Source organism: Cetorhinus maximus, chromosome 16 (genome assembly GCF_964194155.1).
Source record: "Cetorhinus maximus chromosome 16, sCetMax3.hap1.1, whole genome shotgun sequence".
NCBI lineage: Eukaryota > Metazoa > Chordata > Chondrichthyes > Lamniformes > Cetorhinidae > Cetorhinus > Cetorhinus maximus.
Window position 1 is genome coordinate 69,495,644 of NC_135894.1, and position 426,046 is coordinate 69,921,689.

The 426,046-nt window shown below is 43.1% G+C and overlaps 5 protein-coding genes across 8 annotated transcripts; 3 read left to right on the forward strand and 2 right to left on the reverse strand.

Annotated features, from left to right (window-relative positions):
• Positions 1–15,577: 15,577 nt before the first annotated feature.
• On the forward strand, positions 15,578–49,089 carry gpa33a (glycoprotein A33 (transmembrane), paralog a). Its single transcript, XM_078559999.1, has 7 exons — positions 15,578–15,777; positions 28,206–28,372; positions 36,292–36,505; positions 40,262–40,426; positions 42,540–42,656; positions 44,207–44,333; positions 46,121–49,089. Exons 1-7 carry the CDS (start codon positions 15,744–15,746, stop codon positions 46,326–46,328), a joined length of 1,032 nt encoding a protein of 343 aa, XP_078416125.1. The 5' UTR covers positions 15,578–15,743; the 3' UTR covers positions 46,329–49,089.
• An 11,726-nt stretch (positions 49,090–60,815) lies between these two features.
• On the reverse strand, positions 60,816–136,181 carry LOC144691962 (protein maelstrom homolog). Of its 3 annotated transcripts, none has more exons than XM_078560538.1 (12): positions 136,079–136,181; positions 98,984–99,082; positions 97,675–97,747; positions 85,447–85,602; positions 83,323–83,364; positions 72,726–72,856; positions 71,611–71,665; positions 70,099–70,240; positions 66,740–66,802; positions 66,243–66,372; positions 63,109–63,190; positions 60,816–61,404 (listed from the first exon to the last, which is right to left on the reverse strand). In XM_078560538.1, exons 2-12 carry the CDS (start codon positions 99,044–99,046, stop codon positions 61,277–61,279), a joined length of 1,065 nt encoding a protein of 354 aa, XP_078416664.1. In that variant the 5' UTR covers positions 99,047–99,082; positions 136,079–136,181; the 3' UTR covers positions 60,816–61,276. The 3 variants fall into 3 exon arrangements, with proteins under 3 accessions (XP_078416664.1, XP_078416663.1, XP_078416662.1); XM_078560537.1 differs by lacking the exon at positions 136,079–136,181 and adding an exon at positions 103,435–103,664 and having other exon boundaries at positions 63,109–63,187; XM_078560536.1 differs by lacking the exon at positions 136,079–136,181 and adding an exon at positions 103,435–103,664.
• On the forward strand, positions 122,921–265,027 carry LOC144691963 (immunoglobulin-like domain-containing receptor 2). The gene is made up of 10 exons (XM_078560539.1): positions 122,921–123,052; positions 190,515–190,853; positions 196,193–196,312; positions 236,250–236,306; positions 249,776–249,922; positions 250,714–250,863; positions 251,342–251,455; positions 254,967–255,162; positions 259,517–260,162; positions 262,037–265,027. The coding sequence occupies exons 1-10, from the start codon at positions 123,004–123,006 to the stop codon at positions 262,070–262,072; spliced, it is 1,854 nt and encodes a 617-aa protein (XP_078416665.1). The 5' UTR covers positions 122,921–123,003; the 3' UTR covers positions 262,073–265,027.
• A 26,724-nt stretch (positions 265,028–291,751) lies between these two features.
• On the forward strand, positions 291,752–354,260 carry LOC144691673 (immunoglobulin-like domain-containing receptor 1). Its single transcript, XM_078560000.1, has 8 exons — positions 291,752–291,986; positions 328,080–328,250; positions 332,939–333,088; positions 334,536–334,655; positions 337,046–337,192; positions 342,529–342,663; positions 346,284–347,158; positions 350,390–354,260. Exons 1-8 carry the CDS (start codon positions 291,941–291,943, stop codon positions 350,429–350,431), a joined length of 1,686 nt encoding a protein of 561 aa, XP_078416126.1. The 5' UTR covers positions 291,752–291,940; the 3' UTR covers positions 350,432–354,260.
• An 8,181-nt stretch (positions 354,261–362,441) lies between these two features.
• On the reverse strand, positions 362,442–371,211 carry LOC144691674 (protein CREG1-like). 2 transcript variants are annotated; one of them, XM_078560002.1, is made up of 4 exons: positions 370,814–371,211; positions 367,602–367,721; positions 366,787–366,991; positions 362,442–363,076 (listed from the first exon to the last, which is right to left on the reverse strand). In XM_078560002.1, exons 1-3 carry the CDS (start codon positions 371,150–371,152, stop codon positions 366,803–366,805), a joined length of 648 nt encoding a protein of 215 aa, XP_078416128.1. In that variant the 5' UTR covers positions 371,153–371,211; the 3' UTR covers positions 362,442–363,076; positions 366,787–366,802. The 2 variants fall into 2 exon arrangements, with proteins under 2 accessions (XP_078416128.1, XP_078416127.1); XM_078560001.1 differs by having other exon boundaries at positions 362,442–363,063; positions 370,814–371,205.
• Positions 371,212–426,046: the final 54,835 nt, after the last annotated feature.

A 426,046-nucleotide genomic window follows, 5' to 3' on the forward strand; every position in this document is an offset into this window, starting at 1 on the left:
GAGTGGAGTCATTAAAGATGGTAAAATTTTAAGAGACACAGAGGCTAGTCAATCCTTAATGTTGTGGGATAGTGATATATGTTGTTCAAAGGGAGTATTGCAGGAGAAGGTAATAATAAGTGGGGTTCATGGAGATGCCAAATCTATTGTGGAAGGTAAATTTAAAGAGCAAATGGAAGACAGGTGAAGTTTTAGTTGGAGTGGTAGAAACATTGCCAATTGCAGGGTTTCAATTTATTCTGAGTAGTGATATAGATGGATCACAAATGTGGGTGATGCCTATGGTAGTTGAGCAGCCTGTAGAAGTGTTTTCAACAGAGGTGTTACAGAAGGAATATCCTGGATTGTTTCCTGATTGATCTCATTACAACACAAAGGCTCATTGGAAAGAACATTATAAGCAGGCAGTTCAAAGGCGGTGTCAAAATCCAATGGCACTGTATTTGATAACATTGTTCAGGAGGAAGTAATGCAGGACAGTTCAGTTGAAATGTTTAACTCAAGGAGGTTAGTAGAGTTACAGAAAAATGATTTGTAATTAAAACAGTTATATCAGAAAGCTTATTCAGAAACCAAAGCAAAACATATTCCAGTGTGTTATTATCTTCGAGGGAATATTTTAATGAGAGAATGGAGGTCGGAATATGTCTCAGCAAATGGAAGCTGGATGGAGGTGCATCAGATTGTTATCCCACTAGGTTATAGAAATGAGATTCTGAGGGTTGCTCATGAAATTCCAATAGGGGACATTTAGGAAATAGGAAAACACAGGGAAAGATACAGAGGTTTTTTTTTGGCCAGGATTGCATAGGGATGTAGTCAAATTCTGTAGAACCTGTTATACACGTCAAATAACAGGAAAACCACAAGCAGTGATCAAGCCGGCACCTTTAATCACAATACCAGTACTTGAAGAACCTCTTACCAGCGTCATCATTGATTCTGTAGGACCCCTCCCTGAGACTAAAAGTGGAAATCAGTATTTATTAACAATAATGGATGTGTCTACCAGGTTTCCTGAAGCGATATCTTTAAGGAATATTACAACTAAGAAGATTGTGGAGGAGTTAATTAAATTTTTTTACAAGATATGGCTTACCTAAGGAAATACAATCAAATCAGCAGTCAAATTTCATGTCGCAGCTGTTTAAGAAAGTAATGAACAGTTTGGGAATAAAACAATTAAAGTCAACAGCTTATCATCCAGAGTCACAAGGAGCTTTGAAAAGGTGGCATCAAACTGTAAGAACTATGAAAAGACCATACTGTCAGAATTATGCACAGGATTGGGATACGGGGATTCCATTCTTGTTATTTGCTATTAGAGACGTTCCTAATGCATTGACTGGTTTTAGCCCTTTTGATATAGTTTATGGTCATGAGGTAAGGGGACCACTGAAATTGATTGATGAGAAATTGGTGGGTCAAAACTCAGAAACTACTCTCCTGGATTAAGTATTAAATTTCAGGGAAAGATGGAACAGAGCATGTAGCTGGCTAGGGAACATTTAAAGATATCACAGCAAGTGATGAAAGTGAAAGCAGATAAGGCAGCTAAAATTCACAGTTTTGTTTGAGGAGAGAAAGTACTAGTTTTTTTTATCAGTATTAGGTGATTCATTAAATGCAAGATTTAATGGACCTTACAGGAAAAGAAATTGAGTGAAGTAAATTATTTAATAAATACTCCAGATAGAAGAAAGAAGCAGAAGATGTGTCATGTAAATGTGCTTAAAAAGTACTTTGACAGGGAAGAGGAACAAAAAGTGGTATTAGTGATGGTGGATGATGAGGAAGAGGTAGAAGTGCAGGACTCTGAAAATTGATTTTCCTCTTGTCAAATTGGATAATGAGGGGGTGCTTGGAAATTTAAATGAAATATTGAGTTACCTTCCAAGCAAGTGTCAAAGTTATTTGGAAAGGCTATTGCAGTCATACAAACCTATTTGTGGAATTAAGTTGGGAAAGACACATTTAGCTTTACATGATGTATGTAGAGAAATACTCAATTTCAAAAAGGCAACAACCTTATAGATTAAATCCAGCAAAGTTATCACAAGTATAAAAAGAAATTGATTTCATACTGCAAAATGATATAATTGAGTCTAGTTGCAGTAACTGGAGTTCACCTATTGTACTGGTACCGAAACCGGATGGAACACAGACTGGGCTGAATTTTCCCAAAATTGCACTAAGTGCGATAGCAGGCAGGTAAAATGGAGTCCTACCCACCGATGAAAATGGCGGGTTTTTACGCCATATCTTCCTGAGCCCGCCTCATTATATATTCACTCCCATGAAACACGCTGTTTCCATGGCAGGCGGGCTCTCAATCGCCCGCTCGCCATCACCCCACTGTTGCATCACACCGGCCGCCATCTTTAGAAGGCAGTTGCCAGCAAACGCTTATTGTCACCAGCTCACCACCGCTGCCTGGGAGACATGGCCAGCAAAGGCAAAAAGACTGCAGCCCCCCGCTTCAACGACGGATCCCTTGAGGGACTGCTGGATGCCGCGGAGGCCCACCAGGATGTGCTCTGCCCCCGCTCTGGCTGCAGGACGGGTAGCAATGTCACCAACCCGACTTGGGACCCGGAGGCAGCGGTGGTCAGCGTGAACACCCCGCAGAGGAGGACAGCCACCCAGTGCCGCAAAAGGATGAATTCCTCCATTCCGCCAGGGTAAGTCACTCTTTTCATCACTCCCAACAAACACACTCACAAACCCATCCCACATCCACAGGGCCCTCACTCACTGACAGTGCAAGGGACATCACCATTCACTCTTTCACACACATCGTCATTGTCCTCATCCCATCGATGGGACAACTCAACACCCACACAAACCAGGTATACTTAACATCTGCCCCGGCAGGTGTCCTGATACACTCTCCCCATCTCTATCCATGCAGGACAAACTGGCTCACAAGGGAAAGGTGGAGCGATGCCGGAAATCAAAGTTCTCACAGAATTTGCAAACAGAGCCATCCAGCTGGCCAGCAATGATCTGGACGGGTCCTGTGCTGACAGTGAGGTCGGCGCTGCTCCTCCAAGTGAGGATCCAGCACTGCAAAATCCATCAGATAACCATGCCGCGAGTGATGTGTCCTTTTTCACAGGCCACTGCCATGCACTAATTATCTCCCTTTGCTTTCGCAGGCACATCTGGGAAGCAGCCGATGGAGTCCATGACCCAGAGCCTCAAAGCAAGCTCCAGAGAAACCTCTGAAGAGGAATCTGAAGGCACCCTCCCTGAAGTCCCATCACAGCGCTCACCCTCACCCTCCACCAGCACAGAGACACACACCTCGGTGGGACCTAGCTTTAGAATAGCCTCGGGATCACAATCTGGTGAGCACATCGCACTGTGTGATCACAGCAGGTGGAGGCAGGGATTTCCCAGGTCCTCAGCACTAGGAGGACTGTTGGAGGCCAGAACGTTGTTGAGTCCAAATCAGATAATGAGCCTCTGGACTAGGTCATGTCACAGTTGCTGGAGCTGCAAAGACAAGCTAGGGAACAAGAGGAAGGGATGTCCGCTGCACTCCTCAGATTGCAGGGCACGATGGAGGAGTCCGTCCATCTTCAGGTTGAGGTGATAGCACCGGCATTACAACGCACCAAGGTCAACACTGGCAGGATGGCGGCCGTCATGGAGACCTTGGTCCAGGATGTCGCTCCTGCACTGCTGCATGGGCTCAACTCCATCGCTGATGCCATATTTGGCCTCCAACAGTCTGTAAGTGAGAGGAGTGCAGGGCAGCTCGATCTCACTCCAGCCACCCCTTCCACTTACAGAGTCAGCCAGGGGCCCTCGGGCACCCATAGGGAGGAGGATCAACAGGTGTACGCTCCGAGGCCATCCACCCAGGTGACTCTGGGAGTGTCCGGCCCATCTGACTCCACTCTTCCTATGACCTCTGCAGATCCGAGGAGGTCGGGGAGGGTGCCACTGCCACATAGCAGGACCCCGAAAGCAGGCTGGGGCCCTCCAATTCACAGCCCTCCAGAGGGCGCCCGCTAAAGTCATCACACGCAGGGCGTCACAGTCAGCAGGCTGCCCCCACCTCCGCTGTGGATGTCCGATGAGCACCAAGACGTAGCGGCAGGGTTAGGAAAGTTAAGGAGAATTAGTTGCACAGCCTGGGCACAGGTGTTAATCTCTTGCACATAATGTTCACTATTGTCAATAAACTCCTAAGAATGTCTCCCTGCCTATGACTCCTTGTTCTGATGAGCAGTGTTCTTGTCACTCAGACGTGAAACCTTTCTGCACAAGATAAAAGGCAGGTATCTCAGTCCAGAGCCTCTTCACTGTGCTTTGTGCAGCCTTCAGACCACAGTAATGGTCCGGCCTCTCACTCCCTGGAAATGTTACTGATGCCTGTACCTCGGCGGTGCTGGTCATTGCTGCTAGAATGTAATGGGCAGGTGTCACAGAGTTCTCGCATTCCCTCTGTGTGCTCTCAGCACCTTTAAGGTGGGGCTGGCCCCCATCACACCAGCATCTGTGACCAGTGACACTGTGCACCAGCTCCTAAAGGGCTGAGGTGCTGAAGGCAGACACAGCATCAGATGCATCTAAAGTTTCATGGCTGCAGCTCTGAGATGGCTCTGATCATGGAGTGTAAGCCAGCTGCCCTCAGCCAGACAGGAGCCAGACATTCTCAGAGGTCATGTGAAGATCAATGGAATGTCCTCACTGCATGTTGTCATCATCCTCCTGCGATTGAGCAACTATTAGGGCCTCGACTGCATCTCCATAACAGGAGCATTCTCACAGGTGGTATTGGTGCTGCCCTAAGCCAGACTGGAGTCAAACATTCACAAATGTGATGTGAGGATCTATGGGGACACCTCACTGCCTGTCACCATCACCCTCCACAAATCTGGCAGCGATGAGGACCTCCTGAGTGCACCTGCCTCATCTAGCCAGTGCGAGAGCCTCATCCCTGTCGTCATCACCACCGAGGACCTCCTCACCCTCAACCCCATCAGCGTCCTCCTCATCGGAGGAGACATGCAGCTCCACCATCTCCTCAGCCAGCTCCTCACTCTGTTGCAGCGCCAGGATGTAAAGGGTGCAGCAAACAACGACGATGCATTACACCCTCTGTGGACTGTATTGCAGGGCTCCACCAGACCGGTCCAGAACCGCATCTTCAGCATCCTGGTGGTCTGCTCCACTGAGTTGTGAGCTGCTGCATGAGCCTCATTGTAGTGTCACTCTGCTGCAGTCTGAGGCTGCTGCATGGTTGTCATCAGCCACATCCTCTGTGGGTAGCCCTGGCCCCCGAGGAGCCAACCCTGCAGCCTTTGCGAACCCTGGAAGATGGCAGGGATCTGCAAATGACTCAGGATGTAGGCATCGTGCACAGTCCCTGGAAACTATGTGCACACCTGCAGGATGCGTTTCTGGTGGTCACATACCGGCTGGACATTCAGTAAGTGGAAGCCCTTGAGGTTGATGAAGTCCACCGAGTGTAGCGATGGAGACATGAGCACCACATGAAAGCAGTCAATCACACCCTGCACCTGTGGGAAGCCCGAGATCTGGGCAAATCCAATGTCCCTTGCATCCTGGCTGTCCCGGTCCTGGGCAAAATGCACAAAGTTGTGTGCCATGGAGAAGATGGCATCTGTGACCTCATGGATGCATTTGTGGGTGGCGGAATGTGAAATCCCACGGAGGTCATCTGTGGAGCCCTAAAAGGAGCCACTGGCATAGAAATTTAGCGCCACGGTCACTTTCACAGCCACTGGCAGTGGATGCCCTCCATGTCCCCTTGGCGCCAAGTCCTGCAGTAAGTGGCAGATGTGAGCATCCAGGTCCCTAGTCATGCACCGTCGTCAGCAACACTGGTTCTCCGTCATCTGCAAGAATGGCAGGCGGCGTCTATTGACCCTGTGTGTCGCTAGGCACTGTCCAGCCACAGGTCACTGTCGCTCCTGGGCAGCGTGTGCGGGAGCCCCTGCTGCCCCTTCTTCATGAGGTTGCTGCTCCTGCCTTTGCGCGGTCAGATGCCTCAGTCACTCTCTCCTCCATCTTCTACAGTTCCTGTAGGCCATCAGGCACACAGCTAGGTCACCAGGATCCATGATCCTGACGTGGTCCTCCCGCAGCATTAAAGAGAAAGAGAGACGTGGTTAGAAAGGTGGTCACACCACAGATGAAGAGACTTGAGGAAGGAAGAGAATGGGTGACCACCAGGCAGTCCAAGAGAAACAGGCAGGTAGTTCAGGAGTCCCCTGGGGTCCCACTCGCAAATCGGCATTCCATTTTGGAGGTTGATGAGGGCGCTGGTTCCTCCAGGGAGTGTGGACAGAGCCAAGCTTCAGGCACCATAAGCAGCCTGTCTGTACAGGGGGGAGGGAGGGAGGAAGAGCAATAGTAATAGGGGATTCTATAGTCAGGGGAACAGATAGGCGCTACTGTGGCCGTCAATGTGACTCCAGGATGGTATGTTGTCTCTCTGGTACCAGGGTCCGGGATGTCACTGAACGGCTGCAGGGCATCTTGAAGGGGGAGGGTGATAAGGCAGAGGTCATGGTACATGTTGGTACCAATGACATAGGTAGAAAGAGCGATGAGGTCTTGCATCAAGAATTCAGGGAGTTAGGCAGTAGACTAAAAAGCAAGACCTCTCGGGTTGTAATCTCTGGATTACTCCCAGTGCCACGTGCTAGCGAGCTCAGAAATAGGAGAATAGCACAGAGGCTTAAGAGTTGATGCAGGAGGGAGGGTTTTAAATTCCTGGATCACTGGAACCATTTTTAGGGAAGGTGGGACCTGTACAAGTGGGACGGTCTACATCTGAACCGGAGCAGGACTAACATCCTTGCGGGCGGGTTTGCTAGTGCTGTTGGGAGGAGTTTAAACTAATTCGGCAGAGGGAGGGGACACAATGTTAGCAGAATAGGGACACATCATAATACAGTAAAACAATCAAGTCAGAGGGAGTACAGCTACAATAAGCTTCAAAGGAGTAAGGCAAGGCTCCATGGCCTCTACTTTAATGCCAGGAGTATTACAGGTAAAATGGATGAGTTAAGGGTGAGGATTAACACATGGAATTGTGATATAGTAGCCATCACTGAGACGTGGTTGAGGGAAGGGCAGGATTGGCAGCTCAACATTCCGGGATATAGAATCTTCAGGTGAGACAGGGAAGGGGGCAAAAGAGGAGGCGTCGTTGCATTATTAGTTAAGGAGTCAGTTACTGCAGTAAGGAGAGATTTTATCTTGGAGGGGGGATCGAATGAAGCTTTGTGGGTAGATCTTAGGAATAAAAAAGGGGCAACCACATTATTAGGTGTTTATTATAGACCCCCAGATAGTCAGCAGGAAATTGAGGAGCAAATATGTGCACAGTTTGTGGAGGTGTGTAAAAACAATAACAATATGGTAATTATATTAGGTGATTTCGACTTTCCCAACATTAATTGGGACAAACATAATGTTAAGGGCTTGGATGGAGTGGATTTCTTGAAATGTATACAGGAGAACTTTTGAGGTCAATATGCAGAGGGTCCAACAAGGGACGGTGCATTACTGGAGCTAATTCTGGGGAATGAAGCTGGACAGGTGGCTGAGGTGGTGGTGGGCGAGCACTTCAGCGATGGAGACCACAACATGGTACAGTTTAAGTTTGTTACGGACAAAGAAATCAACAAGTTGCAAAAAAATGTTTTGGATTGAGGGAGAACGGATTTTAGTAAAATAAGGCAGGATCTGGCCAAGGTAGACTGGGAACAGTTACTTGTGGGGAAATCTACAGAGGAACAGTGGGGGGTGTTCAAAAAGGAGGGTACAGGCTCAACATGTTCCCTCTAGGGTGATAGGAAGGAGTAACAAGCCCAGAGAACCATGGATGACCAGAGATATTCAGGTTACGATGAGAAGGAAAAGAGAGGCTTTTCGCAGGTACAAGGGAAGCAAATCAGCAGAGGCATTAGTGGAGTACAGGCAGTGCAGGGTGGAGCTTAAGAAAGCAATTAGGAGAGCAAAGAGGGGATATGAGAAAGCTCTGGCTGGTAAAAGTAGGGAAAATCCCAAGATATTCTGTAAGTATATCAATGGGAAAAGGATAACCAGGGAAAGAGTAGTGCCCGTAAAGGACCAAGGGGACAATCTATGGGTGGAGCCAGAGGACATCGCTGGAGTGTTGAATGAATACTTCACATCCGTCTTCACCCCAGAGAATGAGGATGAAGGTATCGAACTCGGGGAGAGAGACTGCGAGGTTCTTAAGCAAATTGATATAGGGAGTGACAAGGTATTGGAGATGTTGGCAGGCTTAAAAGTGGACAAATCTCCAGGTCCGTATGATTTGTGTCCCAGGCTGCTGAGGGAGGCATGGGAGAAGATTGCAGGGGCTCTGACCCAAATTTTTAATTCCTCTCTGGCTACGGGGGAGGTGCCAGAGGACTGGAGAACAACTAATGTGGTTCCGCTATTTAAGAAGGGTTGTAGAGATAAGCCAGGGAACTACAGGCCAGTGAGTCTCACGTCAGTGGTAGGGAAACTATTGGAGAAATTTCTGAAGGAGAGTATCTATCTCCACTTGGAGAGGCAAGGTTTGATCAGGGATAGTCAGCATGGCTTTGTCAGAGGGAGGTCTTGCCTAACAAATTTGATTGAATTTCTTGAGGAGGTGACCAGGTGTGTAGATGAGGGCAGTGCAGTTGATGTAGTTTATATGGATTTCAGCAAAGCTTTTGACAAGTCCCACATGAGAGACATATAAAGAAGGCAAAGGCACATGGGATACAGGGTAATTTGATAAGGTGGATTCAAAATTGGCTTAGTTGTAGGAGGCATAGGGTGATGACAGAAGGCTGCTTTAGTGACTGGAAGCCAGTTTCCAGTGGCGTACCACAGGGATCTGTGCTCGGTCCCTTATTATTTATTATTTATATAAACGACACAGATGACTATGTGGGGGGTAGGATTAGTAAGTTTGCGGATGACACAAAGATTGGCCGGGTGGTTAACAGTGAGGTTGAGTGTCTTGGGCTACAGGAAGATATAGACGGGATGGTCAAATGGGCAGATAAGGGGCAGATGGAATTTAACCCTCAAAAGTGTGAGGTGATACACTTTGGAAGGAGTAATTTGACAAGGAAGTATTCAATGAACGGCATGGCACTAGGAAGTTCTGAGGAACAAAGGGACCTTGGCATGTGTGTCCATAGATCTCTGAAGGCAGAGGGGCATGTTAGTGGGGTGATGAAAAAGGCATATGGGACACTTGCCTTTATCATTCGAGGCATAGATTACAAAAGTAGGGAGATCATGTTGGAGTTGTATAGAACCTTGGTGAGGCCACAGCTGGAGTACTGTATGCAGTTCTAGTCGCCACATTACAGGAAGGATGTGATTGCACTGGAGGGGGTGCAGAGGAGATTCATCAGGATGTTGCCTGAGATTAAATATTTAAGTTATGAAGAGAGGTTGGATAGACTTTGGTTGTTTTCGTTGGAGCAGAGAAGACTGAGGTGCGTCCTGTTCGAGGTGTACAAGATTGTGAGGGGCGTGGATAGGGAGCAGCTGTTCCCCTTAGTTGAAGGGTCAGTCACAAGGGGGCATAAGTTCAAGGTGAGGGGCAGGAGGTTTAGGGGGAATGTGAGGAAAAACTTTTTTACCCAGAGGGTGGTGACGGTCTGGAATGCACTGCCTGAGAGGGTGGTGGAGGCGGGTTGCCTCACATCATTTAAAAAGTTCCTGGATGAGCATTTGGCACGTCATAACATTCAAGGCTATGGGCCAAGTGCTGGTAAATGGGATTAGGTAGATAGGTCAGGTGTTTCTCACATGTTGGTGCAGATTCGATGGACCGAAGGGCCTTTTCTGCACTGTGATTCTGTGATTCTGATAACACTTAAAATTATAGGTTATGACAGTTGTTTAAAGTTTCCCTCTGGGATTTTTTTAATAATTCCGCTTTACCAACTGTTCAGTCATAACAATTATTGGAGAAGCCAAAGCAGGGCACTTGGATAAGTTCAAAGTAATCAGGCAGAGTCAACATGGTTTTGTGAAAAGGAAATCATGTTTAACCAACTTGAGTTCCTTAGAAACATAAAAATAGAAGCAGAAGTAGGTCATTCAGCCCGTCGAGCCTGCTCCACCATTCAATATGATCATGGCTGATCCTCTATCTCAATGCCATACTCCCGCTCTCTCCCCATACTTCTTGATGCCTTTACAGTCTAGAAGTCTATCCCTTTCCTTCTTAAATATATTCAGTGACTTGGCCTCCACAGCCCTCTGTGGTAGAGAATTCCAAAGGTTCACCACCCCCTAAGTGAAGAAGTTTCTCCTCATCTCAGTCATAAATGGCCTACCCCATACCCTGAGATTGTGACCCCTTGTTCTAGACACCCCCAGCCAGAGGAAACATCATCCCTGCATCCAGTCTGTCCAGCCCTGTCAGAATGTTATATGTTTCAATGAGATCCCCACCGATTCTTTTAAACTCCAGTGAATACAGGCCTAGTCGGCCCAATCTTACCTCATACAACAATCCTCCCATTCAAGGAATCAGTCTGGTGAACCTTTGCTGCACTCCCTCTATGGCAATTATATCCTTTCTTAGGTAAGGAGACTAAAATTGCACATAATACTCCAGGTGTGGTCTGAGGAAGTAACATGTGCTATGGATAAAGGGGAACCGGTGGATGTACTGCCCTTCGATTTACAGAAGGCATTTGATAAAGTGCCACTCTAAGGTTATTGCGGAAAATAAAAGTTCATGGTATAGGGGGTAACATATTTGCATGGATAAAAGATTGGCTGGCTAACAGGGAGCAGAGAGTAGGCATCAATGGATCTTTTTCAGGTTGGCAAGATCTAACAAGTGGTGTGCCACAAGGATCAGCGCTCGGACCTCAACTGTTTACAATTTATATAAATGACATGGATGAAAGGATGGATGGGATGGTTGCTAAATTTGCTGATGAGACAAAGATGAGTAGGAAAGTGAGTTGTGAAGAAGACATAAGGAGACTACGAAAAGATATCGATAGGTTGTGAGTGGGCAAAGATCTGGCAATTTAAAAAAAAAATTCATCCACATGATGTGGGCTTTGCCGCCTAGGCCAGCATTTATTACCCATCCCTAGGTGCCCTTGGGAAGATAGTGATGAGCTGCCTTCTTGCACTGCTGCAGTCCATCTGCTGTAGGTACATCCACAGTGTTGTTGGCGAGGGAGTTCCAGGATTTTGACCCAGCGACAGTGAAAGAACGGTGATATTTTCCAAATCAGGATGGTGAGTAACTTGGAGGGGAACTTCCAGGTGGTGCTGTTCCCATCTATTTGCTGCCCTTGTCCTTCTAGATGCTAGTAGTCTTGGGTTTGGAAGGTGCTGTCGAAGGAGCCTTGGTGAATTCCTGCAATGCATCTTGTAGATGGTACACACTGCTGCTACTGTGCATTGGTGGCGGAGGGAGTGAATGTTTGTGGATGGGGTGCCAATCAAGCGGGCTGCTTGGTCCTGGGTGGTGTCAAGCTTCATGAGTATTGTGGGAGTTGCACTCATCCAAGCAAGTGGGGAGTATTCCATCACACTCTTGACTTGTGCCTTGGAGATGGTGGACAGGCTTTGGGGAGTCAGGAGGTGAGTTACTCATTGCACGATTCCTAGCCTCTGACCTGCCCTTGTTATTTACATGGTTAGTCCAGTTCAATTTCTGGTCAATGGTAACGCCCAGGATGTTGATTGTGGGGGATTCAGTGATGGTAATGTCATTGAACATCAAGGGGCGATGATTGGATTCACTCTTGTTGGAGGTGGTCATTGCCTGGCACTTCTGTGGCGCGAATGGAGTGTAATGTGGGAAAACGTGAAATTGTCCATTTTGGCAGGAAAAATAAGAGAGGCATATTATCTAAATGGTGAGAGATTGCAGAACTCTGAGATGCAGAGGGACCTGGGTGTCTTAGTGCATGAATCGCAAAACTCTAGTATGCAGGTGCAGCAAGTAATTAGGAAAGCTAATAGAATGTTATAATTTATTGTGAGGGGAATGGAATACAAAAGTAGGGAGGTTATACAGGACTCCAGTGAGACCACATCTGGAGTACTGTGTACAGTATTGGTCACCTTACTTAAGGAAGGATGTAAATGTGTTGGAAGCAGTTCAGAGAAGGTTTACCAGACTAACACCTGGAATGGCTGGGTTGTCTTATGAGGAAAGTTTGGACAGGCTAGGCTTGAATCCACTGGAGTTTAGAAGAGTAAGAGGCAACTTGATTAAAACATACAAGATCCTGAGGGGACACAAGATCCTGAGGGGACTTGACAGGGTGGATGTGGAGAGGATGTTTCCTCTTGTGGAAGAATCTAGAACTATGGGGTCATTCTTTAAAGCAAGGGATCGCTCATTGAAGACAGCGATGAGAAGAATTTTTTTTCTCAGAAGGTAGTGAGTCTTTGGAACTCTCTTCCTGAAAAGGCAGTGGAAGCAGAGTCTTTGAATATTTTTAAGGCAGAGGTGAATAGATTCTTGGTAAGCAAGAGGGTGATAGGTTATTGGGGGTAGGCAGGATGCAGATTTGAGGTTACTATCAGATCAGCTATGATCTTATTAAATGGTGGAGTAGGCTCGAGGGGCCGAATGGCTTACCCCTGCTCCTTGTTCATATGTTTGTATGTTTTGTACATTTATATAGATGCATTGATGCATTATAAACGTAATTCAGATCTTATTGCATTCTCTCTTCCTCTGACCCCCATTTAATACCTTACTATTTCTTATTTTATAGTGGTATCCTTGTGAAATGTGTATCTCCTTTCAAATGCTACATCATGGCTCCCATCGCTCTGCCAAGTTAGTTTAAATGCTCCCTATCAGCAGTACTGAATCACCTGCCAGAAATTTGTCCTGGTTCTATTAAGGTGAAACCTTCCAGCCTGTATAAGGTTCCACTTCCCCTAAAACCAGTTCTAATGCCCCAGATTCTAAAGCCCTCCATCCTGCACAATTACTCTAGCCACACATTTATCTGCTCTATCCTCCTATATCCATACTCACTAGCATGTGGCACCATGGCACAACAGGATGTCAAGTCATCAGAGAAATAGGGAGAGGGACCTCAGAGTCCCCCAGAGTGGGGTTTCAATCAGAAGTCTACGGAGAACATGGTCATTCAAAGCTGCCATGAGAAGCCAAAGTTCACGAAAGGAGAGGGGATGTGTTTGGTGGTAGCATCACATTGGAGATGGTGGAAATGGCCAAGGGTAATCCGTTGAATACGAAGGCTGGTGGAGTGGAAATTGAGGACAAGGGGAACCCTATTGTGATTCTGGGAGGGAGGGGAAAGGCATGGTCAGCAATGTGGGAAATGGGAGGGATATAGTTGAGAGCCTTGTCAACCAAGGTGAAAGGCAATTCTCAGTTGAGGAAAAAGGAAGAAATTTCAAAGGCACTGGTCTGGAAGGTGTCATTGTCTGAACAGATGTGGCAGAAACAGAGAAACTAGGAGAATGAAGTAGAGACCTTAAAAAAAGCAGGATGGGAGGGAGTGTTATCAAGATAGCTGTGGGAGTCAGTGGACTTTTAGTGGATATTGGTTAAAGAAAGATTTCTATTTATATAATGTCTTTCATAATCATAGGACACCCCAAAGTGCTTTACAGCCAATTAAGTACTTCATGAAGTATAGCCACTGAGGTAACGTCAAAACTAAGGACATAGCAAGCTGTTCGAAACAGCAACATGATAGAGACCAGATAATCTCTTTTTGTGGTGTTGATTGAAAGATAAAGATTGGACACGACACCAAGGATAACTCCCCTGCTCTTCTTTGATACTGCCACAGGATTTTTTTATATCTACCTGAGAGGCCTAAGGGGCCTCAGTTTAATGTCACATCTAAAAGGCAACACTTTCAACTGTGCAAAGCTCCCTCAGTATTGCACTACATTATCAGCCTTGATTGTTGTACTTAAGTTCTGGAGTTGGACCTAAAACCACAACCTTCCGACTCAAAGCTAAGAGTGCTACCAACTTAGATACAGCTGACAGTTGGGTGGCAGCCTATTCCCACAATTAGAGATAGATCGGTCGAGGAAAGGAGAGAATCCAATTAAGGCCTTGGAAGAGGCACGGCCATGCAAGATAGGCAGTGGTTGTAGGTAGAGAAGCTGATATGAAGATCAAAATTAAGTGAGAACAAGAGGAGTGAGACATCAGAGGAGAAGGAAGAACAGGAATTAAGATGGAGATTGAAGTGGTTTGCTGCAAAGGCTGAAGTGAGTAGTGATAGGACATCTTAATGAGGATATCGCCATGAGATTTGGTCAGTCCGTAGACTAAGGCAAGGAGTATGTGAAAGGATATGACAAAAATATGTGCATATTGGAATCTATAAAAATAAGCTGGTAATTGAGTTATTCTTTTTCTGCCTGTTAAAATAACAGTTGAATAACAAACAAAATTCCAATTTTAATAACAAGTAAAGTATCTATTTTCATTAAAACACCATGGGCCAGAATTTGCATTATAAAGGTGAGGCTATCACCATTCACCGTTATTAAAGAACAAATCAGACATCAACTTCTAGCCACTGCACATACACAGCTGAGCACAGAAATCAGGAAGTTACTGTCCAAGCTGGCCTGGTCTTTGATAAGCTTCGCCATAAAAGTATCTGCCAAGGGTCTCGGCATTGAAACACATTGAACTATCAGACTTTGCAGTACTACACAATATATACCAACTAAACTCTCCAGGAAAAGATAGGTTTTGTCCATCCTGGTGTAAGTACATTTTTATTGGCATGATAAATCTTAATTACTGCCAAATAGCCTCTCTGGTACTGAAAATTAACATTTACAAGTACAGTGTCTCATTCCTTCAGTTTTTATTGTTGGAAATTTATTTTAAAAATTAAAACGTTTGCATTGTCTCTTTTACCTCTGCCTTAATCCCATCTTTCTTTCACTTTCTGTACATGATGTGGCATTGAATTAAATATTCCAGTTTGCACTCCTTGATAGGGACTGATGATGAACAATTCCTCGATTTGTTTGAGATACACTGTTGTTTGTCCTATTCAGGCAAGTCCCAAATCCCCCGCGCTGACCTGAAATTGTTCTCTAATTACAAAACCTTCCAGTGCAAAAATCCCAGAGAATGGCTGTGTGGATAAGTGTAAGTGTCATGAGCGGCTATAGCTAATCGTTAGCAAAATTGTTTTCACAGTGCTGTACAATTAAGTCACTTCATTCACCTAACTTAAAAAACAAAACCAGGTAGTGTGCTGTGACGTGGAGGGATTCTGTAGTGCTTTGGTCATTTAATTATATCACCGTAGAAGCTCCAAAAACGCTCACTAGTGAAAAATGGTTTCGACTAGTTTCATAAACTTGCACCTGAACGTTATTAGCATATCGGTAAATGCGGCTACTAGTTGAAGATGAACCTTCTTAGGAATACTGACTGACTAGGATACAAACGTAACATATTGTATGTGTTAAAATTAGAGGTTTATGGTATCACAGTGTTGACTTCTGCAGAAGGGAGAGCACTTAGCACGAATCAAAGTGAAGGAGCTCTGTGGTGCTCCAATGATTGACATGTTCCTAGTCTTCCGGGTGCAACCTACCAGGCAGAGTGGAGGCAAGTACAAGAGCAAGGTTAGAAGGTTATCACAAAATCAATACCTTCAGTTTACAGTCGCTTTGAGAAGGATTACTTCGTTTAAAAATCTCTCGATTGTTAAGAGTTAGCAGAAGGGATGATTGTCGAAGCTGGGCTGACGCTGTTTTCTGGTAGGTGTTTAAATTAACCTGTGTGTGTGTGTATATTTATATATATACACCTTGAATCATGGCTGCTGGCCACACCTTACATAGAAGCTGCTGAAAGAAACTCGGTTTCGAATTCAGCTGAGAATGGAGTTTGGTCAGATAGCTTGAACCGCATTTATTGCATTCGTTATTGTGACGGCGGAAATAATAACTTTGCTCCATTCCCTTATGTTTTTTAGCTCCAATTTGTCTTCGAAGCTCACACACCGTAGACTAAATTGTTTTTGTACTTTCAGGCACTTTTTATCCTCGCTTCTCATTTGTTACTCCAGTCAGCTACTTTTCTACTTCCTTATTCGAAGAAGCTGCCAAACCAGATCAGAGCAATTATTTAACTTCCCTGGAGCACACCTAAAGAGATAGAGAGACTAATGCGAATACTTTACTATTCATTAAGAATCAGTTAAACGAACACTGTTAAAAGGCGGGGAGTTATTGAAGAGTTGTGACCTGATTTGCCATATTGACTGCAAAGAAAGGTTGCACGGTAACAGATAATACAAAAAGTATTTAAGTAATTAGATATGGCGGTCTTAATTAATAAAGTTTAAAATGAATTTTTGTCTGAATTCATGTCGTGATCTTACTTATTGTGCAATCTATAACCTGCTTCTACAGGGTGGAGGTGTAATAAAGATGTGAGCCACACTAGTTTAAAATCATATTTTGAACCATTCCTTCTCACCTCTCACTAGTTGGATTTATCATTCGCAAGGTCACCCTTATTGTCCAAAACAAAAACAGAATTACCTGGAAAAACTTAGCAGGTCTGGCAGCATCGGTGGAGAAGAAAAGAGTCGACGTTTCAAGTCCTCACAACCCTTCAACAGACTGAGTATAGTTAGGAGAGGGGTGAAATATAAGCTGCTTTAAGGTGGGTGGGGGGGAGAGAAGTTGAGGGGGGGCGGCGTGGTTGTAGGGACAAGCAAGCAGTGATAGGAGCAGATAATCAAAAGATGTCACAGACAAAAGGATCAAAGAGGTGTTGAAGGTGGTGATATTATCTAAGAAAATGTGCTAATTAAGAATGGATGGCAGGACACTCAAGGTACAGCTCTAGTGGGGGTAGGGTGGAAAGACTGACAAGGTATTAGTTGTAGATTTTAAAATAATGGAAATAGGTGGGAAAAGAAAAATCTATATAAATTATTGAAAAAATTAAAAGGGAGGGGGAAGAAACGGGGTGGGGATGGGGGGAGGGAGTTTAAGATCTAAAGTTGTTGAATTCAATATTCAGCCCGGAAGGCTGTAAAGTGCCTAGTCGGAAGATGAGGTGCTGTTCCTCCAGTTTGCGCTGGGCTTCACTGGAACAATGCAGCAAGCCAAGGACAGACATGTGGGCAAGAGAGCAGGGTGGAGTGTTAAAATGGCAAGCGACAGGGAGGTTTGGCTCTTTCTTGCGGACAGACCGCAGGTGTTCTGCAAACCGGTTGCCCAGTTTGCGTTTGGTCTCTCCAATGTAGAGGAGATGGCATTGGGAGCAACGAATGCAGTAGACTAAGTTAGGGAAAGTGCAAGTGAAATGCTGCTTCACTTGAAAGGAGTGTTTGGGCCCTTGGACGGTGAGGAGAGAGGAAGTGAAGGGGCAGGTGTTGCATCTTCTGCGTGGGCATGGGGAGGTGCCATAGGTGGGGGTTGAGGAGTAGGGGGTGATGGAGGAGTGGACCAGGGTGTCCCGGAGAGAACGATCCCTACGGAATGCCGCCAGGGGGGGTGAAGGGAAGATGTGTTTGGTGGTGGCATCATGCTGGAGTTGGCGGAAATGGCGGAGGATGATCCTTTGAATGCGGAGGCTGGTGGGGTGATAAGTGAGGACAAGGGGGACCCTATCATGTTTTTGGGAGGGAGGAGAATGCGTGAGGGCGGATGCGCGGGAGATGGGACGGACACGGTTGAGGGCCCTGTCAACGACCGTGGGTGGAAAACCTCGGTTAAGGAAGAAGGAGGACATGTCAGAGGAATTGTTTTTGAAGGTAGCGTCATCAGAACAGATGCGACGGAGGCGAAGGAACTGAGAGAATGGGATGGAGTCATTACAGGAAGCGGGCTGTGAGGAGCTGTAGTCGAGGTAGCTGCGGGAGTCGGTAGGCTTGTAATGGATATTGGTGGACAGTCTATCATCAGAAATTGAGACAGAGAGGTCAAGGAAGGGAAGGGAAGTGTCAGAGATGGACCATGTGAAAATGATGGAGGGGTGGAGATTGGAAGCAAAATTAATAAATTTTTCCAGGTCCCGACGAGAGCATGAAGCAGCACCGAAGTAATCATCGATGTACCGGAGAAAGAGTTGTGGGAGGGGGCCGGAGTAGGAATGGAACAAGGAATGTTCCACATATCCCATAAAGAGACAGGCATAGCTGGGGCCCATGCGGGTACCCATAGCCACACCTTTTATTTGGAGGAAGTGAGAGGAGTTAAAGGAGAAATTGTTCAATGTGAGAACAAGTTCAGCCAGACGGAGGAGAGTAGTGGTGGATGGGGATTGTTCGGGCCTCTGTTCAAGGAAGAAGCTAAGGGCCCTCAGACCATCCTGGTGGGGGATGGAGGTGTAGAGGGATTAGACGTCCATGGTGAAGAGGAAGCGGTTGGGGCCAGGGAACTGGAAATTGTTGATGTGACGTAAGGTGTCAGAGGAATCACGGATGTAGGTGGGAAGGGACTGGACAAGGGGAGAGAGAAGGGAGTCAAGATAACGAGAAATGAGTTCCGTGGGGCAGGAACAGGCTGTCATGATCGATCTGCCGGGACAGTTCTGTTTGTGGATTTTGGGTAGGAGGTAGAAGCGGGCCGTCCGAGGTTGGGCGACTATCAGGTTGGAAGCTGTGGGAGGAAGATCTCCAGAGGAGATGAGGTCAGTGACAGTCCTGGAAACAATGGCTTGATGTTCAGTGGTGGGGTCATGGTCCAGGAAGAGGTAGGAGGAAGTGTCTGCGAGTTGACGCTCAGCCTCTGCGAGGTAGAGGTCAGTGCGCCAGACAACAACAGCACCGCCCTTGTCAGCGGGTTTGATGACAATGTTGGGGTTGGACCTGAGAGAACGGAGTGCAGTAAGTTCAGAGAGAGACAGATTAGAATGGGTGAGAGGAGCAGAGAAATTGAGATGGCTAATGTCACGCCAACAGTTCTCAATGAAAAGATCAAGAGAAGGTAAGAATCCAGAGGGAGGGATCCAGGTGGAGGGAGAACCTAATAGACCCTAATAGTCTGTTTGGTAATCATTACATTTGAGTATAGCTGAATTCCTTACATTTGATTATCCATTCTTGAATTAACTTTTGAAACCTGAATTATTTTCTCCCAAAATTGTGCTTTGTTATTTGGTGTCTCAGATTTATGTACCATCACACATTTTGTTTTACAGGACTGCCTGGGCTTAATTCTGTTTTAGCCTCCTTACCTCAACATTCTGCAGTATTGTCTCTCAAAGTTACAACTTCCCCTGGGTCCCATTACCTGACATTTTGTACCAACTTGTTACAATAATTCAACAATTCAGTAGTTTAATTAACATGCCTGATTGATCAATGGCTCAATTGTAATTGGTAATTGTAATAGTAGCATAGAAAATCTATTTATAGTAATATAGATTGTTTACTAGATTTTGGATGGCTGGGTGAGATGGTAAGAGGATCCTGTCACTTGCAACAAAAGAAAGGACAAAATTGAATTCAAATAGTGTCTTTCATCACCTCAAGATGTCCCCAAAATGCTTTACGATTAGGTTTTATAGAGGTGAAGCCACTGTCATAACCTAGGGGAGCATAGCAATCAATTTCCTCGCTGCAAGGTCCCACAACCAGCAATGAGACAATTGACTAGAAAATTGGTTCCTTCTGGTGTTAATAAAGGATGAATGTTGGCCCGAACATTGGAAGAACTTTTCTGCTCCTCTAAACAGTGTGAATGAATTATTCCCTTCGGTCTGAGCAGGTTGTTGGAGCATTTGTCTCATCTCAAAGATGGCACCTCCAATAATGCAGGACTCCTTCAGCACTCTATAAGAACCTTCTTTCCAATTTTAAATTTTTTGCCACTGACTGGCGTATCAGTGGTAGAATGAAACATCATGATGCCAGAAACTGGGTGTGACTGAAACTTGTGATATGATTATACAATCATGCTTTGTAAATTATATAACAAGGTATTTATTTCCCATAATCTTACACCAAGAAATTGAATAACCTGGTGACTTAAATGCAGCTTTACTTTACCACTTTCTCAATATTAGTTGACAATTTACCATGCAAGCCAAAAAATAATTTAAAATGATAAAATGACACAGGACAGAAGGAAGCTTTTCAGTCCATCGTATGTGCTGGATCCTTGGATGAACTATCCAATTAGTCTCTTTCCCTATAATCATGCATTTTTTTTCTTATTCAAGTATTTATCTAATTCCCTTTTGAAAGTTATTGAATCTGCCTCTGCCACCCTTTCAGGTAGTGGAATCCACATCATCATAACTTATTGCCTAAAAATATTTTTCCTCATGTCATCTCTGGCTGTTTTGCCAATTACCTTCAATCAGTGTCCCCTGGTTACCGATCCTTCTAGCACAGTGTAAACAAATTCTTTTTAATTGCTCTGTCAGAACTGCTGATGATTTTGAACACCTCTATCAGATCTCCCCTTAATCTCCTCTGCTCTAAGGAGAACAACCCCAATTTCTATCATTACTGGGACCTCACCTGCAAGAAGTAGATTTTTAAAAAAAGAACAGTTTCAGGGCCTTCACTACAGCTCCACAGGGTTCAGTTCCTTTCACCTCAGATCACAGGATGGTTACAGCACTGAAGGAGAGGCAATTCAGCCCACTGTGTCTGTGCTGGCTTTCCACAGGAGCAATTCATCTAGTGCCACTCCCTGGCCTTCTCCCTGTATTCCTGCACATTCTTCCTTTTCAGATGATGATCCAAGTAATTTTTAAATACCTCAATTGAACCTGCCTCCACCACACTCAAGCAGGGCACTCCAGATCCCAACCACTTGCTGTGTGAAAAAGTTTTTCCTCATGTTGGCATTGTTTCTCTTGTCAATTACCTTAAATCTGTGCCCTCGTTTCCTTGATCCTTCCACCAGTAAGAACAATTTTCCCCTTTCTACTCTGTCTGGACCCCTCATGATTTTGAATTCCTCCATCAAATCTCCACTCAACTTCTCTTCTCCAGGGAAAACAGTCCCAACCTCTCCAATCTATCTATGCAACTGAAGTTCCTCTTCCCTGGAATTATTTTCTAAAATCTTTTCTGCGCAGTCTCTAAGGCCTTCACACCTTTCCTAAAGTGTGGCACTCAGAACTGGACACAATACCCCAGTTAAGGCCAAACCAATGTTTTATACAGGTTTAACAGGATTTCCTTGCTTACTCTGTGCCCCTATTAATAAACTGAGGATGTTGTATTGTTTATTAACTGTGCTGTAAACCAGCCCTGCCTTCAGTGACTTATGCACATATACACCCAGAGGTCCCTTTGTTCCTGTACCCACTTTAGAGTTGTATCGTTTATATTGTGTCTCCATGTTCTGTCCAAAAGCAATCGCTTCACATTTGTCTTCATTGAATTCAGCTGCCATGTGTTCCACCCATTCCACTAATCTGTCTGTTCTTTTAAAATTTTATACCATCTTCCTCACTGTTCACAATGCTTCCAATGCTTTGAAACTGTGGCATGTGCACCAAGGTTTAGGTCATTAAGTCCATGTACACCACATCAACTGCATTACCCTGATCAACTCTCTCTGTTACCTCATCAAAAAAACTCCAGCAAGTTAGTTGAACACACTTTCTCCTTAACAAATCCATGCTGGATTTCCTGACCTGAGAGTGACTGTTAATTTAGAAGCTTTCCCACCACTGAGGTTAAACTGACTGGCCTGTAGTTGCTCAGTCACTAACAATAAAAAGATTTATTTTCTTGCTCTGGGAATAAAATTATTGCATGTTAAAATCATTCAGAAGAAAAACTAAAACATGTGAAAGTGTGGTTTGCAGGAATACAAGCCTGAATTTTGTGCTTTATCATGGTGGGCCATCCAAACCCAGTCTGGGGTTTATGATCTACAATTCTCTCATTTGATTATCACTCCTCACATCTCTTGTGAGTTTGAACCTTATGAATATAAATGTTATGAACTCTCTACCTGTTTATTACATGGTAATTAGGAGACCTACACCCCTAACATACACTAACTGAGTACAACTTTGAACGCCACTCAATATTACCCACTATAATTACTCTCAAAACAGCTGCCTGATTCATGCATCATAGTATACTGTAGTGAAATATTTTAAATTAAATAAACCTCATCCTCCCTACAATTTCCAAACCCTGCTAATTCCACAGCACAGGAAAAGGATGCCCAGATAATTCCAATTAATATATGCAAGCAGCAACCACCTTTTTATTTTTATTCGTTCATGGGATGTGAACATTGCTGGATAGGCCAGCCCATCCCTAATTGCCCCTTAAGGTGGTGGTGAGCTGCCACCTTGAACCGCTGCAATCCATGTGGGGTAGGTACACCCACAGTGCTGTTAGGGAGGGAGTTCCAAATTTTGACCCAGTGACAGTGAAGGAATGCCGATATATTTCCAAGTCAAGAGGGTGAGTGGCTTGGAGGGGAACTTACAGGTAGTGCTGTTTGCATATGTCTGTTGCCATTGTTCTTCTAGGTGGTAGTGGTGTTGGGCTTGGAAGGTGCTGTGTAAGGAGCCTCGGTGAGTTCCTGCACTGCATTTTTAAAAAATTCATTCACAGGATGTGAGCATCACTGGCTGGGCCAGCATTTATTGCCCATACCTAGTTGTCCTTGAGAAGGTGGTGGTGAGCTGCCTTCTTGAACCGCTGCAGTCTATGTGGTGTAGTTACACCCACAGTGCTGTTAGGAAGGGAGTTCCAGGATTTTGACCCAGCGACGGTGAAGGAACAGTGATATATTTCCAAGTCAGGATGGTTTGTGACTTGGAGGAGAACTTCCAGGTGGTGGTGCTCCCATCTATCTGCTGCCCTTGTGCTTCCAGATGGTAGTGATCGTGGGTTTGGAAGGTGCTGTCAGAGGAACCTTGGTGAATTCCTGCAGATACATGTAGATGGTACACACTGCTGCTACTGTGTTTCAGTGGTGGAGGGATTGAGTGGCTCAAGTGGGCTGTTCTGTCCTGGACAATGTCAAGCTTCTTGAATGTTGTGGGAGCTGCACTCATCCAGGCAAGTGGGGAGTATTCCATCACACTCCTGACTTGTGCATGTAGATGGTGGACAGGCTTTGGGGAGTCAGGAGGTGGGTTATGTGTCGCACGATTCCTAGCCTCTTACCTGCTCTTGTAGCCACAGTATTTATATAGCTAGTCCAGTTCAGTTTCTGGTAAATGGTAACGCCCAGGATGTTGATAGTTGGGGATTCAGTGATGGCAGTGCCATTGAACTTCAAGGGATGATGGTTGGATTCTCTCTTGTTGGAGATGGTCATTGCCTGGCACTTGTGTGGCGCGAATGTTAATTGCCACTTGTCAGCCCAAGCCTGGATATTGTCCAGGTCTTGCTGCGTTTGGATTTGGACTGCTTCAGTATCTGAGAAGTCACAAATGGTGCTGAACATTGTGCAATCATCAACGAAAATCCCCACTTCTGACCTTGTGATGGATGGAAGGTCATTGATGAAGCAGCTGAAGATGGTTGGGCTGAGGACATCACCCTGAAGAACTCCTGCAGTGATGCCCTGGAGCTGAGATGACTGACCTTCAACAACCACAACCAGCTTCTTTTGTGCTAGGTATGACTCCAACAAGCGGAGAGTTTTCCCTCTGATTCCCAATGAAGTCAGGAGGTGAGTTATTCGCCACACAATTCCTAGCCTCTTGTAGCCAGAGTATTTATGACTGGTCCAGTTCAGTTTCTGGTCAATGGTAACCCTATTTTAAAAAATGCAATTACAGCTAATTTTGGAAGATTAACCTTCACATAAACCAGCTGTCAAAGAATGGTTCTTCAAATAATTCCGATGTTTTTGACTTCTGTCCTTTCAGGAGTTTGTTCAATGAAATGACCATGCATTGTGAAGAATTTCTCATTCGTCTTTAAACTTGTCCTTTACTAGTTTGAATCTATGTAATCCTTATCTTACTTTTAGTTGAAAATCATCTTCTGAGTTTATTTTTTTTCTATTCTATTTACCATCATGGGATCTTTAAAATCATTGTTTGCATGTCTTCTTCCAAGGCTGAGAAAACATTTTCAGTTTTTTTTCTCAAAACACCACTGATACTGGCTTTGTGCTGTTTTGGGCATTGCCTTCAATAGTTTAACATGTGGCTTAGTGACCAGGCTGGACACAGGTTTGATCATACCATTATAATATTTGGTTATAACTTTCTTTGACTTTCATTTTACTAATCTTGTTACATGGTTCAACATTTTACTGCTTTTGTTGATTGTTCATACCAAGCAATGTGCAATACTGAGCTCCAGTAAGACCTTCGGTCCACTTCAACATTATCCCTGTTTGAGCTCTACTAATGGAATAAACAATGATCATTTTCCCATTCTTTGTAGAACACTTCACACTTGTCCATGTTCAATTTAATTTGCCATTGATCCATCCACCTTATTGTTGTTTTTGTATTGTCTCCCCTGGTTCCATTGCTGCTCCTAGTTTGCTTTAATTGGAAAATTGAACCAGTTTACATTAAGTATCTTAATCCAAGCTGCCTATGTAAATCAGAAACATTACAGGTACCAACACCAATCCATAGAGTAGTCCGGCCCATCTCCCGCGCATCCACCCTCACACCTTCTCCTCCCTCCCAGAAACATGATAGGGTCCCCCTTGTCCTCACTTATCACCCCACCAGCCTCCGCATTCAAATGATCATCCTCCGCCATTTCCGCCAACTCCAGCATGATGCCACCACCAAACACATCTTCCCTTCACCCCCCCGGCGGCATTCCGTAGGGATCATTCCCTCCGGGACACCCTGGTCCACTCCTCCATCATCCCTACTCCTCAACTCCCACCTATGGCACCTCCCCATGCCCATGCAGAAGATGCAACACCTGCCCCTTCACTTCCTCTCTCCTCACCGTCCAAGGGCCCAAACACTCCTTTCAAGTGAAGCAGCATTTCACTTGCATTTCCCCTAACTTAGTCTACTGCATTCGTTGCTCCCAATGCGGTCTCCTCTACATTGGAGAGACCAAACTCAAACTGGGCGACCGCTTTGCAGAACACCTGCGGTCTGTCCGCAATAAAGACCCAAACCTCCCTGTCGCTTGCCATTTTAACACTCTACTCTCTTGCCCACATGTCTGTCCTTGGCTTGCTGCATTGTTCCAGTGAAGCCCAGCGCAAACTGGAGGAACAGCACCTCATCTTCCGACTAGGCACTTTACAGCCTTCCGGGCTGAATATTGAATTCAACAACTTTAGATCTTAAACTCCCCCTCCCCCCCATCCCGACCCCGTTTCCTCCCCCTCCCTTTTGTTTTTTTTTCAATAATTTATATAAATTTTTCTTTTCCCACCTATTTCCATTATTTTTAAATCTACAACTAATACCTTGTCAGTCTTTCCACCCCACCCCCACTAGAGCTGTACCTTGAGTGTCCTGCCATCCATTCTTAATTAGCACTTTTCTTAGATAATATCACCACCTTCAACACCTCTTTGATCCTTTTGTCTGTGACATCTTTTGATTATCTGCTCCTATCACTGCTTGCTTATCCCCGCAACCACCCCACCCTCAACTTCTCTCCCCCCGCCCCCCCACCTTAAACCAGCTTATATTTCACCCCTCTCCTAACTATACTTCAGTTCTGTTGAAGGGTCATGTGGACCCGAAACGTCAACACTTTTCTTCTCCGCCGATGCTGCCAGACCTGCTGAGTTTTTCCAGGTAATTCTGTTTTTGTTTTCAACAAGCATCTGTTGTTTTCTAAATTTTAGTCATTTTCTTATCTATTCCCACAAGTGCCAGGCAATGACTGTCTCCAACAAGAGAGAATCTAACCATCTCCCCTTGATATTCAATGGTATTACATTGCTAAATCCCTGACAATCAATATCCTGGGAGTTATCATTGGCCAGAAACTGAACTGGACCAGCCATATAAATACTGTGGCTACAGGAGCAGGTCAGAGGCTGGGAATTCTGCAGAGAGTAACTCATCTCCTGACTCCCCAAAGCCTGTCCACTATCTGCAAGGCACAAGTCAGGAGTGTGATGGAATACTCTCCACTTGGCTGGATGAGTGCAGCTCCAACAACACTCAAGAAGTTCCAAACCATCCAGGACAAAGCAGCTGCTTGATCGGCATGCCATCCACCACCTTAAACATTCAATCACTCCACAGCGGTGCACAGTAACAGCTCTGTGTACTGTGTACAAAATTTACTGCAGTAACTCACTTAGGCTCTTACAAAAACACCCTCCAAGTACAAGACCTCTACCACCTAGAAGAACGTGGGTAGCAGATGCATGGGAACACCACCAGCTGCAAGTTCCCCTCCAAGCCACACACTATCCTGCCTAGGAACTATATCTCCATTCCTTCATCGCCACTGGGTCAAATCCTGGAGCTCCATCCCTAATAGTACAGATGTATTTACCAGATGGATTGCCGTGGTTCAAGAAGGCGGCTCACCACTACCTTAAGGGCAATTGGGAATGGGCAATAAAGCTGGGCTTGCCAGTGATGCACAGATCCCATGAATTTTTTTTTTAAATCCACAGAGCTTTAAGCTTAATTAACAAATAGGCTTTCATTTAGAATGTTGTCTAATGCCTTTCCAATTGGATCTGATATCCATGAGATTCAATGTCAATGTGATAAGAAAGGCATGAGGTCTCTATTCTTGATGTTGGAGGAGGACAGGTTCAATCCCAGCCACAACGTGGTCAAATGACCTGCCAATACTATCCATCAGGGCTCATATGAATAGTTGCTACTTGGATGAGGCACCAATGCCTGTGGAACTGTACCCTAGCAAAGTAGCAATACCTTGGAGAGGAGGAAACAGAATTGCATTGGAAAAAAATGGCATTATAATGTTAACTTGAGAAACTAAGTTTTACAATAAAAGTAATTTTTGTTTGAAGAAAGAGCATTTGTCTATATTTTAATCAAATACAAGTGATGTATCTCAATGTAATTTTTAAAAGATTGTTACATCAAATGTATACTAGCCTTATTTTGTTTAAAACTTTTTCATGAAGATAGTGGCCCAATTTAAAAATGGTTTCTCCCCTATGATGCCTACTTGAGCTGGTCATTACAATTACTACAACTTAACTTGTGAACAGTGTGAACTAAACTTGTAATGGAGTAAACCAACATGCAACAAAGTTCTAACATTTGTTTAGTAGAACAACCTAGTTTTAAAGCCACCTAACTAGTGGAAAATCCACATGACTACCAACACATATACCCAGAAGATCAATTGGAAAGGTGAACAGGTTGGACCTATGCTCATTGGAATTTAGAAGAATGACAGGTGATCTTACTGAAACATAGAAGATTCTGTGGGGGCTTGATGGGATAGATACTGAGGGGATGTTTCCTCTCTTGGGGGAATCTAGAACTAGGGGAGACAGTTTAAAAATAAGGGGTCAATCATTTAATACATGAGGAATTTCTTCTGGGGGATCAGTAGTCTTTGGAATTCTCGTCCCAGAAAGCAGTGGAGGCTAGGCTATTGAATATATTCATGACTGAGATAGACAGATTTTTGATTGACAATAAAGGAGTCAAGGATTTTGGGGGACATGCAGGAAAGTGGAGGTAAGATCATGGTTGACCTGATTGCGCTTTATTGAATGGAGCAGGCTCAATGGGCTGAATGGCCTTCTCCCTATTTCTTATTATCTTATGGATTAATGATTGTTACTCAGTCCCACCATCTTGGAGCCTTTTCTCTTTCATGTGAAAAGGTCCTGCTATCTTGGGGTCATCTTTCATTCTCAAACAGTAGTACTTGATCTAATCCAATTTCCAAACATCTCTTATTAATCCACATTACACAGAGCAAGCTCATATAATTCATCTTTCAGCTCTGCAACTCCTGCACCTCTTACCTCAACTTCTGCCCTCCCCTTGAACCTTCTCTTTTATGTTTACCTGGCTAGGAAAAGTCTCCTCCCACTTTAGGTACAATTATGTTTAGAAGGGAGATTTTGAAAGGGGCTGTACCCTTACGGGGACTAGAGCCCTCGCTCACCATGCTGCATGATACTAGTTTGTCATGTATTGGCAGCAATAATTAAAGGAAAGAATTTGTATTATATCTGGGCCAATTTTATTTTCTCCCGTTGAAGAAAATAGCACCTGATGTGGTGGAGATTCACCTTGGACCTAATAAAATTGACTGTGATTTTCCTCCTTTTTAAATCTACAGTGCTAACAGCTGTGAATGCAATCAATGTTGTTATCCCTAAGAATGAAATAGAGGTTGCTAGAGGTGCTGATGTGCCATTATCTTGTCAATACACTACGGATGTGACAGAAAGGACTGGATTTAATGTTCGATGGTATAAACTCTCAGATGAACCAGAAGGCCAACCGGTAAGTACAAACCTTGGACATCCCCAATTTTAATTATTTCACCATTGCCTCTGTCTTCAATGCCTAAACCCCTATGCTCTGGAATTCCCTCCCTACACCTCTCTGCCTTTCTACCCCACTTTCCTCATTTAAGACGCTGCTTAAAGCCTACCTTTTTGACCAAGTTTTTGGTCATCTGGCCTAATATCTCCTAATGTGGTTTGATGTCACACTTTGTTTTATGGCGTGCCTGAGAAGTGCCTTGGAATATTTTGTTACATTAAAGTCGGCTATATAAATATAAATTGTTTTTGTAATGGGAAAGCCATGCTTTTGAAATTAAATGGTTACAAACATTATAATTGCTACTAACATTGTTTTTGACTCATTTAAAGAACTGAATTGAAAGACTGACTGCACATTGCTGCAAGTGAATTAGCATTGTAAAAGTCATAATTTACCCTCAGTAACATGCCACTTCACTTGCTTCATAATGGGCCAGATTTTGCAGTCAGAGCTGAAGAAAACCTTGTTCACTAAGCTGACAGCTGCCCACAGACTTTTGAGTGGAGACTTGCTGTCGCCAGAAGCGGAGTTTTTGAGACTGAATGCAGAGGTGGGAAGGCGCAAAGTATCACCGTTACTGCTGCCAGCAATTTTGCTTGTAGGAAAAGGCGAGACACAGCAACCCGCCCAATTCAGACAGTAGGCCTGTTGATCATATTAATGAGCTTGTCAGGTCATCAGGGGCCAATTTGGAAGGTTTGTAGGAATGCTTGGGTTATGCAATAGATCAGGAACAGTTCCAAGTGAAAAGAAGCAGCAACACAGTGAGGAGACATGGCCGCGCCATTCAGTTAGGTGGAACCGTAAAAGGGTGCACAGCTGAGGCAGTAGCGAGTGGTCTGCATATGCATGGGCAGTAAAGGGAAGTGGAGACCCTCCAGGGATTGTGGGACCAGAAGAGGTGGGGGGGTGGGGAAGTCCAGTAAGTTTTTTTTTTTAGCCCAGCTGGCTACAAGCTGGATATGGGTACAAGCTACTCTGAGATAGGGACAAGTAGCGACAGGAGCAGATGCCAAGCCCTGGGCACGAGGAGGGCAGAGGAGAGGAACAAGGAGCAGGAAAACACCCAAGTCCATACCTCCTGCATTGAGTATACTGCCGAAGAAGAAGACACCTGAAAATGTTTGATGATTCTATCTAGGCAGATGGTGTCTGAGATTTGTGCCCTCATTGAGGAAGACCTCAAACCTCACAGTACTGCTCACCATGCCCTGCCGGTAGCCTTTAGAGTCCCTGTTCCCTTGAACTTTTTCACCACTGGCTCATTCCAAGGATCAGCCACAGACCTTAATATCTCTCAAGTGGCAGCGCACCTTTGCATCTCAGGAGTGCTTTGATCTCTAGGGGGACCATTAGAAAGAAATTTGAACTCCCAGTTATTAACTGAAAGAGGTATACCACAAAATTTCACATTTTATACAAAAACTTATACTGCACAGGAGTTTAAAAAAAAGCAAATGCTGCAACTTAACACTATATAATTCGCAAACCCTTATTATTTAGACTTGAAAACTTCAACAGACCACTTCCAGTTCTGTTTTTAATTCCACCCAAGAGATCCGCTATACTTTTCAAGATGTTGAAAGTTCTGTCACTTCTCCCGGGACCAAACCAAGCCATGCCACAGCTCTCAGGAATTCATTGGATTCTCCTCAGTTTCTCAGTCTGGCACTTAGACTTCCAGAGCTCTGTCTCTGCAAGCATCCCACTGCCGATCTCTTCCACTAGCTTTATCAGGCAGATCTGATCATTTTATTTCCTCATAAATTTGGTCTTTTCATTCCAAGCATGGGTCCCATTTGCAATTTGTGCTTAGTTACTCCAACTCAGGAACATCCCTGGTTCCTAATGGCCTCTCTGCTCCTTGTTCTGGCTGTCAGGAGATACACAACTGCCTTCTCACAGTCTTCCAAGCTGACTGCTGGTGTCTCTGTCTGTCTTTCCAAAAGACTACCTTCCTGCAATCCATTCCCTTGGCAACATGGCACACCTGGGATGTCCCAGGTAGTTTTCAACTAATTAATTTAAGTTTTCAACCTTTGATCTGAAAACTACATGGATACTAAGAAATCCCTTGTTTACCATCTGCTTTTCAAATATTTATTTGATCTGGGACCCACAATAATTTAAAACCTTTATGAAGACAACTGTAGACATTTTGTCTCTACAAAGTAATTCAGGAAGGGACTATCCATTGAATGGTATCTTATCTCAGTCTATGTACAGCAGGCACCTCAAAACTCTGGAGAAGTACTACCAGCGCTGCCTCTGCAAGACCCTGCAAACCCATTGGCAGGATAGGCACACTAAAGTCAGTGTACTTGCTCAGGCCAACATCCCCAGCATCGAAGCATTGACCACACTCGATCATCTCTGCTGGGCGGGCCACATGGTCCGCATGCCTGAAACGAGACACACGAAACAAGTGCTCTACTCGGAGCTTTGACACAGCAAGTGAGCCCCAGGAGGGCAGAGGACATGCTTCATGGGCACCCTCAAAGCCTCCTTGAAAAAGTGCAACACCCCCACTGACACCTGGGAATCCCTGGCCCAAGACCGCCCAAAGTGGAGGGAAAGCATCCAGGAAGGAGTCTTATCGCCAAGGGCTAGCTGAAGCCAAGCATCAACAGTGAAAGGAGCACGTGGCAACCCCACTCGCCTGTTCCCCTCACCACCATCTGCCCCACCTGTGACGGAGACTGTAGATCACGCATTGGATTCTTCAGTCTCCTGAGAACTCATTTTTAGTGTGGAAGCAAGTCAGCCTCAACCCCGAGGAACAGCCTAAGAGAGAGAGTTTACCAGTTTATCAAACACAGGCCTTGCATTTAACACTTTACTCCCCAACCTAAAAGTTATATTTCAGACACAAGTGAATCATGAAATCAGACATTTTGATAACACAGATCACTAATGTCCTATTTCTGAGAGCACAACAGTATATTCGGTTCCAGCAGAAGAGCCGCGCAGGCACAAAAGGGCAGTGGGTTTCACCTCCATTGCTGGATTCTCCCAGGTACAGGGCATCATCAGTTGCACCCATGTGGCCATCAAGGCAACTAGAGAGTGGCCAGTGAGAATCATTAACAGAAAGGGCTTCCACTCCCTAAACGTTCAGCTGCTCTGTGATCACAATACGACCTTGAATCATGTGTGCACTTGCTATCCTGGCAGCTGCCATGACGCCTTCATTGTCCAGGAGTCTTGGGTGCCGCAGCTCTTTGTGCCAAGCTCCATGGGTGGATATTAGGGGACAAGGCCATCCCTTGAGATGGCTACTCTTTTTCAACTCTTTGCATATCCCCAACAAACAGATGCACAACCAAAGCCATCTACTCACTAGGACCACCATTGAACAGGTTATCTAGCTTCTGAAAATGTGGTTCTGATGCTTCAACTGATCGGGTGGCACCCTGCCTACCACTCATTCAAGGATATTGCACAGCATGGTGGTCTTCCTCATTCTCTATAACTTGGCCCTGCAGAGAGATGTGGACCTTGAAGAGGGTGGGGTGCTAAAGAGGAAGTTGAAGAGCAGAATGGCCCACTTGCTAAGCAGGGAGATGGCCGGGTGGTTCAGGAGTCAAAACTGTCAACAGGATGCCAGGACACATCTGATTCAAGCACGTTCCACCTGAAATGTTTCTAATCCAGGAGGACTACATGCTCTGACATTCACTTTGACCTGCCTGTAGAAACACATCCAATGTAGAAGCAACCTTGAATAGGTCCGCTCTTATCATCAATGCACACTGCACATCTGCCCAGCAGTCTCACTTCACCTTACCTTTCAAGTCCATATGACTCTTCATCAGAACAAAGGAAAAATAGAAATGAGATGAAATATAAGCCAAGGAAAATTAGAAATGTGATGAAATATAGGGCCAAGTTATTTCATCTCATTTCTATTTTTCCTTAGTTCTGATGAAGAGTCATACAGACTTGAAATGTAAACTGTGTTCCTCTCCGCAGATGCTGTCAGACCTGCTGAGTTTTTCCAGCTATTTTTGTTTTTGTTTCAGATTTCCAGCATCCATAGTACTTTGCTTTTGTCTCACTTCATCTCCTCTTTTTCCTTAATGGAATGGAAAGTCTGATGCCTGGGATCATGTCTCAATATTTACAGTGTTGACAATAAATCACAGTGCATGTTACCAAGTGAGATAAACCCCAGTGACTCAGCGTTGTTTCCAATGTGGTGGCTTCTGCTCTGAGCACAAGGTGGTGTTCCTTTTGTGACTTCGGATGAGGTGAAGGTAGCCTGCTTGCATGTGTCAGCTGAAATGCATGTGGCAGCCATCTTTGTCCTGGAGGTGCCAGATAGGGTAACTTGATGCCCTTACATAGATTTCAATGTTTAATCTAGTGGCAAAGTTCTGCTATAACCTCCGTTAAACATCTTGTCTTAAAGACAGTCCAACAGTGCAGTGCTACACTGGAATGTCAGTCTTTATTTTGCGTTCGAGCCCTGGAGTTGGACTTGAACCTGAAACCTTGTGACTCAGAGGTGAGAATGCTACCAGCTGAGCCACGGATAATACTAGCTGATATGAATATGAGATGTTCTGTGCTCTGGAGGGAAAACACAAAATTTCTTTATCACCTCTAGCAGACAATTTAATTTGGTTGGAATTTTGTACATTATAGTGTACACATTGCTTTAATGAAATGGTGTTTGTGTTTGAGACATCATCCAATCAACAAGAGAAAAGATGGCGAGAAATTGGGCTTCATTTTAGGGAATGAAGCCGGGCAAGTGGTAGAGGTATCAGTGGGGGAACATTTTGCAGATAGTGATCATAACTCCATTAGATTCAAGGTTATTATGGAAAAGGACAAGGATGGGCCAGAAATCAGAGCTCTAAATTGGGGGAAGGCCACTGTTAATAAAATCAGATATGATTTGGAGTGGACTGGGAGCAGCTACTTTTAGGTAAATCTGCGTCAGAGCAGTGGAACTCATTCAAGAAGGAAATAGGGAGAGTACATATTCCAGTAAAAGTAAAGGGTGGGACCAACAAATCCAGGGAACCCTGGATGTCGAGGGATATACATGATTGGATAAAGGGAAAAAGGGAGGCTTATGGCAGATACCGAGGGCTCGACACAGCGGAAGCCCTAGAGGAGTATAGAATGTGTGGGGGGAACTTAAAAAAGAAATAAAGGGGCCATGAGAAAACATTTGCAGATAAAATAAAGGAAAACCCAAAGTTATTTTACAAGTACATTCAGAGTAAGAGGATAACTAGGGAAAGAGTAGGGCCCATTAAGGACCATAGTGGTAATTTGTGTGTGGAGCCGGAAGATGTAGGTAGGGTTCTAAATGAATACTTTGTGTAGGTGTTCACAAGTGAGAGGAACAACATGGGTATGGAAATCAGGCAGAAGGACTGTGATATAATTAAAGAAATTAGCATAGAAAAGGAGGAGGTTCTAAGTGGCCTGGTAGGCTTAAAAGTAGATAAATCTCCAGGCCCAGATGAAATGTATCCCAGGCTGTTGAGTGAGGCAAGGGGCGCTGGCAATAATTTTCAATACCTCTCTGGCCACAGGAGAGGTGCCAGAAGACTTGAGGACAGCCAATGTGGTACCATTATTCAAGAAGGGAGGAAGGGATAAACTGGGGAACTACAGGCCAGTCAGTCTAACCTCAGTGGTGGGGAAACTATTGGAAGCAATTCTGAGGGACAGAATTAATCTACTCTTGGAGAGTCAGGGATTAATCAAGGACAGTCAGCATGGTTTTGTTAAGGGGAGGTCATGTCTGACCAATTTGATTGAATTTTTCGAAGAGGTGACCAGGTGTGTAGGTGAGGGCATTTGACGTAGTCTACTTGGACTTCAGCAAGGCTTTTGATAAGGTCCCCATGGGAGACTGATAACGAAGGTAAAAGCCCATGGAATCCAAGGCAATTTGGCAAATTGGATCCAGAATTGGCTGAGTGGCAGGAAGCAGAGGATGATGGTCGAGGGGTGTTTTTGTGACAAATGCCTATATCCAGTGGGGTTCCACAGGGGTTGATGTTGGGTCCATTGCTGTTTGTGGTACATATAAATGATTTAGACCTGAATGTAGGAGGGTTAATCAGTAAGTTTGCAGATGACACGAAAATTGGTGGGGTGGTAAATAGTGAGGAGGATAGTCTTAGATTACAGCAGGATATAGACGGGCTGATCAGTGGCAAATGGAATTTAATCCGGATAAGTGCGAGATAATGCACTTGGGCAGGACAACCAAGGTACGGGAATACACGATGAATGATAGGACCCTGGGAAGTACCGAGGATCAGAGGTAGTGCATGTTCACCTTGAGGTAGTGAGACAGGTAGATAAGGTGGTTAAGAAGGCATAAGGGATACTTGCCTTTATTAGCCGAGGTGTAGAACATAAGAGCAGGAAGGTTATGCTGGAACTGTATAAAATGCTGGTTAGGTCACAGCTAGAGTATTGTGTGCAGTTCTGGAATCCTCATTATAAGAAGGATGTGATTGCACCAGAGACAGGGCAGAGGAGATTTACCAGGATGTTGCCTGGGCTGGAGAGTTTTAGTTATGAGGAGAGATTGGATAGACTGGGGTTATTTTCCCTGGAGCAGAGGAGATTGAGGGGGACATGATTGAGGTGTATAAAATTATGAGGGCCATAGATAGGGTGGACAGGATGGGACTTTTCCCCTTGGTGGAAGGATCAATAACCAGGGGGCATAGATTTAAGGTAAGGGGCAGGAGGTTTAGAGGGGATGTGAGGAAGAATTTTTTCACCCAGAGGGTGGTGGGAATCTGGAACTCTCTGCCTGAAAGGGTGGTAGAGGCAGAAACCCTCATAACATTTAAGAAGTATTTGGATGTGCACTTGCGATGCCATGGCATACAAGGCTATGGGCCTAGTGCTGGAAAATGGGATTAGAATAGTTAGGTACTTGTTTGACCAGTGCAGATGCGATGGGCTGAAGGGCCTTTTTCTGTGCTGTAGACTTCTGACTAAATCCATTACTATCTTTTGGATTTAATTTTGCGATTTCAAAAGAGTTTAAAAAAAATTAAAAGTTGAAACTGGGAATTCAACAATTTCCACCTGGTATGTGTTTTTTAAATTAATTCTTGGGATGTGGGCGTTACTGGCAAGGCCAACATTTATTTCTCATCCCTGATTGTCCTTGAGAAGGTGGATAGAGAATACTGTTACATGTGGCTTGTATGACAGTTCACATTGTGATGCAGATGACGTGCCAATATCTACAATAATCTGAAGGTGAAAGCTATGGTGTTCATTTTGCTAGTAGACAATACTTTGGAAGTGAAATTCTTTTAAGGCAATAGTGGAAACCAGGTGACCACAAATCAGCTGCCCATTTCACAGCGCATTACGTCATTGGACATGGTGGGAAGCAGGATGCCAAAGTGCTCTTGCCTATTTCATGCTTTGGCTAAAATCATATTGTATTGTAAGGCAAGTCTTGCATCAGTATTCTCTGACTAACCATAAACTGTTGCAGCAACTGTTGCAATGGGTAATTATCCCAATATGGATTTTCCTAGTTGTATTTAGTTTATATACGTTGTGTCTACTATGCGCCAAAGGTTTTCTGCTTTGAATCTCTATTGATTATTAAATGGTAGTTTCAGCCTGAAAATGCAACCTGTGTAAAATACACAACAGTTAGAAGGGGGTGAGAGTGCAGCATGAGACCTACTTTAATCCACTAAGCATATACCCGCAATACGTCATTTTTAATCATCAGGATCTTGCAGTTCCATAAAAGAGATTCTTGAAAAGTTCTGAATGAGGAAGCAGTCATCTGAAAACCTGAAACCCAACAAGCTCTATGCATTTGCCAGTACAGGAGTTTGCTGATTTGAACCTTTTTTTTATAGGCTGATGTATTCATGTACTTCAGTGGCGGAATCCATAAAGATGGAAAGCTGTACGAGGGCAGAGTGAATTTCACAAGAGACATTGAAAAAGATGATTGCTCAATTGTGATCAGCAAATCACTTATGACAGACAGCGGATCCTATGGGGTTGAAGTTACAAATCCTTTGGATTTAGATGGCAACCGGAAAGACCGTATAGATGTGACTGTGTTGGGTAAGGACATTTTTAAAATTGTTTCTGCTCATTTATGTAAGTAGTAATGTTATCAGCATTTATATAAGCACTATTCTAATTGAAAGAAAAAGATTAGTTTATGATGCATACTAATGGCTATGAACCATAGCACAGCTCTTCAACACAGCCTGTCAGCTGGTATGAGAGAACTGTACGATACCATACACATACTTCTTAGCTATAAATCACCTACTGTTGTTTGCTTTGGAATTAAATTTCTAATGGTTCTCAAACTTGCGCAGCATTTATGGATTAAAATGCTACTTTAAGTGAACTAATGTCGCTGATTTGTTCTCTATATCCTGAGTTAGTTAATTATGACTGCAGAAGCAGTGAGTGCTTTACAATATATTTTAGTGCTCTCGGTCCAGGAGGGGAAAAGCTTTGCAGTCATAATTGCATGTATTGAACTGGCTCATGTGTTTGTATGTGTGTTAGATATACCGGAGAATAACTGACATTCGTAGAAATTTAGTTTTTAACAGGGGAGCAAAATGGTGGCACTAGAAAAGATGCATTTAAGTTTTTTTCATAACTTTTTAGTTTGCTTGATATGTTCACCTGGAGTCTGTTATAAAATGCAATGTAAATTTGTATGAAGTTATTTTTACAGGTCACTGGCACTTTAATCCAGCCATTTCAATTTAATTGTTCATGAAATGTGGGCTCGGCCAGCATTTATTGGCCATCCTTAATTGCCCTTGAGAAGCTGGTGGTGAGCCACCTTCTCAAACTGCTGCAATCCATGTGTTGTATTTCTGTCCACAGTGCTGTTAGGAAGAGCTCCAGGATTTTGACCCAGCGACATAGAAGGAACAGTGATATAGCTCCAAGTCAGGATGGTGTGTGGCTTGGAGGGGAACTTGCAGGTGGTGGTGTTCCCATGCATCTGCTGCCCTTGTCCTTCTAGATGAGAGGTTCATGGGTTTGAAAGGTGCTTTAGAAGGAGGCCTGGCGTGTTGCTGCAGTGTATCTTGCAGATGGTACACACGGCTGTCACTGTGTGCTGGTGGTGGAAAGAATGAATGTTTAAAGTGGTGGATGAGGTGTCAATCAAGCAAGCTGCTTTGTCCTAAATGGTGTTGAGCTTCTTGAATGTTATTGGAGCTGCACTCAACCAGACAGATCCATCACATTCCTGACTTGTGCCTTATAAATGGTGGACAGGCTTTGGGTGTCAGGAGATGAATTACTCTCTGCAGAATTCCCAACCTCTGACCTGCTCTTGTCACCACAGTATTTTTGTGGCTGGTCCAGTTCAGTTTCTGGTCAATGGTAACCCCCAGGATGTTGTTGGTGGATTATTCAACAATGGCAATGCCATTGAATGTCAAGCAGAGATAGTTGGATTCTCTCTTATAGGAAAAGGTCATTGTCTGGCACCTGTGTGGCATAAATGTTACGTGCCACTTATCAACCCAGTGTTATCCAGCTCTTGCTGCAAGCAGTCTTGAAGTGCTTCAGTTTGAGAAGTTGGTGAATGGTACTGAAAATTGTGCAATCATCAGCGAACATCCCTATTTCTGACCTTATGATGGAGGCTAGGTCATTGATGAAGCAACTGAAGGTGCTTGGGCCTAGGACACTACCCTGAGCTTTCCCTCCAACAGCCACAACCATTTTCATTTGTTAGGTATGACTCCAGCCAGAGGAGAGTTTGTCCTTTGATTTTTCGTTGACTTCAATTTTGTAAGGACTCCTTTATGCCACACTTGGTCAAATGCTGTCTTGATGTCAAGGGTATTCACTCTCACCTCACCCCTCAGGAATTCGGTTCCTTTGTCCATGTTTGGAAAGGTTGTAATGGGGTCTGAAACCAAGTGGTCCTGGTGGAACCCAACCCAAATATTGGAACCTAGTACATGAATAGCCAAGAAGTTAACCTGCAGGTGCAGTAAGTAATTAGGAAGGAAAATTGAATGTTGGCCTTTATTACAAAGGGGGGGTGGGGATGGAACATAAAAGTGGAGAAATCTTTCTACAACTGTACAAGGCATTGGTGAGATGGCACCTGGAGTACTGTGTACAGTTTAAGTCTCCTTACTTAAAGAGGGATATGTTTGCATTGGAAGCAGTTCAGAGAAGGCTCATAAGGCTGATTCCTGAGATGAAGGGCTTCTCTTTTGAGGAACAGTTGAGCAGGTTGGGTTTATAATAATTGGAGGTTGGAGAATGAGAGGCGATCTTATTGAAACATTCTGAGGGGGCTTGACAGGGTAGATGCTTAGAGGATGTTCCTTCTCATGGGGGAATCCTAGAACTAGCGGGCACAGTTTAAGATAGAGGATCTCCCATTTAAGGTAATTAAGATGGAGATGCGGAGGAATTTCTTTGATGGTCTTTGGAATTCTCTTCCCCAGCGAGCAGTGGAGGCTGGGTCATTGAATATATTCAAGGCTGAATTGGACAGAATTTCAATCAATAAGAGAGTCAAAGGTTATGGGAGACGGTCAAGGAAGTGGAGGGCCACAATCAAATCAACCATGATCGTATTGAATGGAGGAGCAGGCCCGAGGGGCCATATGATCCTCTCCTGCTCCTATATCTTATGTTCTGTTTTTTGTCAGTCTGGTACTAGTGAGCAATATTACTTAGCCATATTTAGCCATTTCAAGAGTTTAAGGTTAAACCAAACAATGTTTTCTTATTTTCCCCTTTCTTTCTTTCTTCCAACCCATCCCCCACAAACAAATGCAATTTCCTTCCAGTACCTGATGTTGGACGTTTTAAAATTAAGAGTTTAGTAACCGGGATATTGAACAATAATGGACATTCCTGTGTTACATCTCAATCATAAATGCTGCAAGGGTATCAAAAATGACACAAAATTAAATCCCTTACAGTTTATCTGTAAGTCATTTGTGTATTTTACAAACTATATTCAAATCATTCAATGACCTAGCCACCCTAAATATCCACTCTCACTCTCGCACTCATGCACTTGCTCCCAAGCTTTTGAATATCTGTTTGTTTGTCTAACAATCTTGTGGGTGTGTCTTGGCATGTTAAAGACAAAGGCCAAGATCTTCCGATCTCTGGAGTGTTGTACCTTGGCGGTATCCCAAAAATGTGATGACAGAACCCCTGGAAGTCCCCACGCAAGGAATGCATTGGAACTGCCCAAGAAGCTTCATCTTCCATTGGGCAATAATTCTGCGCCTGGAATCCTCGGAAACTCGGAGCTAAGTCAGAGATTTCAGATGGTTTTCTGACACTCTTGCCTTATTGTTACCCAGGAAAAGTTAGCAGGATTAAAACTCCTGGGTAACTATGGTACTGGATCCTACCCACCCTGTGTGCACACGCCTCCACCCTGCCCTGTGACCCTTTCTATCCACTTATGTTAAACGCTTACCTTCTCTCCTGGCTTGTCAAAGTAGCTGGCATACTTAAACTAGTGCTGTAAAAAGGGGGCCTGGCTTCACTTTTCCCAATGCTGCTGCACTGCACAGAAGGTCTCCCGGTGCAACTACACTGCACGTTTCTCAGCAGACCTGGGTCAGAAGTCCAGGCAAAAATCTGTAGCTCCAGTCCAAGGTAAGTAGAAAGGAGCAGTGTGATAATACATGGAAGATTTGGCCTGATCATATCAATGCAACTTGTTGCATAATGCATCTCTCAAATTATTTCACATTTATGATAGTATATTAATTTTATTAACTTTTTATGGCAACTGCTTTGAAGGGTAAATTAAAAAAAAACTCCTAAATAATTTATAATGACTTTGATTTGCAGTACCTCCATCAAAACCAATTTGTGCGATTAAAGGAAAAGCTGAATATGGACAAACTGTTAAACTGACCTGTTACTCCGAGGAAGGATCCCCAAAACCAACCTACAGTTGGGCGAGTTTCGATAGAATGAACCAGAAAAGAGCATTGCCCCAAATGTCCTCTCTGGGTTAGTAGCACTTGCTTTAAATTATATCTAAACTTGAATATGCTGGGTCTGTCTTATTGATATTACAAAATTGCTTCTCCTGTTAACCAGATGTTAACTTACAAAAAAAACATAGAAACAGTGCTCTCGGATTCAACAATTTCCTGATGCAAAGCATTCTATGCTATAACAACCCTTTCTGTATAGAAAATATTGTTTGGTATTAAACTGTTTAATCTACCCTGCATGCCCTGCCTGGTTTTAATGTCCGTTCTATAATGTGGTGCCCAATAGTGCACACAGTACTCTAAATTTAGCTATACAATTTTAGTTTTCTTTACATTTTGTTAAATACAATTTGCCTTTGGAAAAAATCCATTCTGGCTCTCCCCTAATAACCCATGCATTCTTAAATGCTTACATATTTTGATTTCGAATTGAGGACTCTAAACATTTTTGGTCTATAGTTATTTATCCTTTTTTTCCCTTTTGAGCACATGCATAGCTACTTTCCATTCTCATAGCATGATGTCTCTGTTATACCTTCATCCTTTGTCTATCTCCTTCATCCCTCAATAATCCTAATGTTTTTTCAATTACCTGCTTAAAGAAACCCTTGCTTTTACCTTTTGTATTATTTTCTAGTCTTTTTGTATTCCCTTTTGATCTAACTAATCTCGTGATTTCACTACCTCACTAGGCTTTCTAGCATTTTTATTGTATGCCTCTTTCTTAAATTTGTTTGGTTTTAATCTTTCTATCTATCCATGGAACTCCATACTTTGGAATGTATTTATTTTGTACATTCTACATCTTTTTTAGATTTCAAATTCCTGATCAGTCAGTCTGTGCCACCTTCTGCCTGTTTAATTTGGGGGCAGATTCCCTTGTGTCTTGTTGCTTCACACTTGTCTGGCCAGGCACCCTTATCGTTGTCCTTTTAATTCTTACATTAAACCTAATTATGTTGTAATTACTATTTGCTGTTATTCTGCCCTTCGTGACCCTGAACAAAATTAAACAGTACTTCTTACTGAACTAACAAAAATTTGATCCAGGAAGCAGCTCTGAATACATTCTAAAACGCATTATTCATTTTGACCACATGCATTTCCTTTATTCTGTCTGTCTTGAAATAGTTGAAATCACCCTGTACTGTACTTTGTTCTTCCATATTGCTTTGAACTGTCTGCAGATCTCTAATTCTATCACATCTCCACTGTTTAGTGCCTGGTAATCCACAGCAAGAATTGTATCATTTTCTTTTCTAATACATTAAAACCATATGGATCCTCAACTAATGCAAATTCTTTTGGTATAACCTTGTAGAAATTTCAGCAAGCCTCTATCCCCCCCTCCACCAACCTGCGATGTCCTTTATCTGCGCACCAGTTAGGCAGGACAACACTCAGGACATCCAGTAATGATTGCAGAGCTGCCCCAACAGTCAAATTCTCCACCACTAGCACTCTCCTTTTAATCTAAGCCCCTTTCACCCTATTAGGTAGTGATCCACAATTTCACATTGTTTCTCAAGGTCACCCTTGCATTATTATCACCATTCACTTCAGACTTCTAGAACACCTAAGTATTTATTGGAAAGTTCTGATAGCTCAGGAACTTCCTGGATTGGTGATTTCCATCTTCCTCTACTGCCCATGCAAATGGCCACTCTTTCTTCCTCCTGTATTCTGAACTATCTAGTGATGTCTCTTGGATGACCCTGTAGAATAATATATCTTTCTCTAATTGCACCTGAAAGCTGAATTCCCTCCAAGGGTAAAACAACACTCTCTCTTCTGTGGCTTCTCAATCCAGACTTCTCCGGCATTTAGAATTTAAAGGGATAGCCATCTTCCAACATTAAGTAGTTCTTCAATCAGTTACCAACTTAAGACAAGTTACATTTTCAAATATTATTTTCTCTCCCTTGCATAAGATGGTTACCTGGTTTAACAGGTAGTGCTTCTCTTGTTGGTCTATCTGGGTATTGTCAAAACTCTTCAAGCACGGTGAATTTATTTGACACAAATACTTTTTGTACATTTTAGTTTTAAGTTCAGTGGGAACACAGCTTAAGCTACCCTAACATATTGCATTTAAAAAAAAAAATAATTCTTACTTTTTCCCACAGAATTAGATGGATTATTACTAAAAAACCTTTCAGCTGACACAACTGGCTTCTTCTTATGCACCTCGCGTAATAAAATCCAATCAGCCTTCTGTAACATAACCTTGGCAGTAATGCCTCGTAAGTACTGTGGCTAAAATAAGCCCATCTAAGTTGATTTTATTTTTATTGTATTGCTATTGCCAAAAGTTTCTGTAATGTAAAATCAAGTGTAGCACTCCTCTTGGTTAAAACTTTATTTCCTGTACCTATAAATATATTAATTAATAGTATTGGGCTAGACAAATATTGTGGCTTACTAAATCAATATATTGTAGTAGATTTCCCATGTCATTATTCACACTTAGTTCAGAGCATGAACAAGAAAGCGGAGGATACATGTGGGAAACGCTGTCTGCAGCAATGGAGTTGAGTAGTTGAGCATGACAGGAGTTGGAATGTGATAACATCTATTTGCTTTAATCTTCCTGTATTCCTTTGTTGATCACTAAGACTGAGGAAAGCATGATTTGCCAAGAGTTAATATGTACAATGTATCTATTTTTGGAAGAAGGGAAGAGTAGGGTAGGTGCCAACAGATACTAGAATTCCACATGAACCAATAATGTTCCCAAATTGCTGGAGCGTTGAAATTGCAATGCTGAGGAGGGTAACCAGTTAACAAAGAATAGCATAAGATGTAAGGTTGGATAGCATTCCAATAGCTGACATGACAAGATTTCGCATTTTAAAACTTTCATTGTAACAAAAGACTAAAGACACTATTGATTAAACACTATTCTTGTAGGAAAGGAACATTCCCCTTTTATACTTGTCAAATATCACACTCCCCATGGAATTACAGTCCTTAAAGCAAACAGTCTACAGTTTCAATGGCTTCCAATATCCCTGTTTTGCTGAGTAGTAACTTTTTGAGTTACCATCGTCAGGTCTATCCTCCATTTTCAATGAGTTTTCTAAATGCACTACCAGCAGAAAGATTGATTCTTCTTCCCCCGCCACACCAGGACTAATCTCCCAGAATCATTAGCGTCTCTTCGACTAGAGACTGTCTCCCTCCCACATCCAGCTGTGAAAGCTCACAAAGCCAAAACAGCCTCTTTTCTCCGCTGACCACACAAAACTACTACCTATCTGATATTGTTAGTTTGTAGCAAAGCTTGTAAGCTGATCTTGACAATGGCTTCCTCTGCATCCTTTCCCCAAGGCAATGTGAATCACATGGGCCTTGTGTCTAGGTAGAAATGCTAATTAGCTACCCTTGAGAGGCCAACTTTTTCACCTTGGAATTAAATGGGCAATTTAAAGCACATTTGTTTACAAGCTGACATTCTCAACAATTTTCTGGGAATTTGGGAGATTCAGTCTACCCATTGTGAATTCAGACACTGCTGCTATTGTCGCCAGCTGTGCACACCTTCCACCATCACCCCAGCAACACAGTCTGAACCTTGCTTTGGCCCAGCCTGTTGTCAAGCAGACTTCAGAACAAGTCACATGACCCTCCCTTCATTTTATCTTCAATGAAAGACATTGTGCCTAAACATAACAATCTCATGAACCTCAATTGCAACAAGAGGGAATCTTTGCGTATATACTTGTACAAAAATAGTAACTTGTATGAAGGTTTAAATGTAAAATAATATTCCATGTACAAATCTTTTTTTCAGCCTCAATGAACTTTGGCTTTTATGGTGGAATTATTGGGGGTGTAATAGCTGCCATAATAATAATTGGCATCGTTATTTATTGTTGCTGTTGTCGTGATGGAAAGGAACCTGAAGGTTACGAAATGGAGTAAGTAGAAATTACAATAGAGCACGGTAATACTCCTACTTCTCAAATTATGTGACATCGGATCTTGGACATTTGCCTGGACAGCAAGATAGAAACTCAGTTTAACATCTCATTCAGAGGATGGGGCAACTAAATTGCTGGACATCTAGTTGAAAATACTTTTTATGTCTTAGAGAAATGGCAACAGCACTTCAAAAATAAACTAACTGAAGTCGAATGCTACTAATGTGAGGCTCTAGTTTTCTGAGTTGTTTCTGATTGACTGCAGTATAGTTAAATCATGCCAAGGCCCCTCCCCAGCAATGTCACGTCTGTTAGATTTATTTCCAGGATCCCATTTAATTTTAAACCTAGTAAATTTGAATGGGAGCCTCAGAAATGGTTGCAAGTGTCGCTAGCCATGTACTTCCTGTCACTGTCTGTCTCCAATCAAAAGCAAATTACTGTGCACACAGGAAACCTGAATGGAAAAAAAGGCCATCAGCTGAAATGTTGGCCGGGATTTTTCAGTCTGCGTGCGGGGGCGGGCCCGACACACTGGCGTGTAAAATGACACGTGATGACGTCAGGCGTGCGTCCCTACGTCATCGCGCTGTCTCGCAATGTTTCGTTTGGTGGGCGCGCAGCCGACTCTGGCGCACGCCTGTCGATAATTAAAAGGCCTATTAAGGCCATTAACTAAGTAATTAATGTTGAGTTTATGCTGCCCGCCCAACCTCATGGGCCCAAAGATAACAATCGGGATGTGGTTTCCTAAAGCTTTTATGAATTAAATAAAAAAAATTCCTGAAAAATAAAAAAATGTCCCATCTCATGACACAGTCACATGAGGGGATGTGTTTCATTAAAATTTTATTGATTTTATATTTATTGTTTTCAAAAGCCCTTCAATCTCCCTGAGGCAGCTCCGTGTTTGGCTTAGGTATTTTTTAAAGCTTTTTTTCTTGTTTTCACTTCCTCTTTTGGCAATAGCAAAGTGCAGTAAATTGGAGAGAAAAACTACAGAATTTCGAGTTATGTATTTTTTTAATGCTGAAAGGCTCAGGGGACACTCTGTGACCCTCAGAAGTGGGGGACTGTTGCAGTGAAGATGGTCTAGCATCTGACACAAGGCTTGGCAGGTAGGGAAAGCAGTGTGCTTGTTCTTTTGGAAATGCCATGAACGGCCATTGATCCATTCAAAAAATAAAAAGGCATTGTAAATCCTCCTGAAAGTGCCACCTTTACAACTGCACTATCACCTGAAGTCCCAAGCTGACTTGGTATCTTTTAAGATGGAAGATGTTAAGTTTGCCAATACAAATAGGGGATCGTGGTGTAGTGATAATGTCACTAGGCTAGTCATCCAGAGGCCCAGGCTAATGCTCTAGATACACTAGTAAATCCCACCATGGCAGCTGGTTAATTAATAGAATCTGGAATTAAAAAGCTCGTCTCAGTAATGGTCACTGTGAAACTATCTTTAATTGTTGTAAGAACCATCTGGTTCCCTAATGTGCTTTAGGGAAGGAATTCTGTAAGTCTGGCCTACATGTGACTCCAGACCGCCGCCCCCCCCCCCCCCCCCCCCCCGCCCCGAGCATGGTTGACATTTAACTGCCCTCTGAAATGGCCTAGCAAGCCACTCAGTTCAAGGGCAATTAGGGATGGGCAACAAACACTTGCCTTGGCAGCGATACCCGCATCTTATGAAAGAATAAAAAAAATGCAAACTTGGTGAATGAAAGATTTTCATGTTCCACATGAAAAATTCTTCTGCAACTTTCCTTATGTTGTGTTTTTTTTAGGGATTCACGCAACAGAAAAGAATACGAAGAGGGGGAGGATGAAGAGGAATATCCTGAGCAAGATTCTGCGAAGCGTGAATATCGTGGAGCCTATTATGATGATGTTCCTCATGAGAATGATGGTGAGAACTCTCCCCGTCCTGCTGTAAGAGTTCCATTGGCACCTCCCAATAAACCTAAATATGTGCCAGAGAATCATGATGTGTAAAAAGAGCAGTTCTCTAAAAGTAGCTTCAGTCTAATGGGTGAAATGATTTGGTTCTTAAAATTGCTAAATTAAATACTATTGGGGTGGTTTCATATTATAAGAGTATACATATAAGTTGATGAAAGATTATTTTTCTTAATGTACATTTCCTAGGTTTTGTTATAGGTTTTCAAATACCTCTGAATTTCAGTTACCTTTTGAAAGTGGAAGTTCTAAGTATAATTTTTACTTTTTCTATCTTGCAGAAGGATTTAGTTACTTTTTATATTGGCATTTTTTTTTACAGGCAAGTAATTCTGTTTCTTTAAAATAAAATTATGTTCAAATATGAGAAATTGAATAGCTCTAGTCAAATAATTTAGAATAGCTTGTAAGAAGGAATGGCTAAATCAAAAATGTCAGTATCCTTTAATCTGGAACATAGCTACATTTAACGGTGATTTGATTACCTTGGTTGCAATTGGAATGTGTCTGCTTCTCTTTATGGGGAACTCACATCAGAGAAACGTTTCAGAGTATAATTTGTTAAATTAGAGCAGAACAAAGAAGCTGAGAGATGTGTAGAAGCGTTTAAAATCATGAAGGATTAGCTAGAGTAAATAAAGAGAAACCATTTCCAATGTCTGACAGGTTGATAACCATAGGGTACAGACTTTGGGTGATTGGCAAAAGAACCAGAGGTGGCATGAGGAATCGCTGTAGCAAATTGTGATCTGAAATGCACTGCCTGAAGGGTTAGTCGAAGCAGATTTAATAACCACCTTCAAAAGGGAATTAGATTAAAAAAAGAACCTCGGATTGGACTAACTGAATTTTTCAATGAAAGACTTCATGTGTCATGTACCTTTCCTCAATCCTATACTCACATACTCTTCTTCAAATATTAAGTGTTTAGTAGTAACACAATTTTAATTTAATTGGTAAGGATTGCCTGTTTAACTTATAAACATCATTCATGAGTCATAAGCTTTTGATGCTCGGTTACCAATCACAATTGACTTGGGTTATTTCATCATTGCTATTGTAATAATCCTCTTAACTATCAACCAGGCCATGCGGATGGAACAATAAAACAGTTTGTCCGAAATTCCAGGCCCAATTTGTGAAAATATTTGAAATAATCTTTTATTTCTATTTCCAAGCCTATCCCTTCTGTAATTCTTAGGGTGGAGAAGGGAAGCAATGCTGATGTGATGTTTTAGCCCCTTTTGTGCTATATTGTTCCAATGGCTACACTGTGCTCAGCTGATAAAATATATGATCTGTAACTTAAGAGGGTTACACCAGTCAGTGAGTTCTTGAAAAATGATCTGAATGAATACTGAAATGGATAAACTAAGTGGTCCATTCCTACATTCTCGCATTAAAGAAGATTCATATTACAGTATATTTAATAGAATAAAATACAATTTTCCCAAAAACTGAAGTATGGGTTTAATATCTTTATAAACTATGTGATCTTTTCAAACTGATGTACGTTTGACAGTTATAAATACCACATTGTGATGCCATATTGCTACTCTGATACCACAGCAAACTATCTCTTATATGCTTAACTGTTTCTTGGTATGTTTGCAAAAGAAATCTTGGATTTTTAGACAAACATTAAATATCATATTCAATGGGAACTCAATCCTTACCAATCACATTAAAAATGGCCCATTTAACTTCCTTACACACGTCACTCATGAATTACAAAGTTATACGAATAGATAGCAGTGAGAAATTCATGAGTAATTGAATGGCAAGGCTCTCCTCTCAAACCATGTGAGTGAAGTTTAACTTTTTTTTCAAAGTTGGAAGAACCACGATTTTCAACTGAGGTCCTGTTTCTGTTCATTAGTTTGTATTCTTTACACTATACTTTAGATAGCTTTTATGTTAGAAAAACTGAAATTGGTTTCATCTGCTAATCAGCTCAAGAAACTAATTTCATCAATGGAATATAATTTGCTGGTTTTCTATCATGGTTGCCACAATATGGAACCTTCTTGATAATGAGCCATTGTGCATTTATTGTGGTTTTTAAGTGTTCTACCATTCCGAAACATCTTATTATAAATAACAATTTGTATAATTACTTTTTTTTAAGCATTGTCAATTGTTTAAAAAAAATTGTCTATTAAATGGGTTTTGGGAAAAATGCCTTCTAACTGATTTCACAGCCAGTTGTGATCCAGTTTGAGAAAAAGTTGCTATGAAATTCCAGGGGCAATTTTGAAAATTGCTTTCTTATTAATTGCTGCAGAAATTTGATCTTGGGTTCATTTTTTTATGTTTAGCTCCTGAATGCTGAGCAAAGATGACACCTTAATCATTGAATAAGAAAATTAATATAGTGATATGAGACCTGTTAATGTTATCCAAAGTTCAAGCTAAACGTGAACAATTGGGGATTGCCATTTTTACTGCAATATTTGCATCTAGAATTTGAGGGCTCAGTAATAATTAACTTGAACTTCTACAAAATTTGGTGCTGCACACTAACAATCAGTGGAAGAAATCAACAAGTGTGAAATTGCTCATCAGCATTAGTTTTTAATTTGGAAATTGTCCTTTGCTTTCCAAAAACGGCAATTCACAAATTGATAATTTGTGCCAAATATAACAGTTAATGTTCAAAAGTAATTTCATATTTTCAGTGTTCTGCGGTTTTATAAAATTTAATGCCTTTGTACAGACACATGTGGCTTCACTTGTTGCCCTCATGTTGTTGAATGCATTGTATAAAGATCTTTTAATAAATTTATTATGGACTGCACTTGTCGTTTTTAAGGGATTAGGTTTTAAGTTTCCATTTTTGATGGAGTCTGAAAACATCAGCATTTTGCCATCAAGACCAGTAGGGGTAACTGTTTGCTGCCTAATCCAACCAAGCTGAAGTTTCATCCAATCGTGCTCTTCAAATTCTAATTGGTTTAGATATTGTTGCAATCATCCTCGGCAAGTGGTAAATATTCCATGAAACGTGTAAACTGAGAATGTTGGAGACAGCTTCCCCTGGGTTTCTTAGCATTCTTCAAAGAGCCCATACAAGCACTTATCACTGCCTCCTTAAAATCACAGCAGCACTATCCTCCTCTCGCTGACCTTACCACTGTGAGGTAGATGCAAACCTTTTAAATTAGATAGAGAAAGATATACTATGTAATTCATAAACCTGCAATTTATTGCAAAAAAGGATTATAGCTCTTTGGTAAATAAGGTAATACAGCTTTTTTAATTGGCTTAATACAGGTTATAATACCCTGCGGAGAGCCTGAGCTACTAGCTGCAGCTGGCACTGATTTCAGAGGATTAACTGACCCCAGGAAAACCAAACCTTTGTCTCTATATAGGCAAGAGCATATTTTTGATTTAATAAAATCTAAAAAGATATGAGTACAAGGCTGTGACCTGACCTGAGGTCTGATACTATTAGACTCTTTTTTTACAGCAACATCTGAAATATTTAATTAAATAGGCAGGATAACCACATGAGTTGCTGTTTTATAACAAAGAGCAGTAACAAGCCATGATTACTTTAGAACAGCAAATTCTCTGGCTCATTATGTGCAAAACTCTAATGATAATGTGGTTTCTGATTTTTTTTGAGATGTATTAGAAGGATGACTTGAGTCGGGTTGTGTTTTCACAAAATGGTATTCTGGACTTTTTTTAAAAAGTTTTTATGATTCAATCCTGATCTGTTGCTTTTTCATGAATAAATCAACAGCCTCAATTGACATCTGTAGCTTTACATATGTAAACAATTTAATCTCACCTTTTTTAAAAAAAGATACACGTAGCATTTTTTAAAAATTCATTCACAGGATCATTGCCAAAACCAGCATTTATTGCCCATCCTTCATTGAGCTGACTTCTTGAGGTGCTACAATCCATGTGGTGTAGATACTGTCAAGGTGTGCTGTTAGGAAGGGAGTTCCTGGATTTTGACCCAGCGACAGAGAAGAACAGTGATATGTTTCCAGGTCAGGATCGTGTGTGACTTGGAGGGGAACTTGCCAGTGGTGGGTGTTTTCATATGCCTGCTGCCTTTTCCCTAGGTAATAGAGGCCATGGGTTTGGGAAATGCTGTCATGCACTGGTGGTGGTGGAAGTGGCTATTTAAGGTAATGGCTGGGGTCCCAATCAAGTAGGCTGCCTTATTTTGGATGGTCTTCAACTTGTGTTGTTGGAGCTGCACTCATCCAGGAAAGTGGAGAGTATTCCATCACAAGTCTCACTTGTGCCTTGTAGAAAGGCACTCATTCCAGCAGCCGTGACTTGCTTTTGTGACCACAGCATTTATGTCGTTGGTCAGTTGAAGTTCCTGATTAGTGGTGACCCTGAAAATTGATGGTAATGATGTTCAGCGTCAAGAGGAGGTGATAGATGCTCTCCCTGTTGGAGATCATCTTTGCCTGGCAATTGTGTGGGCTGAGTGTTACTTGCCACTTATCTGCCCAAGTCTGAAATAGAAGCAAAATACTGTGAATGCTAGCGATCTGAAATAAAAACAGTGCTGGAAAAATTCAGCAGGTCTAGCAGCATCTGTGGAGACAGAAACAGAGTTAATGTTTCGAGTGCAACAGGACGACTCTTCGGAACTGAAGAGAGGCAGAAATGTGATGGGTTTTAAGCTGTTGTTAAAATGGGGGAGGGGAAGGTGAAGCAAAAGGGAAGGTCAGGGATAGGTTTGAGGGTCGGGGAGATTAGATTACAAAGATGCCATGGAACAAAAGGCAAAGAGATGAGGAATGGTAGCAATAAAGGAATAAAGCATTGGTCCAACTGAAACCAAAAACATGAGAACAAAATACAGACCTGCACTTGGGGCGGTGGTGGTGCTGTGGGGGGGGAAGAATACAAATGAAGGGTTCATGGTCTGAACTCAATGTTGAGTCCAGAAGGCTGTAAAGTTCCTAATAAGAACATGAGGTGCTGTTCCTCAAGTTTGTGTTAGGTCTCAGTGGAACATTGTAGCAGGCTGAGGACAGAAATGTGAGTAAGATGGTGAATTGAAATGGCAAGTGACCAGAAGGCCAGGGTCGTGCTTGCAGACTCAATGGATATTTTCCGCAAAGCAGTCACCCAGCCTGCGTTTGGTCTCCCCAATGTAGAGGAGACCTCATTGTGAGCAGTGAATACAGAAGACTGAATTGAAAGAAGTACAGATAAATCTGCTTCATTTGGAAGGAATGTTTGGGGCCTTGGACAGTGAGGAGGGAGGAAGTAAAGGGGCAAATGTTACACTTGCGATTGCATGGGAAGGTGATGTGGGAGGGGGATGAGGTGTTGGGGGTGATAGTTCTGTTCTGGACAAGAGCAGGAAATGGCAGCGAATCAAACATCGATGTATCAAGAGTTGTGGGAGGAAGCCTTGAGTAGGACTGGAGCAGGGAATGTTTCATGTACCCTACAAAAAGACGAGCATAACTGGGGCCCATGTGAGTAGCCATAGCTAAACCTTTTATTTGGAGGAAATGAGACAAGTTAAAGGAGAAATTATTCAAAGAGAGAACAAGTTCAACCAGGCAGAGGAGAGCAATGGTGGATGGGGACTGCTGGGGCCTCTGTTCAAGGACGAAGCGGAGAGCCCTCAGACCACCCTGTGGGGGATGGGGATGTAGAGGGATTGGAGGAATATAGCAAAACCAGATGGCAGGGGGAGGAGGAGAGCGCAAGAGTGAGCGAGCGAGTGAGCGTGCACGCACAGGGCACAGCACCTGAGGATTTAAGGAGATATCCATATCTTCACCATAGTGAAGAGGTGTTTAGGGCCAGGAAACTAGAAATTGTTGACATGGCTTAGGATGTCAAAAGAATGACAAATGTAGGTGGTAAGAGACAGGACAAGGAGAGAAAAAAAATGGGGCATCAATATAGGAAGAAATAAGTTCAGTGGGACAGGGGGAATAGGCTGAAATGATGGGCGGAATTGTCTGTTTTTCAAACTAAATACTGTGGCAGGTGGGTTCCGCATTGTGTTTCTCACTGGTCGGAATGGTGGGAATTTATGCTCAGAAGCTTATTAATAATGCGCATGGCGGGTCGAGAACTGATTTGTCCGCCCCGCCTTTACCTAATGGGGTCGAAGGTCCAGGCACCATATTTAAACATTACCTGAGCAGACATGTTTCAGTCTCTCCAGCCCACCTGTCTCCAGGAGACCCACAGAGATGGCTGCAAAGAGAAGGCTGCAGCCCGTTTCTGCCATGGTGCCCTCCATTCATTAGAGGAGTATGGCAACACCAGGATGTCCTCTACCCGAGGGATGGCTCCAAAAAGCATACCAGCCTCGCCACTCTGGCCTGGGAGGCCATAGGAAGTCAGGTCAGCGCAGCTGGCAATCATAACTGGAACACTATCCAGTGCAGGAAGAGGGAGAATGATCTCACCTGCTCTGCCAGAGTAAGTTAACTTTCAGTTACCTCCAATATCACACTCTCATCATGGCATCATGCACTTAAAGGGCTACATACTTCAGGGATCTCACACAACATCAGCAGGGGGCATATATCAGCACTGACTGATGGATACTTGCACATCACCACCATCTCATTTACCTTCCTGCACAGACTCCATTCTCAGCCCCTTCTGGGGAGGGCTCATGATACACAGTGGGGCATGCATGTTTCCCAACCTCTGTTCCACCCCTTTTCATCACATTCCTTCCTTTTGTCTTCACGCAGTCCAAGCTTGCCCACTACAGAAGGGAAAGATCCCATACCGGAGAAAGGATGGCCAACATCATCGCCCTCACTACTTTTGAGGAGGATGCCACCAAGCTGGCTGGAGAGGACAGGGGTCGCTCCTGTGGGGAAGAGGAGATCAGCTTATCCCAGTGACCGAGTCTCGATGAGACCTCCATGAGTTGATCACATTCACAGTGACTGACATACAATCTTGTGTTATGTCTGCTTACGAACTAAATCTGTCTTCTCTCTCTTACAGGCACCAGCAGGTCCAGGCATACCAGGACGGCCAACATAAGCCCCAGTCCCCATATAAGTCCCAGTCTCCAGACTACATCAGAGGAAGAAGCCTCCGAAGAAGATCCGTCACTGTGTTCACCCGCACCCTCCACTAGTGAATGGACACACACCTCGGTGGGTCATAGTTCTAGACTAGCTTGGGGTCACTTTCTGGAGAACACTTCACTGACACGTCTCCACAGCAGTCAGAGGCAGGGACAGCCCAGGTCTCTGGAACTCGGAGGAGTGCTGGAGATCAGGCAGCCACTGAGTCTGAGCCAGATGACGAGTCTCTGTGAGCGGCCGCTGAGACAATGCTGGAGCTGCAACAACAGGCAGCAGAACATCAGACAGAGATGTGACACTCAGCAGACTAAGCGAACGATGAAGGAGTCTGTCTGCATTCTGTCTGATGTCATGGCTCCAACATGTGAGGCTTGAGGTCACCATGGGAAGGGTGGCGACCGCCATGGAGGCCTTGGTCCAGCAGGTTTTTTTCCGGATTTGCGCTTGATCCTGGACTCCATAGCTATAATAGACTTTGGTAGGATCCATCAGTGGTTAGGCGAGAGGGGGCAGGGCACCTTTACCTCCTTCCAGGTACCCCTTCTCCTCAAGGAGTCAGGGAGGGGCCCCCGGGCACTCACAGGGAGGATAAATGTCAGTCCTATACCCCGGGGGCCTCCACACAGGACTCTCCAAGGGTATTCAGCTGCTCAGAAACCACCCCCACCTCCCACCCCCCCCCCCCCCCCCCCCTGTGACCCCATCCTGTCAGGCCAAGGAGGGTGCATCTGCCCCTGAGCAGGAGACCCTTATCAGGCCAGGGCCCGCCAGGCCTCGGGCCACCATAGGACTTCCGCCAAGATCATCACAGACATCAGAACATAGCAGTCAGTAGGCTGCCCCTACCTCTGTTGTGGATGTCGGGGCTGCACCCAGGCATAGTGGCAGGGTTAGGAAAATAAAGAAATATTAAAATCATTTCTGGGTCATGAGTGTGCTACCAATGTATAAATCTTGCACTTCTGTAAATACATTTGGTATTAATGAGAATGGTTTAGTCAACTGAAGGTGTTATAATTATTTACATATCTGTCGTCTTATTGCGAGGATTAGCCATCCTTCCACTTAGTGTTAGTCTCCCTTTGTGAGGTTCACATTCATGTGATGTCAGCCTCACCTGAAGATAGTTTCTGGACCCTTGTGTGGCGTTAGGGAGCTGTGTCAAAATCTTTTTTAGAATTGTGTACTAAATGCGTTTATAACTCTTATTACTTGCAACACGCCATTGTGTGAGGGCTGCTCAGCATCCTTGAAGGATTAGCCTCCTCATTGATAGAGCCAAAACACAAGAGCTGGATGGGAGAATGATATCCCCAACCATGCCCTCATCTCACTGGCCGCTGTAGTTTCTCATTAAAGTGGTGATGACTGCATCAAGCTGTTTGACACAGCGTTCTGGCTGTTGTGTCGACTTTCACTTCCCGGAGCACATGCATACAGGTCACACCGCTGACTTTTTCCAGAGGTTATGGCCTGGTGGATCATGAGGGTTGAAGATGCAAATCCGAATTCTGAGCTCTGTGTAACTGGTTGCGATTTCCTTTCACTGCAATGGAATGGCATTAAGGGACGGGGGAATGTGGCCATCCCCTGTTCCTTCACTTTATTCCTCCTGGAATCTTGTGGTTATCAATGTATCACAGGCATGTCTTCCACATCATGCTTCCTCAATGGCATTGTCACGTGGAAGCTGACCCTCATCCCCCTCTTCAGGTTCCTAACCCTCCTGCTCCTCATCCTCCAAGAAGCTCTCATCCTCTGCCATTTCTCCCTCTGGCAAGGGATCATCCCTTTGAAGTGCCAGGTTGTGAAGAGTGCAACATACAACATTATGTGGGAGACCCAGTCTGGAGTCTACTGCAGAGCCCCACCTGAGTGGTCTAAACATCAGAAGCGCACCTTCAGGATGCCAATGCTCAATTATGGATAATGTAGAGCTATGAGCCGTGTTGTACCTCTCCTCCGAAGCACTCTGAGGCCGACGCACAGGTGTGATGAACCATCCTTTGAGTGGGTACCGATATCCCCAAACATCCACCCCCATACTCGCTGAGGCCCTTCGAATATGTGAGGCATCTGGGAGTGACTCAGGATGTATGAGTCATGGGAACTTCCAGGGTACCTGGCATAAACGTGCATTGTGCTTCTGATGATCGCACACCAGTTGAACATTGATGGAGTGGAATCCTTTATGGTTGATAAACATTAGGGGCTGATGCCATGGAGCCTCAAAGCCATAATTGGTGTAGTCAATTGCACCCTGCACTCTAGGGAAGCCTGAGATAGCTATAAACTCATTAAATCTAGCAGCCTGGCTATCTTTATCAAGTTTAAACCCACATAATGATGGGCCATGGTGTAGAGGGCACCTGTGACCTCCTTGTTGCATCTGTGAGTAGCAGACTGCGAGATGCTGCACAGGTCTCCTGTGAATCCCTGGAACAATCCGCAGGCAAAGAAATTGAGTGCGATGGTGACCTCCACTGGCAGGGGATGACTTCCCACCCCACGGGGCATTAGTTCTTTTCGAAAAACGTGGCAGATAATATCCACCAGAGCTCGGGAGAAGAGTGCAAGGCATTGTCTCTCACTCATCTGCAGATAGGAAAGTATTCTTTGGTAGAACCTTGGTTGAGCGAGTTGCCTCCTTGCAATGTGTCTATCCTCCTGATCCTCATGTTGGTGCTGGGCTCCACTGGACCCTGGACTTCAGACAGGGCCTCCTCCCGAAGCTGTGCTCGACAGCACCTATCCCTCTTCTCCTCCTCCATTCTATAAGAACCCTCAAAAAGGCAGCATTGAGCCCAGGCTCCATTATTGTTTTGTCCTTCTCTCTGTGAACTGATAGATTTAAGACATTAATGAATAACTTGTAAAAATAGCAAAGCTTACAATCTTGAACCAAAAGCCACTGTAATGGTTTCAAGTGGCTTCTGGCCTGCTCGCCTTGTCACTGATGCAGCCTTGTATCTGATGCACAAACGGGCAGGTCAAGGCAACCAAGATACCATCCCTGAGACTTGATATCTCAATCCCATAAAGGTTGGAGAAGTTTTGAATGACACGTGCCACTTTATCAAACTCAGTCTTCCAATCGTAGATCTGGGATACTGATTAAAGTTAACTTGCTCATGATTAAAAGCTGGATGCCCTTTGGCCTGTCATGCATGCCAATTGAAGAAAGCACATGAGAGTCTTTCATTGATGATCTGCTATATATGCAGCAGGTGCACTTAACAGTTGCCTGCATTCCTGATTTTCACATTTGTGTGTGTTAATGTTGAAATGGAGCAACTTTGATGTGAAGCCACTGATTCCTGCAGTCCCCTGGTTAGAGTGCAGCAAAAGACATTGGCTCCAATGGCATCTTCCCAAGGAAGATCTTCCTATTTTCTGTCCGCTCAAACTCAATTTTTATCTTGTGGCTCTAAGAAGTTTGAGGGTCTCCCCTGAAAAGGCCCCTAAGTCCAGCAGTGTGCTGCTCCCACAGTGCCTCTGACCCCTCCCATGCAGATTCATTTCTAGCTCAAACTGCACCATTATTTCACGTGTGCAAGATGGTGGTTCTTCATTTTTATTTTAAGGCCAGCTTCAACCCTTCCCCTGTCAGTTTTCATGTCCCTCCAATTTACCTGGAACCTCATGTACAGGTAGAGCTCCCTCCTGTTATTCTCCAGCCTCTGCCAGTAATTTTGGATCCCATTGTTGTTGTGGTCAACATTCCAACCCTCCCCTGTGAGCCCATCACTGCTGATATGCCTATGTCCCACGTGGACCTCGTCCCTCCCCAACTAGAGGCTGTGTGCACGGTGACCTTCAGAGGACACCCCTCCCCATGAGAGAGCTTTGAATACCCCCCTTTGTTTTCCCCATCTACAGGCTGCAGATGCCACCCCTAACCATGTCCGTCCCATCTGCAGCCCAGTACAGTCAGACAAGCCCATGGACACCGACTATGACAACACAGTGTACATCAAGCTGTGCCTTATTCCAGTTGATCACATAGGCCTTGCCCCTCCCTGGAGTAGGAGTACAACATGCATGCCATGCATAGACCTGTAGCACCCCAGGGCTGTCTCTTCTCTCTCCCTCCTGACTGAGGTCCACAGGCCTAGGACTGTCTCTCCTCTCTGATTCCTATGTTGGCCCCAGAGAACTCTGACTTCCAATGAGCTCCCCAGTGCCCCCATGACTGATCACAATACTGGCTCCCCTTTCCCCCCATCACTTTCCCCATCCCTTCATGAGTTTCAATGCAGCCCATCCCTTTTGTACCACGCTAACACACACTCCCCCTTCCTATTCGGAGTCTGCGTAGATCCCCTCCCATTCATACATTTGTAATCCCATCCATCTCCTTGGGTCTGTGTTTCAGTTTTCCTTGTTGTTGGGCTCCAGCTTCCCATCCCTCTCCCCTCTGCCTACCATCATTCCCACTGCCCCCTACTCCCTTCCAATGCCTTCCTACTCCTTTGCTCCCTGTATGCCCATCATCCTTTGACACCCCCCATTCCTCCCACACTCCGGTTGCAACGCTGGACTCTGTTTAAGGATACAGCCCTGCCCGAGTGCCACTGGGACTACGGAGGCACCCACCGGGAGCAGACCAACTCTACACGTCCAGCAGTGTGGCGTTCTACTGGCATTGCAACGAAACTGGTGCAGCACTGGGACAGGTAGACTATGAACATTGCACTCACCTCAAAGTTGCGAGCAAAGCGAGGTCTGGCCGCTGCACGCCACTCTTTCAAACATGAAACAAACTGGTGTGAATCCCGCTGGCAAGATTGGAAGGTGTCACGTAATTCCAACAAACAGCATATTTGATGAACATTAATGAGATGGTAATGAATGCAAATGACGTTCACGTCACTGGTCAGCAGGATACCCGACCTGCCAGCAACCCGCCATTAAAGAGTTGTCGGGAGGATTGCAAACTGTTGTCACGCTGGCAGGAATCTGATTTTTTGCTCTACAGATTCTCCGCTCCCGCCCACCATGAAACCTGCCACAGACAGGATAGGAAAATTCCACCCGATGAGTCTACCAGTCCTGTTTGTGTATTTTGGCAAGGAGGTAGAAGCAGGCTGTACGGGGTTGGGGTCTATGAGGTGGAGGGAAGATCCGCAGAGGAGATGAGGTCAGTGACAGACCTGGAAACAATGGTGTTGGTCATGGTCCAGGGACAGGTAGGAAGGAATGTCTGAGGGTTGGTGTTCAGCCTCTGCAAGGTAAAGGTCAGTACGCCAGAAAACAGCAGGACCACCCTTGTCAGCAGGTTTGATAACAATGTCAGGGTTGGACTTAAGAGAACAGGGTGCAGCAAGTTCAGAGGGAGACGGATTGGAATGAGCGAGGGAGCAAAGAAGTTAAGATGGCCGATGTCATGCCGACAACTCCCAATGAAAAGATCAAGAGCAGGTGCAAGGCCAGAGGGAGGGGTCCAGGCGGAGGGAGAGTATTGGAGACGAGTGAAAGGTTCCATTGGGGGATTGGGAGAGAGGACTCCTGCCCAAAGACGTAAGTGCGGAGGTGAAGGTGATGGAAGACGAGTTCAGCATTGTGTAAAGCCCAAAATATTTGAGGTGGGAGCGTAAGGGAATAAAACTGAGTCCTTTGCTGAGAACGGATCATTCAGCATCAGAGAGCAGAAGGTTAGAGGGTATAGTGAATGCAAGACAGAGGTGAGATTAGAAGAAGGGAGGGGGTCAGAGAGAAGGGACGGGAAGGATGGGCCCAGAGGGCATCAGTGCCATAAGTTGGTGGAGCTCATGTTCCTTAACACATGAAGGAAGGGAAGTTGTTTCTTTGTTAAGGTATCAGGTGAGACGAAGAATGAAACTGGGGATCAGGATCTTGGACAACTGCACTTCCATGTCTTCCCTTTTCTTCAACCGAGGATTCCACCCCACTGTGGTTAACAGGGCCCTCAACTGCATCCAAACCATTTCCCGCACTTCTGCCCTCACCCCTTCCCGTCCCTCCCAGAACCATGATAGGTCTCCTCTTGTCCTCACATTCCACCCCACCATTCAAAGAATTATCCTCTGCCATCTCCACCAACTCCAGCATGATGCCACCACCAAACATCTTCCCCTCTCATCTCCTGTCAGCATTCCATTCCCTCCCCAGCACCCTGGGTCCACTCCCCTATCACCCCCAACACCTCATCCCGTTCCCATGGCACCGCTCCAAGCTTTTGCAGGTGTAACACCTGCCCCTTTACCCTCTCCCTCCCTCACTGTCCAAGGCCGCAAAAATTCCTTCCAGAGGAAGCAGCGGTTTATACCTGTACTTCTTTCAACTTAGTCTACTGTATTCACTATGGTCTCCTCTAAATTGGGGAAACCAAACAAAGACTGGCTTACCACTTTGCAGAACACCTCCATTCAGCCCGCAAGCATGATCCTGGCCTTACGGTCGCTTGCCATTTCAATTCACCACCCTGGTCTTATGCTCAACATTTCTATCCTTGGCCTGCTACCATGTTCCCAACGCAAACTTGAGGAGCTGCACCTCATCTTCTCATTAGGCACTTTACAGCTTTCTGGTGCTGGTGTAGCCCAAACTGAGCACTGAACAAGTTTTAAGAGTAAATGCCACTGGACAGCAGTCGATAACACCTTCCACTACTCTGCTGATGAATGAGAGTACACTGACAGGTCAGTAATTGGGGGTAGGTAGCAGGGATGGGTTAATTTCATGAAGTGCTCCAACTCATTCACTAACTTTGACAGAGAATATAAAAACTCCAGAAAACAAGGCCACGAGTTTCTGCTGTAAGTATCGCAGGTGATGGGAAAACGCTTCAATATTCAACCCTCTAGTTTTTAGGTGCATTGGGGAGCAAAGGATGTCAGGAGATTTACCATTACTGCTAACATCTTGGGCTTTGGTAGTGGGAGAGTGGCGGCCTGAGAGTTTGGCAGAACTGTGAAGTGCTGCAGCATTGCGGCTGAAGTCAATGAAAGCTTCTGTTGAAATATTTTTGTGCACGAATGTTCCAGAGTTCTATTTTTTTTTTAGGAAATTAATTAATTTTGATCCGAAAATATAAACTAACCACAACCGCCTAGAATTAGTTCTTTCATCGAAAAGTTTCAGAGTTCAATTTTGGTCGTCTTCTATAAGTAAAGATCATTTTGCAGCAGGAGGCTAAAGTAAAATATTCCAGTAACAATCATGACTTTCAAGTTAACTTGTTGACAAAGAAATTGGTCATAAATTCTAAAATAAAGGGTATGATGATAAAAGAAATTGCTTCATTTATCTCATTCTGTCTCTGCTTGGCTGGCTCATCCAACATAGATAATTTTTCCTGGTTTGCTAAAGATGCAACTCAAAATTCAGCATTAGCCCTTTGGCCTAGCATTAGTCAGCACTTTGTTTATTTAAAAAAAATAAAAACTAACTTCCAAATAATTTTCAACTCTACAAATTATTGCACTACAACCAGAAAATAGAATGCTTGCTAAACTAATTTTTTTATTTAACAAGTTTAACAGGAACAATCATTCAAAACACAAAATGAACACAGGAATTTAGTGTCATTTTTCCCACAAAACAAAATCTGCACATCTTTAGATAAAGAATAGTATTTTTTAAATACGTATTTCTCAATTTCTCATTATCAAATTACATCATTTGAAAATTGCAAAGGCTTATGCATTTTTCTATGAAGATTCATCTTTCTTTACATTTTGCAAAAAAATGATCTTAGCTTGTTACAATCATGCAATTGTGATCATTGCAAATACTATCCCCGATGAACTGCGCAGTTTCACATTGTGATATTGGGGTATTCCCACATCTAATGTATTACTTATGCTACATGCGCAAAAATATTTGCAACAAAACATCAAGTTAAAACAAATGCTGTATTAAATGCTTTTCTTTTTAAACAGTCTTGAATATTGTTAAATACATTTACTGCTTAAAGCCTGGAGATGAGCGGGATGGAAAATTCAGCCACGCAGCCAGAGCACCTCTTCCTCTCCCAAACTGTGCTGCAATGGGATAATCCCTCAAATTGGGTGCTGAAACACAACTTTTATCTATGGTATACAAAAAGGCATTATTTCACGGTAAGCTATTGGTTGTATCTTCTGTTAAATAAAAAAAACATTTTAATACTCAAATGGTTGTAAGCAAAGCTAATTACTGGCAAACCATTGGCCCATACCTAGATTTGTTTTTTTTAAGAGAAACAAATTGATTCATCATTATACAAATTAAACATGCAATTCCATTACCATGTACATTATTTGTTAAAAATCAGATACAAGTTTCCCATCATTGGAGTACAATGCAGAGAGCAGACATGAGTGCATTTATTTGTGTACTAGACAAATCACTTGTTTTCACTGGTTTCGGAATCTCAGAATCACACGGTGCAGAAGAGGCCCTTCGGCCCATCGAGTCTGCACCGACACACGAGAAACACCTGACCTACCTACCTATTTACCAAAATTAATTTTAAACTGTTTGATAGTTTTTAGAACCTTACAAGTTGATTCTTTCAAAGTAATACCTGTACATGGTTATTTAAAACATTGAATTATAGATCTAGCTTTCTCATGATTCAAGGTTTCAACATTATCCTGCATCATCTCAAAAAAGCCATTTACAACCGAAGGGCCAATTCAAAATATATGGTGGCCATGACGTTTAACCAATTGTTTTTTTTATTCTTTCACAGGGTATGGGTGCCACTGGCTAAGCCAGCATTTATTGCCCATTCCTAACTGCCCTCGAGAAAATGGTGGAGAACCACCTTCTTGAACCACTGCAGGCCATGTTGTGTAGGTACACCAATAGTGCTGTCAGGAAGGGAGTTCTACGATTTTGACCCAGCAACAGTGAAGGAACAGCTACATAGTTCCAAGTCATGATGGTACATGGCTTGGAGGGGAACTTGCAGGCGGTGGTGCTCCCATGTGTCTGCTGCCTTTGAGGAGGTAAAGGCTGTGGGTTTGGAAGGTGCTGTTGAAAGAGCCTTGGTGAGTTGCTGCAGTGCATCTTCTGGTTGTACACGGTGTAGCCACTGTGCGTTGGTAGTGGAGGGAGTGAATGTTTAAAGGTGGTGGATGGTGTCAAGCTGCTTGAGTGGTAAGAGTTTGCACTGATCCAGGCAAGTGGAGACTATTCTATCACACTCATGACTTGTGCCTTGTAGATGGTGGACAGGCTTTGGGGAGTCAGGAGGAGAGTTACTCACAGCAGAATTCCCAGACTCTGACTTGCTATTGTCACCACAGTATTTACGTGGCTGGTCCAGTTCAGTTTCCGGGTCAATGGTAACCCTCAGGACGTTGATAGGGGAGAATTCAGCAATGGTAATGCCACTGAATGTCATGGGGAGATGGTTAGATTCTTGTTGGAGATGGTCATTGCCTATCCCTTGTGTGGCGCAAATGTTACTTGCCACTTAACAGCCCAAGCCTGAATACCGTCCAGGTCTTGCTGCATATGGACATGGACTAGTTTGCAGCATATTGGAAGCAGCAGAATCTTACATATTTTGTGATGAATTACAATGAATATTACTACTACTAATAACTCACTGGACTGAGATTTGATTTTTACTGAACTGAGCAACAGTTCAATTTTAGAAGAAAAATGTCCATCTAGGTCAAATGGCAACAAACCGGTCAATGTTTTGCATATACAATAAGTTCCATATTTACTTTGCACTGAATTGAAATTTAGGATAATTAAAGCAGTTTGTAAGTATTCAGGAAAAAATCATTTCTGCTTACCACTGGAGACGCTAGAAGTTGTAGCTTCAATGGGCGAATGAAAATATCGTCTAGTCAAATTATTCTCAGTAGGTTTTGACTGCTTTCAAAAAGATCAGAAAATTATTTTCAATTTTACTTTGTTTTTGCTAAATTATTCATTTAAAAGTCCTTTCCGGTGGTTTACATAAATTAATCTTCCCCTCCTAAATTACGACATTTTCTCACCAAACCTCTGGGCTACAGCTCCACAGATGTTTGCACCCGGTATCTTACCCAATTAGCCATTCTTGACATGAGAGCTTATAGAAGAATTGCCATGACAGCCATCACAATAGAGCCCAATCTCAGCTGTAGCAAAAGTTTGCTTGTATTTTCCACTGGGGAGATGCAGGAAAGCCTGATTAATTCTTTCCCTCTGTAGGATTCATAGTGCCATCCTAGTACAGATCTGCTGAATCATCATAGATCATGGGTTAAATTTGGAACCTTTCTAGTCTGCATCACTGCGCCTGTAAGTTTCTCCAGTGAGCCATCAGGGTGACTATTTAATAGATCTCAAAAATAATTTTTTAATATATAGTGCCAGCAATCTTCCTGACAGATTTTTTTTTTAAGGTATATCTGGGAAGCTCCTTTAACACTTGTTGAAAACAAAGAACACAAAGCGTACAATATGCTTGAAAAATTCTGACTCCCAGTGACATGAGAATTCTATTTATAAAATTATTCTTTTCTAACTTGGACACAAGGCAGATGGTGCTAAAAACTTAATAATAGCAACTACAACATTAGGCACAATAAGTGAAATTTGTGATCAAACAATCCCCCATTAGGTATTCAATAACAACATACCACACATCTTCCAGCACCCATCTTAGAAGAGCCACTTAAGTGTGACAACTTCATTTCTCTCAGAGCTCATTTCTATGGTCTCAGGATGAGAATTATGACTAGTTTTGCACTGTGAACTACCATTGAGTAATACTGGGCCAAGATTATCTTGGATTCTAAAGGAAGCCCCCAACACCCAGAAAAGATCCTTCCCTGTCCTATATTCACTAATCTTATACTTTTTTTCCCTTTATTCTTTCAAGGGATGTGGGTGTCTCTGCCGAGGCCAGCAGTTGTTGCCCATCCCTAATTGCCTTTGAAACGAGTAGCTTGCTAGGCCATTTCAGAGGGCAGTTATAGGAGTCAACCACTTAGATGTTACACCAGATCCACAACAAAGTCAGACCAGGTAAGGATGCCAGATTTCCTTCCATTAAGGACATGTATTATGATACAGCCGATGGTTAAGGCTGAGTTGCTCAAATCCCAGAGGGAAACTTGAAACAACTGTCATAACCCATTTTTGCAATTTGTGTGTTTTGAGATGTAGGCTTTGAATTCAGTAGTAATAAGACCACCGAGTCTCAAGAGGTTTTCTATAAAACTAACTTAAACATTTATTAATATAAGGAAGATTGTAAGCACATACATGTGTCTACAAAATTACCACTATATCTACAAAAATCCCCTAATTAATCTGACTCTCAGTTATACCCCTGGTAGGGCAACAGTAAAACACAGATTTAAACAGGCCCCTGGCAAAGCACACCCTGGACAGTTGCATTCAAAATGAGTTTCTTTCAGCTCTGGGTCCTTGCAGACAGACTTGAGGCTTACAAGCTGGGGGGGCTTTAGATCTTAGAATCCCTCCTCCTTTTACCAACAGCCTTCTCTTCCTTTATACATATTTTCCTCTTTGAAAGCAAATTCTCATTGTCACTAGGTTTTTTTAAACTTTAAATCTTGTAACAATAAAATCCTTTCATAATACCCACTTTACTAGTAAGCTTTGAAAAAAAATAAGCACATTGGGGAGAATTTTCTCCCTATTGGGCGGGCCGGTCGGGAGCAGATGCAGAGCTGATCGCCACCTGCGATTGGCTGCGCGCCACCATTTTACGTGAGTGGGCCAATTAAGTCCCGCCCAAATGACGTGCTTAGCATTACCCGTGCAGGCGGGGATGGGGGGTGGAGGGAGAGAGTTGGGGCCTGCGCTCTTTCACGCATGCACACAAAATCACGGAGCTGCCTCAAGGAGATTAATTTCATTACGTAAAATTGAAAAAGAAAAAATTATTCAGATGTGTCCCCTCATGTGACAGTGTCACATGAGCTGGGACATATTTATAAATTTTTATAAAAATTTTTATTTCATTAATAAATCCTTCATGAAACCTCACCTCGCCTGTGGATGAGGTTCCATGAAAAATGCGAAGGCCGTCTGGGCTCTTCGCCTGCCCACCAACCTTAAGGTTGGATGGGCAGCCCTGACAAGTACTTTAATTAGTTCATTAATGGCCATAACAGGCCTTTGACAGTTCGGCGGGCACGCAGCTGACTCCGGTGCACGCCCACTAAACTGAAGATTGGAATGGCGCGTCAGCATGCGGGGCCCGCCCCCGCACGCCAAACGGAAGATTCTGCCCATTGTTTCCGAGCTTCACCTGGCTAGGTGTAATATTTAACTCGTTGTTTTGAATGGTCTATTAAAAAATGCAAATTGCCCCCTTTACACCTCACCTTTAATTTCCCTATGTTTATCTAATTACCATTTGAAACCTACTTCTCTTCTATACATTAAAGCTACTAGACCAGTTGGCTTTAATCCAATTAAGACACACACACATAGACACAGACACCACTAAACTCTATTTTACAAAAAATTCCAATAACATTATTGACATTATGATAGCTACTTGCCACGAGTGAACTAGATGGGTTTTTACAACAATCTAGCATAGTCACCATTACTGAGACTAGCTTTATATTACAGATTTTTTCATTAATTGAATTTAAATTCCACCAGCTGACCCAAAGCATTAGCCTGGTCTTCTGGGTTACTAGTCTAGTGACATTACCACCACACCAACATCTCCCCTTAATCTTATGAAAAAATTGCTAGCATTTAGAATCCTTTGGGGATGCAAGATAGCAATGATATAGAAGGAATTTTCAAATTTTGTAATTATAATGGTATTTTATTCAAGAACACATTCACAGCCCGAAGGCCAAAATGCAGTGTAATTTACATCACTGTCAACTTTTTTCTTCCAGAAAGGGGAAAAGGATTTACTGAGTAATTGAAACTATTGAAGGGATACCTGGTAGTAATGGTCCAGTACTAACACCTTAGGGTTCAACTTAGTGCCGTAAGTCAAGTCCTTTTTTGGGATGTGTGCTGATGTAATCTGAAATTTATAGATGGAAGCCAAAGAATCACTGATGCAATACCTAAAATGTGCAATAAAGATGATCAGATTTGATTTGTAGCTACCTTAACCACTCCATTTTACTGAAATACCCATGCACTATAGATCCTTGACTGGATGCTACCAGCACATTACTAAAACATTGTGCAATGAATTGTGGACACAACACAAAAAAGTACCCAAATACAATGATTAGAGTGCAATGATTAGTGCTGCACTGAAATCAGTTATTCTATCACAGCTGCTCTTATCCACTAGAATTACTATTTTGTATTATATTGGTAAATAAATGGAAGCAAAAAGCCTTTCAAACATTAGTGTTGTGCCTTATATAGCAGGCACAGAAAAAACAGCAATTTTCCTGGAGAAAATGTCAAGATTTCACTTACGCATATTTCTTGGTTGTTGCTAAGGCACAGTACACTACGTCATGCTCATCATGCCATTTACACCTTGGGAGAAAGAAATAGAGGTAAACATTTATAGGCTCAATAAATCCCTAAGAATCACACTGACATTATGACTTGGTCAAATTCAATATTTTGCATGGCATAACATTACATCATGCTGAAGTGTCAGATAATACGTTGGAGGCGGTCAATCAGCTAGAATTCAAAAGAGGACATCCTTGCTTTAGAAACTGATTTCCATTAAGTTAGTTGCAGTGAGAGTTGAAATTCTCAGCTGCACAAATTTTAACAAAGCAAACTGGATTAAAACATGGTGAAATGAACATAGAGCATCAACAATCTACTGATCCACGTTTAGAGGTGCTTTGATCATTCCTCCCATAAATAAACTTAATGTAGTTTAATGTTTGTTTTTAATTTTGGGGGAGACATTGGCGTAGTGGTAATGTCACAGGCCCAGGCTATTGCCCAGGGGGCATGAGTTCAAATCCCACCATTGCAGCCGATGGAATTTGAGTTCAATTAATAAAATCTGGAATTGAAAGCTAGACCCGGTAATGGTGACCATGAAACTATCATCGACTGTTGTAAAAACACATCTGGTTCACTAATGTCCTTTAGGGAAGGAAATTTGTCATCCATATCCCCAGTCTAGCCTACATGTAACTCCAGATCCACAGCAACAGGGTTGGCCCTTAGCTGCCCCCAGAAAAGAGCTGGCAAGCCACCAAGTTCAATGGCAATTAAGGATGGCCAAATGCTGACTTTGCCAGCAACACCCATGTCCCATCAAAGAATAAGTAAAAAAAAATGCAGAGTGCTAAAACTTACTTTTGTTGATTGAGACTGCATACATTTAAAAGTAAAATACTACAAGTTAGATATAGCATAGTGAACTAGGTGATCAGAGCCATCCTGGAAAATTACAGCAGGACTAAAGAATTTCTTTTTTGCTCAGAAAGATGTTGCACTCTTTGCTTAGTATGTAGTACTGGAGCAGAGGACAGCTGGCAACACAGAAGGCATAGGAGCCCACTTTGCACCAGTTCCTAATTCAGCAGCATGCGTAACAGAACCAGTTACCAGAGCATGACAGAGAAGCACTTCAGAAGAGACTGCAATTCTAGTAAGCAAGCTGACCTACAAAGATTTGCAGGGGAAAAGGAGTCACCTGTAATGCACTTCCAGTAGCAGTGAAGGTCACCATCAGCCTTCCAGTGACATCAAAGTTAGTAACTAATTTTCTTTTTGAACATTGACACTTTCTTTCTTTCATAATAAATGAATAATGGACCAAAAGAATGTAGTGAAAATTAATCGATTTTATTAAATTATATAGTGGTGATACTGTATGTGATTAATATGTCTTCTTGATACGGTCTCTTATGACTGAAGAACTTCTGTGTTTATTGTGCTCCATCTCCAGTGTTCTTCCAGCTGATTAGTATCTGGTGTTGGCTGCATAGCTAAAGCTAATTAACTAGTTAAAGGCAAAGCTCTGAAGAAGGGTCACATGGACTCAAAACGTTAACACTGTTTCTCTCTCCACAGATGCTGCTAAACCTGCTGAGTTTTTCTAGCATTTTGTGTTTTTGTTTCTAATTAACCAGTTGAAGGGATATAGAAGACCCACTATCTGCGTCTACAATTAACATGAATGCACCTACATCAGCGCTGGAACTCCATTTATGGAGCTGCTAGAAGCTCATTACTTTCCAAAGCACACATCAGGTATCAAGTACAGGCACCTGCACCTCGGTCACCCCAGACATATCACTGCTGCAGGGAGTTTCCTCACCAAAGGTCAGCTTGAGCATAGAACAGCAAGCAGCTATGAAGTCTTGGAATCGTACCTTCCTGCTTGGTTTGTGCTGTAAAGCCTATGTAACTGGATTTTCCACTCCAGTTGTCATTGATGTTGTGCTATTGTCATTAATGTTGTGTTATTGTCAATAGCAGACTACAATGTAGCCAGCCATTACTCCAATATTACGAATAAGGGAAATGGCAGTACATATCTCATGTTAAACTTACCCACTCTACCACCTTTTATTCTTGTACAGAAGGTGGTAAGTGACTCTTCATTATAGTCCTGCTGGTATAGCAGCCACCATTTTGAAAACAGGCCCACTGAAATCAGTTGATGCACTTGTTAGAACTCCAACGTGCATCAGTTGGTCCATCAACCCCCAGTGTCTCTACTGATATCCACCTCATCACTGCTCTGTACCTCACCAATTGCTTATCAACTTCACTGATCTTAAAATGGAAGTGAGTATTGTCTGTGCTAGTTACAACTTGAGCACTTGGAGATGACAGTGCTGTACTGAGTGGTTTTAACTGCAGGATTGTTTTCACAGCTCTTTGAAGGGAGCAGATAGTACACTATGACTAAACAAGCACACTTAGTTCCAACAATACAGCCTAGTTATCTGCATAAGTACAGCATTGTTATGACAATTTTGAGCAGATGAGCATAAGTGTGTGGGTATGTGCATATTCCCATGCTAGCATTTCCCTCTGCACTCTGGGCTGACCATCCCCCTCCCCCGCCAAAATCAACCTCACTGTGCTCCATTACAGAGTCAAAGGATTTGCAAGGCCTAGTTGTTAAAAGCAAGTCTGCTGTTGAGACAATCTCAACAGAAACTCTGCACTGCACTGTTTCAATATTTATATCTATTTAATGTTCAGTGTTTAAGTAGCTAATGAGACATTGAAGGATAACAGATGTAGCATTAAACAAAACCTTGATAATTAAGTGATTAGTTTAAGGAAGGGCAAAGGAATTTCTTAATTTGTACAAATCACTGGAAAGAACACAAGTGGAACTGGGTGTGTCATTCTCCCCAGTCATGTACAGAAACAAAGAGGAGATTTTGTGAAAGACTGTTTGTGATATGGATCAGAAATTGGGATTAATCTGATTCTTAAAAGTGGTGAGAGTTCTAGAAAGTCCAGCACCCTTCCTCAAATTATTCATTTCTTTGATCTTCATAGAGACTGGGGTACTTATATCCTGTATTTTCACTCTCTTGCTAACCAATTTTTTTTTTTGCTGAATCAAGAGATCTATTCCAGTCCAATAATCTGTGTTCTAACAGTCAGGTCTTAACTCTGAGGAATAATGCTCTATGCCCTTTGTAAATTTTAACAAACTTAGAATAAGTCAGGACTGTGCACAAGACCAGCAGCCAATAAGCTTATGAGTATAGCGCCATTCAAGACAGCAAAATGAAAGGAAGTTTTGTTTTACCTAGCTGAATGGATTTCCCTCATGCTATCATTTCTTACATTCTTATGTATTTAAAAAAGGGGTGTATTTTTAATGCACATACCTAGTATTAGTGGCATAATCATAAACCATTACATCCAGCATTCTCTCCATACTGGCTTTGGAAGGTTTTTCTTTTAGTTTGTGCTCGTAAAGTTTTTCTATCAGCTCTTCTAGCTCAAAAACATTCACTGGAGTGCTACTACCTGTTATAAAAATTTGGAAAATTAGGAAATTGACTAATTCTGAAGAAAATAATGGAACATTATCCCAGCCACCCCTATTATTTCTATGAGAAAAGCACAAATATAGGATGTTCTGTGAATAGCTGTCAACCATAGGCACATTGCATTCATAAAAGGGATTTTGCAACCACCAAATAATTTAAGAATGAATTATATAAATTCTGGACATTGGGAGCACCCTCTTCAACTGAATGGGACTGCCCGGAGGGTCAAACTCTCTCTTACCCTTCAAGCCACCACTGGCAACCGAACCTTTAGTCACCTAGTCCCCATGATCTGGAATCCACTCTGTTAACTCCTCCATGCCCACCACTCCTTTAGGATCCTTTTTAAAACCCACCCCTTTAACCACAACTTCAGGTCACAGCTCAATCTTTTCTCTTTAGCTTGGCATCAATTAATTCCTTGCAACAGATGCACCATAGGACATTTTTCTACATTAAAAGGTTCTATATAAATGCTGTACCACTATATGACAATGTTAGTAACCAGGTAAGTATAAATTTTTTTAAAAGACGTCAGATTATATCATTTTTTCCACTAATAATGGAGGAGTACTTCAAACAAAGTGTGCTCACCTGGTGTTGCCAATAGGTACAGTTTGACACTAGTAAAAAAAAATGTATAATGATATCCCAAGTTATACAGCACAACACTCTCAAACTGGGGAAAAGTAGTTTGCATTCACATCTTAGTCACTGGCTGAATGGTGAAATTGTTTGACGGTCAGTTTTGAAGTACGTCCTGACAATGTTTTTGGTGTTAGAAATGTACAGCCTGACCCTCTGGGTCTTGTAAAGATTAAAATGAAGTTCCAAAAGATGGTTTTGCACAGGAAGCTAGTGTTGGCCAACAAGGTGGTCTTACACTTGTCAAATTTCAAATCAGACACAGATCAGTGGTCTCAAAACAAGATTCTTCTGTATTTCTGAACCTTGACACAGAAATTGAAGCATCATTAACATACAAAATAAAATGGAGGTGCCATTATTGTATGTAAAATATCTGGGATTCAGCAATAAGACAACTCATTATACTCATCTGTATCATTATATTCTTGAACTCACATTAGTTGTCATTCAAATCTATAATTTCCAGTTTAATTCCTCACATGAAATACTCCCATAACTACAATTAACTAGTATTAGCTTTCTCAAGGCAGTGGCTTTTTATGTTGAAATTGCAAATTCAATAATCAGAGGAAAAAACAAATTTGAGTCTTCCAGATCAGGAAAATTCTAACAGAGTCTTTCTGTTCACTATGATCAATATATAGTCGTCTCATACTTGTTTTAAAAATAAACTGGTAAGAAAAATAACAAGTAGCATACCTGCTTTGCTGGCTAACCAGTTCAGACACCAATTCACTCTGAAGCACTCAGCCAACTAGAATTGAAAATAAACAGATTTTAATTTTAAAGAGATGCTCATTAACAATTAAAATATGCTTATACATGAATAGCTTCTCTCTACCGGCAGACCAGTGCTCATTCAATTGTCATGACTACTACCAATGCATAGTATAGAAATAAATTAGAACCAACAATCAAAATTTCACCAGCATTCAGCCAGTGACTGCAAAGTCCTTTTCCCCAGCTGAATTGGTGCTATATAACTTGGGAAATCATAATAAAATTTTTCTTGGTGTCAATCTAATTTTCAATTAAAAATTAAGACAATATGACTATTGGCTTGTCTGTTGCACTACGATGTTAATCCAGTAGAAATACTGGTATGGGGAATTATAGAACCTGGTGGAAATAAACTAGAAGACAAGTTTTATCATGTAGTTACTTCAATAAAACAAACTCTTCTGGTGGTAAAAGCTAGTTTAAACAAGTTTGACTAGTTGAGAGACCTGCACTGATGCAGCATCTCGTGGCTCTCAAATTAGGTTAATGCATTTTACAAACAATTGAAATGCACTAACTGTCACATGTAGTAATGACGACTTAGGGCATGGAGTTTGCTGAAACAGTTGCAAAATTATAAATAATCTGGTTTAGTATTTTGTCTATGACATCTTTTGGCTATCTCCACCTAACACTGGCCCTCTATCCAGCTCTACCACCACCCCCCGCCCACCCCCATCCCTTAAACCAGCTTATATTTCATCTCTTTTCTATTTTTACTTAGTTCTGTTGAAGAGTCATACGGACTCAAAACGTTAACTGTGTTCCTCTCCGCAGATACTGCCAGACCCGCTGAGTTTTTCCAGGTATTTTTATTTTGGATTTCCAGCATCCGCAGTTTTTTGCTTTTATCTTTGGTTTAATATTTGTCTGGCAGTTAACATTTCTTTACACTAATATTCTTCCCCCATGGCTTGAGGGTCCCAAGGGCAAAGCTCAGTAATTGCACCTCTATTTCCTCCCTCCCTTATAACAACAGGTATTTCTTTAAGTAAACAGTGAAAATTTTCCATGCAAAATTATATCAATATTACCTTACAGTAAACTGGAAGGAAACCACTGCTTTGTACTGGCCTCAGAAAAGTAAAGAACCGTTGAAAGGTGTCACGGTAATTGGAATTAGCAAGTTCAAAGTTTGAAAGTGGAATTTTGTGAGTGGCATCACCTAACAAAGAAAATGTGTTTTTAATTGTAACAAATTACTTTTACATAAGCATCACCTAGATTTAGTTAACAGCATCTTATCAAAGATTCCTTCCGCAAATTTTTTGTTGTTTCCCATTCCATGTCACAGTGAGCTGAATACTTTTATAATTTAAAAAAATATTTATTTTGACCATTTCCAATCAAGCTCTGGCATTTAACTAGCAGAAACTTGCCCTCTGAAGGCAATTTACAGCCAAAGGCCAATTATTCAAATTTTGGCACTACCTCTAAAATGGACAATGAGGCTTGGTAGACAGAGAAACAGCCAAATGCTTTCAAAAAAAAGATACAGAACAATTAGAATAAGGTATATTAGTCAGAAATTAGTAAAAGTAGAGTTAAACTGAGAGCTCAGTGTTATGATATGGCAGGTGGTATTTGCCAGGTTGACCAAATCCCAAAAGGAAACTTGGCCACGCTACCACAAGAATTTTGCAATTTGTCTTTATTACGAGAAGTTTGTGCACTGAAGTCAGAAGTAATGAGTCCACTACCACCTTTTGAGATTTTAAAGATTAAATTAAAACATTAACAAAAGAAAACTTAAACACACAATACTACAATTACATTTAGTTTTGTAACAGTTCTCACAAGGTTTCTACTTAACTAGACTTCCGACTACACACCCCTTCCAGGCAACAGTCCAAATGGATTCTTAATCTATAAAACATCCAACAATATTACCACAAGCACCCACTGTTGCTGCAAGGGAGGGATTTCACAGCCTCTTTCCTCCTCTCACTTGACAATGGAACTCCAAAGGCTTTTAACAAAACCTTGATTACTGGAAGAGCAACCAACCCCAGGGTGGTTAGATGCTTGTCCCACAAGTCTGTTTCACACAGTGCACTTTTCAAGATCTCACATGGCCACGCCCACACAGCTTTCCATCTTTCTTTAAATATATTTTCTCCCTTTTGATTTGTAAATCCCATTGTTTCAACCTTTCTTTGAAAGTTACATTTCCCAGAATATAAAAATCTTATACGTCGTCATTATGGCCAGCACTATAAACTTAATAACTATGCCTTGTTTAATCTTGCCAGTTGTAAACATCTTATCATGTCCCTTTTAAAACTAAACAACCTCTCAACTTATCTAAAAATGCAAATTCCATTCATGCCCTATATGCTGAGACTTTATCCTAGCTTACCCATCTCCATTTCAAATGCCTAATCTTTTGATGATGCAAACCTTGCAGTCTGGCTGCCTGCAGTTTAATTAAACTACATACACATGCAAACATATATACATACACACAGTCCCCATAAGCTTGCTTTAAGTATCCCACAGTAATATTAAGAAAAAAATGATCTTCCCTTTGCTTCAGGAAGAGAATACTGTAGACTGGGGGTTGGGGAGTAATGAACATCTTACTTAAATACAAGTTTTATATATTAGTAAAGTTTCTACAATAGTAAAGCTATGGATACTTGGGTAGTTTTATTTTTATACTTTGGCTCAATTTGGTATCAGTGTTAGATGAAGACTTGAAAATAAAAGCTATCCAAGGGAGATTGAAATTTTCCCAGTTTCAATCATAGAATTTATGACCAGTGTTATGACCAGATGAGAAGGGCTGAACTGGCTCCCCTCTATTCAGCCTCTTGGTCACAACAAATGTTGAAGTTTCTTTTTCACAAGGATATGCCTTTTCCAAATCCAAAAGTATTTAACTATTTAAGCTGTGAGCAATAAGGAGCAAATCAAATAAAGTTTTGAGTTAAAGAAAGAGCAAATTTATTAACCACTAAACCAGAGGAAAAAAATAATAAAAACGTGATGTCTCTCACACACACGTATCAGAAGTAAGGGAAGTTAAAGAGTCCAATAAAAAAGTTAAAAGAAAATACGATAAAGTGCCTTTGATTGTCCTTGAAGCGTAGATTTTTAAACGTTGAGGCCAATTTGGATTAGCTAGTTTCGTGGATGCCGTCAGATGTAGATGCTGCAATTATTACGAGATTTCAGTTCGCTGGTACATTTCTAGTAAAGTGGACTTCTGAACCAGCTAATATACATACACATTTGGAACAAGTGTATGTGTGTGCGTGCGAGCGAGAGAAAGCGAGCTTTCAGCCTGCTTCTTCTGCTGAAGTCTTTCTTGCAATCCCTCTGCAGTGACTGCAACCTGGCCTATTATACTTCACCCATTGTGTTTTCCCAAGGGGTTTTCGGTGGCTCTATCTATGGCAGCCATTGTTTCAATATACAGCACTTTCCATTTTAATGTCCCTTCCTTAGACAGTGACAAGTTTCGATGGGTCTCTAGAATATAGGACATTTCTCTCTTTTCGCACTCCCCCAAGGGCGACTCGTTTGTTTTTCACCTTCACTATGGAAGGTGGCCTTGTACTTTTTTTTTTAAGTAGTTTGTTCAGTCTCATTTTAAATTGCAAAATTTCCAGTCAGCTAACAGTTTGAAAATCATATTTTCAAAATTAAAAGGACATAGCCTCGTGACAACAGCACAACACCATTTGGTCATCACGCCTGTGGGATCACTATGAATGAAGTATACACTACGTCCCACTCTCTTCTTCCCTTTTAAAAGTTACGATGTATTTGGTTTCCATTATTTTTGGTAGGGTAGGTCACATCCAATAACCCTCTCTAAATTACACCTAATCTTTGCTTTGTTCATTTGAATTTTCTTAAATTCATACCCTCTAATTAATGAATCACCAACCAGTATTAATAGCTTTTCCTATTTACTATGTCAGAAACCTCCAATATTCTGGCTCCATCAGATCTATCCTTAAGCATTTCTGGGTTTTTTTTAAGGAAGAGCCTAAATGTATTTTTCTTCTCCGAACTAGAGCCTCTCATTCCAGGTATCATTTTAGGAGAAGTCTTTTCTGCATCTTCTCCACGATCACAACATTCTTCCTAAATTGAGGGGTCCAAAACTTGAATTCTAACTAAAAACTTAACCAGTTATTTTGCATTAGCTCTTTGTTTCTGCACTTTATGATTCTACTTAGAAAACTCATGGAATCCTGTGACCTCTCTGAAAAAAAAAGTTTAAAAGCAGCATTATCAACTCATTCTCCCACTTTCAAAGAAAGGAACCTGGATTTTGCTGAGGCTATCAACACTCAGTTATTATAGGGTAAGTCAGAGAGCAACTTCTGGCATTTGCATATGTGCGGTTAAACGCAGGAACCCAGAAGTAGCCGTCAGACATAAAATACTCTGATTCTCGATGGGTTGCATTGTTGCAGTCCTTGCCAATAGATTTGGCATTGAAATGATTAACAGTGTGAACTTGTACTTGCTCACTAGTTTTGCAGTAAACACAGCTTAAAAAGTTAGGGCTAGTGCATTCAGGAGTGAATGAATTTTAAGGACATGAAAAAATTATAATTGCTACTGAACAACCACTCTTGGCCTGAAAAATTAATTTTACAGGTGTCATTCCCTCAGAAGAAAATTAGATTTGGAAGTTTTATAACGTTTTATTTTTTCTGTCTCTTTTACCTCCCTTTATCCCAACTATATTTTCCAATTTTTATTTTGCTTTCTCTACATGGTTAAAACTTAGTTTACACTTCCTGCATTACACTTCCTTGTTTAGACTTTGTGGCTCAGTGAGGATTCCACAATCTGTTTGGTCACAGAGCCTCAGTGTTTCTTGCCTTGTTCAGACGCCAATGATCCTCTGCCGAGGGCACTCAATGGCTCAACACTTTGCACTAAAGCCAGTCAAATCTTTGTGAACAGCTGTCAGCAAGGTAAATGTCAAATTCCCTTCCTTTACTGCCAACCACAAAATCCAGGGTGGTGCACTAGACCCATCATTCTGCTGCTCCAAACCTTTAAAAAATGTTTTACCATTTAAGATTTTTACCACCTAATGCATATGACCTCTTTTTCTTCCTCCGCAAAATATACCAATTTACTTCTCTGCCTCAAATTTTATTTGACATTTAAATTCTCAGCCTATTACCAACCTCAGATGGTCCCTGCTCTGACTTTGTTTACATCCCTGCAGTACAAAAAACATCCATAACCCTGTTTATTTTTAAGCTACTTCCTATCCATGCTGCCATATTCCCTGGAGTTTCCTGCAGCTGTAGAGATGGCAAGTGGTCAGGACTTTTGCCTGCCCATGAGGTCCTATGAGCACCTGACCACATTCTTCTTGGGGAGGAGGGGGCAGGGAGAGAGAATAATTTTGAATCAAAGGTGAGAATCCTGTCTTGACTAGTCCTCAGTTGCTGGGTGAGAGGAACATCCAGCCTCTCAGCAGCAGCTCACATATCTTTAAGCACAGCATTTCAATTGGAAGGGATGAGAAAAAGCAAGTACTTACAAATGAGGGAGAGAAAGAGCGAGGGGGAGAGAAAAATGAGGACACTCAAGTAAGAAGTGCCATGGCAGAATGAGAAGCAACAATCCCCCAGAGTTTGCAGTGGCCAAAGCACCAAGGTTTTCTGAAGTTGTGATGTAGATCGTGTTGGTGGAGACAAGGACAAAAGAAAGGCTTGGAAAGGAAATCCCCCAAAAAGGCAATTTGGAAAAGGTGGATCTGGCAGTTAGTGCCATATCAGCCACTCTTACCATTCCACATACTAAATCACATTTCTAGCAGTTATGCTGCATTGCCTGCACTAAAATAATTAACACAAGAGAATGTCTGCAGACATCTGGGTGAAATAAAATTGTAATTTATTCAGCAGCCTCTTCAAATTATTGGTTTCTTTACAAAGGAGAAGTATGTGTATAATTATAGGCAAAGCAACAAAACTGTGATCATCAGGTCCAAGAATTGTAAGGAAGCTACTTCCTTTGCAAAGTGAAGAGCCAGAAGTAGAGACTGGTGGAGGAGTCGGAGGATACTGTTAGTTCAGTCATGAACTGTGTTCACTTCATGTTTTGCAGATGGTGCATAAGTTGAAGGAGTCCATTAATTATATCTGCAGCACCCCGATATTCCATTAGATGTAGAAAACCTCAATACCTGTGGCAATCCAACAGATTTCTGCAGGATCAAGATGTCAGGAGGTGTTACTGAGAGCGACTGAGGCTTTGAGTGGCCTGAAGGGCAGTTCAGCTCAGGGCTTTCAGAACTTAATCGGAACTATTCAATCTACTTTCATGCAGCCCCAGTGAGACCGTGGGCCACAAGTCTTGGTTAAATTGCAATTTCTCAGATAGCGACAATGCAGCTGGGTCAATCTGGTACCCTCCAATGCTGGCACTGCAAAGTATTTTGGCCTGAACCCAGCAGACATTTCTTTTTCATTCAGTTTGGGATGCGAGCATTGCTGGCAATGCCAGCATTTATTGCGTCCCTAATTAGGACTTCCTTGAACTGGTTCAGTCCATGCAGTGTAGGTACAATCCCAGTGCTGTTACAAAGAGAGTTCCAGTTTTTGACCCAGTGACAGTGAAAGAACAGTGATATATTTCCAAGTCAGTATTGTGTATGATTTGGAGGGGAGCTTGCTGGTAGTCTGCTGCCCTTGTTCTTCTAGGTGGTAGAGGTCATGGGCTTGGAAGGCGAAATTGAAGGATCCTTGGCAAGTTGTTGCAGCTCATTTTGTAGATGGTACACACTGCTGCCACTGAGACTGGTGGCGGAGGGAATGAATGCTTATGGTGATGAATGGGATGTTGATCAAGCTTTGCCCTGGGTGGCATGGAACTATACACATCCAGGCAAGTGGGGAATATTCCACCACATCCCTGATTTGCACCTTGTAGATGGTGGGCAGACTTTGAGGAAATCAGGGAGTGCATTCTTGCCACAGAATTCCCAACCTCTGACCTGCACTTGTAGTCACAGTATTTATATGGCTGACCCTGTTCATCTGGTCAATGGTAACCCTCAGGATGTTGAGTGTGGGGGATTCTGCGATGGTAATGCTGTTGAATGTAAAGGGGATGTTGATAGATTCTGTCTTGTTGGAGGTGGTCACCACCTGGCACTTGTGACATGAATGTTACTTTCCACATAAGTCCAAGTCTGAATGCCGTCCAGGTCATGCTGAGGATTTGAAATTGGTACTGTACACAGTGGCTTGCCACTTTTGACCTTAAGATAGAAGGAAGGTAGTAGTCGAAGATGAATGGACCTAGGATACAGTCCTGAGGGACACCTGTAGCAATGTCCTGGGCTGAGATGACTGGCCTACATCAACCACAACCATCTCCCTTTGCGCTAGGTATAACTCCAACCAATGGAGAGTTTTCCCTGATTCCCACTGACTTCAAATTTGCTAGAGCTCCTTGATGCCACACTTAGTCAAATGCTGTCTTGATGTCAAGGGCAAAAACTCTCACCTCCCCTCGAGTTCAGTTTTTTTGTCCATGATTGGACCAAGGCTGTAGTGAGATCTGAAGCCAGGTGATCCAGGCAGAACCCAAACTGAGCAGTGGTCTGCAGATTATTGCCAATTAAGTGTCGCTTGATAGAACTGTCAATGATACCTGCCATCACTTTGCACAGTTGAGAATAGACTGATGGGACAATAATTGACCAAATTGGATTCCTCCCATCATTTCTGGACAGGACATGTGGGCACTTTTCCATATTGTTGGATAGATGCCAATGTTGTAGTTGTACTGGAACATCTTGGCTAGGAGCGTGGCTAGCTCTAGAGAACAAGTCTTCAGTATTAACCCTAGGATGTTGTCAGAGCCCATAGCCGTTGCCGTATCCGGTGCCTTCAGCCATTTCTTGATATCATGTGGAGTGAATCAAATAGGCCAAAGACTGACAGCTGTGAAGCTAAGAATCTCAGGAGAAAACCGAGATGGATCATGCACTTGGTACTTCTGGCTGGCAGGTTACGATGAGGCTTTTAGCAGGTACGAGGGAAGCAAATCAGCAGAGGCATGAGTAGAGTACAGAAAGTGCAGGGTGGAGCTTAAGAAAGCAATTAGGAGAGCAAAGAGGGGATATGAGAAAGCTCTGGCTGGTAAAAGTAGGGAAAAGCCCAAGATATTCTATAAGTATATCAATGGGAAGAGGATAACCAGGGAAAGAGTAGGGCCCATAAAGGACCAAGGGGGCAATTTATAGGTAGACATCGCTAGAGTGTTGAATGAATACTTCACATCCTTCTTCACCCAAGAGATTGAGGATGAAGGTATCGAACTTGGGGAGAGAGACTGCGAGGTTCTTAAGCAAATTGATATAGGGAGTGACAAGATATTGGAGGTGTTGGCAGGCTTAAAAGTGGACAAATCTCCAGGTCCGGATGATTTGTGTCCCAGACTGCTGAGGGAGGCAAGGGACGAGATTGCAGGGGCTCTGACCCAAATTTTTAATTCCTCTCTGGCCACGGGGGAGGTGCCAGAGGACTGGAGAACAGCTAATGTGGTTCCGCTATTTAAGAAGGGTTGTAGAGATAAGCCAGGGAACGACAAGCCAGTGAGTCTCATGTCAGTGGTAGGGAAACTATTGGAGAAAGTTCTGAAGGAGAGAATCTATCTCCATTTGGAGAGGCAAGGTTTGATCAGGGATAGTCAGCATGGCTTTGTCAGAGGGAGGTCATGCCTAACAAATTTGCTTGAATTTTTTGAAGAGGTGACCAGGTGTGTAGATGAGGGTAGTGCAGTTGATGTAGTTTATATGGATTTCAGAAAAGCCTTTGACAAGGTCCCACATGGAAGACTTATAAAGAAGGCTAATGCACATGGGATACAGGGTAATTTGATAAGGTGGATTCAAAATTGGCTTAGTTGTAGGAGACAGAGGGTAATGATAGAAGGACGCTTTAGTGACTGGAAGCCAGTGTCCAGTGGTGTACCACAGGGATCTGTGCTGGGTCCCCTATTATTATATTTATATAAACGACATAGATGACGATGTGGGGGGTAGGATTAGTAAGTTTGTGGATGACACAAAGATTGGCCGGGCAGTTAACAGTGAGGTTGAGTGTCTTGGGCTACAGGAAGATATAGATGGGATGGTCAAATGGGCAGATAAGTGGCAGATGGAATTTAACCCTGAAAAGTATGAGGTGATACACTTTGGAAGAAGTAATTTGACAAGGATGTATTCAATGAACAGCATGACACTAGGAAGTTCTGAAGAACAAAGGGACCTTGGCGTGTGTGCTCATAGATCTCTAAAGGCAGAGGGGCATGTTAGTGGGGTGGTGAAAAAGGCATATGGGACACTTGCCTTTATCAATCGAGGCATAGATTACAAAAGTAGGGAGGTCATGTTGGAGTTGTATAGAACCTTAGTGAGGCCACAGCTGGAGTACTGTGTGCAGTTCTGGTCGCCACATTATAGGAAGGATGTGATTGCACTGGAGGGGGTGCAGAGGAGATTCACCAGGATGTTGCCTGGGATAAAACATTTAAGTTAAGAAGAGAGGTTGGATAGACTTGGGTTGTTTTCGGTGGAGCAGAGAAGACTGAGGGGCGACCTGATCGAGGTGTACAAGATTAAGAGGGGCATGGACAGGGTGGATAAGGAACAGCTGTTCCCCTTAGTTGAAAGGTCAGTCACAAGGGGGCATAAGTTCAAGGTGAGGGGCAGGTTTAGGGGGGATATGAGGAAAAACTTTTTTACCCAGAGGGTGGTGACAGTCTGGAATGCACTGCCTGGGAGGGTGGTGGAGGCGGGTTGCCTCACATCCTTTAAAAAGTACCTGGATGAGCACTTGGCACGTCATAACATTCAAGGCTATGGGCCAAGTGCTGGTAAATGGGATTAGGTAGGTAGGTCAGGTGTTTCTCACGTGTCGGTGCAGACTCGATGGGCCGAAGAGCCTCTTCTGCACTGTGATTCTGAAGGTGCTTGCAAATGTTTCAGCCTTGTCTTTTACACTGACATACTGGTCTTGCCCATCATTGAGGATGGGATTGTTTATGGAGCCTCCTCTTCTGGTTGGTTGTTTAATTGCCCACCACTATTTACGACTGGTTATGGCTGGACTGCAGATCTGATCTGTTGGTTGTGGGATTGCTTAGCTCTGTCTGTAACATGCTGCTTTCGCTGGAATCAGAAGCAAGCAGGTTCTGCAAGGGCAGCAGAATTACTGCCACATCATTCTTTGCGTGCTCCATTATTACAGCCTAAGCCACAGCCCCAATCTCTTGACACTAAGAAAGCATTGCATAGGAATAAGAGGTTAAGATCACATGTGAAAACATTTGAGGCAAAACTGGTAACCATAAGACATTTTAGTAGTAGAAAATAATAAATGGACAAATTGAAATGAACAATTAAATATTTGGTAATTCAATGTGTATATGGAATACTTCAGTAGAAGCTTCATGTTATCTTTCTTATTTGGTTATTAAAATTTGCAAACATTGTCCTTGAAAGGATATTGTGGAGTTAGATAATGGTTATATGAGACCAAGAGATAATCGAAGCTTTTTTGTGTTTGAATGTGCAACGCACAATTCCTAGTTTAAAAGTTGATGATTTCTTGCCTAATGGCTCATGCTGCTGGCATGCTACCATTGGGATGTAATTTCCTCATACTTCACCTTTCCCTTATGCAGCTTGTTGACCCAATCCCTTTGAAACAGTCAAATTATGGATGATGCAACTAAGTACTATAATTCTTAGACCCTTTGCTTAACTGCGCCGAGAAGCTTTCCCAATGTATTCAGGCAACTAAAATGGGATTTGAGAATATAATGTTGCTCAATGGCAAATAAAATCCAACATGTGTAAAACCGTCTGCCAGTACACTATCAGCCACCTTAAGTTACTGTTCAAGGTGAATTTTCCCCTTAGTATATTTCATAACACAATTGTTCTAACGTTCATCAATATTCATCCAGCCTGACCAAATTTATGCAGTAGGTCATATGAAATTACTATTTTCCTCCATTAATGAGCTTCAACTCCTCACTCTCAGTCTGGAAAAAAGGCCTTTATGTAAACAATTTTTAAACCTAGAGTAATTTTCTTTTATTCTTAAAATGGGATTTGGACATTGCTGACAAGGCCAGCATCTGGAGTCACATGTAGGCCAGATCAGGTAAATTCATTAGAATTCCCTCCCTAAAGGACAATGAACCAGATGAGTTTTTACAAAATTGCCATGGTGGGATTTGAACCCAAGTTCCTCAGGCAATAGCTTGGGCCTCTGGATTGCTAATCCAGTAACATTACCACTACACCACCTTGTGCCCATAAAACTACAAACCTTTGGACACTAAACTAGGGTCAAAGTAAATAAATGTACTCTTTCCACTAGGATGAAATAGAAAAGGTTTCACTATCTTTAGAATAGAATAAAGTGAATTTTGGTGACAGTATTCCAACTCAAGCAGAAGTCTCATCTATTTAATTAGTATGCACAGATTGTGAGGCAATCTGAGCAATTAATCATCCTGGTTTCTTCCACCATAACTATAAACCTAGAAATCTCTAACCTGTAGCAATTTCCATAGATGTTCATATAAATGGCAATTATTTCTTACATAGGAATTTCAATTACTTACTTGATACTTGGCAATGGTACCGAAAACCACACGGGATCATGCCTGAACCAGGGAGAAGGGTAAAGAATCACAGAATGGTTACAGCGCAGGTGGAGGAGATGAAAACAAATAATAAGTAACTTAAAGAGTTTGTATAATAGACAACACAGATTTGTACTCTTAAGTTTTGCAAACCATTTGAGGAACAATGTTAGCCATGACAAGACCAACAGGAGCACTGGTATATCATGAGTGGTTTTACGCCAAAAATTTTACTTAGATTTCAATAAGGATAAGTTTTACTTGCCAGCTAAGAAAATCAACTTTGCACTGTTGTACAGCCCATATAAAAATAAACATTCATTGAGACTGCTGGCTTCATTTCTCATTAAAATATTACATAAAGGGATCAATTCTTCACAGTAGAAAAATATATAGAAGTTAATCGTGGAAAAAAAAACTCTTACAATTGTCTGAACCTACTGATCACAAACGAACCACTATATTTCAAAACAGATTTAAAACCTGTAACATTACCCACATTTAATCAATGCATATGCAAACCTGTAATCCTAAAAGGCATTTTACCCAGGCAAGAAAATAATGTGGCAATTAAATCAATTGCAGTAGAAACACATCACATATGATGGAGGTCATAACTGCCAAAAATAACCCTCTTCAACAGTCCGATACTCAAATGAAGAGCAATCTGCTGAAGAACGGCAAGCAGCCACATGATTTAGTTTTAAATGCAACTTCACGGTTGCCATGGTTGAGCAATAAATTCATTTACATGGAGATTTTCTTCCAAGTCTCTATCAGGGGAAGATGCCTGCTATGCCATGTATAATAAAAGCAAACATATTTCTTTCAATATACTGAGAAAAGCTCCCTATACATCAGCAACTTTACCAAGTTAGGAAGAAATATATTCTTTATCAACTGTCCACCATAGCTTGAAGTTGTCCAATGCATTTTTCATCCTGCACGAATATAGCATTACTATGTCTATATTGAGTTAGGTAACTATGTAATACAATTTTCATAAAATAGATGTTTCTTATATATGTAAAAAAAGCCCATGCAAGTCATTAAGTAGCTTTGTGCACTTTTCTGGCCACTTAATTACAACATTCAGTACATGTCACTTTCTAGTAATCCAGGTGTTTGGAGACTGCATGAACATTAATATCAACAGAAAATGCTAGAAATAGTCAGGTCTATCAGCATATGTAGAGAGAGAGAGAGAGAGAGAGTTAGTGTTTCAGAGATCTGTGATCTCTGATCAGTTCTGATGAAAGGTCACAGGCCTGAAATATCAACTGTTTCTCGCTCCACTGATGCTGCCTTATGAGTATTTCCAGCATTTTTTTAATTTCAGATTTCCAGCATCCACAATGTTTTACTTTTGGACATTAGTATTATTGGTCACAGAATTGCCATGGACTAATACCAATCAAACAATGGATTACTGACCCACTCCTCAGCCTCCATATATAGCATCCATCTACCCACAGCCAACTCCTCTATTTCTGATCCTAACCTACAAGACTCAGTCATTGAGCACCTTATTTCTTTGTCTCACTCTTCCTAATGCATCTTTTCTGGAGAGAGCGCAGGATCCCATCCTATTCATTCGGAGACAGGGGACAATTGTGGGCAAGTGCTCTGCTTCCTGCCGAAGTCAAAATCTAGGTCCAGTCCTTCCTTCCAAGACTTAATTAAGCAGTTTTAATATTTGTGGTGTTTTCACACACTTACAGTGATATCATTCACTGAGACAGAGCTGCTTAGCAGTAATATACCCTCAGCTTCATAAGCAACACTGCTGGAAATTCACTTCTTACTTCTGATTTACAAATAAAACCTTATGCAACGTTATACTGCCCAACGAAATGCAACATTTCCTTCCTCTCTTCCATCACCTAAAACTATCTACAACAGTACTTGGCAGGATGGAATTGGGGTATAAATGGAAAATGAAACAGGTATACGAATCCCAATTTGCTCCATTAGCCAATAATGGTGTGGCCATTTTGGTAAAGAGGAATCCATTATAAACTGCTCCCATTCCAAACTGTTGCAAAGAACAACCCTACATCTCCCATATTCCATTCATATAGAACAAAATTGATAATTACTCACCTGGATCTATGAAGCAATGAAATTCATCAATGATGCCATTCTTCAATGAATATTTAACACAAGCCATTTCACAAGGAAGGAAGCGTTGTTCACAGCTTGGGGGAAGATCTGCCAGGCTCAAAAAACTGACAAAATGGAAAACCTCATCACAAACATCTTTGGAAGAAGGAAAAATATTTGTGATTTTCACCATTATCTGTATAACAATTAAGCTAAATTGAATTATTTTACAATGACATATCGTTTGGAAAGCTAAGATACAAAAAGAGAGTATATAAAAACTTTCAATAATCAGTCACAATTATAGAACGTATTTCAACAAAAACTGATTCAAATACGCAGATGAACAAAGCTAATTCAATGCCAATGTTCTCTTTGGGGAAAAAGACTTAACATATGTATTTTTGTGACTATGAATTAATTGAGGCAACCAGTTTAAACTCATACAAAAGTTACAACTGCCACTGAAGCATCATGAAAAAAAGCTTACCTTCCTAGGATCATCATAAACATATTCAGCCAACAGTAAACTTGTCCCACTACCATTTTTCTCACATCACAATTAATGTTCAACGTTTTCTACTTGCTACAAGTGGCATCTGTAATGTCAATTGTACCAAGTTTGATAATTTTGAAAGAAATGGTAAAGTCTGCCTATGTATGCTTTTTTGTTAAATATGTTAACTTTAACAAAATAATATTTGAAACAACCCATTTTTATGCACCAACCTAACCATCTATAGATTCAAAGCTTATGCTCCTAACTTAATTCTTCATAACTCTTTCCTCTTCCACTGAGTCAGGTTTTTTTTGCTTCCCACTGTACAGCACTCCACCCAGGGCCTGAAGGCCTTGCTTATGTTGCAAACATACGCAGTACTCCAAGTACAATCTGATGAGTGTATTCTGCGGCTTCCATATGATTTTTAGCGAACTAAACTCAACTGATTTTAGAGTAAATATCAGCATCATGTTCAATTTGTCTATTTTTGCCTCATATTGTTAGTCACTAAGTGATGCATCAGCTGAATCCAAGTTCTCTCTCAACTTCCCCTTTGCAAATTCTAGCTCCCCATGCAGTATCTTCCACACACCTCCTATTTTCTCCCCTCTAGCCAGTTATTAACCCACATCCATCTCTTAACCTTACTATTCTCGTAACAAAAAAGGTTTATCATGCAACATTTTATCAAAGGCTTTATGGAGGTTATTCACTTGTTTCTTTCCTTTCCCCCGATCAATATTGGATGTCACCCCATCGAGAGATATATATCCAGGAGGTTGTTCAGACCAAGATCTACCTCTTCTTAAGTGCTGATGGTTGTCACCTGTTAAGATTATTTTGATACACTGCAGATACAATTTATTGCTGAATGACTGAACGAATTATCCAATTATTGAAGTCAAGCTTATGGCCCTGAGGCTATCATCGGTCGCTATTAATCTGTAAAACTGACAGCAATTTCTAGAATCCACACATGCACAGTTAGATGCGGAAATCAGGAAGTTGCTGTAAGTAACTCTCTACACCAACTCCCCCCCACCCCACCTTCAACAAGGTGCACTGTGCGCACTTCACAAATGGAATCAATTAGAGATCACTGATTTGTTGTGGACCTCAACAATTTATCAACGTTTCTTGCTGTAGGGTTAAATAAAAAGTTAAGCCTTGTTCAATCATGCATAGCAGTGTACTATGTCATAATTAATGTCCAACAACCTCTCTGGTCCCGAAGAAACAAATTTTTACAAGCATAGAGTCTAATTTCCTCAGAAGATAAAATTGCAGATTTGAAAAAAAGTAAAGTTCTGTACTCTGATATTTACATTTCTCCCTTAAATCCTGTAAATGTTGCAAAATTTCACTTCCAGTAAAATGATTTAAATGATGAAATTATAGATATGAAATAAAATGATCAAAGAACAAAAAATAGTAAAATATTTTAAAGGCACGTGGTAAAAATAATGGCTGGGATTGGAATAAGTCCATTAAGGGACGGACAGGGCAATACTAAAGCTAATGATAGACAGGTGGCAGAAATATTAAATAATTATTTCGCTTTGGTATTTACCAAGTTGACAGAACAGGTAGGCATTGAATGGTGAGATGGGTAATGTGGTAAGTGCATTTAAAATAACAAAAAATGTATTAAATAAATTAATCAAACTCAAAAGAGGATAAATCCCCAGGTCAGGATAGATTACATCCATGCATTTATAAAAAAGAGTGCAGGAGAGAGATAGCAGGGGCAATAGTCCACATATTTGATACATCAGAAAAAGTGTAGTACCAGAGGACTGGCAGATAGCTAACATAATATCTACATTTAAGAAGGGGTACAGAATATGTCCAGGGAATTATAGACTAGTCAGTTTAACATCCGTGGTAGGACAAATAAAGAAATCCCTATTAAAGTCAAAAATAGAAGAACGTCTCGAAATGAAGAATATAGTGAATAGTCAGCATTGACTTCAAAAGGGAAAATCTAGTTTGGCCAACCTTACTGAATTTTTTTTGAGGTGACGACACAGTAGATAACGGTAATGCAGATGCAATTTATCTGGATTTTCAAAAGGCCTTCAATGAGGTGCCCATAGTAGACTAATAAGGTCAGACAATATGTAGTTAGAGGACAATTGACAGAATGGGTTGCTAGCTGGCTTCAAGGCAAAAAGCAAAGAGTGGCAGTAAAGGGTAGCTATTAACAGCGGTGGAGGGTAGGTAGTTGTATTCAATAACAATCACTGCTGGGATCACTTCTGTTTACAATTTGCATTAACGATTTGAACTTTGGAATCAAAGTATAATTACTAAATTTGCCGGTGCCACTGAGCAGGACTGCAACAAACTGCATGAAGGCATTAATAAGCTGGCAGAATGGGCAAATAATTGGCAAATGAAGTCCGATATAGTTAAGTATGAGATAGTACGTTTTGATAGGAAGAATAGGGAGGTCGCTTATTTCTTGGAAGGTGCGAGTTTAGGTGAGGTAGAAGAACAAAGGGATCTTGGAATAGAAATATACCAATCACCAAAAGTTGCACCATAGATTAACAAGGCCATTATAAAAGCAAACCATGCACTAGGGTTTACATCTAGAGGGATAAAATTGAAAAGTAAGGTCTTATGTCAAATATGCATTAAATGTGGTAGAATGCATGCAATTCTAATCTCCATATTATAAAAATGAGCTAGAAGTACTAGAGAGGGTGAAGACAAAACTTGCAGGGATGATACCAGAAATACATGGGTATACATTTCAAGAGAGAATGAACAGGCTGGGTCTCCTTTTCCTTGAAAAAAGGCTGAGGGGCGAGCTAATAGAGGTCTTTAAAATTATGAAAAGTTTTGGATAGAGTGGATACAAAAAGAATGTTTCCTCTTGTCGGGAACAGCATAACTAGAGGCCATCAATATAAGATAGTCACAAAGAAATCCAAAAGGGAATTCAGAAGAAACTTCCTTACCCTGCAAGTGGTGAAAATGTGGAACTCGCTACCACAGGGAGTGACAGAAGTGAGTGGTATAGATGCATTTAAGGAGAAGCTAAACAAGCATACAAGGGAGAATGGAACAGAGGGCAACGCCAAGAGGATTTAGATGAGGAAAAATGGGAGGGGGCTTGAGTGGAGCATAAATGCTGGCATGAACTCGTTGGGCCAAATGGCCTGTTTATGTGCCATGTATCCTATGTAATCCTATGATTTATAATCCCTCCTTTTTATTTCCTGCTTTTCTGTCTGAGAATTCTGTAATCTGACTGACCGATCAGCCTGCCTGCCTTGTCACTGGACATCATAAGATTGTTACGACTGGGATGGGAGGAGTGCACAAATTATCAAGCCCTATTACTCCACAGGCCATACCATTAATTTTAACGTTTAATTTTCTCACCGAAACGGCCAAATGTGTACCTATACCTCTAGTACCCAGAAGAAAAGAGACTCTGACCAGGCTTCTTTCAAAAACTCAGAATGATTAATTTATTTTAAAACAAAACACAAGTTGCAAGTGCTGGTTAACACACAATTATCATCGGGAAGTATGACTATCTATCTCTTCCTAAAGAATTCTCCATACAGACTCTCTGCAGAGATGGGCTTTGGAGGATGGCCGTTATAAAATAAAGCATAAAGTCCGCAGGGTCTCGACGCTGTGGACCGGAGCTCTCTCGTGTTGGTCCCGGTGGATGCCTGGGAGTTCTCACCACTAGTCTTAGATTTGCGGGTCCAAACGCAGATTAGTTACACTCAGATGAGGGTTCTCTGGCTGCAGGTTGATAGCCACACACAATTTTAGCAAGGTAGAGAGGGGAGCCAGTCAAGGTAGCCTTCTTTCCTCAGCTTGTTCTCCAACAAGACTGCCTTCAAAACAAGCAGGTTCACAACTTAAGTTTTTTTACTCTCTCCATGTGATTGTCTTTTTGTCTCCCAGCTTTCCATTAACAAAAGTGCTTTACAGTTCAACACAAACAAACAACTCCTTCTCAAGTACCATAGGTCAGGCGATTTCTTGAAAGAGGCCTGCTTGTTGACAGTTCCAAGGTGAACTTATGGCCTTTTTAAAAAAGTACCAGATTAGCATCCAGATGTCCAGGTCATGCCAAATCCTTCCATTTTGTAAAAGAAAACTCCAATCTTGAGAGATATGATTCTAACAAGATTCCCTATAAAAAGTACCAGATATAAAGTGATGTTGAAATAGAGAATATTTGTGTTCTAGAACCAAGTAAAATTTTGTGGGCAGCTTTTCTTCCCCAAGGGCAGTGGTGACCAACATTCCTTCGCCGCTGACCGCAATATTCAGGTCATAATCTCTGTCATTACCATGTATGGCTCAGTTGCCCTTTTGGAATATACATAACAATTAGGAGCAGGAGGCCATTCGGCCCCTTGAGTCTGCTCCACCATTCAATAAGATCATGGCTGATCAGATTGTGGCCTCAACTCCACATTCCGCCTACTTCCAATAAATTGACTAACAAGAGAGTCAACGATTATCTACCTCTGGTTTTAAAATATTAGTTCACCCTGCCTCCACCACTCTCTAGGGAAGAGAGTTCCAAAGATTCATGACCTTCAGAAAAAAATTCTTCTCATCTCCGTCTTAAGTGGGAGATTCCTTATTTTTTTTAAATTGAGTCCCCTAGTTCAAGTGAATAATGGAACTGCAATTGTCTATTTAGTGCGTGGAAATCAATTTGCTTTGTAAATCTCTTCCCTTGTCTCTCTGAACACAATTACTGGACACGAAGTGCTGCTCATGTTGAGGTCAGCCAGCTCAGTAATATTCATACCACGAAAGTGGCCGGCAATGAAAATCTTCAACAAGAGAGTAACCACCTCTCTTTCATATTTAACTGTCAAATCCCTCACCATCAATATTTTTAGAGACACCACTGACCAGAAACATAACTGGTCCAGCCATATAAAAACTATGACTGCAAGGGCAGGTTAGAAGCTGGGAATTCTGTGGGGAGTTACCAATCTTTCTGACTCCCCAAAGCCTGTCTACCATCTACAAGGCACAAGTCATGAATGTCATGGATACACTGCACTTGCTTGGATGAGGGCAGCTCCAGCAACTGTTCTTGAGCTTCTTGCTCAACACCATTGAGGACAAGGCAGCCCGCTTGACTGGCCCACCACCATGGGCACACTGTGGGTGTACCTGTACTACATAGACGACAACGGTTCAAGGAGGCACTTTTTCACAGGTAATTAGGGATAGACAATTAATATGAAAATATGAACAAGGAGCAGGAGTAGGTCATTCAGCCCCTCGAGTCTGAGTTAATAAGATCATAGCTAATCTGATGGTAACCTCAAATCTGTATCCCGCCTACCCCCAATAACTTATCATCCCCTTGTTTATCAAGAATCTATCCACCTCTGCCTTAAAAATATTCAAAGACTCTGCTTCCACTGCCTTTTCAAGAAGACAGTTCCAAAGACTCACGACCCACTGGGAAAAAATTTCATCTCATCTCTGTTTTAAATGGGTGACCCCTTATTTTTAAACAGTGACCCCCTAGTTCTAGATTGTCCCACAAGAGGAAACGTCCTCCCCACATCCACCCTGTCAAAACCCCTCAGGATCTTGTATGTTTCAATCAAATCGCCTCTTACTCTTCTAAACTCCAGCAGATACAAGCCTAGCCTGTCCAACCATTCCTCAAAAGACAACCCACCCATTCCAGGTATTATTCTGGTAAACCTTCTCTGAACTGCTTCCAGTGCATTTACATCCTTCCTTAAATAAGGCGACCAACACTGTACACAGTGCTCCAGATGTGGTCTCACTAGTGCTCTAACTGAAGCATAACCTCCCTATATCTGTATTCAATTACCCTCACAATAAATGATAACATTATATTAGCTTTCCTAATTACAGACAGTACCTGCATACTAGCCTTTTGTGATTCATGCACAAGGACACCCAAGTCCCTATGCATTTAAGAGCTCTGCAATCTCACCATTTATATATGCTTCTCTTTTATTCTTCCTGCCAAAATGGACAATGTCACATTTTCCCTCATTATACTCCATTTGCCAGATCTTTGCCCACTCGCTTAACCTAACTATATCTTTTTGTAGCCTCCTCACGTCCTCTTCACAACTTACTTTCCTACCTATCTTTGTGTCATCAGTAAATTTGGCAACCATCCCATCCATCCCTTCATCCAAGTCATTTATATAAATTGTAAACAGTTGAGGTCCCAGCACTGATCCCTGAGGCACACCACTCGGTGCATCATGCCAACCTGAAAAAGACACACCCACTCTGTTTCCTGTTAACCAGCCAATCTTCTATCCATGCCAATATGTTACCCCCTTTCCCATGAGCTTTTATTTTCCGCAACAACCTTTGATGTGGCACTTTATCAAATGCCTTCTGGAAATCTAAGTACAGTTTATCCACCAGTCCCCTTTTATACACTGCACATTACTTCCTGAAAGAACTCCAATAAATTAGTTAAGCATGATCTCCCTCTCACAAAACCATGTTGACTCTGCCTGATTACCTTGAACTTATCCAAGTGCCCTGCTATAGCTTCTTTAATAATAACTTCTAACATTTTCCCTACAACAGATGTTAAGCTAACTGGCCTGTCGTTTCCTGCTGTCTGTCTCCTTCCCTTTTTGAATAATGCAGTTACATTTGGTATCTTCCAATCTAATGGGGCCTTCCCCAAGTCCAGGCAGTTTCACAGAATCACAGAATCTCTCAGTGCGTAGGAGGCCCTTCAGCCCATCGAGTCTGCACCGACACGTGAGAAACACCTGACCTACCTAATCCCATTTACCAGCACTTGGCACATAGCCTTGAATGTTATGACGTGCCAAATGCTCATCCTGGTACTTTTTAAAGGATGTGAGGCAACCCGCCTCCACCCCCCTCCCAAGCAGCGCATTCCAGACTGTCACCCACCCTCAGGGTAAAAATGTTTTTCCTCACATCCCCCCTAAACCTCCTGCCCCTCACCTTGAACTTATGTCCCCTCGTGACTAACCCTTCAACTAAGGGGAACAGCTGCTCCCTATCCATCCTGTCCATGCCCCTCATAATCTTGTATACCTCGATCAGGTCGCCCCCTCAGTCTTCTCTGCTCCAACGAAAACAACCCAAGTCTATCCAACCTCTCTTCATAATTTAAATGTTTCATCCCAGGAAATCCTGGTGAATCTCCTCTGCATCCCCTCCAGTGCAATCACATCCTTCCTATAATGTGGCGACCAGAACTGCACACAGTACTCCAGCTGTGGCCTCACCAAGGTTCCATACAACTCCAACATGACCTCCTTACTTTTGTAATCCATGCCTTGATTGATAAAGGCAAGTGTCCCATATGCCTTTTTCATCACCCCACCAACATGCCCCTTCGCCTTCAGAGATCTATGGACACACACGCCAAGGTCCCTTTGTTCCTCAGGACTTCCTAGTGTCATGCCGTTCATTGAATACTTCCTTGTCAAATTACTCCTTCCAAAATGTATCACCTCACACTTTTCAGGGTTAAATTCCATCTGCCAATTATCTGCCCATTTGACCACCCCATCTATATCTTCCTGTAGCCCAAGACACTCAATCTCACTGTTAACCACCCGGCCAATCTTTGTGTCATCCACAAACTTACTAATCCTACCCCCCACATAGTCATCTATGTCGTTTATTTAAATGACGAATAATAGGGGACCCAGCACAGATCCCTGTGGTACGCCACTGGACACTGGCTTCCAGTCACTAAAGCATCCTTCTGTCATCACCCTCTGTCTCCTACAACTAAGCCAGTTTCGAAAAATTAAAACCAATGCATCAACTATCTCATTGGACATTAGGGATTTGGGTGTCTTAGAGGCTTCTTTTAAGATCCTAGGATGGAGTCCATCGGAACCTGGGCACAGCTCCAACAATTTACTTAGTACCACTTCTCTGGTGGTTGTAATTTTCCCGAGTTCCTCCCTACCTTCCATTTCCTGATTTATAGCTGTCTCTGGGATGTTACTTGTATCCACTATAGTGAAGACTGATGCAAAATACCTGTTCAATTCATCTGCCATCTCCTTGTTTTCCATTATCAATTATCCAGACTCATTTTCTATAGGACCAGTGCTTACTTTGTTAACTTGTTTCTTTTTAAAATATTTATAGAAACTCTTGCAATCTGTTTTTTTATATTTCTGGCCAGCTTTCTCTTGTACCCTAATTTTTTTCCTCCTTATTTATCTTTTAGTCATCCTTTGCTGTTCCTTATATTCTGTCCAATCTTCTGGCCTTCCATCTATCTTTGCACAATTATATACCTTTTTCTTTAAGTTTGATACTACCATTAACCTTTTCAGCTAATCACGGATGGTATGTCCCTCCCTTGGACTTTTGCTTACTCGTGGGAATGTATCTATTCTGTGTATTCTAAAATATCCTCTTAAATATTAGCCACTGCATCTCTATTGACCTATCCCTTAACCTAATTTGCCAATTCACTTTAGCCAACTCTGCTTTCGTGCCCTCATAATTGCTCTTATTTAAGTTTAAAAACCTGGTCTCGGACCCACTCCTCTTGCCCTCAAGCTGAAGGTAAAATACAATCATATTATGATCATTGCTACCTAGGGGTGCCTGCACTATGAGGTAATTAATTAATCCCATCTCATTGCACAATACCAGTGTTAGGGGGGAATAAAGGGATACAGTATAGGGATACAGTAAGAACTTATTGAAAGGAATCAATACTTAAAATATCCAAGCAGGCAAAACCTGCCTGCATAAGCAGTTAACAGTTAAAGGCCAGGCTGGACAGAGAGAAATCTAAACCTTGCACATTCTCAGGGCTTGTGAGTATCAGCAAGGCCATATTGGACGAAGAATAATGCAATTGCTAGATTGGGTGTTTTGGGAGTCAGACTGGAGCCTTAGGCTGGAAAACAACTAAGATTGAGCCTGTTTACAGCAGATAGGGAAAAAACAGATGGTCCTAGTTTAGGTAAGAGGGAGGGTCTCTGCCTGGGTGAGAAAAAAATAGGGACATACAATGCATTTACTTGTCACCAGACTTGTCAGTTTAATGTAAACCTATATGTTGACAAGATTGACATCTGGAAACTGTTCTTGTACGTGACCAATAATATATAAATATGATGAACACTTGTAGTTTAGCAGAGTACTGTCTCAAGCTGTACTGAGATGGTGTTCTCCTTGCAATTGCTCGAATAAACGATCGTGACCTGTACCTGAGACTCCTGTGGTCCATTTGTCAAAGTGACCACAACACCAGCCTGCTCTCTGGTTGGCTCCAGAACATGCTGCTCTAAGAAACAATCCCGGAAACATTCTGTGAACTTCCTATCTAGGCTAGCTTTGCCCACCTGACTTTTACAGTCTACATGTAGATTAAAATCTCCCACAATTATTGCCGTGCCTTTCTGACAAGCTCCCATTATTTCTTCCTTTATGCTCCCTACCATGTGATTACTATTAGGGGACCTGTACACAACTGCCACAAGTGACTTCTTGACTTTACCACTTCTCTTCTCTACCCAAACCATTTCCACATCCTGGTTTCCTGAACTTAGGTCATCCCTCTCTATTGAGCTAATACCATCATTAACTTATAGAGTCAACCCCTCTACCTTTTCCTTGCTTCTTGTCCTTCCTAAATGTCCCATAACATTTAATATTCAGGTCCCAATCCATGTCCTCCTGCAGCCATGTCTCTAACGGCTATCAAATTGTACTTATTTATTTCTATGTGCGCTGTCAGTTCATCTTTTGTTCTGAATGCTTCGTGCTTTCAGATACAGAGCCTTTAGTTAGATCCTTTTATTCTTTTTATAACCTCTAGTCTGCTCTGTTGATTTATGGTTAGATTTGTACTCTCTATCCCTTAATGTCACGATCTGTTTTTAATTTCCTGTAATAATGCTCTTTTGCATTGTCTCTACTCTTTGATTTACCATATCTTCATAAATTTGTACCTTTGGCTCCCATACTTAGTTTAAAACTCTCCCCACTTCCCTTGTTGTGTGGCTCACAAGAACACTGGTCCCAGCACGGTTCAGGTGTAGACTATCCCAATGGTACAGATCCCATTTTTCCCAGTATTGGTGCCAGTGCCCCAGGAACCAGAATCACTTCTCCCACGCCAGTCTTTCAGCCATGTATTCATCTCCCTAATCTGATTTTTCCTGTGCCAATTTGTACATGGCTTAGGTAATAATCCAGAGATTATGACCTTTGAGGTTCTGCTTCTTAATTTGGTGCCAAGCTCCTCATACTCATTTTGTGGAACCTCCTTTGTCCTGCCTATGTTGTTGGTACCAACATGGACCACGACGACTAGGTCATCCCCCTCCCACTGCAAGTTCCTCTCCAGTCCCGAGCATATGTCCCGAACCCTGGCATCAGGCAGGCAACACAGCCGTCTAGCCTCCAGCCCTTTGCTGCACAGAACGGTGTTAATCCCTCTGACTATATTGTCCCTTCTACCACTACATTCTTTGTAACTCCCCCCGCTTGAATAGCTTCCTGTATCACGGTGCCATGGCCAGTTAGCTCATCCACCCTGCAACCCCCAATCTCATCCAAAAAGCTGAAAAATCCTCAAACCCCTGAGTCCCCTTACCTGCCTCACTTGAAGTCACAGCCTCCTGTCCCTAACCACTGACCAAATCAGAAGAGTCTATCCTAAAGGGTATGATTGCCTTCTGGAATAAAGCATCCAGGTAACTTTCCCCCTCCCTGCAGCTCGGCCTCCAGCTCAATAACTCAGAGCCTAAGTTCCTGCAGCTGCAAACACTTACTGCATAAGTGTTTGCCCTGGATCATACCGGTATCCAGAAGCTCCCACATCCTACAATTACAGCACATCACCTGCCCTGCCATCTCCAATATATGTGCTAATTAATAATTGCTAATTAATTATAATTAATAAAGCCTGCACCTCCCAATGGGTTTTGGCACTGCCAGTGAAATCTACAATACTGATAAAACAATACAGTTTTGCAATACTGACAAAACTAATAATACCAGTTACTGGTTTACCTGCTCCTTCTGCTGCACCAAAGCGGAAATCAAATACTGGAGTCTGAAAAAAAGTAGAAAAAAAGCACCTCCTCCCAACCCTTCACCAAACTCCCTACTCAGTGCACTACTTTTTTCAGCAAACCTTATCTAAAGCACCTCTTTCCCCTTATGTACCAAGTTCGCACTTTGATGTATATTTGGGTATTTGGTTCACTCGGTCTCTGTCTCACTCAGGCCGAAGTCTTCCCTCTCTGACCGTGCGCTTCTTACTGACCTTGCCAGTGATGGTGACATCCAAGAATGAATAACAGAAAACATCTATAGGATGCACTTCAGCAACTCACTAAGGTTTCTTTGATAGTAACTTCCAAACCCATAACCTCTACTACTTAGGGCAAGGGCAGAAGGTGCAGGAGAACACTACTACCTTTAAGTTCACTCAAAGTCAAACAGCATGACTTGGAAATACAGTGGCAGTACCTTCACTGTACAGACTGCAGCAGTTCAACAGGCAGTTCACCACCAGCTTCTCATAGATAATTCTGGATGAACAATAAACGTTGGCCACGTTAGTGAAGCCCAGATTCCATGAATGAACAAAGAAATTACCATCACAAAGGAAATAGATTTGAGTACTTCAATGGTAAAAAAAACAACTTTACTTTTAAACGTAAAGATCAGATAGCACAACTCTTATGATCTACCTTCATCACTAGACCAGGACGTAAGTGGATTGTTCATTCCTTTTGCCGTTATAGAGAATATGGGGTTCTGTAACTGTAAGAGAAAATAATAAAGTATGGTGAGAATTGGCATAAAACACAATGTCTGCTCAGAGACTATGATTCCCATTCATGATGTTAATTAGATGTGGTAATACATAACAAAATGCACTTAGCCTAATGAAGCATCCCAGGGTTCAACACCAAGGCAAAATAGATGCTGAATGTATTAGGAGAAAAAACAGTGGAAGTAGCCAAAAGTTTGGTCAAAGAGCTTGATTTTCGGGAAGCTTTTCAAAATAGAGGAGAGGTCAAGTTTCAGGGTTCACCAGAGCATACCAGAGTGGGTAGGGCCACAACAGCTGAAAATCCTGCCACTAAGGTGCAGCAGGCAAGTTGGGAAATATCTACTCCCTCATGAAATGCAGTTTTCCAGGCAGCTCCTACATCTATGGCTTGTCACAGTTTACTGCACCAATATCCAATCCCTTGTGTTTTTAACCACCCCCACCAAAAAAAATCCTTTTTGAATACTTTCATTCTGATTGGAAAGCTTTCTAGTCTGTGGAGTATTAATGCCATCCCATTTCAAAACACAGATGTAAAGCATTTGTACCTTTTGCAATAGAAATGCATAATGTCAGTCAAGACAAATGGCTAGTTATACTAAGCGTCGCAATTATCTGTAGCATTTCTGGAAATGCAGCAAATGGCATTCATCCCACTCAATTCAGAGAAGTAGAGCCCTTCAATTGTATACTTCAATGAAGGTGCATTGCTTACGCTCACCAGCCTCCAACTACCATTTCTTTTTCCTCATTTGGAAACAGTTGAAAAAATTATGATTCCTCTTTCTAATATTAGAAATTCATACAAGTAAAATAGGCCACCTTGTGCAGACGTTAAACTTCATGTCCACTTCTATGATCTGAAGTTATATTGCAGTCAAAATAGATTATTTGTGGTGAAAACCCAGCTTTTGCAGTGGTCTGACTTCAAACTGCACATTCAAATGGTATTAGAAATGAAGAGAAATAAAGTTCGTTTTATATTTAATTCCAAGGCACTGACTTCTGCAAGGCTACATTTGACCAATAAATGAAAAAAATAAAAGCAAATCTACTTCAATGTGATAAATGTCGAGTAAAAAGGCTGGACTCCGGGGACCTGACATTTTACAATTAATGTGCGAGAGATACAGGTTGCCTTCAGTTAGAAACAGAAAATGCTGTTGGATCTTATTTTAAAACTAATCCATCTCCTGGGCGGCTGCAAACAGAAACATGCTGACCTGTTTTCTTGTAGGTTCGCTCAATGTCTTGTTACTTTTCTCAGCTTTCCATTGATGGGCCATCTGTGCAAACCTCTCTTTTTCCAGCGCTGTCAATGACTTCAATAGAAAGTAAATGTAATTATCATTGTATAGAGATTGCACATATCCACATTATCTCCTAGTTTAAATACACTAAGTAAAAAAAACACAGCTGTCAGGTTGTGAACATTGGATTTTTCAAGACATTTTATATCATAAGATTGAAAGCAAAGTCCCAATTGGTCCTATGTAACCAAAAGATTGCCACTTCAAACATGAGTCATGCAACCAGTGGATGGAAAACGACATTTATTTCAAAGTTGTGAGGGTTGTGCAAGAGTCTGACTACATGGGCCTAAAATGTTACAATTAGTGTGTATGAGGTACATTTAGAAACAAAAAAATGGTGTTGGATTTGATTTTATAGTTAGCTGGTCTCCTTTGGTGTTGCAAATAAGTAGTCCACACAAATTTGAGATTCACGTCACCTGGCAAGAATAAATGGTGAGAGACAATGGAACTAATGTTCAAGAGTGGAGGAAGGAAACACTGCAAGTGGTGGAGCAATGGTGGAATGCTTTGCCATAGGGCAGATGGTTGAGAAAAGACTTTTTCTCTATCTTTTATGAAAATATATTTGAAGTAGAAGTAGTGGGGAAAAGTGCAAGGCAATGGGATTAGTCCTAGATTGCTCCAGCAGAGCCACAGAAACAAGGGCTTCCCTTCTGCATTATAAGCTTTCAGGGATTATTCATTCCACTGGTCCTCCAAGTTTCATAGCATCTGCAAATTATTCACATTTAAAAACTTATATTTGGTTACTTTAATGGCAGGTCAGAAGCAACAGTGGCACCTTGTCTCCTGACATTAAAATATAATTAGTCAAGCTGTCTGCTGCACAGCCAGCAACGTAACAGATGTCAACCCTCTATCTTCAGAATGACCAACTCCTGTTTTGGTCCTGTCTGCTTGGTTTGAATAGTGGTTCCTTGAACATAGGTTCCAGGTCTGCTAGTAGCTTCTTAATATGCTCATAGCAGTTACAACATATCTTCTCAAGAAAGACTACTTCAAGATACGAAAGAGGGACAGAACAAGTTCAGGTGGAAGGCGGTGGCATAGTGTATTGTCACTAGCATTCCAGAGACCCAGGGTAATGCTCTGGGGACCTGGGTTCAAACTCCACCATGGCAGATGGCGAAATTTGAATCCAATAAAAATCCGTAATTAAAAGTCTGATGATGAACATGAAACTATTGTTGTTAAAAACCCCATATGTCTCACTAATGTCCTTCCTTTAGGGAAGAAAATCTGCTGTCCTTACCTGGCCTACATGTGACTCCAGACCCACAGCAATGTGGTTGACTCTTGAATGCCCTCTGAACAAGGGGCGCCCACATCCCATGAATGAATAAAGAAAAAGTCAAGACAGAGCAGTGAGTGAAAGAGCAGCAACACAACAGGAGGGAGAAAATGTGTTAGGGATATATGGAGGGACTCCCAGCCATAGTAACAGACAGAGCCAAAAGATGCACATGGAGACAAAAGAACTATACAGGTAGTATAAGCAAGATACACATATACCTATGTAATTTTTTTCTTCAGAGTGCCATGATTTTTGCTTCAACCCATTCCTTACACTTTTTTTAGTATTACCCACCAGTTGGGGGGATGGCTTTACACTCCTATTAACAAATCACTGGCTCAGATTTTGCAGTCAGCATGAAGCAACAATGCTAGCTGTTGACCTCAAAGAAAACCATCAAAAATATCTAGTGATCTGCAGCATGGATTTCCCCTTTGCCAACTTCATTTTGAATCTGGCATCAAGTCATGGTGATCACCAACCATTCATCAAATTATGTCATCAAACAGGATAAGTGGTTAAATCCGTTGAAGTATTCTCACAGACAGTAAAACAGGAAGCAAAATGCACTTAAATTTTCACTTTTAATTAAAAATGTTGGAGAGGGGAATAAATGATTGGGACATACACATAGGGTTAAGGTAGAAGCTGAAATATCAAAATTATTTGAAAATTGTCAAAATTGTAAATTTTTGTCATAGTGCAGAAATTTGACATTCCACGAATATAAGGTTTTCAGGGACAATGAGGCTGTTCAGCAGTACTTATGAATTTAATACACCATCAAAGACCAGTAACACTCATTCTACAAGATACAACTTTTCCAAGGGTTCTTACAGCGAGACTAATAGCATAAAAAGGCAAATCATCGTCAGTCAGTAATTTCTACTTGATTGCAATCGGCTGGGGACAGGAGGACCCCTTAACAGTGCACACTACAGAGAAAGCATAAGAATCACGATGGCAACTTCCAGCTCTCTGCATTTAACTGCACACGCGCAAACTCCAGAAGTTACTGTCAGTTTCAGAGGAGCAACAATGGCAAATATATTACCACTGCAAAAGTCAGGCTATGATGTTATTAAAATGAAAGTTTCCAGGCACCAAACAACTAGAGTTGGCTTGTCAGCAACACAAGACAAGCACAGCAGCAAACAGCAACAAAAGATCGCCAACTGCTTAGTACGTCACATGAAGACAGAAGCTTACAAGGCAAGGTGCAGATAACAGATACTGGGCACAAACACAAAATGTGGCAAAATAATTAAAATTAAATCCTCTTAGTTAATTCTTTTTTAAATTAATTTAATATGTCAATTTTTTGACAGAGGGAAGAGAGAAGTATTCGGAGGATGTTGATGCCGCTTTTGCTAACTGAAAACCCAATGGCAGAAACAGGCTACAATCAAAATCCTAGAAAATGCACCAACATGCACACATTTAAATTTTGCAGTGGGAAAATGTCCTCAGATACACCTAGAAAACAGATCTTGCACCTCTAGAATTCATTTTTAAAAATCCTAAATTTTCACTGACAAAATAGCACTTCCAGTGTTTTTCTCCTGTGATGGAAGATTAGGTACGCTTGCAGCCTAAGTCATGACAAGAGCACGTCCCACTGCATTGCCACCAGGTTTCATGTCACACATGAAGCTATTAGGATTCAAGTTTCTCAGGAAAACAAACCTGGAATAAAATAAATCTGAAATCCAATGAAATAAAAAAAGATTACAGTCATCTTACAATAATAGAATGGTTTCAGCACATAAAGAGGTCAATCAGCCCTTTGTGTCTTAGCAAGAACAACTCAGCTGATCTCACTTCCCCAGCACTTTTTTCACTTCAGATAACTATCCACTATCCTTTTTGGAATGCAAGACCGAATCTGCCTCTGCAATGCTCTCCTTTAGTTCTTTTGCCATTCACGTTAAATCAATGTCTCCTGGTTCTTGACCCTTCTGCCAACAGAAACAGCTACTCCCTATATATATTCTGTCCAGGACACATGATTTTGAACACTCTTGTCGAATCTCCTCTCAATCTTAAGGAGGAAGCCCCAGCTTCTTCAATCTATCCAACTAACTGAAGTACCCCCCCAATCAATCATCCCCCCCATCCCCAGAAGCAAACATTCTCATAAATATTTTCTGCACCCTCTCTAAATACCTTCACATTCTTCCAAAAGGTGTTGCAGAGAATTGGACTCCATACTCCAGTTGAGACCAAACCGAAGTTTTATAATGGTTCACCATAATTTCTTTGCTTTTGCACTCTATGCCTCTATTTATAAAGTCCAGGATCCCGTATGCCTTATTAACCACACTCTCAACCTGCCCAACCACCGTCAACGATTTTTGCACATATACTCCCAGCTCCCTTGGCTCCTGCACCACTTTTAAAATTGTTTCCTTTATTTTATATTATTTATTCTTCATTCTTCCTACCAAAATGTATAATTTCACATTTCTCTGCATTGAATTTCATCTGCCACATGTCCACCAGCCTATGTCCTCATGAAGTCTATCGCCAACCTCCTCACAGTTCCCAATTATGCCAGGTTTTGCCATCTGTATATTTTGAAATATTGCCCTACAGACCCAGGTCATTAATATAGATCAAGAAAAGCAGTGGACCTAATACCGACCCCTTGGGAGCCCAACTATATAACTCCCGCAATCTGAGAAACCACCATTCATTGCTACTCTTTTCACACAGCCAACTTCATGTCCATGTTGCAAATGACCCTTTTACTCCATGGGCTTCAGCCTTGCTGACAAGTCTAGTATGTGATATTCTATCATATGCCCTTTGGAAGTCCATGCACACTGCATCAAACGCATTATCCAGGTCAACCCCTCTTGAAGCAGGAACTTGGACATTGGTATTTGTTCATTACTTTCTGCTGGAGCACTCGACGTTTTTTAAACTGTTGCTGGTTTTCGCCCAGTTTTGCTGGTTGCCCATAGATATTGATATTGATGTGCAGGGTCAGGGTCAGGGTGTGCAATGGGGGCCGCCTACAGCCCCGGCCAGGCTCACATCGCTCTCTGGCCGTCTTCCTTACCGTCCAGGCCGAGCTGCAGAGCGGGGCCGCGTCCTTCAGCCCCTTCACCTGGATTCCCTGCCGCCTCAGCTCCGGGATCTTCTCCAACATGAAGAAGTAGAACGGGTTTCTCAGCGGCTTTTTCTGCGGCATTGTGACCAGGCGAGGCGCCAACGCAAGAAACAGCGCAACCCAATCTCAACCACCCGGTTCAATCCGGACCAACCTGACCCAATCCGGACCAACCTGACCCAGCCCGGGCCAATCCGGACCAACCTGACCCAGCTCGGGCCAATCCGGACCAACCTGACCCAGCCCGGACCAATCCGGACCAACCTGACCCAGCCCGGGCCAATCCGGACCCAGCCTGGTCTGCACCTAGATCACGGGATCAAATTGGCGGGAATCCTGGGGACGCTGCAGTTGAGTGACTGCTTTGGGTGTAAACATTGCATTTCAGGCTGAGCAATAATTCCTGCTGCCTTTTGGCTGGTTTTGGAAGCATTGCAACGTCCAAAAATGTAGGGTTTTTTTTTCTGAAACCTGCTCAGTTATATGAATAATTGCATTTATGAGTGTTTCTTCTTCCCACCACTGGAATTCAATATTTTACTTGGAGGAGATACTCTGCCGAACCCTGTTTAACTGGGGGATATCTTATTGCCCGCAAAATATTTTTCCCTGCAGCAAAATGAATAATATTTAGAGATTACCAGGATTTCTGGGCTTCTGGACATGCTGACTAGGAAAATTGCAATCAATTTTCTATTGTATATGTAAATTTTTAAAGATACTTGTCCGGGATTTTAACAGTGCCGCAAGAAAATTGGGTTATCAAACATAACTAGGTCACTTCTACAATATGGAACAAAATAAATCTGTTGTTACCATCTGGAGCAAGAAGCTATTAATTTTGACAGGATGGAGAAAAGATGAAAAATATTGCCCACAGCTCCAGTATAGCTGGAGCGACACACTGAACCAATACTTTTATGTACAGATGACTTTGGTGACCTGTATCTTTGACTGGTGTAAAGATCGGATTGGAATGACTAGCCAGAGATTGAACCTAATGGTGGCCAGTAATATCATTAATAGTATAAGGTATGCAAACTGCTTCGTGTATCATAATTTTCTAAAACATTATCTAAGTTGAAACAATGCCTTCAGTGTTTTCCTGTCCCAATGATGTAATAATTTATGTAAATATGTAATATATAAAAATATGGCTCATTACTTGTAATTGCTATTGCCATAATTTTTAGTCAACATTTATACATTTCAAAATTGTCCGTTGATGCCAAAATTGTATATTGGAGAGAGGACATGTCAACATCCTTAATGACAAAACCTAATTTACCTGTTATGTCATAGTTGCGGGCCTTCCACCAGTTGGGTGGGATGGTGCTTTCTCCCCATTCCCAACAACAACAGCTTGCATTTATATTGCACCTTTAACAGAATAAAACATTCCCCTTCCTCTGGAAGCGACAGCCACAGTGACAGCTGGGGAACTTAAATTCAATTAATTAAATAAATCTGGAATAAAAAGCTAGTATCAATGGTGACTATGAAACTACCGGATTGTCATTTAAAAACCCATCTCACTCATAAATGTCCTTTAAGGAAGGAAATCTGATGTCCTTAACCAGCATGGCCTATATGTGATTCCATAATCACAGCAAAGTGGTTGAGTCTTAACTGTCCTCTGAAATGACCTAGCAGATCACTCAGTTCTAGCAAACCGCTATGAAAAAGTCAAATAAGAATAATACTGGATAGACCTAGATGTCAGACGGGAAATTCGAAGATGTTTTATAAATAAATAAAGAGCACAAGAGGGTAACTAAGTGAAGGGAGCTATTAGAGACCAAAAAGGTAATTGTGTGTGGAGGCGAAGAAGTGGGCATGGATGAATGCTTTGCATGCATCCCCAAAAAGAGATGTTGATGTAGCCATTATACTTAAAGAGGAGGAGTGTGAGTATTGGGCAAATTATTGGAATAAAATCTGAGGGACAATATTAATTCCCATTTAGAAAGGTATGGATAAATCAAGGACAGTCGGCATGGATTTGTGCAGGGAGAGTCATGTCTGACTAATTTGATTGGAATTTTTGAGGAGGTAACAAGGAAGGTCAATGAGGGTAGTGCATTTGATATCATCTACCTGGATTTTAGCAAAGCTTTTGGACAAGTTCCCACATGGCAAATTTGTCAGAAAAGTAAGATCTCATGAGATTCAAGACAAAGAGGCGGTTGGATCCAAAATTGGCTCTGTCGCAGGAAGCAAGGCATATAAGTCAACAGGTGTTTTCGTGACTGGAAGGCTGTTAACAGTAGGATTCTGCAAGGCTCAGCACCATGTCCTTTGGTTTTTGTGGTATATATCAATGATTTAGACTTAAGTGTAAGAGCCAAGATTTAGAAGAGGAAATTGATACAAAAATTGACCAAGTGGTTGAGAGCGAGGGAGAAAACTGTGGACTGCAGGAAAATATCAATGTGGTCAAGTGGGCAGAAAAGTGGCAAATGGAGTTCAGTCTGAAAAGTGTACGGTAATGCATTTGCAGAGGGCAAACAAGACAAAGGAATATACAGTAAATGGGAGGATATTGAGAAGTGTAGAGAAACAGAGGGACCTTGGGGTACATTCCCACAAATCCCTGAAGATAGCAGGATAAGGTGGTAAGAAGTCATAGGGGATACTTTATTAGCCAAGGCAAAGAACGTGAGAGCAGGGAGGTTATGCTAGTACTGTATAAGACACTAGTTTGGGGAGACACGATCTGGAACTCACTATCTGAAAGGTTCATGGAGGCAGAAATCCTCATCACATTTTTAAAAATCTTGTATATGACACTGAAGTTCTTTAACCTCCAAGGCTAAGGACGAAAAGCTGGAAAGTGGTATTAAATTGGGTAGCTTTTTCTTGGCAGGCACAGACAGGATGGGCAGATTGGCTTCTTTCTGTGCCATATATTTCTGTGATTCTATGATAAATGCACACCCAACCTACTAGACTCTGCAAAGTTTTCCTCATTAACATGGGGGTGGGTGGTGGCGGGGTCTGGTGCCACATTTGGAAGAGCTGTTCCAGAGACTAGTCAAGCAACAGCCTGACGAAGTCATACTCACAGCATCATACCTTGCAGTTAATGACCCAGACTGCTCCATTATCATCCCTGGATAGGCCCTGTCACGCTGGCAGGACAGACCCACCAGAGATAGCAGCACAGTTGTATACATTTGGGAGGAAGTGACCCTGGGAGTCCTCAACATTGACTCCAGATGCCAAGAAACCTCATGATATCAGGTGAAACATGGGCAAGGAAATCTGCTGGGCCCTGTATCTCAGGAAGGATGTTCTGGCCCTGGAGAGGGTCCAGAGGAGGTTCACAAGAACGATCCCAGGAATGAAAGGCTTAACATATGAGGAACGTTTGAGGACTCTGGGTCTATACTCAATGGAGTTTAGAAGGATGAGGGGGGATCTGATTGAAACCTACAGAATACTGAAAGGCCTGGATAGAGTGGACGTGGGGAAGATGTTTCCATTAGTAGGAGAGACTAGGACCCGAGGGCACAGCCTCAGAGTAAAGGGAAGACCTTTTAGAACAGAGATGAGGAGAAACTTCTTTAGCCAGAGAGTGGTGAATCTATGGAATTCATTGCTACAGAAGGCTGTGGAGGCCAGTTCATTGAGTGTATTTAAAACAGAGATAGATAGGTTCTTGATTGGTAAGGGGATCAAAGGTTACAGGCAGAAGACGGGAGAATTGGGTTGAGAAACTTATCAGCCATGATTGAATGGCGGAGCCGACTCGATGGGCTGAATGGCCTAATTTCTGCTCCTATGTCTTATGGTCTTATGGTCTAAGCAACACGAAGGGAAAACCGTATTCACACCGAGGATGCTCTCCATCATATTGTTTGGCACTACCACTGTGCTAAATGGGATAGATTTCCGAGCAGATCTAGCAACTCAAAACTGAACATCCATGAGGCGCTATGGGCCATCAACAGCAAAAGAATTGTATTCAACCACAATCTCTGAAGAAGGCACTCCCTCCAATCTAGCAACCACCACCTAGGCCAGTTGAAGAGGAGAAGTTACAATCCCCGATCACACAGCGACCACAGAGACTCAGGCTTCCTTTAACCAGTTTTATTCAAGCATATGCAAGGGAGCCACAATCATTCCTAAGAATGAAAACCCAGCTCCCACAATGATTACATTTCACTACTTTTGTGCTTTTTCTTATCACAATACACTTGAGTACCTTTGAATACATCCAATCGGTTACCGACACACAGGTCCCATGTTAAAACTATCCTCTTGAGTACATAAACATGTGATTTTGCTACCCAATTATTCTAAAGGGTGTATACATAATTATATTATCCAATCAAAATTAAAACACGTATGCAAAGACTTTGGTTCTCACAACTCAAGATTGTTTGTGTTTCATCAAAGCCCCCTCTTTGTCCATTGTATGTCTTCCCATATCTAAGCTAAAACCATCTGCCCCTTCCCTATGTGAGAGAGGAGTACACCTAATCTAATTTATATCCTGCTTGTGTCTTCCAGTCTGACTCTCAAGGCTGTGCAATGTTCATCTGGTAATCTTCACCTCTTAATATGTTTAGCGGCCATGTCTGCCTGGAGATTTTAGGGTTTTTCAGTAAATTCTTACAGTGTTCTCTTTTAGCATTTTTAATTTTCCCCTAACATCTCTAACCTCATGACCGGGCATATTTCTCTCTACCATTACATTAAGCCAGGGACCAATTCTGGTTCAATGAGTAATATAGCAGAGTTTGTCAGGAGCAGCATCAGGCACACTTAAAAAAGAGGTGCCAACCTGATGAAGCTACACCACAGGACTACATGCATGTAAACAGTGGAAGCAGCATGTGATGGACAAGACAAAGTGATCTCACAAAGAGGTCAAAGCTCTGCAGTCCTGCCACATCTAGTTGTAAATGGTGATGGAGAAGGAGGAGGTAGCTCCGTGAACATTCCCATCCTCAAAAATGGCAGAACCCAGCATGTGAGTGTGAAAGAAAAGCTTGAAGCATTTGCAACCATCTTCAGCCAGAAATGTCAAGTAGATGATCCATCTCAGCCTCCTTTGAGGACCCCACTATCACAGATACCAGTATTCAGACAATTCAATTCACTTCACCTGATATCAAAAAACGACTCAGTGGACTGGTTACAAGAAAGACTATGGGCCCTGACAACATCCCAGCTGTAGTGCTGAAGATCTGTGCTCCAGAACTAGCTGTGCCTCTAGCCAAGTTCTTCTAGTACAGCCAGATCACTGGCACCTATCTAACAATTTGGAAACTTGCCTAGATATGCCCTGTCCATAAAAAGCAGGACAAATACAATCTGGCAAATCACTGCTCTTCAAGCTACTCTTGACCATCAGCAAAGTAATGGAAGGTGCAGTTGACAGTGCTTTCAAGTGGCACTAGCTCAGTAATTACCTGACCTCGCCGATGTTCATTTTGGGTTCATTCAGAAACATTTGGCTCAAGACCTCATTCCAGCTTTGGTCCCAACAGGGACAAAATAAATTAATTCCAAAGGTGACATGAAAGTAGCTGCCATTGACATCAAGGCAGCAAGAGTGTGGCATCAAGGAATAATAACATTGAAGTCAATAGAAACAGAAAGAAAACTCTCCGCTGGTTGGAGTCATACCTAGTACAAAGGAAAATGGCTGTTGTTGTTGGAGGCCAAGCATCTCAGCCCCAGGACAACACTGCAGGAGTTCCTCAGGACTGTGCCCTAGACCCAAACATTTTCAGCTGTTTCATCAATGACCTTTCATGGGAAAGACTGTTTCCAACAAGAGAAAACTGAGCCACCTCTCTTGACGTTCAATCACAATACTGAAATCCCCACCATCAGCACCACCACTGGAGGTCAATCATCTCAGTTTCAGGACATCACTGCAGGAGTTCCTCAAGGTAGTGTCCTAGGCCCAAGCATCTTCAACTGCTTCATCAATGACCTTCATAAGGTCAGAAGTGGGGATATTTGCTAATGTTCAGCATCATTCGCAATTTCTCAGATACTGAAGCAGTCCATGTCCAAATGTAGCAAGATTGGACAATATCCAGGTTTGGGCTGACAAGTGGCAAGTAACATTCGTGCCACATAAGTGCCAGGCAATGACCATCTCCAACAAGAGAGAATCTAACCATCACCCCCTGCTTTTCAATGGCATTACCATCGCTGAATCCCCTATCATCAACATTGTGAGGGTTACCATTGAGCAGAAACTGAACTGAACTAGCCATATTAATGCTGTGGCTGCAAGAGCAGGTCAGAGACTAGGAACCCTGCAGCAAATGATTCACTTTCTGACTCCCCAAAGCCTAACCACCATCTACAAGGCACAAGTCAGGAGTGTGATGGAATACTCTCCACTTGCCTGGACGAGTGCAGCTCCAACAACACTCAAGAAGCTTGACACCATCCAGTACAAAGCAACCCATTTGATTAGCACCCCATCCACAAACATTCAGTCCCTCCACCACAGACGCACAGTGGCAGCAGTGTGTACCACCTACAAGATGCACTGCAGGAACTCACCAAGGCTCCTTAGACAGCACATTCCAAACCCATGATCGCTACCATCTAGAGGGACAAGGGCAGCAAACATATGGGAACACCACCACCTGGAAGTTTCCCTCCAAGCCACTCATCATCCTGTCTTGGAAATATGTCGCCATTCCTTCACTGTAACTGGGTCAAAATCCTGGCACTCTCTCCCTAACAGCATTGTGGGTGTACCTACACCACATGGACTCCTGCGGTTCAAGAAGTCAGCTCTCTATCACCTTCTCAAGGGCATCTAGGGATAGGCAATAAACAGCGAAGCCCACATCCCGTGAATGAATTTTTTTAAAAATTGTTTTAAGTTCCTCCCTCCCTTTCAACTCTTGTGGCAGAATTTTCTGGCTGGCGGGGGGGTGGAGCGGGAGCGGGCGAGGCTCGGACCTGATCGCCGCCCACGATCGGGTCCGTGCCTCCATTTTACGCGAGCGGGCCAACTAAGCCCCGCACAGCATGAATTGTGGCTACCGAGGACGGTCGGCAGTGGGACTGCAATGAGCGCCGGGACCAATGGCGACCCAGCGGCCTGTTTTAAAAAGCTGCTTCAGCCTTTCAAAGGCTGTGAATCATGGCCAGTGGACGGGCTCCCCACAGCGCTGCTGGTGAGCAGGCCAGGCAGGAGGGTAGGGCAGGGGGGCACTGTACCCCTCGTTTTACCGATGATTGCCTTGCTGCCCCCCTCGAGGAGGTGGCAGCACAGTGGGAGGTCCTGGTACCCCAAGACGGGAGGAGGAGGCCCCCCCACATGACGAAACGTGCCTGGGAGGAGGTGGCGGAGGTAGTGAGCTCCTGCGACGTGGTGCAGTGCACCTGGATCCAGTGTCGCAAGCACTTCAATGACCTGTTGCGCTGGGGAAGGATGAGTGCCATGTTGGCATTGGTCACTTAACCCAACAGGCCGGCTTTCCCCCCTGGCGCCCCCCCACAAGTCTGAGTGTGGTGACTGCATTGAATCATTGATGACGTGTATCATTCGCTGGGTGGGCCAGCAGATATTGCCCATGCCGAGGTCACCCTGAAAGGGTGGTGAAGAGATGGGTTCTGCCCCTGCAGCATGTGGTACACTGAGACCCACATGACTGTTCTGGGGGCAACCTGGAGGAGCTGCACCTAGGCGCAGTGCTGGAACTCCAGGGCATGTCAAAGTCAGGGTGATGACCTGCTGGGAGGGGAGCTTCAAGGTGGCGTGGCACCGATCGATCTGCTGCCCTCTGCGCTCCACGTGCTTGCACCTCCTTGCTATGGAAGGTTAGACCATGTGGTGACTAATGTGATGTAGGTAGCATTTGGCCAAGGGGGAGAGGGGGTGAACAGGCCTAGCATCTTTGTGTGAAGGAGGGTGAGGAGACACTAGAGTCCTGCAATATCCCACTCTGGTTGGGGTGGGCCGTCCGCGAAGAAACTGCAATTAGCACTAATCAATGTTCTTCTCTTCTTTTCAGAAGAAGAATGCACATAATGCCACTGAGCGGGTGAGGACTGGCGACAGGCCGGCACAGTTGGCAATTCTCAGCCGCTTCGAGCAGGAGGCCCTAGATTTGGAGAGGCGCCATGCACCCAGGTCCACTGGTGTCAGCGAGGCGGGGGTGCCATGGGGAGATATGTTTGCCCAGCAGTGAGGTCACCATTGTTCTCCCAACAGCCATGGCAGTGCTGAATGTTTAGTGATTGAAGTTTGCAACATGGCTTGACCATTGCTTATGGAAGGATAAGCGCATAATGATCCGGGGGACAGGGACGCAGATTGACATTGTCTCCACATTAACTGATCCAATGTCCTTGCTCTTCCTTTCAGCATCAGCGGAGCAGGGCCGGGAGGAGGAGCAGCAGAGGCCCCTTCTCACACATGAGAGCCTTGAAGTCTCACCAGCATCACACCATCTCTGCCAGGCAGGCACCAGCACAGATACTGGCATCTCAGTGGGAATTAGAACATCGGCTAGTGTCCTGGGGCACAGCGGTGAGGGCACTTCACAGTCGCTGGAGGAGCTGGCAGAGACAGAGAGTGCCCATGGCGCCAGCAGTTGGAGGACTGCAGGGGACCAGGCACATGCTCAGTTGGTGCCTGATGATGTGCTTCTTGAGTCGTCCGCGATGCAGCAAATGCAGGAAAGGGGGCCGGGTGTGTGGAAGCACCTGGGGGAGATACATGAGGCTATGCTTGGCTTGGTGTCCATGGTGGAGGAGTCTACGCGGACTATCGTCAATGCAATGAGCCTCATGTCCAAGCGCCATGCGTCCTCCATGGAGAGAGTGGCGACTCTAGTGGAGAGGCTCCTCCAGGAGACCCTTCAGGGCTTCCTGGGGATGCGTTCGGACCAGCAAGCCCTCACATCGGCATTGACCTCAGCTGGTCAGTGCCAGTGTGGGAAATGATCTGGGTACCAAGTTTCCCAGCTCGGTGCCCATCCATCCACGGTGAACAGGGAGGTCTGAAGCAACCTCATGTCGGCGCAGCAGTTGCCTGTCATCTCTTAGGCTCCTCTCAGGGTGCTCCGGATGAAGGTGGCAGCTCCTCCAACCCTCTCCCAGTGACTGTTGCATCGGGTGAGGCTGTGACAACTGGGGAGATGCCAGCTGTGGAACTGGCAGCTCCCTCCCTGGCGGGGCAAGCACAGGCTCCACAGGCCAGAGGACGACCGCCAAGACCATCGAGGCCAACAGTTCAGCAGAGTCAGCAGGCTGTCTCAGATGCCAGTCCCAGCGAGGGGGCAGCACCAAGATGTAGCACCCAAAAATGTAAACATAAGACACCTTAGGCACACCACGGGTTAATCAGTCGTGCTTTTGTATTGACCTGCAATGAGGTCTTTATGAGTTGGTGTGATTTTTAATACCTTTGTCATTTTGTTTCGTTAAGTTTCTTTGGTTGCAATATTAAATTCAGACACGTCACCATGGCTGAGGGTGCCTCTTTTCTTCTGCAGTTGGATGGTTTCCAATCATGTAATGCTTTATTAACAGGGACCTTAGTTAATGTTCCTAACCAGACAGATTTTGTACTTAGGTCTCGAGTATGGAGCCTACAGCCTAGGCATGTTCTGGAGGTCCATATGTGGTGTGCTAGCTAAATGTTCATTGGATTAAAGTCTCCCACATGTCCCTGCCTCCCTGGAGTATGTCCGAGTCAGCATTTCCCTGTGTGTGCTTATCCTCGGACTCAAGCTGGACTCATCGTGTGCAGCCGCAGGCACTGCGAAGACGTCCTCATTGTCCACTGGCATCTTCCCCCCTTTCCAGCGCAAGATTGTGGAGACCGTAGCATGCAACCACTATCAGCGACACATGATCTGGGGGGTACTGGAGTGGGCCCCCTGAGCGGTCCAGGCATTGGAAGCGCATCTTGAGAAGACCAATGGTTCTCTCCACCACAGCCCTTGTGGAGGCGTGGCTCCTATTGTACCGTTGCTCAGCTTCTGTTCTTGGATAGTGGAGAGGCATCATGAGCTACCTTCTGAGGGGATAGCCCTTTTCATCCAGCAGCCAACCATCCAGCCGGGCTGGGGCACTGAAGAGCCCCGGCACCTGGGAGTGTCTGAGGATATAGGCGTCGTGGGAGCTGCCTGGGAACCTTGCACAGACTTGCAGAATCAGCATCCTGTGATCACACACTATCTGCACGTTCATGGAGTGGAAGCCCTTCCTGTTGACGAAGGCACTGGGCTCACCTGCTGGTGCCTTAATGGCCACATGTGTACAGTCTATAGCACGCTGGACGCGGGGGAAGCCAGCAATGGCCGCGAAGCCTCTGGCTCGCTGTGTCTAGCTTGCCTGGTCCCAGTGGTAGTGGATGAAGGTCAATGAATGCCTGAACAGAGCCTGAACAGGATGAATGTCTGTAACCTGCTTGACACAAGTGTGGACAGCTGATTGGGAGACACCGCAAAGATCACCCAACGACCCCTGGAAGGAGCCAGAGGCATAGAAGTTGAGGGCAGCTGTGACCTTTAGAGCCACTGGCATGGGGTGTCCATCCACACAGTTTGCGGAGATCTCAGGCCCAATCATCTGACAGATGGAGGTGACAGTCTTCCTTGAGAGACGGAGCCTCTTTCGGCACTGCACCTCAGACATATTGAGGTAGCTGCTTCACCGCCTGTACACCCTGGCAGCAGGATAGTGGCATCTTCTGTGGCCCCTTCAGCATTGACTACCTCTTGGCCCTGCACCCCTTGTGCCTGTGCCTGACCACCTCCCAAAGTTGGCTCCCCTGGAGGCTTAATGTGCAATCATATCCTACTCCTCCCTCTAGCCCTCCCTTCCTCCTCAGAGGAGGTGCCTCAGTGGAGGGTTCAGCTCCCATTCCCAGGCTAAGGGAAGGCTTCCTGAAACATGCAAACCCAGAAAAGATTCCTCATTGCAGAGTGCTGACCTGAAGGTTGTGAGTCCAGACCAAGCAGCTGGTATGCATTTTGAAGTATTGCAGATCACACATGCAACAATCAGTAACTTTGAAACATCAATATTTGACAGAGCACACTCGCAACCCCACTGAACCCTCTTATCCCGCCCGTGGATGAGTTTACACAAATATGTCCTACCCACCTGCCCGTTGTGCCCGTGCGCCGACCTGAAGATTGCATGGGTGCTGAAAAATCACCAACGATTGGGCCTTAAGTGGCCGGTTAATTAATGGCAGGCACGCATCGGAGATGAACGCGCGCCCGCCCAACGAAATATCGCGATGGCATGTGGTGACGTCCAGACGCTCACCTGATGTCACCGCGTGTCACTTTACGTACGTGCATGCTGGGCCCACCCTCGCATGCCAACGGGAAAATTCTGTCCTTGATTTACAAGTATCTCTGGGTTATAATTTCTTCTTTCTACCCTGAAGGCAGACAGAAAATATCTGTTTGACACTTGTGCCATTTCCTTATTTTCCATTATTACTTGCTCAGACTCACTCTCTAGAGGAGCCACACTTACTTCAGTTACTTTTTTGCTTTTTAATACTTGTAGAAACTCTTACTTTCAGTTTTTATATTTCTAGCTAGCTTTCTCTCATATTCTAATTTCTACTTTCTTATTACTTTTTTAGTCATTCTTGCTGGTTTTTAAATTCTGTCCAATCTCCTGAACTACCATTAAAATTCCCATAATTGTATGTTTTTCTTTAAATTTGATACTATCTCTAACTTCTTTAGTTAGCCATGGTTGGCACACTCATCTCCTAGTGTCTTCCTTTCTCACTGGAAGGTATCTTTGCTGACAGTTATGAAATATCTCCTTAAATGTCTGCCACTACACTTGTACGGATTTACCCTTTGACCTATTTTCCCAGTTCACTTTAGCCAGTTCCATTCTTCATACCTTTGTAAACTTTATTTAAGTTTAAAACACCAGTCTTTGACCCACTCTTCTCTTCCTCAAATTTTATGCGAAATTCAATCATGTTATGATTACTGCTACCCAGAGGCTCCTTTACTATGAGGTCCTTAATTCATCCTGCCTCACTGCACTCTATCAGGTCTAGAATAGTCCGTTGGAACTGGGAGTAAATTTGTAGCAGTTCCTGTATAGCATACAGTTCTGCTGAGAGTACGGCAAAATTTATAAACAAGGCTGGGGTTATCAGTCATGTTAAGAAACTAATAAGGAATGCTTGTTCTATACTTTAGAATATCAATTGCCTATTAAGTAATGTTTAGTTCAGGTTGATTCTGGTTCGTTTGTTACAGTAAAAGTCTTAAAATGTGAAATCTTGTCATGCAATTCCTTTAAGTCAATTGCTGGGAATTCAAATCTCTTTTTAAAAGTTACCAGTCTGTACGGGAATTATAACATTGTACCTGGATTACTTTTTTAAAATTCAAACCTAAATGTCAGTAGCAACACATTTGGAGGACTATCAGGCCAGGGTAAATACCTCAGAATACCTCAGAGGATCCTAATAGAGAGAAATTAAGGACAAACAGAGAAGAGGTCACATTTTCAACAATTACCTCCTCAAAGTATTCATAGAAAAGACAATGGCATGAGGTTGCTTGAGGCTTCTCCTAAACTTCCACCATAACTGGTGAAACCTGGTTTAAGGTTAAGATGCACTAAAAAATTCACCCCTTTAACTAATATTCCTTCAATGAGCAGGGATAATCTAAATGGATTAAAGGACTTCCAGATCAGCAAGATGAAGATTCTAGACAAACTTAAAGACATTAAAGCAAATAAATTCTTGATGATAAGTGATAAATATCATAGGGTACTAAGAGACAAGAGATGAGATTCATGATGTGTTGATAGTCATCATGAGGAAGCTACAATGTGGGGGAGTTGTAGTGAATTGGAAACTGGCTAAAGTTATACACATAGGTCAGGATTTTCCGTGCCCACCAGCATCGAATGTGTTCAGTGGCGTGAACGGATAATATGGCGCAATTGGTTTCAAGATGGCGTGAAACCAGTTCACGATCATCAACTCAGCCCACCGATGGTGGGCACGTTCTCCGCTATCGGATGTCAGGAACCTCATTGTAATACATCAGCGTATCATTATTAGGCCTGGCCGTCAGAATCATTCCCCCCCAGATCGTCTGCCCACGTCGGCGAGAAAATACGCCGACGTGTTTCACAACAGCACATAGGCGACATGCACCTGGCGAGCTGCACTTTGCTCGGGACTTCAAGGCTTGTTTGCCTACTTTGCTTTGGTTAGCACTCGCAGTCATCAGTACCAAGATTCACAGACCGCACTACATCACTTTTAGGGGAGTTCACGGGCAGGTCTCTACCTACCAGATCAGGCATATGTGGGTGGCTTTTTCAATGGCTGCCGGGCTAGGGCTTGCTTGGCAAACTGGGAGAAGTGGGAAGTGGTCTCAGACAAGGGAAAAGGCTGCAAGATGAGGGCTGTACTCCGGAAGGTGGGTAATCCAGGGTGTGGGCGGGGCACATGTTGATCTATGCAAGCGGCCTCAAAATGGTGAGGGCTGAGGGGGCAGTCTCCAGAGGAGATGAAGTCAGATGGACATGTGAGGGTGTGTGTGAGAATGGGTGCTGATGTCCCTTGAGCTTGCAGTGAGTGAGATGCCAATGAATGTGTGATGGGCTTGAGTGTGTGAGGTTAGAGCGATGAGATGGTGGCCTTATCCTGGCAGCACGGATAAGATCATTCATCCTCTATCTGCATTGGATGGCCAACCTCTTCTGTGCAACATTGGCACTGATCACCACTGCCGCCACATCTCAAGTCTGGTTGGTCACACTGCTGCCCATCCTGCAGCCAGAGCAGGGGTAGAGGACATCGCAGCAGGCCTCCACAGCGTCCTAAAGGTGTTCCAGTGGCATGTCACTAAACCTGGGGGTTGCAGTCTTTTTGCCTTTCATGGACATCTTCCCTGCAGTAGTTGTGGGCTGGAGGCACTGAGATATGTGCGCATGGCTTGATTTTAAATATGGCACCAGGTGTAATGAAGCGGTAAGGTGATGGCGTGGCAGGCGAATGAGAGCCCGTCCACCATCGAAGCGGCATGTTTCCCGGGAATGCATAACTAATGCGGTGGGTTTGGGGCGATATGGCATGAAAAGCTGCCATTGCAGCCAACGGGTAAAACCATTTACCCGCCCACTACCACATTTCGTGCAAATCTGGGATGACCCATGGTCACTTAGAAATGGTGATGTATCTATACCAGGCAACAAACCTGTTACTCTTAGATCAATAATTATTAATATAGTGAAATTAATTCAAGGGGAAACGTGAAGACTATCAGACAACAATATCTGAATGAATAGCAAAACATGGTTTTAGAAGTATTCGTGCCTGTCTAATGTCCTTTATTTATTTGAAGAAATAACAAGAAGCCTTTGATACACTTCCTCAGGAAAGGCTGCTACAAAAGTTGAAAGTAGTAGGAGTTCAAAGTGAATACGGATGAGAAGTTTTCTGCAGGAAAGAAAGCAGTGACTATGTGCTGTGCAAAAGGGGATGGGGTGCCCCCAGCAATGATTGTTGGAACTCTTAATGTTTCCAATCGAAATTATTGACTAATTCAGAAACTGAATGCAATTTAATAAATTTACTGGCAATATTAAGTTAAGAGGGCAGCCAATATGAGGAAACACTCTAAAATGAGCTGGATTAAATTTGTAAATGGACAGATCAGTGGCAGATATAACTTAATATGGACAACTGTAAAATACTGCACATTGTTAAATGACATGGGTAATATATGAAAACTTTGGATGGTACACAGATAAAGATGAAACAAAAAATGGCCTGGGGTTGACAGTGAACTCATTACTTAATAGGTTACATTTTCTTTTTTTTAATTTGTTCTTGGAATGTGGGTAACATTGCCAAGGCCATAGGCTGAATTTTACATCCTGCGAGTGGGCGCGTGCCTGACCTGTGCGAGCGGAAAATCAGGCAAGCGTCCCGACGTCATTGAGCACTCGCTCGATATTTTGCTTGGCGGGCATGCGCAAAAGTTGGAAGCACACCGACCAACAATCAAGAGGGCAATTAAGCCCATTAGTGGCGCTATTGTCTCCGATTTCTCGTGGCCCGTCCAACCTTATGGTTGGCGGTTGGGCAAATTGGCCAGGCGGACTCTGCATTTTTCATCAAACCTCATCCAAGGGTGGGATGAAATTTCCATTATGAAATAAAATAAAATTAAATATCTGTGGGCAGCACTTTTATCAGCTATATTTTCAGGTGATTAATGGTGATGCATGGACACTTTTTTTCAACTTTTAAAACCTTTATTTGATGATTTTCAGGTCTGCAGCTCCCTGAGGCAGCTGTCTGCCTTCAGGGAGCTTTCTCGTAGCATTCACCTGTGCCCGCATTGACGTCATCGCCTGCCCTCTTCTTGTCCCCACCCAGGCAGCGCTGAGCATTTCAGTGCGCGCTTCACGTTGGCTGGACGTTAATTGGCCAGCCAGCGTGAAATCACAGTCGGGAGCCAATCGCGGTCGGCGGTCCATTTCCCTACTGCTCCCAGGCCCACCAATCGGGCGCCCGCCAAAGGTAAAATTCAGGCCCATATTTATTATCCATGCTTGATTGCCCTGGGAAGGTATTTGTGGGCTTTCTTCTTGAACCATTATTTTCCTTGTGCTGGAAGTGCTCCCAAAATGGTCTGATGTAGGCAGTTCCAGAATATTGATCCATCGATATTGAAGGAATTACAATATATATTCATAGAGGTGAATTTTACAACCCCCCCCACCACCAATCAGGTATGTTTTTGGTGGGGAGACACGTAAAATATGTCAGGTAGCTAGCCCACCACCTTCCTGCCCACCCTCAACCTATTACCCCTAATATTGTGGTTGGGTAAGGTCCACACCTGCCTTTAGGAATATAGAGACACTTAACTGCCCAATTAATGGGCAATTAAAGACATAATTTCACCTCCGCTACCATAATGTGAACGAGAGTGGGAAGGCCACTTTTTCACCAACGCTGGTGAAAAAGCGGGAACGAAGGAGGGTGTGTACCTCCTCTGGGGGTGCCCTGTGTGATTGAGATGGTACCCCGTATTTGTGCCGGCCCACCCCGTCTCCGGAAACCAACTCCCTCCCCTCCCTCCTCCCATTCCACCCAAAAGATCCCGAACTCAGCTGAGTCTGGAACCTATGCTGTCTTCTTTGTGGGACTGCTTGCAGTCTCGCCAGCATCCATAGCTGAGCTCTGGCATTGCTTGGACTGCAAGAGCCGCCAGCCAACTAGATTGTGAAAGTCCCATTCTAAGCTTGTTAAGGTCATGAGTAATGTACTATCACGGTGGGGCAGCCTTTTTAAAAGTCAGTCAGTTTGTGACTGACTTTTCTAATGGGGGCTGGGTGGTGAGCAAAAGGCCCCCCTGTAAAATTCACCCCATAGTACAGTATATGATTTGGAGGCGATCTAGGAGATGAAGATATTCTGATGACATTGCAACTCTGTCATTCTGGTGTTAGAAATGTGGGGTTTTATCAGATGATTATGTTTAAATTGTCCTTTTTTAATTTAAAGGAAAACAGAATGTCTTGGAAAAGGGGGATGGTGTGAATTGGATTGGAATTTGCCTGGCAACAGGCTAGGTGATGGTTACTGTAGGGATAGGGAGTCCAGGTTAAGACATACCGAACCTACATTCCATATTTCACACCTGAAATCAAAAGCAGAAGTAGCTGGCCCGACTATGGACAGACTTTCTGTCTCAGGGTTTTTGGACAGAAAGGGAGAGAGAGAGAGAGAGAGAGTGGTCTTACAGATACAAAAGGCGCAGCTAATCTGGTCAGCAGAGAGGAGAATGCTGCAATTCCTCTGCAAGCTACCAGGCAGAACGTGGGAGGGAGGATGGTCGAAAAGACAAATTCTGTGGCACTCTAAAGACTGGAAGTTTTTCCCTAGCAAGGCCAGGAGCAGAAAGCACTGGAGTGGATCTGACTACTGGTAGTCAGTTCAGGAATTCTCTGAAAACTGAGGAAAGGGCCATACAATGGTCATGGGACATTATGACTCAGCGAAATGGGGAGAAATGAACCCTTTGGAAGCTGGGAGTGACTGCGGACTGTTTTCTATAAAGACTGTAATCCTGTGGAAAGCATGCTGTAGGGTATATGTGTGCAGCATGAGGTTATCAGTCTTGTTAAGATATGAATGAGGGTTATCATTTCTGTAGTTTAGAGTATTAGCTACCTACTAAGTAATGTTTAGTTGCTGTTAATTTTAGTTTATTTGATACAGTAAAAGTCTTAAAACTTGAAATCATGTTGTGCAATTCCTTTAAGTTTGTCACTGGGAAGTCAAAACTCTTGCTTAAAATTGTTGGTCTCTACAGGGATCGTAACACAGGCCATTAGAGATTGCAGGTAAGAGAGGTGATGTCAAAATAACCCTGTAGGTTTTCTGCAGTGCACCCTGTAGATAGTACACACAGCAGTGGTAGTGTGCTGGTGATGGAGGGGATGAATATTTAGTAGATATCAGGGATGCCAATCAAACAAAATACCCAGTCTCGTATGATGTCAAGCATCTTGATTGTTGTTGTAGCTGGACCTATCAAAGCCCATGATAAGTGTTCCATTATTTCAACTTGAGTCTTGTAGCTAGTGGAGAAGTTTTGAGGGGTCATGAGGGGAGTCACGTGTCATAGAATACCCAGCCTTCAACCTGTCCTTGTAGCATTGTGTTGATACAGCTGACTCAGGTAATCTTCCACTCATTGAGAACTCCCAAGAAGTGAATGGTGAAGGAATCGGTAATAATGATGCTGCTGAAGGTCAGGGGGGAGGTATTGAACATGGTCATTGCCAGCCACTTTGGCACAAGTGTTATCTTCCTCTTGTTAAATGAATCTAGGATGTTGTTGAAGTCCCATTGGGAATGGGTTTTGTCAATATTGGCGGAATTGGGAATTAAGTTAATTGCTGTAGAATCTTCGGCATACAACTCAAGTCATATCCACATGATGAAGGGAGGGCCATGTATGAAGCAGCCAAAGATGGTTGACCGGTGAGAACCTCCTGCAACAATGACCTCGGGCTACGTTGATTGCTCTCCAACAACCATGATCATCTTCCCATGTGTCAGGTACAAACCCAACCACTGGAAGGCGGTTGAACATTCCTTGACCTCGATGTTGCAAAGGTTGCTTGGTCAAGGGCAACTACTCACACCATTCTGCTAGCATCCAGCTCTTGCATACATATTTGGATCAAGGAAGGTTGTGTTGTAGTCTGGAGCCCAGTAGCGTTTACAAAATCAGAACTGATTGTTGGTCAGCATGTTATTGGTCAACAAGCTTTGTTTGATGGCACTACTGAGTCAGAAAGTATTTAGGCTAAAGGTGGTGAAAGGTCAAATCCGAACTAATAATATGAAGAACACGTTCACACCCAGAACAATCGACATGCAGAAGGGTAGTAGAGGCAAAATCTTCGATTGATTCAGGATGACAGAAGGGAGGATGAATTGTAAGGGGTTTTTTTTGGCTGAATGAATGAGTTAAAATAGGCAGAATGACCTCAGTTTGTATTTAGCTTCTGTTGTTCTGAAGTCCAGTAGATTGGAATGTAACATTTAGAATCAGGATTATTGTTCCATTTTTTTCCTGACAAAGTTGTGAATTCTGGCCATCCTCTGCTGGATGATAAGTGCCTGAATACTGCAAGTTCATTGCACTTTAGCAGTAAAATTGAGTAACCCTGTACGTTGTACATACAGATAGATCACAAAAGCAAACAAGCGTTACAAATTTTAATCTAATACAGTTTGTAAACTGTCAAGGTTTCAAATTGGGAATAATGTAGCGGCTATTCTTAACTAAAGAAATTAACGTCGGGGAAATTGGCTTTATATATTAGTATACACAGTTTCAGAGTAATTAAAAACTGTGTTATACAGTCGGAAGTTTCTGTGCTTTGTACATTTTAATTAGAATTCAGATCTATTATTTATAAAATATATATACATACAGACCCATAAAAAACGAAGGCTTGAAGAAATTCAGTAGTAAAAATGGATAATTGTCAAATGAATAGAAAAGGGCTGCAGTTTATTAGTTGCATATATTGTAACATGTTTTGTAACGCTGTCAGTTTCAGCTACAGCACAGCTTAAAGCAGCATCAATGAAGTCATGTGATGAGAAAAGTCCATCGTCAGAGAGGGGGATCTGAGATACTCGTATGTTGAATTATTGTCTGTGTTCGACATTGTTTCAAGCCGCTATGTGAACTGTTAAAGAAACAAAATGGTAGCCATGTATTTATTTGAATGGTTAAGGCCTCGTTCCGTTCTGCAGATCTGTTTGTGTTAAGACACACGCAAATGCCCACCCCTCGCCACGGTAGATGAGTAACAGGTGCCAGTTAAAGCCTGGCTTGATACTTCTGTGTCTGTCAGTTTCACAGAGCGACGCAGTGAGAGAGATTACAATGGGAAATCGGAATTTAATTCATAATCGGGGATTAAATTATATCGAGTTCTAACAAAATATTTGGGATGTAAAAGGCGCTGAAAATGCGGGTCCCTGGATTCTCATGGTGGATACCCATTCTCTGCCTGGCAGGTAAGAGTTAAACTACGTTAACTTTATAGTAAATGCGATGGTACCGCTAGCTCCCGCAAAAAAAAAATCGATGAATGAACATGGCTGTCCAACGACGAGTTTATCGTTCTTTCCGTACCTCGTGTATTAGATCACCTGCTATTTTAGGGATGTTTCACAGTTTACCCTTTAATCGTCTCTCTACCTGCCTACGTTAAATAATAGCAATTCTACTTATTAATATGGTCCACCGTGTCTCTAGTATTTCATTTGAAAATCGGCACTTGTCCACTATCCTTCAAAGCAAAGTTATTCATTTGCGAGAATGAATGAAACCGTTATACGCACCAAAACCGTGAATATATATACTATAATATGTGCTATATATAATATATGCTAATTATTTTAGCAACATTATATGCCAGTTGATAGTTCATTCCAATTTTCAACAAAAATGAGACCATTCGTTTTAAATTAAAAACCTTCGAAATTTTCAGTAACATTTTTCTATTAGAGACTATAAAAGATTTGAAATCTCAATTATTGGAATACTGATACAATATGCTATTTCTAAAGCGCACTTCGTGACTCATGCCATTCTGAAGACTCGTATGATGTACTGAATCATACACTCAAAGCCTTGCACTGTGACTATTGTCTTAGATAACCCTGTTTTCCCAAATAAATTATATGTTTAGTTCAGAAATTCTGAATACTGCAACTGAGCATCAGTAATGAGAATTGTATCTCGGAATTCGGTGCTTGTCTGAGCAAGTTAATACATTCCCTTAAACATAATTCCAATTTTAGTCTAGAACATTTTTTTGCAACAAAAACTACACAAATACTTTCCAATGGTCTCAAATCAATTATTTTGTTGAACTTTGTAACTGGCTAGAACAAAACTTTTGTAGGACCACTGGAACTTTACTGGAGTTCCTGGAGGAATGGACACAATTGTAACTGGTTATTAAAATGCAAAATAGAATACCGTGGATCCTGGAAATCTGAAATAAAAACAGAAAATGCTGGAAATACTCAAGAGACGGAGAGAGAAAGAAACAGTTAACGTTTCGGGTCAAAGAGCTTTCATCAGAACTGGGAAAAGTTAGAGATGTAATTGGTTTTGAGCAAGGGGTGGGTGGGACAAGGACAAAGAAAGGTCTCTGATAGGGTGAAAAACAGATTGAATGACAGAAGAGTTAGTCTTCTAGGGCCAAAGGGAATGGTGATGGGGCAAGAAAATAAACAAAGAAACAAAAGATGTGCCCACAGCAGGTCTGAAAGTGAAAATAAGAGAAAAATTGAAACATGCGAAGGAAACAAAATGGAGCTTGAATGGCCTTCTTCTGTACCGTAATGATTCAATGAGAATCTCATAGGACAATGATGTGAAGAAGCAAAAAGATGTGTTTCTGTCAGAAATATTCAGGTGGTGAGGTGATAGGGCAAAGGCAGGTAGACTGAGAGGTCAACCAAAAAGGCAGCTGGGCCTATTTGCTTTTACCTATTGCTAAACCTTTTTAAATTTATTCATTCGCCCATCCCTGATTGCCCTTGAGAAGGTGGCAGCCTCCTTGAACTGTTACATTATGGAAAATAATGCAAAAGACTACTAATTTTGAGAAGCTATCCAGTCCTCTTGGAGCTATCAATCAGATGGATATAATTACATGTGACTGCTCATAGCACAACATCACATCACATATTTAAAAAATACACTCGAGAATTGTGCCTTGTGGCTGGTGGAAGAGCTTTGTGTAGTCGGCAGATGAACCACATGTTGCAGACTACCCAACCTCTGCAGTACTCTTGCAGTCAAAATATTGATATAGCTGATCCAGTTCACTGGTGACCTCCAGGATAACTGATTCTATTTAGCTCAATAGTCTATGTATTATATAAGTATGGACCATGTTTAGAATTTTGGCCATTTTATACAAGGTAGAAAGAAATATTATGCGTGCATTGTTTTTGCTCATGTAGGTTTTGTACACTGTTAATCAGAATATTGCCTTTGTGAATGTTTGAGTCTCTTGCACATGTGCCAATCTTTGTTTTTGATTGTTTTGTTACATATTCTAAGTTTCTAATTCTCTTTCCCGTTTTATATCTTTGGAATTATATCTCCCTACGTCAGTTTATATTGTTTCATTAACGCTTGCACACCAAAGTATAATATGGTATTTAGCTATATTGTGTGAATGCAAATGGGATTTTGGCCAGAATTGTCCTCCATAGTTTGTCTATTTTACCATCAATAATATCTTCAACAGAATATTTTTTCTCCCATTTCCCATTGTGTTTACATTTGAGTTTTAGCTTTTGAAAATTGAAAGTCTGTGCCTGATGTTTGTTGAACTAAAGATAAAATGGAGCACAGTGTTGTAAGTTCAAATTCCGACATTTCTTTTATTATTGTTGAGTAATCCCTTTCTGTATTAATTTTAGATGAGAACAAAAAGGTGTTCATCTGTAATGATCCAATATCAATTATTGGCATTCACTATCTAGCTCACACATGAAACATTGGCTCTTAGGTGAGGAATTGGAGGGAAACTCACTTTTTTAATTCATTCATGGGATATGGGCTCCGCTGGCTGGGCCAACATTTATCGTCCATCTCTAGTTGTCCTTGAGAAGGCGGTGGTGAGCTGCCTTCTTCAACTGCTGCAGTCCATGTGGTGTAGGTACATGCACAGCGCTGTTAGGAATGGAGTTCCGGGATTTTGACCCAGCGACAGTGAAGGAATGGCAATATATTTCCAACTCAGGATGGTGAAGTGACTTGGAGGGAAACTTCCAGGTGGTGGTGTTCCCATCTATCTGCTTCCCTTGTCCTTCTAGATGGTAGTGGTCCTGGGTTTGGAAGGTGCTATCTAAGGAGCTTTGGTGAGTTCCTGCAGTGCATCTTGTGGATGGTACACACTGCTGCTACTGTGCATCAGTGGTGGAGGGAGTGAACGTTTGTGGATGTGGTGCCAATCAAGCGGGCTGCTTTGTCCTGCATGGTGTCGTTTCCTGAGTGTTGTGGGAGCTGCAGTCATCCAGGCAAGTGGGGAGCATTCCATCACACTCCTGACTTGTGCCTTGTAGATAGATGGTGGACAGGCTTTGGGGGAGTCAGGAGGTGAGTTACTTGTTGCACAATTCCTAACCTCTGACCTGCTCTTGTAGCCACTGTATTTATATGGCTAGCCCAGTTCAGTTTCTGGTCAATGGTAACCCCCAGGATGTTGATGGGCGGGGGGGGGGGGATTCAGTGATGGTAATGCCGTTGAATGTCAAGGGGTGATGGTTAGATTCTCTCTTTTTGGAGATGGCCATTGCCTGGCACTTGTGTGGTGCGATGTTACTTGCCACTTGTCAGCCCAAGCCTGGATTTTGTCCAGGTCTTGCTGCATTTGGACATGGACTCCTTCTATACCTGAGGAGTCGATGAATTTGTGCATTGTGCAATCATCAGCAAACATTTCCACTCCTGACCTTATGATGGAAGGAAGGTCATTGATGCAGCAGCTAAAGATGGTTGGGCCGAGGACACTACCCTGAGGAACTCCCGCAGTGATGTCCTGAAGCTGAGATGACTGACCTCCGACAGCCACAACCATCTTCCTTTTGTGCTAGTATGAATCCAACCAGTGGAGAGTTTTCCTCCGATTCCCATGGACTCCAGTTTTGCTAGGGCTCCTTGATGCCACACTCGGTCAAATGCGGTCTTGATGTCAAGGGCAGTCACTCTCACCTTACTTATGAAGTTCAGCTCTTTTGTCCACGTTTGAACCAAGTCTGTAATGTGGTCAGGAGCTGAGTGGCCCTGGCGGAACCCAAACTGGGCATCAGTGAGCAGGTTATTGCTAAACAAGCGCTACTTGATAGCACTGTTGATGACCCCTTCCAATGCTTTACTGATGGTCAAGAGTAGACTGATGGGGTGGTAATTGGCTGGGTTGAATTTGACCTGCATTTTGTGTACAGGATATATCTGGGCAATTTTCCACATAGCTGGGTAGATGCCAGTGTTGGAGCTGTACAGAACCAGCGTGGCAAGTTCTGGAGCACAAGTCTTCACTACTATTGCCGGAATACAGGGCCCATCCAGTGCCTTCAGCTGTTTCTTGATATCACGTGGAATGAATCGAATTGGCTGAAGACTGGCATCTGTGATGCTGGGGACCACCGGAGCAGACTGAGATGGATCATCTACTCGGCACTTCTGGCTGAAGATTGTAGCAAATGCTTCAGCCTTATCTTTTGCATTGATGTGCTGGGCTTCCCCATCATTGAGGATGGGGATATTTGTGGAGTCTCCTCCTCCAGTGAGTTGTTTAATTGTCAACCATCATTCACGACTGGATGTGGCAGGACTGCAGAGCTTAGATCTAATCCGTTGGTTGTGGGATCGCTTAGCCCTGTCTATCACTTACTGCTTATGCTATTTGTCATGCAAGTAGTCCTGTGTTATAGCTTCACTAGGTTGACACCTCATTTTTAGGTATACCTGGTACTGCTCCTGGCATGCCCTCCTGCACTCTTCTTTGAACCAGGGTTGACCCCCTGGCTTGATTGTAATGGTAGAGTGGGGAATATGCCGGGCCATGAAGTTACAGATTGTGTTCAAGTACAGTTCTGCTGTTGCTGATGGCCCACAGTGCCCCATGGATGCCCAGACTTGAGCTGCTAGATCTGTTCAAAATCTACCCATTTAGCACAGTGGTAGTGCCACAAAACACGATGGAGAGTATCCTCAATGTGAAGGCGCGACTTCGTCCCCACAATGAATGTGCGGTGGTCACTTCTACCAATACTGTCACGGACAGATGCATCTGTGGCAGGCAGGTTGGTGAGGATGAGGTCAAGTATGTTTCCCTCTTGTTGGTTCCCTCACTACCTGCCGCAAACCCAGTCTAGAAGCTATGTCCTTTAGGACTCAGCCAGCTTGGTCAGTAATGGTGTTACCAAGCCATTCTTGGTGATGGACATTGAAGTTCCCCACCCAGAGTACATTCTGCACTCTTGCCACCCTCAGTGCTTCCTCCAAGTGGTGTTCAACATGGAGGAACACTGATTCATCATCTAAGGGAGGGCGATACATGGTAATCAGCAGGAGGTTTCCATGCCCATATTTGACCTGATGCCGTGAGACTTCATGGGGTCCTGAGTCGATGTTGAGGACTCCCAGGGCAACTCCCTCCTGACTGTATACCATTGTGCTGCCACCTCTGCTAGGTCTGTCCAGTAGGACAGGACATACCCAGGGATGGTGATAGTGGTGTCTGGGACATTATCTGTAAGATATGATTCCGTGAGGATGACTATGTCAGGTTGTTGCTTGACTAGTCTGTGAGACAGCTCTCCCTATTGAACCATCTACTGCATGTGTCTTTACCTTCAGTGGAACAGTAGAAAAAGAAAATTGGAAAGGTGAAAAATGGAAGAGAGCTTTTCCAGAAATCATAGAACCATAAATTTATGGCAGAGAAAGAGGCCCATGCTGTGTGTTGCCTGAAGAAGTGTTATTCAGCCTAATCCAAGTTTGTTGCTGTTGGTCTGTAGCCTTGTGGGTTACAGCAGTTCGAGTGCATAGCCAAGTATTTTTCAAATGCATGGTTTCTCCTCCTTTCAAGCAGTGATTTCCAGACCCCCTACTGCCCCGTAGGCAAAAAAAAATTATCTTCATCCCCACCCCCTCTAATTCTTCTCTTAATTACTTTAAGTCTCTGCCCCCAGGTTATTGACCTCACTGTTAAGGAAAATAAGTCTTTCTAATCCACTCTATTTTAGGCCCCTTATAATTTTGTACACCTCAATTAAAACTCCCATCAGCTGCTTTTGTTCTAAGGAAAACAACCCACTCCCACCATCCAATCCTTCCTCATAGCCAAATTCCTCCAGTCCTGGCAACATCCTTATCAATCCCCTCTGCATCCCCCCCTCTAGTTTGATCACATCCTTCCTGTAATGTGGTGACAGAACCATAAGCCATACTCTAGATGTGGCCTAACTTGCAGTTTCTACCATTCCAGCATAATCTCACTGCTCTTACTTTCTTTGCCTCAACTAATAAAGGGAAGTATTCTGTATGCCTCCTTAACCACCTTATCTATCTGTCCTGCTATCTTCAGGGATCTGTGGACATGTGCTCCAATGTCCCCCTGCTCCTTTACACTTCTCAATATCCTACCATTTATTGTGTATTTCCTTGTCTTATCTTCCCTCCCCAAATACATTACCTCATACTTTTCTGGATTGAATTCCATTTGTCACTTTTCTGCTCACTTGACCAGTCCTTTGATATCTACAGCTTTCTTCCTCACCATCCGTGCAGTCAGTTTCTATACCACCTGCAGACTCCTTAATCATTTCCCCTTCATTTAAATTTAAATCATCAATATACATATTTACGACAAAAAGCAAGGGACTCAGTGCTAAGCCCTGTGAAACCCCCACAAGAAATAGCTTTCAAGTCACAAAGTTACCTATTGACCATTATCCTTTGCTTCCTGCCACTGAGACAATTTTGGATCCAAATTACCACTTTAGCTAATGTGAATTGTGAAAGAAAATATTAAAACACTTATAAGACAATTAGTTCAAGGCTGGAAAATTTTTCACATTTTGTTGAGAAAGTATTGCATTTACTTTTATTTTCTAAGTTTCTTTCCCCAACAACATTCACCTCTTCTTTTCTGCACTCCTGGAGTGACTGCCTCATGAGAGGCAGCTCCAAGGACACCAGGAGCTCGCTGTCTTATTTCCTCCAAGTTCTCATTCTTTATATGTGAACCTTTAATAGTGAGAGTCAGCAGGCTATTAAATTAACAAGGCATCACAGCACTAAGTGTTATCAGGCAGTCACATTAACTGAGTTCCTCACATTCAGCAGAGAGATACTGAAGCCAAATGTAGTGGCTCATATTTTGTTAAAAAGCACTTCACCATTATTAAAGTGTAAATTGGACAGCATTTTCCAGCAACTGTGTGGTTAGACATAGAAATCATGAAATTGCTGTCCAAGTTACTTTACTCTTCCAGGAGCTTCGTGATAACACTACCTTGTTGGGAGACTCTGCATTCAAATACATGCAGTTGTTATGGCACAGCCAATGGTAAATGCTGAGTTGTTCAAATCCCAAAAGGAAACTTGAAACATCTGTCACAACTTGCTTTGCAGTTTGTATGAATTTTGAGATGAGTACCTTGAATTCAGTAGTAAAAAGGCCACCAAGTCTTATAGATTTTACAAAACTAGATTAAACATTTATTAATAAGAGAAATGATTTTTAAATACATACATAGATCTACACATTACTACTAAGATAACTTCTAAATCTCTTAATCAATCTACACTTTCATTAAGGCAACTGTAAGACACGCAGATTTTAAAAGACCCAGGCAAAGAAACATGATACCCTGAACAAGTTGAATTCAAAATGAGTTTTCTTAACCAGTCCTTTGAAGGCAGCAGCTTGAGGCAAAGATTCTGAAGGCTTTTCACACTTGTAAGATCTTAAAATGCCTACTCTTACACACAGCCTTCACTCCTTTATACATATTTTTCCCATTGAATGCAAATTTCCATTGTTTCACTATGTCTTTGGATTTTATCTTCCTGATAATAAAAACCTCTCAAAGCACTAAGTTTTACCAGTAATCTTTGGGAAAAATAAACACACTGTTTCTAAACTTCACCTGGCTAGGTGACACGTTTCACTCCCTCTTTTGAAAACAATCTAGTCTGGCTTATTTAAAAACGCAAATGTCCCATTATCTTACATTCTAAACTTCCCCCATGTTTACACCAAAGCCTTCAGACAAGCTGCCTTTAATCCAATTAAGTCTCTCTCACTCACACACTCACATACTCTCACACTCTCACACTCACACTCACACATGCACACACACATCCCACTATTACTCTATTTTACAATGAATTCCAATAACATTATGATAATTATTATATCTTCCTGACACAAGGACATTTCTGTGCTGGTGCAATAGGTGCAACACTAAACATGCCAGGAAAAGTTAGGGCTAGGTCATTCCAGTATAAGGAAATTTTTTACTGCATGCTAAGTCTTAATTATTGCCAAACAGCTTGTCTGGAACTAAAAAAAAATCACTTTTACAAGTGTTGATTCTCATTCCTTCACACGTTCATGTTTGGTGGACATTTTTAAAAATATGTATGTTTTCGCTTTCTCTCTCTTAATCCTGTTTTCTTTCTCTCTTTATTTCATTTTCTGAACACAATTTGGCAACGAAATATTCTGCGTTGCTTAATAACAGTTGTTCTTCAATATCATTGATTAAGGAGATATAGAGTTGTTCACCCTATTTAAATGGAAAAGGCTTTATAATCATGTAGGCTCCAGTGCAAAGCTCCACAGAGTCTGTGGTCTAGAGTAAGTATAATGAATGTCTGGCACCATTTGTTTACCACTGACTGCAAAATCTGGCCCAGCCTTTCTACTACTGCTTTGCTGAGCAAAGACCAGGTATTAAATTGGAAAGTTTTTTGATCTATATAATATTCTGTATACCAAGTAATGTATTTACCCACTGAACCATCACTATTATAACCTCTGTATTCATAAATATTCTTTTGAGACACTGTGTGGGTGTAGTGCATCAAAATATCAATACCCACACTGCACTGCCATAGGGGCATGGGGTTTTTACAGAGCAAGAAGAATGAGATATAGAGTTCACACTGGGCTGCTGTCACACACCCCTCACTAGCCAGTAAAGAGCAGTAACCATGCATACCCCCTCAAATCTTTAATTCCTACTGCCATCAACAATTCTTTATTTAAACTGGTGCTGAAAATGAATAGAAAGAGTATGACAGGGAACTGCTAAATTAAGCAAATGTGACATGGGAAGTGTGCACTACTCCTCCACAAATTGTTTTGTAGCATCAACTTTTAATATATTGTGGATCTGTAACTGTTGATGCTAAGCAACTGCATGCAGAGGAGGAGAGGTGGAAGAAAATTCAGAAAACTGAGTTAAATTGTTGTATCATTTTAATGTTAATCTATGTGTCCATAATATGGACAGTTGTCTGCTTGTGTTTCTTTAGTGTCCTGTAAGATCTTTTGTCTTTAGTTGGAATTTCATTAATAACTGTTATGCTCTCGTCATTTTCATAGTGGATAGAGCTTCTCAGCATTACAAACAAAGTTGTCATGTTCAAGTTACTGATTTTTGACAATGGAAATATAATTTGAAACCCCAAACACCTCTAAATTGTTAAAGTAATTGTTCTATATCTATATTTCAAAACTGCCAAAAACATTCAGCAGATTCAAGCTATTTTATTGCTAAAGTGATCTACCTCATAGACAATTCCCAGAAACAACACTCCCACTCCTTGAGTGGGAGTTTCGGTATTAGTACTGCAAGCATTTAAAAATAAATATGATTAACTGTCAAAAAAAATCCTTTTTCTGCACATTTTATTGCATTGAAACATTGAGTACCAGTGACCTCACCGGGGATTTAATGAGGAGTTATTGAGATTAATTTTCCTGCCCTATCCCCATTGCCTGATCGGTGGAGCATACCCAAAGAGCACTTGTCAGTTCAGGCCTTGGAGAGACCACATTTGTTGGGTCAAGTGTGGCCCCACATCCTCAGCGTGGACTCATCCCTTGGCAGGACAGTGTGCAATTGTAAATTCCATTATTGTTCTTCGCTGCAAATTATTTATTTTTCTTGTCAATTTTCTCCCCATGCTTTCACAAACTAATTACTCATTCCCGGGGTGTATAGCTGAATATGTAGTTACTGCAATCAGACTTGTCTACCTTCTTGAATACAGTCATGATCACAGCATCCTTGAGAACCCCCGGCATGTGTTCTTCTTCCCAGGTGAGGGATATGAGGTTGGCCAGGAGTGTATCCCCGCCATGTTTCAGAATTTCAGCAGGAATTTCATCTTCCCCAGATGTCTTGTTTTTCAACTGTCGACTTTTTCAACTTCACTCCGGACCGGGGTAGTGTTGAGATCAAGCCGGGATGGGGTATTGAGGATGGAGTTGAGAATGTGCAAGTTGAACGTAGAGCCTCGTTTGAGGAGTTCTTCATGATATTGTCTCCAGTGAGCACTGACTGCTTCCCTGTCCTTGATGAGTTCCCATAAGACTATAATAAGGCCACAAGACGTAGGTGCTGAAATAGGCCATTTGGCCCATCGAGTCTGCTTCACCATTCAATGAGATCATAGCTGATCTGATCTTCTTCAACTCCACTTTCCTGCATTTTTCCCATAACCCTTGATTCCCTTACTGGTTAAAAATCTGTCTACCTCAGCCTTGAATATACTTCACCCCTCCATCATTGACTCTCTGCGTGGTGGACCCTTGAGTACTTGATCTACTTGACTGCACTGAAGAAACCACACATGTCATTGGTGTCCGTTGAGTTGCAGTATCTCCCTTCGCACTTTCTGACCACCATTTCTTCTTTATGTCACAGGTTTTATGCTGTATTGCTGCTTTCAGCCACCTATGGGACTGCTGATTTTCTCTTGAGCTGTAGTGAAGTGTACAGTCAAGGAAGCCTTGTGCTTACACTCAATTAGGCCCTCTTTCTGTTGGTTCTTTTCATTGAACCAGTCAAAATGTTTCCTAGTAGAGAGGCTAAGGACCTCTTCGCAGATGCTTGTTATGGTGAACTTTAGGTTCGTTCAGGCACAAGGAACACACTGTAGCTCTTGATGGCTGCAGATCAAGAGGTTGGCAGTGAGGCACTGACTGAGAAAGGGCCACCTTGGTGGGAGCTTGGAGGCCTTCGATGTTAATTTTCTTGTGGCATTGCTTACGTTGCTCTACTCGGAGCTCGGTTGTGGCAGAATACTCCCAGAAGGAGAGCAGAAACGCTTTAGGGCTGTCCTCAAAGCATTCCTGAAGAGGTCAAACATCCATGCCAACTCATGGGAGACGTGACTGACCAAAATGGAGAAGGCTCACCTGGGAAGGCCCTGAATGCATCGAGACACTTCAGGAGCCTGCAGAGGCAAAGTTGAGGCATCAGAGTCCAAATCTCTACCCCTTCAAACAGCACCTGCCTCGCATGTGGCAAAGTCTGCAGATTGCACATTGGTTTTATCAGCCATCTCAGAAACCGTCGAAGCGGAATGGAAGCAAGTCATTCTCAATTCCAAGGGACTGCCTAAGAAGAAGAAGGAGTTGAATATGTGATGGGCACACCCTGGTACCCAATTAATAGTTAATTCAAAGGCAAAGTACTGTAGATGCTGGAAATCTGAAATAAAAACAAAAATGCTGGAAATACACAGCAGGCCAGACAGCATCTGTGGACAGAAACAGAGTTCATCACGTGTATTTGGTTAATTCACCTTGATGGTGAGTGTTACTGAGTAATTTGGTGATGGGGACATTTAAGCTGATTCAATCCTTTCCTCACTTGATGCAAATATGATTTATTTTTAGATAGTCCTCGATGGGATATAAATTATCAAAAACAATGTAAGGGTATGGCAGACTCCAGCTATGTTGATCTATTTGTATATAGAATAATTTCTCTTCAGCTGCATTTGTGCTCAGTTCTTCACAGCAAACAAGGAATTCTCATCAAATTCTCTCATTACTAATCTAGGGACACCAAAGCTAATTGCTGCTGTGCTAATCTACCACTGTCCTGGTGGAGCTCAGTTAATTCAGCACACACTGGGGATCAATTTTAGGGGCTTCTTGTCCAGCTCCTCAGAGATAAATTGAAGAGTTTTGCAGTATTGTATTCATTTTCATTTTTAGCTGGTAATTAAAAAGGCAACAGGAAAATTACTGAATACACATGGTAGGTCAGCAATAATTTGCATACCTGAATTAATGATTCCTGCAAAATACCAGTTTTTTAAATGTTAAATAACATTAAAACAAGAGTTTTAGGCATAGATTATTTCTGCAACATTTTGCAATCAGACCTACATTCCAGCATTGTCTCTCAATTACTGCACTTTAACCAATATCAGCTCAGCGTAAGCATGTCCTGTTAGACCTCATTTCACATTTTTCTCATTTCTGTTTCATGTCAATTTCAGGATCTGCTTGTTATTTCAATCAATATTTTTCTCTCTTCTGTACTTATAGAGCATGATTTATTGACTCTCATAATTAAAAAAAAAATTCCATCCAGGGTGAGATTTCAGAATTAAATTTAATGCAAGCATGTATGTTCTATGGAGAGCAGTTGTACAATGTTCCTTCCATATTGATTTCCAGTGATGAGAAAGAAACAGACTGTTAACACCATATATATAACACGATGTCCCCAATGCAATTTCTGTGTTCAAGGTATAGTGTTTAAAATGGTGACCTAGTGTTTCAGAGCACCCTGCCACTCAATGGTGCAATCATTTTGCACATTGCCATTTTCATTCTCACTCTTTTTGTTTTAAGAGAAGCGAGAGAAAATCATGGGGCACCTAGTCTAGTCTTTCACTACACTTGATGTTTAACTTAAGTGAGGCATAGGCTAAAATCTAGGGAAAAGGCACTTATCATCTCTGTCAGGGAATGGTGTATCTTATAGGGAGACTTAAAAAGAACATCTGAACATGGAAAATGCAGCAAATTCTTTGGGAGAAAAATGAATTTCACTCTAACAAATGATGCCTTATCCAATTATGGAAAGCAAAATCATTCATCTCTAATTTACATTTTCCAGTTATGTAACAATAGCAATGGCTCTGCTCCAAGTTTTATGATGTTTTAATTATTTCAGATATAAAGGAACACAAACATTCATTCCAGTCCTACATTCCATTCTGCTTCACTATGTTCAGCCCAATGAAGGACACAAGAACTTTGTGTTAGTCTTAAAGGCACAATGTATTCTCGTAGAGAGATTGAGGAAAATTGTCAGTTTAGTAACAGTTAAGAACAGCTTCAGCTACATGACAATGGAAATGTAGTTCAACTGTCATTTTCCTAAATAAGTTTGTGACCAGCCTAAACACCTAAAAAGTTTAAACAACAATTTATTTTCAAGATAGCAAATCATAGTAGAATTACTTACAATTGCTACATTTCGGTGCCATATTCATAGAGGCCTGATCTCTTCACAGCAATTTTTTTACAAAATTTTTGTAGCAGTGACATCTTCACAGTTGTTACAAATGTTGAATAATACTCTGGACTTGGGTATTCTTCCAGATATCTGGTGAGGTTGTATCATTTTGTTATTCCACAAAGATGGCAAACACTCATATGCACATCTTAATGTTGAGCTGTGATGCAAAATTACTGGCTAAGGCACAACTGGGTAATGCAGTTGCAGTTGGTTTAAAATATTATTCTTTCACCTCTGGGACCTAGATTTAAAAAATGCAAAATGTTGCTAGATGAAAGGGATGTTCTTCTAAGATTAAGGTTTTGAAGATTAGTGTCGGGAGCCATGGAACCCACTAGAGCCAAGGAGCGGTTGATACTGGTCAAGGAGTTTCTTTAGTTCTTTGGCGCAAACATCATTTCTAATTGTTAGCACAAAAAAAATCACAAAGTGTCTGATACTGCCTGTACACTGTAACAAATATGGGGCAAGTTATTCCACAGAGACCATTCTTGGTTCAAAATAACTGTAAATCCATAATTCCTGCTCAGTAGTTGAATGTTGTTCATCATACAATGTCCTTGAGGGCTCTATCCCTGGTATTAGCATTGAATGCAGAAAGTACTATTGACAGTTTAGAAATGGAGGTTTGTATTAGGTGTTTTGTAATATTTTAATCTGAGAGATGTCTTTATTAAGTGTATCACTATTCTCTACTCCCATCATAGGGCTTTGTTTCATACTGTTGGATTAAATGGTCCTTCCTTTAACTTCATCAGGGAACAAGTACATCCATTTTCCAGACTTCGAATTGATCTACTGACTGACTTTTGTGCTCATGTGTATTTTTTACAGTGGGTTAAAAACTGGGAGTGGTTAACAGTATTGAAAAAAATTAAACTTGCTTTATGAAATATGCATGTCATTTTCACAATGGGCAGGATTTTCCCTCCGCGCTCTAAAGTGCGGGCTGGCGGGCGTAAGAAGCGGCATGTTTCCTTCCGGCCGCAATAGCGGGTTTTCGTACTGTATTGTCTGCTTCCCGCCTCATTAAATATGCACCAGCAGGAAACATGTCGTATTGTGGGTGGGCAGCCTCTGATGACCTCAGCGGATCATCGCTCCGGGTGCCATATTTAAACCATACCCACGCACAGCCTTCTCATTTTCTTCATCCCAGCACTGCTCCAGAAGAGAGTGAGGCCCCAAAGCAAAGAAGCCTGTCATGCCCAAGTTTAGTGAAGCTTCGCTGGGCTGCCTTCTGGAGGCCATGGAAGCCCGGTGGGATGTGCTCTAACCCCCCGTGATGGCCAGAAGAGGTCCACGAACTTTTTCACAGCAGCCTGGGAGGCGGTGTCCATGGTGGTCAGTGTCAAAGCTGCACAAAAGAGGTCAGCCATTCATTGCAGAAAGAGGATGAATGATCTCATCCTTTTCACCAGCGTAAATCAACCAGCTCATCATTCTCAAGTCACACACTCGCAAGCCCATTCACAGGATGACACTCCACAAGGATTTCACACACTGCCAGCTCCAGGGACATCACCACTCACACTCTCACACACATCTTCACATCTCCATCTGGGCTCATATCCTGTGTTGTTCACATTCTCATCACGTGCACAAGGCAGGCATCCTTATCCTCTGCCTTGGCATGTATCCTGCTCTCAATCTCTCCATCTGTAGGACAAGCTCGCCCACAATAGAAGGAAGAGGTCCCAAGCCGATGGAGGAATGGCAGAGATAAAATCCCTCACTCCCTTTGAGGAGCTGGCTGGAGAGGACCGTGGACCACTCATTTGGCAACGATGAGGTCAGAGGCGCACACACAAGTGAGAATTCTGCAGCAGCTGATGCTCAGACGATGAACCTGTGAGCCCATTTTTGTGTTTTCGAGTCGCCTGCCATGTACTAATTTTCTCTGCTCCCCTCTGTAGACACCTCTGCAAAGTGCCCCTGGAGCCAGGCCTTCATCTCCAGCCCTGAAGGCAGCTCAGATGGGGATACTGTAGAAATGGGTGCAAAAAACAGCACTCACCTACACCCTCTATCAACACAGACATACACCTCATTAAACCTAGTTTTAGAGCAGCCTCAGAGTCACAAACAGGTGAGCACAGCACACAATCCGGTCCACAGCAGGCAGAGGCAAGGACATCCAAGATAGCCAGCACTTGGAGGACTGCTGGAGGCCACGATTATGCTGAGTCCGAATCAGATGACAAGTCTCCAGACTCGGTCCCAATTCAGTTGGCGGAGCTTCAGCAACAGTCAGGGAAATATCAGGAATGGTTGTTAGCTGCTTTCCACAGATTGCAACGTACGATGGAGGAGTCCGTCCGCGTTCAGCCTGAGGTTATAGCACCGGCCTGCCAGCGCATCGAGGTCAACACTGGTAGGATGGCAGCTGCCATGGAGACCTTGGTCCAGGACGTAGTGCCTGTGCTGCTGCAGGAGTTGCACTCCATCGCTGTAGGCATTGGTGGCATCCATCAGTGGCTACTCGAGATGGGTGCAGGGCACCCTGATCTCACTCCAGCTGCCCATTCCCCTCAAGTCAGCCAGGGGCCCTCAGGCACACATAGGGATGAGGATCAGCAGCTGGACACCTCGGGGCCATCCATTTAGGTGACTCCAGGAGTGTCCAGCCGATTCCAACCCCCTCTTCCTGTGGCTCCATCACCAGCTCCTCAGGCCGAGGAGGGTACACCTGCTCCACGGCAGGAGACCCAAAGCAGGCCGGGTCCCTGCAGGTCTCGGCCCTCTAGAGGATGCCTGCCAAAGTCATCACAGACAAAAGGGCGTAGCAATCTACCGGCTGCCTCCACTTCCGCTGTGGATGTCAGGGACAAACCAAGATGTAGCAGTAGGGTTCAGAAGATGAAATATTAGGAGCACAAAGGTGGCTTGGCTGTTTACCACATGTATATACTTCTCGCCATTGTAAATAGAAAGGCACTCATTTCACTCTCTTGTCTCCTCTTGTGTATGTGTCCTCTTTATGCTGTGCTGTGTTGTATTCAATCCAGTATAACACGAGGAGAGAGCGAGAGGGGGACTCTGGGACAGGCAGTCAGCAGCACCTAGAGGAGCCGGGAGTTGAAGAGGAGCGCGAGAGGAGCCGGGAGTTGAAGAGGAGCGCGAGAGGAGCCGGGAGTTGAAGAGGAGCGCGAGAGGAGCCAGGAGTTGAAGAGGAGCGCGAGAGGAGCCGGGAGTTGAAGAGGAGCACGAGAGGAGCCGGGAGTTGAAGAGGAGCGCGAGAGGAGCCGGGAGTTGAAGAGGAGCGCGAGAGGAGCCGGGAGTGACTGAGAGAGTTTGGTGAGGAGGGAACGAGGTGATCCTTTGAGTACTGTGAGTGCGGCCGGGTAAGCATTTACTATTTTTATTGCTTATAGTTTTTTAGGTCTTATTCTGTGGTTCATCATTTGTAGGGGCTATATTCTGTAACAACGAGGAGCAGGGAAGAAGGGCCCGAGAGTAATTGATATTAAGCATCTTCCAAAAGGTTTAATTTAATTTAAAGGGCTAATCATGGCAGGAGAGCTCAAAGCCATGGCATGCTCCTCCTGCTCTATGTGGGAAGCCGGGCACATTTCCAGTGCCCGGGGCCAGCATGTGTGCGGGAAGTGTCTCCAGCTGCAGCTCCTGAAAGCCCGGGTTTTGGAGCTGGAGCAGCAGTTGGGGACACTGTGGAACATCCGCAAGGTGGAGAGTATCATGGATACCACATATAGAGAGGTGGTCACACCGCAGGCTAAGAGTCCACAGGCAGGAAGGGAATGGGTGACCACCAGGCAAAGCAAGAGGACTAGGCAAGCAGTGCAGGAATCTCCTGTGGCTATTCCCCTGCAAAACAGATATACCGCTTTGGATACTGTTGGGGGGAACAGTCTGTCCCACTCAGGAGAAAGCAGCAACAGCCAAATTCATTGCACTGCAGTTGGCTCTGCTGCACAGGGGAGGAGTAAAAAGTGTGGGAATGCAATAGTTATAGGGGATTCAATTGTAAGGGGAACAGATAGGCGTTTCTGTGGCTGCAAACGAGACTCCAGGATGGTATGTTGCCTCCCTGGTGCTAGGGTCAAGGATGCCTCAGAGCGGCTACAGGACATTCTGAAGGGGGAGGGTGAGCAGGCAGTGGTCGTGGTACACATTGGTACAAACGACATAGGTAAAAAAAGGAATGAGGTCCTAAAAGCAGAATATAGTGAGTTAGGAAGTAAGTTGAAAAGGAGGACCTCAAAGCTAGTGATCTCAGGATTACTACCAGTGCCATGTGCTAGTCAGAGTAGAAATAGCAGGATGTATTGGATGAATACATGGCTGAAGAGATGGTGTGAAGGGGAGGGTTTCAGATTCCTGGGACATTGGGACCAGTTCTGGGGGAGGTGGGACCTGTACAAACTGGGCGGGTTACACCTGGGCAGGACCGGGACTGATGTCCTAGGGGGGAACATTTGCTAGAGTGGTTGGGGAGGGTTTAAACTAAAATGGCAGAGGGATGGGAACCTATTCAAGGAGTCAGAGGAAGGGGAATCAAGGACAAGAACAAAGACAGAAAGCGGAATAAGAAAAGTGATAGAGAAATCAAGGGCAAGAATCAAACAGGGCCTCAGTGAAAAATAGTGGGAACGGGACAAGTAATGTTTAAAAGACAAGCCTTAAGGCTTTGTGCCTTAACGCGAGGAGCATTCACAATAAAGTGGATGAATTAACCGCGCAAATAGATGTAAACAGGTATGATATAGTTGGGGTTACGAGACATGGCTGCAGGCTGACCAGGGATGGGAACTGAACATCCAGAGGTATTCAGTATTTAGGAAGGACAGACAAAAAGGAAAAGGCGGTGGAGTTGCATTGCTGATTAAAGAGCAAATTAACGCAATAGTGAGGAAAGATATTAGCTCCGACGATGTGGAATCTGTATGGGTAGAGCTGAGAAACACTAAGGGATAAAAAACGTTAGTAGGGGTTGTATATAGACCCCAAAACTGTAGTGGTGATGTTGGGGATGGCATTAAACAGGAAATTAGAGGCGCATGCAATAAAGGAATATCTGTAATTATGGGTGATTTTAATCTGCATATAGATTGGGCAAATCAAATTAGTAACAATACCGTAGAGGAGGAATTTCTGGAGTATATACGGGATGTTTTTCTGGACCAATACATTGAGGAACCAACGAGAGAACAGGCCATCCTAGAATGGGTATTGTGTAACGAGAAAGGAATAATTGGCAATCTAGTTGTGCGAAGCCCCTTGGGGATGAGCAACCATAATATGATAGAATTCTTCATCAAGATGGAGAGTGATGTAGTTGATTCTGAGACTTGGGTCCTGAATCTTAATAAAGGAAACTACGATAGTATGAGGCTCAAGTTGGCTGTGATAGATTGGGAAACGTTACTTAAAGGGATGATGGTGGATAGGCAATGGCAAACATTCAAAGAGCGCATAGGTGAACTGCACCAATTGTTTATTCCTGTCTGGCGCAAAAGTAAAACAGGAAAGATGGCCAAACCATGGCTTACAAGGGAAATTAGAGATAGTATTAGATCCAAGGAAGAGGCATACAAATTGGCCAGAAAAAACAACAGACCTGAAGATTAGGAGCAGTTTAGAATTCAGCAAAGGAGGACCAAGGGATTGATTAAGAAGGGGAAAATAGAGTACGAGAGTAAGCTTGCAGGGAACATAAAAACCGACTGTAAAAGTTTCTATAGGTATGTGAAGAGAAAAAGATTGGTGAAGACAAATGTAGGTCCCTTACAGTCAGAAACAGGGGAATTTATAATGGGGAACAAAGAAATGGCTGACCAACTAAATACATACTTTGGTTCTATCTTCACAAAGGAGGACACTAATAACATACCAGAAATGTTGGGGAACACAGGGTTTAGTGAGAGGGAGGAACTGAAAGAAATCAGTATTAGTAGGAAAATAGTGTTGGGGATTGAAGGCCGATAAATCCCCGGAGCCTGATAATCTACATCCCAGAGTACTTAAGGAATTGGCCCTAGAAATAGTGGATGCATTGGTGGTCACCTCCCGAGATTTTATAGACTCTGGAACAGTTCCTACAGATTGGAGAGTAGCTAATGTAACCCCACTATTTAAAAAGGGAGGCAGAGAGAAAACAGGGAATTATAGACCAGTCAGCCTGACGTCAGTAGTGGGGAAAATTCTAGAGTCCATTATAAAAGATTTAATAGCTGAGCATGTGGAAAACAGTGGCAGAATCGGACAGAGTCAGCATGGGTTTATGAAAGGGAAATCACGCTTGACAAATCTACTGGAATTTTTCGAGGATGCAACTAGTAGAGTTGATGAGAGGGAGCCAGTGGATGTGGTTTATTTGGACTTTCAGAAGGCTTTTGACAAAGTCCCACATAAGAGATTGGCGTGTAAAATTAAAGCACATGGGATTGGGAGTAGTGTATTGAGATGGATAGAAAACTGGTTGGCAGACAGGAAACAAAGAGTAGGAATAAACAGGTCTTTTTCCAAATGGCAGGCAGTGACTAGTGGGGTACCTCAGGGAACGGTGCTGGGACCCCAGTTATTCACAATATATATTAATGATTTAGATGAGGGAATTAAATGTAATATCTCCAAATTTGAGACGACACAAAGCTGGGTGGGAGGGTGAACTGTGAGGAGGATGCCGAGATGCTTCAGTGTGATTTGGACAAGCTGAGTGAGTGCGCAAATGCATGGCAGATGCAGTATAATGTAGATAAATGTGAGGTTATCCATTTTGGTAGCAAAAACAGGAAGGCAGATTATTATCTGAATGGCTATAAATTGAGAGAGGGGAATGTGCAATGAGACCTGGGTGTCCTTGTACACCAGTCACTGAATGTAAGCATGCAGGTGCAGCAGGTGGTGAAGAAGGCAAATGGTATGTTGGCCTTCATAGCCAGAGGATTCGAGTACAGGGACAGGGATGTCTTGCTGCAATTGTACAGGGCCTTGGTGAGACCACACCTGGAATATTGTGTGCAGTTTTGGTCTCCTTATCTGAGGAAGGATGTACTTGCTGTAGAGGGAGTGCAGCGAAAGTTTATCCGACTGATTCCTGAGATGGCGGGACTGACATATGAGGAGAGATTGATTCGATTAGGATTATATTCGCTGGAGTTCAGAAGAATAAGGGGGGATCTCATAGAAATCTATAAAATTCTAACAGGACTAGACAGGGTAGATGCAGGAAGGATGTTCCCGATGGTGGGGGAGTCCATAACCAGGGGTCAGTCTGAGGATATGGGGTAGACCATTTAGGACTGAGATGAGGAGAAATTTTTTCACCCAGAGAGTGGTGAGCCTGTGGAATTTGTTACCACAGAAAGTAGTTGAGGCCAAAACATTGTATATTTTCAAGAAGGAGTTAGATATAGCTCTTGGGGCGAAAGGAATCAAAGGGTATGGGAAGAAATAAGGAGCAGGCTATTGAGTTGGATGATCAGCCATGATCATAATGAATGGCGGAGCAGGCTTGAAGGGCCAAATGGCCTACTCCTGCTCCTATTTTCTATGTTTCTATCCATCCCTCCCACTTATGGCAGATGTCACTATCATGTGCCACAGTTCGATGTTGTCTGCATCCAACACATCACGGTGTGTGTCTGTTCTCAGATCATTTCTAACAACAGTGATGCCTCACCCTCAATGTAAAGTGTTCTTGTGTAAGGCATGTCATTCACATGCTTTGCTGGGTCATGTCATCTTCATTCTTGGCTGTGTAAGATTGAGGCTGAGGTGTTTACCCAACTTGTCTGAATTCTTGAAAGGTGAAGGTGCACTGTAGAAGGATAGATGTGGAAACGCCTGGAGAAAGGGAATAGTTTCAGGAGTTGCATGTACTGACTGTTGTCCGGTGGGGTTTTCATTCTATGAGCCCATTCTCAGGACTCATGCACTCTCCTTTCTGCCCTGCTCATTACCAACTCTCTGAGTGTACAGCTACTAAGCTCATCAATAAGTGTGAGCACCTTCCCACCTCGATGTGCTGAAGATTTGCCCATCGTTGCCACATTATTGTCCTGGCGCTTGTGGGATGCATCGCTGGGACATATGTTCATCTTAGCTTCTCTTCACCTAAACACCCACCAAGTTCAATGATGAGAAATCCAAATGGTAATGTATTGCACTCAATGGAACCTTGTTAGAATGCTCTCGATGCACATACGTTAGCTTGATTGGAAGACCATGGTGAGGGCAGCAATGGGCTAGGAGCGAGGATGTAAAGAAACCAATATGTGTTCTTTCTTATCAATATCACTTTGAGGGCTCGATGGTGTGTTTGCATTTTTGAGCTCACAAGGGCCAGGACTGGCCATTAGAGGAGACTATTTGTGTTAAACAGGAGGAATTTTGATGTCTGGCAGGCAAGTGTGTGAACATGGTCATCCCTGAGGTGCTCCACCTCCATCAAAAGGTCTGGCTAAATGCAGGCCCACATCCCTGACTGGGAGTGCCGGATGTCAATGTGATGGAGATGAAGATGAGACAGAGGACTGAATGATCTCAAAATGGAGTAACGCCTGTGGAATGTCCTTGGCTGTCTTGGCACATGTGTCAATTATTAGTGTCACTGTTGAGGTTTCACAGACTGCATTGTTCTGTTGCTGAAGATGGGTCTCCTTGAGAGAGACTTGACAGACTGGAGGAATACTGCTAAGGCCCACTGATTTTTGTGGAACGGTTTCTGCCTCTTGTAGGCTTATGTTGCAACTGGGATCCTGGATACACACTTGAAGGGGCAGCACCTTCTGACATATGTGATGCAGGGACGCTCTCCTCCAGAGGACCTCATCTCAGAAAGGACAGATGTCCTTGAGGCTTCATCATCCTTCATCCTTCAAAGGATCAGGACAACGGTGAGCCTAACATGTAACTGGTTCATGTTCACCAGACTGATTCCTGGGCTGGCAGGATTGATGTATGTGGAGAGATTGGGCCGCCTAGGCTTGTATTCACTGGAGTTTAGAAGAATGAGAGGGGATCTCATTGAAACTTTTAAAATTCTGACAGGGATGAACAGACTGGATGCAGGGAGGATGTTTCCTCTGGCTCGGGGGGGTCTAGAACAAGGGGTCAAAATCTCAGGATATGGAGTAGAACATTTAGGACTGAGATGAGGAGAAACTTCTTCACTCAAAGGGTGGTGAACCTGTGGAATTCTCTACCACGGAAGACTTTGGAGGCAAGTCACTGAATATATTTAAGAGTGAAATTGATAGATTTCTAGACCCTAAAGGTGTTAAGGGGTATGGGGAGAGAGCGAGAGTATGGTGTTGAGAAAGAGGATCAGCCATGATATTGAATGGCGGAGCAGGCGCAAAGAGCTGAATGACCTACACCTGCTTCTATTTTCTATGTTTCTACCTGCTCACACTCAGATTAATGTGGATGGCTGAAATAAGAGGGATGGCAATGCTTGTGTTCATGTTGGCCCATGATGGAGGGAACTTGTACAAGAGGAAGCAAATAACTACTCGCCATCCTCCTCATGGAATCTGGTGGCTATGAGGGCCTCACATGCACGCTTGTCCCAACTTGCTTATGGCCTTCTGTAAAAGACTCTCTCCCCATTATGGACCAGAGGACCCTTCCCCCTCCCCCATCCCCAGTCATGTGTCTGAGTGCAACCTTCCCCATTCTGCCCCTCCCCTTCCCAGTTGAGGCCTTGCTCTGCAGGCCCTTCCTTTGCCTCTGTCTGGCTCTCCCCTCTTCCCCACACCCCCCACTGCAGTTGAGCCCACACCCTGCTGCACTTTACACCCACCCCCACCTTACTGCTGGTCTGGTATGTGCAGGCTTGCCTCTGAAAGTCCACTGAAAGCAATGTGGTGCTGTCCTTGAAGCCTGGCACAAAGTCAGAAGTGCCCTGGGCGCCGCATGATGCTAGGTTGTGGAACAAACCTCAAAGTCATGAGCGAAGTGCCAGTTGCCAGGTGCACATCGCTTAAATACTATTGTGGAACACCCCAGTCTAATTACAAGTCAGTGTGGCCTATTGATCCAGCGTGCAGGGTGATTCCGGCGAGGGTCCTTTATGATGAGGATTAATGACATTCAAATCTATTCAAATTGCGCTCCCAACATGGCGTGGCAGGAAATGCGCACTGCCATTAAAGTCCAGAGCAGATGATCCTGGACTGTTAATACAATGATGTAAAACTGACTTTTCCAATCCAGTGATATCTTCCGCTCCTGCCCATGGAAGACGCCATGGGAGACGGTGGACAATCCCGCCCAATGTGTTCAAAATAATTAAGATATGGATATATCTTGGGTTACTTATCATTCAAAGGTAGAAACTTTGGGTGGAATTTTCCCAAATTTGCACCAAGTGCGGTAGTGGGCAGGTAAAATGGCGTGCTGCCCGCCAACAGCAATGGCGGGTTTTCACCCCGTATCATCCCGAGCCCGCCTCATTATTTATGCACTCCTGCGAAACACGCCATTTCCATGGTGGAGGCCTCCTCATTTGCCCGCCCACCATCACCCTGCCTTTCCATCACACCGGGCGCCATGTTGAAAGGCCAGCCGCAAGCACAGCGCTCGTTGCTTCTAGCTCACCACTGCTGCCCGGGAGACATGGCCCTCAAAGGCAAGAAGACTGCAGCCACTGGGTTTAATGCTGGGTCCCTCCAGCGACTGCTGGATGCCGTGGAGGCCTGCTGGGATGTCCTGTACCCCTGCTCTGGCCGCAGGATGGGCAGCAACGTAACCAATCCGGCTTGGGAGACGGTGGCCAGCACCAATGCCCTTCAGAAGAGGACAGCCACGCAGTGCTGCAAGAGGATGAATGATCTCCTCCGTTCTGCCAGGGTAAATCACTCATCATCACTCTCAACTCTCACACTCTCAAACCCATCACATATCCACAGGGATCTCACTCACTGCCAGTTCAAGGGACATCACCATTCACTCTCTCAAACTCACCGTCATTGTCCTCATCCCATCCATGGGACCACTCACCACCTGGACAGGCCAGGCACATTTATCTGGTCCGGCAGGATTACACTGTCTCCATCTCTATCCATACAGGACAAGCTGGCACACTACAAAAGGGAGAGGTCACAGACCGGTGGCGAATGCCTGAAATTAAGGTCCTCAAAGACTTTGAAAACAGAGCTATCCAGCTGGCCGGTGAGGAGCTGGATCGTTCCTTTGCTGACAGTGAGATTGGTGCTACTCTACCAAGTGAGGATCCAGCAGTGCAACATCCATCAGTTGACCATACTGTGAGTGATGTGTCCTGTTTCACAGGCCACTGCCATGCACTAATTATCTCTCCTTGCTTTCGCAGGCACATCTGCCAAACATCTGACAGAGTCCCTGACCCAGGGTCTCCAATCAAACCCCGAAGAAACCTCTGAAGAGGAATCTGGAGGCACCCTCCCTGAAGTCCCATCACAGCTCTCACCCACACCCTCAAACAGCACAGAGACACACACCTTGGTGGGACCTAGCTTTAAAGTAGCCTCGGGATCACAATCTGGTGAGCACATCGCACTGTCTGATCCACAGCAGGTGGTGGCAGGGACTTCCCAGGCGTCTGGCACTCGGAGGACTGCTGGAGGCCAGAACGTTGCTGAGTCTGAGTCAGGACTCTGGACTCGGTCATGACACAGTTGCTGGAGCTGCAAAGGCAAGCTCGGGAACATCAGGAAGGGATTTTCACTGCACTCCTCAGATTGCAAGGCACAATAAAGGAGTCCGTCTCCGTCTTCAGGCTGAGGTGATAGTGCCGGCATTGCAACGAACCGAGGTCAACACTGGTAGGATGGCTGCCGCCATGGAGACCTTGGTCCATGGCTTCGCTCCTGCACTGCTGTGCCGACTCAACTCCATCACTGACACCATAGTTGGCCTCCAAAGTGTGTATGCGAGAGGGGTGCCGGGCAGCTTGATCTCACTCCAATACCCCTGCTCCTCAAGGAGTCAGTCTGGGACCCCCAGGCACCCATAGGGAGGAGGATCCACAGCTGCGCATTCCGGGTCTATCCATCTAGGTGACTCCGAGTGTGTCCGGCCCGTCCGACTCCCCTCTTCCTGAGACCTCAGCAGCTCCAGCTCCACAGGCCGAGGAAGGTGCCACTGCCACAAAGAAGGACTCTGAAAGCAGATTGGGGCCCTCCAAGTCTCAGCCCTCCATAGGACGCCCGTCAAGGTAATCACAGACAGGATGTTGTAGTCAGCAGGCTGCCTCCACCTCCGCTGTGGATGTCTGGGGAGGAACAAGACTTAGCGGCAGGGTTAGGACAGTTGAGGAGAATTACTTACACAGCCTGGGCATCGGTGTTAATTACTTGTATATAATGTTCACTGTTGCCAATAAACTCCCTAGAATGTCTCCCTGCCTATGGCTCCTTGTTCTTGTCATTCAATTGTGAAACCTTTCTGCACAAGATAAAGGCAGGTGTCTCAGTCCAGGGCCTCTTCCCTGTACTTTGTGCAGCCTTCAGACCAAAGTGATGGTCCGGCCTCACACTCCCTGGACACATTACTGATGCCTGCACCTCAGCGGTGCTGGTCATTGCTGCCAGAATGTAGTGGGCAGGCGCCGCAGTGTTGTTTCATTCTCTCTGTGAGCTCTCAGCACCTTTATGGAGGAGCTGTCCCCCATCTCTTCAGCATCTGTGACCACTGATGTTGTGCTCCAGCTCCTGAAGGTGGACAAAGCATCAGGTACTTCTAAAGTTTCATGGCTACGTCTCTATGATATGACCGTGATCAAAGAGCACAAGCGAGCTGCCCTCGACCAGACAGGAGTCAGACATTCACAGAGGCCATGTGTGAAGATTTATGAAGCTCCTCACTGCATGTCATCATCATCCTCTTGCAATCAAGCGACTACTAGGGCCTCCATTGCATCTCCATAACAGGAGCATTCTCACAGAGGGTATTCACGCTGCCATAAGCCAGACTAGAGTCAAACATTCACAGACTTAATGTGAGGGACTATAGGGTCACCTCACTACATGTCGTCATCATCCTCCACAAATCTAGCAGCTATGAGGGCCTCCCGAGCACGCCTGCCTCATCTGGCCAGTGCAAGGGCCTCATCCCTATCATCGTCACCTCCAAGGACCTCCTCAGCCTCATCCCCATCGGCTTCCTCCTCATTGGAGGAGATGTGCAGCTCCTCCAGCTCCTCTCCCCGTTGGAGCACCAGGTTGTAAAGGACACAGCAAATGACAACCTCTGCAAACTGTATTGCAGGGCTCCACCAGACCGGTTCAGGCACCGGAACCTCATCTTCAGCATCCCGATAGTTTGCTCCACCAAGTTGTGAGCTGCAGCATGAGCCTTGTTATAGCTTCGCTCTGCTACAGTCTGAGGCCGCCGCATGGGTGTCACCAGCCATGGTCTTTGTGGGTAGCCCTTGTCCCTGAGGAGCCATCCATGCAGCTTCTGTGGAAGACTCCAGGGATCTGTGACCGACTAAGGATGCAGGCAGTGTGCACAATCCCTGGAAACCATGCGCACACCTGCAAGATGCGTTTCTGGTGGTCACACACCTGCTGCACATTTCAGCAAATGAAAGTCCTTGCGCTTGATGTAGTCTACTGTGTGTAGCAATGGAGATCTGAGTGCCACATGAGTGCAATGGATCATACCCTGCACCTGTGGGAAGCCTGAGATCTGGGCGATTCCAATCGCTCTTGCATCCTGGCTGTCCTGGTCCCAGGTGAAATGCACAAAGTTATGTGTCCTTGAGAAGATGGCATCCATGACCTCATGGATGCATTTGTTGGTGGAGGCTTGTGAGATCCCACCGAGGTAACCTGTGGAGCCCTGAAAGGAGCCACTGGCAATGGGTACCCTCCATGTCCCCGTGGCGCCAAATCCTGCAGTAACTGGCAGATGTGAGCGACCAGTTCCCTAGACATGTGCAGCCCTTGGCCGCACTGGTTCTCAGTCATCTGCAGGAATGAAAGGTGGCGTCAATCGACCCTGGGTGTCACTAGGCTCCGCCCTGCGATGGCTCACTGTGGCTCTTGGGCAGCGTGTAAGGGTGCCCCAGCCGCCCCTTCCTGAGGTTGCTGCTCCTGCCTCTGTGCTGCCAGGAGTCTCAGTCACGCTCTCCTCCATCTTCTTCACACTCTGTGGGCCATCAGGCAGACAGCTAGTTCACCAGACTCCATGATCCTGATGTACTGCTCCTGCAGGATGAAAGAGTGAGACACGTGGTTGGCAGGGGTGTACCAAGAACCTGTCCTGGGTAAGTGCGACAGCCCCTTAACACTTCTCGGAGAGTACTGGCCACCACTTGGATGGCCAGAGATTAGTGCGCTGCATGGCTGTCCTGTTAGCTTGAATCATGGGGGAGACTGTTTCAAACCAGGATGCTGACAGTGCAAGAGGCTGTGAGCACCTCCAGCAGTGACTGCTACATGACCAGCTTTAGCAAGGAGATTGTACAGCATGTGCAGTCCAACTGTTCTGCAGTCCACTAAAGCGCTCATGAATTTGAGTCTCTGCCAGTGGGGTTGGGCGGGGGGAAGCACTGTAGAACTTGGTGGCACTTTGATGCCTCTACATTGCTTGAATGAGCAGATAAGCTAAGAGCCCGACCCCAATCATATCAATGTGGCTGCGCCTGAACTGTCTCAGTTGCAGAGGAATGGTCACTTTCTACAGGTTTCCCGAATGCGTGTGCCCACTCTACCCCCCCCCCCCCCAATTGAATGCTTGTGCACTATATTAAACGGCAGGGCTGCCCTTGCAACCCCCTCCCACCACCAGCTGCTTCAGAGGCAGGGCTGCCCTTAACCACCACACCCACCACCCCCTGGCCCCTTTCCCCCACTCACCCCCCCCGCCACAGCGGCAAGGCTGCACTTGCCACCCTCACAACTTACCTCAACGTCAAAGCTGCACTTGCCCCCACTCCCCTTCACCCTCAAAAATTGTCTCCGAGGCAGGGTGGCACTTAACCCTGACCACCCGGCGCCGCTGAAGCCTGTAATGCAACAGGCGACCCTGGCGAGCTCTGCAGGACGTTGCTGTGCGCTCACCTCCAATTCACCCGAAGTGCAGGCCGCCAAGTGCGAGTCACCTCTGCGTCGCTGTGAAGCGCGTCGACGTACTTTCCCGCCAACGTGGATGGGTGGGGGTGCGAGCCTGGCGGGATGGCCTGATAATGATGTGCTGATGTATTACAATGAGGTTCCTGACGACCGATGGCGGGAAATGCGGCCCGTCGTTGGCGAGCTGAGCGAACAATGGCGACCTGCATTACCGCCATTGTGAAACCGATTGCCCCATATCGGTCACTCACGGCACCTATAACGCCCACCACCAGCGAGCACAGAAAACTCCGCCCATTGTCTTTGAATATGTTGTTGATCATGCCTTCCAATATAGCTATCTATTTAAATAAACCAGCTTAAATTCTTTGCACATATCAGTATTATCCCTAATTTATTTATGCAATACAGAAAAGCAACTTCAAATATAGATGCATCATTATGGTCCTCATTTTTAGTAATTCTGATGAAATAAAACAGAATATTCTGAGAGTAACTATACACTGTGACACGCTACTGAGACAATGATGGGTATGGGTATGTTACTGAACTCGTATTCCAGAGGCCTGGATTCACAATCCAGGGAATGTGACAGCAATCTAACCATGGACCGTTTGAGAATTTGAAGTCAGTTTTTTTAAAGTCTTGAATTGAAAGGTTAGCTTCATCATCATCTTTACTGAAACTGTTAGATTGTCATCAAAAAACCTGATTGTCATTGTTAAAAAGAAAACCCCCCAACTGGTTCTCCTGCTGGAGACTAGGGAAGGAAACCTGCCTTTGCCCTAGTCTGGCTTAAATATGATTCCACTCCTACACAAGTGTAGTTGACTTTTAACTATTCTCTGAAGTGGCTTAGCAAGCCACTCAGTTGTATCAAACTGCGGCTTATGAAGAAGGCCCACCATCACCTTCTTGAGACAAGCAGGAATAAGTAATAAATGTCAATCTTGCCAGAAATGAATTTTTAAAAATTCTATTATATTCATTCACAATGCCACATTGCTGACCATTCAAATTGCTATTAGTATTCATGCTACATCTAGAAGAAAGCCTTGACTAAACATTTTTTTGAAGTAGGAAGATAATCAAAAATCCAGTTTAAATTCCTACAACGCCCTAAAGCATGAATGGCTTGACTTTTTTTACTCTGTAAATATTATTGTTTCACTGCTTAGCTCGCCACCCAACAGTTCTTCAAAACAATACTTGACTTGAGTGCTATGTCCCTCTGCACGTACTGTGGAAGGTCAGATAGATAACTGAAAATCCTTTCAAATAACCTGAAACATCTCAGTCTACAATGTGATGCAATGTAAACATTAATTCTTCAATGCAGCTGCACAATTCTATATTTGTTCCATGATATAAATTGAAGATTCAGCAGTAGTATTGACAAAATGGAAGAAAAATTAACAATATTTGGGTAACTTTAAATTTTATTAGTAATTATTGATATCTTGCAACATGTGTATAAAAATAGTATAAAATAGTAAGTTAAAATTCCCCTTTTATTAACACTGACGGTTGATATTTAAGCTGCCATTGAGTTACAATGAAACATTTATCAGGGAAAATTATAAATTTGTTAACCTTTCAATAGTTCCTCACTTTTTGTTGAGAGTATATATGCCACAATATTTAAGTATCTTAGCTACACATCTACATTACTTCAACCAAAAACTGACTTCAACTGAAAGCTTTTGCTACACTTAATTGTAGCTATTTAGGTCAGATTATGTACAAGTATAATACTTCATATATTTTAATTTCACAATGACCTCTCACTCATCCTCTGAGGCCAACTGAAATGTCCATTCACAATATAAAGAGGAACTAATACCATTTAATCAAGACTCTACTGGTCTTTCTTGGTATGCATCTAGAAGATATAGAACATCAAAGTTGCATGGAGAAATAATAAAAGTCTGAAAGTTGACATCATGTGTATTCTCAGTCACTATGGGCAGAATTTTCTGGCTGACGTGCAGGTGGCGGAGCCCGCACGTTAGTGCTTAAAATGCCGCGCGAGCGTCCTGATGTCAGCGCGCGGCATCGCGATATTTCGGTCGGCGGGCGCGCACAGCAGCGGGACGCTCGTCCGCCATTAATTAAAGGCCTCGTTAAGGCCCTTAACTTGCCAATTGTCCAGGATTTTGAGGGGCCCGTGCGAACTTCGGGTCGGCGCACGGGCCCAGTGGGCAGGTGGGTAGGAGATTTTTTAATAAATTATGCACTGGCGGGATATGTGGACTCAGAGGGGTTGTTCATGTTTTCCACGAAGTTTTAATTGCTGAAAGTGTTTTAAAGTTGCCTGTGTGATTGTTAGCAGTTCACATCGATTTCCAAGAGCTTTTTGTGTACTTTGAAACCAGTCTGCAGACAGTAATCTTTCTCGGGCCTGCAGCTTTCCGGAGGCCTCCATTTAGCCTGGGGGTATGGGTTCTGACATCTCCACTGGAGGCCGCTCCTGTGAGGAGGAAGGGAGGGATAGAATAAGGAGGAGGCCAGGACTAGATGATCAGTCTCCATGGGAGCCACCTTTGGGAGGCCAGGCGCAGGCACAAGGGGCGCAGGGCCAAGAGGTAGTCCAAGGTGGAAGGGGCCGTAGAAGACGCCACTATCCTGCTGCCAGGGTATACAGGCAGCGAAGCAGCTACCTCAATATGACTGAGGCGCAGTGCCGAAGGAGGCTCCGACTCTCAAGGGAGACAGTCACCTATATCTGTCAGATGATTGGCCCTGAGATCTCCCCTAACTGTGTGGGCGGGCACCCCATGCCAGCGGCTCCGAAGCTTACAGTTACCCTCCACTTCTATGTCTCTGGCTCCTTCCAGGGCTCGGTGGGTGATCTTTGCGGTGTCTTCCAATCAGCTGCCCACACTTGTGTCAAGCAGGTTACAGATGCTCTGTTCAGATGGATATTGACCTTCATCCACTTCCGCTGTGACCAGGCAAGTCAGGCACAGCGAGCCAGAGGCTTCGCGGCCATTGCTGGCTTCCCCCGTGTCCAGGGTGCTATAGACTGTACACATGTGGCCATCAAGGCCCCAGCAGGTGAGCCTGGTGCCTTTGTCAACAGGAAGGGCTTCCACACCATGAACGTGCAGATAGTGTGTGATCACAGGATGCTGATTCTACAAGTCTGTGCAAGGTACCCAGGCAGCTCCCACGATGCCTACATCCTGAGACACTCCCAGGTGCCGGGGCTCTTCAGTACTCCGGCTCAGCTGGATGGTTGGCTGCTGGGTGACAAGGGCTATCCCCTGCGAAGGTGGCTCATGGTGCCTCTCCACCATCCAAGAACAGAAGCTGAGCAGCGGTACAATAGGAGCCACGGCACCACAAGGGCTGTGGTGGAGAGAACCATTGGTCTTCTCAAAATGCGCTTCCGTTGCCTGGACCGCTCAGGGGGCGCACTCCAGTATCCCCCAGATCGCGTCTCTCTGATAGTGGTAGCATGCTGTGTTCTGCACAATCTTGCGCTGGAAAGGGGGAATGCAGCTGACGATGAAGACCTTGACGCCCTGGATGAGGCTGCACATGATAAATCCAGCAGTGGCTCAGAGGATGAGGAAGCACAGGGTGATGATGAGAGGCAGCACGCCGACCCGCTATTACACCAAGGAGGCAGGGACACCCGGGACAATTTAAACCAACGAACCTTCAGCTAGCTCCACACACATCAATCAGCGGGATTAGCATTGCCTGGCGCTTCGACACATGGCACTTAGGTGCTACATCTTCCACCTCATCAGCTGCAACTAAGGGCTTAGTACAGAAACATCAATGTCTACTCAAACACTCATGATATGTCTGTGAAAAAGAAAAATGCAGCACAAAGGAAACACCCTCAGCCATGGTCAGAAAAGTGGACTTTATTATGTCCAAAATATAACAGAGACTTCTCCATTGCAAACATAAGAATTTTGTTCCCTATTCCAAGGCCAACACAAAATCACCAGTGACATACCTGTTGAGTGCCTAACGTGCCTCATACTTTCGTTTGCAGGTGCTGCGTCTTGGTGCCGCCCCATCGTTCGGAGTGGCTTGTGAGACAGCCTGCTGACTCTGCTGTCCTGTTGGCGTCAATGACCTTGGCGGGCGTCCTCTGGCCCGTGGAGCCTGTGATGGCCCCACCTGGGAGGGAGTGGCCAGTTCCAGAACTGGCACCTCCCCAGTTGTCGCAGCCTCAACGGAAGCAACGTTGACTGGCAGAGGGGCGGAGAAGCTGCTGCCCTCATCTGGAGCGCTCTGAGAGGAGCTCGCAGCGACGACAGGCAGCTGCTGCACCGACGTGAGACCCCATTCGACCTCCCTGCTCACCACAGATGCATGGGCACCGAGCGCCGACACTTGGTGCCCAGAACATCTCCCATATTGGGAATGACCACCCGTGGCCATTACCGTTGTGAGGGCTTGCAGGTCAGAGCGTAACCCAATCAGAAGATTTTTCATCCGATTGAACCCCTCTCCATAAGAGTCGCCAATCTCTCAGTGGAGGAAGCCTGAAGCTCTGCCCTGAGGTTCACGCCTTCACGTGCACTCTGCCTGGACTCCTCCATCGCAGAGACCAACTGAAGCATACCCTCATGCAACCCTGCCAGGTGCAAACGCAATTCCTGCCGCTTGTCCTGCAGCTGCTGCATTGGTGACAACTCCAGAGGCACATCATCAGTGCCAGACTCAGCATGTGCCTGGTCTCCTGCAGCCCTCTGGCTGCTGGCGCCATTGGCACTCTCTGTCCCAACCATCTCCTCCAGCGATTGTGAAGTGCCCTCTCCACTGTGAACCGGGATACTAGCCGACGGTAAATTCCCCACCGAAGTGTTTGTGTCTGCGCTGGTGCCTGACTGGCTGAAATGATATGCCACAAGTTGCATGTCTTGGCCCTCAGGTGTGGAAGGGGGGCTCCGGTGTCACTGGGCACGGCCATGCGGTGGTGATGCTGAAATTAACAACAAGGACAGTGCATCAGTTAGCGTTCAGTCAGTTAAACCTTTCATCCCTTTCCCCCCCCCAGCCTCATAAGTTGCTCACCCTTCAAGACCCTAAGGAGACGAACATTGGAAAAGAGTCAAGAGGAGGCCCAAACATTAGACGTGCATACAGACAGGCTGGTCAGATGGCCTCAGGAATGCCACATGTCATGTTATGTGCCGTTGGCGTGGGGAGAGTGCAGAGGTACCTGACCTGGGTGCATGCTGGCCTGAATAGTTGCGGTGATGAAGAAACATTGCAAACACTTGTGACATTTGCCGTGCATCACAGGAGATTGACAGGTCACAGTATTGACCTTCATACCGTTATGAGGGGCATAGAACAGGTGGGCAGAAGGCAACATTTCCCCTTGGCGCAGGGATGAGTAATGTGGTGGCATTTATTTAAGTTGAGTGCCAAGAGGTTCACAGGTGAGGTGCTGAGGACCTTTAGGACAGAGTAATGTGGGGCGCACTGGCTGAAAGGGTGGTGGAGGTACCAACCCCCCTAAGATGCAAAAGTCTTTGGCTGTGCAGCAGCGATGCCATGGCATGTTAGGCCATGGGGATAGTGTCACAAATGGGATAAGGCGACTTTGGAAGGTGGTTGAGACGCGAATCCTCAAGGGGACGAGGGACCTTTGTGTATGACCCACACCTCAGAGTGTCTCAGTCTGTGAATCAGCAGTGTTGCAGCATTAACGATTGCAGCAACCATCAGTGGTTTGGATGGTGGGCAGACAGAGTGGATGGGACTGTGGACCTCAAATACCTGGCCCCTGGACCCCAGCCTCGCCACCACCTGCCGCCCTGGCTGCCTGCTTCCTCCCCAGCTCCATGGCCTGCTCCTCGAAGGTGGTGAGGCGCTGGAGCAGGGCGTGCTCACCACCAGTCCTCTGGCGCTCCTGCTGATTGTGTTGACTTTTTGCCTGCAGAACAGAGAAGAGAATTTATTGGGGCTGATCACTCATGTACTCTGCACCCGCACGCCGCACCTCAACCACAGTGGCCCATCTGAGGCCTCCAGCGGCTCCTGTCCATACTACTGGTGATCAGTCCCCAGAAGATAGTATGGCTGGTCCCAACCCCCTCCCCCAACGGCCACCTTGGACACATTCGGCATCCATCACTTTGAATAGCACATGGGTCTTAGCGCCCATGGCAAGGAGGCGCAACTAGGTGTAACGCCGAGGCCAGCAGATGGCTCTTGGCCACGACACCTTGAGGCTCCCCTTCCATCATCTCATCACCATCAATATGACATATGTTGGAGTTCTGAGTATGTGTCTAGTGGCCTCCCCTGCAGGTTGCCCCCAGACTACTCAAATGCGACAAACACCAACATATGCTGCGGGAAGAATCCATCTTCTCCTCAACCACTAAGGTTGATGTAAGCATGGTCACTACCTATTTGCCACCCAGCGTGCGCCAAATTCCCAATGCAGTAACGACAGCAAGACATGGGGGGGTGGGGACGCTCAAAGGCTAAGGCTACCTGCTGGGTCAAATGGCCAAGGCCGACATGGTACTCACCCTTCCAGAGCGCAGCAAATCATTGAATCTTTTTCTGCACTGGGTGCCAGTGCGCCGCACATCTTCACGGGCGCTGACAGCGTCACCAACCTCCTCCCATGCCTGGCTGGTGACATGGGGGGCCCTCCTCCTCCCATCATCCGGATACAACACATCCCGACAGCTGGAAGCCTCTTGGAGGAGGACAGCAAGGCATGAATCGGAGAATCGAGCGGCACAGTGGCCCTCTGCTGGCTTCTCCTGCAGCCTGCTCCCACCACCCCCCATTCCTGCTCATGCTCCTGTGGAACCACAGCTTCTTCCCTCGCTCCCCGAGTGGCCATGATGCACTGCCTTAAGCATTGGAACCGGTAGTCTGAGGTCGCCCCCACCCCCCGTGACTATTTTCCCGTTCTCCACGTGAGTCGCTTACCCACTGGCTGGGCCTTAATTGGCCCACCCGAGCAAAATAGCGGCGCGGCCCGTTTCGGCGGCGGCAATCGGCTGCCCGCCAGCCACCGAGTCGGTCGGGCCCGCCCGCCCATCAAAGGGAAAATCCTGGTCTACGATACAACATAAGTTAAGAATTCATAAATCTGATAGTTGGGAATTAGTGAAGAAATGGCGAGGTAGTTGGAGAGCTTAACTGCTCAGTTGTACCCTTTGGGGTTACTTTACTGCAATCTCGGCAGCAATGTGTTTACAATTTACACCCATCATCCAACCTTTGGATGACTGGCATGGAAGAAAACAATTTTGTTAATTTTTCTGATAACTGTCATGATGCAAGAGAAAGAAAAATGTAATTCCAGACATCTTAAAAAAAACATAAGCTGTTTTCTGAAAGTTCCACACATTGGTTTGGAAGCTGCAATAGGTACCACGTTATGAATATCTCTAGTGGTATCTCTAGTAGTCCCATAAACATCATTGATTTATTTCAAGGTGAATATGAGCGATTTAAAACTAGTTTCATAATTGATTTCCCAGACAACAGGGAAGTGCAACATGTTTTTCCTATCACTAACTTTGAAATAAGTGAGATGTTTACAGATCAAAACATTGATCCTTGAGCTTATGTATCCATTTCTAAATTTTGATTTAACTGCAATGGTGAAGAATTATTAATGCACAGAATAATTATGATATAATGAAGGACAAAGGAAATGCCAATTAAACAACAGTCCTTGTCTCAAACATTAGAAATCTGAAATTGTGAACCTAACAGAATCAGTTCTTTTCTTGTGGGTTCCAACAGTGTCAAACACCCCAGCTCAGGCATTGCAGAGCTAGAGCAAATTTCTTCCTATATCCCAAATAATGTGCCTTAATCCCAACCTCCAAACAAAAGTCCTCCACTGCACCAACATAAAGTTCTTGTCCTCCTTGGATAAGAATGCCAATTAAGTGAACAGTTTTGCTCTGCAGTTCTTTGCATGTTAGAAATAGCCGAAACTCATTTTGCATTGAACCTTACAATTAACCAAAGAGGAAACTTTGGCTGCTGTGATCCTAAATGAAACTTGCATCTATACACAGGGGAGAATTTTCTTCCCGTCGGGGGTGCTGAGCAGGCGCGGGCGGGTGCGCAGCCGATCGCCACCTGCGATCGGCTGCGCGCCGCCATTTTACATGGCCCGCCCAGCATGACATGCACCCGGAAGTGCTGAGTGCTCCCTTTGCGGGCGGGGGGAGTAGGCTGAGTCGGGGCCTGCGCTCTTTAGCACATGCGCGCAAAACAGCACAGAAATCTCCCTGAGGCACAGAGCTGCCTCAGGGAGATTAGTTTGATTATAAAAAATGTTAAAAAAGAAAAATAAAAATTTTAAGACATGTCCCCTCATGTGACAGTGCCGCATGAGCTGGGACATGTCAATGAACTTTAATAAAAACTTAAATTCAATTTCTAAACACTCCTTGAAACCTCATCCCGCCCATGGATGAGGTTTCATGATAAATGCGAAGGCCGCCTGGGCTCTTCACCTGGCAGCCAGCCTAAAGGTTGGACGAGCAGCTCCAATAAGTATTTTAATTAGTTTTTAAATGGCCATAATAGACCTTTTGACAGTTCGGCAGGTACATAGCCAACTCCTCTGCGCACCCGCTGAATCGAAAATCGGAATGACGCGCGGTGACGTTGGGACGCACACCCAAAACAAAATATCTCCTACTCTTAAACCTCTGTAAAGAATAATCACCCCAGCCTCTTCCCCCACGCTCTTGATCTCACCTTGTTCACTCCTCTTGAGTCCACAACCCCAGGAAATAATTTTTCCCTGTACATGCTATAAAAAACCTTTCATAATTTTAACAACCTTTATGAATTACCTCCAACTTCTCTCCAGTAGGAATAATTCCAGTATTTCAATTCTCTTAATTATGGTTTTCCATCCCTGACATTATTGTGGTGAATCTCCACCATATGTTCTCCATGGCTTTAATGCCCTCTCTATAATAGAATGCCAAAACTGCACATGGTATACTAACTTTGGCTTAAGCATTGCATTGTATAAATTTATCACTAATCCCTTTGATTTTGTATGCTATCGCTTGTTAGTAAATAATTCAAATAGTCTAAGATATTTTCAGTCACTGAAACAAGACAAAATCAAAGTACTGCAAGTACTGAATTCCTCTGAAGCAATATGCAATAATGCAGAACAAATAACTTAGTGTGAATAATCCTTTTGTCTTTTATATTTACAAAGACATTACATGCCAAAATTTAAGATCTGGTACATAACAAACTTAAATTTTACTAAAAGTAGCATAGTTCCCTCTTTCTGGGTAATCAAAGTAATAATTTAAGACATTCAGAATAGTAAGTGGCACCAAGATTGAAATTACAGTTCTGTGAACTTTTGTGGTTGTTACTATGACAAAACTGTTAATAGCAATTTAGAGAATATTTTGAGCCAATAAATTGCAATATTTTTCTATAATCACATCTATTTGGGGACTGTGATGTGATATCTCCTTCCTGCTGAGTATGAAAGGCATGAAATTTTGAAACCCCTTCAATGGCTTTTGAGGTCCTGAAGCAGAACATTTTGTTTTAATAATTATCCTGATGACTAAATGGACACCCCATACAGGTTACTTAAGAAAAGGAGACTACATTTAATTCAGGATGATTTTTTTTTTCTCTATTGCTCGCTAATTTTTTTCTTTAATTAAGTCCCTTCACAATTTAGTTCCCCAAATGCAACCTAATGGAAAAGTATTGAGTTAAGTCTGAGCATTGGTGTTCACTCTGTGTCAGTTCATTTCACTGGGCTGCTAGGTATTGCCACTGATGGTGAAATCTGAAGATCCTAGCTTACAAAGTATGTACAGCATAGAAACACGGCAGTCATCCCAAAGATCCGTGCTAATGTTTATGCTCCAAATGAGTCTCCTTCCACCCCTCTTCATCTAACTACATAAAGGTATGCATGATGTGACTTGCACATTCAGTAGGTTCTGGAGACCTTCATGGTTTGGCAGCTCTAGTTTGGCTTCAATGCAGTCAAACTTTTTCAGTGTTTTTTGCCTTTTCAGCACATGTCTGGAGGTGGTATATTAGATAGGATGCTTTGAGTGTTGTAGGTTTTGACAAAAAGGACAAATGGCGCAACCTCTGGGCTGACACTAATATCACTAACAAAGAGCTGGTGAGAAATCCAACAGTAGGTCATCCAGGGTTTGACCTCCCTCAAAATCAGTGGCCTACACTTAACAGGAATGGAACTCTCCATGCGAGGACATCACATCTCCACAAATATTTATTTCAAGGACAGCCCAGTATGCAACTGTGGTCACCCAGATTAGACTGTTCATCACATTGTGGATGAATGTGGCCTACTGAAATTTGCCGTAGGATTCAAGGCAATCCACCTACCAACACTTGGTTTGTGACTTGCTTGTCCACCTTAGACTTTGATTTGTAAAGCTGCAAAATGTCATATGAAAAACAAGAAGAATCTAATCCTGTCAACATATCCTTCTAATCCCTTCTCCCTCATGTGCTTGCCTAGTTTCCCCTGGAATGCATTGATGCTATTTGCCTCAAATATTGCCTGTGGTAGTAAGATCCAAGTTCTAACCAACCTGTTGTATTTCTTTAATTCTTTGGGATGTGGGCATCACTGGCAAGGCCAGCATTTGTTGCCCATCCCTAATTGCCCTTGAACAGAGGGCAGTTAAGAGTCAATCACATTGCTGCAGATCTGGAATCACATGTAGGCCACGTGTTATTGCTGGGTTATCTCAGGAGACATTGGTTTTCTTGCTCTAGAAGAGATCTTGCTGCAATGGTCTTTCTTTCAGGATACTTTTATTTACATAAATAACTAGACACAAGGTTACGGAACATCAGGACATAGCTACAACTCTTCTCTTAAGTGCCTCTATTTGTTTTCTCTCACTGAGTGACATCACCATGGCATAGCTCCTTACGCACATGCTCAGTTGCTATTATCAAAGTTAACCCTTTACTCTGCAAGCCAGACTGGATAAGAACAACAGATTTCTCTCCCTAAAGGACATTAGTGAACCAGATGGATTTTTACAACAAATGGTGATAGTTTCACTTTGTTTGTGAGGCTACCCTGGTGGGATTTGAACACATATCTCCAGAGCAGTGGCATGGACCTCTGGATTACTAGTCCAGTGACATTACCACTATGCCATGGTCTCCCCCAGGAAGAAGTTTCTCCTGAAAACCCTATGACTATCTTCCATTTATAGCCCCTAGATCTGGTCTCGCCCACAAGTGAAACCATGAGCAGAATTTTCCCCCTGTCGGGGGAGGGAGTTCAGGAGTGGGTGCGTGAAGGCGCGCCTCTGATCGGCACCTCCAATTGGGGGCGCGCCACCATTTTATGTCGGTGGGCCAATTAAGGCCTGCCCAGCGTGATGTCCGCAAGGAAGCGCAATGCACTCCCTGTGCGGGCGGGGGAGTGATTCCCTGAGCTGAGAGTGCGCTCTTTCTCTGCCTCAGGGAGATCGGCTCCACAATAAAAAATCTTAAAAACAGAGAAAAAAAAATTCCCTGACATGTCCCCTCATGTGACACTGTCACATGAGCTGGGACATGTCCATCACTTTTAAATACACTTTTATAAAATTTTTAAGAACCAAATGAAACCTCATCCCGCCCGTGGACGAGGTTTTATGCTTTTTCCAATGCCCGCCAGGGCTCCCAGCCTGCCCACCAACCTTAAGGTTGGACGGGCAGGTCCATTAATTACATTAATGACTTTGAGGCCATTGACAGGTCGGCGGGCGCACAGCTGATTCGGCTGAGCCCCTGCTGACCTGAAAATTGAAATGGGGCAGGGTGACGTCATGAGTTCCGCCCGACGTCATCCCGCGCCATTTTATGCATCGGCGAGTGGCCCCGCTCCCCCCCCCGCTCGCCGACCGGGAAATCCTAGCCTATCTTCTCTATGTTTACCCTACCAAAACTTTTCATAATTTTGAAGAACTTGATCAGGTCATCCCTCAGTCTTCTCTTTTGTAGAGAAAAGAGTCCCAGCCCTTTTCAATCTTTTCTGATAACTATAACCTCTCAGGTCTGGTATTATTCTAGTAAATCTTTTTTGTGCCATGGTTTGATACAAGTTTAACATCTCTTCTCCGTTTGTCAGTTGTATCCCTCTCGAAATTAATGCCAGTGCTTTACTTGTTTTTTAATGGTCTTATTAACCTGTGTCGCTACTTTTAGTGCATCCTCAGATCCCTCTGTTCCTCTACCTGATTTAAGACATTTGTTTTCAAAGGAATATGTGACCCCCTTTCTTCCTACCAAATGCATCTCCTCACACTTGCCTATATTGATGTTAATTTGCCAATTACATGTCCATTCTCCAAGTTTATTAATATCTTCCTGCATTTGCAGTCCTCCTTTGTATTTGCTTCACCTCCCCATCTGGTGTCATCCACAAATTTTGAAATTATACTTCCATTCCCATTCCTGAGTTTAAATCATTTATGTAAATAGAGAACAAACAGTGTTCACACATCCACCCTTGTGGAACATGCGTCCACCATTTGTCAGTCCAAGTAAGCATCTCTAATCCCTACTCTGTTTTGTAACCAGCTTTTTATTCATTCTGCTACTCGTCCCCTGATTCAACACATTGTGGCCTTAGTTACGCACCTACTATGTGATATCATCAAAGTCATTTTGAAAATACAAATATATTATGTATACTGAATTACCCTTATCTACTTTTCTGTTATTCCTTCAAAGAATTAAAATGAGGTTGGTTAAGCATGAGCTTTGTTTTTAGAATCCATGCAGACTACTCTTTGTTATATATTTGGTTCCTTCATGTTTTTTCTATTATAGGTACTGGACCTGTATCCGGGAAGCTCAGGACCAGACGCATACCGGATATGGGGATTTTCCAAATTTTTCTGAGTTGGGGGGAATAGGATAACTTAAGCTGGACCCAGCCGGGATGGGGAAAGGAAGGAAGGGATGAGGGATAGATCAGGCCTGCTTCCACTGTTGATCCCAGACCCAAAGTGCAGGGGATCAGCAAGCAGTGACCCGGATATGATGGACAGCAATGGCTGATGGGGATTGTAATTTCCAGCACAGGACCCGGCTTTCGGGTCCTTCCACATTTTGGGATGCCGGATAAGGGGTCCAGTACCTGTACATCTGTAACTAAGAATTCCATTATCTTTCCTACCACCAATATTAAGGCTCCTTTGGATTGAAGGAATTAAGAGCTGCATGTTTCACCATGTTTAGTCAGGATGCTCATGGTTCAACAAATGTTCTGTAAAGACTCCCTCGGTAGCCAAGCAAGCATATCCAGTGAGTATCTGAGGTGGAAATAGCTGATTTCACCCAAGGTGATAATAAGGATGATAACATTAGTTTTGACCTTCTCTGGGTCATGGAGAGAATGTTAGTTAGGGTTCCTACTACCAGTTACAATCCATTGTCCCCGCTAGTAATGCGTCTTTGTAGACAGCATTTTGTGACATTTTCTATATTAAAGGCGCTGTACAAATTGTTATTATTTGCTGGCTAAATTGCAATTAATGGGGAACATGCAAATATACACAGAATTTACTTGATTTGCACATGACTAATTTTGCACCATTGAAGCAGGTATTAAAGCATCAGAGACAACCAATAGAGTTCAAGGCATTCACAGAGGAAGGAATAACTGGTGGATTGATAAAAAGGAATATATCAGTAAACACAGCAAAAGTGTAGTATCAAGTCTTCCTTTGCTAAACATTTTTGAGGAGGAGAGCAAGAACAATAAAAGTAAGAACAATGAAAGGAGTGTGACCTCCTCATTCAACCTCCTCCACTGAATTATCTCAGCTATGACCACCACTTCCTAAAAGAGATAAAAGCTGATGTTACATGTCAGAATAAAGTTCGACACTGCCATGAAACAATAACTGTCGTAAGTACATCGCCCATGGTGTTGCTCACAATGAGTCATCTTACCTTATGACTTTGTCTGTGACTCATTGTGATTTGTTTTGCATTTGCTGTTTTGTTTTTCTCTTCCAGCTGTTGCATTTTCTTTTTGTAATAATATGCAATGAGTATTCTTTTTTAGAATTTTGCTGTTTAAAATTAATGTAACATAGCTGAATAAATTAGTTTGGCAGAAGCCTGCTGCCTTTTTAAAAATACTGTATGTTCTGATTCATCTAAATTTCTTAGAGCAATGAACTAAGCTGTTGAATCCTTTTATATTTTATAATGCAGTTCAAGGCTCAAAGGAATTCCATAGGATAAAGCCCTGTCTCATCTTTGTGCTATCGACCTCTATAATTTAAAAAACACTTTACAAGGTTTTTTCTTTAAATAGCTCTCACATCTGATTAGGGGCACCATAATTGAAGCTAACTCTTGGACGCTCCACTGAGAGCAATGAACAATGGGAGAATTCAGAAGCTGAGGTTAAACCAATAAACATTGCAATTCAATGTAATTGGCCCCAAAAACTCTGCATAGATGCTAGCTTAACTGTGGGACCAAAAGTGCATGTTTCTTTTTATTTTGAAATTGGGTCTTGCACTGATTTCAGCAGTCACTGTAATGTAGTCACCACAATTGAGACCTGAAAATGTTGTTTACCATCTCAAGTAGTGCATGCTCATTTCATAGCTGGACAGGAATGTAAATTCGCATTTCAGATGTCTTGGTTAATTAAATCCAGAAGGGAATGAATTTGAATGGTATTGTTCCACACTAATTTGCACATTTCTCTTCCCCAAACCTATTTATTGGAAATAGGATTGGTTTTCTATCATAGTATTTACTATTTACTTCTTCATTGGAATTACATTAACTTAGCCACCAGGAAGTGATTGAATTGAAAAACACAGCATACAGCCCAAGGAAACAGTCACAGTTGAGGTGGGTTTTGTATTAGAAATGCTTGAAAAATATTCTGGGGACAGTGGTAGTTGAGGTTGCATTTTGGGACTAAATAATGCATACACTTTTATTGCAAATTACGAGAAAGTAAAAGAGGTTGAATGCAATCAAATTTGACATTGTCCTAATTCAACTTGCCATCTGTTAACATTGCACATGCATGATACCCCTGGGTACTGTGTTCTTGCAATGATATCCTGTCCTTTCAATATCAGTATTGCAGCAGGTTCTAATCAGCTCCAATGATGTCAGCTTTCCCAAGCCATCACTCTGTGAATGAAGCCAGTTGTGCACTTGGTGATTCAGGTCCAGTTTCACGCATTTCAATTCACCTTTGTTCCTTGGTGGTAGCTGTTCTATTCAATTGTGGTTAAACTTAATATAATTCTAGTTAAGGGATAATTAAGAGAGCAGGGAAGTTCTAACATAAATGAGGGCTGTTTCCATAATGTTAGTTTGAGGAAGAGCAACTTCTTTTAAAGACTTGTATAGCCAGCATAATTCTGGATGAATAATTGTACCCTTATTCTATGGAAAATATATTTATAATACTTTTTTAATGAAAATTTTAGTACATTTTAAATGTTCCAATATTGTCTTCCAATCTCTCTTCTAAAAACCCCAAGGAAATCCAACCCTGGTTATAAATCATATCTTCAGTGAAGATCTGCATCAACCTTGGAGCAAAAATCTAAAATACATTTAAACTGTTTCTCTGGGCGTTTGCAGATCTTTCACTGCAGTTGACAATTGGGAGAATCCCATGGAGATTCATTCCCACTGCATCAAGCATGGGGTCTGGGTCTACAATTATGAGTAGCCCTCTTAATTCTTATAAGTAGCTGTTCTTGATGTGTGCACCTAGACAGTAACAGAAGTTCCAGTTAGCCTACTTTTTTGCCTGAAGGCTAATGAACTTATTCTACATTCCTGCATGCCCTATTTCTGCACTACTGTTAATCTATTTATTTTCTGATTTTTCTAGTTCAGCATCACTACAGATTGTGAACTTCCCCATAGAGATATATAACAGACTCTAGAATAAGAAGGTGATGCTTGACCACCTGAATCACCAAGTGCACCACTGGCTTCATTCACAGAGTGATGGCTTGGGAAAGCTGACATCATTAGAGCTGATTAGAATCTGCTGCAATACTGATATTAAAAGGACAGGATATCATTGCAAGAACACAGTACCCAGAGGCATTATACATGTGCAATGTTAACAGATGGCAAGCTAAACTAACATATCTGTGATCTAAAACAAAATAAAAACAGAATTACCTGGAAAAACTCAGCAAGTCTGGCAGCATCGGCGGAGAAGAAATCAGTCAACGTTTCGAGCCCTCATGGCCCTTCAGCAGAACTGAAGCACCATGAGGGCTCGAAACGTTTGACTGATTTCTTCTCCGCCGATGCTGCCAGACTTGCTGAGTTTTTCCAGGTAATTCTGTTTTTATTTTGTTTTGGATTTCCAGCATCCGCAGTAGCTTTTAGCTTTTTGTTTTTATATCTGTGATCTAGCCTATTACTATTTGACTGTGACTGTACTGCACACCTTTTAAAAATTCACGTGGAAATAGTTACTTCCTTACATGTTAACCATCCAGACTAGTACTTGAGCATAAGGGCATTGTACTCGGGTATCCTTTCCACTGATTTGCATGATGATAATGTAATAAATGGAGCAATGTATAACATTTGATATTTGAAATCAGAAACAGAACTTAACTAATAACATTCAAATTGTGGTATATGTTAACAACATTTTTATTTCAGCAATCATTGTTTTTAAAATAGAGCTGAATATAATTGTGGTCAAACTAAATTGGGTAATATCTGCCAGGGCACCAATTGTTGGGCTTAAAGTTTTCTTAAAAAATACACATCTCTAAGCTTCTTTTGAAATGGACTTGTATATGGAAGAATATGGAAATAGGAATTTTGGAAATGTAGGCCAGTAGGAAGCAAACAGCCAAGTTGTTGGGAGGGTGTTGGTTACAGAACAGTGTCTCTTAAAGAAGTCTTTGTAGTCTTCAGTAGGTTATCTGTAAGTCTTTATTAACAAGTAGAACTATTTACACATGCACAATAAAGGGTACAGGCTAGGAGCTACCTCTATGCTTGGATCTTAACACATCTCTGTTCAATGCTACATTGATCCTTGGGTCTGGGTCATGTGCCTTCTTACATCACTGTATGGGCGGTATTGTACTTAGTCCCACTTTAACCTGGAATGTGCCAGACCCTTATACTATACAAGTGACAGTAAGATTAAACCTAATTATTGAAAATTATTGAACACTTAAGGAAATAAGAACTTTTTCCATAGCATATTCAACTCTTAACTGCACACTTTCTACAGCCTTTAACCTTTAAACACTGATCAGGAGTGTACTCTTAAGAATGTAGTATAGTCAGAAGAAATGATATGGTGTTGATTCCACCCTTTGGCCAGTAATTTGGCCTGTTTTCCCTGGCTCTCTATATTCTACTCCTTGCAGTCTGAGATATTTAACACCAATATCTCTTCTAAATGAAGTTTTAAGTGAAATTTTCACTTTGTCCTTTATCAGTGTGCCATTCCTCTCCACCTGCATGATTAATGGCAGTGGAGAAATTGTTTTATCGAGGGGTAGCTAATACCAAATACCAGCACTTAAAAAATAATATAGATGCTAAACATATCACCAGTTGGAATATCATGCTAAATATTCTTTGTGTGCACTATAAAATCATGTAGCTACTGAAAATATATAAAATTAACTCTCAGCATTAAAGACACTTTTTGTTATCCTCCAGGCCAGAATTGCTTGATGACTGTGACCCTTTAAGCTTAGAAGTTTTAAAAGGAATTTTCAAAACAGAGAGGATGAAACTCGTCAAGCAACCTCTCTGAGTCACTTGAAACCGTTCCTATTCGTATTTCTTAGCACTTTACAAAGAACTGTTTTGCGTGCAATCTTCTGTAAAATTGCATGCATTTAAAAGTTAAAAATTGTGCCCTGCCAGACATAAGACAGGCTCTTAGCTAAAGGGTAAAACGTTACGAAGATAATGATGGAGGAGGAATACTGCTAAGCCCCTCTTGAATCGGAATTGTGATTCAATCAGGTTTCCTATAGATTACAAATTAAAAAAACACTAAATTGTAGTATGCTTCACTGCATTTAGCTATTAATTCTTTGACTAAATCTAACTGAAACAACCAATTCTCTTTCACCATTTCTCTCTATCAGATCTCTGCAGGCTGCTTACTGTAGGTGATTGAAGTCTGGGCCGCAGACATGTCCATGATTTTTGTATATTTTTGAGATCAGATGCAGGGGTTCTGCTCTAAGTGGGTAACCTTGATAAGAGCAAGGCCTTTTATAAAAAAAAAAAATTCTTTAAATTTAGTCTGTCATGGACTTTGAACATAATTTAAAAATTCAGACAATCTTGCACTGAATGGAATAATGCATTTAGCTGGTGAGTCAATCCTATCTTTCACTCTCATAGAAGACTTCCTTGAGCGGCTATGTTAATTAGGTTAGACTCTGTTTTCCTTCGTGCAAATTTGGGACAATTCTGCCCTAAGTGTAGTAGTGGGCAGGAAAAAGGACATTTTACACTGGCCACAATGGCAGCTTTTCATGCCATATCGTCCTAATCCTACCTCATTAATCATGCATTCCTGGGAAACATGCCAGGTCACTGGTCGGGAGTCCTCTCATTCACCCGCCCCAGCACCACATCAGGCCTTCAGTAAACCGGGTGCCATATTTAAAGGCAGCCCTTGCAAAGACCTAGCACTCTTCAAGGGATAGGAAGCTGATGGCTGCCAAAGGGCAGAAATGTGCTGCCCCAGATTTAGCGATGCCTCCCTCGAGCATCTACTGGGTGCAGTGAAGGCCCCGCCGTGAAGTCCTCTACACCGATTCTGGATGAAGGCCAGCAAGGAAGGTCACCAATGCAGCATAGGAGGTGGTGGCAGCGGTGGTCAGCGCCAATGTCCCACAAAAGAGGACAGCCACCCACTGCCGAATGAGGATGAATGGTCTCCTCCGTTTCGCCAGGCTAAGTCACTCTTCTTATCACTCTCAACTCACACACTCACAAAGCCATCACACATCCACAAGCAACTCACACCTCAAGGGACAACACCACTAACTCTCTCACACACCCTCACATCTCCATCAGGCTCACATCCTCTCGAGCTCACGCCCTCAGCTGCCCATGGCTCCGCTCACCACACAAACATTCAACGCAACGCCATGTGTCCTGCTCACACTCTCTCCACCTGTTTTCATGTAGGAGAAGCAGACTCACGGCAGTAGGGGGATGTCACAGACCGGGGGGGTGGAGTGGACCGCATTACGCCCCTCGCTCACTTTGAGGACTGTGCCATTGCGCTGACTGGTGAGGACGTGGACCAAACCTGCGGTGACGGTGAGGCCGGCACTGTACACCCACATAAGGATCCTGCACCATATAATCCCTCTCTTAACGCAATTGTGAGTGCTCTCTCTCCTGCTTTTGACTCTGTTGCCATGCACTAATTATCTCTGGTTCACAGGGAGCTCTGCCAAGCAACCAAAACCCTCATCCAGCCACTCAGCTCCTCAGCTCCATTAAGGTCCTCACCTCCAGCCAACAGGACACCTCCTCCATTGAAGAGCTGGAAATAAGCAGCCTGGAAGATCCGTCACAGCGCTTACCCACACTCTCCACCAGCACAGAGACACACCTCGGTGGGACCTAGATCTAGAGCAGGCTCGGGCTCACAATCTAGTGGTCATTATACGGGCATGTGTCTGCAGCAGGAAGAGACAGGTTCAGCCAAGCTCCCCGGCACTTGGAGGACTGCTGAGGAAGAGGCATCTGTGAGGTCCGAGTCCGATGACGAGCCTCCAGATTCAGCCTTCCAACTCATCGTGGAGAGTCAGCAGAAGGCGGGTGAACATCATGCAGAGCTATTGGAAGCCCTCAACAGAGTGGCACATGAGTCAGAGGAGTGTGTTCGCTTGCTCTCTGATGAAGTGGTGCCCACATGTGTGCGCATTGAGGTCTCCATGGGAAGGATGGCAGACACCTGGTCCAGCAGAACATGGGGTTGCGAGCAGACCTGCACTCCATCACGGTAGCTATGGGTAACGCAACCCGTAGTGATAACACAAGAGGGAAATGGGGCACCTTGACATTCCCCCAGGTGCTCCTTCCCCTCAAGGAGCCAGGCCGGGGCCCTCTGTCACCCGAAGAGAGGAGAAGCAGCAGCTAGACACCCCTGGGCCATCCAATAAGGAATCTCAGAGGCTGTCCTCTCCCTCCGAGCCCCCTTTACCTGTGACCCTCCTCAACCTCATCTTCTGTCACCTCAGAGGGAGCAGCTGGGCCCACAGGAGGACAGCCAAAGCAAGCTGGGGACCTCAAAGCCTCGGCTCTCCAGAGTACACATGCCAAAGTCATTAGAGGCAACCATACCAACAATTGCACAGGCTGTCTCCACCCCTGCTGTGGATGTCAGGGTAGCACCTAGAAAGTGTTAGGTCTAGAAAAGTTCAGAATTTCTGATCACAAGTGGTTGTATGGGTAAACACATTTTGTCACTTTATAACATGAAAATATATTCGTGTGTGTGTCAGGGGCTTTTGGAGCATCATGCAAGCACTCTCCCATGCACGCGGATCCTTCCACCATCACACTCATCTCAATGTCCTGAGCATTTTCAGTGCTGCCTGTTGGGGTTACTCTTTCAGTTGTCCATCTGAGCGGACCTGCATCTCCACCCACCCAATAATCACAGTCCCATGCGGCACCTGTTCCCATCCAACACGAGGCTTCTTTTACTTTTGATTTTATAAGCATGGTACTGGTAAAGTTTGTTTGCAGCTATCCTGTCCTTTCCCCATCACTGTCGACCCCGTGGCATCACATCCACCTCCTCACTGTCACCTATCAACCAGAAACCTTTTGTTTCCAGGATATCCAGGTGAATGTTCATGTTCCCTACCTTCTCAAGAATTCCACCTCCATCTACATTGACACCACCGACCTCCTCCTTCCCAACCCCAGTGTCCGTGTCTGCCTCCGAGTCCCCACCAACCACCCTCGCCATCCCAACTACTCCTGCTGTCGCTCCCTCACCCTCTCACCCTTCCAGCTCACTCTGCCCTCTCTCATTCTCACCATTCCCTCCTACCATGCCCACCCTCATCTCGCTCCCCAGGAGGCAGTCATCGGCTCCACAGATGCCTTCCTTGCATGTTCACCTGGATATCCCCCTCCCCCTACTCCTTCCTTGCTCCAGACTCCTTCATCTCTCCCCACCCCCCTCCCGGACTCTTTCCTTCCCATGAGAACTCTTTTGACCCCCTGGACTCCTTCCCTTGTGCGAACTCCTTTCTTTCCCCACCCCAGGTATCCGTCTCGGCACGAACTCCTTCTTCCCCTTGGACTCATTCCCCCCCACTCCTTACACCTTCCTCCCCCCTTATAGCTACCTCCCTAGTCGCTGCGTTCTCTCCGTTACACCCTATTTCCTCTGTACTCCATCCCCCCAGCCTCATCCCCCAACACCATCATTCGCCCCTGAACCTCACCCCCCTCCCCACCCCGACACCATCGTTCCACCCCTCCTAACCTCAGACTCCCCACCCCCACCCCCATCCCCCCCAATACACCTTCATCTCCCACTCAAACCTACACTTTCCTCTCCACCACCTCAGCGACCATCCGTTGCAGACCATGGCCAAGACATTGATGTCCCGAAGCAGACCCTCAACAGTGACCATCCACTTTGTGTGGGCTGCTTTGCGGCAGAGCCATGTTCATCAGAATCCAACCAACATACGATGGATGTTCCTCCAGGGTCCCGCTGCTGTCAGGCTCAAGCATCTTCTGCTCCTCAGATGCCCGCAATGGGAGCAAGGCCCTGACGCTAAGTCCCGACTTCTGCACATCACACTTGTCAAGACGTGTTCTGCAGTGGCATGTTTTCATGCCGATGTGGGTGATAAATTTGACGTGGGGGGATGATTCCAGTAAGCAGGGCTTATAATGATACGCAGATGTATTAAAGCGAAGTTTCCGATGTGCGGCCATGGGAATCACAGCCCGCCCCCACCATTGACGGGCGGAGCAGATGATTGCAAACTGGTTTCACGACAGCGTGAAACTGATTTTTGGCCTTCCCGCCACATTGTCCGCTCATGCCCACCATGACGCCCGACTACAATGGGCACGGAAAACCCTTAGACTCAACCAGACTGGTTGCAACCGTCGTGCTGTATTTGACCCTGAGTTGAGATCCATCCCGTAACCTTTGCAGTCATGAAGACTGCTCACTTCTACCTCATCACATTGCCAGTCTGCTTTAGTCACTCTGCTGCTGAAACCTTCATATATGCCTCTTTCACCTCTGGACTTGACTACTCCAATGTTGTTCTTGTTGATTTTTCTTCCTTACTCCCTCCACACTCTGCAACATGTGCCCAACCCTGACTGTAACTAACTGGCAGAAAAATTAGAAAATCAATCCGAAAGAATAGCAGTGGGAAATCTGTAATTATGAGATGCATTAAGTACAAAGTAACAATATTCCCTACAAGGTGAAAAGGGAGTGCGTCAAAATAGTGTTCTGTGGATGAAGCAACTAAATATGAATTAAACCTTTAAAATATAAAAATGTTAGGATTATCAATACTCAAGATCATATGGAATATTGAAGTGCAGTACAACAACAACTTGTACTTATATAGCTCCTTTAATGTAATAAAATATCCAAATTGATTCACAGGGGCAGCATAAAACAAAATTTGACACCGAGCCACATACTTAGAGCAGATGACCAAAAGCTTAGTCAAGGAGGTAGGTTTTAAGGAGTCTCCTAAAGGAGGAAAGTAAGGCAGTCAGTTGAATAGGTTTAGACAGGAAATCCAAAACTTTAAGAGGCTAGGCAGGTGAAACCATATCCACAAATGGGGGAGAAATTAAAATTGAGGATGCTCAACAGCCCAGAGTTAAAGCTGTGCAGATATCTGAGGGTTGTGGGATTGCAGGAGATTAGAGATAGGGAGGGGTGAGACCAATAGAGGGATTTTAAAATAAGGATGAGAGTTTTAAAATCAAAGCATTGTTTAACTGTGAGCTAATGTAGGCCAGTGAGCAGAGAAGTGATGGTGTAAAGGAGTTGGTGCGAGTTAGGACATGAGCTTTGGATGATCTCAAGTTTACAAAGGATGAAATGGCAGGGTGAGGGCGTGCACGGCGGTGTTAGAATAGTCAAGTCTGAGCTAACAAAGATGAGAGAGGAGATATGAGGCCAAGGTTGGACAATGTTACCGCAGTGGAAATAGGCGGTCTTAGTGATGGTGTGGATATGTGGTTTAAAGCTTATCTTGGGGTCAAATATGACACTAAGATTGCAAACATCCTGGTTCAACCTCAACAGTTGCCGGAGAGAGGGATGGCTAGAGAGCAGAGTTTGTGGCGGAGGAGTAGAGAGATAATGGCAGAAATTTTACCACCAAGAGTGAAGTCCTGCTGCTGGGACCAGATGTGGGTCCTGAGCCCACGCGGGTGGAGGGCAGGACCCCAGGAGCAATATTGCTGGTGGGGACTCACCACCGCCCAATTGAGGGCAGTGACCTGCCTCTTGGAACTGCTGGCTTCCAATAGAGGTGGCTGCTGCTGAGGTTGCAGGGAGAAGGAGAGGACCCTCCATGCTGAGGTGCCTGCAAAAGGTGGGTAAGAATTCTTTTCAATGTACCAGGGCTAGGCAGGCAGGCTGCAGCAAATAGAGTGGTGAACTCTGCAGCAGCTGTATTAGTGCCACTGGGTGTGCCCCCTGTAGGCCATGAGGTGCCCAGAAAGAAAGGCCCACCCTCTGGGAATCCACTGGGAGACCGCCCTATTTACCTGATAGACTCCCCATGTGGTGTGGGCCTGTCTCAACAGCGGTAAAATTTCAGCAGGAGTTGGAAGTGCCCAATGATGGGCTATTTAATTAAATTAATTGGCCATCCACCAACATGGGGTGGCCAACCCAGCTGCTACCATTCCCGTTTCTGGGAATTTCCCTTGGTACCAGGAAGACTTTAGGCTTCCCTTCTGACATTCTCCACCACCATTTTACCAGCCTTTCTGCCTCCCGGCCCATCTCCAGAAGGGTGGAAAATCCTGGCCCAATGGTTTCTATCTTCCTAGCATTTGATTTGAGGAAATATCTACTTATCCAGTAACACCGGATTAGCAGACAGATAATTTAGCAACAGTGGAGCGGTCAGGAAAAGGTAGTGCTGAGATAGAGCTGGGTGTCATCAGTGTACATGTTAAAAACTGATATTTGTGTTGTTGGATGATGTTGCCAAGGGCAGCATGTAGATTAAAAAATATGAGAGGAACAAGGATGGATCATTGGGGGACACCAGCGATAACTGCAGGAGCAGGAAGAGAAACAATTGCAGGTGATTCTCTGACTACCATCAGGTAAGAATGAAATCAGGTGAGTGCAGTCCCACATAGCTGAATGACAGTGGAGAGGTATTGGAGGAGGATGGTGTGGGCAACCACGTCAAAAGCTGCAGACAGGTCGAAGAAGCTTACCTTTGTCAGTCAGGTCATTTGTAACAGGGGTAGAAACCTGATTGGAGGCATTCAAACATGGAGCTCTGGGAAAGATAAATAGGGATTTGTTATTGTGTAGTAGGGAGATGATGAAAAAGATTAGTATGTGATTTTATAAGCGGATAAAAAACAATAATAGTTTAACGATGGTAGGATCACTCAGAATGAAGGAGTGAGTCCAATTGTGGAGGAAGATGGTATGGCAGGTATCAAATAAATATTTTGCTTTTTTTACAAATGATAGTGGAAGTGAGAACACAATTATTGTAGAGGAGGATATGGAATGATTGATAAAAAAATAACTATAGAAAAATAATTAGTTCTGAAAAAAATAGTCAAACTCCAGCAAGCTAACCCATTAAAACCAAAGCTGTTGAAAGAAATCAGAAACCCTTAACATCACCAACTCTGCCCTTGCCTCAGCTCATTTACTGCTGAAACCCTCACCCATGTCTTTTTACCTCTAGATTTGCCTATTCCAATGCGCTCCCAGCTGGCCTCCCATCTTCCACCCTCTATAAACTTGAGGCCATCCAAAAGCTCTGCTGCTTGTGTTCTAACTTGCCCCAAATCCTGTTCACCCAACGTGCGTGCTCAATGGCTACCATTGGCTCCCGGTTAAGCCACGCCTCATTTTTAAATTCACGTCCTTGTTTTCAAATCCCTCCATGGCCTTACCTCTCCCTATCTCTATTAACTCCTGAATTTAAGATTTTATAAATCTTAGTGTAGACTATAAGAGCAAAGAGGAATCTATTAATGATGGTTGGGCCACAGTTAATGTAATGTAAGTTTCATCCCACTACAGAAAGCACATAAATGCCATGGAGAGAATGCAATATAGAATCAACAGAATGATGCCAAAATAGTGAACTTGTAGGCATGAGGAGTGATTTGTATTTCTATTGGAACAGAGAGGCTGAGAGGAGATTGAAAGGAAAAGGCTATTTGCTCTGTGTGGGATATCTGATAGAGGGTTATCAATTTAAGATGATAACTAGGAGAGTGAGGAGAGAGATTAGGAGAAATTCCTTCAGAGAAAGGGTAACTATTGGAGCAAGGAGTGTTTTGTCACATAGAATGGTTGAGGCAGAGTGAGCCAGAGAATAAATAGTTGAAACAGTTAGAAGATGTAAGGCTATGGGGTGAGGATGGAGCAGTGGGGTTAGTTTTGAGCTACTCTAGTAAAGAGCAACACAAATGGCTTCTTTCTGTTCTGCGAATATTTGTGGTTCTTCCAAGTAGTGCAGAAGGGATTGCTTTTTTGAGGTCATTGTTGGGACAAGGAGGGAATGTTATTCTGCAGCAATCTATGCTATACATGAGCGAGGAGTATTTGGTGCTGACGTTGCATTGCTGAACTGGGAGTGGTTCATTTCAGAACTAACATGCCTCCCCCTTGTATCACCAACAAAACAAAAAAAAGTGCAACGTTGCCATTATTGTTCTTTCTTATTTGGGTAAATTGAGCAAATACAGACTCCCAAAGTGGGTTGAAAACAAGTGTTAACTGACTCATCCTACAGGCGTGCAGCACTTGCTGAATTTACCCTATTGTACTAGTTTTCCCAGCAAGAGTTATATTGTAAATCTGTTCATAGTCAAAAGCATTGGCACTTTTGCTACAAATAATAAACATGAGATGTTCTTTTTTGGCCCAACTCACGTGCCATATTAGTTAGGTGACGGGGAAAAAAATTCTGTTACTAAGTTTGAATCCAGCATGATCATAATTGCATGGGAGTCTCATCTCTCTAATGGGTATAAGTGGGGGGCAGGGGGGGTTGTGGGGGTGAAATTCAGTGTTCCCTGAAAATGGGCATGGGTTTGTGACGTATAATTGACCTTTCTGATGCTAGAAGCATGCAACCTTCCCCTTGCCTGCTCATTACCATGATTGTATGTGCAGCCAGCGTTAAATGCACTGCCCACCTCAGCAGGGGCCCAAGTTTGTGCGAGGCAAGTATGACTAAAACCAACCTGCATCTCTTAAAGGGGGGAGTGCATTCTGGCTGTGACAGGTACTGGAAGTGGCTGGGGAAGTGTGTCTGAGCAGAAAAGACATTGAATAATGGTGCAACAAGGCAGAGAGTGTACTCCCAAGGTTCTCCAATGCAGTACAGGAGTGTAGGAGGTAGTCAGCAGAAGAGAGGGCCGCTATCCATACACACTAAAAGGGAACAGATAGCCGCTTTGGTCAATGCCAGCAGTCTAGCCCCGAAGACCTGAATGCAGTGCCACAAGAAGTTCGTGAGTGGTCAAGGTCGGTGTATGCATCTTCAAATTCCCTATCCTTACATCTGAATCACTAGCCTTAAATGCTGTTCAATTCAGCACCTTGCCTTTACTCACCTACCAATTGTCTCTATCAATCATGACCCATAGTTCACATTTATAGCTTCACCTCACGCTCGCACAGTTCACACTGGTGAAAGCCTCAGGCCCACATCTCACAACTTAACACACACTATCCACTTGTCAACCAAGCTAGGCACATCAGCCAAACAGGTTGCACTATGCTCACTGACACTCTTGCTGAACTGCAGGCAACAGCACCCTACCAGCGGAGGGCAGGCATGGCTGCATGTCCTCATCCTGATGGGAGACAGTGCTTGCTATCACTGGAGTAGCCATGACTGCTGAAGATGATGTTATGTTCATTTTATCCTCCTTATCATATCCCATCTCTGCCTAATACCACAATCTACTGATTTACAAGCTGCAGATGCTGTAGGTATGCACCTCTTACTTTTCCCCTGCCTCCCCTGACTACAGCCCTGCTCTTGTGCATTTCTCCTTTCAGATCTAGCCAGGCAATGGTGTAGGAGCAAGAGGTGATAAAGACGAAGAAGAAGCTGACTATGAAGAAACACAATTTCTCATTCCTTACAATCACCAGTAAACCACCAGCTCAGATATCGACACTCATGTACTTTAGAAGGTAGTATGGAGGCAGTATCTGCATGTGATAAGACATTAGGTATGAGCGACATACAGCCAGGGAAGGGGGAAAAGAGTGGTACAGGTATCAGCTCCTGGAAAGGTGAGCTTCTGTTGCTGAAGACTCTGATGAGGCATTTGAGGGGCAGCCTACAGAAAAACATTGAAGGATATGCATGCAAATGCATTGGCAGGCCTGCCAGAAAACCTATAGTTAATCGAGGAGCATGGAGATGTCGAGCAGAGCTTTGTGTCCTTTGTTAGGGTATAAATGGTGGCCAATTCCAGTAGCATACTTGAAGACCCAACCATGGTGCAATGCCTGATGGCCGATGACTCAGCTTCCATTGCAACACAAGCATAAGTCACACAACCTCTGAATACCACAGTGGAAGCTCAGACTGAGGCCAGGCAAGATCAACTTGTTACCATGCAAGTGCAGCTTGTTGCCACCAGACTGCTGCCATCATAGGTCCTCAGTTGCTCACTTTATACCTGGTGGCAAGATGCTGAAATGAGTACTTCAGGGCTCCTCTGTAGTAGTACAGTCAGCGAGAGTAGCTTAAGCATCCCAATGGTCTGCTCAATTACATTTAGTATGGCTCTTGTTATATGCATGCTGCTCACTTGTGCATGGGTTGCGCACTGAAGTCATGAAGCAGCTTAGATGCAGATGGTAGAGTAGACTGATACAGAATGGCTGCTGCCTGTTTACTGGGCATTGATCTGAATGATGTGCTGAGTATGGTCACACACCAGCTGGACATTGAGGGATGGAATCTCTTCCTTGACCTAACTTTCCTGTTCTGATTTTCTGCTTTCAGGCACCCAAAAATTGCTATCTGCATAAAATAGTAGCCTTAGTAGGAGGAGGGGGAAAGAAAGCAACAGTACAGCCCTGATAAAGAGGCCCGGTCACTTGATCTGACATTTGCAGGCACCAACTCAGATACTAGCATTGCACTAATTTAAAGGCGAGTGTAGAATTGGGCTCAGCATGTGGTGTCACTGGGCGCAACTGGGCTGCAGCCAGGGCAGGAAGTAATGGATGGTTCTTGTGCCAGGTCACTGGAGAGCAATGTTGCAGACAAGTTCAGCTACAGGGCACTCAAACGAGGACCTTGATGGAACATCAGACAGGAGAATGCTGATGTGCATGAACACCAAGATGCTGGGTGCATTGGCTGGTCAGCCAGTTAGCCTCCTGCCACTGTCAAAGAGCATGGAGGGGTTGGGCTCCAAGTTGGCAGAGGGCTTGCGCAAAGCTGACCCTCTCTGCAACCCCTGTTTCATCTGCTTGTTGTCTTGGAGTCCCAGAGGCACTTCCAATGCTGCCCACATAACAGGTGCAGCTTTAGTGCTGGGAGGTCATCTAATCCTCCACCACCTATACAGCAACTCTTCCTGACAAATCCAGGAAATCCAGGAACAGAGGCAGAAACTCTCAACTCATTTAACAGATGGATATGTTCTGTAACCTCCAGGACTATGGAACAAGGGCTGGAAAATGGGATTAGGCTGGGTAGCCCGTTTGTCGGCTGGTGCAAACAAGATGGACAAAGTGGCTTCCTCCTGTGCCGTAAATTTTTCTACATCCTCTAAATTTTCTAAACATCTGGAAGGGAGGAATGTGCAGGGATGTGGGGGGAGGGCAAAAGAGTGCCAGCACGTGAGTTGCCACTTAGGAGAGCCAGTATGATTATGACAGGCCACATGGCCTTATGCACTGTAATGATTCTAACTCACCACAACACCTCTGAAAACGCTCCACAGTACTTCCAAACACTTCCAATGTCTTCAAAATTACCTTGCCTACCAATGATGATCTCCTCCTGTATCCCTTCAAAATTTTTTGTCTGCAAGCATTCTTCCTGATTGGTTAGGCTGCAATGATATTGTGGGCAATATATGTCCAGCCTTCATGGTGCTAGCTTGCTGCATCAATGTGCAGGCCACATTACTTCAGCTGTTTGTCCAGATGATCCAACTTAACTATTCTGAAGTATGCTTTCAGGCTAACATTTGCCTAGCATTTCTGAATTCTCAATGTCAGCTGAATCTATACTAGACTGTTTCAGGAAGGTCAAATACTCTTTTCTTGCTTATTTAATTTGTATTGTTTCACCTTGTACTTGAATAGACAGCTTAACTTGTGCCGTATGAATGCTCCACTATAGTAAAAACTGCATTTATTACATTCTAACTTCAGAGATTAATAACCAAAATGTGTCTAGTGTCATCAAGAGAGAAAGTCAAACCATATGAACTGAAATATCCTCCACTAGATCTACCAAGTAGCCAAATTCAAACTATAGTCAAGCTGGTGATATGGAATTTATTCCACTCACCAGTTAAACCCACTAGAGTCTAGAAATGGTTGTTGATAAAATTAGAGGACAAACATTTAACACAATCGTATGGCATGCCTTGGTCTACAATTTTAATGGAAACATTTAACCAGTTTATTGTAAATGAATGAACAACTCTGTTAAAATAGTAATACATTGGTGGTGATTTAATCATTCCGCTGGGTGAGAATGAGGCAGTAGCGACCGATTATCATGGTGCTATAATTACTGCTGCTTTCTTGCTGTGCTCCATTTTCCTCCATGGTGGATGTGGTATATTTGGATTTTCAAAAGGCATTTGATAAGGTGCCAGACAAAAGATTTTTGCACAAGCTAAGGCAGTGCTTCCCAAACTGTGGGTCGCGACCCTCAGAGGGGTCGCGAGATGAAATTTTGGGGTCAAAGGCAGCAATGGCTCTGACCAAGTGTTGACAGCTGTGAGGCCCCTTTAAGCCTTTGTCTTTTTTTACTGGTGGGTGTGGCCTAACAGACTGATCTTTGAGGGCTGATTCCTGTTCCAAAAAGCCAGTGAAAAGATAGATGCTTTTTATTTTAAAACCCTGAAGATATTAAGAAGGTAAATGATATGTTTGCCTTTATTACAAGGGGGTTGGAGTAAAAGAGTAAGGAAATATTGTTGCAATTATACAGGACTTTGGTAAGACAATACCTGGAGTACTGAGTACAGTTTTGGCCTTTGTACCTAAGGAAGGATATACTTGTCTTAGAAAGAGTGAAGGTTCACGAGATTGACATACATGGGTACGTAGCACTGAGCAGCCTAAACAGCAGTTTTTAAAAAGACCACAGCAAGAACCACAGGTCACTCAAAAAGTAAGTGCGTTTTTAAACATATTTGTGGGCAGAAGGAACTCAATTGCTTTGCCTGGCGCCACTAAAACCTTCTAGCCTGCTGGCACGTCTTCCTCTTGCCCCATGATTATCTCCTCATCCTCAAAAGGATAAAATTTTTAGCCCGCTTTCACCATTGATCTACCAGAATTCTCAATCCCTCTGCCTGTGAATACCTAGACAGGACACGTAGCTCAATGGGTTTAAGGAAATTACACTCAGCCCTCCAAATGGTTCAGGCATTTAAACTCTTCCTACCCACTATTAAAATCTACCACAATGAGCAATCTTCCATCAATTACCACCTTTGCTTAATGTAATTTTCAATTGCATATCTGACCATTTCATACTCTGTACTCGGTTTGCCCAGTTTGTCTTAATACTCATTGTTATGTTGCCACTGTTATCACATCAAGAGGCAAAGTATCAAGGGCAGAACCTTATTGCAGCAGTGGGTCTCCCAATGACAGGACCAGAAGCAAGTGGGGCCGTCACTCAGAGGCAGGACACTGGCCATGTGCAATCACACAGCGACCAGCCAATTAGCTATGCACAGTCAAGGGGCAATTGTGCAGCAGGGGCGCAAGGTGGTTGAAGGTGCTGGCACCATATTTAAATAGCACCTGGAGAGGCATCCACTCCCTGCAAGCCAGCAGCACCATTTTCATGTCTGTGAAGAGGATTTTGAACTTCTACCATACCCCCGCCCCCCCCTCCATCTGTTACACTTGGATCCTTGGAGCTGCAAGCCATCACCCTTCCTTTAACCTTCCCTCCAGGCAGGATTTTCCGGCCCTGACACCAGCGGGCATTGTTGTGGTAAAATTTGAAGGGCCGCAACGGTTGTCCAAATTTTACCGTCCCACCCATGACAATACCCACCGGTGGCGGGGCCAGAAAATCCTGGCCTCTATCATCTTTGACCCTTCTTCCATCACCTTAGCCCTGCCTTATGTGACCCTTGAGCCACAAACCATCACCCTTGAACAACTGCCAATCTAGAGCTGTGCCTACCCGCCACCCAATCACCATTAAACTGTCCTCCAGCACCCTGGACCTGCCCCCGCCAACTATCATCCTCTACACTTCCTCTACATGCTTGACATGCCCTCAATCACCCTTAATGTCCGCTCTATCATGCTTGAGCTCCCTTCGGCAGAGATTGACCTTCCTTCCCTATGTTGTCCAGCTCCGTCCCTCACGACCCTTGTTAGGGCCACCATGATCTGACCTCCCTCGCTTGGACAGCCCTGCCACGACCTCTGTGGACTGCCACCATCTGAGCTCAGTGCAACAGCTCAGCCTCCTCTCCTCTGGTACAACAAAGTTGCCCGTACAAGAAAAGCAATTACTACTTCAATTACACGAGGAAGACTGCCTTGTCTGCTGCACACCACCTTTATTCAGTTGTGAATCTGAAAGCACCTGTTTCTCATTTGCTGCCAACTTAATCGCAAAGATACAATTTAACCTGGTGAGTATGTGTTTTAATGAATACGATGGCATGCTGCTACATTAACCATAGGGCAGAATTTCACCCTTCTCAGGCAGGATCAGCGGGGTCGGGCAGGGGCAGTCGGGAAGATGGCCGCCGCCTGCGATCAGAATGCGATTTCACGCTGGCGGGGCGAGCGCGAACTTCGTGCATGCACGCGAGTGAGCGCTTGAAAATCTCCCTGAGGCACAGAGCTGCCTCAGGGAGATGAAGAGTTTAAAAAAGAATAATAAATAAAAATGTTATAAATCATGTCTCCTCATGTGACTCTGTCACATAAGCAGGTACATGTTGTTAATTAAATTTTAAATTTTTTAATTTTATTTTTATTTGCTTTAGGAAGCCGTGGATGAGGTTTCCTAATAAGTGCAAAGGCCCCTTGGCCTTTTCGCCTGCCTGCCACACATAAGGGTGGACGGGCAGCAAAAAGTTCTATTTAATTGATCCTTTAATGGCCTTAACAGGCCTTTTAATTGTTGACAGGTGCGCTGCTGATTCTGGCATGTGACTGCCGAATGAAATATCGCGCGACTATCGGATGCTCGCTTGATGTCAACGTGCGTCATTTTACACTCGAGCAGGTTGGGCGCGTGCCCGCTGGCTAAGTGAAAAATTCTGCACATAGGTTCTCACCCTTTACCATCAGGAACCTGAATCTACCTTTAATCTGCCACCAGCTTACTTCTGAACTATCATCCCGCTGTCAGGAAGCTGACATTTCGCCTCCCGCACAATTAACTTCCTGCCCACCTCGGTTCCTGCTCTCAGGAGCTTCACTGGATTCTGCCTCATATCTCAGCAAAATAAACACTGGCCTCAATTAAAGGACCAGAAAGAAACGGAGCTTCATTGTTTGAGCTAACAGACCGATCCCTCCCAGAAAACTGGCAACTGGGGGGAACTATGTTTTGTTTAATAAGAGGTAGAATGATTTTGAAAGATTTGGAAGTCATTTTGTCATTTATTACTGTGACCACACATTACAGTATTATATTGACCTCTTTATCAGTTTCAACTAGGAATTTCCAAAATGTTACTTACTAATATATTTTAACATGCTTTCACAATGGGCCAATTGTTATTCTGTGGCAATTGCAACAATCGTTTTCGTACTGATTGCCTTTTGCAACTTTTTAAATTTACACATCCTTTCATGCAGCAGTACAGATCAGCAAAAATGATCTCCAATACATTTGCTGAGCAGAATCATAGCCATGTGCAGAACCACAATGCCATTTTCATTATTCTTTTATAAACTAGGTAATTATAGTTTTGTCTTTTTGATTAACTTAATGCAGAGTTCCACAAAGGCTTAAAATTCCACGAGGTATGCCATTTGAGATTAAAATGACCCCCCATTTGTAACACAAAAAAGGTCATGAGCTTTGTTTCCAAGGATACCATTGTGGCATTTTAAAAAGTACGTGATGGGGGTAGTAGTGTTTTGTAATCCTGCCATGTCACCCAAAGTCTTGTAAATTCAAACTGAATAAAGGAATTGAGCTCTACAGTTAAAACAATTGATGGACCTATACCATTCAATATCTGAAAAAAATCTCAGTAAGATTATTTTGTTCCATTTGCTTACAACTTGCATTATAATGCCACGATGAACAAAACTGTAATAATGAAGTGCCATTCTTTTTTTATAAAAAAAGGTAAGCACAAAAATTGTTGCTTTTATGTAAGTTAACTAAGATTATGGGCTAATACAAATGAGTTAAAGGATTATTATGCTGTATAATGTTCTAACTGAAATGTTATAGATTGTAATTAAATGATCAAGACCATTAATCTCTTTTGGTTCAATTTGCAAACATGGGATGTTGAATAGTGACAGGGTTGGATTCACATTTATGCTGATGACACTCAGCTCTACTATTCCATTCTGACCATTACTATCCATTCCATGTCTATGTTTGTTTTGCCTATGGGCAGCTTTTTCCGTGATGATGTCAGGTGTGCATCCCAACGTCTCCCCGTGTCATTTAGATTTTCAGTTCGGCTGGCGCGCAGCTGACTCAGCTGCACGCCCGCCGACCTATTAAGGCCATTAAAAAAGTAATTGAAATGATTAATGGACCTGCCCATCCAACCTTAAGGTTGGCGGGCAGGTGAAGAGCCCAGGCGGCCTTCCGAAAAAGCATGAAACCTCATCCACAGGTGGGATGAGGTTTCATGAGGGATTTAAAATTTTTGGAATATTTTTGAATTAAAGTAATGGACATGTCCCAGCTCATGTGACAGTGTCACATGAGGGGACATGTCAGGAAAATTTTTTCTAACCTTTAAAAATTTTTTATAACTTCAACCAATCTTCCTGAGGTGGCACTTTGCCTCAGGGAGATCTGAGTGCGCGAAAGAGCGCACTCCCGGCTCAGGGAACCCACCCCCCTGCCCGCACAGATCTGAGCGGACGTCTGGTTAATTGGCCTGCTCACATTGGGGGCGCCGATCGGGAAACCACCCAGCCGCGCCCACTCCCGCACAACACCCCCCCACCCCCCCCTACCCCGCCCCGGACGGGAAAATACTGCCCTATGTGAAATTAAGTTATGGACGATTTGTACCTTACTCCTGTTGAATATTGGGGAAATCCCAATCTCTATACTCCTGGCTCTGACTCCATCCCTATCCTCAACTTCTCAGGTTGCTGCTCAGATAGTATGCAATCTTATTGGTCTTTTCCACCTAAAGTTGTACTTCAAACTTCATATCACATTTGTTACTAATGCCACATACTTCCATCTCTGCAATATTTTCTCAATTCCCCCTGTACCTCATTCACCTCTCCACTGAAACTCTCAACAACTCTATTGTTTGTTTCCTATTGTGATTGAGTGTTAACTAGTAATGAGCAAGATTTCAAACTGTTGGCTTATTGTTGAAAAAAGAATACTTTAACATTAGAGAAATATAACTTTAAAAAAAATCAGATCAGGGCATCACAGGCAAAATCCGACTTTGTCACAGTGACTTTCTAAGGTTTGAATTAAGGCATTTAATTGGCCAAAGCTACACCTAGTTGACCTGAAGAAATTCCTCTGAATTAGCTATAAATGAATCATAAACCAAATAATAAAAGAATTGGAGTACTTTTTGAATAGCTAAACAAATTGAAAGTTATTCCATATACAATAAGCTTGGATTGGAGCAAGTCCAGATTCTTGAGGCAGAATTTTCCCCTCGTTGGGGGGGTTGTGCAGGGGCGGACGGGAGTGGGCGCGAACCCGATTGGCGCCCCCGATCGGATCCGTGCCGCCAATTTGCCTGGGCAGGCCAATTAAGGCCCACCCAGCATGACGCACACCCTGTGTGGGCGGTGGGGAGGGGGGGGGATTCTGAGTTGGGGCCTGTGCTCTTTTGTGCGAGCAGGCGAAAGGCACAGAGGTGCCTCAGCGAGATTAGTAAGAAAGTTTTTAAAAGCTAAATAAAGGAAAAAAAATATTTCAAGGCATGTCCCCTCATTAATGATAACCTTTTTTAATTTATAAAAACATTATGAAATCTCGTCCTGCCTGTGGATGAGGTTCCATGAAAAATGTGAAGGCCGCCTGGGCTCTTCGCCTGCCCGCCAACCTTAAGGTTGGACAGGCAGCTCATTTAACGATTTTAACTAGTTTTTAACAGTCCTTAATAGGCCTTTTAGCAGGTCGGTGGGTGCGCAGCCGAGTTGGCTGTGCGCCCGCCAAACTGAAAATCTAAATGACACGCGGTGACACCGGGACGTAAGCCCGACGTCACCCCGCGTCATTTTATGCGTCAGTGAGTGGGCCCCGCCCCCGCTCGCTGACCTGAAAATTCTGCCCTTGATTTTATTTCCTATTTCTTCCTATTTGCTATTGAATTTCTGGCAAAGATGAGCAGTTGAAAACTGATATACAATTGTGTCATAACATTTTGCATCATAATACAGATGCCTATATTCGAGATTAATTTTGTTGAATTACATATATGCTGAAAAGGTACCCACAGTAAGCTGAAAAATGTAACATATCTGAGAATAATATCTTTTTTAAAGCAGTTTGGTGACATGTTTTCAGATCAGTTGGTCTGCCAGCAAACCTAAATAAAACGCTCCCAGTGTAGTAATAATTTTCAGCTATATCATAAAGTAGTACATGGAATATTCATCTGTAAACCAACTTAGAACAGAAAATCAATTCGTATTAAAATTCAGTGAGTCAAATTGTCTTCAAATTCAGAGCAGTTTAGTACGAAGTAGCCACTAATATGATTATGAACTTTTGTTTAAAAATGATAAAACATGTAATATTTGCAGAAGTGAATTTAGCAGTTTCATTTGTAAACCTTGAATTCAGATTCTCAGTCTTGTAGCTGTGTCTGAATTAGAATGAGTATTCTTAATGGTTCAGTTTTAATAGATACAATAACCTGGTGTGACTATAATGTCTCACTTGTGATCTGTACTGGCTATTAAAGTTTTTCACATATTCCCTCAAAACGATACAATGCCTGATAAAAATTAATAAGTTGCTTTAATTCACAGTGAGGTAAACATATGGAGTAACAGTTATGATCAGGTTCATTTTATTCAATTAGTATAACTTATCCATTCAATACAAAATACAAACAGTTGCCCACAACAATGCTGTTTTATAAGTTGCTCTACTAAAATGGAGATTGTGTAAAAATTGAATTACTATTGACAGCAGGATTTATTTGCTGGAATATTGTTTTTGTTCATGAGAGCTTCAAGTGAATGGCAAATAAAATATAGTAACAAGCCTGCTTCAGTAGTTAGAACTCTCCATTCATATTTGGGAGTTTAAGATCCATAATAAAAAGAAACTGGGGGACAGATTTTGCTCTCAGTGGTAAATGAAAGTACCAGCCATTCATTACAGCATTTTCTGTGTTAATTTTAGGTTTCCAGTATCTGCAGTATTTTGCTTTTATCTTATTCATTACACTCACACTTGCCCAACACTTCCTATGGGCAGGATTTTCCTGTCGGTGAGCAAGGTGCGGGGCCCGCACGCCAACGCGTAAAATGACGTGCGCCCCATTTAAATTTTCAGGTAGGCGGGGGCTCAGCAAAATCAGCTGTGCATCCGCCGACCTGTCAATGGTCAACTGAGGCTATTGACAGAGTCATTTAAGTCATTAATGGACCTGCCCGTCCAACCTTAAGGTTGGCGGGCAGGCCAGGAGCCCTGACGGGCATTAGAAAGAGCATGAAACCTCATCCACGTGCAGGATGAGGTTTCATGTAGGTTTTTAAAAATTTAATTAAAGTTTTTTAATAAGTTATGGACATGTCCCAACTCATGTGACAGTATCACATGAGGGGACATGTCAGGGATTTTTTTTTTGTCTTTAACAATTTGTACAGTAGAGTCGATCTCCCTGAGGCAGCACGTCGCCTTAGGGAGATGAGTGCACTCTTTCGTGTGCATGCGCGAAAGAGCGCACTCTTGGGTTTAGGGATTCCCCTCCGCCCGCACAGGGAACGCATAGCGCTTCTGTGTGGATGTCACGCTTAAGGCCCGCCCATGTAAAATGGCGGCGCGCCTCCACACGCCCGCACTTCAACTTCCCCCCCAACGGGGGGAATATCCTGCCCTATGTAATTGTGCACTGGAACCTACTGCGAATTAAAGAGTCGTTTCATTGCAATGCCTTCTACAGTGGATATGGGACCTGGGTGAACAGGGCAAGCAACTGTGTATCTCCTCAAACAATCAGATTGATGAATCATTAATGAGAGTGCAGAGTCTGAACCAGGAAGTGTCAATTAGAATATTTAGTTTAATGCCAAATCATGTACAGAAAGCAAAATAAGGAGAGGGAAATGTGGGATAAGAGATGGATAAAACAAAGAAAGATGTTTAAAAAATCATTTAAATTTCCAACAATAATTCAAATCTGAAGAAATGAGACTCCACATTTGTAAAAGTTAATTTTCAATGTCAGTGCGGTTGTTTGACAGTAATTAAGATTTATCATGCCATTGGAAAAGAAATACTTGCACTGGAATGGACAAGCCCTTCCTTTCTCTGGTATGTTTAATGGTTATCTATCATTAAGTTACAGCAACTTCACACCATTCTATGTATTTCAATACAAGTATAGTTTAGCTGTTGGAGAAACATGCCAACTCAGATGCAGCATCTGATTTCCATATTAACTGCACGTGCAAGGTTGCTGTCCAATTTACACTTTCATGATGGTGGGTGCTGTTAGCCGCCCCATTACTTCTACAGCAAAATTATCAATGTCTTGTGTGATGGATCTTCCTCTGACACAAGTTATAGGGAGAGAAAATTATCCAGTGTTTTATTTTGACAACCAATATTGCCTTCACCCACTGAAGAAACTCCAGGCTCTTTAAAATAGCGGCACCATTCAGTGTAACCCTACCCCAACAAAATGAAGAATGCTATTCTTACTGTAGTCTATGCTTATGAAACTGTTTTTCTTTACAAACCAATCATGTTAAGTTTTTGTGGAGGCAGAGGAACAGAAAGGAGGATCCATGAGACGGGAGGCTGTGATGGCAGTCAGGTTTTGTTAAAGTTAAAACTTTGAGTGCAATCAGCGGGATAAAGAGCCTGGAAATGCTGGTTAGAAGACAGCTTGTTTAATTCAAGACAACTCATTGTTGTGGGCAAGTTTTTATTTTGTATCGTGAGTAGTTAATTTATACTAATTGAATGAAATGAACCTGATCATAACTGTTGCTCCATATGTCTCCCTCGCTGTGAACTAAGGCAGCTTATTAACTTTTATCAGGCAGTGTATCACATTGAGAGAATATGTGAAAAACTTTAATAGCCAGTACAGGTCACAAGCAAGGTATTATAGTCACACTAGGTCATTGTACCCTCTGATTAGGATAATGTGAGTTGATGCACTTTAAAATTCACTCCTATCCTTTATGGGAATAACTGACATAACCGAACCCAAAAAGGTATCTACAGTAGACCTAAATTTATAACAGCAAGTAAGAGTTTTCCTGTGAATATTTGGGTATGATTATAAACCAATGCAGCATAAATCCTTTCATAGAGGATCATATATCATGGGAGGAATTTTGTTCAGAACAAGCCTGTAGTGGTATTTGTTACAACAGTTATCACTGTGGCAATGTAATGGGAATATGACAGCACATTGAAGTTGAATGAAATTTGGCCAAATTTGAATTTCAGTAGTAAACTGAAGTCTTTTTCATACTAAATCACTTTTCTTTATACCTACAGGTGTATCCCTTGGTGTTCAAGTGACCATTTCAGAATACAAAAAGATAGCTATGTTGTTCCAGCCTGTTGTTCTTCATTGTCAGTACTCCACCACGTCTGCGCAACAACCTGTGGTGCAGTGGCGCTTTAAGTCATACTGCAAGGACCGTACTAGAGATGCCTTCAGCATCCACAGCACAGCCGCACACGTCATCAGTCAGAAAGAACAAAATCCTACATGGGACCCATATCTAGACTGTGCAGATAACAGTCGCACTGTCCGAGTTGTGGCTTCCCGTCAGGGCTCTGCAGTCACTTTAGGAGAATACTACAAAGGACGGGAAATCACCATCATCAACAGTAAGGATTTTTGTTTCTAACACAATAAGTTCTATGAACAAGCTGGTAAATTAATTGGATGTTGCAGTCACTCAATCTTTTTTCTTGCGTAATTATTTGCATAAGATGTTTAAATAACAAGTTAACTTAATACACATTTGAACAATCATACATTATATTTTAAGTTGACAGTGGTGCAATTCCTAGCTTGCGTAAGCACGGGCCCCCATTTTACACAATTGATGCAATTCTGAACCACTTATGATAGTGATGAAACTGAGTTCAGTAGTGACTTTTTTTTGGGCACTATGGCTGCCATTTGGGATCTAAAATGGTGTCAGCAGTATTAATGCAGCTGATGCAAAGCACTCCAGATTCATTGTGTGCATGTAGTTAACATCTGCCAGAAGTCTACAGATCAGGCCGATCATGATTTCAATCAGCATGCATCAGTGCTGCTATTTTGCAGCTCCATGTGCCAGCCAATGCCCTCTCTTCCCCTCGCACAGATGTATATATGTTAAGCAGCCTGAACAACCCTCCAGCAATGCTATTTAAAGGGATCATTAACTCCTTATAGGTTAGTTGCTGGTTTACTTCTTCTGTCTTCCACCACAATTCTACACACTTTTTCATAATAGTTTCAAATTTCAAAAGTCTACAGGGAGTGATGTGGCAGCTCCTGCAGTATATTTTGCTGAGTTCAAGGTTACTGCACAAACCAATTGCTCCCATACATGTCTACACTAGTTGGCTTGGAATACAGCAGAACTGGGAGAATGAACAGAGGGCCCATAACAGCAGGACAAGCTGCTGGAAGAGGAAGGTGAAGGAGGGGACAAAGGGCTTTTAACAGGAGACCATATCTGCTTACGGCACAATTCTGTTGCCTGAACTTTAGGAAGAAACATTGTTTGAGACGCGTCACTTTACTAAGGAGGTCATCACTGATATCTGCCGCCTGCTGCAGCCAAAACCCGAACCTCAGAGCAGAGCAGTGGCTATGAAGTCACCTTAGGGACCTATGATCTTGTATGCATCTCGTTCCTTTCAGGCTAGCGCTAGAGATATTTCTAACATTTTAAAGTTTACAGTCCATTGTCGCATAAGGAATTCTCCATTCAAAAAGAAGATAAGACTTAATTTTATTCCTTTGTGTCAGCTAGAAGCAGGTAGAGGGAGCACAAGGGTTTATAGGCTTCCACTTAGTACATGGTATCATTGCATGCACATGACTTTGCAGGTGCCACATGTCAACTCTGCCCTATACCAGAACAGAAAGAGATTCCACTCCCTCCCTCAGTTGCACTGAGACCATAGGCAGTGCATCCATGTGGGTCAATACCCAGTATTCTGGCAACAATCATGAGGCCTTCATCCTGTGGCAATCCACTGTGTCATCTGTGTTTCAGCCACCATGGCAAAACAAAGGGTAACTACTAGGCAAGCAAGCGCTATCAACTGACAACATGGCGTTTGACTCTGGTTCACACTTTCCCATCATGCATACAATGAGAGCCATGCTGCCTCAAGAAATGTGACAGAGCAGATCATTGGTACCGTGGAACAATGATTCTGCTACCTGGACCAGTCTATAGGAGCCCTGCAGTACACGGCTGAGTGAGTTTTAAGATTTGTAGTTATCTTGACGTAATGAAGGAATGGTCCTACCTGATGAGAAGCTGGGGAACAAGAGTATGAGGAGGAGGAGGAGGCAGCAATGTAAATAGTCCCTTTCTGCTCTTGCTGTATGTGAAGAACTAATTCAAGTGCAATACCAGCAAACACAATCCCCATTCCCCATTTACCAACAGTCCCACGCTCCTTACCTTCCCTCTGTCACTGACTATCACATCATCCTCATTACAATGCAAAAATAAAAGCTAACACAAAATAAATGTTCCAAGACAAATTTATAAAAGCTATCATGCCTTATTGCACACAAAGTTAAACTAATCTACCTTGTGCATTCCCTTAGTGCCTGTCCTCCATGTGCTGTTACTTTTCCTAATGCTCCTACAAAGTGCTACCTCAATGGTTGGTGTCAGGTTACTGATGTTCAGTGCAGGAGACTGCAGATGGCCTGGGAGGACATCTGCGAACAGATCTGTGCATAGAAGGTTTGACTTCAGACTGCACCAGCTCAGCATGCACAGCAACAGCCTGTGCTGGCTGGCTGACAAGTAACAGCAAGGGCACTGGCAGAGAGGATGGGATGAATGCACAAGAGCTATCATCTGAGAGAGGACAGCAGGCACATGCTCCATGGAGCTGCTGCCACACCTCCAGATGGCGCCTCAGCAATCCTAACAATCTGTAGAAGAACAGATAGCTGGACTGCTGTGAGATCCTACAAAACTCCTTTAAACTTTGGTATCCATGGTCATGAAGGCAGCAGCCTGAACTTGCATGATTTCATTCTGAGCTTCCACTGCAACCTCCAGATTTCTGGTGGGGCTGTTTGTGTTGCAATGGAAGCTGAGACATCAGATGTTACATCGCGATTGGGTTCACAATTGTGGTGATGGAATTGGCCACCGCTTCTACACTGGAAAGGATGGCTCCAAAGTCTGCGCAAAGTCACCTGTTAGGTTGGTAGCAGACTCTGCCGTGCTCCTTGATATTAACTGCTGACTTTATGGCAGGTTTCCCAATGTACCAAGCATTTCATTGTGCACTTCAATCAACTTTCTTCTATGTCCTGGCCTTTCAAGCTCTTTAGCTGAGTTCTTTGCAGCAGAACTTTTGCGTGAGTTTGCCCTCTGGTGACCTGGCAGCTGTGCTATCATTGCCCCCTACACTGGCTGTAGTGGATTTATGAGCAGTGTTTCATTCCATTTAGACCCTGCCTCTATGCTATCCTCAAAGGTATGTACAGTTTCAGTATCTGAACTGTGGCTATGACTATGAATCAAGTGACAGTTTTACTTCTTCATTACTCTCTTCTTGATCTTCCTCCTGTCTGCAAGGTTGCACTTCTTGGGTATCTGCAAAAACAAAGGCATAAGGATAAAGTTGTGGTGAGGGGAAGTTGAGGGTTGGGGGGGGCGTTAAATTTAACAGGTGTATGCTTACACCATCTACAGCTTGTAAATCAGAAGTGATTAAGTGATGAGCAGGAAGTGTGAAAGAGGATTAGGTATGAGAACACCATCATCCTCAATGGATTTAGCCTTACCACTGGCCATAACCTTAGCAATAGCCACCATCATCCCCTCCATGCGGGATTTAACATCCAAGCATGCCTCTCCCCTCTGGTTCCTAATGTTTCTAGTTGTGCACCACCTTCACTTGTAATAACGAGTGAAGAATGTCAAAGAGTCTCCTACAATATGTTTGGTTGATGTGGCTGTCATGGCTGAATAGCAACAGTGTGTATCACCTGTGCAAAGTGGCTGTGAGGCTTTTAGCAGTGTGAAGTGTGTGAGGGTGCAGTGGAGCATGTGAATGTTAGGTATGAGCTATGATTGTCTGAGAGTGATTGTTGGTAGGGGGTGATGGTTTGTGGTGTTTTGAACAGTTTCTGAGGCTATTGGTGGGATGTGGCATTTTGAGGATGCATTCACTGACCTTGGCCACTTGTGTGAGGTCATTGAACTTCTTGCGACACCTGCATCCGGATCCTTGGAGCTGCATTCCTAGCACTGACCTCCACGGCTACCTGTGTCCGAAGGGCCTCTTACGGATACAGGACATCCGTCCTCCTTGCCACTGCTTTGATCAGAAAACCTTGGTACGTGCTTTCTCCCCTGGTCAGCCATTGTTCTTTGTTGCACAGCACAATTTGTCATGATGTCAGCACCTCAGCAGGCAAATTGCCCCTGCCCTTTAAGAGCTACAGGCTAGGCTTAAGTAATTAGCTCCTGGATGATGTGTGCAGTCAGTGAACAGTGTGGTTAACACTGGTTGCACACAGAAATCGTAATGAGAAGACAGCACAAAAGTTTCAACGTTTCTGCATTACATCGAACAGGCATGAAGTAATCGCTCAATGCGGTCCCCATACTCATATCTGGGGCTGTCAAATTTAGTCCCTTAGGTGTTTGTTTTTTACCTAAATAATTCAAATATAATATAAATCTCCGGTACCTCTCTACTGTTTCAAATATTGGACACATATTCAGATGGAAACTGGTTAGTAAGATTGAGTGCCAAAGCTAAACCCTGAGAGAGGGCATTACCTGATTAACTTAGAATAACAATTCTACTTCAGGAGCTAAAGAAACCAGCAGCACACATGCATAGTGGGAGGAGCGAGATAAAATTATATTATTTCTAATTCCCTCACATTGGTAGAATTGCGTTGCTGGAATAGGGGAGCATATTTAGCCTCTCCTCTTGGGTGATGTTTAACCTGAGGGGGGGCCAAACGTTTGGGCTGCATTTCATCTGACGTCTTCGCCATGTAGTGGTGCTGGTTGGAATTGTAAGTGTTCAATTCCCTGGTGGCTTTTGGGAATAGCTGGACACATTTTATTCCTAGAGCCTTATATGCATCTGCTTGGTTTCAGCTGTGGGTTTATGGGCATGTTGCCAGCAGTCTTATAGAAGCTTTCTCGCATGGGTGCCAGCCCCTTTAACATTTAAGCTTGGGATTTGAATAGCCACAATTTGAACTCTCCATCGTTATGTTACTGTATATCTTATTCTTGATGATAATTGACAACTTCATCAAAGGGTCTGACCTACACACACAATGAATGAGCATTCCTGTGTTCATTAATATACCTGTGGCTCCAACACACGGGTCAGTTTGTATTTGTCCAACAAAGAAAAGTGTAAAAGCTTCAAGTGTACATTGTATAAGCTAACAGTGACCTAGAATCTAAGTCCAGTCACCAAGTGACAAATTCTACAACTTGTGGCCTTAAAGTAATATCCAGGTTATATAAAACATATTTAAATATAGTCTCACATTACAAAAATTGGGAGCAGAAATTTTGGCAGTGAAATTTATCCTGGGAAGTAGTATAGGATGGACGATAACAAATCAATAGTCTGCTTTACACTGCACCTGGTTTGTGCCATGATCCCAGATGAATTTCACCCCCTGTTAAGTTAATCATTTTCACAATATCATACTTGAAATTTTAAAAAGATGATCCTGCTTTTCAATCTGCTGAGAATTGCAAATTATAATAAACTACAGCTGTCTGTCACCATCTGTGACATTATTAAATTGGCTGCTCTATCTGCAGTAATCCTACTGCACTGAATGTTAACCAGGAATTCCTCATCAACAAGAAAGAAATACGGATGGTAAAATGACATTAATGATAAAATGTTGTATGTCTGTAGACTGAAGGTTGCCCCCTGATGTTGTCCAGGTCAATTAGATACCACTGTTGGATCTTTTACAGATGCAGATCTCCAGATTGGGAGGTTATACTGGGGAGACAGCGGGGCTTATTACTGCTCTGTTATCACTCCAGATGACATTGTGGGTAACAGTGAACAAAGAATGGAACTTCTTGTGTTGGGTGAGTAGAAATAACAAGTATATTTAAGCAGGTGCATGCAAACATGATTACAGCCAAATATAAATAGCAATTGTCAACTGGATTAACCCCAAAGGATTTTTGCCTAAATATGCACACACATTTATCTATTGCTCTATTTCAATGCAAATTATTCTTTGTATTGTGTAGACTTGTTAAGTAGAGTAAGAGGTAAGTGGCCAAGAGAGGTGTGGTGATATAGACCATTAAAACAGTTCTTTGGAAAGGAATTATTTGTAAAAATGATCAAAATACTAAATTATTACGGGTTAATACAATCTAATTTTTAACTTTTGTACTCCTTATGAATTATTTTAACTTTGTTATGTTGTCGATGTTCTATTATTGCACAGCTGCAATTTTCAGAATTGGATATTAAAGCTAGACGAGTTAAAGTGCACGTGTTTAACACCAATCCCCTCCCCTAATTATGAAGTTACAAGTTACCCATTTTTCATATTTTAGTCAGAATTATTTGGCTAAAGTAGGGAAAAGGAGGAAGTTGTGTTGATTGCCTACACTTTCACTAGCTATTAAATGCCCTGTTCAAATCAAACTCCGCCTAAGTTTCAGGAACGTCGCATTTTAATGCTCCCCTGCTGGTGGGTTTGAAGGCAGGAAATATCCACCCCTTTCCCCCATTGCAATTATATCCGTGGCGGGGTTAGCGTTAGGTGGCCCACCCACCAGTGGGCCAATTGAGGCCCTTATGTAGCCAATAAATTCCTACTTAAAGTCCTCATCCCGCTGGGATATAATCAGCAGTGGGAGAGGCCCACACCAAGCAGCTAGTCCAGCAGCTTTCCCTGCCCCTGGGCCTATTGGAGGGCATACTGTAAGTTTTACCACCCCCTATTCCCCCATGATATCCCTGCATAGGCCTCTTGAACCTCAGCTCCCTCCAGCCACCCTCACTGGGAACTGCCAGGTTGGCACCTGACGAGACTTTGACCCAAATCCCAATCCAACACCTCACACCTCTGTCCTGAAATGCTGGAGAGCTGTTGGCATCTGATTGGCCGGTAGCTTCTTGAGACAGGACTTCCTGATCCTGAGGGGCAGAAATCCTGCCTCCAGCCTACTAACAGCCAACAAGTTTTTAGCCAGGGGTAATCTGGCACCTCATATAATTCAGCCCAATATCTCCACCTGCTCCTGGAGCCCCTGCAGCCTCCCAGCTTGAACATTGGCTTTAGTAACTTCAGACCTTAGCTATTTCCTTCACTGGCGGAGGGCCTGTTGATGTGAACTTTGACTATTGGTATCTTGGAAGGAGGGGGCAAGTTGATGTTTTGCATATAGATTCTTTGTCAGAAGTTATTTTGAAGCACAAATCTGGATCAATTATCATTATATACAAGTATATTAAGATATACAAGTATATTACAAAATGTGTATTGTTACTGTATAGAGAATGATTCTGGCAAATATGTTTAAGATTTAAATATTCAATGTAAAATAATGTACCAAGATCATGAATTTTAGGAGTGTTAACCACAAAAATTAGAGCCTTGGCACAGTGGAAAAAAAAGCATGACAGCTGAAGTTTAGATGCTTCATTTAAATGTCATTGACATACCACTGTGCGTCATGTCTGTGCTTGATTGGAACATAACGTTTTGGTGCTCAGACGCAATGGTGGCTTTGGCATTGACTGAGCACTAAAGAGAGGATATTGGACCTGCTGACATATGGCATTTACATTTGTCTGTACAATAATTATAAATAAAGTCACACTAACCTGATCAAATGAACATTTTGATAAATCAGTTTAATATTTATGGAAGCCCAAATGTGGATTGCAGTTCTGTTACTTATACATGATTAATCGCTCTTACTGTGAATGAATAGGAGGTCTTGTGGCACAGTGAATAGCATCTCTACCTCTGGGCCAGAAGCTCTGGGTTTAAGTCCCGCTCAAGGACGCGTTGGCCACAAAAGGTATGTTGATAACATGGCCAAACAGGTTGGTTATCAACCTGTAAATCCTTACAACATGCCTGATGGTGGAAAGACTGAGCAAGTTTCCTGGTCAGTCATACTGCAGAAGGCAACAGCAAACCACTGCAGTGTTTCATCAAGCATATTCATGGACCATTCCAATGGAAGTCCATGGTCACCAATGCCCTTTTAGGGCATGATACCTGAAGGAGGAGGAAGACTGTGAATGACTGTAGAAATTGAAAGGGAAACCGTCAGTTTAATAATTAGGACAGAATATTGCTGAAAAAAGAGACTTTTGTCAAAGCTTTTAGTCTTGCACTCATCAGGACAATTCGCAAGAAAATACCTATGTCAGATGACTCTGATTGGTAGAGGCGTTGCCATGGAGAATGCACAAATGACTGACAGTCAACTGCCAATAGCCAGTTGGTGAAGGAGGAGACCAGAAGTCAATCTTTACTCAGTTTTAGATTTATTCACAACTCTATTAACATTACAAATGTATAGCTCCTGACCCTAGAACAACCCCCCTCCAGTGTCAATAAGTGTTTATTTATACTCTGGGTAAACTAAAAACAAATAAACAAATTAACTAATTAACAACCCCTTAAAGGAGTGCTTTATCGGAAACTAAAACTACGGAGGAAACTTGAAGTGTCTCTTTATACTCTTTTGAATAAAATCAAATAAACTAACTAATGAACCACCCCTTAAAGGGGCAGTGTTCTCTTTATACTCTCTTTTGAGAGACCCATAGACAATGAATGAATAAATCAATGATGAACCACTTTTGAAGGGGTACTATAAATTAACTGTAAATTAAAACAAAACTTCAAAGGAAACTTATTAAATTAAAAGGTAGTAACTCTTTGTACTCAAGTAAATCAAACAAACAAATCAATCAATTTAACGAAAGAATGATCTCTTAAAGGGAATGTCTCTTTATACTTTTGAGTAAAATCAAATAAACAAGTAATTAACTAATGGACCAGCCCTCAATGGGGAAATGTCTCTTTATGCTCTTTTGAGCAAACAATAAATTAACTAATAAACTAGTTGACAACGCTGTAAAGGGTAACAAATATCAAAAACTTTAACTGAAACTTTGCAAATTAAATTAAAATACCATTCACGGGGCTGATACTGCACTCCAGTCCCTGCGGTGCCCACTGGTCGTGGAAGGCCTCAAGCAGACCAGTGGACACTGCATGTGGCCTCCCCGGGGATAAAAGCAGAGATCCTGGCAAACAGGAAAGATACAAAGTGCAGAATTTTTAAAAATTCTTTCATGGGATGTGGGCGTTGCTGGTAAGGTCAGCATTTGTTGCCTATCCTGAATTGCCCTTGAACTGAGTGACTTTCTAGGCAGTGTCTCTTTATACACTTTTAAGTGTATCAATTAAACAAATTAATGAGTGAACTAATCAACGAACAGCTTTGTAAAGCAAAAACAAAACTCTAAAGGAAATTTAACAAATTAAATAAAATAATATTGTGGGGGGAGATAATGCACTCCAGCCCCTGTGATGCTACTAGTTGCGAAGGCCTCAAGTGTACTGATGGACACTGCATGCTCCCTCTCAAAGGACACCTGGGCTCGGACATAACCACAGAAGAGAGGCAGACAGTTGGGTGGAATGACCCCTCAATTGCTCACTACCTGGACCTGTTAATGGCCACCTTGGCCAGGCCCAGGCCCAGGCGCAGGAGGTCCTCTATCCTGCCCGCCCCCCTCTGCACTGCGTGGTCAAAGGTCAGGAGCGTGGGGCTGAAGTGCAACCAAAATTTGAGAAGCAGCCCCTTCGAATAATCAAAAAGGGGCTGCAACCTCACACAGTCTATGCATGCATTGGACACAGACTCAGACTCCTAGGCCACAGAAAAGTCAGGTGGCCTGGAACCACCTTAATCTTTTATTGCCTGGGACTACTACATCTAATACCCTCCACTCCAAATCTCCGATCGTAAAGGAGGGGCAGTGTCTCTTCATACTCTTTTGAGAAACAAAATAAATAAATTAAACTATAAAAATCGATAAACTGGCAGTGGGGGGGGTGGGGTGACAGCCTCTGGTGGGGCACTGTAACTAAAACAAAAATGTGAAAGGAAACTTACAAAATCAAATCAAAATGTCATTTCCGGGGGCAGGAGGCCTCTAGCGTACCAGTGGACACTGCATGCTCCCTTTCCAGGGCCACTCGGCCGTGAACATAGCTGCCGTAGAGGGGCAGACAGTTGGGTCAGACGACCTCCTCGACTGCCCACTGCCTGGATCTGTTGATGGCCGCTTTGGCCAGGCCCGGGAGCAGGCTTACGAAGAGGTCCTCCTCCACCTCTGCCCCCCTCTACACTGCGTGGTCCAAGATCAGGAGCTTGGGGCTGAAGTGCAATGAAAGGAGCAACCCTTTCAAATAGCCAGAAAGGGCTGCAACCTCGCACAATCTTATGTATGTGGGGAACATGGACTCTGACTCCCAGGCCATAGAAAAGACTGTCCTGGAACCATCTTAACCTTTTATTGCATGGGACTGCTGCATATAATAGCCTCCACGCCAAAGCTCCAATCGTAAGGGGGAGGCAGTGTCTCTTTATACGTGCCCAAGTAATTATCTAATGAGTGCCCCTCCCCCACCCACCTGCGGACACAACCTTAATTTATACAATATACATGGGGCAGTGGAAAGGAGAAAGTGGCAGAGGCAACTGACTGTCACTAAGACTGAGACCATCCAAAGAATCCCAGAATCACAGAATCTCACAGTGCAAAAGAGGCCCTTCGGCCCATCGAGTCTGCACCAACATGTGAGAAACATCTGACCTACCTACCTACCTAATCCCATTTACCAGCACTTGGCCTTGAATGTTAAGACGTGCCAAGTGCTCATCCAGATACTTTTAAAGGATGTGAGGCAATCCGCCTCCACCACCCTCCCAGGCAGTGCAATCCAGACTGTCACCACCCTCTGGGTAAAAATGTTTTTCCTCATATCCCCCCTAAACCTCCTGCTCCTCACCTTGAACTTATGTCCCCTTGTGATTGACCCTTTAACTAAGGGGAACAGCTGCTCCCTATCCACCCTGTCCATGCCCCTCATAATCTTGTACACCTCGATCAGGTCGCCCCTCAGTCTTCTCTGCTCCAATGAAAACAACCCAAGTCTATCCAACCTCTCTTCATAACTTAAATGTTTCATCCCAGGCAACATCCTGGTGAATCTCCTCTGCACCCCCTCCAGTGTAATCACATCCTTCCTATAATGTGGTGACCAGAACTGCACACAGTACTCCAGCTGTGGCCTCACCAAGGTTCTATACAACTTCAACATGACCTCCCTACTTTTGTAATCTATGCCTCGATTGATAAAGGCCAGTGTCCCTTTTTTTTTGCTTTTTTCACCACCCCACTAACATGCCCCTCTGCCTTCAGAGATCTATGGACACACACGCCAAGGTCCCTTTGTTCCTCAGAACTTCCTAGTGTCATTGTCATGCCATTCATTGACTACTTCCTTGTCAAATTACTCCTTCCAAAGTGTATCACCTCACCCTTTTCAGGGTTAAATTCCAACTGCCACTTATCTGCCCATTTAACCATCCCGTCTATATTTTCCTGTAGCCCAAGACACTCAACCTCACTGTTAACATCCGGCCAATCTTTGTGATATCCGTGACACCTCCTTACACTTGGAGGGGATGTGGGGAGAGGAGTTTAAGAGGACGGTTTACAGTACATAAAATAAGTCAGACAGTTTTCTTTGTTTTCCAGGATGATCCTGGATTAATGAGCAGTATTGGCAGACAAGAACAGGATCTGATGGTGCTTTTTATGGTCAAGCTAGATCTGGCAGTGAATAGCTAAACCAGTTGTCCCCCTGTTATGATGCTGAGGGAGACCATTAACTTTTAAAAAGAAATTTGAACTCCTAGTTTTCAGCTGAAGGAATTACACTGCAAGATTTCACATTTTAATCAAAAATTTTTACTGTAGTGGAGTTAAACAAAGCAAGTGCTACTAACTTTACACTATATTTTATAACACTTATTCCGAAAATCTCTACAGAACACGCCATTCTACTTTTATTTTCACCCAAGCATCACCCTATGCATTCCAGGACCTTGAGGGTTCCTTAATTTCTCCTGGGACCAAACTCCGGTGTGCCACAGCTCTCTGGAATTCACTTTGATTATGTTCCTGTTATTCTCCGACGTATAAGATTTCTTGGGGTGCTTCCACTAACACCCAGCTAAGCAACCCTCCAACTCTCCTTAAGCACCTCACGATTGTGGTTACCTCAGATCAAGCATGGGCCTCATGCTTAGTAATTCAAACTTAGAAGTACCCCTGATTTCTGATGGCCCTCTGCTCTGCACCCACAGCTCCTTTACAGCTTATAGCAGATTCTCTCTCTCTCTGCCTGTTTCCAAGCTGTTCCGGCTCCAGTCATAAACTGCCTGGAGTTTCAAAGTTGCACCCGATATGACTAATGGTTACTGTGAGAAAACACACAGGTAAACCCAAACAGGGGATACCTCCCCGCATAACCTATTTCCATAGTGATGTGACATTCCTGGGATGTTCCAGATGGAAATTTAAACCAATTACCTCCAACTTTAGATCTGAATAACGCATGGGGCAGAATTTTGCCCTTGACGGGCAGGCTCAGCGGGGGCGGTGAGGAAGCTGCTCGCCGCCTGCGATCGGCACCACACCGCGATTTCACGCTGTCCAATTGTTAGGTTGGACGGGCAGCGAAAACTTTAGCTTAATTGATTATTTAATGGCCTTAACAGGCTGTGCATTGACATCGGCAGGCTCAGCCGATGTCAACGCGTGTCATTTCACTCTTGAGCGGGTCGGGCGCACCCCTGCCCACCGAGTGAAAATTTCTGCCCCTGGATACTTATAGACCTTCCCTTGTTTACCCATTGTTATCAAACCTTTCTTTGTTCTGAAAAGCCATATGAATAATTTAAACCCCTTATGAAGACAACTTTTGGCCCAAATTTTTGCTCCCATGTCAGGAATGCAGTCAGGAAATTTCCTGACTCCACGAACCTGATTCAGGTGAAATGTCCCTGATAGGTCAGTTTTTGTTGCTGGGGTCCTGGGTGCGTGCCAAAGTTGGGCCTGCCACCCCCAGAAATGGTGCAGAGGCAGTCACAGTCACTGCCGAGTGCTGAGGCGGCTGTTTGAAAGGCCTGCCTTAATGCTCTGGGGCTTTGTCCCATAAGACCATAAGACATAGGAGCTGAAATTAGGCCATTCGGCCCATCGAGTCTGCTCCGCCATTCAATCATGGCTGATAAGTTTCTCAACCCCATTCTCCCGCCTTCTCCCTGTAACCTTTGATCCCTTTACCTATCTATCTCGGTCTTAAATACACTCAATGACCTGGTCTCCACAGCCTTCTGTGGCAATGAATTTAAATCCCAGTCCCAGCTGTAATAAAAACAGTAAGGCCCTCTAGCCCTCACCCCTCACCTTCCCTCACAACCCCACACACACCATGCTCCATTCATGCCTTTGTCTGCCATCACACGGCCCCCCACCCACCCTTCCAGGGCCCCTCATACCCTCCATGCTAACTTATGCCCCTCTACCCAATCTCCATGACACCTTGTAGCTCTTATGCCAACTTAATGCCAATTTGTGTCAACCCATGCCCCCACCCATCATCCTTTGTTGTTACAGCCTCCATGTCAACTCATCCAGTATCAACCATGGGCAGACCTAAGGAGACATCCTGAGATGAAATAAATAAAATTTCGAAGCATCTATTTCAGACTTCACTATATACTATATATATAGAACTCTCATTGATAAAAGCCCATTAAATACATTTTAATCCCTTCAAGTACTTAATCCCTTATAATTCATATTCTATTCATATTCATAGCCCTACATCAAAGATGGCCAATCCCTTAATAACCTCCCCAAGTGGTCAATCAAACTGCTAAATTACAGCCCTCCCTCACCAACCCCCCAACTGTGATAATGATAGTTTTTAAAGCAATCAAGCAGTACTAATATTATAATTATAACCCTCAGTCTTATAGAGTCATAGAGCATGGAAAGAGGCCCTTCGGCCCATTCTGTCTGTGCTGGTTATCAAGCTTCAATCCATTCTAATCCCATTTTCTAGCACCTGGCCCGCTATGGCATTTCAAGTGTTCATCTAAATACTTCTTGAATGTTGTGAGGGTTCCCGCCTCTACCACCCTTTCAGGCAGTGTGTTCCAGATACCCCCCACCCTCTGGGTGAAAATAAATTTCCTCAGATCCTCTTTAAACCTCCTGCTCACTACCTTAAATCTATGCCTCCTGGTCACTGATCCCTCCAATAAGGGGAAAAGTTTCTTCCTATCTACCCTGTCAAAATCAAATATTTAAAACTCTTCCCTGGTGCATAGTGACTTGTAACAAGCACAAATCACATTGAAAACTGATATGTCAATAACATGATAAATGGGCAAAGCTCAAGATTTTAATAGTAATTTCTCGTTAATAGGGCCATTAACCCCATCAGATCGATTACAGGCATTTCTAAATAGTGATAACTTGTATTTTGGGCACAATGCTGCCCAAAGTGAGTACAACATGGTAGGGATTTCAATAACCCTTGACGCTTCATTCTGCTAACTCTCCGATCAAATTAGATTTGGTTAACACATTTAATGTGTGTGCTTACCACCCATTGTAAAGCACTTAGATGGGCATTAACATCAGTATTAGTCCTCGGAAGGGAAACGTGAAGAAAATAACACATCAAAATCCTCTTAATCTGGTAGCAGAAGACATTATTTCTTTCCAATCAATTAACTTTGAAGAGTTCAAAGAAATGTTCCAATTTAATTGTGGAATTCTTACATTATTGGAAAGGAAGTGGAATTTAGGGGCTACTGTTCTAAAAGATTTGGTTGTGTTCCCTATTTGGTTGAAATCTGGAGTTTCTATTCTGAAGACAACAAATGTCAACAAATAGCTTTTGAAATTCCAAATGCAGATTTTCTTTTCTCGTTAAAGACACAATAGGCTGTTTTTTTTTCAAAATTTAAAGAGCCAGGGACTTAAATAACTTGACAGCTTGAGAGTTCAACAAATGTTATTCACATTTTATGCACGTTAGCGTCTACTCTCCAAAATCCCAAAAGGGTACCTGACCTGTCCAACAACTCCAGTAGGTATTTTTAGCCCATTAAATACATTTTAATCCCTTCAAGTACTTAATCCCTTGTAAAAACAAACACTTGTATTCATAGCCCTACATCAAAGTAGGGAAAAAGTTCAGAAAAATACCTTTTCTTTAAATTCATAAATCCCACAAGTCATGTTTCAGAGATGAAAATTGTTTCTGAGTGAAGGCAGCTGCACTTTTATAAGTGGTTGCTGAAATATCATTTTTTTAAGTTTAATTTTTAATTTAAGAATCTATGGAATTTTCATCATGGAGGAATATTCCACACATCCCACTTCTAAAGTTAGGTTTTCAGGGTCAGAATGGTTGTTCCTCAGTTATAATGACCTAGAACAGCATTTAAAATTTCAGTTACATCTCATTCACCAAGGCTTAGCTTTTTACAGCGAGAATAGTGTGTAAGAAGTTGAAGTACACAGGAAATCACTGATTCAGTGCTGATTGCATCTGCTAGGACTGGAACAGTGTAATCTGTGGGACGAGCAAGGCAACATTGACAGTAACTTCTGGATTTTTTCATTTAACTGTGCCTGTGAGAACACTGGAAGTTGCTATCAGTTTTATACACGCATGATAGCAATGCTGACAGTTTCACTGTGATTATAATCACAAATTCTGGGCATATAAATGGAGGTCACCGAATGGTCTAAAAATCCCCAGAAAATATGGCTGTCATTCACCACAAGATGAGAAACAAATTTGCATATATTGTTAAAAATTGAGACTGTGCCTGTGGATGTCCAATCAATTCTGGATACAGATGACAATGAATAGAAATTTACTTAAGCTGTGGGTTTTATATTTTAAAAGCATCCCACGCTGTTCTATATGGATTTGAATTCACAATGAAAATCAAAGATTTCCACACATCAGAAGTCAGAGAAAACACAAATTCCAGATGACTCATTTCCATGTTATTAAAGGGGCTTCTCTGAATCTTTTTTGTTATATGTTGACAGCATTTTGACAGTATTTCTTTGGACACATCTACAAAGAAAGAGACACATGTTATTTTTATCTCCCATAGACAGCAAGTACAATCTGATGCTTACAGACATTTGATTGACTGATTTTAAAAAGTGTTTATCTGAAGAGTAAAATACACTCATTTATTCTGGTTAAAATCACAATCCATTTGTTATTGGTTGAATCCAAAACACCAAACCATTTCAAATTTATTTGCAAATGATGTTCCTGTTTTATGTTATAAGCACACCCATTTATTATAATAAATGTTTATAAGATAAGCAGTTACTTAAAGCAGGTCATTCCTACTCTTCAAAAAGCAAGGAGTAATATAAACAATTTTTACTTATTAGAGTCATTAATGTTCAACTGTGCAGAATTACACACCCGTGGAGATAAGAAAAAAAGTGAATATTTTATTCTAGATCTGAAGTTAGTATAGGGGATTTCCTGGATCTGCTCCCAGATGCAATAGATCAACAACAACATATACATTTGTATAAAGCAAATATAGCAGAATGTCCCAAGACACTTCACAGAGACTTAATAAAATAAAAATGTACGCTGACCCAAAGAATACAACATTAGGAGGGTGACCAAAACTGGATCAAAAAACATCTGAGCCAGAGCTACTGTCGCTACCTACCTGAAGTCTCCTCTTTCTTCAAAATCACAAGGGCAGATTATCTTGGATCTGCTCCCAGATGCAATGAATTACCTGAATGCAACAAAGGCATATTGGAGTGCACGCCAGAAAAGAATATGACCAACAATAAAAAAAAGTGTCTATATAAATATATCGGTACATGCTGAGACAGATTGTGTAATGAGACAGGATTAATTAATGGCCTCATAGAAAGGATCCTCTAGGCAAGAGTGATCATAACATGATTGAATTTCACATTCAGTTTGTGGGAAATATGGGTCTAAAACTAGCATCTTAAACTTAAATAAAGGCAATTGCAAGGGTACGAAGACAGAGTTGACGAAGGTGGACAGGTAAATAGGTTAAAAGGTAAGACAGTGCAGAAACGGTGGTAAATATTTAAGGAGATATTTCATTGAGAAAGAAAAACTCTATAAGAGGGATGCACCATCCATAGCTAACTAATGAAGTTTAGGATGGTATAAAATTGAAAGAAAAGGTGTATAATGATGCAAAAATTAGTGGTAGGCTAGAAGATAGGGAAATTTTTAGAAACCAGCAAAGGATGTCTTTAAAAAGGAAGACAGGGAAATTGGAGTATGAGAGAAAACTAGTAAGAGATATGAAAACTGACAGTAAAAGCTTCTACAAGCATATAAAAATGAAAAGAGTAGCTAAAGTGAGTGTTGGTCCCTTAGGGGATGAGACTGGGGAATTATTAATGGGAAACAAGGAAATGGCAGAAACTTTGAACAAGTATTTTATATGTCTTCACAGTAAAAGACATAAAAAACATCCCAAGAATAGTAAAAAATCAAGGGAGGGAGGAACTTAAAATAATCGCGATCACTAGAGAAAAAGTACTGGGAAAATTAAAGGGACTAAAGCCTGACAAGTCCCCTCTCCTGCATCCTAGGGTCTTAAAGAAAGTGGCTCCATAGATAGTAGATGCATTGGTTGTAATCTTCCAAATTTCCCAGATTCAGGCAGTGAATTGAAAAACCGGAAATGTAACACCACTATTCAAGAAAAGAAGGAGTCAAAAAGCAGGAAACTATAGGCCAATTAGCCTAACATCTGTTATGAAATGCAGAATCTCTTATAAAGGAAGTAATCCCAGGACATTTGGGAAATCATAATACAGTCATGCTCTCAACATGGTTTTGTGAAAGGGAAATCATGTTTGATAAATTTATTAGAGTTCTTTGAGGATGTCATAAGCAGGGTGGATAAAGGAGAACCAGTAGATGTAGCATATTTGAATTTCCAGAAGGCGCCATTTTGGCAAGAAGACTAGAACAGCAGAATATTATTTAAAAGGAGAGACGCTGCAGGATGCTGCAGTACAGAGGGATCTGTGTCCTTGTACGTGAATCATAAATTAGCATGCATGTACAGCAAGTAATTAGGAAGGATTTGGTGGCATAGTGATAATGTCACTGGACTAGTAATTCAAAGGACTAGGTTAATGCTGTGGGGACACGGGTTCAAATCCCACCAGGAAAGCTGGTGGAATTTGAACTCAATAAATAAAATCTGGAACTGAAAGCTGGTCTCAGTAATGGTGACGATGAAACTATCATCGATTGTCGTAAAAACCCATCTGGTTCACTAATGCCCTTTAGGGAAGGAAATCTGCCATTCTTACCTGGTTTGGCCAACATGTAACTCCAGATCCACAGTAATGTGGTTAACTCATAGCTATCCTCTGAAATGCCTTAGTAAGCCACTCATTTCAGGAACAATAAGGGATGGGCAACAAATGTAGGCCTTGCTAGTGATGCCCACATCCTATGAAAGAATACATTTTTAAAAATGGAATGTTGGCCTTTATTGCTAGGGGTTTGGAGTATTAAAATCCTACGATTGTACATTGATGAGACCACACCTGGAGCATTCTGTACAGTTTTGGCCTCCTTACTTAAGGAGGAATATACTTGCATTGGAAGCAGTGCAGAGAAGGTTCACTAGGCTGATTCTTAGAATGTAGGGGTTAGCTTATGAGAAAAGGTTAATCAAGTCGTACCTATACTCACTGGAGTTTAAAAGAATGAGAGGTGTAGATCATATTGAAACATATGAATGCTGAGGGGCCTTGAAGGGTAGATTCTCCCATGTGGGAGAATCTATAATGGGGGGGGAGGGGGCACAGTTTACACATAACAGGTCTCCTATTGAAGGGGTGGAGGAATTTCTTCTCTCAGAGGGTCATTGGTCTTTGGACTTCTCTTCCCCAGAGAGCAGTGATCTTATGATTGTATTTCCCATGGCACTGATCACAGTGAATTGAATAATGTGCTGTGCATAAGGTGGGGTGGTTTCTTTTTTAATTGTTTTTGGGATGTGAGCATTGCTGGCAAGGCCAGTTTTAATTGCCCTTGAGAAGGTGTGGTTAACCACTGTAGTGCATGTAGTGTAGGTACATCCACAGTGTTGTTAGGGAGGGAGTTCCAGGATTTGAGCCAGCCATGGTGAAGCAAAGCCGATTATAGCTCCAAGTCAGGATGGTGTGTGACTTGGATGGGAATTAGGAAGTGGTGGTGATCCCAAGCATCTCCTGACCTTGTCCTTCTAGGTGGTAGAAGTCATGGGCTTGTAAGGTGTCTTTGGTGGAGCCTTGATGAGTTGCTGCAATACATCTTGTAGATATATACACTGCTGCCACTATGTGTCAGTGTTGGGGGAGTAAATATTGAAGGATGGGGTGCTGATCAAATGGGCTGCTTTGTCTGGGATAATGTTGAGCTTCTTTATAACATGTATGCACAAATATATATTTTGTTAAGGTGGAGCTGTGTCACTTTAAGGCCACAGAGTCTAATTGTTAAGTAACAGAAACTCAGATCATTCAGAATTCGGTTGTCTGGTTAGGGAATTTTGCAGATTGGAATATGTTTGCTTGTTTCACGTGCAATTTAGAAGCAGAAGCTCTGGTCCAGTTGCTCTTTGATCCAGGCTTTGGCCATGTTCATAATGTTGTTGTGTTTGGATCCAGCATCCATTTTGGTCTAATTACAATCCCTGTGAAGGGTCATAAGACATTTCATGGTTGCTTTGCAGCAGAATGTAACACCTGGAGCTGGACTTTCACCTCTGCTGGGAAACTGACTGAAGTTCAGGTTTTGACAGGAGGGGTGAGTGCTTAGTTGATATGGAGACATGTTTCTTATCCAGTTGGAGCCTGTGGGGGCAGGAATGGAGGCGGGTCAGATGAAGTGGTCTGAAGGTGGATAAATCACCTGGACCAGATGGATCACACCCCAGAGTTCTGAAGGAGATAGCTGAAGAGATAGTGGAGGCATTAGTGGTGATCTTTCAGGAATCACTGGAGTCAGGGAGGGTCCCAGAGGACTGGAAAATCGCTAATGTAACCCCCGTTTAAGAAGGGAGTGAGGCAAGAGACGGGAAATTACAGGCCGATTAGCCTGACCTCGGTCATTGGTAAGATTTTAGAGTCCATTATTAAGGATGAGATTTCAGAATACTTGGAAGTGCATGGTAAAATAGGGCAAAGTCAGCATGGTTTCATCAAGGGGAGGTCATGCCTAACAAATCTGTTAGAATTCTTTGAGGAGGTAACGAGCAGGTTAGACAAAGGAGAGCCAATGGATGTTATCTACTTGGACTTCCAGAAGGCCTTTGACAAGGTGCCGCACAGGAGGCTGCTCAGTAAGATAAGAGCCCATGGTGTTAGAGGCAAGGTACTAGCATGGATAGAAGATTGGCTGTCTGGCAGGAGGCAGAGAGTGGGGATAAGGGGGTCCTTCTCAGGATGGTGGCCGGTGACTAGTGGAGTTCCGCAGGGGTCAGTGTTGGGACCACAACATTTCACTTTATACATTAATGATCTAGATGAAGGAACTGAGGGCATCCTGGCTAAGTTTGCAGATAATACAAAGATAGGTGGAGGGACAGGTAGTATTGAGGAGGCAGGGAGGCTGCAGAAGGATTTGGACAGGTTAGGAGAATGGGCAAAGAAGTGGCAGATGGAATACAACGTGGGGAAGTATGAGGTCATGCACTTTGGTAGGAGGAATAGAGGCATAGAATATTTTCTAAATGGGGAGAGAATTCAGAAATCTGGAGTGCAAAGGGGACTTGGGAGTCCTAGTCCAGGATTCTCTTAAGGTTAACTTGCAGGTTGCGTCGGTAGTTAGGAAGGCAAATGCAATGTTGGCATTTATTTCGAGAGGACTAGAATATTAAAGCAGGGATGTGCTGCTGAGGCTTTATAAGGCTCTGGTCAGACCACATTTAGAATATTGTGAGCAATTTTGGGCCTCGTATCTCAGGAAGGATGTTCTGGCCCTGGAGAGGGTCCAGAGGAGGTTCACGAGAACGATCCCAGGAATGAAAGGCTTAACATATGAGGAACGTTTGAGGACTCTAGGTCTATACTCGATGGAGTTTAGAAGGATGAGGGGGGATCTGATTGAAACTTACAGAATACTGAAAGGCCTGGATAGAGTGGATGTGGGGAAGATGTTTCCATTATTAGGAGAGACTAGGACCGGAGGGCACAGCCTCAGAGTAAAGGGAAGACCTTTTAGAACAGAGATGAGGAGAAACTTCTTTAGCCAGGGAGTGGTGAATCTATGGAATTCATTGCCACAGAAGGCTGTGGAGGCCAGGTCATTGAGTGTATTTAAGACCGAGATAGATAGGTTCTTGATTGGTAAGGGGATCAAAGGTTACGGGGAGAAGGCGGGAGAATGGGGTTGAGAAACTTATCAGCCATGATTGATTGGTGGAGCAGACTCGATGGGCCGAATGGCCTAATTTCTGCTCCTGTGTCTTATGGTCTAAGTGGGTGATTAGACAAGCCACAGCAACCATCACTGAGGCTGCCCGTTGTCCTGAGGGAGAGATCTCTGGTTTGTGCCAAAGCCTTCCACTTCACCAGAGAGAAGCAAGATGTTACAGGAGGGCCAGAGGCCTGGCATCCGGGGCAGGGCTGCCCCTTGCTTCGTTGATGGCAACCTGGATCTAATGCTGGAGGCCATGAGGGAAAGAAGAGAGGCCCTCTTCTTCACAGAGGTTGGCAGGAATAGGCCAGCAAGGGCACCTTTTTCTTCACCGCCATCTCCCTCTGCCTCCAAATACTCCTCTTGCTCTTCCCCCAATAAGCTGTCTTCTTCCAGGCCCTCACTGTCCTCAAGGTCCACGCTTCTCTGGAGGACCGTGATATGAAGATTCAGAGACCACTACAACGACTGAGACCACTGTTGGAGATTATCGGAGAACACCACCCAACTGGTCCAGGCACTGGAATCAGATCTTCAGAAGCCCAATGGCTTACTCGATGTTGTCCTGCTGAGCAGGTGGCATTGGTTGTATCACCTCTGTGCCTCTGTCTGAGACTCCCGTATGGGAGTCAGTAATTATTTCATCAAGGGAATTCCCTTGTCCCCTAGGATCCATCCATGCACTTTGGGGGTTGAGTAAAGTTCTTAGACAGGTTGGACTGGTGGAAAATGAAGGATTCATGGCAACTGCCAGGAAAGCAAGTGCATACGTGGAGGAAGCTCTTACTGTGGTTTCAGACCAGTTAGATATTGAAATAGTGGAAGCTCTTCCAGTTGATGGGTCTCACAGGTCATTCACTGGGTGCCTTGATGGCAACATGAGTGCAGTTGACAATACCCTGCTCTTGGAGCAATCCAGCAATGGTGGTGAAACTCTCTGAGCCTGTGAAGCCTCATCAGTTATGAATCTGATGTGTTGTCCAGTCTTGGCAAAGAAGGCACCTGTAAGCTTGGTGATGCACCACTGTGCAGCCGCCTGTGAGAGGTTGCAGAGTTCCATAGCTGATTCTTTGAAAAGTTTCAGCAGTGGAGAAATTCAAGTCTATGGTTACCTTGACAGCTACTGGCAGGGCATGGCGATCAGTGGGGCAAGGCGTGAGGCCTGAACTGATAAGGGCACAGATGCCTATGGCATCTGCCTAGAGAGCCGCAGTCTGCTTTGACACTGGTTTTCAGCCATGTCCGGATGTCTTTGCCTCTGCCTGTAGATCCTGCGCTCAGGGTGGTGTCTCCTTCTCCTTCATGCACCCATCCCGTCTCTCTCCTCTGGCCTCTTGATACCTGGGGCTCCATCCTTCCTGTACAGGCTGCTCCTCCTCATCCCTAATGGCCTCGATTTCTGAAGATGCAGCATCCTTTTCCAGCTACAGGCTTCCTGGTCTTCAGGTGGAGTCCAAACAACCTTGCCCACTATTCCGATGCCCATGCGATGCTTGGAACGTGAACTGGCAACGTTCTTGATGCTGACTGCTCCCCGACCTGTGATGGGCTGCTTTAACTTTACCTTCATACGGGTTCAGTCCTTTCACCTCTGATCAGCATTTAGACTTACCTGCAAAAACACTCCTTACCTTCCTGACTCACACCCGATTGGCCCACACCTGCCTTCAGCTAGTCTGAGGCAGACAGCCCCGGAATGCCGGCAGTCTCCAAGAAATTTAAATGATGATCGAAAGTGGGGCTTTTAACATGCCCTTTAGCAAACTTAATTGCGCTAAACTCAAGGTTTGCAGTCCCATGCTCCCCCACCCCCCCCACCTCAACCTTCATGAAAATTTTGAATGTCGAAAACAGGGGCAGGACATCATCATGCACCATTTTTTTGGTCTTCTGCCCCCATTGCGGCCTGATTCGGCCCATGAATACCCAACCCCTGGTGTGTAGTCACTGTGTCTGATGGACATTTCATTTTTAAATATATTACTAGTTCATTTCCCATACCATTGTTCACAGAATTTCAGAGGATGCTGCAATTTATAACGAAGTGAACTTTCTCTGAGATTATTCAAAGACAGTGACTAGATATTTGGTTTGGGGGCAGGTGCTTGATCTGTACAAATGTGATAGGGCATACAGGGAGTTGGTAATGGGTTGGAGGAGTGAGCAGATTTAGGGAATTGAAAATAATTTCTGGAGGAAAATAATGAGAATGTGTGGGTAGAGTGTCCAAGGGGCAAGGCATTGAGCTGAGAAGGATTGTAAAGAAGATGATGGAGAGTAGAGAGTATTGAGGTGGTGAATATCTGAGTAGATTAGCATAGTGAGTACTTGAAATGGGAGAGGTTGGTGGCCAGAAACTAAGGGCGGTCTTTAATTGAGACAACAGGCATCTTGCCAAACAGGTACTTAAATGGCCTGTGGCGGGCTTTGCCTGGGATCAAGGACCCTGGGAGCAGAAATCCCACCCAGCAAGAGCTGCCAGCCAATCATAGCGGAAGTGGTGGCTATTGCCACCAATGCATTCAGCAAGGCCCAGCCGAGGGATCCAGGCTGCAAGTGAGTGAGGGCAGGATGGAGGGAGCTTGGTTGGGGGTTGCAGGGTGGAGGGAGGGGGTCTACAGTGAGGGCTGGGGGTGTTAGTCTCAGGGACCCCCACTTCCCAATGCTGGGTCCCTCAATCAGGTACTGAGTGCTTTTGAATGATGGACCTCTCCTGGGAGCTCGGAAGCAAACTCAATTTTGGTTTTGCTTTTTGGGCTCCCTGCAGGGCAAGTTTCCCTTGCCAACCGCTGGTTGAATACCAGCAGTGGTGGAATGAGGCCCTTAAGTGGGCATTAATTGTCCATTTGAGGGCCTCAGTTGACGGTGGGGCAGGAAGACCACCCATGAGCCTTCCCACCTCGGACTTAGTTGGGACAGTGCCTGATTTAATGTCCCCTGCCTTCAAAGTTGCCTCAGGGCAGGGCATTAAATTCTGCCCTAATTTATGGTGAGTATTTGAGGGGACAGTAGCAATGGGCAAATTTTATGGTCCCCCACCGGTGGGTTTGCAGGCAGTGTGGTGGGAGGGCGGTGGGGAGGCTGTAAAATTCTCCAGGTGTGCCTTCTCACCACCCTCCTCCCCACCTGCCTCTGACCTGCCTACAACTTTATTGGGGGGGCTGGGTGAGGCCTAGGATGGCTCGCCTGCCCTTGCCCCAATTAAGGCTCTTGAATGGCCAGCAGGAGGAGTTCAGGGATGGGGAAAGCCTGGAAGCTCACTCTGCTCGGGACTTGAGTGGGAAGGGGGGGTGGTGGAGTGTTCCTCCATCACTGGCCCCCTTTCCAGATCGGGTGCATTCCCCAAGGTCTTACCCCTCCTCCCCCACTCCCCGTGGTTCTCCCTTACCCTGCCCAGGCCTCCCATCCCTAGTGAAAGACCCCTACCTGATCCTGTGGGCTCCAACACTTAGACTGGTGAGACTGTTTGTAGTCCTAGCAGTGGCCAATGCTCCCGGCAGCGCCGCTGGGACGATAGTGCTGACAACCAATCAAATGGCCGGCAGCTCTCTGTTTCAATAAGGTCGCCTCTCATTCTTCTAAACTCCAATGAGTACAGGCCCAACCTACTCAACCTCTCCTCCATAAGAAAATCCCTCCATACCTGTGATCAACATAGTGAACCTTCTCTGAACTGCCTCCAATGCTAGTATATCTTTCCTTAGATAAGGGGACCAAAATTATTCAGTATTCTAGGTGTGATCTAACTGGTGCCTTGTATAGTTTTAGCAAGACTTCCCTACTTTTATACTCCATTCCCTTTGAAATAAAGACCAACATTCCATTTTCCTCCCCTATTACCTGTTGAACTTTTATGTTAGCTTTTTGTAATTCATGCACAAGGACTCCAAAATCCCTCTGTGCTGCAGCCTTCTGCACTCTTGCTCCATTTAAATAATATTCAGCTCCTCTATTCTTCCTGCTAAAGTGCATAACATCACATTTTCCTACATTATATTCCATCTGCCAAGTTTTTGCCTACTCACTTAACCTGTCTATATCCCTCTGTAGACTCTTGTGTCATTCTCACCACTTGCCTTCCCACCTATTTTTGTGTCATCCGCAAATTTGGCGACAGTACATTCACTTCCCTCATCTAAGTCATTAATATATATTGTAAATAATTGAGGCCCCAGCACTGATCCCTATGGCATTCCACTAGTTACAGGTTGTCATCCTGAAAATGCCCCCCTTATTCCAACTCTCTGTCTTCTATTAGTTAGCCAATCCTCTATCCATGCTAATATACTACCCCCAACACCATGGGCTGTTATATAAAAGCAAAATACTGCGGGTGCTGGAAATCTGAAACAAAAACAGAAAATGCTGGAAAAACTCAGTGGGCTGGATTTTGCCGTTGCCGAGTAGGGGGCAGGGCCCACTTGCTGTCGGCAAAATGACACGGGATGACAACGGGGGAACCCCCAACGTCATCCCGCCCCATTTAAATTTTCAGGAAGGCGGGAGCACAGCGAGATCAGCTGTCTGCCCACCGACCTGTCAATGGCCAATTGAGGCCATTGACAGGATAATTAAAACAATTATAGGCCCTGCCCGTCCAACCTTAATGTTGGTGGGCAGGCCAGGAGCCCTGGCGGGCAATAGAAAAAACATGAAACTTCATCCATCGGTGGGATGAGGTTTCATGTAGGGTTTAAAAAAGTTTATTAAAGTTTCAGTGAAATTTATTCACATGTCCCATCTCGTGTGACATTGTCATGAGGATTTTATTATTTTTCTATTTTTAAAGTTTATAAAGCTGTCAGCGATCTCCCTGAGGCAGCACTTAGCCTTAGGGAGATGTATGCTCTTTCGTGCGCATGCGCAAAAGAGTGTACTTTCACATTTGGGGATTCTCCCCCCACCCGCACAGGAAGCGCATAGCACTTCCCAGCATATGTCATGCTGGGCGGGCCTTAATTGGCCCGCCCACTTAAAATGGCGACGGGGCCCACTTCTCCAGCGGGGATTGGCTCCCTGCCTGCCGGAGATTGGGTCAGGCCCGCCCGACAGGCAGAAAATTCTGCCCAGTAGGTCTAACAGCATCTATGGAGAGAAAAATAGAGTTAACATTTCAAGGCTGTATGACTCATCATCAGAGCTGAAGAAGTGCTATACAGCTCTGAAGAAGAATCATACAGACACGAAACACTAACCATGGGCTCATATCTTATTAAGTAGCCTTATGTGCGGTATCTTATCGAACGCCTAATGGAAATCCAAATATATTACATCTACTGGTTCCCCTTTATCTATCCTCCTTGTTACCTCCTCAAAGAATTCTAATAAATTTGTTAGGCATGATTTCCCCTTCAAGAAGCCATACTGAAAGGCATCAAGCAACAGTGATGCCATCAAGCAGGGTAAGTAGCCAATCACTTTGAAGTATTCTCATAGACAGCAAACAGACAGCAAAATACATTGATTATCCTTCACATTTAATTTAATTTTTTGAGAGTGTAACAAATGATTGGAACATACATCCAGGATTAAGGTAGAAACTGATATATCATAAGCAAATTTTTAAAATATAGTTTTAAAATTATCTGGATTTCTTTTTGAATGGAGAACAGGGGTTTTAGAGTAGTCTGTTAAAAAACCCAGTTATACATCATTCAATAAGGTGCAATTTTTCAGGTGTAACTTGCTGGTTTTTAGAGCAAGACTAATAGCGTAAAAGGGCAAGTTCTCATTAGTTCAGTGATTTCTACCTGCTTGCAGATTGGGGCACTTCAACAGCAGAACCCTTTGGGGAAACATAGAAACACTGAAAACAATTTCTGGATTTTCACTCACTGCACATGTGTGGACTCCAGGGGCAGAATCTTCTGGCTGGCATGCGGGTGGCGGAGTCCACATGTCAGCGCGTGGCATCGCGATATTTTGGTCGGCGGGCACACTATGCAGCGGGATGCGCGCCCGCCATTAATTAAAGGCCTTGTTAAGGCCATTAACTCTCCAATCAACCAGGATTTTGAGGGGCCCGTGTGAACTTCGGGTCGGCGCACGGGCCCAACGGGCAGACGGGTAAGTGATTTTTTTACAAACCTCATCCATTCGCGGGATGAGGTTTGACATCGGGTGTAAAAACTTTTAATAAAGTGTTTGTATTCTTCACTAACATGTCCCATCTCGTGTGACATTTTCACATGAGGGGGACATGTTAATGATTTTTTAATTTTTCTATTTTTAGAGTTTCACAGTTTCAGCGATCTCCATGAGGCAGCACTTTGCCTCAGGGAGCAGTGCACTCTTTTGTGCACATGTGTGAAAGAGCGCACTCTGACAGTTGGGGAATCTCCCCCCCTCCGCCCGCACAGGAAGCGCATAGCGCTTCCTGTCGGGCGACACTCTGGGTGGGCCTTAATTGGCCCGCCCACTTAAAATGGCAGCAGGGCCCGTTTTGGTGGCGGTGATCGGCTCCCCGCCCGCCACCGAGTCGGTCGGGCCCGCCCGCCCATCAAGGGCAAAATTCTGCCCCAGGTGTTCATTCAGTGTCATAGGAAGTAGTTGTTATAGGGTGTTGGGTGCAGTTTGGTAGGTCTGAAGAAGTTATAGTAGTCATATGTAGGTTAACTGTAAGTTCTGGTAGTTAATAAAGACTATGTACAAATATACAGTAAGGGATTCAAGCTAGGAGCTGTGTCCGTGCTTACTGGTACACACGGCTCTATCCAACACTCGACTGACCCTGCGTGTGGATCATGTGCTGTCTTACATCACTGTGTGGGTGGTACTTTACTCAGTCCCACATTATACGTGCCAGACCCATATACTACAGTAATGATGGTGAACATGGACAGTTTTGGGATCATTTCTGCCAGCAAATACATATTCCTCAATTGCACATTTTTCAGGTTAGATATTACCAAAGCAGTTGGTGAACCTACTATACTAGTGCAGTAACAAGGGTTTAAACTTAACAGAGACAAAAACAAAACAAAAACAGAATTACCTGGAAAAACTCAGCAGGTCTGGCAGCATCGGTGGAGAAGAAATCAGTTAACGTTTCGAGCCTTAACGACCCTTCGGCAGAACTGAAGCATAGTTAGGAGAAAGGAGAAATATAAGCTGGTTTAAGGTGGGGGGGCGGGGGGAGAGAGTAGTTGAGGGTGTGGTGATTGTGGAGATAAGCAAGCAGTGATAAAGCAGTGGTCTTCTTTCCCCACCTATTTCCATTATTTTTAAATCTAAAACTAAAACCTTGTTAGTCTGTCCACCCCACCCGCACTAGAGCTGTACCTTGAGTGTCCTGTCTTCCATTCTTAATTAGCACTTTTCTTAGACAAATATCACCACCTTCAACACCTCTTTGATCCTTTTGTCTGTGACATCTTTTGATTATCTGCTCCTATCACTGCTTGCTTATCTCCACAATCACCACACCCTCAACTTCTCTCTCCCCCCGCCCCCCCACCTTAAACCAGCTCATATTTCTCCTTTCTCTTAACTATGCTTCAGTTCTGCCGAAGGGTCGTTAAGGCTCGAAACGTTAACTGATTTCTTCTCCACCGATGCTGCCAGACCTGCTGAGTTTTTCCAGGTAATTCTGTTTTTGTTTTAAACTTAACACACATATTGAGGTTAGTTCATTCATACCCTTGATTGATTATTTACTGATGTAATTTGAAAATGTATTTTTAGGCATTCTCATAGTTTTGACATAGTTCTAGCTCATTTTTCCCTGCATTGCCTACCTGCCAAGATAATATGGTGATATATATTTCACTCAAGCTGAAATCCCCCAAAATTCAAGCCGAAGGGGACTTTAATCTATGATCATGTGGTTAGTAACAATGTGCCTCACTGCTCATTTAGATGGGCCCATTGACGCTTATGATATATAGGAAAGGATGTGGTCCATTGGAAAGCTTTGATGGAAAGACAGATAGGTAGGGCTGAAATCTATCAAAGTGAGGCAGGCATATTAGGACTAATGGTCTTTGCTTGTTCTTATGTTTTTAATTTGGCTTTTCGACTGCTCTAGAACAGTCAAAAAAAAAGATTTTATTCTGATACATGGTGTTAGCAATCCCTTTTTTAAAAAAAGTAGAATTGATGTTTGAGCCTATATCACCAAATTCAGAGTTTGAGAACTAACAGGTTAATATCTAACCTGAAAAATGTGCAATGGAGGAGTATGTATTTGCTGGCAGAAATGATCCCAAAACTGTCCATGTTCACCATGTTCACATGTTAAAAAAAAATACACGTAATGCCAAAATTTGGTGTACAGTAGGACCACCTTTCTAGTTGGGGAAACATCCATGGGAAATGGAGCTTTCCAATTCTCAACACAACTGAAACTGCACTATAAATGAGGCGGCAAATAACGGAGGCCTGAAAAAATGAATATTTTTTGTGGTGAGCATTTTAAAAATAATACCATTTATTTCACCAAGTTAGATTCTATCTATCCTGCAAAACATAGTTAGGACTACCACCTTTGTGCAGTACAAAACTGAACAGTGAGCACATTCTTGTGTGGCAGGTTTGTTTTTTTTAACATAGCGATCAAAAACTATGTTTATTCTATTACTGGACGGCAAATCTCAAAACCAAATTATCCATCAGGAATATAAGAAAGAAAAACTTGCATTTATACAGCACCTTTCACAACCTCAGGATGTCAAAAAGTATATGTAATATCTTTATGACATTGCATAGATCTTCAATATTGTCACTACTTCACATTAGTTGGCTGACTGAATTAAATCTATGTAGTTGTAATGGTATGTTACTCATATTGAGAGGGTTATAGCTTGTACGTGTAATTGGTTTAGAAGTGCAGCAATTTATCTATCAAAATTCATGTAAAATGTATTAGGATTGACTGTAATGAGACTAACCAGAACTTAAAATGCAGCATTAGTCTACCAAACTCTGTGGAGAGATTAATTAACTACAATCCGCCACTCGGTGACCTGACTTTATGGGTCAGTAAGTTTCTCATTATGTTGGTTAGCTTATCCGTTTATTGTTCATCACCATTTTCTCTCATTTGCCTCTCGCTTTTGAGTGTTCAGAAACACTTATTCACCTCCAGCTGATCTGTGATGCAGTGTTGTGTACTACAGCTGTCGGTGCTGCTGAGTGATTGACTGTCAGGCAATGTGATTGGACTGAGGATATCCAGACTCCATAATCTTTTTTCCTTCCCACCTCCATCCTCTCCCCCACTCATGCCTCAAATTATTCTGTGTAATGCTTCATTTATACTTAAAGATAAGACCTGGAATTACTTTCCCATCTGAGATAAGCAAATCTAAAAGAAAAAGGCAGGCGTCCATTCGGTAATGACAATAATCAAAATACAGTTATAATATGTAGAACCATTTTAAGATCTTTTTTTTGTAAATGATGAAAACGTATATTTTTATTAGCCCTTCCTAAATTAACAGTTTAAATCATGTTTTGTTGTTCATCTTATTAGCCACTCAACAATTTTCCATTAAAAATTGGAAAGCATTTTCTGATTTCAAGGTACAGGAACCGCAGATTTATTCCTAGTAAGGATACAAATAATAAGCTGTAAGCAGTAAAGGTTTTGAAGATTAAGGCCTCTGCTACCAGAGTTTCCATGGCAACCATGTTTGCAAGGCTCTTGTCGTCCGCTAGGCCTTTTGATCTTTTCAAAAGTACTTCTTTTGTGGCCTGCCTCCCTCTGCTGCTTTATAGAAGGTTTCAAAAGCTTTTGGAGAATAAAGTCAGGAAAATAGAAATAAACAAATTAATTGAACTCCCATCTTCTAACAATAAATCTGTAACTATCTTTTATCACACAGTGGTCAACTTTTTCTTAAATAAACAAACACACCAGCGTCTGTGATGACCTGCTGTCCTCAAAAGTTTAAAAGAAAAACGGCTTCCAATTAGGGAATGTTGTTTGGTTGGGTCTCTCAACTTCATCTGCTGTTGGTATGACAACAGTTGGGTTAACTGAAGGGTAGAGTCAAAGGTCAAATATGAATTGGATTCCTCTACTCTATTCAGTCTGATGCAGTGAAGAAAAAAAAGCGATTACGTCAAGAATCATGCTGATTTAAACTGCCAGAAAAATGTTCATATGTAACATGTTTCTTAAATCTTTCAAAAAGCAAATTATCAGTTCTACCTGAATATTTTTGTATACTAAGGAAAGTTAAAGGAAATTGCATTGAAGTTATGTATTTGTTTTAAGATAATATAAATAAAGTTATCAGTTGTAATATCTGACTTTAATGTGTGAATAAATAAAATAATCGATATGGAAAAACCTGTCAAGTGTGAATTTGTCAACTTGCTCAATATTTGCAACTACTCATCTTTTAAAATGTGCCTGTTTTCTTAAAATGGCTAATGCCTTTGCCATCTTCCATGTGTGATGCCTTTTCTTGACATGCTACAGATGTAAGTTATGACTAGTGACAAGTGTCCAGCTGCATTTTATAACTAGTATTATGATCTCTGTAGAGACCGTTAAAGTTTAAAGAGAAATTCAAACACCCAGTTATTTACTGAAAGAATAAAGACACAAGGTTCCATGGGTTTAAAACAAATGAATTTTACTATATAAGAATCAAGTAAAACAAAAACTACTAAATAAACACTGTCTTAGATAATTATACTTTGGCAAGAAAGGCCACAATCAGATCAGTCATGATCTTATTGAATTGCGGAGCAGGCTCGATGAGCTGAATGGCCTCTTCCTGCTCCTATTTCTTATTGATTTCATGATCAAAAAGTATAATAAAACACAATCACATATACTTTAGACTAACATTCTCAACTGAACCTCCCCATTTCCATTATAACTTCCCCGAGAAAATCTTTGGCTACTGATCAGTTTATTGATGGTTATCCTCTTTCTTGGGACTAATTTTAAACTTTCCACAGCTCCCTTGTAAGGTCTGGGACTTTTCAGCTCAAGCTTGAACTTCATTCACAATTCCTGTGCAGTGATATTGCCAGAAAATTAGAAACATCCCTGGTTTCTAATAATCCATTCTCCTGGTCCAGTTTTTCCAAAGCTCTTGGCAAATTATTTTCTTTTGCCTCCTGAACTCAGGATGTAACCCACCAACTTGTGTTGCTTTCAGCTCCAGCCCGAAAGACCTTCTCTAAGCCAAATCATTGTTTTCCATGAGGCTTACTGTAGATATCTTCTACTAGCTCCAAGCTAGGTAAATCTTCCAGCCTCTTTTCCTCTCATGAACTCTGTCTCCAAATTGAACTTGAGCTTCCATGCACATTCCACATGGTGAACGATAAAGTTAGTATTTTCTCTGCCCAAGGTACTGGCCTGGCTAATATTTATCTCTTTTGGCTACCCTGGCTCAGTCAGTGAGCTGCAAACTGTCCAAGATCACAGGTGAACTGCCTCTATGATACTCCTAGGTTTATAGGAAAGCCTGTAACTTGATCCCAAAATGGCTTCAGCTATTCCCTTCTTCATGGCAACAGGAAACACCTTAGCCCTCTCTCCAAGTAGAAATATTAATTAGCTATCTCCGACCACAAAAAGGGCAGGTTTCAGCACAGCTGTTCACAATCCTGATACCAGTAACATCTTAATGGGTTTCAGGAAGCTCAAAACCTTTCGATTGTGAGCATAGTAACAACTGTGATTGCCCTCAAATGTAAATATCATTAACCTCCTTTTGAATAACACAATTTGAGTCTTCCCTTTGATCCTTACTAATTACCACCCAGCTTTTACAGTCAGGTAGACTCCAGCACAGATCACATGTTCCACTCATTTATCCTAAATTGAAAGATATATCCCTAAATCATAACCCTCTTTCAAGTAAAAAGTTACAGTCTTAAAACACTTGAATATCTGATTTTATAATTCACAACACTAGAATTATTATACCAAATGTATATAATTTTCTTTTGCAAATGTAAAAGGGTTTAAAGTTATTATTAGTCCTGCAGTGGTGAGATCTGCTTCTTGGCATTCTAAGTGCATAGCATGCATTGCAGCTCCTGTTAGTCACGTGCTAAGTACACCTACCTACCAACAATACTCACACCAGTTTACCAAGAATGCTAGAGAGAATGATAATTCTATTAGCCATCTTGGTGTGGAGTGGGTGATGCTGACAAGTGAGTATCTAGTCATTGGGATAAGTGGCTGATCTTTGATAGACTGAGATGATGTCCTGTGGCTCAATTGTACTTGTAATGGATAATTTATTACATGTGTTACTGCTTACAGCATGTTACACTACAGTAATTTAACATTTATGCTAATTTTTAACAATCTGCAATATTTACATATTAAACACATTTTTAACAACAATAATAGCTGGTTAAAATACCAACTACTAGTGGTTAAATCTTACCTGCTGCTGAAATCAGTTTTTAGGTACAAAAATAAAAAAATACTAAATTTCACAAACTTCTTGTAATACTAAATACTATTGATTATTATAATTGATATTTGACATTTTCTGTACCAGTATGGAGTCTCCAGGTATATCTCAGGGAATTGAAGAGCTGTAGCAAGCTGCTGCAATATATCCCTCTGCTTGTTCATTCACCTGTCCATCAATTTGTCCCTCAGACACTTTGGATTACTCCCTGCTGTAAGAAATTCTGCTGCTGCATGTCTGTCTCACAAAGAAATCAGATAATTAAGATTGTTGTTATTAATTTTTAAATGCAGTTCACTGGCTCTTGGGATGCAAAGATTATTGACAGTGTATTGACATATGTAACGGTATTACAGTTGAATGAAGGCAACTACAGAGGCATGAGGGAGGAGCTGGCCAGAATTGACTAGGAGACGAGCCTAGCAGGAAAGACAGTGGAACAGCAATGGCAGGAGTTTCTGGGAGTAATTTGGGAGACACAGCAAAAATTCATCCCTAGGAAGAAGAAGCATACTAAAGGGAGGACGAGGCAACCATGGCTGACAAGGGAAGTCAGGGACAGCATAAAAGCTAAAGAGAAAGCATACAATGTGGTGAAGAGCAGTGGGAAACCAGGGGATTGGGAAGCCTACAAAGACCAACAGGGGACAACTAAAAAAGAAATAAGGAGGGAGAAGATTAAATAAACTAGCCAGTAATATAAAAGAAGATTGCAAGAGTTTTTTGAGATACATAAAGGGTAAGAGAGAGGCAAAAATGGACATTGGGCTGCTGGAAAATTATGCTGGAGAAGTAGTAGTGGGGAACAAAGAAATGGCGGAGGAACTGAATAGGTACTTTGCGTCAGTCTTCACGGTGGAAGACACGAGTAACATCCCCAAAGTTCAAGAGAGTCAGGGGGCAGAGGTGAGTGTGGTGGCCATTACCAAGGAGAAGGTGCTAGTAAAACTGAAAGGTCTGAAGGTGGATAAATCACCTGGACCAGATGGATTACACCCCAGAGTTCTGAAGGAGATAGCTGAAGAGATAGTGGAGGCGTTAGTGGTGATCTTTCAGGAATCACTGGAGTCAGGGAGGGTCCCAGAGGACTGGAAAATCACTAATGTAACCCCCCCCCTGTTTAAGAAGGGAGTGAGGCAAAAAACGGGAAATTACAGGCCGATTAGCCTGACCTCAGTCGTTGGTAAGATTTTAGAGTCCATTATTAAGGATGAGATTTCAGAATACTTGGAAGTGCATGATAAAATAGGGCAAAGTCAGCATGGTTTCATCAAGGGGAGGTCATGCCTGACAAATCTGTTAGAGTTCTTTGAGGAGGTAATGAGTAGGATAGACAAAGGAGAGCCAATGGATGTTATCTACTTGGACTTCCAGAAGGCCTTTGACAAGGTGCCGCACAGGAGGCTGCTCAGTAAGATAAGAGCCCATGGTGTTAGAGGCAAGGTACTAGCATGGATAGAAGATTGGCTGTCTGGCAGGAGGCAGAGAGTGGGGATAAGGGGGTCCTTCTCAGGATGGTGGCCGGTGACTAGTGGAGTTCCGCAGGGGTCAGTGTTGGGACCACAACATTTCACTTTATACATTAATGATCTAGATGAAGGAACTGAGGGCATCCTGGCTAAGTTTGCAGATAATACAAAGATAGGTGGAGGGACAGGTAGTATTGAGGAGGCAGGGAGGCTGCAGAAGGATTTGGACAGGTTAGGAGAATGGGCAAAGAAGCAGCAGATGGAATATAAGGTGGGGAAGTGTGAGGTCATGCACTTTGGTAGGAAGAATAGAGGCATAGACTATTTTCTAAATGGGGAGAGAATTCAGAAATCTGGAGTGCAAAGGGACTTGGGAGTCCTAGTCCAGGATTCTCTTAAGGTTAACTTGCAGGTTGAGTCGGTAGTTAGGAAGGCAAATGCAATGTTGGCATTTATTTCGAGAGGACTAGAATATAAAAGCAGGGATGTGCTGCTGAGGCTTTATAAGGCTCTGGTCAGACCACATTTAGAATATTGTGAGCAATTTTGGGCCCCGTATCTCAGGAAGGATGTTCTGGCCCTGGAGAGGGTCCAGAGGAGGTTCACGAGGACGATCCCAGGAATGAAAGGCTTAACATATGAGGAACGTTTGAGGACTCTGGGTCTATACTTGATGGAGTTTAGAAGGATGAGGGGGGATCTGATTGAAACTTACAGAATACTGAAAGGCCTGGATAGAGTGGACGTGGGGAAGATGTTTCCATTAGTAGGAGAGACTAGGACCCGAGGGCACAGCCTCAGAGTAAAGGGAAGACCTTTTAGAACAGAGATGAGGAGAAACTTCTTTAGCCAGAGAGTGGTGAATCTATGGAATTCATTGCCACAGAAGGCTGTGGAGGCCAGGTCATTGAGTGTATTTAAGACTGAGATAGATAGGTTCTTGATTGGTAAGGGGATCAAAGGTTACGGGGAGAAGGCAGGAGAATGGGGTTTAAAAACTTATCAGCCATGATTGAATGGCGGAGCAGACTCGATGGGCCGAATGGCCTAATTTCTGCTCCTATGTCTCATGGTCTTATTATTGAAATATACATTCCAAGCTGTCATTAAAAACAAACTGTCTTAACCTTTTGTCACTGATGATGGTGTAATTTTAACCTGTTTTGGTAGGTAAGTCAGGTGTTTCTCACGTGTCAGTGCAGATTCGATGGGCCTAAGGGCCTCTTCTGCACTGTGTGATTCTGTGATTCTGGATGCTACTGTAAAACAGGCGATATCAGTTCTCTGCCCATTACACATTTCCTCAATGGAATTCAAACTTACCAGGGATACATAACAGGTGGCTGAATCAGCAACGCCTGTTTAACACGAAGGCCCAAAGTGAAAATTAGCAGCCACCACAATCCACCCCCCCACCCCGACCCCCAGCCCCACAGGTATGCTTTAAGGACTATTGGATCAGATTTTAAAAACTTTCCAGATTGCAGATATAAGAGGCCATGCAAAATATTACAATATGCTATCTGTGTGACATTTGACATTGCAAATGAAAATCCAGTGAGCCAGTGAATGTGCAGATTAGACACTGTTCTAAGAAGTAAATTAACATCAACAGCAAATGCATTTTTCTTGTGGGCTGTGCACCTTCAGCTTTAGAGTTCCTTTTCAGATATTTCCTATGGGCATTTTTAATTCTGCTACCTACTAATTCATTCAGATTGTTTTCACATTCCTTGGCATCCTTGAGACACTGTTTATTTTTCGGACTGATAGAGCCCAGCTGTTCTGGTACTGAGATACTGTTGGTATTTTCACAGCACTGTGAATTAGTGTAAGAATGCCAAAGCTTCTTGTAGCCATGGACCGCTTAGGTGCACATCATGGGGCTTTGCATGCCACATTTAAATTTGAATCAATGGTCCTATTAATTGAAATACACTTCAAATGGTGGTTACAAGCAGATCAAGGTATTCTGATGTCAGATTTTTCCACCAGTGAATCAATGGTACCAAATTTTAAGATTCAAGAGTTGAAGAAAACAGGACTAACTGGTATATAAGAAATATCAATCCAAAAGAACAGAGTTGCCTGCCCTTCGTGGGCTGAATTGCTAGTGCTAAAGGGGCCGAAATTCTATAATTTCGACATCCCTCCAATAGTGCACTCTATCACTATGGGCAGAATTTTGCCCTTGATGGGCGGGCGGGCATGAACGACTCGGTGGCAGGCGGGCAGCCGAAACGGGTCCCACTGACATTTTAAGTGAGCGGGCCAATTAAGGTCCGCCCAGCGTGTCGCCCGACAGGAAGTGCTATGCACTTCCTGCGCGGGCGGAGGGGGGTGGGGGATTCCCCAACTGTCAGAGTGCGCTCTTTCACGCATGCACACAAAAGAGCGCGCTGCTCCCTGAGGCAAAGTGCTGCATCAGGGAGATCGCTGAAACTCTGTGAAGCTCTAAACATAGAAAAACTAAAAAATCATTAACATGTACCCCTCATGTGAAAATGTCACATGAGATGGGACATGTTAGTGAAGAACACAAACACTTTATTAAAAGTTTTTAAACCCGATGTCAAACCTCATCCAGCCACTGGATGAGGTTTGTAAAAAAAATCACTTACCCACCTGCCCGTTGGGCCCGTGCGCCGACCCAAAGTTCGCACGGGCCCCTCAAAATCCTGGTCAGTTTGAGAATTCGTGGCCTTAACAAGGCCTTTAATTAATGGCGGGTGTGCGTCCCGCTGCATAGCGCGCCCGCCGACCGAAATATCGTGATGCCGCGCGCTGACGTTGGGACACTCGTGCGACATTTTAAGCACTGGCGTGCGGGCTCCGCCACCCGCACGCCAGCCGGAAGATTCTGCCCTGTCTCCTTCATCCACAATTATCTTAAGAAAAATAATATAATAGTCAAACGTGCTCAAGTATTTGCGAGAGTTTTACTTTATTCCATTCTGGCAGAAACATTGCGATTACACTGAGGGTGGAATTTTCCCTGCCCGCTGGCAGCGGGCATGATACATGGCGTGAGCGGACAATATGGTGCGATCAGTTTCAGGAAGGCAGGAAATGATTGTCCACTCAGCCCGCCAACAACGGGCCACATTTTCCGCCATCGGGCTTTGGCAACCTCATTGTAATACATCAGCGCATCATTCTCAGGCCAACCCGCCAGGCTCTTGCACCCCCGCTGGATCGCCCATCACAGCAGCACAGAGGCGACGTGCACTTTGGCTGAACTGGAGGTGAGTTCACAGCAATGTTCTGCAGAGCTCGCCAGGGTTGCCTGTTGCTTTGCAGGCTTCAGGGACGCCGGGTGGTTGGGGTTAAGTGCCGCCCTGCCTGACTGGTGACGGAGGGGGGGGATCAGGGGGTAAGTGCAGCCTTGCTGTTGAGATGACTTGTGAGGACAGCCATGCAGCACACTAATCTGGCCATCCAAGTGGTGGCCAGCACTCTCCAGGAAACGTTCAGGGGCCGTCACACTTAACCAGGAGAGGTTCTTAGCACACCCATGCTAACCACGTGTCTCACTCTTTCATCCAGCAGGAGCAGTACATCAGGATCATGGAGCCTGGTGAACTAGCTGTACGCCTGATGGCCTACACAGCGCGAAGAATTCAGAGGAGAGCGCAACTGAGTCTCCTGGCTGTGCAGGAGCAGCAAACTCAGGAAGAAAGGGTGGCTGGGGCACCCGCACACGCTGCCCAAGAGCCACAGCGAGCCATTGCTGGTCGGCGCCTAGTGACACCCAGGGTCTAGAGATGTTGCCTTTCATTCCTGCAGATGACCAAGAACCAGTGTCGCCGAATACTGCACATGTCTAGGGAGCTGGTCGCTCACATCAGCCAGTTACTGCACCATGGGGACATGGAGGGCATCCACTGCCAGTGGCTGTGAAAATGACAGCGACGTTCAATTTCTACGCCAATGGCTCCTTTCAGGGCTCTACAGGTGACCCCTGTGGGATATCGCAAAGCTCCGCCTACCAATACATCCATGAGGTCATGGATGCCAACTTCCCAAGGGCACACAACTTTGTGCATTTTTCCCGGGCCCAGGACAGCCAGGATGCAAGAGCGATTGGATACGCCCAGATCTTGGGTTTCCCACAGATGTACGGTGTGATTGACACTCGTGGCACTCAGATCTCTGTTGCTACACACAGTGGACCACATCAACCGCAAGAGCTCCCACTAGCTCAATGTGCAGCTGGTGTGTGATCACCAGAAATGCATCCTGCAGGTGTATGCACAGTTTCCAGGGAGTGTGCACGACGCCTACATCCTCAGTCGAAACAGATCCCTGGACTCTGCCTGGGTCCACAGAGGCTGCAAGGCTGGCTCCTTGGAGACAATGGCTACCTGCAGAGGATTTGGCTGATGACACCCATGCGGCGGTCTCAGACTGCAGCAGAGCGAAGGTATAACGAGGCTCATGCTGCAGCTCACAACATGGTGGAGCAAACCATCGGGATGCTGAAGATGAGGTTCCAGTGCCTGGACCGGTCTGGTGGAGCCCTGCAATACAGTCCGCAAAGGGTATCATGTATCATCGTTGTCTGCTGCACCCTTTACAACCTGGTGCTCCAATGGGGAAACGAGCTGGCTGAGGAGGAGATGGAGGGTCTGCACGTCTCCTCCAATGAGTAGGACACTGACAGGGATGAGGTTGAGGAGATCCTCGGACAAGAAGATGATAAAGTCGAGGCCCTCACACTGACTAGACGAGGCATGCGCGCTCGGGAGGCCTTCATAGCTGCTAGGTTTGTGGAGGTTGATGATGACTTGCAGTGAGGTGACCCTATAGTTCCTCACATCGCATTTGTGAATGTTTGACTCCAGTCTGGTTTATGGCAGCGCAAATACCCTCTGTGAGAATGCTCCTGTCATGTAGACACAGTGGAGGCCATAATATTCACTCGCTTGCAGGAGGGTGATGATGACATGCAGTGAGGCCACTCCATAGATCTTTACAGCCTCTGAAAATGTCTGATCCTGTCTGGCCAAGGGCAGCTTGCTTGTGCTCCGTGATCAGGGTCATATCATATAGTTCACAGCTGTGAAACTTTAGAAGCATCTGATGCTTTGTCCACCTTCAGTAGCTGAGCCCTTCAGGAGCTGGAACACAGCATCAGTGGCCACAGATGCTGAAGAGATGGGGGCCAGCCCCTCCATAACGGTGCTGAGAGCACACAGAGAGAATGAGAGAACTCTGTGGCACCTGCCCACGACATTCTGGCAGCATTGACAAGCACCATTGAGGTGCAGGCATCAGTAATGTGTCCAGGGAGTGTGAGGCCGGACCATCACTTTGTCTAAAGACTGCACAAAGCACAGTGAAGAGGCTCTGAACTGAGACACCTGCCTTTATCTTGTGCAGAAAGGTTTCACATCTGAGTGACAAGAACACTGCTCATTAGAACAAGGAGCCATAGGCAGGGAGACATTCTTGGGAGTTTATTGACAATAGTGAACATTATGTACAAGTGATTAACGCCCATGCCCAGACTCTGCAACTAATTCTCCTTAATTGTCCTAACCCTGCTGCTACATCTTGGTGCTCCCCGGACATCCACAGCAGAGGTCCACAAAGGCAGCCTGCTGATTGCTACGCCCTGTCTATGATGACTTTGGCAGGTGTCCTCTGGAGGGCCGAGGCTTGGAGGGCCTGGCCTGCTTTCAGGGTCTTGCTGTTTGGCAGTGACACCCTCCTCGGTCTGTGGAGCTAGAGCTGCTGAGGTCACAGGAAGAGGGGAAATGGATGGGCCGGACACTCTTGGAGTCACCTGGATGGATGGGCCCAGAGTGTGCACCTGCGGAGCCTCCTCCAATGGGTGCCCGGAGGCCCCAGGCTGACTCCTCAAGGAGCACGGATGGCTGGAGTGAGATTGAGTTGCCCGGCACCCCTCTCGCATACACACTGTTGGAGGCCAACTATGGCATCAGCGATAGAGTTGAGCCAGTACAGGAGCGAAGTACGGACCAAGGTCTCCATGGCGGCTGCCATCCTACCAGTGTTGCCCTCGGTGTGTTGGCATGCTGGCGCTATCACCTCAAACTGAAGGCAGACGAACTCTTCTATCGTGCCTTGCAATCTGAGGAGTGCAGCGGACATCCCTTCCTGATGTTCCTGAGCTTATCTTTGCAGATCCAGCAACTGTGACATGACCAAGTCCAGAGGCTCATTATCTGACTCAGAGTCAGCAACGTTCTGGCCTCCAGCAGTCTCCCGAGTGCCGGGGACCTGGGAAGTCCCTGCCGCCACCTGCTGTGGATTAGACAGTGCGATGTGCTCACCAGATTGTGATCCCGAGGCTACTCTAAAGCTAGGTCCCACCGAGGTGTGTGTCTCTGCATTGCTGGAGGGTGTGGGTGAGAGCTGTGATGGGACTTCAGGGAGGGTGCCTCCATATTCCTCTTCAAAGTTCTCTTTGCCCAACGCAAGCTGGAGGAACAGCACCTCATCTTCCGACTAGGCAACCTTACAGCCTTCTGGACTGAATATTGAGTTCAACAATTTTAGATCATGAACTCTCTCCTCCATCCCCACCCCCTTTCCGATTTCCCCCCTCCTTTTTGTTTTTTCCAATAATTTATATAGATTTTTCTTTTCCCACCTACTTCCATTATTTTTAAGTGTATTTCCATCCATTGTTTTATCTCCATCTTTTAGCCTATTTTGACCCCTTCCCCCCACCCCACCCCCACTAGGGCTATCTGTACCTTGCTCATCCTGCTTTCTACCCTTAATTAGCACATTCCTTTAGATAATATCACCACCTTCAACACCTCTTTGTCCTTTTGTCTGTGACATGTTTTGGTTATCTCCACCTATCACTGGCCCTCTATCCAGCTCTTCTTGCACCCCCCCCTCAAACCAACTTATATTTCACCTCTTTTCTATTTTTACCTAGTTCTGTTGAAGGGTCATTCAGACTCGAAACGCTAACTGTGCTCCTCTCCACAGATGCTGCCAGACCTGCTGAGTTTTTCCAGGTATTTTTGTTTTTGTTAAGGTGAGGATTGGATCAGTCAACCTCCTATCAATGATCTGCTGTTAGCTTTAATTAGTGAATTGCACACTTTTATATCTTGCTACTTCAGAAATACTTTTGGAATATTTTTCTCCGAAACATTTCAAAGCAACTTACTTACAATAAATTACTTTGAAGTGCAGAAGTTTTTGTTATACAGGGAAGCATGGTCAGCATGCTGAACAGTCAAACAGCAAGGAAATTAATGACTAGTCAATCTGTCTTTGGTGCTAGTGGCTGATGCTGGAGTTTGAAGTTAGTCCGTCCTTGGTCTTTGTCAAAAGATGCCACGTGATCTCTAACATCCTGACCCAGCAGAACAGTTTAACACCCTCTTCCCAAGAGCAGCACCCATTCAGTCAGGCTGCTTGAGTGCTGGAGTGAAGTTTGAACTGAAAACCATCTGAATCGGCACAAAGACTACTAAATGAGCTAAGCAAGCACAAAATACGACAATCACTGATCCATTTTAAAAAATAGGAAATGTATTTGCAATATCTTAATTTATTGTAGGCATACTAAATAATAAAAGTTAATAGAGCTAATGGCTTTTTTGTTAGAATTTTATGAAAGAAAAGACTTACTGAATGTTCATTTTCTAATTTTCATTTTCATTTTGAGCATGCTGATTAATCACAGAGACAGCAAACTGAGAACTAATAATTAACCCTAGTGCAGTCAGTCTGAATGTATAGTGGCTGAATTTTACACACCCGACCTGATTGGGCGTGAAATCGTGCGCGATGACAGCGGGCGAGCATCCTGACATCATACCGAGCTCACGCAATATTATGGTTGGCAAGCAAAAGTTGGAAGCGTGCCCGCCGACAATTAAGAGGGAAATTAAGCCCATTAACAGCTCAATCGTCTCTGATTTTTCAAGGCCCGCCCAACCTTATGGTTGGCTGACGGGTGAATCGGCCAGGTGGCCTTTACATTTTTCATCAAACCTCATCCAAGGGCGAGGTGAGGTTTCTGTTATTAAATAAGATAAAAATAGAAGTCTGTGGGCGGCATTTTTATAATCTATATGTTCATGTCCCTGATTGCGATGCTTGGACATTGTTTTCCTGATTTTAAAAACTTTGTTTCCTGGATTTCGGGTCTTCAGCTCCCTGAGGCAGCTCTCTGCCTTCAGGGAGCTTTCTGTCAGTGCTCCCCCGCGCCCTCATTGACATCATCACCCTCCCTCCTCCCACCCCCACCCCAGCAGCGCTGCACGCTGACTGACCATTAATTGGCCAGCCAGCGGGAAATCACAGTCGGGGGCTGATTGTGGTCGGCAGTCAATTTCCCAGCCGCTCCCGGGCCCGCTGATGGCGCCTGCCCAGCAAGCTGAAAATTCAGGCCTTGGCCTTTGATCATCTGTGGACAGTTATATTTAAAGGGGCAATTTCATGCAATGCCAGCTATTCTTGTGAGGATCGTTCAATTGCAAATGGTTGTAGACTACAAGACTACCCAAGCCCCAGTACTATTTGCGAAGTATTTATAATCTGCCCAACCGTCAGCTGGAAGCTTCCTTGAGTATCTCATTATTTAATTTAAAGTAGGATGGGAAGCGACTCATATGGAGCATAAACTTTGTCATAGACTAACAGGCCCGAATGGCTTGTTTCTGTGTTGCAAATGCAATGTAAGTCCATTAATAATTATGCTATTGGAAGGAGTGTGGCTCAGTCTGCTGATTTATTGCTTTGTTGTCATAGTAGGTACCGCAGCATTAAAGATAACTGCAAATATGGCCAAAAATAATATGTTGCAGTATTTAATTTCTTTTTGGTCTCCAATTTTGACTTTTTTGCGCCATTAAACAAATCTCTTACTACCCTTTTTATTGGTTATTTTGTGTAATGTATCCATGCAAGAAGGAAAGCAAGACACCTCTTGTAAGCATTGTTCTTTTACATCTATTATTGGTACATTCATCATCCTTTGCCTCTTTGGATGGCTCTAGTTTAGGATTGAAGAGAATCTCAAAAGTGAACCACTGAAATGAATCTACTATTTTAAGAAAAAAATTAAGAATGTGACAAAAAACATGACATTAGCAAGGATGACACATTATTGAAAAAGAATCTCACAAAATGTATCAAAGCAATTCCAAGCAAAACCTCAACTGTTCATTAATTACCCTTTAACCCGGATCGTATGCAAGTTCTGTTTTTTCAATATAACAGTGCCATCTGGTGCTTCTTTGTGGCAATAAGTGACAACATTTTTTGAACATGCTGCTGTGTTCCACAACAATTTCCAGCATTGCCATTTTGTGTGTATTTTAAGGAACTGTGATCTGACCCAGGTTTGGTTCAGTATGGTTTGATCTTTACCACAAACCCCTCCCCTCCTACTCTCTGCCTCCCCACCTAAACTCAAACAGAGTTTTACTAAACTCAAACAGAGCCATGAATCCAAATATGCGTTCAGTACTTTGCAGTTTAGATTTTTAAACAACGCTCAGTCCCAAGTTCAAGTTAAAACACTAGAAATGAACTGGCTTAGTTCAATCTAATACTTGAAATAAGTGAGTAAATACTAGTGTAATCTCTGTTTTGATTATTTCAGTATAATTCATTGAGTTCATGCCAATTTAAAGCATGCATTATAAGCAATGGCTAATAACTCAGAGAACATGGCATCCAGCAGTCATGTAATACCAGGGAATCCAAAATGGTTTCAATTTGAACATTGCTAGAATATTACTTGGTTCAAGGTTCATTGCCAGCTGTAGTTATCAGTCAGAATGAGAAAAATTAATAATTAGATGATGGATCAATAATCCTACCAACCCTTCCCTTTATTACCTATTCCATCCTTTCATCAGTAATTCCCAACCGTTAGAGGGAGAAACACTGATAATCATTTGAATGACTACCACCATATAAAGATTGTAAAGAGTAAAAGCTAGAACAAACTAGTGATAATTCCCCTTAAGTTGATTACATAGCATGAGATCTAGGTCAATGCAGGAACAGCTTGAACATATAGAGTTTACACTCCAGCCCAAGCCATGCTAAAATGGATTCACAAGTTCATGGTCCTGACTGCTGGTTTTAAAAAAAAGGGGTAATATTTCATTTCCTTGTACTATCATTCTTCGTCTTGAAACATTATACCTAAACTTCTGAATGAATTGAAATGCCTATTAGTCTTGTGCACCACAGCAAATGGGAAGTTTGTTATTGTTTATCTGAAATCCTGGTGATCCAGATTTTTTTCAAACGTCTTTTGGGTAGTTTCTTTTCTTCTGTTCTTTCAATATGATGTGCTTAATCAAATCTATATTCACCGTTGTTACTCTAAGCTGCAGTTTCCACAGGAGGTAATTGTTTTGGTCAATGGCATTGATTTCAACAAACACAATCGTTAGCAAATGTAGCTTTAACTTCCAGCATCAGTAGTTTCAAGGACTGAGCATGTATCAGTCACCAGTACAGATTGAACTGTACTCAATTCATGCTTAGTAATCATATTTCTTTCTCTTTTCTCTCTTTCTCTTTCTCTCTCTTTCTGATTTTCTAGGTAGGAGTGAAGTGGTTGCAGATCTGTTGCCCAGTTTTGATGTAGAGATTATGCCAGGTACTGGTATTTCTTCTGAAGTCTATTCTATCTCTCACACCACCACACCTTCCCCCCAATTTATACTCACTATGATACTGTTTATTTGTGATCACAAGGCCTGGCCTTTCAAGCAGATTGCTATCTTTATGTTTTTTTGGATTGCAGTGAGATTTATGTATCAAATGGATCTTGGCAAACTTGATCAGTTTACACAGAAATGGTGGATGCAATTTAACATAAGGAAATGTGAGACTTGGCAGAGGATAGGTTGATCTGGGTAATGTGATAAATTGGAATATACTGAATGTATTGGAGGGAGATCTTGGGGTTTTAGAGGACAGGTCATTAAAACCATCAGTACCATTTTCACAGGTTTTTCAACAAGGTAAACAGAATATTGGGGTGAGGCATAAGGTATAAATCTAAAGAGGTCATTTTCAAACAATGTTTGGCCCTGATGAAACCACATATGAACAATTACGTGCAGTTTAGTCTCCCTATTTCAAAAAGGACATTCAGTTATTGGAGGGGGTAGAGTGAAGAGCTACACAGTTGATCTTGGAACAGAAGGCAATGATGTAAGAGGTAAGATTCACCACCCTGGATCATTTCTCCCTTACGTTAAGAAATTTCTGAGATTCTGGAAAGGTGCCAATGGATTGAAAAGCTACAAGTGTAACACCACTATTCAATAAAGGAGGGAGACAGCAAGCAGGAAACTATAGGCCAGTTTAACATCTGTCATTGGGAAAATGCTAGAATCCATTATTAAGGAGGTAGCAGTAAGGCATTTAGAATATTATATCATCAAGCAGAGCCAACATAGTTTTGTTAAAGTGAAATTGTGTTTGGCAAATTTATTAGAATTCTTTGCAGATGTAACAAGCAGGGTAGATAAAGGGAAACCAGTAGATGTAGTGCATTTGGATTTCCAACAGGTATTCAATAAGGTGCCACATGAATGGTTACTGTAGAAGAGCTCATGGTGTTGGGGTGATATATTAACATATTAACTTACTTGGGGTCATCAAAATGATCTACTTGACAATCTATAATACAAATATCCACCTGTAAACACCCATTTTCTCACACAAATAAGGTCACATTCCCACAAATAAGGTCACATTCCCACAAATAAGGTCACATTCCCACAAATAAGCCACCTTAGCACTCACAAAGGATTTGTTTGTTAACTATACAGAAAGTTGAACGAGAAAGTGTTACTTTCTTGTATCATGATTTTTTTAACCTCATGCACAGTTGGTTTCAATTAATTTTGCAATTAATCTTTGACCACCAAGCCCTATCTACTAATAGGAGAAAACATTTACAGGCTATCAATTGGGAAACAATTGGGAAACAGGCTGAGCACTCAACCTCTTTGTAGTTACCTGCTTCCTGAAGATCCAGACTGCTTCTTAGTTGAGTGTCGGTGCCTCCAGCAATACCACCTTGTTTACCTCACAGAGTTGTAACCAATGTTGATCCTGGAGTCAATGGGAACAATTCTAACATAATGACACCACTTCTTTTAATTTAACCTGAGCATCCAGGGACTAAAATAAAAATACCTGGAAAACTCAGCAGGTCTGACAGCATCTGCAGAGAGGAACACAATTAACGTTTCGAGTCCGTATGACTCTAAGTCATACGGACTCGAAACGTTAACTATGTTCCTCTCTGCAGATGCTGTCAGACCTGCTGAGTTTTTCCAGGTATTTTTATTTTTGTTTTTGTTTCGGATTTCCAGCGTTCGCAGTTTTTTGCTTTCATCCAGAGACTAGTTTGACCTGACCTCTGAAATCTAGCTTTGTTTTTAATTAACTTTGTTAATAACAGTATCACATTAACTAGAAACTTTCATGAGTAACTAATAATCACACCAAAATCTTGTTCCTTTTTCAACTCTTTGCCAAGAGTTTCCCCAATGATTTGGTTGGTAATTGTAGTGTGTACCTCAGTCATAAGGCCCAAAAGATTCCAGCTGGTGCTGACCAGCTTTCTTGCAGGCTTTTCACTTCCCTGAGTTACTAACCTACCCTGAAAAAGGTGCCTTGACAATCCCATGAAGCTAGCTTTCACCTAGTTCCACATTCTATTGGCCTATTGTGAAATAACTCATTATGCACATTTCATACTCCCTATTTCAGCATGCATAACTTGATATTTATCATCATTAAATCTTTCTGCATAACTGTTTCAGACATTTCAGAATGCTGCTTATTTCTCTCGTACTTACCTGTCCATACAGCTTGGGAAATATTGTGAACAGTAGGAGATCCTGGACAGACCCAAACTCTGTAGAACCATTGATCCTTGGTCAGAGCTGTTACCATTTATCTGATTCCCATTGTCAAAACAAGGTTCCAGTCCAGGCTACTAATGTACTATTGATTCCATAGCTTCTTTTTCAGTCTCATGTAGCTGATTAAGTCAGAGGGGGAAGATTTCCTCTGCTTGTTTGTATAGCAAAATTGTAAATAGGCCTGTTGTAAAGATAAGATTAATTTTGTTTAAAAAGTGCAGAGGGCATTGTGAATGCATTAAATTGACAATTTATTGGAGGGAAAGATCTATCCACTATTGGGATTCCCATATGAGAGCAACTGGCTGAAAAATAAGAGAAAGATAATGCAACTAAAACAACAATCTAAGAATTCTCTGAGCCTCAAAGGAAAGATCAATTTTGCTTTGAGATCACACATGCAGAACTGCCATGCTCTGAAGCATTGTTCACTAGAAGTAACTACTTCCATGTGTCACAAAGTAACAGCAGTTGCAAATCAAAATCTAATAAAATTTGCATTTATATGACATCCTACCTTATTTCTTATAAACATCCCAAAACCCTTAACATACAAAAAATGACTTTGAAAGATAATTATTGTTAGGTAGTTAAATATGAGTTGTTTTATACACAAGGTCCCAAGCAGCAATGAATTGCTTTGGCTGATGAATGGTGGCCAAATGCTATCATGCAATCTTTACCATCCATTGGAACCAGACAGATAGAGTCATGGTTTAATGCCTTAACCAAAGGTAGCAATTTCAATAATGCAACGCTCCTTTAATTAAATTAAACTTAATTTAATTTAACTAAACTAAAGTCTCAGATTATTCACTTAAATCTGGCCTTGAATCCAGAACCGAGAATGCTATCAACTGAATTAAGATTACACTGAGAAACTCAGCATCAATTTAATGAAAATATCAGGATTAGGCAGCAAAAATATTTTGCAGTCAGTGATATGAAGTGATAAATCAAAATATTTCACTTACTAATATGGTAGTTTATAGAAGGAAAGGAAAAGTGGTGTGGATTTACACTATACTACTCAAAGGGCTTTATAAACAAAGGAATGGTAGCATAGTTTTGGGGTAGAACTCACAAATGAACCATTATTTCCTGCTTGCTGCTTTACTTATTGCTGCTGATCTTGTGTGGTGCTATTTAATGCCAGGATGGTCTGATTAAATCAGAGAGTTATGAGGCAAATTGTGCATTATTCCCAGGAGAGATTTACTACCTGAAATATTTTGCTATTGATTTGAAAAAAATACTTTGAGTGGGTTTCATAAGAAATACATGTCAGAATTTCATGAATAATGGAAAATAAACTACTGAATGATTCAGGACAGCATAATTCACAAGTGCTATAATGATGAGATAATTATGTCAGCTGTGACATGAATGATTTTTTTGCTCTGATCCACTGGACCTTGATGTGTGTTCTATTTATACTGAACAATGCATTTATTTATATGTACAAGCTGATCTCAGATGTTGCTCATGAGTCTGGGGACTGGAGCACACTTATGGTGGTTATCCGCTAAACTGGCCAGTCCCTTTAAATCCTTTGCTCAGGTACTCCCTATGGGAAAATGTTATAAATAGATTCTGGAGCTATCTGGAAATGTTCCTAGATTGGCAACTGCATGATTTGATTGGCTTATTCCCTTTGGAAGAGGCCAAATTTTATCTAAATAAGCCAAAGTATCTGAAAGGCCAGAAAAAACAGCATGGAATGAAACTTTTTCACTTATTTGAATTATTTTATTAAGATTGGTCAATTGGCGTTTTATATAAGAATCTGACAGATAGACCCCAAAATGTTTTATAGCCAATTATGTACTTTTAAAATGTAGTCATTGTTGTAAAGTAGGTGACATGGCAACCAATATGCATACAGCAAGATCCCACCAAAAGGAACGAAAAAGTAATCTGTTTTTAGTGATGTTAGTTGAGGAATAAATGCTGACAAGGACACCGGAGAAAACTTCTCTACCCTTCAAAATAACACCACAGGATCATTGATCATCTGAGGGGGAAGCGGGATGAATAGTACAGTCCGAGAACAGGACTGTCCTGTGCCCATGCCGATGTAATATCATGCACGATGATGTTGAGTTACGTTCCCAATGTCTTCATGCCCTATCTGGGATAATACGGCAGGTGTGCGGGCCTAGAAATCGGGAGCCCACCTACCTTATTCAAATTTAATTAAATTGGATATTTAAGCTTGTTAATGTCCCAATTAACTCAAAGAATATGAGGTGGGAGCAATAAAATGCTTGGAGCATGTGATTCTTTAAAGAGTTATCTTGTTAGGGCGGGTTTAAAGTCTCCAGCTGAGTCCTGGGTTTGAACTCAGCAGTTCAGGGTGCTGTGACTACTGGCAGTGCTTTATTAAAAAAAAAGTGGAGTTTCCATTTTGTGCTTCTCTTATTTTGAAGCCTTATTCTTCCTGCTGGAAGGTGAATTTAGACCCTCACCAGCAACTCAGCCTTCTTACCAAGGAAAACATGGGAATAGTTGTCTCTGTGGGAGTCACATCCTCCAGTGAGGAGGAGAGGAGGAGGAAGAGATTGAGAGTGAGAGGAAGAGGAAGAAGGGCAGATCAGGAGGTTCAGGATGCCTGGTGGTGCATGAGGGTGGCAGAGCTGTGCAGCACCAAGAAGGTTATGCAATCATCATGATGCATCAATAGAGGTGCAGAAGGACTTACGCTGTCCCTTGTGTATATAGGCAGAGACTGACCTAGCTTCAGTTGACTGAGACACAATACCAGATGAGACACAGGCTCTCAAGACCTCTCTTTGTGACATGTTGGCTGGGGAGATCTTGTCCATCTGTGTTGGTGGTCACCCAATGCCTGTTGTTGTAAAGCTGACTGTTACGCTGAATTTCTTTGTAACTGGATCCTTTTGGGTAGCATGTGGAGACCTCCATAGCATTACACAGCCTGTTGCACACCATTTTTTTCAAGGTCTTCACAGATGCAATGTTCAGAAGGGAAGGTAATTACATTTTGTTTTTGATGGACTGCCAGAGTCAACTCGAAAGAGCCTGAGTGTTTGCAGCAATCGCAGTTTTCCCCAGGGTCCTGGGAGTGATTGACTATACGCACATCGCCATAAAAGCTCCAGCTGGCCAACCCTGTATATTTATTAACAGGAAGGGATTTCACTCATTGAACGTCCAGCTGGTCTATAACCATAATCGATGGATGACGCGTGACACCCAGGTTCCAGACATATTCAGTGGACCTGATGCCCAGAATGATTGGCTCCTGGGTGACAAGTGTTACCCATTGAAGAGGTGGCTTATGACTCCAGTGAGGGCCCAGAGAACAAATGCGGAGGAGCTACGACAGCCACAGAAGCACCAGAACCATCGTAGAGCAGACAGTTGGACTACTGAAGATGAGGTTCAGATGCCTTGACAGATCAGGAGGGGCATTGCAGTATGCTCCATCATGAGTGTCACTCGTGGCCGTACATTGCTGCGCCCTTCATAACCTCGCCATTCAGAGAGGGGATGGCCTTGAAGAAGAGCAGACGCCAGATAGCATCTATTCATCTGATGATGAGGGCAAAGACAAGGTGAAGGAACACCCTGACGTAGGGGTGCAAGGCCCTGGAAGTGTTTGCATGGATGGCCATGACACAAAGGATGCCTTGATTAGGCAGAATTTCCAATAGGTTATGAAGTCCCGGCCTCAGGAATGCATGCACTGCATGTGTCTCAACATCATTACAAGCAGAATGTAAGATTCATGTCACCATCCTGTCAGCACACTTACCATGTGCAGTCCTTGACATTGGATGCATCCTTCCCTATCCCCAATTATTAAAACTCATGCATATCTCCCAAAAGAAGTTCAACTGCACTTACACATTTAATGAACCTCTGAACAAGGGATAGTAAAGTAAGGTTTATTAGCATGATCACAATGAGATGTCTAATGAACAAAAATACAAAACGCGCCCATGTGACCTGCTTGGTGACTATTATGGAGTTTTCCTAAAGCGTTTCCTAGCGCTCCAGTGCAGCGCTCCCATCTTGCTCTCTGCTGCACTAGAGAGGGGCTGCTGATCTGCTACTCCCCTTGCGTTGGATGACTTTGCCAGGCCTCCTCCATGCGGTTGAGGCCATGAGGGCCCCACCACATTAGAAGGCTCCTGCAGAGTGGCAGGAGGAGCTTCGGTTGCTGTGGCAATGGACGAGGAATGTGTCAATGGCGGATGGGTAGAGGAGAGACTGTCAGAAGTGCCCAGAGATGTGCTCCCAGATGGTGGCAGTAGCTGCTCATCCTCTGCCTAACTGGCTCAGTGTCCAGGCTCCCAGTTCCCCTGTCGCCCCTATTCCCACACACTCCTGAGCTCAGAGCCAGGGGAGCTGGTGTACAGGCCAGAGTGCATATCCATGACTGCATCCACAATGTGCTCGGTTTGCCCCTCCAGGACAGTTGCCTGTCTGTCCGCAGAGGAAGCTTGGGGCTCTGAAGAGTGTCTGATCACAGTGCACATGGCCTGGATGAACACCGCCACAGTCTGGGCCAGAGCACGCAATCCCTCTGGTATATCTGCCAAATCTCCACACACCTTGCTCTGGACTTCCAGCACCTGCTGCCTAATGGACGACTCCAGAGGCTCATCATCTGACTCGAAATCAGTCACTGGATCACCCTGGACACTCCTCCAACTGCCCGAAGCCTGTTCCACCACACTCTCCAACATCTGCATGTGCCACTGTGAAGCGCCCTCACCAGATTGTACCTGCTCTTGTCCCAACGCGCTAATCCCTGCCGAGGAAACAGTATCTGTGCTGGTGCTTGGTGCAGAGAGAGGATGTGATGTTGCATGCTCCAAGGGTTCTTCTTCACCCTTGGAGGAAATTGTTGGTCCAGCATCTCTGGCGTCTTCCACAGAAGAGGCTGCACCTGTGCAGGAGGCACAGAAAAAAAAAGGGATTTAATTGGCATTGGAAACCAACCAACAAGTCTGCAAGGTCACAATACTCAGCACCATTAGAATGCTGAGCAATATGAGATCTGATACATTGCAACCATTAAAACAGACTTGCAGCAACATCACAAGGTGGAAGCTTCCCTGCCTTTGAGTGCCAAGATGACAAATTTTACATTCGCGAAAGCATGCCAAGCATCAGTCCCCCTCGCACTTGCCCTCTCCCCTTGTTCCCTGGTTTCAGCCACCTGCAGTCTGGCCAGACCCATGCCTTCCACCGATCTCGCGTCTGTCAATGGACCATTCAGATTCAGTTGAGGTGAACAGAAAAGCCTCCTCCTCCTGTGGAGTTAGGATGGCCAGGTCTGGGACTCCACTTCCAGTTCTGCCTCTATCCCTGGCACTGTGGGCACGCTTTTCCTGTAAGTGGGTGTAACATTTCATTGACTAACACTGTTAGGTTAATTGATGTCATCCTGCCTTCAAGGTGACAGAGAAATGCATGATCAGCACAATGCTTGACAGGCAAGATGCTGTGCACCTTCCTCATGTGGCTTCACCTTCCACCCCCCCCCAACCCATCACCTGGGCACCACAGAACCACCACGACAACTCCACAAAGGCATCGGTGCTAAGAACAGTGCCACTGCTGCATAATGCTGCCTTGGACCTCAGACGCTCTCACAAGGTTCCAGCATTTTTGAGCCTTCCCTGTAGCTTTCTGCCTCAAGAGTACACATAATGAGGACTTACTCAGTCAGGTGAACCTCGAGAGGTCATCCAGCTTCTTCCTGCATTGCGTCCATGTATAAGGCATGATGCCACCCTGCTGACCGCTGCTGCCACCTCCTCCCAGGATGACCGTGTCACAGAGTGAGGTCTCCTTTTCCCGTCTGCTAGCATTAGGAGTTCATATCTGGTGGATGCAGCCTGTAGGAGGGCGGGAAGGGATTCGAATCTTGGGACTGGTCTTGCTCTTCTTCCATGCCTCTCCCCTAGCTCCCCTGCATTGGCCATCGATGGAGGAAAACATGCTATAACTAGACAGCTCCTCCATGTTAGGATCTTGACAGCCTAATCATGTTCAAATTGTATGCCATCTGTGGTCACTGGCAAGAAACAACTTGGACAATGCATATTTCAGAAAAATATTATGAACATTCACACTTGCCCAAAACCAAGCCTGCTGCTATATTCTAGAACTAAATTCACAATATGTACTGAGAACTCACATTTGCTAGGTCACCTGACACTACTCTGTACCAGGTGGCCCTTTAAATGAGTGGCTGTGACCTCCTTCCAGGTCACGGCTAACAACTGCGGACACTTGCCATCCTGTCCTCCTTGGTGGACGTCAGAAACATATTCGGGCTCGCAGGCTGCAAACCCGCCTTCAGGCTCGCAATTGGATAATTTTATATTTTATATGGCATAATTTGAGAGCGAGGCCAAGAGTTGGAAAGTCACCCACTTCCAGGTGTTAGTCCCACCCACCACAAAGGGATGTTATATTTAGCCCAAAGTCTCGGTTTAACATCATATTCAAAAGTTAGCAGTGCTGAAAATGCAGCCCTCCCTGGGTACGGCACTGAAATGTCAATCTTGATTTTCTTAAGGCTCTAGGGTAGGACCTGAACCCATGATCATGTGGTTTAGAGACAAGAATACTACCACTGAGCCAATGCTGACTTTAGATCTGAGATAATTGGGAATTTTTACCAGAATCGGTGAAAGCTAGTGAATAGGTACAAAAAATAATCACAGTAAGGAAGTGATGGTTCAATTGCACAGAATCTTGGTCAGATCCTATATGGAGTACTGCATTCAGTTATGGCTACCAAACTTCAGGAAAGATACATTGGCTTTGGAAGGGATGCTTGACCAGAATTATACCAGGGCATAAATGGTTTAATTATGAGGACAGGTTTCATAAACTCGGCTTCCAGTACCTGCATTTTAGAAGATTCAGGGGTGATCTAATTGAACTATTTAAAATTATTAAGGGACTCAATAGAGCAAATACAAAGAAATTATCTTGTCCGGTGGATGAATCCATAACGAGGGGACATAATCTAAAAAGTAAAGCTGTCATTTTTGAGTAAAATCAGGAAGCCCTTTCTTACACAAATGGTAATGGAAATCTGAAACGGTTCTCCTAAATGGTTGCAGACGTTGGGTCAATTGAAATTTTCAATCTAAAATCTATCGTCTCTTGTTAAGTTTTTTTTTGTTAAGTAAAGGTATTAAAGGATACAGTACAAAGACGAGTAAATGGAGTCGAGGAACGGATCAGACATGATCTAATTGAATAATGGAACAGGCTCGAGGAACTGAATGGCTTACTCCTATGTTCCTGTTCTCCTGTGCAATGCCACAGAAGATAGATTAATATACTTTATGATAACATTGTATATGGTGAATATATGGGAAGTGTCTATCAATACATTAGGATTTTTTGGCACTGTTCTTGATTGCACTAGGAGCAATATGGATTTCAACATTGAAGTAATTTGTTGGTCCTGACCCTCTGGGATTCAGTTACATTGAGAAACGAAGGGGGCTTGCCTACTTGTAGTTCACTTATCTACTGATCGATTGCCATTTCATGCAAGCTTGTTTGGGAAGGGATATTGTTTGTCACAGTTACTGATGTAGAAATTCTGTGTACTGCATTGGGCCTTTGCTTTCCAATGAATAGGTTCAAAAGATTTGAACCAAGTCCTCTGGATCTGTAAGGCTGGTTCTAGTAATAATGACCTTCCAGTTGTCATCCACAATGGTTAAATATGGAGGTGCAATCAGAATGTGTGTGACATGACGACCTTCTCACTGTAACCTCTCCAGTAAAGATTACATTTCTGAACTCACTTGGAGTGTGATATGTATGATGTCTGCTGTTGCATTGGCCCTCATACATTTTGATACAGGTGATGGTACTGAGGTATTCTCCATTAAGTAGCAGATTACAGCTCATTGGCATACAAAAATAACAACTTGCATTTATATTGTACTTTAATGTAGAAAAAGTCCCAAGGCATAAGTTTATAAATAAAACTGCAGAACCAAAGATGGTGTTAGAGGAATGACCAAAATCTTGATCAAAGAGGTGGCTTTTAAGGAAGGCTTTAAAGGTGGAGTGGGAGTTGGAGACGTGGAAAGATTAATGTATAAAATTTCAATTTATGGAGCCTAGGTGGCTGAAGACACAACTGCCGATGGTGGGGTGAAGAGAGGAGAGCTACACAAAAGGTCAGAGTCAGAGGAATGTAAGGCTTGGGATTTGAAAGAAAGAGAAAGAGCAGGCATTTATATAGTGATTTTCACAACCTCAGGATGTCCCACAACCTCAGGATGTCCCAAAGCACTTTACAGCCAATGAAGTGCTATAGTCACTGCTGTAATGTACGAAGCATGGCAGCCAATTTGTGGTCAGCAAGCTCTCGTGAACAGCAATGTGATGATTACCAGATAATCTGTTTTACTGATATTGCTTGAGGGATACATATTGGCCAAATAATCAGGCAGAACTTCGCTGCTCTCCTTCGAAATATTGCAATGGGATCTTTTACATCTACCTGAGAGGTTAACATCTCATCTGAAAAACAATATCTCTGACAGTTTGAGGCTGGAGAACTTTACAGAATTAAAGTAAGAACATGGAAACAAGAATTTTAAATTTGAGGCACTGGGGGAATAGGAAATAATGTAAGTCAGGAAGTACAGGGTGAGAGCTGAGCAGGAAGGTGTGGGTTAGAATATGGGCAGCAGAGCTTTGAATGAGCTTAAGTTTATGAAGATGGGAGACCAGCTAGGAGAAAATTGGAGTAATTAGGCCTAACAGTGTTAAAGGCATCATCATCAGTTTGGCTTAGGCAGGGGCAGAAGCAGACTATGATCACAGTTTTCCAGCCCCATGGAGGCAATTTTAGAGGGGGAGAGGTGGAGGGGGCGTGGAAAACACAGCATGTTGGGTTGGCTCATCACTTCCCTCGTTGCTTTCCACCCCTCTCCCGAGTCCTCACTGTGAGTGAGGGCTCGGGAGAGGGGTGATGAGAGTGCGAGGTGGCAAGAGTGCCAGCAAGAGGGGCAGCAAGTGAGAGAGAGGAAGGGGGTCAGGAGAGTGAAGCAGTGAGCGGGAGGAAGTGAGGGAGGCAGCAAGCGGGAGGCAGTGAGGGGGTCAGGAGTGGGACGCAGGAGAGGGAGGCAGTGAAGGGGTCAGGAGAGGGAGGCAGGAGAGGAAGCAGTGAGGGGGTCAGGAGAGGGAGGCAGGAGAGGGAGACAGTGAGCGGGAGACAGTGAGGGAATCAGGAGAGGGAGTCAGGAGAGGGAGTCAGGAGAGGGAGTCAGGAGAGGGAGTCAGGAGAGGGAGTCAGGAGAGGGAGTCAGGAGAGGGAGTCAGGAGAGGGAGTCAGGAGAGGGAGTCAGGAGAGGGAGTCAGGAGAGGGAGTCAGGAGAGGGAGTCAGGAGAGGGAGTCAGGAGAGGGAGGCAGTGAGGGGGTCAGGAGAGGGAGGCAGTGAGCGGGAGACAGTGAGGGAGTCAGGAGTGGGAGGCAGTGAGCGGGAGGCGGGAAGCTAGTGGGAGGTGAGTAGTAAGTTAGCAAGAAGACTTTTGGGCTGGTTAGGGTAAAAGCTTTAAATAGGCTTTAAATGTAAAAATTACAGGTCAGAAATGTAACCTACCTTTATTACTTTGGAAAGTGATTTTCGGTTAACAAGTTTTCAATTAGCATTTTAGTGCTAAACGAGGGATGGCTATAAAATGAAATTTAAAAAGGACCAAGTAGGTAGGCCCCTCAGATCAGAGGGGAAACCCCTTCAGATAGTTTATTGGCACCATGCGGGCCAACTCTCCTGGCCACAGCTCTATTTCTGGGGATGGAGCCTCAATTCCAATGGCCCCCAGACTGCCATAGGGAGGCCGCCTCCATTAAGCTGGCAGCCTCTGCACGAGACATGGAGGCTGCTCCATTGCTGGCAAAATATCGGCTAGCTGCTAATATTGTCCCTAATTGGGGCCGTAGGCACCCAAATCCGCTGCTTGCCTCCGTTCAGCGGGGAGCTGCTCCATCTCCCTGCCCATTGCTTTTAAACTTACCCAGCAGCGGGAATGCGTCGGGGAGCTGTCCCGCTATTTTCCCAGCCCTCCGCCTACCCCTCCACCCCCCAGCCTCCCATCTCGGGACTGGGAAGATTCTGCCCCAACTGTCATGAAAGAAAAGATTAATCATACAAAATTCTGACAACGAATCCCCTGAGTTTTACGCGGATGGTGGTGCTGGTAGTTTCTCATCAGCTTACATTTTTAGTGTTTTATTTCTAAATTACAACCTAAAACTTTTGTTATTATTATTGGTGTCTGTTCCCTCAACTTTCCTGTGGGCCCCTGCTTTACAGTTACCTGCTACAGCTAAGAGAGAGAGAGGAATCTGGACTATAGACTTACCATTTTTGAAGGATGTCTGGTTTTCAAGTATATTAAGACATCCACATTCAAGCTCTTTTTAATGCTTTACTCTGACTTTATTAAGAAAACATATTAAAGCCACAGTAACCTGCGTTCCCTCCAGAGCTTTGCAGGCGAACACCCCACAGCATGCAATGCTGAGCCACGCTGAATCACACTGCCCCAGGTTATACCCTAGGTGTGAGCTGAGATAGCTGAGCTCAGCCAGGACAACAGGACTATGATTGACCTCATTGGCCCCTGAGAAGAAAATCAGCTGGAGGTATGAGCACGCTGATCTAGCAGGAGGACACAATACTTATGATTTCCTCCCTGCTGCCATTTACTCTGCCATTTCACAGGATGAAAGGCCTCTTCAGCAGCTTTTCTGTGTGGGTCTAACGCAGGGGCGGTGAACCCCTGGCCCGAGAGCCAGATCCAGCCTGTTGCACTTTCTCATCCCACCTGCGGTGAGATTTCAAAAACATAAGTCACGTGCATATGATGCATGTGTCTCAGGCCTCGCACTTCCCAGCCCATCTCCCGAGAGCTGTCAAAATCTGACCCGCCACCGCCTCCCCCCCTCCCCCCCGCATTTTATTTATCAGCAAACACAATGATTTAAATCAATTACAAATAATCCAGCATGCTTCATTGTGCAGCGAGGGATAGAAAGCTAATTAAAGCACGTCATAACATGTGAATGAGAACTATTGTTATTTCATCATTGCAATCAGCAAGACGATAAAATTCTTTGTTGTATAATTTTATTCATTACATTTTTTTTGTATTACAGAATGGGCATTTGTTGCTTTAGTGCTCTCAGGATCTCTCATATTCCTTATCCTACTTGGTGTATGCTGGTGCCAGTGCTGTCCTCACACATGCTGTTGCTATGTCCGCTGCCCATGTTGTCCAGAGTCCTGCTGTTGCCCTCGAGCCTGTAAGTACACCTTTCCACAGTACAGTCGGTAAAGGGATTATTTTCTGTCACTTTACTTCTCCCTTTCATTGCCTTTTAAGATATTTCAGGGATGCTTATTTAGTTAAAGATGTAAGACTAATAGGGGTGTGTAGTTGCTCATAATCTTCAGGAATTACACTCACTAAGGAATACGACAGTATCTGTTTTGCCTCTGTGCAACCCTATGACTGTGCTTAGGAAAGGATTAGTTTCGTGGGTTACGAACGAAAAGATGCATAAGCTATGCACTGATCTAAGTAGAAATTGTGTTGACTGAATATAGCTATGAAACAGGCTAAACACCTGTTTAAAAAAAGATTTTACCTTCCAAATACTTTCCTTACATGATGTTATACGCTAAAATAACACAAGATATATCATATGTAATATCATATCAGCTCATGAAAAAGGGAAAAACAAGCCATAAGACACTCTAGATACCAGATTATACAAGAGTTAATTTAAAAACTTGCAAAATGCCACATCACTTGTATAAAATTATACAAAGGTCACTGAAACATCAAAGTGACTCAGGTAACTATGAATTGAAACTGTGGAAACTGTCCTTGGCTGACTTAGGAGATCATGTTAGGAGTTATGAGTAGTAACAAAGGGTTGGGTATCACACAAATAATTGTTCAAGCACAAGCGATACTCAGTAATTATCAGTCTTCTGTCAAGCAAGAAAGGAAAATCAATATGCCTGTAGGCAACAAGACCTTTATAAATTAAAAGAGAAATATTTAACATTGTTCGTTTCTCTTTACCAGTGTACGCAGCTGGGAAAGCAGTGAAAGCTGGACATCTTCCCAATGTTGCAGCCTATCCACCATACTACATTCCTAGGGTACCCATCTCACCAATTGATACAAAGCCTCTGCCTCCAACTGCACGTGTGGACAATGATATGGGGGGATCTGGTAAGAAAAACTTTTTTAAAAACAAAGATCATCAACGACATCAGATTTTGTGTGTGGATGGATAATAGGCTCTTAAACCTATTCCAGTCAAATCTCCAAACACAACTGCACAGTAATAGCCAGTAGTAATGATACAAGTCAGTAACTAACATCAACAATTTGCCTTTTTTCATTCACTCAACCACTCTTTCTTCCCTGTCCTGGGTTTTTCCCAATTTACCCAACCCCCCTCCACTTGTTCAGGAGTCAGAGGAACCATAACTTGCCTTTTCCACAGCCCAGTCCCTCAGTGATTCTGTTCAGCAACTGCAAGAGGGAGGGAGACAGTGTCAACCCTACTTCTGGCCTGTGGTTTTAATTTGGAGCTAAGTGGAGTATTCCCACTCTTCCCACATCTACATTCTATAAACTATTAAATATAAATTGACTTAAGACCAGATTCCTGTAATACAGCTATTTTTTTCTCTTTCTTCTATAGTCCGTAGCGGTTACAGGATTCAAGCCAACAAAGAACAAGACTCCATGAAGGTCCTTTACTATGTGGAAAAGGAGCTGGCACAATTTGACCCCTCTCGGAGAAAATATGAACAATGTACGGGTTATATGTATTGAGATAGATTTGAGGCATGGTTAGGGTGGCTTTTTCCTATATATAGATTGGCTCAACAAAAATGCTAACTTCACAGAGACTTTCAGCCACCAATGTCTTATTTCAGTTTGCAATACCATGGTTAATTGAACATGATTAGTTCTTAGCAAAGCAGCTATTTAAATTACCTCATGTTCACCCTGAATCAAAGGAATGCTGGCACCACTACCCAAATCTACTAGATTTTGAAGTATGCATTTTGCAATGGAATACAGTGACCCATCTACCAATTTTAGTATGTAATAATTATATTGATATGGTTAACTTTTCCACACAGTATATAAAGTCAATATTACACAAAGCCACTGAAATTACCATGAGAGTTTTTCTGGTCTTCTGCTATATCTGGAGCTGGAAACTGTCCCTCCCTTTCTCCAACCCACCACCACCCCACCCCACAAACGCCTAGCCACAGAATTTGAGGACCAAAGTCATCAATTACTGGTATTATGGAAGTCACTCATTTGCAATATTTGAGAGAAAAAGCATAGAATTATGTAATGCAATCCCCAAAATGTCTGCACAAATCTGGGAATCTGTAATAATAATTTGATTCATTGATCACTGTAAACCAGTAGCTCTGCTTGTTACCAGTAAGGTGGAAGAACTCGATTTGTTCTGTCATCCCATAACTCAGGAGATAAACTGAGTATCACAATGGCCAGATGACAATTTTTGGACACAATTTCGAAACCTGCAAATGACATGAAACTTGGAAGTGTGATAAATAGTGAAGAAGATAGTAATAGACTTTAAGAGTACGTAGCAGCCTAATGGAGTGGGTGGACAAATGAAATTCAATACAGAAAACCGTGAGGTGCTGCATTTTGATAGGAAGACTGAAGCAAGACAGTCCAAGCTAAATGCTACAATTTTAAAAGGAGCACGAGGATAGAGAGACCTTGTGGTGTTTAATTATTTTTTTTAAGGTGGCAGGATAGGTTAACAAAACAGTTAATATAGCATATGAATAGAGGCATAGAGCCAGACTTTCATCTTCGAGGTAGGAATCACGAGTTGGGTCATTTCCCAACATTGTGATCCTGCCTCCTGTCCAGCAGTGCCCACCCATGCTATTTTCATTGTGGAGATGGGCTAGAGTTGGATCTGCCACCTCCCAAGGCAGGGCAGAGGTGGGTGATGCCAAAGCGGGCAGGTTAGAAATGTGCCTGGGTTCCATGGAACATCAGCCGAGTTCAGTACATGAGTGTTAGGCACCCTAGCCCCCACCCCACCTCCATACCCCTCATGCCCCCTCCACACCCCCAAGCACCCCCATATCACCACATGCCCACTCACCCAATCTCCACTAAGACAGAACTCATGAGCTCTATAATAAAATTAGGAAGTCTCTGAGATGCTCATTAAACTGTGAAAATAAATAAACACTCATTCAAATTCCACATAAAAAAACATTAAATATTTTAGGAGGTCATAAAACATCAAACCTACAACAATTCAAATACCACTTGAAAAAACTCATATTAAGTGGTCACAAAACTGTCAAAATAAACAAATTAGCCATTCAAAAATCCTTCAAAAAAAACACAAACTCTCAGGATCTCATAAAACTATCAAAACAAAGCCTCTTGACTGAATACATTAAAGACATTGAAGTAGCGGAACAGATAAACCTTCTGTTGCAATGCTTCAAAGGCTGAGCAGATGGCTGGCCTGTCAATCAATGAATGAGAAAAATCAAAGTAAGGGTGCAATTGACATCGTAAAATCTGGATCTCAAAACTGTTCAATTCAGAAAATCCATCCATCATCCAGTGGATGATGTACTCTAATGCAGCTGAAGACTTATCCACTTTCAGAATTCTGGTCACATCTTTTCTAAACAAAGCCCTTTCAAAAATCACTGTATTAAGAACACATTTAACTTACCATGCATCATTACATTACAACACGAAGTTGGAAACACCTTTTGAAGCTGCCTGTCAGAAGTTCCCAACTACAAACTAGGGCTCCTCCATGGTTCACTAATCCTCTGACATGCTGTGAATCACATTGCCTATTAATTCAGGCCTGATTCCAGAAAAATCACAGTGTAGCTGGTAAGGTTGGGAGTGCTGCACGCAGGCTAGCTTCCCACACCTTTATTCCACGCTACTAAAACATAACTGGTGACAGGAATGGGGCCGGGTCTTCTGGAATCGGGTCATACCTGCCATTTTTAAAGCCCGCCTGCCTCTGTTCCAACATGGATGACAGCATGAGAATCTAGCCCATAGAGTCCAAAAGCCAGGAAGTTATGCTAACCTTTATAAAACATAGCTTTTCCCCAGTTTCAGTATTGTGCCCAAGTGTGGACACCACATTTTAGGGAGGATGTGAATGCTTTGGAGAGTGTACAAAAGAGGTTTACTAGAATGGTTCCAGGCATGAGGTATTACAGTTATGTGAATAGACAGGAGATGCTGTGGTTTTTCTCATAGCACAGAAGAGGAGATTGGAAACAGATGTTCAAAATCATGAATTTAGATAGAGTAAGTAAAGAGAAACTGTTTCCAATGGCTGAAGGGTTAATAACCAGAGGACGCAGATTTAAGGTGATTGGCAAAAGAATCGGAGGCAGCATGAGGAAAAACTTTTTTTTACGCAACAAGTCGTTAGGATTTGTGATGGAAACAGATTCGATAGTAGCCTTCAAAGTGGGATTGCTTAAGTACTTGAAAGAGAAAAAAATATATACAGGGATATAGAGAAAGAGCCAGGGAGCAGAGCTAGGGGAATTGCTGTTCGAAAGAGCTAGTGCACTTGTTTGGCCAACTGGCCTCAATCTTTGCTGTACCTTTCTATGATTCTACATAGGGGGATTAATTCAATGGGAAATACTTAGGCCATTGTTGACTTCAGAGAACTCTGGGCAAGCTCCATTCCTGGAAAATGTAAAAATGCCTTTCTCTGAAAAGTTGGATTCCATGCCTGAAATGTTACTGCTTGGAAAATGTGAGCTGTCTGCTACAGCCCAAACCTGTGATGTGGTGTGATTTTTATATGGCTATTTGATTTGTTTTTAGATGTTACAGTGCAAATGCATATGTTTTTCAAATTATCTGATGCAATTATTAATTTACAGCCTTTTAAGGGTTCCAAAGCCTTTTTTTCTCGAAGGTCCAGGCTGTGAGCAATAATTTAGTACTAAATAGCTGCTCCACAAACAGCAGACTGACATTGTGCAAGAGCAGGTGCTCAGCAGATGCCATTGCAGGGTTCAGTAAGAGAGCATCTCTGTGGGAAAAGTGTTTCCAAAATGTTCTGTTTTTAATTGAATTCAGTATCTCTTTCCCTCTTCATATGCAAATATGCAGCTGCGATTTGCATTGTAAACCAGTTTTGGGAGAATTCTGTGTTGCTTCTGTCTGTTACCGGTTTGTAATTTAAACTGTCAGGTAAAAATTAGAAAAAAGATATGAGCCAATGTTTTAAACTTTTTTATATTATACAGCGAGTAACATGTCAGAGCTGAGCTCACTTCACGATCAGGACACTGATTTCCGCCAGACCTTTTCTCAGGCTCGAAAACAAGTGCTCCCCACAATTACTGCCCAGGACAATGACTCAGCATTCAGGGCTCAGCTGGCAAGAGGATCAGGACATTTCAAGAGCAGAGAAAAGAGAGACAATGAACGCTGCAGTAGCAGGTACAGCAATGGAATGTTTAGCTTTTAAAAAAAATCATCACTTAAAGCATTTATATGTTTTTCACAATAACCTGCGGAGCTTCGCAGGAACACTACTGGCCACCCATATTCTCGAAGATCATAACTCCCTCCTGACCTTTTTAATTTCACTTCTTTATAAAAATAAATGACATTGCTGTCTGGGATATATTTGGTGGTGGAGAAACATTCTCACATGTAAATTGTCAAAACATTTTTTTAAAAAAAAAGCTAAATGTACATATGAAATGACATCTCAAAAGTGTTGTTTGCTACCAATGCTTTATATAAAAAGGTCATTTGAATACCTGAGAAATTGAAGGATAATTATAACTGTTATCCTTTAATGTTTATTTGATGAACTGTACATAAACTAATTTAGTAAATTAGGACAAAGAAAAGAGCTCAGACTGGCATAAATATAATAGTAACATGATTAGTTCCCAGATTTAAGTTTCCAATCGCATAAGCAATATATTAATTTTTTAAACTTGCATCATTCAGGGTTAGTTTGAAGTGTGGGGTGCAATGTTTCACATTTCTTACCAATATTGAGTTGCTGTCGCCACTTTGTCCCAAAAGCTGCTTTTATTATTCAGAAGATCCTAGGACTTGGATCCCAGCAGTCAGGAAAGGTTGAAGAGGCTAAGGTGTCAGACTACAAGGCTGAGATTGTACTGTTAGCTAACAATAGTGAAGGAGTGGTGTTTTATTTTCAAATCAGGATGGTATGTGACTTGCAGATAATGATATTCGTTTGCGCTTAAACTCTTGCTCTTGCAGATTGTAAGGTGCACATTAAATTCCGGTAGAAAGAGCACCCAGCTCCAAAGTGAAGGATTTTTAACAGGATATTGAGAGTCAAAGCTATGTTGTAGAAATTCCACCATTTACAGCAGAATTGCAGCTGACCTGAGTTAAGCCTGTTGAAGGAGAGCTAAGTTATCAACATGACACATGAAACGTTCAGGATTCGCCATTTCATCTGCTTTAGCTTTGGCAGAAGAGCTCAAGAAACCTCAGAAAACAACATAAATTGTGTTTTTTGCTGTCTTCCTGTTATTTCCGCAGTTCTTCTGCTGAAATTACAGTGGACAAGCAGGAGAAACTCTGGAAATTCACTCCTCATCAGTTTTGAATAAAGCAATTAAAAGTACTGCTAAGAAAGGATTCTGCCTTTTCACAATTTTAGGCAGGAAAATCTGCTTTCCATCGTTCTGATACAGAAGGGTTCACTTGGGCTTTTCCTCTTATAATAGAGTTAGAACAGGACCTGGTTTGCATGCAGTAACGTGGCTCCCACCTGATTCATGTGGGTGTCCAGGGTACCCCAGCTGACATCTGGGGGACAAATAATGGTGGATATTAACTGGGCTTTCACTTGAGCACCTGAATAGAGACACTCACTTATCTATGGCTTGGCTGAGTTACGAGGTGTATGTTTCTAATGTTTTACTCTGTAAGTATCATCCTTCACCAACCTTCTTTCTGGAATAGAACATTCCAGAGCTTAGGGCCTAAGGAAGTGAAAGCATGGTCACCAATGGTGGAGAGATTAAAATTGGAGATATTCAAGAGGCCAGAATTAGAGGAGAACAGATACCTCAGAGGGTTGAGAGGCTAGAGTAATTTATAGAGATAGGGAGGGGCCAGGCCATGGAGGGACTTGAAAACAAGGATGAAAATTTTAAATTAAGATGTTGCTCGACTGGGAGCCAATGTAGGTCAGTGAACACAGGAATGATAAATAAACGGGAGGTGCAGGCAGCAAAGTGTTGTTGTTTCTGGGACTTAGAAAATGGAATAGGTTATTTTGATGTCAATGTATAAACCTTAATTTTATTCCCACAAGTATCATGACAAATCAAATTGCCAATACCACAATATATCCTGGGGATATATAAATAAATATATTATATTATATCATATTGAAGGAAGTTGCATTCCTACTGACAAAGACAGAGTATGTGCATTACTTTTTAAAGGTTTTTATCTCTTAAAGGGGAAAGGGATATACAGAACGAACTCTGGTTACTCTGAAGAAAAATAATGGGGTTGATGCAATTTCTAGTCAAAACAGTGATGGTTCTTGCACATATTCCTGACAACAGGTTTAACTACTGTATAACACAAAATATAGTGACAAGAATAGGCCATTCAGCCCCTTGAGAACACTCTGCCATTCAACAAGATCATGGCTGATCATCTAACTCAGCTACACCTTCCTGCATCCTATGATTATTTCCTTAGTACCTAAAAATCTGTCAGTCTCTGACTTGAAAATACTCTTATCAGGATAGGGGTGCCAACAACTGGTGGATCGTATCAAACGATAGGTCTCTTCGGCTGTTCGCAACAGGCAAAGTACTGACCGTACTCCACCAGCCCATGCTTGCAAAACTCAGAATATAGTGTTCAACATTAGATGTAATTCCGCGATTAGACACACCTACTAAACAATTCTGATATGTGCTAAGAATTACACTAATAACCAATTTAATAACCAGTCCGGCTCGCAGTATGACTCACTTACTTGTGTTAGAAGCTACATATATTTACACACAGGGCACTGTCCTTTGCAAACAGAAAGAACATTTTCATGCATTGTGCCCTTTCCAAAAGCTTGAGGACAGCCATTCCCTGGTTCATTTACCATGGCAATGCCATGACCAATCAGAATAGAGCCTGGTTTGAATTTAAATAAAAATTTGGCAGTTAACGATTCCCTGGTGCATTCTCCATGGCAACACCTCTACTAATCAGAGTCCACTTGTCAGCTGATCAGCCCCTCTTCTCATGCAGTATAAATTGTTCCTTTTGAGGTTTGGTATCTTCCAAATCTGTCCTGATGAGTGCAAGACAGAAGCTTTGACAGCATGTCTTTGTCAGCAATATCTTCGTGTTCATGATTTTCATTCAACCCTTGGTTTCCCAGTATCTCTAGATATTTTTGTGTCTTCTACCATGAAGACAGATATAAAATAATTGTTTAACACCTCTGCCATTTCCTTTTTTCTCCATTATAGCTTCACCTGTCTCTGTTAATCTCTTCTGTTTTACAATCTTTTATGTCTCCAGCTAGTTTTTTCTCACTTCCTACTTTATCAATTTCTTGGTCACTCTTTGTTGAACTTTAAAATCCTTCCAAATCTTAAGCATACTATTCTTTTTGGCAACATTATAAGCTTCTTCCTTTTAGCTAATATTATCTTTAAATTCCATTGTTTGCCACAGGTGGATCATTTTTCCTGTGGGATTCTTATTCCTTAATGGATGTATAATCATTGATGAAGATATAATGAAGTAATTCTTTAAATATTTGCCATTGCTTATCTACCATCATATCTTTTAATGGTGAGGTCTTGTGGCACAGTGGTGGCCTCCCTACTTCTCAGACAGAAGCTCTGGGTTCGAGTCCCACTTTGGGGCTTGATGGCCATGGAATGTGCATTCATGACGTGGCCAAACAGGTTGATTATCAACCTATAAATCCTTCCAATATGCCTATGGTAAGAGCAGGAGAGCCTCCTGGTCAACCAGAAGCATGTGGTAGCTGCAGTGCAACAGCCTCCAACATTAAAAGACTCCACGCAGAGGTTCTTGCCATGGGATATGTTCCTAGAAAGCATCCTTCTCACTTCGAGGGACTACCAGAGAGATATCCTTTAATCTAATTTGTCAATCTATCTTACACAGATCAAAATGTACATACAGCTTATTTATCAGGCTGTATATATTTGTTTTTGTTCTTCAATTAATCAGAATTCATAACAGCTTACGGAACTCATACCTATGTAGTTTGCTTTGTTCAGATCCAAGCCCCTGGTCTTAACTAAAACTCACAAATTTATTATAAAATCCTATAATATTATGGTCACTCTTCCGCAGGGCTCATTTACTACATGGCTATTAATTAACTGTCTCATTGCACAATATTGGATACAAATTAGCCTGTTCCTTGACATACTGATCTAGAAAACGAACATGGATGCATTCCATTAATTTGTCCTCCACACTGATATTGCAATTTTTAGTGGTTTCCGGTCTGAGAACTAAAAGTATTTAATTTGTATTCATAACTTTGAAATTTGACTTCTGAGTACTCAACTTGCAGACATTCCAAAACTAAAGCGGAACTGAAGAATGAACTAACATGAATACTGTACATGCTGTTTGTTTAGTAAAGCTTTACATGTCAGAATAAGTTTTTTTTCTATGTACATATTCCACAGAAGCAAATAAACTTTAATAGAAACAGGTACATCATAAAGCAGGATTTAGCTTGTTTTGAATTGCAGTAGAAAGCCACTATTATTTCATTTTTATTGTTCACTAGGTCACGGTCTCGATCTCGATCTTGTGAAAGACAAAGGATTGAATTCCATGACAAAGACCAAACAAGGTCACTGGATGAACTTGAACAATTTGCTGAATCATACCGTTACAGGGGGAGGAAGGGCAATTCACTGGAGCCAGAACAGTGGGAGAGAAAAGGTGCTGACAGAGGGGAGTATTATAGAGCACTCAGAGACCGGTACCACTATCAAGATAGCTCTTTGGATGATTATTACAACAAAAGGAGCCGAAGCAGGAACGAACTGTATGATACTGACCAGGGACATATTTATAATAGTCAAAGGAAGAGAGATAGGCAGGAAGAATATCCGCTAAGGTGCACAAATGATGGTGGCAGAGCCTATGATGATGCTTTCATGAACAGTATTCTGGACAGAAAAGCCAAATGCAAATCTTATAACGAAAGCTACAGCAGTGAAACCCCTTCCAAAACCAGCATCAAGCGAGGGAATGACCATTACTATGGGAAACCTCCAAGCTACAGGACAGAAGAGGAAGAGACACTGCCTCCATACACCGAAATGCACTTGCAGAGGCTGAGGCCAGAAGAACTGGCGGGAAGAGTCTACTACCAGAAAATGGAGTGCACTCATGAGAGGAAAGAACAAACAAGACAGAAGAAAGCTGTGAGTTCAATTATCTTTTTAATAAAGAATTGTATTTCTTTTTACTCTCTGTAAAAAGAAATGTATTAGTTTGATTTAAACTGAATTTATTCCAGGGTCGTGTCTTGTGCTAATGAATTCTGTGCTCGTCAGGTCAGGAAAACAGCATCACTATTGTCATCCACCTCCAACCATCCCAAGGTCAGGTGTCTCACAGATGCTAATACAGAGCATTGTGTCTTTATCCAATAATGCCTGTTATGAGGACACAACTCTCCCAGCCTGTAGTTCCTGGGACTGATGATTCCTAGGATTGTGTGGTTCCAGCAGCTCTCAAGCTGATTTGAAATCTTGTTTGTAATGGAATCATTCCAGGATGCAGTGGGATATGTCTCGTAATTGATGTTACCAGAGATGGAATCACTTATATTTTAAGGGGAAAAATGTAGAAAAAATAATAAGAATATAATTTTCTAATATAAGGAGGTGAGTATTGGCAGAAATATTTCCCTTATGCTTTTCATCACTTTTGCGCTAAAAGGAGCATCACATTAAAATACAGAGGGACTGATTCTCACCTTCAGCAGTAGTTTGCAGATGAAGTTGATAGAAAGGAAAATCATGCAGCATGTGTAACAAGCAGAAAATTCACCACGACTAGCTTTCCACCTCCACCGACAATGTAAACTGGCCTCTGTTATTTTTAGAAATAGCAAGAATTAGGCAGTGATTTATTTTACGCTGTAACTGCGTTGTAGTTGCTCTTATGCATTTTTTAAGAAATAAACTTGCCCCTGTAGTAATATAATTACTCATGAAACATTTACCAGATAGTACCTACTTAAAGCATTTACCAAAGAGAAAAATGATCTCTTTCTTTCTTAGTACGGTGAATTTATAAAAGCTTTAAAGAATTCTAATTAATTGAAGAACAAAAAGAAATACACACAGCCTGAAAAATAAGCCTTATGTACATTTCGATCCCTGTCCAATAAGAGCTAGGGCCTGGCTGCAGAAGTGTTACATCAGAAAGAAAATAGCACAGCTGCTACCAGAGAACTGCTGCTGTAGGTGATTTTCAGACTCCTCTGGAGTCAACAATGCTAGCTACAGCAAATACCAATGACTAGTAATGGTTACCCTAGCCTCTCTTTTTTAGCTTCAGGCAGACTGGGAAATATTCATCAGCCACAACCAACAGTCCATGTAGAATCAGAGAATTTTTACAGTACAGAAGGAGGCCATTCGGCCCATCATATCCATGCCGATTCTCTACAAGACCAATTCACCTAGTCCCATTCTCCAGCTTTTTTCTCATGGACCTGCATTTTTCTCTCTCTTGGGATAGTGATCTAACTCTCTTTTTAATCTGCCTCCACCACACTCTCAGGCAGTGCATTCCAGATCCAAACCACTTGCTTTGTAAGAAGTTTTCCTCATGTCGTTATTGCTTCTTTTGCCAATCACTGTGTTGTTGTTTATCTATTCCCATCATTGCTACACAATATGTTTACCACAATAATACTATGAGTTCCACAGAACCATAGACAGTTGCATATTACAAAATGTTCTACAGTCCTCATGGGGTATCTAAGTGGGTTCATAATTAACAAGCTAAATTCAAACAGATTTGACGTTTCCTGCTTGCCATCACATTTAATTCTACAGAATGTTTCTATTTTTCTATACTGTGGTTGAACATGAATATTGAGTAAACAATACATTGTTTGAAAATTTTGGTCATGTTGTTTGTATTTTGAATAATTGTAATAGACATGTCAAAATTATATTTAAAATGTTCAGTATCTAATTTGCTCTGTCATGTGACAAATACATTGAAGGATAATATTGCTGAATGGCTTTGGTTGGTTGATTAATATGTTTTTGCCTTACAGAATCAGTTCCCAGCCAGAGATGCTCTTGTGGTGTAAAACTAAAACGGATTAAGAGAAGATTCTGCCTCCAAGTTCATAGTGCTTGACAAATGAGAGATGCCAAGGTTTTCAGAATGCTGGGACATGGTTTGTTCAACGTGGGAGCTCTACAACACTCGATAAAATAGATTGCAAAACACTTGGAGCTGTCTGCCACAGTTCCATATTTTGAAGTATTATGAGTCTCTGGGAGGTTTGTCAGATCGGTTTACATGTACAGCGTCTAATATTATTATGGTGGCTTTAGAACCTGTCAAATTTATGCCATGGTTGATGATATTCTAGCATTTAGGAATAACCTTTTTGTTTGGGTAACTAATTCAATATAGTGGAGTGTGGACATTACCATACCAATTTGGTCCAGACCCTAGTCATCATTATAAAATATCAAACACAAACCGTAGAATCATGGAGATTTATAGCCCAGAAAGAGTCCATGTAGCCAAATATCACCCGTGCTGATTCTCTGAAGGAATAATATAGTTACTTTTGCATGGTCTTTCAACTATTTTCCTGTTTCAAATATTTACTTATTAACCTTTTAAAAGCCATTATGGATTCCACTTCCACCACTGTTTCTGCTGTAGATTCCCATGCTATAACCACCCTCTACCTAAACAAATCCCTCTAATATCTCCCTCAGTTTTGTTAGTGATAAACCTAAAATTTATGCCCTATTCATTTACTGAATAGCTTTGTTCTGTTTACTTTATCGATACCTCTCAAGTTGAACATCTCTGTTAGATGTCTTCTTAACTTTGTTTCTTCTAATGAAAAGAGCCCCAGTTGCTTAGTTTATCCTAATAGCTAACTACTTATAACTTTTAATCTACTGTATTTCATTTAATCAATGCCTAAGCATCTCAATTAACTACAGCTGCAATTTTACATTTCTTGGCATTGACTCTATGGACAGGATTTTGAGAGCAGAAATTCCCACCCCAAGTCAACGGACGTTTTGCTGGTCCATCAAATTATCCATCCTGCCCAGTACGATTCCCGCAGTGGGTGGGACTGGAAAATTTAGACCTATAATTCTGAACTCTCCCACCCTAGCCTGCAAGAACATGAACACCCCAGTTAATCTTTTCAATGACTTTCTCACCTCCTCCAGCTTTGATGCCCCCATCACCCCACATACCACACAATCCCACATACCCACAGCTCCTCTAATATAACTACTTCTTCTGCAACCTCCAATCAGGAGACCAAAATCTGTTTGCCATTCATCCTGCTTCTCTATCCAACATCGCTCTGTCTGGGCCATCTCCAGTTGCATCATTGTTCCCACTCCCTTGCCAAAACTACTTTTCCAAGATCTCTTGGTGAGCAGAAACAACTTTAAACTGCTCTTCTCCACCACAAGCTTCATCTTCAAACTTCAGCACTCCCCAATTGTTCAGTCTAAACTTAAAATGCAAGGGACTCGGACTTTGTTTGCATCCAAAACTTGAGACCATTAATCTAGCAGCCACAGCTCCTCAAATCTCACGGTCCACCAAACTTCCAGATTCCCTTTCTGCTATCCATCTTTGACCTCACCTTGCTATTCAGTTTCTCCTCCATCTTCCCGCAAACCCAGCCATCCCCATAGGACTCTTGACCCCTTCCCTCTTAACCATCCAATTTTGCTTCTTAATCTTATATTTACTGACACTTTCAGCCCATCTCTCTCATTCAACAGTATCCCTTAGCTCCTTCATTCCTTGGACAAAAAAGTTACCTTAATCCTCTCCACTCTCTCCAACTACTTTTTAAAAAATTCATTCATGGGATGTGGGCTTCGCTGGCTGGGCCAGCATTTATTGCCTATCCGTAGTTGCCCTTGAGAAGGTGATGGTGAGCTGCCTTCTTGAACTGCTACAGTCCATGTGGTGTAGGTACCCCCACAGTGCTGTTAGGAAGGCAGTTCCAGGATTTTGACCCAGCGACAGTGAAGGAATGGCGATTATATTTCCAAGTCAGGATGGTGAGTGACTTGGAGGGGAACTTCCAGGTGGTGGTGTTCCCATCTGTCTGCAGCCCTTGTCCTTCTAAATGGTAGTTCATAGGTCCACGACCACTAATGTCCAACCTCAAACTTCTGCTCCCCAGAAAATGCTTAAAGAAAGCTTATCCACAAATTCAAGACTGAAGGTTTGTTAAATTCAGTTAAGAGACACCTAAGTAATGGTCAATGTACAAATGAAGAATGTTTAATATTAAAAGCATATGTCTTGGGCCATGGCTAGCAAATTAATGATATTGTTCAACATTGAAGAATATGAGCAAATTACTTTTCAAAACCATTTAATACAAGAGCCAAGGCAAAACTAAAGAAACTAATCCTACATGCTGCCTCTTCAGGTTTTAATATTTTATATTAAATAATTGTTTTTTATTTCTGGTTTTTTTGGAAAAGTCAGTAAGCAGGAATGACTATTATCTTCATAGTGCTCTCCATTTCTGCTTTGCCATTTGTAAAATGCACAACATCTGATTTCTAAAGAGGCCCCTCAAGGGTCTGAATTCTCTCATTCCATCCACAGCTGGAGGTTTAAACAGAAAATGCTAGAAATAGTCAGAACGCCAGGCAGCAACCTGTAATGTAACACTGTTTCTCTTCACAGAGGCTGCTTGATCCGCTGAGTATTTCCAGCATCTTCTGTTTGTGTTCCAGATTTCTAGCATTTACAGTATTTTGCTTCGGTGCAAGATAATCAGTACATTTCCCAAGAACTTTATTACGCTCTTAAATTTGGACAATTAGCTGAGGAGTGTGCGTTGGTTTTCACTCTTGCCTCCCAAAAATTTAGAGCTCTTGCAAGTCCTCATCATCAGTGTCACTACCAATTACTAAGTTACTTTCTTAGTTGTATATTAGCTATCTACATCCCTGTTATTTTGTTTTCTTGTTAGTTTCATTAGAACTTTTCTGGCTTCAAGTTTGCATCTTCATTCTTTTTAGTGGCAAAATGGACCTGCCTTGTTTTATGGACCTGCCTTGTTTTTAATCAGGTACCATTTTATTGCTCCAAGAGCCTAATTTATTAGCTATTAACACATTTACGGTGCTTTGCACTTTCCATCTACTTTTTGGACGAGACCAAATTAGCCCTTACTGTATTTCCTTTTGCATTTTATTTTACCCGCTCTTTAGCAAGGAGATAATTGACCCAGTCAGTGTTCTCTGAAACAAGCTTGACAGAGAAATATTTCTGTTGGTCTTGCTGTGGGTGTCAGTTTACAACTTGCATAATAATATGCTGTCAATGAATAGCCTCCCATGTATATTACAGCGTTGTCTGTTGTTGAGTTATTGAGATGCTTACTTTTCAAATGCCTGTTCTGAGGAATTGGATGGAAAAGATACTGCAAACCACATTTCACTTGATGCTACCTACACACAATATTTTGCTATAATTTTATCAGCTGGATCCTGCTGTTGAATAATTTATTTCTATTGTGACCAGTGAGTTCTTATCCTTTTCTGGGGAACAGCAATGCTTTTTAGGTACACCTTTTCTGCTTTCTTTCAAATAATTCATAGAGTTAGAGAATAGTTTACAGCAGAGAATAGTTTACAGCAGAGAATAGTTTACAGCAGAGAATAGTTTACAGCAGAGAATAGTTTACAGCAGAGGAGCCATTCAGCCCATCAAGTCCATGCTGGCTTTCTGTAAAAGCTGCTCAACTAGTCCCAGGCCACCTGCCTTTTGCCCATAGCCCTGCAAAACTTCTGCTTAGAAAATTATTCAATTCCATTTTGAAAGTCACAATTGAATCTTCCTCCACCACACTGTCAGACAGTACATTCCAGATCCTAACCACTTGCTGTGTAAAAAAAGATTGCCGCCTTGGTTGTTTTTTGCCAATCACCTTAAATTGTGTCCTCTGGTTCCCAAATCTTCTGTCAATAGGAGCAATTTTTCCCATTTAATCTGTCCTGACCCTTCATGATTTTAAACACCTCCACTAAATCCTCTCAACCTTCACTCTCTAAAGCAAATAGCCACAGCTTCACCCATCTACCTTCATAACTGAAGTGATTGACAGTTGTTGTTTATCCGAGAAACATTACAATCACATCTCTCTGATTTAAGGGACTTATTGCAATTTCTTACACTTAGTACATCATCCACCTCCCCAGTTTGGATTAAAATGGACACGTTCTCCATCCAGTTTCTCAGGGTGGGCACTTGAACAAGTGGGCAGCTAATTAACTCAGTGATGAGCTCTGCTGCCCTAAGCATCATACTGGGGCATATTACTTTTTTACTGAGCCCCTATCGCTTTGGTGTGGTTATGATCCCTGTACAGACTGATAATTTATAAAAATTGAATTCCCAGTGACCAATCTAAAGAATCACTTGACAGGTTTTCAAGTTTTAAGATTTTTTACTATAACAAACAAGCTAAAATCAACAGCGACTAAACATTTACTTTGTAGACAACACTATACACTAAACTTGAGAAAAGGCATCGCTTATTAGTGTTTTACCACATTCTGATATCTGATAAAGAGCCTGGTAGCTTGGTAAGAACAAGACAGACCTACACTCAAAACCCTATGCCGCATTTATACATTACAGCATAGTCTCCGCAGAATCATAGTCTTTACAGGAACCAATCCACAGGTACGCCCAGCTTCCAACAGACTCACCTCCTCATTTCACTGAGTTGCAAATCAAAAGTTGTTTTGTATGCCTTCTGAGAATCCTTGAACAGTTTTTCAGCAGCAAGACCTACTCCAGTGATTTCCCCTCCTGGCCTCACCAGGGAGAATTTTCCAGTATCCTAAATCTCTGCAGGTTCTTTCTCTTCAACCAGAGGACATGCCTTCAATAGCATTCTCCTGGGTAGGTAGCAGAGAACCACATTTACCCTGCTGCTTTCCTACCTCTACCTCTCCCTCTCCCTCTCTCTCTTTCTCACTCTCTTGTGTCCAGGATCTTTGATTCAAACTGCCTGAGAGTCTGCAGATCTGCCCATGGCCAAGCCAGTCCTTTACTCTCAGGCGTTACACCTGGCTCGTACATTTCAATAGCATTTGACCTGGACCCTCTGTCCCCATGGCAACCAGGCTACACAGGCTTATCACCAAAGCAGAACTATCAGGAAGTCACATGCTCTTTTTCATTATCCCATTTTACCTTGAATTAAAGAGACAGTTAAAATTTAACCATCTTTTAAAACCTCGCATTCATAATGCCTGTTTTTTTAGTGGAAGGTATTGAGTTCCTGATTGAGTACAATGATCTACACATTGCAATCCAGGAGGCATACCATAAATTAGAGCATTACTATTTGCACAAGTCATTTGGGGGTGGGGGATATTTTGTTGTGAGGTTCAGAAACCCAGAAGAATGGGTTTTGTAGAATGTACCGCAAGATTTTGCTGCAGGGCATCTTTAAGTAGGGTCCCACCCACACGCAGCCTGAATGGCATGCTGGAAGCCTTTGAGCTGGGAAGCCTGGTTCACAGGGCTGAAGCCAGGTAGACTATTGGGAGAATGAGAGAGCTTGTGGGCTAGGGGCCAATTGTGGACAGAGTGGATGGTCTTCATCATGGGGTGGGTGCCCATGGTGGTGCGGGGGGGTTCTAATTGCAGGAGAGGAGAGTCTGATGGTGGTTGGGAGCACATAGATCGTCGTGGGATGGATGGGACGTTACTGTGTAGTTTGGGCCTGGATGAAACACTTCTGCTCTTCCTGGCCCACAAGCAGTGCTATAAAGGTATTTACATTATCTCTCAAGTTTTAAGCAACTGAGTTTCCTGAGGCTGGGAAATACAGCTGCCTGTGGTTAAAAATAGAATGACTGCTAAAATGAAGGTATACAGCCTCATTATAATCTTTAATTGATCCACCTGCTTCCTACAAGTGGGTTGATCAGGCATCCCTCACCCACCTCCATTAAAACTGGAAGTTAGCACATTGGGTTCCTTTTTCTGATATCTTACATTTTAACCTTTTAACATGACCCCAACTTTCTGTTTTTTGTGTTACAATTAAGCCCATTCTGACTGAAAAAATACTTAAAAATCATAGTTACTTCTGCTAATTAATTATCATCTTGAAAATATGCTTTCAACACTACTTTTTCAAGTCCCCCCAAGTCTGGTTGCTGTCTGACCAAAGTGCAAAGACCCTATTGAACTAAATCTCAAATGATATCTTGTGTGATGCAACTATGACTCACTATCTTTCCTGATCATTTTTAACCTTGCCACATCTGATACCATGGACCACTTCCATTTTGTTTCCTCTGAGGTCCGCCTACAAGGTACTATTCTCTTCTGGTCCCCTTTGACTTAACAAAGGCAAAATATTGTTAGCAACAACTGCTGCCTCACTCCACTGTCATCTCTGACATATGCCAGGGGTCTATCCTTATCATTTTTATTCTGCCTTTGGTGGCATTGTGGGGTTAGGTTCCCCTTGTATGCTGATAACAGCTCTAACTTGCCACCTCTTCCACTGACACATTTGTTTCTGCCAAATTCAAAATTCCTGTATGGTCTCAAGACCTGACTGAACTATAACTTCAATTAAATGTCAGCAAAACTTAGGCCATCCTCTTCCGCTTTAGTCAGTACCTCTACATTTCTGACCTGGATTCCATCAGCCTCTTTGACTGCTAACTCAAGCTGAGTCAACCTGACATCAGCTGGTCCTTCCCCTGCAATTCCCCACATCTACGGCATCTCCAAAACTGCTTTCTTCTAACTCCAAAACAAGCTGTCATCCTATCGCAGACCATCTTAAATCTTTGAATAGCTCATATTAAAGTATAAAATCACTATAATAATTAATTTTCAGATAATATTCATTTTATGGAATTCATTATCACAAAAGGTTCCAAAATCTTAAATAAACTTGAATTTTAAGGAATGTGTCCTCCTCCATCACCCCCAAAATATTGGGAGACTTTTCCCACTTCTATTAGTTTAAGGTATTACTCATTGAGACTACAGTTGTTTCTACTTGGACCCACTGTATGTGATAATCCAACATTATGGATAATTCATTTATAATTTTCAGTAATTAATTCCATAAGTAGATTTTTTTTTGTAAGATCAGTTGAACATCACCTACATCCAGTCTTGACTTTGTGGATAAATATCTCCCATTAACCTTTCTTTCATACATCTATTGTCTTAGCTCTATTCAAGGGAGAAGCAGCCAAGAAACAGCCTATTGGTAAGAATGAGTGCCTGAGGATTGAACACATTATTTGAAACTGCCTGATAAAATCTTTGCAAAACCAAATTTCACTAAATTTAATGTGAGTATTATATTTTATCAAATCCCACCCTACAAGCCATCTGTTCATTTGTTTTGTAAAGGACATTTGTGATGTCAAATATTTTCACTGAATAGTCACTCATTTGGTTTGGATTCAGAATTTGTATGCCATTACTTTGCCCAGCTTTCCCGTCCCCTAATACATGTCCCTCCAGGGCCTTGCTTGTCGGCGGTCAAGTGGCAGGATTGGTGGCTTATTTGCCAAGAGTGGTCCAAAAAGACTCCCATATAATTTCTGCAACCCATCAGGGAAGGGACTGGCTTTCATATAGCACTATGCATCTTGGCTGAGATTTGGAACACACTGGAGTATCAAGTTAAGTATGTTTCCTGCCACTTGGGCACATTGCACTGAAAACCACCGAAGGTCTCATACTAATCTGACTAAAACACCAACAAAAGTAGCCTATTATTCCAACCTATAAACAAGTACATTTCACACCTCAACAGTATTTTCAATCATTCACTTTGATAGCTGCTCTCTGATTTCTTTATAAACAAGATATCTGCAATCACAGTTTCACAAAATCTAAAATGCCCAATTTACAACAAAAGTCAGTCTAATTTCTACCTTAAATCTGCTTGGTAATTTTGGAGTAAGCCTAATCTGTAATGTTTTCAAAGGGAAGAATGTGGACCCAGCATTTTATATAATGAACAAGTTAGCTGACAGTGTCAATTTGGAATCTTGTACCATTCTGCAGCTGTTTTCTGTTCTGGTGATTAGCGTTGGATATCTTAATTAAAATGAAACAGTTGGAGGTATGATAATCACACTCCACTACAAAACGAGACTTATTCCAATGACGAAGAAGCAAAAAAAAAATCAAATCAGCAATACAAACTATCAGATGTGTCTCCTACATGTTCATATATGCTAATCTTTCTCTCAACAAGAATCGAACATGTACGATCGATGATGGATACGAAAAGACCCACTGGTCCACCCAGTTCGTCCCCAACAACTGCAGTACCTTGTGCGTTACAATATACGCACTCCCCCTGCACCCAAAAGCCATGTAATCTCCTGGGAGAGGCCATATATACACTTAACATTTTCAATGATGGGTCTATTAGAGTGCCAGTCTAATATTCATTCCACCTTCTGTCATCAGTGATGTAAAAAAAATGGCTGTGATTTCCTGTGGTTGTTATCTGAGAATAGTGTTGTTGTGTCTGGTGACTTTCTTTATCTGTCTGGCAGTAGTAGTTGATTAATAGTACTGTCAGGTACTTAATACTTAGTCAGGTATTTAATATTTTGCTAACTATTGTTTTTATTTCCACCACTTTCTGAATGCTATTAAGAAAGTGTTATTACTGGTCTAGGAGGGGTTGAGCTGAACGTCTACCAATTTTCCTCTTTGATTGATGTGGTACACTGAAATAAGAAAATAAGATTATTTGTATTATCAACGTTTTACATATGTATTTCTCTCTGAATACCTCTTCTTATGATTGTACCTACTGTATGATGGTGGCAGCCAATGTTTTGCCATATTCATATAATTGTTGTTTTGGAAGAAAAAATTATAGTAGAAAAGCAAAACAGTAGTATTTTTGCTTTAATTGGTTGAACTGGTAACTAGGAATATAGAGGGCTGCCTGTATTTCAGTGCTACATTGGGAAGGAGATCATTTTTGCCTATGTAGTCTGTGTAGAATAACCTAATTGTTAGTCAAACAACACAATGGGCCTTATTTAATATTTTGCTTTCTGCCAGCATAATCTTCAAATTGATTTCAAGACTGTGCTTGCAACAGGATATTTATTGAAAATTATGAATGGAAGGGACATTCTGCTTCAAAAGTCATTGAAAAGTCATGTTACATGATCTCAACAGGAGAACCCATCATAAAAGTTTCAACATTTACATGCACCTCTTACTCCAGTATGTGATAGTGAGAAAAGATTCCTCAATGTTAAATTTCACATAATGTTAGTTACTAAAAGAATAGCTCCTATGTTACAAATTGAGAGTTAACACCAAACAACCTGGTTCAGTTTCCATGCAGTTCCATGATCTAGCCATTGAGTCACATTTTCAAGCAGCCTTTTTGTAGCCACTGTTATTTCAATCACAGCCATGTTGACATGGGTGAGAAAAGGCACGTATCAAAGTTTAAAAGACATTTTTTAAAATGTCAATATTTTTTGACACCTTGCAGTTCTCCTGGACTTCAACCCCCTGTGCACATCTTCTCAAAGGTATATCCTCTCCAGATAGTCACAGATCAACATAACTCTGTCATCCATCAGTAACTTAACCACCCATTTCAGCTCATTGCCCTTGCAACCTACACGTACAAACTTGCCAGCCTGCTGCCCACCCACTGACCTTTCTGTCAACTTCTCAGGCCCAAACAACAAATTCATTTTCATTAAGACTTCTCCTTCCCACCATCTCCCACGAAGCAGCACATTAACCTCATCCACTAAACAGCATTTCAGCTTGTTCTCCCTTCCCCTCTTTTCTTCTCTTTTCCATACTCCACCTCTTCCTGATCGTTTCCCCTCAACATTTTCCCCATCTCACCCTTCTTCCCTGGCTACATTTATCTGCTTCACCTCTCCTTCGCATTCTTTCTTTCTGGGCAGAGTTACTCTCTACCTTCTATCTCTGTTTGACCTAAAGACTGCACCTGGTCCTGACTTAGCATGTACAATGCCATGGGAGATTGGCTAGTCTATAACTGCTTTGCATCTGGCACATATGACCCTGCAAGTAAAGACAAACTGTTGTGCTCCATCTAGCTGGTCCTAATGCTCAAAGAAACCCTCAAAACCAATGAATAGGTCTTTTAGTTCTAGGATCTTGTTGCCTTATTTACCTTCATAGCAATCGTATCAAGTCATCTAGTCATTATGGCACAGAAAGAGGCCATTCAGCCCATTAAGTCCATGCCAGCTCTGTATAGATCAATCCAATCATTCCCATTCCTCCACTCTATCCTGTAGCCCTTAAAGTCTATTTCTCTCAGGTATGCAATCATTAGTATCTACACCTCAAAAACAGTTCATTGACTGTGAATTGCTTTGGAATGTCCTGAAAGTGAATGGTATCATACAAATGCAACTTTTTCTTTCAATCTTTCTCAAAACCCTCAGTAGTTGCTTTTCCCAAAAATCTTCCCAGCTTCCAGCTGAAATTGCTGACACAAACTGCTTCTTCTGTCTTGCCAGCTGCATCTTTCACATATTCGCTATTTTTGAGGCAGTTAAATCCAAACTCCTGTAGATATTCCTGCTCCTGAGGTTGAATCCGTGTGCCCTTGCCACAATATTTCTGATAATGTATTACATTTCATGTTTATTTGTATCTCTTAGGAGCTTGAAAGCTTTGATAAAGCATCCCTGTTTTGTTTTTATGACTTCCCCAAATATTTCACTTATGCTCTGTGGCAAAGATCATTCCTATTAATGAATTTTCAATTTCTACAAGCTGAAGTATAACTTTACAGTTGTTGCTGCATTAACCATTTTGTGCTCTCCCACCCTCCAGATGGTTGTTGAATAAACATTCTATCCGACCATGCATTTTAGGCTATAAACCAAAGCAGAAAGTGAGTAGATCAAATTATACTCTGTTACAAGCTTTTAACTTGCAACCTCTTGGATACAAATGTAACTTTCCTAATTCGACCAGACTTGAACTAACGCCCGTAATACAAATTTTTGCCTATGTATAACCATCACACAGACTTTGTGTACCTGTCATGATGGACCAAGAATAATGGAAGAACAGTACGAGATGGCCAGAAAATCCCTCTGGACATGGAATTATTTGTCAGACTCTCCCACAGAAGCATTGTGGGCCATCCCCTGTTGTGAGAAATTCTGCCATGACATATCAGTTCCCACAGGCATCTGGGCTGGCAATCCACATCTGATAAAATGGCTCCTGACCTATACTGTACAATAGATACTCGTTAAAACTCAATTGACGCCTGATTCCAAGCTCTTTAATCTCTATTGACTAGGCTGTAGGGAAGGAAGCAAAAAAAAAAACACATTAGCAAGTATCACAAAGTAGTAGCTTTACAAATATTTTATATGTGAAGTCTGTATATTTTGGTATCACAAGATGGGTAATACTTTTATCTCATGGATATATCAGGATATGTTACAGCAGTAAAGTGTTTGTATTGCAGCAACGCACAGCTGCTGTTGCATTTCCACTGCAGGGGGACAACCCCAACCATCGCAAATTATGCTTCAGGTCCTGGGCTACCAGTGAGAAACTCCACAGGAGATAGGATCATAAAAAGTTTACAAGAGAGAAAGAGGTCAATCATTTTACTACATCTTCCAAAACAAATCCCACTGCATCATGTTCCGCCTGTCCCTTTCCATGCTTCAAATATTAATCTAATTTTTGCTTAAATATACAATGGTCTTGGCCTCAAAAACTTTCTATGGTCAAGTATTCCATGCTCCAACAACCCACCCAGTAAAGAAACTTCTCCTAACCTCTTTCTTCATTCTCTTTTAAATTCATCACTCATCACTAACTGTTCAATTGGTGGAAAAAGTCTTTCCTCTTTCCAATCTATTTATTAGTTTAGTCTAATATTTTTATGGGAGCAATGAATAGTACCGAAATGCCAATGCTAAAATTATGGGGAGAATTTTCCTGTTGGCGAGCGGGGGCAGGGCCTGCTTACCGACGCGTAAAATGACACGTGGTGACGTCAGGTGGGCGTCCCAGCATCACAGCGCGTCATTTAGATTTTCAGTTTAAATGTTTGAACCTTAAACTAATCTCCCAGAGGCACCTTTGTGCCTCAGGGAGATTTCTGCGCTCTTTCACACACATACACACATGTGGGAAAGAACACAGACCCAGACTCAGGGAATCCACCCCCCCCCCCCCCCCACCCCCCCCACCCCCGCCCACACAGAGAGCGCTCAGCGATTCCAGGCAAGCGTCATGCTGGCCAGGCCTTAATTGGCCTGCCCACGTAAAATAGTGGCACACACCCGATCAGGGGCGCCGATTGGGTTTGCGCTCGCTCCTGCCCGCCCCTGCACAACCCTCCCAATGGGGGGGAATATTCAGCCTATGTTATTGTTATGATCTTGCTAGGGACTGTTAATGTTTAAAGAAAAAATCTGAACACTCAGCAATTAACTGACAGAACTACGCCACAAGATTTCATGTTTTTTGACAAAAACGAACTTCATTGTACATCCAAAAGAATTAAATACCATTAATTTAACACAATAGATTATAAAGATTTATGCTATAAACTCATTTCTACTTTCAATTTCCCCCCAAGAGTTCCTTTATCTTATGAAATCTTGGGTTAATTTACTTTTCCTGGGATTAACTCAAAAGATATGTCAGCGTTCCAGCTTTTGCTGGAACAAGATGTAATGGAGGTCCTTTTGTTAGCTTTTGGCTATGTGACCCTCCAATTTCCTTACTGACCTCGTGACTCTGGATTCCACAGCTCCAGCACAGGCCTCCCTGTGACTCCTGAGCAATGGCTTTAAACATCAGAAAACACTCTTGGTTTCCAACAGCCCACTGTTATGGTTTGAAACTGCAACCAAACTGATTATTTCCAGAACTCCAACTGCAACCAGGTTAACTGCCTTTCATTGAGGATTAGGGTTTCTTTAGCTTCCAGTCTTCCAAATCTTTCAATCATGTTTCCCCTTTTCAACTTTGTGTTATACTGAATACCAGCTACCAATCACAGGTTGCGTCATGGGATGGATCTAGTGTTTACTCTACTTCAGGTGTAGATCTGGCTTTATCTTTTGACTTCCAAGAAGCTACAAAGTACATAAGACCCAAAGTTGACACAGTCTCTTAGTTGCTTTTCCAAACATTAACCAGGCTTGCCTGCTGGCTGTGCCCTAACTGGATTCACAAAGATAAACTCAAAAACAAAGAATCTCACTAGCTCTATGCATCTCTATGAAAGTGAGACATATGCACTGTTCCCAGGTAGAAATACATATTAACTACCTTTTAATTCCAAAGCTTTCCTCAATTTTGGAAAAAAAGCACATGAATAACTTATCCTTTACTGGAATAACTGCAAAAGCCATGTCTCTATTTCTTTCACCAAGTAAGCCCACCTGCTGTTTATGGCCTTACCTGTCCAGTTGTTAACCTCTCAAGTAAACATGGCCCCAAACTTTTAAGTGTAATAAACTCCAAGCTTGTTTGAATTGAATTTACTACAGGGTTGCTTTTACCAGTTACTCAACCAGATACCCGCATTTTCTACAGTTAAAACTTTAATTCCTAAAACTAAAAATTATATTCTAAGACATGTAAATTATGAACAAGAGGTTCAAAACATAAATCTGGAGATCACTTTCCCAATGCCTTACTGAGTCTATCCATTGAGTAGTAAACTACACAGCCCAGAAAGTCCCAGATTCAATCTTTAGTCAGGCTGTGCTTAGTCAGCTATCTTAGCTAGGTTGAGGGTAGTGATGTCACAACTCTCCTTAACAGCTATCAGTTGCAGGGAGGAAAATTGGCCAAGGTTTCCTGTTTAGAATTGCTATCCACCGATCTGCTGCTGAAGTGCAGGTACACAATTGACCTCAATTGTGATGCTCCTTGTGATTGAACAGCCATGTGACATTACCAAAGCTCTACACGAAGGTGTACCAGAAGGCAAAAAAGAGAAAAAACGGTGGAGGATAATGAAAGATTGAAAAACAAAAAAAAATCATTACCTAAGCTGGCATTTTCATGACTAATAACATTACAGGTAACAAAGGGTAATTTATTTTCTCAGCTTCCCCCTCCCATTCCCCATCTCTCCAAACTAAAGCATGTACCATCTCAGAGAGTTGTCCATTATTTACCACATACCCCAAAATTATATCATAATTAAATCTATTGGCATTGGCAGAGTATCAAAATATTAAATTACAGCTGGTATACTTACCAGCACTGCACAATAACTGTGGTGAACGACCCAAACATCAGTTTATGCTGACATAAGAAAATATTAGATTGAACCCAGTAAATACCTTCAAATAGGGATTAATTAATTCCTCTGCAAAGCTATTGTGGTGCCTTTTAAAAGCTGAACCTATCACTGACTTATCTGAAAGCAGGAACTCTTATTATGGTGCATATTGTACTTGTATTTAGTATTAATTCAAGTAATGTGTAGCAAGTTGGATGTACTGTAGAAGAACATGCCATATGAAATAGTGTTATTTGTTTATTGAAGCAAGCAACATAAAAATGTACAGAACTAATTTTGGTTTCTTTGGACACTGCTGCTAGAGTCTGTCTCTAATTATTGATTTTTAAAAATCAAAGTGATCCTCACTGGGGCTTGAACATAGTGAACTATCTTAACACTGCCAAGAAGGGCAAGTGACTTATCTCTCAGAGTTCAAAAATGAAAGCCCCAGTACTGGTAGTGAAAATTTTACCTGTAATTAAGGCAATTCTACTTCTAACCAGAGGGAATCATTTTAAGAGCATCTACAGTCTGCAACAGAAATGCAAGTTATTTGAGATTTGTGAAACAATGTATTGTTTGAACGGTGTTAAATGACTTTCTCTATTAAATTGCTTTAAAATCTTATAATTACAAATATTGGATGAAAATTGCGACTCTTGTCATTTTCTGATTATTGTTGCTCTTATATCTTTGGTTGTAAAATTAATCATTTACTTTTCTTTCCAGAACTAAGAGAGTTTAATTCAGTTGTAATCTGTTCCCGAAGACAGAAAGTGGTCTGGTGCTATAGTACACACAGGGGATTTGTTAAACTGTGTTGATAAGATTTCCTCTGATTACACCAGTAAATCTGGCTGTCATAAAGCTATGCTTGAAATGTGCTTCAATGTATTTGATTATTTTTTAAATCATGGTGTTTAAGTTTTCAATAAATTGTGTTATATGAACATAAAACTATGACATTGTATTAAGAAAACATTAAAATGTCACCATTAGAAAATGTTTAACCTGAAACCCTGTCAAACTGCGCAACTTATTTACAGTGGGACCTTTTGAAAAAAAGTATGGGGTAAAGACTTGGACAACATGTTGATTATCAATCACTTTGCTTAGCAACATGAGGCTAGATTTTTTTTAATTGAGCCTTCAATTGAACAATAGAAATTCAGTGAGTTATTAGCACCTGTTCAACCCTTACTGTGCTGATCCCTCCTGATTTAACATCAAATGTTCCTGCTCCCTGGCCATATTGGGCTTTATGTTGTGAATTTGCCAGAATGGGAGGGAGGGAAACTTAAAATTGCATGTGAGTCACATGATAAAGACTGTTTAAAATAGAGATAAGCAATTTTAAAAGGATGCGGCCATTTAAGTGGATAAGCCTTTATGAAGGCTGCAAATATTTTATAGTATATTTCAGCCTTTGCAAATCTTCATTTGTGTAACCAAAATTCCTGAGGAAAAACCAAGTGCTGACACAATAAAAATGGAGGCAGAAAACCTGAGAGCAAGTTGCATAGCAGCAACATTCTAGTCAACCACTCCACCACACCCCCATTTGATGGAAGTGGTGATGAGGCAGAACGATATGGTTGTGAGGAGGGTGGCTTTGTTTGCCACTTCAGAGCGCCCTCCCGTAGGATAGCATTTCTATATGTGAAAGACGGAAGAGGAAAAGGGCTCAAGTCTGCAGATAATCATTGCAGCGGTACCAGCCCTAAAGAGTGTAAAGTAGAAGGTGTCTTGCAGCAGATGGCCTAACTCAGCTTGCTCTCTACTGCCCTGGAGCTTGTGTTCCACACTCTTGTCATTTTAAAGTTGGTCTGCCTCTGCTTATAAATGAGAGTGGAAAGATACCAATTGCTGGGCACAGTCTTACTCTGATGCTGCCTTTCTGGCATTGTTCCACTGTTCCTCCTCCAAAATGTAAAAGGGCATTCCCATTCAGAAACCCACTGTCACAATGTTGTGAACGTAAAAAAATGGTAGTGCCGGAGCATTTGACACAAAGCATTCTAATTAAGTGGAAACAGGAAAGATTAAAATTGCTACATAACTACATGACTTTTGAAATGTACTTGCATAAACAGCATTCCCTAGCAGTTTTGGGCACATAATTTAAATGGGTGGATGCAAATGTTGGGAAACTATGTACTGTTTAAGTGGCATGGAAGCCCAATGCTACTATAATTAACTTCAAACTAATGGGTGGTTTCAACACCAATTTAAACCTAACTGGAAAATTGAATGGGGCAAGAAACAGACTGAAATCTGGCATAACTGGTCTCTTAAATCTTCGGATCAGTGACATCTATTTTATATCCTAACTGGGCAAACTAATCGGAAAATCTAATCCCTGTGATTTTTTTTTTATCAACCAACAGAACAGGAAGTAGAGATCTTAGTTTAAGTTCTCATCCAAAGCTAGGTAATTCTAATTATACTGGCCTGTTAGTGTCAAATATGAACTCCAGTTTCCAATCTGCATATACTGAATTCACAAATATTTGCTTCAAAACGAGACCAAGCCTACTGACAGTACTTAGCAACAGACAAATCAGTTATCAATTTCTATTCAAAGAAATCTAAATTTTATAACTTATTCCCAATGAATTTTAACATGGATCTATATGTAAAACCAGCACAGCAAACAGTTCACTGTCCAAAGACTTCACTTGGTTAAATTCTAAACCCAGTACAATGTCAAAGTCAGTGGTGCATCAGCTAGCTCTTAACTATTAATAGGCAAAAGTGTTCTGGAAGTTTTGCTATGGATTATTAATTTATGATTAATTGTAAACACCACAGGACAAAATGATGTCTACCAATTGTAATGCTTTGGAATTTCGTGACCATTTTCCACAGAAAGGTTTTGAAAAAAAGAGTTACCTTTAATTGTGGTAATTTATAGTGTCATTAGTACATTCACATAAGTTAAAAAAGGCAACATATGGTTAAAATGTTAATGAACTAGCTTTAATGCTGTTCACCCAGAGGCTGTAAATAGTAAGCAATTCATTATTTTGCTACACTAATCAATAAACCACCTCACACATATCAGGCTGCCCAATCTCTGGTGGCAATTCTGGCAGACTTTCCTTTGTTGGCTGTGTACAGAGGGAGAAAAACAAAGTGGAACATCCCAGCCTAGAACTCCAGATTGAAACAGTGTGAAGCCCCAGAAGGAAGCTGTTTCATACTGATTTGACTCAACAGCACAAAGGAATATTAGTAGCAGTGCCAAGTCAAGCTTGGTGTCAAATGATTGAGAGTAGGCTGATGGGGTGGTAATTGATTAGACTGGCTTTGTCCTCTTTTTTTGGGAACAGGACATCCCTGGCAATTTTCCAATTTGTCAGGTAACGTACTCACTCTACCATAGTGCAGCCAATAGCAAATATGCTGTTATCCACTGGCTACATTCACTAATCTAAATGGTCTGATCTCCATTGTTCAGCTATGAATATAGTCCTGCATTATACTAGGCCTAGTGATTTGGCACCTTTGCTTCTGCATCACTAAATGCACCCAGGTAATTTCTCCATGAAAGTAAACTGCTCAGCAGTGAATACAACTGCATACTGCAGTCCAAGGGAGCACAGCTCTGATGCCACCCTTATCAGAAATCAATTCAATTTCCCCTCTTTTGCTAAAGAAGCTTCCGGAGTTCCCTCCCAATGGAGACAACTTTTAAATATAAGTGAAAGAATGTGATACATGAAGCCTGCTTTCTTAATAAATGGATTAAAATTAAGCCCCAATATAAAAATCACCCATTGCACTTTCACTTTTCTACCATCCATTATCAAAACACTGGAGCTAATGTTTACATATTGTATATCATGTATTCCACACACCCAATGATGTAGTCAGGAAGTCTAATAATTTTCATTATTGGACCTCATTTGAATTGGTGCAAGACAGAAGTGTCATGGCAACAGCCAGGAAAGTAGGCACAAATCTGCATGATGTGCTGCTGGTAATTCCAGGCCAACTGTCCATCAATGAAATGGAAGCTCTTGTGTTTCATGGCAGCAGACTTATCTTCACGCTGTTGTCTGTACAATCAACAGTGCCATAGATTTGAGAGAAGCTTGCAATCCACATAAACAGAGCCCTCTCCTGCTGTTTCCTGTTTTTCAGTGAGAATACTGGCTGAAACCAAACTCCACTCAAAAATCGCAACGGGTGGCCCTCTGGCCATAAGTTGAGGTTCCTTTTTGATTTTCCTTACCCCTACTCACACTGAAAGTGGAGTAGAAAGGAGCTAAGAATTGGCCGCACTACCTCGAAGTGGTGTCAACTTGGGTGAATGCCCAAGGTTCATTTTTTCTTACATTGCTGTGTTAATGTAGAGAAAATGTAAAACATCTATATTACAAAACAATCTTAATTCAGAAGGTAATAGCTGGAATAATTTACTATAGTTTAATAGTATTTTATGCAATTGCAGTTGGATCCTGGGCTTGGTAAATTGAACAAGATACAATAATCTGAAAAGCCTTCTCTCATGTTTGACTTTTCTTATGATTTTGTGGCCGCAAAAGGCTGCTTCACTGAATTCTAGATTGGTGTCACAGTTCTTTAAGTTACTTTTCAGTGTTTCCTTTTTCTGAACAAACTACTTCCATGGGAAATAAAAACAGAAAATGCTGGAAATACTCAGCAGGTCAGGCAGCACCTGTGGAGAAAAAACATTGAACGTTTCAGGTCAATGATTCATCATCATGACTTCCGTTTTTCCACAAAGTATTTCTAGCTTTTTCTGTTTGTTTTCAGATTTCCAACATCTTTAGTATTTTTTTATTTAATTAAGTAGTTTGGAGCATTTGTTCAAGTGTTGGAAGAACCATACTGATCTCATGATGAACAATTTTGCACCCTTGATTCAACCAGGTTAGATCAGACCCTGCTTTTAACGGCATTGCAGCCCAAACTCTTCCATGTTTTCGACACTCAACATCGCTACTTCTTACCAAGTGGATAGCTTCCCCCTCTATCCCTTCAACAGATCTCAGACTTTGATGCTACACTCTATGAAACACAAACTAATATTACTTTACATTGTCTTCATGGCACTGAACATGTTGTAGTCAGTTGATGAAAATCTCCTGTTCAATCTGGAAAGTAGATAAGGAGCTGTACATGACCTGTCAACAGCTTATCCCATGGTCTTTACTTTGAACAGTTCAGTTTGGAGATCTTACTTTCTTTCAATATTATAGACAATGGCAGGATTTTCCGGTCCCGCCTATGGTGGGACCCATTGCAGCCAGGACAGAAAATTCAGAGAGGCAGCCAAATATCCATTGGTTTTGGGAAGGAACTTTGCCCACGAAATCCTGCCCAATGGGTGGAATCGTCCCAGATTTGCACTAAGTGCAGTAGCGGGTGGGTAAAGCGACATTTTAGCCGCCGGCCGCAATGGCAGCTTTTCACACCGTATCATCCAAATCCGCCGGGTTAATTATGCATTCCTGGGAAACATGCCATTTCTATTGCAGGCGGGGTCTCATTCGCCCGCCACGCCATCACCGTGCCGCTTCAGCACACCCGGAACCATATTTATAGTGCAGCTGTGTGCAGACCTCTCAGTGCTTCCAGCCCATGACTGCTGCAAAGAGGACATGGCCCTGAAAGGAAAGTAGACTGCAGCCCCCAGGTACAATGACGCATCACTTGAGCGCCATTTGGACACAGTGGAAGCTCGCCGTGATATGCTCTACCCCCACTCTGGCCACAGGGTGGGTAGCAACCTCACAAATCTGGCTTGGGAGGCGGTAGCAGCGATGGTCAGCGCCAATGCCCTTCAAAAGAGGGCACCCACCCAGTGCCTCAAGAGGATGAATGAGTAAGTCACTCTTCTCATCATTCTCAACTCACATGCTCACAAACCCATCACACATCCACAGGGCCCTCACTCACTACTGGTTCGAGGGACATCACCATTCACTCTCACACACACACCTTCATTGTCCTCATTCCTTCCATGGGACAACTCACCACCCACACAGGCCAGGAATACTTATCATTTGGCCTGGCAGGCGTATTGCTTACACTCTCTATCTCTATACATGCAGGACAAGATGGCACACAATGAGAGGGAGATGTTGCAGACCAGTGGGGGATTGCCTGAAATTGAGGTCCTCACGGACTTTGAAAACAGAGCCATCCGGCTGGCCGGCAAGGATCTGGATGGGTCCTAGGCTGACAGCAAGGTCAGCAGTGCTCTACCAAGTGACGATCCAGCAGTGCAACATGCATCAGACAACCATACTGTGAGTGATGATCCTATTTCACAGGCCTTTGCCATGCACTAATTATCTCACCTTGCTTCCACAGGCACATCTGGGAAACGGCCAATGGAGTCCACGACCCAGGGCCTTAAATCAAGCCCTGAAGAAACCTCTGAAGAGGAATCTGGAAGCACCCTCCTTGAAGCCCCAGCACAGCGCTCACCCACACCCTCCACCAGTGCAGAGACATGCACCTTGGTGTGACCTAGCTTTAGAGTAGTTCTCACAATCTGGTGAGCACATTGCACTGTCTTATCCGCAGCAGGAAGCAGCAGAGATTTCCCACATGCTCAGCACTTGGAGGACTGCCGGAGGCCAGAAATTTGCTGAGCCTGAGTCAGATGATGGGCCTCTGGACTTGGTCATGTCACAGTTGCAAAAGCTACAAAGGCAAGCTAGGAAATATCAGGAGGGGATGTTCACCACACTCCTCAGATTGCAAGGCATGATGGAGGAGCCTGACTGCCTTCAGGCTGAGGTGATAGCGCCAGCATGCCAATGCATCGAGGTCAACACTGGTAGGATGGCAGCCGCCATGGAGACCTTACTCCAGGACGTCGCTCCTGCACTGCTGCGCGGGTTCAACTTCTTCACTGATGACATAGTTGGCCTCCAACAGTGTGTATGTGGGAGGGGTCTGGGGCAGCTCGATCCCACTCCAGCTACCCCTTCTCCTCAAGTAGTCAGCCAAGGGCCCTTGGGCACCCATAGGGAGGAAGATCAGCAGGTGTACCCCTGGGGCCATCCATTCAGGTGGCTCTGGGACTGTCCAGCCCATCCGAATCCTTTCTTTCTGTGACCTCAGTTGTTCCAGCTCCACAGGCTGAAGAGGGTGCCATTGCCACACAGCAGGACCCCGAAAGTGGTCCGGGGCCCTCCAGAGGATGCTTGCCAAGGTCATCACAAACAGGGCCTAGCAGTCAGCAGGCTGCCTCCACCTCCACTGTGGATGTCCGGGGAGCACCAAGATGTAGCAGCACGGTTAGAAAAGTTAAGGAGAATTAACTGGGCACGGGTGTTAACCACTTGTACATACTGTTCACTATTGTCAATAAACTCCCCAGAATGTCTCCCTGCCTTGTTCTGATGAGTAGTGTTCATGTCACTCAAGTGTGAAGCCTTTCTGGACAAGATAAAGGCAGGTGTCTCAGTCCACAGCCTCCTCCTTGTGCTTTGTGCAGCCTTTAGATCATAGTGATGGTCCGGCCTCACACTCACTGGACATGTTGCTGATGCCTGCACCTTGATGGTGCTTGTCATTGCTGCCAGAATATTGTGGGCAGGTGTCAGAGTTCCGTCATTCTCTCGGTGTTCTCTCAGCACCTTTAAGGTGGGAGTTGCCCCCATCACCTCAGCATCTGTGACCAGTGACGCTGTGCTCCTGAAGGGCTCAGGTGCTGAAGACGGACATGTCCTTCGTGGGTAGCCCTTGTGCATGAGGAGGATGTCAGGGATCGGTGACCGACTGAGAATGTAGGAGTCATGCACATTCCCTGGAAACAGTGCGCAGACCTGCAGGATGTATTTGTGGTGGTCACACACCAGCTGCACATTCAGCGAATGGAATCCCTTGCAGTTGATCGCATGTTGCAGCAGAGATCTGAGCGTCACGTGAGTGCAGTCGATGGCACCCTGCACCTGTGGGAAACCCGACATCAGGGCAAATCCAATCACTCTTGTATCCTGGCTGTCCTGGTCCCGGGAGAAATGCACAAAGTTGTGTGCCCTCAGGAAGATAGCATCTGTGACCTCATGGATGTATTTGTGGATGGCAGTTTGTGATATCCCATAGAGTTCACCTGTGGAGCCCTGAAAGGAGCCAGTGGCATAGAAACTGAGTGCTGCTGTCATTTTCATGGCCACTGCCAGTGGATGCCCTCCATGTTCCCGTGGCACCAAATCCTGCAGTAGCTGGCAGATGCGACTGACCAGTTCCCTAGATGTGCGCAATCTTTGGCAAAAGTGGTTCTCGGTCATCTGCAGGAATGAAAGGTGGCATCTATAGACCCTCGATGTCACTAGATGCCAATCAGCGATGGCTCACTTTGGCTCTTCGGCAGCGTTTGCGGGAGCCCCAGCCGTCCCTTCCTCTAGTGGGTGCTGCTATTCTCTCTGCGCAGTCAGGCACCTTGTCGCTCTCTTCTCAGTCGTCTTTGCTCTCTGTACACCACAAGGCATACAACTAATTCACCAGGCTCCATGATCCTGATATACTCCTCCTGCAGGATGAGAGAGAGTGAGAGAGAGATGTTTGGGTTAGCATGGGTGTACTAAGAGCAAATGGTTAAGTCTGAAAGCCCCTTAACGCATCCCAGAGACTGCTGGCCACCACTTGGTTGGCCAGAGATCAGTGTGCTGCATGGCTGCTCGAAACCCCGCCCACCTCCGCCCCACTTCACCTGACCGATTGGCGGTAGCTTTGCCCACTGGACTGCATGCTGTGCTCTCAGCGCAGACGCAGGCATTCTCCTAACCTGCACTGCAAGGCTGCACTGTTAGCTTGAACCATGGGGGAGTCTGGTCCAAATTGGGATGATGACATTGCAAGGGGCTGTGAGCGCCTCCACCAGTGACTGCTCCATTGCCAGCTTTAGCATGGATATTGTACAATGTGCCCCGTCATCCAATTGTTCTGCAGTCCACTAAAATGCTCATTAGTTTGCAGTCTGTGGCCGAGGAGTGAAAAGCTCTGGAGCACTTGGTGGCACTTTGATGTCACTGTGTTGCTTGAGTGGGCAGAGAAGCTAGAGGCCCAACTCCAATCGTATCAATGTGGCTGCGCCTGAACTGTCTCAGCTGCAGAGGAATACAAAGTTTCCTTAATGCATGGCCACTTCTCTCGCCAACACCCCCACCCCGCACCTTAAACTGCGGGGCAGCCCTTGCCTCCCCTCCGCAATGCGCCGCAATTGCAGGGCAGCCCTTGGCCCTCCTCCCCACCAATATGCCTCAGCCGCAGGGCAGCCTTTTCCCCTGCACAACACACCTCAGCGCAGGACAACCCTTGCGCCCCCCCCAATGCATCTCAACCGCACAGCAGCCCTTGCTCCATGACCCCCCAACACACCTCAACCTTGAAGTCCAACAGGCAGCCCGGGTGAGCACACTGCAACGTTACTGTGTACTCACCTCCGAGTTCCCCTCAAAGTGCAGCCTGCCAAGTGCACGCCTTTTATATGCTGCTGTAAAACATATTGGTGTGTTCAGATGATCTGGCAAGGGGAGGGTGGGTCGATTCCGGTGGGCTGGGCTTATAATGATATTGCTGATGTATTACAATGAGGTTCCTGGCATCTGATGGTGGGAAACACAGCCCACCATCGGCAGGCAGAGTGGACGATTGCAAACTGGTTTCATGACATCGTGAAACAGATTTTTGCCCTTCTCGCTATTTTGTCCGCTTATGCCAACGTACATGCCCGGCACCAGCAGGCACGGATGATTCCACCCAATGTGTCCTGTAAGGGCAAATGCAATGATCAGCTGAGCATTTGATTGCTTTCTGAAACAATTCTCAGGATACCGGGTGAAAAACAATGTGAAGATTAACAGGTACAGTTGCATAGTGGTTATGTTATTGGACTAATGATATGCATTCAAATCCCACCATACAGCTAGAGAATTTAAATTCAGTTATTTAAATAAATCTGGAATTAAGAGCTAGTTTCTCTTGCTCGCTCCAACCCTCACAAGATTTCTGCAGCTGTCGATTTCTTCAACCATACCCTCACCTCCTCCTCCCAATAAAACCATTACTCTCTCTCTCCATGGCTGTTCCTCATCGTATGGCTCTTATCTCAGTTCATTTTAGTTCAAGGGATGAAGACTTGAAAGGATATAACAGCCATCTGGTATAGCCATCCCTCTGCTAAATCTGCTCACTATTCCAGGATCATTCTAGAATGCAAAATTAACCCCTGCTTTCATTTCTCTACTCCAATCTTCTGAAATCTCTTTCCCCTGTTCCCTCCAACCTCACCTCCAATAACAAGTACAAGGAGCTCATCAACTACATTGTCACTAAGATCGAGACTATCCAATCTGCTACATCCCTCCTTTCCACTAGCCCACTTGGCCAAACTTCCTTTAATGCCCCTCACTGCCCAAGCACTGAATTCGTATCTTTCTCTCCTATCTCCCCTCATTGCCTCTCTGGGCTCATCTTGTCCATGAAAACCACCTCCTGTTCCCTCAATCCTATTCCTACTAAACTGCTGAGCACCCAACTTCCCATTCTGGCTCCCATGTTAGCCAATAAAACGGTTCTCTCTCCAGGCATTATCCCTCTCCCCCTTTAAATCTGCCGTCATCACCCATCTCCTCAAATAAATCAACCTCTGACCCCAGTATCCTTGCAAACTATTGTTCTATCTCTAACTTTCCATTTCTCTCAAATGTGTTGTCGCCTCCCAAATCTGTTCCCATCTTCCCTGAATTCCATGTTTAAATCTCTCCAATCAGGCTGCTGCCCCTGCCAAAGTATCTAAACAAAGGTCAAAGTCACAAATGACATTCCCTGTGACTATGGTAAAGGTAAACTTTTCCTCCTCACCCTTCTCGACCTGTCTGTAGGCCTTGACTCAGTTGGCCACACCATCCTCCACCAACACCCCTCTGCTGTCATCAGCTGGGTGGATCAGGTCTCACCTCCCTCCATTCTTATCTATCTAATCGTAGCCAGAGAATCACTTGCAATGACTTCTCTTCCTGTTCCTGCACAGTTACCTCTGATGTCCCCCAAGGATCTTGGCCCCTTTCTATTTCTCATTTATATTCTGCTTCTCAGCAACATCATCCAAAAGCACAGCATTAGTTTTCACATATACACTGACAACAAGCAACCAGCTCTATCTCACCAGTACCTCTCTCGACTTCTTCACTGTTGCTAATTATCCGACACCCATGACAAGATGAGCAGATATCTCTTCCGGTTAAATATTGGCAAGATTGAAGATTGTTTTTGGTTCCCACTCCAAATCCAAATCCAAGCTACTGACTCCATCTCTCTCCCTGGCAACAGTCTGAGATTAAGGTTGTTTGCAACCTTGGTTTCACATTTGATCCCGAAATGGGCTTCCAACCTCTTATTCAACTGCCCCTATTTCCATCTCTATAACATCACCTGACTTTGCCCCTGTCTCATTCATGCCTTCATTACTTCTGGATTGGATTATCCCAGCACACTCCTAGCTGGTCTTCCACGTTGTACCGACATAAACTTGAGGCCATCCAAACCTCTACTGCCTGTGTCTTAACTCACAGGAAGTCCTGTTCCTCTATCACCCCTCTGCTCACTGACCTACATTGGCTCCCGGTTAAGCAAAGTCTTGATTTTAAAGTTCCCATCTTTGTTTTCAAATCCCTTTATGACCTTGCCCCCTACCTATCTCTGTAATCTCCTCCAGTCCCCCAACCTCCAAGATATTTACACTTAATAATCCTCCTGTGAAGTGCCTTGGGATGTTTTATTATGTTAAAGGTGCTATATGTTGGTATTGTGTCGGTAATAGTCACCATGAAACTCCTGGATTATTGTAAAAACCCAACTGGTTTACTAATTCCCCTTCAGGGAATGAAACCTGCTGTTCTTTTTTTTTATTCATTCACAGAATGTGGGCTTCACTGGCTGGACCAGCATTTATTGCCTATCCCTAGTTGCCCTTGAGAAGATGATGGTAAGCTGCCTTCTTGAACCTCTGCAGTCCATGTGGTGTAGGTACACCCACAGTGCTGTTAGGAAGGGTTTTGATGAAGAATTTTGACCTAGTAACAGTGAAGGAACGACGATATATTTTCAAGTCAGGATGGTGGTGTTCCCATCTATCTGCTGCCCTTGTCCTTCTGGATGGTAGTGGTCGTGCGTTTGGAAGGTGCTGCCTAAGGAACCTTGGTGAATTCCTGCAGTGCATCTTGTTGATGGTACACACTACTGCTACTGTGCTTCGGTGGTGGAGGGAGTGAATGTTTGTGGATGTGGTGCCAATCAAGCAGGCTGCTTTGTCCTGGATGGTGTCAAGCTTCTTGAGCGTTGTGGTAGCTGCACTCATCCAGGCAAGTGGGGAGCATTCCATCACACTCCTGACTTGTGCCTTGTAGCTGGTAGACAGGCTTTGGGGAGTCAGGAAGTGAGTTACTTGTCACAGGATTCCTAGCCTCTGATCTGCTCTTGTAGCCACTGTATTTATATGGCTAGTCCAATTCAGTTTCTGGTCAATGGTAACCCACAGGATGTTGGTAGTGGGGGATTCAGTGATGGTATTGCCATTGAATGTTAAGGGGCGATGGTTAGATACTCTCTTGTTGGAGATGGTCATTGCCTGACACTTGTGTGGCGTAAATGTTACTTGTCACTTGTCAGCCCAAGCCTGGATATTGTCCAGGTCTTGCTGTATTTGGATATGGACTGCTTCAGTAACTGAGGAGTTGCAAATGGTGCTGAACATTGTGCAATCATCAGCGAACTTCCCCACTTCTGACCTTATAATGGAAGGGCAGTCATTGATGGAGCAGCTGAAGATGGTTGGGCCCAGGACAGTACCCTGAGGAAATCCTGCAGTGATGTCCTGGAGCTGAGATGATTGACTGCAAAAGCCACAACCATCTTCCTTTGTGCTAAGTATGATTCCAACCAGTTGTGTTTTCCCCCTGATTCCCATTGGCTCCAGTTTTGCTAGGGCTCCTTGATGCCACACTTGGTCAAATGTGGCCTTGATGTCAAAGGCAGTCACTCTCACCTCACCTTGGGAGTTCAGCTCTTTTGTCCATGTTTGAACCAAGGCTGTATGAAGTCAGGAGCTGAGAGGCCCTGGCAGAATCCAAACTGGGTGCCAGTGAGCAGATAGTTGCTAAGCAAGTGCCGCTTGATAGCACTGTTGATGACCCCTTCCATTACTTTATTGATGATCGAGAGTAGACTGATGGGGCGGTAATTGGCTGGGTTGGATTTTTCCTGCATTTTGTGTACAGCACATACCTGGGCAATTTTCCACATTGCTGGGTAGATGCCAGTGTTGTAGCTGTACTGGAGTAGCTTGGCTAGGGGCTTGGCAAGTTCTGGAGCACAAGTCTTCAGTACTATTGCCAGAATTTTGTCAGGACCCAAAGCCTTTACACTATCCAGTGCCTTCAGCCATTTCTTGATATCATGTGGAGTGAATTGAATTGGCTGAAGACTGGCATCTGTGATGATGGGGACCTCTGGAGGAGACCGAGATGGATCATCCACTCGGCACTTCTGGCTGAAGATTGCAGCAAATCTTATCAACCTTATCTTTTGCACTGATGAGCTGGGCTCCCCCATTATTGAGGATGGGGATACTTGTGGAGCGTCCTCCTCCAGTGAGTTGTTTATCTGTCCACCACCATTCACGAATGGATATGGCAGGACTGCAGAGCTTAGATCTGATCCGTTGGTTGTGGGATTGCGTAGCTCTGCCTATCACTTGTTGCTTATGCTGTTTGGCACACAAATAGTCCTGTGTTATAGCTTCACCGGGTTGACACCTCATTTTTAGGTATGCCTGGTGCTGCTCCTGGCATGCCCTCCTGCACTCTTCATTGTACCAGAGTTAATCCCCTAGTTTGATGGTAATGGTAGAGCGGGGATATGCTGGGCCATGAGGTTACAGATTGTGTTTGAGTTCTGCTGCTGCTTATGGCCTACAGCGCCTCATGGATGCCCAGTCTTGAGTTGCTGGATGTGTTCAAAATCTATCCCATTTAGCACGATGGTAGTGCCACACAACATGATGGAGGGTGAATTCACCTCCACAACAACTGTCATGGTGGTCACTTCTACCGACACTGTCTGTACCTGTGGCAGGCAGGTTGGTGAGGATGAGGTCAAGTATGTTTTTCCCTTACCACCTGCCGCAGACCCAGTTTGGCAGCTATATCCTTTAGGACTCGGCCAGCTCAGTCAGTAGTGATGCTATCGAGCCACTCTTGGTGATGGACATTGAAGTCCTCCACCCAGAGAACATTCTGTGCCCTTGCCACCCTCAGTGCTTCCTCCAAGTGATGTTCGACATGGAGGAGCACTGATTCATCAGCTGAGGGAGGGTGGTACATGGTAATCAGTAGGAGGTTTCCTTGCCCATGTTTGGCCTGATGCCATGAAACTTCATAGGGTCCAGAGCCGATGTTGAGGACTCCCAGGGCAACTCCCTCCTGAATGTATACCACTGTGCCGCCACCTCTGCTGGGTCTGTCCTGCCAGAGGGACAGAACATATCCAGGGATAGGGATGGTGATGGTGGTGTCTGGGACATTATTTGTAAGAGATGATTCCGTGAGTATGACTATCTGGTTGACTAGTCTGTGAGACAGCTCCCAATTTTGGCACTAGCCCCCAGATGTTAGTAAGGGCTGACAGGGCTGATCCCCTTGTCATTTCTGGTGCCGGGCATTGTTCAAGCCATTATCCCCTACTTATTTTCAAGTTTGATCAGGTTTCAAGTTAAACACTTTCTAATGGTGACATCTTAATGTTTTCTTAGTACAATGTCACAGCTCTTTGTCACGGTTTCATTCCTTTTTTGAGGCTTTGTAGCGGTTTGATACAACTGAGTGGCTTGCTCGGCCATTTCAGAGGGCTTTTAAGAGTCAACCATATTGTTGTGGATCTGGAGTCACATGTAGGCTGGACTGAAGATTTCCTTCCCTAAAGCGGTTCCCTGGAGTTTTTATGACAATCGCCTTCTGCCGTGATGGGATTCAAACCCGGGTCCCCAGGGCATTACCATGGGTATCTGGATTACTAGTTCAGTGACAATACCACTACGCCATCACCTCCCACCCAGGCTGGTCTACACTGACTCCAGCCCCACAGCAAGGTGGTTGACATTTAACTGCCTCTGAAATAGCCTGGCAAACGGCTGGATTATATCAAAACCACGACAGTGGATTGTTGCAGTTGAAGAAGGCAGCTCACCACCATCCTTCAAAGGGCAATTTGGGATGGGCTTTCCAGCGATGGCCTTCCCCTTAATGAATAAGTTAAAAAAAAAGAAAGATAAATTTATTACAATGGATACATCTTTATTTAAAGTCTGGTTTGGTCACATTTTTTGCGGGCTGCCAGTCAGGGAGTACCTCTGAGGTCACGTGCCCCACCTGTTCGGTGAGCGGGGGCTTTTATTGTGAAACAAAGTCAGCGCTATCGCTCGACACAATAAAACCGGTTCCGCAGGAGAGAAAACAACACAAAGCAAGAGGCGAAGAGAAACTGCCGGTGGTATTTATTACCGGAAATTAGTCCTGCACTTTGCGATGAGTTGGAAAAGCGAAGCAAACGGTCGGAGAATTTAAAGAAGGAATTTGGAAGGAAGTAGCAATGAAGAAACTCGGCGTTTACATCGTGTTCTCCTTCACTCAAACAGGTAAGAGAAGTGATGGGGACCACGCTTGGACCGAGCCTCCCTGGATTCTGTGCAAAAGGGTCATGTCCTTGTCAACTAACCTGTTGTGTGAACGGTATGGCCTCAATATTTTAATCCTCACAAATAATGGAGCTCGGGTTTTTTTTTTACCTGGGCGCACCTGCGCGCTGGGTATGATGAACAGGTGAGTTGGGATGGATCCAATGTTAAACCTCCGCCGCTTCAAAAATCAACATCTTCCCTCAGTGAGCGATGGTCAGTGTTATAGGCAGGAGGACTCTAGTTAATGGGGTGGATTTTGACTGAATAAACCGCTCCATTGGATTCGGTTGGTGTGTTTCAGAGGATTTAGATGTGCGGCTTTTACTGAACAAACTACAATCCAAAGCGAAAGGATGGCACAAGTCCTGTAAAGAGCCTCTGTGGAAAAGTATCTCGTGAATCTCCTGCCCGACTATTGTTTTCTCAAGCCAGTAAAATTGTGCCGTTTTTCAAATTGATTTCCCATTTGGATGATTGGGAGGGGGCGGGTAGGCCAGTTCTTAACCTGGTCTAATATGGAGGGTGTTTTCGAGCACTTTGGGTGGACTCGTCTTCTTCATAGCTCCTCCTATACCTGAGTTACAGGTACTGCGCATTGCAATGAGTACAACCACCCCCTGGACAGCGCAGTACTAACTTGTTTATCATTATATCTGTGATGGCTTATTCAGACGTTTTTTAAGAAGTGCCGGTGGAGGAGTTTAAATGTAAGGGCTCCCTAGAGCAATTTTAAATACTTCTCAGGGTGCCCAAAAGCACTTGATTATTTCATGCATTTTTTTTTTAAAGATACTAGAATTTTATAGAATCTTTTTTAACAAACAGAAGTAGCCATTTTCTAGGACAGGCTTTCTCATTTCACCACCCCCATTCGTTTACACCTAATACTGTACAAATTTGTGGTGTCAAGATTATTATATTTTGGGATTATGTTTTAAATTTAGGGTAAAAATGAAGGGGATCAAGTGACCTGCCATTTAAGAAGGGTTATAGAGATAAGCCAGGGAACTACAGGCCAGTGAGTCTCACTTCAGTGGTGGGGAAACTATTGGAGAAATTTCTGAAGGAGAGAATCTATCTCCACTTGGAGAGGCAAGGTTTGATCAGGGATAGTCAGCATAGCTTTGTCAGAGGGAGGTTATGCCTAACAAATTTGATTGAATATTTTGAGGAGGTGACCAGGTCTGTAGATGAGGGTAGTGCAGTTGATATAGTTTATATGGATTTCAGCAAAGCCTTTGACAAGGTCCCAAATGGGAGACTTAATGAAGGCAAAGGCACATGGGATACAGGGTAATTTGATAAGGTGGATTCAAAATTGGCTTAGTTGTAGGAGGTAGAGGGTGATGACAGACGGGTGCTTTAGTAACTGGAAGCCAGTGTCTAGTGGCGTACCACAGGGATCTGTGCTTGGTCCCCTATTATTCATCATTTATATAAACGACATAGATGACTATGTGGGGGATAGGATTAGTAAGTTTTCGGATGATACAAAGATTGTCCAGGTGGTTAACAGTGAGGTTGAGTGTCTTGGGCTACAGGAAGATATAGATGGGATGGTCAAATGGGCAGACAAGTGGCAGATGGAATTTAACCCTGAAAAGTGTGAGGTGATACATGTTGGAAGGAGTAATTTGACAAGGAAGTATTCAATAAATGGCATGGCACTAGGAACTCTGAGGAACAAAGGGACCTTGGCATGTGTGTCCATAGATCTCTGAAGGCAGAGGGGCATGTTAGTGGAGTGGTGAAAAAGGCATATGGGACACTTGCCTTTATCAATCAAGGCGTAGATTACAAAAGTCGGGAGATCATGTTGGAGTTGTGTAGAACCTTGGTGAAGCCACAGCTGGAGTACTGTCTGCAGTTCTGGTCGCCACATTATAGGAAGGATGTGATTGCACTGGAAGGGGTGCAGAGGAGATTTACCAGGATGTTGCCTGGCATGAAACATTTAAGTTATGAAGAGAGGTTGGATAGACTTGGGTTGGTTTCGTTGGAGCAGAGAAGACTGAGGGGTGACCTGATCGAGGTGTACAAGGTTATGAGGGGCGTGGATAGGGAGCAGCTGTTCCCCTTAGTTGAAGGGTCTGTCACAATGGGACATAAGTTCAAGGTGAGGGGCAGGAGGTTTAGAGGGGATTTGAGGAAAAACTTTTTTACCCAGAGGGTGGTGACAGTCTGGAATGCACTGCCTGGGAGGGTGGTGGAGGCGGGTTGCCTCACATCCTTTAAAAAGTACCTGGATGAGCACTTGGCACGTCTTAACATTCAAAGCTATGGGCCAAGTGCTGGTGAATGGGATTAGGTAGGTAGGTCAGGTGTTTCTCACATGTTGGTACAGACTTGATGGGCCGAATGGCCTCTTCTGCACTGTGTGATTCTGTGACCCATTCTGAAGTCTGCCTAGCAGTGAGCCCAGGTGGTTTGATTGTTAGCGATCAAAGGAAGGTTTGATTGTTTTACTGGGAAAAAAGGTGTAAGGTATTTGTGCTTGGAGGCAATGACAGCTACCTGTGTGATAACAGTGGAGACTGAGAGTCTCCAAAGTCCCAGAAAAATATTGAAAATGTCTGGTTCTGAGCAGTTGTGCTTTTAACTGTTCATTTAGTTCCACAATAAGAGAGCTGGGTGCTCAAGGATAGCTAATTAACATTTCTACCTAGATACAAGGCCCATGTGATTTACATTGGCTTCCTCTGCATTCTTTTCCATGGCATTGTAAAGATCAGCTTTCAAGCTTTCCTAGAACATTAGACAGACAGACAGAAGTTTTGTGTGGTTAGCAGAGGCTGCTTGACTTTGCGAACTACCATAGCCACATGTGGGAGGGAGAAAGTCTCTAGTTGAAAAGATGCATCCTGCAGCCATCTAAAGAATCTGGGAGATTTGTCCTGGTGTGACTGTAGGGAAAGAATTATTGGGACAAACTTTACTGCTGGTAGTGGATTTAGGAAACTCTCCAAAAACTAAGGGAAGCACTTGGAGGCGATTACTCAGTTACTGCTTGGCAAAATGGGGAAATGTGAACTGTTTGCTATAAGGGCTCTCATTCTGTGGAGAGTGTGATGTGTGATAGGTATAAAAGGGGAACCTTCCTTTCTGCAGTTTAAAGTATAAGTTGCCAAGATTTCATGTTTTAAAGCTTTTACTGTAACAAATGACAAACCAATGACTGAACACTTTTGTTTAGTCAAGTGTTTTAGTCATATGTTACAGTTAAAGTTTTAAAACGTAAAATCCTGTCATGTCATCCTTTCCGGCTATTAGCTGGAAGTTCGAATTTCTTTTTAAACATTAGTGATCTCTACAGGGATTGTAATGAAACTAATATGAGGAGTTTCTCTGATGGGTTTCAGTATCTGCATCTACATGGATCCTGTGAGATTAGGATCAGACCCATGCACTTCACCCTGTTTTTTGGATAGTTGCAGTGCTGTTGATAGGTATTACTGCATTCTGAAGGATTTTTTCTAATGTGCTTTGCTGGCTTTGGACTTCCATGCTTTTTCTTTTCACATGCCACGTTTTTCAGATGGGTGTGATAGTTTGGAGAATTTCATGATCAAATCACCTAACCAAATGTAGTATTTTTACTGTGCAAGTTGACTTTATTTTGCTCTTTCTCCAACTTGACACTTCGTTGATCTCATCCTGAATAAATAGGAATGAGGGTAGGCCATTCAGTCCCTCAAATCTTCTATTGGATCATAGCTAAGTATTTTGTAAGACTTTTTATGCCAAAAATATCAGCTTTTCTATAGCTCCTCATTGCCAGATTTCTATGCAACATATCTTTCATATGATCAGGATTGTACTGAAAAACAATGGACAACACATTACTGTTGAGTTTCGGTATAGTCCTGGCTGTTTAACGATATAAATAAAGGCGTTGTCTGATATCCGCATCAGTTCTTTGATTTGCATTTTGCCTGCAGGTCAAGGACGTTGGTCTGTTTGAAGTTGCTGCTCTGGTATCACTCTTCCTGTACAATTGTATTTCAATGCTTCAACGTTTTAATATAGTATAAAGGCTTAAAACCTCATCAGTATTTGTGTTTTTACTCAAGTAATATCGGAAATACTTAAGGCTGTACCTATTGAAGTGATGAATCCAATCCTTTTGCATCCTGTTAATGTACATTCTATGCTTTATACAGTAAAAGTGGTTGACTCTTAACTGCCCTCTGAAATGACCTAGCAAGGTCAGTTCAAGGGCAATTAGGAATGTGCAACAAATACTGGCATTGGCAGTGATGCCCACATCCCATGAAAGAATAAAGAAAAGAAAGGCCTTATCATGGTTTTTATTTTAGTGACAGTTTTAAGTGAAACTTGGCTCACAGCTACCAATGCTTTGTACCTTACTTTCAGATTCTATGATCTGCCCTGCCCATACTGCCTTAGTGGTGGCAAGACCTTTATCACCAAATCACACTTGGATCTTTTTATTCCCAGTCACCTTTCACTTCTCATTCAGGCACCTCAATTTTCACCTTTAGAATTGCTTTTCTACTCCACCTTTCATTTTTCCTTCCTTTCTTCCCCCAACCACTGAACTGAGTGACTCTTCATCCTTGGTGATTTGAACTCATTTTGCCCTGATTTCACTGCCTTGCAGCCCTCTCTGAGCCTCTCCCACCCATATCCCTAGGCACCCACTTGACAGTTTCTTCACCCACATTGTCTTGATCACAGATGTTTTCAACCACTATCCTGTATTCCTCAATGACCACATTCTTCCACCACTTTCCAATGCTTCTCGCAAGACATTGACAATGGCACTTTCAAACTCCTAGCTGTCAAGTCTTTGGTTCTTGGTTTGCCATGACACTTTGTAGTTGTTGATCTGCACAGCCACTCCCTCACCACTTCTGATGTGATTGTCCTCAGTAAAATCCTTATTTCTCTCACCCCAGGGGCTCCTGCCGAGTCCAAATAGCACAAACTTGAAGGTTTCAGAATGGCTAAACCAATCATAGGCTATTGGAGGATCTGCTGAACCACATTAAGCAGTTTAAGGCATTCTTTCCTATGCCAAGCCCCAGGATCTCTGCTATAAACCATCCACCCTCGCCTTCAACAAATGCAGGGAGCTCAGGGACTACTGTCACTTAAGGTTGATACCACTTGCTTATTTGCCTCTGCCACCTCCCCTTTCCCTTTACCCCAGCTCTAGTTTCTTTCCTATCATCCCCATGCCTTCTGCAAGTTCATTTTGCCCATGAGACTCATCTCCTGCTCCCTTGACCCAATTTCCATTAACTCCTGATCGCCCAAATTCCCCTTCTGGTACCTCTGCAAACTGACCATTGCAAGTAGTTCCTCTTTCTTTGGGTAAGCTGAAGATGGTTGATGAGAAGAAACCAGCTTCCAAGAAGGGAGCCAAGGAAGCCTTAAAGAAACCATCAGCAAAGGGTGGGAAGAAGCAGTGAAGGTCAGGGAAGAAGAGTTACTCCATCTACATCTACGAAGTGATGAAGCAAGTTCACCCTGACAGCAGCATCTCCTCCAAGGCAATGAGCATCATGACCCTGTTCGTGAGCAATATTTTTGAGCGCATTGTGGGTGAGGCTTCCCACCTGGCCCATTACAACAATTGCACCATCAGCTCCTGGGAGATCTAGACCGCCGTGCATCTGCTGCTGCCCGGGAAACTGGCCGAGCATGCCGTATCGGAAGGGACAAAAGTGGTGACCAAGTACACCAGCTCCAAGTAAAACTCCACAATGGACTGAAAAACGTCCTTTCAAACAATCATTGCCACCATAGCCGTTTCCCCAACCCTCCTCAAAAATTCTATTATTGACCCCCCTCTTTACAAACTTCCATCCTGCCTTCCACTACCTTTCCTCTCAAGTCCTTGATCATGATGTCACCCCCTACCTTTCCTGTAACTCCACACCTGAATGCCTCTTTAGTGAGGTGTCTAGCCTTGCCACAGCACTGAAAAGACCCTAATTAAAATCACATACCCCTTATTACTATGACCATGGTGCATTGTCCTTCCTTGTACTCTTCAAACTCTCTGCAGCCTTTTACACTATCCTGCTCTGTTGCTCCTCTTCCATTGTCCAGCTGGATGGGATGCCACCTAAGCTTTATTTCTCTCTTACTTATCAGAGTATCCATTGCAATGGCTTCTCATCCAACTCCTGCATCATTAGCTCTGGACATCATCCAGAGACATGGGGTCAGGTTTTGTAAAATGACAGCACACAGCTCTATCCTATACATCCATCTTGACTCAGAGATTGTGGGTTCAAGTACCACTCCACAGATTTGAGCACAAAAATCTAGACAGTGCAACGTGTCAGTCAGAGGCGCTGTCTTTCAGATGAGATGTTAGACCGAGGTGTTGGCTTTTGGGTGATGTAAAAGATCCCATGGTATTGTTTTTGAAGAAGAGCATTGAAGTTTCCTGGTCTATTTCTTCCTCAGCCAGCATCGCTAAAACAGATTATCTGGCCACATCACATTGCCTTTTGTGAATCCTTCCTGATAGCATATTGACTGCTGCATTACCTGTAAAAAGTGCTTTATTAATGTAAAGTGCTTTGGGACCCCTGGAGGTCCTAAAAGATGGTATATGAATATAAGTATTTTTCTACACTGCTTTGTTGACAGAGTGCTTTGTTTGACATCCGGTCCTGGATGAGTGGTTTTCTTCGGTTAAACATTAGGAAAACTGAGGTCATCGCCTATCATCTCTCATAACCCCTGACACCAATTCCATCCTTTTCCCTGTTGTATCCTATTTAATTCTGAGCTGAGCTTCTGATATCCTTTACGTCACAAAGATCACCTATTTGTATCTCTGTAAAATTACCGAACTCTGCTTTTCTGTCAACCCTTCTGCTGAAACCCTCATCCATGCCTTTTTCATTTTCAGACATTATCTCTTGGCTGGCCTCCGATCATACATCCTGCATGAACTTCAGCCTATTTAAAACTCTGTCTATATCTTAATCTGAAACAAGTTCTATTCGCCCATCAGCCATATATTCACTGACCTACATTGACTCATGTGCCTCATCCACCTCAAATTTAAGATTCTCATCCTTTTAATTTAAATCCCATTGAGTTCACCACTCTATATATCTGTTACCCTGTCTAGTTCTACAACCTCCAAGACCTCTTGAGCTCATTCAACTTTGCCCTCTTGTGCACCCCATTCCCTGTGCCTTTAGCCCCCCCAGATCCTAAGCACTATAATTCTATCCCTAAACAGCTCCTGTTCCCTCTCTTCCTTTTAACATCCTCATAAATCGCCGCTTGAATGAACTTGTCCAAGTGACCTATGCTATTCAAAGAAGAGGATCCAAAGGAGTTCCCTTGGGTGCCCTGGCTGATATTTATCCCTCAACCAATTATGTGGTTGATGATTATCTTATTGCTGTTTGTGCCATCTAGCTAAGCATAGATTGGCTGCTGCAGTTCCCTGCATTGAACAGTGACTACACTTCAAAAAGCACTTCATTCATTGTGTTGGGATGTTCTGAGGTCGCATGGGTTCCCTCTGTTTCTATTTACCTGATCCTGATAGGAAACCATGGATTTTGTTGTGGATGGGATTTATATAATGGCATTGTTTCAAGCAATCTGATGCATTGCACAAGAGCTGGGAAGTAACAAGTGTTGATATACTAGTATATTGCCATTCTTTACCATTCAAATTATAGAAAAGGGCAGCTTAAAAGAACATCAGTGAAATATTGAAATCTACAAAAATTAATCAATGATTCCTTCATGGGACTTATTTCAATCTACAATCTATATTCCTTTTGATTTTCAAGGAATGAAGATATTGGTGCATGGAGTTGACCCTTTGTTTGAGTTTTATTTAAACAATCTTTTTTTTTCCAAAGTAACATTGCTCATTCCTTGTGTAAATATCATACAGTTCTCATGTGATGTAAGAATATTAGGCTGTTAACAGAATACTAATTGTTAAAATCTATTATTAGATACTAACTTCTAACTTTATTAGGAGCTTGTCTTGGTAGTATAGTAAAGGAAAACTTAGAAATAACGCACAGTATTGTAGTGGGACCATGGGAAAACTGTCAAATAATAAAATAACCTACTCCCAACAAAAAGACTGGGACCTTGAGATTGTTAATGGGAATTACTTTTGCATGTGAAAATGCAGAATTGGAAAGTCAAAGCCCTTCTAGGGGGTAATACTTGGAGCCTTAAAATAAGAGACAGTCGCACAAAGATGAATGTGAAAAACATTAAGTAATGATGTGATGCTTAAATGAAAGATAGATGGAAATTATGCTCACAGGGCTAAGATGATTGGGATGAGGGAGGGCTTAATTAGACAAGCATCAGGATGAAAGAGGGCCTCCCCATCAGATTTGCACAATGGAGAAATATAGAAAACATGAGAACAAACCAGACAAGAAACAAGGGTGGTGGTGGTGGTGGTGGTGGCGGTGGCGGTGGTGGTGGTGTAAGAAGAGAAGTTATTTTGCACTCCTCGTTCAGTCATAATACAAAGTATGTAACCTGCACTAGTCTGTAAATCACTGCCTGAGTTTATTGCTATAGTTTATCTGAAAACTTGTTCTGACTTTATCTCAAAAAGTAACCTCATGACTGACCTTTTTTGCTAGTCTGTTCCCATGACAGTTAGGGGTTCAGAACCCCCAAAACAAACAGTGGTGACTGCGGCAGGACTTGACCTGTTAATAATCTCTTTAGAGAGAAAGGAAGGAAATAAGAACTTGAGTCTGGCCAACAAGCATCTTGGGAGGGTTCGAGTTAAGGTTCCCTTTAGGGAATGTGATGACCTTTACAGACCCACCAATGATCAAACACACTTGCATAAAAATAGAGAACGAATACGTGAGAATAGATAAATTTGTTGTCCAAAGCTGTTAATGATCTTTGAGCAGAAAATGGACAGATTTCCCAATAGCTAGATACAAGCACCATATAAGAACTGGAACTATATCGCCACTCCTTCACTGTCACTGGCTCAAAAACCTGGAGCTTCCTTCCTAACAGCACTGTGCGTGTTCCTATACCACACAGACTGCTGCAGTTCAAGAGGACAGCTCACTGCCACCCTCTCGAGGGCAATTAGGAATGGGTAATAAATGCTGGTCCAGTCAGTGACACCCACATCCCATGAACAAAATAAAATAAGAACTGATGGTTGGGTGCCTGTCTGCAGAGGCCGGAGGCTATACAAGGAAGTTATAGAGTTCATAGGATGGGCCAGAAGAAATTGAAGATCAAAGTGGCAAAAAACCTTCCATCTTAAGGCACTCATCTTTTTGCATTCAGAGGTGATGGGATTATTAATCAGAAAGGTAAGGAGATAGTAATTGAATTAGTGGATTCAAGAATCTGCCAACCAGAGAAATAGAGATTAAATAGAGACTGAATCAGCCGGTTCCAGATTTGGAGCTGTGTAACCAGCGTTTAACTGCTGTTACGGCAGCATGTCTCTAACCTGAGTGTTGGCACAGCTGTGATTGACACTCAGGTAGCTAAAAGATAGTTGAAACAGCAAAAGTAGGTGTTTGAAAAGAGACTTGACAGTTGCCGGGGGTACTCTGAAGAGTGATGAGCAAACCTAAACAGGAAGCAGATCATTCTCAGTGCTGTTGATAAATTTATGAGCTTCAGAGAAGATTCGGGAGACAACAAGCAGTAGTGTCTGCAATGATTGTAGGAGGCACTGTCGCAGCCTCCTGCAAGGATGATGGTGGAAACGTTGGTTGGGGAGTGTCAGGTGTGGGAAAGGGAGAGGTATGTGACAGGAAAGAGGGGCAACTAACTTTCAGTAGTCACAGCCCATTGTGATGACTATGAAATGGGAAGGCAAGGGCCACAATAGGGGGATACCCACAACAGCAGAAGAGCCCTTATATGATGAATTGAGAATTTTTGGAATGGAAATTTTGAAATCTGCTAGAGGAAAAAGCATCGAAAGTATGTAATATAAAAAATAATAAATTGTACTAGACAACTGCTGTAACACTTTTTAAAAGAGGTCCTAGTCTTTTTAGTGAAAGAAGGGCTTTAGAATAAAGCCAACTACATAAAGTATTGCCTTTGAAGGAAATACCTTTGGTATAGTGCGCATCCTGCTAAAAGCTGCAAAGCAAATGGTTGTTTCCATTGGAAAAAATATATCGAGGGATTGCCTTCTATCTTAAGCAGATAAAGGTATTGGCACTTCTTAAGCAAGAGTTAACAATAGCAAATTGAAACTAAAGCTGTTGTATTGAATTGAATTGAATTTATAATTATTAATGTCTGATGTTTATGATAATGGCCTCACTTTTTTAGGATAGGTACAAGAAGTAACAATTGGCATGTCACTATGCACTGGAAATATTTTTAGCCACCTGGTTCGTTCCTTCTCCCTCAAGCATGCAACCTATTCTGGTTGCCCTCCATTTTAGGAAACAACTGATACTTCAGAGGCATTGCATTTTATGTTGTGCCAAAGAAACCATGAAAATCCCAGGAAATATTCTGGGTATGATGTGGTATCTGATTTCAGGCTGGTCAATGGTGAGATCACTACCACTGGCTGGGAAGAAATATCATCCATAATCCCATTTCTGATGCCTATCCAGTGACATAAGTTTGAAAGAGCATATGTGCGTGTTTTATTAAATCAGGGTTTGGCTAGTCTGTGATTTCACCTTTTTGAAACGCCCACCAACACATTCTATCTAGGCTCCTGTGAGATGAATGGGAAAGGTGTTGGAAGATGGGTGAGCTTTGGGACAGCAGCCCAGAATAAATGATCATCTTCCTTTAGAAAAAGGGAAGAATTTGGAGGAGCGTGCAATTCCAACATAGGTTCTCAATTGGTTTGCATACTTTAGCAAGCCTCCAATGTGTTAAAGCACTTCACATGGGAGTAAATACTTGGTACAGCCACTGTTTTCATTTGGGAAGATGTGGTAGGCTTTTGTGCACAAAAGGAACAATAACAAGCACAGGAATGAATGAACTATTGTTGATTTTGATTGAAGCATATGTGAGGGATTTTCCACACCCAACTGAACAGGCAGGTGGACTGTCACCTTAATGTCTTATTCAAAGGACAGCCACTGTCTCTCTCTTGCACTGGCAATAGGGTGGGGTGGAATGTACAACTTTCTGACTCAAAATGCAAGGTTGCTATGTGTTGAGCCGAGCTGGATTTAAAAAAAAACATTTATATTGCATCTCCGGTATATCCCAAAGATCTTCACAACTGATGGATTACCTTTTGAAGTGCAGTCATTACCTATGGAACAATCATTTTATATCAACCCCATTTCATTTTCTAATCCTGGACACTCCACTCTTTTTTTTTAATAGAGGGTCGAGATCCTGATGAAACTATCCTTTTGGAAGGCAGCCTGGATTTTCAAACTGTGTATCTTTTACATCTGTCAACGTATAAACAAGACAATTGGGAATACAGCCTAAAAAAAGATCAGATTACTTTTTGGCTCTAGACTTCTGCCTTTAACTTCAATTGCATATCTGTTGCTCAAATAGGGGGAAACGTTGGCGTAGTGGTAATGGCATTGAGCTAGTAATCCAGAGACCTGGGGACATGGATTTGAATCCCACAATGGCAGCTGGGGGAATTTAAATTCATAATAAATCTGGAATAAAAAACTAGTCTATGGTGACCATGAAACTATCATTGTTGTACTAACCCATCTGGTTCACTAATGCCCTCTAGGGAAGGAAATCTGTCATCCTTGCCTGGTCTGGCCTACATGTGACTCCAGACCCACAGTAATGTGGTTGACTCTTAACTGCCCTCTGAAAAAGCCTAGCAAGCCACTTGAGGGCAGTTAGGGATGGGCAACAAATGCTGACCTTGCTAATGATGCCCACATCCCATGAAAGAATAAAGAAAAAAAAGACCCATTCCACCATTATGACTGCAGTTTATCCAGTCTATTGGATGTACTGCAGTAACTTACCAAGTTTAAACCAATAGCCCTTCTCATGTCTTCAACTTCTACATCAAAAAATACAGGAGCAGAACTTCATGAGAACACTGCCGATTCCAAGTCACTCCATTTGTATTGTTGCTTGGTCAAAATCCTGTTACTCACAGCCTCTCAGGATTATGGGAGTATCATCAGCACAAGGACAGTTCTACCCAGTGCTACCAGTACAACCTTCAGGACATCGTAGGAAGAGCAATAAAAAACACAGCGTTACCAGCATAACCTACACCCTGAGAGCACTTTTAAATATATTTCCTGTAGCAGTTTCACTGTCGAAACCGTGTAAAAATATTTACAACTGCCCGAAGACTTTTGTTCCATCAGCCACTCTGGGATTTAAAGTTTTAGAGGGAGTTAAAGGGTTAGTACCACTTAATCACCATTTTTGCCTGGTTTATATGTAATTACAACTTGTATTTATACAGTGCCTTTTAATATAGCAAAATGTCCCAAGACGTTTCACACCACGAATTGACAGCAAGCTAAATAAAAGATCAGAGTTAATAAAAGCTTGCTTAAGGAGCTGGGAGGTGTTGTAAAGGAGTAGAAACAGGCAAAGAGGTTTTTAGAAGGTCATTCCGTGCCTCAAGACCTTGACACTGATGGGACAACCACTAATGGTGGAGCAAAGAGAGTGAGGGCAGAGTTATGTACGAGTCCAGAGTTGGAGGGATGCAGAGTTCTCTGAGGGTTGTATGGTTGGAGAGGGATACAGAGGTAGCCCTTGAATTTGAACACGAGGATAAGAAAGTAAAAATGGTGTCATTGACAAACACCGAGGACTGTGAATGCTGGATTACTTTCAGTTTTGTCCTGACTCCCTGTTTCGGGGCAATACAGCAAATTATTAAACCCCTACTGCTGCCCTGGCTTAATTCTGAGGACTGGGTAGAATAAATGCATCAGATCTGGGGTCTGAAAGCATCCTAATTAATTAGAGTCAATCTAGGTTCATGAGCTCAGCGGCGTAGGGGTAGTTAAGGTCAAGATCACAAATTGGAGAATGGGAGGCCGGCCATAAGGGCAATTGAACAAAAACTGGAAATGCATTTGAATAATTGAGTCTGTAGGTGGCAAAGGCCTGGATGCGGATTTCCGCAGCAAATTAGTTAAAATGTTGTGTAGATATTTCCATATGATGAGCAAAGCTTCTTTTTGGAAGGGTCACTGTCCCACTTTGTTCCAACAACAGCCAGTTTAATGAAGAATGTTCCAATTGAATTATACAGGAATTAGTACGCTATTAATAAATTACAACTTTCTTAATACCTGTCTCTAATGTTTTTTACCTTCTATGTTTGCTGTAATGGATGGGAAGTTTTATGAGCTTCCTGATATTTTGAATCATGTGTTTTTATAGTTTGTGAAAACTGATATTTTCCCATTTGAAGAATGAAAATTAAATGTTACGTTACCTTTCCAAAAGGGTGCAGTATAAACAAGAGCTGAAGTTAGTATGATAACTGTCCAGGGAGTGCTATCAGTTACTGTAGCTATGTGAAACCATACTGTTACAATAGAAACATTGAAGTGTTGTAATTATTTTAAAGGCACAGGCCCCATGTTTCCAAAGCCAAACTGAGTTCTCTTTTGAAATAAAAACAGAAAATGCTGCAAAAACTTAGCCACTCTGGCAGCATTTATGGAGAGAGAAACAGTTAACGTTTTGAATCTGTATGACTTCCTCTTTTGGCCTGGCTGCAACAGATCTTTGTTTCAAAGGTTTTCGCAGTTGTATGACATTCTCTTTCGTTGGTATTTTAGCATGGATGCTACACTCGGTAGTCTTTATATTAAAGTAACAAAGCAAATGTAAACTTTTCAAATACTTGAAGCCTGATTCTGCTCATTCAAAATCTATAAATAAATACTTTCCACCAGGTGTCATTGACAAACACTGAGTGTCTTGTTTCTTGTTCTAATGATGCATACAGGCTGTCGACATTGTAGCTGAGCTAACTTTATTGATAACATATTTTCCTAATATGAACACATACCTGCAGTGTCTGAACTCTATCAAGACAGGCTCCAACATGTGCTATCTGACCTTCAACCCCAGGTCAGGTGACCCCATATATATAGCACAGAGTGCCATATAGTATCCAATACTGGAGGCCACAACCGCAATCATGACATTTCCTTTTTTAAAAAAAAAACTTTTATACAACTCAAGTATACAAAGTTTCTTATCTATTCTTTCTCACTCTGTTTTGATCAGTCTGTTTTGCTTTTTACTTATCTCTGTAGCTTTTTCACAATTCTTCCACTGGATGTTCTGAATGGTGATGAGAGGTGATTTTGAAGGACAAGGAACCTTCTCCAGCTCTGTGTCACTATCACCCCTTGGATAGTTTTTAGGACTCTCAGGCTTTGTCTGGTTATCTGCTGCTTCACTGATGCATTCTGGTTTTTGATCTTCAGCTGCACTTTCTGGTTCAGAGCAGGGTTGTGTTTCATTTGTTTTCTGGAAGAATTTCCGGTTTCTCCTGCACTGTTGTCCGTTTGTTCTGCCCTATGTAAGACCTTGGTTCTTCTGTGATTCCTGTGACAACAGCAGGAATCCAGATCCCTTCATGCTGAATCCTCACTGTCTCCCATGTTCAGGTCAGGCAGTTGTCAGGCGCCTCCATCAAAGTACTGTTTCTGCTGCTGCTGTCTCAGTTTGAGCAGGTCCTGCACACTGTAGCTCACTGGCTGTGGAAATAACAGTTGGGGTGCAGTTGGAAGCTTAGTTCTTAGTCTTCTCCTCATCAGAAGCTGTGTTGGAGATGATCAAATGCCCTCTAATGGAGTATTGCTGAATTCCAGCAGAGCCAGTTAGGGGTTTCTTCCACCTGCTTTTGCCCTCTTGAATGGGTGTTTTAAGGTCTGCGTGGTACGTTCCACCATTCCATTCGATTGTGGATATTTGGGACTTGGCGTAGTATGACAACTCCCAGTCCTGTGCAAATTTGCGAAACTCAGTGCCTGAGAATTGTGGACCATTATCTGAGATGAACACTTCAGATATACCATGGCGAGCAAAAATTTATTTTAAATGATTTATTACAATGATGCTCTTACTATCATTTCTCAGCAGCGCTCAAAAAAACTGAGTAATAATCTGCTGCTAGTAGGTACTCAGTTGTCAAATGCGAACAAGTCCACTCCAGTTTTCTGCCAGGGCCTCTCTGGAACACTGTGGTTGAAGTGGTTTTTTTTTGTTGTGATTTACTGTACTTTTGGCACGCTGCACACACATTCACCATTTCCCCAATTTGTGCTCCCATTCCAGGCCAATACATTACATCTCGCACTCTTCTCCTGCATGTTTCTTGCCGAGTTGACTTTCATGTGTGTGCTGCAGCATTTCCTTCCTCTGTTGCAGGAATTATGATCTTTTCTCCCTTGAAAAGTATTCCCTCTTCTGTAAGAAGCTCCTCACGAAAGTTCCAGTACTCTTGTAGAGCAGAGGGGGTTCTGCTCCACTGTGCAAACTAGCTGGCCCACACAATCTGCTTCAGTTTTCTCAGGGTGGCGTCGTTCTTGGTTGCTTCCTTGATCTTATCCAATTTGGTTACAGCCACAGGTATGTTCGTTGTCAGCATGTGGACCTGTGCTTCTGTTTCTTTATCCTATTCCTCCGTGATGGGTAGGTGTGCACGTGACAGTGTCTGTGATGTACGTTTCCTTGCCTGGTTTGTATTTAACTCTGACCTGGTACTCCTGCAGACGCATTAGTAATCTTTGGATTCTTGGTGATGCATAGTTCAGGGGCTTTTTAAGTTTAGCTTCCAAAGGCTTATGATCAGACTCTACCTCCATGTTTTTGCCATAGACAAACTGGTGGAAGTGTTCTAGGCCAAACACAATTGCTAGCAATTCTTTCTTTATTTGGGCATACCACTGCTGGTGCCTGGGTCAGTATTCTCTTCAGACTAGTCAAAGCTTTCTGATGACTTTGTTCCCAGTGCCATTCCACATCATTTTGTAGAAGTTCCCTGAGAGGTTCTGTCAGGCCTAACATGTTTGGAATGAATTTCCCAAGATAGGTCACCATTCCCAAAAACATCCAAGTCTTTCTTATATTCTGGGGGTGGCATGTTCACAACTGCTTCGATTTTACTCTGGTCTGGTTTCAGCCCCTCACTTGTTAGCACGTCCCAAGATTTCATGAAGACCTATTTTGCACTTTTTTCCTTCTTCAACTGGAGATTCCTTTCTTTAGCTCTGGCCAGCACCTGCCTCAGTCTGTGGTCGTGTTCTTCTCATGAGGGTCCCCAGACCAGCACATCGTCGATATAGGTTTCCATGCCCTCTAATCCTTTAAACAGCTGTTTCACTGTTCTGTGGAACACCTCCGGAGCTGCGTTAATACCAAAAGGTAAGTGTAAAAACCTATATCGCCTGTGTTGAAGGTACAGAGATAGGTTCATGACCTGCCAGAAGCCTGAACTCTATTCCAAGACTGAATAGTATTTAGCATCAGCTAGCTTACTTGTGATTTCTTCTACTGTGGGCAGCTGGTAATGCTCTCTTGTACTGCCTGGTTTAGGTCTCTGGGATCCAGACAGACTTGCAGATTTCCATCTGATTTTTCTACCATTACAATTAGATTAACCCACTTTGTTGGTTCTTCAGTTTTCTAGATGTGAAGTTTCTCCATTCTGTCCAACTCTGCTTTCAGTCGGTCTCCCAACATCACTGGTATTTTCCTGGGCGGGTGTATTTTGGGTGTTACAGTTTCATCAATCTTGATGGTGTGTTCTCCTTTTAGGCAGCCAATCCCCTGGAACACATCTTTATACTCACTCAGGATGTCATCAGTGGTGACAGACATTATTCTCTTGATTGATTAGCTTCAGATTTTCACAAGTTTTGATTCCAAGAATGGGTTTTGCATCAAATTTTCATCACTATGATTGGAAGTACTTGAGACTTTTTTGTAGTTCATTTTAGGAGTACATTTGCCTTCTATTGCAATTTTTTCACCTGTCTAAGTAGACAGCTTCACTTGTTTTAGTTAGCTGTTTTTCTTTGCTTATCTTACGATACAGACTTATGGGAATGACATTTGCTTGTGCACCTGTGTCAAGCTTGAAATTTACCATCATGTTGGCAATTTTTAAATCAACCTTCCATTCATCTTTGGAATTTGTTACTGCACCAATAAAAAGTTAAGTTTCTGTGTCACCTGCAATCATGTGCACTTTCTTTGATTTACAATCTTAGTAATTTAGTTTATCACAGTTCTTACACTGCTTTCTGTAGACTGGACAATTATGTGGTAAATGCTCTGTTCTGCATTGGCTGCATTTAAATGTTTTAATGGCAGCTTTGCTCTTTTTACCTTCAGGCTGTCTATTTGTTCTTTCCTGGGGCTGTTTCTGTTTGACTGCATCTAACTGCTTGACCATGTGTGGCTTGTCTTCTGTCATCTGTTTTAATCTGGCATTTTGTTGTCTCTGCCCCTCCTGCAGATATTTATTGCTTTCTCCAGTGTGAAATCAACTTCTCTCAAAAGTTGTTCTGAGAGTCATTTGCGATCCCGCAAATGATTCTACCTCGGGTGAGTGATTTTTCAAGCTCTCCAAATTCACATGATTTAGCTCGTTTTCTCAGCTCAGTTACGTACTGACTAATGTTGTCACTGCCTTGCCAGTACATAAAAAATCGGTATCTTTCATTCAAGATGTTTTTCTTAGGGCTGCACTAGGCTTCGAATTTTTCCATTATTTCTTTCAAGTCTTTTTGTTTCTCATCCCTTTCAAAGATGAATGTGTTATAGGCTTATAGGGCTTCTTCCTCTGCTACTTGAAGAAAGATGGGAAACTGTACCTGAGGGTCCTTTTTATCACTGCCTGTCGCTGTGAGGTACAGCTCTATTTACTGCTGGAACCTTCTCCAGTTTTTGGCAAGATTGCCCTCCAAACTGTTGTTTAGTTCACTTCTGACATCATGTCTTGTCTTGTTTCTTTTTTTTTAATTATGCACACGAGCCGTCGACATTGTAGCTGAGCTAACTTTTTATTAAGAACTCATTTTCCTAACATGAACACATCTGCAGTTTTTGAACTCTATCAAGACAGGCTCCAATATGTGCTATCTGACCTTCAACCCCCCCCAGTCAGATGACCCCATGTATAGTACAGAGTACTGTATGTTATCTAATAATGGAGACCACAACCACAATCAGCTATTATCATGATACTGAGGACTGGGAGTGCTGGGTTACTTTCAATTTTGTCCTGTCTCCCTATTTCAGGACACTACAGCAAATTGTAGAACCCCTACTGCAACCCTGGCTTGACTCTGAGGACTGGGTAGTATAAATGCTTCAGATCTGGGGTCTGAAACCATCCTAATCATAATGGAATCAGTTTTGAAACAAATGTGAAAAGGTGATTTTAATAGGCCCTCGAACAAAAGCATTGAAGTACAGCTCTGTGACCTCCATGTTCTTGTTCTTGATTTATATTTGTTCCACTGCCTCTACTAGGCAAGGTCTTTTGCAGACTTCTTAACCACAGAAATGCACTGATCTATATTTTTCTGATTTAATTTGCTGGTTACATTACTTTACAGTTAGCATCCCAATCGTTAAGTTAGTGATTGAGCCATTTAATTTTTCAGCCATGTTTGTTTGCAATCTGCCAAAGATTATCATATTGCATAAAAACAAAAAGCTAAAAGCTACTGCGGATGCTGGAAATCCAAAACAAAAACAGAATTACCTGGAATAACTCAGCAGGTCTGGCAGCATCGGTGGAGAAGAAAAGAGTTGACGTTTCGAGTCTTCATGACCCTTCGGCAGAACTGAAGCATAGTTAGGAGAAAGGTGAAATATAAGCTGGTTTAAGGTGGGGGGGCAGGGGGAGAGAGAAGTTGAGGGTGTGGTGATTGTGGAGATAAGCAAGCAGTGATAGGAGCAGATAATCAAAAGATGTCACAGACAAAAGGATCAAAGAGGTGTTGAAGGTGGTGATATTGTCTAAGAAAAGTGCTAATTAAGAATGGAAGACAGGACACTCAAGGTACAGCTCTAGTGGGGGTGGGGTGGAAAGACTAACAAAGTTTTAGTTTTAGATTTAAAAATAATGGAAATAGGTGGGAAAAGAAGAATCTATATAAATTATTGAAAAAAAAGGGAGGGGGGAGAAACGGGGTGGGGATGGGAGGGAGGGGGAGTTTAAGATCTAAAGTTGTTGAATTCAATATTCAGCCCGGAAGGCTGTAAAGTGCCTAGTCGGAAGATGAGGTGCTGTTCCTCCAGTTTGCGTTGGGCTTCACTGGAACAATGCAGCAAGCCAAGGACAGACACGTGGGCAAGAGAACAGAGTGTTAAAATGGCAAGCGACAGGGAGGTTTGGGTCTTTCTTGCGGACAGACCGCAGGTGTTCTGCAAAGCGGTCGCCCATTTTGCGTTTGGTCTCTCCAATGTAGAGGAGACCGCATTGGGAGCAACGAATGCAGTAGACTAAGTTAGGGAAAATGCAAGTGAAAGTGCTTCACTTGAAAGGAGTGTTTGGGCCCTTGGACGATGAGGAGAGAGGAAGTGAAGGGGCAGGTGTTGCATCTTCTGCGTGGGCATGGGGAGGTGCCATAGGTGGGGGTTGAGGAGTAGGGGGTGATGGAGGAGTGGACCAGGGTGTCCCGGAGGGAGCGATCCCTACGGAATGCCGTCATGGGGGGGTGAAGGGAAGATGTGTTTGGTGGTGGCATCATGCTGGAGTTGGCGGAAATGGCGGAGGATGATCCTTTGAATGCGGAGGCTGGTGGGGTGATAAGTGAGGACAAGGGAGACCCTATCATGTTTCTGGGAAGGAGGAGAAGGCGTGAGGGAGGATGCGCGGGATATGGGCCGGACACGGTTGAGGGCCCTGTCAACGACCGTGGATGGAAAACCTCGGTTAAGGAAGAAGGAGGACATGTCAGAGGAGCTGTTTTTGAAGGTAGCGTCATCAGAACAGATGCGACGGAGGCAAAGGAACTGAGAGAATGGGATGGAGTCCTTACAGGAAGCGGGGTGTGAGGAGCTGTAGTCGAGGTAGCTGTGGGAGTCGGTAGGCTTGTAATGGATATTGGTGGACAGTCTATCATCAGAAATTGAGACAGAGAGGTCAAGGAAGGGAAGAGAAGTGTCAGAGATGGACCATGTGAAAATGATGGAGGGGTGGAGATTGGAAGCAAAATTAATAAATTTTTCCAGGTCCCGACGAGAGCATGAAGCAGCACCGAAGTAATCCTCGATGCACTAGAGAAAGAGTTGTGGGAGGGGGGCTGGCGTAGGACTGGAACAAGGAATGTTCCACATTCCCCATGCCCATGCAGAAGATGCAACACCTGCCCCTTCACTTCCTCTCTCCTCACCGTCCAAGGGCCCAAACACTCCTTTCAAGTGAAGCAGCATTTCACTTGCATTTCCCCTAACTTAGTCTACTGCATTCGTTGCTCCCAATGCGGTCTCCTCTACATTGGAGAGACCAAACGCAAAATGGGCGACCGCTTTGCAGAACACCTGCGGTCTGTCCGCAAGAAAGACCCAAACCTCCCTGTCGCTTGCCATTTTAACACTCCACTCTACTCTCTTGCCCACGTGTCTGTCCTTGGCTTGCTGCATTGTTCCAGTGAAGCCCAACGCAAACTGGAGGAACAGCACCTCATCTTCCGACTAGGCACTTTACAGCCTTCCGGGCTGAATATTGAATTCAACAACTTTAGATCTTAAACTCCCCCTCCCTCCCATCCCCACCCCGTTTCTCCCCCCTCCCTTTTTTTTCAATAATTTATATAGATTCTTCTTTTCCCACCTATTTCCATTATTTTTAAATCTAAAACTAAAACTTTGTTAGTCTTTCCACCCCACCCCCACTAGAGCTGTACCTTGAGTGTCCTGTCTTCCATTCTTAATTAGCACTTTTCTTAGACAATATCACCACCTTCAACACCTCTTTGATCCTTTTGTCTGTGACATCTTTTGATTATCTGCTCCTATCACTGCTTGCTTATCTCCACAATCACCACACCCTCAACTTCTCTCTCCCCCTGCCCCCCCACCTTAAACCAGCTTATATTTCACCTTTCTCCTAACTATGCTTCAGTTCTGCCGAAGGGTCATGAAGACTTGAAACGTTAACTGATTTCTTCTCCACCGATGCTGCCTGACCTGCTGAGTTTTTCCAGGTAATTCTGTTTTTGTTATCATATTGCATTGCCGTCTCTTAGCAGCAATCCTGAAATATGAAACCGTCTCAAGCATTTATTGTAGGTAATTGTTAACTAGCTGTAGATGGAGTAAAACTGTTTACAGCAAAGGTGGCCAGCAGTCATGATGTGGTGGGTTGTGCAATAACTAACTGTTGCAGCCTAATCTCAGTTTCATTCAAAACTTTTATTTTTGTTAACCCTTTAAGGGCAACAAACTAAATGTTTTTTGTTTCTTACAACTGCAGCATTTACTGTTTTTTAAAAACTCATTTATATTCATACTCCCAAAAGAAGTCAATGTGTAATTATGTTTTGTACAAAATACAGTTCCTAATCTTTATAACAGTAGTTCAAGTATGTGCTGCATTTGAAGTGCCCAGTTCAGAAACAAGGAATGACAGAAACAAGCTCATCAAGTCAGCATGGTGTTTTTTTACATGGTTTTCTCCACCCATTCCCACCCCTGCCAACGAGATGGTGCATCAAGAAGTTAAAATTAGAGACCGGATTCTCCTAGCTGGGTTGGTTGCTACTGCCAGCTTAGTTGACATGTTTCTGGCAGTTTGAAAGGTCAACCATAGGCAGACAAGGGCATTGCAATTCTGCAAATGTCAGACCCTGGCATGATTTTAACATGCAGTCATGTGACCCAAACACATGCCAGGTTCACCAGAGAAACTTGGCAGTAAAAGGAAGATATATTTTTTCCCCTTTGTGAACCAGAAAGAGCAGAAGACTTCCTTTGGCCTCCCCTGCACTGGGCTTCCTCCCTCTCCCTTGACTGTGGTTCCAGAACCCCCGCAATGTACTTAGCTGACTGCTGGGGAATGTTCCGGCGACCAAAACCCCACCCTGTCGGGTATAGGTTCATGTCAAGATCAGGTAGAGGCCATCATTGGAAATGGAAGCGAGACCCAGGAGTTAAAATGGCCCAGACCACACTCCATCACTGCCCCCATTTTGAACTCATGCCTTGAGTTAACATTGGGCTTCCAGTCTAATTGCTCCATCCTGCTTCTCCATTCTTGTTCTTGATGTTCCTTTTAAAAACAAGAATATTAAAAGCTATATCGTTTCCTTTCCATTTAAAAAAAACCAACTAATTATAAACTGTTTCAACAATGGTTAGTTTCACAATATTCCAAACTCTCTTTTCTTACATTCACCTCAAATTTGAATAGATTCCCCTCTTCACCTATGGAATCCCAGCCTTTGATACACTCCTTTTTCTCATTACTGGAATATATTGGATTTTATACCCTTTGCTATGCCTGTTTAATTACTCACTGACACAGGAGCAGTCCTAAAATACTTTATAAAAGCTCAGCCATTTTCAATTTATTTTAGTATATTTTTAATTTATCCTCCTTTTATATGACTTTGAATATAGTTATTTCTGCTGAAGTCTTTGAACTGTAATACTTCTATTTTGCTCATTGTATGATGAACATGTCATAAGAAAAGCAGTAACTAAGCAGCTTGGTGCACTTGGTTTTCTTCCTTTTACATGTTGATATCCTGATTTTCCAACAATTAATTGAAGGTCTATTTGTTTACATCTGATACTAAAATAGAGTAAATAATCTAGAATAATTGCTGTCAAGGGGTGTCTGATTAAGGCTGCAAACAAATCAAGAGGTTCAGATAACACTAACCGCAGGAGGTCAAAGCTTTAGCATTGATTAAATGCCTGAGCTTTGAAATTTGTTTGTCTTGTGATACACCATTTAATACACTTCTGCATTTGTGGTTTAGTTTATGTTAATATGCTAATTTCAGAAATGGCTACGTTCAGCACGTGCACACCTGTATATAGTATTTTGATAAGTTTATTGCATTACCTTATAAGGGTACATTGTTGTCTATGGGATACCTGGTTATGCCTCATAGTTTGGTTTTACTGAGGCTGCAAAATTCCCCTTCCTAGTGTCAGTGTTTTAGTGATTATGGAAACTGATAAGGGTGAAAAATGGGTGGGGGAAGAGGAGGTTACTACCAACCACTTTTGGTGCAGATCGTGCTAATTGCCATTTTGTAGAGGGTGATGGCCTGGTGTTCATTGCGTGTGCCACAAGTATTCCGAATCGGCAGATTGTGACGTCAGTCAGTGTTTTAAAGTTGATTGGACGCTTTATCTCGCTGATAAAGACAAAAAACTGCGGATGCTGGAAATCCAAAACAAAACCAGAAACAGAAATACCTGGAAAAACTCAGCAGGTCTGGCAGCATCAGCGGAGAAGAGTACAGTTGACGTTTCGAGTCCTCATTCTGTTGAAGGGTCATGAGGACTCGAAATGTCAACTGTACTCTTCTCCGCCGATGCTGCCTGACCTGCTGAGTTTTTCCAGGTATTTCTGTTTCTGGCCTTATCTCGCTGCCCTAGTTAGGGCCCTCTCTTAAACATGCCACACATTCAGCTGCACAAGGGATCCCTACCTATTTAAAGGCATCACCATCAGACTTACAGGTGAGGAATTGTGAAAAGTTGGGAAAATCAGGAATTTTGGAAGGGTTGTGTGCTTCTGAAAGGCTTCTGAGTACGCACATTCCTAGTATTGAGGCTATAGTTGCAGCCCCCTTGTACTGCAGCATCTGGTGGATATAGAACAGCAACACCAGAGGAAATGAGCTGTTGCAAAAGGAGGGGGCTTTCAGCAGGAAGCATAACCCACCTAGAGTTTTCAGAAACACTTAACCTGAACCTATGCCAGGAGCAGTGTGTTCAGCAGCTACATTTCACCAGGGAGGTGGTCACTGGTCTGCAACAGAACCTGCAGCTGCAAAGGAGGGTGAGAATGAAACTACCAGTGGCAATCGTGAGGTGACCACGGCTCTCAATTTTTACACCAGCAGATTCTTCTAGGATAGAGCTGGAAACATTACCATCATTTCACAATTCACCAACCATTTCTGTAACTGGGAGGTCAGAGGCCCTGTAGACCAGGAAAAGTAACTTTTATTGTCTTCTCTCTAAACCAGAAGCAGGGGGAGCAGAACTTGCCAGGATAGCAAGCCTCCTATGGTGCAGGGAGCCATCAACTGCCACATGTGGCCTTGTGGGCACCATATTGTAATGGGAGATGCACTGAAACATATTCACTCGACGTGCAGTCATGCCCAGAGCATAATTCTGGTGAATGTAGCTATCCTGGCAACAGTTGTGATTCTTTCATCCTGCGCCACTCCACAGTTCCATCATTTGAGCCACCATGTCAAGCCAGAGAGTGGCTGCTCAGTGACCAGAGCTAACCACTCTGTGTGGCTGATGACTCTGCTCTGCCAGCCCATCTTTCATGGTCAGCGCTCATAAAATAAGAGCCATCTACACTCAAAGCCATGCTGCAATGAGGAATATCATAGGGCAGACTACTTACATGCTGAATAAAGGTTCCACTGCCTAGACTACTCAAGGTGGGCGGTTGGGTGCCCTCCAGTACTAGTCAGAGCTGATGTTCTAATCAGTGGTGGCCTGTGGTATCCATGATAATCTGGTCATTATAAGTGGACGGTCCTTGCCTCCAGGGCATTAGTGACCACTTCAGGAGGAGGAGGAGGCAGCTGTTATATCCATATTCCAGATGGGCTGTCTGTGAACATATCAAATTCCAGCACCTCCTAGATGAATATCCAGACCCCTGTTGCTCAACACTTCTCTATTTTGCCATCTCTTAATTGTGGACCATTTTAAATATCCTCTTGGCCACAATCCAGAAATAAAAGATACCACAATATAACAATTCCAAACCAACTTTATCCAACAGGGCATTCAATACTGCATACGTTACTCAACTAATCATGGTTAGTTCCTGTCTTGCAGGTGCCTTTGCCTGGCCTATTGCTCCTAGGCTGTGCAACCCCAGTGTCTGATCAGCCGCTGTCTATCAGCCATGATGCAATCTTCCTTGATTTCTGTTTATGCATGAACTGTTTGTTGCACTGTGTGGTCCCATTTCTGCATGACTGTACATGTGCACATTGTAAATGGATTGCTTCTTATGTGCAGCCTGCTTGACCTCTGCACAGTAACTGTTGTGCAACCAGATACCCGCACAGCTTAGAGGGAATGTTGCTGCCCTCTTTCAGTGAGGCAGACTGCACGTGGCCTTGCAGAATGCCCTCCACTTCAGACTGTTACCTCCGCACAGGCGGTGGCAGTCTGGGCTCGCTCACTGACGAGCAATAGCAAGGGCTTTGGTGGAATGGTAGTGGAATGGAACGCATGCTGTCGTCCTGAAAAGGCAGCAGGTTAGCGCTACAGTGCTTCAGCAATCCTAGCAATCCTAGTAATCTGCTGGACTGCAGATTGCTAGACTGCTGTGAGACCCCATATTCCCTTTGAGCAGTAGTTTTCATAGGCTCATACTGCTGTCATCATGGCTGTGGGGCACCAAACTTGGCTCACATGGCAACAAGCAGAAATTTCATGACCCTAGTCTGAGCTTCCACAGCAGCACTCCAACATTGGGTGGCTTCTGCATTTGCTGCAATGGAAACCAAGATCAGCTTCTTCCTGTATGCCACCCCATCAAAGTCCTCATTGGAGTCCTCTATAGAAGAACTTGTCTGTGACCTTGTTTGAGCTGGCACAAACTATCCTTGCCCCTGCTTGGCTGCAGCCCACACATGCCTGGCGACATGTGCAAATCCTGCCCCCATTCTACCCTTCTAGTATGTACAATGCCAGTATCTGGACTGATGGCTGAGTGTGAAAAATCAAGTGATGGTGTTTCTTCCTTGGAGGCCTTTGGCCTTCAGTGTCAGGCACCACTGGCTGACCAGGTGACAGGTTTTTGGTGGCTAAAAGCATAAGTGTACAAGGGAGGTTTGAGGTGAGGAAAGGGACCTGAATGGAAAGCAAGAGGTGCATGGTTGCACCATCTGCACTTGTATATCAGAACAAATTGTGGGGTAAGAGTGAAGTGATATTTGAGAAGATGCATTAGGCGGGAACATGTCCTCATCCTGGATGACTTCAGCAAAGCTGCTGGCCACAGCCTCACTGATGACCACTCCAATTATCTCCAACATCCTTTCCTCCATGGGGGCTGGCACATGCAGCTGTGCCTGCTCCAGTCTGCCAGTTAACTGCTGCTGGAGGCATCTATACTGTGCCACCCTGTCCTGAAAATGAAAGGGAAGTCTGTCAATAAGTATATTACAATGTGTTTGGGATGATGCTCCTGCCACAATTGAATAGATGGCAATGTGAGCAAATTGAGAGATGTGAGTGGTTTGTAACAGTGTTAAGAGTGTGTGGGTAAGGTGAAGCAACATGACATTTGAGTCATGGGTGAGAGAGAATGTTGGGAGACAAGTGAAGAGGATGGTGACTTGAGCATTGCTAGTGGTGCAGCTGCTAGGATATGGCATTTAAGGAAGCACTCCATGACCTTAACCACCTGCTTGAAGTCATTAAACCTCTAGCAATACTGCACCCAGGTCCTCCGTGATAGACTCCTGATATTGATCTCCATGACCACCTACTTCCTCTACCTTTTGATCATTGTGGAGGGCTTCCTAGTTCCTTGAGGGAAGAGAACATACATGCACATGAACACATGAATTAGGAGCAGGAGTAGGCCACTTGAGTCTGCTCCGCTGTTCGATAAGTTCATGGCTGATCTGATTGTAACTTCAACCCCACGTTCCTGCCTATCCCCGATTTATCCTTTCACCCCCTTGTTAATCAATAATCTACTTAGCCCTGCCTTAAAGATATTCTAAGACTCTGCACCCACCACCACCTTTTTAAGGAAGAGAGTTCCAAAAACTCACTACCCTCGAGAGAGAAATTCTCCTCATCTCTGTCTTAAATGAGCGACCTCTCATTTTTAAACATTGACCTCTAGCTCTAGATTCTCCCACAAGGGGAAACATCCTCTCCACATCCACCCTAACGAGACCCATTAGGATCTTAAAGCTTTCAATCAAGTTGCCTCTTACTCTTAACTCCAGTGGATACAAGCCTAGCCTGTCCAACCTTTCCTCAAAAGACAACCTGCCCATTCCTGGTATTAGTCTAATAAACTTTGTGAACTGCTTCTAATGCATTTACATATTTCCTTTAAGGAGACCAGTATCATGCATAACACTCCAGATGTGGTCTCACCAATGCCCTGTACAACTGAAGCTATTACCTGCTTTTGTAATCACTTCCCCTCACAATAAATGATAACGTTCTATTAGCTTTCCTAATTACTTGCTGTACCTGCACACTAATTTTTTGTGATTCATGCACTAAGCCTCCCAGGTCCCTCTGAATCTCAGCTCTGCAATCTCTCACCATTTAGATAATCCTTTTTTGTTCTTCCTGCCAAAATGAACAATTTCACATTGGCCCCCCATACTCCATTTGCCAGGTCTTTGCCCACTCACTTAACCTATCTGTGTCACTTTGTAGCCGTCTTATGTCCTCTTCACAATTTACTTTCCTGCCTACCTTTGTGTTGTCAGCAAATTTAGCAACTACTCCTTCAGTCCCTTCATCCACGCCATTTATATACGTTGTAAAAAGTTGAAGCCCCGACACTGATCCCTGTGGCACACCCTGCCAACCAGAAAAAGACCCACTTATGCCAACTCTTTGCTTTCTGTTAGCTAGCCAATCTTCTATCCATGAAGTACCCTGCTATAACATCTTTAATGATGGGGACCGTGTTAGAAGCTATGACAGATGATAGGTTAATTGGCCTGTAATTTCCTACTTTCTGTCTCCCTTTTTTGAATAAAGGAGTTATATTTGCTATTTTCCAATGTAATGGGACCTTCCCTGAATGTAGGGAATTTTGGACAATTAAAACCACTGCATCAACTAGCCACTTCTTTCAAGACATTAGGGTGAAGTCCATCTGGACCTGGGGATTTGTCAGCTCACAGCCCTAACAATTTGCTCAGTACCACTTCCCTGGTGATTGTAATTTTCCTGAGTTCCTCCCTCCCTTTCATTTCCTGTTTTACAGCAATTTCCAGAATGTTGCTTGTGTTCTCTTGTAAAGACTGAAACAAAATACCTGTTTAATTCATGCACCATCTCCCTACTTTCCATTTATCAATTTCCCGAGATGCGCTTTCTATAGGACCAACGCTCACTTTAACTCTTCTTATTTAAATATCTATGGTAACTCGTACTATCCGTCTTTATATTACTAGCTAGCTTTCTCTCATACTCTAATTTTCTCTCTTTATTAATCTTTTTGTCATCCTTTGCTGTTCTTTATATTCTTTCCAATTTTCTGACCTGCCACCTGTCTTTGCTTAATTATATGCTGCTTCTTTTAAGTTTGATACTGTCTTTAACTTTTTTAGTTAACCACAGATGGTGGGCCCTCCCCTTGGAATTTTTCTTTCTTATTGGAATGAAATATCCCTTTAAATGTGTTACTGAACCTCTATTGACCTATCCCTTAACCTCATTTGCCAGTTCACTTTCGCTAGCTCTTCTTTCATGCCCTCATAATTGCCCTTATTGTTGCCCTCTCCTCTGGTCCACCTCTTCAGTGTGATATCTGAAACCTAGCAACACGTTCTTTGATCTATTGTGTCATTTCCTGACTGGAAGTTTTTCCATTGTTGCCCAAACAGTTTCAGCCCCTGAATGCACCCACCTTTTTAAGAGGTTCAGACAGCCTGGCTTTTAGCACAGGCCAGCTTTAAGTGGTGCTAGCCTTGCAAACTTGTCGGGGTGGGGGGTGGTACCCCAATGTGTGCAGCAGTGCATTCAGCGCTGAGCCAAGTATCACAACTATGGAAATGAGCAGACAGCATGAAGTTTGTGTGCTGGCTGAATCTCTTAAATCCAGTGCAAATAATCACACACTGTGATCCTCGCACTTGAATTCAATGGTACTATTCACTTCAGTACTGAATCTAATAAGTTTATGTTGCTCAACCTCTGAATCTGTACGCACACAAAACTTGTCTTTATCCCTCATGCAACACCCCTCTTCTCCAACCCCAGTTTATTTTCTATCTAGGCTGATTTAAGTGTATAGAATTGGACATATTAACTGACAATTGTAGGTTAGATTCTGGGCTCTCTCATGATTCCCACTTGAGATTTTTGCAGCATTGCTGATGAGATTGTCAGTTCAGTGATTGAACCTGTGTTCCCGTGTCTCCAATGCATTCTACTAGCCCATTATTGAGTCAATTCAACTTACTGGGCTGCTCCTTCAAGTTAAATTTGACCACTCTGGTGTTCAGTTGAAATTTTGTTCCCTTTTAATTGAACCACTTTTTTCTTGACTACGCAAAGAAATTCCAATTAGTAAGGCTCTGAATTCCAAAGAAGGCAGTTTCTTTTTTCACTGTGGGCTTATAATATTTATAGATTTCATGGTGAGGGAACTTTGGGGCCAATATCACCTGACCAAGAACTATATTTGAACGGAGATTTTTGTAAAGCTTGAGGAGAATTTGAAGTACCTTACACCAACCACATTGATTGTACTTTTCAAAACATAATACAGTCTGGTTTTATATGCATCCTTGGACTTTATTTCATAGAACACTCATTTTGCATTCAGTATTTTAAGTATTTAGTGGCAACATCTTCTACATAGAATGCATTGTGCTGCAGAATATGCCACATTTATATTGCAGAATCCCAGTTTGCAAACAGTTGACACTCATTCATGAAGGCTGTTCATTGAGAATTTGTAGTGTATTGCAAGAGATACTTCTGGAACAAGAACTAGAGGGCAGGCTGTAAGTGATTAATTAAACCTCCCAGAGAATGCTTATGTGCCAACATCCATGATTAGTGTTCACTGGCAGCTTCTAAAATCTTGGTTCTGTCTATGGCCTGAACTCATTTGATATATCAGAACTGAGAGGATATATTAATCAGGAAAGGTTAAACAGACTAGGGACCTCTTCTCTAGAAAAGAGAAGATTCAGGTGACCTGATGGAGGTCTTTAAAACAATGAAAAGATTTGATAGGGTAGGGATGGAGAAAGTACTTTCACATGTGTGGAGCCCAAACCTAGAGATCATGGCCTGGCTTTTCACAGAGGTCAGGTTCACAGTGCATTTTGCAAGCCAAGAGGGAGTGCGCTGGGTATATGGAGAAGGCCAATAAGGAAGCCCACCTCGGTGCATAGTTCTCCAACACAGCAGCCCAGCTCCCATTGTTGATTAAACCTCAGCTGTTGGGGAATTAAGGGATATTGGGAGTGGGAAGGAAAATGGAGTTGGAGCCCAAGATCAGCCATGATCTTTTTGAATGGCAGAGCAGGCTCGTTGGGCCATATGGCCTGCTCATGCTCCTATTTCTTATGTCCTTATAGCGACTCGCTCTATATGCACCATGTAGTCCTTAGGAGCCCCATACAGTAGCAAAAGAAATTATTTTAAAATCATTGTGGGGCGACGTTGGCAGGGTGGGTTGGGAAGTCCTGTTTAAAAACCTTTTTAAAATATTAATTTAAACACACTATCATTCATAATGGAAAGGGGAAAGAAAATCTCCAGTGCAAAATGAGTGCCTATTTAGTTTGTAAACAAACAAGAAACCACATCAAAGGCATAATCTGTTATTACAGCTTCTTAAAAGTTTCAATTGTTCTTGAATCCATAGACCACCAACTGAGTGGAAGCTGTTTTCAGATTTTGAAACTCAGTCATGCGTTCCTAGCTTTTGAAACTCAGCTAATAATTGTTACAGCTGTCACAACAAAACCTTCCAGCTGCATTAATGTAAAAGCAAAATACTGCGGATGCTCAAAATATGAAATAAACACCGAAAGTTCTAGGAAAAATTCAACAGTCCTGGCAGCATCTGTGGAGAGAAAAACAGTTAACATTTCGGGTCCAACGAGTCATCAGCTTGGACTCGATGTTAACTCTGTTCCTATCTTCACAAACGTTTCCAGCTACATTGCCTGAAATTGACACAGTAGAATGGTGTCCAATTTCCATTACAAAGCAGAGTGCCTGTCAGAAGAGGTGAGTGCGTATTGCACTCGAGGCTTCCCGACCTGCCAAAGGCCACATGAAAATGGTGTGGATTTTTAAAAATTATTCTTCTACAGGATGTGGGTGTTGCTGGCTAGGCCAGTTTTTATTGCCCCATTACTAATCGCTTCCTTCAAAAGGTGGTGGTGGGCCACCTTCTTGAACTGCTGCAGCCCATGTGGTGGTGTAGCTACGCTCAGTGCTGTGAGCAAGGGTGTTCCAAGATCTTGACACAGCGATAGTGAAGGAACGGCAGTATACTTCCAAGTCAGGATGGTGTCTGGCTTGGAGGGGATCTTGCAGGTGGTGGTTTTCCTGTGCATATACTGCCCTTGTCCTTCTAGGTGGTAGAAATTACAGGTTTGGAAGGTGCTCTTGAAGGAGCCTTGGTGAGTTGCTACAGTGCATCATGTAGGTGGTACACACTGCTGCCACTGTCTGTCACTGTTGGAGGGAGTGGATTTTGAAGGTGGTGGATGGATTGCCAATCAAACGGGCTGCTTTGTGCTGGATGATGTCAAGCTTCTTGAGTGTTGTGGGAGCTGCACTCATCCAGGCAAGTGGGGAGTATTCCATCACACTCCTGACTTGTGCTTTGTAGATGGTGGACAGGCTTTGGTGAGTCAGGAGGTGAGTTACACTCCACAGAATTTCCAGCCCCTGCTCTGCTCTTGTAGCCACAATATTTATATGGCTGGCCCAGTTCAGTTTCTGGTCCATGGTAAACCCCAGGATGTTGTTAGTGGGGGATTCAACGATGGTAATGTCTTTGAATGTTCAGAGGAGATGGTTAGATTCTCTCTTGTTGGGAGATCATCATTGCCTGGAGCTTGTGTGGCATGAATGTTGCTTGCCACTTGTCAGCCCAAGCCTGGATATTGTCCAGGTCTTGCTGCATATAGGCACGGACTGCTTCAGTACCTGAGGAGTTGCGAATGGTGCAGAACATTGTGCAATCATCAGCGAACATCCCCACTTCTGACCTGATGGCAGAGGGAACTCACGTGAGAATTATTTTTCTAGCAAAAAAAATTAAGTTGTGTTAGGCAATCTGATTCACACCTCCATTAGGGAGACAAAAATCTAGCCCCATTAAGTATAAGAGGCACTAATAAATGTATGAGGGAATTCTTTACCCAGGATGTACTACCATAAGTAAATAGCAAATAATATTGATGCATTTAAGGGGAAGCTAGATAGGCACTTAAGGAAAAAGCAGTAATGAGGTATGTTGATAGCCTTCTTCTACCCCTCTTCATCTAATTCTATGTGGAACATAAATAATGGCTTAGACCAGTTGGGCCGAATTACCTATTTCTTTGCTGTACACTCTGATGTGAAATTGTAATGTTCATCTTTCTCAGCACATATATTACAAGCAGTTTTAAAATTTGTTAGTGCACATCTCTTTTGGACACCGTGCAAATAAGGTGACTGATCACGCTCTCCAACCTCACCCATCCAAATAAGCCCTTTAAAAAAATTCTTTCGAGTTATCAACAGTCACAGATTGCAACTCTTTTGAGTACAATCACAGTTCTTGGTTTCCGGGAGTGGGACATGAACCCACAACCCTCTGATTCAAAGGCGAGGGTGCTATGAACTGAGCCACAACTGACACCTCCTAAGCCCTTTAAAATTCTTTCGAGTTATCAACAGTCACAGATTGCAACACTTTCGAGTACAATCACAGTTCTTGGTTTTCTGGGAGTGGGACATGAACCCACAACCCTCTGATTCAAAGGCGAGGGTGCTATGAACTGAGCCATAGCTGACACCTCCAAAAATTCTTTCGAGTTATCAACAGTCACAGATTGCAACTCTTTCGAGTACAATCACAGTTCTTGGTTTCCGGGAGTGGGACATGAACCCACAACCCTCTGATTCAAAGGCGAGGGTGCTATGAATCTAATTACCTTTTCATCTTCACCATGCACATTTCCATTCCCACCTGCATCCTACATTTTTCTTCCCAGGGAAAAATTCTGTTCCTAACTCTGACTAATGCCCCTTTCACCTCCTTACTTGCTTTCTTGAAATTCATCACCCTTAGCGATACTGATATTGATACTCTATTGATCTACGCATGATCTCCCTTGCTGGCATCTTGCTTGGGCTCTTTTTGCTCTTAGGCTCTCTTTGTTCTTAGGCTACTGCCACAATTTGCTTTAAATCCTGTGGGACTGATTGTTCACCTTTAGTATTCACCTTTCAGCTATTAAATGGATCTGACTTATTTTGGAAAAATGTACTTTATTTCATATTCAACTGATCCAAATTATATCTGATGCATTCTAGAAGGGACTTATGTTATTTTCCCTTCCGTGAGCCATTAGTGGAACGTTTTGTAGTTACTATACTCCCCCAGAAGCCAGAGTGACCTCGTGAAACGTAGTCCCGTTGCACCATACATGTAAATCAAACAAAGCCACAGTGATTAATTCCAGTTTCAATTATTTGCAATGGGGCACAGATTTGAAGTGATTAGCAAGAGAACCAGAGGCAACATGAGGGAAAGCCTTTTTTCTCAATGCAAGTGGCTCTGGTTGGAATGCACTGCCTCATTGGATGGTAAATACAGATTGATGAATCGCCTTCAAAATGGAATTGAATAAATACTTGAAGGAGAAAAAATTGCAGAGATGTAGGGAAAGAGCAGGGAAGTGAAAGTAACTGGATTGCTCCAAGTGCTGGCGCATACCTATGCCCCGAATAACAACAACAAACTTGGCAGAGATAAGGTAACAAAAAAATACAAACTACAGAATTCCTGGGCATATCCTCTCTTGTACATAATTTTATGCAGTTTTTTTTATAGTTCTCTATACAATTGTACACATTTGGCAGGACTTGTAAATTCTGCCAGTTTCACATCCATCAAATCGTTTGTATAACAAAAGATAGTTATAATAAGCAGGTAGCCAAATGGGGACTTTCTATTGATTGCTCCTTTTTTTTTCTCTTTTTCTTTCTCTCTCGTGACTTGCCTTAGATGTTCATAATCTATCACTCATGCTATTAGCAGAGGGATTTACAGGTCTTGTGCAGTGGATGCTGCACATTGTTACTTTTTTATCTCCAGTCTATTGGGAGATAACAGACCACCATCTTTTAAGAAGTTATATAAACATTTCATTTAAGGTAAGCACATATCTGACTTTGCGAATGGTTACTTTGTAATTCTGGTAATTCGAAAATAGACAAAAGGGGCTAGCTTTCCTAATGTTCCTTTTTTACATGCAGGCTGGTAAATGGAATTGGGCATTATATATAAATTTACTGACAAAAGCTGTAAACACACAAACTCCTATCTAAATATTGTATCCACAAGTGGTGCCTTAGAGAAACTAGGCTTGACTAGAGATATTTCTATACAGTATTGCTTTCCACTTACTTGAAATTTATCATTGGTGACCTTGATTTTTTTTTTTAACTATATCAGATTAATTAACATGATCATAAAGTTGGACCTACCATTTTGTTCTCTTGTCAGTTGCTTTGACTGGATTCAGATCAGTCAGAGTATTAAATGTTTCCATATATGGCTGGGACTAGGAGTTTCAAAGCTGACATGCGGGTTTTGGGATAATAACTTTTGTGAGTCTATTGTATTCACTTCCTACTGTTTGTGTAGAGAAAAGCTGCAGCTATAAAGTGGTGCTTCTCAAATACTTTGAGCCAGCCTCTTGCTTCCCACTAAATTTATTTTCTAATCGGAGGTGGAGTAAGAAATCTTGGGATAACTTTCTCTGCAATTATTTTTCATAGACTGGCTCATATTTTCAGCATTTTGGTGAATCACATATGTCACTGAAGAATTCGGGTCTCTATCTATTGCATTTCGTATTATAAACAAGCCTCTGCTCCTTTATCTTGATGGTATTGTAAACCCACAAAAATATGAATCTGGCTAAGATATTTTAAAATAAAGTGAACGTTTTTTTGAATTGTGATAAACTATGGGTCCAGGTTATTAACTTATTGAGAGTGGGCTGTTAGCAACCAGACAGTTCTAATGATCATAAGACCTGTATGCATGTATTTGTTAGCCCGGCTCTGTCCATATTAAAATAAAGCATGAATTAAGAACCTTGCATGTAGACTATGTAAATCTGCCATATCCTACTTAATCTTGAGGGGAAGTTCTGAAAATTTCTTCACTTCCTAAATCCAGTCATACTAAATACCCTCCTTTTGCAAACAAAAAACTGTCGTATGGTTTAGCAGTCTGTAGTTTTCAATCCAAAATATGCAACAATCCTAAATAGTCAAGTCAGTACTTGAACAATAGTATTCTTGTTGGAAAATCCTAGTTCTGCAAGATAAACAGGTTTTGTTGGTGGGGGGGAGGAGGGGGTTCAGGGTATATATATTTAAAAAAAAGTAAATCTTCATATCTTTCAAATTACTGATTAAAAATTTCATTATCATTTGCCTTGATTAAATATGTTGTTTCTGTAGAAGTTGCAATGTTCAGTCTCTAAGACTGCTCAATAATTGTTTCAAAGCGATGTCCATACCATTGAAAATCATATTGGCACAAAATTCCAAGAACTATCTCCGTAATGGGCATTTCTCAAACATTTGTCCGATCAATTAATAAGACAGCTCTGGAGTCCTTCCATCTGGACTGTTTGTCCTGTGCCTTCACTCTCTGCAGCAGCTCTAAGCTGCTTTATGTGAGCTATTGAAAGATGAACAGACTGTATACACCAGTTAAAGTTCAAAACTCCATTATTCAGTAGTAAAAAAAATATTGCTCTGAAGGCGTACTAATGGACCTGCCCCACCAGCAGAAGCACCACTTAGGGATTATTTACCAAACGATGGATTGTAATGTTAAAATCCCATTTCTGTACCATATTGAATGATTTTAATGTACTTCAGTTCAAACCAAAGTCTACCTGTAACTTTCTCTTTCAGCATGTCTTGCCTTGTTGGTCACGGTGCAGGAGACCCAACGTGTGACAATGCTTTTTTCCTCCATTGCTCTAAGATGTGATTATTCAACATCCTCTCAGTCTCAGGATGTCGTTGTCACTTGGCGTTTCAAGTCATTTTGCAAAGATCCTGTAATGGAGTACTATTCTTCATGTAAGTGTTACTATTGAACATTTTCTGATTTCTTTTTCCCATTTCTTACTGCCTTTTGACTAATCTGTGGAATAATCTTTAGCAACCTTATATTTAGCGAGTTTTAAATTGGTTGAAATAGTGGGGTTTTTTAAACACTGAATAAAGGGTCCAAGCTGGGTATTTTATACTCATTTTGTGACAAGTATTGAAACTAAGTCCTGCTGCTCTATAGTATACTGACTATTGTTGAATGCATGCTAAATACCCAACTTCAGAAGCACAGATGTGTAAGACTTTATTCCCCATCTCTCCTGATGGCACTGTTTGCTACTGGAGGCACCAATAGCTTCTGATACCTTGTGTAAGTGACCGTTCTTCATATATGAGGACAGGCAGTGAGTGTTGTAAACCAAATATTATGGATGTTGAAAATCTGAAATAAAATCAGAAAATGCTGGAAATACTCATCAAGTCAGGCTATATCTGAGAACAGAGAAACAAAGTTAACATTAACAGGTTGATAACCTTCCACCAGAACTCTATAGAGAGGGAAGAGGTGGAACAAGTTCAAGTGGTTGAATGGCCTACTGTTGGTCTTATGTTACCATCACAAGATTTTGCCAAATCTGTGTGAGAGCATCATCATGTTCCCGCAACCTAAACATAATATTTTTACACAGTTTGCATTTATGTCATCTCTCTTCTTCAGGTCAAATGCCATTTGCCCTTATGTTCTTGTAAAGTGACTATTAAAGAAACCAGCTCCCACTTGAATAAACAGACACAGTAGGTCATTTGGTGAAGGAAAAGGCTATCTTTCGGTGGTAAATGTTCAGCTATGCAACAGCACCATCTAATGTGAAAACATGGAAGTACAGCACAAACGTGTGTGAGCAGTACCTGTTTCATAGAATCATGCCATGGGATCATATTATTCAAGTGCTTCATACTAAAATAAAGTGTTACTATTTATCATTGCAAGTTTATATAAATTTCAGATGTTTATATCTTGCATTTCTAGAGATTTTAAATTTCAGTAGTTAGTAATAAGAATGAGACGAAATATGCAGGAATGTTTTAAGCATTAAGTTCACTAAGAATGTTTAAGCACTAAGCAGCCTGCTTTTATCTGATTGCTTTTAACTTGCTGGTATTATTTCATGATTATTACTGTTGTTTTTACTGAAAGAAAGAGGTGTTGAAAATGGAAATGTAGCACACTGCTCTGAATATTGGACAAGGATGATTATCTCAGATCTACAGTAGTTCTAATATTTACAGGATCAGTTTGACATAGTTGGCAACATTTTCATCTGAGTCAAAGTTTTGGATCAAATTTCACTTCTGGATTTTAACATACTTCACACTGTATTCAAGGGAGCTCTTCATTGTTGAGATGCCATACTTTATATGGAACTAAGCTTGTTCCACTGGTTCAGGTAGATATTGAAGGTCAGATAATACTATTTGAAGGAAGGCAGAGAATTATCCCAGGGTCCTGTTCAACATGCCTCATTCAACATGGAGCAAAGCTATCTTGTAGTGGTGGTAACCTTGTGGTATGTTGTGTGCAAAATGGCTGCTGTGGTAGACTATAGAATAAATGCATTGTCAATTTTTAAAAATAAATTTATTTGTGAAGTGTTTTGGGACATTTTGGGAGTCTTGATGGGATGTTTTATAAATGCAAATTTGTTCTTTATTATCCATCTTTTTGGAGAGAATGAATTAGTGAAGTCATCCAAGAGCTCCATTACAGGCTCTTGATATGACAACCATATTTTAAAATTCTAAAATGGCAATTACCAAAAAAATATATATAAGGCAAATCTACTTTTTCCTTTTCCACACTTTCCCGGGCATCTCTGCAGTCATATTCGCTTCTGGAGGGTGGTCAGGTGGAACAATTATTTGTAGAGCAATGAGGGACTGAGCGATAAACAGACATATAATTAAAGCAAAACAAGTAATGAATATTTGCATTACAATGAAGTGGAGTGATGGATTTTCAAATTCACTGATAAGAGCAAGGTATTATGCTATCTGGTAGAGCCTGAACCCCTCATTTTACATAAATTCAAGCAGGAGAAGTAGAAGTGTCTGTCTGCATGTGTGTACAAAGTGAATCTCCAATGGGTTTGCACAGAGGCAGTATAGATCAAGTGTTGTCTTCAGGGGAAAGTGCCTCAAGACATTTTACTACATTCAAGACACTATATAAATTCAAATCGTTGCTGTTGATAAATTGGACTTGGAGGATTGGGGGATAATTGGACCAGGGTGCACAGATATAATCCATGTCAATTTTAAATAGAAAAATATATCAACAGGGAACTTCTGGTGATCTTAAAGCACTGAGCACATAGCTATGTCTCAGAAACCTTGTACTAGAGTTTTTTTTTTAAAAATGGTTTAGCAGTCCCTCATTCTTGAAACTACCTGGTCTCTGAGAAGAAATATGTTCACGTACCTTGATAATCCATAATTAGGGTTTCCACTTCTGGATGGAAATATTGTTATAGGTTTTAGCACATGATGACCTCCTGCCAATCACCCTATCTCCGCTATTGGTTGCCTGACATGTCCATGAAGTGCATTCCTTTGCCAGTAGGAAAGTGAATAGACTTTTCATTACTCAATTGGATGATTTTTGACTCTGTCAACAGCAGTTTCCCATGTCCAGTATTTTTGTAACTAGTGAACAAGTGTTCAAAGGCTTTTGTTTTTTAAAGCACAATTATTTATTGTTCTTTTGATTTCTCTCCTGGATTGCTCTTGGGCAGTGTACTGGAAATTGGCCTTTAATTCCTGGAAACTATAAGACAGATCTGGATTGTTGGCAACCCTACCTATCATTGAAAAGCTATTTATCATTTGAGGTAAAAACATTCTAGTTTACATTCACTGGTGTAAAAAGTGAACACGAAATGGAGTAAAATAGAGAATATGCAAAGATAGACTGAGGTGAAGGAGGCATTATCGATGCAAAAATGATGTAATAGCTGTCAAAAATGAGGAGAACATAAAGGACACTGCAGTTTGACAGACTAGTTTTTATCAACAATTTGAGTTGTCACTTTAATCAGTTCAAGACAAATGGTTAGCTATAAAACTGTTGGTTTGACACGTATGCAAAACTGAAGTAAGCATGTAATAATCACGGGGAACCCCAATGGTAGAGAGAAGAGATGATGAACAAACAAGTGAGAACTGAAAGTGCTAGCAATTCTCCAAAGCTTCCATCTTGACATGTGAATCAGTTTATTCTGAATCACAGAATTGTTATAGCACAGAAGGAGGCCATTTGGCCCATGTCTGCAGCAGCTTTCCAAATGATCAACTCACTTAGTGCTATTCTCTCACCTCCACATAACCCTGTACATTCTTCCTTTTCGAATAACAGTCTAATTATCTTTTGAATGTTTTGATTGAACCTGCCTCCATTGCATTCAGTGCATTCCAAACCTTTAACTGTTTACAGTGTGCAAAAGTTTTTCTATCGCTTTGCTTCTTTTGCCGGTTACCTTTAAATCTGTGTCCTCTTGTTCTCAATCCTTTCAGGTAGGAGCAAGTTCTCCCTCTCTACACTGTCTAGTCCCCTCATGATTTTGAACACCTCTATCAAATCCCCTTTCACCCACCGTTTCTCTAAGGAAAGCAGTCCTAACATCTCCAATATATCTTCATAACCAAAGTTCCTCAAATTTATTTAGCAGTTCCTCAGATTTGATCAGAAACAAATTCTGTTAATTGTATAGTTGACCTTTTGCTGTATCTATTCGAAGGTCAGGCACGTTACTGTTGTGCAATACTCAGCAAGAGTAAGCTTTGAACTAGGTGAGCTAGGAGGAAGAATTAAGTAGAAGCAAAAAAAAGTAAATAAAAGCATCTTAATGTTATTTTAAAAGATACAGTAGATAATTTTGTCCCATGAGAAATAGCAAAATTAAAACTACACTTGTCAAATAAGGAAGCCAGAAATCACCCACATGATGAGAAGAATTCTAAATGATCCAATTAGTGCACACTGCAAGTCATACAAGAATCTCTGCTGAAGGAGTATTGATGTTAGATAGTGGAAAGTCAGGCTGTTGATGGTAAGAAGGTCAAAGGGATTTTTACCTACATTTGAAATAGGTGAGGGCTTGTATCTAAGGACTAAGACTAAGTAGGTCCTTTTTTAATAAGACGGTAGAAATATTATAGGGATCAGAAATTAGCAGATTTAAAAATTTTATCAATACATTAGGGTTAGGTTACCTAGATTAAATTTCAGATTGCATCAAGCTGGTTTGGAAATTTATTAATGTATAGGGAAGTTGGTAAAGCAAAACCTTTGAAGCAATTCAAAGCATTAAGGGGTTGAGATAGTGACCAGCGAATCATTTAAGGGAAAAGAGAGAAATATTTGAAAGAGAAACAACAACACGGCTTTGGGGAGAGTGCAGGGCAATTGAATTCATTTTGGATCGTCAGAGTCGGTATAGAGTTGGTGATGCAGCGAATGGCTGCCTTCTCTACTGCTGTAGTTCCGTAATCTTCTGAAAGGCAGTTGAATTACACCTTGGAAGGATTTACATAATCCCAGCGGTTGCTGATGCTTGTGTAACAGGCTTCTATCATAGTCCATTAATTTCAGGAAAGGTGAGAAGAAAGAAATAGGTGATTCTCTTTGATTTGTGATGAATTTTCTTTTTCTCTTCCAGCATACATTGCTATGTTGAGCATGGGCCAAGATCCAACCAATGACTGCCAAGATGACCAGCGGACTGTGCGAATTGTTATTCAGAAACGGGGACAGAATGAGCCGATATTGGGGCATGACTATAGACAAAGGAAGATTACCATTCAGAACAGTAAGCATCACGTTAAGACTGACAGACTGACTGACCGACCGACCTCTACCAGCCATTGTAAAGTATTTGTTTGTGGTGTTATAAGATGACACTCTATGATTCTATTAGCTGACAAAAAGTTTCACCTGTGTTCTACTAGCATTAGGGATCTACATGCTAGGCATAGCATAGCTAAGATCTTGCCAGCTCGAATGACATTGTTAAATACTTGCTCTCTATATACATTTTTATCAGAATATCCCAATTATCAGAGAGTCCCCATTAAAGAAACAGTTCCTTGGCATTTTGAAAGATGCCATGTTAGTGCAAGAGAAAGGTGCTCAGTGAAATCCCACTTTACTACAAATTACTATCTACCCTATCATCTAGCATAACTCATGCGAGTTGCAAGTCGTGGATCTATCATGTTCCAGACATCACACTGTTGCAGAAACCAATCGCAAAAGCAGTCATTGACTTGGAGCCTGAAACTTAAAACTATCCTTTACTTCAGCAGCTTACAACCAAATGCAAGTACTTGGATTTGTCTGATTATAGAAGTGGCCTTGAAGGGATAGGCCAAGTTTGTAATTAAGCATAAAATTGCATTGTAGACACAAGACTATCGTGCAGCAATGCCAATGGCGACCCTACCAGTTGTTTGAATAAAACTAAGATGGAAATGAAAAATATCATGGCAGAAGTTTTCTTTAAAATGGTATTAGAATTTGTTGCTAGGAATATCAACGGATCTTTCAAGGCTTTGAGGCTTTCAAGGTTATTTCGAGCCCTCATTGCCTGGAGGGGTGGGAGGAGATTGGGGCAGTGGGGACAGGATGGATCATTTCATTGTGGAATCGGTGCCTTTATAAATACCCATCGAAAGGAACTAAAATACAATAGGATCCTGAGATACCTGATACAATGCCTTTTGTTGAATTTCCCTCCCTATTCTATTCTATTTGCTGAACTTGTGTCCTAACATTACCTTAAGCTGTTTGTCAAATGTCACAACTCTTCCACTGACTACCATTCAACACCCAATGTCGTCATCCTGCCCCCACCCCACACCCCCTCTCAATGTTTGATGTCACCTTTATGTGATGATCATAATATTGCACAGCAGGAAAAGTTGAGCTATGAATTGTTGCCAGCTGTGCTGCCATTGAAAGTATCATAACTATCTGGAGAAAAGTGATAACCATTATCCATTTCAATCAAGCACAAGTGAGAGATCAATATCCTTCTGCTTTAGGATGCCGAGTGGCACTTTGTGGACAACCCAAGTTCAAACACTACCCAGGCAGCAAAACCAGAGGGTTGTTACTAACCCAGGATGAAATGAAATGAAATACTTTTCAGAGTCCATTGATTTAGTGTATGGTAGAAAATTACTCTGTCAAATCCGCATCAATTAATAATTCAGTCTGGATCAATTTTGTATAATGTGTATGTATTTACTTTGTAGGAGCTGACCTGTGGATTACTGAAGTGATGTGGTGGGACCACGGTGTTTATTTCTGCACTGTTGAGGCACCAGGAGACACGACGGGGGATTCGGACAAAGAAGTTCGACTTATTGTTTTGCGTATGTTTCAATCTGTTTGTGTGTTGAGCTCTTTTTCTGAATTATCAATTCATATAATTAAGTCACTTCACTAAAATATATCTGCAGCATCATAATGACTTAAATCATCATTATCAATTTGTTTAACTATATTTATTTGCCCAAATCTTTTATTGATTGTCACTGTAACAGGTAGGAAAAGTTACTAATAATCGGTAGCCAGCAATCCACACTGAAGCAGCCAGTCTAATTTCTTAATTTTCCTTCAAACAACCAGTTTAAAACCAACTATTACCTCAAAACCAAAAATTCGCCAAATGCTTTAAGTAACCATGTGTGTTTCCTACAAAACTAACTCTTAAACAGATAAAGTAACAGACCCTATTTTGCTGTCAAAATAATGGTGAGGCTGATGGCTCTCTGTTATTTGTGTAAACGGTACAGCAACTTCAGAAAGAAGCAAATGGAGTAAAGTGTGAATATCCAAATGCTTTTACCCAAGATATGCCGCTCTACCATTAGCTTTGTGAAAACAACTTTTCATTATCTATCTCACCATTGAAATGTCTTAAAAGTTGCTCAATATTTGCACAGTAGATACAAGCTAAACCTGCTACAGATATTGAAGGCTAGAGAGTGAGAGTACTCTTTTAAAACTGTGGTAAGTGTTAATGACTGCCAATCAACCTCTCTGGCACAGAAAAGTAATTATTGTAAGTGTCGCATCTCATTCTTTCACGCTACAAATTGTTTTGGGAGAAATGTCAATTTTTAAAAAATTTGCTTTTCCTCTCCTTGTTCTCTCTCAATTCAATCTCTCTGCCCTTCTCTTTAATCCTCTTTCTGCACCTGAGTTGATATCAAATTCACCCTCCTTCTGTTTATTTACTAATCCTCAAATCATGGTTAAGGAGATATCATGTTTCCCACACTGCACTGTTATCAGTTTGCAGTTTCAGCATCTTAGTGGGGGGAAATTAGTTAGAGCTGTAGGGTGCGGGGGCAAGTCTGTCTAACAATGGCTGCCATTAGATTCCCTGCTACAACAAAATCTAGCCCAACGTTTTGTGACATAAATATTTATAAATATCGCATAATTTGGGGAGAAATGACATCGGGCAGAATTTCCCAGTCCCTTGGTGGCGGGTTTGCTGCCTGTAAAGTTCCCAGCATGGTCCTCCCACCACCCTGTCTATAATTTTCCTTGGGGGCGGTTGGGGAACAAGGACTCGGGTGGCTGGTCCGCCTATCTCCTCCCAATTGAGGCCCATAAGTGGCCAATTATTGGCCAGTTAAGGGGCGCTTTCTGCCCTGCCTCAATTTTGATGTTGGCAGGAGGAGTTCAGGGGCAGCGGGGGAAGCCCTGCAGGCCACCCTGCTCAGGTCTCAGATGTAAGGGAGGGGGAGCGCCTCCCTCAAGGGCCCCCTTTCCACATTGGGCACCCCCCTGCCGGTGTTTCCTGCACCCTGGTCCTGGCCTCTCCATCATGACCTGCATACTCCTCTCTCCAATGTGCTCTCCCACCCCTTGGGCCTCACTCAACCCCTCCCCTCTGTGTAAGGCCCCCAACTTATCTGGTCCTTAGGTTACTGGGACTTTGAATCTGGAAACTGCTTGTAGTCCCAATCCTTGCCACTGCTACAGACGGTGCTGTTGGGACTACAGAACTGCTGACTAATCAGGTTGGGTGGCAGCTCTCTTAGGCAGGAGTTCCACCCTTCCCTTGGGCAGAAGTTCTGCCTCCAGCCAAGCGTTAAATGGCGGCAGGGCTGACTTTATTGGCAGGGATGTGTTCCTCGTCAACTCTTCAATGGAGGGGTGAGGATAACTCCCATCTGAAAAAATCCTGCCCTTTAAGTTGTCCATCATGTTGCAATTGGTAGTGCCTCAGGAATTTTCCCTCACGTAGGCATGAAGATATTGCTATTTGAATAGTTTGAATAACTTCAGTTAGATGTCTTGAGAGTGTTCTTGTAACTATTTCATGGCTCCCAATACGTGCACATGCTTGGAAAATTGTAGTTTGGACAGGTGTCAGTGAATCAGTCAGCCACAGTTACACATTTATTCGTGGTAATCTACATTCCTCTTTAACACAATACAATGGTGAATACTGACCAAACCAATTGTGCATATCGACATATAGAAATAAAGGCAAGAAAGAGGATGCATTCATAGAAAGAGTTTTTCAGCGCAGCAAGTTTCTGATGCCTACTTGTGAATGTACATTTACTACATTTGTTTTAAGAAGAAGCATTTGTATAATTTGAAAGGGATTGCTCTCTTGAAAATACATCTCACTCAAACTAAGCAGAACGCAATGTATTAAGCAGAACACTGGGAGTCCTTCACTGCAATAGATTCTTCTGCAATACTGTCTATTAATTCCTATCTTTTTTCCTTGTTTCAGATTGGCTTACGGTGATATTTATTATCATGGGTATCTTGCTATTATTCATATTGATTAGTATATGTTGGTGCCAGTGCTGCCCACAAAAGTGCTGCTGTTATCTCCAATGCATCTGCTGCCCAAAACGTTGTTGTTGTCCAGAGGAAGGTAAAAGCTGTCTTTTTTTCAATTAATTATCTTCCTTCTACACCTCCCCCTACAAAAGTAGCTAATGACATGGAAGAATTTACAGCTATCAATCCAATGACTATTTGACTATCGTAGTGTAAATTAAGGTACAGGTACATTTCTAACAATCTGGAATTCATCATGAATTTTTTTCCTTCATTCTTGAGACGTAGTCATCACTGAAAAGGCCAGTTTTATTGCCCATCCCTCCCTGCCCTTGCATAACTCCATGGCTTGCTAGCAAACCAGGCCACTTCAAAGGGCAGTTAAGAGTCAACCCACATTAATGTGGGGCTGGAGTAACATGTAGGCCAAACTGGGTAGCGGCAATATGTTTCCTTCATGAAAAAACATTAGTGCCACGATCCACAATCATTTCATACTAAACCAAACTTTTATTTTCAGATTTAAAAAGAAACTGAATTCCAATTCTTGAAGGATGATGGAATTTAAATTCATGTTCACTTATCTGAATTATTAACCTAGGCATCTGGATTGCGAGTACCAGTTGGACTGAATAGCCTGTTTCTGTGCTGTAAATTATATATAATGTGCTGATTTTTGGGCCAGTGCTAGGGAGAAAGGCAACAAATCATTGTAAAAACTGGTTCACTAATGTTCTCTCTGGACTGTGTGACTCCTGTACCATGATATTTGGCTAACTCTTAATGCCTTCTGAAGTAGCCCAGCACACCATTTGGTTGTTCAGGTCAGTAATACATGGAGTTTTGCTCATGTTGCTCACATTCCAAAAATAAATGATGAGTTGACAGTAGAAAGTATTTCAAAGATCCAGCATTCTCCTTCTCCATTTATGGAGATGAAAGTGAGTGTGCAGTGAAGTGATTGTTATTTAGATCCAGGTTTCCCACCTTGTGCCTACAGCTACCATGCTCCCTTTCTCTGAATGAATTCATCAGACATATTCAATCAGCTCCATTGCTTTCAAATAAACAGATTAAACACCAGGGATTTGGTGACCATGTACAGCCCAATGACTCAGTAAATTGTGAGGCTCTGTGGATTGTGCACTGATTTGGCAGCATCACCATCCTGCAGTTGCTTTATGATGATAAGACTGCAACTGTCTTGAGTAGGAGACCTGAAACAGGTGCCTTCAAAATCCAGGTTGGGCTCAAGCAAGGCTCTGTGATAGCCCCCATACTATTTACAGCTACCTGATAGTGGCTATTCACCTGATCAAAGATCAACTGCCCTCTGGTGTCAGCATTAAATACCATCCAGATGGAAAACTCTTTAACCTCAGTCACCTCTGTGCCAAAACTAAACTGACTACCATAGATATACATGATCTACAGTTTGCAAATGGCTGCAGTGTCATTGCACACACTGCACCAGATTTTCAAGCCACTCAATCTCCTCAATTGCGTTTACAAGAAACCCAGCCTGACCTTGAATGTTAACAAAATTTTCTTAGCCCACAGCTGGTCAGCCAAATATTCCACCTCCCATATATGTTGTAGGAGAGACTCTGGAATACGTTGAATGTCCTATACCTTGGCAGCAGTGGGGTTCCACAGGGATCGGTGTTGGGTCCCTTGCTGTTTGTGGTATATATAAACTATTTAGACTTGAATGTAGGAGGGTTGATCAGTAAGTTCGCGGATGACATGAAAATTGATTGGGTGGTAAATAGTGAGGAGGATAGCCGTAGATTACAGGGGGGTATAGATGGGCTGATCAGTGGCAAATGGAATTTAATCTCTAAGTGTGAGGTAATGCACTTGGGCAGGGCAAACAAGGCACGGGAATACACGATGAATGGTAGAACCCTGGGAAGTACCGAGGATCAGAGGGACCTTGGTAAGCATGCCCACCAGCCCCTTAAGGTAGCGGGACAGGTAGATAAGATGGTTAAGAAGGCATATGGGTTACTTGCCTTCATTAGCCGAGGCATAGAATATAAGGGCAGGGAGGTTATGCTGGAACTGTATAAAACGTTGGTTAGGCCACAGCTAGAGTATTGCGTGCAGTTCTGGAATCCGCATTATAGGAAGGATGTGATTGCACTAGAGCAGAGGAGGTTAAGGGGGGACATGATTGAGGTGTATAAAATTATGAGGGGCATAGATAGGGTAGGCAGGAAGGAACTTTTCCCCTTGGTGGAGGGAACAATAACCAGGGGGCATAGATTTAAGGTAAGGGGCAGCAGGTTTAGAGGGGATGTGAGGAAGAATTCTTTTCACCCAGAGGATGTTGGGAATCTGGAACTCACTGCCTGAAAGGGTGGTAGAGGCAGAAACCCTCATGATGTTTAAAAAGTATTTGGATGTGCACTTGCGATGCCATACAAGGCTATGGGCCCAGTGCTGGAAAATGGGATTAGAATAGTTAGGTACTTGTTTGATCGGTGCAGACTCGATGGGCTGAAGGGCCTTTCTCTGTGCTGTAGACCTCTATGACTCTAGGACCACCTTTCTCAAAAGGTGACCATGGACAAGGGGTTCCAGCATCAGATCAGCTACAGCAGTCCAGCCTTCCACAAACCAGGGCAGCGAGTGTTTCCCAACAAAGGCCCCCAAATCAATTAAAGTCCTATTGTACAGGGCATTTGTCATCACCACACTCCTGTACTGCATTGAGCCCTGGATTGTGTATCAGCAACACATAGGAGGGCTAGAGAAATATCAGCAATGCATCCGCCACATCTTCCAGGTTCAGTGGGAGGACTGTTGAACAAACACTAGTCTCCTTCTTGAAGCCAGCTTCGCAAGGATTCAGGCAAAACCCCTACAAAATCAACTTTGTTGGTCTGGCCACAGGGTCTTAAAGGTGGAAAACACTCTCCCCTGTCAGGTCCTGTTCTCTCAACTCTCAAATGGTCAACGTTTCAGCGGAGGACAAAGCAAACTCTTTAGGGGCCTCTGCAGCTCTCCTTGTAGCATGGTGGCATTGACCTTAATGACTGGTCGCAACTTCCTCCCAATCATTCAGAATGGAGACAACTTGTCCATCAAGTTGAATCACATTTTTGAGCCCCAACACTTTAACAAGGCAGAGCTGCAACAGTGAAGGAAAGAAAAGGAAGTGAACCCTGCACTCTAGATCCCACTACCAGTCATGGGTACTGTCCCATGTGCCCAAAGACCTGTGGGTCAAGAATCAGCTTGCTGAGAAACATGAAGACCCACAGTGAAACTCGTGACATGAGTAGTCATCATCTTTGAATTGAGGGACAGCCGGCAATCGCCCAGTTAGCACGCACTGTTGGATTTAACAAAGAACTTGAGCCCAAAGGGAAGGAAAGCGTGAGCGCAATGCAGGATTTGTGGAGCTGCATCTTTTTTATATTGTGATGTCCTATGAGACAACAAGGGGGCCAGTTAGCTCAGTTGGCTAGATGGTCAATGGTTCTGCATAGTGCCAACAGCATTCGATTCCTGTTCTGGCTGAGGTAGATTTGGTACCTGTCCCCTCACCCTGCCCCTGAGAGTGGAATGCTGTGGCAAACTACCACGAATAAAAACTGCTTTTAAAAAAAAAGCCTCAGGATGAAACAGCAGCAGATAATGAGCCAAGGACTTGCTTTTGGGCCGAGCACACATGAATGAATGGTGCATTCTTAAAGAATAGGCTGACTGATCATAGACACTTTTATAATTGGACATTTTCCCATAGTATCTTGATGCTTCATTTAGAAGTGAATAAAATTTGAGGTTGGCCAGTTTACAAACAAACGGGGAACATGGAGAATCCTGTACAATATTGAGAATTGCAGAATTCTGTCATTAGGAGCGTGAAGAACTACATTACCTTTTTAAAAAGATCTCTCTAGATTTGGCACCACTGAAGTAGAAAAATAATTAGATATATTACAAAATTAAATGTATACATTTAGCAGTCATAAATGTGCAAAATTTTGTCTGTTTTCTGTAGATTTATGGCATCAATGGAACAGTTGGAGGGGTATTAAACCCATACATAGCTGGAAAGATTCTTGGAAATACACTGCAATGCGACACACGCAATATATAAAAACAAAATCCATTAAATCTTTCAAAATTTGTAATAGTCATGTATGTAAAGGCACCAGTGCAGGTTAAATATCCTTCCAGCTGCTCCATTAATGCCCCAAACCCACAGGAAATTCTGAAGAATGTATTGTTCATAATCTTCTGTTAGTTACATTCTAGTTCAGGAATTTAATTACAGTTACTAGATTGCAAGTGAGCTGATTAGTCCCAACAAACACCTCAACATATGGACAGTGCACTTTTAGGTTATGGAAAGTTTAGTTTTGCTAGCAATAAATTTGTAAGATCAGCAGTGTAATATGTAAACAGAAACACTCGGCAGATTTGGCAGCATCTATGAGAGAGAGAATTATTGGCCTGTAACTTACGCGCTCCCCAGCGTCAGATTTGGGGGGTACCTGAAAGATCTGCTGGGGAATTCCTCTGGCAAGTTCCCAGGTAAGGGTTTGCACAGCAATTGTCCAGAAGTGCACACTTCCTCTGGACAATTGTGCTACGCTGGAAACCATCTGAAATGCGAATTAAACCACAAACTTTGGATGGCTCCACCAGGGTAATACCAATAGTTACCCAGTTATTAGAAGAACTTTTAATTCTACTATCTGAGTAGCAATTGTAAAGACCCAGATTGACCCCACGGGACTCCCCCACACACCTGAACCAACCCCCATCCTGCCCCCATGGACCACCATCTTCCCCCCCCCCCGCAAACCCTGCCTTGATATCCTATTCACTTACCTTAGACACTTACCTTCCCCTGGCCTGCCAATTTCCCATGTCCTTTAAACTTACCTGCTTTGCGACAGCTCGTTCTGTAAAAGGCATGTGGTCTCCTTGAATACGCTGGGTCCAGACTTCGTTGGGGCCTGCGATGAGTCTTTCGATGCAGGCCCCAAGCAACTCTGACAAAAGGAAGTGTCAATCTTATTTTCAAGACCAGGTAAGTGTGCATTTGTTTCTTCTAATTCTTGTGGGCCAGCATTTTCTGATGCTAGTCGGAGATTACGGCCAATGTTTCAGGTCTGTGACCTTTCATCAGGACAAGGTCACCGATCCTGAAACATTAACTCTGTTTCTTCCTCCACAGATGTTGCCTGACCTGCTGTGTATTTCCAGTGTTTTTTGCTTTTGTTTCCCATTTCTAGCAGCTGCAGTACTTTGCTTTTGCAATTTAATGCCTGGCTATTAAGTGAAATTCTAGCAACAGTTTTAGATTATGAACCATAATATACTAATTAGCAATTTTATATTTCTGAAGCTTCTGCTAATGAATGTTTTTGAATAAAATAGTTAATTGGGACACTTTTTTTTTTCATTTAGCGCTTGCAAGACATCAGCTAGCCAAACAGGTGAAGAAGGGAATGTGGCCGTGGATGTTTAATAGGCCTGTGTACAGTGACGATGAAAGGCATTCCCAGTTAAACTCATTCTACATGAATGGGCCATCTCAGAGAGGCATGTAGTCTCTAGTTTTAATGTGCTACTGCATATATTTGAACTGATAGCTTATTTTTATTCCCCTCCCAGTTACTAAGAGTTCTGTGGTAATGTAACATTTCCTTTTCATCACCTATGTATTAGTAACTTTAACAATGAGCTAAGGCAGCACTGAAGAAAACTTTAAGATGACATTGTTTTTTGACTGTATTTTATTTTTACTGCTCCAAGTTTCATTCTCATTCAGACACAATTTTCCTTCCATTTTGCATAAAATTAGATGAGGTAACTTTGTTTAAAAGCTGTACTTGAAAAAGGAAAATAAACTCTACACATGCATGCCCCCTCACATGCAGACTCAATCTGGGGTTATAACTGCTGCATTTAAAAAGAAACATATAGTGAAAGCATAGTTGCCATTCCTGAAACTTGCCTCTTGGTGTAGCTCCAAAACTGGACTGTTGGCCATCCGCATTATATGCTTCGCCCAATTATAGAATCTCAGATTTGTTACAGCGCAGGAGGAGGCCATTTTGCCCATGTCAGCACAGGCTCTCCAAATCAGCAACTCACTTAGTGCCATTTTCCTGCCTTCTTGCAACCTTGCACATTCTTTCTTTTCAAATAAAAATCTTAATTCACTTTTGAATGCCTCAACTGAAGTGCACTCCCGATCCTAGCCACTCGCTGCATGAAAATGTTTTTTCTCATATCACGTTTTTGCTTCTTTTGCCAATTACTCGTTCTCAATCCTTTCATGAGTGGGAACAGTTTCTCCCTATCTACTCTGTCCAGACCCCTCATGATTCTAAATACTTCTTTCAAATCTCTCTGCCTTCTCTTCTCCAAAGAAAACAGCCCTAACTTCTCCATTCTTTATTTATAACTGGAATTCCTCATCCCTGCACTGTCTCCAATGCCTTCATATCCTTCCTAAAGTGTGGCATCCAGAACCAGATGCAGAACTCCAGTTGAAGCTGAACTAGTCTCTCCAGCCTCAGCTGGAGTATTGCATCCATTCATGCAAAATTTCTGGATAGGTTAATTCTCTGTCTTCCTGTGGGACAATTAGAAGCCTATTAAATAAGATTACTTAGGATATATAGCACAGAAATTGGCCATTAGGCCCAACCAATCCAAGCTGGCATTTATGCTCCACTCAAGTCTCCTACCATTTTTTCTAATTTAAATCTATGATCGTAACCATCTATTCCCATCTCCCCCGTATGCTTGCCTAGTTTTCCCTGAAATGCGTTTATACCAGGCTTGTCAAATGTACGGCCTGCGGTCCAGATGTGGCTCATGATGCCCCTCTATGCAGTCCCCGGAGCCAGTTTTGAAAATACCAGTCAATCAGGTAAGTTGGAATAGAAGATTCTGCAAGGAGCAGCTCCTCCAATCACAGGTTGTTTCTTTGCTGTGTTTATTGCTGAAAGGCTCACTAGACAGAAACAAACTGATTGGAGGAGCAGTGAACACCAGTGGTGGTTAGTTCAGGCCCAGTGGCAGCAGAGGGCCAGGGAGCAGGCCCAGAAGGAGTAGAGGGCTGGTGGGTGAGGGTATGTTCTATTTCCATCAGTCGTTTTTTTTTTAATTCATATGCCTGTAAAATTATTTGCACTTTTGGTTTATGTTCAATGATAATTTGATTTCAGTGTTCCTTGTTGCCTTTCTAATTGCTTTTTATAACTTTCCTCCTAATCTTGTCATAGTCTCTCTTGTCATGCACTCCTCTGCTGTCTACATACTTAATGTATACCTCTTTCCTAACCATTAACTGTTCTCTTACGTCTCTTCATCCATGGAATCCCAATATTATTTAGTTTGTTCTTTCCTTTTAGAGGAATATATTTTCCAGCACTCTATTGATACCATTTTAAAAGTGCCCCATTGTTGTTCTACAAGTTCTATTCTCAGCCCCTCAATCAATTTTTCTCCAGTGTGTTAACTTGGGTTTTCATCACCATTATGTTCTTCTCTATCATCATCTTCAAACATATATTATGGCCAATATTGCTGAGATGTTCCCTACTTTTAGTTTTCTCAGCTCTAGTTTATTCCCAATTCTAGATCCAAAGCCAAATGTTCCCTTGTTGGACTTTTGGGTTGAAAAGGAGTGCTGGATAGATTGGAGGAAATCCAGTCCCTTATTCCATTTACATGGCTCTTCTGTCCAAATAATTTCAGGGTACTTGAAATCTCCCATGATGATTATTCTACATTTGACTCGATTCCCATTGTCAGCATATTTCTTCCACTATTAGCTGATCTCTAGATCACACTTGATGGATCCTTTTTGTCTTTAATCTCTATCTGTGTGGATTCTGTTTTTTGTCTTGCTGATTGCTGAGTCTCTTCTTTCTACCTGCCATTGTTATCCCAAATAAGTACAGCTACTCCACCTCCCTGTTTTCCCTCTAGTAATTATACCCTGAAATATTTAATTCCCAGTCCTGATTTTCCTGTAGCCGTGTTTCAGTAATCTCTGCCAATTGGCCCCTCCCAATGCACGATTGCCTCCAGCTCCCTGTTACCTTATGGACACTGTGTATATTGCTGTACTGACATCTTAACTCATTTTTAATAGGATTTCCTCTCACTTTGTTTAGCCTTCTTTTTTTTTAGACTCTCATTCTGTAACTCCACTAATTCTCTTGCTATCAATATCTTCCCTTACTGTCACGACTCACTAGGGACAGTGCCCTGTAGTGTCAAGCCGCACTGCTCCCCAAGCCGAGACACATGTGAGAAGTTTGATTAGACCACCAGATTGCCCAAATTCTACCTAACTGTTTAATATAGGTTAAAAGAATATGAGCACTAGGTTTGTAAACTTAACAAGTAAATAACTGTTTATTAAACAAATTGCCTGTAACCAGTGGCAAAAGAGAAATATGAACTGCTAACTTTTAACTCTAACTTAAACTCTACTCCTTATATGCACCAGGTGAGATAAAACAGTTCAATAGCACCAATCCGGATTTCAGGATTAGATGGGTTGACTTTGATTGCTTTCTTCCAAATTCCTTGCAGGTTGTTGTGGCTGACACGAGGTGGTCTCCCAGCACTTGCAGTCCCTGGTTCTCCAGTTGAAACTTGCTTTAAATGTTTCTACTGGTGACTTTTTCCCCTTTTCCTCCTGACTGGGGTTTCCCAAAGAAAGTAGGATACAGCGATATGAGGAGCAGCCAGCGAGCTACTGTGGCAGGATTACTGGAGTCTTACAAAACACAGGAGAGAGAGGTTTCAGGTCTTTCCTCTTTTCAGGCTAGGAGCTGATCTATTGCACTATCCTCACACAGAGCCTGACCACTTGGTCAGGAGCCAATCAAAATGCCATCGCTAGGCACTTCCCTGTTAAACCAGGTGTCCTTTCCAGCACCATTCTGTCCAACCTGGCACATACTGTTTCAGGAAGTAGCAACATTGTAGATTTTCTTCTTCCTGTTCCAGTGAACATCTCTTTTAAACTGCACCCATGGTAGTTTTTAAAGCCACAGTCCAATCTTAAAACCACAGTCCAAGAAAAAGTAAAAATATGTTCTGTACATGACTTTATCCCCCTCTTTTGAACTACCTTCAAATAAAATCTTTTATTCAAAAGTTTAATCTTCCTTTTTTTTGTTTCCATTATGTAGATTTTTCCACGAAGAACAGTATACCATTGACTATGGTCCCTTACAATGGCTACCCAAATTCTTCTGTTAAGATGCTGGACTACATAGAGAACGAGGTGAAAAATTTGAACACTATACAGCCTCTACAAAATGGAATCCGTACAAGTGGCAGTACACCTCCCAGTGTGCTTTCATCACTAAACGAAGTTGGAATTAGAGAAGTAGATCGTCGTGTTATCCATCTACCTCCCATATTGGAGACAGTCCACGAAACTAGCCTCCCTTCATCACAACGAACCAGTAACTCATCCCGAAGGAATAATCAACGAAGGGCTAGAAGTCATGAGGATATTTTGGATGTAGGGCTCCCCAGGAATCAAAGATCTCAAGAAGGATCAAGATCCAGCAGGAGCTCACAAGACAGAAGAACTAATCGATCTCAAGGAAATAGGAGAGATGATTTTGAAGATGGCCGGCAGAGAGGTCAGTACCTTCCAAGAAGACAAAATTATGGAGATTATAGTGATGACTCTGATAATGATGATAGGCCAAGACCCAGTGGGTCAAACCAGAGGCAGGGCAGAAGAGGTTATGAGGAGGAAAGAAGACCACATCGCCGCAGTAATAGAGATTACTCACCTGAAAGAAGAAATAGACGTAGAGACCAAAGCTATTCTCCTCCACCTCGTGGAAGACAACATGGGTCATGGAGCTCCCTAGACGATTATGATAACCGCTCTCGATACAACAGGGTCCGACCAGATGATCGAATGACAGACTGGTTGGAAGCCTTGAAGAAGCCATTTAAGTATCATGAGAAGCCCCCAAGCTACCATTCTGTAGATGGGGGATCAGAGCAAAGCAGTACACGAAGATCTAATAATGGACGACAGTCAGTAAGTTTCTTGGTTTTTTTTATTGTATTATAAGATATCTTTCTGAACATTTATAGCATAGTCATTTCTATCTGTCAGAAGTTATAAAAAATTTCCTAACTCTCTAATCTGTTCTTGTGTATTACATGTTTGAAGGTTATGATATGGGAGGCAGTGGCATAGTGGTATTGTCACACTACTAGCAATCCTCTGGGGACCCGGGTTCGAATCCGGGTATACAGCTGGGAGGGAGTTGCTCTGGGAGTCCTCAACATTGACTCTGAAGTCTCAAGGCATTAGGTCAAACATGGGCAAGGAAACCTCCTGCTGATTACCATGTACTGTTTCCCCCCCTCAGCTGATGAGTCAGTGCTCCTCCATGTTGAACACCACTCGGAGGAAGCACTGAGGGGGGCGACTTCAATGTCCATCATCAAGAGTGGCTCGATAGCACCAGTACAGACTGAGCTGGCTGAGTCCTAAAGGACATGGGTTTGCAGCAGGTGGTGAGGGAACCAACAAGAGGGAAAATCATACTTGACTTCATCCTCACCAGCCTGCCGCAGATCCATCTGTTCATGACAGTATCAGTAGGAGTGAGCACCGCATGGTCCTTGTGCAGGCACATTGAGGATACCCTCCACTACCACCATCATAAATAGGATAGATGTTTGAACAGATAGAGCAACTCAATACTGGGCAACCATGCTGTGGGCTATCAGCAGCAGAATTGTAGAGTGCAATCTGTAACCTCGTGGCTCAGCATGTCCCCCAATCTACCACCAAGCTAGGGAATTAGCACTAGATCAATGAAGACTGCAGGAGGATATGCCAGGAGCAGCACCAGGCATGCCTAAAAATGATGTGTCAACCTGGTGAAGATACACCACAAAACTAGTGTACCAAACAGCATAAGCAGCATGCGATAGACAGGGCTAAGTGATTCTACAACCAATGGGCCAGATCTAAACTCTGCAGTCCTGCCGCATCCAGTTGTGAATGGTGGACAATTAAACAACTCACTGGAGGAGGAGGAGGAGGCTCCACAAATCCACATTTTCATTGATGGGGGAACCCAGCACAGCAGTGCAAAAAATGATGCTGAAGCATCAGAGATTCCAGTCTTCAGCCAATTTGATTCTGTCCGTGGGATATCAAGTAACGGCTCAAGGCACTGGACACTACAAAGGCAATGGACCCTGACAATGTTCAGCATACAGTGCTGAAGACCTGTGCTCCAGAACTAGCTGCACCCCTAGCCAAGCTGTTCCAGTACAGCTACAGCACTGGCATCTACCGAGCTATGTGGAAAGATTGCCCCGGTATGTCCTGTACACACAAAGCAGGACAAATCTACCCTGGCCAATTACTGCCCATCAGTCTACTCTCCATCATCGTTAAAGTGGTGGAAGGGGTCATCAACAGTGCTATCAAGTGGCACTTGCTTAGCAATAACCTGCTCACTGATGCTCAGTTTGGGTTCCTCCAGGGTCACTCAGCTCCTGACCTCATTACAGCCTTGGTTCAAACATGGACAAAAGAGCTGAACTCCCGAGGCGAGGTGAGAGTGACTGCCCTTGATTTCAAGGCAACATTTGACCAAGTGTGGCATCAAGGAGCCCTAGCACAACTGGAATCAGAGGGAAACTCTCTGCAGGTAGGGTCATACCTAGCACAAAGGAAGATGGTTGTGGTTGTTGGAGGTCAATCATCTCAGTTCCAGGACATCGCTGCAGGAGTTCTTCAGGGCAGTGTCCAAGGCTCATCATAAGGTCAGAAGTGGGGATATTTGCTGATGATTGCATAATTTGTGATGACTCAGATACGAAGCAGTCCATGTCCAAACACAGCAAGACCTGGACAATATCCAGGCTTGTCTAACAAGTTACAAGTAACATTTGCCACAGAAGTGCCAGGCAATGTCCATCTCCAACAAGAGAGAATCGTCCTTGATACTCAATGGCATTACCATCTATCAACATCCTGGGGGTTACAATTGACCAGAAGCTGAACTGGACCAGCCATATAAATACTGTGGCTGCAAGAGCAAGTCAGAGACCGGGAATTCTGCAGTAAGTATCTAACCTCCTCCTAATTCATTAAAGCCTGTCCACCATCTACAAGGCACAGGTCAGGAGTGTGATGGAATACTCTCTGCTTGCCTGGGTGAGTGCAGCTCCAACAACACCCAAGAAGCTTGACACCGTCCAGGATAAAGCAGCCTGCTTGACTGGCACCTCATTCACACTCTCCAATATCAATGCATAGTGGCAGCAGTGTGTACCACCTACAAGATGCACTGCAGGAATTCGCCTAGGCTCCTTAGACAACGCCTTCCAAACCCACGACTGCTACCCTCTAGAAGGACAAGGGCAGCAGACACATGGGAGCACTACCACCTGGAAGTTCCCCTCCAAACTACTCCCCATCCTGACTTGGAAATATATCACCGTTCTTTCACTGTCATTGGGTCAAAATCCTGGAACTCCCTGTCTAATAGCAATGTGGGTGTACCTACACCACATAGACTGCAGCGTTTCAAGAAGGCAGCTCACAACCACCTTCTCAAGGGCAATTAGGGATGGGCAATAAATGCTGGCCTAGCCAACGACGTCCACGTCCCATCAAGAGTTTTTAAAAAGTTGCTTGGGTGCTCTGGAGTGTAGAATGGAAGTTTACACTTCTGATTCTTCTTAAAAGCAAAGCTCCTGACCTTGACTGGGCCATACTTGCAATCACGCCCTACAGGGAAAATACTTGCACCATTAATATTAATAAAAGAGCCTAGCTATATTATTTCATTAATGTGATCTCTCTCTCTCTCTCTCTCTCTCTCTCTGTGTCTCTCTCTCTCTCTAACAAACAAACAAACAAACAAACAAACAAACAAACAAACAAACAAACAAACAAACAAACAAACAAACACACACACACACACACACACACACACACACACACACAAACACACAAACACTACAATTGCAGAGATCTTGCTATAGAAAGCAATGTAAATGATGGTCCTGTGAGTCATTATGCTGTAATTGTTTGGAGATGGAAGACTATTTCTCCTTGCAAGTATTGAAACTTGAAGTGCTGTTTTATACTATGTCTGACTTTGTACTTTATTCAGCTCCCTCCGTTAATTTTGTCAAAATGCATGAAATGAATAAAACTTGTAAAATAGGTAGTTATAAAGTATTGGTCACAAAAAAAAATCAAATGAGACTAAAGTATTTTGTTTTTCGTTAACAGGAACGGGGGAGTTCTCGCAGTGGTAGAAGTGTAGTGATATGAAGAAACGTCCACTTGTCATATTCCATAATAAGTACAGGGTGGGCTGTAATATGGATGGCGACCTTTGACATCCCTTTTTGAGCATATCTTTCCATCATGGGCTTTCAGCAGACAGAACAGAAGCTCCAATTTTATATGACTTCAAGACATGCTTCAAATATGTGACTTTGCAATAGAATCTAATTACATTGGACAAAGCTTTTGCCATTTTTACTGATTTTAATATGAACAAAATAGAGATGGATATTCATGGGCAAATGGTAGTTTTAAATTGTGTCAATTTAATAAAAATGACAGACACTTCACAGGGAATTGATTATATAAGGTTCCTTCCAACCATTTCTTTGGGTCTAGTTGTACCAGGCTGAACAGGAACGATTACATGTTTTCTATCTTTGGGACCCCACGATAGCATGATCCATAGCAGGGCCTTGGAGAATGTGGGGAGGTGGTGGTCATAACCAGGCTCTATGCCGTCGTGGGGGCCCAAGCTTGGGCAGCACCACCCTCCTCTCAAGTGGTTGCCTGCCTGCCTCTATGTTCACAGACGAGTGCACAGTGGACACTCCACTCCGGGACAAAGTTCTGTAACACAAAGGGTTATTGGAGCAAGAGCCTGAGTCCATGTGGCAATTTGTTTTCACAACCAGGGTGTCCTCTGGGTGATGTAGTCCACCCTTGGCCATGCGCTTACCCCACTCCACCCCTTGTGTAGGCACCAACCCAGTAAAAGACTACAGGCCTCAAGATGGCAGAGCAGGCCAGGGAGCCCAGACGAGGAACGGTGGTTACAGCAATAGCGAGACCCAGATCAGCTGGAACATTGGGGCATAAGGGAAGCATGAAAGTGGCATCACAGATGTCCCGAATGCTGCCTCAACGAGAAAATTTCCAAACCTGCCAGGCCCAAGGGTGAGTGAGTAAGTGCTGGTTGTGAAAGACATAGCAAGACATAGACTAGTGTAATTTTGAGCACCCTGAAGTAGAAAGGATATCAAAGTAATGGAAAAGGGGTATTGTAGGTTCACCAGGATATCGTGAAGATGAGGAGGCAGAGTTAGGAAGAGCAACTTGAGAAGTTTGGGCTTTTCAATAAATCTGCAAAGAGTGCACGTGAGGGTGAGTGTGCAAGGTTGAATGAGAACCCTGAGACTAGGAGAGCCCCACAGGTGTGCGTGCGCACATGCCCAAACTTTTTGGCTCCTCCTCCTCCTCCTCATCATGGTCATCATCATCATCCCTCCCCAAAAACCTATCCACACACTAGTCCAGGTGAGGAGGAAAACCCAGGCTGAAAAGCAATCCACTTCTGACCACCACTTTCATTTGAATTCCACCGAGATCAGCTTGGAGTGTGAGCCACCAGTGATGAACACCAGGTCGATAATGATTAAACCCAACTCCTTAACTTGGTCTTGGTCCTGGCCTCATCCCCCACACTACCAGGTGACCAGGGCTTGGGACCTAGTCTGTCTCTAACTCCTTTTTTTATGTGAAAAGGCAAGCAGGTTTTATTAGCTCTGTTGTTTGGCATTTTTAATAGCCACTTTTATTAATTACTAATTTTTTAAATGATCAATTTATTGCTTTAACGTTTTGTTTTCTTCATACCATAACATTTTTTTGAAATTCATGTTTTAAGTGTTGTGCCAAACCAGATCTCGGGCAGCTGCTGTTGGGTTTCTTGCTGAGGGGAATGAGAGGCTCACAAGAAGTCTGCTTTTTGGAGGGCTGGCAAAAGGGATTATTTTTAATAGAAATAGAAATTGATGGAAATGCTGAGCACGTCTGGCATCTGTGCAGAGAAACAGAGGTCGATGACCCTTCAGCAGAACTAGTACAGATCATGGACCTAAAGCTTTACACTGTTTCTCTTTCCACCAATTCTGCCTGGCCTGCTGAGTATTTCCAGAATTTTCTGTTTATATTTCAAGATTTCCAGCAGCTACAGCACTTTGCTCTCCTATTATTTGTTCCATACTGGGCATTTGTATGTGTGGTTAGTTTAAATTTAAAATGTGAAAACATTTATCACTCAATACAAAGTGTAATTTTTCTATTAACAAAGCCTACTTGTGTGGATAGAGAGAGCACGTGATTGCAGCTCAAATGGCTGGTGCTAATTTACTAGGAGGCTTTGCCATTTTTAAACTTGGAAGTGAAACCAGAAGTCATACACCAATAGAAAGTCACTCTTAGTTAAAGATATTCTCATTTTCACATAGGATTGTTGTTTGCAGCGCTTGAGGTTCAAATCTTTTGGATGTTGCTGTCTGGATATGGTAGAGTGCCAGGTTCAAAGCAGTGGAGTTGGTTGCATAATATGAAAGATGAAGTTGTATGTAATTGTCTGACAAGTTGTGGTTACAAAGTATATGAAACCTGAGCTTTTGGCGAGCTTTATAAATAGAGGCATAGAGTACCAAAGTCAAAATTTTGTTGAACTATGTGAAACGGTTTGACCCCACTGTGACTATGGTTCCCAATTCTGGGACCTAAAGGATGTGAGGGTCAGGGTGCTGGGATAAGGGGCCCAGAAACAGGTGAAGCACTAGGACCATGATTTCTCTCCCTGGCCCTGATCTATGGGACCATATTATAGGTGAGACCATGTTATAATAAAAGCACCAAACCGGCAGCCAGAATAACACAGAAAGTACAGATAAATGAATTAAAACGGCTGCCTAAACAGATAAACCATCAGATTTGATGCAAGCAAACAAACTAACTCCTGATAACAAAATTAAATCAACTGAATTAAAATAAATTTTATTTCTTGTAACAAATGTAAATGTACATATGTAATCAAACGATTTAAATTCACAAATGCTTAATTCTCGCTTATACAGATTATGGAAGTATTTTGAGAGCGCATAGTCAACAAAATTTATTGAACGGGTGGGCGTATGTTAAATAAATCAATTTTTAACATTTTACGTATGCGCCTCACCTCTTCCTCTGCTAAATGTAGGATATTCTGAAATTACGTCACCCTTGCAGTAGTTGACTTCTCCTTGGCTTCCAACCATCTCAGCGCTGCTTCTGCTTGGTGGATTATTGTATGGGACGATGGCAGACGCTCGGTCTTGGCGGCGTCATTATCTTCTTCAACTTATTGGATGTCCTAAGAGTTTGGATCTGTTACACTGGCCTATTGTCTGAGTATCAGTATAAGTACACATAGCCCTATCCAAAATTTGACCTATATTTATACAGAAAAACCTGTGTTTAATTACAATGGGAAAATTTCACTGGCTAAACCCCTTCATTTGTCGCAAAGCTGCCATTTGAATTGGCTAGTTCTAAATGTGACCTGAAATTAAGTTTGACATGGTTTCATTTTATTGGGTGGCGATTAAATTTAAATGAAAATTTTGGGGTCCGGGAAGCACCCGTGTTGTATAGAGTTCTGCGCTAAGGCAGACTGCATTCCAGTGGTGTCCCAGTGTTTTATGCTAACTCTGAGACTGCCTATGGACGTTTCAGTTACCCTGTATTTTATAGATTCTAAATTTACCAGAAAAATTTAATCTCTTAAGAATATGTACATTTTGGAAGGAAGGATTACAAGTGGTTGTGTTACTAGATTTTTCATAAAGTCTGAAAGACTGGGAGACCTAACAAGTTGGAGTTGTTTCCAAATTTTGAATATGAAGGAGATAGTTGTTTTTAAGGTATCGTCTTTTGCATATTGTTTTGTCTCATGTTTAATACAAATGAACTGTACTTTGGAATAAATATTTTCTTTTGCATCATATTTCCTAAGAATAACACTGTAGTTGTGGGAAAGTGAAAATGAATGCAAAATTAAACGTGTATATTAATAGGGGACCTGTCTATCATTTAATGTTTTAGTTAGACAATATCCAATAAGAGCACTTTTCTCCAACTTTGCAGAGGAAGCATTTCATGTTCTTAACTGACCATTGGATAATATCAGCAAGAAAAAAATGGAAAAAAATTCATTATCTTCAGGATGCTCTTTTATTAAGTTGTTGTGTCTTATCTATTCACTGAATTTGATGTCCATGCTCCGGAATTTACTGCCTAAACTTGTCTGCTTCCCTATCTCTTTTTTTACTGCCTTTTGTTAAAATCCACGTCTTTGACCAAGCTTTTGGTCACCACCTCAGAGTAGCTGCTTTAATGGCTCACTGTGTATTTTCTTTGGGTTATAGCACTTGTGCAGAACTTTGGGACATTTTTCTATGTTGAAAGCATTAAAGAAATATAAGTAACATGTAGCCATATCCAACGTTACACTTGGATCCTGGGAATTAATCCTTTTGGCAGGTGAAATTTGAATCTGGCTACAAGTGTTGATGGAACAAGGTTAATTTTCAAGGGGGAATGTGGGGCCATACTTTTTCCACACCCTGACCCCTCTTCGAACCCTGGCCAGGAAATATCTATCTTTGACATTTATTCATCATGCACATTGACACAAAAACTACTTTTTCATTGTTTCATTGAAAACTACTTTTTGCTAATTGTCAATTTAAAGAAAACTTCTATTCTCATAGCAACATATATTACTGAGAGAAGCTAATTTATTTTTAAATGCCCAATAGAAAATAAGGAAATGCATGCTGGAATATTTTGAATTTGCATACACCTTCATATTCCCTACAGCCAAACGAGGTAAATTCAAGGGCATGCTCCCTGAAAACATGTAATTGTTTCTTTAAAAAAATTATCACATTTAATAGTTTAATTATAGAATTGTTTTTAAATACTGAAATATCAATTGTAAAATTGGCATTATAATACACCAGTCAGACTTGAGCTGGCTCAAGATGGCTTTGTTCACATACAAGAATTTATATTTACATAGCACCTCTTGTGTTTCCTTCTATTCAAACAAACTCATCAATCACTTGAATAGGACTGGTAAAACTACACTGAGTTCTTTATTCAAACATTGCAGTAGTATATACACGTTGCTGGAGAGCTTTTACTAACATTTCTTGCTTGGTCAACTAACTCATTTCAACTACTGTGGCATGTGACCGCTGACATCATATCCTATCTGATGATATTTACAGATTATGGACATACCACAAAGATATATTGCAACATCATCCTTGCTTTTAAAGTTAAGACTACACACTTATGACCTCCTTGTTTATTTAATATTAGAGCTCATGGTGTGGGGGATAACATATTAGCATGGATAGAAGATTAGTTAGCTAAATGGAAACAGAATAGGCATAAATGGGTCATTTTGGGTTGGCAAGATGTGACTAGTGGAGTGTACAGGAATCAGTGCTGGGACCTCAACTACAATCTATATTAATGACTTGGATGAAAGGACCAAATGTATGGTTGCTAAATTTGCTGATGACACAAAGATAGGTAAGACAGTAAGTTGTTAAGAGGAGGTAGAGAGTCTGCAAAGGGATATTGATGGGTTAAGTTGAGTGGGCAAAAAAATAGCAGATGGAGTACATGTGGGAAAATGAGAACTTGCCCACTTTGGCAGGAAGAATAGAAAAACGGTATATTGAAATGGAGAGAGATTGCAGAACTCTGAAGTACAGTGGGACGTGGATGTCCTTGTGCGTGAATCACAAAAAGTTAGTATGCAGGTGCAGCAAGTGCTTAGGAAGGCAAATTGAATCTTGTAGTTTATTGCAAGGGGACTGGATTTAAAAGGGATGTTTTGCTGCAGTTGTACAGGGTGCTGGTGAGACCACATCTGGAGTACTGGTTATAATTTTGGACTCCTTATTCAAGAAAGGATATAAATGCATTGGAAGCAGTTCAGAGAAGGTTCACTTGACTGATACCTGGGATGGGGGGGCGGGGTGGTTATCTTCTGAGGAAAGGTTGGACAGGCTGGGCATTTGCCCATTGGAGTTTAGAAGAATAAGAGGTGATTTTATTGAAACATATATGAATCTAAGCGACTGGGCAAAGTGGATGCTGAAGGATATTTGCCCTTGTGGGACAGACTAGACCTAGGGGACACAATTTAAAAATAAAGGGTCTCCCATTTAAGACGGGATGTGTAGAAATGTTTTTTTTGAGGGTGGTGAGTGTTTGGAACTCTCCTCCCCAGAGAGAGGTGGAAGTAGGGTCGTTGAATATTTTACAAGGCGGAGGTAGGTAGATTCTTGACTAGCAAGGGAGTCAAAAGACTAATGAGGGTAGCTGGGAATGTGGAGTTGAGTCAACAATAAGATCAGCTGTGATCTTATTGAATGGCAGAGCAGGTTTAAGGAGCCAAATGGCCTACTACTCCAATTCGTATATTCAAAATATTATTTGTGTTACAGTAAAACTTTTGTGCATTGTGAATTTATAACTTTAAGGTTTGAATCTCTGGAACATAAAGATGGTTTGCTAATACCAATCTAGTCACTGAAGTTTCTTTGAGATCTCTGAATGTTTTCACAGTGGTCTTGATTCATAGGTGTGTTGCTATCTTGTATAACAACATCGCAATGGCTGTCTTCACTATCGTCTTCTACACAATTCAAATCTCACCATTGAGTATGTTCTGTTTGCGATAGGATTGTTGGGTGTGACATAATTGGACATCTTCCTGAGTTGACATTGATTTCTGTATAATATCATTCCATTTGGTGTCACCACTTCATATGATTGTGGCCCTTGACATAACCTTAGGTATTTCAGCTGGAAACCAGGTTCTCTCTTTCGGATGTAGAACCTCAAATGTTTACCCAATGATCAAACTAGATAACTCTTTACCTGCATATCCTTCATCCTCCCCTGTTTTCCAGTAACTCATTTCATGCAACTGTGAATTTGGATAGGCGATGGCTTGGAAGAGCCATTTGGACTTACCTCCCAAACATGATCTCAGCTGGTGAGGGTAAACTTGCACTAAATGGCCTTGCCCTTAAGTGTAGCATTGTGACCTGGAAATCCTGCTTTGTTTCCCAGCAGTTTTTAATGAAGGACTTAACAGTACAAACCATTCACTCCACTAGGCTGTTTGATTGGGGATAATGTGGTGATGACATAATGTGATTCATGCCCCAGTTGTTCACATCTCAATGACTTGCCCATGTACCAAGGACCATTGTCAGACAATTTTTTTGTGGCATCCCAAACAAACTGAAAATGGCACTCTACTAGTAATGGCTGCTAGTTGAGGAACCAACTAGAGAACAGGCTATCATTGACTGGGTATTGTGCAATGAGGAAGGATCAATTAACAATCTTGTGTGGGATACCTTGGGGAAGTGTGACCATAAAATGATAGAAATGCTAATTAGGATGGAGAGTGAAGAAGTTGAATCCAAAAGCAGGGTCCTGAATCTAAATAAAGGGAACTATGAGGGTATGAGGCACGAGTTGGCAATGATGGATTGGGGAACCTTACTAAATAGGTTGACTGTGGATAGGCAATGGCTAATATTTAAGGAATGTGTTTGCATGAATTACAACAATTATTCATTCCTGTCTGGTGCAAAAATAAAACAGGAAAGGTGGCTGAACCATGGCTTACAAAAGAAATTAGGGATAGTGTTAGATCCAAAGAGGAGACATATAAAATAGCCAGAAAAAGCAGCAACCGTGAGGATTGGGAGCAGTTTAGAATTCAGCAAAAGTGGACAAAAAGATTGATCAAGAAGGGGAACATCAAAACTGACTGTAAAAGCTTCTATAAATGTGTGAAGAGAAAGAGATTAGCGAAAACATATAGGTCCCTTACAGTCAGAAACAGGGGATTGGCAGAAGAATTGAACACACATTTTGGTTCCCTCTTCACAGAGGATTTCCCAATATATCACCATTTAAATAATACTCTGCTTTTCTGTTTTTCACACCAAAGCATATAACTTCACATTTGTTCATGTTGTACTGCATCTGCCATGTGCTTGCCCATGCACACAACTTGTCTAAATTGCCCTGAAGCCTCCTTGCATCCTCCTCACAAGCCCGCCCAGTTTTGTATCATTAAAAAACTTGGAAATATTGCTTTTGGTTCCCTCATCCAAGTTATTTATATACATTGTGAATAGCTGGGGCCCAAGCACTGATCTCTGCGGTTCACCACTAGTACAGAGGGATCTGGGTGTCATTGTACACCAGTCAATGAAAGTAAATAGGCAGTAAGCAATTAGGAAGACAAATTGGCCTTCATTGCCCTACCTAAGAAAGGATATACTTGCCATAAAGGAAGTGCAGCAAAGGTTCACTAGGCTGATACCGGGAATGGCAGCACTGTCGTATGAGGATAGATTGGTTCAACTGGGCCTCTATTCAACAGAGTTTAGAAGAATGAGAGGGGATCTGATTGAAACATATAAAATTCTAACAGGGCTAGACAGACTGCGTGCAGGGAGGATGTTTCCCCTGGTTGGGGAGTCTAGAACCAGGGGCCACAATCTCAGGATCTAGGACTGAGATGAGGAAAAATTTCTTCATTCAGTGGGTGGTCAACCTGTGGAATCCTCTACCACAGAAGGCCTGAAAGGCTGGGCCACTGAGTATATTCAAGAAAGAAATTGATAAATTTTTGGCTATTAGGGGCATCAAGGGGTACGGAGAGAAAACGGGAATATGGCGTCGAGAAAGAGGATCAGCCATGATCATATTGAATGGCAGAGCAGGCTTGAAGGGCCGAAAGGCCTACTGCTGTTAGTTTCTATGACATATCATGTAGTTGTCGAATTATTGGAAACATGGAAAAATAGCCTGTCATTAGTGGAAGATCATCACCACGATCACTAAATAGGTCTGTAGCAATCCTGGTTCACGGATGTGATAGAATCTCTGCCAGTTTGGCTGGTTTTCCTGACGTGCCTTGCACATCCTCAGTCTTCTCTATATCACTGCTGATCCCAGGCCAGTATACAGTTTCTCTCACCAGATGTCTAGTGTGTTCAATGCCCATGTGAGCCTTGTACAATTGTGTCAATGCCAGGACAGTGTGATTTGGACATTAAAACCTGTCTACCATTGAATATTATGCCTCTGGATATTACTAATTCATTCCAGTCTGCCCAAAACGGTCTTGAGGATTCCTGGATTTTTTTTTTGGCAGTGCATCAAGCCAACCTTCAATTTATGGTTTTCCATAGTGTCTGGAATACTGGCTCTTTGAATATCTCTCCTTGCAATTTTTGAAATTTTGCATTGCCCAAAACTCATCAAATCAACTTGTAATGCATCTTTGATTCCTGCATCTAGTGAATTGACTTGCAGATCCAATTAAATATCCACATTCTTTGTTGGATTTTGCAACCTGTTCAAAGTGTCTGAAGTAATCACCAAGTTGCGTGGCTACCAGTCTGGGCATTCAGATTTGAAGTTGAGGACTGACTCAATGGAGTTGTCCTTGATGGCTGGCATTGCCATTGGTACCTTGTTGATTCCATGAATAGTAACAAATTTAAGGTCTCTGAATGCTGGTAAACCTGCTATAGCTGGACCTTGTGTATCAACAAGATATAAAAGATCTGTGACAAGCATGCTAATTGATTGGTTGTAGCTGCATTCCAGTGTTATTGTACCTATCTACCCTTGAATATTATGCCTCTGGATATTCCTAATTCATCTCAGATGGCCCAAAATGGCCTTGAGGTTTCCTGGACCTGTGTTATTGTGGATCACTGATCCATTAGCTGTAGTTGGTTGTACCATTGCCTTCTACTGTTAGGGGTACATTTCCTTCAGTATCCTTGGGGGAAAGATTTTGGCACACACCCGGTATGAGTTTTGGCCCGCAGTGTGTGCTTTCCAATTTTCCTAGGACACACAATATTAATGGTTGCAAATACTTCCAGTGGTGTGATTGCATCCATGGACCTGGTAATGTTTGCAACGTAGAACGCTTGCTTGCTCTCCTTTGTAAGAACTTGGCTATCGTTGTTTTCCATTCTGCCTGCTTTGTTGGCAATTTTATGTATGCGGTCACTTCTATGCCTGGTAAGCTCTCTGCCAGTGTGCTGCAATACTTGGTTTTCTACTTAGCCGCGGCTTGCTGTGACTTCTTGCCAAACCTTCTGGTGGGTTTTTTACATTGGCATGCCTGACAGCCTTTAATCTCTCACACCTTACAGTGATCCTGGTATGCTGGACAGCTTCTTGATGGATGAAGAACTTCATCTTCCAAATGGCTTAGTCTGTTTTCCATTTTGGCTACTGTGCCAATAGTTGAAGCTGCACCTCCGTACTTGCAAGCTTTGTCAGGCCGCAAGGATAGCTTTGTATTTACGCCCATACTTTATTAAAGTTTCAAGGTCAAGATCTTTTGGCTTTGCTAGAAGGTCCTTTTGAAAAGCTTCAATCAGCATCAAAGCTATTACTAGCTCTGCAATTCTTTCAGATAACTCAGCTTTGGAAAAGTCACAGTCCCTGCCTCTGACCTGCAGCAACTGACAAATTGGTTGGCTGACACTTTTGTTTGCTGCCTAATATGACATAAATTCCAACCAATGTATCCTGAAATTGACTTTCACTCATTGGTGGTCTTCTAGTATGGTCCATATTTTCTCAGGCTTATCTGAAGATGATTAGAAAGAACCTGAGGTATTTGGCCTATGAAGCCCTTCCTTTCGATAGCTATCTTAATTTTGACTGCTTGTTATTCTGGTTCTAATACAAAATAAACGAACAGTAGCTCTATTCTTTGAAAAATTGAAAAAGTGAAATGCTGCTTCACTTGAACCAAACACTCCTTTCAAGTGAAGCAGCATTTCACTTTCATTTCCCCTAACTTAGTCTACTGCATTCGTTGCTCCCAATGCGGTCTCCTCTGCATTGGAGAGACCAAACGTAAACTGTGCGACCGCTTTGCAGAACACCTGCGGTCTGTCCGCAAGAAAGACCCAAACCTCCCTGGCGCTTGCCATTTTAACACTCCACCCTGCTCTCTTGCCCACATGTCTGTCCTTGGCTTGCTGCATTGTTGCAGTGAAGCCCAACGCAAACTGGAGGAACAGCACCTCATCTTCCGACTAGGCACTTTACAGTCTTCCGGACTGAATATTGAATTCAACAACTTTAGATCTTGAACTCCCTCCTCCATCCCCACCCCCTTTCTGTTTCTTCCCCCTCCCTTTTGTTTTTTCCAATCATTTATATAGATTTTTCTTTTCCCACCTATTTCCATTATTTTTAAATCTACACCTGTAATGCCCTGTCAGTCTTTCCATCCCGCCCCCACTAGAGCTGTACCTTGAGTGTCCTGCCATCCATTCTTAATTAGCACATTCTCTTAGATAATATCACCACCTTTAACACCTCTTTGTTCCTTTGTCTGTGACATCTTTTGATTATCTGCTCCTATCACTGCTTGCTTGTCCCTACAACCACCCCACCCCCCAAACTTCTCTCCCCCCGCACCTTAAACCAGCTTATATTTCACCCCTCTCCTAATTTTACTCAGTTCTGTTGAAGGGTCATGAGGACTCGAAACGTCAACTCTTTTCTTCTCCGCCGATGCTGCCAGACCTGTTGAGTTTTTCCAGGTAATTCTGTTTTTGTTTTGCACATCCTGAATGTGCCTTTTGAATTTGAGACATTGTAATTGTACATAATAGGCAGGCTTCCCAAATGAATGTAAAAATCAATTCCTAGTGATTTAAATCAGTTACAGTTCAGAATTTAATCAGTCATAGTGTACTTTTCTTTGTTCTTTAATGTTTTAGTTTGACAGGCAATATGATCGGCACAGGCTCGGAGGGCCGAAGGGCCTGTTCCTGTGCTTTTCTTTTATTTTCTTAATATGCTTCATGGAAGAACATGTTTTTACTCGGAAGGAGGAAGATTTCCATTGCAGCACAGTAGGGGTGCTTCTTATGATGGCCTTTGGGGGTCAGGCAGGAAAGTGGAGCCATAAGGCCACATAATCAGATCAGCCATGACCTTGTTGACTGGCAGAGCAGGCTTAAATGAGCTGAATGGCCTACTCCTGCTCCTATTTTTATCATCTAAACTTTACTGCCCACTTAAGTAAAACAGACTGCTAGGAGAAAGACAGTAGTATCATGCAACGCAAGATTTAAAAGGATAGAAATAAAAACTACAGTCCCAGGATTTAGATTTTTAATCAAAAATAGGCACTTGTGGCAAATGTTTCAAATGCAGAATTTTCTCATGTACATTTTCTCATTAAAATGAACGTAAACAATACTTGTACAAAGAACATTATAGTATTTGATGTTTTTTGGATCATAATGCTTCTCCCTGGTTCACATTTTTCCTGAGAGAGTTAAATTTGTAAAGAATATCCCTTTATGGAGATATTTCAAAAGCAATCAAAACAATTTGAATGTCTTAATTTGTTTTTAATCTTAGACATTCTTGTTTATAGAATAATTATAAGATATTGTCCCAAACTATTACGTTATAGGATTTTAATGCATTTATATGAAGTGCAAAAAGACATTTTATTATAATGCAAACCTGAAAATTCTTCCCTTCATCTCCCAGTTTAAGAACAAAGCAGAGTTGTAATATGCTCAAAATTGCAAGACAACTGTAGCAATACCAATATAGAAAATATGCAAGATCACTTATAATGATTGATTTATTTAATTAGCTCAAAGTAGCATTTGTAGCATAAACTTCCCTTCTGTCGCGGCAGCCTTAAGTTGAGGGAAATCTAGAAAAATCCAGTGTTCTGGCTGTCGACATTCACAATTTTCTTTCGCCTAGAATAAACAACTAGATATTACAATGGAGTTAAAGGATGAATACATTTATATTAAAGGGAGAAATATACTAATGAGATCAAATAGATCACAAACTGGGTATAATCTGTTACTCCTTGATGTTTGAACTACAGCTTCAATGAAAGATAAAGTATTTTATGCTTTAAGTTTGAACGTTTTAGATCTGCCAGAACTAATGTCAATTAATGGATCTTTAAATGGTTTCATCATAAGGAACTGCTGCTCAAGTCAAAAATCACTAAGGGTTAAGTGTAAAATAGATCAATTTGTCAGGAATCCAATATGATAACAGTACTGAATTTTTAATTTCAAATTGGGTCCTCAGGCATTGTGTGCATTTGCAGCAGCGTGGTGCATAGCCAGTAATGCAAAGTCATCTTGAATACACTTCCAGTGCACACAGCAAATAACATGTTGGAGTGGTTGAGTTCAGTAACAAATCTGTTTAGGTCTTGAAGGGAAATGAGCTACAAAGTTGAAACATTCCAAAGGTTGCTTTGGAGGCACCTCTACAGATGGCATAGCCAAGGGTACCATAACAAAATAAGCTAATGTTTTATATTATAATCTGATGAAAAGGTCATCAACCTGAAATGTTACTGTTTTACCTCCATAGATGCTGCTTGATCAACTTGCTGAGCATTTCCAGCATTTTCGGTTTTTATTTGAGTTAATCTTTTATCTGTGGTCTTCATTTGACAAAAACATTTCTGGACCATTCCAAATGTACTTAGACCTGGTGTAATGTACCAGTAGCCAGAATTTTTCCAGTCCCTTGGCAGCAGTTTTGGAAGGGAGTTGGGAAGAGATGCAAATTTAGAATGTAATGTGTTGGCTCAGCTCCTCAATGTGGTCTCACCACCAGGCATATTTCCCAGGAGTGATCTGAGAGTGCAATTGCCACCCGCATGCAGGAGGCCTGCAGGCAATTAAAACAGTTAAGAATTCGATTAACTGCAATTGTCATTGAGGGAGGCAAGTTTCTTAAGTGTCCCACAGGCCACCTGCTATGTCAGGAAGCCGGCAACGCATCAGGTGTGGGAAGTCCAAGCTGCATAATAATTGAAATTTTAAATGATTTACCAGCAGTAATTCTCAATGCTCATGCATCCCCACTACAGCCAATTCATGGAGACTGATGTCTCTGCTAATGTTGACCTGATGCAATGGCAGCTGCGCCCCTCCATTTGAAGGTGCCTCCATGGTGCTCTGCTGCTTCTACTGCTGGCCCCTCAGCAGCACCCAGGCTGTGAAGGCTGCTGGCAGCCATTGCCACACTCTGCACTGAATATAATCTGTAGACTCTGGAACCTGGCCTCTGTCTCTAACTGGATGGGGCTCCCAAAAGTTAATTGGCTGGCATCCTTCGCATCATGCTGGGGGCTGATCTCATATCAGTGGGATCGGGACCCAGAAATGGTCCTGACGCTCAAGTCTTTGAAAAGTTGGGAAGATTCAGACCAGCGTTGCCTTACAAGGCACTTTAGTGTCAGATGTGGCTCAGTTCATCGCACACTTCATTCTGATTCTTACGGTTGTCAGTTCAAGTTGCCAAAAAATCAAGGCAAACACCAGTACAGCAATGAGGGAATGCTACATTCAGAGCTGCCATCTTTCAAATGGGATCTTAAACCTCAGTCCCATCTGCTCTCAAGTGGGAGTAAAATAACCCATGAAACGGTTTAATCTGTAGTTTCAGAAAAAATGGCTATTCTTTCAACTATTCATCTACTTTCCAAACACACAGGCATGCCTGTCTTTTATCCAGGCACTCTGCATTGCTGCTGTAATGTTCCAGTTGCCCAGGAAATGTAGAAAGTAACAAATACCAAGAACCCTCCAGCTCATTCTTTTTTTTTTTCATTTTGTGTCTTATTCATACTTTTTGAAAAGCTGATAAATACTGCAGCCCAACAACAACCTATACTGATATAGCACTTTTAATAGAGAAAAAAATCCAAAGACAATTCAGGAAGCTATAACCAGATAAAAATGGACAAAGGAAGTATTAGGAGGGCTGACCAAAATCTTGATCAAATAGGTTGATTTTAAATGAGGGTCTTGAGAAGGAGCAGGAGATGGAGGAGCAGACTGGTTTAGAAATGGAATTCTACAGCATAGGCCCAGACAGCTGAATGCCTTGATGGGAAAAAGTTACAGGCTATCATTTGCTCATCAAAAGCTTTACTTCAAGGAATGTCTTACACTAATGTTCTAAAATATGTTCTTCTAAGTTAAGAAGTTGTGTTATCAGGGAAAAATGAGCAGCTTCAATCTGCGAGTTCACCCCTAAGGTGCTGACAGGATTTACAGGAGAAGATATTTGGTGAAGTGCACAGCATGTGAAGCCCAAGTGCAGGCAACATCATAGGAGGCTTAAGTGGAGAATTCTAGAACTACAGATTCAGCAGAAATGCTCCAAGAACTGCTGGTACAGCTCACAAGGCATGCCTATAAATAGTTTCTCAGTGATTGCATGAAATGCTAAGCTAAAAGTTTCCAGACATTTAAATACATTTCCGCTGTGCACACAACACGCCAGAGGGGTTGACATCTACAGAAGTCAGCAGCCTTAGGTACAGCCTGACCAAACTGCAGACCACATACTGATCGAGCACTGTAGCAGAACCCATTTGCCAAAGGGTCCAAGCTCAGAAATAGGCTCCATCATGAATGCTTTGGGGTTCTGAAGACAACTTTACTTCAACAACCTTACTGCTGCCCAATAGTGTGCTGCGCAGACTGCTGTAGATGTTGAAGGAGCACCCAGAAGGGTAATAGTTGGAGCTGATGACATGGGAAAGCTATCTCAGCAACGCCACACTATAAGATCCAGGCACTTTGTTAAATAATTACAGGCCCAGATAAATACTACATGAAAATCTATGGCACATGACATTTTACAGCAAACAACAGCCTAATCAAGTATTGGGCCAACTTCATCTCAAACAGATAGTCACTGACACAAAGCAACCATCATGTTCACTCCTCTCCACAAGGAAAGCAGTAGAATGCTGTTAAATCCTGTCAGCACCTTAGGGGTGAACTCGCAGATTGTTTTGAGTTGCGCGATTAAAGCTGCTCATTTTTCCCTGATAACACAACTTCTTAACTTAGAAGAACATATTTTAGAACATTAGTGTAAGACATTCCTTGAAGAGCAGGACACACACAATACATTGTTGGAAGGGAAGACTGGTTATTATGGTATCATTGAAAGCGCTCTCAATATTTTTATTCAAAGTGCAGCATTAAAAGAAGCCATGATTTGCTTAAGTACAATATCTTATTTTGTGTACGACTTTGAGAAGTTCTTTGTAGTAACTGGTTCATTCTAAAACAGCCAGACATGCCTCTCTCCAAATCAGCTGGGGTAAAATGCAATAGTGCTGTCACTGCCATGTGGGAATTAGGCAAAGAAAATGGAGAGATACACTACTACTTTTTAATTGATATATTAATTATGATAATCATCACTACTTGTGATTCTAAAACTATTTAACGCATGCTGCTCCTTTTAAAGTAAGCAAAAGTAAACTTCAGTTTACTCAAAATTCCTGCGGAGTTGTATTATTAGGAACAGAAAGAATAGCTACTGGTTTTGCTTTACTGTTTGGAAATTTGGACAGAAGCAAAAGGACTGAACACTAAAACAGGATCCAACCCATCACTACAAATTGTTAGAAGGTAGGAAGTTTTTACCAGTCAAATTCCTTTCTTATTCAGGCTTTACACTGTAGTACTCCTTGGGTGTTACTGTTTTGATTCCACCAAAGTAATCCAGGACCAAAATGTTGGTAATGTTGAGTTTGGCAAAGTACCATCCATGATCACTTGGCCAGCCAGACATTGCTGGATGTCGGCTGAAGAGAGCTTCTTTGGCAAAATCAATTTCAGCCTTATTCACCTGAAAAATAAACATGTAGAAAATTCATCCCCTCCATAACATTAAGGAAACTAGAAATGGTTATTCAATGGAACATTTTTCCATTTATCATGCTTAGGGCAGTATTACAGAACAGAGCTAGCAACAAATCGCACTGGACTGTCTCACCCTCAGAACAAGAGCATAATGTGGCTGCCAAGCAATTGAGTGAGAGGGGATGACTGAAGGTACTGAATGGATATTTTTGTTGATGCAAATGCATAAAAATTGTGTCCTTATTACAAAACCTTTAAAGACAAACAAACAATCTCAGTAATGCAAAGATCTATTTCCACAACTTGAAAAAACATCTGTAAAAAGAAACTCAGCACAAAGCATCAAAATTTTGCACTGAAATGCAGGTTTAATTTACTGGCAATTCATTGAATTCCCTCTCAATCACACTCTTGTGGGAGGAAATATTGTCACTGAGCCTAATGTTGCATGCTTTCAAGCACTCAATTTGAATGCAACAACAGAGAACCAAGAGCAGAAAGTGCTCCTGCCAAACTGGAGAGGTATTTCTGAGCAATGGAAGGAAGCAGAAGGTAAGGAGAAGGGGCAGAATTTTTCATAGGAAACAGCTGAATACCTTCATAATTCTTCCAGAGAGGATCACACGACAACAAAGTGGACTTTGGGGATCAAACTTTTTTTCCCTACAGTAGTCCGTCTCTGCCAAGGACATAGCCAGGGATATTTCTGGATTAGTCTACAATAAAATTAGAAAGTGAGGCAGTAACAGTGAATAGAAATCATAATGTCAAATCACAGTAATTTACATCCAGAAAGAAGAATCATAGGACCACAAAACCTTATAGCACAGAAGGATATTTAACCCATCATGCCTGTTCTGAATCATTGAAATTAATTCCATCCTTCCATTCTTGTTTCCTAGTCTTGCAAAATTTTCCTTTTCAAGTATACATCCAATGTTCTTTTGGGGAGTGCATCCCAAATCAGAACTTTCTGCGTAAAAACATTTCTCCTTGTCTATCCTCTGATCTTTTGCCAATTATCTTAAAGCTGTGTCCTCTAGTTACTAACCCGTCGAAACAGTTTATTCAGCAATATCAAAAATCCCTCGATTTTGACATTTCGCATCTTTTAACCTTCTCTACTCTAGGAGAATAATCCCAATTTCTCTAGTATCTCCACATAACTAAAGTCATCTCTGGTACAATTCTGAATTCTCCGCTATGTTATCTCTAAGGCTCTGACATCCTTGCTAAAGTGTGGTGCCCAGAATGGGGACACAATATCCAGCTGGCAGTGGTTTATAAAAGGTTTAATCAGTTTATAAACATTTAGCAAAAGTCTCTTGCTTTTGTACTCCAAGGCTCTATAAAGCTCATATGCATAATAGCTTTATCACCTTCAAAGATTTATGTATGCGAACCCTGGTCTTTATTTCTGCATCCTATTTAAATTTGTACCAATTAGAATATATTACCCCACCTCATTTTTCCTCCAAAAATGCATCACTTCAACTCTCTGCATCAATTTCATCTGTCAGATGTCTTGCCATTTCATGCTACTATCTGTTTCACTGTTTACTACACTTCTAAGTTTTGTGTCATCGGCAAAGTTTGAAATTGTGCTCTTCAACTGTTATGGTACGGCAGATGGTAAATGCTGAGCTGCTCAAATCCCAGAGGGAAACTTGAAACAGCTGCCAAAACGGTTTTTGCAATTTGTATAGTATAAGGAGTGGTTCTGAAATCAGGAAATGATTTCCCTGACTACTTGTGATGATTTTATAGTAAACATTTAAAAGAATAAAGGAAAAAAATAAATCACAATTACACTTAAACTCAAGAACGGCTTCACACAGTAAGCAGTACTTTAAAACAGTTCCATAAATCTTAACTACCCTCTGGGCTAACCTTCCCCTTTTCTGATCAGCAACTATTCTTATAGATTTTAGTCCAGTAATTTTTACAACAGTGCTTTTTCCTTGGGGTGTCCTGAGGCTGGCAGCAACTGCTTCTTTCAGTCTAGCCTTGTTCATTCACACTATTTTCTTAGAGTTCTGACCAGCTACCTGCTGTCTTCTGGGAGATCTGACCAGCTATCCTGCTGTCTTCTGGGAGATCTAAGTAACTACCCCCACCTAGGCATCAGTATTTCCTTAAATGCATTCCTTCCCTTTTGATCTCAAACCAGTTTCTTTAGAAATGCTTTCGTCCCAGAATTGATTAAACTTGTTTTGTTAGCCTAGTAAAAACATACCTCACTTACTTATACCATTTTACAACCTGCATATATCCATCCCCCTTTGAACTACAACAACTCAATTACTCCCGTTTTGCTTTATTTAAAACTCTGTTTGAAGTTCCTCTTGGTCCATTAACATATCAAAACCACTTCTTACTGTTGGCTTTAGACTCTTGCCATCACTCTAGCTCTTAATCCGATTGCAGCTTGATTTCCAGTACATAAAATATGCCAGAGTTATTACCATAAGAAAAATTACTACAATTTCTTGTTTTCTTGACACAACCCAAGTCCAGGTCAATTTCGAACAAAGAATTCAACTGAAACATTTCAATTTCATGCAAAATATACTTATCAATGTATTTATTAATGTCTAGATTATTGAAGACTGGTCAGTTACCAGAAAAAAGCTACACTCAAAATGAACCACACTGACTCAGCAAACTTCCATAATCGCTGCTAATCTTTAAATTGACGTCAAATTAATTATCAGCAAGGTGCAGCCTTTAAAAGTCAGCACAGCAGCTGAGTTTTTGCAAAAAAAAATGTTTTAAATTTCAAACTGTAGAAAAAAGGTTTATTTCGAATTTAAGACTTATCACACTCTCTCTCCCAGGGCTTTGAAACTGTAAAACCTTTAACTTTCCCATTTTTTCCCATTTGCAGCTTTTTCCAACATTCTGGGTCTCGAGGTTATTTCTCATGGCTGATTTTTTTCCCCCACTTTCATTTGTCTACTTCTGTCCCCTTTTGTTCAACTCTGTTCTTATACTCGTACATTTCTAGACTTTAGATCACCTTAAGAAAACATTGCATGCATTCACTACCACTGACATTGTAACGGCTACTGGCACAGCATGACTTTAACGAAACATAAATTACGATTATAAACGTCCACATAACTAAGCTGCTAAATCCAGTACTAAATGTTGTGAATCTTAGTAGCACTCTTGCCTCTGAATCACAAGGTTGTGGGTTGAAGGGCTTGAGCACAAAAAGTAATCAATACTGACATTCCAGCGGAGTACTAAGAGAGTGCTGCGCTGTCAGATGCGATGTTAAATCGAGGGGGATGTTAATTCGAGGGGGGTCCTAGCTCCCTGTCTCAGGTGGATGTAAAAGATTCCTTCGCACTGTTTCAGAGTAGGGGAGTTATCCCCAGTGTACTTTCCAATATCTATCTATCAACATCACCAAGAAGACTACCTGGTCATTATCGCATTGCTGTTTGTGGGTGCCACATTACATCAGTGACTACACTTCAAAAGTTCTTAACTGGCTGGAAAGTGCTTTGAGGCTTCCAGTGCTCGTGAACATGCTCTATAAAAACAAATCTTTCTTTTTATTCTAATCTTACTTTGTATGTACTTGTGAAGCTTTTAATTCGTTGCTTATAATAGGACAACACTGACTAATTTATTCCTTAATCATTAAGTGGCGCACAGAGAGTTAAAACCACATCGGGATAAGTTTTAAAAAGGTGCAAACAGACCGCAGCTGGTATGAGAGTTGGAGAGGTGCAGCCAGACGGTGACTAATCTAGTGCTGGGTCTGTTTGCCCTGTGCTGTAGCAGCCCAGCCTCGTACCTGCATGTCCTGCACCGAGATTTCCAGTGGGGTCAGGTACAGATAGGGATTCCCGCTGCCCTTCCCCAGCGGCCCGTCGCTCACCGAGAACATGCTGGAGAAAGGCCAGCCTTTCAGCGGCGAGTGTGTGGAGATGGTGGCCACCGAGCCCCAGTCACAGGCATGGACGATGTACCGTGCCATTTGGGCCAATTTATCGTGAGGGGGGATCAATCTCGACCCCCCGAGGGAGGTCAGCACTAGCAAGAGCAAAGCAAACTCACTGCCCCACATCGTCAAACCGACTGACTGACAATCCTGGCCACTAGCCCGCGCATGCGCACAGCGTCCGGCTGTCATGTGAGGTAGAAATGTTCATTGAGCAGGAAGCAGCAGTAGTGGAAACAGAGCTGGACACAATTCACCTATACACTCTCCTCCCGCAAAAATAAAAAAAAATACACTCTACTCCAGCAGTAATAGACACAGCTGTACACAATTCACCCATACACTCTCCTCCAATAGTAATAGATACAGAGCTATACACAATTCAAATATACACTCCTAAAGTAATAGACAGAGAGTTGTACACAATTCACCTATACTCTCTCCTGTGGGAATTGACACAGAGCTGTACACAATTCACCTATGTACTTTCCTATAGTAATAGACACAGAGCTGTACACAATACACTCTCCTCCAGTGGCAACAAGCAGAGCTGTACACAATTCACCTATACACTCTCCTCCAATGGTAGCAAATACTCAATGACACTGATTCAACTGAGTGTTTCCTCATAAGTTCATTCGAAAAGGCGCACAATCCCCACTGCTAAGGTTTCAAATTGACCAGTTTTAAATGCTCTGATTATTTTGGACAGAAACAGCTGAGCTTACTAGTTCATACCTAGTTAAGGTGCACTCGATGTTAAAAAAAATAACATTTCCACATTCTAACAATAATACCAATTAAGAAGTATCCATCAAATAAATAACTCAATAATTCAACTTTGCAACAAAAAATGAACAGCTTTAGGTGTTTAAATCTTCTGGTTTTGTAAAGGTGCCAATCTACCTGCTACCTGGTTATTTTCTGGAATACAGACACGCTGCATAGATTGGAGGGAATTTCCCCTAGGATCCAGGTTACTGGCTGTTTTTTCTTCGAGTGAACACCAACATTTAAGGATTGGGATTATATTTACTTGTAATTTGTGGTCCTGGTCAGTCTCCCAATTTCTACCATCTGTGAATTTAAGCTCCTGCAAATCTCGGTTGCCCATGTCCTAGCTCACACAAATTCCCATTCATCCATTACCCTCATGTTTGCTAGCTACGTTTGCTTCTGATTAGACAATACCTTAATTTTAACATTCTCATCCTTCTTTTCAAATCTCTCCATGGCCTCAGCCCTCTCTATGCCTATAATCTCTTCCAGCTGCACAACTTTGAGGTATCTGTGCTCCTCTAATTCTGGCCATTTGTGCACTACCCTCACTGTAAAAACCATTGAAAATATTAAGCCTTGTTGAATGAGATGAAACAGAGATTTTAGCAATCTACTGTTATAACTATTAGTAAACAACCTCTCTGGCCCTGAACAACTAATTTTAGAAGTATGGCGTGTCATTCCCCCCATTCCTTGATAAAAAATTCCAACTTATAAAATAATTTTAAAAATTGTATTTTTTTAAAGATTGTTCAAACTCCTGCCATAATTTCAAGTGTACATCCCAATCTTTATTTCACTTTATGTTAAATGATGAAAAAGTAATCTATAATCCCTATTTTTTACTTCCTGGGTTGCTGTCTGTAAATATCCATCAATCTGTTTGGCTGATCATTATGTCACTTGTTGACTACTTCACAGTTGCTGGTTGCCACAGATCTGATACAGATGGCATCAAGTTGAAAGTCATGTTGAAACAGGGGAAATTGACATCTAAGATAATCACTGTGGGTGCTTTTATCGAGGTCAGTGTTTTGAGATGGTTCTTCTGACCTGTGGACTCTAGGCATGGTTCTCCGTTACTGGACAGACTGTAGTTGTACACTGGCACTTGCCTAACACTTGTTTATTAGTGCTATATCTAAACAGGTTACAGATTAGGCATGTGACTTCTGAGCATAGTGTTCTTATCTCTCTCTCAAGAGAGAGAGTGTCGAACACATAACTGACTGATATCAGTGATACATCATCATCTACATCACACATTAGCATATCCATTCTGTTAACCCTTTATACTACACTGATCCCCAGTGTGCATCTATTTTTTAATGACAGTATGACACTCTGGGTGGAATCATCCCAGATTTGCACAAGAAGAGACATTTCACCTGTTGGCCGCAATGGCGAGTTTTCACGCCGTATCTTCCCATTCCTGGCATGTCCCACCACATTAATTATGCATTCTCGGGAAACACCCAAGATTGCTAGCGGGGTGGCCTCTAATTTGCCCACCCAGCTATCACCTCACACCTTCAATAATCTGGGTGCCATATTTAAAGAGCGTCCCTGCACAGAGCTAGCAATCTAAGGGATTAAAAGCCATGGCTTCCAAAGAGAGAAAACATTTGCCCCCAAATTTAGTGATGCCTCCTTTGGGCACCTACTCAATGCAGTGGAGGTCTGCCATGAAGCCCTCTGCCCTTGCTCTGGGTGAAGACCTGCAAGCAAGGTCACCAATCCAGCTTGGGAGGTGATGGCAGCAGTGGTCAACACCAATGCACTGCAAAAGAGGACAGCCACCCAGTGCTGAAAGAGGATGAATTATCTCCTCCATTCTGCCAGGGTAAGTCGCTCTTCTCATCACTCTCACCTCACACACTCACAAACCCATCACACATCCACAGGGCCCTCACTCCCTGCTGGTTCAAGGGACATCACCATTCACTCTCTCACACACACCTTCATCTGCCCTGCAGATCATGTCCTCACCCCATTCATGGCACCAATCACCACCCATACATGCCAGGCATCTTTCTCATCTGGCATGGCAGGCATCCTGATTATACTCTCTCCATCTCTATTCATGCAGGACAAGCTGCCACACAACAAGAGGGAAAGGTCGCAGACCGGTGGAGGAATGTCTGACATCAAGGTCCTCACAGACTTTGAAAACAGAGTCATCCAGCTGGCCAGCGAAAATATGGACCGTTCCTGTGCTGATGGTGAGGTCAGCGGTGCTCAACCAAGCGAGGATCCAGCAGTGCAACATCTATCAGACAACCATGCTGTGAGTAAGCTCCCCAGTTCTGCAGTCCCCAGCTATTCACTAATGATCTTTCCTTGCTTTCACAGGCACATCTGGGAAGCAGTGAGGGGGCCCATGAGCCACGTCCTCGACACAAGCCCCTAAGACACCTCGGAAGAAGAATCTGATGACACCCTAATTGAAGAACCATCACAGCACTCACCCACACCCTCCACCAGTGCAGAGACACACACCTCGCTGGGACCTAGTTCTAGAGTGGCCTCAGGGTCACAAGCTGGTGAGCACATTGCACTTTCTGATTCACAGCAGGTTGAGGTAGGAACTTCCCAGGTTTCAGGCACTCAGAGGAAGTTGGAAGCCAGAAATCTGCTGAGTCCGAGTCAGATGAGGAACCTCTGGTCTCGGTCATACCTCAGTTGCCGGAGCTGCAAAGGCAAGCTTGGGAACATCAGGTAGGGATGTCCACTGCATTCCTCAGATTGCAAGGCACAATGGAGGAGTCTGTCTACCTTCAGTCTGAGGTGATAGCACCAGCATGCCAATGCACCTAGGTCAAAACTGGTAGGGTGCCAGCCGCCATGGAGACCTTGGTCCAGGACATTAGTCCTGCACTGCTCTGCAGGGGTGTCCAGCCCATCCAAATCCCCTCTTCCTGTGACTCCAGCAGCTCAAGCTCTATAGGCTGAGGAAAGTGCCACTACCACACTGCAGGATCCCAAAAGCAGACCGGGGCCCTCCAGGTCTTGGCCCTCCAGAGGACACCTGCCAAGGTCATCAGACCAAGTCACCAGGCACTCAGAGGAAGTTGGAAGTCAGAAATCTGCTGAGTCGAGTCACCAGACTGCCTCCACCTCGGCTGTGGATGTTGGGGGAGCACAAGGTTGTAGTGGCAGGGAGAGGAAGGTTAAAAAGATGTAGTTGCACAGCCTGGGCACAGGTGTTAATCACTTGTACATAATGTTCACTATTGTAAATAAACACCCGGGAATGTCTCCTTGCCAATGGCTCCTTGTTGTGATGAGCAGTGTTCATGTCACTCAGATGTGAAACCTTGGTTCTTACACAAGATAACGGCAGATGTCTCAGTCTAGGGCCTCTTCCCTGTGCAGTGTGTAACCTTCAGACCAAAGTGATGGTCTGGCTTCACACTCACTGGACACATCAGTGATGCCTGCATCTCGATGGTGCTGCCAGAATGTTGTGGGCAGGTGTCAGGGAGTTCCGTCATTCTCTCTTTGTGCTGTCAGCACCTTTGAGGCGGGGCTGGACCCCCATCTCTTCAGCATCTGTGACTGGTGACAGTGTGCTCCTGAAGGGGACAGATGCTGAAGGCTGACAAAGGATCAGGTGTACTTAAAGTTTCATGGCTATGTCTCCACGATATGACCCTGATCACAGAGCGCAAGTGAGCTGCCCTCAGCCAGACAGGAGTCAAACATTCACAGAGTCTGTGAGGATCTATGGAGTGTCCTCACTGCATATCATCATCATCCTCCTGCAATCTTGCAACTATTAGGGCCTCCACTGTGCCTCCATGACATGAGCCTGAGCACTGAGGGTATGTGCGCTCCAATCAACCACACAGGAGTCAAACATTCACAGATGCAAGGTGAGGGTGTCACGACTGTCCACACTGCATCTCGTCATCATTCTCCATGAATCTTGTGGCTATGAGGGTGTTAAATCCCGGTCACTAGTTTAGTTGGACTAATGGATCTGGGTTGGACGCTTGTTTCAGGATGACTGAGTTGGTACCATAGACAGAGTAGATCAGCAGAGAGTTCTTATGTAGAACACATTCTATTTATTTACAAAGGAACTCAGCAGTTGCATTTGTGTGCTTACAACTCAAACCCTGTCTCTACATTACAGACTAACTCTAGGCTACTCCTACTGACTACGAAGATAGCCCATGCTACTCTGCTACTGGACATCAAGATCATGTGATCTTCCATTATAACATTCTTCTTAAAGGTATATTACACATCAGATTACCACAGAGGGCCTCCCGAGCACGCCTGTCTCATCTGGCCAGTGCAATGGCCTCATCGCAGGGATCCTCGCCTTTGAGGACCTTATCACTGTCATCCCCTTTGACGTCCTCCTCATTGGAAGAGACGTGCGGCTTTTCCATCTGCTCCTCAGCCAAGTCCTCCCCTTGTTGCAGCACTAGGTTGTGGAGCATGCAGCAAGTGACGATGATGCACGATATCCTCAGTGGATTGTATTGCAGTGCACCGGAGGCACTGGAACCTCATTTCAATATGCCTACTGTTTGCTCCACCAAATTCCGGGTTGCAGCATTAGCCTCATTATACCATCACTCTGCTGCAGTCTGAGGCCGCTGCATTGGCGTCATCAGCCACATTCTCTGTGGGTAGCCCTCACCCCTGAGGAGCCAACGCTGCAGCCTCTCTGGACCCTGAAAGATGTCAGCGGTCTGAGACCTGCTAAGAATGTAGGAGTCATGGATGCTCCCTGGGAATCATGCGCAGACCTGTAGGATGCAATTGTGGTGGTCGCACAAAGCAAGTGGAAGCCCTTGTGGTTGATGTGGTTGACCGCTTGCTGCCATGGAGATCCAAGTGGCACGTGAGTGCAGTCAATGGCACCCTGCACCTGTGGAAAACCTGAGATCTGTGCAAATCCCAGAACTCTTGCTTCCTGGCTTTCCTAATCCCTGGCAAAATGCACAAAGTTCTGTGCCTTCACAAAGATGGCATCCATGACCTCCTGGATACACTTGTGCATGGGGGCTCGCGAGATCCTGCACAGGTCACCTGTGGGGCACGGGAAGAAGCCACTGACATAAAAATTGAGTGCCATAGTCACTTTCACGGCCACTGCCAGTGGATGCCCTCCAAGTCCCCGTGGCGCCAAATCCTGCAGCAGGTGGCATATGTGACTGACCAGTTCCCTAGACATGCGCAGTCTTCGGCGACACTGGTTCTCAGTCATCTGGAGGAATGACAAACGGTGTCAAAAGACCCCGGATCTAGCATCACACCAATGAGCGACGGCTCGCTGTGGATCTTCCACGTGCACAGCAGACCCTGCCACTCCTTCATCTTGAGGGAGGTACTCCTCCCTTTGCTGAGCCAGGCGCCTCCGCCACTCTCATCTTCTTCTTCTCTGCTCTCTGTAAGCTATGAAGCATAAATCACCAGGCTCCATGATCCTGATGTTCTCCTCCTGCAGATCAAGAGAGAGAGATGCATGGGTTAGCATGGGTGCCCTAAGAACCTCTCTTGGTTAAGTCCGAAGACCCCGTCACACATGCGAGAGAGTGCTGGCCACTGCTTGGATGGCCAATGTGTAGTGTGCTCATTGGCTGTCTGAAACCCCACCCACCTCCGCCCTACTCTACCCAACTGATTGGCGGTAGCTTTGCCCATTGGACTGCATGCTGTGCTCTCAGCTCAGACACAGGCATTCTCCTAACCTGCACTGCAAGGCTGCACTGTTAGCTTGAACCATGATGGATACTGGTCCAAACCTTAATAAAGACATTGCAAGAGGCTGTGAGCACCTCCACCAGTGACTGTGCCATAACCATCTTTCACAAGGGGATTCTACAACTTGCCCAGTCGGCCAATTGCTCTGTTGCCCCCTAAAATGCACATTAATTTGCAGTCTGCGTCCAAGGGGTGAAAAGTTCGGGAGCATTTGGTAGCACTTTTATGCTTTTGTGTTGCTTGAGTGGGCTGAAAAGTTTCAAAGGCCCAACTCCAAGCATGTCAATGGAGCTGCAGCTGAACGGTCTCAGCTTCAGAAGAATGTTCACTTTTGACAAACTTTTCCAAGTGCACGGCTGCTTCCCTCACCGTCCCCCGCCCCAGCTTCCCCGGCATGTGCTTGTGTCCCTCCTTCAGTCTGTGCTGCATAGCCCCCCACCGTCACCGGCCTGACCTGCACTGGAGTCCATGCCCCAGCACCACGTTGAAAGCCAGCTGGGAAAAAGCAACTTGGCTGTATCGCCCGTGAATGTGCGGTGCCTCTTCCTTGATGTCCTACGGGTGATGATTGCGAGCGCTGCGCAATGTTGTGTGCACTCACCTCCAAGTTCCCCTCGAAGTTCAGGTCACCAGGTCCACACGTTTTAAAGGCAGTCATGAAGCACGCCATTCTGAAGTCACGCCAACATGGGTGGTAAATGTGACGAGGGGGGATGATTCCAGCAAACAGGGCTCATAATGAGATGCTAAAGCATTGAAATTGGGTTCCCGACGTTGGAAGGCGAGAAATGCGGCTCACCATTGATGGGTGGAGCAGATAATTGCAAACTGGAGTCACAACAGCATAAAACAGGTTTTTGGCCTTCTGGCCATTGTGTCCGCTCACGCCCACCATGGCCCCCGGATCCAATAGGGCTGGAAAATTCCGGCCGATGTCTTTAACAATTTATATTACATGTATGTAATTCCTTTTTTACAGTTACAGCTTCTACCCAACTCCAACTCCTGCTCCTCTCTGTCCCCAAGTCAGATTTGTGAAGGATTCAGTCTCCCACAGTATTCCCGGCCCTTAGGAAAGACAACTTGGAGTCATGTGGGGTTTCTTCTTTGTCTTGGAGGAGATCATCATCAGTAGAATGGGACAGCAACTTTGCAGCATTGCTAGTAAGCAGAATGTAGGTTTCAGGGTTACTGAACTGTAAGGAAAATGAGGGCTTTTCAATGAAAGACTGATCCAAGAGAGAAGACTAGAAGAGAAGAAATTAGGACTCTTTGAAGAATGTGTTGCTCCCTTGAAGCACACAGGGAAAAATCTTCAGAAGACAGATGATCTTCAGCTCCAGGGAGGACTATCACAGCCATATCATTCACTGCTGCATCAAAGACTCATAAGGTATTGAAGATCTGAGATTTCAATGGATTTGGATGATGAAGGAGAAAGCAAAAAATCCTGCAAGCCTTTCAGGAAAAGGAGAAGAGATAATTTCCTAATGATATTTCAGAAGGACAGTCTACTGCCTGCAGGCAATGGTAAGAGAGCTGCACTTTTCTCTGTGTGAATTTTTTTTTTATGCATTCACGGGATGTGGGGTCTGCTGGCTGGGCCAGCATTTATTGCCCATCCCTAATTGCCCCTGAGAAGCTGGTGGTGAGCCTTCTTGGAACTGCTGCAGTCCATGTGGTGTAGTTACACCCACAGTGCTGCTAGGAAGGGAGTTCCAGAATTTTGACCTAGCAACAGTGAAGGAACGAGAATATATTTCCAAGTTGGGATAGTGAGTGTCTTGGAGGGGAACTTCCAGGTGGCGGTGTTCCCATCTATCTGCTGCCCTTGTCCTTCTAGGTGGTAGTGGTCGTGTGTTTGGAAGGTGCTTCCTAAGGAGCCTTGGAGAATTCCTGTAGTGCATCTTGTAGATGGAACACACTGCTGCTAATGTGCGTTGGTGGTGGGGGGAGTGAATGTTTGTGGATGTGGTGCCAATCAAGCGGACTGCTTTGTCCTGGACAGTGCCAAGCTTCTTGAGTGTTGTGAGAGCTGCATTCATCCAGGCAAGTGGGGAGTATTCCATCACATTCCTGACTTGTGCCTTGTAGACGGTGGACAGGCTTTGGGGAGTCAGGAGGTGAGTTACTCTAAGCACGATTCCTAGCCTCTGACCTGCTCTTGTAGCCACAGTATTTATATGGCTAGTCCAGTTCAGTTTCTGGTCAATGGTAACCCCCAGGATGTTGATAGTGGAGGATTCCGTGATGGTAATGTCATTGAATGTCAAGGGGCGATAATTGGATTCTCTCTTGTTGGAGATGGTCATTGCCTGACAATTGTTTGGTGCGAATGTTACTTGTCACTTGTTGGCCCAAGCCTGGATATTGTCCAGGTCTTGCTACATTTGGACATGGACTGCTTCAGTATCTGAGGAGTCATGAATGGTGCTGAACATTGTGCAATCATCAGCAAACATCCGCACTTCTAACCTTATGATGGAAGGAAGGTCATTGATGAAACAGCTGAAGATGGCTGGGCCTAGGACACTACCCTGAGGACCTCCTGCAGTGATGCCCTGGAGCTGAGATGACTGACCTCCAACAACCACAGCCATCTTCCTTTGTGCTAGGTATGACTCCAACCAGCGGAGAGTTTTCCCCCTGATTCCCATTGACTCCAGTTTTGTTAGGGCTCCTTGATGCCACACTCAGTCAACTGCTGCCTTGATGTCAAGGGCAGTCACTCTCACCTCACCTTGGGAGTTCAGCTCTTTTATCCATGTTTGAACTAAGCCTGTAATGTGGTCAGGTGCTGAGTGGCCCTGGCGGAACCCAAACAGGGCATCAGTGAGCAGGTTATTGCTAAGCAAGTGCCACTTGATAGCACTGTTGATGACCCCTTCCATTACTTTACTGATGATGGACAGTAGACTGATTGGCCGGGTTGGATTTGTCCTGCTTTTTGTGTACAGGAAATACCTGGGCAATTTTCCACACAGCCGGGTAAATGCCAGTGTTGTAGCTGCACTGGAACAGCTTGGCGAGGGGTGCGACAAGTTTTGGAGCACAAGTGTTCAGTACTATTGCCAGAATGTTGTTGGGGCCCATAGCCTTTGCAGTATCCAGTGCCTTCAGCCGTTTCTTGATATCACGTGGAGTGAATCGAATTGGCTGAAGACTGACATCTGTGATGCTGGGGACCTCCGGAGGAGGCCGAGATGGATCATCTATTCGGCACTTCTGGTTGAAGATTATTGCAAATGCTTCAGCCTTATCTTTTGCACTTCTGTGCTGGGCTCCTCTATCACTGAGGATGGGGATATTTGTGGAGAATCCACCTCCTTCAATGAGTTGTTTAATTGTCCACCACCATTCATGACTGGATGTAGCAGGACTTCAGAGCCTAGATCTGATCTGTTGGTTGTGTGATCGCTTAGTTCTGTCTATCACTTGCTGATTATGCTGTTTGGCACGCAAGTAGTCCTGTTTTATTGTTCCATCTGTGCAATGGGAAGAATTGCTGAGGATATGCATGCAAGACGGCCTCACCTTCTGCAATGGAATGAATTGCAATGACAAAATGAAGATGAATTTCCTGTGGATGAAAACTTGGAAACAAGCTTGCTGTACAGTATTGCAAAACTTTAGAAGTGCCAAAGATTCCATTCCAGCTTCTGTGCTGATGTACACCTCTAGTGGGAAGAAAACTTTCAGCTGGGACGCAAGTAAGGGCTTCAATTGACTTTCACCCCTGGAAACCACCAGCTCCATGGCAGTGTGATCTTCCATGGACTGTAACATGGTATCAGGCGAAGCACTCTCTCTGGAAGACTCTTCATGGACAACCAGCGGTAGACTAAATACTGCATTGGTAGATGCAGAGGAACAAAGATCACTCTTTGAACAAAGAGCACTCTTAGCCACTAGAAACACAGCTGACTCCTCAAATAAGGCACTAGAGTCTTCATATGATGCTGCTATTGATTGGAAAAGTGGATCATCCTCTCGGACCTCATCGTCTAACAGATCACTCAGTGCTGCAATGGCTTCTTCCTCATTACTTTTTCCTGGAAAGAGTCAATTCAGGTCCGGCAGGTCTTCATGCGGATGGTCACTGTCTGATGTACCGCCTTCTGAATCCACCACCTCTGGCCTGACTTCTTGGAGAATTGAGAAATTCGTGACTTCAATCTCTGCCCAGTGGCTGGTGTCTCTGTGAAAGAAAGGGACTTACTGCTGTAGGCTGAAGCTCTACTGGTTCTAAATAAAAGGTTGAAGATTGTTCAAGGAAAAACATTGAGTTGTTCAAGTGCTGGTCATCATCTGGTTTTTTTCCAGATTTCCTAGAAGTATGCCAATATCGCCACTCAATAAAGATGTGCACTGATTGTGGACAACATAGAGGGAATCAACAATCAGTTGCCCCTGCAACGAAGAGGAGCAATAATCCTGCCTTTAATTGAAAGGTTTGTGATGCCTGGACCTTGTAATTTGATTTGAAGGGGTGTTGGCTGAAGTCAGTCGAGGTCATCAGCTACAACAACAAAAACAAAAATAGCTGGAAAAACTCAGCAGGTCTGACAGCATCTGCGGAAAGGAACACTGTTAACGTTTCGAGTCCGTGTGACTCTTCATCAGCTAGTTTGTTAATGCCAGCTCCAGTATCAACTTTAAAGATGGTATCAAAGCCTTTAACTTGCAATGTAACTGGACTAAGACCGTTAACCCCCCCCCAGCCCCCCACCCCTCCCACCGCCTAGAAACTTTGTAATTCTATCTTTGTCTTGATTTTCAATTTCTTGGATGGAGTGTGTTTCATAAATACTTTCTCGTCTTCTACCACGATTAAAGTTATTGGATTGGCAGAAATGCTTGAAACGTCCAGTTTTCCTGCACTGGAAGCCTTCTGCACCAACTGCTGGGCAGTCCTGGCATCTTTATTGGTTCTTTGTGCCACAACACAAACATCTCAAAATGCCTGCCAATATGGCATTTTCTGCCCCTTTGCCCAGTTTGGTGGGTTTTCTTATAGATGGGGCTGCTGCCCATGAGTCCACCCGGTCAATGGAGTCATGTGAAGCCTGGGAGCCGTGCCGAATTACAGCCCTGTTAAACTCTCTAAGCTTGGCCCGCCTCACATACTGGACTGCTTGATCTAAAGTAAGGTCACCTTTAGTCTGCAGAAAGTCAGAGAGCTTTTTGTCTCGGATGGCCATGATTACATGATCATGGATTAGCTCGTCCTTCAGCGCCCCATATCTGCAAGAACTAACTGGGCAATATAGGTTGGTGAGAAATAATTCAATCAATTCCCCAAGTCATTGGGACCGTTGGTTAAAACATGCTCACTCTATTACTAAGTTTTGCTTTGGGCTAAAATAGCTGTCAAAGGCTTTGAGAAGGGTCTTAAAGTCCTTGGTGGACTCCTCCACCCCATGCCTCAGGAGAATGTCGTCTGCTCCTGGTCCTATACCAAAAAGAAAGGAACTGAGTTGATGCTTCTGGTTTTTGGCATGAAGTCCCGATGCTGCTCAATATCAAGGAAATGGCCATTCTATAACTCCCACTTCTGGCTCTCTGCAGGCCCTTGAGGCAGTCAAATGGGGTAGAGGCAAGGGCTGTTCACCTGGTACGGTCATTGTTATCTCTCTAATTTGCCTCCTCCTTCCATTGAGTCATGAGTATGAGCTGCTATCAAGTATTTCTTCATTCTGAGGTTCCGTTGACAACACCAATATATTTTTTACATTGATGCCTCCACTGCTGCCACTGTGTTTTGGGATGGTTCTTCTGACCTGTGGGCTCTAGGTGTGGTTCTTGGTTACCGGACAAACTGTGGTCATACTCTGGCACTTGCTTAACACTTGTTTCTTAGTACTACATCTAAACAGGGTACAGAGTAGGCATGTTGCTCCTAAGCATGGTGTTCCAATATCTCTCTCTCTCTCAAGTCTATCCGAACACAAGACTGACTGATGCCAGTGATACATCATCATCTACATCATACATCAGCATATCCATTCTGTTAACCCTTTATATTACTGTCAGTGGCAAGCACAAACCTTTTATCACAGACCAGAAATCAAGGCAATTGAAATTCATTATTAGTGACAGCTTACTCATTTTCATATTCAAGTTTCTTTCAGTGTTTCCTGTCGTATCCAAAAGAGAAAAATACCAGATCAGGGGTTTGATTCAGCTTGTTTTGCACACACTGCCTACTTTATCGATTGTACATTGTGAAGTAACTTTGCAATGTAGGAACATTAGATGAACCCGCCATACCAGCCATCCAACATAGACAACTGTTACAAGTAGGGGAGAGATGTGGGATAATCCCCCCTTTTCCCACGTCTCGACTGACCACAGAAAGACATATTTTAAAGAAGAAGTGCTTTAACTGCTTGAGTGCTGTGACCCTCAAGAATGGACACAAGACAGGCCCTCTCATAATTTAAATTAAAAGAAAGGATAATTGTTTATTTTTCTCAACACCTGAATTGTAAAACACAACAACACCCACTCCTCAGTCATGCACCGATATCTTTAGCAGAGTTCTAGAAATCACCAATACTTTAGTCCTTCAAGATGGTGGTTGGAAATATTGCAGGCTTGAGAATTCTCTTCTTGTTTCCCTGAAGAAAAAAAATTGATGGTCAGAGGTATCTGGTAATGATTTCACAATGGTTCACTCCAAGCAACGGCCAGTTTCTGGGTTTTCTAGTCAAAGTTAGTCAAGCCCCTGTAGTGAAAAATATAATCTGGCAGTAAAAAGAATTAGCCACTTCACTGCCTGTGGTGGATTTTCTAAGCAAGATCCTTCCTTTTGCTGGGTGAGATGGCTTCCCTCTACAATCCTTGTATCCTAGACTGACCCTCTGAGCTGCCTTTATGGGTTAATAAGATAATTCCTACCATGAGCCAGTTTCTGTTATGTGACAACAGTATCGATGTTTCCTTTGTCCACACAATGAGTTGAAGACTAAGCAATTTGTCACAAAATGGAGTATAGTTGATATCCAATCATCATTCCAGTTATGAATAGCCTCCGAATGCCTTTATTTGTAATTCCATCTTCATGGGTCCGGCAAGTATAACAGCCATTGCTACTTTAAGGATTTTTATGGAGTCGGTGAGACTCCATAGGAGGGTTGAAAGTGGCAGCCAGGATCTGATTCTGGGATTCCCAAACCCAATTCCTGGGATTTCTGATTTTCAACATGACCTTTTAAAGGTGCGGGCTGGTTCAGGTCACAAGCCCACACCCTGCATTCCCGACCTGGCTGCCTCCATTGTGGGGAATAGGCATGACCTAGTCCTCCACAATTTTCATGGAGTCGGACCAGCTTTGCAAAGAGTCATGGTTCATGACACATTAGAGGTGTGATAAACCATAGTCTGCATGAGGGAACCTTATGAAGGGTAAGTTCAAAGGGTCCTCCTGATGCCCCCCCATGCCAAGACATACCTAACCCCTATGCCCCTCATGATCTCCAAGCCAAAGTATACCCACCCTCTATGGCCCTCATGCCCTCCAAGCCAAGCTATACCCACCCCCTGAGGCCTTCATGCCCTCCATGCCAAGGTATACCCACCCCATGCCCCTCATGCTTCCACATTAAGCTATGTCAACCCCTCATGCCCCCCATGCCAAGCTATGCCCCACAACCCCTGGCCTATGGCCCCTCATGCCCCCTATGCCTAGCTATTGCTCCCCACCCACCGCATTCACACAAACATGCTCGCTCCACAGACTGGGGCCTGTATTCCAAAGGGTGGAATTTCGATAACTATGTGACAAAATATATGCCAGGAACTTCCTTCATACTTCTTCTGCCGCTGCTGTAACTTGAATGGAGGCTTGGCAGAAACTGACAAAATTCCCAGTTATATTCCATATGGTATTTTTGAGGTATATAATAACCACAGCTGGTTGTGATGGTTTATTGACTCAAGGTTGCAAAAGCATCAGGCAATGAGTGCTGCTTTTAACTTTGTTTAACTGAAAGATCTTCTTTCAGAATTATCCTGGGATGGCTGTTGTCCAATGCAGAAAAACTGAGCTTATGAGCTGGGATATAAGGTCGGGAGCAGTTGTAGACATAGGGTGGAAAAAGTGGTGGCTTGCAGGTGGACTACTGAGGCGAGATTGTGGACGAGCATAAATGGTTGACCATATTGAAGGTCACAGAAAGAGCGCTAGGAGTTCTGTATTTTCTTCTGTCCCTGGTGGCTGACTGAGGATTTGCTACAGACTCACTACAGTAGTAGATTTGAACAGCAAATCAAAAATACAGTTAAGGGACCTGCTTCTTTTAATGGGCCAGAACTTCCGAGGAGCGGCAATTACAATCGGATTGCCTCTCCGCTCCTTTTCACCAACCTCATTCGGGAGCTGCATGTTTCTCGCCCAACTTTCTGAATCGGACCTGGTGAGAAATGTGCAGTGCAGCGGGTTCTCAAGAACTTCCAGGGTAGGGCAGAAGCATCGGGGAGACTGAAGTCATGCTCCTTTTTACAACGCTAGCTGCCGTAAAGCAGGTAAGTTTAAACGTCCCGGCTACCCTCAGAAGCCAGGGGGAAGGTAAGTGGGTGAGGGGTTAGGGTGGTGGGGTGGGGAGAGAATTGGGCTGAGGGAGTAGGATGGGTCAGGGATGGGGCTAGTCGGGGGTGGGGGCATTGTCAGGGAACTAGGAGTTAGTTGGGGGGGGTTGGAAAGATAGTGAGGGGGGTAGTTGGGCAGGTGGGGAGGGTAGTTGGGGCAGTGAGGGGTAGTCGGGGGTGGGGAGGGTTGTCAGGGTTTTGGGGGCTAGTTGGGGGAGTGGGGAGGGTAGTCAGGGTTTTGGGGGTAGTTGGGGGAGTGGGGATGGTAATCGGGTGTTATGTGAGGAGCCAGTACTAGAGTTACCCAGGGATTGAAAGTTTTAATTCCTCTAACTTTTCATGGGTAACTATTCTGATAAGAGAGTTGGAACCATCTTGGAATATCGTTGGAATATTGGATGGTTCCCATTGCTGGGTAATTGCCCATCAGAGGTTTGAACTTACCGGTCAATTGCTATGTGGTTCTTGCATGGGGGATTCTAGGGGTCTCCCCAATGCATCTTCTGGGGTACCTCCTGGATATGACACCCTGGACAACAGAAGTTATGGATCAATTATTTTTTTTCTTCAAAACTTGTTTATAAATTGCAGAAGCAAACTTGTTGAAAGATCATGAATACATGACGCCATGATTAATATCTGAACAATAATGAGCTTAGTTAATAGTTAAAGGGCATACATGTGGCTTGTGCCAGTGATTGAGTTATATATGTGAGTGAGGTGAATGCTGGCCCTATTGTAACTGTATTGCTGGTTGCACCTATGCTACACTTGTGCACTTGTATTTATCTTTAATTTTCCCTAAAAACGGTTTGAAAAAAATTCACACAAAATACGAAATGCAAGCTAAAACTTACAGTGAAATTAAAAACACAATTTTATAATTTAATAAATATATTTTTAGCTTTATTTTACAATACTTTAAACAGGCCCTCTCAGGAAGACCTGATAGATCCCATGGAATTACTACAAAGAAGACTAAGGGCAGGATTTTCCCTGCATCAGGCAGGCACGGTGGGTGGGCCAGGGTGCGAGTGCGAAATGGACCACTGTTTGCGACCAGCCCCAAATGCGATTTCACATTGGCTGGCCAATTAATGGCCGGCCAGCGTGAAACGTGCACTAAGGAGCTCAGCGCTGCCGGGGTGGGTGCGGGAGGAGCGCAAGTGCTAAAGTCTGCGCATGTGCAGGGGAGCGCGCACTGAAAGCTCCCTGAAGGCACAGAACTGCCTCAGGGAGCTGAAAAATTTAACAATGAAAAATAAAGATTTTAAAAGGGAAACATGTCCCCACATGTGACTCAGTCGCATGAACAGGGGCATATTAAAAATGATGTTTAAATGTTTTTATTTTTTAAAAATACTGTTGGAAACCTTATCCTGCCCGTGGATGAGGTTTCCTAAAAAATATAAAGGCCGCCTGGCCCATTCGCCCGCCCGCCAACCTTAAGGTTGGATGGGCAACAAAAAATACAAATTAATTGTTAGCTTAATGGGCTTAAGAGGCCTCTTATTTGTTAGCGGGCGGCTGCCCAATCTTGCACGCGCCCGCCAACTGATATATCATGCGAGTGCGCGATGACATTGGGACACACCCTACGTCATCATGCGCAATTTTACGCCCGATTGGGTTGGGCGTGGCCTGCCCGTGGGACGTAAATTCTGCCCTAAGAGATTATACCCAGTGTCCTGGCCAATATTTATCCCTCAATCAACATCTCAAATATTATTTTAGATTATCTGGTGATTATCACATTCCTGGTTGTGGAAGCTTGCTGTGTGCAAATTGGTTGCCACATATCCTACATTACAACAGTGTTCACATTTCGCAAAAGTGCTTCATTGGCTGTAAAGCACATTGAAACATCTTGTGGTTGTGAAAGGTTCTATAGAAATGCAAGTCTTTCTTTCTTCTTTCGAAAATCTCTTTTAAAAATACACAGAATACTAAATCCAATCTAAAACTCAGTGAAATAAACTTTTATAGTGATAACTATTTTTATTTTTTATATTATATCCTGAAATCCATGAGAAATAACACACACCTATAGAATTCTAACAGGGCTAGACAGGGTAGATGCAGGAAGGATGTTCCCGATGGTGGGGGAGTCCAGAACCAGGGGTCACAGTCTGAGGATATGGGGTAGACCATTTAGGACTGAGATGAGGAGAAATTTCTTCACCCAGAGAGTGGTGAGCCTGTGGAATTCGTTACCACAGAAAGTAGTTGAGACCAAAACATTGTATGTTTTTAAGAAGGAGTTAGATATAGCTCTAGGGACGAAAGGGTATGGGGAGAAAGCAGGAGCAGGCTATTGAGTTGGATGATTAGCCATGGTCATAATGAATGGCGGAGCTGGGTTGAAGGGCCAAATGGCCTATTCCTGCTCCTAGTTTCTATGTTTCTATGTTTCTACATTTACCCTATAATTATCTGAGAAAAAGTTCATGTTCCAGTCACAAGGTGTCACTACAGGAAAACAATTAGTTGTGCTTTCCAGCTGTCGCTTCTGTATAGCGTGCTTCTCCAAAATAGATGTTGAAGTTACACTATCTTCCTCTTTTATAGCTAATAAAAACAATTATGTCACTTAAGTATGTGTGCAAGCCCACGAGTCACTGCCTCAACTAATTTGCTAAACTAATTTTGCTTCTTTTCTTGAAAGGAGAGGGTTGGCGCAGACATTCTAGTGGAGGAGGAGGAGTGTGAAACATTAGATACAATAAGCATAATGAGTGAGGAAGTACTGGAGGGACTGGTATCCTTGAAAGTGGATAAACCACCAGGGCACGATGGATTGTATCCCAGGTTGTTAAAGGAAGCCAGGGAAGAAATAACGGATGCTCTGAGGGTCAATTTCCAACCCTCACTAGATACAGGGGAGATCCCAGAGGATTGGAGGTCTGCGAGCGTTGTACTATTATTTAAAAAGGGTGCGAGCGATAGGCCAGAAAACTCTAGGCTGGCCAATTTGGCCTCGGTGGTGGGAAAATTATTGGAATCAATTCTGAGAGACAGGATACACTGTCACTTAGAAAGGCACAGATTGATCAGGGATAGTCAGCATGGTGTCATTAGGGAATGATCATGTCTTACTAACCTCATAGAATTTTTTTGAGGAAGTAACAAGGAGGATTGATGAGGGTAGTGTAGTGGATGTTGTCTACATGGATTTTAGTAAGACATTTGACAACATCCCACATGCAGACTGGTCAGAAAAGTGAGATCTCATGGGATACAAGGGAAGGTGGCAGGTTGGATCCAAAATTGGCTCAGTGCCAGGAAACAGAGGAAACTGTTCATTGGATGTTTTTGCAAATGGAAAACGGTTTGTGGTGGTGTTCCACAGGGCTCAGTGTTGGGGCCCTTGCTGTTTGTTGTATATATTAATGATTTGGACTTAAATGTGGGAGGCATGATTGGGAAATTTTCAGATGACACAAAAATTGGCCATTTAGTTGATAGTGAAGAGGATAGCTGTTGCCTCCAGAACGATATCAATGGTTTGGCTGAGTGGGTGAAAAAGTGGCAAATGCAATTCAATCTGGAAAAGTGTGAGGTAAAGCATTTGGGAGGGTAAACAAAGCAAGGGAATACTCAGTAAATGAGAGGATATTGACAGGAGTTAAGGAAGTGAGAGACTTTGGAGTGCATGAAGGTGGCAGAACAGGTGAATAAGGTGGTAAAGAAAGCATATGGAATACTTTCCTTTATTGGATGAGGCATTGAATACAAAAGCAGGGAGGTAATGATGGAACTGTTTAAAACGCTGGTTAGGCCAGAGCTGGAATTTTGTGTACAGTTTTGGTCACCACATTATACGAAGGACTTAGCTGCTCTGGAGAGAGTGCAGAGGAGATTTATAAGAATGTTATCAGGGCTGGAAAATTGCAGCTATGAAGAAAGAGTGCAAGGTTAGGGTTGTTTTCCTTAGAACAGAGGAAGCTAATTGAGGTGTACAAAATCGAGGGGCCTAGATACGGTAGACAGGAAAGACCTGTTTTCCCTAGCTGAGGGGTCAGTTACTAGGGGGCATAGATTAAAGGCAATTGGTAGAAGGATTAGAGGGTGGTGGGCCTCTGGAATTCACTGCCTAAATTGGAGGTTGAGGCTGAAACGCTCAACTCATTTAAAAGGTACCTGGATCTGCAGCTGAAGTGCTGTAACCTGCAAAGCTACAGACCAGGTGTTGGAATGTGGAATTAAAAATGAGCAGCTAGTTTTTTTTTCTCTTTTGGCAGGTGTAGATGTGATGGACTGAATGTCCTCTTTCTGCGCCATAACTTTTCTATGACTCTGAGGCTCTAATTCTCACCTCCACCAGATCTTTCAATTTCCTACTTCACGTTTGCTAACTTTTACTTTAACCCATTATCACAATCTCCTCCCCTCAATGGTCAAATGCCTACTAACCTATGATTATATGGCAGGTTAAATGCCCACACAATCTTGTTGGGTTGAATGGCCTGTTCGTCTGCTGTAACTTCTTTGTGCGAGGTAATCCTGTTCAACCCAAGCTTTTCATTTTTGCTTCATTTCCATCTCATTTCCAAGCTGTTTGTGAACCTATCATTGTGTAACCATGATTTCTTGTTTTACCCTGAGCTGAGTTGCAAACACCAGCCAGAATTTTCCAGCCCCTCATGCCTGTGAGATCTTCCAGTCCCACTGATGGTGAACCAAGATTTCAATGGATCGCCGGCCCTGCTGCCAGGGGAACCCACCGCAGGGGATCTGGAAAATTCCAGCCACTATATCCAGCCAATCACCAGATTACCTGTTTCCATCTATGTAAAGTGAGCCATCTTCAGGTCCTACCTGACCCTCAATACTGGAAAAATCCTCATCTACTTTGTTACCTCCATCCTATATATGTAACTTCCTCCAATTGTGCCTCTCAGTTTGTGCCCACCACTCTTCCCTCTCTACTGTGACTTTACTGAGTTCCTCCTCCCATCAGTCCACTATTGTAGGTACAGCCTTCAGCAATCTCACTCCAGCACTATTTAATTCCATTACTATATTTTTTACTTTGTATTCGGCTCTGTGGGACTGGATCGGCCCAGACCTGCTAGAAGTGTACGAGAGTATGCTCCTGGCCGGCAGCATGTCAGAATCCATGGGGAAAGGCATCATCACCCTCATCTACAAGCACAAGGGGGAAAGGGAAGAAATTAGAAATTGGTGACCCATTTCACTGTAGAATGTGGACTATAACATTCTGTCCAAGGTCATCACCAATCGGGTCAAGTCCGCTCTGAAATTGGTGATCCACCCTGACCAGACCTGCGTTGTGCCCAGCAGGAAGATCTCTGACAGCCTTGCGCTACTCAGAGATACGATTGCCTATGTGCAGGACAGGGGTGTGAACATCTGCCTCATCAGCCTGAATCAGGAGAAGGCCTTTGACAGAACATCGCACACCTACATGGTGGATGTGCTCTCCAAAATGGGGTTTGGGGACCCCAAATTGCTCTACACTAACATCAGTAGCGCAGTCTCAATCAATGGGTGGGAATCAGATAGCTTTCCTATTAAATCTGGAGTCAGGCAGGGCTTCCCTCTCTCCCCTGTCCTGTTTGTGTGTTGCATAGAACCTTTTGCTGAGTCCATCAGGAAGGATCAGGGCAAATGAGAAGTGATAATCCCAGGCAGTGGAGGCACACAGGTCAAAGCCTCCCTGTACATGGACGATGTCGCCGACTTCTGCTCGGATCCGCTGTCGGTGCGCAGACTGATCCACATCTGTGACCAGTTCGAACTGGCCTCGGGAGCCAAGGTAAATCGTGGGAAGAGCGAAGCCATGTTCTTTGGGAACTGGGCTGACCGATCCTTTGTCCCCTTCACCGTCAGAGCTGACGACCTGAGAGTACTGGGGAGATGGTTCGGAGGGACATGCTTTAGAAACTGGAAGGAGTGAGTGTCTATGGTGCAAAGAAAACTGGGCATGTGGGAGCGATGCTCCCTCTCCATTGCAGGTAAGAACCTGGTCCTCAGGTGTGAGACACTCTCGCTGTTGCTGTACGTGGCGCAGGTCTGGCCCATTCCAGACTCCTACGCGATGGCAATCACCCGAGCCATCTTTCGCTTTACCTGGAGGTTGAAAATGGATTGTGTCCGCAGGGACGCGATGTACAAGCCTCTAGATAAGGGGGGAAAAAACGTGCCCAACATCGCCCTCATACTGATGGCCACCTTTGGGTGCGGCTGCATCAAGCTGTGTGTAGACTCCCGGTACGCAAACACCAAGTGTCACTACGTGCTGAGGTTCTATCTGTCCCTGGTGTTGCGAAGAATGGGTCTGGCCACGCTGCCATGGAACGCTCCAAGTAGTTGGACCGTGCCGTACCACCTGTCCCTTGTGGAAAAAGTTATGCAGAGAAACACCTTTGATCACAAGTCCATCAGGCAGTGGTCGGCATGTAATGTCTTAGAGGCCCTGTGGGAAAAAGAGAGGGTGGATCCTGTGGGATGCTTCCCCGAGCAGACTGTCAAAGTCATTTGGCAGAATGCCTCATCGCCAGAACTTTCCAACAAGCAAGCTTGGTTGGTGGTGAGAAAGGCCCTCCCTGTCAGCTCCTTCCAACACGTCAGTAATCTCACCCCCTCTGCACGTTGCCCTCGAGGTCGCTGTGGTGGGGACAAGACCGTTGTTCTCTTCCTTGTGGATTGTGCCTTTGCAAAGAAGGTCTGGAGAGAAATGCAGTGATTTCTGTCAAGGTTCATCCCGAGCAGTTCTGTGACACAGGACTCTGTGCTCTACGGGCTGTTCCCAGGGACACATACTGAGACAAACATCAACTGCAGCTGGAGGATCATCAACTCGGTGAAAGACGCTCTTTGGTCTGCCCGAAACTTGTTGGTCTTCCAGCACAAAGAGTTGTCCCCGACCGAGTGTTGCAGACTGGCACATTCCAAGGTCCAGGACTACATGCTGAGGGACGCTCTAAAGCTTGGGGCAGCTGCCGCAAAGGCGCAATGGGGAAAGGTCGCTGTCTAAGACTTTTCTGCCATAGGGCACCGAGGGGCTGGGAACTGTTTCGAGCCCCTCGGACTGTACGGCTCACAATGAATGTATGCATTGAACACTAATTGTATCATAATTGTATTGAAGCACCTCAGAGTGCAACATGATGTATGTTGATAACTCCAATATCATTGTCTGGTTGTCTGTAATGACCACATTGAAATGATTGTAACATTCATTGATTGTATTGATGCACCTCGTGATCCATGTGTAAAAGTTGAATCTGATTGTACTTTTTGTGATGGCGATTTTGAAAAGTTTGTAATGTTCTTCCAGATATTTTATGAATAAAGTATATTTGTGAAAAAAAAAATTTTTTCTTTGTCAAATCTCTCCATTTTCAAACACATCCTCAAAATCTAGCTCTATGACTCCTTGGCCACCACCCTAAACCTTGATCCACACTCTTTCCAGTTGTTAGATTTCACCCATCTATGAAAAGGACCTTGGGACATTTAAATACATTGAAGGCACTTTTTAAGTACTATAATTGTTTGAAACAATGAAACAAGTTTTTAATTAACTACCAAAATAAATTGTAAATGTATGATCATCATTTGAAGTAATACTGTGAGGGACTAAGACCTCACCCTGTATCTTTTTTATATAAAATATATATAGAGATATGCTCATTGCTATCTCTCAAAACTTCAATCATGACAAAGACCTAAAATGGCTGAATCCATGTCTGTCTGTGACCTTGAACAAAAGAAGCTACCTGACAGTATTGGGGAAACTTGCTTACCGTTATCCCTGAAGAGCCACTAATGACAACAGGAGTCTGCTCGTCTGCTAAGACAAAGGGCCCCGCAACCTCCCTTTCAATTCTTAATGGTTGAGACATTTAACAACCTCGGGGACCCAGAGAAGGGATACATGTCCTTTGACAAAGTCAGTGTGGAGGGGTGGTAGTCATGTGGCATGGACCTCTGGCTGTGGAACAGTAATATTGCCTTGCTGAACTGCAAAATCCAGTCCATCTTTGAATCACAGGCAAGGAACTTTGGCCCCGGTTGGACACCTGGCCCCATTCTGCACTGCTGCTGCTGGAAATTCTGTACCATCGCTTATAAGACTGATTCATCTCTGCATGCCTATCTTATTGTGTGAAGTCAACACCACCAGAAAAGTGAATTATCCAGCATCGGTTTTCAGCTCACCAACCTCCATGAAGGAATACCTCACTGGACTTTGATTCTGGACTCTGAAGCCAAGTGAAACAATATTTATTTTCTCCATGGTCTCTGCACTGTAAATCTTTCTATTCTCTATCCGTCTTTTACTGCATGAATGCAAAGGAGGCAATGTTGCGACCCTCCTCCCATGTTTTGAATGTGTGCAAATCATCTAATTCTTTGAGTTCAGCCTATCTTGAGTTTGTTGTGGTGTTATTAATAGAAAATTGAATCAAAACTGTGGGGTTGGGAAATACGCCACCAAGGGGAAGCAAATCAAAAACAACTTTTTGTTTATGGACAGGTGGTGAGAGGAGGAAGTAGTGCTGTTTAAAGTAACCCACTCCTCCCCATAACAGGAATTGGGAGTTCAAGTCTGAGATCACCTATTTGAATTTGACCAGAGTATAAGTTTAAAATACAAGCCAAATCTGATATAAAAGAACCAATTGGAAACCAAAAGAGGAAAGCCCGGTGGCTGGAAGGAATTTTAAAACACAGTAGTTTACCACAGCAAATTCCTTTTCCCTATCATTAAGAAAATGTCAATGTTTGATGCCCAGATGTGGGTCAAACAAGGAAATTTGAACGGTGAAACATTAGTGTCTCTTTGCACAAAGCAAGCTGTAACTAGGGAGGTACAGTTAAAATTGCCCAGAAAAATTAAGTGAACAGATCCAGTTGTTGGTAGAAGATTGGGATCTCACGTTACCAATAGAGCAGTTAGGTGTAGAGCCTAACTATGACTCCGAATCCCCTCCCCTAATTTGAATTGGGAAAGTTCAGAATAAAGCTAGAATTTAAGGGAAAGAGGACTCCAGCTCCAAAAATTGGAAATGAATCTAGCAGCTCAAAGAGAGAGACCAGACAGCTGGAAGCTGTGAAGGAAAATCTCTCCCTACTCTGTAGCACCCCGTATCTCCCTAACACAGGACCACTCTCTGAGGTCCTCAGATATGCTAGATTCATTCCTAAATTTGAAGAGAGTGATGCGAAGTCATTTTTTTACTGCTTTCTCAGAAGTAGCAGGACAGCTAAAATGGCCATTGGATATCTGGGCATTTTTAATTCAAGGGCAGCTGTCAGGGAGATCCCCAGAGATCTACTCCATGCTGATTCCTGATGTGTCCCTGAATTATGAGCAGACCAAGGCTACCATCCTATGTGCCTATGAGTTAGACCCGGAGATGTACTGCCAGCAATTCTGGAATGCTCATAAGAAGCCCACACAAATCTACATCGAGTTCGAATGGTTGAAGCAAATTGCATTCAGCCGATGGGTAAGGTCCCTAAGAATCCCATGCACCTATGAGAGGTTGCTGAGTTGGTACTGTTAGAGGAATTTAAAAACCGCTTCACCTCCAGCCTGAGGATGCACTTGGAGGAACAGAGAATCCCCACAGTCAGGAATGCTGCAATCACAGCAGGCAGCTATGATATTACCCATAGACCTGAAAACTCAGGCAAACCCTTTCCAAACCAATCCCATGAACGTTGAAAAGATAAGCAGAGCAACCTAGATAGGGGAGGACCCGCACCCAGAAAAAAAAAGGCACAAAGGAGGGTGCAAGAAGCCCACCTGGAGTTCAAAAGGACAACCCCCAGAGACTGATGTGTTTCCATTGCAATAAAATAGGCCATTCCAGACCTGAGTGCTGGAGATTGCGAGGAAGCTTGTAGAAAAAAATTTGGATAGTAGGTTTCCAAATGAGAGTCCCCTTGAATTTTTGGGGAAAGAAGGGGAGGAATAATGGGGGGATACCAATGCCAAGCAGGTTGGGCCGCACAAGAGCCTGGTATCCTCCTGACCATATTTATAAGAAGCAGCATACATATTTGCAAATAATCGTGGAACTAGATGGATAGGCTCCAGGTAGGCAAACAGCCAGATGCAAATGTATGCCATCTGTTGCAAGGATATGAAGCTACCATGTAACAGCTGGCACTGCCCATGGCAATTTTCTCTCAAAGTTTTAGTTTGATGCTTATCCCTTTAAATTAATGTCACTGTACATAAACAGCTTTAAACATGGTTCAGGACCCTTAACCAAGCTTATTATAGTACAATGCTGCAAGATTAGAAGTTACATGTTGGAGAGAGGAATAGTTCAAAGTTAAACACCTTTATGCAGTTGATTCAGTTCGCACAAGACTTGACAGTTTTTTTATTTGAATTGGTGAGCTATTGGTGAGCGATGTTTGTGCTGGGAAATGGAAACTTCCATTTCCAATTGCAGGGAATCCAGCGTTAGGCTCTTCCAGGTTCAGTAATGCACAAGATGCGGAGTAAAGAGGGGGAGGAGAGGGGAGGGGAGGGGGCTGACGTTGGTGGTAACGTAAAACACGTGATCATGAATTGACAGTCCATTTTTACAGCCCACCTGAATTTATTTTCCATTGACTTCAAAGGGAAAGAAAATTAAGCAGGAGTTTAAAGGAGACCTTTGATTCTTCATTTGCATTATCACTGAGGTTCAGTTTCACAGCAGCTCCACCCTCATTAGAGCACTTCCTCCTTACTGCACCAGTATAACAAATTTTCCACCACCTATATCTTGAATGAAATTTTCAATTGGTGATAAGTCAGTGAACAGCTTGGTGCTGTTTGAAACTTATTTTGTTTAGAATCTTTCCAGGCAATGGGCAGAGGAGACATGTCCAATCAGCCAGGGCTAAATATGAACCCAGGTCTCTGAATTAAGAGGTCAATACCTAAACAAATGTATTATCCATTTTCCCCATGTCACCATACTTCAACAAAATGAAATCAGTGTTAGAACAGAGCAAGCCAAACCTTGGTTAGGCCACACTTACAATACTGTGTGTGGTTCTGGTTGCCATATTATAAAAAGGCACTGGAGCAGGTGCTGAGAAGATTTACAAGGATGATACTAGAAATGCATAGGCATACAAATCAGGGAAGGATCGAAAGGCTGGGTCTCTTTCCTCTTGAAAAAAGAGACCTTTAATCTTATGAAAAGGTTTTGATAGAGTGGATACAGAAAGAGTGTTTCCTCTTGTGGGGAAAAGCACAACTAGAATGGTGAGTATGTGGCATTCGTTACCATGGAGAATGGTTGAAGAAAATAGCATAGATACATTTAAGGGGAAGCTAAACAAGCAAATGAGGGAGAAAAGAATAGCTGGTTGCAATCAGTGAGCATGCACACAAGCAGGGAAGAGACCTCATCCTTAGTGAGACACAGCCAGAGTGAGTGTGGGTATTGGCAATTTGGTGCACAGTGGGAATTTGGTGCAGAGGGGAAGAGGTGCTCTTTGCATTTTTTCTTTGCTATCCAACTTCTTAAATCTTCAGAGAGTGGTTTTGCCCTGCTGCAGCAGTAGGGGCTACAAGGGAGAGAAATGACTAGTAAGTAGTGGGTAAGGTCGGGTAATTATTTACTACTTTTATCGCTTATAGTTTAAGGTCTCTTTTATGGTTTATAGTTTGTATATTCTGTAGTAATGAGGATCAGGAAAGAAGGGCCCTAGAGTAATTGATTTAAAAGGTTTAATTTAAGGGATAAGTCATGGCAGGAGAACTCAAAGCTGTGGTGTGCTCCTCGTGCTCCATGTGGGAAGCCGGGAACATTTCCAGTGCCTGGGACTAGCATGTGTGCAGGAAATGTGTCCAGCAGCAGCTCCTGGAAGCTCGGGTTTCAGAGCTGGAATGGTGGCTGGGGACATGGTGGAGCATCCGCGAGTCTGAGAGCATCTTGGATAGCACTTTTAGAGAGGTGGTCACACCGCAGCTGAAGGGACTTGAGGAAGGAAGGGAATGGGTGACCTCCAGGCAGTCCAAGAGAAACAGGCAGGTAGTTCAGGATCCCCTGGGGTCCCGCTCGCAAATCGGGATTCCATTTTGGAGGCTGATAAGGGTGCTGGTTCCTCCAGGGAGTGCAGACAGAGCCAAGCTTCTGGCACCACAAGCAGCCTGTCTGTACAGGAGGGGAGGAAGAGAGGAAGAGCAATAGTAATAGGGGATTCTATAGTCAGGGGAACAGATAGGTGCTACTGTGGCCATCAACATGACTCCAGGATGGTGTGTTGCCTCCCTGGTGCCAGGGTCTGGGATGTCACTGAATGGCTGCAGGGCATCCTGATGGGGGAGGGTGATAAGGCAGAGGTCATGGTACATGTTGGTACCAATGACATAGGTAGAGGGATGAGGTCTTGCATCAAGAATTCAGGGAGTTAGGCAGTAGACTGAAAAGCAGGAACTCTCGGGTTGTAATATCTGGATTACTCCCAGTGCCACGTGCCAGCGAGCACATAAATAGGAGAATAGCACAGATGAATACGTGGCTTAAGAGTTAGTACAGGAGGGAGGGTTTTAGATTCCTGGATCACTGGGACCGTTTCTGGGGAAGGTGGGACCTGTACAAACGGAACGGTCTACATCTGAACCAGAGTGGGACTAACATCCTTGTGGGCGGGTTTGCTAGTGCTGTTGGGAGAAGTTTAAATTAATGCAGCAGGGGGAGGGGACACAGAATGTTAGCAGAATAGGGACACATCATAATACAGTAAAACAATCAAGTCAGAGGGAGTACAGCTGCATTAGGTTTCAAGGGAGTAAGGTAAGGCTGCATGGCCTCTACTTTAATGCCAGGAGTATTACAGGTAAAACGGATGAGTTGAGGTTGAGGATTGACATGTGGAACTGTGATATAGTAGCCATCACAGAGATGTGGTTGAGGAATGGGCAGGATTGGCAGTTCAACATTCCGGGATATAAAATCTTCAGGCGAGGCGGGGAGGGGGTAAAAGATGAGGAGGCATTGCATTATTTGTTAAGGAGTCAGTTACTGCAGTAAGGAGAGATGATATCTTGGAGAGGGCATCGAATGAAGCTTTGCAGGTGGAGCTTAGGAGTAAAAAAAGGGGCAGCCACATTGTTAGGTGTTTACTATAGACCCCCAGATAGTCAGCGGGAAATTGAGGAGCAAATATGTGCACAATTTGCAGAGGTGTGTAAAAACAATAATAGGGTAATTATATTAGGTGATTTCAACTTTCCCAACATTAATTGGGATAGACATAGTGTTAAGGGCTTGGATGCAGTGGATTTCTTGAAATGTGTACAGGAGAACTTTTTAGGCCAATATGTAGAGGGTCCAACAAGCGACGGCGCAGTGCTGGACCTAATTCTGGGGAATGAAGCCAGACAGGTGGCTGAGGTGGTGGTGGAGGAGCATTTTAGTGATAGCGACCACAACATGGCATAATTTAAGCTTGTTATGGACAAAGAAATAGACAAGTTGCAAAAAAATGTTTTGGATTGGGGGAGAGCGGATTTTAGTAAAATAAGGCAGGATCTGGCCAAGGTAGACTGGGAACAGCTACTTGTGGGGAAATCTACAGAAAAGCAGTGGGGGGGGCATTCAAAAAGAAAATGGAAAGGGTACAGGCTCAATATGTTCCCTCTAGGGTGATAGGAAAGAGTAACAAGCCCAGAGAACCATGGATGACCAAAGATATTCAGGATACGATGAGAAGGAAAAGAGAGGCTTTCAGCAGGTACAAGGGGAGCAAATCAGCAAAGGCATTAGATTTATCAATCGAGGCGTAGATTACAAAAGTAGGGAGGTCATGTTGGAGTTGTATAGAACCTTGGTGAGGCCACAGCTGGAGTACTGTGTGCAGTTCAGGTTGCCACATTATAGGAAGGATGTGATTGCACTGGAGGGGGTGCAGAGGAGATTCACCAAGATGTTGCCTGGGATGAAACATTTAAGTTATGAAGAGAGATTGGATAGACTTGGATTGTTTTCGTTGGAGCAGAGAAGACTGAGGGGTGACCTGATCGAGGTGTACAAGATTATGAGGGGCATGGACAGGGTGGATAGGGAGCAGCTGTTCCCCTTAGTTGAAGGATCAGTCACGAGGGGACAGAAGTTCAAGTTGAGGGGTAGGAGGTTTAGGGGGGATGTGAGGAAAAACTTTTTTACCCAGAGGGTGGTGACAGTCTGGAATACGCTGCCTGGGAGGGTGGTGGAGGCAGGTTACCTCACATCCTTTAAAAAGTACTTGGATGAGAACTTGGCATGTCATGTCATAACATTCAAAGCTATGGGCTAAGTGCTGGTAAATGGAATTAGGTGGGTAGGTCAGGTTTTTCTCACAATTTGGTGTAGACTTGATGGGCCGAAGGGCCTCTTCTGCATTGTGTGGTTCTGTGATTCTGTAACTTTAGGTGATGAAAGTTGGGAGAAGGCTCAGATGGAGCACAAACGCCAGCATGGACTGGTTGGGCTGAATGGCTGTTTCTGAGCTGTACATCCTTTGTATGTATGTAGAACAGTAAGTTATTTCCTGTATGTTCTTACTTCTTTGTAAATTTGCATAAGTATCACATCTCTGTTCTGAATTGATATCCTGTTTTGATATAACTGTCTCATAGTACCACCCTCCCAAGCCAACAGGATGTGTGCATTTACAACACTTAGCAGTTAGCTTGTCTTTCACAATAATCGAATTGCATGTGACTTCTATTTTCTTCCCTTGGGAAAGCTAAGGCAGAAAATTGTACAAATCAAGACAATGAGTCATTTACTCTACAGAATGCCTTTACTCGTACGCATTGTTTGCAAAATATTAAAAACAATACTGGGGAAACAAAATTCATTTTGTTGTAATTTAAAAAAATGTAATAGTTGAAAACTGCTTTTACATTTAACATAAATGTCATTTATGGAAAATTTATTTTTAAAATAAATATGCCAAAGCATAAGAATTTTTAGCAACAGGGGGAAGCCAGTCCACTCCTTTTTGACAGATTAATCCCACCGCTTTGCTTTCTCAGCGCTTTTGCCAGTTTAATTTGCTTTCCCTGGTAGCTAGTTTCACAAGTTTGTGACCCTCTGTGTAAAAGGATTATTGCAAACTTCACTCCAAACATTTTAATTTTTTTGGCATTTAAACCCTTCCCCATAATGAACAATTTGCCAGGATCAATTTTTTCTATCCCTGCCACGATCTTCAAAATTCTGAATAGGTCACATTGAAAATCTTTCCTACCAAAGAAAACACGTCCGATTTCTTTTATTTCAGAATTAAAATTTCTGGCACACTAATGTAACTAAATATTTGAATATTATAATTTTATCACATCTTTGGAGCCATGTAATCAGTGCTTGTACTCATCTGACATAACAGGTTTAAATTCAACATCACTGCACGTGTTTTTTCTGGTGTGAAACAGGCAGAACAATGGTGAATGTAGCAGTGTGATGGCACATACCCCATTTGCCATAGCTAAATTCTCCTTGAGATACTTGGTTAGGCAGCCCTGGCGGTCGCTTGTAAGAAGCACAACATTTGTATTAGTGTTAAAATATGTGCCCTGTGCCTGACTGAGGGCCCATGTGCTAAATTTGTGTGCAGAAGCACCAGATTCACTGAGTCTTATTCTTGATCAGGAAGTCGTTGCCTTAACTGTTAGGAAGCATACTGCACAACTGGTATTTATAGTGATACTTACCTGTTTCAACTTAATAGTTTGGTGTATTGCCATGAGTTTTGGTGGTATTTTTGCAACTAGGAAGGCAGCAGAGAGCTGTGTACAGGCTGTTGGAAGATGTAAAGGAAGTAGGGTGGTGAAAACTTTATACTATGAGGGTGTACAGGGACCGGATTTGTTACCTCAGCTTCAAGGAGCACCAATGTGTCAGGTGACTCTGGTTCTCCAAGTAATCAGTGACCAAAGTCTGCCACTTGTTCAACCAGGAATTGCAGGCCAGCACCATGGTACCCACAGCGCTGCCTTGTGGCCCTGAAGATCACTGGAGCCCTGAACATCAGGCTCCCTTCAACATCTAGCAGGTGACATCAGTAACACCTCAGTTTGCTATGTACATTGTAATCAAGGAGGTCACAGATACATTGTTTGCTGAGCAACAAGAATTCATCACCTTCCTTAATGGAGGTGGCGATCAAGAGAGAGAAGTGGGCTTTACAAGAATTCCTGGATTTCCACAGGTGGGTGTCGCCCACTGCACCTGCATGGTTTTGCGTGTACTCATTTAAGACCAAGCACTCTAAAACAGAGGGGATTCCATTCCCTAAATGTGCAACTTGTATCCAACCATAGGCACTGAATTCTGCTGTTCTGTGTTTGGTATCCTGGTAGTAATCATGATGCCTTCATCCTGCACCAGCCCTCATCAACCCCCATCTCCACCCAGACCATCAAATTAGCTGGCTGCTGGGGACAAGGGCCATTCCCTAAACATCAGATTTATGACTCTTGTCAGAAACCTGGACAGAGACAGAGCATGCAAGCATTGTGAGAGATGCCAGAGCAGGACTCTCTTGGACTTGGCTATTGGGCTTATTAAGTAAAAATTCCCAATACTCAGCAGATCTGGGGGCATGCTTTAACATAGCAAGTGTCAAGATTAGTCACTGTGCCCTTCATCAACTCACAGGCAGCAACTCACTGATGAGAGCTTCTCATGAATGTTCCCTCTCCTTCCCAATGCATCAATAGTCCCTCCATCTACTTAGTCCAGTCATCACAACCATTATCTGAATGCCCTCATACTGTCCAAATTCATGGATATTGCTCTTATGTGACTAAGAATATTAAACCAACAGCAATCCAAGGGAAGCAAATATTTACTACACCATTCTTCATTTGACAGTCACTTATGCTGAAAATTGAGAACTAAAAATCACCATTGTGCAAATTCCTCATGTTTATCTTATGTGCTCACATACTTATTTGAGGATCTCTAGGATCTCACCGTAGTATCCCCAGTGCTACAGTGAGCAAGAGGTCTGTTGAAGATACCTGAGATGCTCCTGGTGGCTGACCTCAAGCAGCTCTGAATGTAAAGGACCCAGTTGAAGACATCAGAATCTCGGCAGAGGCCAGAGCAATCAGATCTAGCTGGTTATCTGACCCCAACAAAGTTTGAGAGCTTGGTGGGAAGGACATGTGCTGTCACCCTGAGAGAGGCAGCATTTTCCTCGCCCATGGAGTGAATGACACTCTCATGGAGCTGCACCTATGAACTTACAAACATATGAACATAGAGTAGGAGTATCAAAAGCAAAAAATGCTGCAAAAACTCAGCAGGTCTGACAGCATCTGTGGGGAGAAAGACAGAGTTAAAGTTTCGAGTCCGTATGAGCTCTGAAGCAGAATCATAGGGACTCGAAATGTTAACTCTGTTTCTATCTCCACAGATGCTGTCAGACCTGCTGAGTTTTTCTAGCATTTGTTTTTGTTTCAGATTTCCAGCATTTGTAGTATTTGCCTTTATCATAGAGCAGGTGTAGGCCACTGGGCTTCTCAAGCCTACTCTGCCATTCAATAAGGTCATGGCTGATCTGATTGTAAGCTCCCACCTTCCCCTGATAACCTTGCAACCCCTTGTTAATCAAGAATCTATCTAGCTCTGCGTTAAAAACATTCAAAGATCCTGCACCCACTGCCACTTGAGGAAGAGAGTTCCAAAGGCTCACTACCCTCTGGGAGAAAAAATTCCCCTCATCTCTGTCTTAAACGAGTGACCCCTTGTTTTTAAACCATGACCTCAAGTTCTTGATTCTTCCACAAGGCGAAACATCCTCGCCACATCCACTCACCTTTATGCTCCCATCAGGATCTTAAATGTTTCAATCAAGTAATCTCTTACTCTTCTAAACTCCAGTGGATGCAAACCTAACCTGTCCATCTTTCCTCATAAGACCACCCACCCATTCCTGGTATTAGTCTAGTGAACCTTTTCTGGACTGCTTCTAATACATTTATATCTTTCCTTAAATAAGGAGACAAATACTGGATACTGTACTCCAGATGTGGTCTCACCAGTGCCCTGCATGACCTCAGCAGACCCAGTGCTCTGTGTGAGAACAGAATACAGGAGTGATGAGAAGCCCCTCTCAACAATGTCCTTGGTGCTTTGAGAGCCTGAAGATAAGCCGGATCCCAGAGCCAAGAAAGCAGCAGTTCTATTTAAGATGTCGAAGCCTGCAACAGGGGCTCCACCATTGTGCATACCAATACAGTGACAAAGAGCTGACCACCTGCTCCATGGTTCATCTCCATTATATGCCAACCTTTGATCACTTAATAGCATGCGCACTTCTGAGTGAGAAGGAACTAGTTTCAAGGCCCACTGCAGAGACACAAGCATATAATCAATGCTGATACTTAAGTGAGGTGTTGATAGAGTGCTGCACTGTTGAAGGTACTGTCTTTTTGGATGATACATTTAAAAAAGGGCTTCATCTTCCCTCTCAGGCAGTAAAAGAAGAAGAGCAGGGGACTAAGTTCTTCAACCAATTGTATTTAAAGAGATTTCCTAGTGATGTATCTCATTGTTGTTTGTAGGACTTTGCTATCCCGAAATCGATTGCCTTATTTTCCTAAATTACAGCAGTTGTTACAATTGTGAGCTTTATAAGGTTATTTTATTTTAAGATTGCATCTTTTGTTTTATAGGATTACTATATTTTGGGACTGCACCTTTAAATGTAGGGTTGATGAAATGGGTCATGTGACCTGTGCTGGAATCTGCCTGACAGTAAGCATGGGTGGTTTAATTTTTTGGAGCTCAGAGGAAGACTCAGATTGTTTTATTGAGAGGGAGGTGCAAGGTATTTATGCTTGGGGACACCAACAGTAATTTCTAAGTTTACAGTGAGTAGACGCTGAGTCTCCCAAAGTCCCAGAAAGTGTTATAGGCATAATGTTGTAAACAATTGTGCTGTAAACTCTCCCTTTACTTCTAAGATGAAAGGGAGTCGGGATCAAAGATAACTGATGAGCATTTCTACCTAGAAATGTGTTTCCAGTTGCCATGGGAAGAAGCATTTTACGATCAGGTTACAGGTTTCCCTATAAACCCAGGAATGTCACAGACAGTAGAATTGCAGTTTTGTCTGCAGCCAACTGAGAGGAAAAGAGCAAAAGATAGAATCAACCAGGTATGAACCTTAAGCAGAGAAAATGCTGATTCTATCATTCAGTGAGCAGTACATGGGTGGGAGCTCATGCTCAGATTGAAGACCATGTTCATGAGGAGTTAAAAGAGGCTAGCTGATTTGCCTAGAGGAAGAAATCTGCAGTGTAACCCTCACAGTGAGAGATAATTTTAGGATTAGAAGTTACCCGGCTGGGAAAATTAAAAGGAAGCAACCCTTTGGAAGTTGGGAACAACTGTGAACTGCTTGCAATAAGAATTGTAATTCCTTGGAAGGTGCGTTGTGTGATAAGTTAAAAGGAACCCTTTATTGCTATGGTTTAATTTATAAGTTGCGTACAAGAGAACATAGTGTTTATTCAGTAATTCTTTTAGTCATTTGATACAATGGAATTTTTAAAACATCAAGGGCAGAATCATCCCAGATTGGCACTAAGTGCGGTAGCAGGTGGGTAAAACAACGTTTTACCTGTTGGCTGCTATGGTGGGTTTTCACGCCGTATCGTCCCAAACCCGTCACATTACTTATGCATTCCCGGGAAACACACTATTTCCATGGCGGGCAAGCACTCATTGGCCCGCCACACCATCGCCTCGCTGCTTCATCACGCCGGGCGCCATGTTTAAAGTCCAGCCGTGCGCATACATCTCAGAGCTTCCAGCCCACAACTACTGCAGGAAAGATGTCCACGAAAAGCAAAAAGACTGCAGCTCCCAGGTTTAATGATGTGTCACTGGAATGCCATTTGAATGCTGTGGAGGCCCGCCAGGATGTCCTCTACCCCTGCTCTGGCTGCAGGACGGGCAGCGATATCATCAATCCAGCATGATAGGCAGTGGCAGTGGTGATCAGTGCCAATGTTGCACAGAAGAGGTAGGCTATCCAATGCAGATAGAGGATTAATGATCTCATTCATGCAGCCAGGGTATGGCAACCATCTCATCATTTTAAACTCACACGCTCAAGCCCATCACACATTCACCGGCATCTCACTCACTGCCAGCTCAAGGGACATCACCACCCATTCTCAGACACATACCCTCACATGTTCATCTGGCCTCATCTCCTCTGGAAAATGCTTCCTCAGCCCTCACCATCATGAGGCCCACTTGCACAGATCAACATGTGCCCCCACACACACCCTGGGATACTCTCCTTCCCCAGTGCAGCCCTCATCTTGCAGCCTCTTCCCCTGCCTGAGACCACTTCTCCCACTTCCCCAAGCAAGACCTTCCCCTGCAGCCATTGAAAAGCCACCTACATATGGCTGATCTGGTAGGTGCAGACCTACCTGTGAGGCCCCCTAAATATGAAGCCTGGTGCTGATGTCTGCGAGTGCTGACCGAAGCAATGTAGGCAAACAAACCTTGCAGTCCCGAGTGAAGTGCAGCTCGGCAGGTGCACAACGCTTATCCACTGTTGTGAAATACGTCGGCGTGTTTTCCTGCTGAAGTGAGTGGATGACCCAGGGGGTGGTGGAGGGGGGGAGCGTGGGGAAATGAGTCCAGCGGACTGGCTTTATAATGATATGCTGATGTATTAGAATGAATTTCTTGATGCCCAATGGCAGGAAATGCAGCCCGCTATTGGCAGGCTGAGCGGACGATTGCAAACTGGTTTCACGCCATCGTCAAACTGATCGCGTCATTTTGTCTGCTCAGGCCACTGAATACGCCCGACGCCAGCAGGCATGGAAAATCCCGGCCCAGGTCTTGATTTTTAATTCTTTCAGCTGTTTACTGGAAGTCTGGATTTCTCTTTAGAAATCGTAACAGGGTTCACATGCAAATATCATTTAACAGTTGTGAAGTGTTTTAGGTTACACGGAAGTCTGAACAAGTGCTTTATAAATGTGAGTTATTTCTTTGCTTTTTCAATTGTAGGATTGGGCTGGTTGAATTTTTATTACAGAAGTACGTAGTACTTTTGTTATGCTTCATGTCATGCAGTGGAATATGTTAATCTGATTCCAACAGATATAAATGATAAGGTTAAAGTTGTTGAAAACAAATCAATGTTATATTTTTGAAATTAACGTTGATAAAATGTGTGAACATTTTGTATAAAAAGTTAACTGATTTATTTATTCAGCCAACCCAGCAACTGTAACATTGATCCCGTCAATTTATCATAAATGCATAATGATTCCAAAATGTAAGACCTTTTTTAGATAATGGGCGGAATCGTCCCCAATTTGCACTAAGTGCGGTAGCAGGCGGGTAAAAAGATGTTCTACCCACCGGCCGCAATAACAGCTTTTCACGCTGTATCGACCCAAACCCACCGCATTAATTATGCATTACCGGGAAACAAGCCGTTTCCATGGCAGGCAGGCTCTCACTCGCCAGCCAGACCATAATCTCGCTGCTTTATCACGCTGGGCGCCATATTTAAAGTGCAGCCGCATGCACACCTCTCAGTGCTTCCAGCCCATGACTGCTGCAAAGAAGACATGGCCCTGAAAGGCAAGAAGACTGCAGCCCCCAGGTTCAATGACGCATCCCTCAAGTGCCATTTGGATGCGGTGGAGGCTCATCGTGATGTCACCTACCCCAGCTCTAGCCGCAGAATGGGCAGCAACCTCACTAATCCGGCTAGGGCGGCAGTGGTAGCGGTGGTCAGCACCAATGCCCTGCAAAAAAGGACAGTTACCCAGTGCCGCAGGAGGGCGAATGATCTCTTCCATTCTGCCAGGGTAAGTCACTCTTCTTATAACTCTCAACTTTCACACTCACAAACCCATCACACATCCAGAGGGCTCTCACTCACCGCCAGTTCAAGGGACAGCACCATTCACACTCTCAAATTCACTGTCATTGTCCTCATCTCGTCCATAGGACCACAAATGCCAGGCATACTCATCATCTTGCCTGGCAGGCATCCTGCTTATACTCTCTCCATCTCTATTCATGCAGGACAAGCTGGCACACAACAAGAGGGAGAGGTCGCTTACCAGTGGAAGAATGCCTGAAATCAAGATCCTCATGGACTTTGAAAACAGAGCCATCCAACTGGCCAGCGAGGATCTAGATCGTTCCTGTGCTGACGGTGAGGTCGGTGCTGCTCTACCAAGTGAGGATCCAGCAGTGCAACATCCATCAGACAACCATGCTGTGAGTGTTGTGTCCTGTTTCACAGGCCACTGCCATGCACTAATTATCTCTCCTTGCTTTTGCAGGCACATCTGCCAAACAGCTGACGGAGTCCACAACCCAGGGCCTCCAATCAAGCCCCGACAAAACCTCTGAAGAGGAATCTGAAGGTACCCTCCTTGAAGTCCTGTCACAGCGCTCACCCACACCCTCCACTAGCACAGAGACACACACCTCAGTTGGACATAGCTTTAGAGTAGCCTCGGGATCACAACCTGGTGAGCACATCGCATTTTCTGATCCACAGCAGGCAGGGGCAGGGACCTCCCAGGTCTCCGGCACTCAGAGGACTGCGAGAGGCAGAAATTTGCTGAGTCTGAGTCAGAAGACGAGCCTTTGGACTCGGTTATGTCACAGTTGCTGGAGCTGCAAAGACAAGCTAGGGAACAACAGGAAGGGATGTCCGCTGCACTCCTCAGATTGCAAGGCATGATGGAGGAGTCTGTCTGCCTTCAGGCTGAAGTGATAGTGCCAGCATGCCAATGCACAGATGTCAAAATCCTGGAACTTCCTCCCTAACAGCATTGTGGTTGCACCTACGCCACATGGACTGCAGCAGTTCAAGATGGCAGCTCACCACTACCGTCTCAAGGGCAATTAGAGATGGACAATAAATGCTGGCCCAGCCAGCAATGCCCACACTCCATAAATGAATTTAAAAAATGAATACTGGCCCCATTAAAAACACAACATTAAATTGAAATGAATTAAGGCGGGCAACTTAAAGCAAGGATTTACTGACTGTGAAAGGTGTTAAAACTGCCACTCCGCCTCAGTGGGTTCAAGTTTCTTTTGCCATGGCAACTAGATCACATGGACATTTTTTTCCATAATGAGGTGTTTATTGGGAATGCTAATCATACATTCTTTCTGGAATTCTCTGTTTTTCTTTGAGTTAAAGGTAGATTTTAAAACATAATCATCTAGCGCATTTCAGCGTTCATGACAAATGAATGCTATGATTTCTTGAGATTCAAGCAACTATCATTGCAATAGCCTGGAAATTTGTATGCAAATATCCACTTCCATTTGTATGACCCCCTTTCTTTGCCTGATTTTTGGGTTATATTGCTGTAGCCAAATGAGAAAAATTGGTGGAAGTCTTACTTTTTATAGCTTCTAGGAACCTTGAAAGCAATTAATGTAAGTTATTTATTTTTCTTATCTAGCATCAATAATGGCATCAATTGGTTCCCCAGCGGGAATCCCTACCTATCTGACATGAGGAGGACCTAAGTAAGATTGCAGGCTGCACAGTAGTTGCTCTGTGTCCACTCACCAATACAACTATCTTGCTTTGGCACAGCGTTAATGCTGAAGGAAGTTCCTTCTATCAAAGGGAAAGTAGAAGAAATGAGACAGTAGATGAAATAGTTTCCTTGGCTGCTATTTACAATATGTCCTGCTCTCAGTGGTGCTGCATGAAAGAATACATGCCAAGTTGATTAAGAGATAGTGTTGCCCAATTGGCTGCACTTGCCAAAGCGCCACCACTTATCTCTGCAGGCTTTAGCACATCTATCTGACAATGACCAAGGGGAACTGTCTTCCCAGGGTGTGAGTCACAAAGTGACAGATACAGTCCTCTACCATCCTCTAAAAGGACACCTGCAACTACTAGGCAGTACAAAGCTGGGATAATGATAATAGTGATCAGTTGTACCCTGGGCTAGGGCTCCACCTCCTTGCAGGCATACTTCAATGCTGAACGGAGTGGAATGGAGTGGCATACAGATTAAATCTCCTGGTGTGCTTTTCAGATAGTACCACCTCCATGTTAACAGGCAGCAGAGGACAAGGTGCTGAGCAGTCAGTTACTTGCCTGCAGATGGTTGTCTGTAAATTTCCCTTTATTAGTTCCTTGCTCTTCTTAGCTTTCTCCCTTATCAGAGACTAATAATGTTTTGAGATGTCTTCTGAGGCTTTCCAAAACTTTCAGAATTTTTGTTCCCTTACTCTGACACCTTTCTTTTAAGTCTCCGCTGGTTTATAATTTACACACATGCAGTTTCCTTCTCCCACCATTAATCTGATCTTTTGCACCATCTGCATTTATACTTGAAGTTATGTAAATGAGCTGACAATGGAAAATTGAGTGTTAACAGCCTACTTCCACTTATATTTGTCTAGAAACCAACAATATCCAGTTACTACAATAAAAGATAATTTAGGTTAGTGCTTCTGTGCCAAAAGATATTTCCATCAGGGAACATCTAATTAAACCTGGGTTATCACATGGACTAGTATAAATAGTGTGTTTTGTACAACCTAACTTTGCAGTGTATTCATTGATCATATGGTGTAATCATATTGTCACTGCATGATATATAGAATTAATTCCGTGAGTAAGAATTTGTGTGTGATAATTGGGTTTTATTATATGGTTTATACATATAATTTGAATATATTATGTTTGCAGTTATGTACTATAAATTTTTAAAAATTTAAATGGAATGGAATGTTATCAATTAATAGCCTTTGTATGCTTTTAACATACATTTGTCAATAGTTGAATTAAGTTTGCCCAAATTTATGAACTGTGAGTTGGCAAAAACCTGAAAATAGCACAGGGCAAAGTAGGTCCTAAATACTTGCATCAAAACACAACTGGACATTTTCTGCACAGCACAAATTCTGCATCTTTCCTCATGCTATTAGCAAAGTATAGTTCCTGCTTGAGGAAAAGCTGGAAGTCACAAATATCCTTTTGAAATTCAGTGCCTGTTTTGCCGCCACGGAATGTGTGCTTTGAACATGTGTAAAATTAATTTTTTCCACTTTGGCACAAACTCCAGCAATATTTAGAGTTGTACTTTTACTGCTCAATTACCCCCAATCCATGATTCAGCTTGCAGCTCCTTTGCTGGTGACATCATCTTATTAATAAATTACAATGGTCTGTTTCTGTGGTAATCTGATGTGTAATATACCTTTAAGAAGAATGTTATAATGGCAGATCACATGATCTTAGTATCCAATAGCAGAGTAGCGCGGGCTACCACTGTAGCCTGTAGTCAGTAGTTTGTAGCAGGAGTAGTGTATAGATAGAGTTTGAAGTGTTATCACATGTTTAGTTGCTGCTGAGTACCTTTGTAAATAAACACAGAGTTTCTACCTATGAAGTGTCAGCTACTCAACTCTATCATTAGTACCAAATCGATCATCCCTTACAATAAGCATGCGAACAGGATCCAACAAACTGGTGACTAGGATTCAACAAACTGGTGACAAGGGTGGGATAAGTTAAACAGAAGTAAGCAAAAGAAACAAAATCAGCACTATCGTAAGTAGATGTTCTGTTCAAATCGTCGAAGTAACTCCCTCACAGCATGTCACAATTCGGAAGAATTGATCCTTTCGATCCAGCAACGGACGATAGATCCCACTATATTGAGTGTCTTTCATTCTTTTTCAAAGCAAATGAGATTACGGGAAAAGAGAAGAGGTGGGTGATCCTCTTAAGTATATGTGGGAATAAGAATATGGCTTGATTTGAAGTTTGATGGCACCCAGTGCCCCAAATTTTGATGAATTAGTGGACCCGGTGAAAGGCCATTACCAACCAAAGCCCTCAGTAACGATGCAAAGGTTCAAGTTTAATTCAAGAATTAGAGTCCTGGGGGAGACAGCTGCAAGCTATGTGGCAAGCTTGAAGCAACTAATGGAGCATTGTGAGTTTGGTACATCCTTAAACGACAAGCTTAGAGATCGTTTAGTGTGTGGTATGAATGAGGACATGATTCAGAAGCGATTGTTATCCGAAGCAAATTTGAATTTTAAGAAGGTGCTTGAGGTTGCACTGGCCCTGGAAAGTGCAGTTAGAGATTCGAAAGCCATACAGGGTGCACAAAATGGCACCGTCGACCACACCGGGCGGGAAGCCCCAGCCAAAAAGGGCGCGAAAATGCAATATTCTATGGAGAGGCGGGACACAGTCCCCGCTTGCAGGAAAATGAAACAAAATGACTCAGCAGCAAAAACAAGGAGTAAAATGAATAGAGGTGGAAACAAACAATCTTTTAACGATTGGCACTTTCAAAAAATAGAATGTTTTATTGTCATAAAAACGGTCACATAATGAGACAGTGTAAGGAAAGAATCAAGCAGACTTTTGAACAAAAAACAAACAGTGAGATCAACAATGTAGAAGAGCCTGAAACAACAGATTCAAGTATTTATTCATTGTATAACTTGAAGGTTGGAGGAACAGAACAAACCTATGTAACATTGAAAGTGAATGGTAGACCTGATCAATTGGAAATGGACACAGAATCTTCCACTGCAGTAATTGGGGAACATACCTTCAAATATCTGAGTAATGGGGAACATCAATTAAATTTGGAAGAAACAACTGCCCGATTAAAAACATACACATAAAGACATCCAAGTCAAAGGCATAGGTAGTATAAGTTCATTATGGGAGCCAATCAGTAAAGCTACCAGTGTTGGTATTGACAGGCAGAGGACCAAGGCTCTGAGGGAAAAACTGGCTAAGGGAAATCAACCTTGAGGGGCCATTGAGATTCCAAAAGGAAGCAGGAAGCGTTTCTGCTTTGGAAAAGGAGAGTGTAAAGACTCAACAACCTGAAGAACTGCAGCAAAAACAGAAAAAGCTGGAAAAACTCAGCAGGTCTAACAGCATCTGTGGAGAGAAAAAAAACAGTTAACATTTCGAGTCCACATGACTTCTTCAGAGCTAAAGAGAAGAAAAATGTGATGAAATTTATACTGTTTAAGGGGGGTGGGGCAGGTGAAGCTGGATAGCAGGCCAGTGGTAGGTGGAGGAAAAGAAGAGATTGCCAGAGATGTCATGGGCAAAAGGACAAAGGGGTGTTAATGATAGTGGTACTGGCTAAAGGAGGTGCTGATGGTGGCATTAAGGTCAGAAAGCAGAATGTGATAATAGCAGGACAAGGGTAAGCACTCTGGAAAGAACAACATGAACAAGTGACAGATCGCCCTTGTGGGGGTGGGGTGAGAGAAGGGGATGGTGGTGGGGAAAAAAGATTTAAAATAGGATAAAAGGTGGGGATAAAACAATGAATAAAAATGGAAATAAATAAAAATAAGTGGATAAAAAATAAAAATTGAAAAATGAAAAAAATAAAAATAAAAAAATGAAAATGAATATCAAAAAAGGAGATTAAAAAGGGGGTGATGATGGAGGAGAAAGTTCATGGTATGAAGTTGTTGAACTCAATGTTAAGCCCGGAAGGCTGCAAAGTGCCTAATCGGAAGATGAGGTGCTGTTCCTCCAGTTTGCATTGGGCTTCACTGGAACATTGCAGCAGGCCAAGGATGGACATGTGGGCATGAGAGCAGGGTGGGGTGTTGAAATGGCAAACAACAGGAAGGTCTGGGTCATGCTTGTGGGCAGCCTGCATCAGGGCCTGCGCTCTTTTGCGCATACGTGCAATCTCTATGAGGCATGGAGCTGTCTCAGGGAGATTAAGTTGATAAAAAAAAAGTTGTTAAAAATAAAGTACAATATTATTTAAACACGTCCCCTCATGTGACAATGTGTTGTGAGCTGGGACATATTTTTATATTTGAGAAATTTTTTTCATTTATTTAATAAAAACTTTAGGAAACCTCATCCCGCTCATGGATGAGGCTTCCTAAAAAACACAAAGGCTGCTTGGGCTCTTCGCCTGCCTGGCAACCTTAAGGTTGGACAAGCAGCGTTACAAACAACTTTAATTGTTTTTTTAATGGCCTTTGATAGTTCGGTGGGTGCACAGCCGCCTCTGGTGTATGCCTGCCGATCGAAATGTCTAAATGATGCGCGATGATGTCGGGACGCACGCCAGACGCCACCGTGCGTCATTTTGCGCTTTGGCGTGTTGGGCCCGCCTCCGCACACTGGCAACAATATTCTGGCTCATATTTCTTTCTTTCGCCACTGGTTAATGACAGTTTGTTCAATAAACAGTCATTTACTTATTAAGTTTACAAACTTGGTGCTCATATTCTATTAACCTAAATTAAACAGTTAGGTAGAATTGGGGAAATCTGATGGTTTGGTCAAAGTTTTTCACATTTATTACAGCTCATGATACTGTGGGGCTTGACATTACAGTGCACTATCTCCAGTGAGTCATGACACTGGCCAATATTGAAATCGAGAAGAAGGCCGAGATTAAAGTCAGCGCTACAAAGAAGAAAGCTCATCAAAAGAAGACACAGAAACACAAAAAAGGCATACGGGTATACTTTCATACATAGGCCTGGTAGTCAAATTGCAAACACCGATACACTTTGTTGTTTGCCTTTACAAGAAAAGGATGTGGAAGTCCCAGTTCCACAAGAACTTATTTTGTTGTTACATTTCTTAGATTCATCACCGATGTGCGCTCGACAGATCAGAGGCTGGACAAGCAGGGACCCAGTCCTATCACAAGTACGAGAACAAGTACTTCATGGTTGGTCACAAGAGCCTGTATCAAACAAAATGAAACCGCACTTTAACAGAAGATATGAAATAACCAGCCAGGATGGTATCTTATTGTGGGGAGCATGAGCGATAGCACCTCCATTGCTAAATGAACTATGCAGCGCACATCCAGGAATATCCCGAATGAAGACCATAGCACGCAGCTACCTATGGTGGCCTGGGATGGATGGTGAAATAGAGAGTTTAGTGAAGAATTGTGTGCAATGTCTACAACTGCAGAAGTTATCTTCAACAGCTCCATTACACCCTTGGGAATGGCCAGGAAGTCCATGGGTGTGGTTACACGTTGAGTATGTTGGACCTTTCATGGGAACAATGTTTCTGCTTATAGTTGATGCCCACTAAAAATGGGTGGACATATATGAGGTGAAATCACCGTCTTCTGCTACAACTGAGAAGGTACGTCAAAGTTTTGCCATTAACGGACTACCAGAAGCAGTCGTTTCTGATAATGGCATGGCATTTACGAGTGCTGAGTTTCAGCAGTTTATCAGCCTCAACGGTATCACTCATGTAGAAACTTCACCGTACCACCCTTCCTCAAATGGATTGGCTGAAAGGGTGGTTCAAACATTCAAGGCTGGCATGAAGAAATTAACTGGAGATTCCTTAACAACCAAGCTTGCATGCTTTCTTTTCCATTATAGGACCACCCCTCACACAACAATGGGTGTCACACCTGCGGAATTATTGATGAAACCCCATCTCAGGATGAGATTGAGCTTAATAACGCCGAAGTTAGGGGGGAAGGTGGAACGGAGTCAGGGCAGTCAGAAAACTAGACTCAACTGGCATAGTCGCGAGAGGAAATTTACAGTGGGAGAAATGCTATACATGAAGAACTTTGGAGAAGGACCAAAGCGGTGACCAGGTGAAATAAGTGCAGTGACTGGACCTCCATCTTACCGCGTGGAGGTAGAAGGCTGAGTCATACGGAGACATGTGAATCATCTAAGGAAGAGAGAAACTATGCACCAAGAAATGATTCCAGCAGTATTCGTGACCAGGTCAGCGTTTCCTGTTGAGAGAGCTCAACCTCATACAGATATGTCTGAAGTATCTGTTGTTTCTTCAAGAGTGGAGGATACAGATCAGCAGGAGCCCACCAAAGCACCTGATGTTCAGGCAACCCCAAAAAAGGAGGTTTCTGACAAGACATCTGAAGTTGTAGAGCTGAGACGCTGCACACGGATAAGGAAACCCCCAGAAAGACTGAATTTGTAAATTACTTATCAGTGTAAATATTTTCCTATTTTGAGAAGATTGTAAATGCAAATATAAAATATATTTCTAAGTAAATGGGGAGGGATGTGGTAATCTGATGTGTAATATACCTTTAAGAAGAATGTTATAATGGAAGATCACATGATCTTAGTATCCAATTGCAGAGTAGCATGGGCTACCTCTGTAGTTGGTAGTCAGTTGTCAGTAGTTAGTAGCAGGAGTAGTGTAGAGATAGAGTTTGAAGTGTTAGCACATGTTTAGCTGCTGCTGAGTACCTTTGTAAATAAACACAGAGTTTCTACCTATGCAGTGTCTGTTACTCAACTCTACCATTAGTTCCAAAACAGCCACCCCTTACAACAAGCATGTGAACAGGATCCAACAAACTGGTGACTAGGATCCAACAGTTTCCTATTGATTACAACAGGAAACCCAGAGATCCAAATGGATAGAGGCTTAAATCAAAATAGCTCTAATACAGCTATTACATTTGGTAGAGTGAAGCAAAAATGGATACAAGCTATTTATAAAAGGAAAGAAATGTCACCACTCAATTTCACAGGAAATGTTAGGTTGAACATTCCAAAGAAAATGACGGAAATTAACATGAACTATTTAATATTTCTGAAAACAAAACTTCCTTTGAAGTTTTTCTTTGAAGGGCATTCTTAAGTTTTATTATCACAATACAAACATATTAAGGAGAAAATAGCAGACAACATATTCAAGAATTATTGATTTAATTTGGCTTTTCAACACAGCTTGAAATTCAGACATAATGCATATTGAATTTGTTTTTAGCCTAACGGAAGTTGTCCATTCTTGGCTAAGCATACCACTTGTATTGAGTCCAATTGAGTTCTACCATTCAAAAACATGTTTCCAATATACTTTAGCATCAGTAAGGTTAGTGATTTGCAAATTGGTTGAACTAAATCTGCAACAATTCCCTTATGTGATGTTTGGTGACTCTGAGTAGAGCATATCAGAAGTTGTGATGCATTAGAAGGTAAGTATTGATCTGAAATAGAGAGGGAATCCAGCCACTAAGTAAATCATTGGTCCAATCACAGTTAAAATATTATGTACAGTTTTGGCCATCACTATACAGAAAAGCTTCTGGAGCTTTTGAAAGGTTGCAGAAGAGAGCAACCAGATTGAACGAGGGGTTGGAGGGTTTAGACTATGAGAAGTGATGATGTAAATTGGCTATGTTCTCATCGGAAAAGAGAAGCTTGAGAGGTGGTCTGATTGCGGTTTTTAAAGGATTTTAAAGGGAGTAGATAATGTAGACCATGACAAGAAATTTCACCTTGTCCGGTTCAGTAGAACCATTGGCAGACCTACACTTGAAGAAAAATAAATTCAAAACTAACCTGTGGAAACAATGGACAGAACTTTGGAAGCCTGCCAGTGGTGGAAACAGAGGTGACGAACCCGGGATTTCACATTTCTGGCTGGTATGCTGGTTTACCGGCATTATCCCACCTCGGGGCCATTTTTAAGGATGCCGAGTTGGGGACAAGATGGCTACCCTGCAGTGGCTGATATTCAGAGAAATGAGGCAGCCTTCTGGTGGCAGACAAGGGGGCAGCACTGGAAATGACTTTATAAAAAGTAGCCAGCATGGACTTAGACAAGGAAAATTAGGTCTGTCAAATTTGGATCCATTGAGGTCAGTCCAGATAAAGTAGGCAGTGGAATTTCCTATGGTATAGTTTACATAAACCTTCAGAAAGCATTTGATAAGATTACACATGAAAGTCTAATTAAGATGAAACCCATGGGAATACAAGGTAGATTGTGGCACTGGCCACAAATTTGACAAAGAGAGGAAACATATGAATGAAAGGCTTTTTTTACTCTGGAAAAGATATCGAGCACTGCAAGAGTCAGTGCTTGCTGCAACAGCCTCTGTTGTTAATCTTCTATATAAATGATCTGGATTTTGAAACCAATTTTATACCCAGCACTGGATGCTTTTCTCCCTTCACTCATTTCCTCTGTCAGGACTGAATTGCTAAAGAGTGGTCTCTTCTTCACGTTTTACATGACTTCATGTGTACAAAACCTGTACACTTTTTAAATTGAGAAACTTAAGCAAAAGATCAAAGCCCATGTATAAGTCATCACCAAGGCTGAAAAGCATAAAGGAGAAGGAACACAAATAAGGCACCAGCAATTAGGTGACCCCAAGTTTCAGTTTTAAAAGCCTAAAGATTTTAAGAAGAAGGGAAGTCTCTTAGAGTGAATCAGAGATCCTAAACTCTGTGGTCATATTGTATATCACACTAAGGGCTGAATAATATGGTCCCAGGCCGATGGTGGGCTCCACACTCGGAAGTGGGCGGCCTTCTGACTTCCGGGCCTGCCATCGGTGCATCACTGATAATACGCAACCTGCCACCAGTTAGCGGCAGGGGCGCGTTATAGATGTTCATCCTGTTCAATGTGTGCTGGAGGGCTGGAGAGCGTGACCCAGAACCAAGTCATGGATATCCCTTTAAAGGTCCCCCTGGCATGGGAAAGTGTCAGGTGACCCATTGTATGATACTAGAGGAGCAGGAAGTTTTCTACAGCGAGGAATTTCGTCTTTTGTAGTCTTTCCAGATAAATCAATTTTAATTAGCGCTTATGTCTGCCAGCCATCAGAAGCCTCACCATTACCCAAATTTTAATAGATCAGCAAGCTTCAGACATTGAGTAGTTATACATTGATTTTATATCTCCACACATAGATGTCTGTACCATCAGAGCATGGGGAGAGGTGCTCCGGGACAGTCAGAAGCTGCCCCAAGGTTCAGCAAGGCTGCCCTTGGTGCCCACTTCCATGCAACCAAGGGGAGATGTGACCAGCTCATTCTGAGTGGTGGGAAGAGGAGGAATTCCAGGCAGGCTTGTACTGCGTGGGAGGAGGTGGCAGATGAGGTGTACAGTGTGGACGTGATGAGGAGGACCTGGTCGCAGTGCCACAAAAGGTTCAATGGCCTCATGAGTCAGCAAGGATGAGTATGGAATCAGTATGAGCAATACTGGTCCAGCAAGCGAATGCAGCAGGTATTTGAGAGTCTCAGCTCATCGAAAGTTGAATGTTCCCACAAGTGCACAGATGTCCTAAACCATGCCACTGTGCATTCCAAGCAAATATAAATGGCGGGTGGTTGGCAGGATGACCTTCTGATGCCTGAGTATAGGCTTCTGTTGGGCAAATGCTGACCTGATAATGGGGTTGAGACATGACATATGACTGTTTGAGTTCAAGCCAACTCGATGTCAAATCTTTTCAGGAGAAGCGAGCCCACAACGCCGATGAGTGAGGCCATACAGGCAGTGTAATACCATGCATGGAAATATAAGAGGCAAATGCTGTCCCTCCTGGAGGATGAGAACATCAGGAGTATAGACAGTGGCGAGATTGGAGGGAAGCCTGGCCGTGGTGACATGGCAAAAATATCAGACTGGGTAACAAGAGGAGATGATCAGTGTAGTTTAAGGGAGGTTAGGAAAAAGGCAAGGTGTTTGGTGTTGGGATTTCACACTTTGAAACCTTAACAAGCATCATGATCAAAGGCTTCACCTTTGTTCAGGGATTCATTGTTTCCACGGAGTACACTCATGCATGTCAGGCCCTGAAAAGGTTTATGTCTGTTAAGCTTTAGGGATGATGTGTCAAGTCAGGTGATACCCGATTACCCCCTTAATGATCTTTCTCTGTTACAGGAGAAGCCTCTTCAGCACAGCCTCCCACAGAAGCCGTGCAGCGGCCTCCCTCCTCCTCCTCCTCCGAGGAACCCTCAGAGGGTGCAGCATCACGTCCTCTCTCTGCACCCATCACCATTGCAGATACTGGCACTTCAGCAAGGTTTAACACGTTGGGTAGGGGTCATGCACACACTGGTGAGGACACTTCACATTTGCAAGTGCAGCTGCCGGAGAGTGTGGTGGAGCAGGCCTCAGGCAGTCGGAGGAGTGCCTGGGCTGATCCAGAGACTCTAGAGTCCTCCATGAGGCGGCAGATGCTGGATGTTCAATGTCAGACCCGTGAAGATTTGATAGGTATAGCAGAGGGGTTGTGTGCTCTGGCTCAGACTGTGGCAGTGTCCATCCAGGCCATCAGCACTGCACGCACCCACTCTTCAGAGCGTCAAGCCTCCACCATAGACAGACTGACAGCTGGCCTGGAGGGGCAAACAGAACGCATTGCAGGCGCAATCGCCGGGATGTGCTCTGACCTCCACACCATTGCCCTGCCTCTGAGCTCAGGGGCTCTGGCCCAGGGTTTCAGGGGAACTGGGAGCAAGGTCGACCACCCAACTCCTGGAATCAGAATCACAGAATCACACAGTGCAGAAGAGGCCCTTTGGCCCATCGAGCCTGCACCGACATGTGAAAAACACCTGACCTACCTACCTAATCCCATTTACCAGCACTTGGCCCATAGCCTTGAATGTTATGATGTGCCAAGTGCTCATCCAGGTACTTTTTAAAGGATGTGAGGCAACCCGCCTCCACCACCCTCCCAGGCAGTACATTCCAGACCGTCACCACCCTCTGGGTAAAAAAAGCTTTTCCTCACATCCCCCCTAAACCTCCTGCCCCTCACCTTGAACTTATGTCCCCTCATGACTGACCCTTTCAACTAAGGGGAACAGCTGCTCCCTATCCACCCTGTCCATGCCTCTCATAATCTTGTACACCTCGATCAGGTCTCCCCTCAGTCTTCTCTGCTCCAACGAAAACAACCCAAGTCTATCCAACCTCTCTTCATAACTTAAATGTTTCATCCCAGGCAACATTCTGATGAATCTTCTCTGCACCCCCTCCAGTGCAATCACATCCTTCCTATAATATGGCGACCAGAACTGAACACAGTACTCCAGCTGTGGCCTTACCAAGGTTCTATACAACTCTAACATGACCTCCCTACTTTTGTAATCTATGCCTTGATTGATAAATGCAAGTGTCCCATATGCCTTTTTCACCACCTCACTAACGTGCCCCTCCGCCTTCAGAGATCTATGGACACACACGCCAAGGTCCCTTTGTTCCTCAGAACTTCCTAGTGTCATGCCGTTCATTGAATACTTCCTTGTCAAATTACTCCTTCCAACATGTATTACCCAACACTTTTCAGAGTTAAATTCCATCTGCCATTTATCTGCCCATTTGACCATCCCGTTTATATCTTCCTGTAGCCCAAGACAGTCAACCTCACTGTTAACCACCCGGCCAATCTTTGTGTCATCTGCAAACTTTCTAATCCTACCTCCCACATGGAACCTCAAACAAAAGCAGAAAATGCTGGAAAAACTCATCAGGTCTCACAGCATCTGTGGAGAGAGAAACAGAGTTAACGTTTCGAGTCCGCATGAGTTTTTGCTTTTATCCTGGAACCTCACCAGTTGGCAGGATCCAACTGGTCCAAGTGGCAGAGGATGAGCAGCAGCTGCCTCCATCTGGAAATTCCTCTCATGGCACTTATAATGGAGGCAACATCTCCTCTGTACAACAGCCATTGACACAGGCCTCGACCATTGCCGCGATGACTGAGGACTCACAAGCGTCTGTGCAAGTGTCTCCGAGAGTGGCTTGCCACTCAAGGCCTAGGCCACGCAGAGACGTCCATCAAAATCATCTAGGGCAAGGGAGGTGGCAGATCAGACGCCTCTCTCTGGTGCAGCTGTGAGTGAGGGGGAAACACTGCTAGAGCTTTCGTAAATGTTTTTTTTTTACATATTCACAGTAGTCACGAATAGGGGCACATGGATGACATTTATCTTTAAGTATGCTTGTTTGTCTTGAAGGCTTGTGATTAATTTCAAAAGTTACCTTCTCTTATGCTTGTGCTCTTTTTGATAGCTGTGGAATGTGTGACTAGTGGCTGAAGGTGGAGGTAGGGTATCAAACTTTCAGGGAGGCCTGGAGGAAATGTATAAAGGTGGGTAAATGGAGAAGGATTGCATGTAAGGGCTTCAGGACTCACTCATTGTAAGTGTGAGATGGAGGGATATATATCAAGAAACCTGTTGCATCGGTGCAGTACAGGGTTCTACAAAACCTGTTGCTGTATTAAGGTGTCCCTGGTGTCACAGTCGTCTACCCAGTCACAGCCAGGGGCATTTCCAACAACATTGCTGCATTCCCTGGCCTCATCCTCGCCATTGCCCTCAGATAACTGGTCTCCTTCTCGCGTTTCCTCATCCTCCAGAGTATCTCCTCTTTGTACAGCAATATTGTGGAGGGCACAGCAGACCATGACCATTAGGGAGACCCATGAGGGGTAGTACTGTAATGTGCCTCCTGAATGGTCCAGGCAGCGGAAACGTATTTTGAGGAGCCCAATTTTCTGCTCCACTTTGGCCCTGGTGCTGGTGTAACTCTCATTGTACCTCCTCTCTTCCTCAGATCTTGAGACCCCCCCACAGGCATCATAAGCCATCTCTTGGGAAAATAGCCCATATTACCTAAAAGTCAACCCTCCAATGCGTCCGGGCCAGTGAAAAGATCAGGAATTTGAGAATCCCTGGGAATATAGGCGTTGTGGCTGCTACCTGGATTTCTGGCACGTAGCTGCATGACCCGCTGTTTGTGGTCGCAGACCAGCTGCACATTGACCGAATGGAATCCCTTCCTGTTAAGGAATGTGCAGGGCTGCCCCGCAGAAACCTTGATGACTGTGTGTGTGTGTGTGTGTGTGTGTGTGCAATCGATGGCTCCCTGCGCTTTGGGGAAACCGGTAATGGCAGCAAATCCTGGGGCCCTCTCCACCTGGCTTTGGGCATCAAAAGCTATGTAATTGCCAGCCCTCCAGAACATTGCATCTGTCAACACTTTGATGCAATGGTGTGCAGTCGGTTGGGTTATCCCTGATGTGCCACCTGATGCTGCCTGAAAAGAGCCTGTCATGAAAAGTTGAGAACCAGTCACCTTCAGGGTGACCGGCATTGGGTGGTCCCCAAGGCAGTTTGATGAGATCTCTCCAACCAGCATCTCACAAAGGGATGTAATAGTTGCCCTTGAGAGCCTCAGTCATCTATGACACTGAGTTTCATTCATTTTCAGGTAGCTGAATCACTGCCTGTATACCCTTGGTGCAGCATAATGGCTCCTGAGCCTCTGATCAGGCTCTCGAGGCTCCTCCTGACCACTGGGACCTGGTGCTTCTCTGTCCCCATCCTGCAGACCCAGAGCCTCCTGGGCCTCCCTCTTAGTCCTCTCACCCTTCTCCTCCTCCTCCTAATCCTCTTCTCCTCCTCATTGGAGGTTGTGTCTCCTACTGAGAGCACAATCCTCATCTGTGTCCGAGAGTTGACACCACTCACCCCTGGGTTACAGAGAGAATACTAAATAAATACTAAATATTGGAAGACCTCACTCAATGAGAGGACAACTCTTCCGAAGAGACAGTCTGAAATTCTACTGTGCCCCATGAAATAAGCTCTCCATGCAGCCAAAGGTTTCTGAACTGCAAGACTGAAACTCTGCACTCAGTTGCAGTTTAAAAACCCACCAATCAAGCTATCCCTTAGAAAAATGGGTTTCCACCTGATGTGAACCTGGCCTTGAAGGCGTATTATTGCCTTCTGGCCATATTATTTCAGCCAGAGTGTTTGTTAATTGCCTCAATGGACATTTAAATTGATACTTGAATAACGCGGATGAGTTCCTGACTTTTTGACTTGCCTGTGCATGATATTATCTGAAACTGGCGTGATGACGTTGGGAACGGTGCCCGACATCATCACGCCACATAATATGCTCTGCAAAGCGGGAAATACTCCCGATCGTGGAGCGTAAAATTCCGCCCAGAGTCCTGCTCACCTATCAGCCTAGTCCTCATTGACCTACATTGGCTTTTGGTTTCACAATGTTTCAAATGTAAGATTTTTGTTGCCCTACTTGAATTCATTCATGGGCTTGCTCCTCCCTATCTCTGTAAACTTATACCACCCTATAATTTCCCCAAAGCCTCTGTTTCTCTAAGTCTGGCATCATGTACATCCCTCTTCCCTGTGATGATGTGAGAAGGATTCTCATTGTGTTATAGATTCACTATAGCACAGAAGGAGGTCATTCGACCCGTTAAGTCATTGCCAGCTCTCTTTAGAGCAATGCAGTCAGCTCCATTTTCCTGCTTTATGCCTGTAGCCCCGCACCTTTAATTCCCTCAAGTGTGAATCCAATTTCCTTTTGAAATCATTGTTCATCTCTGTTTCCACCACTCTCATAGGCAATGAGTTCCAGTTCATTACCACTTGCTGCATAAAAAAAATTCTTCCTCACATCCCCCTTACATCTCTTGCCTAAAATCTTAAATCTGTGTCCACTGGTCCTTGTACCATCAGCTCATGGGAACATCCTTCCTTTGTCTATCTAATCTAAACCTGTCATAATCTTGTACACATCTATCAGATCGCCCTTAACCCCCTCTGCTCCAAGGAGAATAAAGCCAACTTCCCCCAAGCCCGCCTTAAAGCCAATCACTCATACCTGGAACCATTCTGGTAAGTCTCCTTTGCACCTCTCAAGGATCCTCACACCGTTTTTAAAGTGTAGTGACCAAACTGGATGCAGTACTCTAGTTGTGGCCTAACCAGATCTAAATAAAGATTATGGCAATCCCTTCTGCAATAGCCACCCCTATTTCCTTTAGCAATCTGGGATGCAAGCCATCTGGACCAGGCAACTCATCCATGCTAGACATAGCCAGCCTTTCCAATACATCCTAACTTTTCAAATTTTACTGCATCCATTACCCCTACCACCTCCGCTTCTAATTATATTTTGTTGGCATCCTCTTCCTTAGTAAAGACTGATAAAAAGTGCTCATTAAGTATTCTAGGCTTGTCCTAAGCCTCTAAGCATATATCACCCTCCTTGCCCCTGGTAGCACCGGCCCCTAACCACTATTTCCATGACAGTAGAAGATTTTTGAGTTCCTTTTTATATTAACTGCCATTCTATTCTCATAGTCTCTCCTTGCTGGTCTTATTTTCCTCTTCCATTCCCCTCTCAACTTATTGTACTTGGGTTGGTTCTCACTTGAAGAATTCACCTGACATGCATCATAACATCTTTTATTACTTCATCATATTTTCTACCTCCCTCATCAGCCAAGCAGTCCTGGCTTTGGTCCCCCTACCTTTTGTCCTTGTTGGAATGCAACTAACCTGTACCTGAAACATGTCTACCTTAAAGATCAATTGTCCCAATATGGCCTTTCCTGTCAATCTTTGGTTCTATTTTACCCTGATCCCCTCTCATCCCATGGAAGTAAGGCCTCTTCCAATTTCCAAGTTCTACTTTCGATTCTTCCTTGCTCTTCTCCATTTCTGATCTAAATCTTATGATATGACGATCATTCTTACCCAAGTGTTCTCCCACAGACACTTTCCACTTGCCCCACCTCATTTCCTAGTACCAGATCCAGCAATACCTTCTTCTTGGCTGGATGGAGAACATATTGGTCAAGGAAATTCTCTTGAACACCTTTCAGAAATTTCTGCTCCCCCCCCACCCCCTTTCCCTGGTTATTTTATTAATTCATGGGATGTGGGCATCTCTGGCTGGGCCAGCATTTATTGCTCATCCCTAATTGCCTTGAGAAGGTGGTGGTGAACTGCCTTCTTGAACCGCTGCAGTCCATGTGGTGTAGGTACACCCACAGTGCTGTTAGGAAAAGAGTTCCAGGATTTTGACCCAGCCACAGTGAAGGAAGGGCGATACACTGTGGAAGAATATATTTGCAGTTGTTTGCAAAATAGTTGCCTGGCCCTAAGCTCTGGAATACCCTCCCTGCTTCTCCTCGCCACTCCACGTTGCTTTCCTGCTTTAAGATGCTCCTCAAAACCGACATCTTTGAGCAACCCTTTGGTCATCTAACATCTCCTCATGTGGCTTGGTGTCACATTTTGCTTTTTTTTTCCATGTTCCCGTGAAACGCTTTGGGCCGTTTTATGATGTTAAAGGCGCTTTAGGCGCGATATAAATATCAGCTGTTGTTGTTTAGCGCTGTTTAAAGATTTTCCC

What these genes read in the sequence shown, in the direction of transcription:
- gpa33a (XM_078559999.1), top strand. Translation starts at nt 15,744, where the DNA reads ATGATTGTCGAAGCTGGGCTGACGCTGTTTTCTG. An exon ending in ATGAACCAGAAGGCCAACCG is followed by an intron (nt 28,373 to 36,291) that starts GTAAGTACAAAC and finishes TTTTTTTTATAG; the next exon opens with GCTGATGTATTCATGTACTT. An exon ending in GCCCCAAATGTCCTCTCTGG is followed by an intron (nt 40,427 to 42,539) that starts GTTAGTAGCACT and finishes TTTTTCCCACAG; the next exon opens with AATTAGATGGATTATTACTA.
- LOC144691962 (XM_078560536.1), bottom strand. Translation starts at nt 103,566, where the DNA reads ATGCCGCAGAAAAAGCCGCTGAGAAACCCGTTCTACTTCTTCATGTTG. An exon ending in GCGAACCTACAAGAAAACAG is followed by an intron (nt 97,748 to 98,983) that starts GTCAGCATGTTT and finishes TTTCTCTTACAG; the next exon opens with TTACAGAACCCCATATTCTC. An exon ending in GCAACAACCAAGAAATATGC is followed by an intron (nt 66,373 to 66,739) that starts GTAAGTGAAATC and finishes TGCACATTTTAG; the next exon opens with GTATTGCATCAGTGATTCTT.
- LOC144691963 (XM_078560539.1), top strand. Translation starts at nt 123,004, where the DNA reads ATGCGGGTCCCTGGATTCTCATGGTGGATACCCATTCTCTGCCTGGCA. An exon ending in ACCCATTCTCTGCCTGGCAG is followed by an intron (nt 123,053 to 190,514) that starts GTAAGAGTTAAA and finishes TTATACCTACAG; the next exon opens with GTGTATCCCTTGGTGTTCAA. An exon ending in CAATGATATGGGGGGATCTG is followed by an intron (nt 250,864 to 251,341) that starts GTAAGAAAAACT and finishes TTTCTTCTATAG; the next exon opens with TCCGTAGCGGTTACAGGATT.
- LOC144691673 (XM_078560000.1), top strand. Translation starts at nt 291,941, where the DNA reads ATGAAGAAACTCGGCGTTTACATCGTGTTCTCCTTCACTCAAACAG. An exon ending in TTGTTGTTGTCCAGAGGAAG is followed by an intron (nt 337,193 to 342,528) that starts GTAAAAGCTGTC and finishes TTTTTCATTTAG; the next exon opens with CGCTTGCAAGACATCAGCTA. An exon ending in CTAATAATGGACGACAGTCA is followed by an intron (nt 347,159 to 350,389) that starts GTAAGTTTCTTG and finishes TTTCGTTAACAG; the next exon opens with GAACGGGGGAGTTCTCGCAG.
- LOC144691674 (XM_078560002.1), bottom strand. Translation starts at nt 371,152, where the DNA reads ATGACAGCCGGACGCTGTGCGCATGCGCGGGCTAGTGGCCAGGATTGT. An exon ending in TCTCGGTGCAGGACATGCAG is followed by an intron (nt 367,722 to 370,813) that starts GTACGAGGCTGG and finishes ATTTTATTGTAG; the next exon opens with ACTAATCCAGAAATATCCCT. An exon ending in TCTCTGGAAGAATTATGAAG is followed by an intron (nt 366,992 to 367,601) that starts GTATTCAGCTGT and finishes TTTATTTTTCAG; the next exon opens with GTGAATAAGGCTGAAATTGA.